A 525,333-nucleotide genomic window follows, 5' to 3' on the forward strand; every position below is an offset into this window, starting at 1 on the left:
GATTTTGTTGATTTGGGTTCTCTCTCTTTGCTTCTTGGTGAGTCTGGCTAGATGTTTGTCAATCTTGTTTATCCTTTCAAAGAACCAGTTCTTGGTGTCATTGATTTTCTGTATTGTTTTTTTGGTCTCTATGTAATTTATTTCTGCTCTAATCTTTATTATCTCCTTCCTTCTGCTCACTCTGGGGTTTTCTTGTTGCTCTCTTTCTAATTCTTTGAGTTGTAGAGTTAGATGATTTACTACCATTTTTTCTTGTTTTTTGAGATAGGCCTGTAGAGCTATAAATTTCCCTCTCAGGACTGCTTTCATTGTGTCCCATAGGTTTTGGATTGTTGTGTTTTCATTGTCATTAGTTTCCAGGATGTTTTGAATTTCTTCTTTGATTTCATTGGTAACCCAATCAATATTTAATAGCATGCTATTCAGCTTCCAGGTGTTTGAGTATTTTGGGTTGTTTTTATTGTAGTCTATTTCTAATATTATGCCATCGTGGTCTGTGAAGATGCTTTTTATGATTTCAATCTTCCAGAATTTGGGGATACTTTGCTTGTGACCCAATATATGGTCTATTTTTGAATATGTGTTATGAGCACTTGAGTAGAATGTATATTCCGTCGCATTGGGGTGAAGTGTTCTGAAGATGTCTATTAAGTCCATCTGATCTAGTGAGTCATTTAGGATTGCTGTATCTTTGCTGATTGTCTAGAGGACTTATCCAGTGCTGTCAGTGGTGTATTAAAGTCCCCTACTATGATTGTATTGTTGTCGATCTCTCCTTTGATATCCTCCAGGAGTTTTTTTTATGAATTTGGGTGCTCCTGCATTGGGTGCATATATGTTTACCAGGGTTATATCTTCTTGTTGTATTGATCCCTTTAGTATTATGAAGTGGCCTTCCTTATCTCTTGTTATGGCCTTCACTTTGAGGCCTATTTTGTCTGATATAAGTATTGCTACCTCAGCTTTCTTTACCTTTCCATTTGCCTGAAAGATATTTTTCCATCCTTTCACTTTCAGTCTGTGTGAGTCCCTTCTAATGAGGTGGGTTTCTTGTAGACAGCAGATGTATGGGTCATGTTTTTTTTATCCATTCAGCCACTCGATGTCTTTTGTTTGGAGCATTTAGTCCGTTTACGTTTAAAGTTATTATTGAAAGGTACTTGTTTGTAGCCATTTCTTTTTTTGTGTGGCTGTTTTCTTTCTGAGCTTTTTATTTCTTCTTTTTACACCAGTCCCTTTAGCATTCCTTGCATTGCTGGCTTGGCGGTGATAAACTCCCTTAGCCTTTTTTTGTCTGTGAAGCTTCTTATTTCCCCTTCAAGTTTGAATGATAGCCTTGCTGGATAGAGTATTCTTGGATTCAGTCCTTTGCTTGCATCACTTTGTAAATTTCTGTCCATTCTTTTCTGGCCTGATGTGTTTCTGTTGAGAAATCATTTGATAATCTAATGGGAGATCCCTTGTATGTAACTTTCCGTCTCTCTCTTGCAGCCTGTAAGATTCTCTCTTTGTCCTGAACATTTGCCATGGTAATTATGATGTGTCTTGGTGTGGGTGTTTTCGGGTTCACCTTGTTTGGGACTCTCTGGGCTTGTGTGACTTTTTTCTTCCCAACCTCAGGGAAGTTTTCTGATATTATTTCTTCGAATAGGTTTTCTAATCCTTGTTCATCTTTCTGTTGTTCTGGTACCCCTATTATTCGTATGTTGTTTTGTTCCATGTTGTCCCAAAGCTCCCTTAGGCTCTCTTCCTGTCTTTTAATTTTTTTCTCCAATTGCAGTACATTTTGGGTGTGTTTTGCTTCCTTGTCTTCTAATTCACTAATTCGGTCCTCCGCTTCTCCTAGTCTACTGTTGATACTTTCAATGGAGTTTTTCATTGCAGCTATATCACTCTTCATTTCTTCTTGGGTCTTACTTAAGTTGTTGATTTTTTCATCTGTTTCTTCTAGCTTCTTCCATATGTTATCGATTTTTTCATCTGTTTCTTCTTGCTTCTTGCAGAGGTTGTCGATTTTTTCCTCCATCCGGTTTATGCACTCTAGGACCCTTATTCTGAATTCTTTTTCTGTCATGTTGCATGCCTCTGTATTACTTAGCTGCTTTTCTGGAGAGTCCTCCTTCTCTTTCCTTTGGGGGTTTCTTTGTCTACCCATGTTTGGTCTCACTGACATATCTAGACGTTGAGTCATTCAGTGGTTGCTCCCTTGGTGGCAGTGACTCCTTGGTCTGTGGTTGCTCTTCGGGCGGTTGTGGTAGCAGCTGCTCTTCAGTTGGCAGCAGCTCCTCTGGTGGGTGCTGTTCACAGCTGTGGTGGCTCTTCTGACTGGTGGGGCGAGGTTTCACAGACAGATGCTGTTCCTCAGCAGAGGGTGTGGTGCTCAGGAGGCTGCTGTTTCTTGGATCTGCTGCGTTGATTTAAAGGCACAAAATACAACACAACAAGGCACCGCGTACCAGGCACTATACACAAATATATTCACGATATTAATAACCCCAAATAAAGGTGACCACCCTAATTAAGAGAATTAGGGGATAAGGAAGAAGGAAGAGAAAAAGATAAAAGAGAAAAAAGAAAAGAAAAGTAGGGACCAAAAAAAGGAGTGCAAAAATGAAATTGGGAAAAAGGAGGGGGGAAAATAAAAGCGAGAAAAGAAAAGAAAAGAAAAGAAAAAAAAGAGCGAAAAGAGAGAATGAAGTGGAAGAGGGGAAGAGGCTTTTTATATGAGGAGAATACTCCTATAGAACCGCCACTAATCCCAACAAATTCCAGCAACAGCTCCCTGGAGATGAATGCAAACTAGAAACAACCAATAATATAATGATGAAAATAGAATGGAGAACACTAATCCCAAAATAAAATAAAGAGAAAAAAAAATGGCACTTTAGAAAATGGTAAAATGGTAGCAGTAATAATACTGGTTAAAAATAAGAAGGTAGTAATTAAAAGGGTAAAATCAGGTGATGGAAAAAGAAGAAAAAAAAGAAGAAGAAAAAGAAAGAAAAAAATTGGTTTCTTAGTTGAAAGGTGAAAAAAGAAAAAGAAAAAATTGCAGTAGTGAAGGTCCTTCGGTTCTTCTATTCTTCAGTATGGCTTGCCTTAGACCTGCCAGGTACTCAGGAGAGTGTTGAGTTTCCCTGTGATACACTGTTCCTCTGTGTAGTAAACCACAGTCCTTATTTTAAAGCAGGCCGCATTTGTTTCCCATACTGCCTTATTTTGTGTTTAGCAAAGAGTCAGTTTGTGGGTCAGCCTCTGGGTGGCAGTGTTCTGGGGTTGGCCTCTGAGGCTATAGGGCCTCTCTGTCCAGTGGAAGTTCACTGCCCAGAGCTGGCTGCGTAATAGTTAGGTACCGGTGCTGTGTTGTTGCTGGGATTGAAAATCCCTCTATAGGCCCGACCCTGTTAACTCCCAGGGACTGATCAGGTTATTTTAATCCTTGATCTCGTTCAGGGTGGAATCTGGGTGTGGCTGTGCTCCTTTCCTGGGGGCTGGGGGGAGGAGTCTCACTCTCCAGAGAGAATGGCTGCCCCAGTCCTGGGCTCAGGGGTGTCTCAGCACTCAAGTCACTGCCACCTCTCCCGGCCCCCCTTCTCTCCTCAGTCTCTCCCCAGATTCCACTCCTCCGCACACTCTCCCTCTCTTCAGCACAGGTGAGTGTCTGTATCCGAAATGTCCCATGAACAGGATTCAGTGAAAACAAACAAACAAACGCCGGCCGCGGAGACGGGGAAGGCTTGGTTTCTGTAAGCTTCTTCTCTTACGGGGAATGTATGGTCTGGTCAGCTCTTCAGACTTTCCCCTTTAGGCTCAGTCCTCTGTGATCACAGAACCAAGCTCTCAATTCCCCCAGCGGCGCCAGGAATCCCGCAGTTCTCCTTTCCCCCGTCAGGGGCTGTGCCTGTCCCAAGGGACCCAGCTGTCTGCCACGCGGTCTCCCTCCGACTCTCTGGGCTCAGAGGTCTGGCAAACTTTCCTGCCCAAATCCCTGGTTTTTTTTACCTTTCCAGGGGAGTTCTGCTCTTCCCGCCTGCAAACCATCTCACCAGATGAGCAATTTCGCCAATTCGGTGTGGGTGTTATTAGTTTCAGCTGATCATTCCATTTGCTCCGGGACAGGACCTGGGACGCGTCTGCCTATATCGCCGCCATCTTCTTCTCTCCAGAGTGTGTTTTATAAATATACATAGTATTTGATTTCATGCCATTTATCTTTTATAACTTTGGAAGGGTTATTTATTAAATAGCGAATGTTATCCTTTGAAAGGAAGTGAACGGCTATCCGGAACCATTACGAGGACATCAGTTACCTCAGGAGGACCAGGGATGGGGACATGATTGTCCTGGAGCAAAAGGAGGGTCCAAGCCTGTTGGCATGTTCTCCATCTTCATCTGAGTGGTTGTTAGCAGGATGTCAACATTGCACAAGCACAGGGGCATGCAGCACCCTGCAGTCGCGCTAATGGTGCCCCCTGGAATCAGGCAGGTACAGTCAACATGGCCTCCCTGGCAGCACAGGCGGGTCGGCAGGACCCGGCAAACGCACGGGGAGAGTCTGTGCACCTCAGTCGGATGAATAGCAGCCTGTAACCTTAACCACCTGTAACCTTAACCACCTGTAACCTTAACCACCCCTCCGCATTACCAGGCAAGGTGGCATATCAGCCAGTTCCAGGAATTAGGACGTGGACATCTTTGGGCACCACTGCTCTGCCCACCACTCTCAGCTCCCTATCCAGCGCTCACCTCCCACTACATCCCCTGTGTGTGCCAATCCTCCCAGAGAGTCCGGAAAGAGCAGTTGGCTGGTTCTGGTGGTGCTGCTGCTGATGGTGGTGAGGGGTGAGGGTGGGGAAGCGGGGGTCTGCCCAGGAACTAGGCCAGTAGCAGAAGGAGGCAGGTTGGAAACTAGGGCTCTCCAGGCCAGCCACCACTGCCTCCCAGCCTGGAGAGCAGGTCGGTTTTCTTGGGGCCCCGATGCGTTTCCATAATCTATGCCCCAGTATCTGCCGCTTCCCCCCCGCTCCCCCAACCCCACCCCCTCCAGAACTGGAAGGGGCCTGCGATGTGCAAGTTTACAGCAGCATTATTGTGCTGCGGTTGGTCTGAAAATGAAAGAGGGAGGTTGTGTGCTCAGAGGAGGGAAGGGAAGCTGGCAAAGCTAGCCACCGCGGGTCGTGTTCCTGCCTCCCACGACCCCTTCAGTGCACTTCTCCCCTTCCTCTCCCTGGCGACGAGGGCCCCAGGGCTCCCAGGCGGTGCTGGTGCTGGACTAGCCGCCATCACAACCCGCCCCCATGTATGTCTATGTGGGCAGAAAGCCCAGCTGGAAAATCTCTTCCAAACTTTGTCACTCAGACAGCATGTCACCCCGCCGAGAAATAACCACTGGGTCAGGATCACAGCCATAGCCTAAGCAACCAAGCCCACCTTCTCCAGAGAGGGATTTGAAGTGGAAGGATGAAGTCCCACGAATGTTCTTTTCTGGCTCTGCAGGCTGTGGGTGTCCCATCCCATGTGTGATGGTCTGTCCACCTGAGCTCATGCCACAGGGCCCGGAAGGTAGACAGGGTGAGAATATGGAGGAAGGAGGGTGGAACCGAGTCTGCCCTATTTCCCAGGCGCCATCACACTTTACTGCCCATCTTCACTGCGCCCATCCTGCCCATGCCCCGGTTGGCTACTGTAGGGGCAGTCTCTACGTGAGCTCCCTGACCCTAGGATGCACCCTGTCCGGGCCTGACCTCTGCATTCTCACTCCATCCACGCACCTTTGTCAGATGCCATAGGATCGCAGAGTAAGATCCAGAGCCACCTCCAGCAACTCCCACAGTTTGGGTGTCTGGACGCCCTGCCTTGGGGTTGGTGACTTCCGCATCATTCCCAGCCCCGCAAACCCCCTCCCCTCACCCCCCACCCAATGTGTCAGGAATTTAACAATGCCCCTTGAGAAAAGTAGATCCCACCCTTGCTTTGGCTCACTCAGTCCCACAGTCTCTACTACTACCTTTACTGCCTGAACCACATCAAGGGACATTATCCCCGGTTAATTTTATTCCGAACCAGATCCCCTTCTCCAACCTCGAATGTTCTATCCACCATTGCCCCGCCGTGTGTGTGTGTGTGTGTGTGTGTGTGTGTGTGTGTGGTGTGTATTAACACCGGTCTCTGGGGGAATGGAGTCTGGCAGAACCAACCCTCAACTCACTCAAACAAACACAAGTCTGTGTCCCTCTGAGTCCCAGGCCCGCACAGCCCTGCCAGGTCCTGGCTCAGGGAAGCAACTGGACCCCAGCCCTCAGTGAAGGGGAAAGGGGGCACAGAGTGAGACTCAACCTTGTGTGACCTGCCGAGGCAGTGGGGGAGACTGCGCGGGGGCGCAGAACTGCCACTTCCAGGAGGACCTGTGTCTCGGGCTGGTTAAATATAGTATTTGAAGGGGACCACGTACCACACGGAGACTTATCAACCACCCTCGCCATAGAAACCGGCGGGAGGAGGGGCATTAGTGGGCTAGGGCAGGCAGGGTGTGAACCCTCTGCTAGGCAGTTTCCTCAGGTTGGCCCGCAGCCCCCACAACAGACTCATTCCCTGTCCTTCAGGCTGGAGTCTAACCCTTGCTCTTCCTCTGTATTCCCGTACCTTCCCCTGTGATCCGCAACTCCCTGGGCTGTGGCTTCTGCCTCCACCTCTCTACTGAAACCCAGGAGGGAGAACTGAGCGGAGCGTCAAAGGTGAGAGCTAAAGAGGGGAGGAGGCCGACCCCCGGGTGGCTGGCTGAGTTGTCCATGTGCGTGAGGTGGCGCCAGCGGGAGGGAAGGACTCCACAGGGAGGACTGGTCCTGGGAAGGGGGAAGATGAGCTCGAGTGTGCTCTTTACACCCGCTGGAGTAGAGGTGCAGGGAAGGCCACCGAAGGAAAGCCATGGGGAGACCAAGCATGTTCGGACAGCAAAGCACGGGAGATGGGAGGAGGCCCACTGACTGTGGGAAAGAGGGACTGAGCTCTGGAGGGGGGTCCTGAGTTCCTGCTGAAGGGGAGGGGAAATGGGCAATGAATGGCATGAGACCCCAAACGCAGAGGAGTTTCGAACACCAAGAGGGCTTGCAAGGGAAAGGGGAGAGAAGCTAATGTGGCCAGGCAGATCCAGGCAGAGCCCAGACCCGGGGGCGACCTGGTCTTCTGGCTGCAAGGCTCCTATCAGAGGCTGGCTCAGACTCCCCGCAGGCAGAAGGCCCACCACAGAATGCCGGAGGTATTGTTCTGGAAAAAGCACTGAGATGGAGCAGCTCCAATCCCTCCCTGCCCTGATCCCCTCTTCCACCTGTCCCCCCGCCCCCCGCCCCCAAGAGAGACCACAGAGGTTTGTTTATTTAAACAAACAGGCTTTTATTGAGGGGAGGGAGAGAGAGAGAGAGAGAGAGAGAGAGAGAGAGAGAGAGAGAGAAACATGGACATGAGAGAGATACATCAATCGGCTGCGAGCCCACAACCTGGACACGGGCCCTGACCCGGAATCGAACTTGTGACCTGTTGGTGCAAGGGACAATGCCCAACCAGCCAACTGAGCCAGATCGGCCAGGGTGAGAGCACAGAATTTGAGAGGGACCTTAATTTGAAACTGCTGAGAAATGGGGTGGGGAGGAGGCATAAGGAGGGGGAGAGGAAGCCTTGGCTGATGTGGAACAGGAGGGAACCAGCTTGGCCGCAGCTCCCGGGCTGCTCCTCTTGCACCAAGATGCTGGGCTCCACCTGTCCAACAGAGCAGAGTCGGGGAGGAGCCTCAAGCCAGGGCCAGCCCACAGCCCTCCTCAACAGCCACGGCTGTGGGAAGGGGTATGGTGTGCGTAACACTCACATCAAAGGTCCCGGAACTTGTCAGCCAGGGACTGCATGGCCGCTGCAACAGAGAGAGGCATAAGCAGGCACTCCAGATGGAGGGATAGAGAAGCCCGACCCCCTGTCCCTGTGGGGAACCTCCTAGCCCTGCAACCTGAAACCCCCTCCAGTCCCTACCCAAGGAGCCCTGGGCCTGACTCAGTCACTCACCACTTGAATTAAGCGTGGAAATGTTTTCCAAACAGGACAAAGTGTGCCAGCACGCAAGCTTTGGGGCATATCAGAACCATTCAGAATTTGTCAAACAAACAAGACCCACAGAAGCCATAGCAAGGAGCAGTTGAAGGGAGAATCAACGAGGCATCGCTAGACGTCCGTCCTGAGAGAAGATCTCTAGGACTGGTTCTCCTTGGCAAAGTGCGCTTGTAGCTCCGACCACACTTTCTTTCCTCTCTGTCCACACACCTAGCTGTACATGCACAGTAGGCTCCAGGGCCAGGCGTGCTGAGTTCTCCTCCCCACAGGAATGTTGGGCCCTGTGAGGCCGCCTGTACCTGCAGCCTGCCCCAGCCCCATGCTAAGGCACTGAAGTCTGGCCCTGGCCCTGGCCCTGGCCCTGCCCCTGCCCCTGCCCCTGCCCCAGCCAGAGGTTCCTCCTACCTAGTTGCTGTCTAAGGTGGAATATTTGTCTCTGCAGCTCCGGGCACTAGGCCAGCAGACACCAGAGAAAGAGAAATGATTAGTGTACTCAGGCCTCCTCTCCCCTCGACGACACCCCCGCCCCCACCACCTGGGCTAGCCCCGCCCCTCCTCAGTGGGAAAAGGAGGTGCATGCCCTCCTTGAGGTGTGGGATGGCGGCAGCGGCGGCGGGGTGTGGGGAGAGGGGACAGACACGGGTCGGTTTAATCTGGACACACATCCCACAGTCTAGCTCAGAAATGCACTTCTAGGAGCCAGAGGGAGCATTACCCGAGGACAACCCTCTGCTCCAGGTGGTTGCTGCTGCCTTTCCGGTGCTGGGGGATGTCCAAGTGGTGCCTGGTCACCTGAGAGGGAAAGGACACAAAATCCAGCCCCCAAAGCTCCCAGGGAGGTGGAAAGGGCTTAGCAGGGTCTCACGTGAGGCAGCACCCCCCTCTGCTGGCAGCAAGTTGCCCCTGCTCTGCCCAGCAGCTCCACCCTTCTCTCTGGGCCTGCCTCGCCTGTTCCCCAGGGGCAGCCCACCCAGGGCTGTGGTCCCCAACACTGTGTGTGGCCCTGGGTTAGATGCTTGCAGAGCTGCAGGCAAAACCAGCCCCTGGGACGAGCCCAGTGGCCCAACCCGACCTATCGGAAAAGGCCCTGTTCCACTGAAACTCTGTGTCTGGAGTGGCAGTTTGGGGCACAGCCACGAGAATCACCCCTGTGCACAAACCCCATGCAGAGGATGAAGTGCCTTGCGCCCTGCCCTGTCCAGACACCCTATTTCCTGTGGGAGAAGCTGTCTGGGCAGGCAGGGAGGCAGGGAGGCAGGGAGCAGGGCTGAGCCCCTGGTGGAGCCAGAGCAGGAGGGCTCCCCTCCTCAGCCTCTCTCCCCACTGCTCCCAGCAGACCCATGGGACTCACTGGAGGCTCTGGGCCCTCTGGGCAGGACTTCTCCCTGGCTCAGGGCCCAGGGCTGTGCTTGTCCTGGAACCCCGGCGGCTCTGCTGTAGCCGTCACCGCTGTTGCCTTCTCGGCAGGATGGCCCTGGACTGTGTGTCTGAGGACGAAATAAAAATTTCTCACTTATTTGGACTCGGGATGTGTGGTGTGTGTGTGTGTGTGTGTGTGTGTGTGTGTGTGTGTGTGTAGGGGCTGGGGTGAGGCAGGGAATAGGGAAGGCAGTTCTGAGGCGGACCCCATCAGCACTTTCGCCCTCAGTCAGCCCCGGTCAGGAGGCCAGGCTGAGCTAGACACAACAGTGGGGTGCTGAGACAGCCCACGGCCCCCTGCAAGGACGGCTCGGGGAACAGCTAGCAAGTAGGAGGCAGGGAGCCGATGGTTCTTAACATTGAAGCTTTGGGGCCCAAAGTCTTAAGGGGTCCCCTGATCCAAACCAGCTGCCCCAGCCCTCCCTACCACCCTAGCGGGGAAACCTGCCAGGTGTGGAGAATGGTGCCTGGCACACATGGAGGGCTAGCTTAGGGTTTGCCCTGGCTAAAACCACCCAGATCTGGCATCCTAATGACCCAGGGTGCCCAATGACAAGCCCTGAGGAGGGACAGAGGGAACGTGCCTAGAGAAGTGCAGGGCGGGTTGGGGAGCGGGGAGGACCATGGCCTCATACTCACTTGGACTTTTGGGCCTGGGTCACTCTCAGGTTCCTTTTCTTCTACCACCACCGGCAGGGACCCCTTCTTCCTCCTGGCCCCAGACTTCTGCCCAGCGCCGGTGTGCTTGGGCTGTGTGGGTCCCAAGGGGTCCAAGGAATACCCCTTGCCCCTCCCAAGCACCGGACCACCAGCGACTGGGGGGAAGGTGGCTGGCTCCAGGGCAGCTGCTGAGACTCCCTGCCCCCAGGAAGGGAAGGTACCCTGGGGGTCAACTTTGGAGGCCCCTCCTAGGAACTTCTTCTCCTGGGCCACTTTCCTTCCAGGAGCGGCCTTGGGCGGGCTGCCTGGAGCAGCGGCTCCCGGCAGGTAGCTGGGCCTGCTCCCCACCTTCCCGCAGACCACACTTTGGGGTCTCCTACGGGACGCGTCCAGCTCTCCAACAGCCCGCCTCGCCCCAACTGAAGCCAGTCGTGGGGGAGCGGAGGGCAGGAAAGAGCCTGGCACGCAAAGGAACTCGTCCCTGGCATGGGCACCCGAGTGTCTGGGTGCGTCTTGCAGGCTCCTGGGTTTGGCCTGGGCCCCTCCTTTGCCACAGAGGCTCAAACCCAGCAGGTACAGCTCGCTGAAGTCATCTGATGACTCGGAGTGGGAAGGCCAGCCCACCAGGCCTTCTTCGGAGGACCACTGGGGACCCACGGTGACCCTTGACCTATTCTTAGCTCCTCTTTTGCAGTTTCCCCAGGCCGGGCCTCCCTCAGGCCCCATGACGGGCAGCCGGGCTGTGGAAGGCCGCCGAGATCCCACCAGACCATAGGCCTGCGAGCTTCTACCCTCGGGACCTGCCCGCACGTCCACCCAAAGGGCGGACGCCTCAGAGTCGCAGCAGCTCTCTGGGGAGGGGTTCCTGCGGACAGCCAGGTGATCCCGGTCGGTCAGCCGCGGCAGGGTGGCCATGGAGGCCTCCTCGGCAAGGTAGTCCAGAGTGCCCCCGTCGAAGTCGGCCGGGGAGCCAGGTCGGCCTTCGCAACCCCAAAGCACCCCTTCCATCACTTCCCGCTCGTCCTGGAAGCCTTCGAGGTCTGAGAACGCGCCCTCGTCCTGGCTGCTCGACAGGGGCGTCCCCACAGTATGGCCTAGTCCACCGGCCTGCTCCCCGCCCTCTGGGTGGGACCCCACTCCCCAAACAGACCTCTCGTCCTTGTTGGGGGAGCTCATGTCCCCAAGTCCCGACAGCCCAGGTACAGGGTAAACGGTCGCCCTGAGCACAGGCAGCGGCAGAGCGCGAGGCCTTGACCTTCTGAGAGAGCGTTTGTCACCACAGGCAGCTCACGCGGTGGCCTCCAAGCGTGCGCGACTTCCAAGAGCCATCACCGCCCGGGCCTTCTCATTGGTGCGTGTCCCACCGCCCGCCAATCAGTGCGCCCCTTCTAGGCCCGCCCCCCAGGCCCTGGCCAATAGGGTGGAGGGCCTCTGGTTGGTCCAGTCGTGCGTGTGACGTCACAGCGGCAGTTGGAAGCCAATCTGGTGGAGGAGTGAGGTCATAGGGGGGCTCCTCCCATCACTTCCTGCCCCGCCTCCCCCGGCCAGGCACCTACTGTCCAACTGGAGTCAAAGCACCTAGCCTCCGTTTCCCATGTACGAAGCGCGGAGATGATGCACCTGTCTGAGGGGTGGGTCGAGGGGGGGTGAGGGTGCAAGCTCAGGACGGAGGTGAAGCACCAGCCACTCTTCTGCAACAACACTTACGACCCAACAGGGAAACGCACACCCGAGCGCGTGGGCAGCGGTGGGTCCACATACATTTTCCATAAAGGCCCAGGGAGCAAAACTTGTGGCATTTACGGGCGGCAGGGTCTCTGTCGAGGCTCCGTTTCCCTTAGGATGGGTGGTCAAATCGGCCCCGGGCTGTGTGTTGCTGGGCCGGTTTGGTGGAAGGGCTGGGGTTTGCCCCCTCCCTCAGCCCCGCCCCGACTCTGAGTCAGTTCAAAGAAGAGGGAATCCCCATGGCCAGTGCACACCCCAAAAGATGCTCACCATCACTGATCCTGGGGACACGGACGCAAACCATAAACCCATTTTCACAGCAGGTCTGCAATAATCACAGAGCTTAACGCTCCCACGGGTGGGAGAGGTTATGAGCAAGCCCGTGCTTGGCCCACTGCGAAGTGCCCGAGGTGGGGGGCCTGGGGGGGCGGCGGGGGGGAAGCGGCGGCCTGTGCGCAGCTACAGAAGAACCGTTTGGGGAGGCAATTGCGCAGAATCCGGGAAAGGCAACTTACACAACGCTTGCTACGTGCCTGGCGCTCTTCTAAGCGCTGTAGATAAATAGTAACACATCCTCCCGACCATGCTAGGATTGAAGTACTCGCCCGTCACCACCCTCTTACAGGCGAGGAAGCAGGCACTGAGAGGTTCGGCCACTGGCTCAAGGTCATTGGGCTTGTAGCGATCAGCGGCAGGATCGCAACCAAGACAGTCCCGCTCCAGAGCCCTTGCTTTGGAGCAGAAAACCTTAAAAATGAAAAAGCGCCCATTCCCTCCATGACCAGGCATGGACCTCTGCCGAGTGCACCTTCTGGACACACGCCGGTACGTGTAGTGCATCAGGACACATGCTCAAGGGTGGTGGGAAACACTGGCAACACTCTAAATTCCCACCAGGAAGGAGGTGGATGAATGCAGTGTAGTGTATGCACCCTACATCTTTTGGACTGGGTAGATGAAAACGCCCCAGTCAAAAGAATGCACAGATTCCAAAGGCACACAGCAAGCTGCAGAGCAATGGCGTTGGATACACATTTGTAACTTTTTTTTAAACTAGTCAATCCGAGATAAGGTCTGAGAGTACATATAGGTGTGCCTACAGACATGTTATAAAGGCCTGGGAGGACGCACAGCCAATGCTTACCAGTGGGCAGCCCGCCAGGGCGCCAGTTGTCTCTCAAATTTTCCTGAACCGCCTGCTTCCCAGCTTCCCAGCTTCCCTGAGCTGAGCAGCCCTGGCCCTCCCTTGGTTTCTATAAGGCCCTCCAGTGTTAGAATTTCCACTTGCTTGCCACCCAACCCCTACTCCAACAGCCCTCCTCCCTTCCTTCCACACCTTCTTCCTCTCTTTCCCATTCATACTCCCCTGTCTTTTAAAAAACATTATGTATATTACATACATATACATAATTATATATATAGTATTTACATATATATATAATTATATATATGTATATATACATATTTCAGAGAGAGGAAGGGACAGGGAGAATGTAGGGCGCGGCTATAGGGTTAAGCCTCGGACTGACCTGTTGGCAAAGCCACAAACCAGTCCCAGCTTAGAGGGCACAGTCCCCTTAGCATAATTAGGCCTGACCTTATGTCTACCTAGATCTTATCTGGGAAGCTAATGGGCTGAGGGAGATGTAGCAAGTGCTGCCAAACCAAGTGAAACAAGTGAAACTCACAAGAACATTGTCACTATGGTGACCACTACCTTGTTTACCTCTGGCTATAAAACAAAGGCTCAGCTCGCCTCTGGATCTCTCTCTGTGGCCTCAGCCAGGCACAGGAAGATCCACCCCTAGACCCAGCTTATTCTCTTTGTCTGTCATTTCTTCATCCTTCACCACCCTCACTCAGGCTTTCGAACCCTTGGCTGAACTGGCTCGGCACAGCAGAGATGGAAACATCAATGATGAGAGAGAATCATTGATTGGCTGCCTCCTGCACGCCTCCTACTGGGGATCGAGCCTGAAACCTGGGCATGTGCCCTAACCAGGAATCCAACCGTGAATTCCTGGTTCATAAGTTGATGCTCAACCACTGAGCCATGCCTGGTCGGGCCATACTCCTCTGTCTTTCCAGTCGCCTCTCCCTCCTGCAGCCTACTCTGGCTGATCTCCTAGAGAGGCCTGAGCTGTCTGAACACCTCTTGCCAGAGGGCACTCAAAGAAAGACCCAATTTTTCTGGCTCTGATAGAGAAGGTTATGCAGCAGGGAGATTGGGTACACTCTAAATCTCTGATCCTCCTCCTCAAGTGTGCCCTGCCTCCCCTCCCCCCAACCTCTGCCTGTGTGTAGCTGATGCCCTCTCCCACTCCTCCCAGTCACTTTTAAAGACATGGTGGGCTATTTCCGACCTGCTAAGATGGATGAGGAAGGATATAGCAAAATCTCCTGTACCCACCACGGTCCTAGGAAACATTACCCATCCATCCAGTGGAAGCCTCAGCATCCCTCTGGCCATTTCCATTTCTTCCCTCCCATCCTCCTTCCCTCTCTACCCCACAGGGAGAATCCTAGAACTTCTCCACACCTCCCCCACTCTCCTCATCCCTGGGGCTCTGCTGGCTCCAGTTTCCCTGCTTTTTGTAGGTCCTCACCAATCTCTGCTAACGCCCTTCCCGCAATGTCCCCATTTTTGGTTTTGACCTACTATCTTGGCCTGGGGTGGGGCCAGTATCAGGGGATTCACTTAGCCTTCCCCACCACGATAGCTCTTACCCCACAGACCAATGACCCTGTGGGATTCATTGCTCCAACTGCCAAGTGTACCACTGGCACATAACTTGGGGGCTGGAGAAATGACCACTGTGTTCATCTGTTGATCGAAACACCAGGTCGGCTCACTGTGAACCAGACTCTATTCCCAACTTCTTTTATTACCATGCCTCACAAGCCCCTCTCAAACAGCTACCTCCCCCCCCCCGTCCCCCCGCCGCCCATCGTGACACTATGGGCTTCCAGGATCAATGTCAGCTTAGACTCTGTGTCCAGTAGTCCTAGATATGTCTGGGTATTCGTCCAGTCCCAGTGTACAGTCACCCAAGCAGCTGGGAAAGCTTCTATGAACATATGCAAACAGGTTTGCTGTCCATATTACTTTTCATTTCTTTTGGGCAATTATCTAGGACTCGGCTTGTTGGATGGAGCAATTGGTAAGTATATTTTTAACTTTATAAGTGACGTACAAAATGTTTTTCAGTTTGTCTATATCATTTTGCATTCTCCCCAAGAATGCACGATAGTTCTGGTGCTTCCTCATTCTTTCTAGCAGTAGCATTCTCTGTATTTTATTTTAAATTTTAGCTATGCTTATAGGCATGTGGTGGCATTTCACGGTGTTTTTAATTGCTGTTTCCTTAATGATGAATGAGGTTGAATATCTTCTCAATAGCTTCCTGACATAGTGTCTGTTCATTTTTTTTGTTCCTTTTTTTTTGGCCAGTGTTTATTGGGTTGTTTTATTTTGTATTGTTGACTATTGAATGTTCTTTTTAAAAAATAAATGTTTTTTATTGATTTTTAGAGATATTGGATGGGGGAGGTATAGAAATATCTATGAGAGAGGAACATCATCAGAGAGTAAAATCCGTGATCAGCTGCTTATTGCATGCCCCCTACTGGGGATGGAGCCTGCATCCCATGCATGTGCCCTGAATGGAAATGGAGCTGTTGTCCTCTTTATTCTTGGGTGGACCCTAAACTTCTAAGCCACACTGCCAGGACTGAAGGTTCTTTATCTCTTTCAGATACAAGTCTCTATAATAAGTGTTTTACAAATATTGTCTTTCAACCTGTGTCTTATATTTTCATTTTATTTTTTAAAATAAAAAACATATTTTTTTTATAATTTTATTTTGGGTCTCTAGAATCAATACCAGCTTAGACCCTGCGTCCAATAGTTTTAGAAATCCCTGCATCTTCATCTTTTTCCTGTATACAGTAATTTGACAATTTGCAGTCATTATCTTTAGGCAAGTACAGTGCATCATAACAGTATATATGCTCTGTAATTTCTTTCTGAAATTCTTTTTCCTCAGGACTTATACACCTCTTTAGTTAATTGGCCTGCTTTCAAAATTGCCTCACGGCCAGGAACTAAGCAAAGGATTGTGTCTTTTTATTGGAACAACTGCCCTGTTTATCTTGAATTGTTTTCAGAACCATCTTCTCAGTTCTCTTCTGTTCAAACACTCTTGATTGACCCACTGACCTTGTCATTTGTTACTGAAGCGTGGCATCTTGGTATCTCTTGGTTAATATCTGCCTTCTGTCTTCTATAATGTTGGGATTCCATTGTTTCCATGGATGTTAATGAGCCCAAGTTGGGACCACTTTCTTTCCATCATGGCCTTCAGAGGAGACCAACCACAGAAGTCTTAGTGATGCTTGTTCCCCTCACACTGGAACACTCCTGATGGCTTTCTTGAATGGCATGTTCTCTTGACCCTCTTATGTGGAACATAACCATCAGGCTATATGCCTGGCCTCACATTTTCTCTGTTTTCCAGCATTCCTGCATCACTCAACCTTTTTTTCCTTCCTCTACCACCTGCCAGTTCAAGGCAGTCATTTCCTCTTCTCTCCATGTGGGTCATCACTTTCTTTTTTTATTTATTTTTATTTTTAATTTTTATTGCTTAATGTATTATAATGGGTATTACATATGTGTCCTTTCTTTTTTCCCCAGACCCGTGACAATCCCCTGGCCTCCCCTTCCCCCCAGTGTCTCTTGTCCATTGGTTATGCTTATATGCATGCATACAAGTCCTTTGGTTGATCTCTTACCCCCCTCCCTCCTGCCCCTCAACCCTCCCCGGCCTTCCCGCTGCAGTTTGACAATCTGTTTGAGGCAGCTCTGTCTCTGTATCTATTATTGTTCAAAAGTTTATAATGGTCTCTATTATCCATGAATGAGTGAGATCATGTGGTATTTTTCCTTCATTGACTGGCTTATTTCACTTAGCATAATGCTCTCCAGTTCCATCCACGCTGTTGCAAATGGTAGGAGTTCCATCCTTTTTACAGCAGCATAGTATTCCATCGTGTAGATGTACCACAGCTTTCTAATCCATTCATCTACTGATGGGCACTTAGGCTGTTTCCAGATCTTAGCTATTGTAAATTGTGCTGCTATGAACATAGGGGTGCATATATCTTTTCTGATTGGTGTTTCTGGTTTCTTGGGATGTATTCCTAGCAGTGGGATCACTGGGTCAAATGGAAGTTCCATTTTTAGTATTCTGAGGAAACTCCATACTGTCTTCCATAGTGGCTGCACCAGTCTGCATTCCCACCAGCAGTGCACGAGTGTTCCTTTTTCTCCACATCCTCTCCAGCACTTGTCGTTTGTTGATTTGTTGATGATAGCCAGTCTGACAGGTGTGAGATGGTACCTCATTGTTGTTTTGATTTGCATCTCTCGGATGATTAGTGAGAAAGCCCTCCTATAGGGACAGAAAACAGATCAGTGGTTGTCAGGGCCGGGGGGTTGAGAGACGTGAGGCATTTGGGGGTGATGAAAACGTCCTATGTTTTGGTTTTGGTGGTGGCTCTGTAAGGACTCAGGAGACCCTGTGTGTAAATTATATCTCAACGATCCCAACTTTTTAAAGACATTGTAAAAAGTACTTTTCAAAAGGATACTTATACCTACTGATTTTCTTTAACCAATCTCATTATCAATTCACCAATGTTATTTTTTCCCAAAGAAATAACTTCTGATTCTGTGATTCTTTCTATTGTATACATTTTTCTCATTTACTGATTTATTTTACCTTGATTGCTTCCTTTTACCTTCCTTGAGTCTATGCTACTGTTCTTTTTCTACCTTCTCATTAATTTTCTGCTAGTCTATTTTACACATATGCATTTATTTATTTTTAAATCTTTATTGTTGAAAGTATTACATAGGTCTTCCTTTCCCTCCCATTAACCTCTTCCAGCCTGCTCCCATCCTCCACCACCACCACCCCAGGCCTTCACCACCCCACTGTCTGTGTCTACAGGTTATGCATATATGCATACAAGTTCATTGGTTTATCTCTTCCCCCCCCCCCCACCCTCGCATGCCTTCCCTCTGAGGTTCACCAGTCTGTTCATGCTTCTATGATACACATATGCATTTAAATGCACATTGTTAGTTGCGTCACATAAGAGTTTGTGAGCAGTATTTTTGTTATCATTTTCTTCCAAATATGGAAACAAAATTAATTTCCACTTTCATGAACTGAATCAATAAATTTTGGCATATTTATAGGAAAGAATACCATTTTATCAGCAAAAATGTACAAAGTACCACTACACAAAATAATAATCTTACAAATATAACATTGAATGAAGAAGCAAGAAACAATACAGAGATATTACTAATTCCATTCATACCTATAAATAACAGGTAACATTAATTTATATCATTTAAGGATGCATATATTTGACATAAAACAATGAAGAAAAGTGAGGAAAGGTTGGTGACAAAGTGAGGATGTGGGTTTCCTGTTTGGAGGAGGAATGGGACTGAGACCAGGCAGGGAAACTTCAGGAGCCTCTGGGGATGCTGACAGTGTTGTCTTCTGTGTCCTGGGGGTGCTAACGTCTCGGCTCACCTGATAATCATTTATTAAATCACGTGTGTATATTGTGACACTTTGTCTACGTTACCTTTCACCATAAACAGAGCAAAATAACATCCCAGTATAAGCATATTGTAATTATGTTATAACCAGAAGTAGAATTAAAATTATTTCCTTCATTTATAACAGATGTCATTGAGATTAGTAATCTCTCTTTCTTAAATTTATTGATTAAGGTATTACATATGTGTCCTTATTCCCCCATTGCCCCCCTCCACTCATGCTCTCACCCCCCTGTTGTCTGTGTCCATTGATTAGGCTTATATGCATGTGTACAAGTCCTTTGGTTGATCTCTCCCCCTTATTCCCACCCTCCCCTACCTTCCCTCTGAGGTTTGATGGTCTGATTGATGCTTCTCTGTCTCTGGATCTGTTTTTGGTCATCAGTTTATGTTGTTCATCATATTTCATAAATGAGTGAGATCATGTGATATTTATCTTTCTCTGACTGGCTTATTTCACTTAGCATAATGCCCTCCAGTTCCATCCATACTGTTGCAATTGGTAAGAACTCCTTTTTTACCACAGCATAGTATTCCATTGTGTAGATGTACCACGGTTTTTTAATGCACTCATCTGCTGATGGACACTTAGGCTGATTCCAAATCTTAGCTATTGTAAATTGTGCTGCTATGAACATAGCAGTGCGTATATCCTTTCTGATTGGTGTTTCTGGTTTCTTGGGATATATTTCTAGAAGTGGAATCACTGGGTCAAATGGGAGTTCCATTTTTAGTTTTTTGAGGAAACTCCATACTGTTCTCCACAGTGGCTGCACCAGTGTGCATTCCCACCAGCAGTGAATGAGGGTTCCTTTTTCTCCACATCCTCACCAGCACTTGTCGTTTGTTGATTTATTGATGATAGCCATTCTGACAGGTGTGAGATGGTACCGCACTGTCCTTTTGATTTGCATCTCTCGGATGATTAGTGACTTTGAGCATGTTTTCATATGTCTCTTGGCCTTCCTTCTGTCTTCTTTCGAAAAGTATCTATGTTATTTATGTTAATAGTTTTATTTTCAAAAACCAATAAATTTTACTTAAAATAATGAGAATGAGGCTTATGTAATTACCAGAGGCCTGGTGCACTGATTCGTCCACTGGTGGGGTCCCTTGGTGTGGCCTACGGGGATCAACTGGCAGTCCAACGCCACCTGCCACTCCTTCCTGCCATTCCCACTCATCCCGGCCCTGCGGTGCCTACTGCAGGCTCACGCCCAGTCAGTCCCAAATGGGAGAGGTTTGTGCAGTTGTGTCTGGCACCCATCCCAAGGAGGCGGGGAGGGGGGGGGGTGCGGGGGGGCGGGGGCGGGATGTGATCGGCCTTCCAGGCAGGCAGTGGGATGCTCTTGCTGACCCGGATCTGAATCCGTCCCGCTGACTTTCACGCTGGTTGTTGGGAGCCACCTGGTGTCCACTTTTATATCATTTCTCCCTTGCTGACCATCTAGGGAAGGGAAACAGCCACTGGCCCGAGGCCGACTTCCAGGAGGCCAGCGGCACTGTCGGAATTGTGCAGGCAGTGCCAGTCTGTCAGTGCCTGGCTTGTTCTCCAGAGATTGGACCTGCAGGACTACTGAGGGAGTGAGTGGCTGCAGCCAGGCTGGGCTGCTGGGATCGGTTGATTAGCTGAGTGGTGCTCCCGCTGTGGGAGCACACTGACAACCAGTGGGCAGCTCCTGCATTGAGTTTCTGCTCCCTAATAGTCAGTGTGTGTCACAGCAACCAGTCATTTGGTCGGTCGTTTGCATATCTATCTATCGGTAGATCGATAGATAGATAGATCGATAGATATGCACACACACATACGCACTAGAGGACTGGTGCACAAAATTTGTGCACGGGAGGGGTGTCCCCTCAGCCCAGCCTGCACCCTCTTCAATCCAGGACCCCTTGGGGGATGTCGGGGGATCAGGCCTAAACTGGCAGTCAGACATCCCTCTCACAATCCTGGACTGCTGGCTCCTAATTGCTCACCTGCCTGCCAGCCAGGTTGCCCCCAACTTCCCCCTCCCTGCTGGCCTGATTGCTCCTAACTGCCCCCCTGGCTGGCCAACCTCCCACGTCCCTCCCCACCCTGATTGTGCACTGGTGGGGTCCCGATCCCAGGTGCAGGTCCCGATCTCCATGTGCACACAGAGGAAAGGCCAGGTGAGGACACAGTGAGAAGGTGGTCATCTACAAGCCAAGAAAAGCATCCTCACCAGGAATGGAATTTGCTGGTACCGTGAGCTTAGACATCTAGTATCCAAACTATGAGAAAATACTGTCTCATCAAAGAATCACATAGGTTGCAAAACCAGCCTGTGGTATTTTGTTTTGGAAGCTGGAACAGATTAATACAGGTGCCATAACCCAAAAAAAGATTCAGAGACACTAGACCTACTGGTTGCCAGAAATCCATCCTGGACATTCATGTTTTACTGCAAATTATTTCTAGATATTTTGCAGACTTCTTGAGTTTTTAACCTTTTATACACATATTTAACATAGTTATGATTATAGTATATATACAAGTTTGTTTTCTTTCTTTTCCGCTCAGAACTGTGCAGCATGTTTATTATTGCAACATACTTCATTTTCTAATATTTGCATAGCACAGGCTTGGATCTATATAAACCCATAGAAGAAAGTTTAAATCCTGATTCCACTGCCTAGTAGCTGTTTCATCTTGAACAAGTTGTCACATGTTTGGGCCTCGTATTTAAAATGGGGATAAGATTAATATCTGCCTCACTTGGCTGTTATGAGAATCAAATAAAATAATGTATGTTGAAGGCCTGGTACATAGTAAAGTTTCAACAGAAAAATAGTAGCTCTTATTGTTGTCATTGTTGAACAGTTAAGTTATTATCAGGTTTGTTTTCCCCCCTCAGGCTAAATTTCTTTCTTTTTTTTACATTCTATTTTTATTAAATTTATTGGGGTGACGTTGGTTAATAAAAGTATATAGGTGTCAGGTATACAATTCTATAACACTTGATCTGTATATTGTACTGTGTGTTCACCACCCAAAGTCAAGTCTCATTCTGTCACCACTATCCCCCATTTACCCTTTAAATATGGTACATGGTATCAAAATGAATTTTCAGTAACTAATTCTGAATCCTTCACCAGCACATTCTGTTCTGGTTCTTTTGATTAAATTTTCATTAATCTATGATATGCAACAAGCTGTTACTTTTCAAAAAAGAGGGAGACCATTATTTACCCTCCATTTTTGCTACCATTTATGCCATCCCTAGTAACCCACCATTCTAACATGAAAAACATTTTTTCAGTGTCCTGGCATATTCTGTTTCATGATCATCAACAGAGGCCCTCAGTCATACCAACAAATCTAGAGAAGAGGCTGTGACCACAAAATGCACAATAATTTAGATAATAGGTTTACATCTATGCTCTGCCACTCCCTACTCAGACTAAATTTCTGGGAGTCGTATACCTGGGTCAATAGTTAGGCTATTTTTATCAGTTAGAGTTATCAATTTAGAGTTTTTATTTTGTGCTTATTAAAATAATCTCACTTAATTTTATTTAGGTGCAGATCTCTTGTGAATACATAAAAATACAAAATAAATCAGTTAACTTAATTCTAGGAGTTTTTTAATATTTAGTGTAGAACGCTTATGAGTCCCTTTTCAACTCAGCATTGTCTGCGTTGCTGGTTTTGCAACCTATGTGATTCTTTGATGAGACAGTATTTAAAAACACGTGCTTCACTGTTGCCTCCAGGATTTCCTTCCAAACTACTGAGACCCCACCTGCACTTTTAAAAAATATTTTTAATTGATTTTTAGAGAGAGAGAGGAGGGGAGAGGGAGAACATTGATGGGAGAGCAAGACATCGATGGGCTGCCTCCTTCATTCCCTCTACCAGGGATCAAGTCTGAAACCCCAGCATGTGCCCTGGCCCTGACCTGCAATCCAATGGGCAACCACAACTGCAACCTTTCGGTGCACAGGATGCTGCCTAACCAACTGAGCCACACCAGCCATGGCTATCTGCACTCTTTTGATGGTGATACTTTCTCCAACTTATTTGGGGGTTTCATGTACATACAAGCAACAGCAACCATATCACAAAACTGCCAGATGGCCAACAGCCATCATTGACTGTCAAAAGTATGCTGACTTAAGAGACATGAAAATGTGTGTGTGTGTGTGTGGGGGGGGGGGTGTCTTAGGATCAATGAAATATGCTTACTCACCCCTTGTGAATTCTACCTTCTTCAGATGGCATTGTCTTAAACTACATTTCCCATCATCCCTTGGAGGTCAGTGACCTCGTTTTCATCAATAAGATGCAGCCATGGAAGGTTTTGATTTGGAAGTGACATGGGAAAAGGGAAACAGCTGGGCAGAAGTCATCACTTTCACTGGCATGGATAGCAGCACAGGCAGTGTTTCTGAGGTTAATCAGACCAATTAAGTAGCATTATTTCTGACAGTTTTGCCGAGGCCTGCTTCTATAATCTTTGTACCAATTCTGCAGGGGACAAATTCCTTTCTATTCCAACTAGATAGAGTTGCCCACCTGAGATCTTTTCTTTCTTTCTTCCTTGTTAAGAAATCTTGATTTGGTTGAGGCAGCAATGTGTGTGCCCACTAAAAAGCTACTTTTCCCAGGCTCCCTCAAAGAAGGATAACCACATGACTAAATGTTGACCAATGAAGTAGAAGTTGGTACATAGAGCTTTTAAGAAAATTCCACAGGAAGCAAGGTGACTTCACTATGTCCCACAAGGTAATGTCCCACAGCTAGGGTGGTGTGTGTCAGCTTGTCAAAGCTGGAGTTTTATTTTATTACTAGGGGCCCAGTGTACAAATTCGTGCACCTTGAAAGGACCTGTGAGCTGCGAGGCTGCAGTGGGCACAGGGGCAGGTCCCAGACCATCCTCCGCGCCCCCGCCTGGCCACTCCATGCCCCCTCCCCCCTGTCCCCTGTCTGCCAGCAGCACTGCTCCTGCTGCCACCGATCCCATGCGCGGAGCAATTGGGGCCAGTGCCAGCAGCAGTTGCAAGTGGGGCCGGCGCCATCAGAGGGTGCAAGTGGCGGCTGCTGCCCCGATCGCCCCTCAGGAACAGAGGGAGGTGGAAAAGCCCACAGGGGCGATTGGGGCTGGCAGCCACCACTTGCACCCGCTGACAGCACTGAGCGATCAGGACTGGCGCTAGGCGCCAGCAGCGGGTGTGAGCGGCGGGGGTTTTGGAGGCTCCGGCACCAGCAGCAGGTGTGAGCACCGGGCAGGACCATGGCAAACGGGAGCAAAGAATTTTCAGTAACCACCAGAGTCCCGCCCCAATGACAGAGACCAGCCCCCAACCTTGGTCTGGCGCCCCCACTCATCTGCTCCACCATCCAACCATGGCCAACACCCACCATGGTCTGCGCTCTGCAGCCTGCTGCCAACACCGGCCATATTCCACACGTGCCCTCTGGTGGTCAGCGCATGTCATAGCGACCAGTTGTTCAGTTGTCAGTCTATTTGCATATTAGGCTTTTATAGAGAGAGAGAGATTGTTAAGTGTAACCATAGGGCACATATTTAAGATACATATTCATGTTGGAAAAATCAAAATCACACTCTGAAATGCATTTGAATTATGATAAGTCAACTAAGATATGAATCCTTAGTTCTCATTCTGTATACTGATAAATCTCCCAGGAGATGAAAAAGGCTATTTCAGCTTTGTACACGGGTTTGTACATAGTATCATTTTATCTGATCCCATTCAACATGCATAAATAGTCACTAGGTAAAAATTGGCCAGATGCTTCTGTAGATAATGTTAGTGAAGGAAATATTTGAAAACCCAGAACCCGAGTCTATTGCCTCGCCTTTATTGCAGATAATTTTTTATTGTTCACCTTATTAGAGATGTCTCCCACTTTCTTTTTTTTATTTTTTTTAATTTATTGCTTAAAGTATTACAAAGGGTATTACATATGTGTCCATTTTATCCCCCCGCCCTAGACAGTCCCCTAGCCTCCCCTATCCCCCAGTGTCTAATGTCCATTGGTTATGCTTATATGCATGCATACAAGTCCTTTAGTTGATCTCTTACCCCCCTACCTCCTGCCCCCCACCCCTCCCCGGCCTTCCCGCTGCAGTTTGACAATCTGTTTGAGGCAGCTCTGCCTCTGTATCTTATTGTTCAAAAGTTTATAATGGTCTCTACTATCCATGAATGAGTGAGATCATGTGGTATTTTTCCTTCATTGACTGGCTTATTTCACTTAGCATAATGCTCTCCAGTTCCATGCATGACGTTGCAAATGGTAGGAGTTCCTTCCTTTTTAGAGCAGCATAGTATTCCATCATGTAGATGTACCACAGCTTTCTAATCCATTCATCTACTGATGGGCACTTAGGCTGTTTCCAGATCTTAGCTATGGTGAACTGTGCTGCTATGAACATAGGGGTGCATATATCCTTTCTGATTGGTGTTTCTGGTTTCTTGGGATATATTCCTAGAAGTGGGATCACAGGGTCAAATGGGAGTTCCATTTTCAGTTTTTTAAGGAAACTCCATACTGTCTTCCATAGTGGCTGCACCAGTCTGCATTCCCACCAGCAGTGCACAAGTGTTCCTTTTTCTCCACATCCTCTCCAGCACTTGTCGTTTGTTGATTTGTTGATGATAGCTAGTCTGACAGGTGTGAGATGGTACCTCATTGTTGTTTTGATTTGCATCTTTCAGATGATTAGTGACTTTGAGCATGTTTTCATATGTCTCTTGGCTTTCTGAATGTCCTCTTTTGAAAGGTGTCTATTTAGGTACTTTGCCCATTTTTTGATTGGATTGTTTATCTTCCTTTTGTTAAGTTGTATGAGTTCCCTATAAATTTTGGAGATTAGGCCCTTATCAGATATGACATTGGCAAATATGTTTTCCCACACAGTGGGTTTTCTCGTTGTTTTGTTGATGGTTTCTTTTGCTGTGCAGAAGCTTTTTATTTTGATGTAGTCCCATTTGTTCATTTTCTCTTTAGTTTCAAGTGTCCTAGGAGCTGTATCAGTGAAGAAATTGCTTCGGCATATGTCTGAGATTTTGTTGCCTTTGGATTCTTCTAGAATTTTTATGGTTTCCTGTCGTACATTTAAGTCCTTTATCCATTTTGAGTTTATTTTTGTGTATGGTGTAAGTTGGTGGTCTATTTTCATTTTCTTCAATATATCTGTCCAATTTTCCCAACACCATTTATTGAAGAGATTATCTTGGCTCCACTGTATGTTCTTGCCTCCTTTGTCAAATATTAATTGAGCATATTGGTTCGGGCCAATTTCTGGGCTCTCTAATCTATTCCATTGATCTATATGCCTATTCTTGTGCCAGTACCAGGCAGTTTTGAGAACAGTGGCTTTGTAATACAACTTGATATCTGGTATTGACATCCCACCTACTTTGTTCTTTTTCAGGATTGCTGCAGCTATTCGGGGTCTTTTTTTATTCCAGATGTCTTCCTCTATATCTTTTTTCAACGTCCTGTAGTTGTCTGAGTAGAAGTCTTTTACCTCTTTAGTTAAGTTTATTCCTAGGTAGCTTAATTTTTTTGGTGCGATGGTAAACGGGGTTGTTTTTATAATCTCTCTTTCTGAAAGTTCACTATTGGTGTATAGAAATGCCTCAGATTTCTTGGGGTTAATTTTGTATCCTGCTACATTGCCAAATTCATGTATTAAGTCTAGTAGCTGTTTGATGGAGTCTCTAGGGTTTTGTATGTATAATATCATGTCGTCTGCAAATAACGACAGTTTTACCTCCTCTTTTCCAATTTGGATACCTTTTATTTCTTCTTCTTGCCGAATTGCAGCGGCTAACACTTCCAGTACTATGTTGAATAGGAGTGGTGAGAGGGGGCATCCCTGTCTTGTTCCTGTTCTTAGGGGAAATGGTGTTAGTTTTTGTCCATTGAGTATGGTGTTGGCTGTGGGCCTGTCATATATGGCTTTTAATATGTTGAGGTATGATCCTTCTACTCCCACCTTGCTGAGAGCTTTTATCAAAAATGGGTGTTGAATTTTGTCAAATGCTTTTTCTGCATCAATTGATATGACCATGTGGTTTTTTTCTTTCAATTTGTTTATGTGATGTGTCACGTTTATTGATTTGAGGATATTGTACCATCCTTGCATCCCTGGGATAAATCCCACTTGGTCATGGTGTATGATCTTTCTGATGTACTGCTGGATCCGATTTGCTAAGATTTTGTTTAGGATTTTGGCATCTATGTTCATGAGGGATATTGGCCTGTAATTCTCTTTCATTGTGTTGTCTTTACGTGGTTTTGGTATTAGGGTGATGCTGGCTTCATAGAATGAGCTTGGAAGTGTTCCTTCCTCTTGGATTTTTTGTAGTAGTCTGAGGAGGATAGGTTTTAGTTCTTCCTTGAATGTTTGGTAAAACTCCCCTGTGAAGCCGTCTGGTCCTGGGCTTTTGTTTGATGGAAGCTTTGTGATGACTGCTTCAATTTCTTCCATAGTTATTGGCCTGTTGAGATTTTTAGATTCTTCCTGATTGAGTTTTGGAATGTTGTATTTTTCTAGGAATTTGTCCATTTCCTCCATGTTGTCTAGTTTGTTGGAGTAGAGCTGTCCATAGTATTTTTTAACAATCATTTGTATTTCTGTGGGGTCTGTTGTTATTTCGCCTCTATCGTTTCTGATTTTGTTGATTTGGGTTCTCTCTCTTTGCTTCTTGGTGAGTCTGGCTAGATGTTTGTCAATCTTGTTTATCCTTTCAAAGAACCAGTTCTTGGTGTCATTGATTTTCTGTATTGTTTTTTTGGTCTCTATGTAATTTATTTCTGCTCTAATCTTTATTATCTCCTTCCTTCTGCTCACTCTGGGGTTTTCTTGTTGCTCTCTTTCTAATTCTTTGAGTTGTAGAGTTAGATGATTTACTACCATTTTTTCTTGTTTTTTGAGATAGGCCTGTAGAGCTATAAATTTCCCTCTCAGGACTGCTTTCATTGTGTCCCATAGGTTTTGGATTGTTGTGTTTTCATTGTCATTAGTTTCCAGGATGTTTTGAATTTCTTCTTTGATTTCATTGGTAACCCAATCAATATTTAATAGCATGCTATTCAGCTTCCAGGTGTTTGAGTATTTTGGGTTGTTTTTATTGTAGTCTATTTCTAATATTATGCCATCGTGGTCTGTGAAGATGCTTTTTATGATTTCAATCTTCCAGAATTTGGGGATACTTTGCTTGTGACCCAATATATGGTCTATTTTTGAATATGTGTTATGAGCACTTGAGTAGAATGTATATTCCGTCGCATTGGGGTGAAGTGTTCTGAAGATGTCTATTAAGTCCATCTGATCTAGTGAGTCATTTAGGATTGCTGTATCTTTGCTGATTGTCTAGAGGACTTATCCAGTGCTGTCAGTGGTGTATTAAAGTCCCCTACTATGATTGTATTGTTGTCGATCTCTCCTTTGATATCCTCCAGGAGTTTTTTTTATGAATTTGGGTGCTCCTGCATTGGGTGCATATATGTTTACCAGGGTTATATCTTCTTGTTGTATTGATCCCTTTAGTATTATGAAGTGGCCTTCCTTATCTCTTGTTATGGCCTTCACTTTGAGGCCTATTTTGTCTGATATAAGTATTGCTACCTCAGCTTTCTTTACCTTTCCATTTGCCTGAAAGATATTTTTCCATCCTTTCACTTTCAGTCTGTGTGAGTCCCTTCTAATGAGGTGGGTTTCTTGTAGACAGCAGATGTATGGGTCATGTTTTTTTTATCCATTCAGCCACTCGATGTCTTTTGTTTGGAGCATTTAGTCCGTTTACGTTTAAAGTTATTATTGAAAGGTACTTGTTTGTAGCCATTTCTTTTTTTGTGTGGCTGTTTTCTTTCTGAGCTTTTTATTTCTTCTTTTTACACCAGTCCCTTTAGCATTCCTTGCATTGCTGGCTTGGCGGTGATAAACTCCCTTAGCCTTTTTTTGTCTGTGAAGCTTCTTATTTCCCCTTCAAGTTTGAATGATAGCCTTGCTGGATAGAGTATTCTTGGATTCAGTCCTTTGCTTGCATCACTTTGTAAATTTCTGTCCATTCTTTTCTGGCCTGATGTGTTTCTGTTGAGAAATCATTTGATAATCTAATGGGAGATCCCTTGTATGTAACTTTCCGTCTCTCTCTTGCAGCCTGTAAGATTCTCTCTTTGTCCTGAACATTTGCCATGGTAATTATGATGTGTCTTGGTGTGGGTGTTTTCGGGTTCACCTTGTTTGGGACTCTCTGGGCTTGTGTGACTTTTTTCTTCCCAACCTCAGGGAAGTTTTCTGATATTATTTCTTCGAATAGGTTTTCTAATCCTTGTTCATCTTTCTGTTGTTCTGGTACCCCTATTATTCGTATGTTGTTTTGTTCCATGTTGTCCCAAAGCTCCCTTAGGCTCTCTTCCTGTCTTTTAATTTTTTTCTCCAATTGCAGTACATTTTGGGTGTGTTTTGCTTCCTTGTCTTCTAATTCACTAATTCGGTCCTCCGCTTCTCCTAGTCTACTGTTGATACTTTCAATGGAGTTTTTCATTGCAGCTATATCACTCTTCATTTCTTCTTGGGTCTTACTTAAGTTGTTGATTTTTTCATCTGTTTCTTCTAGCTTCTTCCATATGTTATCGATTTTTTCATCTGTTTCTTCTTGCTTCTTGCAGAGGTTGTCGATTTTTTCCTCCATCCGGTTTATGCACTCTAGGACCCTTATTCTGAATTCTTTTTCTGTCATGTTGCATGCCTCTGTATTACTTAGCTGCTTTTCTGGAGAGTCCTCCTTCTCTTTCCTTTGGGGGTTTCTTTGTCTACCCATGTTTGGTCTCACTGACATATCTAGACGTTGAGTCATTCAGTGGTTGCTCCCTTGGTGGCAGTGACTCCTTGGTCTGTGGTTGCTCTTCGGGCGGTTGTGGTAGCAGCTGCTCTTCAGTTGGCAGCAGCTCCTCTGGTGGGTGCTGTTCACAGCTGTGGTGGCTCTTCTGACTGGTGGGGCGAGGTTTCACAGACAGATGCTGTTCCTCAGCAGAGGGTGTGGTGCTCAGGAGGCTGCTGTTTCTTGGATCTGCTGCGTTGATTTAAAGGCACAAAATACAACACAACAAGGCACCGCGTACCAGGCACTATACACAAATATATTCACGATATTAATAACCCCAAATAAAGGTGACCACCCTAATTAAGAGAATTAGGGGATAAGGAAGAAGGAAGAGAAAAAGATAAAAGAGAAAAAAGAAAAGAAAAGTAGGGACCAAAAAAAGGAGTGCAAAAATGAAATTGGGAAAAAGGAGGGGGGAAAATAAAAGCGAGAAAAGAAAAGAAAAGAAAAGAAAAAAAAGAGCGAAAAGAGAGAATGAAGTGGAAGAGGGGAAGAGGCTTTTTATATGAGGAGAATACTCCTATAGAACCGCCACTAATCCCAACAAATTCCAGCAACAGCTCCCTGGAGATGAATGCAAACTAGAAACAACCAATAATATAATGATGAAAATAGAATGGAGAACACTAATCCCAAAATAAAATAAAGAGAAAAAAAAATGGCACTTTAGAAAATGGTAAAATGGTAGCAGTAATAATACTGGTTAAAAATAAGAAGGTAGTAATTAAAAGGGTAAAATCAGGTGATGGAAAAAGAAGAAAAAAAAGAAGAAGAAAAAGAAAGAAAAAAATTGGTTTCTTAGTTGAAAGGTGAAAAAAGAAAAAGAAAAAATTGCAGTAGTGAAGGTCCTTCGGTTCTTCTATTCTTCAGTATGGCTTGCCTTAGACCTGCCAGGTACTCAGGAGAGTGTTGAGTTTCCCTGTGATACACTGTTCCTCTGTGTAGTAAACCACAGTCCTTATTTTAAAGCAGGCCGCATTTGTTTCCCATACTGCCTTATTTTGTGTTTAGCAAAGAGTCAGTTTGTGGGTCAGCCTCTGGGTGGCAGTGTTCTGGGGTTGGCCTCTGAGGCTATAGGGCCTCTCTGTCCAGTGGAAGTTCACTGCCCAGAGCTGGCTGCGTAATAGTTAGGTACCGGTGCTGTGTTGTTGCTGGGATTGAAAATCCCTCTATAGGCCCGACCCTGTTAACTCCCAGGGACTGATCAGGTTATTTTAATCCTTGATCTCGTTCAGGGTGGAATCTGGGTGTGGCTGTGCTCCTTTCCTGGGGGCTGGGGGGAGGAGTCTCACTCTCCAGAGAGAATGGCTGCCCCAGTCCTGGGCTCAGGGGTGTCTCAGCACTCAAGTCACTGCCACCTCTCCCGGCCCCCCTTCTCTCCTCAGTCTCTCCCCAGATTCCACTCCTCCGCACACTCTCCCTCTCTTCAGCACAGGTGAGTGTCTGTATCCGAAATGTCCCATGAACAGGATTCAGTGAAAACAAACAAACAAACGCCGGCCGCGGAGACGGGGAAGGCTTGGTTTCTGTAAGCTTCTTCTCTTACGGGGAATGTATGGTCTGGTCAGCTCTTCAGACTTTCCCCTTTAGGCTCAGTCCTCTGTGATCACAGAACCAAGCTCTCAATTCCCCCAGCGGCGCCAGGAATCCCGCAGTTCTCCTTTCCCCCGTCAGGGGCTGTGCCTGTCCCAAGGGACCCAGCTGTCTGCCACGCGGTCTCCCTCCGACTCTCTGGGCTCAGAGGTCTGGCAAACTTTCCTGCCCAAATCCCTGGTTTTTTTTACCTTTCCAGGGGAGTTCTGCTCTTCCCGCCTGCAAACCATCTCACCAGATGAGCAATTTCGCCAATTCGGTGTGGGTGTTATTAGTTTCAGCTGATCATTCCATTTGCTCCGGGACAGGACCTGGGACGCGTCTGCCTATATCGCCGCCATCTTCTTCTCTCCAGAGTGTGTTTTATAAATATACATAGTATTTGATTTCATGCCATTTATCTTTTATAACTTTGGAAGGGTTATTTATTAAATAGCGAATGTTATCCTTTGAAAGGAAGTGAACGGCTATCCGGAACCATTACGAGGACATCAGTTACCTCAGGAGGACCAGGGATGGGGACATGATTGTCCTGGAGCAAAAGGAGGGTCCAAGCCTGTTGGCATGTTCTCCATCTTCATCTGAGTGGTTGTTAGCAGGATGTCAACATTGCACAAGCACAGGGGCATGCAGCACCCTGCAGTCGCGCTAATGGTGCCCCCTGGAATCAGGCAGGTACAGTCAACATGGCCTCCCTGGCAGCACAGGCGGGTCGGCAGGACCCGGCAAACGCACGGGGAGAGTCTGTGCACCTCAGTCGGATGAATAGCAGCCTGTAACCTTAACCACCTGTAACCTTAACCACCTGTAACCTTAACCACCCCTCCGCATTACCAGGCAAGGTGGCATATCAGCCAGTTCCAGGAATTAGGACGTGGACATCTTTGGGCACCACTGCTCTGCCCACCACTCTCAGCTCCCTATCCAGCGCTCACCTCCCACTACATCCCCTGTGTGTGCCAATCCTCCCAGAGAGTCCGGAAAGAGCAGTTGGCTGGTTCTGGTGGTGCTGCTGCTGATGGTGGTGAGGGGTGAGGGTGGGGAAGCGGGGGTCTGCCCAGGAACTAGGCCAGTAGCAGAAGGAGGCAGGTTGGAAACTAGGGCTCTCCAGGCCAGCCACCACTGCCTCCCAGCCTGGAGAGCAGGTCGGTTTTCTTGGGGCCCCGATGCGTTTCCATAATCTATGCCCCAGTATCTGCCGCTTCCCCCCCGCTCCCCCAACCCCACCCCCTCCAGAACTGGAAGGGGCCTGCGATGTGCAAGTTTACAGCAGCATTATTGTGCTGCGGTTGGTCTGAAAATGAAAGAGGGAGGTTGTGTGCTCAGAGGAGGGAAGGGAAGCTGGCAAAGCTAGCCACCGCGGGTCGTGTTCCTGCCTCCCACGACCCCTTCAGTGCACTTCTCCCCTTCCTCTCCCTGGCGACGAGGGCCCCAGGGCTCCCAGGCGGTGCTGGTGCTGGACTAGCCGCCATCACAACCCGCCCCCATGTATGTCTATGTGGGCAGAAAGCCCAGCTGGAAAATCTCTTCCAAACTTTGTCACTCAGACAGCATGTCACCCCGCCGAGAAATAACCACTGGGTCAGGATCACAGCCATAGCCTAAGCAACCAAGCCCACCTTCTCCAGAGAGGGATTTGAAGTGGAAGGATGAAGTCCCACGAATGTTCTTTTCTGGCTCTGCAGGCTGTGGGTGTCCCATCCCATGTGTGATGGTCTGTCCACCTGAGCTCATGCCACAGGGCCCGGAAGGTAGACAGGGTGAGAATATGGAGGAAGGAGGGTGGAACCGAGTCTGCCCTATTTCCCAGGCGCCATCACACTTTACTGCCCATCTTCACTGCGCCCATCCTGCCCATGCCCCGGTTGGCTACTGTAGGGGCAGTCTCTACGTGAGCTCCCTGACCCTAGGATGCACCCTGTCCGGGCCTGACCTCTGCATTCTCACTCCATCCACGCACCTTTGTCAGATGCCATAGGATCGCAGAGTAAGATCCAGAGCCACCTCCAGCAACTCCCACAGTTTGGGTGTCTGGACGCCCTGCCTTGGGGTTGGTGACTTCCGCATCATTCCCAGCCCCGCAAACCCCCTCCCCTCACCCCCCACCCAATGTGTCAGGAATTTAACAATGCCCCTTGAGAAAAGTAGATCCCACCCTTGCTTTGGCTCACTCAGTCCCACAGTCTCTACTACTACCTTTACTGCCTGAACCACATCAAGGGACATTATCCCCGGTTAATTTTATTCCGAACCAGATCCCCTTCTCCAACCTCGAATGTTCTATCCACCATTGCCCCGCCGTGTGTGTGTGTGTGTGTGTGTGTGTGTGTGTGTGGTGTGTATTAACACCGGTCTCTGGGGGAATGGAGTCTGGCAGAACCAACCCTCAACTCACTCAAACAAACACAAGTCTGTGTCCCTCTGAGTCCCAGGCCCGCACAGCCCTGCCAGGTCCTGGCTCAGGGAAGCAACTGGACCCCAGCCCTCAGTGAAGGGGAAAGGGGGCACAGAGTGAGACTCAACCTTGTGTGACCTGCCGAGGCAGTGGGGGAGACTGCGCGGGGGCGCAGAACTGCCACTTCCAGGAGGACCTGTGTCTCGGGCTGGTTAAATATAGTATTTGAAGGGGACCACGTACCACACGGAGACTTATCAACCACCCTCGCCATAGAAACCGGCGGGAGGAGGGGCATTAGTGGGCTAGGGCAGGCAGGGTGTGAACCCTCTGCTAGGCAGTTTCCTCAGGTTGGCCCGCAGCCCCCACAACAGACTCATTCCCTGTCCTTCAGGCTGGAGTCTAACCCTTGCTCTTCCTCTGTATTCCCGTACCTTCCCCTGTGATCCGCAACTCCCTGGGCTGTGGCTTCTGCCTCCACCTCTCTACTGAAACCCAGGAGGGAGAACTGAGCGGAGCGTCAAAGGTGAGAGCTAAAGAGGGGAGGAGGCCGACCCCCGGGTGGCTGGCTGAGTTGTCCATGTGCGTGAGGTGGCGCCAGCGGGAGGGAAGGACTCCACAGGGAGGACTGGTCCTGGGAAGGGGGAAGATGAGCTCGAGTGTGCTCTTTACACCCGCTGGAGTAGAGGTGCAGGGAAGGCCACCGAAGGAAAGCCATGGGGAGACCAAGCATGTTCGGACAGCAAAGCACGGGAGATGGGAGGAGGCCCACTGACTATGGGAAAGAGGGACTGAGCTCTGGAGGGGGGTCCTGAGTTCCTGCTGAAGGGGAGGGGAAATGGGCAATGAATGGCATGAGACCCCAAACGCAGAGGAGTTTCGAACACCAAGAGGGCTTGCAAGGGAAAGGGGAGAGAAGCTAATGTGGCCAGGCAGATCCAGGCAGAGCCCAGACCCGGGGGCGACCTGGTCTTCTGGCTGCAAGGCTCCTATCAGAGGCTGGCTCAGACTCCCCGCAGGCAGAAGGCCCACCACAGAATGCCGGAGGTATTGTTCTGGAAAAAGCACTGAGATGGAGCAGCTCCAATCCCTCCCTGCCCTGATCCCCTCTTCCACCTGTCCCCCCGCCCCCCGCCCCCAAGAGAGACCACAGAGGTTTGTTTATTTAAACAAACAGGCTTTTATTGAGGGGAGGGAGAGAGAGAGAGAGAGAGAGAGAGAGAGAGAGAGAGAGAGAGAGAGAGAAACATGGACATGAGAGAGATACATCAATCGGCTGCGAGCCCACAACCTGGACACGGGCCCTGACCCGGAATCGAACTTGTGACCTGTTGGTGCAAGGGACAATGCCCAACCAGCCAACTGAGCCAGATCGGCCAGGGTGAGAGCACAGAATTTGAGAGGGACCTTAATTTGAAACTGCTGAGAAATGGGGTGGGGAGGAGGCATAAGGAGGGGGAGAGGAAGCCTTGGCTGATGTGGAACAGGAGGGAACCAGCTTGGCCGCAGCTCCCGGGCTGCTCCTCTTGCACCAAGATGCTGGGCTCCACCTGTCCAACAGAGCAGAGTCGGGGAGGAGCCTCAAGCCAGGGCCAGCCCACAGCCCTCCTCAACAGCCACGGCTGTGGGAAGGGGTATGGTGTGCGTAACACTCACATCAAAGGTCCCGGAACTTGTCAGCCAGGGACTGCATGGCCGCTGCAACAGAGAGAGGCATAAGCAGGCACTCCAGATGGAGGGATAGAGAAGCCCGACCCCCTGTCCCTGTGGGGAACCTCCTAGCCCTGCAACCTGAAACCCCCTCCAGTCCCTACCCAAGGAGCCCTGGGCCTGACTCAGTCACTCACCACTTGAATTAAGCGTGGAAATGTTTTCCAAACAGGACAAAGTGTGCCAGCACGCAAGCTTTGGGGCATATCAGAACCATTCAGAATTTGTCAAACAAACAAGACCCACAGAAGCCATAGCAAGGAGCAGTTGAAGGGAGAATCAACGAGGCATCGCTAGACGTCCGTCCTGAGAGAAGATCTCTAGGACTGGTTCTCCTTGGCAAAGTGCGCTTGTAGCTCCGACCACACTTTCTTTCCTCTCTGTCCACACACCTAGCTGTACATGCACAGTAGGCTCCAGGGCCAGGCGTGCTGAGTTCTCCTCCCCACAGGAATGTTGGGCCCTGTGAGGCCGCCTGTACCTGCAGCCTGCCCCAGCCCCATGCTAAGGCACTGAAGTCTGGCCCTGGCCCTGGCCCTGGCCCTGCCCCTGCCCCTGCCCCTGCCCCAGCCAGAGGTTCCTCCTACCTAGTTGCTGTCTAAGGTGGAATATTTGTCTCTGCAGCTCCGGGCACTAGGCCAGCAGACACCAGAGAAAGAGAAATGATTAGTGTACTCAGGCCTCCTCTCCCCTCGACGACACCCCCGCCCCCACCACCTGGGCTAGCCCCGCCCCTCCTCAGTGGGAAAAGGAGGTGCATGCCCTCCTTGAGGTGTGGGATGGCGGCAGCGGCGGCGGGGTGTGGGGAGAGGGGACAGACACGGGTCGGTTTAATCTGGACACACATCCCACAGTCTAGCTCAGAAATGCACTTCTAGGAGCCAGAGGGAGCATTACCCGAGGACAACCCTCTGCTCCAGGTGGTTGCTGCTGCCTTTCCGGTGCTGGGGGATGTCCAAGTGGTGCCTGGTCACCTGAGAGGGAAAGGACACAAAATCCAGCCCCCAAAGCTCCCAGGGAGGTGGAAAGGGCTTAGCAGGGTCTCACGTGAGGCAGCACCCCCCTCTGCTGGCAGCAAGTTGCCCCTGCTCTGCCCAGCAGCTCCACCCTTCTCTCTGGGCCTGCCTCGCCTGTTCCCCAGGGGCAGCCCACCCAGGGCTGTGGTCCCCAACACTGTGTGTGGCCCTGGGTTAGATGCTTGCAGAGCTGCAGGCAAAACCAGCCCCTGGGACGAGCCCAGTGGCCCAACCCGACCTATCGGAAAAGGCCCTGTTCCACTGAAACTCTGTGTCTGGAGTGGCAGTTTGGGGCACAGCCACGAGAATCACCCCTGTGCACAAACCCCATGCAGAGGATGAAGTGCCTTGCGCCCTGCCCTGTCCAGACACCCTATTTCCTGTGGGAGAAGCTGTCTGGGCAGGCAGGGAGGCAGGGAGGCAGGGAGCAGGGCTGAGCCCCTGGTGGAGCCAGAGCAGGAGGGCTCCCCTCCTCAGCCTCTCTCCCCACTGCTCCCAGCAGACCCATGGGACTCACTGGAGGCTCTGGGCCCTCTGGGCAGGACTTCTCCCTGGCTCAGGGCCCAGGGCTGTGCTTGTCCTGGAACCCCGGCGGCTCTGCTGTAGCCGTCACCGCTGTTGCCTTCTCGGCAGGATGGCCCTGGACTGTGTGTCTGAGGACGAAATAAAAATTTCTCACTTATTTGGACTCGGGATGTGTGGTGTGTGTGTGTGTGTGTGTGTGTGTGTGTGTGTGTGTGTGTGTGTAGGGGCTGGGGTGAGGCAGGGAATAGGGAAGGCAGTTCTGAGGCGGACCCCATCAGCACTTTCGCCCTCAGTCAGCCCCGGTCAGGAGGCCAGGCTGAGCTAGACACAACAGTGGGGTGCTGAGACAGCCCACGGCCCCCTGCAAGGACGGCTCGGGGAACAGCTAGCAAGTAGGAGGCAGGGAGCCGATGGTTCTTAACATTGAAGCTTTGGGGCCCAAAGTCTTAAGGGGTCCCCTGATCCAAACCAGCTGCCCCAGCCCTCCCTACCACCCTAGCGGGGAAACCTGCCAGGTGTGGAGAATGGTGCCTGGCACACATGGAGGGCTAGCTTAGGGTTTGCCCTGGCTAAAACCACCCAGATCTGGCATCCTAATGACCCAGGGTGCCCAATGACAAGCCCTGAGGAGGGACAGAGGGAACGTGCCTAGAGAAGTGCAGGGCGGGTTGGGGAGCGGGGAGGACCATGGCCTCATACTCACTTGGACTTTTGGGCCTGGGTCACTCTCAGGTTCCTTTTCTTCTACCACCACCGGCAGGGACCCCTTCTTCCTCCTGGCCCCAGACTTCTGCCCAGCGCCGGTGTGCTTGGGCTGTGTGGGTCCCAAGGGGTCCAAGGAATACCCCTTGCCCCTCCCAAGCACCGGACCACCAGCGACTGGGGGGAAGGTGGCTGGCTCCAGGGCAGCTGCTGAGACTCCCTGCCCCCAGGAAGGGAAGGTACCCTGGGGGTCAACTTTGGAGGCCCCTCCTAGGAACTTCTTCTCCTGGGCCACTTTCCTTCCAGGAGCGGCCTTGGGCGGGCTGCCTGGAGCAGCGGCTCCCGGCAGGTAGCTGGGCCTGCTCCCCACCTTCCCGCAGACCACACTTTGGGGTCTCCTACGGGACGCGTCCAGCTCTCCAACAGCCCGCCTCGCCCCAACTGAAGCCAGTCGTGGGGGAGCGGAGGGCAGGAAAGAGCCTGGCACGCAAAGGAACTCGTCCCTGGCATGGGCACCCGAGTGTCTGGGTGCGTCTTGCAGGCTCCTGGGTTTGGCCTGGGCCCCTCCTTTGCCACAGAGGCTCAAACCCAGCAGGTACAGCTCGCTGAAGTCATCTGATGACTCGGAGTGGGAAGGCCAGCCCACCAGGCCTTCTTCGGAGGACCACTGGGGACCCACGGTGACCCTTGACCTATTCTTAGCTCCTCTTTTGCAGTTTCCCCAGGCCGGGCCTCCCTCAGGCCCCATGACGGGCAGCCGGGCTGTGGAAGGCCGCCGAGATCCCACCAGACCATAGGCCTGCGAGCTTCTACCCTCGGGACCTGCCCGCACGTCCACCCAAAGGGCGGACGCCTCAGAGTCGCAGCAGCTCTCTGGGGAGGGGTTCCTGCGGACAGCCAGGTGATCCCGGTCGGTCAGCCGCGGCAGGGTGGCCATGGAGGCCTCCTCGGCAAGGTAGTCCAGAGTGCCCCCGTCGAAGTCGGCCGGGGAGCCAGGTCGGCCTTCGCAACCCCAAAGCACCCCTTCCATCACTTCCCGCTCGTCCTGGAAGCCTTCGAGGTCTGAGAACGCGCCCTCGTCCTGGCTGCTCGACAGGGGCGTCCCCACAGTATGGCCTAGTCCACCGGCCTGCTCCCCGCCCTCTGGGTGGGACCCCACTCCCCAAACAGACCTCTCGTCCTTGTTGGGGGAGCTCATGTCCCCAAGTCCCGACAGCCCAGGTACAGGGTAAACGGTCGCCCTGAGCACAGGCAGCGGCAGAGCGCGAGGCCTTGACCTTCTGAGAGAGCGTTTGTCACCACAGGCAGCTCACGCGGTGGCCTCCAAGCGTGCGCGACTTCCAAGAGCCATCACCGCCCGGGCCTTCTCATTGGTGCGTGTCCCACCGCCCGCCAATCAGTGCGCCCCTTCTAGGCCCGCCCCCCAGGCCCTGGCCAATAGGGTGGAGGGCCTCTGGTTGGTCCAGTCGTGCGTGTGACGTCACAGCGGCAGTTGGAAGCCAATCTGGTGGAGGAGTGAGGTCATAGGGGGGCTCCTCCCATCACTTCCTGCCCCGCCTCCCCCGGCCAGGCACCTACTGTCCAACTGGAGTCAAAGCACCTAGCCTCCGTTTCCCATGTACGAAGCGCGGAGATGATGCACCTGTCTGAGGGGTGGGTCGAGGGGGGGTGAGGGTGCAAGCTCAGGACGGAGGTGAAGCACCAGCCACTCTTCTGCAACAACACTTACGACCCAACAGGGAAACGCACACCCGAGCGCGTGGGCAGCGGTGGGTCCACATACATTTTCCATAAAGGCCCAGGGAGCAAAACTTGTGGCATTTACGGGCGGCAGGGTCTCTGTCGAGGCTCCGTTTCCCTTAGGATGGGTGGTCAAATCGGCCCCGGGCTGTGTGTTGCTGGGCCGGTTTGGTGGAAGGGCTGGGGTTTGCCCCCTCCCTCAGCCCCGCCCCGACTCTGAGTCAGTTCAAAGAAGAGGGAATCCCCATGGCCAGTGCACACCCCAAAAGATGCTCACCATCACTGATCCTGGGGACACGGACGCAAACCATAAACCCATTTTCACAGCAGGTCTGCAATAATCACAGAGCTTAACGCTCCCACGGGTGGGAGAGGTTATGAGCAAGCCCGTGCTTGGCCCACTGCGAAGTGCCCGAGGTGGGGGGCCTGGGGGGGCGGCGGGGGGGAAGCGGCGGCCTGTGCGCAGCTACAGAAGAACCGTTTGGGGAGGCAATTGCGCAGAATCCGGGAAAGGCAACTTACACAACGCTTGCTACGTGCCTGGCGCTCTTCTAAGCGCTGTAGATAAATAGTAACACATCCTCCCGACCATGCTAGGATTGAAGTACTCGCCCGTCACCACCCTCTTACAGGCGAGGAAGCAGGCACTGAGAGGTTCGGCCACTGGCTCAAGGTCATTGGGCTTGTAGCGATCAGCGGCAGGATCGCAACCAAGACAGTCCCGCTCCAGAGCCCTTGCTTTGGAGCAGAAAACCTTAAAAATGAAAAAGCGCCCATTCCCTCCATGACCAGGCATGGACCTCTGCCGAGTGCACCTTCTGGACACACGCCGGTACGTGTAGTGCATCAGGACACATGCTCAAGGGTGGTGGGAAACACTGGCAACACTCTAAATTCCCACCAGGAAGGAGGTGGATGAATGCAGTGTAGTGTATGCACCCTACATCTTTTGGACTGGGTAGATGAAAACGCCCCAGTCAAAAGAATGCACAGATTCCAAAGGCACACAGCAAGCTGCAGAGCAATGGCGTTGGATACACATTTGTAACTTTTTTTTAAACTAGTCAATCCGAGATAAGGTCTGAGAGTACATATAGGTGTGCCTACAGACATGTTATAAAGGCCTGGGAGGACGCACAGCCAATGCTTACCAGTGGGCAGCCCGCCAGGGCGCCAGTTGTCTCTCAAATTTTCCTGAACCGCCTGCTTCCCAGCTTCCCAGCTTCCCTGAGCTGAGCAGCCCTGGCCCTCCCTTGGTTTCTATAAGGCCCTCCAGTGTTAGAATTTCCACTTGCTTGCCACCCAACCCCTACTCCAACAGCCCTCCTCCCTTCCTTCCACACCTTCTTCCTCTCTTTCCCATTCATACTCCCCTGTCTTTTAAAAAACATTATGTATATTACATACATATACATAATTATATATATAGTATTTACATATATATATAATTATATATATGTATATATACATATTTCAGAGAGAGGAAGGGACAGGGAGAATGTAGGGCGCGGCTATAGGGTTAAGCCTCGGACTGACCTGTTGGCAAAGCCACAAACCAGTCCCAGCTTAGAGGGCACAGTCCCCTTAGCATAATTAGGCCTGACCTTATGTCTACCTAGATCTTATCTGGGAAGCTAATGGGCTGAGGGAGATGTAGCAAGTGCTGCCAAACCAAGTGAAACAAGTGAAACTCACAAGAACATTGTCACTATGGTGACCACTACCTTGTTTACCTCTGGCTATAAAACAAAGGCTCAGCTCGCCTCTGGATCTCTCTCTGTGGCCTCAGCCAGGCACAGGAAGATCCACCCCTAGACCCAGCTTATTCTCTTTGTCTGTCATTTCTTCATCCTTCACCACCCTCACTCAGGCTTTCGAACCCTTGGCTGAACTGGCTCGGCACAGCAGAGATGGAAACATCAATGATGAGAGAGAATCATTGATTGGCTGCCTCCTGCACGCCTCCTACTGGGGATCGAGCCTGAAACCTGGGCATGTGCCCTAACCAGGAATCCAACCGTGAATTCCTGGTTCATAAGTTGATGCTCAACCACTGAGCCATGCCTGGTCGGGCCATACTCCTCTGTCTTTCCAGTCGCCTCTCCCTCCTGCAGCCTACTCTGGCTGATCTCCTAGAGAGGCCTGAGCTGTCTGAACACCTCTTGCCAGAGGGCACTCAAAGAAAGACCCAATTTTTCTGGCTCTGATAGAGAAGGTTATGCAGCAGGGAGATTGGGTACACTCTAAATCTCTGATCCTCCTCCTCAAGTGTGCCCTGCCTCCCCTCCCCCCAACCTCTGCCTGTGTGTAGCTGATGCCCTCTCCCACTCCTCCCAGTCACTTTTAAAGACATGGTGGGCTATTTCCGACCTGCTAAGATGGATGAGGAAGGATATAGCAAAATCTCCTGTACCCACCACGGTCCTAGGAAACATTACCCATCCATCCAGTGGAAGCCTCAGCATCCCTCTGGCCATTTCCATTTCTTCCCTCCCATCCTCCTTCCCTCTCTACCCCACAGGGAGAATCCTAGAACTTCTCCACACCTCCCCCACTCTCCTCATCCCTGGGGCTCTGCTGGCTCCAGTTTCCCTGCTTTTTGTAGGTCCTCACCAATCTCTGCTAACGCCCTTCCCGCAATGTCCCCATTTTTGGTTTTGACCTACTATCTTGGCCTGGGGTGGGGCCAGTATCAGGGGATTCACTTAGCCTTCCCCACCACGATAGCTCTTACCCCACAGACCAATGACCCTGTGGGATTCATTGCTCCAACTGCCAAGTGTACCACTGGCACATAACTTGGGGGCTGGAGAAATGACCACTGTGTTCATCTGTTGATCGAAACACCAGGTCGGCTCACTGTGAACCAGACTCTATTCCCAACTTCTTTTATTACCATGCCTCACAAGCCCCTCTCAAACAGCTACCTCCCCCCCCCCGTCCCCCCGCCGCCCATCGTGACACTATGGGCTTCCAGGATCAATGTCAGCTTAGACTCTGTGTCCAGTAGTCCTAGATATGTCTGGGTATTCGTCCAGTCCCAGTGTACAGTCACCCAAGCAGCTGGGAAAGCTTCTATGAACATATGCAAACAGGTTTGCTGTCCATATTACTTTTCATTTCTTTTGGGCAATTATCTAGGACTCGGCTTGTTGGATGGAGCAATTGGTAAGTATATTTTTAACTTTATAAGTGACGTACAAAATGTTTTTCAGTTTGTCTATATCATTTTGCATTCTCCCCAAGAATGCACGATAGTTCTGGTGCTTCCTCATTCTTTCTAGCAGTAGCATTCTCTGTATTTTATTTTAAATTTTAGCTATGCTTATAGGCATGTGGTGGCATTTCACGGTGTTTTTAATTGCTGTTTCCTTAATGATGAATGAGGTTGAATATCTTCTCAATAGCTTCCTGACATAGTGTCTGTTCATTTTTTTTGTTCCTTTTTTTTTGGCCAGTGTTTATTGGGTTGTTTTATTTTGTATTGTTGACTATTGAATGTTCTTTTTAAAAAATAAATGTTTTTTATTGATTTTTAGAGATATTGGATGGGGGAGGTATAGAAATATCTATGAGAGAGGAACATCATCAGAGAGTAAAATCCGTGATCAGCTGCTTATTGCATGCCCCCTACTGGGGATGGAGCCTGCATCCCATGCATGTGCCCTGAATGGAAATGGAGCTGTTGTCCTCTTTATTCTTGGGTGGACCCTAAACTTCTAAGCCACACTGCCAGGACTGAAGGTTCTTTATCTCTTTCAGATACAAGTCTCTATAATAAGTGTTTTACAAATATTGTCTTTCAACCTGTGTCTTATATTTTCATTTTATTTTTTAAAATAAAAAACATATTTTTTTTATAATTTTATTTTGGGTCTCTAGAATCAATACCAGCTTAGACCCTGCGTCCAATAGTTTTAGAAATCCCTGCATCTTCATCTTTTTCCTGTATACAGTAATTTGACAATTTGCAGTCATTATCTTTAGGCAAGTACAGTGCATCATAACAGTATATATGCTCTGTAATTTCTTTCTGAAATTCTTTTTCCTCAGGACTTATACACCTCTTTAGTTAATTGGCCTGCTTTCAAAATTGCCTCACGGCCAGGAACTAAGCAAAGGATTGTGTCTTTTTATTGGAACAACTGCCCTGTTTATCTTGAATTGTTTTCAGAACCATCTTCTCAGTTCTCTTCTGTTCAAACACTCTTGATTGACCCACTGACCTTGTCATTTGTTACTGAAGCGTGGCATCTTGGTATCTCTTGGTTAATATCTGCCTTCTGTCTTCTATAATGTTGGGATTCCATTGTTTCCATGGATGTTAATGAGCCCAAGTTGGGACCACTTTCTTTCCATCATGGCCTTCAGAGGAGACCAACCACAGAAGTCTTAGTGATGCTTGTTCCCCTCACACTGGAACACTCCTGATGGCTTTCTTGAATGGCATGTTCTCTTGACCCTCTTATGTGGAACATAACCATCAGGCTATATGTCTGGCCTCACATTTTCTCTGTTTTCCAGCATTCCTGCATCACTCAACCTTTTTTTCCTTCCTCTACCACCTGCCAGTTCAAGGCAGTCATTTCCTCTTCTCTCCATGTGGGTCATCACTTTCTTTTTTTATTTATTTTTATTTTTAATTTTTATTGCTTAATGTATTATAACGGGTATTACATATGTGTCCTTTCTTTTTTCCCACACCCGTGACAATCCCCTGGCCTCCCCTTCCCCCCAGTGTCTTATGTCCATTGGTTATGCTTATATGCATGCATACAAGTCCTTTAGTTGATCTCTTACCCCCCTCCCTCCTGCCCCTCAACCCTCCCCGGCCTTCCCGCTGCAGTTTGACAATCTGTTTGAGGCAGCTCTGTCTCTGTATCTATTATTGTTCAAAAGTTTATAATGGTCTCTATTATCCATGAATGAGTGAGATCATGTGGTATTTTTCCTTCATTGACTGGCTTATTTCACTTAGCATAATGCTCTCCAGTTCCATCCACGCTGTTGCAAATGGTAGGAGTTCCTTCCTTTTTACAGCAGCATAGTATTCCATCGTGTAGATGTACCACAGCTTTCTAATCCATTCATCTACTGATGGGCACTTAGGCTGTTTCCAGATCTTAGCTATTGTAAATTGTGCTGCTATGAACATAGGGGTGCATATATCTTTTCTGATTGGTGTTTCTGGTTTCTTGGGATGTATTCCTAGAAGTGGGATCACTGGGTCAAATGGAAGTTCCATTTTTAGTATTCTGAGGAAACTCCATACTGTCTTCCATAGTGGCTGCACCAGTCTGCATTCCCACCAGCAGTGCACGAGTGTTCCTTTTTCTCCACATCCTCTCCAGCACTTGCCGTTTGTTGATTTGTTGATGATAGCCAGTCTGACAGGTGTGAGATGGTACCTCATTGTTGTTTGGATTTGCATCTCTCGGATGATTAGTGAGAAAGCCCTCCTATAGGGACAGAAAACAGATCAGTGGTTGTCAGGGCCGGGGGGGTTGAGAGACGTGAGGCATTTGGGGGTGATGAAAACGTCCTATGTTTTGGTTTTGGTGGTGGCTCTGTAAGGACTCAGGAGACCCTGTGTGTAAATTATATCTCAACGATCCCAACTTTTTAAAGACATTGTAAAAAGTACTTTTCAAAAGGATACTTATACCTACTGATTTTCTTTAACCAATCTCATTATCAATTCACCAATGTTATTTTTTCCCAAAGAAATAACTTCTGATTCTGTGATTCTTTCTATTGTATACATTTTTCTCATTTACTGATTTATTTTACCTTGATTGCTTCCTTTTACCTTCCTTGAGTCTATGCTACTGTTCTTTTTCTACCTTCTCATTAATTTTCTGCTAGTCTATTTTACACATATGCATTTATTTATTTTTAAATCTTTATTGTTGAAAGTATTACATAGGTCTTCCTTTCCCTCCCATTAACCTCTTCCAGCCTGCTCCCATCCTCCACCACCACCCCCCCAGGCCTTCACCACCCCACTGTCTGTGTCTACAGGTTATGCATATATGCATACAAGTTCATTGGTTTATCTCTTCCCCCCCCCCACCCTCGCATGCCTTCCCTCTGAGGTTCACCAGTCTGTTCATGCTTCTATGATACACATATGCATTTAAATGCACATTGTTAGTTGCGTCACATAAGAGTTTGTGAGCAGTATTTTTGTTATCATTTTCTTCCAAATATGGAAACAAAATTAATTTCCACTTTCATGAACTGAATCAATAAATTTTGGCATATTTATAGGAAAGAATACCATTTTATCAGCAAAAATGTACAAAGTACCACTACACAAAATAATAATCTTACAAATATAACATTGAATGAAGAAGCAAGAAACAATACAGAGATATTACTAATTCCATTCATACCTATAAATAACAGGTAACATTAATTTATATCATTTAAGGATGCATATATTTGACATAAAACAATGAAGAAAAGTGAGGAAAGGTTGGTGACAAAGTGAGGATGTGGGTTTCCTGTTTGGAGGAGCAATGGGACTGAGACCAGGCAGGGAAACTTCAGGAGCCTCTGGGGATGCTGACAGTGTTGTCTTCTGTGTCCTGGGGGTGCTAACGTCTCGGCTCACCTGATAATCATTTATTAAATCACGTGTGTATATTGTGACACTTTATCTACGTTACCTTTCACCATAAACAGAGCAAAATAACATCCCAGTATAAGCATATTGTAATTATGTTATAACCAGAAGTAGAATTAAAATTATTTCCTTCATTTATAACAGATGTCATTGAGATTAGTAATCTCTCTTTCTTAAATTTATTGATTAAGGTATTACATATGTGTCCTTATTCCCCCATTGCCCCCCTCCACTCATGCTCTCACCCCCCTGTTGTCTGTGTCCATTGATTAGGCTTATATGCATGTGTACAAGTCCTTTGGTTGATCTCTCCCCCTTATTCCCACCCTCCCCTACCTTCCCTCTGAGGTTTGATGGTCTGATTGATGCTTCTCTGTCTCTGGATCTGTTTTTGGTCATCAGTTTATGTTGTTCATCATATTTCATAAATGAGTGAGATCATGTGATATTTATCTTTCTCTGACTGGCTTATTTCACTTAGCATAATGCCCTCCAGTTCCATCCATACTGTTGCAATTGGTAAGAACTCCTTTTTTACCACAGCATAGTATTCCATTGTGTAGATGTACCACGGTTTTTTAATGCACTCATCTGCTGATGGACACTTAGGCTGATTCCAAATCTTAGCTATTGTAAATTGTGCTGCTATGAACATAGCAGTGCGTATATCCTTTCTGATTGGTGTTTCTGGTTTCTTGGGATATATTTCTAGAAGTGGAATCACTGGGTCAAATGGGAGTTCCATTTTTAGTTTTTTGAGGAAACTCCATACTGTTCTCCACAGTGGCTGCACCAGTGTGCATTCCCACCAGCAGTGAATGAGGGTTCCTTTTTCTCCACATCCTCACCAGCACTTGTCGTTTGTTGATTTATTGATGATAGCCATTCTGACAGGTGTGAGATGGTACCGCACTGTCCTTTTGATTTGCATCTCTCGGATGATTAGTGACTTTGAGCATGTTTTCATATGTCTCTTGGCCTTCCTTCTGTCTTCTTTCGAAAAGTATCTATGTTATTTATGTTAATAGTTTTATTTTCAAAAACCAATAAATTTTACTTAAAATAATGAGAATGAGGCTTATGTAATTACCAGAGGCCTGGTGCACTGATTCGTCCACTGGTGGGGTCCCTTGGTGTGGCCTACGGGGATCAACTGGCAGTCCAACGCCACCTGCCACTCCTTCCTGCCATTCCCACTCATCCCGGCCCTGCGGTGCCTACTGCAGGCTCACGCCCAGTCAGTCCCAAATGGGAGAGGTTTGTGCAGTTGTGTCTGGCACCCATCCCAAGGAGGCGGGGAGGGGGGGGGGTGCGGGGGGGCGGGGGCGGGATGTGATCGGCCTTCCAGGCAGGCAGTGGGATGCTCTTGCTGACCCGGATCTGAATCCGTCCCGCTGACTTTCACGCTGGTTGTTGGGAGCCACCTGGTGTCCACTTTTATATCATTTCTCCCTTGCTGACCATCTAGGGAAGGGAAACAGCCACTGGCCCGAGGCCGACTTCCAGGAGGCCAGCGGCACTGTCGGAATTGTGCAGGCAGTGCCAGTCTGTCAGTGCCTGGCTTGTTCTCCAGAGATTGGACCTGCAGGACTACTGAGGGAGTGAGTGGCTGCAGCCAGGCTGGGCTGCTGGGATCGGTTGATTAGCTGAGTGGTGCTCCCGCTGTGGGAGCACACTGACAACCAGTGGGCAGCTCCTGCATTGAGTTTCTGCTCCCTAATAGTCAGTGTGTGTCACAGCAACCAGTCATTTGGTCGGTCGTTTGCATATCTATCTATCGATAGATCGATAGATAGATAGATCGATAGATATGCACACACACATACGCACTAGAGGACTGGTGCACAAAATTTGTGCACGGGAGGGGTGTCCCCTCAGCCCAGCCTGCACCCTCTTCAATCCAGGACCCCTTGGGGGATGTCGGGGGATCAGGCCTAAACTGGCAGTCAGACATCCCTCTCACAATCCTGGACTGCTGGCTCCTAATTGCTCACCTGCCTGCCAGCCAGGTTGCCCCCAACTTCCCCCTCCCTGCTGGCTTGATTGCTCCTAACTGCCCCCCTGGCTGGCCAACCTCCCGCATCCCTCCCCACCCTGATTGTGCACTGGTGGGGTCCCGATCCCAGGTGCAGGTCCCGATCTCCATGTGCACACAGAGGAAAGGCCAGGTGAGGACACAGTGAGAAGGTGGTCATCTACAAGCCAAGAAAAGCATCCTCACCAGGAATGGAATTTGCTGGTACCGTGAGCTTAGACATCTAGTATCCAAACTATGAGAAAATACTGTCTCATCAAAGAATCACATAGGTTGCAAAACCAGCCTGTGGTATTTTGTTTTGGAAGCTGGAACAGATTAATACAGGTGCCATAACCCAAAAAAAGATTCAGAGACACTAGACCTACTGGTTGCCAGAAATCCATCCTGGACATTCATGTTTTACTGCAAATTATTTCTAGATATTTTGCAGACTTCTTGAGTTTTTAACCTTTTATACACATATTTAACATAGTTATGATTATAGTATATATACAAGTTTGTTTTTTTTCTTTTCCGCTCAGAACTGTGCAGCATGTTTATTATTGCAACATACTTCATTTTCTAATATTTGCATAGCACAGGCTTGGATCTATATAAACCCATAGAAGAAAGTTTAAATCCTGATTCCACTGCCTAGTAGCTGTTTCATCTTGAACAAGTTGTCACATGTTTGGGCCTCGTATTTAAAATGGGGATAAGATTAATATCTACCTCACTTGGCTGTTATGAGAATCAAATAAAATAATGTATGTTGAAGGCCTGGTACATAGTAAAGTTTCAACAGAAAAATAGTAGCTCTTATTGTTGTCATTGTTGAACAGTTAAGTTATTATCAGGTTTGTTTTCCCCCCTCAGGCTAAATTTCTTTCTTTTTTTTACATTCTATTTTTATTAAATTTATTGGGGGTGACGTTGGTCAATAAAAGTATATAGGTGTCAGGTATACAATTCTATAACACTTGATCTGTATATTGTACTGTGTGTTCACCACCCAAAGTCAAGTCTCATTCTGTCACCACTATCCCCCATTTACCCTTTAAATATGGTACATGGTATCAAAATGAATTTTCAGTAACTAATTCTGAATCCTTCACCAGCACATTCTGTTCTGGTTCTTTTGATTAAATTTTCATTAATCTATGATATGCAACAAGCTGTTACTTTTCAAAAAAGAGGGAGACCATTATTTACCCTCCATTTTTGCTACCATTTATGCCATCCCTAGTAACCCACCATTCTAACATGAAAAACATTTTTTCAGTGTCCTGGCATATTCTGTTTCATGATCATCAACAGAGGCCCTCAGTCATACCAACAAATCTAGAGAAGAGGCTGTGACCACAAAATGCACAATAATTTAGATAATAGGTTTACATCTATGCTCTGCCACTCCCTACTCAGACTAAATTTCTGGGAGTCGTATACCTGGGTCAATAGTTAGGCTATTTTTATCAGTTAGAGTTATCAATTTAGAGTTTTTATTTTGTGCTTATTAAAATAATCTCACTTAATTTTATTTAGGTGCAGATCTCTTGTGAATACATAAAAATACAAAATAAATCAGTTAACTTAATTCTAGGAGTTTTTTAATATTTAGTGTAGAACGCTTATGAGTCCCTTTTCAACTCAGCATTGTCTGCGTTGCTGGTTTTGCAACCTATGTGATTCTTTGATGAGACAGTATTTAAAAACACGTGCTTCACTGTTGCCTCCAGGATTTCCTTCCAAACTACTGAGACCCCACCTGCACTTTTAAAAAATATTTTTAATTGATTTTTAGAGAGAGAGAGGAGGGGAGAGGGAGAACATTGATGGGAGAGCAAGACATCGATGGGCTGCCTCCTTCATTCCCTCTACCAGGGATCAAGTCTGAAACCCCAGCATGTGCCCTGGCCCTGACCTGCAATCCAATGGGCAACCACAACTGCAACCTTTCGGTGCACAGGATGCTGCCTAACCAACTGAGCCACACCAGCCATGGCTATCTGCACTCTTTTGATGGTGATACTTTCTCCAACTTATTTGGGGGTTTCATGTACATACAAGCAACAGCAACCATATCACAAAACTGCCAGATGGCCAACAGCCATCATTGACTGTCAAAAGTATGCTGACTTAAGAGACATGAAAATGTGTGTGTGTGTGTGTGGGGGGGGGTGTCTTAGGATCAATGAAATATGCTTACTCACCCCTTGTGAATTCTACCTTCTTCAGATGGCATTGTCTTAAACTACATTTCCCATCATCCCTTGGAGGTCAGTGACCTCGTTTTCATCAATAAGATGCAGCCATGGAAGGTTTTGATTTGGAAGTGACATGGGAAAAGGGAAACAGCTGGGCAGAAGTCATCACTTTCACTGGCATGGATAGCAGCACAGGCAGTGTTTCTGAGGTTAATCAGACCAATTAAGTAGCATTATTTCTGACAGTTTTGCCAAGGCCTGCTTCTATAATCTTTGTACCAATTCTGCAGGGGACAAATTCCTTTCTATTCCAACTAGATAGAGTTGCCCACCTGAGATCTTTTCTTTCTTTCTTCCTTGTTAAGAAACCTTGATTTGGTTGAGGCAGCAATGTGTGTGCCCACTAAAAAGCTACTTTTCCCAGGCTCCCTCAAAGAAGGATAACCACATGACTAAATGTTGACCAATGAAGTAGAAGTTGGTACATAGAGCTTTTAAGAAAATTCCACAGGAAGCAAGGTGACTTCACTATGTCCCACAAGGTAATGTCCCACAGCTAGGGTGGTGTGTGTCAGCTTGTCAAAGCTGGAGTTTTATTTTATTACTAGGGGCCCAGTGTACAAATTCGTGCACCTTGAAAGGACCTGTGAGCTGCGAGGCTGCAGTGGGCACAGGGGCAGGTCCCAGACCATCCTCCGCGCCCCCGCCTGGCCACTCCATGCCCCCTCCCCCCTGTCCCCTGTCTGCCAGCAGCACTGCTCCTGCTGCCACCGATCCCATGCGCGGAGCAATTGGGGCCAGTGCCAGCAGCAGTTGCAAGTGGGGCCGGCGCCATCAGAGGGTGCAAGTGGCGGCTGCTGCCCCGATCGCCCCTCAGGAACAGAGGGAGGTGGAAAAGCCCACAGGGGCGATTGGGGCTGGCAGCCACCACTTGCACCCGCTGACAGCACTGAGCGATCAGGACTGGCGCTAGGCGCCAGCAGCGGGTGTGAGCGGCGGGGGTGGTGGAGGCTCCGGCACCAGCAGCAGGTGTGAGCACCGGGCAGGACCATGGCAAAGGGGAGCAAAGAATTTTCAGTAACCACCAGAGTCCCGCCCCAATGACAGAGACCAGCCCCCAACCTTGGTCTGGCGCCCCCACTCATCTGCTCCACCATCCAACCATGGCCAACACCCACCATGGTCTGCGCTCTGCAGCCTGCTGCCAACACCGGCCATATTCCACACGTGCCCTCTGGTGGTCAGCGCATGTCATAGCGACCAGTTGTTCAGTTGTCAGTCTATTTGCATATTAGGCTTTTATAGAGAGAGAGAGATTGTTAAGTGTAACCATAGGGCACATATTTAAGATACATATTCATGTTGGAAAAATCAAAATCACACTCTGAAATGCATTTGAATTATGATAAGTCAACTAAGATATGAATCCTTAGTTCTCATTCTGTATACTGATAAATCTCCCAGGAGATGAAAAAGGCTATTTCAGCTTTGTACACGGGTTTGTACATAGTATCATTTTATCTGATCCCATTCAACATGCATAAATAGTCACTAGGTAAAAATTGGCCAGATGCTTCTGTAGATAATGTTAGTGAAGGAAATATTTGACAACCCAGAACCCGAGTCTATTGCCTCGCCTTTATTGCAGATAATTTTTTATTGTTCACCTTATTAGAGATGTCTCCTACTTTCTTTTTTTTATTTTTTTTAATTTATTGCTTAAAGTATTACAAAGGGTATTACATATGTGTCCATTTTATCCCCCCGCCCTAGACAGTCCCCTAGCCTCCCCTATCCCCCAGTGTCTAATGTCCATTGGTTATGCTTATATGCATGCATACAAGTCCTTTAGTTGATCTCTTACCCCCCTACCTCCTGCCCCCCACCCCTCCCCGGCCTTCCCGCTGCAGTTTGACAATCTGTTTGAGGCAGCTCTGCCTCTGTATCTTATTGTTCAAAAGGTTTATAATGGTCTCTATTATCCATGAATGAGTGAGATCATGTGGTATTTTTCCTTCATTGACTGGCTTATTTCACTTAGCATAATGCTCTCCAGTTCCATGCATGACGTTGCAAATGGTAGGAGTTCCTTCCTTTTTAGAGCAGCATAGTATTCCATCATGTAGATGTACCACAGCTTTCTAATCCATTCATCTACTGATGGGCACTTAGGCTGTTTCCAGATCTTAGCTATGGTGAACTGTGCTGCTATGAACATAGGGGTGCATATATCCTTTCTGATTGGTGTTTCTGGTTTCTTGGGATATATTCCTAGAAGTGGGATCACAGGGTCAAATGGGAGTTCCATTTTCAGTTTTTTAAGGAAACTCCATACTGTCTTCCATAGTGGCTGCACCAGTCTGCATTCCCACCAGCAGTGCACGAGTGTTCCTTTTTCTCCACATCCTCTCCAGCACTTGTCGTTTGTTGATTTGTTGATGATAGCCAGTCTGACAGGTGTGAGATGGTACCTCATTGTTGTTTTGATTTGCATCTCTTGGATGATTAGTGACTTTGAGCATGTTTTCATATGTCTCTTGGCTTTCTGAATGTCCTCTTTTGAAAGGTGTCTATTTAGGTACTTTGCCCATTTTTTGATTGGATTGTTTATCTTCCTTTTGTTAAGTTGTATGAGTTCCCTATAAATTTTGGAGATTAGGCCCTTATCAGATATGACATTGGCAAATATGTTTTCCCACACAGTGGGTTTTCTCGTTGTTTTGTTGATGGTTTCTTTTGCTGTGCAGAAGCTTTTTATTTTGATGTAGTCCCATTTGTTCATTTTCTCTTTAGTTTCAAGTGTCCTAGGAGCTGTATCAGTGAAGAAATTGCTTCGGCATATGTCTGAGATTTTGTTGCCTTTGGATTCTTCTAGAATTTTTATGGTTTCCTGTCGTACATTTAAGTCCTTTATCCATTTTGAGTTTATTTTTGTGTATGGTGTAAGTTGGTGGTCTAGTTTCATTTTCTTGCATATATCCGTCCAATTTTCCCAACACCATTTATTGAAGAGATTATCTTGGCGCCATTGTATGTTCTTGCCTCCTTTGTCAAATATTAATTGAGCATATTGGTTCGGGCCAATTTCTGGGCTCTCTAATCTATTCCATTGATCTATATGCCTATTCTTGTGCCAGTACCAGGCAGTTTTGAGAACAGTGGCTTTGTAATACAACTTGATATCTGGTATTGACATCCCACCTACTTTGTTCTTTTTCAGGATTGCTGCAGCTATTCGGGGTCTTTTTTTATTCCAGATGTCTTCCTCTATATCTTTTTTCAACGTCCTGTAGTTGTCTGAGTAGAAGTCTTTTACCTCTTTAGTTAAGTTTATTCCTAGGTAGCTTAATTTTTTTGGTGCGATGGTAAACGGGATTGTTTTTATAATCTCTCTTTCTGAAAGTTCACTATTGGTGTATAGAAATGCCTCAGATTTCTTGGGGTTAATTTTGTATCCTGCTACATTGCCAAATTCATGTATTAAGTCTAGTAGCTGTTTGATGGAGTCTCTAGGGTTTTGTATGTATAATATCATGTCGTCTGCAAATAACGACAGTTTTACCTCCTCTTTTCCAATTTGGATACCTTTTATTTCTTCTTCTTGCCGAATTATAGCGGCTAACACTTCCAGTACTATGTTGAATAGGAGTGGTGAGAGGGGGCATCCCTGTCTTGTTCCTGTTCTTAGGGGAAATGGTGTTAGTTTTTGTCCATTGAGTATGGTGTTGGCTGTGGGCCTGTCATATATGGCTTTTAATATGTTGAGGTATGATCCTTCTACTCCCACCTTGCTGAGAGCTTTTATCAAAAATGGGTGTTGAATTTTGTCAAATGCTTTTTCTGCATCAATTGATATGACCATGTGGTTTTTTTCTTTCAATTTGTTTATGTGATGTGTCACGTTTATTGATTTGAGGATATTGTACCATCCTTGCATCCCTGGGATAAATCCCACTTGGTCATGGTGTATGATCTTTCTGATGTACTGCTGGATCCGATTTGCTAAGATTTTGTTTAGGATTTTGGCATCTATGTTCATGAGGGATATTGGCCTGTAATTCTCTTTCATTGTGTTGTCTTTACGTGGTTTTGGTATTAGGGTGATGCTGGCTTCATAGAATGAGCTTGGAAGTGTTCCTTCCTCTTGGATTTTTTGTAGTAGTCTGAGGAGGATAGGTTTTAGTTCTTCCTTGAATGTTTGGTAAAACTCCCCTGTGAAGCCGTCTGGTCCTGGGCTTTTGTTTGATGGAAGCTTTGTGATGACTGCTTCAATTTCTTCCATAGTTATTGGCCTGTTGAGATTTTTAGATTCTTCCTGATTGAGTTTTGGAATGTTGTATTTTTCTAGGAATTTGTCCATTTCCTCCATGTTGTCTAGTTTGTTGGAGTAGAGCTGTCCATAGTATTTTTTAACAATCATTTGTATTTCTGTGGGGTCTGTTGTTATTTCGCCTCTATCGTTTCTGATTTTGTTGATTTGGGTTCTCTCTCTTTGCTTCTTGGTGAGTCTGGCTAGATGTTTGTCAATCTTGTTTATCCTTTCAAAGAACCAGTTCTTGGTGTCATTGATTTTCTGTATTGTTTTTTTGGTCTCTATGTCATTTATTTCTGCTCTAATCTTTATTATCTCCTTCCTTCTGCTCACTCTGGGGTTTTCTTGTTGCTCTCTTTCTAATTCTTTGAGTTGTAGAGTTAGATGATTTACTACCATTTTTTCTTGTTTTTTGAGATAGGCCTGTAGAGCTATAAATTTCCCTCTCAGGACTGCTTTCATTGTGTCCCATAGGTTTTGGATTGTTGTGTTTTCATTGTCATTAGTTTCCAGGATGTTTTGAATTTCTTCTTTGATTTCATTGGTAACCCAATCAATATTTAATAGCATGCTATTCAGCTTCCAGGTGTTTGAGTATTTTGGGTTGTTTTTATTGTAGTCTATTTCTAATATTATGCCATCGTGGTCTGTGAAGATGCTTTTTATGATTTCAATCTTCCAGAATTTGGGGATACTTTGCTTGTGACCCAATATATGGTCTATTTTTGAATATGTGTTATGAGCACTTGAGTAGAATGTATATTCCGTCGCATTGGGGTGAAGTGTTCTGAAGATGTCTATTAAGTCCATCTGATCTAGTGAGTCATTTAGGATTGCTGTATCTTTGCTGATTGTCTAGAGGACTTATCCAGTGCTGTCAGTGGTGTATTAAAGTCCCCTACTATGATTGTATTGTTGTCGATCTCTCCTTTGATATCCTCCAGGAGTTTTTTTTATGAATTTGGGTGCTCCTGCATTGGGTGCATATATGTTTACCAGGGTTATATCTTCTTGTTTTATTGATCCCTTTAGTATTATGAAGTGGCCTTCCTTATCTCTTGTTATGGCCTTCACTTTGAGGCCTATTTTGTCTGATATAAGTATTGCTACCTCAGCTTTCTTTACCTTTCCATTTGCCTGAAAGATATTTTTCCATCCTTTCACTTTCAGTCTGTGTGAGTCCCTTCTAATGAGGTGGGTTTCTTGTAGACAGCAGATGTATGGGTCATGTTTTTTTTATCCATTCAGCCACTCGATGTCTTTTGTTTGGAGCATTTAGTCCGTTTACGTTTAAAGTTATTATTGAAAGGTACTTGTTTGTAGCCATTTCTTTTTTTGTGTGGCTGTTTTCTTTCTGAGCTTTTTATTTCTTCTTTTTACACCAGTCCCTTTAGCATTCCTTGCATTGCTGGCTTGGCGGTGATAAACTCCCTTAGCCTTTTTTTGTCTGTGAAGCTTCTTATTTCCCCTTCAAGTTTGAATGATAGCCTTGCTGGATAGAGTATTCTTGGATTCAGTCCTTTGCTTGCATCACTTTGTAAATTTCTGTCCATTCTTTTCTGGCCTGATGTGTTTCTGTTGAGAAATCGTTTGATAATCTAATGGGAGATCCCTTGTATGTAACTTTCCGTCTCTCTCTTGCAGCCTGTAAGATTCTCTCTTTGTCCTGAACATTTGCCATGGTAATTATGATGTGTCTTGGTGTGGGTGTTTTCGGGTTCACCTTGTTTGGGACTCTCTGGGCTTGTGTGACTTTTTTCTTCCCAACCTCAGGGAAGTTTTCTGATATTATTTCTTCGAATAGGTTTTCTAATCCTTGTTCATCCTCCTGTTGTTCTGGTACCCCTATTATTCGTATGTTGTTTTGTTCCATGTTGTCCCAAAGCTCCCTTAGGCTCTCTTCCTGTCTTTTAATTTTTTTCTCCAATTGCAGTACATTTTGGGTGTGTTTTGCTTCCTTGTCTTCTAATTCACTAATTCGGTCCTCCGCTTCTCCTAGTCTACTCTTGATACTTTCAATGGAGTTTTTCATTGCAGCTATATCACTCTTCATTTCTTCTTGGGTCTTACTTAAGTTGTTGATTTTTTCATCTGTTTCTTCTAGCTTCTTCCATATGTTATCGATTTTTTCATCTGTTTCTTCTTGCTTCTTGCAGAGGTTGTCGATTTTTTCCTCCATCCGGTTTATGCACTCTAGGACCCTTATTCTGAATTCTTTTTCTGTCATGTTGCATGCCTCTGTATTACTTAGCTGCTTTTCTGGAGAGTCCTCCTTCTCTTTCCTTTGGGGGTTTCTTTGTCTACCCATGTTTGGTCTCACTGACATATCTAGACGTTGAGTCATTCAGTGGTTGCTCCCTTGGTGGCAGTGACTCCTTGGTCTGTGGTTGCTCTTCGGGCGGTTGTGGTAGCAGCTGCTCTTCAGTTGGCAGCAGCTCCTCTGGTGGGTGCTGTTCACAGCTGTGGTGGCTCTTCTGACTGGTGGGGCGAGGTTTCACAGACAGATGCTGTTCCTCAGCAGAGGGTGTGGTGCTCAGGAGGCTGCTGTTGCTTGGATCTGCTGCGTTGATTTAAAGGCTCAAAATACAACACAACAAGGCACCACGTACCAGGCACTATACACAAATATATTCACGATATTAATAACCCCAAATAAAGGTGACCACCCTAATTAAGAGAATTAGGGGATAAGGAAGAAGGAAGAGAAAAAGATAAAAGAGAAAAAAGAAAAGAAAAGTAGGGACCAAAAAAAGGAGTGCAAAAATGAAATTGGGAGAAAGGAGGGGGGAAAATAAAAGCGAGAAAAGAAAAGAAAAGAAAAGAAAAAAAAGAGCGAAAAGAGAGAATGAAGTGGAAGAGGGGAAGAGGCTTTTTATATGAGGAGAATACTCCTATAGAACAGCCACTAATCCCAACAAATTCCAGCAACAGCTCCCTGGAGATGAATGCAAACTAGAAACAACCAATAATATAATGATGAAAATAGAATGGAGAACACTAATCCCAAAATAAAATAAAGAGAAAAAAAAATGGCACTTTAGAAAATGGTAAAATGGTAGCAGTAATAATACTGGTTAAAAATAAGAAGGTAGTAATTAAAAGGGTAAAATCAGGTGATGGAAAAAGAAGAAAAAAAAGAAGAAGAAAAAGAAAGAAAAAAATTGGTTTCTTAGTTGAAAGGTGAAAAAAGAAAAAGAAAAAATTGCAGTAGTGAAGGTCCTTCGGTTCTTCTATTCTTCAGTATGGCTTGCCTTAGACCTGCCAGGTACTCAGGAGAGTGTTGAGTTTCCCTGTGATACACTGTTCCTCTGTGTAGTAAACCACAGTCCTTATTTTAAAGCAGGCCGCATTTGTTTCCCATACTGCCTTATTTTGTGTTTAGCAAAGAGTCAGTTTGTGGGTCAGCCTCTGGGTGGCAGTGTTCTGGGGTTGGCCTCTGAGGCTATAGGGCCTCTCTGTCCAGTGGAAGTTCACTGCCCAGAGCTGGCTGCGTAATAGTTAGTTACCGGTGCTGTGTTGTTGCTGGGATTGAAAATCCCTCTATAGGCCCGACCCTGTTAACTCCCAGGGACTGATCAGGTTACTTTAATCCTTGATCTCGTTCAGGGTGGAATCTGGGTGTGGCTGTGCTCCTTTCCTGGGGGCTGGGGGGAGGAGTCTCACTCTCCAGAGAGAATGGCTGCCCCAGTCCTGGGCTCAGGGGTGTCTCAGCACTCAAGTCACTGCCACCTCTCCCGGCCCCCCTTCTCTCCTCAGTCTCTCCCCAGATTCCACTCCTCCGCACACTCTCCCTCTCTTCAGCACAGGTGAGTGTCTGTATCCGAAATGTCCCATGAACAGGATTCAGTGAAAACAAACAAACAAACGCCGGCTGCGGAAACGGGGAAGGCTTGGTTTCTGTAAGCTTCTTCTCTTACGGGGAATGCATGGTCTGGTCAGCTCTTCAGACTTTCCCCTTTAGGCTCAGTCCTCTGTGATCACAGAACCAAGCTCTCAATTCCCCCGGCGGCGCCAGGAATCCCGCAGTTCTCCTTTCCCCCGTCAGGGGCTGTGCCTGTCCCAAGGGACCCGGCTGTCTGCCATGCGGTCTCCCTCCGACTCTCTGGGCTCAGAGGTCTGGCAAACTTTCCTGCCCAAATCCCTGTTTTTTTTTTACCTTTCCAGGGGAGTTCTGCTCTTCCCGCCTGCAAACCATCTCACCAGATGAGCAATTTCGCCAATTCGGTGTGGGTGTTATTAGTTTCAGCTGATCATTCCATTTGCTCCGGGACAGGACCTGGGACGCGTCTGCCTATATCGCCGCCATCTTCTTCTCTCCAGAGTGTGTTTTATAAATATACATAGTATTTGATTTCATGCCATTTATCTTTTATAACTTTGGAAGGGTTATTTATTAAATAGCGAATGTTATCCTTTGAAAGGAAGTGAATGGCTATCCGGAACCATTACGAGGACATCAGTTACCTCAGGAGGACCAGGGATGGGGACATGATTGTCCTGGAGCAAAAGGAGGGTCCAAGCCTGTTGGCATGTTCTCCATCTTCATCTGAGTGGTTGTTAGCAGGATGTCAACATTGCACAAGCACAGGGGCATGCAGCACCCTGCAGTCGCGCTAATGGTGCCCCCTGGAATCAGGCAGGTACAGTCAACATGGCCACCCTGGCAGCACAGGCGGGTCGGCAGGACCCGGCAAACGCACGGGGAGAGTCTGTGCACCTCAGTCGGATGAATAGCAGCCTGTAACCTTAACCACCTGTAACCTTAACCACCTGTAACCTTAACCACCCCTCCGCATTACCAGGCAAGGTGGCATATCAGCCAGTTCCAGGAATTAGGACGTGGACATCTTTGGGCACCACTGCTCTGCCCACCACTCTCAGCTCCCTATCCAGCGCTCACCTCCCACTACATCCCCTGTGTGTGCCAATCCTCCCAGAGAGTCCGGAAAGAGCAGTTGGCTGGTTCTGGTGGTGCTGCTGCTGATGGTGGTGAGGGGTGAGGGTGGGGAAGCGGGGGTCTGCCCAGGAACTAGGCCAGTAGCAGAAGGAGGCAGGCTGGGAACTAGGGCTCTCCAGGCCAGCCACCACTGCCTCCTAGCCTGGAGAGCAGGTCGGTTTTCTTGGGGCCCCGATGTGTTTCCATAATCTATGCCCCAGTATCTGCTGCTTCCCCCCGCTCCCCCAACCCCACCCCCTCCAGAACTGGAAGGGGCCTGCGATGTGCAAGTTTACAGCAGCATTATTGTGCTGCGGTTGGTCTGAAAATGAAAGAGGGAGGTTGTGTGCTCAGAGGAGGGAAGGGAAGCTGGCAAAGCTAGCCACCGCGGGTCGTGTTCCTGCCTCCCACGACCCCTTCAGTGCACTTCTCCCCTTCCTCTCCCTGGCAACGAGGGCCCCAGGGCTCCCAGGCGGTGCTGGTGCTGGACTAGCCGCCATCACAACCCGCCCCCATGTATGTCTATGTGGGCAGAAAGCCCAGCTGGAAAATCTCTTCCAAACTTTGTCACTCAGACAGCATGTCACCCCGCCGAGAAATAACCACTGGGTCAGGATCACAGCCATAGCCTAAGCAACCAAGCCCACCTTCTCCAGAGAGGGGTTTGAAGTGGAAGGATGAAGTCCCACGAACGTTCTTTTCTGGCTCTGCAGGCTGTGGGTGTCCCATCCCATGTGTGATGGTCTGTCCACCTGAGCTCATGCCACAGGGCCCGGAACGTAGACAGGGTGAGAATATGGAGGAAGGAGGGTGGAACCGAGTCTGCCCTATTTCCCGGGCGCCATCACTCTTTACTGCCCATCTTCACTGCGCCCATCCTGCCCATGCCCCGGTTGGCTACTGTAGGGGCAGTCTCTACGTGAGCTCCCTGACCCTAGGATGCACCCTGTCCGGGCCTGACCTCTGCATTCTCACTCCATCCACGCACCTTTGTCAGATGCCATAGGATCGCAGAGTAAGATCCAGAGCCACCTCCAGCAACTCCCACAGTTTGGGTGTCTGGACGCCCTGCCTTGGGGTTGGTGACTTCCGCATCATTCCCAGCCCCGCAAACCCCCTCCCCTCACCCCCCACCCAATGTGTCAGGAATTTAACAATGCCCCTTGAGAAAAGTAGATCCCACCCTTGCTTTGGCTCACTCAGTCCCACAGTCTCTACTACTACCTTTACTGCCTGAACCACATCAAGGGACATTATCCCCGGTTAATTTTATTCCGAACCAGATCCCCTTCTCCAACCTCGAATGTTCTATCCACCATTGCCCCGCCGTGTGTGTGTGTGTGTGTGTGTGTGTGTGTGTGTGTGTGTGGTGTGTGGTGTGTATTAACACCGGTCTCTGGGGGAATGGAGTCTGGCAGAACCAACCCTCAACTCACTCAAACACAAGTCTGTGTCCCTCTGAGTCCCAGGCCCGCACAGCCCTGCCAGGTCCTGGCTCAGGGAAGCAACTGGACCCCAGCCCTCAGTGAAGGGGAAAGGGGGCACAGAGTGAGACTCAACCTTGTGTGACCTGCCGAGGCAGTGGGGGAGACTGCGTGGGGGCACAGAACTGCCACATCCAGGAGGACCTGTGTCTCGGGCTGGTTAAATATAGTATTTGAAGGGGACCACGTACCACACGGAGACTTATCAACCACCCTCGCCATAGAAACCGGCGGGAGGAGGGGCATTAGTGGGCTAGGGCAGGCAGGGTGTGAACCCTCTGCTAGGCAGTTTCCTCAGGTTGGCCCGCAGCCCCCACAACAGACTCATTCCCTGTCCTTCAGGCTGGAGTCTAACCCTTGCTCTTCCTCTGTATTCCCGTACCTTCCCCTGTGATCCGCAACTCCCTGGGCTGTGGCTTCTGCCTCCACCTCTCTACTGAAACCCAGGAGGGAGAACTGAGCGGAGCGTCAAAGGTGAGAGCTAAAGAGGGGAGGAGGCCGACCCCCGGGTGGCTGGCTGAGTTGTCCATGTGCGTGAGGTGGCGCCAGCGGGAGGGAAGGACTCCACAGGGAGGACTGGTCCTGGGAAGGGGGAAGATGAGCTCGAGTGTGCTCTTTACACCCGCTGGAGTAGAGGTGCAGGGAAGGCCACCGAAGGAAAGCCATGGGGAGACCAAGCGTGTTCGGACAGCAAAGCACGGGAGATGGGAGGAGGCCCAATGACTGTGGGAAAGAGGGACTGAGCTCTGGAGGGGGGTCCTGAGTTCCTGCTGAAGGGGAGGGGAAATGGGCAATGAATGGCATGAACCCCAAACGCAGAGGAGTTTCGAACACCAAGAGGGCCTGCAAGGGAAAGGGGAGAGAAGCTAATGTGGCCAGGCAGATCCAGGCAGAGCCCAGACCCGGGGGCGACCTGGTCTTCTGGCTGCAAGGCTCCTATCAGAGGCTGGCTCAGACTCCCCGCAAGCAGAAGGCCCACCACAGAATGCCGGAGGTATTGTTCTGGAAAAAGCGCTGAGATGGAGCAGCTCCAATCCCTCCCTGCCCTGATCCCCTCTTCCACCTGTCCCCCCGCCCCCCGCCCCCAAGAGAGACCACAGAGGTTTGTTTATTTAAACAAACAGGCTTTTATTGAGGGGAGGGAGGGAGAGAGAGAGAGAGAGAGAGAGAGAGAGAGAGAGAGAGAGAAACATGGACATGAGAGAGATACATCAATCGGCTGCGAGCCCACAACCTGGACACGGGCCCTGACCCGGAATCGAACTTGTGACCTGTTGGTGCACGGGACAATGCCCAACCAGCCAACTGAGCCAGATCGGCCAGGGTGAGAGCACAGAATTTGAGAGGGACCTTAATTTGAAACTGCTGAGAAATGGGGTGGGGAGGAGGCATAAGGAGGGGGAGAGGAAGCCTTGGCTGATGTGGAACAGGAGGGAACCAGCTTGGCCGCAGCTCCCGGGCTGCTCCTCTTGCACCAAGATGCTGGGCTCCACCTGTCCAACAGAGCAGAGTCGGGGAGGAGCCTCAAGCCAGGGCCAGCCCACAGCCCTCCTCAACAGCCACGGCTGTGGGAAGGGGTATGGTGTGCGTAACACTCACATCAAAGGTCCCGGAACTTGTCAGCCAGGGACTGCATGGCCGCTGCAACAGAGAGAGGCATAAGCAGGCACTCCAGATGGAGGGATAGAGAAGCCCGACCCCCTGTCCCTGTGGGGAACCTCCTAGCCCTGCAACCTGAAACCCCCTCCAGTCCCTACCCAAGGAGCCCTGGGCCTGACTCAGTCACTCACCACTTGAATTAAGCGTGGAAATGTTTTCCAAACAGGACAAAGTGTGCCAGCACGCAAGCTTTGGGGCATATCAGAACCATTCAGAATTTGTCAAACAAACAAGACCCACAGAAGCCATAGCAAGGAGCAGTTGAAGGGAGAATCAACGAGGCATCGCTAGACGTCCGTCCTGAGAGAAGATCTCTAGGACTGGTTCTCCTTGGCAAAGTGCGCTTGTAGCTCCGACCACACTTTCTTTCCTCTCTGTCCACACACCTAGCTGTACATGCACAGTAGGCTCCAGGGCCAGGCGTGCTGAGTTCTCCTCCCCACAGGAATGTTGGGCCCTGTGAGGCCACCTGTACCTGCAGCCTGCCCCAGCCCCATGCTAAGGCACTGAAGTCTGGCCCTGGCCCTGGCCCTGCCCCTGGCCCTGCCCCTGCCCCTGCCCCAGCCAGAGGTTCCTCCTACCTAGTTGCTGTCTAAGGTGGAATATTTGTCTCTGCAGCTCCGGGCACTAGGCCAGCAGACACCAGAGAAAGAGAAATGATTAGTGTACTCAGGCCTCCTCTCCCCTCGACGACACCCCCGCCCCCACCACCTGGGCTAGCCCCGCCCCTCCTCAGTGGGAAAAGGAGGTGCATGCCCTCCTTGAGGTGTGGGATGGCGGCAGCGGCGGCGGGGTGTGGGGAGAGGGGACAGACACGGGTCGGTTTAATCTGGACACACATCCCACAGTCTAGCTCAGAAATGCACTTCTAGGAGCCAGAGGGAGCATTACCCGAGGACAACCCTCTGCTCCAGGTGGTTGCTGCTGCCTTTCCGGTGCTGGGGGATGTCCAAGTGGTGCCTGGTCACCTGAGAGGGAAAGGACACAAAATCCAGCCCCCAAAGCTCCCAGGGAGGTGGAAAGGGCTTAGCAGGGTCTCACGTGAGGCAGCACCCCCCTCTGCTGGCAGCAAGTTGCCCCTGCTCTGCCCAGCAGCTCCACCCTTCTCTCTGGGCCTGCCTCGCCTGTTCCCCAGGGGCAGCCCACCCAGGGCTGTGGTCCCCAACACTGTGTGTGGCCCTGGGTTAGATGCTTGCAGAGCTGCAGGCAAAACCAGCCCCTGGGACAAGCCCAGTGGCCCAACCCGACCTATCGGAAAAGGCCCTGTTCTGCTGAAACTCTGTGTCTGGAGTGGCAGTTTGGGGCACAGCCTTGAGAATCACCCCTGTGCACAAACCCCATGCAGAGGATGAAGTGCCTTGCGCCCTGCCCTGTCCAGACACCCTATTTCCTGTGGGAGAAGCTGTCTGGGCAGGCAGGGAGGCAGGGAGGCAGGGAGGCAGGGAGCAGGGCTGAGCCCCTGGTGGAGCCAGAGCAGGAGGGCTCCCCTCCTCAGCCTCTCTCCCCACTGCTCCCAGCAGACCCATGGGACTCACTGGAGGCTCTGGGCCCTCTGGGCAGGACTTCTCCCTGGCTCAGGGCCCAGGGCTGTGCTTGTCCTGGAACCCCGGTGGCTCTGCTGTAGCCGTCACCGCTGTTGCCTTCTCGGCAGGATGGCCCTGGACTGTGTGTCTGAGGACGAAATAAAAATTTCTCACTTATTTGGACTCGGGATATGTGTGTGTGTGTGTGTGTGTGTGTGTGTGTGTGTGTGTGTGTAGGGGCTGAGGTGAGGCAGGGAATAGGGAAGGCAGTTCTGAGGCGGACCCCATCAGCACTTTCGCCCTCAGTCAGCCCCGGTCAGGAGGCCAGGCTGAGCTAGACACAACAGTGGGGTGCTGAGACAGCCCACGGCCCCCTGCAAGGACGGCTCGGGGAGCAGCTAGCAAGTAGGAGGCAGGGAGCCGATGGTTCTTAACATTGAAGCTTTGGGGCCCAAAGTCTTAAGGGGTCCCCTGATCCAAACCAGCTGCCCCAGCCCTCCCTACCACCCTAGCGGGGAAACCTGCCAGGTGTGGAGAATGGTGCCTGGCACACATGGAGGGCTAGCTTAGGGTTTGCCCTGGCTAAAACCACCCAGATCTGGCATCCTAATGACCCAGGGTGCCCAATGACAAGCCCTGAGGAGGGACAGAGGGAACGTGCCTAGAGAAGTGCAGGGCGGGTTGGGGAGCGGGGAGGACCATGGCCTCATACTCACTTGGACTTTTGGGCCTGGGTCGCTCTCCGGTTCCTTTTCTTCTACCACCACCGGCAGGGACCCCTTCTTCCTCCTGGCCCCAGACTTCTGCCCAGCGCCGGTGTGCTTGGGCTGTGTGGGTCCCAAGGGGTCCAAGGAATACCCCTTGCCCCTCCCAAGCACCGGACCACCAGCGACTGGGGGGAAGGTGGCTGGCTCCAGGGCAGCTGCTGAGACTCCCTGCCCCCAGGAAGGGAAGGTACCCTGGGGGTCAACTTTGGAGGCCCCTCCTAGGAACTTCTTCTCCTGGGCCACTTTCCTTCCAGGAGCGGCCTTGGGCGGGCTGCCTGGAGCAGCGGCTCCCGGCAGGTAGCTGGGCCTGCTCCCCACCTTCCCGCAGACCACACTTTGGGGTCTCCTACGGGACGCGTCCAGCTCTCCAACAGCCCGCCTCGCCCCAACTGAAGCCAGTCGTGGGGGAGCGGAGGGCAGGAAAGAGCCTGGCACGCAAAGGAACTCGTCCCTGGCATGGGCACCCGAGTGTCTGGGTGCGTCTTGCAGGCTCCTGGGTTTGGCCTGGGCCCCTCCTTTGCCACAGAGGCTCAAACCCAGCAGGTACAGCTCGCTGAAGTCATCTGATGACTCGGAGTGGGAAGGCCAGCCCACCAGGCCTTCTTCGGAGGACCACTGGGGACCCACGGTGACCCTTGACCTATTCTTAGCTCCTCTTTTGCAGTTTCCCCAGGCCGGGCCTCCCCCAGGCCCCATGACGGGCAGCCGGGCTGTGGAAGGCCGCCGAGATCCCACCAGACCATAGGCCTGCGAGCTTCTACCCTCGGGACCTGCCCGCACGTCCACCCAAAGGGCGGACGCCTCAGAGTCGCAGCAGCTCTCTGGGGAGGGGTTCCTGCGGACAGCCAGGTGATCCCGGTCGGTCAGCCGCGGCAGGGTGGCCATGGAGGCCTCCTCGGCAAGGTAGTCCAGAGTGCCCCCGTCGAAGTCGGCCGGGGAGCCAGGTCGGCCTTCGCAACCCCAAAGCACCCCTTCCATCACTTCCCGCTCGTCCTGGAAGCCTTCGAGGTCTGAGAACGCGCCCTCGTCCTGGCTGCTCGGCAGGGGCGTCCCCACAGTATGGCCTAGTCCACCGGCCTGCTCCCCGCCCTCTGGGTGGGACCCCACTCCCCAAACAGACCTCTCGTCCTTGTTGGGGGAGCTCATGTCGCCAAGTCCCGGCAGCCCAGGTACAGGGTAAACGGTCGCCCTGAGCACAGGCAGCGGCAGAGCGCGAGGCCTTGACCTTCTGAGAGAGCGTTTGTCACCACAGGCAGCTCACGCGGTGGCCTCCAAGCGTGCGCGACTTCCAAGAGCCATCACCGCCCGGGCCTTCTCATTGGTGCGTGTCCCACCGCCCGCCAATCAGTGCGCCCCTTCTAGGCCCGCCCCCCAGGCCCTGGCCAATAGGGTGGAGGGCCTCTGGTTGGTCCAGTCGTGCGTGTGACGTCACAGCGGCAGTTGGAAGCCAATCTGGTGGAGGAGTGTCGTCATAGGGGGGCTCCTCCCATCACTTCCTGCCCCGCCTCCCCCGGCCAGGCACCTACTGTCCAACTGGAGTCAAAGCACCTAGCCTCCGTTTCCCATGTACGAAGCGCGGAGATGATGCACCTGTCTGGGGGGTGGGTCGAGGGGGGGTGAGGGTGCAAGCTCAGGACGGAGGTGAAGCACCAGCCACTCTTCTGCAACAACACTTACGACCCAACAGGGAAACGCACACCCGAGCGCGTGGGCAGCGGTGGGTCCACATACATTTTCCATAAAGGCCCAGGGAGCAAAACTTGTGGCATTTACGGGCGGCAGGGTCTCTGTCGAGGCTCCGTTTCCCTTAGGATGGGTGGTCAAATCGGCCCCGGGCTGTGTGTTGCTGGGCCGGTTTGGTGGAAGGGCTGGGGTTTGCCCCCTCCCTCAGCCCCGCCCCGACTCTGAGTCAGTTCAAAGAAGAGGGAATCCCCATGGCCAGTGCACACCCCAAAAGATGCTCACCATCACTGATCCTGGGGACACGGACGCAAACCATAAACCCATTTTCACAGCAGGTCTGCAATAATCACAGAGCTTAACGCTCCCACGGGTGGGAGAGGTTATGAGCAAGCCCGTGCTTGGCCCACTGCGAAGTGCCCGAGGTGGGGGGCCTGGGGGGGCGGCGGGGGGGAAGCGGCGGCCTGTGCGCAGGCACAGAAGAACCGCTTGGGGAGGCAATTGCGCAGAATCCGGGAAAGGCAACTTACACAACGCTTGCTACGTGCCTGGCGCTCTTCTAAGCGCTGTAGATAAATAGTAACACATCCTCCCGACCATGCTAGGATTGAAGTACTCGCCCGTCACCACCCTCTTACAGGCGAGGAAGCAGGCACTGAGAGGTTCGGCCACTGGCTCAAGGTCATTGGGCTTGTAGCGATCAGCGGCAGGATCGCAACCAAGACAGTCCCGCTCCAGAGCCCTTGCTTTGGAGCAGAAAACCTTAAAAATGAAAAAGCGCCCATTCCCTCCATGACCAGGCATGGACCTCTGCCGAGTGCACCTTCTGGACACACGCCGGTACGTGTAGTGCATCAGGACACATGCTCAAGGGTGGTGGGAAACACTGGCAACACTCTAAATTCCCACCAGGAAGGAGGTGGATGAATGCAGTGTAGTGTATGCACCCTACATCTTTTGACTGGGTAGATGAAAACGCCCCAGTCAAAAGAATGCACAGATTCCAAAGGCACACAGCAAGCTGCAGAGCAATGGCGTTGGATACACATTTGTAACTTTTTTTTAAACTAGTCAATCCGAGATAAGGTCTGAGAGTACATATAGGTGTGCCTACAGACATGTTATAAAGGCCTGGGAGGACGCACAGCCAATGCTTACCAGTGGGCAGCCCGCCAGGGCGCCAGTTGTCTCTCAAATTTTCCTGAACCGCCTGCTTCCCAGCTTCCCAGCTTCCCTGAGCTGAGCAGCCCTGGCCCTCCCTTGGTTTCTATAAGGCCCTCCAGTGTTAGAATTTCCACTTGCTTGCCACCCAACCCCTACTCCAACAGCCCTCCTCCCTTCCTTCCACACCTTCTTCCTCTCTTTCCCATTCATACTCCCCTGTCTTTTAAAAAACATTATGTATATTATATACATATATATTATATGCATATACATAATTATATATATAGTATTTACATATATATATAATTATATATATGTATATATACATATTTCAGAGAGAGGAAGGGACAGGGAGAATGTAGGGCGCGGCTATAGGGTTAAGCCTCGGACTGACCTGTTGGCAAAGCCACAAACCAGTCCCAGCTTAGAGGGCACAGTCCCCTTAGCATAATTAGGCCTGACCTTATGTCTACCTAGATCTTATCTGGGAAGCTAATGGGCTGAGGGAGATGTAGCAAGTGCTGCCAAACCAAGTGAAACAAGTGAAACTCACAAGAACATTGTCACTATGGTGACCACTACCTTGTTTACCTCTGGCTATAAAACAAAGGCTCAGCTCGCCTCTGGATCTCTCTCTGTGGCCTCAGCCAGGCACAGGAAGATCCACCCCTAGACCCAGCTTATTCTCTTTGTCTGTCATTTCTTCATCCTTCACCACCCTCACTCAGGCTTTCGAACCCTTGGCTGAACTGGCTCGGCACAGCAGAGATGGAAACATCAATGATGAGAGAGAATCATTGATTGGCTGCCTCCTGCACGCCTCCTACTGGGGATCGAGCCTGAAACCTGGGCATGTGCCCTAACCAGGAATCCAACCGTGAATTCCTGGTTCATAAGTTGATGCTCAACCACTGAGCCATGCCTGGTCGGGCCATACTCCTCTGTCTTTCCAGTCGCCTCTCCCTCCTGCAGCCTACTCTGGCTGATCTCCTAGAGAGGCCTGAGCTGTCTGAACACCTCTTGCCAGAGGGCACTCAAAGAAAGACCCAATTTTTCTGGCTCTGATAGAGAAGGTTATGCAGCAGGGAGATTGGGTACACTCTAAATCTCTGATCCTCCTCCTCAAGTGTGCCCTGCCTCCCCTCCCCCCAACCTCTGCCTGTGTGTAGCTGATGCCCTCTCCCACTCCTCCCAGTCACTTTTAAAGACATGGTGGGCTATTTCCGACCTGCTAAGATGGATGAGGAAGGATATAGCAAAATCTCCTGTACCCACCACGGTCCTAGGAAACATTACCCATCCATCCAGTGGAAGCCTCAGCATCCCTCTGGCCATTTCCATTTCTTCCCTCCCATCCTCCTTCCCTCTCTACCCCACAGGGAGAATCCTAGAACTTCTCCACACCTCCCCCACTCTCCTCATCCCTGGGGCTCTGCTGGCTCCAGTTTCCCTGCTTTTTGTAGGTCCTCACCAATCTCTGCTAACGCCCTTCCCGCAATGTCCCCATTTTTGGTTTTGACCTACTATCTTGGCCTGGGGTGGGGCCAGTATCAGGGGATTCACTTAGCCTTCCCCACCACGATAGCTCTTACCCCACAGACCAATGACCCTGTGGGATTCATTGCTCCAACTGCCAAGTGTACCACTGGCACATAACTTGGGGGCTGGAGAAATGACCACTGTGTTCATCTGTTGATCAAACACCAGGTCGGCTCACTGTGAACCAGACTCTATTCCCAACTTCTTTTATTACCATGCCTCACAAGCCCCTCTCAAACAGCTACCTCCCCCCCCCCTTCCCCCCGCCGCCCATCGTGACACTATGGGCTTCCAGGATCAATGTCAGCTTAGACTCTGTGTCCAGTAGTCCTAGATATGTCTGGGTATTCGTCCAGTCCCAGTGTACAGTCACCCAAGCAGCTGGGAAAGCTTCTATGAACATATGCAAACAGGTTTGCTGTCCATATTACTTTTCATTTCTCTTGGGCAATTATCTAGGACTCGGCTTGTTGGATGGAGCAATTGGTAAGTATATTTTTAACTTTATAAGTGACGTACAAAATGTTTTTCAGTTTGTCTATATCATTTTGCATTCTCCCCAAGAATGCACGATAGTTCTGGTGCTTCCTCATTCTTTCTAGCAGTAGCATTCTCTGTATTTTATTTTAAATTTTAGCTATGCCTATAGGCATGTGGTGGCATTTCACGGTGTTTTTAATTGCTGTTTCCTTAATGATGAATGAGGTTGAATATCTTCTCAATAGCTTCCTGACATAGTGTCTGTTCATTTTTTTTGTTCCTTTTTTTTGCCCAGTGTTTATTGGGTTGTTTTATTTATTATTGTTGACTATTGATTGTTCTTTTTAAAAAATAAATGTTTTTTATTGATTTTTAGAGATATTGGATGGGGGAGGTATAGAAATATCTATGAGAGAGGAACATCATCAGAGAGTAAAATCCGTGATCAGCTGCTTATTGCATGCCCCCTACTGGGGATGGAGCCTGCATCCCATGCATGTGCCCTGAATGGAAATGGAGCTGTTGTCCTCTTTATTCTTGGGTGGACCCTAAACTTCTAAGCCACACTGCCAGGACTGAAGGTTCTTTATCTCTTTCAGATACAAGTCTCTATAATAAGTGTTTTACAAATATTGTCTTTCAACCTGTGTCTTATATTTTCATTTTATTTTTTTAAATAAAAAACATATTTTTTTATAATTTTATTTTGGGTCTCTAGAATCAATACCAGCTTAGACCCTGCGTCCAATAGTTTTAGAAATCCCTGCATCTTCATCTTTTTCCTGTATACAGTAATTTGACAATTTGCAGTCATTATCTTTAGGCAAGTACAGTGCATCATAACAGTATATATGCTCTGTAATTTCTTTCTGAAATTCTTTTTCCTCAGGACTTATACACCTCTTTAGTTAATTGGCCTGCTTTCAAAATTGCCTCACGGCCAGGAACTAAGCAAAGGATTGTGTCTTTTTATTGGAACAACTGCCCTGTTTATCTTGAATTGTTTTCAGAACCATCTTCTCAGTTCTCTTCTGTTCAAACACTCTTGATTGACCCACTGACCTTGTCATTTGTTACTGAAGTGTGGCATCCTGGTATCTCTTGGTTAATATCTGCCTTCTGTCTTCTATAATGTTGGGATTCCATTGTTTCCATGGATGTTAATGAGCCCAAGTTGGGACCACTTTCTTTCCATCATGGCCTTCAGAGGAGACCAACCACAGAAGTCTTAGTGATGCTTGTTCCCCTCACACTGGAACACTCCTGATGGCTTTCTTGAATGGCATGTTCTCTTGACCCTCTTATGTGGAACATAACCATCAGGCTATATGTCTGGCCTCACATTTTCTCTGTTTTCCAGCATTCCTGCATCACTCAACCTTTTTTTCCTTCCTCTACCACCTGCCAGTTCAAGGCAGTCATTTCCTCTTCTCTCCATGTGGGTCATCACTTTCTTTTTTTATTTATTTTTATTTTTAATTTTTATTGCTTAATGTATTATAACGGGTATTACATATGTGTCCTTTCTTTTTTCCCACACCCGTGACAATCCCCTGGCCTCCCCTTCCCCCCAGTGTCTTATGTCCATTGGTTATGCTTATATGCATGCATACAAGTCCTTTAGTTGATCTCTTACCCCCCTCCCTCCTGCCCCTCAACCCTCCCCGGCCTTCCCGCTGCAGTTTGACAATCTGTTTGAGGCAGCTCTGTCTCTGTATCTATTATTGTTCAAAAGTTTATAATGGTCTCTATTATCCATGAATGAGTGAGATCATGTGGTATTTTTCCTTCATTGACTGGCTTATTTCACTTAGCATAATGCTCTCCAGTTCCATCCACGCTGTTGCAAATGGTAAGAGTTCCTTCTTTTTCACAGCAGCATAGTATTCCATCGTGTAGATGTACCACAGCTTTCTAATTCATTCATCTACTGATGGGCACTTAGGCTGTTTCCAGATCTTAGCTATGGTGCATTGTGCTGCTATGAACATATGAGTGCATATATCCTTTCTGACTGGTGTTTCTGGTTTCTTGGGATATATTCCTAGAAGTGGGATCACAAGATCAAATGGGAGTTCCATTTTTAGTTTTTTGAGGAAACTCCATACTGTCTTCCATAGTGGCTGCACCAGTCTGCATTCCCACCAGCAGTGCACAAGTGTTCCTTTTTCTCCACATCCTCTCCAGCACTTGTCGTTTGTTGATTTGTTGATGATAGCCAGTCTGACAGGTGTGAGATAGTACCTCATTGTTGTATTGATTTGCATCTCTTGGATGATTAGTGACTTTGAGCATGTTTTCATATGTCTCTTGGCTTTCTGAATGTCCTCTTTTGAAAGGTGTCTATTTAGGTCCTTTGCCCATTTTTTGATTGGCTTGTTTATCTTCCTTTTGTTAAGTTGTATGAGTTCCCTATAAATTTGGGAGATTAGGCCCTTATCAGATAGGGCATCACTTTCTTAAAGCTTCTAATGGCTACTCAGGCAATGAATTTCCTCCATCTCCTGGAATCCTTGCCAGTGTGTTAAAACCCATGATATGTGAAAGTGTCTCCATTCAGTAAAACTTGCTTATACACATTGAAATGGAGATGGTGACCAGCAGGAAGGTAGGGAGGGAGTGTGAGAGAGCAAAGGAGCGATAGAGGAGTGTGTGGACGTGTGTGGTATGTGATGTGTGTGTGCATGAGCTAAGGACAGTTAGATTCTGCAGGTCTTCTAAGGGGCTGCTAAACCGGGCAATCTTAGACAGTGGAGTCCCGCTCTCAGCGTGGACACTTCTGGGTGGCCAGAGCGGGCACAGAGACCACACCATCTTGAGAAACAGAGCTGCTTGAGACTAGGATCCTGGCCTCACCACCACCCAGTCAGGTCTCAGATGCAAACTAGGACCCTGCAGCCACTGGGGACAGAGACCTGAGGCCACAGCTACAGGCCCACAGACACCAAGAATCCAGACATCCCCATGGCAGATTTCTGTGAGTAACAGAGCCCGTCCCCCTCCCTCCAGGCTCGTGGGCAACGCCATAGTAAATGATAGACCTGCTGTTCGCATGGCTTGCGCCACTACAGGAATTTGAGCCTGAGAGCTTGCAGTCACTGGGAATCTGTTCCCCGAAGCACCTCTGCAGGAACTTGAGCCTAGGAGTGCTCAGACACTGGGAATTTGTTCCCCGCAAGACAATCGGGCGACCAAACCCGAAGGTCACGCAGGGCGGCAGTGCCACCTGACTTTGATTCTGGGCAAGTGCATACTGAAGCCCCCCAAGCTTACCGGACCCCGATTCTCCAGGCAGGAGGCAGCACTAAGCACCAGTGATTTGACTCTGTTTCTTATCACATTCGCCTGGGATCCCTGATTCCCAGTGCATTTACACTAAGAGCCAGTGACTCCAATTCTTGGGGCATGCCCACACAGGGACCCTGAATCTCAGCGAGAGGCTGAGATACTGGATTCTTAGGGAATTCTGACTCCTGGCACACGCTAGGGGGCTCTGATTTTCAACACACTCCAGGGGGGGTCTCTGTTTCAGCGTGGTGTAGGCTGGGTCCCTGATTATAGGTGCGCACACTAGGCCACACTGAGCACTGGTAAAGCTGCCTCTGGGCGAGGCTGGTTCCCACCAACGCACAACAGTCACACATCTTAGTGTCAGAGCTCTTCAATGACACTGGGGGGGGGGTGTGCAAAGCTCCCACGGCACATGGCCCAGGCCCATGCAACTCGAAGTTGCATGGGGAGACGACACAATCCCCAGAGGAAAGAAAATGAGGAGCGGCCAAGAAAGGAAATTAGTGAAATTGAAGCATGCAACATGACAGAAAAAGAATTCAGAAGAATGGTTGTACAATTCATTCACTGGATGCATGAGAAAATCCACAACATATGCAAGAATCAAAAGGAAATGAAAAGTGATATAGCTACAGTCAAAAACACCATAGAAGGTTTCAACAGTAGACTAGAAGCAGAGGACCGAATTAGTGAGTTAGAAGATAAGGTAGAGAAACAAGCTCAATCTGAACGGCAACTGGAGAGAAAAAATAAAAGACAGGAGGAGAGCCTAAGGGAGCTTTGGGACAACATGAAACAAAGTAACATATGCATAATAGGGCTGCCAGAAGGACAAGAAGAGCAGCAAAGATTAGAAAATATATTTAAAGGAATAATGATGGAAAACTTCCCAGATATGGGGAGGGGGGGAACTTCCCAGATGTGTGTACTCTCTTACACAAGTACACAGAGTCCCAAGCAAGATGAATCCCAAAAGATCCACACCAAGACACGTCATAATTACAATGGAAAATCTTCACGACAAAGAGAGAATCTTAAAGGCTGCAAGACAGAGACAGAGAGTTACCGATAAAGGATCCCCCATCAGATTATGAAATGATTTCTCAACAGAAACACATCAAGCTAGAAGGGAATGGAAGGAGGTATACAAAGTGTTGCAAAGCAAAGGTCTGAATCCAAGAATACTGTATCTAGCAAGACTATCAATCAAAATTGAAGGGGAAATCAGGAGCTTCACAGACAAAAAAAGGCTAAGGGAGTTTATCACCACCAGGCAGCAATGCAAGAAATGCTAAAGGGAATGTTGTAAAAAGAAGAAATAAAAAGGTAAGAAAGAACACAGGCACAAAAATAGAAATGACTAAAAACAAGTACCTTTCAATAATAACTTTAAACGTAAATGAACTAAATGCTCCAATCAAAAGACATCGAGTAGCTGAATGGATAAAAATACATTATATATATGCTGTCTACAAGAGACCCACCTCAGAACAAGGGACTCACACAGACTGAAAGTGAAGGGATTAAAAAATATCTTTCAGGCAAATGGAAATGAAGTAAAAGCTGGGGTAGCAATAGTTATATTGGACAAAATAGACCTCAAAGTGAAGGCCATAACAAGAGATAAGGAAGACCACTTCATAATACTAAAGGGACCTATACAAGGGGATATAACCCTGATAAACATATATGCACCAAATGCAGGCGCACCCAAATACATAAAAAAAAAAACCTCTTGGAATCTATCAAGGGAGAGATTGACAACAATACAATCATAGTAGGGGACTTAAACACACCACTGACATCATTGGATAAATCCTCTAGACAAAAAAAAAAATCAGCAAAGAAACAGCAATCCTAAATGACTCACTCGATCAGATGGACTTAATACACATCTTCAGAACACTTCACCCCAAAGCCGCGGAATATACATTCTACTCAAGTGCTCATGGGACAGATTCAAAAATAGACCACATATTGGGTCACAAGCAAAGTCTCCCCAAATTCAAGAAGATTGAAATCATACCAAGCATCTTCTCAGACCACAATGGCATAATATTAGAAATAAACTACAATAAAAACAATCCAAAAAACTCAAACACGTGGAAGCTGAATAGCATGCTACTAAATAATGATTGGGTTACCAATGAGATCAAAGAAGAAATTCAAAACATCATGGAAACTAATGACAATAAAAACACAACGATCCGAAATCATTGAGACACAATGAAAGCAGTCCTGAGAGGGAAGTTTATAGCTCTACAGGTCTACCTCAAAAAAAAGAAAAAATGATAGTAAATCATCTAACTCTACATCTCAAAGAATTAGAAAGAGAGCCACAAGGAAAACCCAGAGTGAGCAGAAGGAAGGAGATTATAAAGATCAGAGCAGAAATAAATGACATAGAGACCAAAAAAACAATACAAAAGATCAATGAAACCAAGAGCTGGTTCTTTGAAAGGATAAACAAGATGGATGAACCTCTAGCCAGACTCACCAAGAAGCAAAGAGAGAGGACCTAAATAAACAAATTCAGAAATGAAAGAGGTGATATAACAACAGACCCCACAGAAATTCAAAGGATTGTTAAAAAATACTATGAACAACTCTACTCCAACAAACTAGACAACCTGGAGGAAATGGACTTATTCCTAGAAAAATACAACATTCTAAAACTCAATCAGGAAGAATCTAAAAATGTTAGTAGGCCAATAAATATGGAAGAAATTGAAGCAGTTATCAAAAAGCTCCCAGCAAACAAAAGCCCAGGGCCAGACATCTTCACAGGGTACTTTTACCAAATATTCAAGTAAGAAATAAAATCTATCCTCCTCAGACTACTACAAAAAATTCAAGGGGAAGGAACACTTCCAAGCTCATTCTATGAAGCCAGTATCACCCTAATACCAAAACTAGATAAAGACAACACAATGAAAGAGAATTATAGGCCAATATCCCTCATGAACATAGATGCCAAAATACTCAACAAAATACTAGTAAATTGGATCCAGCAGTACATCAGAAAGATCATACACCATGACCAAGTAGGATTTATCCCGGGGATTTAAGGATGGTACAATATCCTCAAATCAATAAACGTGATACATCACATAAACAAGTTGAGAGATAAAAATCACATATTCATATCAATCGACCCAGAAAAACATTTGACACAATCCAACACCCTTTCTTGTTAAAAACTCTCAGCAAGATAGGAATAAAAGGATCATACCTCAACATAATAAAAGCCATATATGACAAACCCACAGCCAACATCATACTCAATGGTCAAAAACTGAAACCATTTCCCCTAAGAACAGGCGCAAGACAGGGATGCCCACTCTCACCACTCCTGTTCGACATAGTACTGGAAATACTAGCCCTAGCGATCAGACAAGAAGAAATAAAAGGCATCCAAATTGGAAAAGAAGAAGTAAAACTGTCCTTATTTGCAGATGACATGATACTGTACATAGAAAACCCTAAAGACTTCATCAAAAATTATTAGACTTAAATGAATTTGAGGATATAAAGTTAATGCCAAGAAATCTATGGCTTTTCTTTACACCAATAGTGAACTTATAGAAAGAGAAACTAAAAAAGCAATCTCATTTACCATCGCATCAAAAAAATTAAGATTCCTTGGAATAAACTTAACTAAGGAGGTAAAAGGCCTATATGCGCAAAACTACAGGACACTGAAAAAAGAGATAGACGAAGACATAAACAGATGGAAGAATATACCGTGTTCATGGATTAGTAGAATCAACATCATCAAAATTTCCATACTACACAAAGCAATCTATAGATTCAATGCAATCCCCAACGGCATATTTCACAGATCTAGAATGAACATTCCGAAAATTCATCTGGAATAAAAAAAAGACCTCGAATACCTGCAGCAATCCTGAGAAAGAAGAACAAAGTAGTTCGTATCTCAATACCAGATATCAAGCTGTATTACAAAGCCACTGTTCCTAAAACTGTTTAGTACTGGCAGAATAACAGACATATAGATCAATGGAATAGAATAGAGAACCCAGAAATCAACCCAAACCACTATGCCCAATTAATATTCGACAAAGGAGGTAAGAGCATACAATGGAGTCAAGACAGTCTCTTCAATAAATGGTGTTGGGAAAATTGGACAGATACATGCAAAAAGATGAAACTAGACCAACTCACACCATACACAAAAATAAACTCAAAATGGATAAAGGACTTGAAACATAAGAGGGGAAACCATAAAAATACTAGAGGAATCCACAGGCAGCGAAATCGCAGACATATGCCGAAGGAATTTCTTCACTGATACTGCTCCTAGGGCAATGTAGACTAAAGAGAAAATAAACAAATGTGACTACATCAAAATAAAAAGCTTTTGCGCAGCAAAGGAAACCATCAACAAAACAACAAAAAAGCCCACTACATGGGAGAACATTTTTGCTAATGTTATCACCGATAAGGGTTTAATCTCCAGCATTTACAGGGAACTCATACAACTTAACAAAAGGAAGATAAACAATCCAATCAAAAAATAGGCAAGGGCCCTAAATAGACACTTTTTGAAAGAGGACCTACAGAAGGCCGAAATACATGAAAACATGCTCAAAGTCACTAATTATATGAGAGATGCAAATCAAAAGGACAATGTGTTATCATCTCACACCTATCAGAATGGCTATCATCAACAAATCAACAAACAACAAGTGTTGGAGAGGATGTGGAGAAAAAGGAACCCTTTTGCACTGCTGATGGGAATGCAGATTGGTATAGCCACTGTGGAGAACAGTATGGAGTTTCCTCAAAAAACTAAAAAAATGGAACTCCCATTTGACCCAGTGATCCCACTTCTAGGAATATATCCCAAGAAACCAGAAACACCAATCAGAAAGGATATATGCATCCCTATGTTCATAGCAGCACAATTTACCATAGCTGATATTTGGAAACAGCCTAAGTGCCCATCATCACATGAGTGGATTAAAAAACTGTGGTACATCTACACAATGGAATACTACTCTGCGGTAAAAAAGAAGGAGTTCTTACCATTTGCAACAGCATGGATGGAACTGGAGAGCATTATGCTAATTGAAATAAGCCAGTCAGAGAAAGATAAATACCACATGATCTCACTCATTTGTGGAATATAGTGAACAACATAGGCCGATGAACAGGGATAGATCCAGAGACAGAGAAGCAACCATCAGACTGTCACACTTCAGAGGGAAAGTAGAGGAGGGTAGCAGTAAGGGGGAGAGATCAACCAAAGGACTTGTATGCATGCATATAAGCCCAACCAATGGACACAGACAGCATCGGGGTGAGGGCATGAGTGGGAGGGGGTGTATGCGGGGAATGAGGTCACATATGTAATACCTTTATCAATAAAGAAACTAAAGGTTGAAAAAAAAACTTGCTTATACAGTCTTTTATTCTAGTCTCCTTTGTCCAGCACCCTCAAAATCAAATTTTAGTGATATTTCCCTGCTTCTGCCAGAACAGGCTGGCTATTCTTTGCAACTTTCTTTGGGGTATACTTTTCTTCTCCCTTATCAGGTTTCGCATACCCTCAGTGAGGCTATGAAGAGGAGGTGGAGGCTTCCAGTGGGAAGGGCACATGTGGCTTTGTAGGGGAGTAGACTTTATAGCATTTACCAGTACCGGGCATGTACTAGCTCTTATTTGGGAAGGAAGGGCTATCCTGCAAGCTCTGAGGCTTCAGGTGGTGGGGCCCTGGGCAAAATAAATAAAATGGCATTAGAGCATACTTATTTAACACAAAAAAAGGTCATGAAGGAATAGAGAAACAAAAATGCATAAGAAATATATAAAATCCACAACAAAATAACATATGTAAATCTATCCATATTACGAATGCATCAAACACTGAAATCAAAAGGTAAAGATTGTCAATCTGACATAAGAAAAGGATTCGACTATTTGTTCTCAACAGGGGATATACTTTAGATTTCATGATATAAATCCTTTGAGGATCAAAAGACAGAAGAAGATACACTAAGAATTGAATGACCAAGAGTTCTGCAGTAGCCATAATATCAGACAAAGTAGACTTTTAAGACAGAAAGTGTTACTAGAGATGAAATTGGACTTTTTATAATTATTAAAGGATCCAGTGATAAGGGAGACACAATAATTTTAAACTTATATGCACGTAACAACAGAGCCTCAAAATATATACAAAAGAACTTGACAAATTCGAGGGAGAAACAGCACATTCAACAGTAATATCTTGGGCTTTAATACTGTAGTCTCAATAATTGATAGAAGAACTAGACAAAGTTAGCAAGGATATACAAGACTTGAATAACAGTCTCTATTAAGTTGAGCTAGCTGACATCTATGAAACACTCCATTCAACAACAGTGGAATAAATATTCTTTTCAAGTCTACATAGATCATTTTCCAGGATAGAACATATTTAAGGCTATGAAACTAGTTTCAATAACTTTAAAAGGATCTAAATTATACAAAGGATTTAGCCCTGTAGTGGTAGAAGTGTGTAAGAGATGACAGTATCACTTAACAAGGCTTCAAATAAAGTAATGATGAGACAGCCAACTTTTAGTTAAGCAAGAAGATGAGGGGAACATCTAAAGATGTGAGTATTTTGGGGTACTTGCTGATTATGGACCATCTTCACTCTCCCCTGATGACCTCACTTCCAATTTCCCTGAGAATATATAGGGCAATCAGAAAAAAAACTTCCCTCCTTCCTCATGAGTGTTTTCCTCTATTTAGGATCATTTGTTTCAGTATACAGTTATTTCATTTCTCTTAAAAACCCGTCTTCTGATCCCACTTCCCCTTCAAGTTACCCACATTTCTCTGCTCAGCTTTACAGAAAAACTCCTTTAAAGGAGTTGTGTACACTGACTGTATCAAATTCCTCTTTTCCCATTCACTCTTCCTCTTTTTAAAAGAATGTATTTTTCTTGATTTCAGAGTGCAAGGGAGAGGGAGAGAGATAGAAACATCAATAATGAGAGAGAATCATTGATCAGCTGCCTCTTGCATGCCCCCTACTGGGAATGGAGCCTGCAACCCCGGCATGTGCCCTTGACCAGAATCAAACCTGGAACCCTTCAGTCCCCAGGCTGACACTCTATATACTGAGCCAAACTGGCTAGAGCTTCTTTTTTCAAAATTAAATATTGAATGCTTACCATGTCCCATTGAACAAGACAGATGCAGTTCCTGCCCTAAAGGAATTTACATTTCTGTCATAACCCTATCAGCAGTATTTTCTACATATTCAAATATGTTAATTCCTTTGTTCTTGGAGATCACTTTACCAGACTATGCTCCAATATTTATTGATTGCTAAGAGTGCTGCATTGATCTAGAGCAAGCATGTCAAGCTCGCGGCCCATGAGTGCATGCGGCCCACAATGAATATTTTTGCAGCCCAGCCAATATAATGGTATGTAAGAAACGTTTTGGGGACTCTTTCTCCCTCCCCATGTGGGAGTCTGTGCTATGAGAATCTTTCCCTTTCCCCATGTGGGAGTCTGTACTTGTTCTTAAATAAATTTCCACCTTTGCTATACCACCTTCTGTCTGTGGATTCATTCTTCAACTCCAGTGGACAAAGAATCCAAGTTCCAGTCTAAAAATTCTGTATCAAATTGGTGCTTTGGCCGAGAATTTCTTCGTAGGTCAGTCAACTCTTTATGTCAAATGCTCTCAAGGTTGCAGGACTGAACACCTGGATCCACCACTCCCGGGTGAAGGCAGCCCACCAATCGAGTGATGTCCAGCCTGAGTGGAAGGTGACCTCTGACCAGAAACACCCACTGCAGATCACCCTTAAGAAGACAGCGGATCTGGCCGATCAACCTGCTCCAAAGAATTCAGATGACACCCTGCTGAATTCTCCCTAACACTAACCTTTCTTTCTTATCTCCTCCTAAAGGTAATATGCTCTGGTAATTCTGGATAATCATTGGTTTTATCTTTCTAATAATTCTTATTTTGTCTTTTTATGAGTGCCGCTGGAACCTGAGGCTAGTACCAGGAGGAGACCTCGTCTGCTCTTGCTGGGACATAGAAGCACCATAAAATTACTGTTTCCCACACAGCAAGGAACAAAGGCCTCATCATGAATTGTTGGACTACACCTTGTCATGCCATCCTTGGCTACATCTGCCTGGCAGGAATAGTCATAATACTACTCTTTGTCCTAGTGGTTCACTGTTGTAGACCCCCACTGAACAGAAATAGAGGGAATAACATGCTCCCACTAATAATATTAGCTAGCACATACTCGCCTCCCATAGGGGCCACTGCCACGCGTCCTTGCTTAGAAACTCACTACCCAAATAAGCTACACCGGGTAGTCTATGGAAAAATCCAATCAAGCCAGATTTTTGTTAGCTATACTTACCAGCCTGCGGCATGTTATGACTCCACTACCAAATGCATGGGGGGTGGGGGATTGTATTGAACGGAAAAAAATGATAGGACCTGTCACGGCCAAAGTACAGCTAACTAATGTTGCTCCTATTTGTTTCAGCAGTACCCAGGGCCAACATCCAACAGGTCACCTCCCAGATGAACTATGAAACTCTACCCTCAAGGCTGAAAACACCACCTACCCTTGGTGCCCCCCTGCAGGAACATTCTACATGTGTGGGACCATGGCTTACCTCTGCCAGCCTGCAAACTGGACTGGAATGCCTTTAAACTTCAGATGGTCCTACAAACCAGAAGAATTCCCTACAAACCCCTCCGAGAGGAAAAAACAGGATGCTAACCCCTTTGTCATTGCCCCTTTCCAGCCAGAAGCAGCTAAGAATGTTCATCGCCCAGGTTCACCATAACATCCCGTAGTTGTTGTACCACAAGGCTAAGAGAAGCTTGTGGGACAAGCGGGGCGGGGCGGGGGGGGGCGGGGGGGAATGAGAAGGTTAAAAAGGGCTAATTCAAATGTAATCCTGATAATTGGGGGGCTAGCAATTGGAATCCATGCTAGAAAGCTAACCTATAATTAAGGTCATTACCTCCTTCCCAGAAACTGGTCTTGAAGACTCTGTTACAGAAGCCATAAACCTGTGAACAGTGCACTGCCCGGAGGGAAGGTTGTTTTGCTGACGCCAGGCCAGGCCATCAGATATGGCCTGGAGACCCCCAACACCTGAGGGCCTCTTGCAAAGCCCACGAAAAGGACCGGAAGCATAATCCATATTTGCGGGACAAAGACCACAGGGAGATATAAAATGAAGGCCCCTACATGTTTCAGTACTCTGATTTGGAAATTATTTCCCAGAGTCTGCCGGTGTAATTAAAAGTGTTTCTCTACTACTTCTTTTTCTTCAAAAAAAAGAGAAACATTTTAATAAAAATATCATAACTTAATTTTTACAATATCCTGTTATACATAATTATTAATAATGGACTACAATGCTCGCTAATATCTGATTATTATAATTGTGTTGCATTCATTTACTTTACACGCCTACACACAGGTGCACCATTTATCTCCACTAATACTAGCAGGGAATATTTTAGCAGCCTATTGCCACGTCATTAGTTTTGGACTGACTTGTTTGGTGCAACGGGAAATATTTCACTTTTGAAAAACAAAAAAATAGGTTTATTTGCGTTACACTTATTAATTTGTGCCGTTATTCAGTGTCTGGTAAGTTAATGTTTAAGAAAAATATTAATTTTTATTAAAATGTTTTATTATTTTGTTAACAATTACTTACTTATTTCAACCCTCTGTATTCAGCATGTCTCTATCGAAATAAACCTACATTTTTATGAAAATTGAAGCTTTTTTTTTTTGCAGCCCACTTAAACTTAAACCTTGTTTATTTGGCCCATGTTAGCCTTTGAGTTTGACATGCTTGATCTAGAGCAGCGGTTCTCAACCTGTGGGTCGCGACTTTTTGGGGGCTGAATGACCCTTTCACAGGGGTCGCCTAAGACCATTGGAAAACACATATATAATTACATATTGTTTACAGTAGCAAAATTACAGTTATGAAGTAGCAACGAAAATAATTTTATGGTTGGGGGTCACCACAACATGGGGAACTGTATTAAAAGGTCGTGGCATTTGGAAGGTTGAGAACCACTGATCTAGAGCATTCCTTTGCCAACCCCCTAAGTGGGTTCTTCCATTTACTGGATCCCAGTTTTTAAAATTTACTACAATGTTTTTGTTGTTTTCTGTTAATCCTCACCCAGGGATATTTTTCCATTGAGTTTTAGAGAGAGTGGATGGGAGGGGGAGAGACAGAGAGAGAGAGAAGCATCAATGTGAGAGAGACACATCAATTGGTTGTCTCCGGCACTTGCCCCAATCAGGGCCCAGAATTGAGCTGTAGGGATCAAGCCTGCAAATGAGGTATGTGCCTTTGATCCAAATTGAATGCAGAACCCTCCAGTCTGTGGGTCGACGCTCTATCCACGGAGGAGTTACTACAATATTTTTGATGGAACACATCCTCCAGGAACTTCCTGAGAAACGATAAATGGAAAATGATTTCTTTTGAGATGTTTCATGAGCAAAATTTGTGCTTATTTTACACTTAATTGACAGCTTGATATATAAATTCAGGCTGAAAAATTTCACTAAGGTTTTAATAAGCACTGATCCACTATTTGTTTGTTTTTAATTTTTATTGTTGATGTCCCTTTTTTCCCTTCCAATGACCCCCTCTACCCAGTTCCTGTCCTGCCCCAGGTCTTCACTACCCTATTGTCTGTGTCCATAGGTAATGCATATATGCATGTAAGATTTTTGACTAATCTCTTCCCACCCCCCCCCTTGCCTCTGAGATTTGTCAGTCTGTTCCATGTTTTCATGCCTCTGATTCTATTTTATTCATTAGATTTCTTGTTCATTTATTTTGATTTATAGATTCAATTGTTGATAGATAAGTATTTATTGCCATTTTAATGTTCATATTTCTTCTTCTTCTTCTTCTTCTTCTTCTTCTTCTTCTTCTTCTTCTTCTTTTTCTTCTTTCTCCTCCTCCTCCTTTTCCTCCTCCTCCTCCTCCTCCTCATCCTCCTCCTCTTCTTCCTCCTCCTTCTTCTTAAAGAATACCCTTCAACATTTCATATAATACTGGTTTGGTGGTGATTAACTCCTTTAGCTTTTTCTTGTCTGGGAAGCTCTTTATCTGACCTTCAATACTAAATGATAGCTTTGCTGGGTAGAGTAATCTTGGTTGTAAGTTCTTGCTAATCATCACTTTGAATATTTCTTGCCATTCCCTTCTGGTCTGCAAAGTTTCTGTTGAGAAATCAGCTGACTGTTGTATGGGTGTTCCCTTGTAGGTAACTAACTGCTTTTCTCTTGCTGCTTTTAAAATTCTCTCTTTGTCTTTAACCTTTGGCATTTTAATTATGATGTGTCTTGATGTGGGTCTCTTTGGGTTCATCTTGTTTGGGACTCTATGTGATTCCTGGGCTTGTCAATCTATTTCTTTCACCAGGTAGGAGACGTTTTCTGTCATTTCTTCAAATAGGTTTTCAGTATCTTACTCTCTCTTTTCTCCTTCTGCCACCCCCATAATGGGAATTTTGGTTCACTTGGACTTGTCCTAGTGGCTCCTTATACTATCTTCATATTTTTGGATTCTTTTTGTTGTTCTAGTTGGGTGTTTTTTGCTTCCCCATATTCCAAATAATTGATTTGATTCTCAGAATCCTCCACTCTATAGTTGAATCCCTGTAAATTATTCAGTATTTCAGTTAGTTTATGCTTCATTTCTGACTGTTCTTTTTTCATGTCTTTGTCATTCTCACTAAGATCCTTGAAAATCTCACTAAGTTCTTGAAGCTCTCTTTGAGTCCCTTGAAGCTCTCATTAAGATCCTTGAGTAACCTTATAACCATGGTTTTGAACTCTGTATTCAGTAGTTTGCTTGCTTCCATTTCTTTCTTTGTGACATGTTTCTTTGTCTCCGCATTTTGGCTGCTTCCCTGTGTTTGTTTGTATATATTAGGTAGAGCTGCTATGTCTCCTGAAATTGGTAGAGTGGCCTTGTGTAGTCGATGTACTGTAGGTCCCAGTGGCTCAGCTTCCCCAGTCACCTGAGCTGGGTACTCTAGGTGTGCCCTTGTGTGGGCTGTGTACACAGTCTTGTTATAGTTGAGCCTTGATTGCTGTTAGAATCACTGGGAGGAATTGACCTCCAGGGCACTTGACTGTGAGGACCAGCTGGGACTATAATGGAAGAACTGCTGTGCAGGTGACAGACCTATAGAGCAGGACTTGCTTCAGTGGGCCTTTGGTGCTCTCTGAGTCTGCCCCTTGAGTGTGACGCTTGTGGATGTGTAGAGTTGTAATCGGTATGGTCTGAAGCTGTCCACCAGGTGCACTAGCTCTGGGGCCTCCTAGGAGGTTCAAAGTCAACCACTGCCTGGGGATACCCTGCAGGAGCTACAAAGAGATCTGCAGATAGCTGCTACTTGTACTAGGCTAGGAAGATTCCATGCAAGGCCCAGCTGTGAAGCAAGGCAAGCTGGTGCTAGTGTTGAGTCTTGGGCCTATTATTGATAGGTTTAGGGCACACTGATGCCACCTGCTACTTGTTTGAGAGAAAAGCTTGTTTCAGCAAAGTCTGAGGCCTAAGCCAGGACAGGCCATTCATATGGAAAAGCTGCTGCAAGCAGATTGGTTGGAGCTGTAAATTGGATTGGGGGGGGGTGTCTCATGGAATCTCCAGGGTGGAATGAACTGTATGGGCATGGTGATGGAAACTCAGATATGACTGCCAGTCATATCAGAGACAGGGGAGGTCCCAGTACAGAAAATTGACTCCTGAGAGCACCCCCATCTGGGATAAAGCCAACTCTGAGTTCTTGCCATGATGTCAGACAATCCACTTCTTCCTCATATGTCCCTGGATCCCCCAGAGCCATACTGAAGCTCAGAGAAAGCAGGACTGTGTAAATTCATGTGCTGTCCCTTTAAGAGGAACTGACTAGATCTCTAGCAGCCTCCATGTCACTCAGCCACAATCCTTGCTGATTTTTACAGCCCTAAGTTGCCGGGACTTCTTTTCTCAGCTCTGGAACCCTGTGCTGGGGGTCTCGTGTGGGGCTGGGATGCCCTACTTCTCACAGGAAGCCTCAGAGATATCCCTCCCAATTAAAAAAATGCCACATGTGGGTGTCAGACCAGCCGGTTCTGTGTTTCTGCCCCTTCTACCCATCGCAATGTGCTTATGTGCTTTCTTCTTTACTTCTCTAGGTGTAGGACTTCTATTCAGCCAGATTTTAGGTAGTTCTGAATGATGGTTGCTCTGTATTTTAGTTGTAATTTTGATGTGGTTGTAGAAGTCGGCAAATACCAGCATTTATCTACACTACCATCCTGGTTCTATGAGAAATGCAAATTAAAATCACAACGAGTTATCATCTCACTCCTGTCAGAATGGCTATCATCAATAAATAAATAAACCAAAAGTGTTGGTGCGGATGTAGAGAAAAGGGAACCCTTGTGCACTGTTGGTGGGGATGTAGATTGGTGTGGCCACTGTGCAAAGCAGTATGGACTTATCTCAAAAAATTAAAAAATGGAACTGCCTTATGAACCAGTGATTCTACTTCTGGGAATTTTTCCAAAGAAACCTGAAACACTAATTCAAAAGAATATATGTACCCCTATGTTCATTGTAGTATTATTTACGATAGCCAAGATTAGTAAGCAGGCCAAATGTCTATCAATAGATGAGTGGATAAAAATGCTGTGATACATTTACACAATAGAATACTACTCTGCTGTAAAATAAAGAAAAATTTACCCTTTATGATAAGATGGATGGTCCTGGACAACATAATGCTAAGTGAAATAAACCAGTCAGAGAAAAATAAGTACCATATGAGTTCACTAATATGTGGGATTTAATGAACAAACTTAATTACCAAGTGAAATAGAGGCAGATTCATAGAGAACAGACAGACATCTCTGGTAGTTATGGAGGTGTTGAGGAGGGTGGAGGGATTGAGCAAAAAAGAAAAAAAAAGGGAGAGAGCTAATGGACATGGACAACAGTATGGTGATTACCAGGGAGGTGGAAGAGGGCATAGAGGGGATAAATGGTGATGGATAAAATAAATACTGTGCCCTATCCAGTGAATTTCTTTTGTACATTTGTAAAAAATGAGTTAGCAGTTCTTGTTTGGGTCTATTTCTGGAGTCTCTATTCTGTTCCATTGAATTATGTGTATATCTCTTCACTAATATCACAGTGTCTTAATTATTGTAGCATTATAGTAAGTTTTAAAAGCAGATAGTGTGATTCCTCCAACTTTGTTTCCTTAATAAAAATTTGTTTTAGTGATTCTAGCTACTTTGCCCTTCTATATACATTTTAAAATCATCTTGTTTATTTCTACAAAATAATTCTGCTGCCATTTTTATAGTTTTGCATTAAATCTATAGATTAGTTCAAGGAGAACTGATATCTTTACTATGTTTTGTATTCCAATCCATTAGCATGGAATGCCTCTCCATTTAATTAGTTTTTTGGATTTCTTTCATCAGCATTTTGTGGGTTTCAGAATAAATATTATATATATATATATATATATATATATATATATATATATATATATTCATATATATATATATTCCATCCTTAAGTATTTCAGGTTTTAGAAATATTATAAATTACATTGGTTTAAATTGTTTTTGTTTCCATTTGTGCACTTACTGGTTTTAGACATACAATTGACTTTTGTGTATTGATATTGTATCTTCCTAAACTCATTTGTTAGTTATAGAAATTTCTTACAGATTTTATGGGATTTTCTATGTAGGTAATCATGTTGCCTGTGGATATAGGCAGTTTTATTTCTTCCTATCCTATTGGAATGACTTTTATTTCTTTTTCTTAAATTATTGTACTAGCTAAGATTTCTAGTATGATGTTAAATAGAAGTGGTAAGTGGGAATATCCATGCCTTGTTCTAGCTAGCTCTCAGGGGAAAAGCATTTAGTTTTTCATTATTAAGTACTTGAGGCCTGGTGCACAAAATTCGTGCACTGGGGGGGGGGGGGGTTGTCCCACAGCCCAGCTTGCACCCTCTCCAATCTGGGACCCCTTGGGGGATGTCCAACTGTTGGTTTAAACCGGCAGTTGGACATCCCTCTCACAATCCAGGACTGCTGGCTCCCAACCACTTGCCTGCCTGACTGCCTGATTTCCCCTAACCTCTTCTGCCTGCCAGCCTGATCACCCTCTAACCACTCCCCTACCAGCCTGATTGTGCCTAACTGCTCCCCTGCCTGCCCGATTGCCCCCAACTGCTCTCTTCTACCAGCCCGGTTGCTCCCAACTGCCTTCCCCTGCCTGCCCGGTCACCCCCAACTGCCCTCCCCTGCCGGCCATCTTGTGGCTGTGGGTGCTGCCATCTTTGAGGGCAGGGCAGTCAAGTAGCATATTCCCTCTTTATTGGCTGTGGGCACCTTCATCTTTGTGATAGTGTGAGGGTCAATTAGCATATTCTGTCTTTATTAGATAGGATGATGTTAGCTGTAGTTTTTCTTTTTATACCTGTCCTTTATTGAGTTGAGGATGTTCCTTTCCACTCATAGTTTGCTGAGAGTTTTTATCTTGAAAGAATATAAACATATTTTTCATCAATTATCATGGTAATGTGACTTTTCTTTTATAAACAATACTAGGGGCCCAGTGCACAAATTCGTGCACCTTGAAAGGAACTGTGGACCTTGAGGTTGCGATGGGCACAGGGGCGGGTTTTGGCTCATCCTCTATCTCCCCGCCCAGCCGCTCCCGCCATGGACCTCGGTCCCGTATCTGCCAGCAGCCCCATTCCTGCCACCACTGCTCCCATGCGCTGATGCCACTCGCAGTGAATGCGAGTGGGTCTGGTGCCAGCAGCAGGTGCAAGCGGGTCCAGTGCCGTCAGCAGGTGCGAGCAGCACCTGCTGCCCTGATTGCCTCTCAGGAGCTGGGGGACTTGGAGAAGCCCTCAGGGGCAACCGGGGCTGGCAGCTGTTGCTCACACCCACTGATGGCGCTGAGCAATTGGGACTGGCGCCGGGTGCCAGCAGCGGGTGCAAGCAGGGCTGTTGCCAGCAGCAGGTGCAAGAGGCAACTGCTGGCCTCAATCACCCCTCAGGAGCAGGGGGAGGTGGAGAAGTCTTGAGGGTTGATCGGGGCTGGCAGCCACCGCGCTCACCCACTGATGGCTCCAAGTGATCAGGGCTGGTGCCAGGCACCAGCAATGAGTGCAAAGGGGCCGGCACTGGCAGCAGGTGCACACACCGGGTGGGACCATGGCACATGGTAGCAAAGAATTTTTAATAACCACCAGAGGCTCACCCCGATGACAGCGACTGGTGCCCTGCCTTAGTCTGGCGCCCCTGCTCACCTGCTCTACCATCCCACCACGGCTATTGCCCCCCATGTTCCACACTCTGCCACCTGCTGCCAACCCACGCCAAGTCCCATGTGCGCCCCCTGGTGGTCAGCACACATCATAGCAACCAGTTGTTTGGTTGTTCAATTGCTCCACTGTTCAGTCTATTTGCATATTAGCCTTTTATTATATAGGACTAGAGGCCCGGTGCACAAAAATTTGTGCACTCAGGGGAAGGGGGGATCCCTCAGCCCGGCCTGTGCCCTCTCGCAGTCTGGGACCCCTCGGGAGATAACGACCTGCTGGCTTAGGCCTGCTCCCTGGTGGCAGAGGGCAGGCCCAATACCTAGGTGCCTGCCCCGCAGCCCCTGGTCAGGCTCAGAGTAGGGCTGATTGGGGAGTTGGGGCGCCGCCCCCTGTCATGCACAGAGCAGGGCAGATTGGTAGGTTGCGATGCCACCCTCAGTCACACTCAAGGTAGGGCCGATTGGGGGGTTGGGGCACCACCCCCTGTCACACTCAAGGCAGGGTCGGTGGGGAGGTTGAGGCGCCACCCCCTGTCATGCACAGAGCAGGGCCCATCAGGGGTTTGGGGAGCTCCACCCTGTCATGCACAGAGCAGGGCCCATCAGGGGGTTGAGGAGCTCCCCCCTGTCACTCACAGAGTAGGGCCGATAGGGGAGTTGGGGCACCGCCCCCTGTCACAAACAGAGCAGGGTGGATCAGGGGGTTGGGGCGCCGCACCCTGTCACACTCAGGGCAGGGCCGATGGGGAGGTTATGGCTCTACCCCATCACACACAGAGCAGGGCCCGTGGTGGGGCAGGGGTTGGGACACCACACCCTGTCACATACAGAACAGGGCCAATCAGGGGGTTGGGGCACCGCACCCTGTCACACATGGAGCCACAGGGCGATCAGGGGGTTGGGGAGCTCCCCCCTATCAGGCACAGAGCAGGGCTGATCAGGAGGTTGGGGCGCCTTCCCCTGTCATGAACAGAGCAGGGTGGATAGGGAGGTTGTGGCCCTGCCCCCTGTCACACACAGAGCTGCAGGGCTATCAGGGGGTTTAGGCGCTGCCCCCTGTCATGCTGGTCCCAGTGCTGAGAGGCATATTACCCTTTTACTATATAGGATAGAGGCCTGGTACATAGGTGGGGGCCGGCTGGTTTGCCCTGAAGGGTGTCCTGGATCAGGATGGGGGTCCCGCTTGGGTGCCTGGCCAGCCTGGGTGAGGGGATGATGGCTGTTTGCAGCTGGTCACACACCCTTCAGGGTGGGGGTCCCCACTGGGGTGCCTGGCCAGTCTGGGTGAGGGGCTGAGGGCTGTTTTCAGGCTGGTGGGTGACTGAAGCTCCCAACTGCTCCTTTTTTTTTTTTTTTAATTCTGGGCCAGCTTTAGCTCTGAGGCTTGGCTCCAGCTCTTAGGCCTCGGCTGCTGAAAGCAGGTATCTGGTTTGTTTGGGTTCTATAATCGAAACACTGTTTCAACTCCAGCTCTGAGATCCCGGCTGGCTGAAAGCAGGGATCTGCATTTGTTCTATAATTGAAACAATGTTGCAGTCCTGCTGGCTGAAGCCCAGCTCGCTGAAAGCAGGTTTCTGGTGTTTTGTTTAGCTTCTATATTGGTAACAATGTTTCAAACTGCAAGCTCAGAGGCCGGCAGCGGCAGGCGGGGAACATTGGCTTCCTCCATCACTGAAGGAAGCAAGCCTCATGTTTGCTTCAAGCTGCTTGGCTGTCGGCCGCCATCTTGGCTGGCAGTTAATTTGCATATCTCCCTGATTAGCCAATGGGAAGGGTAGCGGAGGTACGGCTAATTACCATGTTTCTCTTTTATTAGATAGGATAATGGATTTAACTGATTGTATTACAAACATTGAACAAGCCTTGCATTCCTGGGATAAACTCCTCTTGTTTGAGATATATATTTTTATATGTCATTACTGGATGAAATTTGGTAATATTTTGTTGAATATTTTTGTGTTTATGTTTATGAGAGTCATTGCTCTATAGTTTCATGTTTGCTTTTATATTGTCTTTGCTTGGTTTTTGGTATTCCCTTAATGTTGGCCTCATAAAAGGAATTGGGAACTGTTTTCTCCTGCTCTATTTTTGGGAAGAGGATTTATAAAATTGATATTAGTTCTTTAAATGTATGGTAAAATTCACTAGTAAAACCACCTCGGTCTTTGGTTTTCTTTTTAGAAGGCATTTAACTATGAATTCATGGAAGTATTCAGATTATCTATTTGATGTCAGAAGAGTTTTGATAAGTTGAGGTTTTCAAGATATCAGTCTATTTCTTTTAAATTGTTGAATTTATGTGCATTGAGTTATCTATAGTACCATATCTGACGAATATCAATATATTTTCTGTATTCCTGGGATTCGGAAATATCTCATTAAAGTAACTTTTTATGATGTATATTTTGCTGTGTATTTTAGTATACCCTTTCAGTCTGAAGATTTGTGGCTTTCAATTCCAGGAACTTTTCTTGTATAAATAGTCAATCCAGCTGCTATAACCGAATACTATAGTCTGGATGGTGTATAAATGACACAAATTTATTTCTCACAGTCCTGGACCCTAAGTCTAAGATCCAGGCACTGGCATATTTGGTATCTTCTGATGGCCCACTTCCTGGTGCATATACAGGGTCTTCAGGCTGTCCTTACATGGTGGAAGGAACAAAAGAACTCACTGGGGTCTCTTCTATTAGGGCACTAATCCCATCCATGGGGGCTCCACCCTCAAGACTGAATTACCTCCCAAAAGCCCCACCTACAAATACTATCATGTTGAGGGTTAGCTTTTAATCTATGCTTTCGGAGAAACAAATATTCAGTCTATAGCACTACCTCAAGTTTTTCTCCCTAGCATTTCCCCCCCTCTCTTTTTAGAACTGCTCACATTTCCATGCTGGCAACACTGTCACATTTCAAAGAGCCAAGAATACCATTCCTAGACCAGAAGATAGGATTTTCTGGATTGGTCATAAATTTTTTTATATTATCTGACTGTCCTCTTTGTTTCAACTTTAGTTTTCAACCTTTCCATGAAGTATGTTGCTTGTTTGTTTTTAATCTTCATCCTTCTATTTTATTTTCCACAAGCTCTTTTAATTCTCTGTTCCTATTTTAGAGCGTAGGTGGGGTATCTTTTCTCATTTCTCTAGGATATTTATTAGAGGTTTTGGAGTTTATGGTATTTATTTATGTATGTATGTATGTATGTATGTATTTACTTACTTACTTACTCATTTATTTGTTAATCCTAACCAGAGGATTTTTTCCATTAATTTTTAGGGAGAGTGGAAGGGGGGAGAGACAGAGTGAAACATCGATGTGAGAGAGAGACACATCGATAAGTTGCCTCCCACATATGCCCTAAGATTGAGCCTACAACCAAGGTATGTGCCCTTGACTGGAATCGAACTCTGGACCCTTCAGGCCGACGTTCTATCCACTGATCCAACCCAGATAGAGCTGGTTTGTTTTTAAAAAATATTTTCTGTTCCCCGTATTATTTCTGTTTCCTCTGGATTGTACCTGTCTGTTTTTGGTCCCTTTCATATTGGAGATCTTACTCAAATACCATAGGATCCCTGGAAGCCCATTAATATCACATTTTGAAGCACTAAAATGTTGCATAGGAGTTGCATTTGTGTAAACAGTGTTTGATCACACATTTTTCCTTCACACACTGCTTATTGATTTCAAATTTGGAGTACTCATCTTTCTTCATTTGTTTAAATTTTTGTGTGTGAAAAGTAATGCACATAAAATGATCAACAAACTCAATAAATGATCATAAAGCAAACACCTTTGTAACCACCACACAAGTCAAGAAATAGAACATTACCAGTACTAGATAGCTCCCCTGTGTCCCCTCTCGATTGTTTTGCCTTCCCCTTCACCAAAGTAACAACTATTCTAATGTTCATGGTAGTCACTTCTTTATTTTCCAGAGTGTTATCATCAGCATTAGTGAACACTCTTAAACATTATAGTACATTTTTTTTTATCTTTTAAAAAACTTTATATACATAGAATCTTACAGTATATGTGATTGTGGGTCTGGTTGTGTGGTAAACAGAATTATGAACCTTTAAATATATCGATGTACTCACCCAGGGGTGAGGAACCTTTCATCTACCAAAGGCCATTTGGATATTTATAACATCATTCTCAGGCCATACAAAATTATTATCAACTTAAAAATTAGCCTGCTTTATTTGGTCTAATATTTAATTAACTCACCCCCAATGCCTTGGCAAGGCCAGACCAAATGATTTCTTGGGCCTTATATGGCCCGACAACTGGACGTTTCCCACCCTGTTGACATGCAATGTGACAATGTTTGGTCACATGGCAAAGGCAAATTGAGGCGGCAGATGGAATTAAGGTTGTTGATCAGCTTACTTTAAGATAAGGAGATTACTTTGGACATCTGGGTGAGCTTAATATAATCACAAGTGTCCTTAAAAGTGGACCATGGGGGCAGAAAAGGGAGAACCAGAAAGTTGGTAGCATGAGAAGGACTCATAGATTGTTGACTTTGAAGATGGAGGAAGAGAGCTACAGGTCAAGGGATGCAGGCAGCCTCTAGAACAGTGCTTCTCAACCTGTGGGTCGCGACCACTTTGGCGGTTGAATGACCCTTTCACAGGGATCGCCTAAGACCATCCTGCATATCAAGTATTTACATTACGATTCATAACAGTAGCAACATTACAGTTATGAAGTAGCAATGAAAATAATTTTATGGTTGGGTCACAACATGAGGAACTGTATTTAAAGGGCCAGAAGGTTGAGAACCACTGCTCTAGAAGCTGGAAAAGTAAGGGAAATATGTTCTTTCCTAGAAATTCCAGAAGAAAGAGCCATGCCACCACCTTGATTTTAGCACAGTGGGACTTGTGTTGGACTTCTGATATCCAGAGCTAAAAGACAATAAATTTGTATTTAGGTACTTAGTTTGTGGTTACTTGTTGAGGCAGCAATAGGAAACTAATTCGAGTTTCTTTTTCTCAGCATTATAATTTTGAGACTTGTCTATGTTGTGATTGGTAGCTATAGTTTACTCATTTTCATTGCTCTAGAGCAGGGGAAAGCAAACTATGGCTCACAGACCAAATCTGGCCTGGTGTCAGTTTTTGTATGGTCTTTAAATTAAGGATGATTTTTACATTTTTAAAGGTTGGAAGAATTACAAGGAGAAGAATATATTGTGAAATACACATTTTAGTGTCCATAAATGGTCCTGGAACACAGCCATCCTTATACGTTAATATATGGCCTATGGATACATTCATGCAACAATGGCAGAACTGAGTAGTTGCAACACAGATTATATGGCCTGCAAAGTCTAAATTATTTACTATCAGATGATTTACATAAAAATGTAGCTGAGCCCTGGTCAGTATGGCTCAGTTGGTTGAGCAATGTCTCCTGCACCAAAAGGTCATCTGGTTCTATTCCTCCTCAGACCATAGGCCCAGGATGTGGATTTGGTTCCAGTCAGGGTGAGAACGGGGCGGGGGGGGGGGGGCAAATGATTGATGTTTCTAACAACGGCATTTTTCTCTCTCTCTCCCTCTCCATTCCTCTCTCTCTAAAAATCAATAAAAACATAAAAATAAATTTAAAAATGATAGCTGACCCTTGTTCTGCAGCCATGCTGTCCATTTCTGTGACAATTGAAATGTTTTGCATTTGTACTGTACAGTTTAGTAACCACTAACCGCATAAGGCTCTTATTTTCTATACTGATTAAGGTATTACATATGTGTCCTTATCCCTCCATTGCCCCGCCACCCCCGCTCTCATGCCCTCACCCCCCGGTGTCTGTGTCCATTAGTTAGGCTTATATGCATGCATACAAGTCCTTTGGTTGATCTCTCCTCCTTACCCTCACCCTCCTCTACCTTCCCTCTGAGGTTTGAGCATCTGATCGATGCTTCTCTGTCTCTGGATTTGCTTTTGTTCATCAGTTTATGTTGTTCATTGTATTTCACAAGTGAGTGATATCATGTGATATTTATCTTTCTCTGACTGACTTATTTCAATTAACATAATGCTCTCCAGTTTCATCCATGCTGTTGCAAATGGTAGGAGTTCCTTCCTTTTAAGAGAAGCATAGTATTCCATTGTATAGATGTACCACAGTTTTTTAGTCCACTCATCTGCTGATGGCACTTAGGCTGTTTCCAAATCTTAGCTAGGGTAAATTGTGCTGCTATGAACATAAGGGTGCATATATCCTTTCTGATTGGTGTTTCTAGTTTCTTGGGATATATTCCTAGAAGTGGGATCACTGGGTCACATGGGAGTTCCATTTTTAGTTTTTTGAGGAAACACCATACATACTGTTCAACACAGTGGCTGCACCAGTCTGCATTCCCACCAGCAGTGCATGAGATTTCCTTTTTTTCTGCATCCTCACCAGCACTTGTAATTTGTTGATTTGTTGATGATATCCATTCTGACAGGTGTGAGATTGTACCTCACTGTTGTTTTTATTTGCTTCTTTCGGATGATTAGTGACTTTGAGCATGTTTTCATGTCTCTTGGCCTTCCATATGTCTTCTTCCAAAAAGTATCTATTTAGGTCCTTTGCCTATTTTTTAATTGGGTTGTTTATCTTCCTTTTGTTGTTGTATGAGTTCCCTGTAAACGTTGGAGATTTAAACCCTTATTGGAGATAACACTGGCAAATATGTTCTCCCATGCAGTGGGCTTTCTTGTTGTTTTGTTGATGGTTTATTTTGCTGTGCAGAATACTTTAATTTTGATGTAGACCCATTTGTATATTTTCTCTTTAGTTTCCATTGCCCTAGGACCGTGGTTGGAAAACTGCAGCTCGCGAGCCACATGAGGCTCTTTGGCCCCTTGAGTGTGTCTCTTCCTAAGCGTTAGGAGTACCCTAATTAAGTTAATAACAATGTGCCCACCTATATAGTTTAAGTTTAAAAATCGTTGTACTGTTGATATTTGGCTCTGTTGCCTAATGAGTTTGCTGACCACTGCTAGGAGCTGTATCAGTGAAGATATTGCTTGGGCATATGTCTGATATTTTGCTGCCTGTGGGTTCCTCTAAGATTTTTATGGTTTCCCATCTTATGTTTAAGTCCTTTATCCATTTTGAGTTTATTTTTGTGTATGGTGTAAGTTGGTAGTCTAGATTCATTTTTTTTGCATGTATCTGTCCAATTTTTGAAGAGACTGTCTTGACTCCATTTTATGCTCTTGCCTCATTTGTCAAATATTAATTGGGCATAGTGGTTTGGATTGATTTCTGGGCTCTCTAGTCTATTCCATTGATCTATATGTCTGTTCTTGTGCCAGTACCAGGCAGTTTTGAGAACAGTGGCTTTGTAATACAGCTTGATATCTGGTATTGAGATCCCACCTACTTTGTTCTTCTTTCTCAGGATCGCTGCAGCTATTCAGAGTCTTTTTTTATTCCAGATGAATATTTGGAGAGTTCATCCTAGCTCTGTGAAATATGCTGTTGGTATTTCAATGGGGAGTTTATTGAATCTATAGATTGCGTTGGGTAGTATGGACATTTTACTTATGTTGATTCTACTAATCCATGAAAATGGTATGTTCTTCCATTTGTTTATGTCTTCCTCTACTCTTTTTTCAGTGTCCTATAGTTTTCGGAGTAGAGATCTTTTACTTCCTTGGTTAAGTTTATTCCTAGGTATCTTAATTTTTCTTGCAATGTGATTTTTTAAAATCTCTCTTTCTGTGGGTTCATTATTGGTGTATAAAAAGGCCATAGATTTATGGATGTTAATTCTGTATCCTGCTACATTGCTGAATTCATTTATTAGGTATAGCAGTTATTTTATGGAGTCTTTGAGGTTTCTATGTACAGTATCATGTCACCTGTGAATAAGGACAGTTTCATTTCTTTCTTTTCTTGTTTTGCTTAAAGCATTACAAAGAGTATTACATATGTCTCCTTTTTTTCCCCCCGCCCTTGACAATCCCCTAGCCTACCCTACCCCCAGTGTCTTATGTTCATTGGTTATGCTTATATGCATGCATACAAGTCCTTCTGTTGATCTCTTACCCACCCCCTCCTGCCCTCCCACCCTCCCCGGCTTTCCTGCTGTAGTTTGACAGTCTGTTCGAGGCAACTCTGCCTCTGTATCTATTTTTGTTCATGAGTTTATAATGGTCTTTATTATCCAGAAATGAGTGAGATCATGTGGTATTTTTCCTTCATTGACTGGCTTATTTCACTTAGCATAAAGCTCTCCAGTTCCATCCACGCTGTTGCAAATGGTAAGAGTTCCTTCTTTTTTACAGCAGCATAGTATTCCATCGTGTAGATGTACCACAGTTTTCTAATCCATTCATCTACAGATGGGCACTTAGGCTGTTTCCAGATCTTAGCTATGGTGAATTGTGCTGCTATGAACATATAGGTGCATATATCCTTTCTGACTGGTGTTTCTGGTTTCTTGGGATATATTCCTAGAAGTGGGATCACAGGGTCAAATGGGAGTTCCATTTTCAGTTTTTTAAGGAAACTCCATACTGTCTTCCATAGTGGCTGCACCAGTCTGCATTCCCACCAGCAGTGCACAAGTGTTCCTTTTTCTCCACATCCTCTCCAGTACTTGTCGTTTGTTGATTTGTTGATGATAGCCAGTCTGACAGGTGTGAGATGGTACCTCATTGTTGTTTTGATTTGCAACTCTCCGATGATTAGCGACTTTGAGCATGTTTTCATATGTCTCTTGGCTTTCTGAATGTCCTCTTTTGAAAGGTGTCTATTTAGGTCCTTTGCCCACTTTTTGATTGGATTGTTTATCTTCCTTTTGTTGAGTTGTATGAGTTCCCTATAAATGTTGGAGGTTAAACCCTTATCAGTGATAGCATTGGTAAATATGTTCTCCCATGTAGTGGGCTTTCTTGTTGTTTTGTTGATGGTTTCTTTTGCTGTGCAGAAGCTTTTTATTTTGATGTAGTCCCATTTGTTCATTTTCTCTTTGGTTTCCAATTCCCTAGTATCTGTATCGGTGAAGAAATTGCTTCGGCCTATGTCTGAGATTTTGTTGCCTTTGGATTCTTCTAGTATTTTTATGGTTTCCTGTCGTACATTTAAGTCCTTTATCCATTTTGAGTTTATTTTTGTGTATGGTGTAAGTTGATGGTCTAGTTTCATTTTCTGGCATGTATCTGTCCAATTTTCCCAACACCATTTATTGAAGAGACTATCTTGACTCCATTGTATGTTCTTGCCTCCTTTGTCAAATATTAATTGAGCGTATTGGTTGGGGCTGATTTCTGGGCTCTCTATTCTATTCCATTGATCTATATGCCTGTTCTTGTGCCAGTACCAGGCAGTTTTGAGAACAGTGGCTTTGTAATACAGCTTGATATCTGGTATTGAGATCCCACCTACTTTGTTCTTTCTCAGGATCGTTGCAGCTATTAGGGGTCGTTTTTTATTCCAGATGAATTTTTGGAGAGTTCATTCTAGGTCTGTGAAATATGCCATTGGTATTTTAATGGGAAGTGCGTTGAATTTATAGATTGCTTTGGGCAGTATGGACATTTTAATGATGTTGATTCTACCAATCCAAGAACATGGTATGTTTTTCCATCTCTTTATGTTTTCCTCTATCTCTTTTTTCAACGCCCTGTAGTTTTCTGAGTAGAGGTCTTTTACCTCTTTAGTTTAGTTTATTCCTAGGTAGCTTAATTTTTTTGATGTGATGGTAAATGGGATTGCTTTTTTAGTCTCTCTTTCTGCAAATTCACTATTGGTGTATAGAAATGCCATAGATTTCTTGGCGTTAATCTTGTATCCTGCTACATTGCCGAATTCTTTTATTAAGTCTAATAGTTTTTTGATGGAATCTTTAGGGTTTTTTAAGTATAATATCATGTCATCTGCAAATAAGGACAGTTTTACTTCTTCTTTTCCAATTTGGATGCCTTTTATTTCTTCTTCTTGTCTAAGTGCAATGGCTAATACTTCCAGTACTATGTCGAACAGGAGTGGTGAGAGTGGGCATCCCTGTCTTGTTCCTGTTCTTAGGGCAAATCATGTTACTTTTTGTCCATTGAGTATGATGTTGGCTGTGGGCCTGTCTTATCTGGCTTTTATTATGTTGAGGTATGATCCTTCAATTCCCACCTTGCTGAGAGTTTTTATCAAAAATGGGTGTTGAAGTTTGTCAAACGCTTTTTCTGCATCAATTGATATGACTATGTGTTTTTTTTCTTTCAATTTGTTCATGTGATGTATCACGTTTATTGATTTGCGGATATTGTACCATTCTTGCATCCCTGGATAAATCCTACTTGGTCGTGGTGTATGATCTTTCTGATGTACTGCTGGATCCGATTTGCTAAGATTTTGTTGAGGATTTTGGCATCTATGTTCATGAGGGATATTGGCCTGTAATTTCTTTCATTGTGTTGTTTTTACCTGGTTTTGGACAGTTTCATTTCTTGTTTTCCAATTTGGATGTCTGCCGGGGTCCAACCCCAGCAGGTCCAGGGGTCCCCAAAGGTGTGGACGGAGTCGGCGAAGAAGGAATGACACGGAAACAGCGTTCAGTTGATCAGCAGCCTAGCCAGGATCTCCAGCCAAGTTCTGGTCTGGATCTCCAGCAAAGTTCTGGTTCAGGATCTCCAGCCAGGTTCTGTGTCCATGTTCTCTTGCTAGGTTCTCCAGCCAGGTTCTGTAGCCATGTTCCCTCGCTAGGTTCTCCAGCCAGGTACTGTCCATGTCTCCAGACAGGTTCAGTCACCAGGTTCTAGTCAGGTTTTCTTGCCAATTTCTGTAGTCAGGTTCAGTCCAGGATCTTTTGCCATGTTCTCTCTCTAGGTTCTGTCTCTAGGTTCTGAGGCCAGTTTCTGTCCAGGATCTTTTGCCATGTTCTCTCCAGCGAAGTTCTTCTGTCTCTAAAGAACGTTCTGTGTAGGTTCTGTGCCAATTTCTGTCTCTCTCCCTGTTCTGTCTTCTTACATCTGTATTTATACCAGTTGATTCCAATCCTATCAATCTCTATTTCAAAGGTTAGGGTGTTTCTTATCTCCATTCCAGGGAGTAAAGATTATGTAGCTTAAGCATGATTATTCGTAGTTAAAGTGATTAATTACCCGCCTGGCACTTAGTTGAGGGGTTTTATTCCCTCCCTAACTTCAGGGGAAAATCCCTACCTGGGGAAACAACCTTTCTCAGAGAGGAGACCTTGGTTAAAACACATAGTGCCAAGAAGGTGAACAAACATATTAAGAACAGTATGCCATATATGCCAGGTCCTTTGAAACAGCAAGGATGGACCGGCTCCCGGCAGATGTCCTTTATTTCTTCTTGTCTGATCACTATGGCTAGAACTTCCAGTACTATATTGAACAAGAGTCGTGAAAGTAAGTATTCTTATCTTGCTCCCGTTCTTATTGGAAATGCATTTATTTTTTGCCCATTGAGTATGATGTTGGCTGTAGGGTTGTCATATAAGGCTTTTATTATGTTGAAGTATGATCCCTCTATTTCCACTTTGCTGAGGGTTTTTATTAAGAAAAGGTGTTGGATTTTGTCAAATGATTTTTTTCTGCATCAATTGATATGACTATGTGATTTTTATCTCTCAGTTTGCTTATATGATGTATCACATTTATTGATTTGCAGATATTGTACCATCCTTGCATCCCCAGGATAAATCCTACTTGGTCATGGTGTGTGATCTTCCTGATGCAATGCTGTATCTGATTTACTAGAATTTTCTTGAGGATTTTGGTAGCTATGTTCATGAGGAATATTGGCCTGTAATTCTTTCTTTGCGTTGTCTTTATCAGGTTTTGGGAATTGGGTAATGCTGGCTTCATAGAATGAGTTTGGAAGTGCTCCTTCCTCTTGGATTTTTTGGAATAGTCTGAGGAGGAAAGGTTTTAGTTCTTCCTTGAATGTTTGGTAAAATTTCCCTGTGAAGCCTTCTGGCCCCAGGCTTTTATTTGCTGGAAGCTTTTTGATGACTCCTTCAATTTCCTCCATAGTTATCGGCCTACTGAGATTTTTAGATTCTTCCTCACTGAGTTTTGAAAGGTTGTATTTTTATAGGAATATATCCATTCCCTGTAGGTTGTGTAGTTTGTTGTAATAGACTTGTTCATAGTATTTTTTAATTTTTTTATTTTTGTATTTCAGGGTGGTCTGTTGTTATTTCACCTCATTTCTGATTTTGTGTATTTGGGTCATCTCTCTTTACTTCTTGGTAAACCTGGCTAGAGGTTCACCAGTCTTGTTTATCCTTTCAAAGAACCTGCTCTTGGTTTCATTGATCTTTTGTATCGTGTTTTCATCTTTTATTTTTGCTCAATCTTTATTATCTCCACCCTTCTGCTCACTCTGGTCTTTTCTTGTTGCTCTTTCTCTAATTCTTTAAGCTGTAGAGTTAGATGATTTATTACCATTGTTTCTTGTTTTTTTGAGATAGGCCTGTAGAGCTATGAACTTCCCTCTCAGGGCTGCTTTCCTTGTGTCCCATAGATTTTGGATTGTTTTGTTTTCATTGTCATTTATTTCCAGGATGTTTATAATTTCTTCTTTGATCTCTTTGGTAATCCAATCATTGTTTAATAGCATGTAATTCAGCTTCCAAGTGTTTGAATTTCTTTATTGTTTTTAATTGTAGTTTATTGTTAACAAACCATTATTTTCCCCACCTGAGGCAAAGCAGGAGGGGAAGAAAAAAACTTTGTTGGATATATTTGACAGCTTTTCCAAATGTAATATTCAAGAATTTAACTGAGAGACAGCTTTGTGACATCTCAAGGGCCCTGAGGTGACACAAAGATCTACTCTCTCCCTAAAAGAAATATTTTTTGGAGAATGTTTTAGACCATATCCAGTAATGATGTGGGGCAGAGGTTATGTTTGTATCTTTCTAGAGGGAGCAGCACAGCCGATTTGGGTGCTAGAGCATTACCTGCATCACCACAATGGACCCAGAGAAGCTCCTTGTTCCTCAGTTCAAAAGACTGAGAGTTGCCCTGATGATAGCGATGCAGAAGAAGATAACAAAGGCTACACAAGGATCTGAGGTGCCAACATGGGGTTAGCTGAAGAAGTTAATGACCGAGGCCCAGCAGATGGTAGAAAAGCAAGGAGTGGAAGCTACTCCCTCAGCCATGTTTCTGGCTATGCAAGCATTGGTGAGCTGCCAGTCTTCTGTAAAGTCTTGTGCAGCCAAATCTGAGGACCTTGAGGAGATTTACACCACCAGCAAAAGAAACTTTCATTTTGTGGAAATAGTCCTGAAGGTGTTAACATGTCTGTGGATTGGTTTCTCTCTTGTTGCTGTGTTACATTAACATGATTTGTTGTTGTTTTGTTAATAACCAGTGTTTTGTTCTTTATGTTTTGGTTATGCTGCATAATTTGCCTAGAGCTTTTGATGCCAAGTAAACAGGAGCAAGATTTTACTTTTGTGGTTATTGTAGTAGCTTAAAGTTTTAGATAATTCCTAACTTTGGAATAATGTTTATAAGTCCAAGTGATTGTGATGAATAATGTAAATATAAGTAATTAAAAACAAAAAAGGGGGAGAGGTGGAGAGCAGCTACAGTGTTTGGATAGGTTCAAGCCTCGGCTGACTTGTGGCAAAGCCACATACAAGTCCCACCTTGGAGGGCAAAGCCCTCCCAGCACATTATAGCCAAAAGGTTGGAAGCTTGACATTATAGTCTGACCCTGCAGTTCTAGGTAGCTAAGGGATGTGGGCTGTGGGGGGTGCAGCAAGTGCTGCCAAAACAAGGCTTGATAGAGTTCAGAGAATGGCAACAACAGAAAAGAAGCAGATTTGAAATTGGCAAGAACATTGTAAACATCTTGCCCTTGTTTTGCTTTGTGTGATCTGAGTATAAAATAAAAGCTTTGGCTTACATGTTGTGTCACTGTTTCCTCATCCAGGCACAGTGATCTACCTGGCCCCAACTATATTCTCTTGTCTGTTTTCTTTAATCCTTCACTGCCCTTCCTCAGGTTCACCCCTGGCTGTGCTGGCTGTGGTTCATCTAGAAGTAGAATTACTGAATCATGTGGTAATACTATTTTTAAATATTTTGATGAACCACCATACTGTTTCTCTGGATGTTTTTAGGATTTTCTCTTTTCCTTTTGTTTTTAGCAGTTTCACTCTAAAGTGCTTATATTTGTTTTTCTTTTGATTTATATTGCTTGGGGGCTCCTATGGATTCTTGAATCTATGTCTGAATATGGTTCCTCAATTTTAGAAATTTACTTATACAAGCACTGCTGTTTTCCCACCCTTCTTCCTTCTAGGAATCTTATTACACATATGTTAGACTTTCATATTACATGACTTTGTCTTTTACCCTTTCTTTTGTGGTTTCCATATTTATGTCCACCTGAGATTCATTCTGGATATTTTTCTAAGCCATTTTTGAGTTTACTAATTATCCCTTCTGCTGTACCTGATCTGTAATTACATTTATCCACTAGTTCTTACATATTGTTATTTTTAGTTATAGATTTTCTATTTGTCTTTTATTACAGTTTCCAGTTCTCTGCCAATATTCTGAAATGTGCCTTTTATTTATCAAATATATTAAGCATACAAAAATATTTTTGCTTTTAATGAAATGGAAACACGTTTATGATACAGTGTTGAATGAAAAAGTGGGTTATAAAACCTTATATATAACACACAGCTAGCATCATATTCATGACAAAACAGTGGAAAGAATGCCCACTTTCACCACTGCTATTTAACACTGTACTGTAAATTCTAGCCAGAACAATTAGGTAGAGGAATAAATAAAAAGCATAAAAATTGGAAAAGAAGTAAAACAATCACTTTTACTAGATGACAAAGTACTATTTAAAGAAAATCCTGGCTCTGGCCAAGTAGCTCATTTGGCTAGAGTGTCATCCCAATATACTAAGGTTGTCGGTTTGATAATCAATCGGTCAGGGCACATACAAGAATCAACCAATGAATGCATAAATAAGTGGAACAATAAAAATAGATCCCTCCCTCCATTCCTCCCTCCCTCCTTCCTTCCCTCCCTCCCTCTTCCTCTACTGGAGCCAATAGACAAAGTTAGCAAAAATTCAGGGAACAAGAACAAAACTTATTCAAGACTCAGTTGTGTTTCTATATACCAACAATGAAAAATCCAAAATGAAAACAATTTCATTTACAATAGCATCCAACAGAATAAAATACCTAGGGATAAATTTTGCCAAGGAGGTTAAAGATTTGTACACTGAAAACTAAAAAAAAAAAAATTCCTGAAATAAATTAACTATGACCCAAAGAAATGGAAACTCACCCCATGTTCATGGATTGGAAGACTCAATTTTGTTAAACTGTCAATACTATCCAAAGCAATCTACAGACTGAATGCAATCTTTATAAAAATTCCAATGACCTTTTTTTTTTTTTTGGTAGAAATAGGAAAGCCAAACCTTAAATTTATATGGAATTACAAGGCCCTCCAAATAGCCAAAACAATCTTTAAAAAGAGGATTAAAGTTGAAGGATTCACACTTATGAATTGTTTTCTTAATTTCTCTTTTTGATAGCTCATTATCTATCATATAAAACCCTAATATGCAAATAGACCGAATGGCAGAACAACCAAACAACCAGTCACTATGATGTGTGCTGACCACCAGAGGCTGTGCACAGAACATGTTGGGCGTTGGCAGCAGGTGGCAGAGCACGGAACATGGTGGGCGTTGGCCACGGCGGATGGTGAAATAAGTGAGCAGGAGCGCCAGACTAAGGCAGGGTGCCAGTCGCTGTCATCGGGGTGAGCATCTGGTGGTTACTGAAAATTCAGTACCTGGCGCTGGTCCTGATCACTCTGTGCCATCAGAGGGTGCGAGTGGCAGTTGCCAGCCCCAATAGCCCTTGAGGGCTTCTCCACCTCCCCTGCTCCTGAGGGGCGATCAGGGCAACAGCCTCCAATTGCACCCACTGACAGCGCTGGCCTCGCTTGCACTGGCTGTGGGCGCCAGTCCCAATCTCTCTGCACCATCAGTGGGTGCGAGCAAGTGGGGCCAGTGCCGTCAGTGCATGGGAGTGGCAACGGTGAGAGCAGTGGCAGGATCGGGGCTGCAGGCAGACAGGGGACCAGGGGCCATGGCAGGAGGGGCCGGGCAGGGCTTGGAGGATGGGCCAAGACCCACCCCTGTGCCCAACACAGCCTCACAGTTCCTTTCAAGGTGCATGAATTCATGCACTGGGCCCCTAATTGGTATACGAAAATGCAACCATGCTCAGTCAGCATGGCTCAGTGGTTAAGCGCTGACCTATGAACTAGAAGGTCATGGATCGATTTCTAGTCAGGGCACATGCCAAGTTTGTGGGCTCAATCCCCAGTGTGGGGTGTGTAGGAGGCAGCTGACCAATGACCCTCTCTCATCATTCATGTTTCTATCTCTCTTTCCCTCTCCCTCTTCTGAAATCAATATATATATATATATATATATATATATATATATATATATCCTATATATATATCCTATATAATAAAAGCCTAATATGTCTCTGTTCAACCAATTAAAGTATAATATGCTAATGATATGCTAAGGCTGCTCAACTGATTGCTATGATGTATACTGACCACCAGAAAGCAGACAGTTGACTGGTTGACCAGTCTCTATGACATGCACTGACCACCAGGAGGCAGATGCTCCAACCGCTAGGTAAGCTTGCTGCTGGAGTCTGGCCGATCATGATCCGGACATGCCCTGGAGCCCTCTCATTATCCCTCCCCGCTGGCCAACCTCCCGTGTCCCTCCCCAACCCTGATCATGCACTGGTGGGATCCCTTGGCCTGGCCTGTGCCCTCTTGCAATCCAGGACCCCTTGGGGGATGTCAGAGAGCCAGTTTTGGCCCGATCCCACAGGTCAGGCTGAGGGACCCCACTGGTTCATTAATTTGTGCACTGGGTGTCTAGTCCTATCTAATAATAGACAAACATGGTAATTGACTGTACCTTCGCTATGCCTCCCATTGGCTAATCAGCACAATATGCAAATTAACTGCCAACAAAGATGGCGGCTAATTTGCATACTGCGAGCAGGGCAGGACAATGGGGGCTGCCAGCACGAGCCACTATCCAGGCCCCCGTGTGCGACCCCAGAAGCCGCCTGCCTGCCGCCCATGATCAGATCCTATCCCTGGCACAGAATGTCCCCAGAAGCCCCAGAAGCTGCCTAATATGGTAGTAACTCTATCAGTAAGCACTCTGAAAGTCAGTGGCATAAATGCACCAATTAAAAGACAGATTATGAGGGTGAATCAAAAACAAAACCCACTTTAAATATAAAGACACATATAGATTAAAAGTAAATGAATTAAACTGCAGCCTGTTTTGCTCAGTGGATAGAGCATTAGCCCGTGGACTGAAGGGTCCCAGGTTCGATTCCAGTCAAGGGCATGTACCTCAGTTGCTGGCTTGATCCCCAGTCCCTATCAGAGCATGTGCAGGAGGCAACCAATCAATGTGTCTCTCCCTTTCCCTTCACTCTCTCTAAAATTCAATGGAAAAATATTCTTGGGTGAAGATTAACAAAAAAAATGTAAATGGATTAAGTAACATTAAAGAGATTATAAGAAAAATATATTCCAAATTTTGTTAGTTGTATAATGGTTATGTTTAAATTATTAACACCTAAGAAATTGGGTGAAGGGTACATATAATATGCTGTAGTATTTTATAGTTTTTTTACATGTATGAGATTATTTCAAATTAAAATATTAAAAAATTAAAAATTAATATAATTGAAATGCATCTGCATTACATGAAAAATCTCCTAATTGCTTCTAACATAATTTATTAATTTGTGCTGAAATTTACAAGGGTTCAATTAAAAATATCTTAATTCTAAATGATATAATAGAAAATATATAATAGTGCAGTTATAAGCACTTATCTGAAAATAAAAATTTAAAGAAGTGAATTTAAAGAAGGGATTAGCCAAAGAAAATATATGCACAACCCATGGACACAGACAACAGTATGGTGATGGCCAGAGAGAAGTGGGGAGCAAGAGCTGGGTAGAGGGGGCAAAAGGGGGGAAATAAGGACATCCTATATAATAATAATAAAAGGCTAATATGCACATTGACTGAAAAGCAGAATGACCAGTTGCTATGATGCGCACTGACCACCAGGGGGCAGACGCTCAATGCAGGAGCTGCCTCCTGGTGGTCAGTGCACTTCCATATGAGGAGTGCCACTCAGCCAGAAGCTGGCTCATGGCTGGCCAGTGCAGTGGTGGTGGCAGGAGCCTATCCCACCTCTGTGGCAGCACTAAGAATGTTCAACTAACGGTTTAGACCTGATCCCCCGAGGGCTCCCTGGCTGCCAGAAGGATGTCTGACTGCAAGCTTAGGCCTGATCCCCCAGGGAGTGGGCCTAAGTCGACAGGTGGACATCTCCCAAGGGGTAATGGACTGTGAATAGGCTCAGGCCAGGCTGAGGGACCCCCCCCCCCCCAGTGCATAAATTTTTGTGCACCAGGCCTTTAGTATATATATATAAAATGCAACTAATTTCTGAATATTAACTTATCTGATATTTCACTGATTTCATTTATCAGTTCTAATAGGTTTTTGATGGACTCTTTTTGGTTCTCTCTATATAATATTTTCAACTTCAAATAATAGCAGGTTTCCTTCTTCCTCCCCAATTTTGATGCCTTTTATTTATTTATTTTCTCTGATTGTTATGGCTAAGACTTATAATACTATTTTGAATAGAAGTCATGAAGGTGGACATTCTTGTTTTGTTCCTGATATTAAGGAAAACACTTTTAGTTTTTCCCCATTGCATTTGATGTTAGCTGTGGGTTTGTCATATATGGCCTGTATTATGTTGAGGTATGTCCCTTCTATTCCTACTTTGAGAAATTTTGGTAAATGCTTTTTCTGCAGCTATGGATATGAACATATGCTTTTTTCCCATTTTATTAGTGTAATGTATTGCATTAATTGAGTTGCAGATACTGAACCAAACTGGCATTCCAGGATAAATCCCAGTTGATCTTGGCGTATGATCTCTTTCGTAGATTGCTGAACTTAGTTCGCTAATATTTTGTTAAGGATTTTTGCATGTATGTTCATCATGGATATTGGCCTACAATTTTCATTTGTATAATGTCTTTTGTTTTGGAATCATATAATGAACTGGGAGCCCTTCCCTCCTATTCAATTTTTTGGGGAACATTTCTAGCAGAATAGATGTTAATTCTTTGATTTTGCAGTAAAATTTGCCTATGAAGCCACCTGGTCCAGAACTTTTGTTCATTTGGAGTTTTATTTTTTTGTGTTTTTTTTTTTGTTTGTTTGTTTTTTGTTTTTTTTTTAATATATTTTTTATTGATTAAGATATTACATATGTGTCCTTATCCCCACATTACCCTCTAGCCCCCGCCCCCACTCATGCCCTCACTCCCCCCCCCCATTGTCCGTGTCCATTGGTTAGGCCTATATGCTCGCATATAAGTCCTTTGGTTGATCTTTTCCCCTTACCCCCACCCTCCCCTACCTTCCCTCCAAGGCCCGACAGTCCAATCAATGCCTCTCCCTCTCTGGATCAGTCCTTGTTCATCAGTTCATGTTGTTCATTATATTCCACAAATGAGTGAGATCATGTGGTATTTATCCGCTCTCCAGTTCCATCCATGCTGTGACAAATGGTAAGAGTTCCTTTTTCTTCTTCCTCTTCTTAAAGAATACCTTTCAGCATTTCATATAATGCTGGTTTGGTGGTGATGAACTCCTTTAGCGTTTTCTTATCTGTGAAGCTCTTTATCTGACCTTCTATTTTGAATAATAGCTTTGCTGGATAAAGTAATCTAGGTTGTAGGTTCTTGGCATTCATCACTTTGAATATTTCTTGCCACTCTCTTCTGGCTTGCATGGTTTCTGTTGAGAAATCAGCTGGGTACTCCCTTGTAGGTAACTGACTGTCTTTCTCTTGCTGCTTTTAAGATTCTCTCTTTGTCTTTGCCTTTTGCTCTTGGCATTTTAATTATGATGTGTCTTGGTGTGGTCCTCTTTGGGTTCCTTTTGTTTGGGGTTCTCCGCACTTCCTGGACTTGTAAGTCTATTTCTTTGACCAGGTAGGGGAAGTTTTCTGTCATTATTTATTCAAATAGGTTTTCAATATCTTGCCCTCTCTCTTCTTCTGGTACCCCTATAATTCTGATGTTGGTACGCTTGAAGTTGTCCCAGAGGCTCCTTACACTATCTTCATATTTTTGGAATCTTTTTTCTTTTTTCTTTTTCGGTTGGGTCTTTTTTGTTTCTTCGTATTTCAAATCTTTGACTTGATTCTTGGGATCCTCTTGTTTGCTGTTGGATCTCTGTATATTATTCTTTATTTCAGTCAGTGTATGCTTAATTTCTAGTTGGTCCTTTTTCATATCCTCGAGAGTCTCACTAGATTTCTTGAGGGTCTCACTAAATTTATTGGCAGTTTCCATAAAATTCTTGAAAAACCTTATAAACGTGGCCTTGAACTCTATATCCAGTCGTTTGCTTTCCTCCATTTCTGTCATTTGTGACCTGTTTCTTTGTCTCCGCATTTTTTATGCTTCCCTGTGTTGGTAGAGTGGTTTTATGTGCTAGGTGTCCTGTAGGGCCCAGTGGCTCAGCCTCCCCAGTTACCTGAGGTGGACACTCTTGGGGTACCCCCTTGTGGGCTTTGTGCACAGTCTTATTGTAGTTATGCCTTGATTGTTGTAGGATCACTGGGAGGAAATGACCTCCAGGCCAATTGGCAGTGAGAATCAGCTGTGTCTGCAGTGGGAGAACTTCTGTGCTGAAGACACCCTTCTGGGGCAAGACTTGCTTCAGTGGGGTTTTGGTGCTCACTGAGTCTGCCCCCTGAGTGTGTCCCTTATGGATCTGAGGAGTTGTAATTGGATGGTCCCACTCTGACCACTGGGTGTACACTGGCTCTTGGATCTAAGGAGGTGCTAATGTAGCCTCTGCCTGAGGTTACACAGCAGGAGCTACGAAGAGAACTGCAGATTCCCCTTCCTTTTTTGGAGTTTGGAGGTGCCCTGATGAGGCCCAGCTGTGAAGGAATGCAAGCCACTGTGGGGCCTTGGGCCTTCTCTTGGAAGTTCTGGGTCTGTCTGGCCCAGCTTCAATTAGGTAATTTTCAGGTTGCAAAGGGCCAGGGCATTCATATGCAAAAGCCTCTGCCGCAGCCTGGGTGGGGCGGGGTCTCAGGGAATCAAAGGGCAGAGCAAGCAGTTATGGCGGATCCTCAGCCCTGCCCTAAGGGGCCCGCGTCTCAGTGTCCCGGTAATGGCTGCAAGCACCTCTGAGGGAAAGCCGACCTCAAGTTCCGAGTTCTGCCTGCTTCCAGACAGTCCAGTTTCTCCCCGTATGAGTCCTGGGTCCCCAGAGACTTCCCGGAACTGGAGTTCAGAGCAGTCGGGGGCTTGTGACTCCCTCCCGATTCAAAAAGACAGCCGCGTCCTCAGGTACCAGCCCCTTTCTGGGCGCGCGAGCCTCTGTACCTCTGCACTTTACTTCCGCAGCTCCTCTGGCTCTCAGTGTGCTTTTCTTTCCTTCTAGTTGTAGAATTTCCACTCAGCCAGCTTTCCTGTACTTCTGGATGATGTCCGTTTTGTCTTTATGTTGTTTTTTTTGAAGTTGTTGTGGGAGGCAGCAATTTCCCGGTGTTTATCTATGCTGCCATCTTAGTTTTTTTTCGAGTTTTGTTTTATTTTAATTACCAAGTTGATTTTCTGTTCAGATTTTCTTTTTTTTTTTCTTGATTCTTTGAAGATTGTATGTTTATTGGAATGCATCCATTTATTCCAGGCTGTCCAATTTGTTGGCATATAATTGTTAGTGGTGTTTTTAAAAATAATCCTTTATATTTCTGTGGTGTCATTTGTTACTTCTTTTTCATTTCTGATTTTACTTATTTGGGTCTTTTCTTTTCTTGTTGAATCTGGTTAATGGTTTATCAATCTTGTTTATCCTTTTAAAGAATAAGCTCTTGCTCTGGCTGGGTGGCTCAGTTGGTTGGAGAACTGTCCATACACCAAAAGGTTGCAGTTTTGATTCCCAGTCAGGGCACATACCTAGGTTGAGAGTTCAATCCCTAGTTGGGGCACATATGGGAAACAATTGATCAATGTTACTCTCTCTCTTTAAAATAAATAAAAAACATATCCTTGGGCAAAAATAAAAATTCTGAGAACAACAACAACAACAACAAAAAAGAACCAGCTCTTGGTTTCATTGATCTTTTGTATTGATTTTTAGACTTTATTTCATTTATTTTTGCTCCAATCTTTATTTTCTTCATTCTACTAACTTTGGGCTTTGTTTGTTCTTCTTTTTCTATTTCCTTTAGGTGTAAGGTTAGATTGTTTATTTGAGATATTTTTGTTTGTTTGTTTCTTGAGGGTGGCTTGTAGTGCTATGAATTTCTCTTTTAGAACTGCTTTGTCTGTGTCCCATAGATTTGGGGTTGTGATGTTTTTATGATCATTTTTCTCCACCCATATTTTGATTTTTTCCCTTGATCTCATTGTTAACCCATTTATTGCTTAGTTGCATGTTATTTAATTTCCATGTATTTGTGTGTTTTTCAGTTTTCTTCTTGTAATTGATTTTTAGTTTTATACCACTGTGGTTGGAGAAGACACTTGACATGATTGCAATCTCCTTAAATTTATTGAGGCTTGTTTTGTGGCCTAACATATGGCCTATTCTGGAAAATTTTTATGTGCACTTGGAAAGAATGTGTATTCTGTAGCTTTGTGGTGAAATGCTATAAAATATCAATTAAATCCATCTGGTCTAGTGTGCTATTTAGAGCTGCTGTTTCCTTTTTGATTATATGTCTGTATGATCTATTTATTATTGTCAATAGCATGTTAATGTCCCTTATTATGGCTATATTATTGTTTATCTTTCTTTTTATGTCATTCAATATTTGCTTTATATATTCAGGTGCTCCTACGTTTATCCCTTTATCGTTATGAAATGTCCTCCTTTCTCTCTATCATAGCCTTTGTTTTAAAGTCTATTTTGTCTGATATAAGTATAGCTATCCCACCTTTATTTTTGGTTTACATTTGCATGAAATAACTTTTTTCATCTCTTCACTTACAATCTTCACAAGTCTTTCAATCTGAAGTGGGTCTCTTGTAGGCTCTATATGTATGGGTCTTATTGTCTTACCCATTGATCCACCCTATGTCTTTTGATTAGAACATTATATTCATTTCTATTTAAAGTAATTATTGATAGGTATGTAAATTGCCACTTATTATTCATATTTTCTATTTCTTCTTCTCCTCCCCTTCTTTCTCCACATCCTCCTCCTCCTTTTTCTTCTTTTGCTTCTTCAAGTCCCTTTAACATTTCTTGTAATACTGGTTTGGTGGTGATGAACTCCTTTAGCTTTTTCTAGTCTGGGAAGCTCTTTATGTCTTTTTTATATTCTAAATGATAGCCTTGCTGGGTAGAGTAATTTTGGTTGTAGATCCTTTCTTTTCACCACTTTTAATATTTCATACCAATCTCATCTATCCTGTAAATTTTCTGTTGAGAAATCAGAAAATTTCTCATGGGAGATCCCTTGTAGGTAGCTAACTGCTTTTCTCTTGCTACTTTAGAGATTTTCTCTTTAAACTTTAGCATTTTAATTATGTGTCTTGGTGTGGGCCACTTTGTGTTCAACTTGTTTGGGACTTTCTGTACTTCTTGTACTTTATTGTGTATTTTCTGCACCAGGTTAGGAAAGTTTTCAGTCATCAATTCTTCAATTATGTTTTCAATCCCTTTCTCTCTCTCTTCTCCTTATGGTACTACTATGATGTAATGTTATGCTTGATGTTCTCCTAGAGGTCCCTTAAGCGATCCTCATTTTCTTAATTCTTTCTTTTCTCTGTTCCAATTGGTTGTCTTTTACTAACTTGTCTTCCAAATCATTGATTCAGTCTTTTGCTCCTCTAATCTCCTGGCGATTCCATCTAATGTATTCTTCATTTCAGTTATGGTGTTCTTCATTTCTGATGTTCTTTTTTTATGGCTTCTATCTCTTTGTTGAAGTTCTCACTAAGTTTATCTATTTTCCCCTAAGTTCACTGAGCATCCTTATAACAGTGTTTTGAACTCTGTATCTGGTAGAATGCTTGTCTGAATATCATGTAGGTGTTTTTTTTTTCTGGAGTTTTGTTCTGTTCTTTCACTTGGGAAATGCTTCTTTGTCTCTTCATTTTGGCTGCCTCCCTGTATTTGTGTCTATGGATTAGGTAGATCTACTACATCTCCCAGTTTTAGGAGGTTGGATGGTCTTATATAGTTGGTGTCCTGTGAGGCCCAGTGGGGCAGTCTCCCACTGTACCTGAGTCAAGTATTGCAGGAGTCTTCTTTGTGTGGGTTTTATGTGCTCTTCTGTTATAGTTAAGCCTTGATTGTTATTGGCATGTTAATGGGTGGCATTGGCCCTCAGGCTGACAGGTTGTGAGGACTGGCTGTTGAATACAGTGGAAGAGCTGTTGTGTGGAGGCTGAACCCATGGAGTGGGATTTTCTTTAGAAGGGCTCTGGTGCCTGCTGAGTCCACCCTTTGGCTGTGTCATGTGTGGAACAACTTGGGTGGTACTCTGGTGTGGGCTGAAGTCAGATACTGGATGTGCTGATCTGGAGCCTCTTGTGAGGGGCTCGGAAGAAAGTCTTGTCAGCCATTGCTTGTGACCAGCCCAGGGCCACCTGATAGGAGCTACAAAGTGACCTTGGGTTGGTAGCTGCCAGTGTCTTGGAGGCACCTGGGAGAAGCTATGCTGCAAACTGAGACTGGCTGCCACAAGTGGCAGACTGGGGGCTGCTTAACAAGTAGTACAGGGCATGCCAAGGTCAACTGCTACCTGTTTGGAGTTTGTGGACCTTTCAGAGATTTTAGGGAAGTCCACAGAGGGTGTAGGTCCACTTGTGAGAAACAGCCACTAGAAGATGCTATGGGCCTATGAATATTTGATTATCAGAGAATCACCAGGGTGTGGTGAACAGTGTTAGCCCATTTGATGGAGACTCAGACTTGGCAACTGTGTTCACCTATGGGCTGCCTGAGGTGGGATGGCTCAACAAAGGGATAATGGCACTGCTTGCACTTCTGTCCTGGCCAGAGTTTCTCTTTCAGCTTTTGCCCTGAAGCCAGACAATTGCTCCTCTTATTATGGTTATGGCACTTGTCAAGCTGCTTCCCCAGTGCTGGAGCTCAGAGGGAGTGAGTCCATTAGCAAGTCAGTCTGCACACCCTATATGAGGAATACCTGGGACTACACTAGCTCTCTGTCTCACCTGGACAGAATCCCCACTGATTTTCACAAATAAATGTTGTGGGAACTCCTCTTTTCAAAATTGTTCATGCTGGGAGTCTGATGTGGGGCTGGGACCCATTACTCCCCATGGGGGGACTCTGCAGCTGATTCTTAACTGTCACACATGGGTGTGGGATCACCCTGTTTTATATCTTTGCTTTCTCTACTATTATCGACATGGCTTCTTTATATCCTTAATTAAAGGACTTCTGTTCATCTAGTCTTCAGGTGGTTCTCTAGGGTGGCAGTTCTATAGTTTAGTTGTTATTTTTGATGTGGTCATGGGAGGAGGTAAGCACAGCATTTACTTACTCTGCCATCTTGACTGGGTGAGACTGTTTTTTTAATTCTACCTATTTCTTATTTAATTTTCTTTCTTTAAATATTATGTTATTAAATTTTAGAGAGAGAGAAAGGGAGAAGAGGAGAGAGAGCTAAACATTGATCAGCTGACTCCTGTACGCCACTTACCAGGGATCAAGCCTGCAACCCATGCATGTACCCTTAATGGGAATTGAACCATCAACATTTTGGTGCATGGGACAATACTCAACCAACTGAGCTACACAAGCCAGGGCATTTTAATTGAGAAAGAGAGAGAGGGAGAGAGAGAGAGAGAGAGAGAGAGAGAGAGAGAGAGAGAGAGAGAGATTTGTTGTTCCTCTTATTTATGCATTCATTGGTTGATTCTTGTATGTGCCCTAATTGGGAATTAAACCCACAACCTTGGCATATTGGGACAATGCTCTAACCAACTGAGCTACCTGGCCAGGGGTTTTCTACCAATTTTATATTCCCTTTGCCCTCAGCAAGCACCTCCTCTTGTTGTGGCTCTTTTCCTGGTGGCGTGACTCAAACTTTTATTCCTGAAAGGTCTGGGCCATTACCAGTGCTGCCAGAATTGGGTTTTGTACTTTTCCATTGACTTTAATCACAGGGCATGGAAGTACTAAGTACTTCAAATTGAGAAAAGAAAAGGAGTAGCAGCTTTTAGCAATGGTAAGGTCAATGGTATGGCCTTGTGGGTTAGTGGTAAAGTAGGGTAGAAAGCCTAATAGAACTCATGTGTTCCAGACAAAATCTTTCTTATCCATATTGTATAGCAGCAGCCTGTTATCCATTTGGTAATTATGATCAATCACCCAAGCCAGTAAAGTAACCCCCTTCTTTGCCTGTTGACTCAGAGGTATAAGGAGCCCAAAGTGGTCAGGAGGCAGTCTTAACTTCTAGTTAAAGGGAATCATTGTTGTGTCTCCTGGTGGAAGCATTCCTCCTTTTGGAACAAAGACTTCTAGATTAGCAGAGTCTAAAGTCATCGAAATAGGAAGTAAAAATCTTGCAAGTAGTTCATTAGGGTAATAGTGAGTAAAACCATGGGAGAAATAGCACCATATATTGGAAGCTGATTCAGAGCATATACAGCATCTTGAAGAACCTTTCTCCAGCCCTGCAGAGTATTGCTGCTTAACTGGCAGTGTAACTGAGTCTTTAAATAGCAATTCCATCTTTCTATCAAGACACCTGTTTTGGAATTATGGAGAAATGATAAGACCAGTGAGTTCTATGAACATGGGTCCATTGCCATACTTAAGTTCTGTGAAGTTAGTTCTTTGGTTAGAAGCAATGCTGTGTGAAATACTGTGATTGTGGATGGATAAGACATTCTGTAAGTCTATGTATGGCAATTTTGGCAGAAGCACTACATGCAGGGAAGGCAAATCCATATCCAGAGTATGTGTCTATATCAGAAAGAACAAAATGCTGCCCCTTCCATGACAGAAGCAATCCATTGTAATCAACCTGCCACCAGGTAGCTGCCTCATCACCTTAGGGAATGGTGCTATATGAAGGACTTGGTGTTGGTTTCTGTTGCTGGCAGTTGGACACTCAGAAGTCTTATGTTGCTGAGCCCATGCATAATCTTCATCCCTGACACCATGGCCACTATGTTCATGAGTCCATTGATTAATGACAAGAGTAGATGGAAAAAGAGTCTATAACTGTTATCCATAGAACAGGTAATCATAGCCACTTGACTATTAAATCTTCCTCTACTGAGGTCATCCTTTAATGAGCATTCACATAGGACATACATATTTTCACATTCTTTACTCGTTCAGTGAGTTCTATTCACATACCTCTTTCCCAGACCTCCTTGTCAACAGTTTTTTAATCATGTTCCCCTATGCACACAAACCAGTGGCCAAAACCTGTGAATCTCTATAGACTCTTACCTCTGGCTTTTTATCCTTTCCAGACAAAATGAATATCTAGGTGCATTCAAGTTCTGTATACTGGGAGGATTTCTTCTCATAACTGTCCTTCATGGATCTCCCAGAAAGAGGCTGATGTTCCACACCCCTTTTTGGTGGTGCCTACAGAAACATCTGAAAACTAAGCCCAGGTTTTTCTTCCTCAGTCAGCTGATTGTATGTAATGCTCAATGAGACCATAGGTATGAGCTGTGAGAAGGTAATGTAGAAGCAGGGATCATGGGCATTTGAACCTCTTCCTCATACAATATACTTGAACTTCCAGGTACTCATATATATATATCACTTTTTATTGCAAGCCCAATCCCATAAATATCACTTCTGTTTGCTAATGGAATGCTAACTGTGCAAACTTTATGGCTTTGTGGGTCAGACAACACCAAGTTCATGATGCGGTGTTCAAGCTGCATAATAACGTGGTGGCCTATATTAAACATTAAGTCTCTACTGAGGGCCAATAGCAAGCCAAAAACTATTTCTCAATATGAAGGGAGTTATCTTCAGAGGAAGGCAAGGCTTTAATCCCAAGGAACTACACTGTGATTCACCTACAGAGGCCTGCCAAAAGTTTGAAGCAGCATCTCTTTCTGCCACTGACAGAACATATGGTTCTGCTAGAACATATGGCCCAAGTGGCAGAACAGCTTGCATGGCAGCCTGGACCTATTGCAGAGCCTTCCCTTATTCTGGATGTCATTCAAAACTGGGAGTTTTTTTGGGCCACTTTATAAATGAACTGTAGTAGCACACCCAAATGAGGTGTATGTTGCCTCCAAAATCCACTAGAATTTTATTCCTCTTTTGGGTGGTAGTATGAGCCAGATGCAATAGCTTATCCTTATTTTAGAACAGATGTCTTGACATCCCCCAACCACTGGACCACTAGAAATTTCACTGAGGTGGAAAGCCTCTGAATGTTGTGGGATTTATTTCATATCCTCCTCTACACAATTATCTTACCAATTTGTTTAGAGTAGTTGCTATTTCTTCCCCATCAGGTCAAGTCAGAATAGTTTCATCAATTTTAGAAACGAGCATGATATCTTCTGGAGGGAAAAGGCAAAAAAGTTTCTTGTGTATATAGGGCTAGAGAGTTGATTTACCCTAGAGGTAGTGTTACAGAAGACCGGAGAAAAACCAAGCCACACTTAGAGAAAGGGAGTTAAATTTTATTATTAAACTAGAGGCCCGGTGAACAAAAATGTGCACTCGGGGGGGTCTCCCAGCCAGGCCTGTGCACTATCACAGTCTGGGACCCCTTAGGGGATGACCACCTGCTGGCTTAGACCTGCTCCCCGGGGGATTGGGCCTAAGCTGGCAGTCAGACATCCCTCTGGCAGCCTGGGAGCCCTCGTGGGATGTCCACTTGCCAGTGGAGAGCAGGACTAAGCTGCAGTCGGACATCCTTAGCACTGCTGAGGAGGTGGGAGAGGCTCCCACAACCACGGCTGTACTGACAGCCATCAGCCTGGCTTGTGGCTGAACAAAGCTCCCCCTGTGGAAGTGCACTACCACCAGGGGGCAGCTCCTGCATTGAGCGTCTGCCCCCTGGTGGTAAGTGTGTGTCATAGTGACCAGTCATTCCCAGTCGTTCTGCTGTTAGGGTCAACTTGCATATTACCCTTTTATTATATAGGATAGAGGCCTGGTGCATGGGTCGGGGCTGGCTGGTTTGCCCTGAATGGTGTCCCAGATCAGGGTAGAGGTCCCTCTGGGGTGCCTGGCCAGCCTAGGTGAGTGGCTGAGGCTGTTTGCAGGCTGGCCACAGCCCCTTTAGGGTGGGGGTCACCCCAGGGTGCCTGGCCAGCCTGGGTGAGGGGTTGATGGCTGTTTGCAGGCTGGCCAAACCCCCCAGTGGGGACCCTTACCCCATGAGGGTGTGGCCAGCCTGGGTGAGGGGCTGATGACTGTTTGCAGGCTGGCTACAGCCCCTTCAGGGTGGGGGGTCCTTGCTGGGATGCTCGGCCAGCCTGGGTGAGGGGCTGGTGGCTGTTTGCAGGCTGGTCACACCCCCTTCAGGGTGGAGGGTCCTGCTGGAGTGCCTGGCTAGTCTGGGTGAGGGGCTGATGGCTGTTTGCAGGCTGGCCAAGCCCCCAGCGGAGAGCCTCACCCCTTGAGGGTGTGGCCATCCTAGGTGAGTGACTGATGGCTGTTTGCAGTCTGGCCACAGCCCCCAGCCACCCAAGCTCCCAGTGGAGGCTGGCTGGAAGCAGGTATCTGGGATTTATTTATCTTCTATAATTGAAACTTTGTTGCCTTGAGCAGAGGCCACAGCCAGCCAAGGGCAGGTGGGAAGCTTGGCTTCCTCCATCACCGCAGCAACCAAGACTCCTGCTTGTTCCAGCTCTGTGGCTGCCGGCTGCCACCTTGGTTGGGTTAATTTGTATATAGTCACTCTGATTGGCTGGTGGGAGTGGCTTGGAGGCGTAACAGAGGTGCGGTCAATTTGCATCTTTCTCTTTTATTAGATTAGATTCTGCGCAGGCCCAGAGAAAAATGTGTCTTTCAAATTCTGGGCCCCCCAACATGAAGAAAACTTTTCTATTTATACTTTTTCCAGTCCTTGGTCTCCCAAATTTGGAATGAGACTTCGGGCCTTCTGAGAAAGAAGGCCTATGTGCTGGGAAGGGGCCATGAGACCATATCTCAAGGCCTGGCCTGGTACCAGCACTGACAACTCTAGCTGGGGCATAGTTTACGGCCTCTCTGGAATGGGAGTAGTCTTATTTTCCCTATTATTTAAGCAAGCAAGCATTTGCAAAAGCCATACTATCAGGGTTAAAATTTCAAACAGCAGTTTTTATATAAGATGGATGCTTCAGTAGGACAGTGAAGGCATATTGCTGTCCTTGACAGCTGAAAGCAAATGACTTCTGTGGTCTTTACCAATAGGCATAGAGGGAAAAAACATTTACCAGATCAATAGCTACATAGCAGGTATCAAGGGAGGTCTTAAATTGCTCAAGCAACGAAATCACACTTGGAAAAGCAACTGTGATTAGAGTCACACCTCATTAATTTCACTGTTATTCACTAAGATTTAATTTTCTTTTCCACAGGCCAAATAGTCCAGTTGAATGTGGATGAGGTGGAAATCATGACCCCTGCATCTTTCACATTCTTGATGGTGGCACTAATCTCTGCAATCCTTCCAGGAATGCAGTATTGCTTTTGTTTTCTTGTTTTTGCCTTTTCTACCATAATAGCCAACTGGCACTGTGACTGAGTGCCAAAGGTTAGGGAACTAATGTAGAGATTCTGCCAGCTGTGAAATATGGCTGTTCTAAATATACATTCTGAAAATGTGAGAGAATTGATCTAAAACAACTTTAATCACCTGACCTCCACCAGCCCCTTGTCTGATCCCTAGTCCATGATCACTGGTCTAGCATCTTGATATTTTGACTTACCAGGAATTAGTGTCAGTTCAGAACTAGTGTCCAATAATTCCCCAGAAGTCTTATTATTTCCCTTTCTCTAATGCACAATCATAAGTTTCTTACTAGGAACTTGAAGAATTCTGAAATCCACTCCCATAGTAATATGGAAACTGAAGGAGGAACCATTTTACTCTTGATCTCTGCCAATGATTAGTTAAGTAGAGCGTAGTGTGAGATGAAAAGAGAATATTTATCAAGAACTGTGAAGTGTCTGAGATTTTTATCTTACCTGCATTATAATGAGTTAACCTTCCATAGTTTCATAGACAATGACAGAATATGCAAGATTCCTTTGTCAGAGACAAAGAACTTTATTATAGTAATAGCAGTAGACAGAATATTATTATTTTCTTATGCTTGTTCCCTGAGCTCCAATTCCCATATATCAATGCAACGAAGTCCAGGTATTACCCACACGTGCAATGCATAGCATTACAGGAGCAGAGCCTTCAACTTAGGGAATCTGAATCTTTTATAATAGACATTAAGCATGATTGCCCTTTATTCCAGAGAGAGACATTTTCTTTATTATACCAGACTATCAGTACACTTGATCTGGATACTTTCTATATTCTCCAAGGCTGTTCAGTATAAAAATATCATTAAAAAGATAGTTTGGAACAAAAGTAGTCAGAGCCTCTGCTTGTAAGAGATGCAGAAACACAAAGAACCATGGAGAATTTTGTCTCAGTAAGAAGGCTAGAAAAGAAACTTGGATTTGGAGGTGAAGCTATTAGAAAGCCAGGGAAGAATCAGTATATTGTAAAAATAAAGGTAGAGAACAGGAGTCTGAACCAAGATGGCGGCATAGGTTAACGCCGGAGTTTGCTGCTTTGAACAACTACTTCAAAAGTGAAACCAAAAAACGGAAGGGACATCACCCAGAACCACAGGAACGCTGGCTGAGTGGAAGTCCTACAACTAGGAGGAAAGAGAAACGCATACGGACACTCAGAGGAGGCGCAATGCTGAAGTCAAATTCTGAGGTGCGGAGTTCGCGGAGCGGGCTGGCAGCAGAGGGCGCGGTTGGCGTTTTCAATTGGGAGGGAGTCGCAGACTCTGAGCTCCAGATCCAGGCGAGTCTTTAGGGACCCAGACTCAAATGGGAGAAGCGGGACTGTCTGGCTTCGGTCAGAGCGAGTGCAGCTTTCTCTCTGAGGTTTGCAGCCGTTGCTGGGACTCAGAGAGGCAGAGCCCCTGGGGACAGGACTGAGAGCCGCCATAACTGCTCTCTCCGGCCCACCCTATTGATCCTGTGCGACCGCCCAGCCCAAGCCCTGCACAGAGGCATTTGCCGGATAGCCTCAGGCAAAGGTGAGATTAGCACCTCCCTAGAGGACAGAAGTTCTCTCACTGCTGACACAGCTGATTCTCATAGCCACTTGGCCTGGAGGTCAAACCCTCCCTGGAATTAGCTACAACAATCAAGGTTTATAAGACTGCGCACAAAGACCACTAGGGGGTGCACCAAGGAAGCATAACAAAATGCGGAGACAAAGAAACAGGACAAAATTGTCAATGGAAGATATAGAGTTCAGAACCACACTTTTAAGGTCTCTCAAGAACTGTTTAGAAGCCGCCGATAAACTTAATGAGATCTACAAGAAAACTAATGAGACCCTCGATCTTATATTGGGGAACCACCTAGAAATTAAGCATACACGGACTGAAATAACGAATATTATACAGACTCCCGACAGCAGACCAGAGGATCGCAAGAATCAAGTCAATGATTTGAAATGCGAGGAAGCAAAAAACACCCAACCGGAAAAGCAAAATGAATAAAGAATCCAAAAATGCGAGGATAGTGTAAGGAGCCTCTGGGACAGCTTCAAGCGTACCAACATCAGAATTATAGGGGTGCCAGAAGATGAGAGAGAGCAAGATATTGAAAACCTATTTGAAGAAATAATGACAGAAAACTTCCCCCACCTGGTGAAAGAAATGGACTTACAGGTCCAAGAAGCGCGGAGAACCCCAAACAAAAGGAATCCAAAGAGGACCACACCAAGACACATCATAATTAAAATGCCAAGAGCAAAAGACAAAGAGAAAATCCTAAAAGCAGCAAGAGAAAGAAACTCAGTTACCTACAAGGGAATACCCATACGACTGTCAGCTGATTTCTCAACAGAAACTTTGCAGGCCAGAAGGGAGTGGCAAGAAATATTCAAAGTGATGAATACCAAGAACCTACAACCAAGATTACTTTATCCAGCAAAGCTATCATTCAGAATTGAAGGTCAGATAAAATGCTTCACAGATAAGGAAAAGCTAAAGGAGTTCATCACCACCAAACCAGGATTATATGAAATGCTGAAAGGTATCCTTTAAGAAGAGGAAGAGGAAGAAAAAGGTAAAGATACAAATTATGAACAACAAATATGCATCTATCAACAAGTGAATCTAAGAATCAAGTGAATAAATAATCTGATGAACAGAATGAACTGGTGATTATAATAGAATCAGGGACATAGAAAGGGAATGGACTGACTATTCTTGGGGGGAAAAGGGGTGGGGGAGATGCGGGAAGAGACTGGACAAAAATTGTGCACCTATGGATGAGGACAGTGGGTGGGGAGTGAGGGCGGAGGGTGGGGTGAGAACTGGGAGGAGGGGAGTTATGGGGGGGAAAAAAGAGGAACAAATGTAATAATCTGAACAATAAAGATTTAATTAAAAGAAAAAAAACACACAACAGCTTTGATAAAAAAAAATAAAATAAAGGTAGAATAGAATTTCAAGAATTTGGGTGTGCTTGTGATATTAAAGGAATGGCAGTGTGAGAAATCCTTTTGGTGTCTCCCCTTGACGTTTCAACAGTTTGAAAAGCCATATCACAACAAAAGATTCCCTGCTCAACACACAAATACACCTGAGAGATCTGCACACTGAAACATCTAAAGGTGGGCAAGTGGAGCAAAAGGGGGAGGTGAAAAGGGAGTGGGACTGATAGAGCCAGTATGCAGCACAACAGCTGGGAGATCATGGCAGGGCTCAGCCAGGAGAGGAGAGGAATCTGGTTGTCACTGATGCTCTCATCAACCAGGAAGTACAGAGAGACTCGGTGGGCACTCCTGCAGGAGTGAGCAGCACTAGCTGTGGCTGAACAAAGAGACCTGGGTAAGAACACAGCATGGGATAGTGTCTGTGGTTGTCTGGTGGTCAGCAATTCAGACAGAGAAACACAGCCACAAAACCTGGCCAACTCCTCTTAACCTCTCAGAGATTGCCTCCCTTTGCCTTGGTGTTAGATTATGGACCACATAAACTGTGAGCTCAAGAGCTAGTACAGCAGAATCACATTTCTCCCCAAGCAGAGGGTGCACTCTATGGCTCTCCAGTGGTCAGGATACGGGGTGGGGGACCCCAGCAGAAGACCGTGGTTGCCATTACCAGGAGGGCAAAACAACACAGAAACTGGAGGGATCCCCCAGCCCACATCCACCCTGACATGCATTGCAGCTTCACTGATAGAGGCTGTAGGAGACAGTACTGGGATCTCACAGAGCTAAAAAAATAAAAAATAAAAAAAATCTTGTGATTCAGCACCACCTACTGGAAAAGAATAAAAAGACCTGTTCATGTTAATCTGCTAGATAAAATGCCATTCACACATTGATGCCTAGACAGAGAAGGAATCCATCAAATACCACAAATAACCAAGATAGCAAGACAGCTGGGAAAGAAAATGAAAAATATCCAGAAAACAAATGTAAAGACATGAAAATACATGATATAAATTATAGAGAATTCCAGATTGCAGTTTTGAAAATACTCAACGAGATGCAAGAAAATACAGACAATTTATTAAGCTCAGAAAACAGCTTAATGAACAAAACTAGTACTTCACCAAAGAGACTGAAACTTTCTAAAACAGTGGCCTCCAATCTTTCGGACCTCATGGACCACCAGTGGTCCGCGGACCACCGGTTGGAGACCACTATTCTAAAAGAACCAAACAGAAATCCTGGAGATGAAGAATTCAATAAAAAAGATGAAGAATTAACTAGCGAGATTAGAAATTAGAGCAAACCAAATGGAGGAAAGGATCAGTGATATTGGAGATAGAAATCTAGAAATGATGCAGAGGGGAGAAACTTGGCCATAAAAAAATGAAAGATCTCAATGAGAACTATCAGACTCCATCAGAAAGAGTAATATATAAATAATAGGCATACAAGAACAAGAGAAGGAGAAAGGAGTGGAGAGACTGTTCAAACAAATAGTTGATGAGAACTTCCCAAACCTATGGAAAGAAATAGATCCTTGAATCCAAGAAGCAAATAGAACACCTAGTTAACTCAATCCAAAAAGGCCTTTTCCAAGGCATGTTTGTTGTATCAAAACTATTAAAAATTGTCCTAGCTGGTTTGGTTCAGTGGATAGAGTGTCAGCCCATGGACTGAAGGGTCCCTGGTTCGATTCCAGTCAAGGGTATGTGCCTCCATTTCAGACTTGATTCAAAACTGAGACAGTTAGCATAGAAAAAGAGGAAACAGAGAAAAGAAGTATGGAATACCACCAAACAAAAACAACAGACTGAAACACAAAGGAAAAGTACCAATGGAGGCAGACAGCTACCAGAAAACAAAAGATAAAATGGCTATAGGAAATCCTCATGCATGAATAATTGCCCTAAATGTAAATGGACTAAATTTACCAATAAAGAGGCACAGAGTAGCAGATTGGATTAAAAAACAAAACCAAAGCATATGCTACCTTCAAGTCATACATCTAAGCAGCAAAGACAAAGGTAGATTCAAAGTGAAAGGGTGGAAAATGATTCTCCAAGCAAATAGCATCCACAGAAGAGCTGGTATAATCATACTTATGTCTGACAAAATAGATTTCAGGATAACAAAGGTAAAAAGAGAAAAAAGATTGACATTTTATAATAATAAATGGAAGACTACATTGAGAAGACATGCACATGTTAATATATATGCACCCAATTGGGGAACACTAAAATATATAAAGCAACTACTCACAGAACTAAAGGGAAAAAGAGATAAAGACACACTCATAGTTGGAGACCTTAATACTCTATACTCTATTGCCAGCTCTAGATGGATCAACCAAACAGAAAATCAATAAAGAAATATCAGCCTTGAATGAAGCACTAGACCAAATGGACATAATTGACCTTTATAACCTTTCATCCCAGAACATCAGATTATACATTCTCCAAAGTACATGGAACATTCTCAAGGATAAATCATATGTTGGATCACAAAACTAGCCTCAACAAATTAAAGAAGATTGAAATTTTACCAAGCATATTCTCAAATCACAATGCTTTGAAATTATAAATCAACTGCAGAAAGGAAGTAAAGAAACCCACAAACATATGGAGATTAAATAACATACTCCTAAAAAATGACTGGGTCAAAGAAGAAATAAAAGGTGAGATCAAAAGATATATAGAGACAAATGAGAATGACAGGATGACCTATCAAAACTTCTGAGATGCAGCAAGAGCAGCAATAAGAGGGAAGTTTATATCATTACAGGCCTATCTCAAGAAACATGAGAAATCCCAAGTTAATAACTTAACATTACATCTTAATGTACTAGAAAAAAAACACAACAACCCAAAGTCAGCAAAAGAAAGGAAATAATAAAAATTAAATCAGAACTGAATGAAGTAGAGAACAAAAATAATATAGAAAAATTAATATAACAAAGAGCTGGTTCTCTGAAAAGGTTAATAAAATTGAAATCCCCCTGGCTAGACTCACTAAGGAAAAAAGAGAAAAGACCCATATAAACAAAATCAGAAATGAAAGAGGTGAAATCACCACAGATATCATAGATATACAAAGGATCATACTAGAATACAGTGAAAGACTATATGCCACCAAATTCAATAACCTAAAAAAAATGAATAAGTTCCTAGAAATATATAACCTTCCTAGACTAAATCATGAAGAACAGGAAAATCTAAAATAGACCAAACAGCAGTGAGGAAATGGAAACAACCATCAAAAACCTTCCCAAAAATAAAAGTCTAGGATGGCTTAAAAATGGTGACAGAGTAAGTGGAGGCTACACTGATACTCTCCCAGGACTAAACTAGAATTACAACTAAAATACAGAAAAACCACCCCGAAAAATCAACTGAAGAATAGCTAGAGAGAGAATGCTGATAACCAAGGACAGAAAGTGGAAACCACACAGAGACTAGTAGGAAGTGTGGAGGCGTGAAAGGCCTGGCCGGGCTCCCACAGACAGCAGCAGAAAGTCTGGAGCAAGGGTCCTCAAACTACAGCCCGCGGGCTACATGCGGCCCACCGAAAACATTTATCCGGCCCGCCGGGTGTTTTTGCAGCTGCTGCCTGTTGCTTAGCAGCCGACTAGTTTTTTTTTTAACTATAGTCCGGCCCTCCAATGGTCTGAGAGACAGTGAACTGGCCCCCTGTTTAAAAAGCTTGAGGACCCCTGGTCTGGAGAGATATCTCAGCTGTGGGCAGTTCCCACTGAGAACTCTGGGTCTAAGCTCCACGCTGGGCTCACGAGTGCAGAGTACCAGAATTGAGAAAGGTGCCCACATAACATCTGGCTGTGAAAAGCAGCAGGGTTTCTATTTGCCAGGAAGAGATGGCTGGAAATGCAGGCACCCTCTTAAAAGGCCCATATACAAAATGTCATGTGTAGCCACTCACCTTGGGCTCTGGCAGAGGGAGGGCAAAGTGGGTTGGAGCTGTGTGAGGAGTATCCAGGGTTGGGGGGTCTCTGGTGACATCCACCCTGCTTTCCTGTGCTGAGTCATACTATCATGCTGCAGAGTACATCTTTCTCCAGTGAACCTTTGCTATCCAGGCGTTTTTTATTTTTCTGGGGGGGAGGGGGGAGGAGGCAGTTGCCCCACCCTGTTGGAAGACCTCTTGTCCAACCCTGTGGTCAATAGCCTGAGGCTAATCAAGCCTGAATACAATCAGACTGCAGGCAGAGGTGGGTTTCTGGAGGCTTTGAGAGTTTGTCTGATCTCCTTCTTGGCCCAGGACTAGGAAAAGCAGACCCTGGTGCACATCTTGGTCCTTTCCAAAGACACCCAGCCTCAGAAGAGGGAGCCACAAACTGTGGATTGCTGATAGCTCCAAACAGAATACTCAGGGCCAGTCATAAATAGCATTGGACATTGTCCTGCAGTAGAGATTGAAAGTCATAGCAGATCTACCTAATACAATAAACAAGTGCAGTAAAGTTGCAGGATACAAAATCAATGTACAAAAATCTGCCCAGCTGGTGTGGCTCAGTGTTTGTGTGTCGATCTATGAACCAGGAGGTTAAAGTTTGATTCCCGTCAGGGCACATACCTGGGTTGCAGGCTCAATCCCCAGTAGAAGGCATGTAGGAAGCAGCTGATCAATGATTCTCTCTCATCATTGATGTTTCTATCTTTCTCTCTCTCTTCCTTTCTGAAGTCAATAAAAATGAATTTTAAAAAATGTACAAAAATCCACTGGTTTTCTGCTAACAATGAAACTTTAGAAAAAAAGTGAGAAAAAATAATTCTTTTTGCAATTGCAACAAAAGAATAAAATATCCAGGAATAAACTTAACCAAGGATGTGAAAGACTTATATACTTAAAAGACATTGAAAAGGTACAACAAAATGGAAGAATATCCCGTGTTCATGGATTGGAAGAATCAGAATAGTTAAAATGGTCATATTACCCAAAGTAGTATATAGATTTAATGCAATCCCCATCAAAATTCCAATGTCATTTTTAAAAGAAATTTAACAAAAGAATCAACAGATTTGTATGGAACCACAAAAGACCCCACATACCAAAGCAATTCTGAGAAAAACAAGAATGAAGCCAGAGGAATCACACTACCTGACTTTAAATTACACTACAGAACTATGATAAGCAAAACAGCATGGTATTGGCAGAAATATAGACACACAGATCAATGGAACAGAATTGAGAGCCCAGAGATAAAACCACATGTATATGGACAGACAATTTTTGACAAAGGAGTCAGAAACACACAATGGAGAAAAGAAAGCCTCTTCAATAAATGGTACTGGAAAAATGAGAAAGCCACATGCAAAAGAATGAAACTAGATTACAGTCTGTCCCCATCTATAAAAATTAATTCAAAATGGATCAAATACCTAAATGTATGATCTGAAACAATAAATTACATAGACAAAAACATATAAATTATATAGACGAAGTCAATAAATTATATAGACGAAAACTAAACTTATGGACCTTGGTTGTAGAGAACATTTTATGAACTTGACCCTAAAGGCAAAGAAAGTAAAGGCAAAAATAAATTAATGGGACTAGATCAAACTAAAAAGCTTCTGCACAGCAAAAGAAACTGACAACAAAACAAAGAGGCAACCAACTGAATGGGAGATGGTATTTGCAAACAATAGCTCCGACAAAGGTTTAATATCCAAAATATATAAAGGATTCATAAAACAACCAATCAAACAATCCAATTAAAAAACTGGCCGAACCGGTTTGGCTCAGTCGATAGAGCGCCGGCCTGCGGACTCAGGGGTCCCAGGTTCGATTCCGGTCAAGGGCATGTACCTTGGTTGCAGGCACATCTCCACTGGGGGACGTGCAGGAGGCAGCTGATCGATCTCTCTCATCGATGTTTCTGGCTCTCTATCCCTCTCCCTTCTTCTCTGTAAAAAAATCAATAAAATATATTTTTTAAAAAAATGGCAGAGTACCTGAACAGACACCTGTCTCAAGAAGATATACAAATGGCCAACGGATATATTAAAAGATGTTCAATCTCACTAGCAATTAGGGAAGCATAAGTCAAAACTACAATGAGATACCACCTCACACCTGTTAGACTGGCTATTATCAACAAGACAAGTAATAACAAGTGTTGGAGAGGTTGTGGAGAAAAGGGAACCCTCATTCACTGTTGGTGAGAATGTAGACTGGTACAGCCACTATGGAAAACAGTCTGACAATTACTCAAAAAATTAAGACTAGAGTTACCATGTGACCCAGCAATCCCTCTACTGGCTATACCAGTATATCAGAAAAACTTAAATACATGTATTCACAAAGATATATGCCCTCCTCTGTTCATTACAGCATTATTCACGATGGCCAAGACATGGAAACAACCAAAGTGTCCTTCAATAGATGATTGGATAAAGAAAATGTGGTACATATATACTATGGAATACTACTCAGCCATAAGAATAAAGAAATACTGCCATTTGCGACAACATTGATAATATTATGTCAAGCAAAATAAGTCAGTCAGAAAAAGCTAAGAACCATATGATTTCACTCATATGTGGGATCTAAAACTCAGAGACACAGACAACAGTATAGTGGTTATCAGAGGGAAGGGGGAGTGATAGAGGGTAAAGACGGCCATATATATGGCAATGAAAGATAATTTGACTTTGGGTGTGGTTACACAATGCAATACACATATCATGTATCAGAGTAATGTACACTTGAAACCTATATGATCCTATTAACAAATCCCACTTCAATTAATTTAATAAAAAGTAAAAAGAGGAAGGTCAAATGCTACTGAGAGTAGAGTTTGATAAAAATGGAGAACAGGTTATTGAATTGGTTTGTGACTGTTTAAGCCTGAGTCCGCCGAGAATCAGATACAGAGACAGGATTTCATGCCTGAGAAATTTATTAGGGAAAATGCTTGTGACAGAAAATCTGGAGGAAACTGGAGGCAGCTGAGATGGCCATTAATATGTGACTTAGGTCAGTTCTCAGGAATTCTCAAGCTGTTGGGGAATCCTCAAGTCAAAGTTGGCCATCATAGAAGTTCCATGTCTCCCAGGAACTCACCTGCCTTAGTATCCTTGCTGCACTGTCATTAGGCTCTCCTTCATTCTAACATAACCTCGCTTTCATACAGGTATCCACCCCATGCCTAGCTCCAGGTGTGTGCCAATTAGAAATGCTGATTTGTGCATTCCCCTAGTGACAAATAATGATTTGGGGATGGGTAGCTGTCCAATGAAAATGAAGGAAATAAAATTCTACAATTGAAGCGCTAGCCTGGGGATAAAACCAACATTTGGAGGATGGCAGAGGCATAGAGACTCATCCAACATGACTCTTGGATGCTGTCATCAAGCATCTGAATTAACCAAACTTGATGCCTGCCCTTTACCTGAAATTTTAAGATAATAAATGTCCTTACTGTTTTAAGTGATTTTTAGTTAGGTCTTTTATTGTTTGCAGCCAATATAATCTAGGATACTGGTATTCCAAAGGGAAAGAAATTCCACTTTTAGTCACTATCAAAGCACATCAACTGAATATTGGTCTTGTCCATTTCATGGATAAGGAACCTGATGCACAGAGAGCTTAAGTAACATGCCCAAGAAACACTAGCAAAGTTGGTCTTGGCCTTGGGTACTATAAGAAACTCTTTAGCTCTATTTCAATGGTGGACAATACTTTCTTGTCTGAAATAAATGATCTTGCAATTGTACATAGTGATGAGATAGCCATTTGTAATGTAAATATGGAAACTCCTCTGGGATGTTTGGAGACTCTTCTCCAAGGTAAGTCCAGGAACTGGGCTTACTAAGAAGTTGAGCAAAAGTCCATTTTGATTACTCAAGAAGATGATTCTGGGCTAGAGAGTTGCAATAGTAGACTCCTACTTATTTAAGACACAGCTGAGATGATTGGGAAGTAGAGCAACTCATACATAAAAAAGCAGGTGAGGGCTGGCACTGGTTTTTATCACAAGTTTGGAGCCCAGTTTAATCAACTAAATACCTTACTCCTTTATTGTCTGAGAAAAGGCTTGATAAAGAAGTTGAGACACCTAAATATTGGGAAGCCTTTGATAAATCAAAAGGTAATTTGGTAAAATACATTTAAACTATTCCTGATTATCATATTCTTTGTAACAACAGAAACTTTGAAGCAAGGACTAGAAGCTATGTTCCCTCCTTTTTTAAAAATATGACAATGCATTGTCTTAAATTTAGCATCTAGAGAAGCGGTTCTCAACCTGTGGGTCGTGACCCCTTGGGGTCTCCTAAGACCATTGGAAAACACATATATAATTACATATTGTTTTGTGATTAATCACTATGCTTTAATTATGTTCAATTTGCAATAATGAAAATACATCCTGCCCTAACCCGTTTGGTTCAGTGGATAGAGCGTCGGCCTGCAGACTCAAGGGTCCCAGGTTCGATTCCAGTTAAGGGCATGTACCTTAGTTGAGGGCATATCCCCAGTAGGGTGTGCAGGAAGCAGCTGATCGATATTTCTCTTTCATCGATGTTTCTAACTCTCTATCCCTCTCCCCTCCTCTCTGTAAAAAAAAATACAATATATTTTTTTAAAAAGAAAATACATCCTGCATATCAGATATTTACATTACAACTCATAACAGTAGCAAAATTACAGTTATGAAGTAGCAACAAAAATAATTTTATGGTTAGGGGTCACCACAACATGAAGAACTGTATTAAAATGTCGCGGCATTAGGAAGGTTGAGAACCACTGATCTAGAGAGTTCATGGTTAATGGATTATTGATCTCAATTGAGGAGACATATTTAGAAGGTAAGGTTGGGCCAATGGAGGATTTTAAAATCTTGTAAAAATGTGTCTGAGGGAAACAAATCACAGAGCTACAAGCATAATACTGCTTCCACTGGGTTGTGGCTGAGCTCAGGCACACAAGGTAATATCATAGATGAACAGAGGTAACTCTGTGAAACATGTGACCATCCCATAAACTCCATAGTAAACCAGAGAAATGTCTGACTGACTCATGGCTTTTCCATGTTATATTTGGGTTGAAATTTCATGTTTTTGTATCTTGGCACTGTGACTGGAAATTGAATTAACTTAGAACTTAAGGGCATTGTTGGCAGAAAAATAAAACCCTTTATGACACTGCATTTTTAGGTTGTCCCTTCCTTTTTATAATCAGGAAACTATTGTCTATACTGCTAATAACATTTCTTCAGTGTCTTCTATGTACTAAGTACAGGGCTTGGCAATTTATATGATCTCATGTGATCTTCAGAACAATCCACAGGGTAAATACCAATATTATCCCCATTTTTAGGTGTGGCATTCAAAATATTTAATCACCTGTGTGACATAGGCCCTGATCAATCAGAATGGACACCTGTAAACAATTAGTATAGCCATGCGCATGCATGTCAATTGAATATTGGCCTTATCCTTTTTATGGGTGAGGGAATCAAAGCCCAGAGAGTTTAAGTAACCTGCCCAAGACATACAGCCAGCAATGGAGCTGGGGACTTGAACTCAGGTCAGTGGATCTCCAAAGCCTTCATTTGGCTCTTACCACTATGCTGTGCTGCATAACTTTCTACTACAGAGGGAAGGCTGACCTATATTTTGATGCTTAATAAAGCTGAAATATCAGCTATTGAGATTCAGTATTTTTCCTAATTAATCCAAAACCCTGACCTATATATCACCCCCCTTTTAATGTTGTAGAGATGGACATGGCTATCAAATAAATCCAGCATTAATATCAAACACATAGAAGGCATGTCACCATGTGGTGGGCATAGCCTATTCTGAGGAGATTTAGGACTTTTACTTACTGCCTTAGGATTTTGGGGGGAGATAGGAGTTTGCAGGGGTGGTGGTTGTTAGGTCAAGAGTAGGATAGCCCAATGTGATTTCTCCTGAGTAAAGCATACATGTTAAAATAAAATTACCCATTGAATTCAGCAACATTTGAATGTTCCTAATTATAGTTTCATGATAATAAGGTAGGGAGGAAAAACATGAGGGTGAGGTGGTTGGTGGAGGACCAGTGGTGATGGGGGATCCACACACAACATGAGGATGAGGAACTGAAAAAAAATCTGGTCACATTCTGCTGAAATCTCCTATAGTTTTTTTCAAAATACTGCAATTCTTTCCTTGCAGTTTCAGCTGGGGCTCAGAGTCAGGGCCCAAGTTTAAGCAACATCAAAGATTATTTTTGAAAAAAAGTTTCTTTCCTCATGGAATTCTTAAAGGGTTTGCCTTGTCTCATGTGTGAAGCACTGAATCTGAGCTGAAGAGAATTTATTTTAGGACCTTAAGTGGACTTGGGCTCACACACCTATTGCCTTAGGATGTGATTGATGTCTGTGTAAGTTTCCAATCCAGCCTTGCAGGCCCAGCTCTGGGGTGCACCGACCCTCTGCTGGAAGTCTCAGTTGCCTCAATGGCAGAAATGTGCTTTCTCCTCTTAAATCTTGTAGCACTGCTCCACTCCCTGCTCCCACTCTTTTCAGAGTAGTCATTGATTAGTTGTCATTGGGTTTTGTCTCCACTGTTTTTTAAAATATATTTTTATTGATTTTTACAGAGAGGAAAGGAGAGAGATAGAGAGTTAGGAACATTGATCAGCTGCCTCCTGCATGCCCCCTCCTGGGGATCAAGCCTGCAACCAAGGTACATGCCCTTGACCGGGATGGAACCTGGGACCGTTCAGTCTGCAGGCCAATGCTCTATCCACTGAGCCAAACCAGTTAGGGCTGTCTCCATTGTTGAGACTGGCTCTGTTCTGATTGGTTTGCTTTCTTTGGGCCTGTCTGAGAATAGAGAATTTACTAGATTTCTTAACTGCAGAGCCAAGCCTTAATGCCAAAAAGGGCAAATGACATTTAAAAAAGGACCCAATCTAGTATTTGCTAATTCTTGTTCATTTCTCTTGGTACAAACACTTAGAACTAGGGAATAACAGAATGTTAGAGTGGAGGCTGAGCAACAGCCTTTTTATCCCCTCTACTGGCTGTACATACTTTTTCATTTATAAGGAAAGCATCTTTACTGAGTCTCATGGCAAGAAGGTATGGAATAGAATGTATATTCTTACAATTTAAATAAAACAGTTGATTGATTATAGAGCAATGTCAAGGAGAAAACTGGCAACATTGCTTAACTGTCAAGATTCTTATATTTGAGTATATTTGAGAGGTAGCAACATGGGGGTAGCTGGTTTTATTTGTCTGCTTTGTTTTGTTAGCATCTATTTATTCGCTCACAATAATATACAGCCCCTGGATGGAGAAGGGACAGAAAGGGCCATGACAGGGTGAGATGGGAGGGGTGGAGGTGCCTGCTTCCACGGGGGCAACTTTTTCAAATAAGTCTGAGGGCTGTATTAGGAAGCTGGGTAGGTTGCATGAGGTTTGCTCATCAATTTTCATTTTGCAGCTATGGAGACTGCTAGCTTGGAGGAAGAGAAATGGCACATCCTATGTTACTTATTTATTCTTTCAAATTCAGTTTTTATTGAAATTCTTGGTTCTTAGCAGCAGCTAGACAGGCAGGACTAGAGGTGGGAAGGAAAACAGGAGCCTTGCTGGTCATAAGTGGTCAACTCTCCCATTTTCCTCCTACTTCTTTGCTTCGAGGCTAGACTCATATCCCATTCCATAGGTGGTCCCAGCTTAGGCTCAGATCACAACCCCTAGCACAGTGACAGATGAACTGCTACAGGCCTGGAGTCTGGTAGTTGGTGGGTGTATAGGAAACACCCAGCATTTTCAGGTCTGCCTTGGTTGTTAGGGGTCTTTCTCCTGCCACCTCCTTTGCACCTTCCCTCTTTCTACTTCTGAATGTGTAAATGTCAAGGTTTATAGGCAAATCAAAGCAAATGTTTAATGTACAGAGCACTTTTTAGCTACTTGGTACTGGGGATGTGGGCGCATAGCAGCCTTGCCTTCCACATTTGTCTCCTCCCACTGCCTCCACATGAAAAGTAGTAAAGGACAAGGGCTCTCTCTCCCCTGCCTCAAGCAGTGTTCTGCTCCAGAATCCAGTGATTTTCTGTTGCCCCTTAGGCCATGTTAAATCCTTTAGTAAGTTTCTTCATATTAGTCTCTGCCTATAAGCCATCTTCTTTTAGTCATTCATCTACATTTTTCTGAGTACCTACTGTGTGCCAGTTGTTGGACTTGGCATACAGAAGTGAGCAAGACAAGCATGGTTCCTAAACTCATGGAGCTAACAGTGTAGTGGGAGAGATTATTATTACAAACAAAAAATAATTCTTATAAATGAAGATAATTGTGCGAAGGTTGGGCTGGAGGGTGATGTGGGAGCACAGGACAGGACCCTTTACCTTGGTTGCTTGCCTTTCCCGGACAGCTTGGCTGGAGTGTGGCACTTCTACAACCCCAACTCTCCTGCCACAGACCAGAACCAGGCTGCTGTGCTCTACTCTCAGGGGCTCTTTACATCCAGGTTTGCCTCTCACTTGAGGTCCTATCTTTCTTATTGGGAAGAGACTGTAGATAGGAAGGCAAAAACTTATATATTCCCTTGACTTCTACCATGGCACATGCAGTCCTGACCTGATCCTGGAAAGGGAGGAGGGGCTCTATTCTGAGATGGCCCTATTGCAAGTCCTTGATGTTTCCTTGATGAAAACCAGGGCCAGGGCATTGAGGAGGCTGGAGTGAGCAGACTCGGCTGTGGGGGGGGGGGACGAGGGGAAGGGCGTGAGGCCAAGGCTGATTTACTTCAGCTTGTTATTATAGAGCCCTGAAAGATTCATCAGCTTCAGGAATTAGAGTAGTGAGGGCAGTTCAGCCGCCAGGCCTGAGCCTCAGCAGGGAAGCTCTGCTCACACAGTCTCCTTCAATCTGCTCATACCTCATTTCTTTTTTTCCCCCGGAACGGAGATCAGTCTAAACAGCCCATAGGTCAAGGAAAAGTATCCCTGGAGAGTCCAGTTAAATCCCTACTTCCTGCCAGTTACTCTCTTGGCTCAGGTTGAGTTCACCAAATAGAGAATTTCAATTCCTCACTCTGCAACTGAATTTTACAGCTCAGAAAAGGGGTTGCCTTTTGCTCATTTACTTATTCTTATTTTAGTTAGAACCCAACTTTTCTAGTATCCATACAGTATTCCAATTTACTGAACAAGAAACATCTATTTACTGTGAAGGGTAATCAGATGACTCTTAACTAGTTGTGGAGACTTCTTGAGCTGTTTAAAGGACAACTCTCTAAAGGAGTGAATGAAATCAGGTCACACTCAGGCTTATTAGTGCAAACACACATATCCTACTCAAGGTATTATACTGATAGATTATAAGGGACTACAAGGACTGGACCATTTTTAAGGAGAAAAGATGAGGAGAGAATTACTAGAAAAAAGAAATGGAACCAGAGGAGAATCAAATGGGAGCTGGGGGTGTTGGAAATAAGTGTGCTGAGTGGAAACTCCAAAAGTGCACAGGGACATACAACCAGGCATTCTGGCTTTCTGAGGACACTACTGTCCCCCTCTCCTCACCTACAATGAAGAGAAATCAAGATTCGACCACAGGACTTCCAGCACTGAAAGCACACCCTGGCTTTTGTACCGTCTCCGAAGAAGGCATCCCAGGAGCCCAGTGCCACCAGGCTCCCGGCTCTTTTTTGCCTAAAACGCGGGGGTGGCGTCTCTCCATCTGATCTGAGTGTGAACGGGTTTGTTTTCATTCATTCATTCCAGAGCCTTTACAGCAGTCCAGGCATTTTGGGACTCCCCAGAGACACTGCCCTCCTGAGTAGAGTAGTGGAGTAAGATACTTGGTTCTTTCCCCCTCATTTCCAAGCTCCCCGGGGCTGCACTCAGCCTAGTCTAAGCCTGTGTGTGGCACTGAATACACGTTTGGGGAAGGAAAACTGGATGAATGAAGGAAGGCTGTTCAGCCAGCCTTCACTGGTTTCTCGCCGGTGTGAGCGCCCGGTGAGCTTGAATTTTTATTATTTATGAATAAAAGATTTAAGTAAAAAACACACACAACAACAACAACAAAACAAGGAGGAAAAAGCATAAAACAACTTTATCAGTCCCAGGAGGACGCGGGCATACATACTGCACCGAACGTCATACACACACACACACACACACACACACACACACACCGCCCACTCACGCGGGCATTCCTTCTTTCAACGCTCCAGCTCATTCTTTTTACTCCTACTTCTCTCCCGGATCAAGCGTTAATCTGCGAATCTCTGACCAAAGGAAAAAAAAAAAGTGGGTGGGGGGATCCTGAAGTAGCAGAGGGAGGAGGAGGTGGAGAAAGGCGGGGAGGAGGAGGAGGAGCCCAGCGAACCAGAGTCAGAGGGACTGGTGGCTCCGGCGAGTGTGCAGCCCTGGGGGGAGCCGGCGCTCCAGGCTGGGAACCCGTCTGCCAGTACCCCGCACCCCCACCCGGAGTCTCCCGAGCCAGCCCGCTCGCCCACTTGTGCCCCGGGGCCTGCTACACCCTGAGCTGGGGCCGCCGCTCTGGGGCGCTAGGGCCAAGGGCGCCACTTGTGGCGAGCCCGACGCGCCGCCAGGCTAGTTCCCCGCGCTCGGGATGCCGTTCTACAGGCGCACGGTGGTGCCTCAGCGCCTATGCCCGCGCAACCCGCCGCAGCCGCTGACGGAGCTCCGCGACGTGAGTCACCTGGCCGCCCTCAGCCTGCTCCGGCAGCTCGCTGACCTCTGTGGCCACTCGCTGGCTTTGCTCGAGGACCTCGAGGGGCACCTGCTGGCCCTGGGGCGCCGCACCAACAGCCTGGCCTGGCGCATCGTGCGCCTTCGCCGCCGCCTTCCCTGCCGCCTGCTTGGCCCGGAGGATGACCAGGATGAGCTAGGTAATAGCGCGCAGGAGGCTAACGGCCCCGCGACTACCCCGCCTCTGGGGGCGCCAGTGAGTGAGCCCCGGCTCAGGGTCCACCCTTCCCCCCGCTCTCCCCGCTCCTCCTCTTCCCTTCTCTCTCTTCTCCTCAGGGAGTTAGGGGATCCCGTTTCTCTGACTCCCCACCCACCGCTCTCTCGCTGTAAGCTGTAACTTCCTGCTCCTGGACCCGGCTGCGGGGTCCTGAGTGGACCTGTGACCTCGGGACTCCTGACCCTGGGTTGGCGGCCGCCTCCCGGGGAACTGAGGGAGGAAGGCGGGGGTAGGAACCACTGGGTCCGGGACAGCTTCAGCGACGCCCCCAGGCCCGTGGCGTCCTCATCTTCGAGGCGTCGGGAACCAAATGGCCGCGCTGGTGGAAGTCTTTGCTCCAGTCCAGGAGCCCGACCACTTCTGAAAGCGCCCCCCAGCCACTGGCCACCTACGTGACCACAGGAGCTTGGTGGCGGTGCCTACCGACTTTAAACCTGTGCAACTTCGTGCTTGAGTGTGATCACGGCTCCCACTCAGAGGTGTGTCTTGAGCTCCCACCAGCCTGCGTCTTCACCCCCACCCCCACCCCAACCCAGAGTTTAAGCTGCTGCGCCAGGAGTGGTCAGAAAAGGTTGGGAGGGAAAAAGAGACTGGCCCCGGCTTCTCTGATCCTCTACCCTTGTTCACAGATTTGCTTGAAAAAAACCATTTAAAGCAACCGTCATCAGTTTCGTGATGGTTTTAGGAATCAGCCATGCCCGAGAAACCGGGTGGTGCCCCCTTTGAGTATGCAGAACCCATGAGAGGGTAGGAGGGCAATTCGAACCCTTATCCTTTATTACTTTGGACCCTAACACTTTGCATGGGGAATCCTCTCTCCATGGAAATGCACTGATCTTTTAGAGTGTGGCCTTTTGCTGAGAGCAAGGGGGCTGAATATGCTGGAAATGCTGACCACAGCTGGGCATGTCAAGTACCAGGGCCAATTGGCACCATCAGAAAGTTAGGGAAGAGCAGTGTGGTCAGAAAGTTTCAAATGGGGGCAGAAGATGGCTACTGGCTGACTTTTGAGTGCAAGTCTCCAGCTGTCTTGGGAAAGAATTGCCTGGGTCAACCCCTACCCATTGAAGACCTCACCTTGCCCCTGCCCCTTCTAGTAGGACAGGAGTCAGAGGCCCTGGAACTCCTCTTCAAAAAGGTATTTAACCTTTAAGGTGGATGGTGAAGGGCACTGGTGGAGAAAAATGAACCAGATCTTGTGGGAAAAGGAAAGTGGAAGATACAGATGACTGCCAGATGGAATGTGGACATGGGACCAAAAACCTCTGCATGGCAGGGGACCAGGAAAGCTGGGGACCTAGGTCTGGTTAGATCTCAGTTAACAAAGAAGGTAAGAAGATCATTGTTGATTTTTTTTTTCTTGCTGGAGTCCCACTGACTACCAGATTAGCCTAGGAGAAATCTGATAAGTCTGCTTGGGGAGTAGTTTTTAAAATCCCACACAGCTCACAGAGAGCCACTTACTAAGTTTAGCAGGTTAAGGACAGCGAAGAGGCTGTGTGCTTCCAACTTGGAGCTTTCTGCCCGTTTATTGGGGAGCCCTTTCCATATGAGGGAAGGCCTGGCTTCACCAAGTTGCCTTGGGACCTAACCCTTTCCAGTGATGTGCTGGGTTAGAAAGAGATAGCTTTATGCAGTGGATATCTTTTTATTATTATTGTTGTTTAATTCTCACCCAATTATGTGCTTTTATTGATTTTTTAGAGAGAGAGGTGAGGGGGAGAGACATTGATGTGAGAGAGAAACATCCATTGGTTATCCACCACAAGTGCCATATATGCATATAAATTCTTTGGTTAATCTCTTTCTAGTCCTCCTCCCCCTTCTCTCTGAGATTCGTCAGTCTTTTCCATGTTTCCATGCCGCTGGTTCTATTTTATTCATCAGTTTATTTTGTTCATTAGATTCCTTGTTCATTTATTTTGATTTTTAGATTCATTTGATAAATATGCATTTATTGCCATTTTATTGTTCATATTTTTGATCTTTTATTTCTTCTTCTTAAAGAAGACCCTTTAACATTTCATGTAATAATGGTTTGTGGGGATGAACTTCTTTAGCTTTTCCTTGTCTGGGAAGCTCTTTATCTGACCTTCAATTCTAAATGATAGCTTTGCTGGGTAGAGTAATCTTGGTTGTAGGTCCTTACTATTCATTACTTTGAATATTTCTTGCCACTCCCTTCTGGCCTGCAAAGTTTCTGTTGAGAAACGAGCTGACAATCATATGGGCACTCCCTTGTAGGTAACTAACTGCTTTTCTCTTACTGCTTTTAAGATTCTCTTTTTGTCTTTTACCTTTGGCATTTTAATTATGATGTGTCTTGGTGTGGGCCTCTTTGGGTTCATCTTGTTTGAGACTCTCTGTGCTTCCTGAGCTTATATGTCTATTTCTTTTATCAGGTAAGGGAAGTTTTGTTTCATTATTTTTTCAAATGGATTTTACATTTCTTGCTCCCTCCTTCTCCTTCTGGTACCCCCATGAGGCAAATGTTGGTATGCTTGAAGTTGTCCCAGAGACTCCTTACATTGTCTTCATATTTTTGGATTCTTTTTTTCTTTTTGCTGTTCTGATTTGGTGTGTTTTTCTTCCTTATATTCAAAATTCTTGATTTGATTCTTGGCATCCTCTACTTGACTATTGATCCCTTATAAATTATTCATTATTTCAGTTAGTGTATGCTTCATTTCTGACTGATCTTTTTTTATGTTGTTGATGTTCTAAGTTCCTTAACATTCTCACTAAATTCCTTGAACTGATCATTAAGTTCCTTGAGTATCCATATAACCATTGTTTTGAACTCTGTATATGGTAGTTTTCTTGCTTCCATTTCATTTAGCTCTTTTTCTGGAGATTTCTTAAGTTCTTTCATTTGTGACATGTTTGTCTCCACATTTTGGCTGCTTCCCTGTGTTTGTTTCTATGTATTAGGTAGATCTGCTATGTTTCTATGTCTCTCAGGCTTGGTAGAGTTGCCTTGTGTAATAGGTGTCCTGTAGGGTCCAGTGGCTCAGCCTCTCCGGTCACCTGAGCTGGGCGCTCCAGGTGTGCCCCTGTGTGAGCTGTGTGCAGTGTCTTATTGTAGTTGAACTGTGATTTATGTTGGTGTCACTGGGAGGGATTGACCCCCAGGCCAATCAGTTGTGTGGATCAGCTGAGACTACAGCTGAAGAGCTGCTGTGCAAGAGCCACCCCTATGGAGATGGACTTGCTTCAGTGGGGCTTTGGTGCTCACTGAGTCGCACCTTGAGTGTGTCACTCACGGAAGTAGTAAGGTTGTAATCCGGTGTGGTTTAAGTTGACCAACTTGGTACACTGGCTCTGGGGTCTTCCAAGAAGTGCAAAGTCAGCCTCTGCCTGTACCCTGCCTCATCATGAGTTACAAAACAATCTTCAGATGGCTGTTACTTCTGTTGAGTTTGGAGGTGCCCAGGAGAGGCCAAGTTGTGAATCAGGGCAGGCTGCCACTAGGGCTGGGCTTGGGACCACTTATTGAGAGGTATGGGGCATGCTTGTTTGCCCCATACCTCTCAATAAGAGGTATGCTTATTTGAGAGATTGTTTGAGAGATTTTAGGGAAGTCCAAAGCATAAGACAAGAGAAGCCAGTTGTATGGAAAAGGCACTGGAAATCGCTTGGATGAGCCTGTAAGTAGAGAGGGGCAGGATCATAGGGAATCACCAGGGTGGGGAAAAAAGTGTGAGCCAAGTTGATGGAGGTTCATCAGCCTGTCAGCAATATGGCAGGAAGGGCTCAGCAAAGGAACCCTGGCCTCTGTCAGCACTTTTGTCCAGGAGAAAGCTACCCCTCAGTTCTTGCCCTGATGCCAGACAATTTAGTTCCTCCACTTATGTCCCTGGATCCTTTCAAGCTGCCGCTCCAGTGCTGGAGCTCAGGGGGAGTGAGTCCAAGTAAGTCCATGTGGGGGCCCTTTAAGAGGAACTGCCTGGAACTCCAGCAGCCTCTGTCTCACTCAGCCACATTTCCTGCTGGTTTTTACAGCCAGAAGTTGTGGGGACTTTTCTTCCAGGCACTGGAACTCTGTGATAGGGTCCTAGTGTGGGACAGGAACCTCTTGTTTTGTAGGAAAACCTCCATACCCAAGATATCCCTCCCGATTTTAAACCACCACATGTGGATGTGGGACCAGCCAGGTTCCAAAATTCGCCCTGCTTGTCCTCCCCTCCTACCACTCTCAATGTGCTTCTTCTTTAATTCCCTAGTTGTTGTAGGACTTCTGTTCCACTAGATTTCAGGTGGTCCTGAATGATGATTGTTCTGTATTTTAGTTGTAAGTTTTGATGTGGTTGTGGCAAGTACCATGTTTGCCTATGCCACCATCTTGACCCAAAGGTTGAGGGAGCAATTTTTAGGATAAATTGCATTGGTTTGGTTTCTTTGAAGTTTTCAAGAGTTGAGAAAGTAGCCATCTCTCATCTTTGGTATAGGCATTTGCCTTTGATAATGTACTGTCTTTGGGCTCAGAAGCACTGAGCAGTCTGCTGCATAAAAAGACCACAGCTACCGTTTTGGCAAGAAGGTTTGGTTTTCCATTTTCTGGTCTAATGCCCTACCTTAGACTCCCCTTGAGATTCCCACTGCACATTTTTCTCTTCAGGAGCTTTGAATGTGTAGCACTTAAATTAGGCCTTCTCAGCAATGATCTAAGCATAAATGCCAAATACAAAGAGAATTGGGGAGCATAATCAGTGTACCATCTGGCCACCTCTTTGTCGATCTGACATAAGCTTCAAAAAGATGTTCAGCCCAGCTGGTGTGGCTTAGTGGTTGAACATCGACCTATGAACCAGGAGGTCATGGTTTGATTTCTGGTCAGGGCGCATGCCTGGATTATGGGCTCGATCCCCAGTGTGGGGCATGCAAGAGGCAGCCAATCAATGATTCTCTCATCGTTAATGTTTCTATCTCTCCCTTTCCCTTTCTATCTGAAATCAATAAAAAATTATTTTTAAAAAAGGTGTTCAGCAGGATGTATATTATATTTGACCCCAGATAAATATCCTTTTTTTTTTTTTAACCATTGTCAGGTCTTGCCCTTTTTTTCTTCTCTGTGTCTTTCCTCCTAGCACTTTTACTCCTTTAATAACCATTTTGCTGGTGGTCAGCACTCCCAGCCAGCATTTTACCCTATATCCTTTATCTGGCTAGATTCCCCCCAAATTCTTTCTCTACCTAATTCTTCAGCAAGGAGGCGGGAAGGATGTGGGAAGGAGAGAAGAAAGTTTGGAAGCAACATGGCCGGGGTGAATGACACCTGACAGGTCAGCAGCTTGTAGCCTCTTTGCAAGGACAGCTTGATTGCTACTACAGACTGAGTAATGGCAAGTCAGGCTGGCCCATAGCCTTCAGGATTCTGGCAACAGATTGCTGGCTGATTTGAGGCTCAGAAGTCAGAGGGGAGGATAGTGAGAGGAGAAGGAGAGAGAAGAATAAAAAATTGATGCTAAAGGAGCCCAAAGTGCTCCTCTACACAATCAGGGGTCATGCCTTCATCATCTTCATGGTTACAGGGGTAGGACTTGGGCTGGGCTGTTTGCCTGGCAATACCCTGTCCTCCACTGAAAGCTGTTCTTCGGTAACTTGAACCCCTTTGAGACTACCCTAGAAGCTCTTATAACTGGCATGGGTGAGAGGAGAGGGACTGCTACAGGACTGTATTGGGCTCTCTAGTTGTAAGTCTGTGGCTGCTGCCAAACCTTTGGCATGGCCCTTCTTATAAGTTGAGTGTTTCCTTATATCTGGCTTTGCATGTGGCCTATTTTATTGCATTTGTGTCCTGTACTCTGTACTCTTCATCTCAAGAATGGTATGGTCAAAACCAGTGGGAAATAGCTCCCTGCCTGCTGCCATATGCTGAATCAATCCAAGCTCTCCAATTCCTCCCTTGGAGATCTATTTAATGTTTGTAGGTGCTTGGATGATAATTACAAAAGCAATCAGACTATTGGCCCAGGGGTATAATATCTCCTGTGTGAGCAAGGAAGTCACTGAAGTACTAATCAACTCTAGATATGTTTAATAACACTGGGGAGCTATTGTGCTACACTAGCCCATGAACTTGCTGTGGGAAAGATGTTCTGTTCCTCTTGTAATTATTTTGGCTTGAATACTGCCAGTTGGATTGATGGTGGAAACCCCCTCTTCATCTTTATGTCAAATTCCTGTCTCTTGATTTTCCAACTTTGTGGCAACTCTGGCTCCAAATCATTAAGGACAGCTGGTTTATTTATATTTAAATCATAATTCCAGTGAGAGGGGAAACCATTGTAAATCTACATGGAGATGAAAAACTGAAAGCTGCACCTCTAGACTATTTTAGATGAGGGGTCACAGACCCTAAATCTGACCGTCAAATGGGCCATGCTTCTGAGGAGGAGCATGGCCTGCTTGAGTCAGATGGAGCAGGGGGAGATTTTGAGGACTTGGGACAGTGGTATGACAGAGTGAGGGGAGCAGTCCCATTTTCTTTTTAATACCATTAAATTTCTGGTCTGCTTCATGGTATTTCCATGTGTTGAAAACATCTTTCTGGGAAATATGGACACCAAAATGCCCACTAGAATATCCTCCACTTTAGAAACAAGAAATTTAATCTTCTCCTATTTTAGACACATGAAGAGCTAAAGTGATAAAAGTGTCAGGATGACAGAATAGTAGAGTAATAGAAGAAGATACAAGTTATTGCTCTTTGGCTCAACTTTGACCTTTATGAAGTTGATTAGGTGTCAGGAGGAGAGTGATGAATTTAAATCATCTGTCCCTGTACTTCTTTGGCTTGTGTGGAGACTAGATGGCACCAAAAACACTTGAATACTGAGTCCCAGAAAAGGGAAGGGACTTGTCCAAAGGCACCCAGCCTGATCAAGATCTTTAGTAACCCTAAGGTCTAAAAAAGACTATAGTGCCTCTCCATATGTAATTGCAAATGAAAGCAATACAAAACCTTCAAATAAAATGTGGGTTTTTTTTGGAAATTACTCTAAGTTACACATATATGTTGAAATTAAAATGGCTTCTTTTTTTTAAAATATATTTTATTGATTTTTTATAGAGAGGAAGGGAGATAGAGAGCTAGAAACATCGATGAGAGAGAATCATCGATCAGCTGCCTCCTGCACATCTCCCACTGGGGATGTGCCCGCAACCCAGGTACATGCCCTTGACCGGAATCGAACCCGGGACCCTTCAGTCCGCAGGCCGACGCTCTATCCACTGAGCCAAACCGGTTTCGGCTAAAATGGCTTCTTATTAGAGTCTTGCATTCTCTCTCCTTTTTGTACTCCTGTTTTTGGCCTAGGTGTGTCTTAATGTCTATAGGGGAATGTGGCACTGGCTAGGTCACATAGCAGGTCAGTGGCAGGAGGCTTTGATTTAGAAACCAGGCCTTCTGACATCCACAGTGGTGCTCTGCCCTCTGCAGTGATGCTAAGTTCAAAGTCAGTTGTTCATTGAGAATCTGCCCTGGCATTTTTTTTCTACCTGTAACTTATCCAGGATAAGAAATGACTCCTTACTTTTGGGAACTATGGGATGCTCTGAAGTACAGAGCCTCTATGATTTCTGGTGTTGGGACTTGGGGAGTGAGCTGGAGGTGGAGAGGAGGAAGGAAGGTCAACCTGTATCATGTAGAGAATAGATGTGAGGCAACAGGCTCCCTTCTTAAAACAAAACACAGTCTCCTTTAAGTTTTAAGTGGGATATAGCTTTGGAAAAACAGTCTTCAGGTGGGAATGGGTGGCTGGATCTGTGACCCTGATTCGGTTCTCTGAAGGTTACTTATAATCCTTTTGTCATCTTTATATCTGCTAGTCTCCCTTATAGCTTTTAATTCAATTGTGGACACTCCTTGTCACACAACCACATCCTGACTGTTTTCTGTTATTATAGCATAGTCTGGTTGGCATTTCCAAATGCACTTTTAATAAAAACCAAAGAGAATGAGAAAGTAAAATTATTAGCAAAAATGTATTTAGCAAATACATTTTAAAGTATGGATGTATTATTTTTTTCAAAGCTTAAGTAGCTTAATAGGCTTATAAGCTTTGTTGCTTGATGTACCCTTTCTGAGGACCTCAAATCACCTTGTCCTAAGATAATTACTTTTTAGCCTTGAAGAGCGGGTAAAACTTTGTCTGGACCCTGTCTCCCACCCTCTCACCCTTGTGTTGGATGCTAGAGACCAGCGGTAAATCAGATCCAGTCTTTCCCTTCAAAGGCCTCCCAGTCTGCAGGGGTGGGGGACAGCTGACAACCAGAACTAGACCCCCGTCCACACCCCAGAGGATTTTCAATTCAGTCTGGTTTGGGGTCTGAGGGTGGAATTTGGACTTTTAGAATCTCCTATGGTAAAAACAAAAATAAAAACAATGACAGAATCCTACTGTGAATTCAGCGATGCAATTATATGAATTTGTAGATTTGAAATTTATTAACTTCTCTTTACACATAGACAGGGTGGTGCTTACTCAGTATATGGACAGTTTTGGTAAATCTGCGGACTCATGGACTTAGTGTGCTAACTCCATGGCCCTCTGGAGTCTTTTATTTTCCGTTTGGAACCACTGGCCTCACTTTCCTGTTTTGAGCTATCATCTCTTTCCTGCACAGCAGAATTCCATGATTTCACTTAGATAAGGCGTCACTGAAGTTTTCAATTTAGAGTGCACTGGATGGCAATATCTTAATGGACAAGACTATGTTAATAATGTCACAAACAGGAGGTGTATTGACTAAGTGTACGAGCAGGCTCGCAGCAAGGTTTTTTGTGTGTGCTGCAGTGGGTGTGATCGTTTGCAATACCACTAAGTGTCAGTCTTTTACCTTGGGAGGTTTGAGCCATTTGACAACATTTGATCCTTTCCTCCTTCCCTTCTTCCCTTCCCTCTTTTTCTAAAATGTAAGTTCGACAATGGAATGTAAGCTTTTTGAGGGAAGAGATCATTATCTGTTTTTACTGCTGTATTTCCAGATCCTAAAATGGTACTAGGCTCCTAGCAGGCACTTAGTAAATACTTAAGTTCAATTCTTTCCTTCTTTGTAGCCATCACACATTTATTGACCACCTGACTCTGGCCTGGCCATGTGCTAATTTCTGGGGATATAAAGCCAAACTAGAATGCAGCCCCACAGTCCAGTGGGGAGAGCATTGAATCATCATACTGCTGTGGAGACAAGCCTGGGGGTCAAGGGAAGGCAGAGGAAGTGCACTTGATTCAGCCCAGAGGCTTGGAAAAGCTTCCAGGAGGATGTGATGTCTGAATTCTGAAGGATGATCTGGAGTCAGCCAGTTGAAGAAGGAGAGGGAGGGAACTCCTGACTCAGGTCCTCACTCCCCGCCCCAACCTGGTCAAGAAGTGCAGGCCAGGAAGGGCTCCAAATCATAGCGAGAAAGAAGGAAAAAGAGAAAGCAAGATCTACCTGCCTGTATGTCCCTGGCTGTGTGTATCCAATTGTACTCCAAAACTAAATATATTATTCGTGCCCCTGTTTTTTTTGTGAGTGGGGACATTCGACTGTCATTTTATTTTTTCTTTCTATATTGCATAGATTCTTAAAAATGTTCTGTAATTCATCTAGGGGAAAATCAGAAAACTATTTTTTTCTTTAGAAACTGGACTCAAATGAGAGATGACTTTAAAAAGTGATTTAGCTTTTTTAAATTTAACTGAAATTACTTGCCTCTGAGAACAGTGTAATTATCTGTCTGGAAATTTGTAGTCTGATTCTCAGGATCTGCAAAATAGTCAAACTCATATTATCCTTCCCAGCTATCAAGCTCTGAAGGGAGTGATGTCTCCATCAATAGGCCTCAGCGCTCTCTGCTCTTGCAGAAGTCTGTGTGTCACAGTTGTGAACAACTCCAGCAGTGTTGTTATAGACTATTGTCCCCCTCAGTAATTCCACTTTCAGGACCTTATGCTAAAGAAATAATTAGATACTGTGAGGGAAATGTTTGAGGATGCTCACTGCGATTTTTGGATATATATAATTTTTATTGATTTCAGAGAGGAGGAGAGAGATAGAAAAATCAAAATATCAATGATGGGAGAGAATCATTGATCAGTGGCCTCCTGCACACCCCCCACTGGGGAGACCTCCTGGTTCATAGATTGACGCTCAACCACTGAACCACGCTGGCCAGGCTGGTTATCTACACTAATAAAAGAGAAAAATGGTAATTGGCGTACTGCGATACCTTTTTCATTGGCTAATCAGGGCTATATGCAAATTAACTGCCAACTAAGATTGGCAGTTAACTGCCAACAAGATGGCGGCTAATTTGCATATGTAGGCACAATGCAGGGAGGCGAAAGGGAAAGCAGGAAGAAGCCCCCTGCCACTGACAGTGATCTGAAACCCAGGGGGGAGCTAAGAGCTGGGGGGCAGGGCAAAGGCGGCCCTGGGGCCGCCTTTGCCCTGCCCCTCAGCCATGATCGGAGAATCAGGCCCCTTTGCTGCCCTGGCCAGTGATAGCAGGAAGTAGGGGTGGAGCCAGTGATGGGAGCTGGGCACGGTCGAAGCTGGCAGTCCCAGGAGCTAGGGGTCCCTTGCCTGGGCCCAAAGCGAAGCCCACAATTGCGGCGCCCCCCCACTGCCACTGCAGGTCCCCGCTGCTTGGGCTGGATGCCTAGGCCAGAGGCGTTAGGCCTGTGCAGGGGCAGAGCCTGCAACCGCGGGGAGCTGGGGGTCCCCTGCCCAGGCCTGACACCTCTGCCAGAGGCCTCAGGCCTGGTCAAGGGGCCGATCCGGTGATTGGTGATCGGAGGGTGATGAGGGTCAACTCCTCTGGCTGAGGCATCAGGCCTGGGTGGCGGGTGGAGCTGGGGATTGGGGGGATATGATGGTACCCTTGCCCAGGCCTGAAGCCTAGGTCAGAGGCGTCAGGCTTGGGCGGGGGGTGGAGCAAGCGATCAGAGGGAGATGGGGGTCTCCTGCCCAGGCATGATTCCTGGGCCAGAGGCCTCAGGCCTGGGCGGGGGCCAGAGCCAGTGATCGGAGGGAGATGGGGGTCCCCTGTCCAAGCCTGACACCTCTGGCGGAGGCATCAGGCCTGGGCAAGGGGCCGATCAGGCGATCGGAGGGTGATGGGGGTCAACGCCTGAGGGCTCCCAGTATGTGAGAGGGGGCAGGCTGGGCTGAGGGACACTCTCCACACACACACACACACACACACACACACACACACACACCCAGTGCACGAATTTCGTGCACCGGGCCCCTAGTTTATATTAATAAAAAGAATAAAAATAAGTTAAACACTCAAAAGCAGGTTGTGGTTATATAAATTTTGACAGGTCTATATGATAGAATACTATACAGTTAAGAAAATTCATGCTCAAAACAAATATATAAGGATATGTGGAAATGCACAAAATAATGCTAAGTGAAAAGCTAGGGTATAAAATTGCATGTAATAAAATATTATCCAAAATAAAGCGCACACATATGAAAAAGAAACTGGAGGGGTGTATACCAAAATGTCACAATGGTTCTGTCAGGGTGATAACAATGGTAACAATTGATCACAATGATAACTAGGACAAAATGGTTATCTTTATGGGATTATGGGAAAGGGTTTTTTCTTATACCTTTTTTTATTTTTCAAAATTTCCTAAATGAACATGCATTGCTTTTAATAAATAGAAAAAACAATGAATGATATGTTAAGGAAGAGGATCTTGGGAGTTAGAAGCAGCAGCTGTGTTGAAGTCTTACTTTCCCAATGCTTACTAGCTGCCTCATGTCTCCGAGCTACAGTCTTTTATCTGTAAAAGGAAATTAGGTTAATGGTACAGAGGGTTGTTGTGAAGATCCAAAATAATGTATGTAAAATGCCTGGTGCATATGCCACGATCACGCACATGATCACTAAATAGTAAGAAGATGGAATTCCATGAAGCCTTTTGAATTCTCTAAATGGGGGTATTGTCAAGGTGAAGTTATAATAAGAGTGTTTGCTAGACATCTCTGAGTTGCAGCCACTCTTCCCTTTTCTAAAACACGTAAAGAATGCCTGCGAGCCCACAGAGGAGCAGGCAGCATCTAGCTTTTGAGGCTGTCAGCTCATCTCCCCCAACCCTTTGACTCTTCCCGTCATTCTCCCTCACTGACATTTGTTCACTGCCCCACCAACCAAGGGGGAAAACATTCTTTGGAACTGAAGCTGAGGCACCACTGAGAGTCCTGGCAGCTATGAGATGTTTATTGTCACAGGGAATATGTGGTGCTGGATGACCACAGCACCAGCCAGGCTGCTATGCCAAAGAGGGATTCTAATGAAGCAGCAAGAGAGGTATGCAGGCCTCACAGCTAGGCAGCTTCCCTGCCTTTGGGCAAGAGCTTTTGTCCAAGTATTCTGCTGGCTCTCTTCCCTCGAGTTGTCTCCATGGATCCTGGCATGGCTCACCAGTTCTATAGAACCAGCTAGGTTTTTGGGTGAAGAAAGACTGCATCACGCAAAACTTATGGGGACTAATGTTGTTTCAGTGACACTTTTAGCAGTTTGTCTGAGGGTCCAATTGGCCTAACCATCACCAGCAGGAATATGGAGTGAATAAACCCTGATCTCACAACCAGGCAGCCTCAAGATCATGGAACACCTTGGTAGTATCTAAAACGTGCCCAAACCACCAAGCAATTCAGCCATCTCCCAGGATAGAATCCTTTACACTGCTTTTCTAATTATATTAAAAAATTGTTTTTAATCTTCACCTGAGGATATGTTTTTGTGTGTTTTTTTTATGTTAGAGAGAGAGGAAGGCAGAGAGGGAGAAATATTGATATGAGAAATATTGATCGGTTGCCTCCTGTATGCTCCCTGACCAGGGATTGGGAATCAAACCTGAAAGCTAGGTATGTGCCCTGACAACGAATAGACTCCACAACCTTTAGGTGTATGGGACAATGCTCCAATCAACTGAGCCACCCAGCCAGGGCACATTTTTCATCTTTTAATTACAGCCAAAAGTATAGATCTGGCTGCAAATATGAACTACCCAGAAAGCTTGAAAAAAATTACTAATGTTTCCTGGCTAGGTGGCTCAGTTGCTTGTAGCGTCGTCACGTGCAACCAAACGATCAATGATTCTCTCTTACATTAATGTTTCTTGCTCTCTCTCTCCCTCTCTCTCTCTGTCTCTCTCTCATCAATAAACATATTCCTGGGTGACAATTAAAATTTTTTAAAAATTACTAATGTTGTGGCTCCACCCCATAACAAAGAAACAGAATTTCTGGAGGATGAGGCCCAGAAATCAGGATTTTAAAAAGATTCCCAAGTGATTCTAATGTGCAGCCAAGGTTGAGAACCACTGTTAAAATGTAGAGGGTTAAAGCTGGTAGAGAGCAGTCCAGAGTTTTCCAAATTTACTTGACCACATAATCCTTGAAAATTTATAATGTATTTGTGGATAATGAGCATGAATTATAAGGCAGGCTTAAAGTACTAAGTGACAAGAACCATGTTACCAGGCATCCAAAGCATAGGGAGTGCTTCCTGGAACAGCGAGGAAGCCATAAATCATGTGATGGCAGCTTTTAGGGGAACCTGTCTTTGAAGCTGCCCCTGAAGTGTCAGCAGGCAGCCCCGAACCCTGCTGCCCAGAGAACCAGGCAGCCCAGAAAGCTGGACATGCGGGAGAAAGGGGTTCATATCATAGTGGATGACCTAAAAGTGATTCTTGTATAAAAAATTACCAAGTAAAAAAGAAAAGAAATTACCAACTCTTGACGAACTCCATGCTATTGTGTCAGATAGAGATGGAGTGCCTGTTATTAAAGTGGACAATGATAATGCTCCAGAGCATGCTTTGAGACCTGGTTTCTTATCTACTTTTGCCCTTGCAACAGACCGAGGAAGCAAACTTGAACTTTCAAAAAAATATAAAGAAGTTACACAACTCAACACCAGGAAGACAAACAATCCAATTAAAAAATGGGCAAAGGATCTGAATGGACACTTCTCCAAAGAGGACATATAGATAGCCAATAGACATATGAAAAGATGCTCAACATCATTAATCCTGAGAGAGATACAAATTAAAACTGCAATGAGATATCACCTCATGCCTTTCAGAATTGCTATTATCAATACTCAACAAACAACAAATGCTGGTGAGGATATGGAGAAAAGGGAGCCCTAGTGCACTATTGGTGGGAATGCAGCTTGTTACAGCAACTGTGGACAACACTATGGAGTTTTCTCAAAAACTTAAAAATGGAACTGCTGTTTGACCCAGCAATCCCATTTCTGGGTATATATCCTAAGAAGCCCGAAACACCAATCAGAAAGGATATATGCACACACCTCTATGTTCATTGCAGCATTATTTACAATACAGTGGGGCCTTGACGTACGAATGTCCCGACTAACAAGTTTTTCGAGATATGAGCCATCTTTCGGCAGATTTTTTGCTTTGAGTTGCGAGCTAAAATTCGGGTTACGAGCCAGCTTCAGATACCCCACCGCTAGTTGGTGCAGCAAACGTCACAGTGAACGCCACAACATCAGCCCAGCATCACGTGTCTCACTCATTCACTTTTTGATTTGACATACGAGTAATTTGAATTACGAGCTCCATCACGGAATGAATTAAACTCGTAAGTCAAGGCCCCACTGTAGTTAAGATCTGGAAACAACCCAAGCGCCCATCAATAGATGAGTGGATAAAAAGGCTGTAATACGTTTACATAATGGAATAGTTTGTGTGGCCATAAAAAAGAAGGATCTCTTACCCTTTGCGACAGCATGGACGGACCTAGAGATTATTATGCTAGGTGAAACAAGCCAGTCAGAGAAAGACAATACCATATGATCTCAGTTATATGTGGAATCTAATGAACACAATAAACTAATGAACAAAATAGAAACAGAGGCATGGATATATGAAACAGACTAACAGCTGTCACTGGGGAGGTGGGGGGTGGTACCAAATGAAAGAAGGTGAAGAGATTAGCCATATATGCATAACCCATAGACAAAGTCAACAGTGTGATGGTGCCAGAGGGCTGGGTGAAACAGACCCTTTTGTTTTGTTAATCTTCACCCCAGGATATTTTTCCGTTGATTGTTTTAAAGAGACTGGAAGGGAGGGACTGGGAAGGGGCGGAGAGAGAGAGAGAAACATGGATATGAGAGAGACACATGGATTGGTTGGGCGCCCCGCAGTGCTCCCACTAGGGCTGGGGATCCAAGCTGCAACCCAGGCATGTGCCCTTGACTGGAAATCTAACCTGAGACCCTTCAGTGCACAGGCTGATGCTCTAACCACTGAGCTACAGGGAACAGAGCAGACCCTTTTTATTATGAACTAGAAGCCCGGTACATGAAATTCATGCATGGGGGGGAGGGGTCCCTCAACCTGGCCTATGCCCTCTCGCAGCCCGAGATCCCTCTTGCAGTTCGGGACCCCTCACTCGTTACCACCCACCTGCAGCAGTGGCAGGATAGGCTCCCACCACCACCACTGCACTGGCCAGCAGTGAGCCTGGCTTCTGGCTGAGCAGCATTTCCCCTGTGGGAGTGCACTGACCAGCAGGGGGTAATTACTGCATTGAGCATCTGCCCTCTGGTGGTCAGTGCACATCTTAGTGACCGGTCATTCCGCCTGTCATTCTGCCATTCAGTTGATTTGCATATAAGGGTTTTATTATATAGGATAATAATGAGGACATATTGTCTTATTTTTTTTGCAATGAGTGTGGGTAAGATAAAATGGCTTAGTAAAAGTAATAAAATCAGTGCAATTACTTACTTTCTTGTGTCTGTATTATTTTGCAGTATAGATGAATATTACTAATAGATTTCATGCTTCTCAGATGGTGCTGCTCTTTTTTTGTTGATTTTTTTAGAGAGATAGAGGAAGAGAGAGAGAGAGAGAGAGAGAGAGAGAGAGAGAGAGAGAGAGAGAGAAAGGATCAAGCCCTCAACCGCAACCTGGGCATTTGCCCTGATCAGGAATCAAACTGGTGACCTTTTGGTGCATGGGACGATGCCCAACAAATAGCCATACCAACTAGGACCTGCTCTTGAATAAAAATGAAAATGATAGTTAATGTTCCCCCCCCAACTCTGATTTCTATAACCAATCAGTATTTTAATGTGTGTGTGTTCTTTATAAAATTTAGATGTGATTTATTATTGAACTACAATATTGGTATGTATGTAAACATGATAATATAGCCATTTTTAAATACATGAGTATAAATAAAACAGTATTTTTAAAGCATTAAAAAATAAAGTAAGTGACAAGAAATGGTTTCATGGACCAATTTATTGTAAGGCACAATAGTACCAAGTTAGATAATATACTTTATAACTTTATAAGAGAACAAAGGAAATTAGAAAAATGAAACCATTTTATTAACAAATAGAATACATATATGTTAAGGTAAAGTAAAGAATCTTTTACCCTGGCCGGTTTGGCTCAATGGATAGAGTGTCGGCCTGCAGACTCAATGGACCCAGGTTCGATTCCAGTCAAGGGCATGTACCTTGGTTGCGGGCACATACCCAGTAGGGAGTGTGTAGGAGGCAGCTGATCGATGTTTCTCTCTCATTGATGTTTCTAACTCTCTATCCCTCTCCCTTCCTCTCTGTAAAATAACAATAAAATATATTTTAAAAAGAGAATCTTTTATTTTACATTTTCTGGTTATCGCATGTCACCAAAACCCACTAACATTCAATAAGAACAGTATTTTTAATAAATATTCAAAAATTATTTGCATTTTTATACACAGAAAATTAACTATCAGGAAAAAAAAACCTAAGAAAACAATTCCATTTGCTATTGCATCAAAAAATACATAGAAACAGATTTCACCAAGGATGTAAAAGACTGGTACTCAGAAAATTATAAGATACTGAAGAAACTGAAGAACATACAAATAAAGGGAAGTATATACCATGCTCCTGGATAGGAAGAATTAATATTGTTAAAATGTTCATACTACCCAAAGCAATCTATAGATTCAATGCAATTCCTATCAAGACATCAATAACATATTTCACAGAACTACAACAAATATTCCAAAAATTTATATGGAACCACAAAAGACCCAGAAGCAATAGCCACAGCAATCTTGAGAAATAATAGAGTTGGAGGAATCAGGTCACCTGATATCAAAATATACTACAAGGCTATAGTAATCAAAACGACATGGTGCTTGGCATGAAAATGGACACATAGATCAATGGAAGAAACTAGAGAGCCCAGAAATAAACCCATACCTTTATGGTCAATTAATATTTGACAAAGGAGGAAAGAATCTACAATGGGATAAAGACAGCCTCTTCAATAAATGGTGCTGGGAAAATTGGACAGATATAAACAAAAAAATGGAACTAAACCATCTTCTTATACCAAATGCAAGAATAAATTAAATATGGATTAGAGACTTAATTGTAAAACCCACAACCATAAAATGCCTAGAAGAAAACATAGACAGAATAATCTTTGATATTTCTCATAGCAATATATTTTTTTTCTGATACAAGTTCTTGGGCAAGGGAAACAAGAAAAAATAAACAAATGGTACTACATCAAACTAAAAAGGTTTTGTATTAAAATACCAACGGCATACTTCAGAGATCTAGAACGAACTCTCCAAAAATTCATCTGGAATAAAAAAAGACCCCGAATAGCTGCAGCAATCCTGAAAAAGAACAAAGTAGGTGGGATCTCAATACCAGATATCAAGCTGTATTACAAAGCCACTGTTCTCAAAACTGCCTGGTACTGGCACAAGAATAGGCATATAGATCAATGGAATAGAATAGAGAGCCCAGAAATCGGCCCGAACCAATATGCTCAATTAATATTTGACAAAGGAGGCAAGAACATACAATGGAGCCAAGATAGTCTCTTCAATAAATGGTGTTGGGAAAATTGGACAGATATATGCAAGAAAATGAAACTAGACCACCAACTTACACCATACACAAAAATAAACTCAAAATGGATAAAGGACTTAAATGTACGACAGGAAACCATAAAAATTCTAGAAGAATCCAAAGGCAACAAAATCTCAGACATAGGCCGAAGCAATTTCTTCACTGATACAGCTCCTAGGGCACTTGAAACTAAAGAAAAAATGAACAACTGGGACTACATCAAAATAAAAAGCTTCTGCACAGCAAAAGAAACCATCAACAAAACAACGAGAAAACCCACTGTGTGGGAAAACATATTTGCCAATGTCATATCTGATAAGGGCCTAATCTCCAAAATTTATAGGGAACTCATACAACTTAACAAAAGGAAGATAAACAATCCAATCAAAAAATGGGCAAAGTACCTAAATAGACACCTTTCAAAAGAGGACATTCAGAAAGCCAAGAGACATATGAAAACATGCTCAAAGTCACTAATCATCCGAGAGATGCAAATCAAAACAACAATGAGGTACCATCTCACACCTGTCAGACTGGCTATCATCAACAAATCAACAAACGACAAGTGCTGGAGAGGATGTGGAGAAAAAGGAACACTCGTGCACTGCTGGTGGGAATGCAGACTGGTGCAGCCACTATGGAAGACAGTATGGAGTTTCCTTAAAAAACTGAAAATGGAACTCCCATTTGACCCTGTGATCCCACTTCTAGGAATATATCCCTAGAAAGCAGAAACACCAATCAGAAAGGATATATGCACCCCTATGTTCATAGCAGCACAGTTCACCATAGCTAAGATCTGGAAACAGCCGAAGTGCCCATCAGTAGATGAATGGATTAGAAAACCGTGGTACATCTACACAATGGAATACTATGCTGCTGTAAAAAGGAAGGAACTCCTACCATTTGCAACGTCATGGATGGAACTGGAGAGCATTATGCTAAGTGAAATAAGCCAGTCAATGAAGGAAAAATACCACATGATCTCACTCATTCATGGATAATAGAGACCATTATAAACTTTTGAACAATAATAGATACAGAGGCAGAGCTGCCTCTAACAGATTGTCAAACTGCAGCGGGAAGGCTGGGGAGGGTTGGGGGGCAGGAGGTAGGGGGATAAGAGATCAACTAAAGGACTTGTATGCATGCATATAAGCATAACCAATGGACATAAGACACTGGGGGATAGGGGAGGCTAGGGGACTGTCTAGGGCGGGGGGATAAAATGGACACATATGTAATACCCTTTGTAATACTTTAAGCAATAAATAAATAAATAAAAAGGTTTTGTGTGCACAGCAAAAAACAAAAACAAAAACTATCAACAAAATGAAAAGACAGCCTACTGAATGGAAGAAGATATTTGCCAATGATACATCTGATAAGGGATAAATACCCAAAATTCATAAAGAGTTCATACAACCCAACACCAAACAACAACAACAAACAATTCAATTTAAAAATGGGCAATGGTCCTAAAGAGATGTTTCTCCAAAGAAGACATACAGATGGCCAATATGAAAAGATGCTCAAATGTCACTAATTATCAGAGAAATGCACACTAAAACTACACTGAGATATCACCTCATACCTGTCAGAATGGCTATTATCAATAAATTCACAAATAATAAGTGTTGGCGAAGATGTGGAGAAAAGGGAACTCTTGTGCACTGTTGGTGGGAATGCAGACTGGTGCAGCCACTGTGGAAAAATAGTATGGAGGGTCCTCAAACAATTAAAAATAAAACTGCCTTATGATCCAGAGATTCCACTTCTGGGTATATATCCAAAGGAATGCAAAACACTAATTCAGAAAGATATATACACCCTTATGCTCATTACAGTATTATTTACAACTAGAAGCCCGATGCACGAAATTCGTGCAAGGAGTTCAGCCCTTGCAACCCCAGCTTTGTCCAGAAGGTCATCTGGATGGTCATTCCGCTGTTCGGCCTTTTGGTCAATCTGCATATTATGCTTTTATTATTATAGACTAGTAGCCCGGTGCACAAAAATTTGTGCACTGGCGGGGGGAGGGTGGCGGGGGGGCAGTTCCTCAGCCCAACCTGTGCCCTCTCACAGTCTGGGACCTCTCGGGAGATAACCACCTGCTGGCTTAGGCCCGCTCCCCTGGTGGCAGATGGCACACCCAATCCCGCGGTGTCTGGGCCGTTTTCCCCGGTCGCAGATGGCAGGCCTGGATCCCGCGCTGGGGCCGGCAGCAGCTTGGGATCACGCTGAGGTCCCTCTTGATGTTCAGGCTCTGAAAGCATAGTTTTTCTTTCTTGGTTTTGTTTTTACTTCTTGAAATTGAAATGTGTTAAATATATATATGTATATATTTTTTCTGCACCTTTTCAGGTCCCAGTGACCCCACCACACACCAGCTGTCCTTTCCCAGCTCAGTGCTCCTCTGAGCTTTTCACGGAGGGGCAACCTTTTAGGTTGCGGGGTGCGTTGAGAGAAGCCCGGCTTTCTGAAAGCGAGTGTTTGATTTGGGGATTTGTGGTCTGGCTGAGGAGCCCCCAGGGCCCACTCAGAACAGTGGGGGCAGCCACAGTGAGTGACCAAAGAAACCAGAGAAAAGTTAGGAGACAATAAACGGTTCGATTTCTAACTCCGCACGTTGCAGGAGCCGAGGTGCGCCCTGGATTTTCCAGGAAGAGAGTGAGCGAGTTGCATGTGTGTCCACTGCCCCTCACACAGCCGGCCACTTGGAGTGTGACTTTTGCCAGCAAGGGCGTGGACGCGGCCACCTGGGCCTTGTTTCAGCCTTTGCAGATGCATGTGTGTGGGTGGAGGGAGGAGAGGCAATTAGGACCAGGAGGTGGGTGCGTGCTCTTGGGGTCATGAGTTCAGCGAGGTCTAGGTGCACCATACACTCAGGGGTTGCCGCCCAGCTGTTGGGGCCAGCAGGGAGCTGTGGTGGCCACCTACCCCCGGGGTAGCTGGGAGCTGGTACTGCTCCATGGCACTCTGCTCTCCCCACCCCAGGAGGCTCTGTTTGTCAAACTTGGCTGCCTTGGCAGGAGGCGCCTGCCTGCATGTTCTCACTGGGAGAATTGTTCCCTTTGCAGTCCTTGGATCTGGGCTCAGGAACCTTAGCCTCACAGAATGATGAGGGGGGAGGAGGAGCTGTGCAAAGAAAAGGGGTCTGGGACCCATCAGTGTCTGCATTTTGCCTGTGAATCCCGCCAGGCCTTCCACCTTCCAGGGCAGGAGAGAGGAGGCCACTGGTGCTCCCCACAAATTTGGGGTGCAGTGCCCAGTTACCTTGCCTCTCAGTGCAAGGAGGACCCCGGCCTGGCTTGGGTTCAGTCACCACATGTCTCCAGAGGGCCCCTTGGCCACAGTCTGGGCGCAGAGAGTGAAGGCGCCTTCCCTGGGCCTGAAAAACCCACCCGAACCTGGCCTCCCCACCTTTGTGCAAAACTTCACAGGTTGGGGTGGCCCTTTCTTGCCTGGTCACCGATCCCGGGCGGGGAGGGGGGGAGCCAGGGAAGAGGCTCACGCCGGTGTGCGCCTCTTCCCTGGCCCCCCTCGGCTTCTCTGGTTGCCAATCTGGGCAGGGGGTGCCAGCTCGGCTGGCACGCGCCTCTTCCCTGGCCCACCCTCGGCTTCTCCGGTCACTGATCTGAGCAGGGAGGGCCAGGGAAGAGGCTTGGGTGGCGCGCACCTCTTCCCTGGCCCCCCTTGGCTTCTCTGATCACCCGCTGGGGGGCGGGCAAAGGCAGCCCCACTTCTCAGATCCAGGGCCAGGAGACCACCTTTTCCCTGCCTCCCGGCTTTTGCCTGCAGCCTGGCTTTTGATCACCATCACCCACCTTCCCCTTTCGCCTCCCATCATTGTGCCTACATATGCAAATTAACCACCATCTTTGTTGGCAGTTAACCGCCATCTTTCTTGGCAGTTAATTTGCATATCACCCTGATTAGCCAATGGGAAGCATAGAGGAGGTATGGTTAATTACCCTTTTGTCTTTTATTAGATAGGATAACTAAGATATGGAAGCAACCCAAGTGCCCAACAACATACGTGTGGATAAAGAAGATGTGGTACATATATTAGTCATAAAAAAGAATGAAATCTGCCGAAACCGGTTTGGCTCAGTGGATAGAGTGTCGGCCTGAGGACTGAGAGGTCCCAGGTTCAATTCCGGTCAAGGGCATGTACCTGGGTTGCGGGCATATCCCCAGTAGGAGATGTGCAGGAGGCAGCTGATCGATGATTCTCTCTCATCGATGTTTCTAACTCTCTCCCTTCCTCTCTGTAAAAAATCAATAAAATATATTTTTTTTTTAAAAAAAGAATGAAATCTTACCACTTATGATAGTATAGATAGACCTGGAGGGTATTATGCTAAGTGAAATAAGTCAGTCAGAGAAAGACAAATACAATATGATCTCACTTATATGTGGAATCTAAAGAACAAAATAAATGAACAAAATTGAAACAGACTCATAGACACAGAGAGCAGACTGATGGTTGCCGGAGGGGAGAGGGGTTAGGAACTGGGTGAAAAAGGTGACAGGATTGAGAAATATAGATTGGTAGTTCAAAATAGTCATGGGGATGTAAAGTATAACACAGGGAATATAGTCAACTAGAGGCCCAGTGCATGAATTTGTGCATGGGCAATTGGGCCAGCCAGGGGGAGGGGATGTAGGAGGTTGGCCCACCATCCCCACCCCTGATTTGGTGTGGGGGGGGGGCGATCGAGGGCGGGAGGAGGGGCCGCAGGTGGTTGGCTGGCCTGGCCCCGATCAGGATGATGAACCCCTTTAGCTTTTTCTTGTCTGTGAAGCTCTTTATCTGGCCCTCAATTCTAAATGAGCTTTGCTGGGTAGAGAAGGGCATGGCAAGAAACAGTCAAAGTGATGAAGAGCAATGCCGGGAGCCGGTCCATCCTTGCTGTTTCAAGGGACCTGGCATATATGGCATACTGTTCTTAATATGTTTGCTCACCTTCTTGGCACTGTGTTTTAACCAAGGTCACCTCTCTGAGAAAGGTTGTTTCCCCAGGTAGGAATTTTCCCCTGAAATTAGGGAGGGAATAAAACCCCTTAACTAAGTGCCAGGCGGGTGATTAATCACTTTAACTACGAACAATCATGCTTAAGCTACATAATCTTTATTCCCTGGAATGGAGATAAGAAACACCCTAACCTTTGGAATAGAGATTGATAGGATTGGAATCAACTGGTATAAATACAGATGTAACAAGACAACAGAACACAGAACCTAGACACAGAACCTACACAGAACATAGAGACAGAAGAACTTCGCTGGAGAGAACATGGCAAAAGATCCTGGACAGAAACTGGCCACAGAACCTAGAGACAGAACCTAGCAAGAGAACCTGACTGAAGAACCTAGAGACAGAACCTGACTACAGAACCTGGATAGAACATGGCAAGAGAACCTGGACAGAACCTGGCTGGAGAACCTAGTGAGGGAACATGGCTACAGAACCTGGCTGGAGAACCTGGAGAACCTGGCTGGAGAACCTAGCAAGAGAACATGGACACAGAACCTGGCTGGAGATCCTAACTAGAACTTCGCTGGAGATCCTGACCAGAACTTGGCTAGAGATCCTGGCTAGGCTGCTGATCAACTGAACGCTGTCTCTGTGTCATTCCTTCTTCGCTGACTCCATCCACACCTTTGGGGACCTCTGGACCTGCTGGGGTTGGACCCCAACAGGGCAAGGACCTGCAGCCGGGGTGACCTTCCTTTTGAAAGTATGTGGCTGCTCTGCAGGCTGAGGGTTCAGTCTCCCTGGAACCTGGGTCAATCTTTGCATGCTGTGAGTGGAATCGCTGAGGCCTATTTGACAGTAGCCAAGGCTGGGAGCATCATCTCAGAACAGTTAAAAACATATTCTGGAAGGGATGTTATGGGTTCTCTCTCATCAAAAAGCCCATGCGTGTCTGTGCTACACCAACAGGGTTGCTTTAACACTGAAGCCTCCATCCACAAGCCGACCTCCAGGAGCTGGCAGGAGGTTGAAAATGGCCATGTAGATGAGTCCAATGCCAGGCGACCTGGCAGTGTCAACAGCTTGGCCCTCTGAGGTCTGAGTCTGGGGTGTGGGGAGACAGGCCCTGACATTACCACTGCTCAGGATTTGACGGCGTCGGCAGCAGCTTCAGAGCTTGTTGCTATTTTGTTTTATTTTTATCTCCTTTTCCCTTTAAACCTTTCCAGGTTGCATGCTTGGCGGAGAGCAGGCCTTCAATCTGGGTTCACATGCAGCTGGACAGAGTCCTGTTTAGAAACACGTGTGGGTCTTGCATTATTTGTGCTATTACTGATAAAGAGGGTTTTAGATTCTGGCATGTAAATATGTTTCCTGCTTATCCACTAGGGCAGGAGGCCAAGCGCAGCCACAGGCACAGCCACAGTTCTTCACTCACTCACAGGCCTCCATCCAAGGGTGGAGATTCAGGCGCTTTGCACACGGGATCAGGGAGCAGGGTCGAACAGCCAACACAGAATATGGCCATCTGCGGCCCTGCTTTTCCCAGACCTGTCTCAGTCCTGATCTTCCCGCTCCATGTCTATAGCACCTTTCTCTTGAGGCGGATTCAGGCTCTGCGGGACATGATTTTTATCACACACTGTTTCTCCATGTGGGTGGTCAGCATGGGGGTTTCTGAATCAGGCTTCTTTTGGCATTGTGATGGTGGGGGGGACAGCATGAAGGTGTGAACACAACCCATGCAGACTTCTCACTGAGTGCCTTCGGTATACCTGGTGGGTGTCTCCCCTCAGAAGAGGTGCTGGCAGCTCAGTCGCGTGCTCCCTGTGTCCACGACCAGCAGGTGTGGAGGGGGGCCTGATCAGGAGTGGGGCCGGCCAGGGGGGAGGAGCCAAGGGAGGTTGCGGGGGGCAATCAGGGCTCAGATCAGGCTGGTTGGTTGCTGCAGTGTGCTTCATAGCCACTGGCCATTCTGGTTGTTCTGATTGTTCTGCTGTTTGGTCGCTGAGCTTTTATATATATAAATATATATATACATATACATATATATATATATAATTATAAATGCATAATATGCTAATTAGACTGGACAGCCGAACGACCTTCCGGACGAAGCCGGGGCTGTGTGGGTCGAGGCCCTTGCACAAATTTTGTGCATCAGGCCTCTAGTCTGTATATATATAAAAGCCTAATATGCAAATTGTCTCCTCGGGAGTTCAACCAGGAGACCAGGAGTTTGCTCGCTCGCTATAACATGCACTGACCACCAGGGAGGCCCTGGCTGGCAGCCAGCAGCTGGGGAAGGGAGGCCCCAGCCAGCAGCTGGAAGGCCCTGATAGGCCCTGATCACCGGCCAGGCCTAGGGACCCTACCTGTGCATGCATTTCGTGCACCAGGCTCCTAGTATTGTAATAACTATGCATGGTGCCAGGTGGGTACTAGAAATATTGGGGGGAACACTTTGTAAAGTATATGATTGTCTAACCCTATGCCGTACACTTGAAACCAATACAAAATAATATTGAATGTAAACTCTAATTGAAAGTTAAAATTTAAAAAGGACAATATTTTTGTTTGTTTTTTATGTTGTAGCCCAGTTACACATAGTGTTACTGGGTTGGATCCTTACATCTCAACTTCTTTCTCATTGTGAAAGAATAAAAAGATTCCCCTATGCCCAGGGTACCTGGAGTGTAGGGAAGAGGAAAGAAACTTCCAGTTGGGCATATTTATTGTTCCAAATTAATCTATGCCAGAAACCACAAAGAGAAGTTGAAATGGTTGCCTCTGAATCAACGTCTAGATCAGACTACACGATTTTCTGCATTCTCTGATGTGGCACACCATTTTTTGCAGGTAGATTATTGCATTAATAATAGTGAGAAGACCCATATCTTGTTCAGCAATTGCTATTTAGAAGAAAATGTATTGCTTTTTTCCTTTCATGATCTCAATATAAATAGAGTTTGAGAACAGCAGCTGTCCAGAAGCAGGAAAACAATCTGGGGTCAGTGGCCACCCTGACTTCCATTGCTGGACATCTCCTGTGGCTATTTTGGGGTTCTGAGACATTCACTTAGGTGATTCTATCAGCAACCCCTGGGAAATTCTGGGACAAGGGAGAGATGAGAACTATGCGGGGGGGCACTTTTAGTATTTTCCCCTCCCTGCTGTGATCAGAGGGGAGACATGCTAAAGGTAAGCCCTGGAGTTTGCCTCCAGAGCAGTGACTGATGCCAAGGATGACAAGTAGACACCAAGAAGAGGCAGCATCACTTCAGAGGATTTGGTTAGGAAGGCTGAGAAGTGTGTTTTCTGGAATTGTTCCACTCAAAATGGTTAAAATTAAAGAAAAGATTTAGTACTAAAAATTAGGGAATATTCTGGCTCCCAAAATACTTTGCTGAGAGACTCAGGTCTTGAGGATTCTGGAGAGCCAAGTTTCATTGCTTTCCAGTTTCTAGCCTGTTTTACGTCTTGGAATAATGACTTGCATAAGTTTACTTCCCATTGTGAAATAATTTTTAGCATAATTTCGAGTTAATGAAAATGGCAGATTTAGGAAACAAATATTGTTGACTTGCACAGACTTGTGCCTGTATTTAGTTTTAATTTTTTTTAAAAAAAATATTTTATTGTTGACAATATTACAGATGTCTCCTATTTTCTACCTTTTTGCCCCTTCCACCCAACCCCTGTCCCTTCCCAGGCTTTCCCCATGCTATTTTCTGTGTCCATGGGTTATGTATATACTGGTATGCATATAAGTTCTTTGGTTAATTTCTTCCTGTCCCCTCCCTTACCCCACCCTCCACTGAGATCTGTTATTCTATTCCATGCATCTATACCTTTGGACTTATTTTGCTAGTTTATTTTGTTCATTAGATTCTACTTGTAAGTGAGATCATGTGATACTTGTCTTTCTCTGGCTTATTTTACTTAGTATAATAATATCCAGGTCCATCCATGCTACCACAAAGGGTAAGAGATCCTTATTTTTTACAGCTGCATAGTATTCCACTGTGTAAATATCCCACAGCTTTTTATCCACTCATCTACACACAGTTTCAAAACTATCTGATGCATATGAGGAGGAGGGGGGGGAAGGAGGGGGAAGAAACAGTGAATGTGAGGACCCTCTTCATTCTAGTAAACATGTTGAACCCCTGTTAGATGCCAGCAGGTACTGGTTGTGTATATAGCAAATAGGTGTCCTCTTCAAGTAGAGCGATGGCAAAAAGGTGGCCTCCTCTGGATGGACCAATGAGGAAAACCTACCCCTTTTGGTGGAACCTGTAGACAAAGGTGCCATCTCTGAGCATAGGAATTAGAAAAACTCTCTTGTTCTTGGCATAACTATTAAAAATTAAAGCAGCCTCTGAGTGGACTAATTTTAAAAAGTCCCCCTCTCTGGGAATAATAATTAAGTAAAGGTGCCCCTTTCTTCATGTGCAGTCAGACAGGGCATTGGGATTGGCTGAATTTTGTCAATACTTGAGACTCCTTGGCAAGGTGCCCTGTAGGAATACAACTTGCACAATAGTACAGGAGGGCCTGTAGTGACCAGTGCTGGGCCAGGCACCAGGCACACAGGTATATATAAGAGATAGACCTTGTTCTTGAGTAATTTATAGAACTCTTCCTCCTAACCCCCACGCTCTTTAACTCACCCCACCTGCTGCCAGCTCCACCCATGCTGCATTCCTCCCAGCAGAGCTTCTCTTTATGGTGACAGAACATCTACATTCCAGATGCACGGCTGCTGTCTCCTATTTGAGGGGGCTATACTGTTCCTATCTCCAGCTCCAGTATTTCTGCAATGAACAACTAGGGCCAATTGTTCATTGTGAGGGCTCGTTGCTTATGGAGTCTAGGTGGGGAAATATGGACATCATTACACACTTTGGTATCTGTTTAAAAACTTTGTTGTGTCCTGTTTAAATGTGTTTTTAAATGGTGAGTTTGGGTATAGCTGAGATATTTTTCCCTTTTAATGTTAATGTTCTTTAATAAAGGAAAGCAGTTTATCTCTAATCTGGCAGTTTAGAGCTGGCATAAAGGGCTAATTCCTACCTACCTTCTTGTACTAATACTATGCCAGACTCTGTGCCAGATAGTGGTGACACTGAATTGATAAGACTTACCTTTTGCTCTTGAGTAAAATATATATATTTTTAAAAATATATTTTATTGAATTCAGAGAGGAAGGGAGAGGCCTGCTTCCTGCACACCTCCCACCAGGGATCCAGGGCACAACCCAGGCATGTGCCCTGGCCACGAATTGAACCATGACCTCCTGGTTCATAGGTGACGCTCAACCACTGAGACACATGGGCCAGGCAACTGCTTGCTCTTGAGTCTTAACAGTTGGGAAGAAAGCGTGGAAGGAGACAACCTCACTGCAGACTGCTGGGTCTGTGTGAAAAGTACAGAGCACAGAGGCAGAGAAGGCTTCCATGAGCTTTTCCTCTCTTGTCTTCCTGAAAACTCCTGCTCATCTGTCAAGACTTTCACTTGGACAGTCCCTCCTCTTTACAGCCTTCTCTGACTCCCTCTGCTATGTTCCTGCTGTTATTTGTTCACTTTTGCAACCCTTGGTCCCTCCAGGTGGTCCAGCTTGGGAGGAGATAGTTGAGGCAGATTGCCAAATGCGTACTGACAACTTATTGAATTCATTTTTACTTCCTTTCCTTTACCACCTCTTAAAAGTACCGCATTTTCCCATGTATAAGACGCCCCCATGTATATGACACCCCCACTTTTCCAACCCAAAATTAAGAAATCAGTATTTTAAACATAAAACAGAACACATTTTTATTTAGTAATTACAGCAGGTAATGTTTACATACCAGTACAATGACATTATGCAGCATACCACTTTATTCAGCCTCTGTTGCATCACTGCTCTCTTCTTCATTGCTTAGTTCCAGACATACCAATTTCTTCAACTTCTATTGTATCACTGCTGTCTTCTGAGTCACTGTCTATTTATGTGAGATCACCTCATAAACTGGTGGCATTTTCTGAGCTAACTTTGTTCGTGTTCTCATGGCCAACCCTTCTCTCCTCATGAAATTGAAGCCCCACTTTGTTTTTCCTGTAAAATCAACAATGTTCATTTCACTTGCAAACATTCTTGCCTGACATTGAATAAGCTTGGTTGACACACATAAGCTACTTTGGCGCTGCTCCATAATCCAAGTCTTAAGCCTCTGCTCCAAGTTTGCCTATTTTGCTGGTTTTCCTCTCAAAGCTTTCTTCTTTTTTGGCATCTTAAGGAGTTGTTCTTCCTGTTTCTCCATTGTCTGATCATACACTCAGTGGGAGGAGGTCCAAATCGTCTCTCTGCAGATCTATTTCTATGCTCTTTTGCATAGCTGATTACATTCACTTTGATTTTGCAAAGTAAGACAATTGCTTACCAGTATTTATCTTCTTTATGGGCTCAGAATGCTCTGGTCCTTGTTGCATCTGCGCACTCTCCACCCCCACCTCCACCTCCACCTCCAATGACTGGCATCAGCTGACGTCAGTAATAATAAGGCTCGTGATTGGAGGAAGCCTGTTTGACAACGTATGGGCTGCTATGCCCCCCCCCCCCCCCCCCCCGCTGCTCCCTCCTTGGCTGACTTCCATGTATAAGAAGCCCCTCGATTTTCAGTCTAATGATTTTTAAAAAATAGCATCTTATACACGGAAAAATATGGTAACATGAAACATGAGCCTCTTTTAAACTCAGAAGAACAGCCTGGCCATTCCTGGGCCTAAGATGAACTGGAAGTCAGAAATTAGTATTTTCTCCCTAGAAGATAAAGCCTGTATTAAAAGTTGTGGGGATTTGCAAACAGGATAGAACCACTGCAGCTTTCAGATCTTGATATATTTAGATGAGTTTGAAGGATTTCCTCAACCTCAAGGGAAATCAGAGTTACATTAGGTGGCTGTGGGCTAGAGACAGCCTTTAGAGGTAGAAAGAAGCCCTGATAATGAGCCTGGCTCACTTTGCTTTTTGCCCTGGAGATAATCCCAATTCCAGTATTTGCCAATTGGGGTAATTTCAGTTCTCAGCCTCTGTTTTCTATTTGCCAGAAGTATCAAATGAAATCCTGAATGGGCAAATAGCTTTGTAAACAACAAAAAAGTCACCCTAAAATGTCAGGTGTTATCATTCTCGAGAACAAGGATAGTGGCTGAATTATGCCTTTTTCTCTAGTTTGAAAGTAGGCACACTGCAAATGTTTGTTGAATGACTAAGTGTCCTAGTAGGAGATAGATTTTTGTATTTCTTTAAACCTTTTCATATTCTCTAGTAAATATGGCATACTGTTTAATGCTTAACATTAGCTGTTTTGTAATTTCTGCTATTACCAATGCTCTCAAGCTTCCAACACCCAACAAATGGTTTATTGACTCCTAGGTATTTTTGCCTGCAATCAGGATATACTGCTGTCAAATGGACAGTGACCTGGACTGTGACCTTTTTCTAGATAGCTCATTTCTCCCTTCAGATTCCTGAAGGGTGGGGGTTGTATCCTATCCACGTCTGTGTTCCCCAAGTGCCCTGCTATGCAGCAAGTGGCTCAATATATATTTGCTAACTGACTAATATGGAGAGGGAGTAGCATGTTTTTGTACATCTATTTGGTCAGCCACATCAACTCCAGATATCAGAAAGTGACAAATGTCACAGCTACATTACTTCACCTTACTTTTGCACTGAAGTGAACCCCTTTCTTAAAATTAAAGAATCTTTGGCCAAAACCCCATAGCTTTATTATTATTTTTAAGAGCCTACTGTGTGCCTGACAGTATGGGAATCATTGACTCATTTATTCCTCACAACAATTCCTTGATATAATTACCATTATTATCCCTATCTTTTTTTTAATGTTTAAATCTTTATTTTTTTTATTTATTGCTTAAAGTATTACAAAGGGTATTACATATGTGTCCATTTTATCCCCCCGCCCATCCCTATCTTCTTGATGAGGAAACGGGCTCAGAGAAGAATAACTTAATTAAGACTTGTGAAGTTGAGGATCCGGAATTTTTTTGTTTTGTTCATCCTCACCTGAGGATATTTTCCTTTTTTCTTTTTTTATTAAGAGAGAGAGAGTGGAAGGGAGGGGCGAGATAGAGAGAGAGAAACATTGATGTGAGAGAGACATTGATTAGTTGCCTCCTACATGTGTCTGACCAGAGCCGGGGATCGAGCCTGCAACCGAGGTATGTGCCCTTCACCGGAATCGAACCCGCTAGGGCAGGATTCAGAATTTGAATCCCTGATGCATGTTCTAACTCATAATGAACTGGGGGAGGAAGCTGTACTGAAAGCAAGGAGCAGGAAAGGAATGTGTTTCTGTCACCATCAGGGAGGAGCCTAGATTGGGGTAGGATCAGATGGAAGGCATGGGAGATTCAGCAGGACTACACCTGGTGGGACTAAAACAAAAATTAAAATTTCTTGGGGGAACCAAGGAAGGAAAACAGAAAATTGAATTTTTCTCTATGAAATTAATTAGCACGTTTACATTTCTTTCAAATTTAAAAAGCACTTTCCCCTGTGTTACCTCATATAGTTCTGAAGACAGCCTTGTGAGTTATTACTCTGATTTGAGAAATAAAATAAAAAAATACTCAGATTATCAATGACTTGTTCATGGTGGCAAGTGGGAAGGTTATGAAGACCAAGAAACTGTTTATTCATTCAATAAATATTTATTGAGCACCTACTATGTACCATGCACTGTTTTAGGTGAAAGGGGATAGCAGCAAACAAGACAGACAAACTTCTTCCTCATGAGGCTTACAAGGTAGATAAACTATGATTTATATTTCAATTATGTTCTGTCAAGTAACGGATGTTGGTTTTGTTTTGCAGTGTTGGCTGTGTTTTCAAATCATCTGTCATACTTTGAAAAAACACTGATGTCTGGATCCTACTCCCCAGTTAAATGAGACTCTCTGGGGGGGTCAAAGTTCAGGCACTGGTGTGTGTGTGTGTGTGTGTGTGTGTGTGTGTGTGTGTGTAATGTGCTCCAGAGGGTTTTAGTGTGCACTCAGGCTTAAGAAGCATTGGTTTAGAGCAGTGGTTCTCAAATTTGGCTGCTCATTAGAATTGCCTTGATAACTTAAGAATATATATACCAATGTCTTGGCTTCACCTCTAAGATGAGTTAAATTAGAATCTCTACTATTGTATCCAGAAATTTGTGGTTTAAAATGTGCCTCTTCAAAAAGGTGCTACTGAGTTCAGAGAGTGGGGTTTGCATGAAGCACTTGGGACAAAGAACAACTGGCCCCAGTTCCTCTCACTTCTCAAACATATGGATCATTGGTTTTTCATTCTTGCAAGAAATATTTATTTAACACCTACTATACTTTCTTTTCCCAGGTCCTGATTCCTCCTCTGTGTGACAAACTTGATAATCTCTAAGGCTTATCTCCTATTTGAGAAATGAACTTATAGTTCTACAAGGGAGATTTGGGCTAGGAATATTAATGGCTCAGAGGACTGACTCTTGGAGACCTGGGTTAAATTATATATCCTTTGACAGTAGTGTATGTTACATCTGAGAGACAGAAATTCATGAAAATCCAATAATGTGTAGGTGAGTCGTTTTCTTCCATTAAGCAATCTGTCCACAAGGAACATATGGACCCTTCTTCCCTCTTCTCATTCATCATTTTGCTGACCACAGGGTGGGCAACACAGATAGACAAACAAGGGCGGGCTCAGAAGGAAAGACTCAACAGGGTCAGATTGTGAAAGTCAGCTGGAGGAAAGAAGAAACAAAAAGGTGTGCCTTGTACATCCAAAGCACCTAGGAGCAGCATAAAGTGAGTTAGGCAGCTTACCATTTGACCTAGTTCTCTTTGACCTATAATTGGTCTGCAGTGGCAGAAGAAAGATGATAGTCATAGTATTGAAAGGCAGCATAGTTAGCATAATGGTTAAGCTCGTGGACCTTGGGACCACTCACCCTGGTTTTGAATCCTCATTCTGCCATTTGCTTTCTTTATGACCCTGGACAAGTAGTCTGACATCTCTCTGTATTAGTTTCTCTATCTGTAAATTGGGGCTCATTACAATAATACCTGCTTAATAGGTATATCATAATTATAAGCTTGGCACCCAGTAAATATTTTTACACAAAATTATACTGATTTTGAGTAAGTGTCCAGCACTCTACTTGTGTTTCCTCCCTAATTTTTACTTTCCATAAAGTAGGCATTATTTTTCCAATTTTATAGATGAAGAAATCAAGTCACAGAGATGTTATCACCTAGAAAAAGTGACCTAGTTAGTAATTTGCAGAGCCAGGATTTGACTCCATGGGATTGATTCCTTAGCACCCACTGTTGATGTAAGAAATATCCAAACAAACCTGTAGAGAATTTTTTTAAATATGTTTTATTGATTCTTTACAGAGAGGAAAGGAGAGGTATAGAGAGTAAGAAACATTGATGAGAGAGAAACATCGATCAGCTGCCTCTTGCACACTCCCCACTGGGTATGTGCCCGCATCCAAGGTACATGCCCTTGACCAGAATCGAACCTGGGACCCCTGAGTCCGCAGGCTGATGCTCCATCCATTGAGCCAAACCGGTTAGGGCTGTAGAGAATTTTTATAAGAGTTTATTTGAGCCAAATTTGATGACATGCTGGGAAGATCTTACCATTTACCATAGCATGGATGGAACTGGAGAGCATTATGCTAAGTGAAATAAGCCAGTCAATGAAAGAAAAATACCACATGATCTCACTCATATATGGATAATAAAGACCATTATAAACTGATGAACAAAAATAGACACAGAGGCAGAGCAGCATTGAACAGACTGTCAAACTATAGCGGGAAGGCCAGGGAGGGTTGCGGGGGGTGGTAAGAGATCAACCGAAGGACTTGTATGCATGCCTATAAGCATAACCAATGGACACAAGACACTGGGGGGTAGAGAAGGCCAGGGGAAGGTCAAGGGGGAAAAACGAGACATATATACTACTCTTTGTAATACTTTAAGCAATAAAACAAAATTTTAAAAAAAGAGTTTATTTGAGCCAAATTGATGACATGCTGGGGAGATCTCAAATGTTCCAGTTTTGCAGTTTCTTTTATATATTTGGACTTGTGCAAGGGGGGAGGGGGGCGGTGGCGCATAAGGAAGATTACTTAGAAGTGAGAGAAAGCAAGGTACAGGACAGTTAACAAGATTGTGTGCTCCCTTGAGGATGGTTACCTTTCTGAGGGGTCTGAAAAAGAGGATTACTCTGGCATTTCAAAGGTGTGCTTACCTAGATGCACAAGAACAATGGACAGGGCTTGATGAAGGCAAAGATAAGCCCTTTTATAGACTTGGGGTGTGACTACCCACCATGACCGGCCCAGTTAGGAATTTATGATCAGATCAATCCAGTGAAGTTACTTTTGGTCAGACTTATTACAGAGCCCCTTTTTCTTCCATACAGCTCAACCATAGAACTATACTGCATAATGGTACAAGCCATTATCTTCATCTTGATGCCCACTGATAAAGAAACTGAACTGGGCTCTGGCGATGTTGAAAAGGATGATACCTGGGTCCTGCTTAGGGAAGTTTACACTGTAGCTAGGGACAGCAGACATAAGTATAAGAAGATTGCAATCAAAGGTGGATCATGCTTGGTGTCAAGGGAGTTCAGAGAGTAGCCAGTGACAGTTTTGTCATGATATCTGGCTTTGAATCGGGTCCTTGACAGACACAGGCAGGAAGTTGTGGACAGAGGGAGCTATATGAGCAAAGGTAAGGAGATAAGGCTGTGGATGGTATTTCATATGTTGGGAAAAGCACCTTTCCCCCTCTACCATATTGTAGGGAATCCTTGGGAGGCCCTTCAAACTCAGTGCCAAGGTGAAAAGGTGCCTACTATTGCTGGGCCTCTTTCATGGAAGCAAATAGTACAGAAGCATAATCTTGGGATGTCATAGCTGGACAGGCAATAAGAAGACCATCCAGTCCAAACACTTCATAGCACAGATGGGGAAACTGAAGCCCAGAGAGGTGAAAGGATCAGCTCCAGAAAGCCAGCAGCAAACTGATAGGCTTTGTCAGGCCAATATTTCTGCCATGTAGTGATGCATAAGAGAGCCTGGGCCATTTATTGGAGATATGATACAGTAGCATTCAAATTTGCTTCTCTAGACCCAGAAGACATGCACATGAGGCTTAGAAGATATACCATGGAGGCCACACAGGGTGAATTGAGAAGAAGACAAGGCAGAAACCAAATGTGAGAGTCACCCCCTAGGGCCTAGGATATTGGAGCTCTTAATTTTTTTCAGAATACATATATTTTTAAATGTTTTTATTAATTCTTCAGAGAGATATAGAGGGCGAGGGAGAGGGAGAAAGTGAAACATCCTGTGAGAGAGAAACATCCATCAGTTGCCTCCAGCACATGCCCTGACTGGCTATCAAACCTGCAACACGGGTATGTGTCCTGAGAGGGAACTGAACCTGCCACCTTCTGGTGCATGGGACAATGCTCTAACCAACTTGAACCACTGGCCAGGGCCAGAATATTATTTTTAAATGCATTAGATAAAGTAGATAGACTTACAGAGAGAAACAATTGTGCTGAAATACAGTTATCAAAATATATTTTTAAAAATTGTGATATGGTAATATATGTGTTTTATTGATAACACATTTTAAATGATAAGATCTAACAGTGGGTCTAATGATTACTGTAATTTTGAATGAGTGTAAGTGAAATTTCAAGATATTTGTGACAACTGTCATAGGATATGCAAATATGTCATTTCTATTACTAATAAAGTCTCCAGTACTATTAATATTTCTGTGGTTTGTTGCCTATACTCATCATTTCAATTACAGCTTAGTAGAAATAAACAGGAAATTTTTTTCACAGGCCTCTTGAACTCTCCTCATGCAACTCTTGGGGTCTGTGGACCCCAGGTTAAGAATCCATGCCTTAAAAAGGAAGAACTCCTGCCTTAAGGCAAAGCACATGCTGGAGAACCAACCCACTGTGGCTTTTTAATTTTGCTCTAGGTATTGGCTCTGAGGAGAGACTTAATCACCCTGAAACTACATTTAAGATTGTACATGTATGGACACACATGTGGATGGATGTCATTGGTGCTACTCTCCAAATAGTTCTGGCTTTTCTCCCTCCACATACATGACAGGACTGCACCTCCTCAGCCCTTTGCAGTTACTTAGGTGTGGCCATGTGACTGGCTTGGACCAGTGAAATATGTCACTCTCCTGCTCCAAAGCCTCTTGTGGCTCCTCATCATGCTCAGGATGGATTCCACATTCCTTAACATCGTGTGTGTGTGTGTGTGTGTGTGTGTGCAATGTATTTATTTATCTTTATTGTTGAAAATATTACAGATGCCTCCCTTTTCCCCCCATTGATATCCTCCTTCCCACTCTCATCCTCTTCCCAGGCCTTCAACACCCTATTGTCTATGTCTACCGGTTATGCATATATAGATCTGTTCTTTGTTTAGTCCCTTCACCCCCCCCAAACCCCCCTCCCCCCGCCACACACACACACACACTGAGAATCGGCCATCTGTCAAACGCTTCCATGTCTCTGGATCTATTTTGTTTGTCAATTTATTTTGTTCATTAGATTCCACATATAAGGGAGATCATGTGTTATTTCTCTTTCTCTGACTGGTTTATTTGCTTAGTATAATAATCTCCAGGTCTTTCCATGTTGTCTTCACTCATCTACTGATGGGCACTTGGGCTGTTTCCAGATCTTAGCTATTGCAAATTGTGCTGCTATGAACATAGGAGTACATACATTCTTTCTGATTGGTGTTTTGGGTTTCTTAAGACATATTCCTGGAAGTGAGCTCCCTGGGTCAAATGGAAGTTCCGTATTTAATTTTTTTTTTGAGGAAACTCCATACTGTCTTCCACAGTGGCTGCACCAGTCTGCATTCCCACCAGCAGTGCACAAGGGTTCCCCTTCTCCACATCCTTGCCATTTCTTGATTTGTTGATGATAGCCATACTGACAGGTGTGAGGTGATATCTAATTGTCATTTCGATTTGCATGTCAAATCACATGTCAGATGATTAGTGACTTTGAGCATTTTTTTTCATATGTTTCTTGACTTTTTTTATGTCCACTTTGAATAAGTGTCTATTTAGGTCCTTTGCCCATTTTTTTAATTGGATAGTTTGTCTTCCTTTTGTTAACTTGTATGAGTTCCTTATATATTTTGGATATTAAACCTTTATCAGATGTATCATTGTCAAATATGTTCTCCCATATAGTGGGCTCCCCTTTTGTTTTGATGCTGGTTTCTTTTGCTGTGAAGAAGTTTTTTATTTTGATGTAGCCCCATTTGCTTATTTTTCCCTTTGTTTCTCTTGCCCTAGGAGGTGTATCAGTGAAAATTTTGCTATGTGAGATGTCTGATATTTTGGTGCCTATGTTTTCTTCTAGGACTTTTATGGTTTTACGCCTTACATTTAAGTCTTTTATCCATTTTGAGTGTATTCTTGTGTATGGTGTAAGTTGGTGGTCTAGTTTCTTTTTTCTTTTTTTTGCATGTATCTGTCCAATTTTCCCAACACCATTTATTGAAGCAGTGGTTCTCAACCTTCCTAATGCCGCGACCCTTTAATACAGTTCCTCATGTTGTGGTGACCTCCAACCATAAAATTATTTTCATTGCTACTTCATAACTGTAATTTTGCTACTGTTATGAATCGTAATGTAAATATCTGATATGCAGGATGTATTTTCATTGCTACAAATTGAACATAATTAAAGCATAGTAATTAATCACAAAAACAATATGTAATTATATATGTGTTTTCCGATGGTCTTAGGCAACCCCTGTGAAAAGGTCGTTCAACCCCCTAAAGGGGTCGTGACCCACAGGTTGAGAACCGCTGTATTGAAGAGACTGTCTACTCCACTGTACACTCTTGCCTCCTTTGTCAAATATTAATTGAGCAAAATGGTTTGGGTCATTTTCTGGGTTCTCTGTTCTGTTCCATTGATCTATATGCCTTGTTTGTGCCAGTACCAGGCTGTTTTGAGTACAGTGGCTTTGTAGTCTAACTTGATATCCGATATTGTGATTCCTCCAATTTTGTTCTTCTTTCTCAAGATTGCTGCAGCTATTCAGGGTCTTTATTGGTTCTATATAAATTTTTGGAGTGTTTGTTTTAGGTCTGTGATATATGCTATTGGTATTTTAGTAGGGATTGCATTGAACCAGTAGATTGCTTTGGGTAGTATGGACATTTTAATGATGTTGATTCTACCAATCCATGAATATGGTATATTCTTCACTTGCTTATATCTTCCTCTATATCTTTTTTCAATGTCCTGTAGTTTTGTTAAGTTTATTCCTTGGTTAAGTTTATTCCTAGGTATCTTAATTTTTTTATTGCAATGATAAATGGGATTGTTTATTTAGTTTATCTTTCTGAGAGTTCTTTATTGGTGTATAAAAAAGCCATACATTTCTGGGTGTTAATTTTGTATCCTGCTGCATTGCCAAATTCCTTCATTAAATCCAGTAGTTTTTTGGTGGAGTCTTCAGGGTTTTCTATGTACAATGTCATGTCATCTGCAAATAATGAGCGTTTTACTTTCTCCTTTCCAATTCTGATGCCTTTTATTTCTTCTTCTGGTCTGATCTCTGTGGCTAGGACTTCTAGTACTATGTTGAATAAGAGTGGTGAAAGCAGACGTCCCCAGTCTTGTTCTTGTCTTTAGGGGAAATGGTTTTAGTTTTGCCCATTGAGTATGAAGTTGGCTGTATGTTTGTCATATGTGGCCTTTATTACGTTGACATATGATTCCTCTATTCCCACTTTGATGAGAGTTTCTATCAAAAATGGGTGTTGGATTTTTTTAGAATGCTTTTTCCGTATCAATTGATATAACCATGTGATTTTTGTCTTTCAATTTATTTATGTGATGTATCATGTTTATTGATTTGCAAATATTGTAGCAGCCTTGCATCACTGGAATAAATCCCACTTGGTCATGGTGTATGATCTTCTGTATATATAAAAGCCTAAGTAACCACAACAAAGGAACAATTGGAATGACCAGAACGACTGGTTGCCATGATGCGCACTGACCACCAGGGGCAGACGCTCAATGCAGGAGCTGCCCCAGCCTGCTGGCCCTGACCACTGATGGGGCCTGCTGGTCAGCCTCCTTGGTTCCTCCCCTGTTCCTCCCCCCAGCTGGCAGGCCCTGATTGCCCAATTAGGGCCAGGCCCCGGGCTGGGATGGGTAACCGGGGGTGAGTGGTTGCAGACATGGGTGGAGAGAGAAGGAGGAGTGGGGGAGGCAGAGAACCTGATTGGCCCTGATCCCTGGCCAGGCCTGAGGACCCCACCCATGCACAAATTTTGTGCACTGGGCCTCTAGTTTTAATATACTGTTGAATCTGATTTGCTAATATGTTGTTGAGGATTTTAGCATTGATGTTCATCAGGGATATTGACCTCTAATTCTTTTTCTTTGTAGTGTCTTTATCTGTATTTTTAAAAACATATTTGTATTGATTTCAGAGAGGAAGAGGGGGAGAGAGAGATGAAAACATCAATGATGAGAGAGAATCATTGATTAGCTGCATCCTGCAAGCCCCCTACTGGGGATTGAGTCCAAAACCCAGGTATGTGCCATGACCTGGAATTGAACTGTAACCTCCTGGTTCATAGGTTGATGCTCAACTACTGACCCACACCAGCTCAGCTCTTTTTCTGTTTTTGGAATTTGGATAATGCTGGCTTCATAAAAAGAGCTTGGCAGTGTTCCTTCCTCTTGGATTTTTTGGAATCGTTTGAGGGTAGGTGTTAGTTCTTCTTTGATTATTTGGTAAAACTCCCCTGTGAAGCCATCTGGACTAGGGTGTTTGTGTGCTGGGAGGTTTTTAATTTTTTTATTATTATTACTGCTTTAATTTCATCAGTAGCTATCAGCCTATTCAGGTTTTCTGATTCTTCCTGATTGAGCTTTGGAAGATTGTATTTTTCTAGGAATATGTCCATTTTGTTCAGGTTGTCCAACTTGATGGCATATAGTTTTTCATAGTATTTTCTTACAATACTTTGTACTTCTGTAGTGTCAGTTGTTACTTCACCTCTTTTATTTCTGACTAGAGGCCCGGTGCACAAAAATTTGTGCACTCGGGGGGAAGGGGGGTTCCTCAGCCTGGCCTGTGCCCTCTCGCAGTCTGGGACCCCTCGGGAGATAATGACCTGCTGGCTTAGGCCTGCTCCCGGGTGGCAGAGGGCAGGCCCAATCCCTAGGTGCAACCCCTGGTCGGGCTCAGAGCAGGGCCAATTGGGGAGTTGGGGCGCCGCCCCCTGTCATGCACAGAGCAGGGCGGATTGGGAGGTTGCGATGCCACCCTCAGTCACGCTCAGGGTAGGGCCGACTATGGGGTTGGGGCACCGCCCCCGTCACACTCAGGGCAGGGCCGATGGGGAGGTTATGGCTCTACCCCATCACACACAGAGCAGGGCCCATGGGAGGGGTGGGGGTTGTGGCGCAGCACTCTATCACCCACAGAGCAGGGCTGATCAGGGGGTTGGGGTGCCGCCACTCTCATACTCAGGGCAGGGCCGATGGGGAGGTTATGGCTCTACCCTGTCACACACAGAGCAGGGCCCGTGGGGGGGGGGGATTGGGGCGCCACACCCTGTCACACACAGAGCCACAGGGCGATCAGAGGTTGGGGAGCTCCCCCGTATCAGGCACAGAGCAGGGCCGATCAGGAGGTTTGGGCACCTTCCCCTGTCAGGAACAGAGCAGGGTGGATAGGGAGGTTGTGGCCCCACCCCCTGTCACACAAAGAGCCGCAGGGCAATCAGGGGGTTTGGGCACTGCCCCCTGTCACGCTGAACCCGGTGCTGGGAGGCCTCACGGCTCCACTGATCCCGGTGCTGGGAGGCATATTACCCTTTTACTATATAGGATAGAGGCCTGGTGCATGGGTGGGGCTGGCTGGTTTTCCCTGAAGGGTGTCCTGGATGAGGGTGGGGGTCCCCACTGGGGTGCCTGGCCAGCCTGGGTGAGGGGATGATGGCTGTTTGCAGCTGGTCACACACCCTTCAGGGTTGGGGTCCCCACTGGGTGCCTGGCCAGCCTGGGTGAGGGGCTGAGGGCTGTTTGCAGCTGGTCACACACCCTTCAGAGTGGGGGTCCCCACTGGGGTGCCTGGCCAGTCTGGGTGAGGGACTGAGGGCTGTTTTCAGGCTGGCAGGTGACGGAAGCTCCCAACCGCTCCTTTTTCTTTTTTTTTTTTTCTTTTTTTAATTCTGGGCCAGCTTTAGCTCTGAGGCTCCAGCTCTTAGGCCTCCGCTGCTGAAAGTAGGTAATCAAAACAATGTATAACTCCAGCTCTGAGATCCCAGCTCGCTGAAAGCTGGTTTCTGGGGTTTTTTTTTTAGCTTCTATATTTGTTAAAATGTTTCAAACTGCAGGCTCAGAGGCCTGCAAGGCAGGTGGGGAACGTTGGTTTCCTCCGTCACTGAAGCAAGCAAGCCTCATGTTAGTTTCAAGCTGCCTGGCTGCCGGCTGCCATCTTGGCTGACAGTTAATTTGCATATCTCCCTGATTAGCCAATGGGAAGGGTAGTGGTTGTACGCCAATTACCATATTTCTCTTTTATTAGATTAGGTTTTATTTATTTGGGTCTTCTCTCTTTGTTTCTTGATTAGTCTAGCTAGTGGCTCATCAACTTTGTTTACCTTTTCAAAGAACCACCTTTTGGTTTCATTGATGTTTTGTATTGTATTTTTAGTGTCTATGTTATTTATTTCCACTCTGATCTTTATTATTTCCTCCCTTCTGCATACCCTGTGCTTTTCTTCTTGTTCACTTTGTAATTTTTTAAGTGTAGAGTTAGATAATTATTGCAAAAATACCTTGTTTTTTGAGGTAAGCCCACAGTGCTATGAACTTCCCTCTCAGGACTGGTTTCACTGTGTTTCATACATTTGGGGTTGTTGTTTGTTCATTTTAATTTTTTTCCAAGAAGTTTTAGATTTCTTCCTTGATCTCATTGGTAACCCATTCACTGTTTAATATCATGCTATTTAACCTCTCTGTGTTTGAATTTTTTTGAGTGTTTTTACTGTAGTTGATTTCTAGTTTCATGCCATTGTGATCAGAGAAGATGCTTGATATGATTTTAAACTAATTGAACTTGTAGAGACTTAGTTTGTATCCTAATGTGGTCTATCTTTGAGAATGTCCTATGAGCATTTGAGAAGAATGTGTATTCTGCAGCTTTGGAGTGGAATGGTCTGTAAATGTCATTTAATTATATCTGATTTGATGTGTCATTTAGGATTAGATCTACCCAGTGATGTCAGTGGGATGTTAAAGTCCCCTTAGTATGATTGTACTTAGTATGATAGTATGATTGTTGATCTCTCCCTTAAAGTCCTCCAGAAGTTTTTTTACAAAATATATTTGGGTGCTCCTTATTGGGTGCATATATGTTTACCAGGGTTATATCCTTCTGTTGTATTATGTAGTGATCTTCATCATCTCTTGTATGGCCTTCATTTTGAAGTCTATTTTGTTAGATATGAGTATTGCTACCCCAGTTGTTTTTTTTAATTTCCATTTGCATGAAATTTTTTTCATCTCTTCATTTTCATCCTGTATGAGTCTTTTGTTCTGAGGTGGGTCTCTTGTAGACAGCATGTATACCTTACCATGATCTTCAAGGCTATCTGTCCTACCATGCTCTCTGACATTGGCTCCTACTACTTTCACCCAGACCCACATCAGCTGCACTGGTCTCACTTATGTTCCTCATCAAGCTCATTCATGCTTCAGGATCCTTGTGCAAGCTATTCCTCTAGCTGGAACACTCATGCTCAAAACTTAGTATGACCAGCTCACCTTCCATTTTAAGACCTTTATCTTTATTGAGATACTAGAGGCCTGGTGCATGAAAATTTGTGCACTCGGGGTGAGGGGGTCCCTCAACCTAGCGGCTAGGTTCTAGCCTGCACCCTTTAGCAGTCTGAGACCCCTTGGGGGAGGTCTACCTGCCAGCCTTGGCCTGCTCCCATCCCTCTGGTTGCATGGGAGCCCTTGAGGGATGTCCTTGGGGAGTGGGCCTAAGCCGCAATAGGACATCCTTAGTGCTGCCAAGGAGGAGGGCCACCGCCGTTGTGCACTGACCACCGGGGGCAGCTCCTGCATTGAGTGTCTGCCCTCTGGTGGTCAGTGCACATCATAGCAACCAGTCATTCTGGTCATTCTGCCATTAGGGTCAATTTGCATATTACCCTTTTATTATATAGGATAATTCACATGCTATAAAACCCCCCAATTTAAAATATGCCACTCAGTTGCTTTTAGAATATTCAGAGTTGTACAACCATCACCACAATTTTAGAACATTTTCATGACCCCCAAAAGAAACCCTGCTTCCCCTTAGCCATAACTTCCTAATTCTCCATCGCCAAACCAACCCATGATAACCATTAATGTACTTTCTGTTTCTATAGATTTTTAAATTCTGAATATTTCATATAAATGGAATCATAAAATATGTGGCCTTTTGTGTCTAGCTTATTTTACTTAGCATGATATTTCCAATGTTTATTCATATTGCAGCACGTGTCAGCATTCATTCCATTGTATGGCTGTGCCACAGTTTGCTTATCCATTCATACACTGAAAGACATTTGGGTTGTTTATATCTTCAGCTATTATGAATAATGCTGCTATGAACATTCATTTTCAAAATTTTGTGTAAACGTGCTTTTATTTGTCTTGGGAATAAACCTAGGAGTGGAACAGCTTGTTCATATGGGAAATCTATGTTTCACGTTTGGGGAAACTGCCAGAGTGTTTTTTACAGGTGATGCAACACTTTACATTCTCACCAATAATGTATGAGAGTTCCAATTTCTCTAAATCCTTGATATTTCTTTGCATCCTGTTTTTCTACATCTTTGTTATTTTCCATGTTTTGTTTTTTCAATTGTAGCCATCCTAGTGAGTGTGAAGAGATGTCTGATTGTGGCTTTGATTTGCATTTTCCTAATGGCTAATGATGTTGAGCATCTTTTCATGTGCTTAATGGCCATCATATATCTTTTTAAAGAAACTTCAATTCTTTTGCCCATTTTTGAATTTTGTAATTCTTTATGGATTCTGGATATTAATCTCTTGTTAGACATATAGTTTGTAAATATTTTGTCCCATTCTGTGCATTGCTTTTTCATTTTCTTGGTAAGTGTCCTTTGATGAACAAAAGTTTTTATTTTTGATGATGACCAATTTATTTTTCCTTTGATTGCTTATCCTTTTGGTATCACATATAAGAACTGTTATGTAATCTAAAGATGATCAGATTTACATCTGCGTTTGCTTCAAAGAGTTTTATAGTTGAGTTTTATAGGTCTTTGATCCATTTTGAGTTATTATCTTTTTTAAAAAAATTTGAGAGTACATTTATTAAAGCTGGGGACAGTGAAACAAGGAAGGGCTTAGAATAGAAAAAGCAACAGGAGACAGCCTAGTTGGGGCTGCTTTAGCTCTCTAGAAGTGTTATAGGAAATAAATGAGCCTAGGCAGGCAGTCTGCTTTGGCTCACTGACAAAAAAAGTCACAGTGAAAGAAGTGAGCCAAGGCGGAGCTGCTATCAGCTCATTGGTGAGTCAGAGAAAAGGAGGCCTTGGAGCCAGGTTCAGGGTAGCTCTGGACAAGCTGCCACTGCCCATTGCTCTCCTGGTTGCAAGTCTTGTGGGGTCCCTTAGAGTTTAGGAGATGCACACCTTGGGTCGGGAGTGGGAGGAGGAGAAAATGGGGATGAGAAAGGTGTGGGCAAAATGCCAGGAGTTATCTTGAGTTATCTTTTTTATATGGTATGAGGTAATGGTTCAATTACATTTTTTATGGCATGTGGAAATCCAGTTGTCCCAGCATCTTCTGTTGAAGAGATTACTCATTCCCCATTGAATGTTATTGGCACTCTTGTCAAAATCAATTGACTCTAGATGTGTGGGCTTATTTCTGGACTCATAATTCTATTCCATTGATCTATATGTGTATCCTTATGACAGTAACACACTGTTTGATCAGTATAATTTTGTAGTAAGTTTCAAAATTGTAAATTATTATTTCTCCAACTTTGTTTTTTACTTTCAAGATTGTTTTCGCTATGCTGGGTCCCTTGGATTGCCACATGAATTTCTGCAATGGGGATTTAGTTTTAAGGAGCTCTTTATTCTTTATCCATATTCATTTATTCATTCAACAAATATTGCTTGGGTGCTTACCATGTGTCAGGCATTGTGTCAGGTGCTTGGAGACACCATAGTGAGCAAAACTAGCCATGGCCCTTGCCTTCAGGGAGCTAAGACTCTAGTAGGAGAGGCAGATATTAATCAAATAATCACAAATGAGTAATCACAATTTAAAATGAATAATAGAAAGATCAGCGAGAACACCATGTGAGAAGGCTCTATGGCAGGGGAGATCATGAAACCAAAGGTGCAAGGAGGCAAGTGTGGTGAAAGACAAGGGACCAAGAGAAAGAGCAGTACTAGATGAGGGAGAGCTGTGTGAGGGTGATCAAACCCTCAGGGTCCTGTGGGCTGTGGAAGAAGTTCTAAGATTTTATCTTAAGAGCAACAGGAAGCCATCGAAGCAGAGAAGTCACATGATCTGATTTTGATTTCAAAATGTTCACATTGGCTGCTGTATAGAGAGAATGGACTGGAGGGGGATGGGTCAGAGCAGAGCCAGTTAGGAAAGTATTACTGTAGTCCCAGGGAGAAATGACGGTGGTTTTGAGGAGAGTGGTGATGGTGACTCTGAAGAGGAAGTTTTAGAGATAGTCTTCAGTTAGGGAGGACAAGGTTTCTGGCCTAAGTGACAGTATTAGGAACAGTGGTCTTTATCAAAAGAAGCATTGGAGTGTGGGGAAAGGAGAAATCAGTGTTACTGAGTTTGCGGTGCCTTGAAGATGTCATGAAGTTATTTGATGCTCACTCCATATCATCCCTGTGAGGAAGGTATAGAACTCTTTTTCTCATTTTGCAGATGAGGAAACAGTACCAGAGAGATTATCATGGTTTGCTTAATGCTTGGCAGCCAGTAAGTGGCAAAGCCAGATCAGAATCTCAGTCTAAGAACAACCCAGTGCTCCTTTATTTTCTCTCTCTCTATTTTATGATACCAGAGCTGACTCTCTGGAAAGGTCCATCCCAAAGACTTTCAAATAATCAGAAAAAATCAATGCTAGGACTTTTCTCCCACACGCCAAGTATTTATCAAACCTCAAAGCCTATGCTTCCAGGAAAGCCTCTTATCTACAAACTTTTACCCACACAACATTGTAACCAAGCCCCCTCCAGGAGTGTTTAAAGTTCCCAAGTACCTGATGCCTCTACCCAGACTTGCTGTCTGTGCACAGAGAGCTGCACTGCCTCCTTTCCCAGTGAAGGTCACACTGTCCAAAAGCCTTCCTGCAACGGTCACCTGTCAGTGGTCAGTGTAGGGAAAGCTAAAATGATGAGACATTAAGCTAGAAGATGGACAGCCAAAAAATTCACAATGGATGTGTACTCAATATATTTTTTTTTTTCATTTCAAGAAGAAGAGTGTGAAGAGAAGGAATTGAACAGGTGGCAGGAAATGGGAGGAATGAGAAACCAGGAGAAAGGAAAATAAATACATAAATTCAAGGAGTGGGAGGAAGAAAAAATAAAGTGGTTAAATGTATGGTTTGGGGAGGAGACATCCTCTGTTTTAAGTCAGGCCTTTGACATATACTAGCTGTATGATCTTAGGCAAGTTACGTAATGTCTCTAAGTAGAGATAAGAGTTTATGAAGATTATGGAGAGAGCATGCATGTAATGTACTTGCCACAGTGCCTGGCATATAAAAAGCACTAGATGACTGTGAGCTGTTATTATGATCATACAAGCCCCTCCTCATTTCTCCCACTATTTCCCCCAGCTGTTCCAGGCAGGTTCACTCTGGCCAGCTTGGTTCACCATACTCTCCATGAAGACAATCATGGCTGAGCATGGAAGATCCCACTGGCTTCAGCAGACAAAGGAGCTGGAGAAACTGTGACAATAGTTGGGGTTCTACATTGGTCCCTGGGTCTTCTTGCTGCCAATTTGATCTGAGATCAAGCAGCTTTAAGAGCAACCTTTGGAGATCTGTTGCATCTAAGTTGCTTCCTTTTCCTTTCCCTTCTTTCCCCCTTCCCTGTTATCTTCCATGTTGATTCTTACTCCTATATTCTATGCCAGCGGTCGCCAACCTTTCGGACCTCACAGATCACTAGTGGTCCACGGACCACCAGTTGGCGACCGCTGTTCTATGCAGTCACCCTGCTTTGTACTCCAGTTCCCCCCCACCCCCCCCACCCCAGGACCAAAGTCCTGTCCTCTACCCTGGTCTTGGTACAGATTGCTTGACTTCTCAGCAGTCTGCCTGCTTGCCTTACTTCATTAATATGATGTCCCTGCCTGAGGCATACACAATCAGGCCTGTTCATGGTACCCTCTGAGCACTGTGTCTCATTTAGCCAGCTCCCCTCTTCTGGGATAGTGGTTAAGAGGACCCTTTGGGGCCCCAGACTTTGTTAGGAATCAGCTAAAGCCTGCCCCCAAATGTGTAAGAATTCAATGTATCAGTCAGGATAGGCTAAGTTATGCTGCAATAACAGACAGTATTAAATTCTTACTCATGGGGACTAAGAACTAGTAGAGAGCACTCTGTTTATCATAGTCACTCTGTGATCCAGGTTGGTAGAAGTTCCATTTTCAACATGTGCTTCTATAAGGTCAGCTGTGAGATAAAAAGGGGCATATGATCTGTTTTTGAACAATGGCCCTGACTGCTGTTTAGAGAATGGACTGCAGGGCAGCAATGGTGAAAGCAGATAGCATTCAGGAGGCTTGGTCCATGTCAGAGGTGATAATGACTGGAAAACACTGATGGCAGTAGAAGTAGGGAGAAGTGGAGGGATTTGGGATATATTTTGGAGTAAAGCAGCCAAGATTTCTGATGGATTGGATGTGGAGAGTAAGGAGAAAAGAGATGACTGCTAGATTTTTGGCTTGAACACATGGGTGGATGGTATCTGTTCTTAACTGGTATTGAAACCACAGAATCCTTGGATATGTCAACACACCTCAGTGACAACTGAAAAGAGCTTCCACTTGGAGTTCTTTAAAGGTGCCCCTCCAGCTCTTTTGTAAAGACTTAACTGGCAGGATGTTTTTCTGTTTTTCTGGAGAGCTGTTTGATAATGGACACACATGCCTACATCCACACCCACACGTTCACAAACACATGCACATCACACACACCACTGTCTCAGCTCCTTCTGGACCTCACATAGCAGTAGTCCTGGAGGGCGGGGGCTCCAGGATCGCTGACATGGCCCTGTCTATATTTTTGTTTCTGATAGGAATGAACATTTTCCTAATGATTTTTAGTTTGAAATAATAACAATAGCTGTGCCCTCTTGGGGCCTCGTCCTAGATAGCAGCCCTCTTCTGTTTTGCTCCTGGGAGGAGGTCATCAGCAAGAGTGACCTAGGTGGTCTGAAAGATCCTTTGTCCTGCCAAAGTGGTTTCCAGCCTTTGGAAATATGCAAACCATAGCATTAGTACATCTATTAAACCAAGTGTGTACAGTTCAAAGTAGCAGTTTGTGGCTAAGTATAATTGGTAACTAAATGCACAACCTGTTGCCTGGGCAGCTCATCAGAGGGGAAAGGAGTTGTGGAAAACTGGAAATAAAATGAATGAGTCTGGCTACTGACCAGCTGATTCCAGACAGAGTCAGTTCTGACTGAGGTATACTGCACAGCTCAGTGAACGCAGGGCCTCAGTGCAGGAGTTCGCAGCAGAGGTGCAAACAGGTTGCTGTTTGCCAAACTTTTTCTCAAGAAAGGCCAAGGCAGTCCTTCAGGCTATGTGTTTGAGGGGAAGTGGAACAAAAGGGAGAGCTGAAGTGGGAAGGCCTTAGCCTTCCAACCCCAACTGGGACGCAGCCTCCTTGCTGGGAAAAGCCTAAGGGATTTGTGAGAGGCTAGAGACTTCTCATAAATAGGAACTAGGGTTCTATGAAGGAAGTGAGTCTCCCTTTTTCCCTGGAAAAGGAAAAATGCGTGAGGTGCCTCTCTTCCTTCCTTCCACCATTGCCCGTGTCCCTCCTGGAAATTCTGAAGCCCGGTGTCACTACGAGAATTTTTTGCAGAGCTAAAGGCATAACGATTATATGCAGCTTCTATGAGGTAGGTATCATTATCCCCATTTTACCTAGGGAAAAATGGAGAGGAAGAAAAATAGAGAGAGGAAGTGATTTGCTTGAGGCCACACAGGTACTGTACCAGTTGTCTGAGCTGGCTTTGCTCCTGGGTTCTCTAGCTCTTGATGCTTGATTACATAATGTTCTTCTTGCACATGGTGAGAGTCAGGCGTCCTCCCAAAACCTTCAAATGGAAGTCTGAAGGCTGGCTCTGTCCCTGCTCTGCACTGATCACCTGTCAGCCTGGCCCCTACGTGACCTTTAGGATTCTTTCCAGCCCTGGGAACCAATAGGTTTCTGAATCTCTGGACCTGTTTCCCATCCAGATACTTAGGCAGATGGCCACAAAGGAGCCTGCCAGCCCTGACAGTCAATAGACCTGGGAATGGCAAAGAGCTCAAGAGTTTTCAATGTGTGATGCACTGAGCCTTAGGAAATCCCAGAGATGTTTTGGGACTGCTATGAACAGTTATGATCCTGTCTTGTATAGTGGAGATCTTCAGGTGATTTTGTTTGCAAAAAGGGGCTGCTTTTAAAAACAAACAAACATGAGCAAAATGAAAATTCAGAGCACCTGAACTAGACAGTGAATGAGAGACAAGTTTGAACAAAGGTATTCACTGGTAGTGATACTGGTGAGGGTGGTATGTGTATGGTGGGGGCAGATGGACTGGAAGGCAAAAGAGGAAAATAAAAACAAGAGAAAAAAATAAGAGTTTTGGTATGTGTCAGTTGCCATTTTGAAGAGAGGAGAAACTAGGGAACTGAAAGGGAAGCAACAGCTATTGAGTACCCACTATGTCCTGGTGTTTTTCTGCTAGTGGTGTCACTCATAGAATGCTTATAGCAACCCCTTGCATTTTAAGTATTATTGTTCCTTTTTTTAAATATATTTTTTATTGATTTTTTACAGAGAGGAAGAGAGAGAGAGACAGAGAGCTAGAAACATCGATGAGAGAGAAACATCGATCAGCTGCCTCCTGCACATCTCCCACCGGGGATGTGCCCGCAACCCAGGTACATGCCCTTGACCGGAATCGAACCTGGGACCCTTCAGTCCGCAGGCCGACGCTCTATCCACTGAGCCAAACCGGTTTTGGCTATTGTTCCTATTTTAAAGGTGAAGACACTGAGGCTCAGAGAGACAAAATGACTTATCTAAGATGATATAGCAAGTAAATTGTGTTGCTGGGATTCAAACCCACCTGTTTAACCCCCAAACCCACAGGAGCTCATCCCCTAGAAGAGGATCCAGAAGTTACAGGTGGATGGACATCAGGGGCATACTGCACCTTCCTTTGGCAACAGGCAGAAGACCTGGGAGTGCTTGTGGAGAAGTGCTCTTAGGGATTGAGGGAGAGAGAGAGAGAGAGAGAGAGAGAGAGAGAGAGAGAGAGAGAGAGAGATAGATACAGGCTGTAGGCAGGGATAGAGAACAATGGGAAGGGATATCAGCAGTTCCACAGGACTGGAGTGTCAGAGCTAGGCCAGGAATGGCTTGAACAAATGGATACTTGTGTCCTTCACTGAATCAACTTGGAGTCTTGGACTATGCTGGTTGCATCCCAAGATCATCATACTTGTGGTAAAGTGTTTTACCCTCATTTACCAATTTATTTATTTGGTTGAATAATATAACAAGCACGCATGAACCCAACACTCAACCCTGATCTAGAACATTGCTAAGAACTTGTATTTGTCAATGTGCTAAGTATTTTTGTGATCATTTTGATAATTTTCTTTCTTTTCATTGCTGTGGTTATGATTTTCCTTCCCTGATAGTAACAAACCCCAATGAGAAGATTTACCTTATGTATCAGTCAGGATGAGCTAGGTTGTGCTGTGGTAACAGACAACCCAGAATCTTAGTGGCTCTTAACAACAAAGGTTTATTCTTTTCTCTTTCTATATCTCTGTTGAGTTAGCTGGGGCCTCTGCTCCATGTCTTCTTATCTCAAACCCAGGTGGTCAGAGAAGCCACTATTTCAAATTTTGCTGGTTACCACAGCAAAACTCTGTAGGGCCTCACATTGGCATTGAAATGTTTCAACCTGGAACTGACATATTTTACTTCTCCACCACTGAAGAATTCATCATATGGTCCTACCCAACCATTATGGACTACAGTGGGCTAGTTAACTGTGTATCCAAAAGGCACAGAGCTGTGAATATTTGGAGAACAGTTTAAAGACCATCACAGCCACTTACCTACTGTGATATGACATGTGGACATGACCTATCTCTAGCTGAGAAAGTTCTGGAAGAATGGGATTTCATGAGTAGAGTTGAGAAAGTCACCCATTCCTGTTTCACATTAGATTATACTGTCAAGACAGCCTGCCCCTTTCTGCATCCATTTCCCAACTAGAACCCCTTTCTCCTTGGAAGTTCCCATTCTGCTCTACCCATTTCCATCTGTCTGTGTTTCATGGGCTCAAAGCCCAACAGGGCATTTGACCATTGATTCTGACTGGCATCTCACAATGTGGTCTCACTTTAGATTCTTTTCTTCCCATGCATGATTTCTCAGATAATCAGGGAGCTGCTGCTACCTCCTCTGGAGTGACACAAGTTGACAATGGTGGGACTGGATTTTGTGCAGAGTGGTGAGGGAAGAAGAGATGGGCTGGGTGAGTCATCATTGTTATTTCTGTTGCGTTCCCATCGATCTCATAAGGCTATTAAAAGTGTCAGTAACTAGTAGCAGCGATGGCCGAGTGGTTAAGGCGTTGGACTTGAAAAGTGTCAGTAACTAAGACATTACTAGACTCTAGTTCTAAATGCCAAGTGATAACTGAAACTCATATTGCAAAGCAAGTTCAGGAAAATGAGTAAAGGGGTGGCACTGGCTTTTGACCTACTTCTGAAAAGGAAAGATTGGCCTGATAGCCCAGGAAACATGTGCTTGGCCTCTGAGAACAGGACCTGTGCCAGGCAGGTCTTGGCCTCCTTAGAGTGCTTTTCCAGACCACAGATAGCCCGAAGAACGGGTAAGGAAGAGAGAGCATTTTGGCATGGTTTATACATGCATAGCACTCACCAAACTGTACCAGGCTTGGGTGGGGTACAGGGGTGAGCAAGACAGACAATGTCCCTGGCCTCACAGAACTTATAGTCTAGTAGGGGAAGAAAATGATTAAGCAAATAATATAGGCTATGAGAAGTCCTCTGACAAGGATGAGTACAGAACTAAAAAGGGATGGCACCTGAGCTAGATGTGGGGAGTCAAGGTAAGATTCCTTAAGGAGTCGTTAGTCCCTCATCTAAATAGAGAACTGAAGGATAAGTAAGTGTTAGCTAGGTGAAGGCAGGTGGGAAGGATGAAAGTTGCAGAAAGTTGGGAGGTAGAAGGAAGCCAGAAGACCTGAGCCTAGAGAGTCAGGCAGAGACCAGATCATGAAGGAGCATGAATGCCATGTGGAGGGACTTGGACATTATCCTGAGGGCAGCTGGGAGCCATGGAATGGCTTGCCTTTTGAATGAAACTTGCCTTTCAGAAATATCACTGTAGAAGCAGCATGGAAGATGGGTGGGGAAGGAATGACATTGGAGACTGAGAGTCTATGAGTATTAGTGACCTAGTTAAGGTAGTTGTAATGGGGCTGGAGAGAAGTGGATGGATCTGAGGCATATTTAGACTGATAATTTGAATACACAGATGTGGATAGTAAAGGAAAGTCAAGAATAAACAATGATGCCTAGGTTTCTGGCCTGGATAAGTAGGTAGCAGTGATAGGAGTATAGTGTGATGGCTAACAGCAGTGGCTCTGAAGCCAGACTGCCTGGGTTTGAATCCCAGGTCTGTCATCAATTAACTGTGTGACCTTGGACAAGTTCCTTAACTTCTCTATGCTTCATTCAGTTTCCTTGCCTATAAAATGATTGTTAATATTACCTTTCTTATAATGATTAAGTAAGCAATACATAAAGTTCTTTGAACCATGTCTGGAGTGTGAGATGTGTTCAAGAAACGTTAGCTATTATTATAGGCAAGAAGGAAGAGGAATAGGCTTCATAGGAATAATGATGAGTTCAGTTCCAGGCATACCAGCTTTAGGTTGTCTGTGGAACACTCAAGTGGAAATAGGCTATTTAACTCTGTGGTTCAGGAGATATTTGGGCTAGAAATATATATTTGAGAGTCATCAGCTTATAGACTAACTGAAACCTCAGATTGTGCAAGGAGAATTCCTAGAGAAGAAAGGAAGGTTAGGAGCAAGTCCTGAGAACCTTGAACATTTGTGGTATGGAAAGAGGTTAAAAAAAACCTAACAAGGAGGCTGAGCAGCAGCCAGAGAGATGAGAGAAAAATCAGGGGAGTGCACAGCATCACAGAAGCCAAGATGAGAGAATGTTTCAAGGTGGAGGTAGTGGCTATGCTTCGGAGAGGCCAATGTAAGAGAAGATCTGAGAAACTACAATGGGATTTAGCTAGGAGGAGATTGTTGGTGACAATAGTTTCAGTGGAGTGGTAAGACTGGATGTCAGACTACATTGGGTTGAAAACTGGAAGTGAGGAAATGGAGATAGTAAGTATAGATAGCTCTTTCCGGAAGTTTATCTGTGAAAGGGAAGTGAGAGCAGATGAGTGTTATGAGGGAAGGGAGAGCATCCTTCAATGCTGGTGGGGAGGAAGATGACAGTAGAGAGAGAGAGAGATGGGAGATACAAGTGAGAGAAGGAATAATTGAGGCTTGAGGTCCCTGAGATGGCAAGAGAAGATAGAATGCAGAGGAGATCAGTCTCAGGCAGGAGGAGTCAAAACAGGCAAAGAGGAAAATATGGATAAGTGAGCTTGTAGATTTCCTTATGGAACGTTACTGCCTGGTAGCTTCTCTTTTTCTGTGAAATCGGGTGAGGGGTGTGTGGCATGATTAGAATTGCATGGATGATAGTGGAAGCCAAATTTGCTCAGAAAGCCTCTGGAGAGAATGGAAGAAAGAGACCAATAGGGACTGAAAGAAGGGTTTCCTAGCCATACTGAAGCCCAGTGGGAGTCGAGACCATTAATTTATAATGCTTCCCATGTGCAAGGTTTGGTGGTTTTCCCAAGCAGTGCTTAGCGGTCCTAGGGTAAGAGAAGAAATGGCAGACATTTGGATTGATTTAAGTCTTGGGGTTTTGAAAGATGGATATAATAGATGGACAATGGTGTTAGAAAGGTGTGGATACTGTCAAGTGAGTAGTTAAATGACTGGCTAGTAATTCCCCTGGCCTTCAATCCAGAAACTCTGGTTCCTACTGTCACCAATAACTTCCCTCTATTTTTAACTCTATTTCATAGATTCTGCTTCACTCGAGGCTTTTATACTGCCTCATAGCTTCTGCCTCGTGTACCTGCATGTGTGCATGCCTGTTCCTGTGTGTGTGTGTGTGTGTGTGTGTGTGTGTGTGTGTGTTTCTGCCCCCAGTACTGATTGAGGACCCTCTCCATGTCTCATGTTGAGATTCCACAGGATTGACTGAGTGATTTCATTTGGAAGATAGCTCAGGCCACCCCCTAGGCTGCTGGCCAACTTATTGATTTTCTGCTTTGAGTCCAGGGTCTGCTCCAGCCAGCTAATGTCAACATTCTTCAGACATATAGAATGGTTAAAAATTTGGGCTCTGGAACCAGACACCTAGGCTTGAATCCAGGCTATCCCACTTACTGTGTGACCTTGGGCAATTTATTTCACCTCTTTGATCTCAGTTTTCTCATTTTTGAAATGGGTACAATAAGAGAACTTGCTTCATTGGTCTTTGTGAGAATGGACTAAGATAATACATGATAAGTCTTAGCACAGTACCTGGCACTCAGTTATTTCCCTGCAAACATTACTTACTACTACTATTGTTGTGATTATTTTACTATGAAGGCAGGCACTGAGGGCCTAATAGATTTTTGGACAAGACACTAGGGTAGGCAGAGTGTGAATTCCACTGCAATGGAATGAACACAATTTTCTTTCCTGAACACCAGCTCTTTGCCATTTTCTGGTCTCTGACTTTCCCTTGGGGAGTGTTTGTCACCCTGTGGTCTCTAAAGTCCCAAAGCCTTTGGACTACTGAGTCTTCCACAGGCTGAAGACAAAGCTGTGTCTGCTCACTGTCAGTTGGGAAGGAATCCTGGCAGCCTGACCTCCCCACTCAGCCCTTGGTTTCTATGAGTCATGCTCCTCTTAGGCTAAAGCCCAGCTCAAATTTGGAAGGGGAGTAGGGGAGTAGGGGAATAGGGTATTGGGAGGGGAGAAAAGGGAGAAGGAAGACAGCAACTTAACCTCTTTCTGAGTTTGTTGGTAAGCTCAAGTTTTAGGAATCTTTCCTTAGAGCTCTGGTGAGAGGATTTGAGGCCCCACTGTGACCAGACTGATATGGAAGGAACTGATCACCTGGTTCATGAAACCCAAGAGGTCTGGTATGTGAGCAACACCTCCTTAGGCACCATGACAGTCAGGACATTTCCTCTCCATCTCTCTATCCCCTAGAGCTTGATCCAAATTGGTACATTTTTTCTTTAAATTTCATTTTTCAATTACAGTTTACATTCAGTATTATTTTGTATTAGTTTCTGGTGTACAACATAATGGTTAGACATTATATACTTTACAAAGTGATCCCCTCCAAGAGTTCAAGCACCCACCTGGCACCATACATAGTTATTACAAAATATATTCCCTATGCTGTACTTTACATCCATTTGACTATTCTGTAATTACCAAATTATACTTCTTAATCTCTACCTATTTCACCCAGTCCCCCAACCCTCCCTCTCCTCTGGCAATTATCAGTATGTTCTCTGCAACTATGAGTCTGTTTCTGTTTTCATTTATTTTGTTTGTTAGATTCCACATATAAGTGAAACCATATGGTATTTGTCTTTCTCTGTCTGACTTATTTCACTCAGCATAATACCCTCTAGGTCCATTCATGTTGTCTCAATTGGCAATATTTCATCCTTTCTTATGGCTGAGTAGTATTCCATTGTATATATGTATGTACCACAACTTTTTTAAAAAATATTTTTTATTGATTTTTTACAGAGAGGAAGGGAGAGGGATAGAGAGTTAGAAACATCAATGAGAGAGAAACATCAATCAGCTGCCTCCTGCACACTCTCTACTGGGCATGTGCCCGCAACCAAGGTACTGCTCTTGATTGGAATCGAACCTGGGACCCTTGAGTCCTCAGACTGACTTTCTATCCACTGAGCCAAACCGATCAGGGCTGTACCACAACTTTTTTTATCCACTCACCTATTGATGGGCACATGGGTTGCTTTCATATCTTGAATATCTATAATAATAAAAGCATAATATGCTAATTAGACCGAACGACTTTCTGGACGTCTTTTTGGACAACCTTCCGGATGAAGCTGGAGCTGCGAGGGCCGAGGCAAGCCTCCACGGCTGTGAGGGCCGAGCCCCAAATTTCGTGCATCGGGCCTCTAGTTGTAAATAATGCTGCAATGAACATAGTGGTGCATGTATTCTTTCAAATTAATGTTTTGGGTTTCTTTGGGTAAGTTCCCAGAAGTGGAATTGCTGGGTCATAAGGTAGTTCCATTTTAAATTTTTTGAGGAACCTCCATACTGTTTACCACAGTAGCTGCACCAGTCTGCATTCTCACTAACAGTGGACAAGTGTTCCTTTTTCTCCACATCCTCGCCAACACTTGTTATTTGTTAGTTTATGAATGATAGCCATTCGGACAAGTATGAGGTGATATCTCATTGTGGTTTTAATTGCATTTCTCTAAATCCTGCCCGCCCCCACCGAAAGTAATGCAAATTGCTAACATAGGGGAAGGGAATGGATTCCAGAGAAGAGGTTGGGTTCTTAGAAATGCCCCACCTTCATGAAATAGATTTCTGATGTCTTGCGTCTGAGCTGTTGTTTTCCCAAGGATGGTGGGCAGGCCACTGGTGGTACATTACATAATTTTAGATAGTATATGACTGAACCTTTTTAAAGTTCAATAGTCATGAGTTTATTTTAATGTATTTTATAAAAGTATAATTAATACATAAAAATCAGTGGTTTTAAGGGTTTTATTGCTTAGAATCAAGCTGAAGTTTTTTAAGGTAGTTTTTTAAAAGAAAAAAGTAACACCTACACTTCTCATCTCCTTTTCTTGATTTTTATCTGTGTTGAAAGCTCTCATTCTCTCTCTCTCGCTCTCTCTCTCTCTCTCTTCCTTCTTTCCGCCCTCCCCTTCACTTCTAAAATTTAATTTGCATCCAGAGAAAAAAATCCAGAAGAGGAAATTTCCCAAAGCAAATTGTACAAAGTGTTATTCACTATTTGCTATTTATTATAGCAACAAATAGAAGCAACCTAAACAACCAATTATAAGGATTCGGCTAAGCAGACTGCAAGTTTTAATACATTTGGCTATAATATGGTCACCAAATTTGACAACTTCATAAACTGCACTGGAACAAGAAAATATTTGTATGGGATAATGTTAAGTGACATATATGACATATAACTTTCTAATTTTAAGTCATAGAGGCACTAGGCAACCAATACATTCTTACTGAAATTGAATGCCAACTCTGAGACAATAGGGGTCCATCAACTGGAGATTTCAGTTCAGCTAAAGTTTAGAAGTGGGAGGTGGGGCATTCAACACTTACCTTCTTTCACCATGAAGACAGAAAGGTTAAGATGGAGATTGAACTAGAACTTGGGCCTTTTCTCTGCTGAGAGTTTGGAGAGAAATACTTGGCCTCTGTATGTCCACCTCACTGCAGAAACTATCCCTTTCTTTTCTCTCACTGCCAACAAAGCATTTGGATGGAAGACTCCACTCCCATTCCAGAACAGTGTGTGTTACTGTGTGGAGACCCAGTGTGAGTTCCTTCCTGAGGTTTCTTGGCACAGGCTGTGTGCCCCACCCTATCTTCCAAAGTTTACACTGTAAATATCTGGGGTGAAAAGAAAAGCCAGACCTCCAACCCAGGGTTGGTCCACTGGAGGCTGAGCCAAGGGTGTGTTGTTGATAGAAAAGATAGTCCTCTCCCAGAGTTTACTAAAGTGGATTATTTTTGCTGGGTCAGGTTTTCCAACTTTATTCTAGAGACTGAAGACAGGAGGGAAGCAGGATGGGTGTGTATATGGGATAGCAGGGAGGAGAGACTTGTTTTTCTCTTTTCCTGACCAGTTGCTTCACAAGAGTAGCTGCTGTTTATTGAATGTCTACTCTGTGTGCTTTATGCATGTTATCTCATTTTTCCCTCATGACAGCTTGGAAAACTATCATCCTCCCATTTTACAGTTGGGGAAACAGACTCAGAGAGATCTTATGCAAAGTCATTTACCCAGGGAATGGTAAAGTCAAGATTCACTCAACAAATATTTATTGAACCACCTAATGTATGGCAAACCTGTACTGGGCACTGGACCTACAGCTGTGAACAAGAGCAGCCATTTGGGGAGGGGTGTTACAAACAAGTAAACAGGTAGGGATAGTACAGGGTGGCACATGCTGAGATGGGAAGAAACTGATGACATGAGAGCAAGGAGGAAGGGCACCTATAATACCCATGGCCGGTAAGTGGGGAATCAACAAAGGCTTTCCAGAAGAAGTGATGTCTGGACTGGATCTGGAGGAGGAGCAGGAATCAGCCCAGTGAAAGCCATGGTAGGTAAAAAGTGATCCAAATAGAGGGCAGAGCATCACAAAGGGCCAGAATTGAGAGAGAGCATAGTGCTCTGAGAAAGGCCTGAGCATGCTTGAGTATGACTGGAGTAAGCTGAGAGAGGAGACTGAGATGGTAAGCAGGAGCTCTGAAGTGCTGGGGAGCCATGAGCAGGAGTTTGAATTGCACTCTAGGTGTGATGAGTAGCCACAGGAGAGCTTTGAGCAAAGGAATGACTAGATCTGATTGGCAGTCTTTTTGGCTCAGACTGGCCACTGGGCGGACAGTGGGTTGTAAGGGAACAAGGGTGGAAGTGGAGATATCACAATGATGACTTAGCTCAGGGTGGTCGTACCAAAGGAGACAGATTTGGGGTTTGTATTTCAGGCAGAACTGACAGCACTTCTGATGGATTCGAGGTATGGGGGAAAGAAGGAGGAGTCAAGTCGGTTAAGCTTCAAAGACCTCAACTTTCCTTCTCTGCAAAAGGAGGCTGAAGCTGAAGGCTTCCTGCAGCTAAACTTAAGATCTAGAGCATTGGAACCACTGGAAAGCAAATGTGTTTATTTTCCCCCCTTTACTTTCCCTCTTTTTATTGAATTTATTGGGGTGACACTGGATAATAAAGTTATATAGGTTTCAGGTGCATAATTTTATGGTATGTCATCTGTATATTGCATTCTGTGTTCACCAGCCCAAGTCAGGTCTCCTTCCATCACCAACAGATGTGTTTCTTTCTCATCATTGAACCAAAGGGACAGGAGAATTTATTTATTTATTTGAGCGAACACCTTATACATGTGTCTAGGACTATTTAAGTGCTTTAAAAATATTTACTTATCTAATTCTCATAACAACTGCTTTTATTATCTCAGTTTTTCAGAGGTGGAAACTAAAGCACAAGGAGATAAGTAACCTGACCAAGTCCACATTGCTAGTAAGTGGCAGAGCTGGGATTCAAACTCAAGTAGTCTTATTCCAGAGTTCTATGCTGCTTTGTTCTATGCAAATGAATGGAGTCACTCATTCATTTGCTCATTTACTCATGCATTCAATATGTAATTACTAAGGGTATATAATATGTGCTAAGAACTAGAGCTAGAACGATCCACAAAACCAAGCCCAGTATCTGCTGTCATGGAGTTCACAGTCCAGTGGAGAAGGAAGATACTAGCCAAATAGCCACACAGACAAACGTATAAGTGTTAGGGGAGCTTACAGTGGGTGTTTGACCTAGTCAGCTGGTCAGAGAAAGATTCTCTGAGGAAGTGATAGTTGAGACGATATATGAAGGATGATTAGGAGTTAATTGGATAAAGAAAGAAGGAACAGCATTCCAGAAGAAATAGTATGTGCAGAGACCTTAATGGTGGGAAGGAATGTAGTGTATTTAAGATACCAAAAGAATGCCAGCGTGGCTGGAGGAGCGAAAGGAGCATGTGTGAGGAGTGCCTTATGCCCTCACACAGGCAAGGCCTGTAATCCCCTCTCAGTTTTGCTTTTGAACATTTTCATCTACATAGGGATCTGTCACTCTGGCTTCAATGTGGAAATTGGTTTGGAGGAGGCCAGGATGAAAGCCATGATACCAGTCAGGGGACCATTGCCATAGTCCAGGGGAGACCTCTGGGGTGGTGGCTTAGACTTAAGTGGTATCTTGGGGCTGTGGGAATTCAAGAGCTAGTAAGGAAGGAAAATCGATAGGATTTGGTGACAGATTGAGTGTGAGGAGAGAACAGAGAATGAGCCTTCAAGAAAGGCTCCTAGGGTTTTCTGCCTTGTATATCCAGGTGGATAGATGGTGGTTATATTCTGAAGAACCCAGAAGAGGACTGGGTTTTGTGGGGAAAGATCATGCATTCAGTTTGGGGCATGTGAATTTTGAGGTACCATTGAAACATCCAAGAGTAGGGGTCAAGTATGAAGCAGGCTATTCAGATAAATGGACCCAGGATTTAGAGGAGAAGGCTGGGCAGATTCAGTGGTGTTCTGGAGCAGACTCTCACTGGCTCCTGAAAGCCTATTGTTTAAATATTGAGGAACATTACAAGCTGGTTATCAAACCATTGGTTACTTCAGATTGGTTATGATGAAAGTGTTTATAGCAAGGAAGGAAGTTTACAAATGCTACAAAGTGGTGTCCCCTCCCTGCCCCTGTCCCAGCCAGTTTATCAGAACAGCAGTGGCTGAAGATCACATTTGGGGGTGCGCAGCTTGGATTGTGGCTGAATCTTCTAGGGAGACTATACAGAGTACAGGGCCTGGACCAAGCTTCGGTGAATACCAAGAGTTAGGTAGAAAAAGATGAGCGTGCAAAGGAGACTGAAAAGGAACAGTCATCTGGCTCTACATTCACATGTGTCTCATCCTTTCCAACTCTTTTACTGCTGCCTTGGTTGGAGGCCATATTGTTTTACATCTGGACTACTCAAATAAGCTTCACAACTTGTCTCTGTTTCTCAAGTCTTTCTCGAAAGTCACAACTTTTTTTGCTAAGTGGGTCACTGGGTAAGTAAAATAATCTGATTGGAACAGAGGGTTTATGTAGAAGAGTAGATTTGAAAGCAGTTACTCCCATTCTATCACTTGCTAGCTGTGTGACCTTGGGAGAGCTTCTTGGTCTCTCTGAGCCTCAGTTTCTTCATCTGTAAAATGAGACTGATATGACTTGCTGCTCCAGAGTTGTGAGACCCATGGAAACTGTATGTGTGGCAAAGGGCCCAGCGCAGAGCCTGACTCACCTTTAAGCTTTCTTTTCTATTTGCATTGTCAGTGGAGAAGTTGCCAAGGATTATCCCATATGGTAGCTGGTCTAGACAGGAGATTTGAGGACTCAGCAAATCTCCATCCTCTGCCTCAGATCCTTCACCCACCTGGGGACCCAACCTCCTTTACTTTCTTTTTTTCTTGCCCCTATCCATACTTCCCTTCCATTCTGGCAAAATCAAACAATGAGTCCTTTATTTTCTCTCTTCTGCCCCATGCTGAGCCTTCTCACACACCCACCAGACCCTTCCCTCTTCTCACTCAAGCTGGTTCTTGACTCCTGGCTCCTCCCTTCCTAACCTGGTCTCTCAGGTGAACTTACCCTTAGATCCCAGTAATGGACCAAAAGAACTGGGATGAACCACATCAAATGTTAGGGACATAATTCAAGAAGAGCTCAGCACTTTCATGTGCTTTGAAGCAGACTGCATTGAAGCTGGGCGGTATGGGAGCTTGTGGGCAGCAGGGCTGTTTTCCACATCATTTGTGGATGCTTTGAAGAAGGAAAGGAACGAAGTTAGGAAACTAATGTTTATTGAATGCCTACTGGATGCCTGGCCCATATTATGAAGCTTCATAAGTTGTGTCATTCCTTGTCATGACAGCTTGGGAGAGTGATGTTATTTAAGTTATCTGTAGTGTTCCTGTTGCTCTGTGAGGACGTGGGGCAAGCCCTCTTCAACTTTGCATTTAACAGAACATGGGGTCTGTAGTCAAGAAATACTTCTTAAATTGAATTGCAGACACCATCATGTTGAGGCAACATGGCCCAGGAGACCAAAGATTTGGAGTCTTCACTACTTGTATGGCTTTAGGCAAGCAATTTCACTTTTTCTGAGCCTTGGTTTCCTGTATTTAAAATGGAAATAATGATCCCTCCATGGCAGGGTGTTGTGAGCATGTACAGGTGGCCTGGTAAACTTCAGTGTGCAGTCTAAGTTCTGGGGAAGTGCTCCCATATGCTCCAAGACAGGCTTTTATTTGTCTAATTGCTGTTTGGGCCTGTAGTTCCCAAATGCAAATAAATACTCATCCTTCACAAAGTTTTCACTCTTCTGAGTTAAAAAAATGAGAAAAATGATGATATAGTTTTATTTATTGATTGATTGATTTTAGAGAGAGAGCGGGAGGCTGGGAGGGAGAGAGAGAACCATCCATTTGTTCCACTTATTTATGCATTCATTGGTTGACTCTTGTGTGTGCTCTGACTGGGGATGGAACCTTCAACCTTGGCGTATTGGGACAATGCTCTAACCAACTGAGCTACATGGCCAGGGCGATGATATACTTTTTCATAAAGCCAAATGTATTCAGTTTATACAATTCTGAAATTGTCATTCCAACTTTTTGTTGTTAAAATATCCTCTTGTTTATGAAATCTTGGTTATAGTAAATGACATTTTTTAAAAATGCCTTTACTTGATCAAATAAAATGTCTGCACTATTCTGTCGGAACCCCCTGTGATAGAGGTAGTGCAGGGTGCTGAGAGAGGACCCAAGACTGCAATTGAAGAGAGGTCTGATAAGAGTTAGGAAGGGTGAATATGTGTATGTTAGGTGATGAAAGGTAAGAAAAATTAGACAGGTTGGAGATCTGGGCCAGGATGGGAACCTGCATGACCTGAGCACCACCCAGAAGGTTGACTAACACCTCTGAGCTGCTCTGGCCAGAGGTATTGAGGTAAGTCACTTTGTCTCAGACTCTCCTGGCTCACAGCTGGGGCTAAAAAGTCCAGACCACTACATTGGGCAGTAACTGAGCTCCCCCATCCCAACCCAAAGGTGACTGCTCCTTGCAGTCTGCTCAGTCGCTGCTACACTCCACATCAAATCTCCAACTCACCTGACATGGCTTACTCTCTACTCCCTCTGCTGCTCCCACAGATTTAATAAAGCAAGAATCACTCAGTTCTGTGGCAGGAAGGCCAGGATCCCACAGCCTGAACACACAGGCTCAGGAAAAACTTGAATTCCACCTCCCTCTTCCACACATAGGGAGTGGGGGTGAGGTGGGGCTGGATCTTTCCCCAGGATGCCACTCGGCAGGCCTGGGGGTGGGGATGGGGCTGCACACTTCTCTAGGACCAACTGTGTGACCTCTGGCCTCTCCAGATCACACCACTGGCTGCAGGCCAGCAGCAGGAGGCCCCTGGCAATGGGGAGGGCCAGTCCACAGGGACAGAGTGTGGCCACCTGAGCATGCGCTTTTGCATTCCAAGTGGTGAGTCTGGATTATCAATTTCTTGGATTCTCCAGATCTCTGCTCGACCCATCAGCACATTTTTTCCCCATCTGAAATCCTTTCTTTGGTCAGGAGGTGCAGCCACTAGTTTGTTCAGCCCGGGGCATATGCCAGGTATCTGTTGGCTGCCCAGCTGACCCAGGCAAGAGGCAAAGGACAGCTTCCAGAGGAAGAGGAAGCCTGTGGGGGCAGGCACGAAGGCAAGGCTAAGGAGTTGCAGCAGTGGCCAGTCCCAGTACCCAGCCTGACCCAACCCAGTCAAGAGTACTCAGCATTCCCAGCTCCCTGTCAAGGCAGACCGTCATGGTATTTTGCCTGCTGGTGCAGTGGGACTGGAAAAAAAAAAGATAGCAGAGGAATTAGTAAGCCTGAGGATGGAGGGATTTAAAAACTGAAGGAGATTAAATCCTTATCAGATGTAACATTGGCAAATATGTTTTCCCATGCAGTGGGCTTTCTTATTATTTTGTTGATGGTTTCTTTTGGTTTGCCACCTCAGTTACTGCCAAACTCTATTTCACCTTTTAATTTTCATGTAATCCCATTTGTTTATTTTCTCCTTAGTTTACAGTCCTAGGAGATGTGTCAGTAAACATATTGTTGCGCGCTATAGTTGATATTTTGCTGCCTATAGGGAATGCATACAACTTAACAAAAGGAAGATAAACAATCCAATAAAAAAATGGGCAAAGGATGCTTTTCGAAAGAGGACATACAGAAGACCAAGAAGAATATGAAAAAATGCTCAAAATCACTAATCATCTGAGAGATGAAAATCAAAACAGCAATGAGGTACCACCTCACACTTGTCAGAATGACTATCATTAACAAATCAACAAATGACAAGTGCTGGCGAGGATATAGAGAAAAAGGATCCCTAGTACACTGCTGGTGGGAATGCAGACTGGTGCAGCCACTGTGGAGTACAGTATGAAGTTTCCTCAAAAAACTAAAAATGGAACTCCCATTTGACCCAGTGATCCCACTTCTAGGAATATATCCCAAGAAACTAGAAACACCAATTAGGATATATGCACCCCTATGTTCACAGCAGCACGATTCACCATAGCTAAGATTTGGAAACAGCCTAAGGGCTCATCAGTAGATGAGTAGATCAAAAAACTGTGGTACATCTACATAATGGAATATTATGCTGTGGTAAAAAAAAAAAAAAAAAAAGGGAGTTCTTACCATTTGCAACAGCATGATGGAACTGGAGAGCATTATGCAAAGTGAAATAAGCCAGTCAGAGAAAGATAAATATCACATGATCTCACTCATTTATGGAATATAATGAACAACATAAACTGATGAACAAAAACAGATCCAGAGACAGAGAAACATCGATCAGACTGTCAAACCTCAGAGGGAAGGTAGGGGAGGGTGGGGGTAAGGGAGAGAGATCAACCAAAGGACTTATATGCATGCATATAGGCCTAACCAATGGACACAGAGAACAGGGGGGTGAGGGCATGAGTGGGGGGAATGGGGGGCAATTTGGGGATAAGGACACATATGTAATAACTTAATCAATAAAGAAATTTTAAAAAATGAGTTATAGTAAGAGGGATTTCCAGGTGGAGTAAGAACACATTTCTTCAGTTTCATATTCCTCTTGGAGTCCTCACTGACTCCACTGTCCATACAACCCTAGGTGGCCTGGAGCCTGCTGTTTATTAACCCACCTGGGGACCAAGCCCACATCCTTCTCTTTGGGCTCTTGAGACATCTGGCATTCTCAACAGAACATTTGTAAAATAATACAGGAGAGGAAGGAAGAAATCATTGCAAAAAATACAATTAGCAATATATTAAATAGACAAGTTTCCTAAGTGCAGGTTTTGTATCTAACAGTGAGGGCAGTTTGAGCCACCAAGAGCCAGGATGTTGTGGCTGCTCCTTCACCTGTCTGTCTTCTGGCCCAACTCCCTGCCTGTCCATATGGGTGGGTGCCATCTAAATTTCCATAATCTGGGAGGATATTCGAGGGCAAGACTTAGAGAGACCATGTTCTAAACCAGTTGTTCATCAGAGCCCTCCCACTCCAACCTGATTTCCTGTTTAGGCACACGCTTTGCCATTGGGGCTGTCTCAGCACAGGCTTCACCCTCAAGGCAGTTATCTTGTTTTGAGCTGGCTTCCCAAAGAGGGCCCATGTTCTCCTGGGAGTGGGAGTTCATCTTATGCTTTTAGGTAGAACATATATGAATATTTTTATTTTAATAGCAATGCATTTGTTTTATGGTTTATTTAATTTAGGTCATGTGGTAGTGATTTTCCATTTACATGAGGGATACAGTTTCTTTAAGTAAAAGAGTGAGAAATTTAAAGGAAAATATTAATTAAATAATACTTCAGGTGGTATGTGGTGTGAACTTAAGGTCATTATGGGCAATTCAACTCTAACAGAAGTCCCCAATTTGGGGTGTGCTGAAGTGGGAGAGAGACTTTATTCAATGCAAACAGTTGTGATACAGCATGGCTATGAAACAACATGGGTGAGGTGGCCCTGTACTCCCATCCTGATGTTGGGGCTCTAGCTTAGGAAATGTGGTCTTCAATGGAAACTGAAAGTGTGTTCCACAGAGATAGAGGGGAGGTTGGCTTTTATAGAGAAGAGTGCCTGTTCTTGGTCCTTGAGTAGTCTGTCCTCATGCAAATGAGGACTCCAAATTCTCACAGTTTTATTGATCCAAAATCCACTGTCTTAATTGGTTTGAATGGAGCTGCTCTGATTGTTCAATGCAGATGCAAATGAGGCTAAAGCCACAGCTCTAATTGGATAAGGAAAATCTCAGTCTTATTAATTGAAATATGATTCCAGGATTTCTCTTATAAGGGTTGACAGCTAAGCCTGTGGCTTTTCTCTGGTATACAATGTGCATAAAAGGCTTCTGCAAACAATGGCTGCTAGACTCAGTTATGAATTTGAACCCAATTAACCATGAGGAGTCTTTTCAACAGGTATATTCTTCTCACGGTCAATAGTGGATATTGTAAAAAGAGAGAAGGTGGCCCACAGGTGACTGGATATTGGGACACACTGCCTTACAGTGACCTGCTTTTCTAGGAAAAGTCCTATAAGCAGACAGTTGTCAGGAGAGCTGTGTGACAGGAATTATCATCATTTGGTTTCAGGGACCTTCCTGATTCTGGATCTCTGGTGGGAGCAAGGAGAGACTAGAATAGATGTACTAATCTATTACATCTACTAATAGTCTCCTCCATGAATACAGAAAACTGGGCCATAGACTATGTTTTATTTCCTCATTAGCTTCCTCTATTACCTTTTTTAATTGAAATTCAAGGCAGAAATAGTAGTGACTAAACCTCAAATTATTCTGCTTTAGCAGAATCTCTTGCACTCAATAGTTTACCTCCCCACCCTCAGCTGGGCCCTCCAGAAAGAGGGTTTTTCAAAAATTTTCTTCTTTTTTTTCACACTATCCCAGTCCTTATCCTTCCAAAACATTACATGGGATGCATTCATAAATTGTTTGGCTTAAAGAAATATACACTAGGCTCATCTACTTCTGCTTGTGAGACAACTCATTGCTCCATTGTGTTGTGGGCATTCCCTGACAGCTGTTTTAGACACAGTGGGAAGGAACTGAGGAAGATGGAATGAATTTATTTATTTTAAAAATATATTTTTATTGATTTCAGAGAGGAAGGAAGAGGGAAAGAAAGAGATAGAAACATTAATGATGGGATAGAATAATTGATTGGCTGCCTCCTGCACAACCCACACTGGGGATTGAGCTCACAACCTGGGCATGTGTCCTGACCGGGAATCGAACCTTGACCTCCTGGTTCCTAGGTTGAAGCTCAACCATTGAGTCATGCTGGCTGCGCAAAGATGGCAGTTATTGAGTCCCTACTGGGAGCCAAGCACTTCAACAGGCCTCCATCTGATTGAGCTCTTCAAATTCTCTTACTAGCTCAGCAGGTATAATTTGACACTTGGGGAAACTGAGGTTCTGAGAGGGATCCCAACATGGAGGCCAGCAGAGTGGGAGTGAGTAAAAGAGTGAGAGGGGAGTGTATGGATGTGTGATGCATATGTGTGGGTTAGTGACTGACAGATCTCGCAGGAGTCTCTGGGACTGGCAGATCAGGCTCTCTTGGACAAGGATTTCCTGCAACTTCCAAACCACAGGCAGCTCTGGAATGGAGCCCACGCCATCTTGAAGGGGGGAGCAGTGGAAGCAGAGAGCACAGCCACACCAACATCCATACTGGTCTTGGACACCATCCCAAACCCGAGCAGTGAGCCGCTCACCAGCCATAACTTGCAAGGGAGCACCACTGTGTCCCTGCAGTGAGTGGTGCACTACCTCACCACGGGCTCCCAGATGTTCACAATGAGTGCAAGGCAGAGAGAACTCCTGTGCCACTTTCCTGCCCAGGCTCCAGGAACCTGCATTTCTCCAGGACCATGCTGATGGTGCAAGCTGAAGACATCAGATGCTGTGCCCTGCCCAGGCCCCAGGACCATACTTCACATACATACCAGAGGATCATGGGGTGCCATCCTGGTGCAAGCACAAGGGCATTGCAGTGAAATGCATGCCAGAAGATTCTGGGACCTCACAGGGACTCGCATACCAGAGGAAATGTGTACATGCCCCTGCTGACCTTGAGCATCTACAACAGACAACTGAGGGTCCAGGTCCATGGGGGAAGGGAGTACAACTCAGAGCAGAGACAATAAAGGTGTGAGAATCGATACAGACCCAGCCTCTGGGCTACAGAGTCCCAGACATTCAACTTCTCAATCTCAAGCAGGTTTCACAGGGCCAGATATAGACAGCAACTCACATTACATAGAAACAAATACAAAGGGAAAGCAAAAATGGGGAGACAAAGAAACAATCCCCAAAAGACAGAAAAGGAAGGATCACCAGAAAAGGAACTAAATGAAATGGAGGCAAGCAACTTGTCAGATAAAGAATTCAGAGTAATGGTTATAAGGATGCTCAAATGTCTGGATGAGAAATTCACCAACATCTGTAAGAAGCAAGAGGAAATGAAGAATGACATAGTTGCAATCAAGTGCACAATGGAAGGTTTCAACAGTAGACTAGAAAAAGCTGAGGACCAAATCAGCAAGTTAGAAGACAGGGTAAGAAAAAAACACACCCAAGCTGAAGAGCAACTGGAAAAAAATTAAATATCATGGGGAGAATTTAAGGGAGCTTTGGGACAATATGAAACAAAGCAATATCTGCATAATAGGGCTTCCAGAAGGAGTAGAAGCTGAGCAAGGGATAGAAAACCCATTTGAAGAAATAATGACAAAAAGTTCCCTGACTTGGGAAAGAAAAAAGTCACACAAGCACAGAGAGTCCCAAACAAGATGAATCCAAAAAGAACTATATCAAGAAATGTTGTAATTATAATGGCGAACATTAATGACAGAGGAAGAATCTTAAGGGATGCAAGACAGAGACAGAAGGTTAACTGCAAAGAATATCCCATTAGACTATCAAATGATTTCTCAATAGAAACACATCAGGCCAGAAGGGGATGAAATGAAGTATGCAAAGTAATGAAAAGCAAGGGAATGAATCCAAGAATAACCAGCAAGGCTATCATTCAAAATTGACGGTGAAATCAGGAGTTTCACAGAAAAAAACAGGCTAAGGAAGTTTATTACCAACAAAACCAGAAATGCAAGAAATCCTAAAGGGACTGGTGTAAGAAGGAGGGATAGAAAGAGAAGGAGAAACACAGACATAAAGAATAAAAATGGCATCAGAGAAGAAATAAATGACATAGAGACCAAAAAAAAAAAAAATTCAAAAGATCAATGAAACCAAGAGGTGGTTCTTTGAAAGGATAAACAAGATTGATGAACGTCTAGCCAGACTCACCAAGAAGCAAAGAGAGAGGACCCAAATAAACAAAATCAGAAATAAAAGAGGCGAAATAACAGACCCCACAGAAATTCAAAGGATTGTTTAAAAATACTATGAATAACTCTACTCCAACAAACTAGACAACCTGGAGGAAATGTACATATTCCTAGAAAAATACAACCTTCCAAAACTCAATCAGGAAGATTCTAAAAATCTCAATAGCCCAATAACTATGGAAGAAATTGAAGCAGACATCAAAAAGCTTCCAGCAAACAAAAGCCTGGGGCCAGATGGCTTAAACAGGGGAGTTTTACCAATCATTCAAGGAAGAAAGAACTAAAACCTATCCTCCACAGACTATTTCAAAAAATTCAAGAGGAAGGAACACTTCCAAGCTCATTCTATGAAGCCAGCATCACCCTAATCCCAAAACCAGATAAAGACAACGCAATGAAAGAGAATTATAGGTCAATATCCCTCATGAACATAGATGCCAAATACTCAACAAAATTCTAGCAAATCGGATCCAACAATACATCAGAAAGATCATACACCATGACCAAGTGGGATTTATCCCAGGGATGCAAGGATGATACAATATCTGCAAATCAATAAACATGATACATAACATAAACAATTTGAGAGATAAAAATCACATAGTCATATCAATTGACCCAGAAAAAGCATTTGACAAAATCCAACACCCTTTCTTGTTAAAAACTCTCAGCAAGGTAGGAATAGAAGGATCATACCTCAACATAATAAAAGCCATATATGACAGACCCACAACCAACATCATACTCAATGGTCTAAAACTAAAACCATTCCCCCTAAGAACAGGAACAAGACAGGGATCCCCACTCTCACCACTCCTGTTCGACATAGTACTGGAAGTACTAGCCCTAGCGATCAGACAAGAAGAAGAAATAAAAGACACCCAAATTGGAAAAGAAGTAAAACTGCCCTTATTTGCAGATGACATGGTACTATACATAGAAAACCCTAAAGACTCCATCAAAATTATTAGACTTAATAAATGAATTCAGCAATGTAACAGGATACAAAATTAATGCCAAAAAATCTATGGCAGTTCTTTACACCAATAGTGAACTTACAGAAAGAGAAACTAAAAAAGCAATCCCATTTACCATCACACCAAAAAAATTAAGATACCTAGGAATAAACTTAACTAAAGAGGTAAAAGACCTATATGCGAAAAACTACGGGACATGGAAAAAAGAGATAGAGGTAAACATGAACAGATGGAAGAACATACCGTGTTCATGAATTGGTAGAATCAACATCATCGAAATATCCATACTACCCAAAGCAATCTATAGATTCAATGCAATCCCCATTAAAATACCAATGGCATATTTTACAGATCTAGAACAAATGTTCCAAAAATTTATCTGGAATAAAAATAGTCTTTGAAAAGCCACAGTAATTCTGAGAAAGAAGAACAAAGTTGGAGGGATCACAATACCAGATATCAAGTTATATTTCAAAGCCTCTGTTTTCAAATCAGACTCGTCTTGGCAAAAGAATAGAAATATAGACCAATGGAACAGAACAGGGAACCCAGAAATCAACCCAAGCCATTATGCTCACTTAATATTTGGCAAAGGATGCAAGAGCATATAATGGAGTCAAGACAGTCTCATAAAAAATGGTGTTGGGAAAATTGGACATACATGCAAAAAAATGAAACTAGACCACCAACTTACACCATACACAAAAACAAACTCAAAATGGCTAAAGGACTTGAATGTAAGACGGGAAACAATAAAAATCTTACAAGACTGCATAGGCAGCAAAATAGCAGACATATATCATAGCAATATCTTTACAGACACAGCTCTAGGGCAATGGAGACTAAGGAGAAAATAAACAAATGGGACTACATCAAAATAAAAGCTTCTGCACAGAAAAAAAAAATCAACAAAACAACAAGAAAGCCCATTGAATGGGTAAAAAATACTTGCCAATGATATTTCAGATATGGGCTTAATCTCCAAAATTTACAGAGAACTCATACAACTTAACAAAAGGAAGATAAACAATCCAATCAAAAAATGGTCAAAGGATATAAATAGACACTTTTTGAAAGAGGACATGCAGAAAGCCCAGAGACATATGAAAACATGCTCAAAGTCACTAATCATCTGAGAGATGCAAATCAAAACGACAATGAGGTACCATCTCACACCTGTCTGTATGGCAGTCATCAACAAATTAACAAATGACAAGTGCTGGTGAGGCTGCGGAGAAAAAAGAACCCTCGTGCACTGCTGGTGGGCATGCAGACTGTTGCAGCCACTGTGGAAGACAATATGGAGTTTCCTCAAAAATCTAAAAATGGAACTCACATTTGACCCAGTGATTTCCAGTGACACTTCTAGGAATATATCCCAAGCAATGAGAAACACTAATCAGAAAGGACTTATGTACCCCTATGTTCATAGCAGCACAATGTACAATAGGGAAACAGCCTAAGTGCCCATTATCAGATGGATGAATGGATTGAAAAATAAAGATACATCTACACAATGGAATATTATGCTGTTTTTTTAAAAAAGAAGGAACTTTTTTTAAAATTTTGTTTTATTGCTTAAAGTATTCCAAAGAGTATTACATATGTCTCCTTCTTTTTTCTCCCCTTGACCTTCCCCCGGCCTCCCCTATCCCACAGTGTCTTTCGTCCATTGGTTATGCTTATATACATGCATACAAGTCCTTCGGTTGATCTCTTACTCCCCACCCCAACCCTCCCCGGACTTCCCGCTGTAGTTTGACAGTCTGTTCGATGTTGCTCTGCCTCTGTATCTATTTTTGTTCATCAAAAATAAAAAAAAAGAAGAAGAAGTAACTCTCAACATTTGCAACAGCATGGATGGACCTGGAGAGCATTATGTTAAGCCAAATAATCCAGTCAGAGAAAGATAAGTATCACATGATCTCACTCATTTGTGGGATATAGAGAACAACATAAACTGATGAACAAAAACAGATCCAGCGACATAGAAGCCTCGAATAGACCATCAAACCTCAGAAGGAAGGAAGAGCAGGATGGGGGTGGGGGTGGGGGGTAAAGATCCATCAAAGGACTTGTATGTGTGCATATGAGCATAACCAATGGACACAGACCATAGGGTGTGAAGGCCTGTGCTGGGGACAGGGGTGGGGTGGGAGAGGTCAATGGGAGGAAAAGGGAACATATGTAATACTTCCAACAATAAAGAATTTAAAAAAAGAAACCGAGGCTCAGGGAAGCTCAGCAACTTGCCACCAGGTTCCCTGACTCACATGCACTTTCTACAGCCTGTATGGGAGTTTGCTCTTTCTTGCCAGGGCTGTGCTTGCTGCAGCTGATGCTGCCTGGGTGATTAGCTAAAGGTCTGAATGCGAGGACTTTCAGGACTTTCCCTTTTGCCTGAAGCAACCATGAGCTGGAGGGGAAACCAGATTAATTGAATTTGAATTTGTCCTAGTGGGAAACTATCCAGAGCATCTCTGGAGAGCTTTGGGTTGGGCCTGGCTTGCTGTCAGGATGTGTGGCCTGGAGCCTGACTTCTCTTTCTGGCCCTCCCTTTACCTTCCTACCCTCTTTCATTGCTTTCTGCTCCCTGACCCCACTGTCCCCACTACCCCCTCCATGGGAGATGAAAAGCAAGCTTCTCAGAAGGAAATGGCTTTTGTTATCTAACCTGGATATGTGTCTCCATGTGGCTTCTCATGGCTGAAGGAGAACTGAAGTCACCCTAATGTTGCTTGTTTGTTTTGTTGGAGGCCAAAAAGCAAAGCAAAGGCAGCTCTTTATATACATCACTACTCTTGTTCCCATCTCCCTTCCAAGCACTAATTATAACCAAATTCTTTTTTTATTGAGGTATAATTGGCATATAACATTATATTAGTATCGAGTGTACAGGATAATGATCTGGTATTTGTATAAATTGCAAAATGATCACTACTATAAGTCTAGTTAACATCCGTCCCTAGTCTTATAAAAATAGGGGACAAATATATAGACCCTTAGTCTGGCATTTAAAGCTACCAACTGTCAACCAATGGTAGTTGGCACCAATTCAATGCCAACAAGAATCCCCAATTTGGGGTGTGGTAAAGAAGGAAACTATTCAGTGCAAAACAACTTAATGGTGATAGAGCATGGCTGTGAAAAACAGCACAGCTGTGAGGCAGCCCTGGGGCCAGGCCCCTCAACAGCTAAAAAGCTCTGCTCTGCTCCTTGCCAGTCTGCTTTATGCTGCACTGGTCTGCTCTGCTGTGCTTTGGTCTGTTCCCCTCTGTGCCAGTCTGCTCTGGCCTTTGCTAATCAGCTGAACTCTGCTCCTGCTCCATGAGACTCTGTGTTTCAGCTCAGCCAGGGAAAGGCAGGCTTCAGTCTTTGGTGTAAAGGGAAAGTATGCTCCTGAAACTAGAGAGGAGCTGGCTTATATGGACAGAATTCCCCACCCCTGGTTCCTGATTGGTCTGTCCTAATGCAGATGAGGACTCCAAATCCTTCCAGTTTTATTGGTCCAAAAGGCATTGTCCTGATGGGTCAGAATAGAGCCACACAGGTTGGAGCTGCAGAGTTACAATTGGATGGTGAAAGTATAGTCCTATTGGTTGAAATAGGTTCCAGGAAATCCTTATAAGGGTTGGCTCAGAAGGCAGAAACAGTGCAGGTAGACAGTTCAGTGCAGAGGCAGGCAGTTTCAGTATAGGCTTCTCTGTGAAGTGCAGTTTGCCTGAGAGGCCTCTGTGTAGAAATTCTGCTTGGCTCTGTTTTTGTAATTTGTTTTTAAATTTGAGCCCAGTTAGCCACCAGGAGTTCTCACCAGGTGTCTTCTTTCTCAGGGTTCACATAATAAATGGGTCCCAAGCAGCCTTTCCAGTCTTGTGATTCACCACTTCCTTACCCAGTCCTCATTTTTATGTTGACTGAAATACCCACCATAGCCTTCCTGGATTTCTGGCCTCCTGCCCCTCCCACCTTTTCCTATTAAGCAGCTTCATGGAGTATTAAGAGAGATAGACTCTAAAGCAGCTGTGGGCAAACTACGGCCCGCAGGCCGGATCCGGCCCGTTTGAAATGAATAAAACTATTGAAAAAAAAAGACCGTACCCTTTTATGTAATGATGTTTACTTTGAACTTATATTAGTTCACACAAACACTCCATCCATGCTTTTGTTCCGGCCCTCCGGTCCAGTTTAGGAACCCATTGTGGCCCTTGAGTCAAAAAGTTTGCCCACCCCTGCTCTAAAGCCTATAAGCTTATCCTCTGTGAGCTTCAGTTTACTTCTCTCTAAAATGGGGCTAAGAACACAGCCCAGTTACCTTTTATAATAGTTGTGATGATGAAACAAAGTGATATGTTAAACCCTTTTATATAATATACTAGTAAAATACCATTCAAATGCCATTTCTTATTGTTAAGGGAAAATAACCCATCCATTGGGGCTTAGCTCTGTGGTCTATTCCCCCCAAAGGGCTCCCCCAATGCCCTGGAGAAAGAAGTCAGAAAAGCCAGTCCTGTGTCTCTCCCTGGCTTGCCCTAGGGTACCACAGGATGGGCCAAAGAGCAGGACAGGGCCTTAAGACTTTTCCCAGTGGGCCCCATGTTGTGTACCAGCTGAGCAGCCAAGAGGAGCCTCAGCACTCTGGGAAGGGTGGTGGTGGTGGGGTGGGGGTGGAAGATATAACAACTTTGAAGAAAGCTGCTTTTGGTGCCTCCATGAAACCCAGTGGAAGGAATGTAGATCCTGAACAACAAAGCTACTTTTAGGCCATTTAAGCAATTTTTCAGACCCTGCTAAGCTCTTTCTCAGCTCAAAATTTGGGTATCTCTACTCTTTTCTTTTTTTATTGTTTTATTCCATTTGCTTATTTATTTATTTATTGTAATATATATTTTTTATTGTCAGTATTATAGATGTCCCAATACTCCCTCTTTGCTCCCTCCACCTAGCCCCTGACCCCAAGGCCTTCATCAAATTATTGTCTGTGCCCATGGGTTATGCATATGTACATATATGTTCTTTGGTTAATCTCTTCCCATCCCTCCCACTCCCCTTCCCTCAGATCTGTCAGTCTGTTTCATGCATCCATGCCTCTGGACCTATTTTGTTCCTCAGTTTATTTTGTTCATTTGATTCCATATATAAGTGAGATCATGTGATATTTGTCTTTCTCTGACTTAGCATAATAATCTCCAGGTCCATCCATGCTGTCACAAAGGTTAAGAGATCCTTCTTTTTTACAGCTGCATAGTATTCCACTGTGTAAATGTGCTACAGCTGTTTTATCCACTCATCTACTGATGAGCAACTGGGCTTTTTACAGATCTTGGCTATTGTAAATAATGCTTCTATGAACATAGGGGTACATATATTCTTTCTGATTGTATTTCTGGATTTTTAGGATATATGCCCAGAAATGGGGATCACTGGGTCAAATAACAACTCCATTTTTAATTTTCTGAGTAAATTCCATACTGTTTTCTATAGGGGCTGCACCAATCTGCATTCCCACCAGCAGTGTATTAGGGTTTCTTTTTCTCCACATCCTTATCATGCATCTTTCTGATGATTAGTGACTTTGAGCATTTTTTCATGTGCCTATTGGCCATCTCCATCTGTATGCCCTCTTTGGAGAAGTGTCTATGCAGGTCCTTTGCCCATTTTATTTTTTTATGTTTAATATATTTTATTGATTTTTTACAGAGAGGAAGGGAGAGGGATAGAGAGTTAGAAACATCTATGAGAGAGAAACATTGATCAGCTGCCTCCTGCACACCCCCTACTGGGGATGTGCCTGCAACCAAGGTACATGCCCTTGACCGAAATCGAACCTGGGACCCTTCAGTTCGCAGGGCAATGCTCTATCTACTGAGCCAAACCAGTTAGGGCCCTTTGCCCATTTTACAAAATTGGATTACTTGTCTTCCTCTTGTTGAGTTGTATGAGTTCTTTATATATTTTGGAAATTAACCCCTTATCAAATGTATCATTGGCAAATATGTTCTCCTATATAGTGGATTTTCTTTTCATATAGATGCTGGTTTCTTTTGCTGTGAAGAAACTTTTTATTTTGATGTAGTTTCATTTGTTTATTTTTTCCTTTGTTTCTCTTGCTTTGGGAAATGTGTCGGTGAAAATTCTGCTATGTGAGATGTCTCAGACTTTACTGCCTATGATTTCTTCTAGGATTTTTATGGTTTTGCGACTTATGTTTAAGGCTTTTATTCATTTTGAGTTTATTCTTGTGTGTGGTATAAGTTGGTGGTCTAATTTCTTTCTTCCTCTTTTTTTGCATGTATCTGTCCAATTATTGTTGAGACTGTCTTTACTCCATTGTATGGTTTTGCCATCTTTGTCAAATATTAATTGACCATAATGGTGTGGGTTAATTTCTGGGATTTCTGTTCTGTTCCATTGATCTATATGCCTGTTCTCATGCCAGTACCAGGCTGTTTTGATTATAATGGCTTTGTAATATAGTTTGATATCTGGTATTGTGATCCCTCCAACTTTGCTCTTCTTTCTCAAGATGGCTGCAGCTATTCGAGGTCTTTTTTTGTTTCATATAAATTTTTGGAATATTTGTTCTAGGTCTGTGAAATATGCCACTGGTATTTTTATGAGAATTGTGTTGAATCTATAGATTGCTTTGGGTAGTAAGGACATTTTAATGATGTTAATTCTTCCATTCCATAAGCATGGTATATGCTTCCACTTGTTTGTATCTTCCTTTATTTCTTTTTTCAATGCCCTATAGTTTTCCAAGGATAGGTCTTTTACCTCCTTGGTTAATTTTATTCCAAGCTATCTTATTTGTTGTTGCAATGGTAAATGGGGTTGTTGTTTTAGTTCCTCTTTATGAGAGTTCATTATTGGTGCATAAAAATGCCATAGATTTCTGGGTATTAATTTTTTTATCCTGCTACTTCGCCAAATTCATTTATTAAATTGAATCGTTGTTGTTGTTTTTTTGATGGATTCTTTAGGGTTTTCTATGTACAATATCATTTCATCTGTGAATAATGACAGTTTTACTTCCTCCTTTTCAATGAGGATACCTTTTATTTTTTCTTGTCTGATCGCTGTGTCTGGGACTTCCAGTACTATTTATAATAATAAAAGCATAATATGCTAATTAGACCGGATGTCCTTCTGGACATCCTTCTGGGCGACCTTCCGGATGAAGCCGGGGCTGCGAGGGAAGCCCGGGTCCTGGGTGCCTGCTGGTGGCCAGAGGTAAGCCTGGGTTCCGGGTGCCAGAGGGAAGCCGGTGCCAGAAGCCAGGGGAAGGAAGGCCTACTCTTGCATGAATTTTGTGCATCAGGCCTCTAGTGTTGAATAAGAGTGGTGGAGGTGGACATTCCTGTCTTGTTCCTGTTCTTAAGGGAAATGCTTTTAGTTTTTGCCCATTGGTGTGATGTTGGCTGTGGGTTTGTCATTTATGGCCTTTATTATGTTTAGGCATGATCCCTCTATTCCTACTTTGCTGAGAGTGTTTATCAAAAATGGTGTTGGATTTTGTCAAATGATTTTTCTGTGTCTATTGATATGATTGTGTGATTTTTTTATCCTTCATGCTGCTCTTTTTTTCTTTACAATTTTTTTGTGGTATGTTTGACTTCCAACAAATTACATGTATTTAAAAAGTACAGGTTGATAGTTCTGATATATGCATGCACCTGTAAAGTCACTGCCATAATTAAGATAGTGAACATTTCCATTGTCCCCCAAATTTCCTCTTGTTAGTCACTTTTAATATTTCTTCACAGTCTAAACTGAAGGAAAGAATATGGGTTTATTGATGATGAACTCTCTGAAATTAGAAAACTCTCAGGATCAGTAGCCTTGGACTTTGGGTAGTGGGGCCAGCAGAGCCTTAACGGTCAGTTCTTTGTGAAAGCCAGCTTTAGTGGTGCTATTCCTCTAGCTCTGTATTGTTTGGGTGACCTGAGGCAGACCTTACTCTCTCTGGGCCTTAATTTTTCCACCAATAAAATGAGACAGTTGGACAAGAAGATTTCCATGGTTTCTGTCAGCCTGCATGACAGGAGCTTTCTATGACAATCTTTTCTAAGTAAATAGCAATTTTTTAAAAGTATAAAAAAGTGTATAATCTATCTCCTTTGTTTTCTCATTACCTACATTACATTCTGGCAGGGTCGTGGCTGATGACTGGAGTGCTGCATGACTTTGAGGGTTCGGAGCTTGTTATTAACTGCATTTATAGATGAGGAAACTGAGATTCAGAAAGGAGAGATGATCTGCCCACAGTTAATAAGTAGCTGAGCTGGGATGCAAATCCAGCCCTGACTCCTAATCCTGTGCTCTGGGCATTGGCCTACATTCAATTCAAAGACATAATTGCCAAGAATGCAAGCTTTGTTCTTCCACATTGTTGGCATGAGTAAGGGTCCATGCATCCAACAGATGGTCCAGGTTTCCTCCTGGCTTGATCTGAGAGCCATAGCTCACCTCTGTAAGCCTCAGGTGGGGCTGAGATGGCAGAAGTGTGCTCTCCTGTCCCCCTAAACCACCAAGTCATGCCATAGAATGGGAGCCTTATAGTTTCTTAGACTGGAAGTTTCCAGAAAGCAGAAACTCTCAGGGCACTTAATTCATTATATACTATCTCCTGGGATCATGTGCAAGTAAATGTTCATTAACCCTCAGTGGTGGGAGCACAGGGTCAGTGGGGATGGGTAGAAAGTTTGAGATTAAGAAGGAACTCTATCTGGTACTCTGCCTCATGGGTTACCCTAGCAATACAACCCTCAAAGGGGACCTGGTATAGGCTGGGGTTGAGGCAGCACTGGCTGAGCCTCACACAGGCATTTTGGAGCAAGCATGTGTTCCTAACAGCTGCATCTTTTGTAGCTCCCAAAGAGAGGATAGCCAGTTAGTTCCCCTCTTTTTAGAGACCCGCCACCTGCCTGCTGTGTCCCAGGGTAAGGTGGGAAAGCAGTGCCTTAGAGACAAGTCTTAGGTAAGAGGACTTTGAAGTGATAGCAGGGTTCTGCGCAGGCTCAGGGTGTCTATTTCCTGAATATTGAACAAGTACCCAAGAGTAGGTGGTCAGTAAATATTTGTTGACTGAATGAATGAACTCTTACCTGTGTCAGGCACCGTGGGGGAAAAAGGGACAGAAATGAAATGGCCCCAGTCCTTGGCTATAGTAGAGAAGGAGGGATAAGACAAATATATAAATAACCGTTACACATGACAGAATGCCTTAGGAGAGGAGCTGTGAAGAGATTCAGAGGAGAGAGACTCACATCTGGCAGTGGAGGGGGATGGGGCTCCAGAGAAAACTCCTGCTTGAGGTGACATCAGAGCTGATCTTGAATAGGAACTAGGGTTTCAATAGTGGATCATGAATGTTTATGTGGTGGGGGTAGGGAGTGAGAGTAGGCTGTATTCCAGGCCCCAACAGCAGGCTTGGGGCCAGAAAACTCCCTAAGGATGTCCCTAGGGTACACAGAGAACTGCAAGTCACTGATAATCCCAGCGTCTCAGAGTTTTCAGCTTTCTTCCATTATGCCTTGATCTGAGCCATCAAGCAGCCAAATGGATTCATCTGGGGTCCTTCGTGCCTCATGGGCTGGCTAGCCCAAACCAGAAGTGGTGGCCAATCCTGGTGACCTGGTAGTAGTTTCTTCACTGAAGTCTTCCTTTCCAGCTCACCACAGTTACTAGAAACAATAACTGGTCCTTAACTCTGGGAGAGGGCCATGCAAGGAATAACAGTTGCTGACTTCCTTCATCTGTCATTCAAGTGGCTGAGACGGGCCATTGCTGGGCAGCAATGGGGCTGAGTGAGAACAGGAAGAGGGCCCATTATTTTGTATGATATTGTTCATAGGGCTGTCCCCAAACTACACAGTGAGTAGTTGGATAGCAACAATCCTGGTTGTGCTATCCACAGGCATGAACCTGGGAATATAATCCAGCCCTTTTTTTGCTCTCTGCTTTGTTCTCTGTTTCAGAATTTCTGTCTAAAGGAAGTTAGGTGCTATTAACTGATAAACTGAATAGCTTCACTTGACATTGAACAGGATGTTGAATTCAATTCAGCAGACACTTTCAAATATATCTTATGGAATCTTCAAAACAACCTTACAAGTAGGCATTGTTATTTTTACTTTGAAGATGAGGAAACTGAGTTAAGTGACCTGCCAAGGGGACTTAGCTAGGGTGCTGAAATGTTAGCCCACATCTCCTAACTTCAGACTCTCTCAACTGTAGATAATCTGAAGGCTGGAAGATACAAATTAATTACAAAATATTAAAAATCCAGGAACTGGACAAAGGATAAGAAAGGGGGAAAAGAGTTGGGCAACCACCAGACCGAAGGAAAAGAAAACTAAGGGCTTCAGTTCCAGAATAGAGGAGTCTAGAAGGTGCCAATGGATTGGGAAGAGGGTGGAAATGGAGACCCTGCACATCTGGGCTCTCACCTGCCTACAAAGCCACAGCCATGCAGCCACAGCTCTGTTTACTTCCTCTACTTATCCTAAACAAATTTAATCCACAAATATTTGTTGCCTGTACAAGAATAAGAGCCAGGGCTAGTATATTTTTAAAATAAATTTATGCCAAAACTATAGCTTGGTTTTTAAAAAATTGAATTTATTGGGTGACATTGGTTTACAAAACCATATAGGTTTCAAGTGTACAACTCAACAAAACATCATCTGCACGCTGCATCATGCACCTGTCACCCAAAACAAAATCTCTTTTCACCCCCATTTATCCCCCCTTTGCCCACCTTACCTACCCAACCCCTTTACCTCTGGCTATCACTACATTGTTGTCTGTGTCCATATCTATCTATCTATCTATCTATCTATCTATCTATCTATCTATCTCTCTATCTATCTAATCTATCTATAGATATAGATATGGATACATATATAGATATATAGAGATGTGTGTGTGTATGTGTGTGTGTGTGTGTTGTCTGTGGAATGCTACATAGCTATAAAAGGAACTCTTTCATATATATCTGTATATATATATATATATATATATATATATATACACATATATATATCTGTTTACACACACACACACACACACACACACACACACATATATACAGATATATATGTATATAAATATATTCTTTTTTTGCTTAATCCCTTCACCTTCTTTTATGCAGCCCTGCAATCCCTCTCCCATCTGACAGCTGTCAGTTTATTCCATGCCTCCATGCCTCTTGTCTTATTGGTTTGTCATTTTACTTTGTTGATTAGTTTCCACATATAAGTGAGATCATACGGTATTTGTCTTTCTCTGACTGGCTTATTTCACTTAGCATAATGCCCTCTAGGTTTATCCATGCTCTTTCAAATGGTAAGAGTTTCTTCTTTTACAGCTATGTAATATTCCATTGTGTAAATATACCATACTAGTGGCCCAGTGCACGAAATTCATGCACATTTAAAGGGGATTAATTAGAGGAAATATATTAATATTGCTATTTGCCCTTTCTGTATAATAGAAGTGTCGGAGATGAAAGAAAATTAGTAAAATGTATATGAAAATCTTCCTCCTGTCAGAGTTTGAGGTGCGCCGCGGGACCCAGAGTCAAGTCCCCGCCCACCCACGGTGCCTCAATGTTGTGCAAGACCCAGACCCAGCCAGCTCCACCTGCATTGGGTGAGATCCAGACCCAGCCAGCCCCACCCTTGTCAAGCCCGGCTGGGTGGGTGGCGCAGCCTCAGGTCCCCCAGCCAAGCACCAGGGCAGGGGGCGCACCTTGAGGTACTCTGTCAAGTCCCACCAGGCTGGGGATGCAGCCTGAGGTCCCCTGTCAAACCCCGCTGGGCAGGGGCCACAATCTCAGGTCCCCTGGCCCAGCACCGGGGTGGGGGGTTCAGCCTGAGGTCCCCTGTAAAGCCCTGCCAGGAGGGGGGCATAGCCTGAGGTCCCCTGTCAAGCCCCACTGGGCAGGGGATGCAGCCTCAGGTCCCTGCTGATTGCTTGTTAAGGCTCATTATGGAACTTGGCCTCCGCTGTGGGTGCAGCCATCTTGTGTTATGGAAACCCTGCCACCGCTGTGAGCGCCTCTATCTTTGTGACGGTGTGATGGTCAATTTGCATATTTCATCTTTATTAGATATGATAGTTTTCCACTTATCTACTGATGGGTGCTTATTCAGTTCTTTAGACATATTTGTAACAGCTCCTCTGAAGTCTTTGCCTCTGAAATCTAACATCTGGTCATTGTCAAAGGTAGTTTCTGTGGCTTAATTTTTTTCTGGTGTATGGATTATTGCTTCCTGGTTCTTCGCATGTATCATACTTTTTTATTGTAAACTGGACATTTTAGATAATATATTGCAGCTACTCTGGATACTGGTCTCCCAACCCCCACCCCAAGATTTGTTTATGTTATTTGCTTGTTTACTTGTTTAATCACTGACTGGATTATTTTAGTGAAGTCTATTCCCCCCACACTCCCAGTGTGAAGCCTGTGATATTTTTTAAGGAGCACATCTCTAGTGTGCCCACAGACAGTCTGGTTTTTGCATGGCTTTTTTTGTCTCTGCCCATGACCAAACCCAGCTGTCAAGATTTACAAACATTTGCTTTACAAATATTTGAAGGGATAGTTTCCTAGATCAGAGTTTGAGATTTGTTCGGATCCAGGAAGGCTCTTCTCAACTGTCTCTTTCCTTGTTTCTCTCCAGAAACTAGCTTTTCTATAGTTCAACCTATATCTCCAATGAATCTATCATTCTCTTACCAATTTCCCTTTACCACACCCTCCACTTTTTGAGAGTGCACTTAGGATTGAATGTCTCCACGTGCTATTTCAAATGAAGTCCATTCCTTTGGGGAAGTATTCAGAGTTCTTCATGCTGTGGCCTGCTTCTCCCCCAGGGCAAAGTCTCTTAGCTACTGCTCCTGTGATGCAGTCAGAGACAGTGGCACACTTCTGAGTAACAACTCCACTTTAGAACCTGAGTGCTCAGTGGAAGGAAATATCTTGGCTTGCCTCTCTTGGCATGCTAATCCTGCTTCACAAGCCAGGTCACAGGACATAGAGTTGCCTCTATAATGTCTCTCTATCTATGCCTAAATTTTATTTGTTATCTTTTTGATACCCATGCAATCTATAGTGATGTCACATTTTCTTTCTGATATTAGTAATTTCTGTCTTCATTTTTTTTTTCTCTTAGTTGGCTTGTCTAGCAGCTTATCACTTTTATTGATCTTTTCAGAAAGTCAACTTTTGGTTTTGTTAATTTTCTCTACTGATTTCTTATTTTCAGTTTCATTGATTTCTGCTCTAATTTTTATTATTTTTTCTTCTGTTTACTTTTGAATTATTTCTCTCTTATTTTTCTAGTTTCCTAAGGTGGTAATTTAGATTGTTGATTTTACATTGTTCTTTTTCCCCAATACAGGCAATCAATGCTATAAATTTCCCTCTTAGCACTGCTTTTTCTGCATCCAACAAATTTTGACAAGTTGTATTTTCATTTTCATTTAGTTTAAAATATTTTAAAATTTCTCTTAATTCTAAATAAAGTCCAGATGGTTCAAGGTTTGAAATATTAAAAAGTAAAAACATGAAAGCATTAAAAATATCCAGGGGAGAATTTACTTTTATAATGTTAGTGTGGAAGCAGCCTTTCTAGGAAATACATAAAGACAACAAAACATAAAGAAAAAAGTGACCATTTGACAACATACGATTTAAAGTTTTTTCCAAGGCAAAATATGCCATAAATAATGTCAAAAGACAAATCCTATCTAATAAAAGAGAAACATGGTAATTGGCGTATAACCGCTACCCTTCCCATTGGCTAATCAGGGTGATATGCAAATTAACTGCCAGCCAAGATGGCGGCCAGCAGCCAGGCAGCTTGAAACTAACATGAGGCTTGCTTGCTTCAGTGACGGAGGACTCCAACGTTCCCCGCCTGCCGCTGCCGGACTCTGAGCTTGCAGTTTAAGAAACATAGTTACAAATATAGAAGCTAAAAAAAAACAAACCAGAAACCAGCTTTCAGCCGGCTGGGATCTCAGAGCTGGAGTTGATACAGAGTTTCAATTATAGAACTGAAACAAACCAGATACCTGCTTTCAGGAGCGGAGGCCTCAGAGCTGGAGCCTCAGAGCTAAAGCTGGCCCAGAATAAAAAAAGAAAAAAGAAAAAAAAGAGCAGTTGGGAGCTTCAGTCCCAGCCTGAAAACAGCCCTCAGCCCCTCACCCAGACTGGCCAGGCACCCCAGTGGGGACTCCCACCCTGAAGGGTGTGTGACCAGCTGCAAACAGCCATCATCCCCTAACCCAGGCTGGCCAGGCACCCCAGTGGGGACCCCCACCCTGAAGGGTGTGTGACCAGCTGCAAACAGCCATCATCCCCTCACCCAGGCTGGCCAGGCACCCCAGTGGGGACCCCCACCCTGATCCAGGACACCCTTCAGGGAAAACCAGCCAGCCCCACCCATGCACCAGGCCTCTATCCTATATAGTAAAAGGGTAATATGCCTCCCAGCACCGGGATCAGTGGAGCCGTGAGGCCTCCCAGCACCGGGTTCAGCGTGACAGGGGGCAGTGCCCAAACCCCCTGATTGCCCTGCGGCTCTTTGTGTGACAGGGGGTGGGGCCACAACCTCCCTATCCACCCTGCTCTGTTCCTGACAGGGGAAGGTGCCCAAACCTCCTGATCGGCCCTGCTCTGTGCCTGATACGGGGGAGCTCCCCAACCTCTGATCGCCCTGTGGCTCTGTGTGTGACAGGGTGTGGCGCCCCAATCCCCCCCCCCACGGGCCCTGCTCTGTGTGTGACAGGGTAGAGCCATAACCTCCCCATCGGCCCTGCCCTGAGTATGAGAGTGGTGGCGCCCCAACCCCCTGATCGGCCCTGCTCTGTGGGTGATAGAGGGTGGCGCCCCAACCCCCCCCCCCCCCGCCATGGGCCCTGCTCTGTGTGTGATGGGGTAGAGCCATTACCTCCCCATCGGCCCTGCCCTGAGTGTGACAGTGGCAGTGCCCCAACCCCCTGACCGTCCCTGCTCTGTGGGTGATAGAGGGTGGCGCCCCAACCCCCTGGTCTGCCCTGCTCTCTGTGTGACAGGGGGCGGTGCCCCAAGTCCCCTATCGGCCCTACTCTGTGAGTGACGGGGGGAGCTCCTCAAACCCCTGATGGGCCCTGCTCTGTGTGTGACAGGGGGGAGCTCCTCATCCCCCTGATTGACCCTGCTCTGTGCGTGACAGCGGGGAGCTCCCCAACCCCCTGATTGGCCCTGCTCTGTGCATGACAGGGGGTAGTGCCACTACCTCCCCATCAACCCTGTCTTGAGTGTGACAGGGGGCAGTGCCCCAACCCCCCAATCGGCCCTACCCTGAGCGTGACTGAGTGTGGCATTGCAACCTCCCAATCCGCCCTGCTCTGTGCATGACAGGGAGCAGCGCCCCAACTCCCCAATTGGCCCTGCTCTGAGCCCGACCAGGGACTGCACCTAGGGATTAGGCCTGCCCTCTGCCACCCGGGAGCAGGCCTAAGCCAGCAGGTCGTTATCTCTTGAGGGGTCCCAGACTGCGAGAGGGCACATGCTGGGCTGAGGGCCCCCCCCCCCGAGTGCACAAATTTTTGTGCACCAGGCCTCTAGTGTTAAAATAAAGGTGGAATGAGAGTGAGGCTTTTGCAACCCAACAAGTATGGACTAGCATATGTGTAACTACAGAAGTCTAATTTATTATTGAATTAAGAATTCTCATAAATCAAAGGTTAAAAAAGCCAAGAAATGAAAAGAGGGACAACGTTCAAAGAATAATAATAAATAAACATCTGAAAATATGCTTAATATTTCTTAGATAAAAGCAAATTTGAATAGTAAAAAATCAAATTTTATCAGATGAGCCAACACCATGAGTTTTGAAGTTGTGTTGATGGGATAGAGGAAGCAGTGCTCCAATGTGCTGTTGGTAGACATACAGTAAATTGTTACAGTTCATTTTGTGGAGGACTACTTGGCAATAGCTATCACAATTACAAATGCACACCTTTTTTAAAACATATTTTTATTGATTTCAGAGAGGAAGACAGAGGGAGAATGAGATAGAAACATCAGTGATGAGAGGGAATAATTGATTGGCTGACTGGTACACACCCTCCATTGGGGATCAAACTTACAACCCAGGCACGTGCCCTGACCAGGAATCGAACAGTGACTTCCTGGTTCATAGATCAATGCTCAACCACTGAGCCATGCAGGCCAGGCTGCACATAACCTTTGAGCTAACAATTTCATTTCTAGGAATACACAGTATTCCTAAAATTTATTGCAATATTGCTTGTAATAGTAAAAGACTAGGAAACTCTTTAAATGTCTCTCACTCCATGTCATAAAATATAGTACATGCTTATGGTAGAATAATCTGCAGAGAGGAAAAAAAGAATAGGGTATTTTCATATGTGCTGATATGGAAATATCAAGATGATTATGTCTCTCCATCTAGCCTAGAAATTTTTGGAGATACCCAAGAAAAGATTGTTGCCCTGATGTGAGAATGGGCACCTGAAAAAGAAGACACACACACACACACACACAATTTATATATTTTTAATTCTCCCACTTTTTATTTATTTTGACATTTTAAAATTCTCACCAGAGGATATATTTCCATTGATTCTTTTTTTAGAGAGAGTGGAAGGGATGGGGAGAGACACAGAGAGAGAAATATCGATTGGTTGCCTCCCACCTGCGCCCCAACCAGGGCCGGGGATTGAGCCTGCAACCAAGGTGCATGCCCTTGACTTAATCAAACCTTCAGTCCGCAGGCCGATGCTCTATCCACTAAGCCAAACCGGCTAGGGCCATGGTCGGCAAACTGCGGCTCGCGAGCCACATGCGGCTCTTTGGCCCCTTGAGTATGGCTCTTCCTAAGCCTTAGGAGTACCCTAAGTAAGTTAATAGCAATGTACCTACCTATATAGTTTAAGTTTAAAAAATTTGGCTCTCAAAAGAAATTTCAATCGTTGTACTGTTGATATTTGGCTCTGTTGACTAATGAGTTTTCTGACCACTGGTAGGGCATGTTGATATTTCCACAAACTCTTAAGTGGAACGTAAGACAAATATTTTTTTTATCTTGTATCCCACAACCTTGTTGAATTTCTCTATTAGTTCTAATAGATTTTTAGTGGTTTTCTTAGGATTTTCTACCTACAAACTCATGTCATCTGCAAATAGAGATTGTTTTAGTTCTTCCTTTCTAATCTGTTTGCCTTTTATTTCTTTCCTTTTAAAAATGTTTTCCTTCCCTCCTTCCCTCCCTCCCTCCCATCCTTTCTTTTGCCTATTTGCCCTAACTTGAAGCCCCCTTGTAGTGTTGAATAGAATTGGTGAGAGCAGACATTCTTCCTTATCTTAGTGGAAAAGCTTTCAGTTTTTTACCATTAAGTATGATGTTACTCATACCTGCTAGAATGGCTAGCATCGATAAATCAACAAACAATAAGTGCCGGTGAGGATGTGGAGAAAAAGAAACCCTAGTACACTGTTGGTGGGAATACAGACTGGTACAGCCACTATGTAAAACAATGTGGAGTTTCCTCAAAAATTAAATATGGAACAGCCTTTTGACCAAGTGATTCAACTTCTAGGATTATATGCTAAGAATCCCAAAAACACTAATCAGAAAGAATATATGCACCCCTATCAGTAGATGAGTGGATGAAAAAGCTGTGGTATTTACACCATGGAATACTATGCAGCTGTAAAAAGAAGGATCTCTTACCCTTTGAGACAACATGAAGGGACCTGGAGAGTATTATATCAAGCAAAATAAGCCAGTCAGAGAAAGAAAAAATATCATATGATCTCACTTATATGTGGAATCTAATGAACAAAATAAAATGACAAACAAAATAGATCCAGAGACATAGGAGAATGCAACAGACTGATGAATCACAGAGGGAAGAGGCAGGAGAGAAAGGTAGAGATTTACCAAAGAATTTATATACATGTATGCATAACTCATAGGCAGTGAAGGCCTGGGGATGGGGTAGGAATGGGGAGGAGGGGGTTAATGGGGAAAAAGGGGGACATCTCTAATATTTTCAGCAACAAAGATTAGGTTTTTTTAAGTCTAATCGTAAGAAGAATATCAGATAAATTCCAATAGAAGGACATCCTACAGTACATCTTACCAGGACTCCTCAAAATAATCAGGGTCATCAAAGACAAGGAAGGTGTGAGAAACTGCCATAGCCCAGAGGATCTAAGGACACATGACAACTAAATGTAATCTTGGATGGGATTCTGAAATAGAAGAAGGACATTAGGTAAAAACTATTTAAATCTGAGTAAAGCATGGACTTTGGTTAATAATGTATAAATATTGGTTTATTATAATTATGACAAATGTATCACACTATTGTAAAATGTTGATAATAGGGGAAAATGGAAATGAAGTGTATGAGATCTCTCTGTACTATGTTCTCAATATTTCTGTAAATGCAAAATTCTTGAGATAAAATAAAACACAAAAACAGCAACAATAAAAGAATGATGTTAGCTGTGTGTTGTGGTGTGTGTGTGTGTGTGTGTGTGTGTGTGTGTGTGTGCGCGCGCAAACCCTTAATTTGGTTGAGCAAGGTTCTTTCTATTCCCTGTATATTGAATGTTTTTTTAAAAAATAATAGGTTGTTAGATTTTGTCAAATGCTTCTACTGAATCTATTGAAATTTTCATGTATATATATATTTTCTGTCCTTTAGTGATTAGTAATTGGTTTTCATATGTTAAATCAATCTTAAATTCCTGGGAGAAATCCCACATGTTCATGGTGTATCATTTTTTTCTGTTACTGGATTAAGTCTGCTTAAATTTTGTTGACTCTTACATCTATATTCCTAAGGGATATTGGTCTGTAGCTTTCTTTTCTTGTCATGTCCTTTTCGGGCTTTGATATTGGGAGAATGGTGGTTTTATAGAATGGGCCTGGAAATTCTTTTTCCTTCTATATTTTCTGGAAGAGTTTGTGAAGGATTGGTGTTTATTTTTCTTTAAATGTTTTGTAGAATTTATCAGTGAAGCCATCTTGGCTTGTACTTTTCATGAGAAGTTTTAAAATTATTAATTCAATCTTCTGTATTATCTGTTTAGATTTGCTATTTCTTGTTACAATTTTAGAAATTGTTTTTTTCTAGGAATTTGTCCATTTCATATGTTTCCTAATTTGTTGCCATTCACTTCATAGTAGTTTCTTCTCTTATTTTCCTTTTTATTTATGTAAGAGCAGTAATGATAAGTCTTCTCTATTTTTCTCTTGATTAGTTTAGCTAAAAATTTTTCAGTTTTATTGTTTTTCTCAAGTAATCAACTTTTGAATTTGTTGCTTTTTCTCTCTTTTTTTTATTCTCTACTTTATTTCCTCTCTAGTCTTTATTATTTCCTTTATTCTGCTAGCTGTCAGTTTAGTTTCTTTTTTTTTCTAACAGGTTTCTTTTACTGCCTTTTTTGGCGTTAAATAAGTATTTTTCTAATGTGACATTTTAATTCCTTTAATGATTTTTAACTATACTTTTGCATTGTTTTCTTAGTGGTTGTCCTATGGCTTACAATATACATCTTAACTTGGCAGAATCTACTTGAATTTTATGCTGTTAATTTCATTGAGTTATAGAGACTTCCTTTTTATATAGCTCCCTTTCTTTCTCTATTTTTGTGCTATTATCGTTGTAATATTTTGTCCACATATGTTACGAATCCAGCAATACCTGGTTACAATTATTGCTTTATGTAATCTTATGTCTTTTAAAGAAGCTCATAGAAGAAAGGAGAGCACAAATATATTTATAGTTTTTAAAATATTAACATTCTTAATTACCATCATTGGTTCTTTTTATTGTTTCCTATTGATTTAAGTTAACATCTGGTGTTATTTTCTTACTCCAATACAGCTTTGTTCCCAACTACCTCCTTTGTGTTGTTATTGTTAAATATATAACATTTCTATATGTCATAAGACAAACAAAACCATTTTATAGGTGTTTTTGAAATTATTTTTCAAATCAGTAAAGATAAGAAAGAAAAAGAAAAATATAATTATATTGTCTTTTATCATTACCTACTTAATTACCTTTACTGAAGTGCTTTGATTATTTGTGTGAATTCAAATTACTGTCTGGTGTCATGTCCTTTCAGCTGAAAAACTTCCATTGATAAGTTTTGTAAGGCAGGTTTTGTAGCCATGGGTTCTTTTAGTCTTGTTCTCTTTCATTTTCAAAGATAGTTATGTTGGGTTTAGGGGATGATATTTTTCTTTCAGTTCACTGAATGTGGCATCCCACTCCTTCCTGGCCTCCATTGTTTCTAATGAGAAGTTAGCTGTTAATCTTATTGAGATTTCCTTATATGTGATGAGCTGTTTTCCTCTTCCTACTTTAAAAATTTTCTCTTTGCTTTTCAACATTTCTATACTTCAACAGCTATGATGTGTCTGGGTGTGGATCTCTTTGTTTTTATCCCCCTTTGAGTTCATCAAGCTTCTTGGATATGTATATAAAAGTTTTTCACCAAATTTAGATTGTTTTCTGCCAATATGTCCTTAAATATTTTGTCTATTCTTTTCTCTGTCACTTCTCCTCTGGTAATCCCATTATTTATATGTTGGTGCACTAAATGGTGTTCCACATTTGTCCGTCCCACAGTTTTCTTGGTTTTCTTCTTCTCTTCAATTCTCTTCCTTCTCTCCTCCTCCTCCTCCTCCTCCTCCTCCTCCTCCTCCTCCTCCTCCTCCTCTGTTTTAGATAATAAAATCTCTATTGATCTCTCTTTACTGTTGGATATGTGTGTGTGGCTTTCACGTTCAGAGAGTTTATCATTTTGTTCCACATTCAACCAGGAAGTAGTGGCTTAAAAGTTTTCTCTGAGAGGGCACAGTCTTCCAGACTACTAGGGGTAGGTATAATTTAATTTTAAGCCTGGCTTTCCAGGAGTAGCCCCTAGGTCAGAGTAGCTTTCTATTCAATCAGTATTTGATCAGAGGTTGTGCCTAAATCCCTTGAACCAGTAAGACTTCTGCCCTTTCTTGCTTCATCTGTGTGTGGCTTGGGGAATGTTTTCAAGTCTTTCTTGTGTCCTTCTCTGATTGCTCCTGAAGTGGGTGAACCCTGATGCATGTGCACAGCCTTCCAGATCCATAGGGATGAATGTGATCCCACGAGAGGGTCATCTTGGCTGTTTCTTTCTCTGGTGATCTTCTGGCTTATCTGCCATTTTTCTTATTGCTACTAGTTTATTGAAGCTATCAGCCCCCTCTTAACTTCTTGCCAAGAAAGTCTCCATTATTTTTGACAGTGTCCTTAGGCATGAAATCCTCCATGTTCTGTTCTAAATAGTCCTTTTATGGCACAGCTGTGGAGTTTTCTATATTTATGGTCTGCCTTCACCCTGAAGTGAAACCTCTGGGCCACTGCACTGGAAGCTGAGAGTGGGGCAGTGATTGCCTTCCCTGCTGTATAAACAGGAATAAGGAGAGGAGATGGTAGACCTTGGTCTTCTCAGCTTGCCTTTTCTAGCATGGAACCTTCATCCTTTGAGCTTGCAGGAGTAGGATAATTAAGGGCCCAGTATTCTTGGCCTACTGAGCCTGAGGTTGGCTTCTTCCACCTTGTGAGTTGGGGTTGGGTTGCAGAAGGCAGCCCAGTCCTCTTGGCAACTCTCACCCAAGATAGAGCTTCTGCAATACTGAGCTAGGGGAGAAAAGAGATGCTTTGGGGTGAAAATGTGGCCCCTAGACTGGGATATGGGGGGAAAGGGAACCCTGTTTTCTTAGCCACACTTGTCTTGAGCAGTACTTCTGTAACATGAAGCTAGGTGGCGGGGAGGGGGAGGGGAGGCGGCATGGATTGGAGCAGGTTGTGGCTCAAATGCCACAGACCCTCACTGTTATTACCGAGATTTTGTAGATTTTCTTGAATAAATGTTTCTGTGCTAGCTGTATGCCCCGAGGACAATCTCCAGAGACTTTAAAAGGCTGTTTTTCAAATAATTTTCACCAGTAAAATGGTTTTTTCCCATATGGCCATTCTGGAAACCCCACTTTCTAAAAAATTTTCCAGTGGAAAAAGTACTTTGGTTAGAGCTCCTTCTCCACATATTATCTCTACTAGAATCTCATCAAGCCAAATCTAAGATTGTATTCAGCATACAAAAAGCATGCAAAAAAGTGAAATGGGGTTACAATGTAAAATATAGCATAGGTAATATAGTCAATAATATTGTAATAAGTATGTATGGTGTCACATGGGTACTAGATTTATCAGGGTGTTCACTTTGTAAGTTATATATGAATGTTTAATCACTGGGTTGTACACCTGAAACTAATATAATATTGTACAACAATTGTAATTGAAAAATTAAAAATTATTTAAAAAGAAAAAGCAAACCCAATAAATAGTTTGAGGTTTATCACCTAAGTGCCAATGTTTTGAAAAGCAGCTGTTCAGGCATTAATCAGAAGAGGAAACAACAGTAATTATGTGTAAAATATCCTGATTCCTGGAGCAGCAGAAATCATCCCATTCCTTGGAACTGTTTGTGGTTATGTAAGGTCTACTCTGCTGCCGATACAGCTATGGTTTTGAAATTTCATTTTAATATTTTATAAGAAAAAAAGGAAAGATTATCTTCACTAAATATTGGCAAGAGCACAAAGTAGGCTCCATTTGGTCTCTAGAAACATAGATGCTGGGTATAAAATTGTGGAAAAGCTGATTGTGACATTGCTGTAACTGTTAACTATGTTAGTGACACATTCCATGCTAACTGTTGGAGAATGATTGTTTCTTTTCTCTTCCACTTCACTTTCTCCCTCTGTAGCGTAGAACTCTGAACACTAGCTAGACTGGGAAACTCTTACCTCAATGGAAAGTGTGACAGGGTTTTGCCACTAGGAGAGATGTCTTCTTCTAAATTGACAACCTCTCCCCAATTATGCCTCTTCTTGACCTATTCATTCTGAGCACTTTATCAAAGAAATGGTGAGTTATAAATACATGTAGGACCCCAAAGAAAAGAGGCATCTATAGCAGCTCTCAGTTCTCTCCCTGCTTGTTTAGCCTGTGTGTGTCTCTATTCTGAGTAGCCATTGCTCCATTGTGCCCACAGCTGCCTCAGACCCTAGCTGTAGGGCCGCAAGGCTGAAGGGGCAGATACAAAACTATCTATTCCCTGGGAACACTCCCTCAGGAGTGTAAAAGAAATTTAAGCACACTAAGGAATGGCTACTATGAGACCATGACCACTGCAGTGCCCTAGCCTCTTGGTTCCCTATTATCCTCTAATTTATTTTCTCCATCATTCATGGACATATCTCACTCTTTAATTCCCTTCAATGTGTGAGTGGATAAACAATTATTCAGATCCACGCAATGGAATATTATTCATTCATTAAAAAGGAATGAAGTGCTAATACATGCTACAACATGGATGAACCCTGAAAGCATTATGATAAGTGAAAAAAGCCAGACACAAAAACCTACTTATTGTATAGTTCCATAAGCAAATCCACAGAGACAGAAAATAGTTTAGTATTTGCCAGGGCTGTCGGTGAGGGAGAATAGAGAGCTAATGGATATGGGGTTTCTTTATGGGAGTGATGAAAATATTCTAAAATTGACTGTAGTGATGGATACCCAGCTCTGTGAATATACTAAAAACTATTGTATTATCTGTTTTAATTTTTTGAATTGTATGGTATGTAAGTGATGTCTGAAATAAACTATGAGGAAAAAATGGAAAAGAGAAAAGAACTATGCAAAGCCACCATGACAGATTTGACAAAAGGAAAAGGGGTTATTGGTGATCACCAGTTGGTGTGTCTGTGTGTGTGCATGTGCTCACATCAGTGTTTCAGAGTATTCTGCTTCTGGTCTGGCCCCAGAAAAACTGTCACATCGACAAAATTTTTTCTCAGCACTTTTCTAATTCTCCATATGCCTAAAGGTGAAAAAATTTTACCTTACTCTCCCTTGAAGTGGTCTTTATATTTCTGTTGGGGACTACAGCTGTGTACAGATTAGGCACCATTGATTCTTTATGAGTGAATGAATTTTGAAGAGAAGAGCTTCCAGGCAGAAGTTTCAAGCAGTGGGCTGGAGAGTGGTGGGCTCCTGGGTCGGAAGTTGACGCAGGTCTTACCACCTGTACTCCTGGAGGGCAAGGCTGCAGAAGGGTAGAGTTGGGTAGCCATATGTGCCATATTCTGACACATCAGGATGCTATCTTTGGTCAGCTGGTGTGAACTATCCATCATAATGGGACCCAGAGGTGGGATAAATAGATCCCTCCCAGTGGAACATGTGTTTTGTAAAGGGTTTCAGAGGTAGGCCTGTGTCCCATGCTCGTCAGTGTGCCATCTCTGCTACCTTGCAAGGAAGGGGGCTACAGTGGAGCACATGGCAGCTGTGATGTTGTCGGCCCTTCCTTAAGATGGTGGATGTGGGTGCTGCCCTCAACTTTTTACATTCCTGGCCAGATTTTGGTAATCAAAGTGGAACATGCCCATAATGTCCAAAGTGGAAAGAAATGACAGTATGATGCAGGAACCCCCAACCGCAGCCCCTTTCTAGGAAGCAACCAATTTTTGTTCCTTTCTTCTTATATTTACCCTCATTTCTCTAAATAAAGCACTTCTTTTATTCCTTTATTTACTGATTGAAAATTACCTGTTGACTTTCTGCTAAACTAGTTGAGGATTCATCACCATTGTATAGCTCTATCACTATTTCTTTTATTGGTTAATTTAGTAATTTATGCAATACACTGATTCTTATGTTTTTGTTCCATCAGTTCTTGGCTGCATCTTTAGAATCCCCTCTTGGTAAGATGAGATATTGGAACCCTTTCCCTTCCTCTCACCATGTGGTGTCTTGGTAAGACATCTGGTGTTATAAAAGACTGGAGAAAAACCAAACAACACTTAGAGAAATGGAGTTATACAGTTTTATTATGCCAGTGGACTCAGAAGAGGTTTCTCTCACATTCTGAGCAAAACAATCTGGTGGAAGCTTTTCCTTTATACCTTTTTTTCTTCTTTGTCCCCTAAATATGAAATGGGGCTTCTGGGCCTTTTGGGGGCTTTTCAAAAAGCCCCATGTGTGGGGATGGGGTCATGAGACCATACCTAAGGGTCTGGTCTGGCGCCAGCACTGAAAGCCCTCTCCAGGAGTTGTGTCTTATGATGTATGGCCTCTGTAACATGTGAGCAAACAGGCAACAAATCTTGCTAGCACAGACTGCAGGAAAAGGGGCAATAGGTTATATTTTCCCATCTGGGTTACACTGTTTTTGCTTGAGGAAAGTTCCCTTAGAGGGAACCAGATACTATAAAAAGGATTAGCCTTTTGCCTTCTCAAAGATACTTATTGAAAGAGACCTTGTCTTCTAAAGATAAGAGATAAAACTAGCTTTTATTGAGCATTTGTTATACTCCAGGAACTGTGAATGCATCATCACATTTAATCCTCATAGTAACCCTGAACAGGAGATGTATCATAATTTCAATTTTATAAATGAGAAAGCTATGACCAGACCATGCATCTGGTAGGAGGTCAAGCTGAGATTGGAATCAAAGTTGGACTCCAGGGCATCCAAATGGCTGCCTATGGGATGGCAAGCTGCAAGATAGTGTGTGAGTGAGAAAACGAAAGGGGAGTGTGTGTATGTGTGGGGAGTGTCTATATTTGTCAGTGAGGGACAGCTATAGTCCAAGGAATTGTTGGAGACTGCCAGACAGGCCTCCCCTGGCCAGGCAGCCTCTACTGCTGCTGAAATCTCTCCTGGTGTGGCTGGCTGTGCCACAGAGACAGCACCATTTTGAAGAGGAGAGTGGCGGTGATCTGAATTTCAGCCTTACATTCAACCGGGGAGACCTCGGATACCTCCCAGGACTCTACAACCACAACTCCCAGGGACAATCTGCCTCAGCTGTGAACCGAGGAACACCAAGACTCCAGCCTCTTCAATCATGGATCCCTATAAAGTCTGTCCAGAAGGAGACAAAGCAGTGAGAATATGCAGACAAGCCCTGAACCTTCTCACAGAGCAGATAGAAGGAACAGCTGAATCGATTACATCCACCTGGAATTGGCAAATTAAATAAGTCTGGTGAGGAAATCTGTGGACAGAAAGGACAGATATCACCTAGGGAAAGGACAGAGAGAGCTACCTAACCAGACATCCAGTGAGGAGTGATCACAGGGAGACAAAGAGACAGCCCGCATATGAAAGAAAAGGAGGAATCACCAGAAAAGGAAATAACCAAAATGGAGGCAAGCAATATGTTAGAGAAAGAATTCAGAGCAATGGTCATAAGGTGGCTAAAAAGAATGGAAGAAAAATTCAACAACATGTGTAAGAACCAAGAGGAAATGAAGAAGAACCAAAAAGAAATGAAAAAAATTACATAACTGCAATAAAGACCTCAATAGAAAGCATCAACAGTAGACTAGAAGAACCGGAGGACCGCATCAGTGAGCTAGAAGACAAGATAGGCAAAAATACCCAAGAAGAGCAACAGCTAGGAAAAAAACTTAAAAAAACAGGAGGAGAGCCTAAGGGAACTTTGGGACAACATGAAATGAAACAACATCCGCATAATAGAGGTGCCAAAATGAGAGGAAACTGAGCAAGGAATAGAAAACCTGTTTGAAGAAATACGACAGAAAACTTCCCTGATATAGGGAAGAAAAAACTCACACAAGTCCAAGAAGCTCACAGAGTCCCAAACAAGATGAACCTCAAAAGACCAATACCAAGACACATTATAATTAAATTGGCAAACAACAATGACAAAGTAAGAATCTTAAACGCTGCTAGAGAGAGACAGAAAGTTACCTACAAAGAATCCCCCATCAGACTAGCGACTGATTTCTCAACAGAAACACATCAGGCCAGAAGGGAATGGAATGAAATATACAGTCATGCAAAGCAAGGATCAGAATCAAAGAATATTGTACCCAACAAGGCTATCAATCAAAATTGAGGGTGGAATCAGGAGATTCACAGACAAAAATGGACTAAGGAAGCTTATTACCACCAAATCAGCAATGCAAGAAATGCTAAAGGGTCTGCTGTAAAAAGAAGAAATAGGAAGGGAAGAAGGAACATAGGCATAAGAATAAAAATGGCAACAATTACCTATCAATAATCACTTTAAATGTAAATGGATTAAATGCCCTAATCAAAAGACATAGGGTACGTGAGTGGATAAGAAAACATTACCCATATATCTGCTGTCTACAGGAAACCCACCTTAGAAAAAAGGACTCACACAGACTGATGGTGAAGGGATGGAAAAAGGTTTTTCAGGCGAATAGAAATGAAAAAAAAAAGCTGGGGTAGCAATACTTATAGCTGACAAATTAGACCTCAAAGTGAAGGCCATAACAAGAGATAAGGAAGGCCACTTCATAATACTAAAGGGAGCAATTCAACAAGAAGATATAACTCTGGTAAACATATATGCACCCAATACAGGAGCACCCAAATGCATAAAAGAAAAACTTCTGGAGGATATCAAGGGAGAGATTGACAATACAGTCATAGTAGGGAGCTTTAATACCCCACTAACACCACTGGACAAATCCTCTAAACAAAAAATCAGCAAAGAAACATCAATCCTAAATGAATTACTAGATCAGATGGACTTAATTGACATCTTCAGAACATTTCACCCCAATTCCACAGAATATACATTCTTCTCAAGTGCACATGGGTCATTTTAAAAGATAGACCACATATTGGGACACAGACAAAGTCTCTTCAAATTCAAGAAGATAGAAATTATATCAAGAATCTTCTCAGATCACAAAAGTATAAAACTAGTAATCAACTACAATAAAATAATTTAAAAAATCAAACACCTGGAGGTTAAATAGCATGCTATTAAACAATGATAAGGTTACCAAAGAGATCAAAGAAGAAATAAAAGGAATCATGGCAACAAATGACAATGAAAACACAACAATCCAAAATCTATGGGACACAGTGAAAGCAATTTTGAGAGGGAAGTTCATAGCTCTATAGGTCTATCAAAAACACAACAACAAAACAACAACAACAACAAAAAAACCGATGGTAATAAATTATCTAACCATACAACTCGAAGAGTTAGAAATAGAGCAATAAGAAAAGCACAGTGTAAGCAGAAGGCAGGAAATAATAAAGATCAGAGTGGAAATAAATGACATAGAGACCAAAAAAATACCACACACACAAAAAACACAAACAAACAAAAAAACAATACAAAAGATCAACAAAGCCAAGAGCTGGTTCTTTGAAAGGTTAAACAAGATTGATGAACCTCTAGTCAGGCTCAGCAAGAAGCAAAGAGAGAGGACCCAAATAAACAAAATCAGAAATGAAAGAGGTGAAGTAACAACTGATCCCACAGAAATACAAAGGATTATGAAAGAAAATCCTATGAACAACTCTATTCCAACAAAATGGGCAACCTAGATGAAATGGACATATTCTTAGAAAAATACAAGCTACCAAAACTCAATCAGGAAGAATAAAAAAACCTGAATAGGTGATAACTACCGAAGAAATTGAAGCAGTGATCAAAAATCTCCCAGCAAACAAAAGCCCTGGTCTGGACAGCTTTACAGGAAAGCTCTACCAAGCATTCAAAGAACTAAAACCTATACTACTCAGACTATTTCTAAAAATTCAGGGGGAATGCACCCTTCCAAGCTCTTTCTATGAAGCCAGCATTACACTAATCCCAAAACCAGATAAAGACACCACAAAAAAAGAGAACTACAGGCCAATTTCCTTGATGAACATAGATGCTAAAATCCTCAAAAAAAAAAAAAATTCTAGCAAATCGGATTCAGCATTACATTAGAAAGATCATACACCATGACCAAGTGCAATTTATTCCAGGGCTGCAAGGATGGTACAATAGCTGCAAATCTATAAATTTGATACATCACATAAACAAACTGAGACCAAAATCACATAATCATATCAACCAATGCAGAAAAAGCATTTGACAAAATCCAACATCCTTTCTTGATAAAAACTCTCAGCAAAGTGTGAATAGAGCTATCATACCTCAACATAATAAAAGCCTTATATGAAAAACCTACAGCCAACATCATCCTCAATGGGAAAAAAACTAAAACATTTCCTCTAAACACAGGAACAAGACAGGGATGCCCACTTTCACCACTCCTGTTCAATATAGTACTGGAAGTGCTAGCCATAGAGATTAGACAAGAAGAAGAAATAAAAGGCATCCAAATTGGAAAAGAAGAATTAAAACTGTCCTTATTCGCAAATGACATGATACTGTACATAGAAAACCCCAAAGACTTCATCAAAAAACTACTAGACCTAATAAATGAATTTGGCAATGTAGCAAGATACAAAATTAACACCCAGAAATCTATGGCCTTTTTATACACCAATAATGAACTCACAGAAAGAGAGACTAAAAAAACAATCCCATTTAATATTGCACCAAAAAGATTAAGATACCTAGGAATAAACTTAACTAAGGATGTAAAAGACCTGTACTCAGAAAACTTCAGGACATTGAAAAAAGAGATAGAGGAAGACATAAACATATGGAAAAACATACCATGTTCATGGATTGGTGGAATCAACATCATTAAAATGTCCATACTACCCAAGGCAATCTACAGAATCAATGCAATCCCCATTAAAATACCAATGGCATATTTCAACGATCTAAAACAAACTCCAAAAATTCATCAGTAAAAAAGACCCAGAATAGCCACAGCAATCCTGAGAAAGAAGAACAAAGTTGGAAGGATCACATTACCAGATATCAAACTATATAACCAAGCCACGATTCTCAAAACTGCCTGGTACTGGCACAAGAATAGACATAAAGACCAATGGAACAGAACAGAGAACCCAGAAATTGACCCAAGCAATTATGCTCAAATAATACTTGACAAAGAAGGCAAGAGCATACAATGGAGTCAAAACAGTCTCTTTAATAAATGGTGCTGAGAAATTTGGACAGATGCATGCAAAAAAATTAAACTAGATCACCAACTTACACCATACACAAAAACAAACTCAAAATGGCTAAAGGACTTGAATGTAAGATAGGAAACAATAAAAGTCCTACAAGACTGCATAGGCAGCAAAATAGCAGACATATATCATAGCAATATCTTTATAGACACAGCTCCTAGAGCAGTGATGGCGAACCTATACGTGTGTCAGTGGTGACACGCGAACTCAGTTTTTTGGTTGATTTTTCTTTGTTAAATGGCATTTAAATATATAAAATAAATATCAAAAATATAAGTCTTTGTTTTACTATGGTTGCAAATATAAAAAAATTTCTATATGTGACATGGCACCAGAGTTAAGTTAGGGTTTTTCAAAATGCTGACACGCCGAGTTCAAAAGGTTCGCCATCACTGTCTAGGGCAATGGAGACTAAGGAGAAAATAAACAAATGGGACAACATCAAAATAAAAAGCTTCTGCACAGAAAAAAAACACACACAAAAAAAAACAAACCATCAACAAAACAACAAGAAAGCCCACTGAATGGGAGAACATACTTGCCAATGCTATTTCAGATAAGGGCTCAATCTCCAAAATTTACAGAGAACTCATACAACTTAACAAAAGGAAGATAAACGATCCAATCAAAAATGGTCAAAGGATCTAAATAGACACTTTTCGAAAGAGGACATACAGAAGGCCCAGAGACATATGAAAACATGCTCAAAGTCACTAATCATCCGAGAGATGCAAATCAAAACAGCAATGAGGTACCACCTCACACCTGTCAGAATGGCTATCATCAACAAATCAACAAATGACAAGTGCTGGTGAGGATGTAAAGAAAAAGGAACCCTCGTGCACTGCTGGTGGGCATACAGACTGGTGCAGCCACTGTGGAAGACAGTATGGAGTTTCCTCAAAAAACTAAAAATGGAACTCCCATTTGACCCAGTAATCCCACTTCTAGGAATATCCCAAGAAATCAGAAACACCAATCAGAAAGGATATATGCACCTCTATGTTCATAGCAGCATAATTTACAATAGCTAAGATTTGGAAACAACCTAAAGTGCCCATCAGCAGATGAGTGGATTAAAAAACTGTGGTACATCTACACAATGGAATACTATGCCTCTATACAAAAGAAGGAACTTTTACCATTTGCAACAACGTGGATGGAACTGGAGAGCATTATGCTAAGCGAAATAAGCCAGTCAGAGAAAGATAAATATCACATGATCTCACTCATATGTGGGATATAATGATCAACATAATTTAATGAACAAGAATAGATCGATCTAGAGACAAATGGTAGGGGAGGGGTGTTAGAGAGCAACTATAGCACTTGTATGCATACATATTAGCATATCAGCATAACCAATGGACACAGACACTAGGGTGGTGGGCGCTTGCCTGGGGTGGGAATGGTTGCGGGGGGGAGTTCAATTGGGGAAAAAGGAGACATATGTAAAACTTTAGATAATAAAAAAAAAAGTTGGACTCCAGCCCTAGCTGGGCAGCTCAGCTGGTTAGATTGTCATCCCAATTCACTAAGGTTGCTGGTGTGATCCCCAGTCAGGGCACATACAGGATTCAGTCAATGAATGCATAAATAAGTGGAATAATAACTATCTCTCTCTATTCCCCCCTCTCTCTCCCTCTCTCTCTCTCTCTCCACTCCAAAGCCACTATTCTTTTTCCAGAGCTCCATGCATGCATTCTTCAGCTTCAATTTTATCTGCAGCTGTTCAAGTCCCCTTTCTGTGATCAAGGCTCGGACTGGAAGTCTTCGTCTATTTTTAGAACACCACACTGGCTCTGTCTTGTTCACTGATGCTGTATTCTCTTCCCAGAGGGAGAAGGAAAGGGTGATGAGAGGGAACAGGAGGCAAATGAACCATCCCTGAGTGGATCATCCAGATGAGCTTGACAGTCTGGTGGCAGGTCTGGCAGGCCTCTCTTCCTGGCAGCCCAGGCCTTTGGAAGCCAGCACAGAAGTCCCAGGTAACCCCTGAAGTGACACTGGGAATTATTGTACAGCATCACTAAGGCTCTCCCAGCCATCATGCTGCCTTTGATATGAAAAGCAAATACAATATTTTGAAGGTTGTAGCTGACTCAGATCATTGCTCTGGTATTGCGGTCATAGACAAATGTGGGAAATTCCCAAATTTACTTTCCCACAGAGCTGTTTTGGAGTAGGGGAGAGAAAGAGGCCAGGGGTGGAGAATGTATTTTAGTTATTTATTTGATTAGTACTTGCTAAATTGTTGGACTAATTCAAGCACTGAGTGGGATTTCCCCAGGGGTCACTTCTGGGCATATGGAAGAGTCGAGAGGTCAAGAGGCCTGACTCAATTTTCCATTCTGAGGAAGGAGAGACTACAATAACATAAAACAAACAATCCCAGATTCTTCCTATTGGTCTTGAGGTTGCTGTCATAGAGAAATATTTGGACAACCCCATCAACCCACTTCTCCCTAATCCAAGTCCCCTGGTTTCTTCCTTTCAGTTGACCTTGAAGCCATCCACCCATATTGGAGTCATTTTTATTTTTCCCTCTTTTTGCTTCTTGCCAACCTATATACTTCTCCCCAGGCCCGTACACTGACAGACACACACGTGCATGCACCCACACATCCACATACACATGCACTCTACAAGCCGCACCCTATTTATTTGCAGTGTTTTACACATTCTTCCTTTCCCCTCTCTTGTTAGTGACCCCCAACTTCATTACCTCAGTTCTACGCTATTGATTTCTTCAGCCACTCTCTGTGCCTCCAATTATACCTTCCACCCCACTGGACTGGCCCCAATCCATCTTGTCACCACTGCTGGATGGATCTTCCTATAGAACAGCTTTCTGAGACTGGCTCAGACTTGCCCAAAATTTCTCTGCTGCTTAGAGTGTAAAATCCAAATGCCTTGGTTTGGCATTGAAGGCCCCATGCGCTCTACCCTTAACTTTGATTTCCGGGTCCAGTTCTTGCCACTTCCCCACTGGAATGAGGCGTTCTAGAAGATAGAGAACATGTTTGGTTCACTGATAGCACAGGAGGATGTCTAGGACATCATGGGGGTCATGACTTCTTTGCTGAAGGAATGAAGGAACAAACAGGATGAAGATATCACAGGATTCATTTTGTCAAACAGTTGTGTCGAGGCCTCTGTCACTCACTGGTTGGGTGACCTTGGATAAGTCCTTTTCTTTCTCTGAACTTTGCATCTCGAACAGCAATCCTAAACTTAACAGCAACTAGGCCCTAAGGGCCTGCAGACATGCTTTGTTGGTTGGCATATTAAAATGATTTTAAATGCCTTGTTGTAAGGCATGTGATCTCTAGTTCCCTGCCCCTCTCCCAATTTTTATACCTCCCCTCCTCTCTCATTTTCATTAGCTACTTGGTGCGTAAAGGCATTTACATTTGTGACCCTTGGATTAGGTGGTGTTTATGCACCTTTCAACTCTGGCAAGGCAGAGATTCTCTGTTTGAACTGCTTTGAAAAGAAAATTGCAAATGCTTTGCTTATGTGGTTCCCAATGTCATCTAATATACAGTAGCCAGGCCTGACTGGCTCTACCCTCCCAAAACAGGCCACCGAGGCACAGTGGTATGTGCCCTTAGTATTTTTGACTTTGGCAGTCAGCTGCAGAGGGAGATGTTACTCCATTGAAAGTGATTGTCTTCACATAGCACAGTGCAAGTGGGATTCATTTATAGTCTCCAAAGAACCAAGCACAACCTGCCCATTGGCAGGCAGCTGGGCATACACAGGGGGCATTAGTTGCAGGTCCAAGTATGATTTAACCCAAGTTGCCTGGCAGGGTCCTTTCCAGAACAAAGTGCTGAATGTGGAGTGTGTATTGCTCTCACTGTCTGCCTGGCTCTCAGTGACCCTGTCCACAGAGAGACTCTCAGAGATGTGCGGGGTGTGAAGGGAACTTCAGGGATGGCATTGTCACCTCTGGGCTCCTTTGCATTAGTCAGTCCCAAGGGCCACATAAGCTGCAAATCTGCTCCGCCTAAGGCTGGCAAGGCCCTGCTCACTGGACATGCTAGAGGAACACAGCGCCTAGAAGGCACTGGCCCAGCTGGGACAGCATTTGAGCCCCACACATTAGGGCAGCATCTAGGCAAAAGGTATCGAGAAGGTGCAGAGTGCTGGTGTGAGTGAATGTACTAGGCACAACCACTGGGTAAAGTGGCACCGCTGATGGCCCATGGTGCCAAATGGCTGCAGTGACTTGGGGGTACCTATAATCTGGCTGCCTCCAATCTCAATGTGAAGAGCGTAGAGGAACTATTCAGTTAGAGGACACATCTGGTGAATCCACCAGTATGGGGATGGGGAGGATGAGGGAGGCAGAGGGGGAAAGACAGATAGTGTTTCTCATTAAGTCATTTCATGTGTCTGGAACAACCCTAGAGAGCTTCCTGGGGTGAAAGGGCTTGACTCTGTGTGACTTTACCTCCCTGTTTCTGTCTTTTCCTGCTTGGTGGCTTATGAACTCAGGGAGACAAATCCTTAGTGCTGTTTCTCAAAGCCAAATAGAATGCAGAAGGTAAACTTTCTAAAGAAACTTTATGGGACACTTCAAAGCCCTAGAGAAACAGTTTTAGATTTTTCGTGTTGTTGGTTTTCTTTGTATGACTGCAATCTGCTCTTATCAGCAAGGCATAAGGTGAGACACAACTGTTGCATCTGCAAGGGGAAGTGGGTACACCTGCTGTGGAAGTGCCAGCTGTGAGGGGCGGGAGAGGCTGGCTGCGCAGGGCTGGGCTGTGGCCAGGACCAAAGACTGTGCACACGTGACAGCATGATGGGGTGGGTGGTGTGACTGTGGGTGTGCTGTGTGTTATGCACATGTTTGTGACATGACTGGGGACCGAGCTGTAGCTGTCGTGTGTGGATCTGTTGCATGTAGGTTGAAACCAGGATGTTCTGACAGTGCCAGGAGCCAGTAGGGGAGATAAGGCCAGAGAGCCTCAGTGTCAGCTAGATGGGCACAGAATGAATTGCTGTCACCTGAATTTCCACAGAGCCAGTGGGCCTGTGTCTGGCAACACTTGATGGTGTTGGAAGGCTTCCATGCCTTCTCTAACTGGTCTGCAGCATTTTAGCTGGAAGCCATGGAAATGTATGCATGGAGTTGTGCCATTTTTGGCACACTTAGCCACACCCAGTACCCTAGAAGCATAGCAGGATGAGGAGACAAGGCTGGGCCCTTGGTTGCAGACCCATACTGTGCCTCATGCTTAGCTAAAAGCCTGGTTATTATCACACAGTAAGGAATCATGATGGAATGCAATCTCCTGCTGAGACAGGGGTTAATGTTCTCTATCTTTTGAGTAATTGGGGTTCAGGGCAAGCCAAGCCCTGGCCTGGGTTCTGCAGTTGCTTCCTGCAGACTTTGCAGCCCTGCATCCCCTGCTACCATTGTGAGGAGAACTCTTGCACACCTTGGAGGGTTTGAGGTGGAGATTATGGTCCTGTTGTTGACAGACATTTGGGTCTTTATCCCAATGGCTACTAACCCACTGCCTAGACATGGCATGGCCATTTAGTTTACATGGCATGGGGGTTCTGCCTGAATGAGCTGAGGTCGTTCTTCTATTAGTGAGCAAAATATTGTGGCCTGTAAGTAGGCAATGGAGGCCCCTGACCAGGGGAAACAAACTTATGCATGCAGGGCTACGCTCCCCACCCCGTCCCTGGCAGTTAACAGAAAGGTGAGAGTTGGTCAAAGGAAGGACAACTCCTGATGTGAACAAACATAATGACTCTCTCCTCATATTACTTTTAAAACACTGATCAGTCCTCTCTGAAATGGCCAGAACAAAAATATGTGCAAAATATATTCAGCCTCCTGGTTGCCAGTTTGTGACCCATGTGAGGAGCAAAATTTAATTATACATGATTGAGAATTCTTTTTGCCTGCTGAAATCTTTCCTGGTCTTCCAAACCCAGCTTAAATGGCATCTCTGTGACACGTTCTGACTTGCTTCTTAGACCAAATGAATACTTGTCTCTCTGATCCTTTAGTGTCTCTATCATAGCATCCTATCTAATAAAAGAGTGATATGCAAATTAACCATCACTCCGTCACTCCATCACAAAGATGGCAGCGGCCACAGAGCTGGAGCGAGCAGGAGGCATGGGTTGTGCCCGGCGATGGAGGAAGCCAAGCTTCCCACCTGCCCTGGCAGCACTGGGCTCCGCTCAAGGCTACAAAGTTTCAATTATAGAAGATAAACAAATCCCAGGGGGAAGAAAAAGAGAAAAAGGAGAGTCTGGGAGCTTGGGTCGCTGGGGGGCATGGCCAGCCTGAAATCGGCCATCAGCTCCTCACCCAGGCTGGCCAGGCACCCCAGTGGGAACCCCACCCTTATCCGGGACACCCTTCAGGGCAAACCAGCTGGCCCCTACCCATGCACCAGGCCTCTATCCTATATAATAAAAGGGTAATATGCAAATTGATCCTAACAGCAGAATGACTGGGAATGACTGGTCACTATGACACACACTGACCACCAGGGGGCAGATGCTCAAAGCAGGAGCTGCCCCCTGGTGGTCAATGCGCTCCCACAGGGGGAGCTCTATTCAGCCACAAGCCCAGCTGACTACTGCCAGCACAGCGGTGGTGGTGGGAGCCTCTCCCGCCTCCTCAGCAGTGCTAAGGATGTTCGGCTGCAGCTTAGGCCTGCTCCCCACTGGCAAATGGACATCCCAGGCTGCCAGAGGGATGTCTGACTGCCAGCTTAGGCCCAATCCCCTGGGGAGCAGACCTTAGCCAGCAGGTGGACATCTCCCGAGGGGTCCCAGACTGTGAGAGGGCACAGGCCAGGCTGAGGGACCCCCCCTGAGTGCACAAATTTTTGTGCACCGGGCCTCTAGTATTAGATAATTCACTCATTCATTCATTCAATAATTTTTCATTGAATAGTTTAGCAATTCAATGAAGGCTTATTTAATGACTGGGGTTCTAGAAATGAATAAATAAGAAACAATACCTGCCCTTAAGGAGCAACTAGTGTGAGGAGAGATGGGAGAACAGACTGTGACTATCAAATGTGTAAAGGTTGAGGGTCTCCAAGGGAGACTGGGCCAGGTACTGGAAGAAGAAAACAAGTAAAGCAAGCTGAGGAGGGAGCAGACCTCTCCTGGCCTAGTAAAATTCCTGAGCTTACCCCTGGAGTTGTGACTCTGGATGGCCTACTCAGTCCCTGGTGAGTAACTCTGTACCTGGGGTATAAGAAATGGAGGGCTTTACTGGCACAAGAACAGACATATAGACAAATGGAATAGAATAGAGAACCCAGAAATCAACCGAAACCCCAATGCTCAATTAATATTTGACAAAGGAGGCAAAAGCATACAATGGAGTCAAGACAGTCTCTTCAATAAATGGTGTTGAGAAAATTGGACAGATATAAGTTAAAAAAATGAAACCAGACCACCAACTTACACCATACACAAAAATAAACTCAAAATGGATAAAGGACTTAAACATAAGACGGGAAACCATAAAAATCTTAGAGGAATCCACAGGCGGCAAAATCTCAGACATTTGCCAAAGCAGTATCTTCACCAAGACAATTCCTAGGGCAATGGAAAGGGAAGAGAAAATAAACAAATGGGACAACATCAAAATAAAAAGCTTCTGCACAGCAAATGAAACCATCAACAAAACAAGAGAACCCACTGCCTGGGAGAAAATATTTGCCAAGGTTATCTCCGATAAGGGTTTAATCTCCAACATATACACTGAACTCATACAACTTAACAAAAGGAAGATAAATGATCCAATCAAAAATGGTCAAAGGATCTAAATAGATACTTTTCAAAAGAGGACATTCAGAAAGCCAAGAGGCATAGGAAAACATGTTCAAAGTCACTAATCATCCGAGAGATGCAAATCAAAACAACAATGAGGTACCACCTCACACCTGTCAGAATGACTATCATCAACAAATTAACAAATGACAAGTGCTGGCAAGAAACACTAATCAGAAAGGATGTATTCACCCCTATGTTCATAGCAGCACAATTTACAATAGCTAAGATTTGGAAACAGCCTAAGTGCCCATCAGCAGATGAGTGGATTAAAATCTACACAATAGAACATTACGCTGCAGTAAAAAGGAAGAAACTACTACCATTTGCAACAGCATGAATAGACCTGGAGAGCATTATGCTAAGCAAAATAAGCCAGTTGGAAAAAGATAAATATCACGTGATCTCACTCATTTGTGGACTATAATGAACAACATAAACTGATGAACAAAAACAGATCCAGAACAGAGAAGCATCAATCCTCAGAGGGAAGGCAGGGGAGGGTGGGAGGAAGGGGGAGAAATCAACCAAGGACTTGCATGCATGCATATAAGCCTAACCAATGGATACAGACACTATGGGGGTGAGGGCATGAGCGGGGAGGTGAGGTGGACAATGTGGGTGTAAGGACACATATGTAATACCTTAATCAATAAAGAAAAAAATAATTAATTGAAAAAATGCAGGGCTTGGAGTGGCTGGAAATAGGGAGGATCATTCAGGGCCTCCAGGACTACAGATCTTTGCTTTTACTCTGAGGCACTGGGGAGCCAGCTGAGTGGTTGGAGCAGAGGAGTGATGGGCCTGACCTTGGATTTAGAGGCCCACACTGCAGCCTGCATATGTTGGGAGGACAGAAGGAACAAGACTGATGACAGGGAGCTGTATCCCCAGTGCCTGGGCTTGCTCCCTTCGTACTTGCTAAATGAATGAGTGAGTAGTGATCCTGGTGGGATGTGCAGAGCTGCTGCTGCTCCTGGAGAACTCCCTCCTGCCACTGGGGTTGCTTTCACAGGTACCTACTTGGGTATCTCATGGGCATATCAGACTTACAAAACTCCTCACCATTTTCTTCAAACCTGCTATTCCAGCAGTTTTCCCATCTCAGCTAATGGCATTCCCACCTTTTCAATTGCTCAGGACCCAAACTTCAAAATCATTAACTCCTCTTTTTCTTTCATATTCCATGTGCATCCCAATATCATATTATGTTGTCTCTGCCTTCATAATATTCAGAGCCAAACTCTTGTTACCACCTTTATTGTCTGTGCCACCATCATCTCTCACCTGGATATTTGCAACAACCTCCTACCATATTTCCTTCTTATATAAAATTAGAGGTCTGGTGCATGAATTCATGGGGTCCCTCGGCCTGGTCTACGGGATCAGGCCAAAACTGGCTCTCTGACATTCCCCAAGGGGTCCCGGATTGCAAGAGGGCACAGGCCAGGCCAAGGGACCCCACCGGTGCACAATCGGGGCTGGGGAGGGACATGGGAGGGCTCAAGGGCGTGTCTGGCTCTTCTCTCTCAGTCCCAATTGGCAGGACCCCAGCAGCAAGCTAACCTACCAGTTGGAGCGTCTGCCCCCTGGTGGTCAGTGAATGTCATAGTGAGTGGTTGAGTGGCCACAGAACAGCTACTTATAACAGCTACTTATAACAGCTACTTATAATCCTTATAACCATTTTTTTTAATTCTATCTGGTGAATTGCTTGCCTCCATTTCTTTCTCTCTTTTTTTTGTGTGTGGAGATTCTCTTGTTATTTCATTTGGGGCATGTTTCTTTGTCTTCTCATTTTGGCTGCCTCTTTGTATTTGTTTCTATGTGTTAGGTCGATCTGTTATGACTCCCAGACTTGGTAGGGTAACCTTATGTAGTAGCTGTTCTGTGGGACCCTGTAGCACAGTCTCCTTAATCACATGCACTGGGTGCTTCAGGAATGTCCCTTGCATGGGTTATGTAGCACCTCCTGTTTTAATTGAGTCTTGGTTGCTTTTGGCTCATATGTGTGTGGGGTCGACCCTCAGGCTGCTGACTGTGAGGATCAACCCTGACCACAGTGTATGAGTTACCATGCAGGTGCTGACTACATGAAGCAGAATTTGCCTCAGCAGTGTGTGGTCCTTCCAAGATCTCCCTTTGGATATGCTGTTTGTGAAGCTAATTAGATCCTGCTCTGATATTGTCTGAAGCTGGCCACTAGGTGTGTTGATTCTAGGGCCTCTTGGGAGGGACTCTTGAGCAGGCCAATGTCAGATGCTGCCTGTGACTCACCCTGGGCAACCTGTTTGGAGCTACAAAGTGATCCACAGTTTATGGCTGCCTCTGCTGGACCTGGGTGTGCACATGAAGGATAAAGCTACATACCAAAGCTGGCTTTTACCAGCCCTGGGTTTGGGGGCAGGTCAGTAAAAGTTCTGAGGAACCCCGGGGTCTGCCTCCACCTCCTCCACCTGTTGGCTTGGCAGCTGGTTAAGTTTGGTCACTGAAAGACCCTCTGGTGGTAATTAAGTTGCATGCGCTAGATTTTTAGTGAGCGACCAGACAGAGGCGAGAGGTGTTCACCAGATCTATACAGATTTAAACTTGGTGCCAGTGCTAGGTATGAGACACTCAGCAAATGTCCCAGGATATACCAAGTCTAGATGCTACCCACTGGGTACTCGCACATCTTTATGGTGTGATGTGGTCTCAGGGAGTCGTCAGGCGGAGGCCCACAAAGTTTATTTAGCCCAAACAGACCAAGATTTGGCCGTGGGAAGGGAAGGCTCTGTACTGGTTGGATGTGCAAGTGAAAAATTTCCCCTGTCCCAGATTCTGCCAGGAGCCTGATCTCTGCAGGATGGGGCCACTGAGAATCAGGAGAGGGGGAGGTGCAGGTCAGGCTTGGAGGAAGTTGGAGGGTGTGGCACCCTCCCCAGAGCCACACAACTCATTCTGTCCCAGATTCTGCCCAGACCATGGCAGGGCAGAGCTACTAGGAATCAAAAGGGTGGGGCCACCAAGAGCCCAGAGAGAGAGGCTAGTGGACCTCTTATGAGGAGGAAGTGCCAGTCAGGTTAGGGTTAGGGTTACGGTTAGGGTTAGGCGACCAGGAGTGCCTGCCCTGGGGAATCTAGCCTTGCCACAGTGGAAAGTTGGGAGAATGGCCCCGACCCCAAAGCCACACAACTCAGTCACTGACACCCTTGAGTCTACCTAGACCTCTACACCCTGGCCTAGGCAATTGACTCCTCAACAGGGCAGAAGCTCCATAGGTTGGATTGGCAGGGAGTCCAGAGTAGGTTTATTGCATTCCCCAGGCTGATACTGCAGGTAGGGGAATATTCCAACCAAGAAAGATGGTGTCTGTGGTGCAGTACTGTGACACAGCACAGGGTGTCTTGTGGTTGTTTCTTCAGCTTTCTGCCCAGGGCCACAAACCACCATCTCTCCTCACACAACTTCAGTCCATTCTATCCTCCCTGCACTGTAGCCCAGGGTGAGTAGTTAAGAATAAAATTTTGTACATTGGCCTTCTAAGAGGGTGCCTGTGGCCCTGGCTGAGTAGCTCAGTTGGTTAGAGTATCATTCCAATGCACCAAGACTGTGGGTTCTATCCATGGTCAAGGCACATATAAGAATCAACCAATAAATGCATAAATAAGTTGAATAACAACTCGGTGTTTCTCCTGCTCTCTCTCTCCCCACCCCCCTCTTTCTTAAATCAATTAAAAAAAATGTTTAAAGAGGGTGTGTGTGTCTCTACCAGACTTCACCTCTCCCTGGTGTATAGAATCCCTGCTTATATTCACAGCCAGGTGTTAAATAGGTGCCTTTTCATGGTTCTGGTGCTCTGGGCTGGGGAGCCTGGCATGGAGTTTAGACCCCACATTCCTCAGGGGGAACATTTGCAGCTGAGATATCCCTCCATATTCTCAGCCTCTGCATGTGGGAGTGGGGCCAGCCCTTTTTGCATCTCTGTATGTTCTACCTGCCTCACTGTCTCTTCTTTTGTAAATCCTTGATTATAAGACTTTTCTTCAGCTAGTCTTCAGTTGGTTATTCAGGACAATAGTTCTATAATTAGTTGTAATTTCAATTTGGTCTTGGTAGGAGATGAGTTTAGCTTTCACCTACTCCACTGCCATCTTGGATCTCCAAGAATTCTATCGTTGAGGAGCTGAGATTTTAGTGGAGGGAGACAGGCAAAGGAAGTGCATTTGACTTGAACAATGTAGAGATTAAGGAATTAAGGGCACCAACCCTTCCACAGTTGAAAATTTGCATATAACTTTTGACTCCTCCTAAACTTCACTATTAATAATATAATGTTGACCAGAAGCCTTACTGATAACATAGTCAATTAACACATATTTTGTATATGTATTATATACTGTATTCTTAAAATAAAATAAGCTAGAGAAAAGAAAATGTTATTAAGAATTCATAAGGAGGGAATTTTTGGAGAAACTAAGATGGCGGCATAGATAAACACCGGGAAATTGTCGCCTCACACAACAATTGAAAAATACCGCAAAGGACGGAGCAAACATCGTCCAGAACAACAGGAAGGCTGGCTGAGTGTAAATTCTACAACTAGAAGAAAAGAGGGGCACGCTGAGAGCCAGAGGAGCTGCAGAGGTGAAGTGCAGAGGTACGGCGGCGGCTCGCACGCGCGGAAAGGGGGTGGCACCTGAGGACGTGGCTGTCTTTTTGAATCACAAGCTCCCGACTGCTCTGAACTCCGGTTCTGGCGAGTCTCTGGGGACCCAGGACTCATACGGGGAGAAGCTGGTCTGTCAGGCGGCAGCGGGCGAACTTGAGGGCGGCTTTCCCTCAGAGGTGCTTGCAGCCATTACCGGGACACTGAGACTCGCGACTCCAGGCGGAGAATCAGCCATAGCTTCTTTCTCCGCCCTTTTGACTCCCTGAGACCCCGCCCCACCCAGGCTGCGGCAGAGGCTTTTGCATGTGAATGTACCTAATTGCAGCCGAGCCAGGCAGACCCGGAACTTCCAAGAGAATGCCCAGGGCCCAGCAGCGGCTTGCATTGCTTCACAGCTGAACCTCTTCGTGGCTCCTGCTGTGTGGCCTCAGGCAGAGGCTGAATTAGCACCTCCTTAGATCCAGGAGCCACTGTGCCCAGTGGTCAGAGGGGGACCATCCAGATTGCAACTCCTCAGATCCATAAGGGACACACTCAGGGAGCAGACTCAGTGAGCACCAAAGCCCCACTGAATCAAGTCTTGCCCCAGAAGGGTGTCTTCAGCACAGAAGTTCTCCCACTTCAGACACAGCTGATTCTCACAGCCAATTGGCCTGGAGGTCAATTCCTCCCAGTGATCCTACAACAACCAAGGCACCAAGAGTGTCCACCCCAGGTAACTAGGGAGGCTGAGCCACTGGGCCCTACAGGACACCTGGCATGCAGGGCCACTCTATCCACACAGGGAAGCAGCCAAAATGCGGAGACAAAGAAACAGGTCACGAATGGCAGAAATGGAGGAAAGCAAATGACTGGATATAGAGTTCAAGGCCACGTTTATAAGGTTTTTCAAGAATTTTATGGAAACCGCTGATAAATTTAATGAATCCCTTAATGAGTATAGTGAGACCATGGAGGACATGAAAAAGGACCAACTAGAAATTAAGCATACACTGACTGAAATAAAGAATAATTTACAGAGATCCAACAGCAGACAAGAGGATCCCAAGAATCAAGTCAAAGATTTGAAATACAAAGAAACAAAAAATACCCAACCGAAAAAGAAAAAAGAAAAGAGATTCCAAAAATATGAAGATAGTGTAAGGAACCTCTGGGACAACTTCAAGCGTACCAACATCAGAATTATAGGGGTACCAGAAGGAGAGAGAGGGCAAGATATTGAAAACCTTTTTGAAGAAATAATGACAGAAAACTTCCCCCACCTGGTGAAAGAAATGGACTTACAAGTCCAGGAAGCGCAGAGAACCCCAAACAAAAGGAATCCAAAGAAGACCACACCAAGACACATCATAATTAAAATGCCAAGAGCAAAAGATAAAGAGAGAATCTTAAAAGCAGCAAGAGAAAGACAGTCAGTTACCTACAAGGGGGTACCCATTCGACTGTCACCTGATTTCTCAACAGAAACCATGCAGGCCAGAAGAGAGTGGCAAGAAATATTCAAAGAGATGAATAGCAAGAACCTGCAACCAAGATTACTTTATCCAGCAAAGCTATCGTTCAGAATGGAAGGTCAGATAAAGAGCTTCACGGATAAGAAAAAGCTAAAGGAGTTCATCACCACCAAACCAGCATTATATGAAATGCTGAAAGGTATTCTTTAAAAAGAGGAAGAAGAAAAAGGAACTCTTACCATTTGCCACAGCATGGATGGAACTGGAGAGCGGATAAATACCACAGGATCTCACTCATTTGTGGACTATAATGAACAACATAAACTGATGAACAAGGACTGATCCAGAGACAGAGAGGCATTTATTGGACTGTCGGGCCTTGGAGGGAAGGTAGGGGAGGGTGGGGGCAAGGGGGAAAGATCAACCAAAGGACTTATATGCAAGCATATAGGCCTAACCAATGGACACGGACAACGGGGGGGGTGAGGGCATGAGCGGAGGGGGGGGTAGAGGGTACACATATGTAACATCTTAATCAATAAAAAATATAAAAAAATAAAAAAAATTAAAAAAAAGAATTCATAAGGAGGGGAAAATGCATTTACAGTATTTATTGAAAAAAATTCCTGTATGATTTTTTCAAACCTGTTGAAACCTGTGTTACTCAAGGGTCAAGTGTAAAGACAAACACCTTCAGATAGTAATAAATGTATGAAGAAAATAAAGCAGTATAATGGGGCTGGGTTGTGATGTAGAAGCGGCTGAGGAAGTGATATAGAATCTCTTCTGAGGGGGTCTTGGTCTCAGATCAAGTTGGTTCTCAATACGTTGTCAACATTACCTCATCCTGTGAGCATTTATATGTTATCTGCCCAAAGCAGTGGTCTGGGTGTACCTCCCAGGGGTCTGTACATGGGGGTCTGGGTATGAGGGGCTGAAGAGAAGGGAGCTGTAAACATGAGGTACCTTTGTAGGAAAGTTCTGACATCAGTTGTCCTTTGACAGAGCTGTTAGTTGTGCTAGATGAAATAATGGTAGTGGCCTGAGAGCTTCCCCCTGGTACTCTTATGAGCCCAGCTCGTGCATATTGCCTTCTTCACACGTGTGAACACTGCCTCATCTTAAATACAGCCTAGACATTATCTCATGCCATCACAACCCTTGTCACACTTGAGTACCCTTATTCATTACATGTTTGGGTATTTCCAGAGCCCAGTACAGAATTGACACCTAATAAGTGCTTATCAAATGAAAGAATAAATGGTGACTTTTTCCTTCTGCTTCCTCAACTGACTGGCTTATTCCCGTTCATGCATGAAGACTCAGCTCACACATTTTATCACCTTGTGTCCCACCTGGGAAGCTTTTGCTCATCCTTTACTTCCTCTGTAAAGCCTTCCTTGACCTCCCCAGGCAGAATTGATCCCTCCCATCTCTGAGAACTCCAGCACATTCTATTCCCCCTATGACATCACTAACCACTCTAGGGGTATTTTCTTCTAGGACTCTTGTCCAGTCCCCTAACCTGTAGTTTTCTCAATTGCAAGGACTGTATTTTGGTCATCTTCAAATCCCCAGCACTAGCCCCTAGAGGGCGCTCAATAAGTATTTGTGGATTTTTATTTTATTTTTTAAATAAATTGTCAATTTTGCTTTAGTGTCCTATATAGAGTTATGCTGAAGCTGGCTTGTTGTAACTCATGAGAACCACTTGTTAAATATTTAGGAACTTTGTGAGCCAATTGTTAAACACAACCATTGTTAAAAATTAAATTCCAGTATATGAGAAAGCAGAAGACAAGCTGAAATTGAAGGACATTCTATCAAAATGACCACCTAAATGCTATATGGGATCTTGGATTGGATCCTAGAACAGAAAAAAGACTTTAATGGGAAAACTGGTGAAATCAAAATAAGGTTTGTAATTTAGTTGCTATGATGTACCAAGGTTAATTTCTCAGTTTTGATAAGTTTTTTATAATTATGTAAGATATCAACATAAAAGGAAGCTGGGTGGAGGGTATAGAGAAACTCTACTGCTTCTGCAACTCTTCTGTAAGTCTAAAATTACCTCAAAATAAAAAAATTAACTGTTAAACAAAAATATTAAATCTCAGAGGGAAGGTAGGGGAGGGTGGAGGTAAGGGGGAGAGATCAACCAAAGGCAAGCATATAGGCCTAACCAATGGACACAGACAACAGAGGGTGAGGACATGAGTGGGGGGATGGAGGATAACATGGGGATAAGTACACATATGTAATAACTTAATCAATAAAAAAATTAAAAAAAAGAATGACCCCAAAGTCATTCACATAACTTTTACTACAAAAATCAATCAATCAATCAATCAATTTTATAAACCTACAATTAAATAAATTATATTAAAAACAAAAATAATAAATACTTAAAATCCAACTCTTTCAACATATTTTGCTATGAACTATGCTTGTGAGCTGATTCACATCTATTGCAACTGAACAGTTTGCTCCTGTGCATGTTGTCACAACATGTGCTTGGTGATGACACTGTCATAGGTAGCTTGAAATAGGCCACAGTGGGAATATTTATGTCATGAAAATCTGGGAATTACACAAATCAGGGCTTGGATTCTTGTTTTGTTCATTTCACTCTAGACACAAGAAAGTGATGGAGAAAGTGTAAATAATGTACATTTAGCTTAAAACCGTGTCATCTCACGAGGCTGGCATGGCTCAGTGGTTGAGCATTGACCTATAAACCAGGAGGTCATGGTTCAATTCCTAGTCAGGACATATGCCCAGGTTGCAGGTGCCGGAGGCAGCCGATCAATGATTCTCTCTCATCGTTGATGTTTCTATCTCTCTTTCTCTCTCCCTTACTCTCTGACATCAATAAAAATATATATATTTTTAAAGTGTGTCATCTCTATAGCTGTTACTTAGTGAGTAGCACAAAAAAATTGAGGAAATATGCTTCCAGTACATGAAAACTATTCTCTGATTCAGCAAATAAGTTCTTTGAATCTTTAATGAAATTGTCAAGTTCCAACACTTCTTTATTGTTTCACTTTCTTCTTACTCATGAACATAAATGACAATGTCACCCATCACTCTATTATAATTGTAAGTTGATTATGATATTCAGCAAAATCTATGAAAACATTATATAAAAATCAATTGGCTATATGTAATTTGTAAAAAAAAGAGTAATATATTTCATTATTATTCATAAATTGTGTGCTTTGCATTCTTATATAATAAGTAAGTGTATATCTATATGTATATAAATGCATTCATTTTCTTTTGAGGGATGGTCGCTAAACATTTACCAGAACGCCACTAGTCCTAAGTATTAATTACTATTTCATCAAATGCATTGACAGAAAAAGAACACAAAATTGACAATTCATTGCCAGACATCTTCTTTGTGCCAGGCTGTCCTGTCTCTTTATGTTCATCATCTCAGTTGTTCTTCACCTCAACTCTGGGAAGTGTGCCCATTATGGACACCATTTATGAGGATAATAAGATGAGGATACAGTGACTGGACTAAGGTTAACTAATTGGAGCCAGGATTAAACCCTACATCTGTCTGAGTCCAAAGCTAGCTATACTAGTTTCCTAGGGCTGCTGTAACAAATTACCACAAATTTAGTAGCTTAAAGCAACACATTTATTCTCTTACAGTTGGAGATCAAAAGTCTGAAATGGGTCTCACTGGATTAACATCAAGGTGTTGGCATGACTGTGTTCCTTCTGGAAGTTCTAGGGGAGAATCTGTTTCCTCACCTTTTCCAGCTTCTAGACACCACTTATGTTCCTTAGCTTTTGTCCTTGTCTTCCATCTTCAGAACCAGCAATGACTAGTCAACTCTTTCTCAGATCCCATCTGTCCGACCCTTGCCTCTGTCATCACATCTCTAACTCCGCATCTCCTGCCTCCATCTTTCACTTTATAAGGACCCTTTTGATGACATTGAGCCCAGCAACAAAGTGCAGGACACTCTCCCCATTTCAAGATCAGATGATTCGCAACCTTAGTTCCATCTGCAAACCCTATTTCTGAACTTTGCCGTATAACCTAACATATTCACAGGTTCCGAGGATTTAGGATGTGGACATCTGGGGGGGGGGGGGCATATTCTACCTACCACACTTGTGCTTTTTCCATGACCCTTAATCACCTTGCCTCTTGTTTTAGTGTTTATATAATCCAATGCAAGACCCCAATTATTCTCCTGATACTGGTATGCCACACGTCCTATGCTCTCTGTGTTGGGGTATGATATCTTCTTTCCTTTGGTTATTCTCCCAGCATGCCAGAGTGCTGAGGGTGAATGTTTTGTACTCCCTGGGACTTTTAATCTTGGCATATATTTTACTTTTGTTCTTACTAAGGTGTTTTTAAAATAGTTTCCAGGATTTTTGTGGATTACTGGCTTTATCAAAGCTCCTGTTCATTTTTTCCTTTCCCCAGTGCTTGCATGGGGCCAGTATTCCCCTTTCCTATATGGTAGGTCTCATTGTACTATGGTTTGTGCATTCCTACTTTCTGAGTCTATTTCTAGTCACCAGTCAGGATCGTGCATTATTTATTTGCTCTTCTCACAGATTTTTACACTGCTGTATTCTAGAAAAGTCCTTTTCCCATGCCTGCAGATGAGGCATCTGTCTGTCTGGGTTTAATATTGTTCTCTGACTGGTTTTCAGAGTCAGACTCTATAAATAATAGTTCCCCATCTTCACTCGTTTCCTCCACACTGAGATCCCTGATTCTGGTCAAGGTCATAAGAAACTTCCCAACCAATGACCAGATGTTGCCACTCCCCCAGGAAGCCTTCATAACAGCCAGGCCCACCTCTTTCTTCACTGCCTCCAGCTCCAACTACAACCTCCTTGTTTCCTGCTTCCATCCTTGCCAAAAGTTCTTTGCCCCTCCCTTCTGCCTAGCAGATTCTCACCCACACATTGAGGCCCAGTCAGAATACTAACAACCTTGAGGAAAACTTTCCAGATCATATCAGCCCAAGGGACTTACTCTCCTCTGAGCACCTCCAGAACTTATTGCAAGTAACACTAATTTTGATACTTTAACATCTACCACTATGGAGAAGTTGCAAACTAGTGGCTGATGTGTCAAATAATGGCCACTGATATGTTTTGTTTGGTCTGCATGTGGCTTGTTTCTTTTTAAATTATTTGCTAACATGTAGCAATTCATAATCTTTTTATATCATCTGGATTTCTGGCTTCTTTGAAAGCCAGAAAAGTCTAGTAATACTGAGTCTGTATTCTCATAGGATGACAACTGTTAGCTGGATTAGGGTGGCCGTATCTCCTTTGGATGAAGCCTGTGGCTTCCAGCTCTGTACATTCCCCTCTAACTCCTTATTGTCATATTACTTCAGTCTCCATTCATTTTTAGTATTTGCCTGACTCCTAAAGGCATTCTGAAATTCTGGTATTTCTATGCTTGCCTAAATGTCCAGCTATATTACAGTCTCGTGGAGGAAAGAAACTTTATTTTGAATTTTTTTTGTTTCTCCCATGCTGCTCTGTATATAGTAGATGCTCAATAAATATTGAAATTAAAGAATTTCCTGCTAGATGATTCTAGAATGTGTAAAAATTTACTTTTACTACAAGGTAAAGCTTTATAAATGAAACATTTGTTGAGAAAGTACCATATACCTGACTCAGTGTTAGATGCCTCAGAACAACAGAGAAGGAAACTGAGACTCCAAGAGCCTACAGAGCAGGGCTGGGCTATAGATCTGGTAGTTTCTTGGGTAAGGAAGGGTTAATGCCTTTCTTTAATGAAGAAGCTTTGCTAAGTGTCAGTGCTGCAAGCAGTAAGGAACTGCCCCTGGTGCTCTCCGTAATGTTTGTTCACAAACTCTGACAGTTACTTTGTTTGGATAGAAATTGAGCATTTATTAAATGCCTTTTCTGTGCTGGGCATTTATTAAATAACTCCGCAGTTAATCATGGACTGTCAGGAATTCTGAGCATCCTGGGAAGCCCACTGAAAAGATGAGGACAATATAGATGGATTGAGCCTAATTGTTGATGAGATTTGGAGCCCATTTGATGAGTCATGTGCAATTGAGAGAAGCCTCTATTCCTTGCCCATATGTGCATGGAGATTGTGCTACTCCCTCATGTTGTCACTAGTGGTACTGACATGTGGTGCAGGATGGGAAAATGTGTAGAAATTATGTGTTTGATTGCACAGTTTCAAGCAGAAAGGAATGTGAGAATACCAAAGACGGCCACTGGGACAAAAATCTAGTGCCATGTGTTGCTGAACAGCTGCAGGAAAATTTTCTGGACACTTGGGTGGAGAGAGGTACGTTTGCCAGACATTGGTTCTGAGTAAATTTGAGGGCAAAAAAGCTGTAGAATAAACAGACATGGTGCATCTAGTAGCTTGACTGTGGAGCTTTTGTCTGCCTTCTTTGCCATTCTATCCCAAGCGGCCACCACCAGTTCCAGCCATGGCTAGGAGAGGAGGAAGGTGGGAAGGCTTCAGCCCCAGGGCTGTTAGGTTTCTCTGGGGCTGATGTGCTCACAGGCCCTGCTTAGAGCCACCAAAATGCTCAGGTTCAGCTGGGTGGGCTGAACCTCTGGAAAGGAGGAAGGTCCTGGATTAATCCTAAAGAGGCAGGATAGGGCAGAGTGGGGTTGGGGAAGGGAGTAGGGCAGAAACTCAGCTAAGGGCATTTATGGGAGCTTTAGTCCTTCAGACTCTATAGAAAGCAAGGAATCTGTAGCCTTGGAATCACTTAGAACTGGGTTCAAGCCCCTTCCCCATTTCTGCAAGTGTGGCCTTGGGCAAGTCACTTAATCTCCCCAACCCCAAATTTACTTCCCTTTGTGTGTAAGTGGTCATGAGGCGATGTTTGGGGCCTGGCCCATATTTCAAGAGATGGGAGCTGTGAGCTCTATAATGATGCAACCGAGCAATAAACTATCATATTGGTTACTAGTTATTATTGGCTTACTATGGAGACAGACATTATGCTAAGCCATTTAAATCCATTATAACCAGTACTTGCTCCATGCAGAGCAGTTCCAGAGCTGACACTTCTTTTTTTTTTTTTTAAATATATTTTATTGATTTTTTACAGAGAGGAAGGGAGAGAGATAGAGAGTTAGAAACATCGATGAGAGAGAAACATCGATCAGCTGCCTCCTGCACATCTCCTACTGGGGATATGCCCGCAACCCAGGTACATGCCCTTGACCGGAATCGAACCTGGGACCTTTCCGTCCGCAGGCCGACGCTCTATCCACTGAGCCAAACCGGTTTCGGCAGAGCTGATACTTCTAACTAGACTACCCGCCAAGCATTAGCCTCACTTCACACTTGAGGGACCTTGAAATTTTGGAGGCACTGGCTTCAGAGACAGAGCTTGGGACTTTAGACTTCTGACTCTGCTATTTAACATGCTGTGTGACCTTGGGAAATTTACTCAACCTCCCTGAGCTTCAGTTTCCTGATTTGGAAAATGGCCAAGTCCAAAGCCTCTGGCAGCCTATATAGTGAGCAGCAGTATCCTGCGGGAGAAGGTGGAGGTGAGGAAGCTCAGAATCTCCCAGAGAACGTGAATGACAGCACATGGATGGGTCTGTGGCTTTATGAAGTGGAAGCAGGTCTGGAATAGAAACTTGCTAGAGTGGATGTGCCCAGCTCACACTACCCATTTAGAAAGAGCGCAGATGAACCATAGTCAGGCACAGCCACACCGTGAGCTGCTGTTGCCACCTAGGGGAAAGTCGGTGACCAGGAGCCCAGGTTGCTGTTGCTGTTGCTGTTGCTGTTGCTGTTGCTGCAGCTCGACTGAGGCTGAACACTACAGCACATTCCTGTCTCCTGCTGGTTTCTGGAGTGGAAAGAGGCTGCCAAGCATTGCTCCAGGAATGGGGAGGGGAGTGAGGAAAAGCAGCTGAGTGCTGCCTCTGGTTTGGAAGTTATAAATAAATCCATCTGGAAGTGTTTGGGGCTGTGGGAGCCTGAGGCCAGCCCTTGCAATTCAGGCCATGTGGCACATATTTCCATTCACACCAGACCCCTCCCCCACCCCCCACCCCCGCCTGCCAAGTCCCAGGAGACTGTCTGATTGGCTTGTCTGCTCTAGCCCTGACTGAGCTGGGCAGGAACTTCTCAGGCCCCAACTCTACTTCCAGCCCCTGTTCCAACCCTCCTCTCCTCACAGTACAACACTAGTAATATCATGTCTGAGAAAGTGCTTCTAAAAGTTTCATGTGTCACTCAAGTATTGGTTGAATGAATAATAAATTTTCTATTAAGCATTTAACTGGCAGTACATTCCCCTTGCTAGAAAGAGGCCTTGTGGTAGTTATGTAAGTTGTTGCATTATTAACTTTTAGCTCCATCTCAGAATCATCTTTGCCCATTCCAGCTAAGGCTGGCTGAGGTGCAAAGGCAGTGCCCAAGCCTTGCTCCTGTTTCTATCCCCAGCACCAAGTGTACTGCTCAGTAGATGTTGGTTATATAAAGGGTTGAGTTAATTTATTAATGTAACAAATACTTATTGCACACACTTATGTACTGTACACCCTGCTACATGCTGGGAACACTGTAGAGAACAAAATAGAGTCTCAGCTCACTGAACTTTTGGTCATGGTGTTTCTCAATGAGAGTATTATTGGTACTTGAAGTGAGACAATTCTTTGCAGTGTGGGACACTCTTGTGCACTCCTGACTCCTGACCCTAAGTGCCAATAGTACCCTGGAATCATTGTGAAAACTAGAAATGCCTCTACACATTTCCAAATACTTACTGGGGACAGGAAGATCCAGCCCTGGCCGAAGGCTACCATTGATGAATTTGACAGTGAGTGAGAGAAAGAAGGCCAATCCCAAGGTGTGAATGTGTTGAGTCCTCTGAATCCACATATAAATTGGTGGTTTAGAAATGGGAGTTGAGGCCCAGGATCCGTTAAGATCCATAAGGAAAAAGGAATTGAGGAAAGGTGTAGAATGAATCCTGGATAAAGGCCAGAGCTAGAGAAGTAGCTTCCTGATGGTGTCTCTTCTTTGCCCCTGCACTTCCAGCCCACCGTCAGCACCCTACTTCAAGGCCTCAGCTTGTGCCAAAACCATTGCTGCAGCCTCCTAACTGGTTTCCTTTCTTCTGGTCTCTCTGCCTTCCATAATTATCTTCTTAAAACACCGCTTTCATCATGTCCCTTCTGAACATTCACCAGGTCCAACCTCCTCAGCCCTGAATTTTTAACCCCCCGTAGTACAGCTTCCTGTCAACCTGGCACTCCCTTCACACCAAGTTCTTCTTTCCAGGCTCATTGTTGCTTGCTGGGGCTGACCAGCAGACCCTGAGTGATGGATGAATGATTACTCTGACACACATTTCTGTGAAAGAGAGGGCTAAGGGACTGCTTAGCTAAAGGAACCAGACAGCCCCGTTCACCTGCCTCCTTAGACTTTTATTGTAACAAAAGCTTGAACTAGAATTAACTATTAGATGCTATCAGCAGGGTAAGCATCCTTGAGAAGACACATGCATCTGCAGTGTCCTTTAAGCAAGGATGTCTAAAGAATAAACATAAAGATTCCAGCAAAACACCCACGGGCTCAGACTTATTTGGAAAAGTCAAGGCAGGGTCGGCCGCCTTTGGCAAGGTACCCCTAGAGGCCTCCAACTTTTCAGAGATTCCTCCATACCGACTTTCCAACCAAGTCCCGTGCTTCCCCACAATTGCTGATCTCCCTAGACCAGGGGTGGGCAAACTTTTTGACTCGAGGGCCACAATGGGCTCTTAAACTGGAGCGGAGGGCCGGAACAAAAGCATGGATGGAGTGTTTGTGTGAACTAATATAAATTCAAAGTAAACATCATTACATAAAAGGGTACGGTCTTTTTTCTTTTTAGTTTTATTCATTTCAAATGGGCCGGATCCGGCCCGCGGGCCGTAGTTTGCCCACGGCTGCCCTAGACCCTATCATCTGGCCATACAGAGCCCAATACACATATTGTCCTTCTCTTCTCCATGCCACCTCCTCCCCTGAGATACCCTTTGAACCTCTCTCCATTTGAAAAAATACACTCAGGCTTCAAGGCCCAGCTCAAGTCTCTTCTCTTTTGTAAAGCTTTACCTGAAGAGGCAAGCAAATGTTTTCCCACGTCTGTATTCTCCTCTGCAGCTCTTCATATACACCATGGTGCTGTCTGTCTCTCCAACTAAACTAGGAGTTCTCTGAGGGCAATAGTCATGTCTCATTTTGCTTTGTAATCCAGTTTCCGAGCCTGGTGTGAACAAGTGGAGAAGTGGTCTTGGGGTTTGGCTGGTGTGACAGGGCAAAGAGGAAGTGGAATGGTTTCCCCCAAGCCCGACTATGGGTCCACTTGAGACACTTTTAACTGCTCTCTCCATAAGCACTGTATTCAGATGACAGCCTGTGAAAGAGCTGGGGAGGATAAGGGAAAGAAATGGAGAGGCAAGTCAAGGGGCAGGCAAAGGAGAAATATGGAGATGAGAGGAGAGGTAGGAAGGATGAAAGAGGAGAGGGAAGCCAAGGTCTGCATCAAACAGCTTACATACATAAGGGTTTCAAATAACCTGGAATGGAATAAGAAGAGATTTGGGATTCAGAAACTGAAAGCAGCTGCTTAGATAGGTCAGCTGAATATACAGATAATTAATAGGCATTAGTGCCTTTCAGTACCAAACCGTGCTTGGAACCATATCCTGCTAGGATCAAATGCCAAGACACCCGTTTAGTAAAGAGCAGAAAACAACACTGGCATGAGAAAGCTGGAGAATTCCTCAGAGAGCTTTTATTAAGGGCAATAGGGATCATTGGAGTCCCATTGTTGCCCCACACCACTGGCCTGCTTCTTGCCAAAAAAAAAAAAGTGGGCATGAGAAGAAAACCACATCTCATGAGTGGCTAGTTTCCCAGAGGCCATGCAGACACCTTTCATATACACGAGATCATTTGATCCTTAATGAAACTCTGAGAGGTGGTTAGTGTCCCTATTTTACAGATTACAAAATTGAGGTCCTGGGAGGGTTAAGAATCTGACCCAAGATAACGTAGCTCAAGCATAACCAATGGACATAAGACACTGGGGGATAGGGGAGGCTAGGGGACTGTCTAGGGCGGGGGGGGGGGGGAAATGGACACATATGTAATACCCTTTGTAATACTTTAAGCAATAAAAAAAAGAAAGAAAAACAGCAGTAATAATTGAAAAAAGAAATTAAAACTCACATCGCTTCTCGGCCTTTTGGCTAAGATCAAGTGAAATTAAAACTCACATCATGAAAATGGAAAAAAAAAAGTCTTGGATCCAGGATTACAATGCAGGCCATCCCTCCCTGGTTGACAGCAATTTGCTCCCCATTCTTGCTGACTTTGGCTGTGGGGATGATCTCCTTGGATTGATTTCTTTGACCATAAATACCATCAGTTTTTCCTGGCTCTCGAATGAGCTCTCAGAATCATGTGCCATTCTCCAGTTTCCAGCTGGGTGCGTTTGCTGGTGGTTCACGAATATGAAGCAACGGGCCTTATCCTGAGAATCAATGCCAGGGTGCTTTGGTTCCCAAAAGATACTTCAGGCTTCAGGTTTTTAGCCTATGTGACCAAGCTTTCTATTTTCTCTTTCCTCCCAAAGACCTTCCAATGGTTGATGGTTTCCTGCTTTCCCAGCCAAGTTTAAAAATCCTTATCAAAATCATGGTACCTTTGAGATGTTGCCCACACTGTGTTCTGACTGCCGTTGCAACCCTTCTCTATCTGCTCAGTGGTTGATGGATGCAATCTGTCTGCTGCCAGCCGATGAGTGGTTGTGAGCAGAGGACAGGAGAAATAGACAGGGCAGGTGCAGACAGTGTTTCCCAGAATTTGATGTGACATGGTTAGGCCAGCTAATGGAGGAGCCAGTGGAGGTAAAGTTGGCTGGAACCAATTAAGGGGCAGAATGACCCTCTGCATGACCCACATAGGGTTGTGGCTTTGGGCTGGGGTAGATTAGCTAGAAAAATAAATGACAATAGTTTTCTGGAGTCAGGTATAGTCTGGGAACCTTTTGGACTTGGCTTAGAGTTATGTGTCCCACACAAGTTGTAGGATATCAGGATTATCAAGTTGCATGCATGGCCTACTGGCATCTTGTTGAATAACAAAATTTTCAGTGATATACACCAACAAGCAGGGTAACAAGTCTCTGGTTTGGGTTTTTGCTCAGATTATTTTAGTGAACGGGATTCTTCTGCACCACCTTCAAAATCTATTTGGAATCCATCACTTCTCACCACCTCCATTACTACCATCCTAGTCTAAGCCATTATGCTCTCTTGCCTGTCACCAGTCTTCCAAAGTGATGCTGTTAAAACATAGTCTTGGTATGTCAGTCTTCTGCTCAACATCCTCCAATTGCTCCCATCTCGCTCATATTAAAAGTCAAAGTCTTGCCCTGACCGGTTTGGCTCAGTGGATAGAATGTAGGCCTGTGGACTCAAGGGTCCCCAGTTTGATTCCGGTCAAGGATATGTACCTTGGTTGCAGGCACATCCCCAGTTGGGGGGTGTGGAGGAGGCAGCTGATCGATGTTTCTCTCTCATCAATGTTTCTAACTCTCTATTCTTCTCTCTTCCCCTCTGTGAAAAATCAATAAAATATATTTTAAAAAAGAATGTTAATTATTGTAATCTTCCATGAATATTTTTAAAAAAAGTCAAAGTCTTGAGCCATGGTCTCTGGCACCAGCTACATCACTACCAGTAACTGTGGCCCATTACACCGACTCAAAGCACAAGTGGTTCTGGAGGTACTTGGAGAAGCCAGGAGTGCTGGACACACTGACCAAGTTTTTGAAAGCATCACTTAGGAGCTGCTACCCTCAGAAAATCTAGAAATAGAGCTGCTTTACATAGAATTGGCAGAAATGAAAGAGAAATATGAAGCTTTGTAGAAGAAAATAAAGAACTGAAAACAAAGCTTGCTCAATATGAACCACCTCAGGAGGAGAAGCATGCTGAATAAGATTCTTCTCAGTTGAAAAGACACTGAAAAGTGGTTTTGTATGACTTGAATACTTTGTACAGTATATAATCTTTTCTGAACAGATGCTAAGAACTTTTAATATGTTCGATTCACATATAAACACATATTCTTAGAATCACCAATAAAAACTCAATATAACTTTCTTTGGGTCTTAAAAGTGAATCCTGAAAAAAGCCTAAACACAGCCATCTAACTCATTACCTTAAAAGACATTCTGTTTACTAGTCTGACTAGGAATGATGGTACTGGTTGTATTTTAGCCAAGGAAGGTTAGCATGAAGCTGTTCCTTAGTTTAGTTCAGGATATGAACATAGGTACAGTCATTCTTCTTAAAAAAAGAAGACACTGTTTATATTCTCTGTAGGCAGCTGGAGAGATCTGTGTGACATGAGATGCTCTTGCATGGGTTCCCATGAATCTTTTGCTCATTTATATTAATGTGGAACAAATAGCTCTTCTTTGCCACCACTTTGCCTTAGATAACTGTATATGCCAGTTTAAACTCTGACATCATGTTTTCCTTCTATGCCTTCATGCCCTATTTGATAATGGAGCCTTGCTTGCTCTGTGCTTCCCTGGGTCCTAATTGCAAATTTTCAATTTGCTACAATAGCAGCTACCATGATTGTAATTTATATTATTTTAAACAGGATCACACTGTTCCCCTGCCTTACTTAGTTGCTCAGTTGAGCACAGAACAGAGATGATATAAAATTCAGGGTTCATGCACAAACTGGGATGAAGGGAAATGAGCCATACCAGCTATATCGTGGAAAATTATAGTGTGCCGGTATAATTATACAGTGCTTTCTTTTCTCAAAATATTTTTCTAGACTTTAATTCACTTTATCTTCATTATCCCTGTGAAGTAGGTCAGGAAAATATGAGGGGAGGCTGGGTATTGAATTTTTAGGCCAAAGACATTATTTACTAACTGTAGAACCTTGGGCACATAAGTTAACTGCTCTGAGATTCAGCTTCCTCATCTGTTAAATGAGAAGAATATCTGTGTTGCCTACCTCACAGGGTTGTTGTGAGAGTCAAATGGAATATATGTGACATATTTTTAAATAATAAAGCACTAAAAAACCCCAAAGTCTTTATGGTAGCCTACAGGTCTTCATAATCTGGCCCCTCTTATCTCCTTGAATTTATCCCCTACAAATCCCTCTGTCACCTCCTCCATTCCAGCCACATTAGTCTCCTGATTATTCCTTAAGCTCTCCAGGCACATTTATACTTTGTACTTGCTTTTCCTTCTACGTGGAATGCCTTTCCCTATTGTGTCAGTCAGGATCCTGGGAGAGTGTGGTTATGGGGACTGGGTTATGGTGGTTATGGTCCTTGCCATATGGAAAGGACCACCTGGCAGGAGCTGTGGTCTTTGGTAGAGGGATGCCATCAACCCATGGTGAACCTGCATAGAGAGAGCTGATGAAAAATCACACTTTCTTTTTCCTTCTGATCTCCTTGTAGTTGCCTTTTATTGTTCAAAGCTAACCCAAAGCCAGAGGGCAAGGGAACCTGTTGATGCAGTCTGTACAGGTCAGCCTCCCCGGGCACAAAGCTGGGTGGAGAAGGGTGAAGTAGGTCAGAAGGGGTATATGGAAAATGTCCAAAATCACTGGATAGCTTTGTAGCTACCTGGCTCCCTCACTTCCTTCAGATTTCTACCAAAAGATCTGCTTCTTCTCAGTGAGGCTTTCTCTGGCCACCATTTCTAAAATTTCAACCCCCAGCAACCAACACCTTGTATCCTCCTTACATGCCATGTGTTTTTTCATACCACTTAATACCACCTACCGTAACATATAATTTATTTATTTTTCTGGCCTATAATCTGCTTTCCCACTACAAAGGGAGCTCCATGAGGGCAGGGACTTTGTTTTATTTACTGGTATTGTCAGTGCCTAGAATAGTACCTGGCATATAGTAGGTGCTTAGTAAATATACAGTGATGAATGAATGCACTCTTAGGCCCATCCTAAAGTACTCTGCTCTCAGCCAGGTACAGCTGGACGCAGGTGTCTGATTGTTATTCATGCCTGCTGCTCAAGAAGCTCCACTGCTGCCATGCATTGACACTTCCTGACAGTTTGTCACCTTATAGAAACTGTTGTTGCATTGATTCAGCATGGGCTGAGCTTTGTGGGTTTTAAGTTGTCAGAAGCAGTGAGTAGATTCATAGTCATGGGGACATTGGTCCTTCCAGGTGGTACTTCCATACATCAAAGGTAATGCTAGTGGGCCTGTTTCCAAAATAGGTAGGCTTAGGCTTGGAGCCACTTCTTTGAGGCTCAAGTGCAGGCGGGCATGAGCTGGGTCCCCTGGCTACAGTGGTGGTGAAACAGGTATAGGTCAGATCAGAACAAGTAAAACCAGGTTAGAATTCCTACAGCAGTGTAACTGTATCCAGGATAATATTTTTACTATACAAATAGCATAAGAATATATTCCCATTGTGAAAAAAATCAAACAATCCAGTTGCAGTTAAAATCCTCTTCTCTCCCCAACTCTACTCCCCAGAGATAACCACTGTTATCAGCATAAAGTGCCCTCTTCCAAATCTTTTTCTATGTGTACATTGTTTGTGTGTGGGTATTTAAAAATAAATGGTATTAAACTTTATAATACTGACCTGTAACTTGCTATTTTTACTTAACAATATATCTTGGAAAATTTGCCATCTTTTTAATTAAACTTTTTATTTTGAGATAATTGTAAATTCACATGAAATTTAAGAAGTAATACAGAGAGATCCTATATACCCTTCACCTAGTTTTCCTCAATGGAAACCTCTTGCAAAGCTCTAGCACAGCATCACAAGCAGGAAAAATGACATTGATACAGTAAAGATGCTGATTTCTGCCAGCACAAGGATCCATCATAGTTGCCCTTTCATAGCTACATCCACTTTCTACCCACCTCCACCTTCTCCTTGACCTCTGGCACTCCCTAATCTATCTCCATTTCTAAAATTATGTCATTTCAATACTTTTATATAAATAGAATCATACAGTATTGTTTGTTTTCTCCAGTCAGCATAATTATCTGGAGATCCATTCAGGTTGTTTGTGTATCAAGTCTTTTCCTTTTTATTGCTGAGTAGTTTTCCATAGCTTGGATGTACCACAGGTAGTGGATCCATTCACCCATTGAAAGACATATGGATTGTTTCCAGTTTAGGGCTATTACACATAAAGGTGCCATGAACAATCATGTAACAGGTTTTTATGTGGACAAACATTTTTATTTCTCTGCAATAAATGTCCACGTGTGCAATTGCTGGGTCACATGGAAGTTACAAGTTTAGATTTTAAAGTAACTTGCCAGGCTGTTTTCCAGAATGGCCATAACATTTCACATTCCCAACAGCAATGTATGAGGGGTCAGTTTCTTGGCATCTTCACCAGCATTTGATGTGGTCACTATTTTTTAATTTGCATCTCCCTAATGGTAAGTGATTGAACATCCTTTTATGTGCTTATGTTCCATCCTTATATCCTCTTCAGTGAATCGTCTGTTCGTGTCATGTTTTGATTGTCAGGTATGAGATCTAGCTTATGTGCCTCGCTCTAAATTCCAAACATTTTTCTTTTTCTAAAAATTTTATAGTTTTACATTTTACATGTAAGATTGTTATGCATTTTCCAGCGTTATTGAGATGTAATTGACATATAGTTTGTAAGTTTAAGGTGTACAAGGCGATGATTTGATACACATTATATTGTAAAGTTATTAATACCACAGTAAGATTAGTTTGTGATGCATTTTAAGTAGATTTTTTGTATAAGGTATGACGTAGGTTATATTAATTTCCTGAGACTGCCATAAAAATTGCCATAAACTTGGTAGCTTAAAAAAATAGAAATTTATTCTGTCACTAGCATGAAATTCATGCATGGGGGGAGTGTCCCTCAGCCCAGCCTGCACCCTCTCCAATCTGGGACTCCTTGGGGGATGTCGATTGCCGGTTTAGGCCCGATCCCACAGGACATCCCTCTCACAATCTGGGACCGCTGGCTCCTGACCGCTCGCCTGCCTGCCAGCCTGATAACCCCCTAACCACTCCCCTGCCGGCCTGATTGCCCCCCAACTGCCCTACCTTGCCAGCCTGGTCGCCCCCAACTGCCCTCCCTGCAGGCCTGGTTGCCCCCAACTGCCCTCCCCTGCTGGCCCTATTGCCCCCAAATGCCCTCCCTTGCTGGCCTGGTCACCCCATGCAGCCTGCTGTTCAGTCGTTTGGTCGTCCCTCACTAACCCTCCTGCCGGCCTGGTTGCCCCATGCAGCCTGCTAAACAGTCATTTAGTCGTTCCTCACTAACCCCCCTGCCAGCCTTGTAGCCGGCTGTTTGGTTACTGTTACTGTGACTGTGTCCCAGGCAATTTGCACATTCCTCTATTATTAGTATAGATCAGTGGTCGGCAAACTCATTAGTCAACAGAGCCAAATATCAACAGTACAATGATTGAAATTTCTTTTGAGAGCCAAATTTTTTAAACTTAAACTATATAGGTAGGTACACTGTTATTAATTTAATTAGGGTACTCCTAAGGCTTAGGAAGAGCCACACTCAAGGGGCCAAAGAGCCGCATGTGGCTCATGAGCCACAGTTTGCCGACCACTGGTATAGATGGTTCCGGAGGTCAGAAGTCTGAAACCAAGGTGTCAGCAGGCCCATGCTCTGAGGCTCTGGGAGAGGTTCCTTCCTTGCCTCTTATAGCTTTTGGTGGCTGTCAACATTCCTGTCTTCCTTATCTGTGGCCACATCACTTCAATATCTACCTCCATCTTCACATCACCTTTTCCTCTCTGTGTCTCTCTCACAAAGATATTTTCCATGGGATTTAGGAATAATCAGAATAATCTCTTCATCTCAAAATCCTTGACTTAATTACATCTGCAAAGATCAATTTCCCAATTATGGTAATATTCACAGGTTCTGGGGATAAGAGCATGGACATACCTCTTAGGGGGCTACTATTCAAGCTACTATTCAAGGTACATTTTTGTTTTTGCCTATGTGTAACTGCTCCAGCACCATTTGAAAAGGCCATCTTTCTTCCATTTAATTGTTTTGGCACATTTATTAAAAATCAGTTGGGCATATTTGTGTGAGTATATTTCTGGGTTCTCTACTCTGCTCCATTAATCAATGTGTCTATCCCTCCGGCAGGACCATACAGTGTCAATTATTGTAGCTATGTAATAAGTTTTGAAATTAGGTAGAGTGATCCCACTTTATTCTTCTTTTTCAAAATTATTTTGGCTATTCTAGTTCCTTTGTTTTTGTATATAAATTTTAGAATAAGTTTGTCCATGTCTAAAATATCCTTTTGGAATTTTGACAGGAATTACACTAAACCTATATATAAATTTAGGGAGAATTGACATTTCAATTATGTTGAGTCTTCTAATCTATTAACACAGTATGTTTCTCAGTTTATTTAGGTCTTTGAATCCTTTCATCAGCATCTTGTTGTTTTGAGCATACAAGTCTTATTCATGTCCTTTTATATTTACCCTTAAGTATTTCATTTTGAGCAATTGTAAGTGGCATTGCATTTTTAATTTTGGCAACCATTTGTTCATTGCTAATATATACAAATACAATTTATTTGTGTGTGCTTATCTTGTATCCAGAAACTGTGCTGAACTTACTTATTAGTTCTAGTAATTGTTTTGTAGTTCTTTGGGATTTTCTATATACACGATCATGTCCTTTCCAAATAAGAACAGTTTTATTCCTTCCTTTTCAATTTTGTGCTTTTCATGTCCTTTCTTGCCTGCTAGACCTTTCAGCATTAGAGAGGTAAGAACAGATATCCTTGCCTTGTTCCCAATCTGAGAAGGAAAACATTGTCATTCACCATTATATTTAGTGTTAGCTATTAAGTTTTTCATAGATGCTTTTTTTTCAAGTTGAAGAAATTCCTTTCTCTTCCTATTTCTGAGAGTTTTTTGTTTTGTTTTTTACGATAATGGGTGTTGGATTTTGTTAAGTGCTTTTTATGCATTGATTGATATGATCATGTGATTGATCTTTAGTCTGTTAATATGGTGGATTACATTGATTTATTTTTCAGATATTAAAACTGTCTTGCATCCCTGGAATAGACTCCACTTGATAATGGTGTATAAATCTTACATATTATTGAATACTATTTGCTAATGTTGTTTTGAGGTGGTTTGCTTCTATATTCATGAAGGGTATTGGTCTGTAGTTTTCATTTTGTGTGTGACTATCATCTGGCTCTGACATCAAGATAATACTAGCTTCATAAAATAACTTGGAAAGTAGTTTATCCTCTTCTATTTTCTGGGAGAGATTGTGTAGAATTGGTGTTAGTTATTTAAACATTTGGTAGAATTCTCCAGTGAAACCAGGGACCTGGAGATTTCTTTTTGGGAGTTTTGAATTTAATTCAGTTCAGTTTTCCTAATACTGTAGTTAAAGGGCTATTCAAATCACCTATTTTCTATAGAATGTTTTTCTTTGTCCAGCAATTGGTTAATCCCATCTAAATTCTCAAAGTGTGTAGAGTTGTTCTTAATATTCCATTATTATCCTTTTGATATCTGAAGGGTCTGTAATGATATTTATTTTGTTCCTGATATTAATAACTTGTGGGGTTTTTGTCTTACTAGAGTTTGTCAATTTTACTGATCTTTTCAAATTGATTTTCTCCAATTGTGTTGCTGTTTTCAATGTTATTGATCTCTGCTCTTATTTTAATTTCCTTTCTTCTGTTTGCTTTGGCTTTATTTTATTTATTGTTTATTTTATTTTATCTTTATTCTTATTTTTCTAGTTTCTTAGGGAGGAACTTAAATTATTGATATAAGATATTTTTTCTAGTATAAGCATTTTATGTTATAAATTTCCCTTTAAAGTTGCATCCCACAAATTTTTCTCTGTTGTATTTTCATTTTCATTCAGTTCAGTGTATTTTTAAAATTTCTCTTAAGATTTCATCTTTGACCCATAGATTATTTAGAGGGGTGCTGTTTAATCTTCAAGTGTTTAGGTATTTTCCTCTTATTTTTCTGTTATTGATTTCTACTTTGATTTCATTATGGTAACAGAATATAGTCAATTTATTTCAATTGTTTTTAATTTGTTGAGGCTTTTTTTATGGCACAGGATATGGTCTAACATAGCCTGTGTTCCATGGGCACTTGAAAATAATGTGTATTTTTCTCTTGTTGGATGGAGTGTTCTATAAATGTCAAATCTGATCCTGTTGCTTAAGGGTCTTGTTGAGTTCTTCTATATACTTGCTGATTTTCTGTCTAATAGGTCTATCCCAATTCCCCACTCAGCCTCCTCTGACATCACTCCAATACAATGGTCTGCAGCACCTGGTTACAGTTTAGTAAGGGTGGAAATCTATGTTTTTAACCTTTCTTTTGCAGGTGGAGTTGGGGATGGAGCCACATTTTTTTTTCTTGTGTTATTTGACTAGAGTAGAGCAGTTATTGTCTAAAATTTTCTGTCTTTCAAGTCTGCCTCCTTTTCTGGTCCTTTGGTTAGAGAAACAGACTTGGTTTTGTTTTTATTTCTCGTCTTGCACTTATTGGTGCTTCCAGTTTGCAAGCATTTTAAGCTTTGGCTCTGAAATATATGAGGCAAGAGAGAAATTCAGGGGACTTACCATCATGTCATTCCTTGAGTTCTGAGGTCTCTTTCTGGTGTATCTTCTTTTATTCACCTTTCACAATCTTTTTGTGGTTGTTTTATTTATGACGTTCAGGGGTTTTAGTTGTAGTTGGTGTTTAGTTTTACTTAGTTGGAGGAATAGGGAAAAGTTTATCTATTCCAGCTTCTTAGGAGCAGAAGTTCTAATTTATTCCTTTAAAAATGCATAATTTGGTAGAGTATAACATTTATGAGAGTTTAACTATTTTCCTATTTCATGAACACAGGTTGTTTCTAAATTTTGATGGTTGACATGCCAATAAACCTCCATTTAATAAACATTACAGTACATGTGCAACAGTTATGTTAAGATAGATGATAAGAAGTGGAGTTGCTGGCTAATGGGGATGAGTATTTTACATACTAATAGGTGTTGCATAATCCCTACTGAAATGGCTGTACTCCACCCAGCAGTGTAAGCGCGTAGCAGTTTTGCTTACCTCCATATCAATACTTGATATAATCAAACCTTTAATTACCGATGTGATATGTGAAAGATGGTATCTGACGGTTGTTTTCATTTGCCTTTCCTTGGTTACTAGCTGCTGAACAATTTTTCAAATATCTACTGGCCATTTGAACAAACTGACTATATTTTTGCCATATTTCCTTTTCTTTTTCTGCCATATTTCTTTTGAGTTTTTCCTTTTTATTGATTTACAGAAATTATATATTAATTATTTTTTTATTTAATATATCGCAAATAATATATTTCTTCCATATTATTTTTTATTTAACTTGATTGATGATATCTTTTATTTAAGAATTTTGTTTATGATGCTGCGGTAAAAAAGAAGGGATTCTTTTTTTTTTCTAAAATATTTTATTGATTTTTTGCAGAGAGGAAGGGAGAGGGATAGAGAGTTAGAAACATTGATCAGCTGCCTCTTGCACACTCCCCACTGGGGATATATCACAACCAACCAAGGTACATATACCACAACCAAAGTACATGCCCTTGACTGGAATCGAACCCGGGACCCTTGAGTCTGCAGGCCGAAGCTCTATCCACTGAGCCAAACCGGTTAGGGCAGGAATTCTTACCATTTGCAGCAGCATGGATGGAACTGGAGAGCATTATGCTAAGTGAAATAAGCCAGTCAAAGAAAGATAAATACCACATGATCTCACTCACTTATGGAATATAATGAACAACATAAACTGATGAACAAAAACAGATCCAGAGACAGAGAAGCATCAATCAGACTGTCAAACCTCAGAGTGAAGGTAGGGGATGGTGAGGGTAAGGGGGAGAAATCAACCAAAGGACTTGTGTGCATGCATGTAAGTGTAACCAATGGACACAGACACCAGGGGGGTGGGGGCATGGGTGAGGAGAGGTGGGGGGGGGGGAGAATGGGCGATAAGGACACATATGCAATACCTTAATCAATCAAGAAAAAAAAAATTTTTATTTATGTAGATTCAAATTTATTAACCATTCCTTTATGGCTTTTGTGTTGTGACCAAAATCACAAATATATACATCTACATATTATTTTATTTTATTTTATTCTTTATTGATTAGGTATTACATATGTGTCCTTACCCCTCCCATTGCCCCCATCCCCCTATTCCAGGGGTTCTTAACCTGTGGGTCGCGACCTCTTTGGCTGTCGAACGATCCTTTTACAGGGGTCGCCTAAGACCATCCTGCATATCAGATATTTACATTACGATTCATAACAGTAGCAACATTACAGTTATGAAGTAGCAACAAAAATAATTTTATGGTTGGGTCACAACATGAGGAACTGTATTTAAAGGGCCAGAAGGTTAGGAACCACTGCATTCGTACGCTCTTCCCACTAGTGTCTGTGTCCATTGGTTATGCTTATATGCATGCATAAAAGTCTCTTGGTTGCTCTCTCCCTGTTCCCCCACCCTCTCCTGCCTTCCTTCGGAGGTTTAAAGGTCTGATGGTCTGATCAATGCTTCCCTGTCTCTGGATCTGTTTTTGTTCATCAGTTAATGTTGTTCATTATATTCCATAAATGAGTGAGATCATGTGGTATTTATCTTTCTCTGACTGGCTTATTTCACTTAGCATAATGCTCTCCAGTTCCATCCATGCTGTTGCAAATGGTAAGAATTCCTTCTTTTTTACCGCAGCATAGTAGTCCATTGTGTAGATTTACCACCGTTTTTTAATCCACTCATCTGCTGATGGGCACTTAGGCTGTTTCCAAATCTTAGCTATGGTGAATTGTGCTGCTATGAACATAGGGGTGCATATAACCTTTCTGATTGGTGTTTCTCATTGCTTGGTGCTTCTCATTCCTAGAAGTGGGATCACTGGGTCAAATGGGAGTTCTATTTTTAGTTTTTTGAGGAAACTCCATACTGTTCTCCATAGTGGCTGCACCAGTCTGCATTCCTACCAGCAGTGCACGAGGGTTCCTTTTTCTCTACATCCTCAGCAGCACTTGTCATTTGTTGATTTGTTGATGATAGCCATTCTGACAGGTGTGAGATGATACCTCATTGTCGTTTTGATTTGCATCTCTAGGATGATTAGTAACTTTGAGCATGTTTTCATATGTCTCTTGGCTTTCTGCATGTCCTCTTTTGAAAAGTATCTATTTAGGTCCGTTGTCCATTTTTTGATTGCGTTATTTATCTTCCTTTTGTTAAGTTGTATGAGCTCCCTATAAATGTTGGAGATTAAACCCTTATCAGAGATAACCTTTGCAAATATGTTCTGCCAGGCAGTGGGTTCTCTTGTTGTTTTGTTGATGGTTTCTTTTGCTGTGCAGAAGCTTTTTATTTTGATGTAGTCCCATTTGTTTATTTTCTCTTTAGTTTCCATTGCCCTAGGGCCTAGGAGCTGCATCGGTAAAGATATTGCTTCGGCATATATCTGAAATTTTGCTGCCTGTGTATTCCTCTAAGATTTTTATGGTTTCCTGTCTTATGTTTAAGTCCTTTATCCATTTTGAGAGTATTTTTGTGCATGGTGTAAGTTGATGGTCTAGTTTTATTTTTTTGTATGTATTTGTCCAATTTTCCCAACACCATTTATTGAAGAAACTGTCTTGACTCCATTGTCAAATATTAATTGAGCATAGTGGTTTGCATAGATTTCTGGGTTCTCTGTTCTGTTCCATTGGTCTATATGTCTGTCCTTGTGCCAGTATCAGGCAGTTTTGAGAACTGTGACTTTGTAATATAGCTTGATTTCTGGTATTGTGATCCCTCTAACTTTGGACTTCTTTCTCAGGATTGCTGTGGCTATTCGGGGTCTTTTTTTTTTTTATTCCAGATGAATTTTTGGAGAGTTTGTTCTAGGTCTTTGAAATATGCCATTGGACTTTTAATGGGGAGTGCACTGAATCTATAGATTGCTTTGGGTAGTATGGACATTTTAATGAAGTTGATTCTACCAATCCATGAACATGGTATGTTCTTCCATTTGTTTATGTCTTCCTCTATCTCTTTTTTCAGTGTCCTGTAGTTTTCCGAGTACAGGTATTTTATCTCCTTAGTTAAGTTTATACCTAGGTATCTTAATTTTTTGGTGCAATGGTAAATGGGATTTTTTAAAACCTCTCTTTCTGTCAGTTCACTATTGGTGTATAGAAATGCCATAGATTTCTGGGCGTTAATTTTGTATCCTGCTACATTACTGAATTCATTTATTAAGTCTATTAATTTTTTGATGGAGTCTTCAGGGTTTTCTATGTACAATATTATTTCATCTGCAAATATTGATAGTTTTACTTCTTTTCCAATTTGGATACCTTTTATTTATTCTACTTGTCTAATCACTATGGCTAGCACTTCCAGTACTATATCGAACAGGAGTGGTGAAAGTGGGCATCCCTGTCTTGTTCTTGTTCTTAGGGGAAATAGTTTTAGTTTTTGCCCATTGAGTATGATGTTGGCTGTGGGTTTGTCAAATAAGGCTTTTACTATGTTGATATATGATCCCTCTATTCCCACTTTGCTGAGGGTTTTTATCAAGAAAGGGTGTTGGATTTTGTCAAATGCTTTTTCTGCATCAATTGATATGACTATGTGATATTTATCTCTCAATTTGTTTATGTGATGTATCACGTTTATTGATTTGCAGATATTACACCATCCTTACATCCCCAAGATAAATCCTACTTGGTCATGGTGTATGATATTTCTGATGTAATACTGTATCCAATTTGCTAGAATTTTGTTGAGGATTTTGGCCTCTATGTTCATGAGGGATATTGACCTGTAATTCTCTTTCATTGTGTTGTCTTTATCTGGTTTTGGGATTAGGGTAATGGTAACTTCATAGAATGAGCTTAGAAGTTTTCCTTCCTCTTCAATTTTTTGGAATAGTCTGAGGAGGATAGGTTTTAGTTCTTCTTTGAATATTTGGTAAAACTCCCCTGTGAAGCCATCTGGCCTCAGGCTTTTATTTGCTGGGAGCTTTTTGATGACTGCTTCAATTTCTTCCATAGTTATTGGCCTATTGAGATTTTTAGAATCTTCCTGATTGAGTTTTGGAAGGTTGTATTTTTCTAGGAATATGTCCATTTCCTCTAGGTTGTCTAGTTTGTTGGAATAGAGTTATTCATCGTTTTTTCGTTTTGGGGGTTGTTTTTTTTTTTTTTACATTCCGTTGTATTTCTGTGGGGTCTGTTGTTATTTTGCCTCTTTCATTTCTGACTTTAATTCTTTAAGTTGTAGAGTTAGATAATTTATTACCATTTTTCTTGTTTTGTTTTGTTTTGTTTTTAGGTAGGCCTGTAGAGTTATGAACTTCCCTCTCAGGACAGCTTTCACTGTGTCCCAAAGATTTTGGATTGTTGTGATTTCATTGTCATTCGTTTCCAGGATGTTTTTAATTTCTCCTTTGGTCTCTTTGGTAACCCAATCATTGTTTAATAGCATGCTATTCAGCTCCCAAGTGTTTGAATTTTTTTGATTGTTTTTATTGTAGTTTATTTCTAATATTATGCCACTGTGTTCTGAGAAAATGCTTGATATGATTTCAATCTTCTTGAATTTGGAGAGATTTTGCCTGTGACACAAGATGCGGTCTATCTTTGTAAATGTCCCATGTGCACTTGATAAGAATGTATATTCTGTGGCTTTGGGGTGAAAACATATTTCTTATTGTGGTTATAAGTATATTCTATTTTTTTATGTTTAGCTCTTTTAGCTATCTGGAGTGTGTGTGGTGTGTGGTGTGTGTGTGTGTGTGTGTGTGTGTGTGTGTGTGTGTGTAGTATAAGGTATGGATCTAATTTAGTTTTTTCCAAATGTAAATCCAATTGAACCAACACTATTTATTGAATAGACCATCTTTTCACCACTGGCTTCTAAATGCCACTTATTTGTTTAATATATTTTTTAATCAATGTTTTACTTCTTTTTAAAATTTTATCTTTATTGTTGAAAGTATTACAAATGTCCCCCTTTTGGCTCATTGACTTTCCCACATGCCCCCCTTTTTAAATATCTTTGCATGATCTATTTTGGGGGTTCTTTGTTCTCTTTCATTCTTTCATTCATTTATTTGTCTTTTTCTGTGCCAATACCACATCCTATTAATTATTACAGATTTGATACCTTGTAAAATAAATAATCCTTCATTGTCCTTCCCCCAAAATTGTTTTTGCTCTTCTTATATATATTCTTTCATATGGATGTTCAAATCAGCTTATCAGGTTCTATGAAAAATTCCTATAGAGATTTGATTGGTATGGCAATGAGTTTATAGATTAATTTAGAGAGAATTGACATCTTTTCTCCACATAATTTTTCCTCCTTCACAAGGAACACTTTGGCTTACATGAAAGGTGTTTAGGGACTAAAGAACACACATAAACCCCGCCCCTTACACACATTTATTTCTATGTATTTATGAAAGACTGTGCTTCCAGCTCCAAGGGTGAATACAGGGATGGGTAAAATAATTTAAATTACCAGGCATCATTACCTACAAGATAAATCATAAGGATATAAAATAATAATGACGATAGTAATAATAAGACAAGTAATACCATAAATAATACAAAAATTAATAGATAATAATACAAGAATAATCTTTCACATACTGACAACTGTAAACTTATTTTCGTCCAACCCTATATTTATTTATTTATTTTCATTTTTAATAAATTTTTTGAGACATTGGTTAATAAAATTATATAGGTTACAGGTGTACAATTCTTTTTTATTAAAATTTTTAATGTTGACATTATTGTAAGTGTCCTCTATTTTCCCCCATTTTGTCCCCCTCCACCCACCCCACCTCCCTCTCTTTTGGCCTTCACCACACTATTGTCCCTGTTCAAGGGGTATGCATATATGTTCTTTAGCTAATCCCTTTGCCTTCTTTATCTAGTCACTCCCACCTCCCTCCCTTCAGACACTGGCCAATCTGTCCCATGTATCCATGCTTTCGGTTCCATTTTGTTCATCAGTTGATTTTGTTCATTAGATTCCATATATTAGTGAGATCATATGGTATTTGTATTTCTCTGACTGGCTTATTTCACTTAGCATAATACTCTCTAGGTCCATCCATGCTGTCACAAAGGGTAAGAGATCCTTATTTTTTACAGCCACATAGTATTCCATTGTGTAAATATACCACAGTTTTTTTATCCACTTATCAACTGGTGGACACTTGGGTTGTTTTCAGATCTTGGTTATGTAAATAATAATGCTATGAACATAGGGGTGCATATATTCTTTCTGATTTGTGTTTCAGGATCTTAGAATATATTCCCAAAAAGGGGATCCCTGGGTCAAAAGGAAGTTCCATTTTTAATTTTTTTTTGAGGAAACTTCATACTGTTTTCCATAGTGGCTGCACCAGTCTGCATTCTTACCAACAGTGCACTAGGTTTCTATTTTCTCCACATTTTCACCAGCACTTGTTGTTTGTTGATTTACTGATAGTAGCCATTCTGACAGGTGTAAGGAAATACCTCATTGTAGTTTTGCATCTCTCTGATGGTTACTGACGTTGAGCATCTTTTCATTTGTCTGTTGGCCATCTGTATGTCTGCTTTGGAGAAGTGTATATGGTATGTACGGGAAGATGGGTTGGGTTCATAACTGTGCTTATTGGGCCTAATAGTCTGGATAGACCATGATGTGGGTTTGGAGATGGATCTGCCTACCTTTGGGTTTACTGCCGACATAATACTCCCCAGTTCCGTGGTGTTTCCGTCTTGGTTGGGGTGCCGATGCCTGGATAACTTACCCTTATTTAAAAGTGAGTCCTTCTATCACAATACAGCCATGATACCTACCAGTGGTGTATTCATTCAGTGTTACTAACTAGCAGCAGATACTCACAGCCAGTTGCACAGGTCTTGATGCCTGACCTCAAGGGGGGGCTGCCTCAGGGCTGCCAGAGCAGTTCAACCTACCCATGCAGGTGCTGCTGCAAACTGTGGGCCCAGAAAAATATTTGGTAACATTAGTCAGCCTTGGAGTTTAGCTGAAGCCCTCCAAACTTTTCTAAAATGGAAGTGGGGGCTGGTTTAGGTGTTCTTTGGCACGTGCAGATGCTGTCTGGGTAAGGAGCTCTGCCCTTACTTATGTTCCATCTAGCTGACAGGGCAGATATTACTCCTCCCACAAGGTCATGGTCTCCAAGGCAGGAGTTAAGGCCTGAATACCAGCACTATTTATGGATCTTAGCATCTAAGAAGGCGAACAAACTATCACTCTAATAAAGAAGGCAAAATTGATTGCAGTAGGAGAAGTTCAAAGTGGTACGTGGATTTTATTTACCCTGCTTTTAAAAATCCAATCTGTTATTAAGTCTTTTTCTGCCCCAATGTCTCTGGGATCTGTACCTTTTATTTTTCCCCATTTTCATGACTGATGCAGACTCTACTGAGCGCCACTGGACTCAAGCACCACGTCTCTGATTTATTTTCCTTTGTTGCATTTTCCTAACTCAAAGCTCTGATCATGTCCCCTGACCCATCTGACTTTCTTCTTCAAAAAAAAAAAACACAATGTTTTATTGATTTTTTAGAGAGTAATGAAGGGAGAGGGAGAGATAGAAACATCGGCTGTCTCCTGCACACCTCCTATTGGGTTCGCTGACAGGTGCGTTGACAGGAATTGATCCTGCGACCTCTTGGTGCACAGGACAAAGCTCAGCCAACTGAGCCACACCGCTGGGCTGACTTTCTTCTTAAATGCCATTTATAGTTTTTGTTTTCTTACTAAAATGTCAAATGTTATTATAGTGCTTGACTTTCAAGGTCCTCTATGATGTGGTCCAACCTTCCCTTCCTCTGTGTGTACGCGCGCCCTGCTGCGGTTAGGAGCACAATGCAGCTTGATGCTGTGAGAGGTCCACCTTTAACTTTAGAGTGATATATAACTGGTTGATCTAGTCCCTCTCTGCTTCTTCGCTGCTTGATTCTGGCCTTCACTTCACATTTCTCTGATCCCGAGTTTCCCACTCTGTTAAGGCCGTGTCACAAAACTACCGCTATTCTAGGTTAGTGGTAAAGACTCGGTGAGAATAGAAGTGAACAGTGCTTCCAGCGCCAGAAGCTTCCACCACCAGGGATTTGGGCTGGGCGAGGCCCGGGTTAGGGGAGCAAGTGCTGCCATGGGGGGCGGGGGGGGGGTGGATACAGGGGAAGCGCGGGGGGGGGGGGGGCTGGGAACGCCCACCCGGGGGCTGCTTTTTGTGCACAGAGCAGCGCGGCTGCCTTGATGCGTCAGCCTGCGCAGGCGGAGGCAGGGAGTCTACGAAGGTGGCTGGTGTTGGCCCAGCGCGGGTGGATGAGTCACTGTCCCCCAGCACCTCTGGAACAGGCCCCGCCCTCGCACCTCTCCAGCCCTGCAGCGCAGCGCAGCCAGCCCAGCGCCCGACAGAGGGCGCTGCAGTGCAGCCGCTCTAGATGCCAAAGGTGGGCGCTGCCTCTTCTGGTTCAGAGACCCAGGGGCCCAGGGTGGGGAGTGGGTAGGAAATGTCTCTGCGGTTCCAGTGGTAGCTTTAACTTTTAACAAAACGTTTGTTTGACACAGAAATAATATGTGCCTCAAAATGATCACTTCCTATTGAGAGTGATGGGCCAACAGGACTCTACTGGAAAGTGCCTCTTCTTGCTTGCCCCAAGCTTTTGAGCATGGAGATGGGAAGCTGGCAACTTCACTCTTCTCAGAGTTCCTAATAGGGTAGGTCTCCCCTTTCCAAACTAGATCTTCCAAAGGGGACTTCATCTTATCTCCTCTGACCTTTCCCACTTGAGGTGATGGCGGTAACAAAGATTTGGGCTGACTGCAATGAAGGGCAGGAGTAAACGCTCTAGTTATTAGGGGACCAGGGTTTCAGTGCAGGCTTCATCTGGAGGTTGCTATCTGCCTGTGGCCATTTCATCATTCATTCATTAAGAAAACATTTCACTGTGGCCACAAGGCATTGACTGTGTGTGTGGGCGGGGCGGGGGGGGGGGGGAGGAAAAGGCCAAAAGTGTGAACAGACAATTATCCCGACCTTAAAACACTTTATGCTTCACACAGGTCCCCATGCATAGGTGATCCATAAATATGTGCTGAATACATACATGCTGTAATTTAATCACTACATCCTAGAGAAGGTCACTGATGCATCCTAGGTTCCTAAAACAGTGCCTGACACACAGTAGTTGCTCAGTCATTTGTCAAATGAATGGTGGAGGAATGCATTGAGTGTTTCATGGGCACAGAGAGCACCTAACCCACAAGATCAGTGATGTTTGAACCAAGTCTTGAGGAAAAGTGGGTGTTAGCTCAGCATATAGGGCCAGAGAGAAAGGCAATACCAGAAGAAAGAAGAGCCCATTCCAAGGTACAGAGCCCAGTGTCCTCATCTCTCTGTGCCTCACTTCCCTCCTATAAGAAGAAAAGGACAGAGTTGGTCCTGTAATCTCTTAGATTCTTTTACTTGTAAGATTCTCTGGTTCTAGAAATTATTTCAGTTATGCAGTTTAGGGCCTGACCAGTGTTGGATAGTTTTGCAGTCCAAGAGATTCAGGTTTTGACTTTTGACTCAGTCTGTCTTCATAATAATAAAGGCTGGATGACCTTAAGCATCTCTTTTCCATCACCTTGCTCTGTCTTTCACCTTGGAAATCTCCCTCAAATCCCTATACAATCAGACACCACAAAAGTCTGCACTTATTTGTATATTGCCATGATTTTTCTTTGTGTTAATTTGGCTTTTGACATAAATCCTTTGTTACAACATTTTTAAACTAACACGGGTTAATTGTGAGCAAAACACAAAAGTACAAAGAAGAAAATAAAAACCACCCATCTTTTCACTGCCTGATGTACTTCATTGAAGACTTACTATGCCTTCATTAAAATACACACACACCACATACACACACCCCCAACACACACACACAAGCTCATACAACCACATTGTTACAGGTGTCTGTCGTGTGAGTCCTATGTTTCCAAAGAAAGCATGAGCTGGTGGCAGTTCTCTCTTATTGTTGTGGAGTGTGAGCGACAGAATGACCAGAACTCCAGACTGATTAAAATTTAGAGAGCCTTTATTGACTGGCCAGTGTCCGCTCCTCCACTCGGGAAGCTCAAGAGAGAAGCGGCCAAGACCATCTGCAGAGTCCAATATTTAAAGGGGACACTACATCCGTGTTCAGGTTCCCATAGCAAGCAAAGCCAAGTTACAAGAGCTAATTGCGTAGTTTTAGCCAAGCTATTCATCATCCTCCTGTTATTTATTTCTGGGTAACTTAAAGGTCAGGACTGTTCTTAATTGTGATCTGTCTGTGCTTTGTAAGCCGTTGCTCAGGTGTGTGAGAAACTTAGCACAGGCTGTCAAGCGGCTGAGGTGGCTAGGTAATTAAAAAGGCCTAAAAATTTTTTCTACCCTGTAACATTGTCCTCCTTTAACTGTGTCTCTGGTAAGAAGAGATTTTGGCTGGGACCCCAAAACTCAGATTATTTAGCCACTTGCATACCATAATGCTAAGTCCTCAAAGACCGTACTGCTCAGAGGACTTTGGGGTTTTTTTTAACTGTTTTTATTGATTTCAGAGAGGAAGGGAGAGGGAGAGAGAGAGAGAAACATCAGCGATGAGAGAGAATCATTGATTGGCTGCCTCCTGCAGTCAGGGATCGAGCCCAAAACCCAGGCATGCACCCTGACCAGGAATTGAACTATGAACTCCTGCATGGGTCAATACTCAACCACTGAGCCACACCATCTGGGCTGCTCAGAGAACTTTTCATTTTGAGGCCAGGTCCTTCCTTCCTTCCTCTCTTCCTCTCTTCCTCTCTTCCTTCCTTCCTTTCTTTCTTTAATTGAATTTATTGGGGTGACTTTGGTTAACAAAATTATACAGGTTTCAGGTGCACAATTGTACAGCACTATCATCTGTACACTGTATTGTGTGTTCACTACCCTGAGGCAGGGTTTTGGACCCAAACCAGTGTGGCTTCCTTGCCCTGCATCTTGGGCTGGAGTTGGGCTAGATTATGTGGGGGTCATCAGGCCTCCTTTGGTCCAGACCAGAGACGGTGCTGAGCAGCTTTCTGTGTGGCATGGGAAGGGCTACTTGGGAACTTGCTTCCCTACCTGCCTGAAGAGGGCCACATAAATAAACCCATAACCTTAGCTTAGTCACTTTCCGTGGCCCCTCCCATTAAGAACTGCATCCCCAGCACACTGGCCCCTTTTTGTGTCCTAATTCCTTGCTATTCAATACATGATCCATAGGCCAGTGTCATGGAACTGGAAGTGATGGTTTGTGGTATATTAAAGCTTAAGAAGCAAAGTGCAAAATTCTATTTCAGAAGGTCTGGGATGGAACCTGAAATTCTTCCTGTTCTACCAAGCTCCCAAGCACTAATGACGTAGTTGGTCATGGCCCACACTTTGAGGATCAAAGATCTAGAAGCCTCTTTTGCCCTCCTGCCTGAAAGTGAAAGGGTAGGAGAGGTTTTGAGTGTTCCCTGAAGGTTAGAATGTCTAGACACAGACACACAATTAAGGGTTATGTCTTGCATGTTGAGTAAATGTTTGGTGAGTGAATACATGAAGTTGAGGAATAAGAAAATAAGGCTACACTCCCACCCCTCCAATGGCTTTACCATTTTAGTCATAATATCATCGGCTTCTCAGTAACCACATGGAATTGGTTCCTTAGCCAGTTTTGCCCTGGCTCTGTCTTTCCTTTCTCACTGCTTCTATTCTCATTTATATGCTTTTTATCTATCCCTTGCCTTCATATCTCTGGCCCCTTCCCACTCTAGTCTCCTAATAAGCCTCTGCAGCTATGTACCAGGCCTTAAATCAATATTCCCAGAATCTTTCTTCTCCACTCTGAACCTATTTTACTACCTTGGTGTCTTTAGATTCTGGAAGCCATAACTGTTTTTCCTGACTGCCCCCATTCCTGTTAGAGCCTGACACTTAACTCCCTTAGCTCGATGCCCCCTTTCATTAAAGATGCTGCCTCCATGACCTGACCTGCCACACCCTTGCACCCAACAGCTTTTGTGTGCCAGCCTGGTTATGGTTCCCCAGGTCCCTGTGTGGCCTGCAGGGAAAGTCAAACAAGGCAACCTGGTTCTTTTTTCACATAATTCTATTAGTTCATATATCTTGTCTTCATAAATAAACTCTAAACTCGTGTAAAACAGGACTGTCTGTGTCTCTTTACTCTCTTTATCCTTGCAACACCAGTATCTTCATTCATTCACTTATTTGTTTCTCAAAGACTGAATGTCCATTCTTTGCCAGGCCTGATACCAGGTACTGGGACAGCAGAAGGGAGGCAGAGATGGTCTAATATATTTTAAGAGATTCAAGGCAACAGGGAAGTTCAATAAAATAAGATTGACAAACTACTTTAGGGCCCAGGCCAGTGGAAATATTTGTGAAAATGGTTGGCGACCAGACAGGGCCTGCCCATTCCTAGAACAGATAAGGAGGAAATTCTGGCTGTTGGATACTGGGGGCCTACTTTAGGGGCCTTGGAGAGAAGTGGGAGAAGGAGATGGAGTATTGTCTACTTTTTTCAAAATGACTGCATAGAATGGGAAATAACAATTATGATCTTGACAAAAAGTATTTCCAGTTGTTACCCAAAACAATAGGATTTGGCGGTGTAATTCTGAGAGGCGGGTGATGTAATGGGAATAGCACTGAACTAAACTTCTTTCTAGAACTCAGATTCCATGGCCCTTTAACCTGGGTTTCAGGGCCAGCTCTCCTTCTTGATCTCTATCAGACCTCAGGTAGCTCTATTCCCTTAGTATAGCCTCCATTTCTTCTTCTCTAACATGGCAGGATGTGAAGCAGGGTAGTGTTTGAGGAGCTTAGACCCATAAAGTCTAAGCTTCCTCTGAGTTCTTGACATTCTTGGCATATGACAGGAAGAGAAGCACAGAGCAGACTGGAGTCAGGTGGATGAGGAGTGGAAAGGGAGAGGGCCTGACCCCAGGCAGCTGTGAGGCCTGGAGATGGACTTATGGATTGGTGACATTTAGGAGGAATTGTCAACTGACCAGGTGGACGGGAGGAAGAAAGAGAGATGAAAGAAGACAGAGATTTAGCTCTACCCCAGGAAGACTGAGTGAGAGAAATCTTGAGTCCCAGGCTCTTGCCAGCAAACTTCCAGTGGCCTTAGGTCCTTGCCTTTTTCTGGGTCTCAGTTGCCACATCTGCACAGTGAAGGGATGGCTGTGATCCTCCCAAGCCCTCTCCCTGACCCATGACAAGTGCAGTAAGTTCAGGAGTGCTTCAGGTTCCCAAGTTGCCCTTTAGGTTGTTAGAAGTTTGTAGGCAAATTCCAAGTTCTTAGATGGATAGTCAGAGGCCTTGGTAAAGCCTTTAAGGCATGCAGTGCCTAGGGCAGCGGAGGGGAGGGACCAGTAGGTAAGTTCATGAGTGGGACTTTAGGGAGAGGACTTGGGGACTCTTCTGAGGTTAAGTCCAAAGGCAGGCAGTCCCTGTAAAGAAGCTTGTTTCTTGGCCTCAGAAAACCTGGCCTGCCAGTGTTTCAAAGGAGGCATTTAGCATGCAAATAACATGGCATTATGCATGTTGTTGAGTCATCTTTACATAAGAGGGGAACTTGGTGGTAGGGCTTTATCCTGGGGTTTGAATACATGAACTCTGCACCCTGATCTATAGAATCTCATTTGCAAATAAGCGCTAACACTTAAAGAGCATCTGCTACCTCCTAGGCCTGGATCTAAGTGCTTTACGTGTGTTCATTAACTCATTGCATCCTCAAAGCAACCCCTATTTTACACCTGAGGAGACAGGCACAGAGAGAATAAGTAGGATGACCCAGATCACACAGCAAATGAGCAGAGGAGCAAGCAGACCTGGATCATGAGCAATAAACCACAGTACTGTTAGCAGCATCTGTGATCACCAGTAGAATTACAGCTCTTTTCATATCACATTACAGTTGTTGCCAGTATCTTTAAAAAGGCATTTATGCTCATCACTACTTCAAAATTATGGTAATCATTAGACCCACTGAATGTGTTCATCAAGAATCACATATGACTAGATTGTAAATTGTGTTTTAGTATACAGTAATCAGTTTCCTTTGTAATCTTGGGTAATTTATTTAATGTATTTAAAGGCATTTTTATTTCCTGAGAAACGATCCATAGGCAGCACCAGACTGCCAAAGGGGTGCACAGCATGCCCTCGGAGGTTCTCCTGATAGAGGGCGGGCTGGAAACCTAGAAAGCGTGCACACTGAGCAATGTTCTGTGCCAGGCGCTTTGCCCTTGTGCTCTCGCTGCAGCCCCACCATCAGCAATGTGGTGTGGTTATCCCACTTGACTCATGAGGAGACCATGGCTAGTGAGGAGGAGAGTCTTGCCTACAGTCACCTTCAAGTAAGTAGCCAAGCATCCAGGTCTGTCACTACAGCTGTCTGTCTTACCTGGATGATGAGTGCCAGCCCTCAAAGCAGTTTTCCTCAAATACAAATGACCTACAAAGTACATCTGAATGCACATGAGGTGACACCACTTTTTCAGCCTCAGTGTGTGCCCAGACCTGGGGTATGGAACAAGGGCCCTTCCTGGGAGGAGGGGAGTTTGATGGTTAGCAGCTGCAGGCCTGAGTTCAAATCTCAGCTCTGTCCTTGTACACTCTTGGACCAATTGCTTAACCATTTGATGCCTCAGTTTCCTTGACTGTAAAATAAGGATAATGATGATAGCTCCTAAGGTGGTCATGAGGTTTCATTGAGTTAACACACATAGGATCTTGGCACTATGTCTAGCACTATGGTGTGAGCCATTGCCTTTACTTTCTACTAAGAGAATGATTCGTGGAGGGAGCAGAAGGCTTCTGGAAGAACATTAGGAGATGCTGACCCTTTGTCCCTCCATATATCTATTATCTTGTCACCCATGCTATAATTCGGTGATGTGGGAAGGAGTGGTAACCCTTGAACCTGTCCTTCACCCCTCTGAGTGCTCATTAGAATCCGTGCAGAACTTTTACAGTGGGATGTCCAGGCCCACCACATTCTAATGTGCAGACAGCTGAGAACCATGGCCTCAAAAGACAATGGACTGTGTGCTGCTATTTGAGGACAACAGGAAGGAGGAAAAAACTTGGAGACTGTACCCTGCTGTGCAGACAGGATGAAAAGAAATGGAAGCCCACATGTGGAGAAGAAGCAGGCAGCTTTTGGGAGAAGAGGAGCTGGAGCCTGCAGTGAGAAAGAGCTACGGAGGAGCCACCAGGCCCAGAGCCTGGCCCCTGGCACTGCCAGGCTCCTAGTCTACCTGGTTTTCCCGCAGAAGAAAATGGAAGATACGGGGGCAAGGGGAAGGTGAGGATGTGCTCGCAGCCTTTTTCTGCGCCTGTGCCCTTCCTTGAAGGGCAGATTCTGACTGGTTTGTTAACACCTTTATAAGGAACATGGGAGAGAGTCTATTCCTCCTCCTTCCCTGGCACATACACAGAAGGGCTCTTCATCCACCTACTCACAAGCTCACACCTGGTTTCTTCCCCCATCCAGCCCAGCAGAATGACCCAGCTTCATTCCATGTAAATATTTGGTGGCCAGAGCAGAACAGCGCACTGGAGGTCAGATACCAGGTCCCCAAGGCTGCTGCCTTCTGCTGTAACAGGAGAATGCAGAAGGCTCAGAACTTGGCAGGGCTGCTATTATTATCTTTTCATGTATCAAGAAAGAAAACTGTGGCCAAGAGGAGGAAAGAGATTTGCTCATGGTGACACAGGGAATAATGTTAGAGGCAGGACTCCAAGTCCAGTGCCCCTTTTCCCACACCCACTTGCGCACTTCAGCTTTGGCCCCTAACCTGCCAGTCCTGGGAAAGGGACCTGTTTCTCATCATGATCCTGTGGCTCTAGCACAGTGGTTCTCAACCTTCTGGCCCTTTAAATACAGTTCCTCATGTTGTGGTGACCCCCAACCATAAAATTATTTTCGTTGCTACTTCATAACTGTAATGTTGCTACTATTATGAATTGTAATGTAAATATCTGATATGCAGGATGGTCTTAGGCGACCCCTGTGAAAGGGTCGTTCGACCGCCAAAGGGGTCGAGACCCACAGGTTGAGAACCACTGCTCTAGCAGGATCTGTCAAATCACCCAGTGGAAGTCTGGAGTTGACTGCTCTGATCTCAAATAAACCTGCAGCTCCGGGTCTGAATCAAGAGTGAAGGGGTGGTGCACTTGGGGGTTTTGCATGTGTGTTGCCTTCCCCCCATCTTTTGTTCTGAGACATATTTTAGCCAGGTGAGATTTTCCTTGCACTCCCCCAAAGTGGAGACTATGTCTTTAAGAAAGGACGAGTCAGAGCCACGAGGATCAGTTTCAAGCAGCCCTCAAAAGGCAAATCTGGATTGAGTTTAGGAAGAAAAAAGAAGGGGTTAGCTTTGGTCCTGCCTCCTTTCCTTTCTCTACGTTGCTTGTCCCTCCTTCGGCCTTAGTTTGGAAATTCAGTTAACTTAGGCAGAAGGTTACAGGAGCCCAGGGCTTTCCCCAGCAGCCTTGTCCTCCCACCTTGTTCCTCCTTCAGCTCCCGTGCACTCGATCTGGAGGACTGCTGGCCAAACTGCGGGAATAATTAGGTACGTGGTCTGGACATTTTTAACTTTCGCTCTGTCAGTTGAGGTCTGGGGAGTGTCCAACGTGGACCTGATGGGAGGTGGGAGGGGGATCTCTAGGACCTCTAAGAACATTAGTAACTGAGGCAGGAAGAAGACGGGTGGGATTTAGCCATATTCCTCTCAGTGACTCCACCAGGGGCTCTGTGTTCAGGGGTCCATAGGCTCAGAGAGAGGCCTAGTCCATGTAGCCAGCTGCCCTCGCTTGTCAGTTGTCGACTGAACCCTTGATGGGTGGGATTTGGGGAGTGTTGAGTTTGCTGCTGCTACTGGAGCTTGATGCCAGCGGAGTGCTAGCAACCCCATGAGAAAATCAGATGGGAACATGTCGAGCTTCAGCCATCAGTTTGTCTGTCCATGACACTCTGCTGGCATATAGCCTCTAAGATGAGGTGAGTGGGTTTCAGGTCTCTCAAGTTGCCTGTGCGGTAGGCCAGGAGCCACACAAGTCTTTTTGTGTGCTTGTTTTCAACTTTGTGAGTGGCTAAAAACAAGGCTGTCCATTTTTAAGGACTTCAGTTTACACTTCAGGGAAAAGTACTTAATGCGACTTAGCTGAAAGGGGAAAGCACGGAGAAAGATTTTTAAAAAGGCACACTGAGTTGGTGATAAAGATTGCTGTGAGCTCAAGAATGTTTTCACCGTATACTTTAGGATTTATCCATGCATTTATTTATATATTTATTAAATAAACATTTGTTAAATGCCTGTTGGCACCCACTGCTGGTATGGGGGAACCTGCACCCCAATAGGGCAGTTGATCTCCCACCTGACCTCCTTATTCAGGACTCTACTCTTCTTTTTCCTCGTCTACCCTGGCCCTTTTAAGAGGCCAAGAATACCAACTTCTAATGCACACAGGTGACCTGATGAGGGCAAGATAAGTGCTGACGTTGTTGGCACTAGAGTGGGTATGTCTCACCTGACAACCGTTCCTCTTGAAAGAGACTTGGGCCTGGGTGGTCCCAAACATGACTTCAACCACTGGGAAGGACTTTGAAAGTCAGGAACCAAAAGGGATGCAGAAGTTTAGCCTAACCACTGCCAGGCAGAAGGTGTGCTCCAGGCCTTCTTTATACATTAGGAGTAAAGCCAGGCCCATGATTGATCCTTCAGTTTCATATGTAGGGCAAACATTGGTTGGATTTGCCAAGAGCATCTGAGGACAATGTTCTTTGTGATTTAAGCAAGTTGTCATAATCTGGGCAGGAGGCATGCTGGGATCTCAGCCACCTAGGCTGTTAAGGAAGGAGTGGTGTAGGAATATTGGTTCTTGGGTGGTCTTCTGAGTGTTGAAGACTTAGATATGGCACAGGCTGGTTCAAGTGTGTGTGTGTGTGTGACATAGGAAGCCTGATAAAAGCCAGGTAGGAAGTATAACCCTATCCAAGTAGGCTTGGGATTCAGGACTGGACTCATAACTGGCAGGTTGCACAAAGGCCCAATGAATACAGTGAAAAAACAGTGTGGCCAATGCCAGGGCCTGCTCACCCTGCTAGGGGCAGAAACGAGAAGGGGCTGAATGGATAGGTAAGCTTTATGACTTCAGCCGAGGGGGGCTGGAAGCTACCACCACCTTACTGGAAAACAAAGCCTCATAGCAACATCTGTTTACATTGCACTCTGGGCATTTGGGCTTGTGCTGGGCTTATCTGAGGGGTTATTTCTGAGTTTAATAGACTGTGTGATTTCTTGAAGCTGTGGTGGTGATAATCTGCAAACTTAACCTTGTCCATCCTTCAAATCCCACTGTGGCTATTCTTGCCTCCCCAAGAAGGGCTGTCACTGAGCTAGACCTTCTGTTCCAGCAGGGTGGCCCTCTACCCTCTCACATGCTATGCCTGGGATCATGGGCTCTGCCTGCAAACTCCTATCATTCCTTTGAAGAATAAAGCAGTTGCCCTAAGCAAGTTGTTCAGCTGCTTGGCTGGGGAAGAGGCAGAGAAGAGGGATTGTGTCAGGGAGGTTAAATGCCAGCCAACATCCAAAATGAAGTAGGGAGCTGGGCCTTTCCATCTTTATGGAAGAAGATCAGTACAGGTTGTTTCCTCTCTTTCTGTGGTATATTTTCAAGAAGTACCTAGTTTCCTCTCCATTTTTTCTACAAGTCTAATTGACTAGGGTGTGTGTGGGGGGGTTGTGTACTATTTTTTATTTTTTTTAATATTTTTTTTGATTTTTTTTTACAGGAAGGGAAGGGATAGAGAGCTAGAAACATTGATGAGAGAGAAACATCGATCAGCTGCCTCCTGCACACTCCCCACTGGGTTTTTCCCCGCAACCAAGGTACATGCCCTTGACCGGAATCAAACCTGGGACCCTTGAGCCTGCAGGCTGACATTCTATTCACTGAGCAAAACCAGTTAGGGCGTGTGTACTATTTTTTAAAGTGTAGAAAATTGCCCCTTAAATGTAAGCTGAGTAATTCCAGTAAAAAGATCCAAGCAAATGAGGCTTCTGCCCAAGTATGGGAAAATATCCATTCATCTCTCCACTTAATCAGAAAAATAATCCACTGAGTAGTGAGTCATGCTGCCCTTCAGCAAACAGAACCATTCTTAGCCACAGAACCAGGAATAATGTACTTGAGAGATGACAACATCTATAATGAAGAAAAGACGTGAAGGGTTTGGGTTCCTGATGCCAGCAGCTGTATGGACCACCTTTGCCCTCTCCTGTGCAATAGGTAATGCATTGAACTGGGCTGTATCATCTGTGACCAGATCAATATGGCTCATCTTGATAAGTGGAGCCCCTGCAGGATCACTCTACAGCTCTTTGCATAGTCTGGGAGTTCTTTTTGAAAAAACTTTTTAAAAAATCCTCACCCAAGAACATGCTTAGAGAGAGAGGGAGAGAGGGAGGGAAGGAGAAAGAGAGAGGGGGAGAGAGCTAGAGAGAATCCATTGGCTGCCTTTCCTACAAGCCCTGACCAGGAACTGAACCTGAAACCCATGTGCCCTGACCGAGAATCGAATGAGTAATCCTTTGGTGCACAGGATGACGCTAAACCAGAGCCACTCTGGCTGGGCTGGGAGTTCTTTTTTTATTGAGGAAAACATGTTTACATTATATTACATAAAGTGTACTAGTTGTAAATGTGCAGCTCAATGAAATTTTACATATGTATACATCTGTGTGTAACCACCATCCAGAACAACATACAACATTTCAGACTCCAGAAGGCTCAATTTTGCCCCTTCCACTTGGGGTTCTTTATTTACATGCACCAAAGTGCTGCAGCCGAATGTTTGTGGTTAGTGATGTGCTGGTAAATGTTTAACAGCCAGTTCTTGTGTGTGTAGGGGTGCCATGCTTTATAGCATTTGTCAGTTTTTGTGGTGTAAATATACCCGCCTTGGCTGATTTCAAGCTATGAACAGTTTAACAACTAGCTTACAAAATTCTGAAAATTTAACAATTGGCTCTGGTGAGTCAGGGCAAATTGGCTCCAGCACACCAGTGATTGTGATGTGGGATCAAAGAGAGCCAGCCCAGCCTGGTGGGCACAGGTAAGAGAGGGCTCTCAAATATTCCCAGGTCCAGCCCCCTTAGTGAGGAGACAATTGTTCACAAGATTTAATGCAATTTCTAACTTCCATCATCCATACACCAGACATCAGTTGTGTTCCCACCTCATGGCAAAGTCTAGAGTCACAAATATAAGTAAACCATGGTTCTATCTGTCAAGGAGCTTACATAATTTAACATTCGGAAGAAGAGGCAGGCATGTGGAGGTATATATGCAGAGGTAGACATGTGGAGGTATATATGCAATAAAGGATTCTAGGGGCTGGTGTAGGAGACTATGTGGGAATTATTGAGGGCCATGAAGAGGGTCCATTTCTGCCTCGGAATCTGAAATGTATTTCTTACCCCACTTTACTTTGGGAAGTGCCTTGGAGTTGAAGAAAAGAGTAGCAGACTCACACATGCCTGCATTGGATTTTAATTCACCTCTTCCATGCTATGTGATCTTGGGCAAGTCACTTAACTTCTCTGAGCCTCAGGTTCTTTATCTTTAAAATGGGGGTAATAGTAGTACCTGCCTTGCATTATTATTTTGAATAATTAATTAGATTGATATTAATGTATAACATTTAGCACACATAAGCATTTACTAATTATTAGCTTCAATTAGAGATGATTAACTACTAACTTGAACAAGCTCTGAGCCTAAGACTAATTTTCTTCATCTGTGAAATGAGAATAAAATGCCATCCTTGCCAGGGGTGTCTTGAGAACGAAATAAGATCACATATGTGAATTATCAGGCCCAGAACAGGCACCCAGCAAATGCTGGTTTTCCTCCTTTCCCTGCTTTCCAATATACTGATTTATACCATCTCCAAAAAAAGCTCAGCTCTGACATATCAGGAAATAAATACATTAAGTAAATATACCAAACCCACTTTTTAAACTTTTATTTTACAATAATTATAGATGCTCAGGAAATTGCAAAAAAAAAAAAAGTGTTCAGGGTGTCCTGTGACCCTTCAGCTACTTTTTCCTGATGTTGACATCTTAGGTAACTTAACTACTGGTATAGTACAATATCAAAACCAGGAAGTTAATATTGTTACAATTCACAGAGCTTATTCAGATTTCACTCATTTTACATGTACACTGTGTGTGTATATGTATCTTGTGTGTATGTAGTTTTATCACATGTAGATTTGTCTAACTATCCCACAATCAAGATGCAGAACTGTTCAACCACCACAAGATCACACCCACCCATTACCCATTCCCCCATTGCTAATTCCTGGCAACTAAGACTCTATTTTCCATCTAGATGGTTTTGTTATTTCAAGAATCCTATATAATAAAAGCCTAATATACACATTATCCCCTCAGCGGTCGTTCGACCACTCGCTATGATGTGTGATGACCACCAGGGGGCAGCGCAGAACATGGCAGATGTCTGCAATGCAGTGCCTGCTCCAGGGGCTGTGACCTCTCACAGGCTACCTGGGGGCCTGGGTGACTGGGATGGAGGTGCGATGAGAATGTGGGGTGTTCACCGAGCTCGCTCTCACTCTCCCTGCTACCTACCCTCAGGATGCCAAGGCTAGGGCACACTGGGGACTCCCCCCCCCCCCCCGCCCCCACGCTCAGGTACCAGGAGCCCGTGAGGAGCCTGCCCTGCCCCCACACGGCTTCTTCCAGTTGAGCCAGGCCACAGCCACTGGAACCCCGTGGGTTCGCACAGGAGCTGGTCTGTGAGGTCAGCCAGGAGGAGAGCGCAGCCCACTGACTTCTGTGCAGCTCTTCTGGGTGGCCCAGAGGCCCACGCTGCGCCCCAGGCCTGCAGCATCCGGCCCTGCTCACTGCATCTCTGCGTGGGGACTTAGGTGCTGTGACTCAGGTGGACAGGAGTGCGCGAGGGCCCAGCTGCTGCCCAGAGCCCAAAGGTCAGCTGGGCCCTGCCCTTCCACGCCAGGTGCTGGCGCTTCGATTGACAGCCAGGCCTAGGGACTGCACCCATGCACGAATTTCATGCACCAGGCCTTTAGTGTTATATAAAGGAATTCATATTGTATGTAACTTTTCGAGACTGGCTTTTTTTTTTTTCATTCAGCATAAATTTCTTGAGATCTTTGCAAGTTGTTGGGTCTATGAATAGTTTTGCTCCTTTTTATTGCCGAGCAGCATTTCATGGTATGAATGTACCAGTTTGTTTAACCATTCACCTGTTAAAGGACATCTGGATTGTTTCCAGTTGGAAGCTATTATGAATAAGGCTGCTATGAAAATTCCTGTAACAGGTTTGCTGTGAACATAAATTTTCATTTCTATGGGATAAATGCCTAAGAATGCAGTTGCTGCATTGTATGGTAACCACATGCTTAATTTTAAAAAAATTTGTCAAACTATTTTCCAGACTGGCTGTACCATCTCACATTCCACCAGCAATGTATGAGTTGACCCAGTTTCTTGGCATCCTCACCCGCCTTTGGTATGGTCACTATTTTTTTTTAATTTTAACTATTCTGATGGGGATGGTATCACACTATGATCTTAACTTACATTTCCCTAATGGCTAATGATGTTGAACATCTTTTCATGAGTTTATTTTGCCATCTGTATATTCTATTCAGTGCAGGTCTGTTCATGGCTTTGCCGATTTCCTAATTGGATTGTTTATTTTTACTGTTGAGTCTTGATAGTGCTTTATGCATTCTAGATACTAGCCCTCTGTTGGATATGTGGTTTACAAATACTTTCTCTCACTCTGCAGCTTGACTTTTACATCCTCTTCACATGGGCTTTTGCAGAGCAAGAAAATTTAATTTTGATGAGATTCAATTTATCAATATTTCTTTTTATGGCGTATCCTTTCAGCATCAAGTCCCAAGAATTCTTTGCCTAGCCCTAGATACCAAAGAAATTCTCTATTTAAAAAAAAAAAGTTTTGTAGCTTTATGTGTACATTTAACTCATCCATTTTGAGTTAATTCTTTTGTAAGTTGTGAGGTTTATGTCAAGTTTTTTCTCCTCCTCCTTCTCCTCTTCCTCCTCCTCTTCCTTCTTTCTTCTTCCTGCAAATGTCAGTGCATTCAGTACCATTTGTTGAAAAGACTCATTCCTCTATTGAATTGCTTTTTTGCCTTATCAGAATCAGTTGATTGTATTTTGTGTGTCTGTTTCTGGGTTCCCTATCCTGTTCCATTGATCTCTATATCTATCTCTCCACACAATCGTTTTTATTATATTTTTATTTATTATTGACAGTATTACAGGTATCTCCCATTTCTCCCCCTGCCCCCATCCACCCAGGTTCCTCCCCACCCTGGGCCATGGGTTATGCATATGTGCATATTTTCTTTGGTTAATCTCTTCCCATACCTCCCACCCATCCCCTCTGAGATCTGTCTGTTCCATGCATCCATGCCTCTGGACCTATTTTGTTGGTCAGTTTATTTTGTTCATTAGATTCCTCACATCAGTGAGATCATGTGATATTTGTCTTTTTTGAACTGGCTTACTTTGCTTAGCATAATAATCTCCAGGTCCATCCATGCTGTCGCAAAGGGTAAGAGATCTTTCTCTTTTTTTTAAAATATATTTTATTAATTTTTTACAGAGAGGAAGGGAGAGAGATAGAAAGTTAGAAACATGGATGAGAGAGAAACATCAATCAGCTGCCTCCTGCACACTCCCTACTGGAGATGTGCTTGCAACCAAGGTACATGCCCTTGACCGGAATCGAACCTGGGACCTTTCAGTCTGCAGGCCGACTCTCTATTCACTGAGCCAAACTGGTTATGGCAAGAGATCTTTCTTTTTAAAAAATTAAATCTTGCCCTAGCTGATTTGGTGCAATGGATAGAACATCAGCCTGCAGACTGAAGGGTCCCAGGTTTGATTCTGGCCAAGGGCACATGCCTGGGTTGCTGGCTCGATCCCCAGTAGGGGGTGTGCAAGAGGCAGCCAATCAATGATTCTCTCTCATCATTGATGTTTCTATCTCTCTCTCCCTCTCCCTTCCTCTCTGAAATCAATAAAATATATTTTTTTAAAAAATTAAATCTTGAGAGGAGAACCAAGATGGCGGCATAGGTTAACGCCGGAGTTTGCTGCTTTGAACAACTACTTCAAAAGTGAAACCAAAAAACGGAAGGGACATCACCCAGAACCACAGGAATGCTGGCTGAGTGGAAGTCCTACAACTAGGAGGAAAGAGAAACGCATACGGACACTCAGAGGAGGCGCAGTGCTGAAGTCAAATTCTGAGGTGCGGAGTGCACGGAGCGGGCTGGCAGCGGAGGGTGCGGTTGGCGTTTTCAATCGGGAGGGAGTCGCAGACTCTGAGCTCCAGATACGGGCGAGTCTTTAGGGACCCAGACTCAAACGGGAGAAGCGGGACTGTCTGGCTTCGGTCAGAGCGAGTGCAGCTTTCTCTCCAAGGTTTGCAGCCATTGCTGGGACTCAGAGAGGCAGAGCCCCGGGGGACAGGACTGAGAGCTGCCATAACTGCTCTCTCCGGCCCACCCTATTGATCCTGTGCTACCCGCCCCGCCCAAGCCCTGCACAGAGGCATTTGCCGGATAGCCTCAGGCAAAGGCGAGATTAGCACCTCCCTAGAGGACAGAAGTTCTCTCACTGCAGACACAGCTGATTCTCATAGCCACTCGGCCTGGAGGTCAAACCCTCCCTGGAATTAACTACAACAATCAAGATTTAACTATAAGACTGCGAACAAAGACCACTAGGGGGTGCACCAAGGAAGCATAACAAAATGCGGAGACAAAGAAACAGGACAAAATTGTCAATGGAAGATATAGAGTTCAGAACCACACTTTTAAGGTCTCTCAAGAACTGTTTAGAAGCCGCCGATAAACTTAATGAGATCTACAAGAAAACTAATGAGACCCTCGATCTTATATTGGGGAACCACCTAGAAATTAAGCATACACGGACTGAAATAACGAATATTATACAGACTCCCGACAGCAGACCAGAGGAGCGCAAGAATCAAGTCAATGATTTGAAATGCGAGGAAGCAAAAAACACCCAACCGGAAAAGCAAAATGAAAAAAGAATCCGAAAATGCGAGGATAGTGTAAGGAGCCTCTGGGACAGCTTCAAGTGTATCAACATCAGAATTATAGGGGTGCCAGAAGATGAGAGAGAGCAAGATATTGAAAACCTATTTGAAGAAATAATGACAGAAAACTTCCCCCACCTGGTGAAAGAAATGGACTTACAGGTCCAAGAAGCTCAGAGAACCCCAAACAAAAGGAATCCAAAGAGGACCACACCAAGACACATCATAATTAAAATGACAAGAGCAAAAGATAAAGAGAGAATCTTAAAAACAGCAAGAGAAAGAAACTCAGTTACCTACAAGGGAATACCCATACGACTGTCAGCTGATTTCTCAACAGAAACTTTGCAGGCCAGAAGGGAGTGGCAAGAAATATTCAAAGTGATGAATACCAAGAACCTACATCCAAGATTACTTTATCCAGCAAAGCTATCATTCAGAATTGAAGGTCAGATAAAGAGCTTCACAAATAAGGAAAAGCTAAAGGAGTTCATCACCACCAAACCAGGATTATATGAAATGATGAAAGGTATCCTTTAAGAAGAGGAAGAGGAAGAAAAAGGTAAAGATACAAATTATGAACAACAAATATGCATCTATCAACAAGTGAATCTAAGAATCAAGTGAATAAATAATCTGATGAACAGAATGAACTGGTGATTATAATAGAATCAGGGACATAGAAAGGGAATGGACTGACTATTCTTGGCGGGGGAAAGGGGTGTGGGAGATGCGGGAAGAGACTGGACAAAAATCGTGCACCTATGGATGAGGACAGTGGGTGGGGAGTGAGGGCGGAGGGTGGGGTGGGAACTGGGAGGAGGGGAGTTATGGGGGGGGGGAAAGAGGAACAAATGTAATAATCTGAACAATAAAGATTTAATTAAAAAAAATTAAATCTTTATGTAGAAAGTATTACATATGTCCCCCATTTCCCCCCCCCCCCCCGCATTGATCCATTCTAGCCTGCTCCCACCCCCCAACCACGGGCCTTCACCACCCTATTATCTGTGTCCATGGGTAAGAGATCCTTCTTTTTTACAGCCATATAGTATTCCATTGTGTAAATGTATCACAGCTTCTTTATCTAGTCATCTACTGATGGGCTCTTGGGCTGCTTCCAGATCTTAGCATTGTAAATATGCTGCTATGAATATAGGGGTCCACATATTCTTTCTGATTGATGTTTTAGGATTCTTAGGATATATTCCCAGAAGTGGGATCACTGGGTCGAATGGCAGTTCCTTTTTTAAATTTTAAGGAAACCTCATACTGTTTTCCACAGAGGCTGCACCAGTCTGCATTCCCACCAGTGCTGAACTTGTTTTCCCTTTTCTCCACATCCTCGCCAGCACTTGTTTGCTGATTTATTGATGGTAGCCATTCTGGCAAGTATGAGGTGAAACCTTGTTGTAGTTTTAATTTGCATCTCTCTGATGATTAGTGATGTTGAGCACTTTTTCATATGTCTATTGGCCATCTGTATGTCCTCTTTGGAAAAGTGTCTATTCAGATCTTTGCCCATTTTTTAATTGGATTTTTTGTCTTCCTAGTGTTGAGTTGTATGAGTTCTTTGTATATTTTGGAAATTAACCCCATACCAGATGTACCGTGTCATTGGCAAATATGTTCTCCCATACAGTGGGTTCCCTTTTTTTGTTGGTGGTGGTTCCTTTTGCTGTGCAGAAGCTTTTTAGTTTAGTTACAATCCCATTTGTTCATTTTTTCTTTTGTTTCTCTTGCCCTAGGACAGTGATGGTGAACCTCTGACACGCGAACTCATTTTTTGGTTGATTTTTCTTTGTTAAATGGCATTTAAATATATAAAATAAATATCAAAAATATAAGTCTTTGTTTTACTATGGTTGTAAATATCAAAAAATTTCTACATGTGACATGGCACCAGAGTTAAGTTAGGGTTTTTCAAAATGCTGACACGCCGAGCTCAAAAGGTTCACCATCACTGCCCTAGGAGATGTATTGCTGAAAACACTGCTATGTGTTATCTGAGATTTCACTGCCTATGTTTTCTTCTAGGATTTTTATGGTTTTGTAACTTACATTTAAGTCTTTTATTCATTTTGTGTTTATTCTTGTGTGTGGTGTCAGTTGTTGGTCTGGTTTCATTTTTTTTTGCATATACCTGTCCAGTTTTCCCAACACCATTTATTGAAGATACTATCTTTACTCCATTGTATGCTCTTGTCTCCTTTATCAAATATTAATTGGCCATATTGGTGTGGGTTGATTTCTGGGTTCTCTGTTCTATTCTGTTGGTCTGTATGCCTGGTCTTGTGCCAGTACTGAGCTGTTTTGATTACAATGGCTTTGTAGTATCGTTTTTTTTTTTATCTAGTTTTGTGATCCCTCCAACTTTGTTTTTCTTTCTCAAGATTGCTGAGGCTGTTTGGGGTCTTTCATATAAATTTTTGGAATATTTTTTCCAGATCTTTGAAATGTGTCATTTGTATTTTAATGGGGATTGCATTAAATCTGTAGATTGCTGGGTAGTATGGACTTCTTTTTTTTTGGTTTTGTTTTGTTTTTAAATATATTTTATTGATTTTTTACAGAGAGGAAGGGAGAGGGATAGAGAGTTAGAAACATTGATGAGAGAGAAACATCAATCAGCTGCCTCCTGCACACCCCCTACTGGGGATGTGCCCGCAACCAAGGTACATGCCCTTGACCGGAATCGAACCTGGGACCCTTCAGTCCGCAGGCCGACGCTCTATCCACTGAGCCAAACCGGTTAGGGCTAGTATGGACGTTTTAATGGTGTTAATTCTTCCAATCCATGAAATTTGTATATGCTTCTACTTGTTTGTATATTCCTCTACTTATTTTTCCAATGCTCAATAGTTTTCTGAGTACAGGTCTTTTACCTCCTTGGTTGTTTATTCTCAGGTATCTTTTCTGTTGTTGCTGCAATGGTATATGGCATTTTAAAATATTTTTTATTTTTGTTTATTTTTTGTTAATCCTCATCTGAGGATATTTTTCCATTGATTTTTAGAGAGTGAAAGGGAGGAAGAGAGTGGGGGAGAGGGAGGGAGGGAGGGAGAGAGAGAGAGAGATATGACATTGATTGGTTGCCTCTCACACGTGCCCCAAATGGAAATGGAACCAGCAACCCTTCAGTGTGAGGGCCAACACTCTAGCCACTTAGCCACACCAACCAGAGGAAAGATTGTTTTTTAGTTTCACTTCTTGAGAGTTCATTTTTGGTGTATAAAAATGCCATCGATTTTTGGATGTTAATTTAGTATACTGCTATTTTGCCAAATTCACTTATTAAATCTAGCAGTTTTTGCTGGAGTCCTCAGGGTATTCTTATGTACAATATCATGTCATTTGCTAATAATGACATTTTTACTTCCTCCTTTCCAATTTGGATGCCTTTTTTTTTTCTTGACTGGTCTTTGTGGCTAGGACTTTTGAAAGCAGACATCCTTGTCTTATTCCTGATCTTAATTAATGTACCTATATAATAGGTTTTACACTAAATAGAGTGATTCCTTCCACTTCACTCTTCTTTTTCAGGATATTTTTTGACAATCTGTTCGATGCTGCTCTGCCTCTGTATCTATTTTTGTTCATCAGTTTATAATGGTCTTTATTATCCATAAATGAGTGAGATCATGTGGTATTTTTCTTTCATTGACTGGCTTATTTCACTTAGCGTAATGCTCTCCAGTTCCATCCATGCTGTTGCAAATGGTAAGAGTTCCTTCTTTTTTACAGCAGTGTAGATGTACCAGTTTTCTAATCCATTCGTCTACTGATGGGCACTTAGGCTGTTTCCAAATCTTAGCTATGGTAAATTGTGGTGCTATGAACATGGGGATGCATATATCCTTTCTGATTGGTGTTTCTGGTTTCTTGGGATATATTCCTAGAAGTGAGATCACAGGGTCAAATGGGAGTTCCATTTTTAGTTTTTTGAGGAAACTCCATACTGCCTTCCATAGTGGCTGCACCAGTCTGCATTCCCACCAGCAGTGCACAAGTGTTCCTTTTTCTCCACATCCTCTCCAGCACTTGTCGTTTGTTGATTTGTTGATGATAGCCAATCTGACAGGTGTGAGATGGTACCTCATTGTTGTTTTGATTTGCATCTCTCAGATGATTAGTGACTTTAAGCATGTTTTCATATGTCTCTTGGCTTTCTGAATGTCCTCTTTCAAAAAGTGTCTATTTAGTTCCTTTGCCCATTTTTTGATTAGATTGTTTATCTTCCTTTTGTTAAGTTGTGTGAGTTCCCTGTAAATGTTGGAGATTAAACCCTTATCGGTGATAACATTGGCAAATATGTTCTCCCATGCAGTGGGCTTTCTTGTTGTTTTGTTGATGGTTTCTTTTGCTGTGCAGAAGCTTTTTATTTTGATGTAGTCCCATTTGTTTATTTTCTCTTTAGTTTCCAATGCCCTAGTATCTGTATCGGTGAAGAAATTGCTTCGGCATGTCTGAGATTTTGTTGCCTTTGGATTCCTCTAGTATTTTTATGGTTTCCCATCTTACATTTAAGTCCTTTATCCATTTTGAGTTTATATTTGTGTATGGTGTAAGTTGGTGGTATAGTTTCATTTTTTTTTTTGCATCTATCTGTCCAATTTTCCCAACACCATTTACTAGTATTGAAGAGACTGCCCTGACTCCATTGTATGCTCTTGCCTCCTTTGTCAAATATTAATTGAGCATATTGGTTCGGGTCTATTTCTGGGTTCTCTATTCTATTCCATTGATCTATATGTCTGTTCTTGTGCCAGTACCAGGCAGTCTTGAGAACAGTGGCTTTGTAATACAGCTTAATATCTGGTATTGAGATCCCACCTACTTTGTTCTTCTTTCTCAGGATTGCTGCAGCTATTCGGGGTCTTTTTTTATTCCAGATGAATTTTTGGAGAGTTCGTTCTAGGTCTGTGAAATATGTCATTGGTATTTTAATGGGAAGTGCGTTGAATTTATAGATTGCTTTGGGTAGTATGGACATTTTAATGATGTTGATTCTACCAATCCATGAACATGGTATGTTCTTCCATTTGTTTATGTCTTCCTCTATCTCTTTTTTCAACATCCTGTAGTTGTCTGAGTAGAGGTCTTTTACCTCCTTGGTTAAGTTTATTCCTAGGTATCTTAATTTTTTGGTGTGATGGTAAATGGGATTGCTTTTTTAGTCTCTCTTTCTGTAAGTTCACCATTGGTGTTTAGAAATGCCATAGATTTCTTGGAGTTAATTTTGTATCCTGCTACATTGCTGAATTCAGTTATCAAGTCTAATAGTTTTTGATGGCGTCTTTAGGGTTTTTTATGTACAATATCATGTCATCTGAAAATAAGGACAGTTTTACTTCTCCTTTTGCAATTTGGATGCCTTTTATTTCTTCTTCTTGTCTAATCACAATGGCTAATACTTCCAGTACTATGTCAAACAGGAGTGGTGAGAGTGGGCATCCCTGCCTTGTTCCTGTTCTTAAGAGAAATGGTTTTAGGTTTTGCCCATTCAGTATGATGTTGGCTGTGGGTTTGTCATATATGGCTTCTATTATGTTGAAATATGATCTTTCTATGCCCACCTTGCTGAGAGTTTTTATCAAAAATGGGTGTTGGATTTTGTCAAATGCTTTTTCTGCATCAAAGAAACTTTAAATTTTGAATTCAGTTTTTAAAGTCATTATAGGACTGTTCAGTTAATCTATTTTGTGATTCAGGTTTGGTAGTTTGTAGTTTAGAGGTACATTTCTTCCGAGTTGTTCAATCTATCAGTGCTAAGTTGCTTATAGTATTTGCTTATTAATCTTTTAAGAGTTTCAGGATCTGTACTCATATCCCTGTTTCACTCCTGATATTGGTGATTTGTGTCTTCTCTCTCTTTCTTTTACTTTTGTTTGTTTTGGTAGATTTTTATAGACTTTTCTTAAAGAACCAGCTTTTGGTTTCATTAACTTTTTTTTAATAATTTCTCATTTTCAATTTTATTAATTTCTGCTCTTATTTTTCTTATTTTCTTCAATCTTCTTACTTTGAGTCTATTTTTCTCTTTTACTTTCTTGAGGTAGGAACTTATATTATGTATCTGAGGCCTTTCCCTTTTTCTAATATAAGCAGTTAGTGCCAAAAATTTCCCCTAAGCATTGCTTTAGCTCTATCCCACAAATTTTGATATATTGTATTTTAATTTTAATTCAGTTCAACGTAATTTTTAAATTTTATTTTTCAATTACAGATGACATTCAATATTATTTTATACTAGAGGCCCAGTTCATGCACTGGTGGGGTCCCTCGGCCTGGTCTGCGGGGATCGGGCTGAAACCGATCTCTAGGTCCAGCGTGCGGGTGAAGCACATTTGGAACCGACAGTGCCCCAGCAGCAACCTAACTCATGGCCGATTCCATGAGGAATCAGGATCCCTCCTCTACTGGTTGGAGCATCTCCCCCCTGGTGGTCATTGTGCATCATAACTACCAGGTGAACATTCGAACAGTCGGATGGTCGCTTAGGCTTTTATATATATTGATTAGTTTTAGGTATAGAGCATAGTGGTTAGACAATTATGTCATTTACAAATTGATTCTCCTGATAATTCTATTACCCCCTGGCACCATTCATAGCTATTACAATACTAGAGGCACAGTGCATGGATTCATGCACCGGTGTGGTCCCTCAGCCTGGCCTGCACCCTCTCGCAATCACCCAGGGGATATTGGAGAGCCAGTTTTGGTCCAACTGCTGCAGGCCAGGCCAAGGGACCCCATTGGTGTACAAATCCCTGCACTGGGCCCCTAGTATGCATATGAGATCTTTGGTTAATCTCTCCCTGCCCCTCCTCCCCCCTTCCCTCTGAGATTCATCAATCTGTTCCATGTTTCCATGCCTGTGCATTGAGCGTCTCCCCACTGGTGGTCAGTATGCATCATAGCTACCAGTTGAATGGTCAAATGGTCACTTAGGCATATAGATATAGATAGATATAGATATAGATATAGAGATAGAGATAGAGATAGAGATATAGATATAGATATAGATATAGATATAGATATAGATATAGATGATATAGATAGATATATTCTTATACTAAAGAGGTAATATGCAAATTGACCATCACTCCAACACACAAGATGGCTGCCACCATATGGTCAAAGATGGCCGCCCCATGTGGACACAAGATGGCAGCCACAAGATGGCCAGCAGGGGAGGGCAGTTGTGGGTGATCAAGCCAGCAGGGGAGGGCAGTTGGGGGGACCCAGGCCTGCAGGGGAGGGCAGCTGGGGGCAACCAGGCTTGCAGGGGAGGGCAGTTGGGGGGACCAGGCCAGCAGGGGAGGGCAGTTAGGGGTGACCAGGCTGGCAGGGGAGCAGTTAGGCGTCAATCAGGCTGGCAGGGGAGTGGTTAGGAGGTGATCAGGCAAGCAGGCAGGCAAACGGTTGGGAGCCAGCAGTCTCGGATTGTGAGAGGGATCCCAGATTGGAGAGGGTGCAGACTGGGCTGAGGGGGACACACACACACACACACCCATGCACGAATTTCGTGCACTGGGCCTATAGTATATATATATATATATATATATATATATATATATATATATATATATATATATGTCATTTGACTGTTCCCTATGCTGCACTTTACAGCCCATGATTATTTTGCAACTACCAATTTGTGCTTCTTAATGTCTTCACCTTTTTCACTCATCCCCCCAAAACCCCTCCTCTCTGCCCCTATGAATCTGTTTCTGTTTTATTTGTTCATTTATTTTGTTCTTTAGATTCCACATATAAGTGAAATCATATGGTATTTGTCTTTCTCTGTCCAACTTATTTCACTTAGCATAATACCCTCTAGGTCCATGCATATTGTTGCAAATTGTAAGATTTCATTCTTTTTTATGGCAGAGTAATATTTCATTGTATATATGTACCACATATTCTTTATCCACTTGTCTATTGATAGGCACTTGGTTGCTTCCATATCTTAGCTATTGTAAATAATACTGCAATGAATGTAGGGGTGCATATGTCTTTTTGAATTAGTGTTTTGAGCTTCTTCAGATATATACCCAGAAAAGGAATTGTTGGGTCATAAGGCAGTTCCATTTTTAATTTTTGGCGGAACCTCCATACTATTTTTCCATAATGACTGTACAAATTTGCATTCCCACCAACAGTGCATGGGGGTTTCTTTTTTCCACATTCTTGTCAACACTTGATGTTTGTTGATTTATTGATGATGGCCATTCTGGCAAGTATGAGGTAATAACTCATTGTGGTTTTAGTTTGCATTTCTCTTATGATTAGTGAGATTTTATATGTCTATTGGCTATCTGTATGTCCTCTTTTGAGAAGTGTCTATTCAGGTTTTCTGCCCACTTTTTTAAAAATATATTTTATTGATTTTTTACAGAGAGGAAGGGAGAGGGATAGAGAGTTAGAAACATCGATGAGAGAGAAACATCGATCAGCTGCCTCCTGCACACCCCCCCACTGGGGATGTGCCCGCATCCAAGGTACATGCCCTTGACTGGAATCGAACCTGGGACCCTTCAGTCCGCAGGCTGATGCTCTATCCACTGAGCCAAACCGGTCAGGGCTACCCACTCTTTAATTAGATTGTTTGGGTGGGGTTGGTGTTTAATTGTATGAGTTCTTTATAAATTTTGGGTATTAACTTCTTATCAGATGTAGCTTTGACAAATATCTTCTCCTGTTCAGTAGGTTGTCTCTTTGTCTTGTTGATTTTTTTTTCTGTGAAAAAACATTAGTTGGATGTATTTCCATTTGTTTATTTTTTCTTTTGTTTCCCTTGTCTGGAGAGATATATCAGAAAAAATATTGCTAGGAGAAATACCAGAGATTTTGTTGCCTATGTTTTCTACTAGGAGTTTTATGGTTTCAAGTCTTACATGTAAGTTTTTAATTCATTTTGAGTTTATTCTTGTATATGGTGTAAGTAGTTGGTTTCGTTTCATTTTTTGCTTGTATCTGTTCAGTTTTCCCAACATCATTTAACCATTTATTAAATAGATGGTCTTTGCCCTATAGTGTATTCTTGCCTCCTTTGTCTTAGATTAATTGACAGTAACAGCATGGGTTTATTTCTGGGATCTCTATTCTGTTCCATTGACATATGTATCTGTTTTTATTTCAGTACCATGTCATTTTGATTACTATAGCCTTGTAGTACAGTCTGATATCAGGTAGCATGATACTTCCAACTTTGTTCTTCTTTCCCAAGATTGCTATGGTTATTCAGGGTCTTTTGTAGTTCCATATGAATTTTTGTATTATTTGTACTAGTTCTGTGAAAAATGCCACTGGTATTTTGATAGAGATTGTGTTGAATCTATAGATTGTGTATTTTTAAATTTTCTTTGAGACTTCCTCTTTGGCTGTGGATTGTTTATAAGTGCTTTGTTTAATTTACAAGTGTTTAGAGATTTTCTGTTGTCTTTTTCTATGGATTTGTAGTTTGATTGCATTATGGTCAGAGAATACACTCAATATGATTCTTTTTTAAAAATATTTTTTATTGTTGATAGTATTACAGGTATCTCCCATTTCCCCCTCTTCCTCCCCTCCTCCAAGCCCCTATCCACACAGCCTTAGGTCTTCACTACACTATTGTTCGTGTCCATGAGCTATGCATATAAGTATATAAGTTCTTTGGTTTGTCTCTTCTCGTCTCCCCAACCCCACATTGACGTATGTCAGTCTGTTCCATGCCTCTATGTTTCAGGTCTTATTTTGTTGGTCAATTCATTTTGTTCATTAGATCCCACAAATAAGTGAGATCATGTGATTTTTTTTTCTCAGTTTGGCTTATTAGCATAATATTTTCCAGGTCCATCCATGCTGTCCCAGAGGGTAAGAGATCCCTCTTTTTTACAGCTTCATAGTATTCCATAGTGTAAATGTCCCACAGCCTTTTTATCCATTCATTTACTGATGAGTACTTGGTCTGTTTCCAAATCTTAGCTATAGTAAATAATGCTGCTATAAACATAGGGGTGTGTATACTTTTTCTGATTGGTGTTTTGGAGTTTTTTAGGATCTATTCCCAGAAGTGGGATTGCTGAGCCAAATGGGAGATCCATTTTTAATTTCCTGAGGAAACTCCATACAGTTTTTCATAGTGGCTGCACCAATCTGCATTCCAACCAGCAGGAACTTGTGTTCCCTTTTCTCCGCATCCTCGCCAGCACTTGTTGTTTGTTGATTTTTTATGGTATCCATTCTGACAGGTGTGAGGTGATATATCACTGTGGTTTTAATTTGCATTTCTCTAATGATTAGTGACTTTGAGCATTTTTTCAAATATTTTTAACTTATTGAGGTTTGTTTATAATCTAAGATTTACCTTAGTAAATGTTCTTTGAATGCTTGAAAAATGTGTATTCTGCTCTTGTTGGTAGGAGTGTTCCATATATGTTAACTAGATCGTATGGATTGAATGTATTGCTGAGTTATTCTGATTTTCTGTCTAGTAAGTCTATCAATTATTGGACATGGAGTATTTAAGTACCCAACTATCATTGTGGGCTCATCTATTTCACCTTTCAGCTCTATTAGTTTTTGCGTCTTGTATTTTGCAGCTCTGGTACTTGATGCAACCTCATTTAGGATTGCTATGTCTTCCTGGTGGTTTGATCCTTTCATCATTATATAATGTCTCTCTTTTTCCCTTGTAATTTCTTTGTTCTGAAGTTTACTTTATCTGATGTCAATATAGTCTTGCTTGCTTTTTTAAATTAATGTTTGCATGCCATGTATTTTTCCATCTTCTTATTTTCAACTTACTTATATTGTGATGTTCAAAGAGAGTTTCTTATGGACAATATATAGTTGGGTCATAATTTTTAGTCCACTCTGCTAATGTCTATCTTTCACTTTTGATATATAGACCATTTAAATTTAATGTGATTATTGCTATGTTAGGGCTTAAGTCTATTACTTTATCTCTTGTTTTCTGTTTTTCTTTTCCTATTTTAATGTGGATTACTTGAAGACATTATAAAAAAATATATATATATATATCTGAAATTAATATGTATATTAATTTCTGAAAAGAAGGGGGAAGGAGAGAGAGATAGAAACATCAATGATGAGAGACAATCACCAATTGGCTGCCTCCTGAATACCCCACACTGTGGATCAAGCCCACAACCTGAGCATGTGCCCTGACCAGTAATTGAACTGTGACCTCCTGGTTCATAGGTTGACGCTCAACCACTGAGCCACACTGGCTGAGAGAACGCATTTTTAAATTACATTCTATATGTATCTAGTGTCTTTGAGTGTATCTCTTTGTATAGCTTTGCTTTATGTGTGTGTGTGTTGTGTGTGTGTGTAAAATCTTATCACAGTGACTGGTGTTGTTATTTTACCAGTTCAAGTGAAATGTAGAAATCTTACCTCCCTTTATGTCCTTATGACCTCCCTTTATGTTCTTCTGGCCTTCCTTCACTTATAATTGCCTCAACTATTTCCTCTACCTACATTTAGAACCACTGTAGACAGTATTATAATTTTTGTTTCAACCATAAAACATAATTTATAAACTTTAAGAGAAGAAAACTCTACTGTATTTATCCATATTTTTTTCTGATCAGGTATTTTCGTCCTTCCTGATGTTCCAAAGTTTCTTTTTTTCCCCAAAGTTTATTTTTAAATAATTTCTTTTATGTTTAAAGCACTTCCTTTAGCTGTTCTTTCGGGATAGGTCTCCTGATAGCAAATTCTGTTAATTTTCCTTCCTCTGGGAATATCTTGATTTCCCCTTCATTTCTGAAGGATATTTTCATTGGATAAAGGATTCTAGGTTGACAGCTCTTTTCTTTCACCACTTCAAAAATGTGCTCCTTTTTTCTGAGTTCCATGGGTTCTGATGAAAAATCTACTGTCAGTTGAATTGTTTTCCCACTGTGGGTAATGGATTGTTTTTCTCTGGCTGCTCTCAATATGTTTTTCTTTGTCTTTAGTTATCAGACAATTATTTATGACTTTTATTGGTGTTAATTGGGGGGTGGGTTTTCCTATTTGGGTTTGCTGGCATTCTTGAATCTGTGTGTTTATGCTTTTCACCAAATTTAGGACTTTTTGTTCTTTATTTCTTGTCTTGCTTTGTTTCTCTTCTCCTTCTGGGGGTCCTGATGAAAAAATAAATCTTAGATTTTTTGTTATTATCCCACAGGTCTCTAATGCTCTGTTAATGTATTTTTAGTCTGTTTTCTCTCTGCTGTTCAGATTGTATAATTTCTGTTGTCTATCTTCAAGTTCACTGATCATTTCCTCTGTCATATTATTTCTTCTATTAAGCCTATCCAGTGAGTTTTTGTTATTGTATTTTTCAGTTCTATACTTTCCATTGAGTTCTTTTTTGTTGTTGTTAATACTCACCCGAGGATATTTTTTCCGTTGATTTTTAGAGAGAGTGGAAGGGAGGGGAGAGACAGAGAGAGAGAGAGAAATATTAATGTGAGAGAAACACATTGATTGATTGCCTACATGACCCCCGACCAGGGTTGGGAATCGAGCCTGCAACTGAGGTATGTGCCCTTTGACCAGAATCGAACCCGGGACCCTTCAGTCCATGGGCTGATACTCTATCCACTGAGCCAAACCAGTTAGGGCCCATTAGGTTCTTTTTTATATCTTTTATTTCTTTGGTTGAGATTTTCATTTTTTTATTTTTTTCAAGAGTATTTGTTGAAGCATTTTATGATGACTGCTTTAAAATTATTGCTCAATAATGCCAACATCTGACTTATCTTGGTGTTGGCATGTGTTATCTTTTCTCATTCATGTCATGATTTTCCTGGTTCTTGGTATGATGAGTGACTTTTTAGTGTATCCTGGACATTTTGGATATTATGTTAAGAGATTTCAGTCTTCTACTTTAGCAGACAGTCATTCTGTTTAGGTTAAGCTTGTAGGTTGTGGCCTACTTATGTGAGCTGTGGTTACAATTACAATTTAGTTTCCAAAGCCCTGGCAGTGCTGTTCTGATTTGCTTTTCTCACCCTATTGGTGTTTCCCACAGGAACAGGATGCACTTCCCCAGGACTGATACTGTTAAGTAGGGGTAGGAGACACCATGCTGTGCAGAAGGAAAGCTCCTCTTCAGAACAGATACCTGTGCAGTCCCCACTTGATCCCTATTGGTGCCCCCAGTAGTTGTAGAAAGTTCTTCTCCAGGCCTCTCACTGACTTCCTCTTGGTAAATGATGAGAGATACCAGACCGCAAAGCAGTGAGTGCCTCACCCAGCCAACTCTCTGGGGAGTTTGGTGCAAGATGGCTCCCACTCAACCTCTGCAAGTGCTACCAGGGGAGAAGATTCTTACCTAGGCCACCTTCTGTCACTGTGTGTAGAGCTGGGCGATACTAGGACTAGGTTGCCTTCTGCCACTAGGTGGAGGATCAAGAAATGCTGATCAATCCCTTTTAACACAATCCAAAGCACCAGAAAGGTCAAAGAATCCCAATTTGCTTTGGCAGCATAGGATTCCTATTTCCAGATACACATTATGAGAAGACTGTCTGGGAGCCTGGAACTTCATCACACGTCTTGTTCTTGGACAAATCATCTGTCAAGTTCAGTGGCATGTATATTTCTAATCAATAACCCTCACGTGGTGTCTGTGGGAAATCTCAGAAAGATCTGTTAACCACAATCTGGCCTTTTTGAGTTAGTTGGGAGCTGGTAGCATCAGCCTGGCTGGGCCCTGTATGGAGATGTTGTGGGTATTCAGGAATGAGTCAGAGACTCTGCATACATTTAGGACCCTCCACATGTGCCTTCCTTTTCCCCATTCCCAAATCCTCAGTCTCATCTCATTTGGCCCTATGAAACTTTCTCTTGTCCCTGCCACTTTCATATCCACCCCTTCAGAACACAACACTGTTTCAGCATCCCACCCTCTGCCATTCATTGTTAAGAATGTAATCCTGCAATCTGTGGCCCCAGGAAAAGAAAAGACCAAGTTAAGTCCTTTTAGATGCCCAGTTTTATTAGTGGTCCCACCCACCCTTCCACACAGTTATTACGTTTTCGTTATAGAGATGAGGGGACTGCAGCCAAGTGGGTTAAGCAAGTGCAGCGCTTATACTTATGAGTGTCGTGGGCACTGTGGGATGGAGATTGGGGTGGGGCAGAGCTCCAACTGCTGTGCCTATGAGCAGCTTTTATGGAAGAGTTGGACTTAGCTCTTTCTTTGGAGTTTTTGTTGATCATCCTGAAACAGGATCTTCCTTTTAGGAGATGTGCCTTAATCTTCCCTTGAGAAGGTATCCTGAGGAATCAGACTTGGATAGGAACACAGATCATATCAGTGCAGTTCCCATGTCATTTAACATACCCATTCACTTTCTCACACACAAATACTCTCTTACTAACCCAGACCAACAAAGGGCCTAAACACTTAACTGTCTGGAATATGTCACTTGACCTTGTTTACTCCCCATACCTACTCTGTAATGAAGTATTATTTCTATTTTATTTTCTGGTTTGGACATTGAACCTCGGAGAGGTTAAGTCACTTGTCCAGGGCCCTGGAACTGGGATGTGCTGGTGGCAGAATTCTAAACCAGAGTGATGTGGGGTGGCCTGTGGAGCACTCCAACTCCAAACTGTAATACTATCAACAATAGTATAATGCATATTAAAAAAACAAAAACAATAGAGTGTGTTCAAAAAGTTAAGTGTCAGTCTCCTTAGAAAAGGGCCCATTCTTTTAGTCTATGATCCCTTATAGTGTGACGGGCTTTGTTCCAAGCACTTGGTACTGAATAATTTCATGGAAACTAGAACTGCTCTGGTACCACCTAACTTGCCTGTGGTCCCCATCAAAGGACAGTCACTATCTATTAGGTGAATACTTTATAACTCCCTTTCCATCCCTTCAGGCAGTTGTTTCATCATTTATTCAACAAGTATTGAGCATCACCTCTGTACCAGGCCCTGCCCTCAGAGCTAGCAATTCAAGGATAAGGAAAACCCACTCCCTGCCTTCAAGGAACACAAAATTTAGCAGCAGAAACAGAGATATTAAACACATATTATAATTAAAAACAGACATATAAACACATAAATGATAATGATGGAGCATTAGACTAGATGCCTTGAGAATCCAGGGGAGAAATTCCCTAACTCTGCATGAGTTAGGGAAGGCTTCACAGGGGAGATGAGGTTGCATTGGCTCTTTAAGAATGGGTAGACATGATGAACAAGGACTGATCCAGAGACGGAGAGGCTTTGATTGGACTGTCGGGCCTTGGAGGGAAGGTAGGGGAGGGTGGGGGCAAGGGGGAAAGATCAACCAAAGGACTTATATGCAAGCATATAGGCCTAACCAATGGACACGGACAACGGGGAGGTGAGGGGATGAGCGGGGGGAGGGGGGGTAGAGGGTACACATATGTAATATCTTAATCAATAAAAAATATTTAAAAAAAAAGAATGGGTAGACATATTCTAGGGTAGCATTCCACATAGAGGGTAGAATAAAGGCAAACATGGAGATGTGTTTTAGAAATAGCAAGTAGCTGGATGTAAGTCAGGGATCTCAGCTGAAATTCTGAGAGAGACCAGGAAGTTCATATAAGTGCATGAATCAGGTCCTGTGTGTACAAACACTAACACAAGCATGATAAGCGGCCCTCCCTAACTGGAGCACCACAGGGAGTGCCGGGAGCCGGTCCATCCTTGCTGTTTCAAGGGACCTGGCATATATGGCATACTGTTCTTAATATGTTTGCTCACCTTCTTGGCACTATGTGTTTTAACCAAGGTCTCTGAGAAAGGTTGTTTCCCCAGGTAGGGATTTTCCCCTGAAGTTAGGGAGGGAATAAAACCTCTTAACTAAGTGCCAGGAAGGTAATTAATCACTTTAACTATGAACAATCATGCTTAAGCTACATAATCTTTACTCCCTGGAATGGAGATAAGAAATGCCCTAACCTTTGGAATAGAGATTGATAGGATTGAATCAACTGGTATAAATACAGATGTAACAAGACAGCAAGACACAGAACTTAGAAGACAGAACTTAGAATACAGAACCTACACAGAACCTAGTCACAGAACCTAGACACAGAACCTACACAGAACCTAGAGACAGAAGAACTTCGCTGGAGAGAACATAGCAAAAGATCCTGGACTGAACCTGACTACAGAAATTGGCAAGAGAACCTGACTAGAACCTGGTGACTGAACCTGGCTGGAGAACCTGGACAGAACCTGGCTGGAGGACCTAGCGAGGGAACATGGCTACTGAACCTGGCTGGAGAACCTAGCGAGGGAACATGGCTACAGAACCTGGCTGGAGAACCTGGAGAACCTAGCAAGAGAACATGGACACAGAACCTGGCTGGAGATCCGAACCAGAACTTCGCTGGAGATCCAGACCAGAACTTGGCTGGAGATCCTGGCTAGGCTGCTGATCAACTGAACACTGTCTCCGTGTTATTCCTTCTTCGCCAACTCTGTCCACACCTTTGGGAACCCCTGGACCTGCTGGGGTCGGACCCTGGCAAGGGAGGTATGGGGACTGTGAGAAACTGGACAGTCTGTGCCCTGTCTAAGGGGACAGCTGCTCAACATATGAAATTACTGGTCTAGTGCTGCCACATCTTTTAGTTTTTTTGAAATGCCAAAAATTTAGATTTTTAAAATGTAAAATATTGTCACTTTTCAACATTGACACTATTTCAAATTTGCAAGCTACACCATCAAAACATGTCTACTATGAAAAGAGATAAACCAAAGCACTTATATACTTATATGGACATGGACAATAGGGTGGTGAAGCCTTGGGGGGTAAAAAGGAGGAAAATGGGAGACATCTGTAATACTATCAATAATAATATATATGCATATTAAAAAATAAAAATAATAAATGTGTTCAAAAAGTAAAACAAAACATGTCTACTGGCCATTCCTTGGTGGCCTCTAGTAACATGGAGATCAGAAGGAGCAGGAAAGAAACATCAGGGCCAGATGTCCTGCCCTTCCCCTGAGCAAGTAACCTGACTCCAGCATTATGCAGAAGTACATCCACCTGACTTTCCAAATCGGCTTTAAAACAGAAGACAACACAGAAAAGATCCAAGAAGTTGGAGAAGCAAAACATGGCGGGAGGATTTATGGGTGGAACACTTAGTGTCTGGCTTACTTACTCATCTGATTCTGGCCCTCAGCTATTGATGATTCTCAACAGGCTCGGGGGGCAGGGGGGGGGGAGTTGAAAAATAAAAGGAGTCTGAGAAGGGGGTTGAAAGGACCTCTCTCAGAAGCTGCCCATGCAAGACCGAAGGACACTGCTTGACTTCTCTTTCCCCCTCACCCCTCAGTCTGGTTTTGCTACATGGCCTGCCAGCCCTAAGAGAAACAGCTGACACAGATCCCAAGTACTTTCTTACGGGTAAGGGAGGAGACTGGAGGAGTCTGGAAGCCTTGTCTGAGAGAAAGGCCTTGTAGGTGTCATGGATGAGGCCACCTTCTCAGGCTTTGCCCCTGGGTGTTCTATCCTTTCCTCCAAATCTGTCTAATCCCTAGTCCCTGTGATTTCAGCAGGAAAACATCTACAATATGTTCAAACCACAGGGTCAGGCAGAGTGAACTAGTCTTTGAAACAAGAGTCTGAAGCTCTGCTCTTTGGGCTCCAAGCTTGTGTGGTGATGCAGTGGCGGGCCTTCTGGGCTGCCTCTGTAGGAGATTGGCAGTTTCAGTTCACTCCACATAGGGGTCTACGAGAGGAATGTCACTAGCTGACTTCCTAGCCTTGCAGTTTCTCCATGCCCTACTCTGCCCCCATCTACTTCCTCCCGGAGAGCAAGGCTCCATGGCTGTGTTTTCTTTGTGAGTTGATCCTCACCCCAACCCACTTTTCAGACCATAGAAGCCTGGGTGTTAGAGACAGGTTGGGGTGGGGTGTTCTGGAATTGGAAAGGGTTTAGGAACCGGACCACACCTATTTGTTTGCAGTAATGGCAGGAGCTGAGGGGGGAGGAATTAAGAGGCAGAATCTTGGAAAGAGGCTGAAAATCAAAGCCGAGCAGAATGTCTGACCAAGAAGACAGTCCTTTTTTTTTGAGACAAAAAAAAAAGGGCGCTGCAAGGACTTTGTAGAATGAGTAGGGAGCCTTAGGCCTGAGTTCAAGGGGTGGACTTATTATGTGTCAGGTGCATTCTAGGTGCTTTATTTAATAAATGAATGAACCAGGTGTAGGCATGACATTCAGGGCATTCACAGACCAAAGTCAGGTAGCTCCTGTTCAGAATTCTTTGGTCAACCTCTCCCTTCCTGCATCTGTTCTGTGCCAGGCCTAGACTAGGTGTGCAGGTGTGGGGAAGAGGAGAGAGGGGAGTTGGGCTCAGTGCTGTCTCTGGGGTGCCCACAGTGGGCTTAGGGGTGATGGGCATGCACACATGCAACTATAACATGCCATTTCCCTACTCCAATAGTTCTCAACCCCATCAGATTAATGTCACCTTTATATACCAATTCACTGTCACTTCATTTACTACTCTAAAATGAAATCCCTTGCCGAAACCGGTTTGGCTCAGTGGCCTGCAGACTGAAAGGTCCCAGGTTCGATTCCGGTCAAGGGCATGTACCTGGGTTGCGGGCACATCCCCAGTGGGAGATGTGCAGGAGGCAGCTGATCGATGTTTCTTTCTCATCGATGTTTCTGACTCTCTATCTCTCTCCCTTCCTCTCTGTAAAAAATCAATAAAATATATTTAAAAAATAAATAAATAAAATGAAATCCCTGAAAAACATAACCTGCCTACACACATAATTTTACCCTGAAGAAGCTGCTTGAGGACTCTGCGAAATTAACCAGGTTAAACCTTGTTTTTCAGTAGTAATCATGCACCAAATGTTACTAATGATATTATTAATCTATGCCATTTATTGATTATTTTGGTAAATATTTACTCTTCATCTCACCTTAAACTTGTGTTCCTAAGCCCTTGTCCTTCCCTCATTCTAGGCAAATGGAAATCCAAATTTTAGATAAGATCATTCTTAAAAAGAAGTGCGAGTTCTTCAAGTACAAAATAAACTGATGAAGCTGTAAGAAACCAGTTTGCTCCAACACTCGAAGCTGAATGCATGTATTTGTTCTGCCAACACTTATCAAGTCCTCCTTTAAGTCACATACCCATGTGTGGTGAAGGAGATCCAACGATAAATGAGGCCAGCTCCTGTCCTTAAGGAGCTACCAGGCTTACTGGGAGGGTGACAGGAAGCCAGTTCCAGAGGGACACATGACCGTGCTGTGATCATGGAAGAGAAGAGGTGGAGCTGAGAGGGCACAGGTCAATCTCAGACCCCGCAGACTGGAGCTCAAGGATGGCCACTAGCACAGGGGGGAAGCAAGTGCAAATCAGTTCAAAGAAGAGTGGAGGTGGATGTCCATGGCCGATATGGTGGGAGTGGAGGACGTTGCAGCTTTTTGGATTCTCACATGCTTGAGGCTCACCTGACACAACTAAAGACCAGGATTTAGGAGAGTGAACCGAATTCAGATTCCTCTGAGTTTTAGAACTCTTCCCCTAGTTGAATGGAAAGAAAGGTACTGCTTCCTAAAGAAGAGCTCAAGCCTTTGCCAGCATGTGCACCAACCAGTGTCCTTGTAAGGGTTCCCTTCCCACCCACTCCTTTGCATGGTTTGGGCCCCTCAGGACTTTAGAGATTGCATAAAGAAAGTGGCCCATGAAAATTCCTAACTGATGTAGCTCTGGCTGTAGAGCATTCTGGAAGCTTCCATGTGGTGGGTTGGGGCCATCAGGGTCCAAGCTGGAAATGGGCCAAGGACAACTAAGACTCAGGAACCTTCCTATCTTCTAACACAGAGTAGGTGCTAAAATTAAAGAAGAGCTCAGGCAGGGCACAAAAAGCAATCTATAACGTCTAAGGGGTGTGGGAAAAACTTAAAGCAGATTTGGTACAGATGGCACCATCTGGGGATTGCAGGGTGCAGGGTGCAATAGCAGTACATAGGATTTGGTGGGAATCTAGTTGCCTATCCTGCAGGCCCACAGGCCCACAGAAGCCATGGGGTCTAAGCAGAGTTTCAACATTGAGGGAAGGGAGGTGCTGACATGAGCAAGACCTGCCAATTGACTCCCAGCAGCCAGCAGAAGCTCAGGACTGGGTGTCAGGTCTCTTGTGGGGCGGGGCTGGTGGAGAGCCCAAGGACAGGGGCCCCATGCACAATGGCTGGTTAGGAAAACCAGCCCCTCATGGCAAAGGTGCAGGGGCAGTGGGAGGTGGGAGGCCCCTCCACCCGACACCAGCCCTGCCTTCAGGGCCTCAGCTCACTGCCAGCCTCAGATGTAGCACCCAGGGCAGCACACACTATTTGCAGTGCCCCCCCCTCACACCACTTGCTGAGGAAGAGCCCCTAGTACCCTGTCAGGCTTGAGTCATATTAACTCCAGCGCTACACCAGGTTGAGTGGGCAGTTCTTTGACCATCTTTGCTGACCAACACAAGCCTTGGACAGCAGGGATGACAAATAAATAGCTTTTCCTTCACTGGGGTTTAAGATGACCATGCATGCCTTTTTATATTGTGTGCAGACCACATGCCTATGAACCACACAATTTGCATTTGTGCAGACCCGGCAAAAGCAAAAGTCTGCTAAAAACTGTTTTAGTTTTGTCTTTTTCTGATACAACTGAAAACTTACTAATGCCAAATACCTGAGTGGGAGCTTCCCCAGTTTTCTTGGGTTGGTGTAAGCACCCAAACAGAGCTGCAGACCCCTCCGCCCCTGCCCCCCAGTTCAGGGAGCAGGTTTCATGTTCATGGCCAATGAAAATCGAGGCTGCCTCATGGAAACAAGAGGGGCTCACCCCCAATTGGTCCTTGGATGTTGCTAAGTGTTTTCATTGGCTAGTTTCCCCTCACTCCCTGGGCCCTGCATTCCTAACCTTTTAAGGTTTGGAGTTTCTTTGCTGCTAGGCGGGTCCACAGCCCCAACTGATAGGTAAAAGACAGAGTCTCTTAGACAACACCAGCAGCCTATCTTCTTTGGAAAAGTATCGAATGGCCCTAAAAATTCATTCCTAAAATTCTAACAGCTATAAGGCAGCTACCTAGAAGAGGGGTCTGACCAGACCAGAAATTGGAAATAGCGAAAGCTTGTGCTTCCCAATTCCCATGTCTTTAAACAAAGAGAAGTCGACTCCTGTGCCTCCTGAGGACTGATGTGAGAATGAGCTAATCAGAGTAATCATGATGCACTTTGCCAGTATAAAAGAGAACTGGCGGTGTTTATTATCGCTAAAGAATCTGGCCCATTTCCTCCTCTTCCTGTGGTTGCGAATACAGAAAGCTTATTAGGAGAGTCTGGTGGTACTGATAAATGGGCCATGCCATCTGGATTCTGGCTCCCAAATCCTGGGCTGAGGATTATTCTCTCTCTTCTCTGGGGACATTTCAAGGACAGACACTGCAGAGAGAATGCTCAGGAGTCACATCTGCCCTGTTTCTGCTTCTCAGTGTCTTTACATTGCTAGCAAAGCCCCTATTTCTGACACAGAGCAAACTTCAGATGTCACAAATAAATGAGTTCCTTGTGCCAGATGCTGGGCATCTTTTATCATTTAAGCCCAAAACAACATCACCAATTTGGTATTGTTATCATCATTATCATCATCGTCATCAACAGGATTATACAGATGGGAAGATCGAGGCTCAGAGAGGGTAAGTGACTTCTCCAAAGTCACAGAGCTAGTAAGGGGCAGAGCTGGGATTAAAACCCCAGGTTTAATTCAAAATGCAGTGTGATATGCATACACTACAGCTGTTGTTCATCCTGAAGGTGGTGAAGCTGAAACATGGCTGCACCCTTAGTTCCCTCCTCATTACACATACCTCACTTGATCCTTTTTGCCTACCATCCTGAAACCATATCCAGGTCTCTAGTTCCCCTCATGCTTTCCCTAAGGCATCTCCACCAGTGTGCTTCCCTTACCTGCTTTTAAGTTTCTATTTCATAGTAGGTGTTGGCAGGCTGAGCAGGGAGAGAAGAGAGCTGGCACCTGTTTTGTTTTGTTTTTTTCTCATTTTTGCAGAGATTTTGCTCAGTAAACTATTCCACTGAAGCCATCAACACTGGAGACTGATTCACTGTGTTCCCATTCTCAGGGCCTTTGTATTCTCACTGGGAACAATGACTGGCTGCAGAATGAAGCATTCTAATAGAGGAATTATAGGCAACAGCCACTGAATGATAGAAGAACCACTTTGGGGTATTTCACTTGCTCCCTAAATCCTCTCTGCCTATATTGAGCTTGATACTGACTGCAAGATTTTTTTTTAGCTCAATAGTTGTTTCCCCAAATTGGGTTCCAGGGATTCCCAAGTGTGTCAGAATCAGAACCATTAGAAGAGTTCTGCCCACCATGGTGAAACAGTGTGCTGGGCTGGGCATGAAGAAGGTGTGCCTCATACCTTGTTGTAACATGGCATCTGAGATCAGCTTCTAGTACTAGCTGCCCTTGGGGTTGCCCAGTCAGTTCAGATCAGGAGACAGTCTAAATGCAGCAAAGAGGAGGCAGGATGGGAAGTTTAGAGTGTCTGGAGGAAAGGGTTACTGACTTTGCTATGCAGATGAATGCACCCTGAGAGCTTCTGGCAGCTACCAAAGCCTCCATCCTGAAACAAACCTTGGTTTCTGAGCTATCCAACCCAGATCAGGTTGTGCAGACTATTTTAGTGCCATTAACCCTCAATTGTCCTTACCTATGCTTTTCACGCTCATGATAATAACAACAATAGTAATAGGTAACACTTATTGAGTTCCTATGATATAGCAAGAACTATGCTAAACACTTTATGTGGATTAACTCACTCAATCCGAACAACTCTATAAGGTGGATACTATTTTCTCCTAATAATACAGATGAGGAAATGGAGGTGCAAAGAGATTGATTTTGCCACACTTCGGTTCAAGGAGAGGTAGTTAATATGATGTGATACAATTCAGAGTGGGGTTTGGGCAGAGGTAGCCCCAAGAAAAGACCAAGGACCTATCATCCTCTGGAGAAAGGAACTCATGGAAAGTAAGTGCAGACAACTGTTGGTGGGAGGGGCAGAGTGACAGTTCCCATCTGTTAGCCACCACTTTCTTAGAATTAGGAGACTGTTTTCTCTTGCCTGAGAAGGTGCAACATGATCCCACTGGGGTCTTGGGGATAGTGCCAATGCTCTATTCTCACTGTTTGCTAGCCCAGGGATGGCGGTGGGGGCCTTTTATTTCTCTTCCAGAGTGAAAGAAATGTCATCAGCATTTCCTTTAGGCAACACCAGGGTGTGCAGCAGCTTATTTCTGGTCTTTGGCTTCTTGGACTTTCCTTGACCTCTGTTGGGAGGGTAGAGAAGCATGGGTACCTCCCTAATGAGGCAGTTGAGAAGTTCCTGATAATAAAACAAAGAGTCCTGGCACATAAAAATAATATTGAAAATTCATCTGAGAACTGATTTTTGTCTGTTGACTCAACAGTCCTTCCTGCCAGAGAAGGTCCTGCTGTGGTCCAGGGCAAGGTGTGCTGGCAGGGGCTGAGAAGCAGGGATGGCAACAGGGTGGTGGCGTGTCCTCAGCAGCTGGAAGTGGATGGTACACTGATTGGAAGAACCTGGTTGTCTGGAATGCTAATGTGGGAGTCAGGGCCACTGCCTACAGTTCTACAAATTGTACCCTGATAAGGGCACCCAAGTGAGTGAGGACTGAAATCCAGTCTGAGCTCTGATAGCCAAGCCCTATGTCCCAGGACCACTTTTTCCTAATTCTCCCAAAGACATTGCAGTCTCCAGTCTGTGCATTCAGCAGGAGGAGGCACCTTTCTCAAATTGTGCAAAGGTGCCTTACGAGCTAGCAGCACCCAACTGGAATAAGAGCCCTCCTCTTATTCTCTCTGGTGTCCACTTTGCTTCCAAAAACGCCTTCCTCATACCTGTGTGTACTTCTGCAGATTTTTTTCTTTTTCTTTCTTTCTGTTTTTTTGTTTCTTTGTTTCTTTGTTTTTGGATGTTTCATGCCTGAGCTTCTTGGCTCTTTCCTCTTCCTAAAATCTCACTTCTTTGTGGCCATGTTGCCCTTTCTCCTGCTGACACCTCCATCCCAGTCCTCAACTCCTACCTCTGACAGCAGTGTAAATTCACTAGAAACATTGAGTGCCTGCTTTGATGCATCAAAATCTGGTCACTTGAGTGATCAAGATGATGAAGAGCTGAGGGCATTCAAAGCTCCTGCCTTCCACCTAGCCACTCACAGCTCCCTTTCACTCACTCAATATATAGCAAGCATCTACTATGTTTCGCACACTGTTCTAGGCACTGGGGACACAGCAGTGAACAAAGCAGGTACAAATAAATCCTCCTGTAGCTTAACATTCTAGTCCTAGCGAGATTACTTTCCCTTTGATTTCACTGTCCTTCTCTCCTAATCTGATGCCCTGAAAGCCCTCCTCCTCTCTCTCTCTTTTAGAAGGCCTCCTCCTGGTTCCTGGCAAAGGCTGGACCTGACACTTTGGCTGTGGTGCTAACACCCAGCAGAGATGAGCTGTTTCTCACGTGGGGAACAGTATGTGTAAATTTCGCTCTACAAGTGCCTTCGCATCTTGACTTGGCAAAAGCTCCAAATCATTGTTCTCCACCTTGGGTCACTTTTGTGCACGACTTATTTATTGTTTTCTTGACTGAAAGCCAGTGAAGCTGGGTCTGGGCAAGAGTGGCACTGCGCCCAGGCTCTGTGATGTGGCGTTTATTAGGGGCTGGCGGGTCATTTTTCCTGTTATTTTTCCTGATTGTGGCTGTGGCGCCCTTCAGTAGGGGTCTGTGGGCTTCTAGTTGCTAGACATGATAATGGCCAGATCTCTTTCATTTCTCTCCTCCTTTCTTATTTTTTCTTTTTTACTTTAAAAAAAAAAACACTAAAAAAGTTAGAGGATAATGTAGCAAATGCTCATGTACCCTCCACCGAAAATGAACAAATGTTAACGCTTTTGTTGTTTGCCTGAGATTTATTTTCTAGAAAAGTAACACATTACAGATACCACTAAGTTCCCTGTGCTGTCCTCCCTGGTCCCATTGTTCATTGTCATGACCATGGTATGTGCCCAGGCCATGTTTATGTGTCCATAAATGGTATGTAATACTTTTTGTATATAGACCATTTGCCATAAGTAATATTATATGTGAAATAACTGTCTAAAATTTTGGAGGTTTTGCTCAGCATTATTTTTGGCCTCTATTTCATTTACACATATAGATGTAAGTTGTTCATGTTAACTGCTACATAGTATATCATCATATGAATAATAAAATTTATTTCTATAATTCCCTGCTGATATAAACTTAGGTTATTTCTAGTTTTTTACCAACTATACTGCAATGGATATTCTTTTTTTTTTTTTTTCTTTTTTTGCAATGGATATTCTTGTGCATATTTCCCCACACACAGGTAGGAATTTCCAACTGTGTGTACCTAGAAGTCAGATTGCTGGGTTGAGGGGTAAGTGTAGACATTGCAAAACTGCTCTTTAAGATGGTTCGGCCAATTTACAGTTCCACCAGTAATTAATGAAAGAATCTATTTCATCATCAATGTTTTACCCTCTGTCCTCCCACTGTTCTCATAGAGGCCACATGTCTCACACACTGTCATATCACATGAACGTCCCCTACCCCACCCTCCTCTCTCTTGTTTCTCCCACATGACTGCCAGGCCAGTCTTAATTACGATTTCTTTCTCCACAACGTGCTCCCGACTATTCCTCCAGCTGGTATGCAAGGTCCTCCACAGGATGGGTCTAGGCAACCTTCCCACATTACCTCTTACCACCTCTTTCTGGCAAAGTCTTCTACGTGCAGCCTTCAACCATGCACACCTTTGCTCATACTACCATTCTCTACAACTAGCTAGTGTTTATTTCCATCCATGTAAAACCTCATTTATGCCTTAAAACTTGCTTTGATGACACCTCTGGAAGCCTTCACAGATACCTCCAGGCAAAGCCCCCTCTTGGTTGGTGCAGTATTTTTCCCAGCAGCTTGAACAAAATCAGGCATAAAACCTCTGACTATTTTGCTTGGAAAGTGAGTTTGGCCAACATGGATCTCGTTTCCCCTTGTTGCTTAGAATTCCTTCAATAAATTAAACAAATACTATGCACGGCATGCCCACACTGGGCCAGGCACTGAGTGGTGGCTGAGCCTGACCAGACCCCTGCCTTCTGGGCACTCCCAGTGTGATGGGATGAGGAGCAACACGCATACCTGTCATCGTCTGAGAAAGTTGGCCCCTCGGGCCTCTGAGGCAGAGTAGGGATGAGGGCAATCTTGCTGGTGTGAAAGGTCAGGTACTGAAAGGCTTGGGGAATTGAAGGAAGAAAAACATGTCTCAGGTCACAAAGGTGCCAGGAGACCCACAAGCCAACTGTTCTGGAGTGGCCTGGGAGGCCACACAATTTCTGGAACGAGGCTAAGGGCCTCAACTGAACGAGGTGAACTTGAGGGTACAGGAGTCTTCTGGTTCTTCCCATCCTGCCCCTCCTGGCCCACCTTCCCCTATGTCCTTCTCCCATTCTTCCAGGAGCACAAGGCACTCTCACCTGCCTCTCTAACTTGGGTTGATGGCCCTGGTGATTTCCAAACTTTTTCCTGTGTGTAAGAGGAGGGAAGGCTCCCTTCCAGGTTGCAAATGGAAAAGACACGTGTTAGCCTCTGGGGCTTTCACTCTAAGCTGTTCAGGCAACAGAGTTGGGAATGAGTGTCTCGTTTGTTCCCCACAGGCCCTCTGCAGACACTCCATCCCCAGGCTGCTACCGAAAAGGAGAATTTTTTCGCTTATTAACACATGTTGAAAGTGTGGCTGTGGTCTGGCCTTGTGTCCTCTGTGGGAGGAGACTCAGTTCCCACTTGCAAAAGGCAGCAAGGATCTGGTGCGAGTCTTTCCTGTGGGAAAATATTTCCTGCCACTGCCCGGTCAGATTGGCACCTTGTTTAAGCCATAACAATGTGTCTCAAATTGGGGAAGGGAAATGGAAAACAATACCCTTCCATGTTGAGAAGGATATAATGGCAAGAATTGAATGCGAGCTCTGCCTCATTAGGATTTGAGTGTAGCAAACCAGGAATTAAGAACCTGTTCTTTACTCAGTCACTTCACCCATATACTCCAGGCTTCTGGGCCATTTCTTCTAGCTTGAGGGCCCCAAACCCTTTAACTGGATTCTTGTAATAATTTCCTGACCAATTTGCTTGCTTTTATTCTCTCCCCTTCCAATCTTCTTAGTTCTGGAGATAGAGCCCTCCCAAAACATGGAGCCGCCCCCACTGACATTAATTGAAATGACTTCAAGAAGTAGAGATGAAATTTTCTTTTAATTTAATGCTTATATATTTATTTTTTATATTTAGAGAAAAGTAAAATCAACTTATCAAACCCATGATTTCGCAGAGGTATTATTGCTTAGGATAAAGCTGAAGTTCAGAAACAAACTGGCAGAGCAGAAAAGTGTCTGAGAGATCATCACACCCATTCACATGCCTGCCTTCATTCCCAATTCTTATCTCCTCTCTGACTACATGTCTGCCAACTTAACTCCTACCCAACCTTCAAAACCCATCTCACAAGCTGCTTCCTTCACAAGTTGCATATTATCTCCCCCAATAGACTGGGAACTTTTTACAATAAGTTCCTCATTTAGGGGTGTATTCCTTCACTTCTATCTCATGCCTGGCACCTAATAGGTCTTAGGCAACTTTTGTGGGAGAAATGAATAGCTCTGCCAAATACAGAAACACAGAATAGGTCTTTCCCACTGGGTGAGTCCATTGCAGGCTGCTTCAGACTTGGTCATTGTCAAGAGAAACTTACAGACTCATCAGCAAGGCCTCACTGAGCACCTTCATACTCTGGGGAAGTCTGCTTCAGGTACCTGGGAGACACCACCGCCCTCTTGGCAAGGAGATGCTGCAACACATTCTCTGCCATACTCCTCCCTCTGCTCTGTATGGGAGGCAGAGCCCTCCTGCTTGCACAGGTCAGTGACAAGTTCCAGTACATTTTGATAGGTCGTTCTAAATTGGTTGCTTTTACATGGGTACAATAAGCTTCAGGAGACTGCCACTCCCATCTCTCCAGTGCAATAAACAGGACATTTTCAAACTCTGTCCTCCCTGGGCCACTTTTGCAGTTGTCTAAGCTGATCCACATTCTGGTATTCTTAATAGCTTACATATTCTCTGGTCTCCTCTCAAACAGAGTTGGTTTTTTTTTATTATAAAAGTAAAACGTGTGTCTTATTGGTAAAGAGCTTATTACTTAAAGCTCTTTATTCAATAAAGAGATAAACCTTTTTCTACCCTGTGCTGGAAATATACTTTTATTTCTCTGTTTTCTTTTTTGTCTTTGATATTTGGTTTATTGTGCTTTGGGATGTGCTAACATTTTATTTTTTTAAATAATGCTGCCAAATATGTTGCTGTTTTTCTTTGTGGTTTTTATGCTTAGGAAGTCCTCAGTCCTCTCAGAATATGCTTCTAAATTCAATGACCTGGCGCAGTCCTAGTTCTGGGCTTCCCTCCTCCACCACCTTTCTTCCCTGCAGGCCAAAACAGTCAATTAGGCTGAGGCTTTAAATATGCTAATGGATCAACCTTCTCCAGCCTCTGCCCTACTCACTCTTACAGCCCCTTTGAGAAAGGACAGCTCCGTGTGGTCCCTCCCCCGACATTCTAAATCCAGCTTGACCTTCTATATCCAGCTTCCTACCCTCCTTCTTAGCCACAGGGAGAGAAGGAGGAAAAGAAAAGTGAGAACTAACTTCAAGTATTGGAGGGCTAACTTGCTGTCATCCCACCTCCAGTGTACGCTTTTCACTTGTCCTCAGCAACTACATTTTCAATTAGGTCAAAATCCAGTCCCCCCCCCTCCCCGCCCCCCAGTTAATGAGAAGTCCCCCAGCATCTCAACCTCAAGCCTGAAAGAAGTCAGGCGGCCGGCAGCCAGAGCTCCCCCAGCAACCACCAGGCCGGCTCCTGTCTCTTTTCAGGCAAGCAGACTGTGTTGCCATGGGAACCCCAGCGCTAAATTGCTTGCGTGTTTGGAAGCTGAAGACCTCAGCTTTGACGCATGTAGCCTAGAAATCGATTGACCCCCAATTAGGTTTTTGGTGTGTGTGTGTTTTTGTGTTTTTTTTTTTCTCGAGGCAACTTCTGCCTCTTGCCTATCCCTCTTGAGGATTGCGTCCGAGAGAGACTTAAGCATTTAACTCAATTTTTGTAGACAATTATTTATGCCTTGATTTATTTCAGAAAAAAAAAAGATTTCAGATGGCTTATGAACATACACTCCAATATTTGGAGAGAGCCTAAATTAGTTGTATGAGAGAAAGATGAAGCAACGGGAGAGCAAGGGGAACTGGTGAAGGAGTCCTAATGGAAAGTGAATGTCAGGAAGCCCTTCCTTGATAAATGTGAGTCTCAAATTCTTTCAGGGCAGACAACAGAGCAGGAGACATGATCAGTTATAAGATTCACAGAAAAAAGCAAATCAGTTGCTTAATAAAAGCATGAATGTTCAAAACCTCGAGACTAAAAATATCTTTTTTCCTGCAGATCAACAAAGTTCTCTTATCCTTTTATTCTTATCACCCAGCATATTACTTGAACAAATTGAGGCATATTCTAACCTCCGTAAATGGTCTTTTTCAACTTCCTTTTCCACCTTTGTTATTGTTAAATAAGTGATACACTTCTTTTTGTAATGGGAAAAGAGCGGAAATGGCTAAATAACCATAGAATACTATGAAGCCTTTAAAATGATATGACTCTTTGTGTTAAATGAAGTTGTAAAGTGTAAAAAATGTGCATAATCTGACCCTACAATCTAATTTCTTCTATATGCACAGAACATCTCTGGCAGGATGCCCAAGAAACTGGGCTAGGGGTCAAGGAGACTCACTTTTCTCTGAATTCCCTTTCATACTCTCTGAATATTTATGTCATATGTATGCATTAACTATTCAAAAAATTTAAATGAGTAATATGCATACACACATGAGTGGTTAGAAGGTGGAGAAATGTAGAAAATTTAACTGTAGAAAATCTAGAAAAGAAAAATCTTTACAGAATTTTTGCCTCCTAGATCTGCCTACTATTCACCCTTTTGTTTAAAGCAGACTTTTTTTCTGGTGTAAACCAGCATAACCTTTCTGTAGGACAGTATGTTTCAAAAGCCTTAAAAATGTGCATACCCTTTGACCTGGTAATTCTACTTTTAAAAGTACATGCTGAGAAAATAATCAAACAAGTGCCTAAAGATGCATGTACAAAGATGTACATCAAAATGTTGGCTATGATGTGGAGAGAAAGGGAAAAATTCTAAATGCCCTACAATAAGGGACTGGTCAACTAAATTATGGAGCATATCAACATTGGGGCACTATGCAACTGTTGAGCAGGCCTCCCAGAGTGTATCCAGCCTCACTAGTATACTCGCTCAGCACCCTGTATCTTCTTTCCTTGCAGTTATCATCATTTAATTATATTTGTTTTTGCGTGCTTACTTAACACCCCCCTTACACACACACACACAACTGACAAGTCTATGAGAATAGCCCTTACGGTATCCTAGTACCTTGCAAGGTTCTTGGCACATAATAAACACTCAATAAATATTTGTTGATTAACTGACTGAATAAATGAATGATGAATCAAGGCAGTTTTCCTCCGATCCATCTCAGATGTCCCTCATCTGCAGCTGGGCCTGTACATACTTTTTCTTGTCTCTAGTCTCTATGGCAGCTGCTTCACATCTTCCCCAGCTTTTCAAGCCCTGACTACCTACCATCTCCTATTTCTAAATGATGATCTTATCTCCTACTTCCCAGAGAAAATAGAATCCAGCAAGTGGGAGCTCCTGTCATGCTCCCCCATACCTTTTGGGGCCTTATTCTCTAACCTTCAAAACCAGGCCAGTGGTAACCCAACCTAGCACAGGTAGAGTGGAAAGAAAGGAGGCAAAAAGTAGATATCCCACCTGCTTCTTTCTCCGAACCTCTCTCTAGCAATCCTCCCTTCCTTTCACCATCAGAGCTCTTGAAAGAGTAAAATGTTTTGTGCCTCCTATTCACTCTGTCCTTATTTGCACTCAAGGATGCAGTAAAATATACTGCTCTGCACACTATTATCTATTAGTGCAAGGTCCTTTAAAATTTTTTTAGTCTTATTTTTTCCTTTGATTTCCAATCCCTACTTCCATCCTCTCTCAGTGGGTTGGTATGCATTCTTAGAAATATACTAGTAGATGTCTCTGAAAAATATATAGTGTATTATGTATATATGTACTTTTAATTTACTTAAGTGGAGTATAGATCATATTCTATTTCTTTTTTTGAGGTCTCTCCATATTGCTATGTGCACATCTAGTTTATCACTTCTGACATTCATCCTCCACATCTTATTTCTCATCTCCTCTAAGATTGGAAATCTTGGTCCTGCCAATTCCCTGCAACCACAAATAATACTGAAATAAACTTTCTTTAACTTGCCCTTGTGGACCTGGGCAAGAATTTCTCTAAACCAGCAGTTCTCAAAGTCTGATCCACAGACACCTCCTGTGAGTTCCTGAGACCCTTTAAGGGATTTGCAAGGTCAGGACTATTTTCAAGATAATACTAAGGCATTTTTTGCCTTTTTCACATTGTTGATGTTTACACCAACGGCAAAACTGGTGACAGCTTGGCTTGCACAAAAGCAGTGGTACCAATTGTAACAGTGGTCACTGAATACATCGCCACCACACACTCACAGATTTAAAAAGCGAGTCTCACTTAAGAGTGGCTTTGAGAAAGCAGTAAAAAGTGTTCGTTTCATGAAGTCTTCACCCTAGAGTTCAGCCCTTTTTGGTATGTGTGACGGAGTGGGAAGAGCACAGCGCGTGTGCAGCGTGCAGGGGTGTGGTGTTGTCTCCAGGAAAGGCGGTTGGCGCTGGGAGGGTGGACAGCAGACCTCTGTGCATGGAACTTCATTTCTACTTGAAAGAATGACTGACAGACCGACTATGGTTGTTATTCAGGCTTGGGTACGTGGCAGTCATTTCTCAGAAATGAACGGAGTGAAGTGTTTTCGCTTCAAGGAAAACAGCTGACAGTGTTTGTCGCCAAAGATAAAATTTGAACTTTGAAGTGAAAATTAGAATTTTGGAAAGCTTGTTTCTGCCACCATGGGCCTAACAGCTTCCCCAATAGTTAAAGGCTTCCTCTGCCGGCCGCTTAATTCTTTGTGACCTGAAGAGATTATCCGGTTCCTCTTCCAAAAAATCCTCATGGCAAGGGTGCCAGCTGTCTGGATTGCTAAGGCTGCATGCATGAGAGCCTGCACTGTCTCTGTCCGCCCAGTTGCAGAAGTGCCTTGGTCTGCACATCAGGTGGCTTCATAAAAGTGTTGGATTAGTGCATCAAGAAAGCTGCCACTGCAGAGCCAGGAAGAGACCCAAAATGCCAGGATGCAAAGCTTAACCATCAGTGCTCCCTTGTCTTCCCATTCTCCCACTCATACTGAACCTCTCATCCACTCTGGCTTCAGATGCTTTCGAGAGCTGGTGACTGCTCCGTTTCTATCTCCACTGAGTCCAAGACTGCATATTTCCACCGCCTCCTGGACAGCCCTGCCCAGCGGCACTGCACACACACAGTGCGTGCTTCTCCTCCCCATCCTTGCACCTGCTTCTCTTCCAGCGCTCCCTAACTTGGAGAATGGCAGCACCCATTCTATTACCATGTCCCCACCACTATCTGTTCTTCCTCTCTATACTGTCACTCCTTTCAAGGCAGCTCCTCATCGCTTCTCACTCACACCATTCCACAGCTCCTGGCTAGTCTTCCCAGCTCTCTCCAATCAGCCTTCAGCACTTCAAGCCCCACTTTGATCTGCAGGTCACTTCCTCTCCTAAAAGCTTCTGTGGTTCCCTGTTACCTTCAATATAAAATCCACACCTCTTATCAAGACACTTAAGGCCTCCATGGTCTTGTCTCAACTACCTCACCTTCTACCTGACTATACTACATCACTCCTTTTCTCCCCAAACACCAGGTATCTTCATATCTTAGGCTCTTGATCAAAACGTCCCCTTTGCCTAGAATGTCTTTTCTCCACCCCTCATTGTACTGTAAGTGCTGCTTCATTCTTTAAGGACTAGCTTGGTATCGTATTTCCTTTTTTTAATTTATTGATTTGAGAGAGACAGAGGAAGAGGGAGAGAGAGAGAGAGATTTCTGCTTATTTATGTATTCATTAGTTGCTCCTTGTATATGCCCTGACCAGGGATCGAACCTGCAATCCTGGCATATCGGAACAACGCTCTAACTGACTGGTACCCAGCCAGGGCAGTATCACCTTTAATTGATCCCCCCCTACCCCGCCGCTTTCCTCTGCATGATTGGGGAATGAAATTGAATTGTATCAAATGAGGGCTGGAGCTGTTGAGATGGAAGGATTTGGGCTGGTCCCTAAAAGGAATAATTTAATAGTAACTAACATTTACTGAGCACTTACTATGCATCAGAACTTGCTCCATGCACTTTATATGCATTCTCATTTTATTCCTCTAGAAAACCCCAAACTAGCATTATCCTCATTTTGAGATGAAGGAACTGAGACCCACAGAGGCATATTAGTGGGTGCTGGTCTTTACTGAGTGGGAGTTTATTGGTCTACTGCAGAATACTTTCTTGCCATACATAAGTGGCAGAGTAGGGACGACATCTAGAATCACTTACAGTCGTGTGTCTCATTCACACAGGGGGTAAAGAAGTGCATTTGACCTCAGAAGTCTGAGGCCACGTGGTGAAGTGCACAGACCAATCTGAAGTCTAATGCCAACTCTCTCTAGCTGTGTGACCTTGAGTTAAGGGAGCTATGATCTGGCTGTGGTACCACCAAGGTGCAAGTCACTTTTCCTCTCTGGACTTTGGTTTCTTCCTATGCTTGTAACACAAGGGAGTTTTGTTTCACAGCCATTAGGTGTTTCCATTTAATGCTCATTATCCAGCCACTCAAAAAACAGAAAGATAAAACCCACCAGGAGAGAAGCATGGAAAACTGTCAGGTCATGCTAACCTGGAGTGCTGTGGAGTTAGGCATATCTGGCAACAGGAAATACTTCCTGAAGATGCAGGCTGTGGATTCCAGTAACCTGGAAGAGAGCTCAGGGCTCCTCATCAACATACACAAAACAGCTCCCCACCCACTGGAAGATACCCCCATAGTCTTGGGCCTATCTGCTGAGGCAGGCCTTGAGCTGATTCAGGCACCCAGCTGCCTGTTGCCATGGCAATGGTCCAACGTGCTTTGCATAGTGACAGGGATGCTAGGCTTTGCTAACAAAGTGCTCTGTAAAGGACTCCATGTCTTTGGCAGGAATAATTCTGCCTTCTTTTTCACACTGATAATTTTGGGGGCTGTGAGTGACTTGGCAAATCACTTCCTCTGTCTTGGCCTGCACCCCTGGGCTTTCCTTGAAGGCACAAGTGGCAGCTTTTTGTTTTTCTGTTTCTAAATATACCCTCACCACCCCACTCCTGTCCACTCCCCCTCCAAAGGGAAGAATGGTTTTTCCCTTACTTAGAGCTCTGGTGAACTCAGTGTGTTTAGGAAAACAGAACAAATGGACTGTTTTAATTATTTCTATACCCTTGGCTGGTTGCTAGGTCAAATAGTCTTCAATGCCCTTTTCTATGTTCAGAATGCCCAGTGATTTTCAGGAAGACCCTGTATTGTCCTAGTGAATGATTCCCTGAAGCAGGAAACATAATTAGAATTCTGAGTAGGATGGGAAGGAAGTCAGGCAGACCTGGATGAATCCTGCTTTCATCATTTATAAGCTGTGTGGTCTTAGACAAGTTATTAACTTTCTTTGGCCTCAGTTTTCTTATATGTGTCATGGGGATAATAATAGTGGCCTTTGAAGGACATTATTGTAGGCTGTTACAAAGTTTAAATACATCTTATGCTTTCCTGTTTCTCACTGTTTCCATCACCCTGATCCTGGTTCATCATCTCTTGCCCTGACCAATACAATAGCCTCCCAACTTCCCCATGTCTACTCAAACCCCCGCCAACCCATTGTCCACATAACAGATATGGTGGTCTTTTAAAAATTTAAAGCAAAACCTGTCACTTCTTTGCTTAAAATCTCAAATAATGTCCCATTGTACTTAAAATTAAATCCACCCTCACTTCTTCTACCCTAGATATGATGGCCTTCTATTTCTCAAAAACATCAAGATCCTTCTAACTTCATGGACTTGGCACTTTCTGTTCTTTCTGCTGGCTCCTTGTCATACTCAGTTCTTAGCTCAGAGAGACCATCCCCAATCACTTATCCAAACTAGCTCCCCACCTCTACCCTGTCATATGGCCATGTCGGTTTCCTTCAATGCACTTATACATAGCACAAGCTAGCCCTGCCTTGCTTTTAGTGGATGTGGTTATTGTCTGTCTCCTCTGATTGGATTGTAAGTTCCTTGTGTCTGCCCTGCCCATTTTTATCTGCCAGTGCCCAGCACAGGACCTAGATATAATAAACTCAATGAAATCTATTGAATAAACAAATGACTAAGGCATGCAAAGCAATGGGAAGAAGGTCTAAAAGATACTAGAGCCCAAGACATGCTTATCCCCTTCTTCTGGCCTTCTTCCGTCATCTGGCCTCCAAAGTGGGTACATAATCTATTGGGGTGCAGAAAGAAAAAATTAAAATTCCTGTTAACTTTTATTTATCATATCTTAATTTCCATACTTATAATGTATAAAATCAATTAGCACAGTATTTCATGTATATAATTTATACATAAATATCCATGTCAGGGGATAGGATCTAAAATACTTGGAGACCACAGTTAGTGGGATGCAAACTGGCAAGCTGCACACACTTCAGTTCTCTATACCCCCTAATGTTTCCCCCCACTTACCTCATAAATTTCCCTGCCCTTCCTGACCTTTGGAATCATGTGCATTTCCAACCAAGGTTAGGGTTTCCTTTGTAAGTCTCTAAAGACCCTTCTACTCTAGAACTTGGTGCTAGCCTATCTCCAGGGGCAAGGATGTGAGAAAAACCGAGGCATAGGAGCCATCCCACCAGAAGGCAGCAGCTGCGGCCTCTCATTCTTATGTCCCTTGTGACCAGAATGGTGCCTAATACAGAATTGCTGATCAAATCATTCGAGAACATACTTGTTGACTAAAATCCGTACATAGGACAACCCTTTTCTGAATGTCTGAGCTGAGAGGACCCTCAGGGAACAAAAAGTCCATATATTTTACTGCCCACGTGGAAACCAAATGGGGGTCAGAGAGGCCCAGAACCCACACAAGGTTATGAAGCAGACAGCCAGCACTCTGTTCCCTGTGCCAGCCTCTCTGCTTAGCCCCTGGGTTTTATGCTCATTTATGATCCAGTTCTTGGCTGGTTCCACTCCCTTGGCCTTAGCCTTGGCCTGCTACTCATCAGCACCAGCTCTCAGAAGGAACTATAGCTTTTTTATTTTAACAGGGGCCCAAATCACAATTCCACAGCTTCCTACCTTCCCTAACCCACTTTCTATATACCCGCTCCCTTGTTCCTTGGATGTTAATGGCATCATCACCCTTCTAGTCATTTGGGTCCCAAACAAATTCAACTACTATGTGTTGACTGCTTTTAAAAATTAGACTTTTATGGATGATTACATACACACCAAAACATGCACAAAACATGCACACATCAAAAGTACACACCAAATAAGTGCACACTTTGATGAATGATTGCAAACTGAACCCACCTGTAGACACACTACTCAGTCAAGAAACTGAGTAGAACTGCAGAAGCCCATCTCAGGGAAGTTTTTAGGCATCATTGCAGATCTCACAACAGACCTGTAGGAAGGTGTAAATAGTTCAATCCATTTTACAGACACCAACTCATTTAATTCTGCCTTGAATACTCAAGAAATTACTCATTTTATGCACTACCTTCTCCTTTATTATTATTATTGGAGTCTAATATGCATTAGAAAAATACATGGCCATTAAACTTAAAAAGCTCATCCATGTATATCTAAAATTCCCTCTCACACTATGACCTCATGCACCACTAGCAAATGTGTACTGCACTTCGGGAAACATTGTATTGTGCTGTAGGAATAAACAGAGGAGAAGGTTGTTTACATTTGGAGAGATGGGAAAAGGCTTGAATCAGGAGGAGGAGGCATATATACCAGTAATGGACCTGACATTCATGAACAGGATATAGCCAAACAGAGCTGAGTTTGCTTCTGGGTGCAGGGCTGAGAGAAAGCTTCATGGAGGAGGAGGCTGGGTCTTGAGAGATTATGTGACTTTTCAGGAGCAGAGGTGGAGGTGGAAGAAAAAGCATTTCAGACAGAAGGAATAGAAAACAGACAACACTTATTTGGGACTGGAAGAGAAGTTGATGCTTTAGGCTTGAGGAGCTGTGATGACACATAGTTGGAAAATGTCTCCAATATGGGGCCCTGCATGAACTGCCAAGGACCAGCTTCTGCTCGCGTCAGAGTAGGAGCTGTGTATTAGAATTCACTTCTCCTTATGGAATTTGTACCTGTTGATTCCCCACCCAGGGGTAGAGTGTATGCAGGTCATGGCAGGCGGGGCCAGCAGAGTGATAAAAACCTGGGTTTGGAGTGAGCCTAACTTGGGTTTTAGTCCTATCCATGCCACTTACCAGGTCCACCTCTTTTCCTAAGTCCATTTCCTCAGCTGGAGAATGGGGCCTAAAAATCCGCAGTCACTGGGTGGTTGTGAGGAGTAAAAGAGCATGACTAAAGTGACAAGCTGGCTCTTGTCCCATTTGTGGGGCTCTGGAATACAGTCTAGAGATAATACTGCCCTGTACTCCCCCCAGCCCTGAGTATAGCTGGACATGGCTTGATGAGGTGACAACAATGAGCCTTAAACAGTATCAGTTTGGGGAAATGGACCCCAGAGTGACTTATTTCAGGCTTCAGACTTCTCTGTCCCCTCTCTTGGTGCATCTAAGGCATCAAGTTGGGTGAGGGGCTGGTTGAATGGCCCTCTTTCCTCAATAGACACAGATGCTCCCTCCCTGGCTCAGCTTGCTTATGTGCCATAAAGAAACCCTTTCTTCCTGAACTCCATAGGGAGGTACTGCAGTGTGCCAGGCCTGCTCAGCCAAGGGTTCTGTGAGCCTGAGTGAGGGCGGTGAAGGATGTAGAAATGACAAAGAGAATAAGCTGGGTCTAGGTGGATCTCCTGTGCCTGGCTGAGGCCACAGAGAGAGACCTAGAAGGCAAGCTGAGCCTTTATTTTATAGCCAGGGGTAAACAAGGTAGTGGTCACCATAGTTACAATGTTCTTGTGAGTTTCACTTGTTTTGGCAGCACTTGCTACATCTCCCTCAGCCCATTAGCTACCCAGATAAGATCTAGGGAGACATAAGGTCAAGCCTAATTATGCTAAGAGGGCTGTGCCCTCTAAGCTGGGACTTGTTTGTGGCTTTGCCAACAAGTCAGTCCAGAGGCTTAACCCTATTGCTTCCTACACTGCAGGGGACCTAAGCCCCCTCCTAAAGCCACTGCACCTTGACTGGCTCCCACCCCCAAGCACAATGCTCAGTGCAAAGGGTAGTTGGTTTAACACCTTCCCATGGTCAAAAGAGCTGCCTCCAGCACCACACACAGCCTGATGTCCACCTGATAAGTAGGAATGGATATGAACATTTTGAGAGGACTCTTGGGTTGGTATGGGCACAAGGACTAAGCATGTGAAACTTTTGGAAGGATTGTCAGGGAGCAAAAGAAGGGTAGGAGGAAGAAAAGTATGAAAGGAATCTGCATAGGCAGGATGTCTTGGCCCATGCTGATTCACCAGCAAACTCTGAGACTCCATCTGTGCCAGGCCCTGTGCAGGCCATACTCAGAGACTCAAGTTCTGACCCATCTCTCAAGAAACTCAAGAGCTTCTGAGCCAGAGAAGTTTCATGAACACACGGAGGATTTCTAACAAGTTCATGACAACTATGTTTAGGGACAAATGAGTGGCTCAGACAGCCAGGGCTGAAGGTAACTAGAAGAGGAATTGAGCCCTACAGACTGAGGGGAGGGGGGGCGGGGGGCGGGGGGTGGTGGGGAGAGGGCTTTCATAGGATGGCAGAGTTTGAAACTTGAGGAGTTATAGGATATGGGAACCGTAGGGAGAGATAATGAGAAGGGGATGAGAAGCACGTTTTGGAAAGCACCCACTATGTGCCTGGTGCCTGCAAGTTAGATATTTCCATAATCCATTATAGGGATGGGGAAATGGAGGCTAGGGAAGTTAAATAACTTTGCAGGGTCACACAGGTAGAAATGGCGGAGTAAGGATTTGAATCCAGATTTCTCTGACTCCAAAGCCTTCCCGGCTTGCTTTACCCTGGAATGGTAAATCACAGGGATGAGGTAAAGAACAAAACGAGTAACCCATAGAGCAGTGATGGCTAACCTATGACACGCGTGTCAGAGGTGACACGCGAACTCATTTTTTTGGTTGATTTTTCTTTGTTAAATGGCATTTAAATATATAAAATAAATATCAAAAATATAAGTCTTTGTTTTACTATGGTTGCAAATATCAAAAAATTTCTATACGTGACATGGCACCAGAGTTAAGTTAGGGTTTTTCAAAATGCTAACACACCGAGCTCAAAAGGTTCGCCATCACTGCCATAGAGTGAATGGGCAGAGGGCCTTATTTCAGGGAATAAAGAAAGAAGGTGAAGGAGGAGGTTAGATTGGGTGGGGTTTTTTTAATTTCTTTATTGATTAAGGTATTACATATGTGTCCTTATACCCCCATTACCGCCCAACCCCCCCCCACACACACACACACACATGCCCTCACCCCTCTGTTGTCTATGTTCATTGGTTAGACTTATATGCATGTGAACTAAACCAGTCAGAGAAAGATAAATACCACATGATCTCACTCATTTATGGAATATAATGAACAAATAAACTGATGAACAAAAACAGATCCAGAGACAGAGAAGCATCAATCAGACCATCAAACCTCAGTGGGTGGGTTCTTGACACTTTCAACAACAGATCATTGGAAGGTTCTGAGCAATAGACTGATGCTATTTGGTTTATATTTGCAAAAGCTCACTCTGGCTCCTGTGTGAAGAATAGATTACAGGATGCAGGGATGGAAGCAGGTAGCCCAGTATAGTGGTCCAGGGGAGGGGATAATGGTGGCATGGACCATGGTGAGGGAAGTCGAGGTGACACTGAGAAGCTTGTCTCTGAGACAGTTCTAAGGAACAACTTACAGGACTCAGTAAATAGGGAGGGGAGGCAGAGGAAAGTGTTAAAGATGTCTAAAGGCATTTCCCATTCACTTCAGATGATAAAGGGTGATATAGTGGAGAGAAGGTACTGAATTTGGAGAGAGACAGAGAGGGATTCAAATCCTGGCTGCCCCAAGTACTGGTTGGGTTCATTGTGCGAAGGAGTACATAAAACCCAGTGGCAAACAGAGAAGGGAGGCCCAATGACAAAATATGCTAATGCAGCTACTGGCTGTGGCCACTGGGACACTAGTGACTAGGTGAGGAGAGCTCCATTTGGAGATGAGGAGGGGCTGGGGATGCAGCGGTGCCAACAGAGAGGAGGAGCGGAGGATGTGGGACACAAGATATAGACTCCCATTATGAGATGCTCAGACAAGAGTAGGCCAGAAAAGAATGACAAGGTGGGGAAGAAATACACAGGGAGAAAGGAGGGGTTCTATGTCTACTGTTCTCTTTCAGTGGTTTTTCTACCCTGGGAACCACTTGAACACATGTGTAGACCCAGTGGGAGAAGCCAATAGGCACCTTGGGCAAGCTGCCTCCCCTTTCTCAGCCTCAGTTTAGGTCTATGTAAAGCAGATTGAACTATTTATACCTTCCTACTGGACTGTTGTGAGAAGATCTACAATGATGGCTAAAAACTGTCTCTGCAGTCCTGGTCAGGCTCAGTTTCTTGGATATACATGGGCATGTTCAGTTTGTGATCATTCATTTATTCCTCAGCCTCTCCCCATACACTTCCCAAACACCCCTGTTCTTAGTCAAGCTTCCTCACCTGGTCTATGGGAATATAATCTTGGGTTCCAGTTGAGTTCAGTTCTGTTTTGCCTTTCAGGGTGGACAATTTAGAACCATCTCAAGTTGTCATGCCTCTGTGTCTCCCAGCCTCTCTAAACTTTTATCAATCCATGTTGACAACTTTGAACCAATCAAGACTCATATCTAGGACCCATCACACGTGTCTAAGAGGGCAGGGACCAAACATTTCTCTAACCTCACCTTCAAGGGTTTTGCCATGTTCATAGATCTTTAAGATGTTTACCATATTCATAAAGCAATTTTCCCAAGTTGCTTTGCTCTTGGCCCTTCACACACCTCTTTCACAGGTCCTCTTTCCTCTTTCCTGGCCTCTGGCAGGTCCCCTTGGAGGCTTCCTGCCACATTCTACAATGAGCTGCAAAGCTAAGTATGAATAACATTTTCCTGTGACTTTTCTGTATGACTATCTGCCTCTGCCACTAAGCTGGGGAGCCTTGGAGGCAGTGTCTGCCTCCCTCTGTAGCCTCGGCCTGGCATGGAGGTGGACTTGAAGGGATATGTGAAATTGTTGAAGAAAACTGAAGAGACCCTAACAGTTGGGGGCCTGGCAGGAATGATTCCTAGCAGGAGTAATATCTAAAATATTTAGCAGTATGCCCTTCCCCTTTCTGTGTCTGGCCAACTCTGCTTCATCCTTCATGACCCAGCCCAAGTGTCACCACCTCTGGGATGGTACCTCCTGCCCTTCCAGACTGAAGAAATTTCTCTTCAGTACTCCCACAATATGTGGATTCTTTCCCTGGTATAGCATGATCACACTGTACTGTCATGGTGTGTGGATGTGTCGGTCACCCCTCTTAGGTGGTGTTTCATACATTTGTGTCCCCAACACCTAGCGGAAAGCCTACCTGGCCAGAGCAGATCCCTATGAACTGTTGAAAGAATGACTAAGTGATGGTTGTGTGAGTGGGTGTGTGGGTGGGGGGATGGATGAATGGATGGATGGAATGTGTTGCCCCAAAGTCAGAAAGCTCTGCTTTCTGGGTGGCACAGTGCCCCAAGTCTGCGGGGCAAGTGTTCTAGCTGGACCTGGACCAACAGTGCTCTGTGGCTGTGACTATGACAGACAGGTCTCCTGTCAACAAGAGCAGGCTTCTGATGACAGCATCAGGCAATACCACAACTCTGCTAAGTAATGTGAAGCCACACAAAGTTGCCTAACTTTGGCAGAGTTTATTCCAGGAGCCATGGCCCTTCCTCACTGCCAGGCTATTGGAGCTACAATGAGCTGCTGAGCCAGTACAACCTGCCCTGTGTCACTTATCCACAGGGCTGCAGCACTTATAGTGATCAGCTGCATGTACATGTGTGTGTGTGTGTGTGTGTGTGTGTGTGTGTGTGTGTAAGAGAGAGAGAGAGAGAGAGAGAGAGAGAGAGAGAGAGAGAGAGAGAAATTGAGAGCATGCCCATGGATTTACAGTGGGACTCATGGAAGGAGCTCTCTCATTGGCTGCCAAGGGTCCCAGTTCTAGTCTGTGAATCTCTAGGCTGCCGGCTCTGCTCTCCCCCAAAGAAGGCAAAGCAGGCACGGGGGATTATGAGTAGAGTGGGGCTTCAGGTGTATCTTTCAAGGAGGCAGGTACGCCTTGTGGCCACATTGGGCACACAAGAGACATTCAGCTGTGTTAGCTCCAAGCCTGCAGCCTGGCAGCCACATGTTCTGCCCAGATTTCTCCAGGTCTCTGTCAAGACTGGAACCCAGAGTCCATTGGCAGCTGACACTTACAAAACTGGATCCATCCCGCAATGGAGCAGAGAGCTGTGTCAGTTAGAATTCCTAGGTAGCACATTCCTTTGCTTGTCCCTGTCACACCCCTGGATTAGGCTCTGTTATTGGCCCCTCGCTTCTGCGCTCCTGTGAGCTTCTGCAGACGAGTGAGCTCGCGGCAGCAGAAATGACAGCGCTGAGAGCAGAGGCAGCCAGGGACAGTGAGGACAGGCAAGTCGGTCCCCCGAGGGCTCCCATGCTAGCCCGATCTGCAGAGGCAAATGAGGCAGGAGCCATGCTCAGGGCTTGCTAGGGTTCTTTTGGAGCCTGGGCTGCTCAACCTGAGTGTAGCACTAAGCAAGGGGGAGGGGGAGGGACAGGGAGAGACAGAGGAAGGGAGGGAGGGAAGGAGGGAGGGAGGAAGGAAGGAAGGGAAAGGGAGGGAGAGAAGGAGAGAGAGGGGCTGAGAGAAGCGCCTAGCAGGCTGTAGTCCAAGTGAGAGGGTCAGGTCTGGACAATTGTGTGCCAGGGCACAAATGGGATTTGGATGAGCTATATGTGTGAGAAGCAAAGCTGAGGTGATGTAAGCACCTAGGGAGGAGCACAGGCAGAAGAGGAGGAGGGGGAGGGGAGGGGGGAGGAGGAGGAGGAGGGGTAGAGGAGGGGGAGGAGGAGGAGGAAGAAGAGGAAGAGGAGGAGGGGGAGGAGGGGGAGGAGGAGGAGGAGGAGGAGGAGGAGGAGGAGGAGGAGGAGGAGGAGGGGGAAAAGGAGGAGAAGGAGGCGGTGGAGACAGCGGCGGCAGCTACTGGGCAGCTGCCAGTCCAGAACAGAATGATGGGCAACTCTCACCACAAGCAACGGAGGAGTAAGAGCCAAAGCAGGATGCATTCAGCAACAGGTACTCTCTTCCCTTCCCTCTTTTTTTCACGGCTCTTGCAACCAGGGCCTCCCCAGCTGCAGCCGTGGGGCCCCTGACCCTTGGTGTGATTCGAAGGAGCTGGCAGGGGGCGGGGAGAGAGCCCAAGGGAGATGCGGGTGAACTCCCAGCTCCCCTGCTCTCCCGCCAGGCTGAATTGCATAAGTCAAATGTTTCTGAGCTGGCAGGGGCCAACCTTTTCGCCAGCAACCCCTTGAAGCCTCTGGAGGGTGGCTGGAGCGTCAGGGAAGTGAGCAACGTGCTGTGGACTGAAGTTTATTGCTAGGACTGTGCTTTCTGTCTGGATCCAGTAGGCAGAGACCTGGAAGCATGCATGGCTTATCCTTTACGAGCCTCCTTTGTTATCCAAGCCTTCATCTCCCTCAGCCCACCTCCCACCCACACTGTACACCTACACCTCTCCTGGCTCTACCTCCTATGCTGCATGCACGGAATGGACCAGACGAATCTGTTTCTTGCTGTGTAATGCCCTGCCCCCATCTCCTGCCCCAGCCCTGGCAGGGAGCTCTTCCTACTGCATGGGTGACAGCAGCATGTGGCAGCCCTGAGCTTGTTGCCCTCCTAACCTGGGTGTGCCCTGCTTTGTTTCTTGGCCCTCTCCAGACATGAACTCAAGATGCTGGGGTAATTCCCCCCAACAGTACTTTTCTAGATGCTGACAGAATGGAAATCAGGGAGACAAAATCTGGAGACAACTTTTCCTAACTCACCTTCATAGGCAGTGCAAGAGCATTTGGACTCAGCTTCTCTTGTCCCATTCACCCACCACCAACTCTTTTCCTCCTGCCTGTTCCTTGGCCACAGGGAAGCATCTTCCACTGCTGCCTCAGATCAGGCCACATGTATGGGGTGCTCTGCCAGGGGTATTCTTCCTGCCCTGGTCCCTTCATATCGATGGTGTCCCCTCTTTGCCCTTCCCAGCACTCCCCCTCATAGAGAAGCCCGTGGTTTTTTCTGTACCCATTTTGGGAGGACCTCATTCACCATCAGGCCAGTGGGAATGAAGGGAAAGTTTTTGTCAAGTTGAACTCAAGTTTACCATAAGAAAACAATGAACAGTTTGATGTCTTGCTGAAAGTGTGCCATGCTCAGGCCTAGAGAGTAGCCTTTGCCTTTTTCTGGGAACTCGGCTGACCTTGTAGTTGAGGGGAGTTGTCCAGGGCCAGCCAGTCCTAAGGGCAACTCCCAATGGGATCTCATAGGGTGTGTGAGGGAGAGAGGCTACAGAAAAGCAACTTGGGATGTGCTGGCAGGCAAGCTAACTGTCCCTGGGGCCCACATGCCAGAGCAGAGCCTGGTTTGGCCTCCTGAATGGGTGGAATTTGGGTTACTGAGCCAATGGTGAAGGTTCTGGGTGTTGAATTTTCTTTGGAATCTTCTTCAGACATACTCTTCTAAGGCCATCATTAGGTGGATGGCCCAACCACCACCTCATAGCATTCTGCTTCTCTGCCATAGAGCTGGAGGCTCAGGACCCGTGGGTGTTCAGTGGTGACGTTCTGTACAGCCCAGTATAGGAGCCTGAGGATAACTTTCTACATAACTGCTGGTGCTGCAGCCCAGGACAGTTACTAGCTGCTATTTCATTGTTTAAAAATTGCTCTGAATCTTCAATGCCAGCTCCAATCCAGGGTCATCTTGGAAGTAGTAGGAACTGGATCAGTTTCTGGCAGCATGAGGAGGTGGCCTCATGACTGCTGCTCCCTCTTTCCCCTCTGCCTCCTGGCACTCGACTTCCCCCAGCACTGCACTGCTCACTCGCCATCCCTAGGCAGTCCCAGAAGCCTTAGTTGAACACTCACCCCCACTACGCTATCTAGAGAGAGACTGGTTAGCCTCCCCACCCCAGGATGCCCACAGACTGGTAAAGAAGAAGAGATAAGCATAGGAAACAGTCAGCTAATGGTCTCAGAGAGAAGGTGAGGTCAGCAGCAGAGTTCATGGAGAAAGAAAGCATATCTTCTATTGTGCGCCCTTACTCGCAAATGTCATTTCCTCAGAGCTCTGTCTTGGCCTGTATCTCCTCTCATTCTATACCCTCTCTCCTGGTGGTCAAGGCCACACCCAGAGACCACTCCCATAGACTTGGTCTCTAAATGTCTATCTCCAGCTCAGACTAGCATAGTTAACGGCTCCACCCCTACCTGAATGTCCCATAAGGACCTCATTCTCAGCTAAACACACCTTTTTGCACTACCTTCCATCACTGCAGAAAAACCCCCCTTTCTCTCTTCCATTTTGTCTTGGTGACACTACCATCTCTACAGTAATCTGAACTAGTAACCTGAGCCATCCTTCGCTCCTCTCTCTCCCTCGCCTCATGCTTACAATTTTCACTCATCCACCCATCCATCCATCCAATAAGTATTTATTGTTGAGTCTTCCTCTGAGACTTGGCAGACCCTCCTTTTGTCCCCTGACAATGCCTGAGTCCAGACTTTTGTTACTTCAGACCCATTCCAGAACTGGACTCCCTGCCTCCACCTTTGCCCTCCTCCTGGCCATGCTTAGCACAAGTATCAGAGTGATCTGGCCTGCACTCCCTTGCTATGAACCCAAGCCTTGCTTGTCCCAGGTAGCCCAGGTGGCCCAGGGGATTGTTTGTAGGTGGTGAAGAGAAGACTTTTGTTACCTTTCAGAGTTCTATATACTTTAGTGTCTATTAAAAAATATAGCTAATAAATCTATCCCAGGGTTTCTCATGTATTTTTAATTAGGGCAAGATTAAGTGTTTTCAAAGTGAGTATTTTTTTAAATAAAAATGGTTAAGTAAATAGTAGTACAGGTGGTGCATGGAAATAGAAAAAGTTGAGGATGTGATACATGATTGCCTGAGGATTGGGAAGCACCACTAGAAACTGGGTAAAGTATATGCTCCTTAGCATAACTTAAACACCTTCCATGATTAGGCCTCACCTACTTCTCCAACCTTGCCTCTTGTCACTTTCTGTTTAACTTGATGATCCAGCCATCTTGAGTAACTTGTGGTTTTTCCAAATATACCATGCTCTTTCAACACTCCCAGGTTTTCACAAATGCACTTTCCTCTGCCTGGAATCCTCCTCCCCTGTAATCCACATTTTTTTTTTGGCAAATTTATGTTAATCCTTCAAAACCCTGACTAGGTGTCACCTTTTCTCTGAAGCCTTCTCTGACTGACCTGTTCCACCATACAAAAATAACAGTTCATTCTTTTCTCCTATGTACTAATTTAGTGATTTGTACTTAATTTTATCAGTTTTATTTATTTATTAACACTCTAATTTTAAGAGCAGTTTTAAGTTTATAGCAAAATTGATGAAAAGGTCTAGAGATTTCCTATATAACCCCTGCCCCCACACATGGTTAGCCTCCCCATGATCAACATCCCCCACTAGAGTGACACATTTGTTACAATTAAAGAACACATCATAAGTACTCAGAGTCCTTAGTTTGCATTAGGGTTCACTCATGGTATTATATATTCTATAGGTTTGAACAAATGTATAATGACATGTATCCACCATTATAGTATCATATAGAGTATTTTTGCTGCCTTAAAAATCCTCTGAGCTCGACCATCCTGCCTCCGTCACCCCCCAGCCTCTGACAACCACTGATCCTTTTACTGTCTCCATAGTTTTGCTTTTTACAAACTATAATATAGTTGGAATCATACAGTATGTAGCCTTTTTAGGTTGGCTTCTTTCAGGCATTATCATTTTAATGGTTGTTATTACATGTTTCTCTCCCCTAGTAAAATGAGAGCTTTTTTCAAGTACAAGGGTTAAAATTTGCTTAACCATGGGTGGTAAAGAGCCATTGATCAGGCCTTGGAAGCCTTGGGTTCTGATCTAACTTGCCCATGAATGAGCAAGGTGATCTTAGACAAGTCACTCGTCTCTGCTACTTCTACCCTTCACCTATAAAAAGCTACAGATCCTTGAAGGGGATCTTTAACACACATTCCCAGGGTGATTGGAAAGATGTTGTGTGAGATAACTAGGAAACCTTTTAGAAAGTTGAAATTGATTTTCAAGTGAAAGAATAATGATTATGATTGCAGATGGGGGAGCACTATGGGTCTTGCCCTGAGAATAGAACCAAAAAAGAGCGGCCCAGCTAAGCCACTCCCAGCAGCCAGTGCAACTGCAAAGTGGATGGGTGTGGGGCAGGGGCGGGGTAGCAGTAGGATAGCCTAACACAGCCCTGGGCAAACTACGGCCCCGCGGGCTGGATCTGGCCCGTTTGAAATGAATAAAACTATTGAAATAAAAGACCGTACCCTTTTATGTAATGATGTTTACTTTGAATTTATATTAGTTCACACAAACACTCCATCCATGCTTTTGTTCCGGCCCTCCGGTCCAGTTTAAGAACCCACTGTGGCCCTCGAGTCAAAAAGTTTGCCCACCCCTGGAACATATCCTTAGAATATAGGTTGCTTTGATACTGGAAAGCCTTGTCTGCCAGAATCATGAGTTAGATTTTCCCCCAACTTTTCCACTCCCTTTCACCTCTTGAATAAGTGTAGTCCTGTTACCCTGTGAATCTGTATGGGGTGGAGGAAGATATGTGCTCGCACCACCTTGACTACACAGCATGTGCATGGCTATGCATTCCAAAACCATCTATTTGAACTAGTATCCCACAGGGGAAGGAAAGGGATCCAATGACACACCTATTGTCTGCCAGCACTTCCCATCCACTTTAACCCTCAAAACAACCTCCAGAGAGAGACTGTTGATGCCATTTTACAGATGAGAAAAACTGAGACTCAAGGGGAGAGTTGCACTATGGTCTGATAACCAGGAAGTTGCAGAGCCTGGATTTGAGGCCAAGTCTGTCCAACTGTCAAGCTTGTTCCTATTGTACCTTGCGATGTGCTTCTCAGTATCTTTGCATCTGTGGCAGGAGTTAGTAGCCCCGGAGACTGGGTGTGGTGGAAGGAGGATTCTGTGGCTCTCTTCTGGAAGGGCTAGCAAATCTCTTTAGCAACCAAGACTGCAATTCCCTGTCTTGTAGAAAGCCCACTGTATGTCCCCTTGATGGCATGTTTGTGTTGGAATAATTGAACTCATTGGAGGCTCTGTATTGTGTCCAGAAGCTAGAGCTGAGGATTCCTCAGCTAGGCAGGAAAGTGGCAGGATTCTTAAATGTAGGCCTAAACCAGATATTGAGAGGGGCTTCAGATACAGGGAGAACTGGTATCATGCTGCTTTCCAACCCTCCACTTCCCAAGCAACCATACCCACACTGTGAGCAAGGTAACCTGTGTTTAAAGATGAAAATAACTCCACTATTCTCTTCTCTGTGCCTCAGCAAAATGAAGAAATCATCTCATTGCATTTGAAAGGCATTTAATAGTGGACCTGGCCCTGTCATATTCACAAACCTATTGAATTCTCACAATCCTTGATTTCCCTATGCTAGTTGCTAAAGTGGCAGAAACTTACAGGGGAGTCAAGTGGCCCATATCCCTTGAGGACCTTTCCCCCAAGGACATATTTTCTAACCCAACTTAATGAACCTTTTGGAAGGTATGAAAGAAGTTGAAACTCTAGACCAGCAAACAAAATATTTCCTGGTACTACTCACCTCCCACACTGAGCAATGTGTTGGTGGTAAAGGAACGGGTCCTGAGTTTTGAGGCCAATCATGATACTCTCACATTCTCTGGGCCAGAGCTAGAAGGAAGCAAAAAGTGGGTATAAAAGAGTACAGTGGCTATCCTAATGTCAAATAACAGGGGAATGTCTGAGTAAGTCTGATATATCTAATCTCACTGAAGTATGGTGGAACCTCTAAAGAGCTAATTATGAAGACAGTTGAGCAACATGGACAATGTTTATAATAAAGAATAACATACAAAAGGCATGATACAAAAGTGTATCTATGCTGAGCTCTAGAAACCCTATTGTAAGTATGTCTGCACATGAGCAAGAACTGAAAGGGAATTGTGGAAAAGGGAAAAGTTGATTCATTGCGGGTGGCAGGCTTGTTGGTGAATTTTTCTTTCCCTTAGACTTCCATTAATGTTGTTCTAACATTGTTTGTGCAGTAAAAAATAAAACCATTAACACATAGAACATTACACTGGCAAATCATTCTGTCAAGCTGAGAGACCAAATCATATCGTTTCCCTGAGCCAGCAAACACACTTGAAAGACATAAATGCAAAAGTAGAAGCAGCCACAGGGAATGGGGTGTGTGGCTTTCTTGTGTACAGCCTCAGGTTTGAATCCAAGTTCTGAACCTTACTTTGGTCCTTTGGGGAAAGTATTTCACCATTGTATCCTCAGTTTCTTCATCTGCAATGTGAGAATTACAGTAATCACGATCATCAATGTACAGGGCTGTGTGACAAGAAACAAATGATGTAGGAGGTTTTCAAGGGCTTTGTGAGCTATAAAATGCTGCACACCTTATCATGGGATATATACAAATACTTTGAAACCAAATTATTAGGTACTGTTTGCCACTGTCCCACAGCAGTTGACAACAAAGCCAGGCTGGGCCTGTGCTGCTGGGTGGCTTCAGGTGGCAGCCACCTTGCCTCCTCTGAATGCTGGGTGCCATTGAAATTTGATTAAGCAAGTGAGGTTTCCTGGTTTAGCCATGGTTGGGGAATAATTGGGGAAATGTTGTGGGTTTTTCTCCTCCTCTAAAATGCTTGAGCTTCGTGGCAGGAAGATTAGAATAATTGATAAAGAACATGGGGAAGACTTCCCCAGCTGCTTGGATTTTCAGTCAACCTTGGCTACTTGCAAGCTGTGTGCTTTTAGGGAAGTGACCTAAGCTCTTGGAGCCGCTGCTGCCTCCTTGGTCTGCTGGGATTAACAGGACCTCACCCACCCATCCTCATAGTATGGTTGTGAGGATGACATGAGGTGCGTGTGAGGCATCTGGCATGTAGTGAGCAAGGAGTACAGTTTGCTGCCTTTATTGCTGCTTCAAAGTGTCAGAGTAGGAGGGTCTCTAGGGATCACTGATCCAGGGCTTCTCAGCAGGTGCTGAGAAGAGTGTTCATGGAGTCTTCAGGGAGCATAGTGTGTATATATTACTAATTTTTCATGTCAACATTAAACAGCAGACTTCTTGTCTATCATGATGGAACCCAGATATGTTGATAAAGGTAAAATGTGCACTTGGAAACCACTGATCCCCTACAAACCTTTCACTTTATAGACCCATAGAAGTGAGATGATGTGCCTAAGGTCACCCAGCCTCAGAGATTAATGTGGGCCACAATCCAGCTGTTCTAACACACACACACACACACACACACACACACACACACACACACACTGCCATCACTACTGGTCAGAGTTGTACTCATGCCCTCTGGGATTTCCTCATCACCTTGGTGGAGACATTCTGTGCCACATATCCATGTCCATATAACCATTATCAAGCTGAAAGAAACCAGACAAGGCTCTGACATTGAGAAGAGACAAAATTATGCTTTAGATGACAAGAAAAGATGTTCCTGGTTGTGGGGTGGGGTGGGGGCTGTCCCTGCACACTGACAGGTCAGTTCTGCATTCCTCAGGCAGTACTTCCAAACAAGCTAGGCTAATGTGGCCTCCTAACTGCCATCTGCATCCCTGTGGAGTACAGGGTCTTTCATGCACCCTTCATCTCTCTCAACAGCAAATTTTCTATTTTGGAAGTCAATAACCTGTCAAATTCTCTAAGAGCACATATGAAGGGACGTGGGATCCCAGGAGCAGGATGAGGCTTCCAATTGTTCCCTGTCATCTGTGTGGAGTGTCTCTGAGTTGTTTCTGGCATTGGAGAGGGTGGCACAGAGCCACCTCCATGAATTCCTTTTGTGGAATTTGTTGACCTGGAGATTGAGGGACAGGGGCTGCTGTTTAGGCTTTAGGCTTGGCTCAGAGAAGGTGTGCATCCTGTGGTGCCACACAGGATGTTAAAAGCACATGCCATCTCTAGCACACAGCTCTTTTGAATTATTCTGACCCAGCCTGGGACCCTGCTCCTGCTTTGGGGATCTGGCTCCTGTGGTTTACCTCCTTACGTTTCTGCCCTGGCTTTAACTGTGGAACACTGATATTCAACCCTCTTTCTTCTCAGACTCTTAACTACCCCACCCCTGTACCATGACTGTCTATCTGGACATCTGCCCCAACCTTTGCTTCTGTTACCAGCTCCCTTCTATTCTCTGGGTGCTGCAGGGCCTGACCTGGAGGATGGGAGCTGTCTGTTCAAGGTAAAGAGAAACATTGGAAAGGTCAAGGTCTCTTTGGGTGGCCACCCAAACCAGAGTCCTAATCCACAGAGCCCAAGGCCACACTGCTGGTTCTGACCATGGAGCCAATCCCCAACCTCACCATAATCAGGCCTGCAATCTCCCAAATATGAAGTCTGTGTTGTGGAAACTGACACACACCAACCATTTCCACACCCTAGGGCAATAGTTTGCCCTGACTCCAACCAAAGGAACTCAAAAACTTGAAATAGGGGAACAAAAGACAAGTATCAGCTCAGACTCTAATTTGACTCTTTCCATCTAAAGCAATGTAGCTCTGATCACACACAATGGCAGCTCCTATCATAGCAACAGCAGCCAGTTTCAGCCCAAAGGGACCCAGGTTAGAAGTGGCTTTTGAGGGGATGACAGACCCAGGCCTGTGGGAGGCAGACCAAGATTGATGGCTGATAGGGGACCAAGTCAAAGGCAGAACCAACAAAGTTTTTTGTTTTTTAAATTTAGCTCATCTTACCAAGCTCTGGTTATTTTCTTAAGATAAATTCTTAGACCCTGATTAAATGTGTTAACACATGGCCTTCCAGTAATGTCTCTTTGAATACTTAAATTATTGAGATCAAATTGTACTTACAGTATTTTATCCTGCTTTGGAATTTACTGTCATATGATAATCATTTTTTTAATTAAATTTTTATTGTTCAGATTATTACATTTGTTCCTCCTTTTTCCCCCATAACCCCCCTCCTCCCTGTTCCCGCCCCACCTTCCACCTTCACTCCCCACCCACTGTCCTCATCCATAGGTGCACGATTTTTGTCCAGTCTCTTCCCTCACCCCACACCCCTTCCCCCCCCCCAAGAATAGTCAGTCCATTCCCTTTCTATGTCCCTGATTCTATTACAATCGCCAGTTCATACTGTTCATCAGATTATTTATTCCCTTGATTTTTAGATTCACTTGTTAATAGATGTGTATTTGTTGTTCATAATTTGTATCTTTACCTTTTTCTTCTTCTTCCTCTTCTTAAAGGATACCTTTCAGCATTTCATATAATACTGGTTTGGTGGTGATGAACTCCTTTAGCTTTTCCTTATCTGTGAAGCTCTTTATCTGACCTTCAGTTCTGAATGATAGCTTTGCTGGATAAAGTAATATTGGTTGTAGGTTCTTGGTATTCATCACTTTGAATATTTCTTGCCACTCCCTTCTGGCCTGCAAAGTTTCTGTTGAGAAATCAGCTGACAGTCGTATGGGTATTCCCTTGTAGGTAACTGAGTTTCTTTCTCTTGCTGCTTTTAAGATTCTCTCTTTGTCTTTTGCTCTTGGCATTTTAATTATGATGTGTCTTGGTGTGGTCCTCTTTGGATTCCTTTTGTTTGGGGTTCTCTGTGCTACCTGGACCTGTAAGTCTATTTCTTTCACCAGGTGGGGGAAGTTTTCTGTCATTATTTCTTCAAATAGGTTTTCAATATCTTGCTCTCTCTCATCTTCTGGCACCCCTATAATTCTGATGTTGGTACGCTTGAAGCTGTCCCAGAGGCTCCTTACACTATCTTCGTATTTTCGGATTCTTTTTTCATTTTGCTTTTCCGGTTGGGTGTTTTTTGCTTCTTCGCATTTCAAATCTTTGACTTGATTCTTGCCCTCCTCTGGTCTGCTGTTGGGAGTCTGTATAATATTCTTTATTTCAGTCAGTGTATGCTTAATTTCTAGTTGGTTCTTTATCACAACATCAAGGGTCTCATTAGATTTCTTGTAGATCTCATTAAGTTTATCAGCAGTTTCTAGAAACTTATTGAAAGACCTTAAAAATGTGGTTTTGAGCTCTATATCCTCCATTTCTGTCATGTTTCTTTGTCTCCACATTTTTTATGCTTTCTTGGTGCACCCTCTTGTGGTCTTTGTGCGCAGTCTTGTTGTAGTTAAGCCTTGATTGTTGTAGGTAATACTGGCGGGGATTTGACCTCCAGGCCAACTGGCTATGAGAATCAGCTGTGTCTGCAGTGGGAGAACTTCTGTGCTGGATCTCTAGGGCGGTGCTAATCTGGCCTTTGCCTGAGGCTATCCGGCAATGCTCTGTGCAGGGCTTGGGCAGGGCGGGTCCCAGGGAATCTACAGGGTGGGTGGAGTGAGCAGTTATGGCTGCTCTCAGTCCCATTCCCAGAGGCTCTGCCTCTCAGAGTCCCAGCACCCGCTGCAAACCTCGGAGAGAAAGCTGCCTTCGAGTTCCGACCGAAGCCAGACAGTCCCACTTCTCACATTTGAGTCTGGGTCCCTAGAGACTTGCCTGGATCTGGAGCTCAGAGTCTGAGACTCCCTCCCAATTGAAACAGACAACCGCGCCCTCAGCTGCCAGCCCGCTCTGCACGCACCTCCGCCCCTTAGTATTTGACTTCAGCACTGCACCTCCTCTGAGTCTTGGTATGCTATTCTCTTTCCTCATAGTTGTAGAACTTCCACTCAGCCAGCCTTCCTGTGGTTCTGGGTGATGTCCGTTCCATCTTTTAGTTGTATTTTTGAAGTGGTTGTTCGAGGCAGCAAACTCCGGCATTAACCTATGCCGCCATGTTGGTTTTCGGTCTTCTGATAATCATTTTTAACTTTTTAAATTACAGTTGACATTCAATATTATTTTATATCAGTTTCAGGTGTACAGCATAGTGGTTAGACATTTACATAATTTATGAAGTGATCCCCTCAATAAGTCTATTAAATATTATCAACTATAGTCCCTATGCTGTACTTTACATCCCTGTAACTATCTTGCAACTACCAAATTGTACTTTTCAATCCCTTCACCTTTTCACTCAGTCCCCTAATCCTCCTCCCATCTGGCAACCAGCAGTGTGTTCTATGTAGCTATGAGTCCGTTTCCATTTTGTTTGTTTGTTAACTTTGTTCTTTAGGTTCCACAAATAAGTGAAATCATATGGTACTTGTTTTCTCTGACTTATTTCATTTAGTATAATACCTTCTATACCCATCCATGCTCTTGCAGATGGTAAGATTTCCTTCTTTTTTACTGTTGTATAGTATTCCATTGTGTAAATGCACCACAGCTTTTATCCATTCACCTACTGATGTACACTTGGGCTGTTTCCATATCTTGGCTATTGTAAATAACAGTGCTGTGTACATAGGGGTGCATATATTCTTTCAAATTAGTGTTTTGGGTTTCCTTGGATATATACCTAGAAGTGAAATCGCTGTGTCAAATGGCAGTTCCATTTTTAATTTTTTGAGGAAACTCCATACTGCTTTTCATAGTGGTTGCACCAGCCTGCACTCCCACCAACAGTGCACGAGGGTTCCCTTTTCTCCACATCCTTACTAACATTTGTTAGGACCACCCTGTTCTTTAAGGGAGGCCTTCCTTAGCCTTAGGCAGAGGGCCAGGAGAGCCACTAGAAGACACAGGACAGTCCCAGGATAGCTTCTATCAAATCAGGCAGCAGTCTACTAGTAAGCACTTTGCAGATATTATTTACTCATTTGACCCACCCAACAACCTTATGGTATAGGTACTTTTATTACTTCCTAAAGGGCATATATAGATGAGAACCTGTAAATTATGCAATTGATCTATAGATTAAAACTGGAGGCTCAGAGAGTTTAAACAACTTGCCCAAGGGCACACAGGTGAGACTGTGATTTGAGCCTTGAGCCAGGGGTGGGCAAACTTTTTGACTCGAGGGCCACAATGGGTTCTTAAACTGAACCGGAGGGCCGGAACAAAAGCATGGATGGAGTGTTTGTGTGAACTAATATAAATTCAAAGTAAACATCATTACATAAAAGGGTACGGTCTTTTTTTTTTTTTTTTAGTTTCATTCATTTCAAACGGGCCGGATCCAGCCCGCGGGCCGTAGTTTGCCCACGGCTGGCCTAGACAGTAGGGCTCCCCAGTCTGTCTTCTTTGTCTCTGTGCTAATTTGCCAACGTGAAGGAGCTAAGACTGTCAGGCCATCTTTGCCCTCCATCCACCAGCTGGGCTACTAGACTTTACTAGTAATTAGAGCCATGGCTTTCAACCTGGGGAGATTTAAAACACTGTCAGTGCCTGGACCCCACCACTGAGAAATTCTCGTTTAATTGGTCTGAGATGAAGTCAAGCCAGCAGGGAGTTTGGAGGGTAGAGTGAGCAGCAGTTTTTGTGGAAGCTCCTTGACTAAAAACACACAGCATCTGTCCCATCCTGACAATATCTAACTCCCGGCTGTAGCTCTGCCTCTCCCTCCATGATGACATCTCTTTTCTCTCTAAACACAGCCAGATTTCCTGAGAGGTGTCTCCACTCCCCTCCCATTTCCCACCTTAACCTGCTGTGGTCTGCCCCCTGGGAAGCAGGCCTGGTCTCTGGGTTACTCTCTAAGGTTATCCTCTCAGTATTGCCACAGAGAACATTCACTGCTTGGGTCTCAGCCTACTTAAATTCTTGAGTGCAGTTGACGATGTCAAATAGTCCTTGCTCCTAGAAACCAGCCCTTTCCCAACACAATGCATTCTCCTTGTTTGCAATTTCACCTCAGTAATTTATTTATTTATTTATTCATTCATTCATTTATTTATTTTGCCTCCTGCACGCACCTCTACCAGGGCCTGGGCCGGGGAGGAGCTTGCAACTGAGGTACATGCCCTTGACCAGAATCGAACCCGGGAACCTTCGATCTGCAGGCCAATGCTCTATCTACTGAGCCAAACTGGCTAGGGTTCACCTCAATCTTTTTTGATGGCTTTTTGTTCTGAGCCATACAAATATGTTCTGAAGGTGAGGCCTCCAGAGGCTCACAGTCCTACCCCTGCCCTTTAGGAGTTTAGTGTGGTCAGTACAGGAGGTATACAGAACCTTTGAGGCAATAAGGTGGCTCTTACAGGGGAGGCTCCCAACTCCTTCCCTCAAGCTGCTTCCCTGTCTCTCTACATCTCTGGGGGGTGGGGAGGGGGGAAGAACAGAGCTCCAGCTAGGGCTTTTTTCACTTTGTGAACAAGAACACATTATGGCTCTTTTTCAATCAAAAGATGGTCACTGAGACAAGGCACAACCCTTCCTCCTGTGCTCATTTTGCCATTATGCTCATGGAGTCTCTTTGTAAGGATCTTCTGGGACACACGACTTGTTTCCCAGGCCCTTGTCCTTCTAAACACACAGAAACAAATTTGAACAAGGTATGTCATAAATGCTTTAAAGCCAGCAACCTCTCATGCTTTGAGCCCTAGGAAATAGGCTTTGCTAGAATCTGCAATATGCCAGTGGGGTGGAGGTTGGAGAAGCAGTGAGGAAGGTCTGCAGGGTTCTCCACCTGATTCCCTAGAGAGCAGGGCTGGACTCTGAATCTCACTATTCTCTCAGTATTGGACTTTGGGAAGCCCTTTTCCTCTCTGAGACTCAGTTTCCTCCCTTGTTAGTAGGACTCATCATCGTTATCACTTCTGTCTATGGTGAGGATGCTGGGAGATGACCTCCGTGTGCTATAGGCATGATCTCTGCTACAGTAGGCACTCACTAGGAGCTCTTGAACTGAATTGCATCCAGCCATAGTGCACTGACTCTTTCCAGGCCGAGAGAGAAAATGTGTGTGCAAGAGAGACTTGCAAAAAACAAGGCCTATCTCTGTGCACGTCTCTCCTCTGGGAAGGAAGGGGCCCATGCAGTGACAATAGACCAGGGGCGCTGACTCAGACAGCCAGTTCCTGCTCATTTCCCCTCACACTGCAGGACAGCAGCTGAGCGGGAGGTCAGCCTTTGTGGGGCTCTGACTTGGGCCTTTGGCTGAGAAACTTACCCAGAGAAAGATTAGACCAACTCAGACAGCTCCCCGCACTGGTCTGCTGTGACAGGACCCACTGGACCAGTGTGGCTGTGGGCAGGTGATGGGGGTGGAGAGGAGGGGGGAAAGAGAGAGCGGAAACTCACTTTTGGAGTCCTGCATCACTTTCCCTGGGCTGAGCCAGCCAGGGCGTTGGGGAACCCGCTGGGGTCCCGGGATCAGGAAGAGTGCCTGGGTGCCCACTGAACAGCCCAGTGAAAGGGTTCAGAACAGCGTGGAGCCCATCAGCTCCCTGCCTTCAGTTAGGGCCCACCACACACTTCTCCTTTGCATGAAGATTTGCTGGATGTGGAGTCTTGGCCGTTCCCACTGCTAGGATGGAGAAAGCCGAGTCTGCCCCCCTCTTCTGGAGCCGGGGAGGTGAGTCTTCTTTGGGGTAGGAGGGTCGCTTGCTCAGCTGAAAGGAGAAGGGAAGGAATTGGGGCCTATTGAGGAGGAGCTATTTTCTGCACCCAGAGCTCTCCTGAAGCAGCCTGGGCTACCTTGGGGGAAGCGGGTACCCCAGTTCTTGAGATCTGCAAGGAGGGGCAGGCTGGCCGCTTGGCAGAAGTGCTGTGAAATGAATTCAAAATTGGGTGGCTCTGGGGGAGGAAAGGGTGTATGTGATTACATCCCAACCTTGATAAGCTGAGATTCTGAAGGGATAATAAAAATGACCGAGGAATTGTAAATGTGCGTGTCTGTGTAAGAAATACTGTATCTCTTATTTTCGATAGATTTATCATGCCTTCTGAGGTCTTACCCTGTGGATGGTGGGAAAGACTGTGCCAATCTTGGTGTTTACCCACCTCCTGGACTGCTACTAAAATGCTGGGGTGGTTCTTGTTTTGCTGTTTTGTTTTGTAATACTAAACCATAGAGGCAGGGAGGAGCAGGAAAGAGGTGCCTATCACTGGTCATCTGTCCACACAGGTTGCTATCAAGGTACCAAATGCCTTCTAATCAAAGTGCAAGCCAGATCTGCTGGCAGTAGAGTGGAATCAAGTTCAGGGTACCTAGCCACACCAGGACCCCTCCCTGCCTTATGTGAAGAGAATAGTCGGGTAGGAGGAGGTGACATTGCAGTTACATGCCCTGGAAAATTAACTGGAACTACAGTTAAGGCTGCAGAGGTAGCTAGTAGGACAGACAGTGAGTCCATGCTGTGTCTCAGGGGTTCTGGTTGGTCCATTGTGGCAGGAGTAGGCTCAGAAGGAGTTCATGAGCTAACGTAGTTTGAAAAGCAGAGCGATGGGACTGAGAATTAAATACTGTGGGGACCATGTGCTGTTTGGCATAGAGAAGAATCAAAGGAATGTGGTATTTGGTCTTTAGGTACTTGAGGGGCTGTCACAGGATGAAGGGAGTAGATTGGGGCCTGAGGGGGGCTCAGGCAGCAGAGCTGGGGCTTACGAACAAGGAAAATTTTCTAACAGACTCACCAAGGGCTGCCCTGAAAGGGAATGAGAGGTCTGGGTGTGTGAGCAGGTTGCCTTTCTCACAGTCACAGGGCAAGCCCTTGAGAAGATCAGGGCAAGTGGGAGCTGACCTTCCTCTTCTGAGGAGGGAGAGAGGGATGAGGTGCCACCCTCACCTGGGATGCAGGCCTGGCCCACCCTGCAGTGAACTCCCTTCTTCCACCTCCACAGTTAGCACCCTGGCCTGGCACCCCTGTCACTCTCCCTCTGACTGGGCTCCCTGCTCCTGCTCTTGCCCCCCTCCAGCCTATTCTTCACTTTTTACCCAGAGCAAGTCTTTAAAAAACAGACCTGGCAGCTCAAAATCCTTCAATGGCTGTCCACAACTCACTGGTGAAAGCCCAGGCTTCTTTCTCTTCTTTACCACCTCCTTTCTACTCTTTAAAAACAAAGCAGAGGTGATATCTTCTCTCACTATAGCACAGCCCTGACTTTTCATAAATCTATGTCTTTGACAACTGGAAAGGGATATATTTAACCTTCCACCTGGTAGCTTTTAATGAAGGGACTTGCTTTCAGGCACTGCCTTCTAATGCCACAGGAGACCAGGGCCTTTTCTTTGTTCTTTCCCAGGCCCAAGCTGGCCTCTCCCTCCAGTGGGATGGTGCAGGCTGCTTGGCCTACCCTCTGTCTCTAGGTGAAGGAGGTATCTGTCCCACCCTGTGAAGTATGCCCCCTCAGCTTTCTTATCTGCAAATACTTGGAAGACTCCTTATGAGCTCCATAGACGGATAAGTGGGACAGTCGGGTGAGCACAAGACTAGGACAGAGCGCAGGTCCAGGAGGTGTTGGCCTCGAACCTGGGCTGCGGGAGGGGAGCCAGGAGAGAAGAAAATCTATTTTCAGAGGTTCAGGGGGTGGGGGAGGGGAGAAGTAACGCTAAGTATGATGAGAAGCTCTGTATGTGAAACTTCGCATATACTGCCTCTTGTGATCCTGACAACAATCCCAGGAGGTGGGTACTATTATTATCCATATCATACTCCAGTGAAGAGGCTGGGGCTCAGAGCAATTCAGTGTCATATACAGCTAGAACATGACAGAACTGGGTTTGAACCCAGATGCCACCCTCTTTGGGATTTGTGGCAAATCCTAAAGCTAGATTATTTTGCACAATCCCAGGATGTCCTGGCTGAGTTGGCACTGAGTTTGGAGCAGGTCTGTTGAGCTGGCATCCCTCACTTCTTTGGATATCTTTTGCAAACACTTGAGTCTCTTACAGGATCTTTCCTCACTGCCCACCACCCAGGCCCTGGGCTACTTTGACCTCTGCTCCTAGCTGAGGAGCCCAGCCAAGAAGGTTGATTTTGTTGTTGTTGTTAATCCTCATCCAATGATATTTTTCCATTGCTCTATAGACAGAGTGGAAGAGAGAGAGAGAGAGAGAGAGAGACATCAATGTGAGAGAGACACATTGATTAGCTGCCTCTCGCATGGGCAGGGGCCAGGGATTGAACCTGCAACCTAAGCACGTGCCCTTGACTGAGAATCGAACCCAAAACTCTTTGGTGTGTGGGCCAATGCTCTAACCACTGAACAACACAGACCAGGGTGAGAAGGTTGATTTTTAAAAAAATATATTTTTATTGATTTCAGAGAGGAAGAGAGAGGGAGAGAGATAGAAACATCAATGATGAAAGAGTATCATTGACTGACTGCTTCCTGCACATCCCCTACTGGAGATCAAACCCGCAACCCAGGCATGTGCTTTTGACTGGAATCGAACCCGGGACCTTCCAGTCCACAGTCCAATGCTCTGTCCACTGAGCCAAACCAGTTAGGGCAGAAGGTTGATTTTTTGACAGTGTCCCTGTGCTTTCAGGCCTGATGGACTGACTTCTCCCTATCTCTGCTCCCACATTCTATTCTCTTCTGCCTCCCACATAGAAACTACTGGGACCAGTAGCCTCAAACAATAAGCTATACAGTGGGGCCTTGACTTACGAGTTGTTTTTTTTTTTTAATATATTTTATTGATTTTTTACAGAGAGGAAGGGAGAGAGATAGAGAGTTAGAAACATCGATGAGAGAGAAACATCGATCAGCTGCCTCCTGCACATCCCCCGCCGGGGATATGCCCACAACCCAGGTACATGCCCTTGACCGGAATCGAACCCGGGACCCTTCAGTCCCCAGGCCGACGCTCTATCCACTGAGCCAAACCGGTTTCGGCAATGACTTACGAGTTTAATTCATTCCGAGACCAAGCTCATTAAGGAGCTCGTTAAGGAGCTTGTTAACTCAAGTAACTCTATCAACTCAATGCAAAAAATCAGCGGAGAGACAGCTGGTATCTCAAAAAACTCGTTAGTCAGGACACTTGTAAGTCAAGGCCCCACTGTACTATTCTTTCTCCTCTGGCTGTCTCCTGGACTTCTAATGCTACCACCCTCTGTGGCCTTAGACAAATCATTTCCCTCCTGTGGTCCCAGTTTTCCCAGCTGTAAAGTGGGAAGATAGGATACTCTGCTAGGGCTTCCAAGGTCTAAAAGCCTGGGATTCCCAAGGTTCTTCCCTCTTCCCCAGCCCACCCTTGTTGCTTTCTCCACCACAATGTGGAACATGAGTGTTGCCACAGTCACTGGTTTAGAACCCTTCACTGAGCCAAAGAAGGGAAAGCTACATGGAAGTGACTGCCCCTGAGCCAATGAACCAAGCAGTATCCTATATAATAAAGAGGTAATATGCAAATTAACCCTCATGCCCTCAAAAGATGGCTGCCTATAAGCAGGCCGGCAGGGGGGTTAGTGAGGGACGACCAAATGACTGAACAAGCAGGCTGCGTGGGGCGACCAGGCTGGCAGGGGGGGTTAGTGAAGGACAACCAAATGACTGAACAGCAGGCTGCATGGGGTGACCAGGCTGGCGGGGGGCCGTGAGGGGCTACCAGGCAGGCAGGGGGTGCATTTGGAGGTGACCAGGCCTTTGGGGAGGTGCAGTTGGGGGTGACCAGGCCAGCAGGGAGACAGTTATGGGTGATTAGGCTGGCGGGGGGGCAGTTAGGGCCAACCAGGTTGGCAGAGGGGGGCGGTAAGGGGTGACCAGGCTGGCGGGGGGGGGGCAGTTAGGAGCGACCAGGCTGGCAGGGAGGGGGCAGTTGGGGGCAACCTGGCCAGCAGTGGGGGGAGTTAGGGGTGATCAGGCCGGCAGGGGCAGGGGGTTATTTAGGGGTGACCAGGCAGGCAGGCAGGTGAGCAATTAGGAGCCAGTAGTCCAGGCTTGTGAGAGGGATGTCCGACTGCCAGTCTAGGCCCTATCCCCGGGATGGAGCCTAAACTGGCAGTTGGACATCTCCCCAAGGGGTCCCGAATTGGAGAGGGTGCAGGCTGGGCTGAGGGGACTCTCCCCCCCACCCCACCCCCGTGCACGAATTTCATGTACCAGGCCTCTAGTAGGTAATAACAACCACATTTGTAGGGCACTTTATTGTTTACCAACTGCCTTCATAGTGAGCAGGGTGGTAGGGAGGGGAACTTCAAGGTGATCTTAATGGTACATGGTACAACTTTAAAGAACATTGAATTACATGGTGAGAAAATGATCGTCGCTTCCTTCTCCTTCCAGCTTTCTGATTACATCAAGGAGAAAGTCTCAGCATGGTGCTATTCTTCAGCTTCTATAATGCTTGCTAATCTTTTGGAACAGCTAGAGCAGGCCTCGGGCTCAAAGACATTGACAAACAGTGATATCTACTTAGAATTTAATTATTCTGTTCTGTTTCCATTGTATTTACTTTTATACTTACTATTTCTGGTAAATGATACTCCTTTTGTTTTGGTTTTTGTTGGTATATAAAATTTATTTTAACATAAATTAATTTCATTTCAAAAAAAGATTAAATGAATAGTAAATAGAGCCAGTGGGGCCCAGATATGGCAAAATTCATCAAAGTGGTACCAAAATGGCTGAAGCTTGGGCAACACTGGAACATGGCTTTCGTTCAGCATCAAGTTCTTCGGTGTGGCCTATAATGCTTACTAGTGTCCTGGGCTTTACTGTCCCTTCCTCTCCTTCCTCCAACACCCTACACCCTTTCAGGCCTGCCAGCTTTTAAGCATGTGTACCCTCTGTCTGGAATGTCTTCCCCACATTCCTAGTCCACTGATCAAACCCCAATTTATACTTTAAGAGCCAGTTTAAAGGGCCTCTCCTCTAGGAAGCTTTCCTTCGGCTAAGCATGAGGTTTATACAGTCTTTCCCATTGCTATAATTATTTGCTTATAAGCCTGTATCTTCCACACTATTGGTTTCAAATGGATTTGATAGGAAAAAATGAGAGAGAGAGAGAGAGAGAGAGAGAGAGAGAGAGAGAGAGAATATGTAACTGTGAGTGAGGCCTGTGCACCGTGACTAGGGTTCTGGGGACTATAGCAGTTCCTGGGATCATTTGGGATGGAGGCTACCCAGATGCTGACTCAGAGCCTACATAGGCCGGCCACAAAACCAGCCTGGGGATTGTCTCTGGGAGGTTGTTGCAGGTCACACGTAGGAAGTTTACTGGGATGCCTTTGGGATCAACACCTGAGGTCTAAGGGAAAGAGGCAGGATTGGTTTGAGGAGGAAGTTGGGCTGTGGCACCATCCTAATGACAGCCTCAGCTCACCCATGAGGAGCTCAGAGCGGGGTTGGCTCTTCACAGTTGTTCTGAGTTACGATGCGAGGACCAGACATTGGTGCCTCACATGGACCAGTCATTAAATGGAGCCTGCCCCCAGGGAGCACGCCTGGCCTTGGGTTATGCAGTGTCTTCTGAGGAGGTGGCAGGACAATCCCCAAAGAGGACTGTCAGCCAGCAACACTCAGTCCTGGGGAGACCTGAGGGTGCATCACTGTGTCTGCCACAGGGTCCTCCTCAGACCCCCATACTGGAGAGGCAGGGACATTTGGAGGGCAGAGTGTGGCTGTCAAGAGTTGTTAACTGACAGTGGACATAAGACATTGGGGGATAGGGGAGGCTAGGGGACTGTCTAGGGCGGGGAGATAAAATGGACACATATGTAATACCCTTTGTAATACTTTAAGCAATAAATTAAAAAAAAGAGTTGTTAACTGAAAGGGTGTAATAAATGTTTGCTAAAAGAATTAATGGCTGAGCATGATGTTCTAAGCACTGTGCTTAGAGGCAAGGACACTACAGAGGCAAAAAGTCCCAGGGAACTTCTGGTATAATTGAGGTGACTATTTACTAACCGTAAAGAAACTATTTCAGAACAATGTGGTAAGTTCTACAATGTGTACCATGCTTCCAAAGCACTTTGTTCTTGCTCCTCTTGGAGGCCTTATCATAAGGTCCCTCCAATAACCCTGCAAGGCATGAGTTACTGTGCTCACTCTACACATGTGAAAACTGAGGTGCGATGATTTGCTTTACACCTCACTGCCTGGCCAGATCCCCAAGCCTGGCCAGCCCTGAGCGTGGCCAGGCTTCATAGCCCATGCACTCTCCCTGCACCACTCAGCCCCTTTCAAAGGAGTCCTTTGCAGTTTGCAAAGGGCTTTTTACATATATTTCATCTTGTCACAGCCCTGTAAGAGAGAAAAATAAGAGTTTCAGAAGAAAGTAGGTTTTGCCCTGGCAAAGTTGTTGTTCAGTGGTTAGACCATTGGCTCATGCACCGAAGGGTCATGGGTTCGATTCTTGGTCAAGGGCAAGTACCTGGGTTGCAGGTTTGATCCATGGTGTCTGCAGGAGGCAACCATTTGATGTGTCTCTCACATCGATGTTTCTCTCTCTCTCTCCCTCCTTCCTCCCTCCCTCCCTTCCATTCTCTCTAAAAATCAATCAAAAAAATATATCCTCAGGTGATGATTAACAAAAATAAAAGTAGGTTTTTACCTTTATTTTATTTTCTTTTATAAAAAAAATTGTTTTATTGCTTAAAGTATTACATACCTTTATTTTCTTAACCTGCCTGGTACGCTTTCAGAAATATATTCTGATCATTTTTATAGCAGTGGTGTTCTTTTTTATTCTTTTTTTTCCTACACATTCTTAACCACCTGCGAAATTCTTCCATTACACTCATCTGTTCTTACATGCTTTATTTCAAATGTGAGAAAATTGTAATCAAAATTCTGTTCGTTCCTTCTGAATTGTGAGGGGGAAAATATGCTTTTTGTTTTTTAAATTTCAACATTACTCAAAGAAGACAAAACTTTATTGGTTTGAAACATTAAAAATGTATGAAACTAAGAATACCTCTGATATTGTGTGATTAATACCCTAGGAGAAATTGGAGGGATTGTATACTCTGAATAACAGGCCACTTAGAGGCAACTAAAAATCCTCCTCGAGGAGCTGGGTCCTGGGCAGGGCAGTTGCTCCTTGTTCCCTCCCCACTCCCCCTAGGCTGTGCCTTCTGCCCACCTTAGTGCACACACTTCTCAAACTCTAGGCCAAATCTCTTTCTTCTCTTCATTCCCTACCTAAAATATTTCCTGTCAAATGCCAATGAAGCCAAAATTTGAGGGTGTACAAAAAGAATTCTAGTATCTCTCTTGATGGGTTCCACTATAGTTTGGTTCCAGAGTAAAACAATCTAGAGAAAGCTACAGTTTTTTTTTAGCAGAAGCTTTCACACTGTACAGAACCAAGTTGCTTTATATTCCAGAGAAGAAAAGTCTTCATATGTTCCCAGTGAAAATAAAGGTGTACATGCTCTGTGTCTATGCCTAGTCCCGCATGACTTCATTTGCTGTCACTATCACAGGACCATGATTAAAATTTCCTCTTTTTTTAAGTACCAAAATACCATGCTGCCTCATGGGTTAAGCAAGGTAACCCTAATTTCTACTCATTTCCTTGACGTCCTTGTAGGGAGCTTGCAATAGGTAATATGGAGCCAAAGTACAGTGCAGGGTTCAACTTTATGCTTTAAAAATAAGCAAGGTAGCCCGACCAGAGTAGCTCAGTTGGTTAAGTGTTGTCCTGTGCACCGAAAGGTTGTGGGTTCTGTTCCCTGTCAGGGGACATACCTGGGTGGTGGGTTTGGTCCCAGTTGGGAGCTTATGGAAGGCAACTGATCAATGTTTCTCTCTCACATCGATGTTTCTCTCTCTCTTCCTCTCTCCCTCCCTCTCTCCCTCCTCTCTCCCCTCTTCTCCCTCCTCCTCCTCCTTCCTCCCACCCACCCTTCCTCCCTACCTTACTCCCTTCCTCTCTCTAAGCATGTCCTCAGAAGAGGATTTTTTAAAAAACAGCAAGGTAAATAAATGACCCTTATCAAAGTGTCATTTTCAAACAGTTAAAAACATGACTCATTGAAATATATAGTGATCACATATAAAAAAATTATTTAACTCATTGATGAGGAAACGAGCATTGTGGTAAAGCTGGTTTTTTAAAAAAAATATGAGAGTCTGGCAGTTCCTTAAAAAGTTAAACATAGAATTACCATATGATTTTGCAATTCCACTTTTGTGTATAGACCCAAAAGAAGTGAAAACAGGTACTTGAACAGATTCTGGTACACAAATGTTCATAGCAGCACTCTTCACAATAGCCAAAAGATTGGAACAGCTGAAATGTCCATCAGCAGATGAATGAATAAACAAAATGTGGTGTATCCATGCAATGGAATATATCTAATAGAGACATCAGGGCATGAGGGCATGAGGGCATGAGTGGGGGGATAGGGGACAATGGGGGGATAAGGACACATTTGTAATATCTTAATCAATAAAGAAAAAAGAAAAAAAGAAAAGAAAGAAATTTTGCATGTTAGAGGAAACATCTGAACCAGATGTAAAATCTTGGAAGTCATGATATTAAATAACTAAAAAACGTTTTTCAATGTGATAAAATAAATGAGTAGATTTTCTGAGTTTGAACAATGATATTATTCCTGGAATGAAAAATACTCAATCATGACCTATTAGTTTTTAATACAATGTAAGATTTAATTAGCTAACATTCTTTATGCATAGATTTTTATATCTATGTCCATGAGTGATATTGGCCTATAAGTCTCTTTTCTTACAACAACTTTCCAACACTTGTACAGACATACCTCAGAGATATTGTGGGTTCAGTTTCAGATCATCACAATAAAGCATGTCTTAATTTTTTAAAAAAAAGTCTAGGTGGTCCTCGTGCCCTTGCATGATGCCCTCACGTCATCACAAGATGGCCACTACAAGATGGCCACCCTCACGTTGTCACAAGATGGCCGCCACAAGATGGCCACCACAAGATGGCCAGCAGGGTAGGGCAATTAGGGGTGACCAGGCTGGCAGGGCGGGCAGTTGGGGGTGACCAGGCCTGCAGGGGAGGGCAGTTAGGGGTGATCGGACTGGCAGGGGAGGGCAATTGGGGGCGACCAGGCCTGCAGGAGAGGGCAGCTGGGGGCAACCAGGCCAGCATGGGAGGCAGTTGGGGGCAACCAGGCTGGCAGGGGAGAGCAGTTGGGGGCAACCAGGCCAGCAGGGGAGAGATGTCCTATTTCTGGTTTAGGCCCGATCGGGTTCCAGATTGGAGAGGGTGCAGGCCGGGCTGAGGGACCCCCCTCCCCATGCACGGATTTTGTGCACCAGGCCTCTACTTCAGTTATGAAAGGGAATGAAGTTCTGATACATGTTACAACATGGATGAACTGAACCTTGAAAACATGTTAAATGAAAGAAGCCAGTCACAAAAAAATAAATAATGTATGATTCCACTTACATGAATTATTTAGAGTAGGCAAATTCATAGGGACAGAAATTAGCCTGGAAGTTATCAAGGGCTAGAAGGAAGGGGGAATGGGAAATTACTGCTTAATGTTTCTGTTTGAAGTGGTGAAAAATTTTTGTAAATGGATAGTGGAGATGGTGTACAACAATGTGAACATAATGACGTTAAATTGTACACTTAAAATTATTAAAATGGCAAATTTTATGTTATATATATTTTACCACAATAAGAAATAGTAAAAAAAAAGGGGGGGGGACAGGGGGATAGAAACAAAAAGATATGAGAGATTTTGAAAAATGCTGGAATAAGATTTTTTAAAAGTTAGAAACATAGCTGGTTAGCTCTATTCCAGCGGTCCTCAACCTGTGGGTCACGACCCCTTTGGGGGTCGAACGACCCTTTCACAGGGGTCGCCTAAGACCATCGGAAAACACATATATAATTACATATTGTTTTTGTGATTAATCACTATGCTTTAATTATGTTCAATTTGTAACAATGAAAATACATCCTGCATATCGGATATTTACATTACGATTCATAACAGTAGCAAAATTACAATTATGAAGTAGCAACGAAAATAATTTTATGGTTGGGGGTCACCACAACATGAGGAACTGTATTAAAGGGTCATGGCATTAGGAAGGTTGAGAACCACTGCTCTAGAGGATAATAAAACTGTAACTTTTGATGCTATTTTCCTACTGTACAGAAATAATTTTTATTTCTACCAGAAAAAAAAATCATTTGCTGTTTATCAATCTTCTACAAGGTTATTTTTAACTTTATAGTGGACCTTAATAAATTGTGAATAATAGTCAAGCCACCACATGGGTGGTGCTCTCATATGTTCTTGAAAAGGCACTCTATAATCTTTTTTGCCTTGTCAAGTTTTAGATAATGTTTCATAACACATGATAAACCACAATTCTAATATGGATCTCCATGAAAGAACCTTAACTTTAGTTTCAAGATTGACTCTCATGTGGCATTAACATCTTGGTGGCATTTTCTGTGTGGCACCCAGCAAGTGGTAGTCCTGGGCCACTTGTCAGGCCCACTTCAGTCTATACTGCACATAACCACCACACTGATCTTCCAAAGCACCACTTTCATTGTGTTCCTCCCACACATCAAATTGAAATGACTCCTGGTCTAGCCCACACTTCCCCAGCTGGCTCACAGAACCCCTGGAATCTAGCCTGGTTAGAGATTTGGAAAGTTTTCATGCCTCATTGCCCTCAGTCCCAGACAGGTTGGTCTCTCCTAACTCCTTGTTGTGTTTCAGACCTTTGCTCAGACAGAGACTCTGTGGCCCTGGCCCATCTCTTATACTAAAGGGCCTATGGTGATGTTTCCCAAAGTTCAATCATCTGTGTACCACTGTAACAAACTTTTTATCTGTACTATTTTCTAATTTTTAAAAATTCTATTCCCTTTTAAAAGTTTTTCTTGCCCGAAGCTGCAGGTTTGATATGCCATTTTTTAAAAAGAAAGTTCATCTGTATACCACTTTAAATAATGTTTATTTCATACTTGATAATGTTCTAATTGTTTGGTGTGTTTGGACTGACTTCAGGATGGTAAGTTCCTATTATGGTTTTGATGTCTCACCAGCACTCAGGTCCCCATCACACACCCTTTGGTTGACTGAGTGTCCTGTCTTTGACAGAACACTGATGGCTTTCTCTTGTCCTTTAAGCGTGCACAGAAATGTTAAAAGTGCATTCCCTGGTCTCCAGGGACTTATATTCTGGCTGGGGGAACAAAGGCAGGTGTTCTAGACAAGTCCAGCAGACCTAGCTACCTCTTGGCCACTTCCTACTATAAACTGAAGGTCACTGGTGCCAATTCAACACCAAAAGGAATCCCCAATTTGGTGTGCAGTGAAGAATGAAACTGTTCAGTGCAAACAGTTCAACTGTGATAAAGCTCAGCTGTGAGGTTTGCTGTTTCAGCTGAGCCATCGGAGGGCAGTCTTCAGTCTTTGGTGCAAAGGGAAAGTGTACTCAGAGCCAGAGGGGAACTGGCTTATATGGACAGAAGTCCTTCCTGCCCCTGATCCCTGATTGGTCCATCCTCGGGCATATGAGGACTCCAAATCCTCACAGTTTGATTGGTCCAAAAGGCACTGTTCTGATTGGTCAGAATAGAGTTACTCTGATTGGTCGGAACTGTGCACCAATTGTCTGGGGAAAGTCTCAGTCCTATTGGTTGGACTAGTTCTCCAGGAACTCTTTAATAAGGGCTGGCTCAGATGGTAGCAACACAGTGCAGGCAGGAAGTTCAATTCAGGCTTCTCCCTTTAGTGCAGTTTGCGTGAAAGGTCCCTGTGTAGTAATGGCTGCTAGGCTCTATGTGTGCATTTTTTTATTGTTTGTTTTTTAATTTGAGCCAAGTTAGGCACCATGAGCCCTTCTTAGCAGCCATCTTCTTTCTCAGGGTCCATACTTATTGTGCTACCTTGAATAAAAAGCCTCCCTACCCCTCAGGTTCCTTATCAATGAAATGAAAATAATAATGATAATACCTATGTTGCCTACATCATAGAATGGATGAGAGGGTACAATGAAGAGAGCTGTGTAAATGCTTTGTAAACGAGAAAATTATTTCCATAGTTTAGTTAAATGATTCCATGAAGATTAAATAACAGTACAAGGTTGCCTAATAAAGAATGTCACAAGGTACTTTCCCAAGTCCAGATGAGTCATTGTGAAAATCACTTGCTAATGGATGGAAGGATTCCAGAAGTATTACTTAGATGGGTCATGAAGCATGAGCAGAAGTTCAATAAGGGGTGAGGGAAGGGGTGGCATATCTAGATGTGGAGCATAGGGGGAGCAAATCCAATAAGGGAAGAAAGATGGGCACCTGCTTAGGGCTGTTGAGGAGCTCAATTGGACTGCACAGAGGAAAGTGTAAAGAGGCAGTGGGAGAAATGGTCAGGCGAGGCCTCCGGTGACAGACAGAAGTGCTGGGCCTTCCAGGTATGGGAAGTTACCCACAGCTCTTAAACAGAGGTGTGTGTGAGGAAAGCAAAGTTTAGAATGCAGATTGAACTTCTTGTTCTCCTCATAATTTATTTACCACTTATGTGTTTTAAATTAAATACAGACTTGTTGAACAAAAATATTCAAAAAAGATTTAGAGTAAATAATGAAAGTCCACCTTTAACCCCCCCTTCCGCTTGTACAGCCCTCCCCAATTTCAGTATATTTCAAAGACTACACACTGTTATCAGCACACTGTAACTCATTCCAGATCTTTTCCTATGAATATGCCTATGTGTGTGTGCATATATTTTTATGTAAATGATTCTATTATACATTTTGTATAAAGCCTTGATTGTTTTTTTAACTTCATATGGCTATGGAAATCTTTCTATAGCAAAATATCTTCTTTTTAATGGCTGTATAGCATTCCTCAGTAAGAATATACCACAATTTATTTAAAGAATCCCCTATTGATGAAGATTTTTGCAATTAAGTTTGCTTTTTACTTTATGTGTTTAAATATATGCACATGCCAAAAGAAATTTAACAGTATAAAAGAATATTTACTGAAAAAAGCAATCCTCCTGCCTACCCTTTACCCCCAACCCCCACTTTAACAGCTCCTTTCTCAAGAGGCAACCACAGGTACCAATTTCTTGTGTGTCCTTCCAGGTGTATGCATATATGTGTGTATGTAGAGAGGGAGGGGAGGGGCAGAGCAAGAACATTCCATATCAGCACATATTTTAGCTACATGATTCTTCTCAATGGCTGCAGTGTATTCTATTCTGTGGCTGAGCCACAATGTATCTCACCTATCTTCTACTGAAGGGGGTGATTGCCAGTATTTTGCCATTACCCATAGTACTACAATGTATATCTTTGTTCATTTATTTTATATGAATCTTACCTCTAGCATAAATACCTAGAACTGTAGAAGTGGCATTGTTGGGTAAAAAGGGATGTGCACTTAAGTTTTTGATAGATAATACCAAATTACCCTCTAAAGAAGTTGCCCCACTAGCCACGTATGAGAGTACTTGTTCCTCTCTACCCCCTCTCCCCATTATGGCATGTAATAAAACTTTTTCACCTGTGCTGGGGAAACAGGGTGAAAACCTGAGGAGATGGGATGGGAGTGCAGTCAGGGAAGTCCCAGTTGTTACCCATGGGTAACATTGAGGCTCTCATAACAGCCCAGTGGTGGATGTAACCCACAAAAGAAATTCTGTATAATAACGGGATTACAAGGGAAAGAACTGCATGTCTCAGACCTTATTTAAAAAGAACTCTCTAGGACAGTGGTTGGCAAACTGCAGCTCGAGAGCCACATGCGGCTCTTTGGCCCCTTGAGTGTGGCTCTTCCTAAGCCTTAGGAATACCCTAATTAAGTTAATAACAATGTACCTACCTATATAGTTTAAGTTTAAAAAATTTGGCTCTCAAAAGAAATTTCAATCATTGTACTGTTGATATTTGGCTCTGTTGACTAATGAGTTTGCCGACCACTGCCCTAGTCCATTCAGTTTTGACCAAAGAGCAGTGTCTGACACAGAGTGGCCATTCAGCAAAATATTTATTGAATGAATTAGTAGTAACACATACTCAAGAAATCACTTCTGTCCACTTCATTCAGAAGGGGTTTATGGTGCGGCAGGCACACAGAGCATTGTAGGAGTCCTCTCTAATATGTTAAGCTTAAGCCCAAACTTAGTGAATTAATTACTTGGCTTCCTGATATACTTCTGTCTCTAAATGTAGAGGTGCAGCATGTAATATGGAGAAGAATACAGGCCCTGTCACCGTGCAGACGTAAGTTCTAATCCTGACTACCACTAATTCTGCAGCTTTGGGCAGGTTCCTTGACTCCATGTCCTCACCAATAAAATGGGCCTTATATGTGGGCTTGATCCACACTGGGGATCAAGTCCACAACCCAGGCATGTGCCCTGACCAGGAACTGAACCAGCAAACCGTGCCGGCTCGTCTCTGTATATATTCTGTGCGTACATATATGAATAGTGTAGCTTTATGGAAGTACAGTTACTGGATCAAATAATGTATGAATTGTGACTTTGGATAAATACCAGAATATTGCCCTCAAAAAGGCTTAAAATTTACACCTACATCTTTTACCTCAACTATTGCACTACCTTGCAGTGTTGTTGGGAAAATTAGTTTAGACAAAGAATGCAAAGTGTCCACTGCAGTGCCTAGTACATGCAGGTGTTCAAGAGGTGGTATTTATTGTGATTATTAAAGTAAATTTTTAAAGATATTTTAAAATATTTTTTAAAATTTAAACCTAGCTTTATCAATTAAGCTCCCAGTAAGTGAATTTCTGAAGTCAAACACTGCCAGGCACCACAATTGTATCTTATTGATGCTCATTACCAAAGGAAAAAGCTTTTCTTTCTTTTCTTTCTGCTGGTCATTTAACTTTGAGACAAGCAAACCATATCATCAATTTGCTAACATTCCTTTCAAATACATGATTTGTCTCCTTCTGATAGTTCCACAACCTGAGTTCTAATTTATCCCCTGGACTATTTCCCCATTTTATTGGAATTGATTGCCAGTAAAGGCACCTTCCCTGCAGATGTGGGATTCTTGCCAGGTTCCCATGGACAATAGTGAGGGCATATCAATCTAATGTACAGGCAGCTACTGGTAATTGGCCAGTAGTCACCTCCTGGTAATTGGCCCTTTCCTGTGAGTAATGTTATTTCTTTAGTCCAGGCGTCAAGGCACTAGGTAAAAATGGCTTGTTTAATACTGCTTTCTTCCAAAGTCCAAAGTATCCACCAGGGTGGGTGTCTAACTCGGTCTCCATTGATGGATGTGGAGAATGCTTTCAGTTTCACCATATTACTAACAGTGGGGCAACAAGTATTCCTGTACATATTTTTTTAAATATATTTTTATTGATTATAAGAGAGAGAGAGAAGGGAGGGGGAGAGAGATAGAAACATCAGTGATGATAGAGAATCATTGATCGGCTGCTTCCTGCACGCTCCACACTGGGGATCAAGCCCACAACCCAGGCATGTGTCCTGACCAGGAACTGAACCAGCAAACCATGCCGGCTCGGCCCTGTACATATTCTGTGTGTGCATATATGAATAGTGTAGCTTTATGGAAATACTGTTACTGGATCAAATAATGTATGAATTGTGACTTTGGATAAATACCAGAATATTGCCCTCAAAAAGACTTGAAATTTACACTTCCATCTTTTACCTCAACTATTTCACTCTGAGGTACATATCCTAGAGAAACTCTCATACAGGTGAACCATGTATGTTCATGACAATACTGTTTATAAGAGCAAAAAGTTGAGAAGCAAAAGGAGAATAGATAAATCACATCATTGTAGATTCAAATAATAGAATACGACACGGCATGAAAATGTCTGAACCACAGCTACCTGCATCAACATGAATATTTCTCACAAACCTAATGTTGAGCAAAGAAAGCAAATGCAGAAGGATAGGTACAGTTCAATATGATTTATACAAAGTTTAAGAATATGAAAAATAATACTATATATTGCATGTGATTTATGAGCATAGGCATAATACATTTAAAAACATGCATTTGAATCACGGACACCCAATTCAGGAGAATGGCTATCCCTATGGGGAGGGGATTGGGACTGGGGAGGTACACAAGGGGCTTTGAGTGAACCTATAAAATCTTAATTCTTTCAGAAAAAAAGGTTCTGGGGCAAATATGGGGAAATTTGTTTCTAGTTCTTTTCTTTATGCTTGAAATAGTTCATATAAAAAGAAAAGAAAAGCAGGACAGAGATTCCTGCTGCTCCTTTTTTTACAGATGAGGAAACTGAGGGTCCAGAGCCCACCCTGTGGTTTAGGGACACTCAGTACATCAGAGAGACTGATAGCCTCTATAGGAAGAGAACTCGCACTCCAATTCACTGAGAACCCCCTTGTCTCTCAGGCTCCAGTAAAATCCTGGGAGTGGATTGTTTGGGTAACGTTATGATTCTTGGCTTCTAGGCTGGAGAAGATGACCACCAAATGTTTGCTTTTGTCACTCTAATTCTGGACCCTTCCTGCCCTGTAGGAGCTCTGGGCATACTCTACTGGAGTGTGATCAGTGCTTGGAGCAAATAGTAGATCTGATCCTGGATTTGGCAACAGCCTTTATCATGAGCCTATCATTGTGACACAGGTGCAGTGAAGCAACAGCACTGTAATGCTCTTTCTGGAACGGAAATTTTGCAGCAATGTCTCCTGCAAGCAGCACTGCCCTGATTAGGTGACACAATGGGGCTATCAGGCCTTATCAGTAGCACTTGGTCTAAAACTGAAACTAGGAGTGGTAGGAAGGGCTGTCCTCAGTGCTTGATCCTGTTGCCATGGCCTCTGTTGCCATGGTTCTCAAGCATGTATGCTTATTATTTCTTTCAACCATTCACGGCATCCATCAGCAAGCAGGACCTAGAATCTCTTTGAGGCAGACCAGGGAGAAATTGGTTAACAGAAAAGATAAGAGCAAGTAGGGAAATAATTAAACAAACACTAATAGTGGATGAGAAGAATCTGGTATATGAGGCCCAGAAAAACAGCTTTGTGTGTTTGTGTTTTTTAAGAAGCTTCCTGAGATAGGATGGACTGAGTAGCTGGATCAGAATCAGCTGAGAAGTGCCTATTATCTAGCTGTCATGTATTATGAGTACAGAAATTCTGTGCCCTGGATTTTCCAGAAAAGTCCCAGTTAGAAGTATTTGGTTCCATTTGTCACACCAAGAATCTTGATTTGATATTTAGAAAATAAGGTCACGGTAGTTATAATAGCTCTCTAAGTTATCCAGGAAAGGCTGCTTTAGAATTTACTCTGCTCTAACTGGTTAGCAGAGAATTCCCACATTGCCTGCCCTTAGGCCCCAAAGGTCTGAGCAAAGTGGCCCCTTAGACAGCTAAGAAACATGAAAGTGTCTCTGGATAGGGTGCCCCTCCACAGAGGGGTAGAGCTCTCCAAAGGTGTGTAGCCAGAAAGACAGATTTTGACCCTACAGACTTGAGTTTCTTTTTTGTTTTTTTAATTTTTTTTGAATTTTTAAATCCTTTTATTTCTTTTTTTTAAATTAAATCTTTATTGTTCAGATTATTACATTAGTTCCTCTTTTTTCCCCCATAACTCCCCTCCTCCCAGTTCCCGCCCCACCCTCCGCCCTCACTCTCCACCCACTGTCCTCATCCATAGGTGCACGATTTTTGTCCAGTCTCTTCCCTCATCTCCCACACCACTTTCCCCCCCAAGAATAGTCAGTCCATTCCCTTTCTAAGTCCCTGATTCTATTATAATCACCAGATTATTTGTTCACTTGATTCTTAGATTCACTTGTTGATAGATGCATATTTGTTGTTCATAATTTGTATCTTTACCTTTTTCTTCTTCTTCCTCTTCTTAAAGGATACCTTTCAGCATTTCATATAAAACTGGTTTGGTGGTGATGAACTCCTTTAGCTTTTCCTTATCTGTGAAGCTCTTTATCTGACCTTCAGTTCTGAATGATAGCTTTGCTGGATAAAGTAATCTTGGTTGTAGGTTCTTGGTATTCATCACTTTGAATATTTCTTGCCATTCCCTTCTGGCCTGCAAAGTTTCTGTTGAGAAATCAGCTGACAGTTGTAAGGGTATTCCCTTGTAGGTAACTGAGTTTCTTTCTCTTGCTGCTTTTAAGATTCTCTCTTTGTCTTTTGCTCTTGGCATTTTAATTATGATGTGTCTTGGTGTGGTCCTCTTTGGATTCCTTTTGTTTGGGGTTCTCTGTGCTTCCTGGACCTGTAAGTCTATTTCTTTCACCAGGTGGGGGAAGTTTTCTGTCATTATTTCTTCAAATAGGTTTTCAATATCTTGCTCTCTCTCATCTTCTGGCACCCCTATAATTCTGATGTTGGTACGCTTGAAGCTGTCCCAGAGGCTCCTTACACTATCTTCGTATTTTTGGATTCTTTTTCATTTTGCTTTTCCAGTTGGGTGTTTTTTGCTTCTTCGCATTTCAAATCTTTGACTTGATTCTTGCGCTCTTCTGGTCTGCTGTTGGGAGTCTGTATAATATTCTTTATTTCAGTCAGTGTATGCTTAATTTCTAGTTGGTTCTTTATCATAACATCGAGGGTCTCATTAGATTTCTTGTAGATCTCATTAAGTTTATCGGCAGCTTCTAGACAGTTCTTGAGAGACCTTAAAAGTGTGGTTCTGAACTCTATATCTTCCATTGACAATTTTGTCCTGTTTCTTTGTCTCCGCATTTTTTTTTATGCTTTCTTGGTGCACCCCCTAGTGGTCTTTGTGCACAGTCTTGTTGTAGTTAAGCCTTGATTGTTGTAGTTAATACTGGGGGGATTTGACCTCCAGGCCAACTGGCTATGAGAGTCAGCTGTGTCTGCAGTGGGAAAACTTCTGTCCTCTGGGGAGGTGCTAATCTAGCCTTTGCCTGAGGCTATCTGGCAAATGCCTCTGTGCAGGGCTTGGGCGGGGCGGGTCGCACTGGATCAAACAGGGCGGGCCGAGCGAGCAGTTATGGCTGCTCTCAGTTCCGTCCCTAGGTGCTCTGCCTCACAGAGTCCCAGCACCCGCTGCAAACCTCGGAGAGAAAGCTGCCTTCGAGTTCCGACCGAAGCCAGACAGTTCCACTTCTCCCGTTTGAGTCTGGGTCCCTAGAGACTCGCCCGGATCTGGAGCTCAGAGTCTGAAACTCCCTCCCGATTGAAAACAACAACCGTGCCCTCAGCCGCCAGCCTGCTCCGCGCGTGCACTCCGCACCTGAGTATTTCACTTCAGCACTGCGCCTCCTCTGAGTCTGGGTATGATATTCTCTTTCCTCCTAGTTGTAGAATTTCCACTCAGCCAGCCTTCCTATGGTTCTGGATGATGTTCGTTCCGTCTTTTAGGTGTACCCTTGAATTGGTTGTTAGAGGCAGCAATCTCCGGCGTTAACCTATGCCGCCATCTTGGTTTCTCTCGACTCTGTTTTTGTTCCTACAGACTTGAGTTTCAATATGGTCTGCACTAACTCTGTCAACTTGGGCAATGCTTCCCTCACACATTTTCTCACCTGTAAATGAGAACAATAATACCTATGACACAGGGTTATTTGGAGTATTAAAAATATGTTTATGTTTAAAGCTTGCACAAATGTTAGTTGTTAAAATTCATTCCTTCATTCAAAAAATGCCAGGCATGAGGTCAGTCCTAAAGCTAGAGAGGTAAGCAAAACAGACAAGGTCCAGCTAGCTTGGGGCTTTCAGCCCAGGGGGGTCAGCAGCCATTAGCCAAAGTCTCACCCATCCGAGGTCCAAGCAGGGGAGAGACAGGGAAGAGTTGCTCCTTTTAAAAGCTAATTCTGGCTGCTGTGTAGAGTGAGAGGGCAAGAGAGGGAAGGGGGAGCAACTTGGGAGGCTTCTTCCAGCAATGATAACTTGGGCTACGGTGGTGGAAGTGCCAGGGAGAAATGGTCAGATTCCGGATCATTTTGGAGATAGAAGCAATGGAATTTGATGATGGAGTGACATTTGAGAGTGAGGAAGAGGCCAGGATGTATTTTATCTAACTGTATTCCCAGAACATGGGCCACTGGGACTACAAAAAAAATAGTCCTGAGGCTACTAAGGGATACCCTGTAGAGGCTACATTTCTTCCCCTCTCCCTTCTGTGAACAGGGCAGTTCTGGTCCTTGAGTCTGGAAATCAGTTCACTAAACTTTCTTTTAAATAATAGTCTTTAATTTTTTTGCTTTTGTGTAAATAATAAAGCCAAATATATTGCATTCTGGCTTAGATTTCATTAACTTAGGATGTTGAAAAAATTCTTCAATCTAGTTTATCTCCTTGGGGATCAATGTAGATATTCTTTAAATTGGATTCCTTTCCAGGCTCAGTATTTTTTTGTTTTGTTTTGTTCTGAGACACTGGGAGACAAGAAGGTCTTCAAAGGCGAGGGGAAAATGGGAAGGGTCAAAAGACTAGGTTGAGTTCCATAACAATATTTAACCATAATTTGTAGTTTACAAAGGAATCTCACACCAATCATTTGTTGTCATATTTTGTAAATTCAGGACCTGACTCCCAGTCCTGTGTTGTTGCTACTTTTTTTGATTCCAGGTCCTAAATTTGTGTGTATGGAGGGGAGATGTGGAGCAAGTCTCCCCATGAAAAACGAAAAAGTTCCAATAGACAGTCAAGGTCTTTCTTTTTTTTATTTTTTAAATATATTTTATTGATTTTTTACAGAGAGGAAGGGAGAGAGATAGAGAGTTAGAAACATCGATGAGAGAGAATCATCGATCAGCTGCCTCCTGCACATCTCCTACTGGGGATATGCCCACAACCCAGGTACATGCCCTTGACCGGAATCGAACCTGGGACCTCTCAGTCCCCAGGCCGACGCTCTATCCACTGAGCCAAACCGGTTTTGGCCAAGGTCTTTCTTTATTGAAGCAATTTATTCCTTTTGCATTGAGAATGATTGTTAAAAGAAAATTGGGTATTTTCCCACATTACTTGTTCCCCATACATTCAACGGGTCTTTCATTTCTCAATCCTTGCAGGCCCACCCTTCAGAAGCTATTATATGCTTGACAATTGGCTGAGACTCTTGTCTTTTTTTCCCTCTCAATTAAACTCTAAGGATGGGGGTTCCTATCTGCTGTGAAGCAAACAAATCTTTTGTTATACCTGTTTCCCAGAAACTGGAGAGCTTTTTTCCCTTTCTCCAATTTCTATAGTTGTCTTTTCAAAACACTTGACCCTCTTCGTGATTTTTAACTGCAGATGGCAAATCAAAATGGTTTCCCAAACTGGGGCCAAGTCTTCTCTCCAAAGCCCATTGCTTTTACCCTGCCTCCACCCATTCCTGAACAAGGAAAGGAAAAAAAATCACACACATTTTCCTAAGTGGCTATTTTTCTCTTTCTAAGCTGTCTTCTCTTAACATGAATGTGGCAAAATTGCTAGGGAGAAATGGTAGGGTGTATTTCCACTGGGTAGACTTTTCTCTCCACAGTAGATAGGGCTGGCATGGCCATCTCAGATCATGGTATCTGTACTTGAGCATTAATATGGCATAGTGCCTTTCTCTCCAAGGGAAGACACAGATAGCAGCAGATGCCAAAGTCTCAGGTTCAAGCTGAGCAAGGAGCCAACACAAGTGGAATGGCTCTCCATTCACAGAGCCTCATGGATTTTGAAGGTGAGAGGAAAGAGAAGGTGAGGAAATAAGAGGGCAGAAAGGGAAGAATAAGAAAGAAGAGGGTGAGAGGTGTGTTTGCAAATAGAAATAAAGCTATGAAAAAAATAATAGAAACTGAATTGTTATTAAAAATATTAACATTTTACACTACTATATAAACTATTATAACAAACTAGAGGCCCGGTGGACGATATCTGTGCATGGGGGAGAGGGATCCCCTCAGCCCAGCCTGCACCCTCTCCAATCTGGGACCCTGGGATCAGCCTAAATAGGAGTTGGACATCCCTCTCACAATCCTGGATCACTGGCTACTAATTGCTCACCTGCCTGCCTTCCTGGTCACCCCTAACTGCTCGTCCCCTTCGGGCCTGATCGCCCCTCACTGCCCCCCCCCCGCCCCGCCGGCCTGGTCACCCCACACAGCCTGCTTGTTCAGTCACTTGGTCATCCCTCACTAACCCCCCACCCCTGCCGGCTTGGTCGCCCCACGCAGCCTGCTGTTTAATCCTTTGGTCTTCCCTTACTAACCCCCCTGCTGGCCTGGTCGTAGGAAGCCATCTTGTGAGGGTGTGAGGGTTAATTTGCATATTACCTCTTTATTATATAGGATTATATCCCTATATGCAAAATATAAATGTAGGTAATAGTTTTACCATTGTAAAAATATAACATATGTTGTTAAAACTTCAAATAGTATTACCCTGGCTGGTGTGGCTCCATTGGCTGCAGCATCTTCGGGTGCACCAGGAGGTGATGGGTTCCATCCCTGGTCAGGGTGCCTGCAGGAGACAGCCAATTGATGTTTCCCTCACCCATCAATGTTTCTCTCTCTCTCTCTCTCTCTCTCTCTCTCTCTCTCTCTCTCTCTTCATTCATTCATCTTTCTAGGATCAATTAAAAAAAGACAAATAATACTGAAGGGTTTAAAGTGAAGAGTATGAGTCAGAGTTCTTCCCTCTCCCTCTCAATGCCCTCTTCACACACCGCAGAAGCCGTCTATGGCAGCAGTTACTTGTGTGTTCTTGTCGAGTTTTTCCCTGCACATATAAACCTAAGTGTGCTTTCTGTACACACAAATGAGATAACACTGTACATACTGGTCCTTCCCTTGTCATTTTTTCCCTCAAACTCAACAATAACTCTCTGATGTTTTCCCATTTCTATGCATAGAAATCTACTTCATTCTTCTTAGTGGCTGTGTGGCATTGCATTATATGGATGTCCCGTGGTATGTGGAACCACCCCTGCTGATGGACATTTAAGTAAAATTGAAAGTCCAGCACAGCACTATCCAATAGAAATAGAAATGGAATGTGAATCACAAATGTCACCTATGAAATTTTGAACATTCTAGTAGCAACCATATTTCCCCCCTCCTGCTTTAAAATGCTATCTTTATTATACTCTAAATGACATTATATACATGAGTTTGTTTTGGACTATTTCATTTACTGATTTGCCAATTTCTACATCAATATCCTCCATTTCCAGCAGCCACATTTAAAAAGTAAAAAATAGAGATGAAATTAATTTTAATAATAAATTCTATTTAATCTAATATATAAAAATATTTCAACATAAAATCAATATTTAAAATTATTAATGAGACACTCAACTTTTTTTCATATTAAGTCTTTAAAATTTGGTGTGCATTTTATACTTATAGCACATTTCAATTCAGACTAGCCAATTTCAAGTTGTTCACGAGCCACATGTGGTGGTAAGCAACTGTATTGGACAGCAGATATCTAGCAGGTAGGGGTCCGAAATGTCACCTGAGCTACATGTCTCTGTGGTGGGTAGGGATGGATTGAAAGGGCAGAAGCTGAGCTGAGGGAAAAAAACCTCAACTTCAACAATCTGGGCAGCTCCTGGGGCCTCTCTGAGCCTTGCTGTGTGGACGCCCATAAACACTCTGCATGCTGGCCCAATGCAGGGCAGGACGGCTGACCCAGGTACGAAAGGTCCTACTCCTCTATACCTCATGGGCTCTAGCTCTGTTGGCTCAAGAAATAAGGAGATCCCCAAGTGTTCAGGAGGCGATTATCTGGGGCCTGCCACAGCTTCCCCTTTCTTTGCCTCCAGAGGTGCCTCTATTTACAGCCTCATTGCACTTCTCATTGTATTCAAGACCAGTTGCTGTTTCCTTTTTTCAAAAGCAGAGCGTGTGGCAATGGGACTTGGGGTGGGGGCAAGGCCTGGGGAGGGTGTGGTGGGTGGGACCCACATCGTGGCTTACTCAACTGTGAGATCTTAACCCAGTGTCCCCAGAGCTGCTGTGGTCCCTGGTGGCAGTGGTGAAGGTCATGGCGGCACTGCCTAGAGACTGGAATGGTGAGCTGGGGCACAATTACATACTGTGAGGGAATTCACATTGGGGCTTGAGGTTGGGGGTTGGTACCTGAATGGGTGCTGGCAATGCAGGGGGAGGCAGGTGGCTGGCTGGTGAGCACTGGGGCCTTGGAAGCAAGCTTTGGTCTCATCTGAGCCAGGTCAGGAAACATTTGGACTCCACAGCAGGCTTGAGGGTTCGCCCAGGTAGACAGGAAATTGAGAATTGTGATTATCCCCTGCAGGAGAGCATGCTGTCCCTGAGCAAAGGCAGTAGCCCCTGCCTACTGCTAGCCTTCTTTCCAACCAGCCCTACCCCAGCCTACTCTTCACCCCACTGGCCAGCCACAAGTACCAAGGTTCATGGGCCGTGGGGTGGGCCAAGGTCTCAGAGTGGACTGAGGTGCAAAAGAAAGAAATTTCTTCCTGTGGCAGCCTTGGAGGGAGCACCACATCCCAGTTTCCCACTGCTTTGATGGGGGGTGGGGCACCAGCATTCCTCTTGTAGCCTCCTCCAACCCCTGTGGTTTAGAAACTCTCAGGGGTATCAGACTCCTAAACACCATGCAAAGCCCAGCTCCTTGACCGAGTTGGGCCTAGGCCACAGGAACAGGACCAGGACTACAGAGCAGCTTCACAGCAAATCAAAATCCCATAGGCACGCAGTGGTCTCATCCCAGCTTCCACCACTCCAGCTCCCTCCCCCAGTACCCACCCAAAGGGTGGGAGCCCTGCTAATTGAGACTCTTCCTTGAATGTTTGTAGCTCAGCTCCTAGTGCAGAGCTTGGCACATGTGTGGGACCTACCCAGTGCAATCCTCTAGGATGGATGGATGGATGGATGGATGGATGGATGGATGGATTGATAACATGCACTGATATTGTCTTTACTGTACCATATGTTCCCAAAGCCATAAAACTAAATTTGTCACATCATCACGCCCAGTGCCTGGTACTCCAGGCACCTTGGCTCCCACTAGTCTCCATTAAGAAAAGGTGATGAGTATGACCAGCACAGGGATTCCCAAGAGTAGCCTGGGAGAACAGTGTCACAGCCTTGCCTCCTTTCACAGTATTGCTTTTAGGGTCTACTGGGCTGAACATCCTGCCTCGAGAATCAAGAGCATGTGTTCAAGTCTCAACCCTGCTGTTTCTTATTGATTGTAACCTTTGTCACAAGTCATTTCACCTCCCTGAGATTTAGTACTCTATGTTGTGGAGCTAAAAATACCTATCTGGGATTGTGGTAAGGAATAAATGAGAAATTGTATTTGGTTGAACCTTATAAAATTGCCCCAAAACAGTTGAATGCCACCTATTGTATATGGCTCAACCTAACATGTAAAGTGCTTTCTAAAGCATGAAGCACTATAATAAGTAGCCCTATATAAGTATTTGTTATTCTTAAGAAATATAATTTGAAAGTCAGAATATTATTTTTTACAATAAGCGATTAGCTAATCCCTTTCATCAAAATACACAATATTAACGGAAGCAGCACCGCTCCACCAATCATGGCCAGAGGCATTTCCTGGAACAGGGTGGCCTGGGAAATGAGGATTAACTTTTTTTTATTAATCCTCACCTGAGGACATGTTTATTGATTTTAGGGAAGGAGGGAGGGAGAGAGAGAGAGCTAGAGAGAGAAACATTGATTGGTTGCCTCCTACACACACCTTGACCAGGGATCAAACCTGCAACCTGGGTATGTGCCCTGACCTGGAGTTGAACCCGAAACTTTTGGTTGTATGGGGCAACGCTTCAACCAACTGAGTCACCAGGCCAGGGCAGGGGACCAGGTGTTTTTAGGAGACTAGACTGGTACATGGAAAGCAAAGCAACTGAGAAGCAGGATGACTCATGGCATCTCCTACCTGGAAATGATATACCCACACAAGCACAGTAGGAGTTGGCACCTTCTCCTGACCTGGATGGGTGTGCCCACTCCCTAGCTCAAGTTACAAGACAGAGTTGGTCAAGGACGGGCCTTTCATCCCAGAAGCAGAGCAACAAGGGTCCTAGGCCACCAGGCACTTGGAGAGAACTGAAAGCAGCTGCCTGCCAGCTTTTCTCTCCCTGGTGGCAGCTGTCAAGCCCAGCTCCTCTTGACCCAGCAAAGAACACGGCCTCACAAAGCTCCCGTTTGGAGCCAATAGCCATGGTGACTACAGTGGTGGTGGGCTGGAGGGGGTGGGGGGGCGGGCTCTCACCTTCCTATATATCTGCTACTCAATCCCAGCCGTAGCTGTAAAGGTCACTAGGAATTCAGGCCCAAGGGGATGGAAGAAGTCAAGAGAATTGTCCATTGACTGCCCATGCCTCAGATCCTGACACCTCAGGCCAACAAGGACCACTGGGGTACTAGGCAGAAATTTATAAAGTGCCCACTCAGTGTTTCCCACTGAGGGTCTAATTGATTGTTATTTTGGGTAAGAATGTATTGGACTTTATTGTATAGGACTATACTTTATTGTATAGGACTGTCCCCTGCATTGCAGGACATGTAGCATCTGGTGGCAAAATAAGGGTAAGGTGTAACCTCTAAGCCTGAGCAGAGTGGTGGCCTCTTCCCAGTTCCATGTGGCATTTTGGAAGTGACTTCTTCAACCAAATGCTTCATAACTGTTTTTGGCCTGATGGCCATGAGCCTATTCTATTGCCTTCACAATTTGAAGGTAATCTTGGCTGGGCCAGTGGAAACATGTAGTCACACAGAGAAGGCCTGGGACCTGAGGAGAGAGAAGTCATGGAAGACATCCCCTAGGAGCTGCCCAAATGGGGTTTGTGCCCCTGGAAGGCAGTGAGCCACACTGCTCAGGGCCCCAAGCCTTGGAAAGCCTGTGCCACAGAGCCCACATGGAGAATGGGGCCAGCTTGGCCCAGCACCCAAGTGCAAGTTTCCCAGCATTGGCCAGGGTGGGAGGAGGAGCAAGGAATCTGTAGGGGACTGTGAGTCTCCAACCTGAGCTGCAGCAGAGACTCCCCATACCACAGATGCACTTGAACAGGAGTCCATGTACTTGGATGAGGAAAAAATTACAAAGTTATCTTCACTTACCTCTAGTTGAAATTTCATCTTTCATTCCATTGTGAATGTAGGCAGCACAGTATGGTAGTGTTAGTGGTCCCTGTGACCTTGTCTCCGACAGGAACCACAGGGATTTTGACAACTTACTATTGTTGCAGGTATCTTCAAACATTTTTAAACTCATGATTACTTCAAAAGTACGTGAGTTACTGGACCTGCCACTAGATCATGGTACTTAATGTGTTAATACTGAAACATATGTTACTCTATCATAAATTTTAAAACATATACTAACAACTATTTGAATATAATTGACTTCCTTTGCAATCCTATGTCTCTTATTTTATACTTACAGAAACATTCCAATAAGAGGCCCATAGTTATTATTAAATTCCCAAAGGAGTTCAAACCATAAATATGTTAAGAACTCCTAGATCAGAGAGTTGGCAGGAAGTCGAGTAGATTGGAATCAATAGGGAAGGCCTGAAGCGCAGGGATAAGCAGCATAGACTTACGCTTTGTAATTACTGACAGGATGCTAAAGGTTTCCAAGCAGGAGGCTGCTCAAGATGATGCTGAGGTTTCCAGACTACAATTCCAGAGATGGTGGCGGCATTAATAGAAATAGAGAAGTCAGGAGGAAAGGCTGATTAGGGTAGTGGGAGAAGGTTCTGTTTTAAATATATTAAATTTAGGACTGAAAAAAAAAAAAAAGGACATCCAGCCCGACCGATATGGGCTCAGTGATTGAGCATCAATCCACAAGGTCACAGTTCCATTCCCGGTCAGGGCACATGCTCGGGTTGCGGGCTTGATCCCCAGTGTGGAGGCATGCAGAAAGCAGCTGATTAATGATTCTCTCTCATCATTGATGTTTCTCTCTCTCCCTCTCCCTTCTTCTCTCTGGAATCAATAAAAACATTTTTTTAAAAGGACACTGAGGTGAAATTGTCCACCCAGTTCTGGGAAATGCAAGTGGGCAGACTGGGAGAGTGGCAATGGCAAAAGGAAAGATTTGGGGTCATTCTTTCAGATGATCGTGGAAGCATTTAGGGCAGTGATGGCGAACCTATGACACGCGTGTCAGAGGTGACACGTGAACTCATTTTTTTGGTTGATTTTTCTTTGTTAAATGCATTTAAATATATAAAATAAATATCAAAAATATAAATCTTTGTTTTTCTATGGTTGCAAATATCAAAAAATTTCTATATGTGACACAGCACCAGAGTTAAGTTAGGGTTTTTCAAAATGCTGACACGCCGAGCTCAAAAGATTCGCCATCACTGATTTAGGGTAATTGCAGTCATCCAGGGAGAAAGGGCAGTGAGAGTAAGGAGGCTGAGGCAAGAGGCTGTCATAGTCTGGCTTCTTCAGGAAACAGATCTAAGACAGAGATATGAATGCAGGCTTGTTGGGGGCTGCCTTCTAAAAAAGCACCTGTGATGGAGTAAGGGAAGCAAGATTGGTCAAAGGCAAGAGTTGAACTGCAATACAGTAGCACTGGAGACCTCAGCTGATCCCATGGGGACCTCTGAGCTGGAATGGCTCTTCAGATGGTCCCAACTGAGGCTTGGTGGCTGGATCTTTCTCCCTTAGTCACCCTGCCCCCCCCCCCCATCTATTGACTAGTTCTTGGATGCAGGCTGCCCCCCCCCCCCCGTCCACAGGGAAGGGGCATTAACTCAGAGAGGGACTCCACTGTGAGCCATCAGCAATGTACCTGGCAGCTGGGGGATAAGAGTGTCTTGTTCCTGAATAGGATATTGGGCAGCTCAAGGTCTGCTGCCCAGCTCTGCAAAAGATGCAACTGGCTATTTCCCTGCAGGCCTCTGAGCAAGTCCCACCAGCATCCCACAGCTAGTTACAGGAGTCCTGGGGACAGGGACCCAGGGCCTAAAAGGCATTTGAGTCTAAGCTGGGTATGATGGGGTGGGGGAGTTGGAGAGAGCTGAGCCATTGCCATCCTCTGCAGTTTGTTTTCAAGAGGTTACCAAACTAAGCAAACCAACCACTGCAGAAACAGGCTCTGTGGCCTCTGCATCGCTCCCTTCCTCCTGGGGTGACCCACATCTCAAAGAGGGGATATTACCACAATTGAGATTAGAGCCCTGCTCACAAGGCCTGCAGGCTGCCCAGGAAATGATACTGTTAGTGCTGCAAGTAAAGGAGATTGGGCTTCATTTTGCAAGAGCAAAATGTATAAAGTTGACTTTTGATTTTGACTCTCATGTCCTTACAAACACACACACACACACACACACACACACACACACATTAAATAGCAATTGAACCGATTAGTCATAAATTCTCCCCAAACTTTGAAATTTAGAGTAGCTGTAGGAAACTTAAATCCAGAAAATCTATCCATTTATTCCACAAATAGCAGGCGCTGAGTTTGCAAAATGATAGGCTGAAAGACCAAGTGTGGCCTGAAAGTCAGTTTTTTGTTGTTGTCCCAGATTGTTTAAAACCCCCACACAATTTAAGTTAGTTGCTAGTTCACTTGTTTTTTTTTAAAAAAAAAAAAAATCAAGATCTGACCACAAAGGACCCATCAGCTAAAACTGAGGAGTGCTGCCCCCTTGTGGGTGGGCATGGAACTTCCCAGTTCACCTCAGGCCCCACTCAGCCTGTTTCTCTCCTTAGCCGCCCTCGGCCCTTTCATGTCAGAATTTGTGTTCATGAAGGCCCTACTCAGAGAAGCTAGATGGTGTTATGGCTCTGTTCACAGGGCTGTCTCCTCTGCCCTCCTCTGTTCACCAGCTAATATGGGACTTGGACTCGACAACCAAGACCTGCCTGCCCATGTGCACTAACAGAAAAGATAGAGTCCTGGGGGAAGGAGCCACAGATGTTGTCAAGAGAACTTGGGAAAGCTTTACAGAGATTCCAGGAGGGCAGGTAGGCTTCTATTGGGTAGGAAAGAGGGCAGGGTGGGGGAAAGTGGCTTGTCCACACAAAGAAATAGTAGGTCCTAGAGCAGGGGTGGGCAAACTTTTTGACTGGAGGGCCACAATGGGTTCTTAAACTGGACCGGAAGGCCGGAACAAAAGCAAGGATGGAGGGTTTGTGTGAACTAATATAAATTCAAAGTAAACATCATTACATAAAAGGGTACGGTCTTTTTTTTCAATAGTTTTATTCATTTCAAAGGGACCGGATCCGGCCCTCGGGCCGTAGTTTGCCCACGGCTGTCCTAGAGAATGGTGCTTCTAAAGGAAGTGACACGTGCAAAGTGGAGAGGGGTGGAGACCAGATGGAGGAGGACTTGTCAGCCTGGTTTGAGGAACTGGTCTTTTATCCTGGAGTTTTTGATGCAGAGGTGTTAACTGATCTGACTTGTGTAACTAGAAACTGACTCTGGTGGCCTCCTGGAGGGCAAGATCTGAGGCAGGGAGTTCTTGCAATTGTTCAGGTGAGAAGTGATGAGGCTTTGATTTGGGGAGGTGCCAGTAAGTGGAGGAAGGAAGGAAGAGTGCAAGGGGGCTTTAGGAGAGCAGATTGACAGGTCCTGGTGATTCCTCAAAGTGGGAGGGAACAACTACACACTGGTGAGCTCTGTGATCTGGGCCACAGTTGTAGCTGCACTTTGTTCAGGGTTCTGTGATGTTTGCACTTGCTCATCCATTAACATACTCCAATCTCAAAGCCAAGGACAGCCAACCTACTCTCTACTAGTATCCACAAGGCAACTGGCTCCTTGAAGAGTTTCCAAACTTCCCTCCTGACACCCTGGCACAGTACACCCACCCTGACATTAACCATAAGGACAACAAGGCTCCAACTGTACTCGCTATGTGCCAGGCAAAGGGCTTTTCCCACAGTCACTCACTGGGTCATCAAAGTACCCGCTGAAATCAATACTGCTCTTACACCTTTTTACAGATGAGAACACTGAAGGGCATGGAGGCAACATGACTCTCCCCGTCACAAAGCTAATCAGTGACAAAGCAAAGCTTTGACCTTATGCCATCTGCTCCAGAACCCATGTTCTGCTGGCTATGCAGGCCAGAAGAGTGGTCACAGATCAGCACAGCCAAGTGTGCCAGCCTAGGAGCATGTGCAGCCTCACGATGCTCCAGTGAGCATCCAGACTGGGATGCCCCCAGGTGTCAGCTAGGATTTCAGGTTCCGAGAATTGGGGGAGATGCAGGCCAGGTGGGGAAAAGGCCAACACTGAGCCCAGGTGGCCAGCATTGCAGTCAGGTCACAGCAGACCCTGTCTCCTCCCCAAACCGTTAACCCATGAATAGTTTTGTATTGCACTAGCAAACAAATCCAAACTCCTGGCCACCACTTGCAAGAGCCTGAATTAATCTGGCTCCCAGCCCAGCTTTTCCGTATCTTTTCTTACAGGACTCCCCCTCACTATCCTCCAGAGCTGCTGGCTCCTTTCAGTCATTCTTTCCCACCCCAGAGCCTTTGCATTTGCCATTCCCCCTGCCAGGCATGCTCCCTATCCCCACCCCTTGCCTGGATGATTCATTCTCATTATTCAGGTCTCCTCTGTTTCAATGCAGAGTCTATAAGGGCAGGGACTGTGCCTGCTATGGTCACCACAGTATCTTCCAATGCCTGTGTGTCCAGTACACAGAAAGGACCAGCATTCAATAAGTATTTGTTGAATGAATGAACTAATTTTTGCCACCTACTGTATGTCAGGTACTTGGCAAATATTCATTTAATTTTCAAAACATCACTATGAGTTAGGTATGATTTTTAGTGCCATTTTGTAGATGAGGAAAACAAGGCACAGAGAGGTGAAGTGACTTGCCCAAGGTCACAGGGCTTAGGAAGAGAAAGAGCTGAAATTTGGCTTATGCTCCAAAGCGTGCATTCAGACAGGCTCTTAATTGGGAAGGTCCAGGGCTCTGCTCTCCCATGGACTGTTTCAGATGGCTGCCTTGTGCTTCCTCGGGAAGGAATTGAAGCAACCCTGGTGGTCTCTCAGCTGGGGTTGTTAACTTTTTTATTCTCTTTTATAAGCTAGTTGTCCCATTTTTTCACTCTTGTTTATTAAAAACCCTACAGATTTAGAGAAGTAGCTTAGAAAGCAGAGTTCCCACTCAGTGAGAAAGTTATCCCATCCCAGTGACAGATGCAGCTGAAACCTGTAACACTGACCATCCCTGGAGGATGTCGGGAACAGAGAGGCCAAATGCCTCCTTCTGGGGCCCTGGTGTATTTTCTCCGCCAACTTCTTGCTACTTGGAGTGTGATATGAGGACCAGCAATAACAGCAGCACCTGGAAGCTAGTTAGAAATGTAGACTGTTAACTTACATTCCCCCCTCCCCACCTACTGATACAAACCTGCACTTTCAAAAGATCCCCAGGAGATTCATATACATAAAAAGTTTGAGAAGGGTGGCTTCTGAGAGAGACCTAGCTTATCACCAGGAGCTCCCTGAGGGTAGAGCTGTGTCTTGTGGGTGTATCCCCAGGGCCCCACACAATGCTGGGCACCTAGTGGGTAGTCAGTCATGTTTGTTAAATGAGGAAATTTGTGAAGGAATCTAATCACATACAGCCAGCTTAGGTACAGGTAGAATCACTTACTAAGCACATGTGCAGCCCTGCCTGGTCCCGTCACTCACTCCTGCAAGCTGCCCCACGCAGACGCCCAAACCTCGGCCTCTCTCCAGCCTGTGTCCCGTGAGGGAGGTCCAACAACAGGGAGTTTGTCTATATAGGCCTTAGACTTTGGACAAAACACTGAACAGACTTGTCCTCTCCCTTTCCCCTTCATCCTCCCACCCTGAAAACCCTAAGGAGGAACTTCTGCTCCCCATGCTCTGTTTGTGGTTCCCTTCACTGAGGGCATGGCCTCCTCAGCACACATGGCCACCACAGTTCTTAAATGCCCCCCTAGAAATCCAAGTCCCTTCCAAGGTGCAGAAGCTGCTGCCAAGTGCTGGCTACCAAGCCCTTGCTGAGTGTGAAACCAAAATAAGCCCCTGTTAATATGGAAACGGGTCGAATTATTTTAAGAAAAAAATTGCTCCTTCATTAAGTCATGTTGTTACAGCAACCAGGATCAGGAAAGTAAGTTGGCCAAGGAGATTATGTGCAATGTTTTGGGACTGAGAGCTTTCAGAACTAATGAAAAACAAGTTGTGAGCTCATCTCCCCATCCTCTGGCTCTTCCCAGAGAAATAGGATGAGGGCCAACTGAGGATGGGCCTGTGCCGCCTGGGTGGGATTCTGCAGGGTCCCCAGAGGCCGCTCTCTATGGTGATGTAGGCTGAGGTCATAAAGGATATGTGGGAAAGGAAACTCACTGGGAAGAGGGTGTCCTGGCCAGAGGTCCAGCACTGTCTGTGTATGCAAGGGGTCCTACCACTCAGTTGGGGAAGGTGGAAAAATTGAGGGAAAATAACAATATCTACTCTTGATTGGGTCTTTACTGTGTGCCGGGCACTGAGCTAATCCTTGACATATTCACTTTCAATCCTCACAACAACCCTGCCAGGCATGATGATCATCTCAATTTTGCAAATAGTGACTTGTCCAAGGTCACACAGTAAGTGCAGAGTTAGGATTGGACTCTTAGGCTCTACTTGTGGCCTCTGTTGCAAAGTCAAGGGACTATTAAGTTGAAACATGAAACCAGGCTGGTAATTTATGCCCTCATTCATTCATTCATTCCTTCACTCAGTTTAAAATGCTTTATTAAGCACATACTCCATGCCAGGTGCTGAGAAAAGCACAGACATATTACAGTTGCTTTATGCCATCAAAGAGTCCAAGGAGGAGTTGGGGGAGAAACCTTGCAATAGGTGGATACCGATACAGCTGACCCAGCAATGCAGGGCAGCCCGGGAGCCTGAGTGCTACAGACAGACCAGCAGCACATTAGCCATTCCTCAGAGGGGCCCTGCCCTCCTTTCCTTATTCTTTCTTCCCTTCAGATATTCTGAAGGGTTCCTCAGATTCAGGAAATGCTGGACTTTGAAGTGGGAAGCAGAGAAGTTGAGGGGCTTAAGACAATAGAGGAAAGGGGTAGAGTCCTGATGCTCGCGGTCAGTCAGAGGGTCTGGCTTCAGTCAGGGATTCTGCTCCATACTACCCTGAACCTTGGCAGTTCCAGAGTTTAGGAGACTGCTGTCATGTGTCCCAGACACAATGGAAAAAGCAGGCTCTGTCTCGCTAAGTTGAACCATTGTATGCCAAGTTCTAGACTTTTCTTAATACATAGCAAAATCTATTGTTTCTTTTGAAATTACCAATTAATACTAAATAAATAGCGTTGACGCCCTTTAACCTCTTTTAACTTTCTAGCCTTGAATAAGCTACTGTTGTGAGATTGTCACCAACCTGTCATATGCAGCTTTGCTTAATGTTGTGCCACCATCAGCATGGGTTGGGGCCCCTTACTCACCTCAAGACAAAACCTCAGAATCTGCTTGGAGGAACATCCTCACCCCAGTCAGTGTTCACTGTGGAGCTCAAAGGTGGTCCAGTGCATCTGTACTCAGGAGATCCCATGAGGACACACACACACACACACACACACACACACACACACACACCAGGTCTTGTGCAATTTTGAGTAAGCGAGTAAAATTTGTCATTGATTGAATGTCTCCATTCTCACTTAAATCCTCACTGTCAGGTGCTATTTTCCCCTTTTTATAGAAGATAAAACAAAGGCCCTAAGAGGGCAGTGACTTGACCATGGTCACAGAGCTTGGATTAAGGACCACAGAGGTTCTCATCCCTCACTGCTTACTGAGCCAAAAGAACTGCTCACAAAACTGCCATATGACTTTGTTGACTGCCTCAGCAACCCCAAGCACTCTTTATATTCAGCCCAGTGTTAGCAAGCCCCCTGGAATCACTGGGGTTACATGATTAAGAAATCATATCTGTTTCTGCAGACTGGGTTTGGAAACCAAGTGTCAGAGAGACCTGACCTGGATTTAAGTGTGGGACTATTGTCTACTAGGTGTGAGGCCTGAGCAATTTAGAGCCTCTTACTGTCATTTTCAAAATGAAAGTTTGTTGTAGGAATTACAGACAGTGCATGCACAGTGCTTACCTAATGCCTGGCACACACTGGGGACGCAATAAAGGTTCAGAGAAAAAGAATCACCTGGAGAACTCAATAAAACAGCCCATGTTGGAGGCCCATTCCCGACCAAGTAAATCAGAATCCTTGTGAATGGAGTCCAGGCATTCGTATTTCAAGCCCCCTGGATGATTCTGTAGCACAAGTGCAGTTCAGAGGCCCTGTTCACCCTCAGGTGCATGCTCACCCTGGGACCCCATGTGAGAAGAGAGGCAGACATGCTTGCAGAGGAAATGGTATTGGTACTCAAGCATACAGCAATTATTCCCGGGACACTTCCCCAGATTAGGCTGTGGGATTCCAGGAATGATGCCCACAGCCCCTCCCTTCAAGGAGCTCCCAACCAGTTGGAAAGACAAGCCACCAGGCAATCAGAGCACACTGGGGCCAAGGCACTGCCCGGTATCAGGTAGCAGCTGACAGCAGGTGGTGAACTCCATGGAAAGCTAGGTGAAAGAATTGCAGCAGCCGCAGCAGTTCTAAGGTCTGTGTTAGTCCTGGGGTGGGACTGCACTGACTCTCCCCACAATCACACTCAGTTCCCCTCCCAGTCAGGAGTGGATATTTGCAGACTGTTGACTGAAGTGAGATTCACTTGTTTATTCTTTCAACATGCATTTACCGAGCACCTACTATGTTGCAGGCTCTGTGGGTATGCTGGTGAGCAAGACAATGTCCCTGGACTCAGGGAGTTTACCATCCAGTGTAGGGTAAACAGACAGTAAATAGTGCAATCAATAAACCAGAAAAGTTTCAAATGGTGGTAAGTGCTCTAAAGAAAAGCAAGTACAGGGGTGTGGCCAGGGCGACTAGGATCTGTGCAGCATAGGATTGAAAGAAAAGAGAAGGTATCCCTGAGGAGGTGATATTTAAGCAAAGACCCAAATGAGAAAAGGAAACAAGCCATGTGATTGGTGGAAGAGTGCTCCAAGCAGAGGAAACAGCCAGTGCAAAGGTCTTAAAGTGGAAATGTGTCTGGCATGTTTGAAAAACAGCAAGAAGGCTGCAGTGACCAGAGCAGAGCAAGCAAGGAGAGTGGTAGGTGATGAGACCAGAGTGGGAGCGGAGACCATGTCATGGGGAGGACTTCGCATTTTAGTTGAGTATAATGAGAAGCAAGGGGAAGATATGCTGAGGAGCAATAGGATATGATTTACTGTATTATTTAACAACAGGTTTATTGAGATAGAATTCACATGCCATACAGTTTACCCACTTAAAGCATACAGTTCAATGGCTCTTAGCATATTCCCAGATATGAGTAGCTATCACCACTATCTAATTCCAGAACGTTTGCTTTACCCCCAAAACGTTTATCCATTAGCAGCCACTTCCCTCTTCCACCACTAGTCTATTTTCTGTCTTTATGAATTTGCCTACTCTGGACATATATAAATGGATTCATACAATGTGTGACTTTGTGAGTCTGGCTTCCTTTACTTCATTTAGCGTCGAGTTTTCAAGGTTCATCCATGTTACAGTATATATTAGAGCTTCACTCCACTTTCTTGCTGAAGAATATAGCACATTTTGTTTACCCATTCATCTGTTAATGGGCATATGGGATGTTTCCACCTTTTGGCTGTTATGCATAATATTGTTATAAGCATTCGTGTACAAATTTTTGTGTGGACGTGTGTTTTCAATTTGGGGGTAAATAAGTACGAGTAGAATTTCTGGGTCATGTTGTAACTCTATGTTTAAACTCCATGGTTCAAGGAAGTGCAGTCTGTTTCCTATAGTGGCTGCACCATTTGACATTTCCCCCAGCCATGTATGAGAGTTCTAATTCCTCCACATTCTCATCAATACTTGTTATTATCTGATTCTAGTCTTCCTAGTAGATGTGAAGTGGGATTTCATTGTGGTTTTGGTTTGCATTTCTCTGGTCACACACAAAAGCACAAGCATTTTTTTCATGTGTTTATTGACCATTTGTACATCATCTATTTTTGTTAAATATATTTTTATTGATTTCAGAGAGGAAGGGAGAGGGAGAGAGAGATAAAAACATCACTGATGGGAGAGAATCATTGATCGGTTGCCTCCTGTACGCCCCCTACCAAGGATAGACCTCGCAACCCAGGCATATGCCCTTGACCCCAATTGAACCCACAACCCTTCAGTCCGCAGGCTGACACTCTATCCACTGAGCCAAGCTGGCTAGGGCTGTACATCTTCTTTAGAGAAATGTCTATCCAGATCCCTTGCCTGTTTCTTTTTTAATTGGGTTGTCTTTTTATTATTTAGTTGTAAGAGTTCTTTATATATTCTAGATACAAGTTCCTTATGAGGTATATGATTGACAATATTTCCTCCAGTTTTGTGGATTGTCTTTTCATTTTCTTGATGGTGTCTTTTGAAGTAAGCATTTTTTATTTTAATGAAACCCAGTTTATTTCTTTTGTTGCTGTGCTTTTGGTGTCATATCAAAGAATCCATTGTCTCATCCCTGATTTTTGAGAATGACTCCTCTGGCCATTGTGCTGGGAATAGTTGAAAGGAATGGCTGCAGATTACCAAACCAGAGAAGGTATGAAAGTGGCAGTGAGGGGTGCGTTGTGCAAAGCTTGCTGACTCAACTGAGCACCCAACGCAAAATCTCCAAAATCTCGACCTCCTGATTGAGAGCTAGGCTGTGAACCCTGCAAAGTGGCCTGGACACCAACACTGACATGCTGTCTTCATTTTCTTACATTTATTTTATGCAAATCCCATTTCCTGCTCCTCTTCTGGCTTGAACCTGGTTGGGCAGCTCAGACATCTGGAAAGACAGGCTCAGGGCCAGGTCAGGAGGTGATCTGGTGGCCTCGGGTGACTGGGGAGGTCATCCTAACTCAATATGCCCCTGAGAAGAAGCTTTTCCTGTTTCTGGGCCTCAATTATCACATCTCTATTATATGAAGGGGCTGAACTAGGGTCTCCGGATACCCATGTGTTTCTGGGTCTTCACTTCCCCATTCTCACAGGGTGGCTGAACATGGTTGGTAGAAAATATTCACTGTGGGAGTGAGAGTTTCAGCAAACCACAAAGCCTTTACAGAATGATCCCATCTTTGTTTGGCATAGGAAAATTTCCAAAAAGATACACCCAAGGTATCAGCAGGGCTTATCTGTGATGTGTAGGACTGTGTGTGTTACTTTCCTCTTTCTGTTTGTAAATTCTGATTTTCTACTGTGATAAACATGTTTTGCTTTGTAATAAGAAAAAAAAGAAAGACAAAAAAGAAAGAAATCAAAGTTGACAATTTCTTTATAAAGAAAGAGATTGCCTAGAAGCCATTAGCAAGGAAAAAAAATTGAGAAAGGTAGCAACCTGCTCCATCACCACTGGAGCTGGTGGCAACTGTGTCAATGTACCTTTCACACTGCAAAGTGCCCTCTCTGCCAAGGAGCCTGGCTGTCCAGAAAGTGGACTCTGAGGTGGAGGTTAGTGTGCAGAAAGTTTATTAGGGATGCTTTTGGGATCAACCACTGTGGAAAGTGGGTAAGGAAGCAGGACTGTGCAGAGAGGATCAAGTAAACAGCACCACAGTCTCAAGGAAGGCTTCAGGTGACCTAACCTCGGTTCAGAGAGGAGACGCAAGGTAAGTCATGATGAGGAAGATTCTCAGAGCCAGCTCTGTCCAATCCGGGTCCCACCCTCTGTCCCTGATGACACAGTTGCCCAAACTTTCAAGTGATTCATTTTGTGGTCAAATGGACAAATCTGTTCCTCCTCATTAATGTTGAACCAGTTTGTTCCCCCACACCCACTAATCAATTTTCAGATGAGCCAGTCTCAGTCCTGGAAATCACAAAGTGAAATATGACTTAGATGATGCAACACATAATGGCCTTATTCTCCTGGAAAGCTGCTCTCTCTGGAGGAAAGCAGAGCTTTCTTGCACAAAGGACAAGCCTGACCCTCCCCAGATTGGGGGGACATGGGAGGCTGCAGGCATTCCACTGAGTTAATCTTAAATTAATCTTATTTACCTGTGAGATCAATTGGCTGCAGGCACCAGGCAAGTGACAGCAGTGGCAGGGCAGCCTGACAGCTGGGGACTGATTTATCAGTCCTTTTAATAGATGGGATTGCATGTAGTTAATTGAGCACGAGACTGGCATGAGTAAGTCCTCTCTTTGGGCAACCCCCTTGTGATGTGGCATTCTTCGCTGGATGTCCTGCAGTGCAGAGGGATAAGGGGAGGAGAAGAGGGGGCAGATGACACATTGTATGCGGGAAATGTATTTATACGTTTTACGTTGACTGTAGTAGTAGAGCGCGGGACACGTATTAATACGTTTTTTATAGACTAGCGGTAGATGCGGGTAACAAATATACGTAAACTAAAGTTATCGTAATTTTACTGAACGTTGCCATTTGCACAAAAAATTAGCAAAAATGGCCCGCACCACCTGTTAGCGCGCGATAAAAACTACCCGCAAACAATGTGATGACAAGTGGTGGCTCATTCCTGACCACTGTAAGGAATGCTGTGGGGGGCAGGCACCTCTGACCTGTGTGTTGCTGTGAGGAGGCTGTGCAGGGCAAGGCAGTGCTTTTCAAATGTGACCCTTGCACTAGCAGCCTCAGCACCCCTTGGGAACTTGTGAGAAAATCAAAATTTTGGACTTCACTCCAGATTCACTCTGTTGTAAATGTTTCCCCCCAAGTCCCGCATGGTTCAGGGTTGAGGATCTGGAGGAGGAGCTGCACACAAATGAAAGAGAAGAGACAAGAGATAAAATTTGGAAATATTGGGGGGCCAGGTGGGTAAGTCCAACTCAAGGGGAAGGACTTCCCCTGGTGCTCAGGCCTTGCCAATCTTTTATTGGTTTGGGATACACCCATAGCCCTTAGGCAGGCAATTTCCAGTAACAGGCTGACTAGCCCATCAGCAAGGATTTACATAATAATAAATGGGGAAGTTGCTTCAGCTACCATTGTCTGGACTAACAGTGGGTGCACAGCTCTGACCTTTGCTAGGGCTTCAAGGGTCACCAGCCTTCCCGGTTCTCTGTCCATATCTCTCTGCTAGTGAAGACAATAGGCGGTTTCCCACATCACTGGATTAGAAACTCTGGGAGCAGGATCCAGCAATGTGTGTTTTAATAGACTCTCCAGGGAATTCTAATGCTCCCTAAAGTTTGAGACCCATTGGAGGAGTTATGTGAATAAAGCCTGGTGCGAGGAAGCCTGAGTTACTAGATATATGACTTTGGACAAGCCATCTAACCTCTAAGTGTCTCACTTCACCTGTAAAATGGGGGACATGAGGAAGAGTACCTGCCTTATAGGGTTGTTGTGAAGATTAAATTTGTGAAGTGCTTATGAGTTATATATATAAATGATAACTGCTATTGTTGGAAATAATGGAGCCTATGACTTCTGTCTGCTCCCTCAGAATGACAGTGGTTATGAGTAAAAACTGTGAGTAAAAAGCTCCTATGATTTGACAAGTAAAAAAATATGCTATAAAATTGTGCTTTCTTGTGATTGTGCTTATCTAAAAATATGTATGCATATGGATAAGATAAAATTATGGGTGATTTCTTTTTCTAATCACAAACTTTTAAATTTGGTTAAGTAGAATATATCTTTGGAATCAAAATATTAAGTAATTTCAGACAAAAAATGTATTGGATCATGGATAACCAATGGGCAGAGTTGAAGTAAAGACTACTCGAGCCTCGGCTGGTGTGCTTGGTGGTTAGAGGGTCAACCCACGCACAGAAGGGTCACTGGTTCAATTCCCTGTCAAGGTCATGTACCTGGGTTGCAGGTTCAATCTTGAGCCCTGGTCGTGGCGTGTGCAGGAGGCAGCAAATCAATGTGTTTCTCTCACGTTGGTGTTTCTCTCTCTCTCTCTTTTCTTTTCTCTCTCTCTCTCTCTCTCTCTCTCTCTCTCTCTCTCTCTCTGTCTCTCTCTCTCTCTCTCTCCCTTCTGTCCCTCCCTTCCATTCTCTAAAAATCAATGGGAAAAATATCCTGGGGTGAGGATTAAGAAAACAAAACAAAACAAAAAAAGACTACTCAAGAGGACACAAGTTATAGAACTGCCATATGTGGGTCCCCATCTTCACTCAGGGACAGAAAGGAAGTTCTGGGCTCATCATATCACATCAAAGTAAAACACAAGGTCATTCGGGGTTAGAAGAGAAGAGATGTGAGCTAGAGTTTGGTCCATCTGGGCAGCCTCAATAACAGAAAAGAGGATGGCTGGCCCAGTGAGGACCACTGGGAGGTGAGATGAGTGCTGGGCAATGGACTCATCCTCAGGAAGGGCAAAAGTTTCTAGCTGAGAATCAGCATGGTCTTGGAAGCTGTGAGACCTGGCTGATCGCTGTGGAGAAGTCTGAGTATTTTGTGAGGGCTTCAACTAGATCTCCATCTGTAAAGGAGTAAATACACTAGTCAGCAGGATCTATGTCACCATCTTGCCACCTGTATATCTCTAGGTACCACTGGGCTATAAAATCCTGGCATAGGGCCAGAAGCTGACTTCAAAATCAAGATCCAGGTCAGATTATTGGGGTGGTTGTGTGGTCTGAAATTCCAACCACATTTGTCACTCTCAGCCACACTTTCCTCTTTTAAAGTATAATACATAGAACAAAGACACTGCAGAAAAATTTCACTAAGATCTCAGTATGGTGTTTATCTCTACAGAGTATTTCTTTGCACCCCAGTAACCACTTGACTTTTACAAGGTAGCATACCTATTGATATATGGTCACTATGGAATCTACTAAGATGCACTAGAATTTCTGCAGTTTATCACTTGGCTACCCTGATTCCTTTTGTGGCCTTTGTTTTGACATTAGAGTATGATATTATGGTATGTTTCTCACTTAATCAGGTTCTTTTTTTTTCTGATAACTGCTTTATTGAGACAGCTTTATTGTGCATATGCCATATAATTCACCCATTTAAAGTGTACAATCCCATGGGTTTTTGTATATCTAAAGCATTGTGCAGTCATAACCACAACTTTAGAACATTTTCAACACTACAGAAAGAAACCCTGTACCCTAGTTCCCCTTACCTCCATCCCCTGGCAACCACTAATCAATTCTGTATCTATGGATTTGCCTACTCTGGACATACCATATAAATAGAATCATTTACTATGTGTCATTAGTAACTTGTTTCTTTCACATGGCATAATGTTTTCAGGGTCCATCCATGTTGTAGCAACTGTCATTATTTCACTCTTTTTCATGGCTGGATAACATTCCATTGTATGGCTATACCACATTTGGTTTATTTATCCATTCACCAGTTGATGCACATTTGGGTTACTTACATTTTTTTGCTATTATAAATAATACAGATATGAACATTATTATAGTTTTTGCATGAATGGGTAGTTTCATTTATGTTGGGTATATGCCTATGAGTAGAAGAGCTGGGTCTTACGATAGCTCCATATTTAACATTTTGAGGAACTGATCATTTTCCTAAGCAGCCATGCTTTGTTACATTCCCACCAGCAGTGTGAGAGGGTACTGGTTTCTCCATATCTTCATCAGCATTTGTCTAACTTTTTTTATTATAGCCATCCTAGTGGGTGTGAAATGGAGTCTCTGTGTGATTTTTATTTGCATTTCCCTAATGACTAACAATGTCTAGTATGTTTTCAAGTGCTCCCTAGCCACTTGCATATCTTCTTTGGAGAAATATCTATTCAATTCTTTGCCCATTTTTGAATTGGGTCATGTCTTTTATTATTGACTAGAGGCCTGGTGCATGAAATTCATGCGGGGGGGGGGGGGCGGGGTCCCTCAGTCCAGCCTGTGCCCTCAGACATCCCTCACACTGCATGCACCAGTGACCATACTTTTCATACAGGTGAAAGGCATCTTCTGTTGTATGGGCAGCTAAATTTTTTTGCTCTGATTATAAAAAGTAATACATAACATGATCCTTCTGAGGCAGTAGTACCATTTTCCCCATCTTATAGGTGGAAAAACTGAAGCAGAGAGAAATTAAGTAATTGGCTTTGTCACACAGTTATAAGTGTCAGAATCAGGGCTGACCACAAAATGTGCAAGCCAGAGTCCATGCATGTCATCACTACATCATCTTTTTTTTTTTCAGTGTTAGAGTAGCCTAAGAGACTGTTCCCAATATATAGGGTAGGGTCCCAACGCCTGGCCGGTGATCAGGGCCAATCTGCAGGGCAACTGGCAGGTGAGGTGATCAGCCTCCCCACCACTGATCAGCTCCCCCGCCCGCCACTGGCACCCTCCTTGGCTGGCGACCTGGCACCGCCTGCCAGCTGGCCCCACCCCAGATCACCGCTGCAGGTTGCCTCCCTCTCCTGTGTGGAGCATCTGCCCCCTGGTGGCCAGTGCACATAATGGCGACCGGTCATTCTGCCGGTCATTCAATTTGCATATTAGGGTTTTATTATATAGGATTTGTGGGAAATGTTTATATATTATGGATACAAGTCTCTTATCAGAGATATGATTTGCAAATATTTTCTGGCATTCTATAGGCTGCCTTTTCACTTTCGTGATAGCATTATTTGTAACATAAAAGTTTTTTATTTTGATGAACTCCAATTTATCTATTTTTTTCTTTGGTTGCTTATGATAATAGCATCATATCTAAAAAACTGTTTCCTAATCCAAAGTCTCAAAGATTTACACCTGTAATTCCTTCTAAGTTTTAGCTGTTGTATATAAACCTTTTATCATTTTTGGTTTTAATTTTGTATGACTGTGAGAATGAATTCCAACTTCATTCTTTTGCATATGGAAATTCAGTTGTCCCAGCACCACTTGTTGAAATGACTATTCTTTCTCCAGTGAAAGGACTTCACATCCTTGTCAAAAATCAATTTGCCACAGATGCATGCATTTATTTCTGGTCTGTCAGTTATGTTTCTTTGATCTATATGTCCATCCTTATGCTAACAACACACTATTTTGATTACTGGAGCTTTGTATAAAATTTTAAAGTCAGGAAGTGTGAGTCTTCCAACTTTGTTCTTTATCAAGATTGTTTTGACCACTCTGGGTCCCTTGAATTTCCATATGAATTTTAGGCTCAGCTTATCCATTTCTACAAAGTACTTTGCTAGGCTTCTGATAGGGATTTCATTGAATTTGTAGATCATTTGGGGGAGTATTATCATCTTGACAATATTAGGTATTTTGATCCATGAACATGAGATTTCTCCATTTGTTTCGATCTTCTTTAATTTCTTTCAACATGTTTTGTAAGTTTTCAGTGTACAAGTCTTCATGACCTTATTTAGCTTATTCTGTTTTATTCTTTTATGGTATTGTAGATAGAATTGTTTTTTTAATTTTATTTCATATTATTAATTGCAAGTGTATAGCAATAGAGTTTTTGTACTGTTTTTATATTCCACAACCTTGTAGAACTCATTTATTAATTCTAATAGGTTTTTAGCAGATTCCTTATAATTTCTATATACAAGATCATGCCATCTGCAATTATAGTTTACTTCTTCCTTTGCAATCTTTTCAATGCTTTTTCTTTATTGTTTTTTTTTTTTTAATCAAATTGCTCTGGCTAGAATCTTCAGTACAATGTTGAGAGAAGTAGCGAGAATGGACTTAGAAGGAAAACTTCTAATGTTTTGCCATTATGATGTTATTGTGGATTTTTCATAGAAACTCTTTGTCAGGTTGAGAAAATTCCTTTGTCCTCCTAGTTTTTGAGTGTTTTTATCATGAAAGCGTGTTGGGTTTTTGTCAAATTCTTTTTCTATTTCTACTGAGATGATCATGTTTTAGTTTTTTTATTCTACTTATATTCTGTATTTCATTAATTGGTTTTAAGATGTTAAAATAAGCTTGCATTTCTGGGATAAATCCTCCTACTTAGTTATGGTGTATGATCCTTTTTAACTATTACAAGATTTGGTTTGAGAGTATTTTTTATCACTTTTTTTAAAATTGTTTTATTGCTTAAAGTATTACAAAGAGTATTACATATGTCTCCTTTTTTCCCTCCCTTAACAATCCCCCGGCCTCCCTTACCCCCCAGTGTCTTCTGTCCATAGGTTATGCTTATATGCATGCATACAAGTCCTTTGGTTGATCTCTTATCCGCCCCGTCCCGCCCCTCAACCCACCCCAGCTTTCCCGCTGTAGTTTGGCAGTCTGTTCGAGGCAGCTCTGCCTCTGTATCTATTTTTGTTCATAAGTTTATAATGGTCTTTATTATCCATGAGTGAGTGAGATCATGTGGTATTTTTCCTTCACTGACTGGCTTATTTCACTTAGCATAATGCTCTCCAGTTCCATCCATGCTGTTGCAAATGGTAAGAGTTCCTTCTTTTTTACAGCAGCATAGTATTCCATTGTGTAGATGTACCACAGCTTTCTAATCCATTCATCTACAAATGGGCACTTAGGCTGTTTCCAGATCTTAGCTATGGTGAACTGTGCTGCTATGAACATATGGGTGCATATATCCTTTCTGAGTGGTGTTTCTGGTTTCTTGGGATATATTCCTAGAAGTGAGATCACAGGGTCAAATGGGAGTTCCATTTTTAGTTTTTTGAGGAAACTCCATACTATCTGCCATAGTGGCTACACCAGTCTGCATTCCCACCAGCAGTGCACAAGTGTTCCTTTTTCTCCAAATCCTCTCCAGCACTTGTCGTTTGTGGATTTGTTGACGATAGCCATTCTGACAGGTGTGAGATGATACCTCATTGTTGTCTTGATTTGCATCTCTCAGATGATTAGTGACGTTGAGCATGTTTTCATATGTCTCTTGGCTTTCTGAATGTCCTCTTTTGAAAGGTGTCTATTTAGGTCCTTTGCCCATTTTTTGATTGGATTGTTTATCTTCCTTTGTTAAGTTGTATGAGTTCCCTATAAATTTTGGAGACTAGGCCCTTATCAGATATAACATTGGCAAATATGTTTTCCCAAGCAGTGGGCTTTCTTGTTGTTTTGTTGATGGTTTCTTTTGCTGTGCAGAAGCTTTTTATTTTGATGTAGTCCCATTTGTTTATTTTCTCTTTAGTTTCCAATGCCCTAGGAGATGTATTAGTGAAGAAATTGCTTCTGCATATGTCTGAGATTTTGTTGCCTTTGGATTCTTCTAGAATTTTTTCCAGTCGTACATTTAAGGCCTTTATCCATCTTGAGTTTATTCTTGCGTATGGTGTAAGTTGGCGGTCTAGTTTCATTTTCTTGCATATATCTGTCCAATTTTCCCAACACCATTTATTGAAGAGACTATCTTGGCTCCATTGTATGTTCTTGCCTCCTCTGTCAAATATTAATGGAGCATATTGGTTCGGGCTGATTTCTGGGCTCTCTATTCTATTCCATTGATCTATATGTCTGTTCTTGTGCCAGTACCAGGCAGTTTTGAGAACAGTGGCTTTGTAATACATCTTGATATCTGGTATTGAGATCCCACCTACTTTGTTCTTTCTCAGGATCGCTGCATCTATTCAGGGTCATTTTTTATTCCAGGTGAATTTTTGGAGAGTACGTTCTAGGTCTGTAAAATATGCCATTGGTATTTTTAATGGGAAGTGCGTTGAATTTATAGATTGCTTTGGGTAGTATGGACATTTTAATGATGTTGATTCTACCAATCAAAGAACATGGTATGTTTTCCATCTGTTTATGTCTTCCTCTATCTCTTTTTTCAACGTCCTGTAGTTTTCTGAACAGAGGTCTTTTACCTCCTTAGTTAAGTTTATTCCTAGGTAGCTTAATTTTTTTGGTGCGATGGTAAATGGGAATGTTTTTTTAGTATCTCTTTCTGTAAGTTCACTATTGGTGTATAGAAATGCCATTGATTTCTTGGCGTTTATTTTGTATCCTGATATATTGCCAAATTCATTTATTAAGTCTAATAGTTTTTTGATGGAGTCTTTAGGATTTTTTCTGGAAAATATCATGTCATCTGCAAATAAGGACAATTTTGCTTCTTCTTTTCCAGTTTGGATGCCTTTTATTTCTTCTTCTTGTCTAATTGCAATGGCTAATACTTCTAGTACTATATCGAACAGGAGTGGAGAAAGTGGGCATCCCTGTCTGGTTCCTATTCTTAGGGGAAATGGTGTTAGTTTTTGTCCATTCAGTATGATGTTGGCTGTGGGCTTGTCATATATGGCTTTTATTATGTTAAGGTATGATCCTTCTATTCCCACCTTGCTGAGAGTTTTTATCAAGAATGGGTGTTGGATTTTGTCAAATGCTTTTTCTGCATCAATTGATATGACTATGTGCTTTTTTTCTTTCAATTTGTTTATGTGATGTATCACGTTTATTTATTTGCGGATATTGTACCATCCTTGCATCCCTGGGATAAATCCTACTTGGTCATGGTGTATGATCTTTCTGATGTACTGCTGGATCCGATTTGCTAAGATTTTGTTGAGGATTTTGGCATCTATGTTCATGAGGGATATTGGCCTGTAATTCTCTTTCATTGTGTTGTCTTTACCTGGTTTTGGTATGAGGGTGATGCTGGCTTCATAGAATGAGCTGGGAAGTGTTCCTTCCTCTTGGATTTTTTTGTAGTAGTCTGAGGAGGATAGGTTTTAGTTCTTCCTTGAATGTTTGGTAAAACTCCCCTGTGAAGCCGTCTGGTCCTGGGCTTTTGTTTGATGGATGCTTTTTGGTGACTGCTTCAATTTCTTCCAGAGTTATTGGCCTGTTGAGATTTTTAGATTCTTCCTGATTGAGTTTTAGAATGTTGTATTTTTCTAGAAATATGTCCATTTCCTCCAGGTTGTCTAATTTGTTGGAGTAGGGTTGTCCATAGTATTGTTTAACAATCATTTGTATTTCTGTGGGGTCTGTTGTTTTTTCGCCTCTATCATTTCTGATTTTTTTTATTTGGGTTCTCTCTCTTTGCTTCTTGGTGAGCCTGGCTAGAGATTCATCAATCTTGTTTATCCTTTCAAAGAACCAGCTCTTCGTTTCATTGATTTTATGTATTGTTTTTTTGGTCTCTATGTCATTTATTTCTGCTCTAATCTTTATTATCTCCTTCCTTCTGCTCATTCTGGGCTTTTCTTGTTGCTCTCTTTCTAATTCTTTGAGTTGTAGAGTTAGATCATTTACTATCATTTTTTCTTGTTTTTTGAGATAGGCCTGTAGAGCTATAAACTTCCCTCTCAGGATTGCTTTCATTGTATCCCATAGGTTTGGGATTGTTGTGTTTTCATTGTCATTAGTTTCCAGGATGTTTTGAATTTCTTCTTTGATCTCATTGGTAACCCAATCAATATTTAATAACATGCTATTCAGCTGGGTTGTTTTTATTGTAGTTTATTTCTAATATTATGCCATCGTGGTCTGAGAAAATGCTTGGTATGATTTCAATCTTCTTGAATTTGGGGAGACTTTTCTTGTGACCCAATATGTGGTCTATTTTTGAATATGTCCCATGAGCCCTTGAGAAGAATGTATATTCCGTATATTTGGGGTGAAGTGTTCTGAAGATATCAATTAAGTCCATCTGATGTAGTGAGTCATTTAGGATTGCTATTTCTTTGCTGATTGTTTGTCTAGAGGATTTATCCAGTGATGTCAGTGGTGTATTAAAGTCCCCTGCTATGATTGTATTGTTGTTGATCTCTCCTTTGATATCTTCCAGGAGTTTTTTTATGTATTTGGGTGCTCCTGCATTGGGTGCATATATGTCTATCAGGGTTATATCTTCTTGTTGTATTGATCCCTGTAGTATTATGAAGTGGCCTTCCTTATCTCTTATTATGGCCTTCACTTTGAGGTCTATTTTGTCCGATATAAGTATTGCTACCCTAGCTTTTTTTTCATTTCCATTTGCCTGAAAGATATTTTTCCATCCCTTCACTTTCAGTCTGGGTGAGTTCTTTCTTCTGAGGTGGGTCTCTTGTAGACAGCATATGTATGGGTCATGTTTTTTATCCATTCAGCCACTAGATGTCTTTTAGTTGGAGCATTTAGTCTGTTTATGTTTGAAGTTATTATTGAAAGGTACTTGTTTGTAGCCATTTCTTTTTTTGTGTGGCTGTTTTCTTTCTGAGCTTTTTATTTCTTCTTTTTACACCAGTCCCTTTAGCATTTCTTGCATTGCTGTCTTGGTGGCGATAAACTCCCTTAGCCTTTTTTGTCTGTGAATCTTCTTATTTCCCCGTCAATTTTGAATGATAGCCTTGCTGGATAGAGTATTCTTGAATTCAGTCCTTTTCTTTGCATCACTTTCTAAATTCCTGTCCATTCTTTTCTGACCTGATGTGTTTCTGTTCAGAAATCACTTGATAATCTAATGGGAGATCCCTTGAATGTAACTTTCTGTCTCTCTCTTGCAGCCTTTAAGATTCTCTCTTTGTCTTGAACATTTGCCATGGTAATTATGATGTGTCTTGGTGTGGGTCTTTTCGGGTTCACTTTGTTTGGGACTCTCTGTGCTTTTGTGATTATTTTCTTCCCCACCTCTGGGAAGTTTTCTGATATTATTTCTTCAAATAGGTTTTCTAACCCTTGTTCCTCTTTCTGTTGTTCTGGCACCCCTATTATTCGTATGTTGTTTCGTTTCATATTGTCCCATAGCTCCCTTAGGCTCTCCTCCTGTCTCTTAATTTTTTTCTCCAATTGCTGTTCAGTTTGGGTGTGTTTTGTTTCCCTGTCTTCTAATTCGCTAATTCGGTCCTCTGCTCCTCTTAGTCTACTGTTGAAACTTTCAATGGTGTTTTTTATTGCAGCTATATCACTCTTCATTTCTTCTTGGTTCTTACATAATTTATTGATTTTTTCATCTGTTTCTTCTTGCTTTTTGCATAAGTTGTTGATTTTTTCCTCCATTCAGTTTATGCACTCTAGGACCCTTAATCTGAATTCTTTTCCTGTCATGTTGCATGCCTCTGTATCACTTAGTTGCTTTTCTGGCGAGTCCTCCTTTTCTTTCCTTTGGGGGTTTCTTTGTCTACCCATGTTTGATTGTACCACCATATCTAGATGTTGAGTCATTCAGTGGCTATTCCTTGGGTGGCAGTGGCTCCTCGGGCTGCAGTTGCTCCTCGGGCAGTTGTGGTAGCAGCTCCTCCTCAGTTGGTAGCAGCTCTTCTGGTGGGTGCTGTTTACAGTTGTGGTGGCTCCTCTGGCTGGTCGGGGGAGGCTTCACACACAGCTGCTGTTCCTCAGACAGAGGGTGTGGTGATCAGGAGGCTGTGTTCCTTGGATGGGGGCGGGCTACACAAGCAGCTGCTACTCCTTTGAATCGCTACTTTTAATCTCTTAAGTGGCTCAGGGCAAGGTGTTTTCCAATAGGGTGTGTCAACTGTCTTCCCCCCAGGCAAGGCAGGTGTCTATCCCCCCAGGCAAGGCAGATGCCTATGTGGCTGTGTGAGGGAATGACTGATCCGAGGAGACTTGGGATGCCTCCTTCTGAGCTCTGTCCCCTGAGTCCCCAGTGCTGGGTTCTGCTCTCACAGCTCCAGTCCACTTCACCGTCCCTCTTCCAGAGCACAAGGTGGGTGGCTCCACAGGGAATGTTTGTGCCTTGGCCCTTTAAGAGGGTGCCTGAACTTCTAGCTGCCACTCCCTGGCAAACAGCACCCCATTGCTTTTCACAGCTTGATGTTATGTGGATACCTTCCTCAGTTTGGTGCTCTCTGCTGGGGAGCCCCAGCTCTGGGATTAGATCCCAGAATTCTCAGTGGCACCTCCCCCCCTCCACCACCGGCTGAGATATCTCTCTGGGACTTCAGTTCCCCTCTGTGGGTCACGTCTCTGCCCCTCCTACCAGTCTCAATGCCAGCTCCACCTTCAGTCCTTGGGTATCAGGGTTCTCTCCTGTGAGTTTTCCATTGATTATTCAGGAAGCCTTCTCGTATTTCAGTTGTAATTCCAGCTTGTTCCTGGGAGCATGACCATGCAGCATCCTCCTACTCTGCCGCCATTTTTAATCTCTCTGGTTTGAGAGTATTATGTTGAGGATTTTTGTGTCCATATTTATAAGAGACTGGAGACCTGGTGCACAAAATTTGTGCACGTGGGATTGTTGCTCAACGCGGCCTGCACCCTCTCCAATAGGGGACCCCTCAGGTGATGTCTGACTGCCAGAATCGGGCCTAAACCAGCAGTAGGACATCCCTCTCACAATCCAGGATTGCTGGCTCCTAACTGCTTGCCTGCCTGCCTGATTGCCCCTAACTGCTTCTGCCTGCCAGCCTGATCACCCCCTAACCACTCTTCTGCAGGCCTGATTGATGCCTAACTTCTCCCCTGCCGGCCTGATCACCCCCAATCGCCCTCCCCTGCCAGCCTGATCGCCCCCAACTGCCCTCCCCTGCTGGCCTGATCACCCCCAACTTCCCTCCACTGCCGGCCTGATTGCCCACAACTGCCCTCCCCTGCCAGCCTGATTGTCCACAAATTCCCTCCCCTGGCATGACCCGCCTCCTCCACTGGGACCAGCCTCCTCTGCACTATGCAGAGCCGCAGGACTCCCAGGCCTTACCATGCAGAGTGGCTGCCATGCCCCACCTCTGCTGTGTGCACGGCTGTCTTGTGAGGCCATCTTGTGGCGGCCATCTTGTGACGACATCGCACGAGGGTGTGATTCCACCTAGGCTTTTATTATATAGGATATTGATCTGTAGTTTTCTTGTGATATTTCTGTCTAGTTTTGATATCAGTGTAATACTGACCTCAGAGAATGAGTTAAAAAGTGTTATTTTCTCTTCTATATTTTGAAAGAGTTTGTAAAGAATTGAGATTAATTCATCTTTAAATGTTTGGTAGAATTCACCAAAGAAGCCATCTGTGTTTTTGCTTTTCTTCACAGGTAGTTTTGATTACTAATTCAGTCTCTTCACTTATTACAGGTTCACTTGGAGTTTCTATTTTTTTCTTCAGTTATTTGCAGCAGTTTCTATCTTTCTAGGAATTTATGCAATTCATCTATGTCATATAATTTATTGTCATATAATTATTCATAGTATTCCTTTTATACTCCTTTTTATTTCTGTAAGGGCAATTGTAATTTCTAATTTTAGTAATTGAGGTCTCTCTTTTATTCTTGGTCAATCTAGCTAACCAAAGTTTATTTGAATTCTCATTTGGTACTCAGTCTCCTTCAGCCTATATTTGGGAGCTTTGGTCAACCTAAGAAATACATGTGTTTATTTTATAGTCAAGAAAATAAGTTTTATTCACATTCTAGCATGTGGAGTTCTCAGTCTGAACCCCCAAAGCATACTGTTCTGTCCCCTAGACTAGCTGAAGCAAATTCATTCAGCCTCTTTATTAGCCAATGGCAGTAGTTCATAAGGCTATTGCTGCCCCACCCTCTCACTCTGGAAATTGTAAGCTGCAGGCTTTTTAGCAAAAGGCCATCAGGCAAATATTGATTATTTCTGAGTAAAAATTGGAACTTAGGGAAGAGCAGAAGGCAACGGATCCTGGCCAGCTAGGATCCCCAAGCAAGGCATTGTGAGTAGACCTGGGGCCTGGGGTAGTGCTCTTTTTGAGTATTGAATTGGAATGGAGACAACTTAGAAAAACAGAGGCCTACTGCTGTTCCAACCATTTGTCTCCTTAGTTGCGGCGTCCAGGATATGCTGCTCTAGCTGGCAGGGACTCAGCTGACAGGTGGCAAAGCCAGGAGGTCAGGAAAAAACATTTGGTATTTTGGAAAAGTACCAATTTTGACTGGTGTTCTGGGGTGCATGGCAGAGTTGATAATCTTGCTCCTTCTCTCTGGGAGCCTTAAGGCTGACTTGTGTGCTAGGGCAGATGCATCCATTATCTCAGAAAATATATTAGAGGCAATAAAATGTCCACTTAAAGATTATTTTAAGATTAATTGGAAATCTGTGTGTGAACGATTTTTAAAATAAAGCCAAACCCACCAAGATTTTTCTGGTAAGGAAGTGGCAACAAATCAACTCTTAGGGATGGGTGTGTGGTGAGCTTGAAATTCAGATCAAGTGTGACAGTCAGTCCCGGCCCCACCCTGAGCTGCTGACTCAGGACCAAGAGGAAGAGGGATCTGCCAGACTTCAAGACTTTTGTAAACAGTTCTTGAAAGAGAAACCACACACTTGTCTTTCTGCCAGCCCCCCTTCCTCCTCCCACACCCTCCAGCTACTCCTTAAAACTGACAGTGCAGCCATTGTCTTTTCTCTGACATCCAAGGGCAAAGCTTGTTAACTTGAACTCCATGAACCTCCAAGGGCTATGTGGAGAGAATTTAGGGGGGGGTCTATGAACTTGGATGAGAAAAGTATTTGATCTTATTTCCACTAACCTCTAAGAGAAATTTAGCATTTCCTCAACTTAGGAATATAGGCAACAAGCCACAATAGTATTAGTGGTATCTGTGACTTTATTCCCCAATAGAATCACAAATATTTTCACATCATATTACAGTTATTGTATCTCAGAAAAGTTACTGATGCTCATCATTACTTCAATCTATAGACTGGCCACTAGATTTTGTCCTTCGTTGCACTATTAAAGAAGCAATATAACAAGATCACAATTTCTTAAACATATTTTATAACTATTTCAATAGGATTGGTTTCCTTTGTAATTCTATATATTTTATTTTATGCATCTGAAAACATTATTCTGGGAAGGGGTTTAGAGGCTTCACCAAACTGCTAGAGGAATCTATGACCTAAAAGAGATTAAGACCCCTGCTCTGGATCTTGGCACTCTCCTGCTCCACTGGCCTCATTTCTGACCCACAGAACTTTCCCTACCTGTCTGGCAAGCTCAAAAGCACTTGCATACTAGTGTTGTGACACTGGGAAACTTAGACTTTCTGTGCCATTTCTTAATCTACAGAATGGAGAATAACACTACTTTATAAGGTTGTTGTGATGATTCAATTAGTTAATAAATGTAAAGCACTTAGTGCCCAACAAATAGTAAGTACTAATAAGTATTTGCTATTTTTTTATTGTTGGTTCATATCAATTATCTTACTAATCTATCTTATTATTATCTCCATTTTTAGAAAAGGCGAACTGGGACTTAGAGAGGGAAAATGACAAACCCAAGGGTACACAAAGAAGTGGCAGAGCCAGACTTCAAAAACAGGTCTGTGTGACTCTGACGCCAAGTGGAGGTCACTCTCCACCACACCATTAAGAGTGAGGGATGGCCCCTCAAAGAGGCAGAAGCCATCAACAGGGTGCCCAGTTGGGAATGAACAACCAGCTTTGCAAGCTCCTGCTTTCTCTTCCCCAATTTGTCCCTACTGTCCACATGTCCAACTTGATGGGGGTGGGGGTTCTCCCAGAGGCCTCAGCCAAATCTGAAGAGGCCAGGGCTTCTCCAAAAGGCTACTGCCAATGCAGACCCACCTGAGAAAGGAATGAGTGCATGTTCTCACACTGAACAGGAGCCTCGCAGCAACAAACTCATTTGGAGTCATGAACCTGCTTCTGGTCTCCAGAGCTACTCAAGCCTCACAGAGCAATGGAATTGGAGGAGTAAGTAGGGATTCAGAAGGGCAGGAGTTTGTCTGGGGAGTGAAGGCTGCCTCCTGGAGAAAGTGGTCTATGAGCTGAGGAGATTGCCAGTTCGAGTGGGACCAAGAGTGTTTATGAATTTTTAAGGCAGAGGGAATAGGATGTTCAAAGGCCCTGGTATGCAAGGAAGAAGGGAATAATTCAGAATGTCTGAGGTTTGGATTGAATGGAAGAGGGAAGTGGGATGACATGGGGAGATGAGATGGCATACATAGTTTATGAGCAGAGAGTGAAGAATGCCAGAATCAGGTCCACAAGTCTTTTACTAGAGGAAGGAGCACCACGAAAGGGTTTTTGTATAGGAGCAACAGAACCTACACCCTTCCCCCTGCAAGCATGCAGAAGGTGGGCTGATTAGAAGGGGTAGAGACGCAGGGGTGGACAAACTTTTTGACTCGAGGGCCACAGTGGGTTCTTAAACTGGACCGGAGGGCCGGAACAAAAGCATGGATGGAGTGTTTGTGTGAACTAATATAAATTCAAAGTAAACATTATTACATAAAAGGGTACGGTCTTTTTTTTTTTTTAGTTTTATTCATTTCAAACTGGCCAGATCTGGCCCGCGGGCTGTAGTTTGCCCACAGCTGGACTAGAGGCTGGTTAGACCAGCAAGGAGGCTACTTCAGTAGTCCAGATGAGACGTAAGGAGGGGCTGAACTTGGGGGTAGAAGCCTGGAACTTCTGGAAACTCTCTCTGGCTTATGTGTCCTCCATGGTGAGGAACTGGTAAGACTGTAATTGCTGGGGGACTTGCCCTCCTCAGGTTTGGTTGTGCATGAATCCTGTGAGGCAAGGTTTCCTCAGTTCAGAGGATAATCACCATGAGTCCACACCTTCCGTTTTAGCCTCTTCCTCATATAAACAGTATACAGCAAGAGCAGAATAAAAAGCCAGGACCCTACTTTCTGTCACCCTCACCCACCCCCAGTAGAATTGCTAAGGTAAGGGGCCCAGCTTTATCCCAATGTGTGGCAGGCAGGAAGGGGTGTAGGGACTCGAAGAGCAGGTCAGAACCTGCCCTCTGTCAAAGGAAATATCCACCCTCCTAAGCCTTTCAGAGACTGTTTTCTTACAATTAGGTCCCGCTGTTACCAGGGCAACTAAGAACTCTGGGCTTTGTGTTTCTGTGTTTGTTGAATCCCTGAGGAGAAGTGGCCCACAGAGCTTTCCCTAGTCTGGGCAGGATGCAGGAACTGCTAGTGGGAGGTGGAGACACCCCACCCCCAGTTTGCGGGTAATCTCTTGCCTTGGTAATGCCTATTCTTATTTTATGGGAGGGGCAAGGGCTCCATGTGAGTCAGTTCTGATATTCAAGGGTAAGGTTTAGGCTTCTCTGAACCTGGTATCCAAGGGCCAGACTTCTGCATCCATCCTATGTCACCTCACTCTCAGGGAGGTGCAATCGAGCAGGTGTCTAGCAGGGGCAAGCTCACACAAGACCATGAGATATTCTGGGGTATTACACAAATGTTTTTTGATCACTTACTATGTGCTTAGTGTGGGATCTCCAGGCTGGTTTCTGCTCTGGAGAGCTCTAAGGGAAGACTCAGAACCAAATTAGCCATTAAATGTCCATGAGCTAGTTAGTCCCCGAGACTCTTTTCTGCACTGGGCTGGGCTGGGTATTAGACTTGCTTAGGGTGTTTTTTAGACATAGAAATTCCTAAAGATTCTGATTCCATCAGTGTGGGTGTGAGTGGAGGGTGCTGGTTAAGAGTTCTAAATACCAAACTGCTGGAGTTCACAGTAGAATTGTGCAAATGAAGCAAGTGACCTTGAGCTGTCAGTTTCCTCACAGAATGAATGAGGGGAACAGTGGATTCACCAATATTTTCTCTTTCTTCCCCCATCCCTTGGGAACAGGATTTTTATGGCCCTCAGCATCCTTGTCATTCTTCTACTGCCCCTATTCTTTTCTTCTTACTCCTTTTCCTTTATTCTAATATTTCCTTACTCCTGGCATGCAAAAAGGTTTCTGTGAGGTGCAACCTGATCACCTTCCATTGGCTGCCTTGGACCACAAGCAAGGCCTGCCCATCTCTTGGACACCCTCCCCCACCCATTCTGCTGCAGCAGCTCAGGAAGGCATTGGCATTTCTGGCACCCTGTCTGCTGATTCATCTTGAGTCCCATCAACTGAAGTTCTCAGATTTCTTTTTCCACAAGTTTCTTCCAAGACTCATCTTCCCCACTCAGTCTCCTGCAGTTGGTTTCTGAATCTGACTGCAAGATCTCACATGTGCACCTGGCAAAGGTCATATCAGCACATCCTTCCAGGTTATGGAGATTAGAATTGTGATTCCATTTTGGAGCGGAGCCTCCAGTCCTCCAGGCTTCATATGATCTGCAGATGCCCTTAGCATGCAACCTCTAGGTCTTCATTCAGCAGCCAACTTATTCACTCACTTATTCATTTATGTACCAAACTAGGGTTGAGAGCTTACTGTGTACACAGCCATGTGCTATGCCCCAGGGATCCAGCAGTGACTGTGGTCTGAGTAGGAATGGGAGTCAGTGGCAGGGCCAGACTAGAATCCAAGACCCTGTTCCCTATACTCATAGGGCTTCCAGCAGGGTTGGACAAGGCTCACCCTACTCTTCTTACTTTCCCCCACCTGATCTGATGGGCCATGAGACAATCTGGGGTCACTGATCCCTGCCAGCAATGAACATGAGAAACTCCAGGGGTGCTGGAGACCTTATCTGATACCAGAAGCAGAACAGGAAGCCCCAGTGCTCACAATGCAGCTCAGGCCCCACAACCTTGTACCTCCCCAGAGGAAAGTCAGCCACACACTCATGCAAACTCATCACCACAAACTTGGCACTACCACTGCCTACCCTTCTCTGCAGCATAGAACTGCCACCTGGCTGGTTCTCCCAGAGCCTCCAGAGATCATGCACCTGATGCAGCTCTTGTTGCTTGGGCAAAGGCCCAGAATCTAGTCAGGTTAAGGCTTGAGCTCATCAGGGGCTTCCTGGGAAACAGCATGGTGGATTAGAGTTGAAAGACTGTGAGTTTGGAAGTCACACAGACCTGAGTCCACTGTGGAACCTAATATCTCTAAGATCCAAGTCCCTCAGCTCTAAAAGGAGATACCTGCCTAATTGAGTTGTTGTGGGAATGAAATGAGATGATGTTGGTGAAAGTGGCACATGGTCAGAAATGCACTGGTTGCCTCCCTCCCTTCCTTCTGTCCTTTCTTCCTTCCTTCCCCTGAAAGGTGCAAAGTCAATGTGCCTCTGAAACTGGGCTTTGTATCTTTCTGCAGTTCTTTCACCTGGAGGGAAGGTGGGCAGAATGGGGCAGACCCGGAAGACAGTAGAACCTGTGAGTGGAGGCAGAGAGGAGCTGACTACTGGGCAGCTGCGGGGCTGAGAAAGAGCCACTCACCAGCTATAAACCTTGGGCCAGTGACTTCTCTTAAGCCTGTTTCCTCATCTCTAAAATGAGGGTAAATGAACTGGGATAATGGATAATTAAGTGTGTGGCTCAGCACTTGTACTTAGTAGGGGGCCCAATAAACCTTCCCACCCATTGTACCAGAAAATAAATTTCCAATTCATGGCTGGAAAACTTGAGCAAATTCCAGAATGGGGTTCAGTTTCTTCTGACCCACATGCTATGAGGGCAGTGAAATCTTGCTGGGAGGGTCTCTGTGTGTACTGTGGGGCTGTTTAAAAACTGCACCTGCTAGTTTACTGGTGTCACATAGCACCACCTAGTGCCCAAAAGTGGAAAGGCCCTCCTGCCTGCCTCACCGTTTGGCCTCCCTCCCCAGGGCCCGTGTGTGTGTGTGTGTGTGTGTGTGTGTGTGTGTGTGTGTGTGTGTGAGAGAGAGAGAGAGAGAGAGAGAGAGAGAGAGAGAGAGAGAGAGAGAGATGGGGGACACTGTTATAGGATGGTACAGCTGGGCCACTCATAGCTTTATATCCCAGTTAGTGGAGAACTAATGCTATTTTTCAAGATGCCTAGTCCCTCCACTTCCTTTCGACACAGATGTAGAGGACTGTAGGAAGGTCCATTGAGCTTCACTGGGCCATAGTTTCCTCATCTAAGGATTTCAAGGCTTTAGGATAGGGTTGTTTCAGGCAAGGTGTCTGGTAAGTGCCTGATGCCTCTGGGTACCCACCTATGCTTGCTCAATAACCCAGACAGTCACTGTCTTTACACACCCTTTATATTTTTATTGAGGAGAAAGATTTAGCATATAGAATGATTTCTTATCTTCACAACACAGTAATGCAACAATAACACATTTATTTCCAACCCATTTTCTCCCGAGTCTCTGGGAATCCTTGGGCTGCTTTCATACCCCTGCATGCGTTTTCCCCCACCCCGCTTTCAACCCAAGAAAGTGCCCATAACCCATAGTTTCTCTTACAGTTCTTGTGGCTATCACATCACAACAAATATTAAAGATCTGGGAAAGGGGGGAAGAGGGTCAAAGGGTAACCCGGGTCCCCTTGCCTTCAGAGGCCCAGGAACCAGCTCACTGCTCACCCACTCTTTCCCCGGCTAAGGCTACAAGGTCTCAGGGTGAGAAGCACCATAGGAACAGTCACAGCCTGTGCTGAGGAGTCCCTGGAGGTGAGGATGCAAGGCACCTGTCCTTTGCACTTCTCTGGCAGGGACATGAGCAGTAGGGCCATTGTGTTGACCATCAGCAAACAGGGTCCACAGCCTCGAAGAACAGTAGTTCCCCTTCTGGAACTCTCTCCTGAGGAAATAGCTGAAAAACAGACAACATTTTCTTTACAGTGTTGTTCACTCCTGGTGGGGATGGGGAAAACCAGGTTACTGAAATATCCAATGAATTAGGAGAATACCTCAATTATTCAGTGTGTATGACTGACTGCATAGGTGGCAGCCATTTTAAATCCTGATCATGAGCTTGCAGGATGATCTCCTCTTTGAAAAGACATACTGAAAACACACTAGAAAGAAAGGCAGCAAATAGTACTTGCGTCTGTGTGGTGGGGTTCTGAATGTTTGGGATTTTTTTTGTCCTTATAGTTTTCTCTATTTTCTACATTTTCTATAATGATTATGCATTACTTTTCTCTTTGGAGGAGGAGGAAGCCTTTTTAAAAGGTAGCAACAGGTTATAAGAACCTGGCTCCCCTGGTCCCCAGGCTGAGAAATTTATGATAAACAAAACGGCTTCTTACCTTCTGCTGATGAGTAGAGACCTCACCAGCAACCAGCCAGCGAACTGGTCATCCTCCAGCTCCTTCCTCTTGCTTCCAGGCTCAAAATCCTAAGGCTGGGATGAGGCTATCTACCAGACTCCAGTGAGGAACAGGGGCTTGATTTACTCTGCTCTATTCCTTTTTTTATTATTATTATTATTAGTAGTAGTTAAGGTATTACAAATGTGTCCTCATCCCCCCCATTAACCCCCAACCTCCCCCAGCTCTATTCCTTCTGACTACAGACACTTTGATTGCGCTTGCCCAGCTCAGTGTCAAGGGCAGTTCAGGCCAACAGTGGATTTGCCTAGAATTCTGTGGCCAGTGACATAGTTTCTGGACCCATGGCAAGCAGCAGGACTCTTTATAAGGGTCCCTAGGTTTGTACCCAGAAGTCCCAGGAGTTACTAGGAGGCAGTCGGCAGTCACCCTCTCCAGCCTTACCATCTAATTGAAGCCCAGCATCAGGCTATGGCTTGCCCCCCATGTGAGAGACATGAGGATGGCCTGGCTGACAGGCTACAGTCTCTGTAGAGAGAAACTTCCTCTCTCTTCTGAGAACTACGGAATCCTTTAAGTTGAAGTTAAAGAGCAGGCCTTGGGCCCTCTCTGTCATTGGTAGTCCGGGAAGGAAAGGCCAGTTAGGCCTTCTATGAACCCCCAAAGATGGCAAGTCTCCTGCAAAGACCTTTGGCTGGGGGTTGCAGTCCAAGACCTGGCCTGGGGAGGAGACCACCATCCCTAAGGAAAGAGTCACTCCTCACAATGTCAAACTGAGTTGTTGCTGCTTTTTTCTCCTCTTCTTCCTCCTCCCCCATTTTCCAGGCAACACCAAGGAAAGGGGTAACACTGAGTTCTGTCCACCAGGGATGCCTGGGAGGGCAGTGTGGTAAGAAGAAAGGGCCCCAGATTTGGTGAGCTTGTCCAAAGACCCTGATACAGTAGTCTGTGGGAAGGTTGAACTAGCTTGCTCAGCCACCAAGGACAAACCTCAGTGAAATGTCCATTTGACAAGTAGCTTTGCCCACCCTCACTAGACTACATGTAGGGTCCTCTTTGGGCCCTTCTGCTGGAGGATGAACCAAGTGTAAGCTTCTAGGCACATTTATGGATCCCATCCTGCTCTCTGTCGATTATATCTAGTAAATGTCCTCAGGAGTTCAGTGTAGCCCATCCTTTCACTTATTGGGGCAGATTATTGAGGTATTGGGTAAAGCTCTGATGAGCCAGTCAGAGTTGATAAAATCATAGAACACAGGGTTAGGAACAATTAGAGGGGAAATGCAAGGGGATGACCAGTTCATTTACGGGAATAGGCCCAGAAACCTGTTCACTAGCTGTGGTAGGACTGAGCAGAGTGCACAGTCAAGAGGACAGCTATTGCTGACCCCTCCTTTCCCAAGTGGTCATGGCTGCAAGATGGTCTGGAGTTCTACAGGCCTTCTTCAGGTTCTTCAGGTCTGGAACTCCCTTAAGTACTAGTCAGAAAAGGGGGCAAGGTGTGGCAGCAATAGCAAGTAGAGGGGACACAGTGGAAAGGTGTGTTCTGGGTGGCCATCTCCCCCAGCACTCACACGCGAATTCGGCCACGTGCAGCCCGATGGCCTCCCTGTCTTGGAGTGAGGCGGAATAGTACTGGGGGCCGGCTTCGAGTTTGGTATTGCACCAACCGACCTGCCCTGCGAATCAGTGGTGGTGAACTGTAGAAGGGTGAATTAGTACCTGGAAGGCCCTCCAGCAGTGGGACTCGATTCTGGTTCCTCCGTCTGCTGGCCTGTATTATGGGAGGTGATGTATCTAGGAAATTTTCATAATAGAAGCCAGAAGTCTGGGATGAAGCATTGGCATAGGTCGGCATCACGTCCATGAACTCATCTAGGTCATCATCCTGGGCCTCATCCTCTGTCTCTTCCTCGGGTTCTGGCTCCTGCTCTGGCTCCTGCCCTGGTTCCTGGCCCTTATCCTCATCCTTTTTCTCACCCTCATTATTCTTCCTCATTTCTTCCTCTTTCTCATCTGTATCATCCACCACGATCTCGTCTTCATTGTCGTTGTCCTCCTCCTGGTTCTGTTATATCTCCTCCTCCTTCCTCATCTCTTCCTCCTTTTTCCTCTTTTCCTCCTGCTCCCTCATCTCTTGCTAAATAGCTCTCAAACACCTCCGCTGGTCCTTGTGAAGCCTGCGCCTGTGCACCTCTGCATCTTCATCCTCACTGTATAGCGCTCTTCTCCACTGCCCTCGACATTAGGGTCTGCAGCAAAAGGGAAGAAGATATTTCGAACCCCAGGGAATGGGATTGGCTTAGGGACACGCACTTTTCTTTCTATCTCCACACATTCAAGAATCAGCTCATCCAGGTTGGCTATTTGAGTTGACCATAAGAGCTCCTTGCGGAAGAATTCTGAAAGGCCTTTGAGGAACTGGTTTTGAAGGCGGCAGTCATCCCAAGATAAGAATTGGGCCAGGAACTGAAAAGCATCTGCATAGCTGCCTAGGGTACAGTTTCCCTGCGTAAGCTTGCGGATTGCGTTTTTCGCCACACTTGGGGGGATGAGGCCATAGAATTTCTTACGGATTTCATCCAGGAAGCGCGGGATGTTGGCATACAGGGGGCTTCCTTCCTGGGTGACTGAGATGGCCCAGTCCTTGGTGTCACCAGTGAAAAAGGAAATCAGAAAGGCCACCTGCTCAGCACCCCCAGGGAAATGATTCTCGTGGTCGGCTATGAAGGTCTCTAGCCGCATCAGGAATTCAGGCAGGTAGACCGGGTCTCCTGAAAAGGGCTCTAGCTCAGGCCACTCCAGAGGCGGCATAGGAGGCTGCGGGGGCAGTTCCTTGGAGGCGGGCAGGGGCAGCGCCGGCGCCGGCGGGGGCGGGCTGGGCTGCGGGGGAGGGTCGACCTGGCCTTCTGAGGTGCCGCAGTCCTGGATGGCGTTGACCAACAGCTCCTCTGAGGCGCGCTTGGGCTCCGTGCGTGGGGGAGGCCAGCACATGAAGGGCAGTTCGCCCTCGGGCACGGAGTCTATCTCGCTGAGCGGGAACTCAAAGTTCTCCTCCGCTAGGACCGGCACTGGCCAGCGCACAAAGCTGGAGACATTGCCCCGCAAGGAATTCACCTCAGTCAGGGCTCTTCCGAGCTGAAGGCCCAAACTGGCATTCTCCCTGAGAAGGGCATTTAATTCTTCTCGCAGGGCCACGTTCTCCATGCGTAGGCTATTGAGGTTTCCTGACGCCTCGGACATCTGGACTCGCCCAGGGTCCTGGGTCCGCGGGCAGGGTAGGGATGCGGGGTAGAGAGCTAGGCACTCGGAAAGGAGGCTGAAATGCGGAGGGGCACGGGAAGGGAGCCGTGGGTTCAGGGTAGGCCGAGCCACACCCACCGGGGCGAGCACGGCTGGCGGGCGGGCGGGCGCTGCGGGGCGCAAGGCCTGGCGGCGGGGCCTGGGGCGCGTTACCTGGTCCAGGGGACCGGAATGGGCGGACAGCGGCAGGAGCCCAGAGGCGCCGAGCGGAGGTCGCAGGAGGCGAGTCAGCAGCACTCGGCGGCACCCCAGCGGCGCTGGAAGGAGTAGACTGCGGCTCGATCTGTCGAGGAAAAAATGTTGCGGCTGCCTGATCCCTGCTTTTAAGTGCAGCCTCGCCCTGCCCCTCCTCTCCCTCCCTCCCCTCCTCCCCGCCCCCCCCCCCCCCGCCCGCTCTGCCGCTCCCACCGACAGGGGCGGGACTTCGGGCACCGTGGGCGCCCAGTGGCCGCCTCACCCACCCTGGGCTGCGCCTCTCACTGACTCTCTCCTTCCCTAGCTGCAGCTAACTCGAGTCGGGAAAATGCGACAGCGACTGCCCACTCGAGGTCGTCATGGCGACAGCCAGTGAACGTGTTCCTCTCCTCAGGCAGGCCCCCGAGTGTAGAGGAGCTGCTTCGAGAGGCGCAGCTTAATCTCCAGAGCCTGTTGCAAGGTACCGAGAGGGTGTGGGGCTTCGTCTGGACCCACAGGCCAGATACGCAGCCGCTGGAGGGAGGCATTGAAGAAAAAGTACAGGGACCAGCGAGAGAGAAAAAAAGTTTAAAGCCCATTGTAAAACAAAACACACATTTTCCATCTGTCACCTTCCAGACTCTAAATCACCACCACCACCTTTTTTTTTTTTTTTTTTTTTTTTTTTTTTTTTTTTAGCTCAGTAGCCCATGGGGGAAAAGAGGACAGAAACTGAGACAGGGCAAATGGTCAAACCATTTATTTCCAAAGACAGCTGGGTGAGAGACTCCCACAATGTGGCCCACATACCTCCCAGACATTCCCTTGCTACATCACCCATGCCTTTGGAATCCTGGCACCTGCAGAGTCTCCCTCTGGGCTTCACTCATTCTACTCTTACATAAACCTCGTCCACATATCTTCTGGGTAGCTACTGCTTCACCAAAGCAAGCCCAGTACACAGCACCCAGCGCTCACTTCACCCCGAATTCCCACTGTCTTTGAGCATATAGTGTGCAAAACTGGGTCCACAGACCCAGAGAAGCAGCCCAGTCAGGGTGCCTGAGCAGTCAGACTGCACCCACTAGGCAGATGGAGAAAACACAGACTTGGAAAACAGAGCTAGAATATAATTCCATTCACACACCTACTTAGCTGTGTGACCGTATGCAGATATCCACCCTTTCTGATCACATAAGTCATCTTTAAAATGGGAATTTCAATTCCCTACATGGCACAGTTTTGTGAGAACTGAAAATAGGGCTTAGCAAGAGCGTCTTGCTGCTGGAGAGACCCTGATGAGATGCAACATCAACTCCTGGTACATGTCGTTTAGAACATGGGCTGAGCTAAGCACAATATTAAAGTTGATATGAAAAAAATAAGGTGGTCCCTGATAAGAACTTACAATATGAAAAAATACACATTTACCAGACGGATTTATCCAATGTAAGTGGCAAAAGTATTAAAGCTCAGGTCTATGAGAGAGACTATTGGCGAGCTGCAAATACCTGGGTGGAGATTGCAAAGGGCATGCATATATCCAAGTTCACTGAACCATATACAAATCTGTACACTTTACTGTTGGTAAGTTATAACTCAATAAAATAATACAAATAAAAATTTAGTGCTAAGTCACAGGCTCCATACCCCCTTTCAGCCCTCACATCCCATTCAGACCTCTTTTCTAAACCTAGAAGACCTCCTCCCTCTTCCCCACTCCAATCATTATACTTTCTTTAAAGTTCTATTCTTGCCTCCTCTAAGAAAACCTTTCACATGAGTTCTACACTTTGCACCATTCCCTCCATAAGCACGCATATGAGGCACTTTGTACCATCCTGTTCAAGAGGATTTTTATAGTTCTGAACTGCTTTTCCTTGCATTTGTTCATTCATTTACTCTTTCATCTACTAGTCCTGGGTATATATTTTGTCCACCTGGCCAGACTAAGCTTGTCAGCTTAAAGAATCATGTCTTTTGGGTTTCCAGAAGCACCTGGCACAGGGCTGGATCCCCAAGAGGTGCTCAATAGACATTTCTTGAGTGACCGTTAAATATTAAACAATCATCTTATCAGCTCTCGTTTATTCATGCCAACGAAGATTAATACTGGTGGAGAATAGAAAGTGGCACAGGGCCACCCAACTGGACTACAGCCATAATCCCCACCTCCTTGCCAGGGCAGTGCTTATCTTAGAGAAGCAAGATACCAAGGGACACCATGAGCCTTGTGTTCAGATAAGAGAGGAGCTACCATGCAGGAAAAGAGTCAGTGTGTTCTGTGGTGCCTCCGTGGACAGTTAGGACTGGGGGAGGAACCCAGAGGGAAGCAGATTTCACCATAAGATAAGGAAAAACTTTCCTGATACCTGACAGCCCCAACTGTCCTTGGATGGAATCGGAGACCTTGGGAAGAGGGCTTCTCCCTCCTCTGCAAGTGTGTGCAGAGGCTGAAGAGACACATTAAAGGGCTGCTGAGGAGGAAGTCTGAGCCCAGAATGGGATGTTGGACCAGAGAACCTTTGAGGACCCTCCTGACTCCAAGTTGTAATTCTTAAAGTCTTTGCTCAAATATGCATAGAGTCCTGCCTGTTGATTCCTTACTCTCACTTCCTTCATTTCGTTGGATTCTTTCCCTTCATTCGAATTCATCAGTTAAATGAAACCAATTCAAATCTTATGCATCCTTCTTATTCCCTGATGATGCCCCTGAAATTCTCCTTCTTTCTATGCCACTTCTTCCCTTTCCTCTCCTTCACCTACACTCCCCTGGACCTGTCACCACCTGCAGTGGGACTAAGATGCAGGAAGCCAGGCCCTTGGAGGCTTGAGTAAGAGTTCTTGACATTCAAGGGAGCACCCCATGTTGGACTTCCCAATACAAATCTCCTTGTGCTTCACCCAGGTCTTTTCCCAGCTAGGGTTGCAGAAAACCTGAAGAACTGGACGGCTTTAAAGAGAGGGCCTTGCAGCATAAAGTAGCAAAAGGTGTCTGCACCCTGAGCCTCCACTCCAAGTTGAGCACTTAAGGTGTGGACCACAGACTCACGGGCTTAGTCCCAGAACCACCACAACTCAAATTTCTTGATTCTCTTTTCTCTTCGGCTCTCATAGTCCCAGGAAGTAGGCATTTTTCCATTTCTGAATCCAGAGGCTCAGAGGTCAGGACATATCCTAAAGAAACAGAGCAAGTCAGGCCTGGCAGCTAGAGTAGGAGCCCTGGCTCATGATCCCTCCCCTGCCCGGCACCTGACCATGGCCCCCTAGAGTTTGTATCCACTGTGCTGTTTTTCAGAAGAATATGAGGAGCAGTACTCAGAGGCCAGACTGCTGGGGCAGACCTTCCGCTCTGCTGATGAGGCCCCTGAGCCCACTCCCAGCCCAAGGCCCCAGTCTGCCAGGCGTCTGGAGTTTGTATTGATGGTGAGTTGCATCTTCCCCTGCCTGGGAGAGCCAGTACAGAGCTCGCCCTGCACCCATCGACAGGGTATCTTGAGCTGCTTACATTATCCACTGGATACTGCTGCTCACCTCTGCTCACCAGCAGAGCTACCCTGAGGTCCAGCCCAGATGGGTCTTGCACAGTAGGTGTCTGGCCTGGCAGCCTGTCCATGTTCTCCTGCCTCCCAGATGAAGCCTCCAACCGGCCTGCCTAGACAGCCATCTTGTGGGCATGGCTCATCTCTAGTCAGGAGTACACCCTTCCCATCACCTTCTTTCCCAACAGCCTACAAAACAGCAGCTGAGCGAGGATGAGACTACCACCCAGGGTGTGAGGGCCCCTGAGGCCTCCCTGAGCCTGTCTACCACAGCCGACAAGCAAGTTGCCTGGAATACCCCCTTCCCTCTGCCCATCCTAGAGGAGAAGCGGTGGCTTCAGCCTTGCTCCACGCACTCTGACATTGTGCCCATCAACATCTCTGGTAGAGTTGCTTAGCACCACCTCTGTTTGCTTCCCTCCATGCCAACTACAGACCATCCTCTCCAAATGCACTAGATGCTGGGGGAGGGAGCAAGACTTTCTCTGCTACTGGCTCACCCTGTACTGTCAAAGTCATGGCTCTTGCCAGGGAATGGAGGCATGCAGAAGATGGGGCTATGGCTGCTCTTTCTTCACTCTACTAGCACTTCCACACTAACTGAGACCATCTTATAGCAAACAAAATGTTCTTAAAGAAAACTCTGAAACTTTATGAACTTGTATGCTCTTTGGAGCATCCATGGATATTTAAAGTTTGTGAGTTATGTTTGGGTTGGGGAAAGGAAACTTCTTTGCCAGAAGCCATGTTTGGATAGGAGTCTGAGGGAAAGTGTGGGGTTCAGAGTGCTGATGATAAAAGGGAGGCTCATACCCAGGACGAAGCCCATGGGCCTGATGGCACTTTAAGTGGACACTCGTCTTCTAGTTAGATGGGTCTCCTCAACTCGCGCGTGGTAAGCGTTTAGGAAGGGAAGTAACAGAAAGGGACCAAGGCCCAAAAAGCCAAAAGGGGGCCAGTACTATCTCAAAAGTGGAGAAAATAATGTATGTAGCTTAATTGGACGTGGCTTTGGGAACATGTGACACTTGTACCACACACCTTATTAATTCGTGCTCCACATTCCATTGGCTGTAAGCGGAAGAGGAGGAGGCTTGGTCATTTCAGAAGGAGATAGGGCCAGCAACCCAATGAAATCAAGACTTCATGACCCAAAGGGACCAGAGGCATCCTGTGAGCCAGCATTGGCTTGTGGTATGCTGGGAAAAGTTGATGAAGATGATGAGGACACCTCTGACCACATGTGGTGATGCTTTCTGTATATGGGGCCATCCAGCACCATTGGTGTCATCTCGGGAAATTAGAGGCAGAAAATAGAGCCCATAACCTAGGGAGACGTACTAAGAGGAGTGGGGGTGGAGAGAAGAGATTCACAAAGTGATGGTGGGCACTTTATTTCTAAACATATCTTACTCTCATTAAGGCTGGCCCTGAGCTTTGCCCATAGAGTCACTTGTGGGAGGGGGGTGTCATATGCAGCTGTGAGGCTGAGAGGGGAGGGTTTGGTTAGCCAGCTGTTGAATGAGAGACAGTGAGTGGAGCAACATACTCACCCTCTGTCTCACCCTGCCCCTGTCCTAGCAGTTCCACAGGAACAAAGACTGACCTGGTGCTTTAAGAGAAATAGATCTCAGTCACTGCCCAGGGGTGAACTTTGACAAAATGTAATCAAAGGTGGCTGGAGGATAGACTATCAGGCTGCTTCCTAGATGAAGGGGGGAGGCAAGGCAGTTTCTGGGAGACACTGTCCTCTGGCCCACGTTAAGGCTTCTTTTTTAAATATATTTTTATTGATTTTAGAGAGAGGAAGGGAGAGGGAGAGAGAGATAGAAACATCCATGAGAGAGAAACATCAATCTGCTGCCTCCTGCATGCCCCGCACTGGGGATTGAGCCTGCAACCCGGGCATATGCCCTGACTAGGAATCAAACCATGACCTCCTTGTTCATGAGCTAACACTCAACCACTGAACCACACCAGCCAGGCTAAAGGCTTTCTTTAAGGAAAGATTACAATCAAGCAATATCTAATCTCAACCTGTCTCTCTAAATCAGTGGTTCCCACCCCAGGCTGTACATCTGAATAATCAACTACCTGGGGAGTTTGAGAAATAGCCTCTACCTGGGCCCTCCTCCCAAAGACTTCAATATTCTGGGGTGGGGTTCAGGTATTGGAATTTCAAAAACTGCTCAGTTTATTTTGATATGTGGTCAGGATTGAAAATCATGGCCCTCAGCTACCTAAGACTCACAGGTGACCCTGGGTGTGGCCTATGTGTGCCTTGGGCTCTGGGTGTCTGGGGCCATGTTGGGAGGGATATGGAAGAAGGGCCACCTGCCTGGATGCTATTCATGCTGATTGCTACTGCCATCATCCCTTCTCTCTACCTCAGGCCCATTTCCACTGTACTGTAAACAGAAACCAAGATGCACCCAAGTGTCTTTATTTTGGCTACAGGGGAGCAGTTCGATAAACATGCAAGTTTGCGACACTCCTTGTTTAACACAGAGACAGCCGTGAACCCCAAGTCCACCCTGAGGCGGAGGCGGACCATTATTGGATTCTCTAACTTTTCACAGCAAGACCAAGGTGACCTCACCACAGCTGATTCCCTGGGCCCTTCCCCTTGCTCTCTCCCACCAGTCCTGCCACCCGGTGGTATTGCAGTTATGGGGAACAAGAATAATTTGGGGGATGGGGCTTTGGATATCCTGAAAAAAGCCAATGTAGTGATTAAAGATAGCCAAGGGTCTTTGGTCAAGGAGAGCAACCAAATATGAAGAACAGGTCTCCCAGGCTATAAATTCATTGTTTCTCATTATAATTGGAATATAACCATATATGTTGCTTAGGCAAGTAGGTAAAGGGGGGAAGCATCACTAAAGAACCATCTTAGCAGAACCATTATGCTGTTAAATTAATGCTGTCCAAAGAGCACAGGCCTTGGCCAGGTTATATAACCTCTCTGAGCCTCAGCTTCTTCATCTATAAATTGGGGATAATGATGCCACCTAGTGGAGTTGGAGTTGCCATGAGGATTAGAGTCATTGTATGTAATTTGCCTACCATGTGCCTGGTACATAGTATGTGTCAACAAAGGGTGACTGTTATTATAAATTATCATAGCAGTAGAAGGCGCAATAATAATAATGATAGAGCAATAATAATTGTGTGTATGAGAAATCTTGGGGGATTCTGAACATCTGAATGGTTGCCTCACATCTGTAGGTTATCTTAAGTATCTCATGTTGCAAAGCTAAAAAGAGTCAGGTGCCAAAAATGCAACCAGACTCTGGGCTTTCCAACGGTGGCTTACTCCAAATCTGGGCTGAAAGTCACACAGTGCTGTCCTTTATGTAGTTCAAAAACTTCTGCTTTCATCTCAGGAGAGGTGAACTCTGAGGTCTGTGATGCCTTCATGAGCCTGGGGTGAAAGCCCCGAAAACCCAAGGTAGTCCCACCTGCCACTTCATCTCCAAAAGGAATAATCAAAGATAGAAAGTCTTTGACAGCCATCTGGATAATTCAAGGCCACCCTGTGACTCACCATGTCATGATGGGCAAGGACCCAACTTCCCCCGCATTCTTATTGATGGAAAGGAAGAACCAAGAATTCTGTCCAAGTTGTTGGCAAATGCTTCTTGGCAAAAATTTGGTACTGCCGGGGGATCCCTGGCAGCACCACTAATGTTCTGTGTTTCCCTCCTCCAGGTCTCAGCAACAGCCCCACAGGCAGGTTGGTTTGCTCTACCAGCTCAGACATCAAGCCCAGTCATTCTGTTCCAGAAGGTGTTCATGGAAGAGTTGCCATTGGTGAGGAAGCTCATTTCCCAAATCTCACCTCACCAGTACTGAGAAAGCCTTCTAGTGATCCCGACGAACCTCTCCAGGTGCGTGGTGGCACCAAGCCTCCTGGCATGGAAAGCATGGGAATGGTGTATAGCATCTCCAGTTCTTGCAATGGACCAACAGAATCTACATTCTCTGCTTTGTGGAAAGGAGATGCTTTCACCTATATGACTCCAAATGCCACCAGTCAGAGCAATCAAGTCAATGAAAATGGAAAAAATCCTTCCTCTGGGAATTCATGGGTCTCTCTGCACACACTGCCACCTCTGGTTCCTAAGGAGGCTGCTGCACTCTTTGTCACTCGTGATAACCCAGCAGGATGCAGTGGATCAGCTGGCTACTCTGAACACCCTACACAACAAAGGCAAGTATCAGAGCGACCCTTCAAGATTGGCCTTCTGACTGGTGGCACCTCAAGGCTGGATACAGGCCCAGGTGGGGCCAGCAGGTTCCGGGAGCGGTCACTGTCTGTACCTACAGATTCAGGCACCACAGATGTGGACTACGATGAGGAGCAGAAGTCCAATGAAGCCTGTGCCTTGCCTTATGCCAGTACAAGTTCTGAGGGCAGTAACAGTGCTGACAACATTGCCTCCATTAGCTCCCAGCAGGAGGCCCACCACAGAAGGCAGAGATCCAGGAGTATCTCACTCAAGAAGGCCAAAAAGAAGCCTTCCCCACCAATGCGCAGTGTCTCACTGGTCAAAGATGAACCAGTCCTCTTGCCAGAAGGTGGGTCAGCACTATCCAAGGACCAGAGGCCCAGGAGCCTTTGCCTCTCCTTGGAACACCAAGGACATCATTCATCCCAGAGTCACCCAGCTGTGCCCACCTTCAAAGACCCAGAAGATACACAATTCTCCCACCACTGGTATCTTACTGACTGGAAGTCTGGTGACACCTACCAGTCCTTGTCCAGCTCCAGCACTGCCACTGGCACCACAGTTATTGAGTGTACCCAAGTTCAGGGAAGCTCAGAGTCTCTTGCCTCCCCTTCCATCTCCAGAGCTACTACACCTTCCCAACTCTCCATTGAGGTAGAGGCTAGGGAGGTACCCTCTCCAGGAAGGCCCACTGGGCTGATGTCACCCTCCAGTGGATACTCCAGCCAGTCGGAGACACCAACACCCACTGTCTCCATGTCCTTGACCCTGGGCCACTTGCCTCCTCCAAGTGGCAGTGTCCGGGTACGTCCAGTGGTACCCGAGAGGAAGTCATCACTGCCCCCAACATCACCAATGGAGAAAATTTCAAAGTCACGATTATCGTTTGACCTACCACTGACCTCTTCTACCTACCTGGATCTGTCTGGGATGAGTATCTCCATACGAAGCAAAACCAAGGTGAGCCGGCATCACTCAGATACAAATTTTGGGGCCAAGTTGGTCCAGAAAACTGGCCCCAACCAGCCAATCATGCCCATGGTTACTCAGTCTGATCTACGTTCTGTCCGCCTCAGGTCAGTAAGCAAGTCTGAGCCAGAAGATGACATTGAGAGCCCTGACTATGCTGAGGAGTCGGGAGAAGTCTTCACCTTGCTAGAGAGAAAGATGAAACCTCCCATAGCTGAGAAACCCCCACTGGCTCGAAGGCCTCCAAGCTTGGTCCACAAACCACAATCTGTCCCCGAGGAGTACCCACTAACTTCGCCTACATTGGCTATAACCCCTAAGAGCTCAATTCAATACATGAGGCCATTCCCTCCGGACATCTACACGGTGGTGAGGAAACCAAAGTCCTCTAGCTTCCCTGAGGCCAGAAGCCGAGGGGAGTCAACAGCACCCTCAGCTCTTGTTTTTACACCTTTTGCCAGTTCCTCTGGTGCTTTCTGCTCAGAAAACCAGCAACCTCCCCAGGGAAGTACAGAGGATGAGGGCTCTAAGGTGAGAGCCCTGCCTGAAAGAATTAGCCTCCAGAGCCAGGAACAAGCTGAGAAGAAGAAAAGCAAGATTCCACCTCCTGTACCAAAAAAGCCCAGTGTGTTATACCTGCCTCTCACCTCACCCACAACTCAAATGGAGGCCTATGTGGCTGAACCAAGACTGCCTGTCAGCCCTATCATCACCCTGGAAGAAGATGCCAAGTGTCCCCAAACTGGTGACCACCTGCAATCACCTGGTACAACAAGGACGACTACCACCCCACAGGCTGATGATGGAAGGGAGGCAAGCCCTTCAGGTTAGTAAACTATCTGATGGCTTTTCATTTCAATCCCAGGAGAGATGATGGTGAGAATGTAGTGCCAGAGACAGAAGCCAGTGCCCCATGGTCCTGACCCTGGGATGACCAAGTTAGTAGGGGCACCTCTTGAGAGTTTGGGTTACTCTAAATAGGTCTCACTGCTCTTGGGATCAGGACTGACCCAAGGGTAGATCTCCAAAGCTCAGTTTGAGGCAACCTACTCTGGAACCCCCAGTGCAGAGATAATGAAATTAAACTAGGCCTTAGCACCCTAGGACCTTAGAAGCCCATTTACCTAATCAGGCATGTATCCCCTGCTCTAGGAACTCTCTACCTCACTGTACAATACTTTTCACTAGCCACACTGAATTTAGTTTCTGGCATGGGACTCATATTCTCCCAGGTTGAGGTCAAGTGCCAAGGTGGGCTTGCAGGCTTCTGAAGCAATGCAATATATTACCACCAGCAGACTTTCTTAGTGCTTTTGCGAGGAAATAGAGCTCACTTTCTTGGATGGTTAGCTCTTTCTGGAACAAGAAGACTAGGCTAGATAATATTTCTCATCTTTTGGGGGGGTTTTTCCTGTCTCTTTTTGTTTTCATTGTGGCAAAATACACATAACAAAATTTACCACCTTAACTATTTTTAAGTGTACAGTTCAGTGGTGTTAATTATATTGACAATGTTGAGCAACCATCACCACCATCCAGCTCCAGAACTCTTTTCATTTTGCAAAACTGAAGTTTACAACCATTAAACAGTAACTCTCCATCACTCTATCCCTCCAGCCCCTGGCAACCACCATTCTTCTTTCAGTCTCTGAATTTGACTACTCTAGGGACCTCATATAAGTGGAATCATGAAGCATTTGCCCTTCTGTGACTGGTTTATTTCACCTAGCATAAAGTCCTCCAAATTCATCCATGTTTCTCACTCTTTTTTGAACTCTTAACACCAAAATATTTTGGCCTTCTTTAAGCTGATTTGAACTTTTAACATAAAGTAAGTCATTGTGACTAAAACATGCAAACAAATCAAAGCCAAAGGTAATTTTAGAATATTCATCCTTAAACTCCAAAGGCTCCCTCTGAGATTCAGACAGGTCCCACTCCCACCATTGATTGAGTCATTGCTTAATTGCTCTCAGTTCCTTGATCTTTAAAAATGACACATTTAAAATAAGAAAATGCTCAATCAACCTATTGTAACGGAAGAGGCATGAGAGAATAAAGTCCTAGGCTTGACCTTTAGCACTGAGTCCACCTTGGCCAAATCACTAACCTTCTGAACATCATGTTCTTTGCAAAATGGAGACCTTAAGAGTCTCTGTCCTGCGCCCATTAGTAAATGGGTGGACAGAGTTGCTTTGAACATCAAATGAAATACAGATGATAATGTGCTTGATCCTCACTATTGTGGTCAAAATAATTCCTTCTGGTTCTTATACCTAGGGAGTATTATGGAACCAAGTACTGAAGAAAAAAGTGTTATCAGTGATAAAACAGCTGAATGGATTGCAGAAGATGATGATGATGTGTTTGTGGCTTCACGTACAACTGAAGATTTATTTACTGTGATACACAGGTCTGGACCAATTTCCTTAATTCTTATTGTAATCACCTTCACTTTGTATACCAAAAGACAAACTGCTGTCTCTAAGCAGCCATTAGAATTGAAACTAGAGACTTAACTCCAGATACCCACATATGTGAAAGCAGTCCAGGGCCCCACATCGCCAATTCACTGACATCTTTGGATGAAGTGGAGGAGGGGTGGGGAGGGGAGGACCAGGTGCCAAGAGAGAGGACCCTCATCTCCTAGCAACCAAAGGACCTATTGTGGCTCTCTCTGCTCTCTTACAGCTTTGTCTGCAATAAGACATTTAACCATTCATAGAATTCCTTGTACCAAAAAATCTGATCAAGAAGTGAAGTGGGGCATCAGGCCAAGTATCAGAGCAAGAACTTAGGCAAAGGGAGACCAGATGGGGACCCAGTTATTGGACCGGGACACAAAGCAGGGGTTTGGTGGGGAGGAAACTGGAAAGGACCCAGTTGTTGGAGCTAGAGCACCAGCTCAGAGCAGGATCAGCTTCCAGGCTGCCTTGATTCAGAGTCCCTGAGCTTCTAGCCTTGACTCCTTAAATTCTTCTTGGGTCCCAGAACCTGGGCAGGACTGAGCCTGCAGGCACAGGCCAATGACTCCAGCTGCAGGCATTGGGAAGAGTGAAGGGTCGCCCAGCTGGCATGACTCAGTGGTTGAGTGTCAGCCTATGAACAGGGAGGTCACGGTTCGATTCCCAGTCAGGCACATGCCCCAGTTGAAGGCTCAATCCCCAGTAGTAAAGAGAGTGTGGGAGACAGCCGATCAATGATTCTCTCTCATCATTGATGTTTCTCTCTCTCTCTCTCTCTCTCTCTCTCTCTCTCTCTCTCTCTCTCTCTCTCTCTCTCCATCTCCCTTCCTCTCTGAAATCAATAAAAAATATATTTTAAAAAAATAAAAAGAAAGTGAAGGGAGATGGGGCCAGACAAGGGAGCCCAAGGACTCAATGGTGAGAGAGAAAGCTGGTGAGTATAATTGCTTGCAAGGCTGCTGCGTAGAAGTTCCCAGATCATGTCACTGGCATTCATGAAGTTATATGAAGCATTAGGAAATGTCCACCACACGAATTCACTCAAAGAAAACCTTCTCTTATTTAGGTCCAAAAGAAAGCTGCTTGGCTGGAAGGAGCCCGGTGAGGCCTTTGCCGGAGGCAGCAGACCAAGCTCCCACTCACCAATAAGGAACACAGCTGATTCTCCAATTAGTGAGTCAACTGCCTCTGCAGGGTCAAGCAGCAGTATCAGCCTAGATGCTGGCAGAAACGATGATTTCAAGGCCTTGCTACAAAAGAAGGGCAGTAAGGCAACTCCAAGGTCCCGCCCCTCAGCAGCGGAACTGCTGAAGACCACTAATCCACTTGCTCGGAGAATTATTGCACAGTTTTCAAAAGACTATGACACCACCGATAGTCCCAGTACCTAAGCCCTGGGTTGAGCAAGTAGGGATCAGTTACTAAACTTGAGTATAAAAAGGGGAAGAGGAAGGGTTCTAAAAAGAAACCATGGAAATAACAAAAAAGCCTACATTTCTTTTACTTAAACTCACACTCCGGACAGCAGGAGAGAGACCACTTTATCTAGAAATCATGAGGCACTTTAATCATACGCAGACATTTTATGTTTTCATACTTAAAATCTTGCCATTATTGACTACAGATTTTCTTCTTATTTTCTGCCCATGGTGTGCACCAAGAAGAAATTCTCAGATGCAAGGGCACACATGCATGTTTTCAATGAATGACCAGCTACTCCATCCCTGGCTCCTATTACTAAGGAGAACAGTGTAAGAGCAGATTGGAGGCTGTCAAACCTGGGGAAATAGGGAGCCGTTGCTGATTATTCACTTCCTTGGTGAGGCCTTAATGACTTGTGTGGAGAAACGGAAAGACTCTGATGCCTCTTCAACCACAGTTTAACTCTCTTCCACTGGGTTTGCAGGTGTGCACTTATTTCGGCATGAGTTGATTGGATGGCTTTTGTGCAAAATATGAATGTTAGTTGGCCCTGAACTTCATGCCTTTTTTAGTTTGATTGTCTACACGGTGATCAGGGTGATGTTTCGATAACATACAGACCCTTCCCCCACACACACCCCTTAGCTAGAAGAGGTCAGAACCTGGTTACTTTGAATGAAACAAGCTCAGCCAACAAACAAGGCAGCCATTTGTCCACCCTGATCTATCTGAGGTAACTTGCACGCATGCTTTCAGACCCTTCTATGGGTCTGAAGCTAAACAATGATAGCTAAAATTTGTGCCCAGCTTATGCTGCATTCAAAGAACTCTCATTTCATTGGCATATAAAATTCATTACAGTAAGTAATTAGCTGAACTAATGGCATCACCAAAGGCTCAAGGAGTAGAGAAAGTAAGTGTAACTTGCCCACCACCGTTCAATTCAGATTGTGGTTTGTGGTTGGTTGGTTTTGTTTAAAGCAAGTCTTACTATGGTCCAGAACTGAGAATGCATAAACTAAAAGGATATATCCAGAATCTAAAAGGCAGCCTTGCAAGTTGCTTTGGCCCATAATACAAAAAAGGCCTAATTAGTTAACCATGTGGGGAGAGAGGGTAAGAGCTGGGTAAATTGGATGCTGATGGAGCCCCAGAACAATCATTGTGACTCCTCCTGACCGCCCCCCCCCCCAAAGCTAATATGCACTAACTCTTCTTGTCAGCTCAATTTTCTAATCAAAACCGGAGCAGTGATTCATTTGATTTTCATATGTCTGGTTTCTGGGAGGTTGGGGGAAAAACAGACCAAAATTGAACAAAGAAAACTGGTTGAGCAATAATGGAGAGGTAACCGTCCACTGTCCAAGGAGGGGAAAAGAAGTCAAATGAAATAGTAGTCTGTCTCACAAAGAGGGTTCCCTTAACCTTTACTTCTTCACACCCCGCCCCAACAGATTCATTGGTCAACTTCCTAGAGGATGCAGAAACTGCCCCAGAGACAAGCAGATCTTGATTTTGATAGATCATGTTGCTCACCAATAAGAAGCAAACTCTTAGCACAACTGCCCACACTCCAGAGAATAGAGCAGCTGAAAAACCACACTGTGTGCTGAAAAGACTTAAGCCTCTCACACAGAAGCCCTGGGCCTAGGCACTTGGTTGGTACAGGTCTGAATTCTAGACTTCTGAGTACAGGCCAGACCCACCCACTCCCTTGAAATCAGCACTTTCCCCTGATTTATACCAAAGTCACTTAATATAATAAACAACAAAATCCCAGTTGCTTTGTAAAGAATTCAAACTATTTGGTTTGTAGTATGGATGTTGATGATAGAGAGCAAGTCATTCTCAACATAACAGAAGGACCTGACTAAATTTCAGGGGTTTTACCTGAAATAAAATAGATTCATTACTAGCCTTAATATATATGATTGCCACACTTGTCTGTCCCAGTCTCAGAATTCCAAAAGATGCAAACATTTTGCTCTGTAAGGAAATGAAGGAGAGTTTGTGCTTTTGCCTAACAAAGGTAAAGAACAGCCAGGGCCTTCTTAAGAACCATTATGAATAGCTGAACTCTAAAGCCAAGTATGAGACTCACATTGTTTAGGACTTGTTGCTTCTGCTAATTTTTCTGGAAGCATCTTGTTTGCTACTTCTAGTGGGTTTTGCCTCTCCCCTCACCTTGCTATCTCTAGTGGATTCCCCAAAAGATTTTAAGCTAAATGCCGTGATACCTTTACATTTTCCAATTACATTGTGTCTTACTTTCCTCTACAATAATCTGTATGCCTGGATTTTTTAGAACATCTTCTATATCATCACTCTGGCACTCAGATGCTCAGTGGTGTTCCCATTAACACAAAAGCATTTGGGGCAAAGATTTTATGGTCAGAGGTAACACTGAGGACTGGAAATATTTACTTAATGTTTTACAACAGGTGGACCTAGTTCCAAAAAACAACAACAAACTACTATTTCTACCAGTCATCGATGAACAGAACACTGAAAACATCTTTCTACTCCTAACACTCAACCTCTCTCCTCTCCCTTATCATAACAGCAACTCTCTCTCCCACCTAGGCACATACCACAGTATTTGCTGCCTTCTGCACCTACTCTGCTGAAACGGGAGAAGAGAGGCTGAAAGCCCCTCCAGAAAGGCTTTCAGAGAACCTACTACTGCCACTATTACTAGTGTGAAAAATAACAATTTTTGAAGGTGGAATACAGAAGAGGTGCAAGTGAAATGAAGTTGGCCCCAGGAGGTCAACTAACAATTCAAGTTGTTTCTGCCCCTTTGTTTCCTCTGATTCCAACTTATAGCAGCAAGTGGCTCTGCTAGACTGACTTCAGTCCCATCAGGAGAGCAGGAAGTCATCTCCAGGAGAGGTTAGTTGGTAGCTAAGAGTGCTTTGCACTTATTTGTGGTATGGATGTTGAGGATAGAGAGCAAGTCATTCTCAACATAACAGGCAACTTCACTGGTATCTCTTCAACTTTGTCTGCTTCAGTTTCTCTCCTGGGCCTTCCACCTGGCCTCAATTTGTCCCTTAGCTGTAACCCCTGTAAATCGCTTCCCTAGCTGACAGTTTGCCCTTTAAAAAAAAAGAGCAAGACGGCAAATTAATTCATGTTAGCTTAATGACCACAAATTGAGCAGTTGATCTGGAGACATTACATTGAATCTGCAAAGACAGATGAGATTCTACAAGCATTTTACCAGACATCCATTCTAACTCTCTAGAGCAGGGGTGGGCAAACTTTTTGACTCGAGGGCCACAATGGGTTCTTAAACTGGACCGGAGGGCTGGAACAAAAGCATGGATGGAGTGTTTGTGTGAACTAATATAAATTCAAAGTAAACATCATTACATAAAAGGGTATGGTCTTTTTTTTTTCAGTAGTTTTATTCATTTCAAACAGGCCAGATCTGGCCCGCGGGCCATAGTTTGCCCACGGCTGCTCTAGAGTCTAGACAACATGGATTGGGTTGCTATCTCACTGTATCATCAGTCTGAGCAGATCTGGCCAAGCACCTGCCCTCGTCCTCATAAATGAACTATTCCCTAAAAAGATGAGTTCATGATCAGTGCTCTTTTCCTCGCCATTGCAGCCTTTCATTATCACCAGGTCTGTAACACAGTGGTGAGCTTTCACTTTAATATGATTTGCCAGGGCCAGGACTAGAGTGAGGTGACTGAGGCGCCTGGGGCGCAAAATTTAAGGAGGTGCCCACTCTCAGGGCTGTGCAAGTGCCTTACCCTCGTCCTGGCCCTGCGATTTGCACTCCATAAATTATTATCACTTTATCTTCTTCCAATGAACAAGCATGGTCCTTCTGATTTGGGGAGTAACTCGCTATAAGTTGTTGTATCAGATGTTTTTATTGCTATCTGTTTTTCACTGCTGTAAATCTTCGTATGCTTATACATAAAAGAATCTTTATTATTATCAGGAAACATGATTGCTTTCTAAGTAATTTTCTCCAAGTGGCAAGTCAGTGCCCACTTTAGTAAGGAATGCTGACAGGATAGCCCATCAACAAAAGAATGAATGAGTTGGAGGTCTGTCCTTGGAATCCTCGCTTTTTCTGTTCCATTCTCCCCAGACCTTGCTTCCCAGCACCAACTCTTCTGAGTGCCTCCTAGTTTGCTCTCTTCCTAGTTAAGAAAAGCATGCTCTCAGGAAAGGAATACATTACTTTGGGGTTATAAGGCTTAATGCTACCTCTTTTGAAGGTCGTTTGCAGTTTAACAGGGGAAAAGCCTTATGCCAAAGGAATGAAATTCTACTGTAGAATTTTAGGCATCAATTAGTTGCAGAAGTGGTGTGGGTTCTTTTCACCATCAAAAGGCCAAATTACTTGACAGCTAACTCCAGAATATAGAAAACACCTTAATCTTCTGGAATTATTTTAGTAAATTACTGGTAATCGATTCAATCTTCCCGATACCTAGTGCTGTTCAATATGGCTCCTACCAAGAGACTCTCAGAAATGCTACCAAACGCCACTGAAAAGGCCTAGATAATTCATATTGTACATTAACATGTTCTCACAAGTGGAATTAATACTATTTATCATTTGAGTAAAAACAACAAAGGAATTTAAATAGTTTGTGAAGGTGTGTCCTGTTTGTGAAAGGTGAAACTGTCCAATATTGTCTGATCAATATCAGTTGTCCAGTATTGGTGGTGATTATTAAACTTATTAGAGGTACAACTTTATTGATCACAAGCCTCTGCTTCCTGCCATCTGTTTTGTGCTATCACTTCAGCTTGGTGTGAGAATGAGACCAGATCTATACCACAGCACCCAGTCCCTCCAAAACCTTTGTGTGTATTTCAGCTATAAGTGATTAAGGATTTAAAAGGACAAGAGAGGGGAAAAGTGGTACAAAGAGCTGCTTTTGTCAAAGGGCAGCAAAAAATATAATTACTTAAACAATGACATTAAAGAAATAGTTTTAGAATACTTGGAAACAGATTCATAGAGGAATACAGTAGTAAATTGTTATAGACACCCATTTGAGATGCTTTTCATATGTTTAGGAAAAAAGAACTTGCATAAGTAATGGTTTGTGTGAAATAGGTATATACTTTGTTCAGTAAAGCCCCAAATTTAAACCAATGGCTATGAAAGCGTAATCCCAGGACCAGCAGCAGCCCTGGGATGTGTGTGTGTGTGTGTTTTTGTGTGTGTGTGCGCGCGCGCGCATTCGAGCATCTATTCCAGTGGTGTTACTTCTTCAAGCCCCTGAATCACTATAGCCACGGCTCTTCAAATGATTCCAACCTCCCCATCATTTCTGCTATCATCAGAGTGATCAGTCTCTGGCTAAGTGATATACTTTGTCATGTTGGTCAGGTATATGTTGCTTAGTGTTAAGAAATTATCAGATCAAATCAACTACTTGCTCAACCTGCAAAAATGCTTTATTTAACTTAGCCAGCATATCTGGCCTGTTTTTTACTTAAATTTTTTAAATTCACAAATAGGAAAAAGGAAAAGATGTTATATTTGTTTGGTATTGACAATGCTTAAATACCTGTCTTCACCATGCTGGTTGTTCTCTAGAAGGGCTCTGGCAGAAGTATAGTTGATTTTAAGATTTTGCCTAAATAGTGGAATTTTATATCAACAAATCCTCAAACAAAATATGAACTGAAACAACCAGTTAACCCCTCAACCTCTCTTTAGTGCCAAGCTTTATAGAAATTTATTCCTTATGTGATGTTGAGCTTTTTTAATGTCCAATTTTATAAAATGTTATGCATGCAAACAAAGCATCGTGCTCATTATACAAGTCACCCCAAACTCATTTTCTCCTCCGTATGTATGATGGTGAAGAAATATCAATATGTATGTTCTTATCTCTCCTGATCAATTGTAAATTGCAAATCTTTTCATTAATTTTTAAATAAGATATATTTACTCTGGCTAGTAGTTAAAATTTTATTCTTTTTATTATATATTTCCTTGCTACTTTTTTCTACTGACTCCAAAACTTACTTTGGGGAATATTTCTTATTTCTAGATTGTTGTATTTATCTTATGTCTATATTTATCTGTAATCATGGAATAATAGAGCTGAAAGGAACCAACTTCTCATTTTACAGATGAGGAACTGAGGCCCAGAAAGGTTAAATAACTTAGATAAGGTCACACAGTGGCAGGGCCCAGCCTCAGTCTCAGGTCTCCTGCCTATGGGTCCAGTGCTTTTCCATTTAAAGTACGACATTTATAGAAGACCCACAGCTGGCTTCTACTTTTATGCCACATGAATTTCCCAGATATTTCAGTGAAATAATATATATGCTTTAATGAAAATGATCAAGAGTTCTTTAGTTCATGAATCCAAAGACAAATTTGATTTTCAGTTTAGAAATAGTAATTCCTTCCAAATTCAGTATATGTGCTCTACTTTGTACAATGGATGTTTTCCTTCAAAGTTGTTTGAAAAATTACTGTTTTGGATAAAATTCCATATTTTAGAAGAGAAGCTTCCTATGTAAGGGAATCCTTTGGTGATTTCTTTTGAAAAACAAAGAATCCTCTTGTCAATGTCTCCTAAAAGCCTATACTTTTTTAAAAATGTGAACTTTTGTAATTGGTGTTTATTTAAAGTAGGGCAAGCCAATATAGGCTTTCCTAGAATCTACTTTATCCTTCCCTTCTTAAACTTTGTGAAATTTTTCAGACTGTTAGATGCTCATGAGATACTTAGCTGTGCTCTAAAAACTTTACCTAACTTGATATTTTGTCAATCCCTGGGCTCAAACTGTCTCCATCTTATCAAACAATAACAGAATTCCCTAATCAACACTAAGTTCTGCATGCAGTCTCTTTTCCAGAACATTCTTTGCCTAGTGCTCATTAGTGTGACTGTCTCCTCAGCTATTCTTGGGTTTCCCTCCATAGTTCATGCATAAGTCATTGTTCTGTGGAGTTTCAGGCAGTGGTCCGTTAGGCCTATTTTAGTCAGATGGAGTAGTATTTACAGATATTTCCATTTACAGATGGTTCCCTTTTTTCTCTTGGATCTTTTCTGGTTTTTCTTTTCAAGAATGCTCAGAGGATGGTGGTATTTTCCCCATCATCCAGACCAGGGGTTGACAAACTTTTCTGTAAAGGGCCAGATACTAACTATTTTAAGCTCTGTGGGCCACATATGGCCTCAGTAACAAATTCTTCTTTGTTGTTGTTTGATCTTTCAAATGGTGTTTTACACCTTAAAAATATAAATACCAGTATTAGCCCTTGGGCCATACAAAGCCAGTGGCTGGATTTGGCCCACTTGTCATACTTTGCTGAGCCCTGACTCAGATCATCTTCTATGACTCACCCCATGTGATCACTGGCTTGTGTACCAGATAATATGGCTCACAAGTCTACACAGAGGTGGGTGGAGAGGAGCTGCATATGACAACCATTACTATTCAATAGGGTGCCCTTTATGACTTCTCTGTCTCTCCCTCTACCTATCTATCTATCCATCCTCTATCTATCTCTCATTTTCACTAACTACCTCAGCGTAGGAACCCTCATTACTTTCTCCAGCCCTCCTATCCTGATTATCCAATGTGCCTCTGCTTCCTCAATTTTGGGGTAAGCTGGCAGGGAAGAAAGGATTTCTGAGATTTCTTATTTCTTTTGTCCCATCATTAACCCCAAACTGTGGTTCATCAGTCCCACCCTGCCTCATACTGCCCTCATGAGTTTAAGGCTGTCTCTGGAGAGTCTGGTGGCCCAGGCCTTGAGATTTCAGTCCAGTCTACAACTTTCTATGGAAATCACCAGCTCTTGATTTGGTTCCAGTAGCTGGTTTCAAAATCCAGAATATCCACGTGTCCATTTTCTGATGTGATTTGGACCTGTTCCAGACTCAGCCTCAGCAAGAAAATCAATGAATGATGGAGGTATTCTGTGCCCTCTAGTTTTTTCTGCCCAAACCTCCTGTCTCCTGGGCCCTGGCTTCAGGGGATAGACTCATTGGGATGCCCTGGGCAACACCACAACCAGCAGGCATTCAACAGACTACCACCTCCTGTTTCCTGCACCTCTAAAAGGATTCCTTAAAGCTAATTCACATCTCTCTCCATCTTTCTCCATCTCTATCTCTAATTCTGTTACTTGGGGGTCTAAAATTCAGAGTCACATTTTAATATTTGCTTGTATAAACTTGGGGAGATGCAAGTGAATCGGAATGTGTGTGCCTCTGTGTACAAGCATGGTTTCTCCACCTGAACTGTGAACTCACATTCCCTAATGTGTACCTCTTACACACATGCACATACACCCTATCCAGTACTCACAGCAGTCCTCTGGTCTAGATCCAGGTCTGAGGGGCTGGTGAAGGAGAAGGGGATTGTGGGAGCTCCTGAGGCATCTCCCTTTTCTCATTGTCTTTTTTCTACTGACTTGTGCTGGCCTCTCCCAAGAAATCATTTAAAGAAACTCCTCTGTGACAATTCTGGAAAGGCCAACATTCAGAGAGTTATGACTATCATTCATTAAAGACTCAGACATACCTCTTAGGCTGCAGGTTTTCCTATCTAAGCACATTGTTTTATAGGACCTTTAGCTTGCTTTCTGTCATTTGAGCCCAGGGATCTACCCACTTACTGAAGTCTAAATTTTAAAAAGTCAGACACAAGTTACTTTCAGGATTTCCTGATTTGAAAGCACCCATGAAACAGTTTCTTTCTGCCTTGTGTTTAGGATTTCCAGACTTAGGAAAGGAACCAGGCTTGCGCCTTGGAGTCTAAGGCAGCAAAAGTACCACACTTGCCAAAAACAAATTGAGGAAGGAGGATTGGCTAATCCTAATATGCATAGTCAAGAGATGGACTTTTGTGACGTTAGCTCTCATGGTTCAATGCTTATTGAGTGCCAACAATGCACTTAAGGAAAACAAGGGAGAGTGGAATTTACAGACCAATATTCTAAACTGGAAGGCAGTGATGAGAATGTGTCCATCGATAAAAATTTCAAGAAGCTAATAAAGATCGGAATCCCAGTCTTTCTAGAATTCCAACACAAAATGGAAGGGAGCCCTCTGTGGGTGTTATTACAAAGGGTTCTTATAGTCTTTCTTTTATTTTATTTTATTTTATTTTATTTTATTTTATTTTATTTTATTTTTAAACAAAAGCATTCCTCACTGGTTTGCTGCCAGGAATTGAATTGCATTCTTTATATAGCTAGAACTGTTTGTGTCTTCTTAAAATAAACAACTTCTGTTAAAAATCATTTTCTGTTTCACCCTCTGTTTTCATAGTAGCATAGTGTTATTCAGACACTACACCCAGCTCATGAGCATGTTTTGCTGGCCACACAAGTATGGGGCCCACACATGGAATCTGATTCTCATAAATCGCTGAGAGCCCAAAACAGATATGCGGGACATGGTGTCTTGCAGAAACGTGGCACACTGAGCCAGGAACCTCAGCCAAATCTGTGTTCAAAGGCTTCATCTTGAGGATTTGAGTTCAACTGCTCATGGAGGCAACAAGGGGTTCTGGTGATGTGGGCAGCAGTTACCAGGCTCCTGAGGGGAGGAGGTTGCCTTAGGAACTGGGCTCAGGACTGCACTCCCCCTTTGTTCTCTGGCTCAGTGAAGCCACCCAGCATGGCAATCCAGTGTGAGTTGGGGCTGGGAGCAAAAAACAGACCAGATGCAGCCCAGATCACTTCCATCCCTTGAGTTGATCCTTGAATGTAGCTACAAGGGTCAACTTCCATCAAAAAGGAGATTTGTTTTTTGTTCCCAACTGGTCCAGACCTCTAAGGTCTTGCAGTCAGCATCCTTGTCTCCCTGAGCTCTGTGCTAGCTCATGTCTCCAGACACCATCAGGCTGCTCTTCCCAAAGGACACAACAGAGCTGTAAACAACCTAGAAAGCTTACAGGGGAAGGGAGAGAGGCCAGAGCTACTCTCAGACAAGAACAGGTGTTAAGATTTAAGATAAGGGTCAGAGAAGGAGGCTGGCTCAAGGTTGGCCTTATGCAAGTAATACCTCTGTGAGAACCTGCAGGTCAAGGTCCAGTGTTCACCATGGCAGGGTCAGAGCCTCCTTCTGTCACCACACCATGAGTTGGAGAAGCTTTTAAGGTCTAACTCACAGTGACCAAACTCAAAAACTTGTCAAGGGCTGGGGCTGGCATATTAATTAACCGAAGAGAGAGTACACCTTTAAAGCACAGGTCATAAATATGAAGCTTATGGGCTGAACTGAGCTTACACACGTTGTCTGTTGTACACAGTGTTGTTTTTTAATTCTTAAAAATCTAGATGTGGCACAACCGCTGCAATTTGTCTAGTTCTCCACCACACCCTGCTATGTTAAACCCAACCAGCTTCATTCGTTTATATACCTGCCAGGCCCATGAAAGCATTTTTGAGCCTGTGAGCTATGTATCAAGGTATTGTTGCAGGTTGGGTTTCCAGGAGGCAGGCTCTGAGATGAAATTCGGTGTGCAAAGTGTTTCTTAGGGAATGCCCTAAGGATCGAAGTCTGTGGGAGAGAAGGGAAGGAAACAGGCTTAGGTGGGAGAAAAGGACAGCAATGCAGACACAACAAAGCCTTGGCTGACTCAATGGCAAGCTCTGGCTTTAAAATGACCCGTCAGAATTGTCCTGCACTGGGCCAAAGGCAGGCCTTTGTACCCCTGTTTCAGTCAGTCACTGGCTGTGTGCCACTCCATTAGAGGGCCTAACCTTGGGTGAGGTGACTCTTTCCAGCTGAGGCACTCCCAGAAAGAGCTGATAGCTAAAGAAGGTTCTTTGCTGACAGCACTCCTGGGTGCTTGTCAACAAGTCCACCCTTGAAGTGGGATCTGGGCAACAGAGTGCAGGGTCCATCACAGGTGTCTTATCTCCAGGAGCAGTTCAGGTTAAATACTTACGAATTCTTACTTTCTGATTCCCACTCCTTTTATAGTTGATTTGATTAAGTTCATAGCTTTCTTAAATTGTAGTCACCATCTCGGGGTATATGCCAGTAGCCTTAGTTGGATTTGGTGTTTCACAACCCTCATTAATGCCCATTAACAAACCCTTTCCAATGGCATGTCGCATATGCAAATAGATAAATCAATCCATCATAAAATATCAGGGGAGAAACCAAGATGGCGGCATAGGTAAACACCGGAGTTTGCTGCCTTGAACAACCACTTTAAAAATACAACTAAAAGACAAAACGGACATCATTCAGAACCACAGGAAGGCTGGCTGAGTGGAAGTTCTACAACTAGGAGGAAAGAGAAAAACATACTGAAACTCAGAGGAGGCGCAGTGCTGAAGTAAAATACTAAGGTGTGGAGTGCATGTGGAGCGGGCTGGTGGCTGAGGGTGTGGTTGTTGTTTTCAATCGGGAGGGAGTCTCAGACTCTGAGCTCCAGCTCCGGGCGAGTCTCTAGGGACCCAGACTCATACAGGAGAACCGGGACTGTCTGGTATCGCTCAGAACCCTAGGGCAGCTTTCTCTCCATGGGGCTTGCAGCAATTACTGGGACACTGAGAAGAAGAACCTCTGAGGGCAAGACTGAGAGCAGCCATAATTGTTAACTCCGCCCTGTTGATCCTGTGGGACCCGCCCCGCCCAAGCCCTGCAGGGAGACTTTTACTGGATAGCCTCAGGCAAAGGCTAGATTAGCACCTCCCTAGAGATCCAGGAGCCAGGAAGCCCAGAGGTCAGAGTGGAACCATCCAGTTTGCAGCTCTGTGGAACCATAATAGACACACTCAGGGGGCAGACTCAGTGAGCACCAAAGCCCCATCAAAGCAAGTCTACCCCCAGAGGGGTGTCTCCAGCACAGAAGTTCTCCCACTGCAGACACAGCTGATTCTCACAGCCAATTGGCCTGGAGGTCAATTCCTCATAGTGATAACTACAACAATCAAGGCTTAATTACAACAAGACTGTGCACAAAGCCCACAAGGGGGTGCACCAAGAGTGTCTACCTCAGGTAATTGGGACACTTAGCACAGAAAGGCACTCTATTGACACAGCGAAGCATAAAAAAAAATGCCGAGACAAAGAAACAGGACACAAACGACAGAATTGGAGGAAAGCAAACTGCTGGATATAGAGTTCAAAACCACATTTTTAAGGTCTTTAAAGAACTGTCTAGAAGTCGCTGATAAACTTAATAAGGCCCTCGAAAAGACTGGTGAGACCGCTGATAAATGTAGTGAGATCTTCAAGAAGACTGGTGAGACCGCCGATAAATGTAGTGAGATCCTCAAGAAAGCTAATGAGACCCTCGATGTTGTGATAAAGGACCAACTAGAAATTAAGCATACCCTGACTGAAATAAAGAACATTATACAGACTCCCAACAACAGACCAGAGGATTGCAAGAATCAAGTCAAAGATTTGAAATACGATGAAACAAAAAACACCCAACTGGAAAAGCAAAATGAAAAAAGAATCCAAAAATACGAAGATAGTGTAAGGAGCCTCTGGGACAGCTTCAAGCGTACCAACATCCAAATTATGGGGGTGCCAGAAGATGAGAGAGAGCAAGATATTGAAAACCTATTTGAAGAAATAATGACAGAACACTTCCCCTACCTGGTTAAAGAAATAGACTTCCAAGTCCAGGAAGCGCAGAGAACCCCAAACAAAAGGAATCCAAAGAGAACCACACCAAGACACATCATAATTAAAATGCCAAGAGCAAAAGACAAAGAGAGAATCCTAAAAGCAGCAAGAGAAAGAAACTCAGTTACCTACAAGGGAGTACCCATACGACTGTCAGCTGATTTCTCAACAGAAACTTTGCAGGCCAGAAGGGAGTGGCAAGAAATATTCAAAGTGATGAATACCAAGAACCTACAACCAAGACTACTTTATCCAGCAAAGCTATCATTCAGACGTGAAGGCCAGATAAAGAGCTTCACAGATAAGGAAAAGCTAAAGGAGTTCATCACCACCAAACCAGTATTATATGAAAAGCTGAAAGGCATCCTTTAAGAAGAGGAAGAAGAAGAAAAAGGTAAAGATACAAATTATGAACAACAAATACACATCTATTAACAAGTGAATCTAAAAATCAAGGGAATAAATAATCTGATGAACAGTATGAACTGGCGATTGTAATAGAATCAGGGACATAGAAAGGGAATGGACTGACTATTCTTGGGGGGGGGAAGGGGTGTGGGGGTGAGGGAAGAGATTGGACAATAATCGTGCACCTATGGATGAGGACAGTGGGTGGCGAGTGAGGGCGGAGGGTGGGGTGGGAGCTGGGTGGAGGGGAGTTATGGTGGGAAAAAAGAGTAACTAATGTAATAATCTGAACAATAAAGATTTAATTTAAAAAATATCAGGAATAATGCTAGCATCTATCAAACACTAGCAATCTATCAACCACCTATAATGGGCCAGATACTGAGAGCTCTTATAACCACTTCTTTTATTCATCCATTCAGTAAAAAAGTAATGAGCTCCTTCTACATGCCTCACAGAGTCTAGGTGCTGAGAGTACAGTAGTGACAGATACAGACACCAGACTTGTCCTCACGGAGTTTACAGTCCATTGGGACTGCTGCTGAGGCTAGTTCACTTGGCAGCATTGGGGACCAGGACCAATAGGAGTCTGTTATCTGGGAGTCACCATCCTGGATATGAACTCCCCTGGTCATTTCTTTTCTCTCAGTACTTAATTCATACTACTACAAACTTCTGCTCTGCTACTCACCCTCCCACCACTCCCTTCCCTCCCATCTTTTTTAAATTGTGCCCATTAGAACCCCAATTTGGGGGATTAGTAAATACCCCTACAACCCAAGCAGAAAGTTCCCCCTTCCAACACCTTCTTTGATTGGAACCATACTTTGTTCTGAGAATCCCACTTCACCTGTAAGCCTCTCCTCAGAGATATTTGTTCCCTGTATAACTACTTCTGCATCCGCAGGTGGAGGAGGACCTTTTTATAATCCCCACTGCACTTTCCAGACAGTGATTGCTGAACCTCTCAGTCACCCCCTTTCATACAGTTTTTCTTTCCACCCCTAGACTGGTCAAATCCAAGGTCACTTCAAATTCATGGGAAAAACCCATTGTAAATCCCTGGCTTGTTGTTTCTTTGGCCTACTCACCTCTGATGACCTCCTTTTCTGCTCTAGTCACCCACTATCAGGGTCACAAATAGATATTATCCTCCAGAATTGCTATATTACTGAAATCTTAACTTCAATCCCCCACAACCTCAACTTCATTGAGACTTCCAACAACTTAACCCATTCATTCATTCAATATTTAGTAGGCATCTACCAGGCACCAGGTATGGTGTTAAATACTGAATATACAGCTTTGAATATGAAGAGCACAATCTTTGCTCTCATGGAGTTCAGTCTACTTTTTCCTTATCTGTTCCAGCGGTTCTCAACCTGTGGGCCGTGACCCCTTTGGTGGTTGAACGACCCTTTCACAGGGGTCGCCTAAGACCATCCTGCATATCAGATATTTACGTTACGATTCATAACAGTAGCAACATTACAGTTATGAAGTAGCAACGAAAATAATTTTATGGTTGGGTCACAACATGAGGAACTGTATTTAAAGGGCCAGAAGGTTGAGGGCCACTAGACCTTCTCTCTATTTCAACTTCTTCCCAATTAGTTCAGGTCTAGCATTTGACCACTATCTTGTAACATCCTCACATGGATCCATCATTTTAGATGATTAAGAAAACACAATTTTGTCCACATTCTCTGTTTCCACTACACAGGCTGCTGGAGAAGACCACACACACATAGTCATGCAAACTGGTGTTCTCTTACCAAAAGGGGGTCTTCAACTCTGCTTAAAAAAATTCTTCTCGAGTCTTATAAGCACAGGGCAGGAAATAAGATGGCAGCCAGCAGGACAGCAGTAAGGAAGAGAGTGTGAGTGAGGGAGGGAGCGAAAGGGGAGTGTGTGGACATGTGGGGTGTGTGTGCATGTGCATGTGAGTGAGGGACAGTTAGATTCCACAGGACTTTGGGGGGCTGGCAGACCAGGCTTCCCTAGCCGGGCAGCCTCTGCTACCACTGCAATCTCTCTTGGGGCAACCAACTCTGCTGCAGAGGCCACACCATCTTAAAGGGGAGAGCTTCGATGACTGGGAGCCCAGCCTCACCTCAACCCAGGGTGCCCCAGGATACCACCCGGGACCCTACAGCCACTCCAGCTAGGGAACTGCTACCTTGGCTGCGGGCCCACAAACACTGAGACTCCAGCCTCCACAGTCATGGGCTCCTGTGAGTTCTGGAGCACACTCCCCACCTGCAGGCCAGATGCTTTAGCCCCGGTGCCTCGACCACATACAAACAGCCAAGCCTTACACAGCAACCCCAGACCCCATGACCATACTAACCACCACCAAGTCTGACACAGCAACCCTGGGTGCCACAACCGAGTGTGAGCAGCCAAGCCCTACACAGCTACCCTGGGTGCCTCATGTAGAAACCCCAGATGCTAGCCACCACCAAGTCTGACACAGCAACCCTGTGCAATGCAAATGAGTGTGAACAGCCAAGCCCTATGCAGCAATGCCAGATGCCTCACACAGCAGCCCCAGCACTGTGACTCTGCAAATTGCCACCAAGCCCAATGCATCGACCCTGGGCCTGGTGACCATGAGACCTGCCGCCAAACCTGCCACTGCAGGCACAGGTCTAGTAGACTCGATACCTAGATCCTTTGGTGAAAGCAAAATGAGGAGACAAAGAAACATCCCCCAACGGAAAGAAAAGGAGAAATCGCCAGAAAAAGAACTAAATGAAACAGAGGAATGCAATTTGTCAGAAAAAGGATTCAGAATAAGGGTCATACAGTTGATAAACCAGATGGATGAGAAAATCAACAACTTATGTAAGAATCAAGAGGAAATAGTGATATAGCCACAATAAAAAACACTATAAAAGGTTTCAACAGTATACTAGGAGAAGTGGACGACCAAATTAGTGAATTAGAAGACAGGGCAGCAAAACACATCCAATCTGAACTGCAACTGGAGAAAAAAAATAAAAGGCAGGAAGAGAACTTAAGGGTGCTTTGGAACAACATGAAATAAAGGAACATACGTAAAATAGGGATGCTAGAACAACAAGAAGAAGAGCAAGGGTTAGAAAACCTATTTGAAAAAATGATGTCAGAAAACGTCCCTGATTTGGGGAAGAGGAAAGTCACATAAGCACAGAGAGTCCCAAACAAGATGAACCCACAAAGACCCACACCAAGACACATCGTAATTACGATGGTAAACATTAATGACAAAGAAAGAATCTTAAAGGCTGCAAGAGAGAGACAGAAAGTTACCTACAAGGGATTTCCCATTAGATTATCAAATTATTTCTCAACAGAAATACATCAGGCTAGAAAGGAATGGAAGGAAGTATACAAAGTGATGCAGGGCAGGAGACTGAGTCCAACAATACTCTACCAATCAAGCTTATCATTCAAAATTGAAGGGGAAATCAGGAGCTTCAGAGATGAAAAAAAAAAAAGCCTAAGGGAGTTTATCACTACCAAGCCAGCAAAGCAAGAAATGCTAAAAGGACTGTTGTAAAAAGAAGAAATAAAAAGGGAAGAAGGAACACAGGCACAAAAAAAAATGGCTGCAAACAAGTACCTATTAATAATAACATCAAACATAAATGGACTGAATGCTCCAATCAAAAGACATCGAGTGGCTGAATGGATAAGAAAACATAACCCATATATATGCTGTCTGCTGGAGACCCACCTCAGAACAAGAGACACACAGAGACTGAGAGTGAAAGGATAGAAAAATATCTTTCAGGCAAATGGAAATGAAAAAAAAAAAGCTGGGGTAGCAATACTTATATGGGACAAAATAGAGCTCAAAGGGAAAGCCATAACAAAAGATGAGGAAGGCTACTTCATAATACTAAAGAGATCAATACAACAAGAGGATATAACTTTGGTAAACATATATGTACCCAATACAGGGGCACCCAAATACATAAAAAAAAAACTTCTGTAAGAAATCAAGGGAGAGATCAACAACAGTACAATCATAGTAGGAAAATTTAATACCCCACTGACATCACTGGATAAATCCTCTGGGGGGGAAAGTCAGCAAAGAAACAGCAATCCTAAATGACTCATTAGATCAGATGGACTTAATAGACATCTTCAAGACATTTCAACCCAAAGCTATGAAATATACATTCTTCGCAAGTGCACACGGGACATTTTCAAACATAGACTACATATTGGGTCACAAGAAAAGTATCCCCAAATTCAAAAAGATTGAAATCATATCAAGCATCTTCTCAGACCACAGTGGCATAATATCAGAAATAAACTACAATGAAAATAATGAAAAAATTCAAACACTTGGAGACTGAAAAGCATACTATTAAACAATAATTGGGTTACCAAAGAGATCAAATAAGAAATTAAAAACATCCTGAAAACAAATGACAATGAAAACAAAACATCCAAAATCTATGGGACACAGTGAGAGCAGTCCTGAGAGGCAAGTTCATAGCTCTACAGGCCTACCTCAAAAAACAAGAAACAATGGCAATAAATTATCTAACCCTGCAACTTAAAGGATTACAAAGAGAGCAACAAGAAAAGCCCAGAATAAGCAGAAGGAAGGAAGTAATAAAGATCAGAGTAGAAATAAATGACATAGAGAACAACAGCAACAACAAAATACAAAAGATCAATAAAACCAAGATCTGGTTATTTGAAAGGATAAACAAAATTGATGAACCTCTATCCAGGCTCACCAAGAAACAAAGAGAGAGGACCCAAATAAACAAAATCAGGAATGAAAGAGGTGAAGTAACAACCAGCCCTACAGACACACACAGGATTGTAAAAAAAAAAAAAAAAAAAAAATACTATGAGCAACTTTACTCCAACAAACTGGGCAACCTTGACGAAATGGACATATTCCTAGAAAAATACAAGCTTCCAAAACTCAATCAGGAAGAATCAAAAAACCTGAATAGGCCAGTAACTACTGGTGAACCAGCAATCAAAAAACCTCCAGCAAACAAAAGCCCTGGAGCGGATGGCTTCATATTGAAGTTTTAGCAAACATTCAAGGAAAAATAAAAACCTAACCTTCTCAGACTATTCCAAAAAATTCAAGAGGAAGGCACACTTCCAAGCTCTTTCTATGAAGCCAGCATTACCCTAATTCTAAAACCAGATAAAGACACTACAAAGAAACAGAATTACAGGCCAACATCCCTCATGAATATAGATGCTAAAATCCTCAACAAAATTCTAGCAAATCAGATTCAGCATTACATCAGAAAGACCATACACCATGACCAAGTGGGATTTATTCCAGGGATGCAAGGATGGTAAAATACCTGCAAATCAATAAACATGATACATCACATAAGCAAATTAAGAGACAAAAATCACATAATAATATCAATTGATGCAGAAAAAGCATTTGACAAAATCCAACACTCTTTCTTGATAAAAAAGTTTCAGCAAAGTGGGAATAGAGGGCTCATACCTCAACATAATAAAAGCCTTATATGACAATCCTACAGCCAACATCATACTCAATGGGCAAAAACTAAACTCATTTCCCCTAAGAACAGAAACAACACAGGGATGCCCACTTTCACCACTCCTGTTCAATATGGTACTACAAGTGCTAGCCATAGTGATCAGATAATAGGAAGAAACAAAAGGCATCCAAATTGATAAAGAAGTAAAACTGTCCTTATTTGCAGATGACATGATACTATACATAGAAAACTCCAAAGACTCCATCAAAAAATTACTAGACCTAATAAATGAGTTTGGCAATGTAGCAGGATACAAAATTAATACTCAGACATCTATGGCCATTTTATGCAGCAATAATGAACTCACAGAAAGAGAAACTTAAAAAAAAATCCACTGCACCAAAGAAATTAAGATACCTACCAATAAACTTAACTAAGGACATAAAAGACCTGTACATGGAAAACTTCCCACTCACAATCCAGGAGTACTGGCTCCCAACCGCTCGCCTGCCTGTCTGACTGATTGCCCCTAACCACTTATGCCTACCAGCCTGATCACCCAACCACTCCCCTGCCAGACTAAGCGATGCCTAATTGCTCCCCTGCCAGCTTGATTGCCCCCAACTGCCCTCCCCTACCAATCTGGTCACCCCTAACTGTCCTCCCCTGCAGGCCTGGTCGCCCCCAACTCCCTTCCCCTCCTGGCCTGGTCACCCCTAACTTCCCTCCCTTGCCAGCCTGGTTGCCCCTAACTGCCCTCCACTACCAATCTGGTCATCCCCAACTTCCCTCCCCTGCAGGCCTTGTCCCTCCCAACTACCCTCCCCTGCAGGCCTAGTCACCCCCCCAACTGCCTTCCCCTGCAGGCCTGGTCCCCCCAACTGCCCTCCCCTGCAGGCCTGATCACATACAAATGCCCTCCCATGCTGGCCATCTTGTGGTGGCCACCTTTGACCACATGGGGGTGGCCATCTTGTGTATTGGAGTGATGGTCAATTTGCATATTACCTCTTTATTAGATACGATGAATGAGTTACCAACAAGGTCAAGAAAGAAATCAAAAACTTCCTGGAAACAAATGAAAATGAACACACGACCACCCAAAATCTCAGGGACACAGCACTACAGGCATACCTCAAAAAAAAAAAAAAAAGAAAAGAAAAAAAAAGAAAAATCAACATTAACTATTTAACCCTACAACTTAAAGAACTAGAAAGAGTACAACAAGAAAATCCCAGAGTAAGTCGAAGGAAGAAAATAATAAAGATTAGAACAGAAATAAATAACATCAAGATTTTTTTAAAAATACAAAAGATCAATGAAATCAAGAGATGTTTCTTTGACAGGATAAATAAAATTGATGAACCGTTAGACAGACTCATCAAGAAACAAAGAGAAAGGACCCAAAAAATCAGAAATGGAAGTAGAGAAGTAACCACTGACACCACAGAAATACAAAGGATTATAAGGAAATATTATGAACAGCCAAATGTCAATAAGCTTAACAATGTGAATGAACTGGAAAAGTTCTTAGAAAAATGTAATCTACCAAAACTGAATCAGGAAGAATCAAAAAACCTGAATAGGCCAATAATAACTGATGAAATAGAAGCAGGAATCAAAAATCTCCAACTAACCAAAAGCCCAGGTCCAGATGACTTCACAGGGGAGATTTTCCAAACATTCAATGAAGAACTAACACCTATACTCCTCAAACTATTTCAGAAAATTCAAGAGGAAAAAACACTTCCAAACTCTTTTTATGAGGCCAGCATTATCCTAATTCCAAAACCAGATAAAGACACTACAAAGAAAGAAAATTACAAGCCAATATCCCTGATGAACAGAGAGGCTAAAATCTTCAACAAAATATGAGCAAGTCACATCCAGCAATGTATTAAAAATATTATACACCATAATCAAGTGGGATTTATTCCAGGGATGCAAGGCTGGTACAATATTTGCAAATCAATAAATGTGGTACATCACATAAAAAAATTGAAAAACAAAAATCACATGATCACATCAATAGACACAGAAAAAACATTCGACAAAATTCAACACCCATTTTTAATGTAAACTCTCTGCAAAGTTAGAATAGAGGGAGCATATCTCAACATGATAAAGGCCATATATGACAAACCTACAGCCAACATCATACTCAATGAGCAAAAACTAAAACCATTTCCCCTAAGAATAGGCAGCAAGACAGGGATGCCCACTCCTGTTCGACAGAGTACTGGAAGTGCTAGCCATAGCGATCAGACAGGAAAAAGAAATAAAAGGAATCCAAATTGGAAAAGAAGAAGTAAAACTGTCCTTATTTGCAGATGTCATGATATTATATATAGAAAACTCCAAGGACTCCATCAAAACTATCTACACTAATAAAAGACAAACATGCAAATTGACTGTACCTTCGCTATGCCTTAAGCCATGCCCAGTAGCCAATCAGAGCAACTATATGCAAATTAACCCAACCAAGATGGTGGCCGGCAGCCATGGAGCTGGAGCAAGCAGGAGGCTTGGTTGCTCCAGTGATGGAGGAAGCCAAGCTTCCCGCCTGCGGCGGCCAGCTCTGGGCTCCACTCAAGGCAACAAAGTTTCAATTATAGAAGGTACATAAATCCCAGAATAAAAAACGAAAAAAGAAAAAAAGGAGAGGCTGGGAGCTTCCATAGCTGGGGGGCTTGACCAGCCTGAAAATGGCCCTCAGCTTCTCACCCAGACTGGCCAGGCACCCCAGTGGGGACCCCCCACCCTAAAGGGGGTGTGGTCAGCCTGAAAACAGCCATCAGCCCCTCACCCAGGCTGGCTAGGCACCCAAGCGGGACCCCCACCCTGATCCGGGACACTCTTCAGGGAAAACCACCTGGCCCCCACGTGTGCACCAGGCCTCTATCCTATATAATAAAAGGGTAATATGCAAATTGACCCTAACAGCAGAATGACTGGGAATGACTGGTCACTATGACACACACTAACCACCAGGGGGCAGATGCTCAATGCAGAAACTGTCCCCTGGTGGTCAGTGCGCTCCCACAGGGGGAGCTCTGCTCAGCCACAAGCCAGGCTGATGGCTGCCAGCACAGCTTTGGTGGCGGAAGCCTCTCCCGCCTCCTCAGCAGCGCTAAGGATGTCCAACTGCAGCTTAGGTCTGCTCCCTGTTGGTAAGTGGACATCCCCCGAGGGCTCCCTGGCTGCCAAAGGGTTGTCTGACTGCCAGCTTGGGCCCAATCCCCCAGGGAGTGGGCCTAAGCCAGCAGGTGGACATCCTCTGAGGGATCCCACACTGCAAGAAGGCATAGGCTGGGCTGAGGGACCCCCTCCCCAAGTGCACAAATTTTTGTGCACCAGGCCTCTAGTTAGACTTAATAAATGAATTCCTCAAGGTAGCAGGATACAAAATTAACACCCAGAAACCTATGGCCTTTTTATACACCAATAATGAAATCACAGAAAGAGAAATGAAAATCAATCCCATTTACCATTGCAACAAAAAAATTAAGATACCTAGGAATAAACTTAACTAAGGATGTAAAACACCTGTACTCAGAAAACTACAGGACATTGAAAAAAGAGATAGAGGAAGACATAAACAAATGGAAGAAGATATCATGTTCATGAATTGGTAGAATCAACATCATTAAAATATCTATACTACCCAAGGCAATCTATAGATTCAAAGCAATCCCCATTAAAATACCAACAGCATATATCAAAGACCTAGAACAAACTCTCCAAAAATTCATCTGGAATAAAACAAAAGACCCAGAATAGCCATAGCAATCTTGATAAAGAAGAACAAAGTTGGAGGGATCACAATGCCAGATATCAAGCTATAGTACAAAGCCACTGTCCTCAAAACTGCCTGGTATTGGCACAAGAACAAACATATAGACCAAAGGAACAGAACAGAGAACCCAGAAATCGAACCAAGCTATTATGCTCAATTAATATTTGACAAAGGAAGCAAGAACATATAATGGAGTCAAGACAGTCTCTTTAATAAATGGTGTTGGGAAAATTGGACAGATACATGCAAAAAAAAAAAATGAAACTAGACCACTAACTTACACCTTACACAGAAATAAACTCGAAATGTATAAAGGCCTTAACAAAAGATGGGAAACCATATAAATCTTAGAAGAATGTGTCACAACAGCACAGCCAAGGGTGAACATGAGGAGAGGCAGTGAAGAAAAGACAGACAAAAGAATACAGCTGGGGCTCGGTGGATCTCCCATGCCTGGGTGAGGACACAAAAGACCCAGCCTGAAAGCCGATGCTTTATTTTATAGTCTGATTAAAACAAGGATAGATTAACATGTATACAAATGTTCTTGTTTTGGCAACACTTGCTACACCTCCCACCGCCCATTAGCTACTTAGGAAGGAATTAGGGAGAACTACAAGGTCAAGCTTAATTATGCTAGGAGAGCTCTGCCCTCCAGGCTGGGACTTGTTTGTGGCCCTGCCCCAGGTCAGCCAAAGGCTTGACCCTAGAGCCACTCCCAGCAGAAGAATTCACAGGCAGCAAATTATCAGACATATATCTTAGCAATATCTTTACCGATACAGCTCCTAGGGCAATGGAAACTAAATAGAAAATAAACAAACGGGACTACATCAAAATAAAAAGCTTCTGCACAGAAAAAGAAACCATCAACAATACAACAAGAAAGCCCACTGAATGGGAGAACATATTTGCCAATGTTATCTCTGATAAAGGTTTAATCTCCAAAATTTACAGGGAACGCATACAACTTAAAAAAGGGAAGATAAACAATCCAATCAAAAAAATGGGCAAAAGACCTAAATAGACACTTTTCGATAGAGGACATAAAGAAGTCCAGGAGATATATAAAAACGTGCTCAAAGTCACTAATCATCCCAGAGATGCAAATCAAAATGACAATGAGGTACCATCTCACATCTGTCAGAATGGCTATCATCAACAAATCAACAAACGACAAATGCTGGCGAGATTGTGGAGAAAAAGTAACCCTCTTGCATTGCTGGTGGGAATGCAGACTGGTGCAACCACTGTGGAAACAGTATGGAGTTTCCTCAAAAAATTAAAAATGGAACTCCCATTTGACCCAATAATCTCACTTCTAGGAATACATCCCAAAAAATCAGAAACACCAGTCAGAAAGGATATATGCACCCCTATGTTCATAGCAACACAATTCACCATAGCTAAGATTTGGAAACAGCCTAAGTGCCCATCAGCAGATGAGTGGATTTAAAACCTGTGGTACATCTACACAATGGAATACTATGCTGCTATAAAAAGAAGGAATTCTTACCATTTGCAACAACATGGATGGACCTGGAGAGCATCACGCTAAGTGAAATAAGCCAGTCAGAGAAAGATAAATATCACATGATCTCACTCGTTTTTGGAATATAATGAACAACATAAACTGTTGAACAAAAATAGAGCCAGAGGGGGAAAAATTTAGAATATAATAGAACTAATCCTTTTATTTGCAGGTTTTTAATATTTCCTACAACTTTTGTGATATCATACTATGTTAGTACAGTTTTAGTAATATTATTATACTTAAGATCCTTTTTTCTTGGAATATTAATGTTTGTTACATACAATATTATATTTAAGATTGTTTTTCTTGAATAATTCGTGTTTATTGCATGTAACATTATTATATTTAAGATCATTTTTCTTGAATAAAATAAAACAAAACAAAATGAAAAAAACAAGCAAGCAAAAAAAGAGAACAAAGAAAATATAAATTCTAAAAAAGAGAAAGTAATAATAAAATATCAAAAAAAATGGCTCCCCAAAACCACCTGTCCTAGTCCCAAGAACTATGACCATGGTCTAATAATATGCCCATGATTATGTTAAGTTTCATAGCAAAAGTGATTTGAGGGATATGATTAAGATGACTAATCAACTGGTTTAAAGTTAATTAAAAGAGATTATCTATCATGGGAATGGGGAGACTGTTCAGAAGATTAAATAATAACAATGTATGTAAAGCACTGAGCATGGCCGCTGCTACAGAGCAAGCATTCCCCAAATGTTAATAGTTCTTGCGTCTCCTCAAGTCAGTAAAGATTCTTTTACACATGATAAAAAAAGAGAGAGAGATTATCCTGGTGGGCCCAATCTAATCACATTGAGATCTTAAAAGCAGAGATTTTTCTCTGCCTGGTAGTAGAGGAGGAACTGAGAGAGATTCCAAATATGAGAAGGCTACAACACACCAATACTTACTGGAACAGAGGTTCTCAACCTGTGGGTCACGACTCCTTTGGGGGTCAAACGACCCTTTCACAGGGGTCACCTAAGACCGTCGGAAAACACATATATAATTAGATATTGTTTTTGTGATTAATCACTATGCTTTAATTATGTTCAATTTGTAACAATGAAAATACATCCTGCATATCAGATATTTACATTATGATTCATAACAGTAGCAAAATTACAGTTATGAAATAGCAACAAAAATAATTTTATGGTTGGGGGTCACCACAACATGAGGAACTGTATTAAAGGGTCATGGCATTAGGAAGGTTGAGAACCACTGCTCTAGAAGATGAAAAAGGCCAAATGTCAAAGATTGCAAGTGGCCTCAAAAAAACTGAGAATGGAGGGGAGAAAATGGCGGCGGTATAGACGAATGTGTCCCGTGCCTTATTCCAGCTGAACCGAGTAACATCTAGCCTGAATAGGCAGAGGAAATTCAGCGGGGAGACAGTTTGCAGCCGGGAAAGGCAGGGGACTCCCGGAGAAAGGGGACTGTTGGAGACTGCAGCTGAAAACTCTCCCGGAACGGCTGGCTCAGCTGCGGAGTCCGGGCCATCTTGAGTGGCTGTTTTCGGAAGTGTATATATCCAGAGACCCTGCAACCACAGCATCCAGGAATCGGCTACTGACCCAGAAACACTGGACCTAAAGCAGCGCGAATACGTGGACTCAGAGGAGCCCTGCTCCTCCTCACGGAAAGGTCAGATTTCGCCTTGATAAGGGTGGTGGGGGGGGGGGGTTAATTGGGGGATGAGGACACATTTGTAATACCTTAACCAATAAAGAAATTTTTTTTTAAAAAAGTAAAAAAAAAAACCAAAATCTGAGAATGGCCCAAGACAGGAAACAACAACAAAAACAAAAACAGGGATCTGTATCTTACAGGTACAAGGAAATGACTTTCAATCACATGAATGAGTTTGGAAACAGATTCTTCCCCAGAGGCTCCAGATAAGAGCTCAGACCAGCTGACATCTTGAGTTTTAGTCTTGTGAGAATCCATAGACTCCAGCCAATGCCAACCAGAATTTTGACCTACAGAACTGTGAAAAAATAAACAGGTGTTATTGTTTTAAAGTGCTGTGTTTGTGGTAATTTGTGATAAGAAAAAAACTAAAACAGTCATGTAAAAATGCAAAAAAATACAACCTATAAAAGAAGAAATATCAATAGAAACAAAATCAGATTATATATTTTGTAGATAAGGATGTTAAAATTGCTATTATATTGCCAAAACCGGTTTGGCTCAGTGGATAGAGCATCGGCCTGCAGACTGAAGGGTCCGAGGTTTGATTCCGGTCAAGGGCATGTGCCTGGGTTGCGGGCACATCCCCAGTAGATGTGCAGGAGGCAGCTGATCAATGTTTCTCTTTCATCGATGTTTCTAACTCTCTATCTCTCTCCCTTCCTCTCTGTAAAAAATCAATAAAATATATTTTTTTAAAAATTGCTATTATAAATATCCTCTATGTCAAGCATGTCAAACTCATGACCCATGGGCCGCATGTGACCCACAATGAACATTTTTGAGGCCCAGCCAATATAATAATATGTAAGAAACGTTTTAATAAAACTTTCATAACTTAATTTTCACAATATCCTGTTATACACAATTATTAATAATGAACTACAACATTCGCTAATGACTGATTACTATAATCGTGTTGCATTCATTTCCCTTATGCACCTTGCACGCAGGCCCACCATTTCTCTCCACTAATACTAGCAGCAAATATTTTAGCACCTGATGGCCATGTCATTAGTCTTGGACTTATTTGTTTGGTGTGTGTAACAGGAAGTATTTCGCTTTCAGAGGAAAAGAAAAATAGGTTTATTTGTGTTACGCTTATTAATTTGTGCAGTTATTCAGTGTCTGCTAAGTTAATGTTCTATTATTTTATGTTAACGATTACTCATTTATTTCAGCCCTTTGTATTCAGCATGTCTCTATCAAAATAAACCTGTGTTTCTATGAAAATTGAAGCTTTTGTTTTTTGCAGCCCACATAAACTTAAACCTTGTTTATTTGGCCCATGTTAGCCTTTGAGTTTGACATGCTTTCTCTATGTATTCAAGAAGTTAGAGGAAAAAATAAGCACAATAAGAAGAAAAATGAATGAGAGTATTTTTAAAGACCTAGATTAAATTTCCTATAAATAACTGAGATGAAAAATATCTGAGATAATTCGCAGAAAATTAGATATTGCAGAAGGAAAGATTAGTGAACTTGAAAGCAGATAAAGTAAACTCAAGAGCAAGTTACCAAGGACAAAGAGGAAAATTACACAATGATAAGAGGTTTAGAGAAGTAATGTCAGCAAAGTGGCAGAATAGGCAATTTCAACTGCCTATCCCTCCACAGAAATCTCGCAAAGCAAGCAGAAACTGTCAGAACCAACATTATCAGAACTCTGGAAAATAGTCAAAGGTTTACATCAACCAAGCAAATACAGGTAAATACTGAGTCAAGAGAGAGGCAACTTAAAAATGCTAGGAAAGCTTGGTGGCTTTGCTCTTGCCTCACTCATTCCCTGGCTTTGTGGTGGTCTTGAGGATGATAATTTATGTTCCTACTGTGGGGCTGTGGTCCCTGGTTCTGGAGGAAGTAGAGAAGATTCTGTTTGTAAATTATTTTCTTTGTCTATTATAAACTGTCTGGGAACTACCTGAAAGACTAATTAAAGATACTTGTCCTTATTTTACCTAACTCAGAACTTGCTCAGGGCAGAAAGGCAGCATGTGCTGCTTGTAAACTTTATAAAGTGAATGAAAAACCTGTAGCCTTCTGGTGGGAAAGATTATGGTTGAGACATATGATAGACCACCTAAAGCCTGCGGGAGAGTTTCTTGGGGAAATTAGGGCATTCAAAATCACCTGTGTATACTGGCAAACTTAGCCACATGCATTCCCAGGACAGAATTCATGCTAAGAAAAGTGGGAGAAGAGTTGTTTGTATGCTTTAGTCCTTGATGTTCAAGGAAACCTATGACAAGATACTAACTAAACACAAGTTAAAGAAACAAAGACTTTGGGGACCCCATGACAAGGAATATAGTCTTTGCAAAAGTAGTTTGGAAAAGTAGGTAAATGAATGGATGACTATAGCCTTCAACAATCAAGAATAGAAAACCCTGGGGATGGAGGAGAATCTAATTTTCAGAATTACCACATCATAATATTCAAACATCCAGTTTCAACCAAAAAGCACACGGTATATAAAGGAACATGAAAATACGGCTCACTCAAATGAAAAAAAAATATTTGAAGGAGATTGTGCCTGAGGGTTTCCAGGCATTGGACTTAATAGACAAAGACTTTAAAACATTAAATGCTCAAAGAGCTCAAGGAAATCTGGGTCAAAGGACTAAAAGAAAACCAGGAAAATGATGTATGAATAAAATAAGAATATCAATAAAGACATGAAAATTATAAAAAGAAACCAAATTGAATTCTGGAGCTGAAAAGTTCAGTAACTGAAAAAATCACTACGGGGGTTAGAAGCAGATTTGAGCAGGCAGAAAAAAGGAATCAGAAAACTTTAAGGCAAGGCAATTAAAATTATTCAGTCTGTGGAGCAGAAAGTAAAAAAGAGGAAATGTTAACAGAACATAAGGGACCTGTGGGACACCAGCAAGTAGGCCAAAATACATATTGTGGGGGAGAGGGGGCCCTAGAAGGAGAAATGAGAGAAAGGGGCAGAAAGAGTATATAAAGACATAATGACCAAAAATTCCCCAAATTTGATGAAATATATGAATCTACACAATACTTAACAAACTCCAAGAGGATCAATTTTAAAAGGTTCATACCAAGACACATTATGATCAAATTAACAAAAAACAAAGACAAAGAAAGAATTTTGAAAGCAACAAAAGGAATCAGCTCACCATGTATAAGAATACTCAATAAGGCCAACACTGATTTTTCACTGGAAACCATGAAGGCCAAAAGGCCATTGGATGACATATTTAAAGTGCTGAAGGAAAAATAAATGCCAATTAAGAATTCTATATCTAGGGGAGGCCAGGGGATTGTTAAGGGTGGGAGAAAAAAGGAGACATATGTAATACCCTTTGTAATACTTTTAGCTATAAAATAAAAATAAAAATAAAAAAATTCCTGCAAAAAAAAAAAAAAAGAATTCTATATCTAGCAAACTGCCCTTCAAAAATGAGGAACAAATTAAGGTATTCCCAAATAAACAAAAGCTGAGAGAGTTCAGAACTTGTCCTACAAGAAATTCTAAAGGGAATCCTTCAGTTGGAAATGAAAGATTACCAGACAGTAACTTAAAGCTGTATGAAGAAATAAAGATCTTCAATAAAGGTAATTATATAGGTGAATATAAAAACCATTATTATTGTATTTCTGGTTTATAACTCCTACATGAGTTTATTTTTCATTTATTTTATTTTCTACACTAGAGGTCCGCTGCATGAAATTCGTGCACAGGTAGGGTCCCTAGGCCCGGCCTGTGATCAGGGCTGATCTGTGGGGCAACCAGTGAGGCAATTGCGGGGGAGGCCGCTCACACATGCCTTGGCTGGACTGGCACTGCCCACTCGCCAGCCCCGCCCCCTACCACCACCAGTCACCTCCCTCTGCAGGGCGACCAGTGGGGTGATTGGGGGGTACTCGCTTGCACCCATCTTGGCTTGCCTGCCACTGCCTGCTCACTGCCCCTGCCCTCTGCCGCCACCAGTCATCTCCCTCTGTGGGGCAACCAGCAGGGTGATTGGGGGGGTGCCCTGCTTGCACCCACCTTGGCTGGCCTGGCACTGCCCACTCACTGGCACCACCCCCCGCTACCACCACTGGTCAGGGCCTGCAGGCTAGGGGCAGCTCCTGCATTGAGCGCCTGCCGTCTGGTGGTCAGTGCACGTCATACCGATGGTCATTCTATAGTTAGGTTGATTTGCATATTGGGCTTTTATATAGATAGATGATTTAAACTACAAATGCACAAAAACAAGTATAAGTCTATGTTACTGGGCACACAACAGATAAAGATGTAATTTGTTAAAACGAAAATATAACAGGGGACTGATCAGTATAGGAGGAGAGTTCTTGCATGCTAAGTTGGTATCAATTCAAACTAGATCATTATGAATTTATCATGTTGATTGTAACTACTATGTTTACCACTAAAAAATAATCTAAAAATGTAGATATAAAAGGGAATCAAAACAGTATACTACAGCCTGGCTGGTGTGGCTCAGTGGTTGAGTGTTGACCTATGAACCAGGAGGTCACAGTTCAATTCCCAGTCAGGCACATGCCCTAGTTGCAGGCTCGATCCCCAGTAGTAGGGGGTGTGCAGGAGACAGCCGATCATTGATTCTCTCTCATTGATGTTTCTATCTCTCCCTCTCCCTTCCTTTCTCTGAAAATCAATAAAAACATATTTTAAAACAAACAAAAACAGTATACTACAAAAATGATAAAGTATCAATTCATCACAAAGTCATAGCACTTCTAAATGTGTATGCACTAAACAATAGAGCTGTAAAATATGTGAAGCAAGAATCAATAGAATTGAAAGGAGTAACAAACAAATCCACATTTATAAGGGACTTCAACAGCCATCTCTCAACCATTGGGAGAAGAGTTAGACACAAAATCAGGAAGGATATAAAAGTAATTTACAACACCACAAACCAACAGAACCTAATCAACATTTCTAGAACACTCCACCCAACAATAGCAGAATACATATTCTTTTCAAGAGAAACCATATCCTGGGCCATAAAAAAAATAAAAAATTTAAAAGAACTGAAATCATATGGCAGGTCTTCTCTGACCACAATGGAATCAAACTATAAATCAATAACAGACAGATAATAAAATTGCCAAACATTTGGATATTAAGCAACACCCCCTAAAAAAATCCAAGGAAATTAGAAAATAAACATTAAACTGAATGAAAATGAAAATACAAAATCAAAATTCGTATGTGGCAGCTAAAGCAGTTCTGAAAGGAAATTTTGTATCTCTAAATGCTTTCATTATAAAAGAGGAAATATCTCAAATCATCATCTAAACTCTCACCTCAAGAATCTAGAAAAAAAGAGCAAAATACACCCGAAGCAAACAGAATAAAGCAAATGATAAAGATAAGAGCAGAAATTAATGAAACTGAAAACAGAAAAACAATAAAGAAGACCAATGAAACAAGAAGCTTGTTCTTTGAAAAGAATAAAAATTGACAAACTTCTAGCAACACTAGAAAAAAATAGAAAATACAAATTACCAATGTCAGCGGGTTGGGGGACAAGCACAGGGACAGACCCTGCAGACATCTCTACACTTATAAATTTGACACTTAGATGAAATGGACTGATTCCTCTGAAGAAAATTGAATTTGTAATTAGAAAGTCCTCCAAAAGAAATATCCAAATCTGATGGAAAGTTCTACCAAATATCAAAAAAAAAAAAATTAATACCAATTCCACACAATCTCTTCCAGAAAATGCAAGAAGGGGGAATACTTTCCAACTCATTTTATAAAGTCCTGATACCAAAATCAGACAAAGAAAGTATAAAAATAAAGCTACAGATCAATACCCCCATAATAGAAATGTAAAATTTACCATAAAATATCAGCAAATAGAATCCAACAATTTATAAGAAGAATTATGCACCATGACCAAGTAGAGTTTATTCCAAGGATGCAAGGCTGGTTCAATATTTGGAAATCAATCAATGTAGTCCACCACGTTAACAGACTGCAGAAGAAAAAAATCACATGATTATACCAATTTATGCAAAAAGAGCATTTGACAAAATTCAACACTAATTTATTTATTTATTTATTTTTTCCATTACCATTTATCCCCTGTATGCCCTCTTCCAACTGCACCCAACACTCTCCCCCTGACCCACAATCACCACACTGTTGTCCATGTACATGAGTTCTCTTTTTTAAAAATATTTTTTTATATATTTCAGAGAGGAAGAGTGAGAGGGAGAGAAAAAGAGAGAGAGAGAGAGAGAGAGAGAGAGAGAGAGAGAGAGAGAGAGAGAGAAACATCAATAATAAGAGAGTATCATTAATCAGCTGCCTCCTTCATGCCCCCCACCAGGGAACGAGCCCGCAACCCAGGCACATGCCCTGACCGGGAATTGAACCCTGACTTCTTGGTTCATAGGTGGACACTCAACCACTGAGCCATGCTGACTGGGCTCTTTTCTTTAAATATATTTTTACTAGTGGCCCGGTGCATGAATTTGTGCACCAGTGGGGTCCCTCGGCCTGGTCTGCGGGATGGGACCGAAACCAGCTCTCCAACATCCTGCAAGGGGTCCCAGATTGCAAGAGAGTGCAGGCCAGGCTGAGGGACCCTGCCGGTGCATGATTGGGCTAGGGAGGGATGTGGGAGGTTGGCCAGCCGGGGAGAGACCATGGGAGGACTTCAGGGCATGTCCATCTCATCTCGCTCAGTCCTGATCGGCTGGACTCTAATAGCAAGCTAACCTACTGGTCAGAGCATCTGACCCCTGGTGGTCAATGCTTGTCATAGGAACTGGTTGACCAGTTGACTGTCTGCCCCTGGCGGACAGTGCACCTCATAGTGAGAGGTTGAGTGACCTTAGCATATCATTGGCATATTACACTTTGATTGGTGGAACAGACGAACAGACGACCAGACACTTAACGTATTAGGCTTTTATTATATAGGCTTGATTTCAGAGAGGAAAGGAGAGGGAAAAAGACATAGAAACATCTATGTGAGAGAACCATCGATCGGCTGCCTCCTGCACTCCCCCCACCAGAGATCGAGCCTCACAACCCAGGCATGTGCCCCTCACCGGGAATCGAAATGAGACCTCTCAGCTCATAGGCCCACATTCAACCACTAAACCAAGCTGGCCAGGTAAGTTTTCTCTCTTTTTTTTCTTTTTTTGTTCAATCCCTCTACCCCGGCAATACCACACCACCACTAGAGCTGTCTGCCTGTACTCTATGAGTGTATCTCTATTTTTCTTGATAGTTTAGTTGGTTCATTAAATTCCATATATGAGTGAGATCATATGGTACCTGTCTTTCTCTAACTGGCTTATTTCACTTAGCATAGTGTTCTCCAGGTCCATCCATGCTGCTACAAAGGGTAAAATTTTCTTCCCTTTCACGGCCAAGTAGTATTTCTGTAAATGTACCACAGCTTATTATTTTTACTTTCTTTATTGATTAAGTTATAACATATGTGTCCTTATATCCACATTACCCCCATCGCCCCCACTCATGCCCTCACCCCCCTGTTGTCTGTGTCCATTGATTAGGCCTATATGCATGCATATAAGTCCTTTGGTTGATCTCGTCCCCTTACCCCCAACCTCCCCTACCTTCCCTCTGAGGTTTGACGGTCTGATTGATGCTTCTCTGTCTCTGGATCTGTTTTTGTTTATCAGTTTATGTTCATTATATTCCATAAATGAGTGGGATCATGTGATATTTATCTTTCTCTGACTGGCTTATTTCACTTAGCATAATGCTTTCCAGTTCCATCCATGCTGTTGCAAATGGTAAGAACCCCTTCTTTTTACCGCAGTGTAGTACTCCATTGCGTAGATGTACCACAGTTTTTTAATCCACTCATCTGCTGATGGCACTTAGGCTGTTTCCAAATCTTAGCTATTGTAAATTGTGCAGCTATGAACATAGGGGTGCATATATCCTTTCTAATTGATGTTTCTAGGTTCTTGGGATATATTCCTAGAAGTGGGGTCACTGGGTGAAATGGGAGTTCCATTTTTAGTTTTTTTGGGAAAACCCACACTGTTCTCCACAGTGGCTGCACCCATCTGCATTCCCACCAGCAGTGCATGAGGGCTCATTTTCTTCCACATCCTCACCAGCATTTGTCGTTTGTTGATTTGTTAATGATAGCCATTCTGACAGGTGTGAGATGATACCTCATTGTTGTTTTGATTTGCATCTCTGTGATGATTAGTGACTTTGAGCATGTTTTCATATGTCTCTTGGCTCTCTGAATGTCCTCTTTTGAAAAGTGTCTATTTAGGTCCTTTGCTCATTTTTTGATTGGATTGTTTATCTTCCTTTTGTCAAGCTGTATGAGTTCCCTGTAAATGTTGGAGATTAAACCCTTATCGGTGATAACATTGGCAAATATGTTTTCCCATGCAGTGGGCTTTCTTGTTGTTTTGTTGATGGTTTCTTTTGCTGTGCAGAAGCTTTTTATTTTGATGTAGTCCCATTTGTTGATTTTCTCTTTAGTTTCCATTGCCCTTAGAGATGTATCAGTGAAGAAATTGCTTCAGCATATGTCTGAGATTTTGCTGCCTGTGGCTTCCTCTAGTATTTTTATGGTTTCCCATCTTATGTTTAAGCCTTTATCCATTTTGAGTTTATTTTTGTGTATGGTGTAAGTTGGTGGTCTAGTCTCATTTTTTTGCATGTATCTGTCCAATTTTCCCAACGATATTTATTGAAGAGGCTGTCTTGACTCCATTGTATTTTTTAAAAAATATATTGTATTGATTTTTCACAGAGAGGAAGGGAGAGAGACAGAGAGTCAGAAACACCGATGAGAGAGAAACATCGACCAGCCGCCTCCTGCACATCCCCCACCGGGGATGTACCCACAACCCAGGCACATGCCCCTGACCGGAATTGAACCCGGGACCCCTCAGTCCACAGGCCGACTCTCTATCCACTGAGCCAAACTGGTTTCGGCATCCATTGTATGTTAATGCCTCCTTTGTCAAATATTAATTGAGCATAGTGGTTTGGGTCAATTTCTGGGTTCTCTATTCTACTCCATTGACCTATATGTCTGTTCTTGTGCCAGTACCAGGCTGTTTTGAGAACAGTGGCTTTGTAATACAGCTTGATATCTAGTATTGAGATCTCACCTACTTTGTTCTTCTTTCTCAGGATTACTGCATCTATTCAGGGTCTTTTTTATTCCAGATGAATTTTTGGAAAGTTCATTCTAGGTCTTTGAAATATGCTGTTTGGTATTTTAATGGGGGAGTGAATTGAATATGTAGATTGTTTTGGATGGTATGGTCATATTGATGATGTTTATTCTACCCATCAATGAACACAGTATGTTCTTCCACCTGTTTATGTCTTCCTCCCTCTTTTTTTTTTTTGACAAAGAAAAAGTCTTTTATTTTGAACTCAAATTGAAGACAGCTTCAAAATTGTTAACACCCGAGATTTTTTTCTTCATGTTTTTTATTGATTAAGTTATTACATATGTGTCCTTATCCCCCCATTACCACCCCCCCTCCACCGCACTCATGCCTTCACCCCCCGACCCTCCATTGTCTGTGTCCATTGGTTAGGCCTATATGCTAGCATATAAGTCCTTTGGTTGATCTCTCCCTTTTACCCCCACCCTCCCCTACCTTTCCCTCTGAGGTTTGATGCTCTGATCGATGCTTCTCTGTCTCTGGATCTATTTTTGTTCATCAGTTTATGTTGTTCATTATATTCCATAAATGAGTGAAATCATGTGATATTTATCTTTCTCTGACTGGCTTATTTCACTTAGCATAATGCTCTCCAGTTCCATCCATGCTGTTGCAAATGGTAAGAACTCCTTCTTTTTTATTGCAGCCTAGTATTCCATTGTGTAGATGTACCACAGTTTTTTAATCCACTCATCTGCTGATGGGCACTTAGGCTGTTTCCAAATCTTAACTATGGTGAATTGTGCTGCTATGAACATAGGGGAGCATATATACTTTCTAATTGATGTTTCTAGTTTCTTGGGATATATTCCTAGAAGTGGGATCACTGGGTCAAATGGGAGTTCCTTTTTTAGTTTTTTGGGGAAAACCCACACTGTTCTCCACAGTGGCTGCACCAGTCTGCATTCCCACCAACAGTGCACAAGGGTTCCTTTTCCTCCACATCCTATCCAACACTTGTTTGTTGATTTGTTGATGATAGCCATTCTGACAGGTGAGAGATGGTACCTCGTTGTTTTGATTTTCAACTCTCGGATGATTAGTGACTTTGAGCATGTTTTCATATGTCTCTTGGCCTTTCTTCTGTCTTCTTTTGAAAAGTATCGATTTAGGTCCGTTGCCCATTTTTTGATTGGGTTGTTTATTTTCCTTTTGTTAAGTTGTATAAGTTCCCACTAAATGTTGGAGATTAAACCCTTTTCAGTGATGACATTTGCAAATATGTTCTCCCATGCAGTGGGCTTTCTTGTTGTTTTGTTGATGGTTTCCTTTGCTCTGCAAAAGCTTTTTATTTTGATGTAGTCCCATTTAGTTTCCATTGCCTTAGGAGCAGCATCAGTGAAGAAATGGCTTCAGTATATGTCTGTGATTTCGCTACCTGTGGATTCCTCTAGTATTTTTATGGTTTCTCATCTTATGTTTAAGTCCTTTATCCATTTTGAGTTTATTTTTGTGTATAGTGTAAGTTGGTGGTCTAGTTTTGGGGGTTTTGGGGGGTTTTTTGCATGTATCTGTCCAATTTTCCCCACACCATTTATTGAAGAGGCTGTCTTGATTCCATTGTATGTTAATGCCTCCTTTGTCAAATATTAATTGAGCATAGTGGTTTGGGTCAATTTCTGGGTTCTCCATTCTATTCCATTGATCTATATGTCTGTTCTTGTGCCAGTATGAGGCTGTTTTGAGAACACTGACTTTGTAATACAGCTTGATATCTGGTATTGAGATCTCACCTACTTTGTTCTTCTTTCTTAGGATTGCTGCAGATGAATTTTTGGAAAGTTTGTTCTAGATCTGTGAAATATGCCGTTTGGTATTTTAATGGGGCTTGCATTGAATCTATAGATTGCTTTGGGTAGTATGGACATCTTAATGATGTTGATTCTACCAATCCATGAACATGGTATGGTCTTCCATCTGTTTATGTCTTCTTCTATCTCCTTTTTCCATGTCCTGTAGTTTTCCACATATAGGTCTTTTATCTCCTTAGTCAAGTTTATTCCTAGGTATCTTAATTTCTTTGGTACAATGGTAAATGGGATTGCTTTTTTGTCTCTCTTTCTGTAAGTTCATTATTGGTGTATAGAAATGCCATAGATTTATTGGTGTTAATTTTGTATCCTGCTACATTGCCGAATTCATTTATTAAGTCTAATAGTTTTTTGATGGAGTCTTTAGGGTTTTCTATGTACAGTATCATGTCATCTGCAAATAAGGACAGTTTTCCTTCTTCTTTTCCAATTTGGATGCCTTTTATTTCTTCTTCTTGTCTAATCGCAATGGCTAGTACTTCCAGTACTAAGTCGAACAAGAGTGATGAAAGTGGGCATCCCTGTCTTGTTCCTGTTTTTAGGGAAAATGGTTTTAGTTTTTGCCCATTGAGTATGATGCTGGCTGTGGGTTTGTCATACATGTCTTTTATTATGTGAGGTATGATCCTTCTATTCTCCCCTTGCTGAGAGTTTTTATCAAAAATGGTGTTGGATTTTGTCAAATGCTTTTTCTGCATCAATTGATATGACTATGTGGTTTTTATCTCTCAATTTGTTTATGTGATGTATCACATTTATTGATCTGTGGATATTGTACCATCCTTGCATCCCCAGGATAAATCCTACTTCGTCATGGTGTATGATCTTTCTGATGTACTGCTGGATCCGATTTGCTAGGATTTTGTTGAGGATTTTGGCATCTATGTTCATGAGGGATATTGGCCTGTAATTCTCTTTCATTGTGTTTTCTTTACCTGGTTTTGGTATTAGGGTGATGCTGGCTTCATAGAATGAGCTTGGAAGTGTTCCTTCTTCTTGAATTTTTTGGAATAGTCTGAAGAGGATAAGTTTTAGTTCTTCCTTGAATGTTTGATATATCTTCCCTGTGAAGCCGTCTGGCCCCGGGCTTTTGTTTGCAGGAAGCTTCTTGATGACTGCTTCAATTTCATTAGTAGGTTTTTTTATTCTTCCTGATTGAGTTTTGGAAGGTTGTATTTTTCTAAGAATATGTCCATTTCCTCCATGTTTTCTAGTTTGTTGGAATAGAGTTGTTCATAGTATTTTTTTAACAATTCTTTGTGTTTCTGGGGCCTGCTGTTATTTCACCTCCGTCATTTCTGATTTTGTTTATTTGGGTCCTCACTCTCTGCTTCTTGGTGAGCCTGGCTTTTTTTTTTTTTTCATTTCTGTTTGCCCTGATATTTTTCCATCCCTTCACTTTCAGTCTGTGTGAGACCCTTGTTCTGAGGTGGGTCTCTTGTAGACAGCATATATATGGGTCATGTTTATTTATTCATTCAGCCACTCGATGTCTTTTGATTGGAGCATTTAGTTCGTTTACGTTTAAAGTTATTATTTATAGGTACTTGTTTGTAGCCATTTTTATTTTTTGGCCTGTGTTCTTCTTCCCTTTTTATTTCTTCTTTTTACAACAGTCCCTTTAGCATTTCTTGCTTTGCTGGCTTGGTAGTGATAAACACCCTTAGGCTTTTTTTTTTTTTTTGTCTGTGAAGCTCCTTATTTCCCCTTCAATTTTGAATGATATCCTTGCTGGATAGAGTATTCTTTGTTTCTGTCCCTTTCTTTGCATCACTTTGTAAATTTCCTTCCATTCTTTTCTGGCCTGATTTGTTTCTGTTGAGAAATCATTTGATAATCTAATGCAGCGGTTCTCAACCTGTGGGTCGCGAGCCCTTTGGGGGTCGAACGACCCTTTCACAGGGGTCGCCTAAGACCATCCTGCATATCAGATATTTACATTACGATTCATAACAGTGGCAACATTACAGTTATGAAGTAGCAACGAAAATAATTTTATGGTTGCCTCACAACATGAGGAACTGTATTTAAAGGGCCAGAAGGTTGAGAACCACTGAAATGGGAGATCCCTTGTATGTAACTTTCTGTCTCTCTCTTGCTGCCTTTAAGATTCTCTCTTTGTCTTGAACATTTCCATCATAATTATGATGTGTCTTGGTGTGGGTCTTTTCAGGCTCACCTTGTTTGGGACTCTCTGTGCTTGTGTGACTTTTTTCTTCCCCACCTGAGGGAAGTTTTCTGACATTATTTCTTCAAATATGCTTTCTAACCCTTGTTTCTCTTCCTGTTGTTCTGGCACCCCTATTATTCGTATGTTGTTTGTTTCATGTTGTCCCATAGCTCCCTTAGATTCTCCTCCTGTTTTTAATTTTTTTCTCCAGTTGCAGTTCAGTTTGGGTGTGTTTTGCTTCCCTGTCTTCTAATTCGCTAATTTGGCCCTCCACTTCTCCTAGTCTACTTTTGAAACTTTCCATTATGTTTTTTATTGCAGCTATATCACTCTTCATTTCTTCTTGATTCTTACATAAGTTGTTGATTGATTTTTTTTCATCCATCCAGTTTATGAACTATACGACCCTTATTCTGGATTCTTTTTCTAACATACTGAATGCCTGTTTCACGTAGCTGCCTTTCTCACAATTCCTCCTTTTCTTTGGGGGTGTCTTTGTCTACCCATTTTTGATCTCACTGAGGGATCTAGATGTTGAGTCATGCTGGGGTGCTCCTTGGGTGACAGTGGCTCCTTGGGCTATGTTTGCTCCTTGGGTGGTCATGGCAATGGTTGCTCATCAGTTAGCAGTGGCTCCTCTGATGGGTGCTGTTCGCAGCAGTGGTGGCTCCTCTGGCTGGTGGGGGGAGGCTTCTTGCACAACTGCTGCTCCTCAGATGGGAGTGGGCTGATCACAAGGCTGCTGCTCCTCAGATGGGGCAGCCTGTTCACGTGGCTGCTGCTCCTCGGACAGGGTGGACTGCTCACGTGGCCGCTGCTCCTTGGATCAGGGCTTGCTATGTGCAGCTGCTGCTCCTCAGATGGGGCGGGCTGCTCGTGAGGATGTTGCTCCTTGGACAGGGGCAGTTTGCTCACAGGACTGCTGCTCCTCGGACCAGGTCGGGCTGCTCAGGTGGCTGCTGCTCCTCAAATGGGGACAGGCTTCTTGCAGAGATGCTGCTCCTTGGCCAGGGGCAAGCTGCTCACACAGCTGCTGGTCCTCAGATAGGGGCAGGCTACTCGTGCGGCTGCTGCTCTTCGGCCTGGGGTGAGATGCTGCTCATGTGGTTGTAGTGCCCTGGGCTAAAGTGTTGGGCCGGTTAGAAAGGAGCATGCTTTGGAATTCACAGGAGCCTGTGCCCAGGGTGGCTGGAGACTTGGTGACTGTAGGACCACAGCCGAGGTAGCAGGTCCCTGGCAGGGGTGTCTGTAGAGTCCCAGGTGTTACCTTAGGGCACCCTGGGTGGAGGTGAGGCTGGGCTCTCAGTTACAGCAGCTCTCCCCTTCGAAAAGGCGAGACTTCTGAAGAAGAGCTGGCCTCCTGGTCCTGTTTGCAATGGTAGCAGAGGCTGCCGAGTTAGGCTAGCCCAGTTAGCCTCCCCCCAAAGGTCCTGCGTGATCTAGCTGTCTCACTCACACACCCACACACACATCCCACGCAACCACACACTCCTCTTTTGCTCCCTTACTCACTCATGCTCTCTCCTTCACTGCTGCCTTCTTCCTGCCTCTGTAGTTGGGTCTGGGATGTTATTGACCTGTTCGTAGATGGAGTTCCTCTCCAGGTGTCTAGTTATGTGACTTGCTCTCTAGCACATTGGCCAGACAGGATAAAATTCTCCTCAACAAGACACAACACAAAGGGTACAAAACACAAATGTACTCACGACACCAGTAACCCCAATATAAGTGACCACCAGAGAAAAGAGAATTAGGGGAGAGAGCTCAAATGATATCAAAGAGAGAAAAAAAAGATAGGAGAGAAAAGAAAAAGAAAAAAAAAGGAAGAAAAATGAAATATATATATATATATATATATATATATATATATATATATATATATATTAGAGGTCCGGTGCCCTCAACCCAGCCTGTGCCCTCTCACAGTCTGGGACCCCTAGGGGGATGACCATCTGCTGGCTGAGGCCTGCTCCCCAGGGGATTGGGCCTAAACTGGCAGTCAGACATCCCTCTGGCAGCCCGGCAGCCATCGGGGGATGTCCACTTGCCAGCGGGGAGCAGGCCTAAGCTGCAGTCTGACATCCTTAGTGCTGCTGAGGAGGCAGGAGAGGCTTCCGCCACCACCGCTGTGCTGGCAGCAATCAGCCTGACTTGTGGCTGAGCAGAGCTCCCCCATGTGGGAGCTCACTGACCACCAGAGGGCAGCTCCTGCATTGAGCGTCTACCCCCTGGTGGTCAGTGTGTGTCATAGTGACCAGTCATTCCCAGTCTTTCTGCTGCTAGGGTCAGTTTGCATATTACCCTTTTACTATATAGGATAGAGGCCTGGTGCACGGGTGGAAACCAGCTGGTTTGCCCTGAAGGGTGTCCCGGATTAGGGTGGGGGTCCCGCTTGGGTGCCTGGCCAGCCTGGGTGAGGGGCTGATGGCTGTTTTCAGGCTGCCTGCACCCCCTTCAGGATGGGGGTCCCCACTGGGGTGCCTGGTCAGCCTGGATGAGGGGCTGAGGGCTGTACTCAGGCGGACCAAGCCTGCAACTGAAGCTATCAGTCTCTCCTTTTTTTTCTTTATTTTTTATTCTGGGATTTATTTACCTTCTGTAATTGAAACTTTGTTGGGGCTCCAGCTCCGAGGCCGGCTGGCTGAAAGCAGGTACCTGGGGTTTGTTTAGCTTCTATAATTGCAACATTGTTGCATCTGGAGCTCAGAGCTGGGCCACGGCAGGCGGGGAACCTCGGCTTCCTCCATCACTGGAGCAAGCAAGCCTCATCTTCCCTTCAGCTGCCTGGCTGCCAGCCGCCATCTTGGTTGGCAGTTAATTTGCATATCACCCTGATCAGCCAATGGGAAGTGTAGCGCAGGTATGGTTAATTACCATGTCTGTCTATTATTAGATAGGATACACACACACACACACACACATATGAAGAAAACATCAGAGAACAAACAGATAAACCAAAACATACAAACACAAAATACCCAGTAAAGAGGGTGGGGGCAGAATCTGATATACAGAAAGTAAGGTTAAGAATTGGATGAATATGGGGAGGACCTCAGTTCAGTATAGAGGAAGTAGAAAGAGGATGAGTGGAGAAGAAGAAGAAAAAGTAATAATAAAAAATTAAAGAAAAAATAATTAAAAAATAGGATAACATTTAAAGTAGAATGATGAAAAAAATGTGAAAAGAAATAGAAAATAAAGAAACAAAGGAAAAAAAGGAAAATAAAGCAAAAAGAGATAACAAAATAATAATAACATAAAATAAAAATGAAAAAGTGGAGTGCTGTTCCTTGGCTGGCTTAAGATCCCAGTCTTCTGTACTGTTTGCAATTTCTCAGTTTCCTGTTGCTGGGACTGAAGGCCTCTCTTTAAGCCAGTCCCTGTGGACTCTCAGGGACTAGTCAGATTTTTTTTTTAATCCTTGGTACCATTAAGGGTGTATTCTGCGTGTGGCTGTATTGGTTGCCTGGAGACTGGAGGGAGGGGCTACCTCTTCAGGAGAAAATGGCTGCCCAGATCCTGGGCTCAGGTATGACTCAGCGCCAGACTCACTGCCACTTCTCCTGGACCCTCTCCTCTCCCCGGACTCCACAAATTCGCACCTCTCCTCCACCTCAGCCATGGGTAAGTGTCCATATCTGAAAGATCCTATGAACTAGGTTCAGTGAAGAAAAACAAAGGCCACAGAGAGGGGAAAGACTGCACCTCTGCGAGCTCCTCTCCTGCTGGCAACTGCACTTTCTGGTCACCCCTTCCGGCTACTCCCTCTGGGCTCAGTCTTTCTTGACTGTGGACTTATCTAGAATCCCCTGACACCAGCAGTCCCACAAACCACCTTTCCACAGTCAGACACTGTGCCTGTCCCAAGGGATGCATCTCTGTGCCATGCGGTTTCCCTCTGACCTTCTGGGCTCAGAGGTCTGGCAGATCTCTCCTGCCCAGATCCTTGCTTTTACCTATCTCCAGAGTCCTCTGCCATTCCCAGCTACAAATTGTCTCACCAGCTGAGTCTTCTTCACCAATTCAGGGTGGGTGTTATTCGTTTCAGCTGCTCATTCTATCTGCTCCAGAACAAGGCTCGGACACTTCTGCCTATTTTGCATCCATTTTGTCCTCCCCTGTTCTTAGCTTTTTCTAACTGACTTATTTCACTTAGCATAATGTTCTCAAAGTCCATCCATGTTGTTGCAAATAGCAGTATTTCATCCTTTCTTATGGCTGAGTAGTATTCTATTATGTATATGTACCACATCTTTAGTCAGCCCTCTATTGCAGGGCACTTTGATTTTTTCCATGTCTTGGCCACCATGTTTAATGCGGCAATGAACATATGGTGCATATATCTTTGTGAATACGTGTTTTTGAGTTTTTCAGGTATATCCAGGAGAGGATTTACTGGGTAGTACGATAGCTCTATTCTTAATTTTTTGAGGAATTGCCAGACTGCTTTCCACAGTGGTTGTACCAGTCTACATTCCCACCAGCAGTGAATGAGGGTTCCCTTTTTTCCACAATCTCTCCAACACTTGTTATTGTTTGTCTTGTTGATCATAGTCACTCTAACAGGTGTGAGGTGGTATCTCATTGTAGTTTTGATTTGCATTTTCCTAATTGCTGGTGAGGGTGAACATCTTTTCATATATCTATTGGCTATTCGCATGACTTCTTGGGAGAGGTGTATTTTGGGGGACTCTGTCCACTTTTTGATTGAGTTGTTTGTTTGGTGTTGCATTTTATGAGTTTTTTATATATTTTGGAAATTAAACCTTTGTCAGAGCTACTGTTTGTAAATATCATCTCCCTTCTGGTTGGCTGCTTTTTCTATTTGTGGTCAGTTTCTTTTGCTGTGCAGAAGTTTTTTAGTTTGATATAGTCCTGTTCACTGATTTTTGCCTTTACTTCCCTTGCCTTTGGGGTCAAGTTTATAAAATGTTTTCTAAGACCAAGGTCCATAAGTTTGGTACCTATATTTTCTTCTGTGTAACTTATTGTTTTAGGTCTTATATTTAGGTCTTTGATCATTTTGAGTTAATTTTTGTACATGGGGACAAACTAATCCAGTTTCATTCTTTTGGATGTGGCTTTCCAGTTTTCCCATCACTATTTATTTATTTACGTATTTATTTATTTATTTATTTAAAAAGATAATATTTTCAATATTTTTAAACCAATAAAGATGCTTGTTTAGAATTCAGATCAGTAGTTGCTAATTGGGTAAATATTAAAGACTTATATTCAAGTGCTTGAAGGATTACTGCACAGAAATTTGATACTAAAAATCTTTGCTCAGATGCATCTTGGGCTCATTAAAGATGAGATGATGTAGGAACTAATAGTGGCATTTAAATCCCAATCACTCTCAAGACAGTCTAAAATATACAGCTGTGAAGACATTCCACAAGTGAGGTTATTGACACCAAAAAATGGTATTGAGAAAATAAAAGACCTCATACAATCTGCTGGCATTTCATACCAATCACTGAAGGAGGTAGTAATATAAAGAGTTGGAATCTCTACTACAAAAAATACAAGAGGAAGGAACACTTCCAACCTCATTCTATGAAGCCAGCATCACCCTAATACCAAAACCAGGTAAAGACAACACAATGAAAGAGAATTACAGGCCAATATCCCTCATGAACATAGATGCCAAAATCCTCAACAAAATCCTAGCAAATCGGATCCAGCAGTACATCAGAAAGATCATACACCATGACCAAGTAGGATTTATCCCGGGGATGCAAGGATGGTACAATATCCGCAAATCAATAAACGTGATACATCACATAAACAAATTGAAAGAAAAAAACCACATGGTCATATCAATTGATGCAGAAAAAGCATTTGACAAAATTCAACACCCATTTTTGATAAAAACTCTCAGCAAGGTGGGAATAGAAGGATCATACCGCAACATAACAAAAGCCATATATGACAGGCCCACAGCCAACATCATACTCAATGGACAAAAACTAACACCATTTCTCCGAAGAACAGGAACAAGACAAGGATGCCCACTCTCACCACTCCTGTTCAACATAGTACTGGAAGTATTGGCCATTGCAATTAGACAAGAAGAAGAAATAAAAGGCATCCAAATTGGAAAAGAGGAAGTAAAACTGTCCTTATTTGCAGACAACATGATATTATACATACAAAACCCTAGAGATCCATCAAAAAACTACTAGACTTAATACATGAATTTGGCAATGTAGCAGGATACAAAATTAACCCCAAGAAATCTGAGGCATTTCTATACACCAATAGTGAACTTTCAGAAAGAGAGATTATAAAAACAATCCCATTTACCATAGCACCAAAAACATTAAGCTACCTAGGAATAAACTTAACTAAAGAGGTAAAAGACCTCTACTCAGAAAACTATAGGACGTTGAAAAAAAAGAGATAGAGGAAGACATAAACAGATGGAAGAACATACCGTGTTCATGGATTGGTAGAATCAACATCATTAAAATGTCCATACTACCCAAAGCAATCTATAAATTCAACGCACTTCCCATTAAAATACCAATGGCATATTTCACAGACCTAGAACGAACTCTCCAAAAATTCATCTGGAATAAAAAACGACCCCGAATAGCTGCAGCGATCCTGAGAAAGAACGAAGTAGGTGGGATCTCAATACCAGATATCAAGATGTATTACAAAGCCACTGTTCTCAAAACTGCCTGGTACTGGCACAAGAACAGGCATATAGATCAATGGAATAGAATAGAGAGCCCAGAAATCAGCCCGAACCAATATGCTCCATTAATATTTGACAGAGGAGGCAAGAACATACAATGGAGCCAAGATAGTCTCTTCAATAAATGGTGTTGGGAAAATTGGACAGATATATGCAAGAAAATGAAACTAGACCGCCAACTTACACCATATGCAAGAATAAACTCAAGATGGATAAAGGACTTAAATGTACGACGGGAAAAAATTCTAGAAGAATCCAAAGGCAACAAAATCTCAGACATATGCGGAAGCAATTTCTTCACTAATACAGCTCCTAGGGCACTTGAAACTAAAGAGAAAATGAACAAATGGGACTACATCAAAATAAAAAGCTTCTGCACAGCAAAAGAAACCATCAACAAAACAACAAGAAAGCCCACTGCGTGGGAAAACATATTTGCCAATGTCATATCTGATAAGGGCCTAAGCTCCAAAATTTATAGGGAACTCATACAACTTAACAAAAGGAAGATAAACAATCCAATCAAAAAATGGGCAAAGGATCTAAATAGACACCTCTCAAAAGAGGACATTCAGAAAGCCAAGAGACATATGAAAACATGCTCAAAGTCACTAATCATCCGAGAGATGCAAATCAAAACAACAATGAGGTACCATCTCACACCTGTCAGACTGGCTATCATCAACAAATCAACAAACGACAAGTGCTGGAGAGGATGTGGAGAAAAAGGAACACTTGTGCACTGCTGGTGGGAATGCAGACTGGTGCAGCCACTATGGAAGACAGTATGGAGTTTCCTCAAAAAACTGAAAATGGAACTCCCATTTGACCCTGTGATCCCACTTACAGGAATATATCCCAAGAAACCAGAAACACCGATCAGAACAGATATGTGCACCCATATGTTCATAGCAGCACAATTCACTATAGCTAAGACCTGGAAACAGCCTAAGTGCCCATCAGTAGATGAATGGATAAGAAAACTGTCTACACGATGGAATACTACGCTGCTGTAAAAAAGAAGGAACTCTTACCATTTGCAACGGCATGGATGGAACTGGAGAGCATTATGCTAAGTGAAATAAGCCAGTCAATGAAGGAAAAATTCCACATGATCTCACTCATTCAGGGATAATAAGGACCATTATAAACTTATGAACAATAATAGATACAGAGACAGAACTGCCTCAAACTGATTGTCAAACTGCAGCATGAAGGCCAGGGAGGGTTGGGGGGCAGGAGGGAGGGGGGTAAGAGATCAACCGAAGGATTTGTATGCATGCATATAAGCATAACCAATGGACATAAGACACTGGCGTGTAGGGGAGGCCAGGGGATTGTCAAGGGCGGGGAAGAAAAAGGACACATACGTAATACTCTTTGTAATACTTTAAGCAATAAAACAATAAAAAAAGAGTTGGAATCAAAATATAAGGTCAGCACTAACTGTAAACATTTCTAAAGCAATTTATGTAATTCTATAAATCATAATGTAGTGAAAAACAATTATAACTCATACAAAAGCAGATTTTCTTAAAAATGGGAATATTTAGTAAATTTACTCAAATGAAGCTTAAATGATACAGAACTGAAAATATTAGAACTCTATATACAAGAGAAAGTGAATGTAAATTAGCCAACTCTATGACCATTTTCAGCTAAACATTACCACAAATACATATTCACCTCTTTCTTTTATATAAGAATAACACATACATGACATGAAGATTCTGGCAAAAAAATTTCAGAGATATTAAAAATATTCTCAAGTTTTAAAGATGGTGTAAAATAAGTTTTAACAACATTTCACATGAATGGAAACCCCTGATTTAATTCCACAATTTTCATGCCAGAAGCATGGTTGGTTTTACTTTTGTAAAAAGCATATCTTGGTATCATATACATTGGCTTATTAATAATTAAGGCATTTTGTTTACACAGTAGCTCAGTGTGGAAAAAAAACTTTTAATATTAATTATTTGCCGATGTTTTAAACTTTCAAAGTATTTCAAGAAAATAGCTGCACACATTTGAGTGTTTTCTTATAAAACACAATCTCAAAAAAAGTAATGATGATTGGTCTTTGCTTTTCCTAGTAATAAGTTTTGTCTTATTTTTTCACATAGTATAAAATATATTCTTATGAAAGATTGCATTAAGATCCAGTAGTTCTTCAAAGTTGAAGTAACCACATAAATCCCAAATGCATCAAAGGTGAACAATCTTCATAGTGCACTTTCACCTTATTAAAGTTGAACCCAGCACCATTTATTGAAGAGACTATCTTTACTCCATTGTGTGTTTCTGGCTCCTTTGTCAAAAATTATCCATCTATATAAATGTGATTTTATAGCTGGGTTGTCTATTCTGTTCCATTGATCTGTGTGTCTGTTTCTCTGCCAATACCATGCTGTTTTGATTATCGTAGCTCTGTAGTATAATTTGAAGTCAGGGAGTGTGATACTTCCAGCTTGTTTCTTTTTTCTCAGGATTGTTTTGGCTATTCAGGATCTTTTGTGGTTCCATACAAATTTAATGATTTCTCATTCTATTTCTTTTTAAAAAATGACATTGGGATTTCAATGGGGATTGCATTAAAACTGTCTATTGCTTTGGATAATATGGTCATTTTAACTGTGTTGATTTTTCCAATTCATGAACACATGATATTTTTCCATTTTGTTGTGTCTTTTTAAATCTCTTTTAATAATATTTTGTAATTTTCAGTATATAGAACTTTCATGTTCTTTGTTAAGTTTATTCCTAGCTATTTTATTCTTTTGGTTGCAATTGCAAAAGGAATTGTTTCGTGTGTTTTTGTTTTTTTTCATTTCTTTTTCTGAAGTTTTGTTGTTAATTAGTATACAGGAAGGCAATGGATTTTAGTACATTGATTTTGTATCCTGCAACTTTGCTGTATTTGTTTATTGTTTCTAATAGTTTTTTGGTGAGTCTTTAGGATTTTCTATATACAAAATCACGTCGTCTGCAAAAAATGACAGTTTTATTGCTTCCTTCCCTATTTGGATGCCTTTTATTTCTTTCTCTTGGTTTATTGCTCTGGCTAGAATTTCCAGAACTATGTTGAGTAAGAGTGGTGAGAGTGGACATCCTTGTCTTGTTCCTGATATTAGAGCAGTGATGGCGAACCTATGACACGCATGTCAGAGGTGACACGTGAACTCAATTTTTTTATTGATTTTTCTTTGTTAAATGGCATTTAAATATATAAAATAAATATCAAAAATATAAATCTTTGTTTTACTATGGTTGCAAATATCAAAAAATTTCTATATGTGACATGGCACCAGAGTTAAGTTAGGGTTTTTCAAAATGCTGACATGCCGAGCTGAAAAAACTGTATTAGAGGAAAAGCTTTCAGTTTTTCACCATTGAGTGTGATATTATCTGAGGGTTTTTATATATGGTCTTTATTATGTTGAGGTGCTTTTCTTCTAGTCCTATATTATGAGCATTTTAATCATAAATTGATTATGTATCTTATCAAATGCTTTTTTCTGCATCTATTAATAAGGTCATATAATTTTTATCCTTTCTTTTGTTAATGTGGTGTATTACATTGATTGATTTGCATATGTTGAGTCATTTTTGTGCCCCTGAAAAGAACCTCACTTGATCGTGATGTATTATTTTTTTGATGCACAGTTGTATTTGATTTACTAGCATTTTGTTTAGGATTTTTGCATCTGTATTCATCAGAGATATTCGTCTATAGTTTTCTTTTCTTGTCTTATCCTTGCCAGTTTTTGATATATCAGGGTTATATTGGCCTCCTAAAATGTGTTAGGAAGTATTGCCCCTTCTTCAATTTCTTGGAAGAGTTTGAGAAGTATAGGTTTTGAATCTTTTTTGAACATTTGGTAGAATTCACTAATGAAGCCATCTGGTCCTGGACTTTTGTTTTTGGGGGAGGTTTTTGATGGTTGTTTCAATTTCCTCACTGCTGATCAGTCTATTTAGATTTTCCATTTCTTCAAGATTTAGCCTGGGAACGTTATATATTTCTAGGAACTTCTCTTGATGTAGTGTCCTCTTTATCATTATAAAGTGTCCATTTTTGCCTCTTGTTATCTTTAAATCTATTTTGTCAGACATAAGTATGGCTACATCTGCTTTTTGTGGGTGTTTTTTGTTTGTACAATCATTTTCCACCCTTTTACCTTGAATCTATCTTTGTCTCTGCAGCTTAGATATGTCTCTTGTAAACAATATATGGTTGGGTTTTGTTTTTTGATCCACTCTGTTACTCTTTACCTCCTTATTGGTGAATTTAGACCATTTACATTTAGGGTAATTAATGATGTATGAGGATTTCCTACAGCCATTTTATCTTTTGTTTTCTGGTAGCTCTTGCATCCATTGGTTCTTTTCTTTTGTATTTTTATCTGTTGTTTTTGTTTGGTGGAATTCCATAGTTCTTTTCTCTGTTTCCTCTTTTTTAAAGCTACGTGTCCTGGTTTGGGAATTTTTGTGTCTGGTTACCATTAGGTTTATAAAAAATAAAGTTGCATATATGCAGTTTTTTTTCTTTTGAGTTCATCTGATCGTCATCCTCCTTTGCCAGTTCAGGTCTTTATCCCCTCCCTTTTTATGTGTTTGTTGTTACAAATTATCCCTGTTTATGCTGTAAGTTTTTTGGTGAATTTACTCTTAGTGTTGTGACCTTATGTTCTTTGTTTCAGGTAGAATAACTACTTTGAGTATTTTCTGCAATGGAGGTTTTATGGTGATAAAATCCATCAGCTTCTGTATGTCTTGGAACGTTTTTATTTCTCCTTCATATTTAAAGAATAATTTTGCTTGATATATTATTCGTGCTAGTACTTTCTCTCAGATGTTTGAATATTTGGTTTCACTCTCTCCTGGCTTTTAAATTTTCTGTTGAGAAGTCAGTGTAAATACTGATGGGTTTTCCTTTGTACATCACTTCCTTCTTTTGCCTTGCTGTGTTGAGAATTTTTTCTTTGTCATTAATTTTTGACAGTTCTAATACACAGTGTCTTGGAGAGGGCCTCTTTGGATTGAAGTAACTAGGTGTTTGTTTGCTTCTTGGATTCAAGGATCTAGTTTTTTCCGTAGGCTTAGGAAGTTTTCATCCACTATTTGTTTGAATAGGATCTCCATTCCCTGCTCCCTATTTTCCTCTTCCAGAATGCCTACTATTCTAATAATGCTTTTTTTTATGGAGTCAGATAGTTCTTGTAAAGTTATTTCATTTTTCTTTATGCTCAGATCTCTCTCTTCTTCCCCCCTACATCATTTCTAGATTCCTATTTTTTATATCACTAATTTTTTTCCTCCATATGGTTGGCTCTGTTTTCTGTGCTCAGTAGTTTACTCTTAATCTCCTTAATTGCATGCTTCATTTCCAGGATTTATGAATAGTTCTTTTTTAAAGTCTCGATCTCTTTGGCAAAGTACTCATCTTGTTCATTGATTTGTTTTCTGAGTGCCTTGAATTGCCTGTCTGTATTTTCTCACATCTCATTGAGTATTTTCAGAATTGCAACCTTGAAATCGCAGTTATTTATATCATATATTTCTATGTGTTCCCTCTTGCTTTCTGGGGATTTTTCATTTTCTTTCTGATCATCCTCATTACCATGGTTATTCATGGTATTTGCTGTTCTTCTTTGTCTAGGCATGTATACCTGTCTATATTTTTTTTTTAGACAGAAGTTTTTTCTTTTTTTAAATTTTATTGCTTAAAATATTACAAAGGGTATTACATATGTGTCCTTTTTTTTCCCCGCCCTTGACAATCCCCTGGCCTCCCCTACCCCCCAGTGTCTTATGTCCATTGTATACCTGTCTATATTAATGGCCTATTTAGCATGTTCCTCTGCAGAGGTCTTTCTACTATTTTCCAGTAGATGGTGCTGAATTGCAGGGTTTCTTTTACCTCTGTGATCTCCAGGACTTGACCGTCATGGCTTCCATAAGACAGTACAGCGCCCCTGCTTGAAGTGGGTTTGTTTTGCCCTCACTGTTGTGGTGACCCCTGAACTCCCTGGGGTTCTGCTCCAAAGTACCCCACCTGGGGATTAGTCACAGAAGGAAACAGCAATTCTACTGCAATAGCTCTTAGTTTACAGATAATATGCTCCTCAACCTAACTCCAAGGGTAATGGGAGGTGAGTTTTGGGAGTCCAAGTGGCGGCAGGATTTTGTGGCTCTGTTTCTTTGTCTGAAACACCACCGCCTCGTCTGATAGTGGAAAACTTCACAGCAGAAGCCCATGCTCTGTCAGGCATCTGTTGGCTCAGAAACTGTTTGCTCCACTTGCCCTACTGGTCTGACCCATACAGCTCTCTGTTCCTCCCAGCTGAAGGAAGCACCTGCTGCTGACTTCCTTCCTCTCCAGGCTGAGCTGCAAGCTCCCAGCTGCAGGGCTGTGTCTGCGGGCAGTCTGCGTTTTCCTCCCTTCTCATCTCCCTGTTTATTCCCAGTTGCCCACTTTTAGATGTTTCAATGTGCAGGTCTCTCAGCCATGCCTCCACATTGAGCAGGGAGTTGTTTTTTAAAAATATATATTTGTATTGATTTTAGAGAGAAGAGGGGAAAGAGATAGAGAGATAGAAACAATGACGTGAGAGAAACATGGATCAGCTGTCTCCTGCATGCCCCCTACTGGGGGATCGAGCCTGCAACCTGGGCATGTGCCCTGACTGGGAATCAAACAGTGACCTCCTAAATGGAATATCACAAGAAATCCACACACAAAATAAAAAGCCTCCTAGAATTAATAAATGAGTTCAGTGAGATCACAGGATATAAGATCAACATACAAAACTCAATTTTATTTCTAAATATTAGCAATGAACATGTGAAATCCAAAATTGAAACTACAATATCACTCACAATCACTCAAATAAAATACACAGGTATAAATCTGGAAAAAAAATATGTACAGGACTTGTAAGCTGAAACTACAAAACACTGATGAAAGAAATCAAGATCTGACTACATGGGGAGACGTACTGTGTTCATAAATTGGAGTAGTCAACAAAGTAAGGATATCAATTTTCCCCAAAATGTTTTATAGGTTTAACACCATTCTTATCAAAGTTTAGCAACATTTTTATAGATACAGACAAGATTATTCTAAAATGTGTATGGAAAGATAAAAAGAACTAAAATAGCTAAAAAAATATATTTTTGAGAAAAATAATAAATAGAAAAAGAATCACTCTACCCAATTTTAAAACTTAGTATGTAGCTACAATAATTGTGTGATATTGTCAGAGGGAAAGACACACAGATCAGTGAAACAGAACACTGAATCCAGAACAGACTCAGACAAGTACAGCCAACTGATTTAAAAAAAAAACACCCCACAAAACTCACCCCTTTTTTGAGTGTATAACTCAGTGAGGTTTTTAAAAATTGTTTTATTGATTTTTTAGAAAGAGAGGAAGATTGCTAGAGATATTGAAACATCGATGAGAGAGAAATATCAGCAATTGGCTACCCCCTGACCCACACCCCCCCACCCCAGGGGATTGAGCCTGAAAACCAGGCATGTGCCCTGACCAGGAATCGAGCTAGTGATTTCTTGGTTCCTAGATCAAAGCTCAACTGCTGAGCTACACTGGCTGGGCCATCCCACTGATTTTTTTAAGTGCAAAGGCAATTTAATGAAGGATATATTTTTCAACAAATGATGTTGGAGCAATTGGACTTTTATAGGCAAAAAGAATGAACTTTGATCTAAACCTCACACGTTATACAAAACTAATTCAAATGGATCACCAATTTAAGTTTAAAACAAAGCTTTTAGAAGAAAACATAGGAGAAAAATCTCTGGAATGTAGGATTTAGTTCTTACTATGCCACCATAAGCATGAACCATAAAAAAATTAAGGACTTTTGCTTTGAAAAAAAAAATGCAAACCTTTTAAGAGGATGAACACAAAGTACTCATATCTAGAATATATAAAGAGCTAAAAGTCAACAGTTTAAAAATCTAATCAGTAACTGAGCAAAAGACATGACATTTTACTGAAGAGGATATACAGAGAGCAAATTAACCCATGAAAAGATGTTCAACATCATTAACCATTAGAGAAATGCAAATTAAAAATCACAATGAGATATCAGTACACATCTACTAAATGGCAAAAATAAAAAATTGTGATAATACAAAATGCTATTGATTAGAGTGAGAAACTGGATCACCCTTGCATTGCTGGAAGGAATATGAAATGGTACAGCCACTCTGGAAAAGAGTATGGCAGTTTCTTACAAAATTAAACATACAATTTACTGTACAACTCAGAAATTACACTCTTGGAAATAATCCTAGATAAATAAAAACTTGTATACTCACAAAAACCTTTACACAATGCTTATAGCCACTTTATTTGTCATAGTGCAAAACTGGAAACAACCTAAATGTTTTTAAATGAGTGAATGGTTAAACAAACTGCGGTGTATCTAAGGCATGGGATAGTACTCAAAATCATACAGATGTTAGATCTAAGCCTAGAGTGCAATGGGAGTGCCAAGGAGTGCCTAGCCCAGCCTGAGAAAAGGCGGAGAAGATGGTTAGGGAAGGCTTCCTGAAGGAAGTAGCACCTGAGCGTGGTTTTGAAAAGTAAACAAGAGATAGCTAGATCAAAAATAGGGGGGAGGGAGCATTTCAAGTAGAGAGAACAGTGTGTGCAAAGGCATGAAGTTTGAAGAGAGCACGCTACATTTGAGGACCTGTAAAATGATAATTCAACATGGTTGGAACCCGTTGGGGAGTAGCAAGAGATGAGCCTGTAGATATAAGCAGAATAGCCCTAGAGCCTCCAGGCTAAGGAGACTCTCAACATCAGATAGCCACTGAAGGGTCTTAATTGGGGAAGTGAGCGTCAAATCTGTATTTCTGAGAGCTCTCTGTCAAATGCTGGTTGAGGTAGTTTGGAGGGTGGTGAGAAAGACGACTGAGAGATCAATGTGGAGGCTGTTGCAATGTTCCAGAGAATGTGCAAAAGGTTGTGGCAGCAGGGAAGAGAGTGGAGGATGAGCACAAGAAATATTTGGTGAATCCTAGTAAAATGTTCATTGTTCGTTGTAAAATGATGAGAAGCAGGGGAGAAGATGTGTTTAGAAGGCAGAATCCATTGGACATGGAGACCAGTTCCTGAAGGTGAGAACACAGAAGACCTCTTCCCGCTGGCTCCTCTCTGCCTTGGTAACAATGCTGTGCCCACTGTCCCCTGCCTACTCCATGTTCCTTCTCCTTGCCTTAGTGTTCTGGGCTTGGGAGATTTGGCAGAGTAGGCAGAGGTGATCACCTTCCAGATTACTCAGAACCAACACACTGGCCCATAAACCAGAGGCGCATTTATTTCTGTCCAAGGCATAGCTTGGCCTTGGCATCTTGGACAGTGTCCCCTCGTGAGACCTCTGGTCCCTGGGAAGCTGAGTTGGAGAACATGCACCCAGAACAAAGGGAACTGGGTGTTCTTGGATTTTATTTAGAGAGTGGAAAAGCATGCCATCATGCAGAGAGTACCAGCTTGGAAGTCAGAAAGACCTGAGTTCAGAGCCCAACCCTGCCACCATCCTAGGATGGGAAACCTTGAAGACATTTCTTAACTTCTCTGAGCTTGTTTCTTCAGCTCTAACATGGCAATGGAGATTCTCTGCAATAAGACTTGTGAAAACTAAAAGAGATCATGAAGGGAAAGCTCCAGGCTCATGCTACATATGCCATTTGTGTTGGTTGTTTTCCATTGTCTCAAATGAACACTGCCTTCGACAAAATCCACCTCACTAGATACTGAAATATTAGTCACTAATAATTAGTGTCCTCCAGAAACTGTAGCTTTTTTGCTTAGACACTATTAGATTAACATAGACTCTTCTCTGGAGTCCTTTTTTAAAACCAGTTGCTCAAAACTTCATTATCTCATGCCAGGCACGTTACAACAGCATGAAGAGGGACAAAAAGTTCTTCAGCCACTGACTGGGCTCAGGAGACACATCTATCCCATCAGCAATATACCCACATCCATTTGCCGTAATGGGTGCTTACTTTTGCATGTGACTGATCTCATCCACAGTGTACTGATTTTTCCTGGTTTCAGTTTCCAAAGGTGACCTTTTTCTACCCTTGTCCCCAGAGTCTGGGGCCTAGAGCTTCTCATGCATTGATCACCTCTGAATGGGATCAATTAGATCTCGGTCTTGCCGCTTCAAGCTCCCCGTTCAGAATAAGCTCTGCTGGGATCTCCAATGGAAAAGAAACTGCAGCCTTTGGTTGTGGAACAGAGTAGACAGGACAGTGAGTCTGGGTCAAGGTTTATGAACCTCTGTCCTGAGAAGAGAGCTGCCAGCTTCCCTTCTTGCTTTTCCTTGTTTAAGAAATGCATGGAAGAATCAGTCTGAGGAGATAATTAATAGAAAATACAACTGTCAGCCATTCTTGTCTCTGACTCATTGTGCAAACTCCTGCAGTCGTTACCATGGTTTCAAGGCCGAAGTTTTCTCCTCTCTGCCCCCTGTCTGTTCTGTTCATACATCACTGCTCCACAGACTCCTCCACAGACTGGTTTAGACTTAACCCTATATAGAAACTAGTTTTTTTGTTGTTTGTTTTACAACTAATGTTTATTGCCCTTTTTCTTGGGGGAAAAAAACATGCCAGTTGACATAAACATAATGTAAACAGAAAAAAATGAAAAATAATCATTAACTCATATTCCAGAACTAACACTTAAGATTTTATTATATCTCCCTCCCCATCTTTTATGATAGTTGAGATAGAACATGATTTTGTATCTGTCTTTGAAGTGCTTTTAACCCTGAAACCCCCAGCAGAAGTGTACCTATCCTTGTACTCCTTTGAGCGACAGGCCTTTAGGCACTGCTTTGGGAAAATTCAGCCACTTGCACAGGCTTGCTTATTGCTGTTGTTGCTGTTATCTGCTGGAATGCACAGAGCTCTCACAATTGTTCCCTGAACTAAGCATTTGCCGGGCACATCAACCATTGAACACTGGGTTCTTCGCTGGAATCTGAGCTCTGCTTCATTCCCACTCCAAGACTGCCATAACCAGTGGTTGGTTGCAGGAAAGGCTGTTCCCTATGAAAACCCGGAAGTAAAGGTGCCTCGGGGCTGTGAATGAGCCGATGAACATGTCATTATCAAAGCCCACGCCACATCTCCCAGCTGGACTTGGCAAGTCAGTACATGGGGCCTGTGGTATCCTCCTCAGAAGTGGGGGAGCAATGACCCTTTCTATGCTGAGTGTGCTCCCCATAGTTGATCACTCCCAATCTGAAACAAGGTGTGCCCAAGATGTGCTGTGTCCAGAAATCACAGCAGCACAGCATGAGAAGGTTGCTTTTTATGTATGCGTTGGAGGTGGGCATGATCTCAGAAATACATGACCCACAGGTCTAAGCATAAAGCATCCCAAGTCCAACAAGGCTGTCTCCAAAAACTGAACTCTGAGCTGAACCACCTATAGGTTCTGGCCAGCAGTGGGAGCTGGCACAGCTTGCAGAATGGAGGAAAAGCTCTAACCTTATATATGCGGGTTATGGGTAAAGGGAGAAAGTGTGGGGGCACAAATTCAAAACTCATTTATCTTAGGCTCTATGAACTAGTGGTTGTTTTATGTGTTTTATAAATATGAACTTATTTAATTCTCTTAACACCCAGTAAATAGGTACTATTAACATTACCTCCATTTTACAGATGATGAAACTGAGCCAGAGAGGTGCAGTAACTTCAAGGTCACAGAGCTAGTAGCCAGATGGTGCAACAGGGATTTAAAGCAAGAATCCAGGCTTTTAACTACTATATTATGCTGCACCATTATAGTAATTTTGGGAAATACACAACTACCTGTGCTAGCACCACTGGTCACATTTCACTGGGTAGCCTTCCTGTCCTTTAATGAATATATTATATAGTACACTATATACTTTTTCCCCTTGGATTGACTTTTATATATTGTAAACAGTATTTTCAAGAAACACACCTTCAACAAAGCACAATACATTACATCAACAGTTCCAAATTCATTTTACAGACTTTATGCAATAAAAAGCCAAAAGCAGCCCTGACCGGTTTGGCTCAGTGGATAGAGCATTGACCTGCGGACTGAAGGGTCCTGGGTTCGATTCTGGTCAAGGGCATGTACCTTGGTTGTGGGCACATCCCCACTGGGAGGTGTGGAGGCAGCTGGTCGATGTTGCTCTCTCATCGATGTTTCTGACTCTCTATCCCTCTCCCTTCCTCTCTGTAAAAAATCAATAAAATATATTTTAAAAATAAAAAATAAAAAGCCAAAAGCAAGTGAACATAAGACTTGTCTAGCAATCAATGATTTAATAGTTGAAATTAGTTACTTTGACTTGCTCACATGACTAAGGTTTTTTTTTCTTTCAATAAGGATACACCATATACTTTAAAAAGAGAAATATTCTACAGTTTGGTCTGTATTCTTCCTTAAGGCCATTTCCCATGTCTGTATTGTAAATGGCAAATACCCTTTACTGTGATGGAAACATTTATTAAAGCAATGCCCTACTGAGGTACATTGAGACTGCTTCCAATTTTTCCCCATGACAGAGTTCTGCAGGAGGCAGAGAGGGCGATAGCCTTTTTTGAAAACTATCTTTTGAACCCAATCAGCTACAGCTGCAAAATAAAATTTAAAACCTCAAGGGAGGGAGGACTTCTGTGTACAAGAGGGCAGGAGGAGGGCGTAGCCTCGGAGGCTCTTCCTGCTTCCCTTTTTGTCTGGAGGCCACACAGGATTGGCTAGAACCGGCGCTGAGAGACTGCAGAGGCCCAAGGCTTCCACTACGCACGCGTAGAGGGGCAGAGGTAGGGGGAGCGGGGGAAGCAGGGGAGCTGGCACAAATAAGGGCGTGAGAAGGAAGGAACATAAAGCGCAGAGGCGGGGCTTCCTGCCTCGCTCTACCTGTGGCCCGGCCCCCAGCCAGCCCAAGCTTCTTATTGGTCAGGTATCTTCAGCCCCATTGGTCCGAGAACCAAAGGACTGTGTCTGCCCCAAGATATGCCTGCTTCCGGAGCCGCAGTAAAAACGATCAGTTGTGATGCCGCTTTCAGGCATTTGTTTGGAACAGGCCCGTAGGACCTGAAGGGGCTTAGTGGGGCAACCGGTACAGTTGCGAGTTCAACGTCAAGTTTCCTAGATGCCTCCCAAAGGAAAAAGCGGTTCTGGAAAAGGTGGAAAAGGTAGAGCGGACAAAGCAACCAGGAAGAATAGGGTTAGGTGGGAAGCGAGGGGAGGGAGCTGACCGGAGACCCCCGGGGTCCGAGATGGACGCAGCAGGTGGTCAGTGACTGACCTGGAAGTGATTAGAGACAATCAGTGTGAACTTCACTGGAAAGCTTTAATTTAAAAAGCAGGGAAATTAGACGGTAGATAGAATAGGACAAAGGACTAAGAGAAAGTGTTGTTTGGGGAAAACTGGGAATGAGGCTGATGTGAAGAATCCAGTTGAATTAGAGACGCAAAGGAACTGAGGAGTGAGATTTAAGAAAAAAATGGGGTCCAGGAAAGAGGAGCAGTTGAGCTTTGAAGAGGAGAAGGGACACCTGATGCTTGAGGTCACAAGAAAAGCGATGGGGGTGGAGATGGTTGTAAAAATTGGGACCAGAGAGGGGGAAGGGGTAGAGCTTGTAAGAGATCATACTTAATGCCTCAATTTCTTAGTAAAATGGGAGGTAAGAGTAAGTTTTAAGACTCAAGGGCAGGGACTGAGTAGGGATCTTGAGAGGTAAAAGTTTGGAATGGTCACAGAAGGTGATGGGAGAGGGAATGAAATACTAATAAAAAGAATTGCCCTGAGGGCCAAGAGCCTAAGATTAAAGGCTATGCATTTGTAGAGGACACATTCTGCACAGTCATGATTTACCTAGTACCGAAGCTGCTGCCAACGTCCTCAATCAAACTGGAACAATAGAGGATTGAAAAGAGGTGTAGCCTTGAGCCAAGGTTGAGGTTTTGTTGGACAATGATAATAGAAGGCTAGCAACATAAGGGAATTAAGGGTGCTAGTGGGAAGGGATCAAGTTCAGATGATCTATCATGGTATCCAGACTGGGAAGGGAAGGAGCAGTCTGATAGTGCAGGGGAACATAGCTGGATAAAGGAACTGGAGGTGGGGATGGTTTCTGTGAAGATGAAGAGTCGGTGTTGTGGGAATGAGTCATGAGAAAGCTAGAAGAATTGGAAGTTAGCCAGAGACTGAACTGCTAGTTCTGAGTGGCAAAGTTTCATCCTGTGCCTCTGGGAGCAGGTGGCCTGGAGTAGAAGACATGAGCATTCGGGAGGGAGGTCCAGAAGTGTGAGGTTAGGTTGTTGGGTGATTCCTCAGTGTAGATGCTGAGATCATCTAAGATGATGGCAGGAGTGAGAGTGGAAAGGAAGCCTGAAGCTGCTGCCAAAGTCCTCAGTCAATCAAAGGGAGGGAGATGGCAGTCAGAAGATGACAGCACCCAATGGGGGAGAGGATGGGATAACTGGAAAGTATCATTGCTCAACAGTTAATATACAGCAAACTCACTTAAGAGTTTGATGTAATAAAACTCCTTTGGCAGTAATATGTTCTTGGGCATTTAGTGGTCAGAACAGTATTTTGGGTTCTCAGTTTAGTTGAAATTTTTTGAACACCTGTTGTGTGCCAGGCACTGTGCTAGACATTGCAGATACAAGTAAGATGGAGTCTCCTGATTAAAACATGTCAATGGCTCCCTGTTACTTGTAGGATAAATTCCAAGTTTCTTAATGGGGCCTAAAGGCCCTCATTCCCTAACCCTCAGTCACCTCCCCTGGGCTCATCTCACAGCATTCCCATCTCAGATTTGGCTTTATCCATAGTTTCCAACATACCATGCAGTTTTTCCACTCTGGAGTATCCCCTCACCCTTGTTCTTTCTTTACCTCGTCAGTGCCTATACATCCAGGAAACCTTCCCTGACTGGCTAAAATGTCCCGCTGTGCTTCCACAGCCCCCTGTCCGTAGATCATAGATCATCTTCTGAAATGATCTGTTTACATATTTGAGAGCAAATGAGCTCCCTGAAGGAAGGTACCATGGTTTTTCATCTTTGTATTCCCAGTGCCTGGAACTTAGTAGTTACTTAGGAAATGTTTATTTAACTGAACATTTAATCCAGCAACAGTTCTCAGGAACGTGAGGCTCTAACGTAAGTATGCTGCCATCAACATAGAAGTTAACATTGTAGTAAAATGATATACTAGTAAAATTTGAGTTTCTGCCAATGGTTGTTAATCTGAATACTGATAACTTTTCTTAGGAAGCTATCAAGTAGGCAATGTAGTAGATTCTGGGAATTTGGACATAAATATATTACTTAGCCAAATATGGATAGTGGGAAATTTCATCTTTATTTAAAATATATCCTTGGAGATTTTACATATTGGAATTGTGAGTACTCAAATACATAGTTGTAGTGCTTATTAAAAATCTTACAAGAGCTCAGGGGTTTGCACTTAGAAGGCAGGATTTCAAATTGGGTCCAGAGAATCTGGACCAGGATTCTGGCACTCTCATTCAACCAATAGCACCCTCACCTGTGTATCTATTTTTCAGTGAATGGTTTACATAGGGCATATATTTCCTGTTTTTAGAGAGGTAAGTCACAAATGAATTTAGCTTGATGTAGTAAAGTGTCTGGCAGAGTTCCCCTTTGAAGCCTGGTACTATGACAGAAGCATCAACTCCTGTTGTGTTGGACCTTTCTGTAAATATCAAGGTGCAGTTTAAATGAGTATCTGTTATCTCTTCTCTAAAGGAGGAGCAGCATCTGGGAGTGATAGCTCTGACAAGAAGTCTCAGGGTCCCAAAGGTGGTGGCAATGCAGTAAAGGTGAGTTACTGGTTCCTTTTTTTTCATGTAAATATGAATAACATATGTACATGTGTTATTTTGGTGTGCATAAAAGGAAAAGACAGTTTGTTTAACTCATTCTAAGAGACTAGCCTTAGATAAGCCACTGATATAAAATCAAAATAACACAAAATTGGAAACTATAGACCAATCTCACTTATGAAAAGTAATTCCTTTTAAATATTTTTCAAATGCTTTCTTAGACATCAGAATTTCTTCATACTTTAGTATTGTTTCTTAAATGTATTAAGTTAGATCTTACCAGTAAGTGAATGAATTAGTTCTTAGGACAAAATATTTTATAAAACCAAAAGCTTAGGTAAACAGGCAAAGGCACAGGTCTCACTAGATAGCTGCCCTGCTGGTAAGCTAAAAGCCAGGACCCTGACCATGAAAATGGGGGTGGGACACAATCGCAAATAATTATTGAAGAGCTTGACCAAGTCTCAGAGGAGTGTCTGCCCTGGGAAAATATAATCTGCAAACAAAACTATACTACTTAGTACTGTTTAACAGGCCATTTTCCATGTTTCAGTCAGGATATGGGATCCCATACTTTGAATCATTCATTCAATAAGGATTTAGTGACATCTGGCCTATGCCAAGCAGTGTACTAAGTTCTGGGTATTAAAAAACAAACAGCTCAGCTAGTTGAATGTCATCCCATGCACCAGGAGGTCACAGGTTTGATTCCTGGTCAAGGCATATGCCCAGGTTGTGGGCTCAATCCACAGTAGGAGGCATGCAGGAGGCAGCCGATCAATGTTTCTCATTGATATTTCTATCTATCTATCTCCCTCTCCCTTTCTCTGAAATCAATAAAAACACATTTTTTAAAAAACAGATAAGAGATTGTTTCTGTTATCCCAGTCTAGTTGGGAGCAGTTAGGCAAAGAAATAAATTTTATCACTCTATGATAAGTGCACTAGTGAAATTATATCATATAAATCCAACCATACACATGCAACCAGAGAGAGAGAGCAGGGGGCAGGGAGAAATAATATAAATAGTGAGGGCTATTCTGCCCACTTTTCTAGCGGGGATGAGATGGGAAACATGAATCTTCTTTTGTGTAGTTGACCTCCATTTTCACATGAACTTCCAACTCATGAAGTGGCTTTTAGTATCCAAAACATGGCCTCCTACATACAAACCAGCTAGTTCAATCAGGTGGTCAGCTGAAGAAGTGGCCATTGTTATAAAACAGGTGGGGAAACAAGTTATACTGGGCTTAAGGAGGGCTGGCATATTGGTCTCCAGTATGGCATTTTCATAAGGGATGTAGGGTGATTTGGGCTATGTATAGTTTTTATCTTACATGCTGACTTTTACAAGCACGTAACCTAAGGAACTGCCCCACTGCATATGATGTCAACAAGGCATCTTGCCCTTTCTGGACAAAAGTAAGTTCAGTGGGTCTATACATGAACTATATGGAAAAGATTGGCATGGAAAATCTATTAGGGTTAAACTTTTTCTTTTGAGATAATTTTAGCCTCACTTTCAATTGTAAGAAATTATACATGTACCGCTTACCCAGTTTCCTTCAATGGGTATCTTATTTTTATAATTTTTTTATTCTTTATTGTTGAAAGTATTACATATGTCCCCTTTTTTGCCCATTGTTCTCTCCCAGCTCCCACCCCCAGCAATGGACTTCACCCCCCTGTTGTCTGAGTCCATTTGTTATCCGTACATACATATAAGTTCTTTGTTTGATTTCTAAACCACTCCCCTACCTATCCTCCCCTGCCTTCCCTCTGAGGTTTGAAGGTCTGTTCGATGCTTCTATGTCTCTGGATCTATATTTGTTCATCAGTTTATGTTCATTATATTCCACAAATGAGTGAGATCATATGATACTTACCTTTCTCTGACTGGCTTATTTCACTTAGCATAATGCTCTCCAGGTCCATCTATGCTGTTGCAAATGGTAAGAGTTATTTCTTTTTTACAGCAGTGTAGTATTCCATTGTATAGATATACCACATTTTTTTCCCCTTTATTGATTAAGATATTACAAATGTGTCCTTATCCCCTAATGTCCTCTCATCCCCCCAGTCCCACCCTCACCCTCACCCCCTGTTGTCCACATCCACCATTTATACTTATATGCATGCATACAAGTCCTTTGGTTGATCTCTCACCCTCACCCTCACCCTCCCCTACCTTCCCTCTGAGTTTTGAGCATCTGATCAATGCTTCTCTGTCTCTACATTTGTTTTGTTCATTGGTTTATGTTGTTCATTATAATCCACAAATGAGTGAGAGCATGTGATATTTATCTTTCTCTGACTGACTTATTTCACTTAACGTAATACTATCCAGCTCCATCCACGCTGTTGCAAATGGTAGGAGTTCCTTCCTTTTTACAGCAGCATAGTATTCCATTGTGTAGATGTACCACAGTTTTCTAATCCACTCATCTGCTGATGGGCACTTAGGCTGTTTCCAAATCTTAGCTATGGTGAATTGTGCTGCTGTGAACATAGGGGTGCATATGTTCTTCTGATTGGTGTTTCTAGTTTCTTGGGATATATTGCTAGAAGTGGTATGACTGGGTCAAATGGCAGATCCATTTTTAATTTTTTTAAAATATATTTTATTGATTTTTTACAGAGAGGAAGGGAGAGGGATAGAGAGTTAGAAACATCGATGAGAGAGAAACATCGATGAGAGAGAAACATCGATCAGTTGCCTCCTGCACGCCCCCTACTGGGGATGTGCCCACAATCAAGGTAAATGCCCTTGACCGGAATCAAACCTGGGACCCTTCAGTCCGCAGGCCGATGCTCTATCCACTAAGCCAAATCAGTTAGGTCCATTTTTAATTTTTTGAGGAAGCTCCATACTGTTTTCCACAGTGGCTGCACCAGTCTGCATTGCCATAAGCAGTGTTCCCTTTTCTCCACATCCATGCTAGCACTTGTCATTTGTTGCTTTGTTGATGGTAGCCATTCAGACGGGTGAGAGGTGATACCTCATTGTCATATTGATTTGCATCTCTAGAATGATTAGTGACTTAGCATTTTTTCATATGCCTCTTGGCCTTCTGTGTGTCCACTTTTGAGAAGTGTCTATTTAGGTCCTTTGCCCATTTTTTGATTGGATTGTTTATCTTCCTTTTGTTAAGTTGCATGGGCACCCTTATCGGTGATAACAATGGCAAATATGTTTTCCCACGTAGTGGGCTTTCTTGTTGTTTTGTTGATGGTTCATTTTGCTATGCAGAAGCTTTTTATTTTGATGTAGTCCCATTTGTTTATTTTCTTTGACATATCAGTAAACATATTTCTATGACAAATGTCTGCTATTTTGTTGCCTATGGCTTCAACACCATTTATTGAAGACACTCTCTTGACTTCATTGTATCCTCTTGCCTCCTTTCTCAAATATTAATTGACCGTATTGGTGTGGGTCAATTTTTGATGTCTCTATTCTGATCCATTGGTCTATATGTCTGTTCCTGTGCAAGTACCAGCTGTTTTGAAAACAGTGGCTTTGTAATACAGCTTGATATCTGGTATTGTGATCCCTCCAACTTTGTTCTTTCTCAGGATTGCTGTGGCTATTTGGGGTCTTTTCTATATTCCATTTAAATTGTTGCAGGGTTTATGCTACGTCTGTGAAATATGCCATTAGTATTTTAATGGGGATTACATTGCTTTGTGTAGTATGGACATTTTAATGATGTTGATTCTCCTGATCCATGAACACGGTATATTCTTCCACTTGTTTATATATTCCTCTCTTTTTTCAACATCTATAGTTTTCTGAGTACAGGTCTTTTGCCTCCTTAGTTAAGTTTATTACTAAGTATCTTAATTTTTTATTGCAGTGTTAAATGGGATTGATTTTTTATTTTCTCTGTGAGTTCATTATTGGTATATAAAAAAGGCCATAAATTTCTGTGTGTTAATTTTGTATCCTACAACATTGCTGAATTCATTTATTAAATGTAGTAGGTTTTTGATGGAATCTTTAAGGTTTTCTGTGCACAATATCATGTTATCTGCGAATAATGACAGTTTTACTTCTTTTCCATTTGGATATCTTTTATTTTCTCTTCTTGTCTGATCACTATGGCTAGCACTTCCAGTACTATGTTGAACAGGAGTGGTAAGAGTGGGCATCCATCCCTGTCTTGTTCCTGTTCTTAGGGGAAATGATTTTAGTATTTGCCCACGGAGTATGATGTTGGCTGTAGGATTGTCATATAAGGCTTTTATTATGTTGAGGTATGATCCCTCTATTCCCATTTTGCTGAGAGTTTTTAATCAAAAAAGGGTGTTGGATTTTGTCGAGTGGTTTTTCTGCATCAATTGATATGATCATGTGATTTTTGTCTTTCAATTTGGTTATGTGATATATCACATTTATTGATTTGAGGATATTGTACCAGGCTTGCATTCCTGGAATAAATCCCACTTGGTCATGGTGTATGATTTTTTTATTGTATTGCTGGATGCAATTTGTTAATACTTTGTTGAGGATTTTAGCATCTATATTCATCAGGGATATTGTCCTGTAATTATCTTTCTTTGTGGTGTCTATATCTGGTTTTGGGATTTTAAAGAGCTTGGACGTGTGTCTTCCTCATGAAATTTTTGGAATAGTCTTATGAGGATAGGTTTTAGTTCTTCTTTGAATGTTTGGTCATACTCCCCTGTGAAGCCATCCAGACCAGGACTTTTGTTTGCTGGAAGTTGATTACTGCTTCCATTTCATCAGTAGTTATCGGCCTGTTCAAGTTTTCTGATTCTTCTTGAGTTTTGGAAGATCGTATTTTTCTAGGAATATGTCCATTTCGTCTAGGTTGTCCAGTTTGTTGGAATAGAGTTCCTAGTTTTGTTTTGTTTTTTACAATCCTTTGTATTTCTGTGGGGTCAGTTGTTACTTCATCTCTTTCATTTCTGATTTTGTTTATTTGGGTCCTGTCTCTTTTTTATCCTTTCAAAGAACCAGTTCTTGGTTCTATTGACCTTTTAATTGTTTTTTGTTGTTGTTGTTATTGTCTCTTTGTCATTTATGTCCTCTTTGATTGTTATTATTTCCTCCCTTCTATTTGCTATGGGCTTTTCTTGTTGCTCTCTTGTAGGGTTAGATAACTTATTACCAGTTTTTCTTGTGTGTGTTTTTCTGAGGTAGGCCTGTAGTGCTATGAACTTCCCTCTCAGGTTTGCTTTCACTGTGTCCCGTAGATTTTGGATTATTGTGTTTTCAGGATGTTTTTTATTTTTTCTTTGATCTCTTGTAACCCAATCATTGTTTAATAGCATTCTATTTTGCCTCCAGATGTTTGATTGTTTTTTATTGTTTTTATTGTAATTTCTAATTTTATGCCATTTGATTTGATAAGATGCTTGATATTATTTCAGTCCTCTTGAATTTGTAGAGATTTAGCCCGTGTCTTAATATATGGTCTGTCTTTGAAAATGTCCCATGTGCACTTGAGAAGAATGTATATTCAGTAGCTTTGGGGTGAAATGTTCTGAAGATGTCAATTAGTTCCATCTGATATAGGGAGTCATTTTTGATTGCTGTTTCTTTGCTGATTTTTTTATACAAGATTTATTCAGTGATGTCAGTGGAGTATTAAAGTCCCTTACTATGATTGTATTGCTGTCGATCTCTCCCTTGATATCTTCCAGAGATTTTTTATGTATTTGGGTGCTCCTGTATTGGGTACATATGTTTACCAGAATTATATCCTGTTTTATCGACCCCTTTAGTATTATGAAGTGGCCTTCCTTATATCTTGTTATGGCCATTACTTTGAGGTCTATTTTGTCAGATATAAGTATTGCTACCCCAGCTTTTTTTCATTTCCATTTGCCTGAAAAAATTTTTTCCCATTCCTTCACTTTCAGTCTGTGTGAGTCCTTTGTTTGGAAGTGGGTCTCTTGTAGACAGCATATATATTGGTCATGTTTTCTTATCCATTCAGCCACCCTATGTATTTTGATTGGAGCATATAATCCATTTATGTTTAAGGTTATTATTAATAGGTACTTGTTTATTGCCACTTTTATTCTTTATGCTTGTGTTTCCTCTTCTCTTTCTATTCCTTCTTCTTACACCAGTCCCCTTAGGATTTCTTACATTGCTGGTTTGGTGGTAATAAACTCCCTTGGCCTGTTTTTGTCTGCGAAGCTCCTGATTTCACCTTCAATTTTGAATGATAGCCTTGCTGGATAGAGTATTCTTGGATTCAGCCCCTTGTTTTTCATTACTTTGTATATTTTATTCCATTCACTTCTGGCTTGATGTGTTCCTGTTGAGAAATCATTTGATAGTGTAATGGGAGATCCCTTGTGTGTAACTTTCTCTCTCTCTCTTGCAGCTCTTAAGATTCTTTCTTTGTCACTAACATTTGTCATTAATGACATGTCTTGGTGTGGTCTTTTGGGGTTCATCTTGTTTCAGACTCTTTGTGCTTGTGTGACTTCCCGCCTCCAAGTCAGAGAAGTTTTCTCTCATTATTTCTTCAAATAGGTTTTCTATTCCTTGCTCAGCTTCTACTCATTCTACACCCCTATTATGCATATGTTGCTTGGTGTCATGTTGTCCCAAAGTTCCCTTAAATTCTCCTCCAGCTTTTAAAATTTTTTCCCAATTAGTGTTTTATCTACCCTGTCTTCTAACTGGCTTATTCATTCCTAAGCTTTTTCTAATCTACTGTTGAAACTTTCCAGGGTGTTTTTCCCTTCTCAGGTAAAACATGTGAGAATAATGGCGCAATGACTATGAGAGGGGAAAAATGAGGGATTCTAGGGCAATAGGAATATTCTATATCTTGATACAGTGGTTACATGGTGTACAGATACACAAAACACTGAATCAGAGACATGCTCTCTTCAGCTGTACCAAATTATTTTTCTCAGTTAAAGCACATGAGGTTCTTCCAGGGTATTCTTTATTGCAGCTATGTTATTCTTCATTTCCTCTTAATTCTTACACATATTGGTGAATTTTTTAAAAATATATTTTATTGATTTTTTACAGAGAGGAAGGAGAGTTAGAAACATCGATGAAAGAGAAACATCGATCAGCTGCCTCCTGCACACCCCCTACTGGGGATGTGCCCGCAACCAAGATACATGCTCTTGACTGGAATTGAACGTGGGACTCTTCAGTCCACAGGCCGACGCTCTAGCCACTGAACCAAACTGGTCAGGCAATTGGTGAATTTTTTATCCAGATGTTTGAGCATCCTTGTAACCATTACTTTTACAATGAATTCTTTCTCTGACAAATTGGTTGTCTCCAGTTCATTTAGTTCCCTTTCTGGCAATTCCTCCTTTTCTTTACTTTGGGGATTGTTTCTTTGTCTCTTCATTTTTGCTGTCCCTTTGTATTTATTTCTATGTAATGTGAATTGCTGTCACTTTCTGGCCGTGGGCATCGTGCTTGTGGTCCGAGAGGTTGAAGCCCCTAGCAGTCCAATGATCCGGGACTCCTTAGCATAGGAGGCTTGGTCTGCCTTGAGTCTCACACCTTTATTGTCTCTGGCATGAATATCACTCCAGCATCCATGAGCAGATGGTGCCTTAGAACCCTCTGGTTTGCCCCATCAGCTGGGTGCTGGGCGTGGCACCAGGCTGGGTGTCCCCAGCTTGCACTGTCATTGTGGTCCTTGTGGGGCACCGGGCCAGATGTCCCAACTCACACCTTTGGTACTATCCTTGGGGCTGGGTGGGATGCCAGGCCGGGGGTCCTCAGTTCGCACTGTCAGCAGGGTCACTGTGGATGTCTGGGAGCCGGCAAAGTAGGATGCCACTCACTGGAGAAGTGTGGCAGTGGTCCCTTGTGAGTTATGGCTGGTGAGCAGCTCACTGCTCAGTTTCTGGATGGTGTCCAAGTGCAGTCTAGTTGTTGGTGTGGCTGCGCTCCTGGCCTACACTGCTCCCACCTTCAAGAGGCCTACACTGCTCCCACCTTCAAGATGGTGTGGGCTCCATGCCCGAGCCGCACTCAGCCTGGGAGTGCCTGTGGCGGTAGCCAGGAGAGCCTGATCTGCCAGTCCCCAATTCTCCTGTGAGATCTAACTGTCCCGCGCTCACCCCCACACACACCACACACATCCACACACTACACTCTCTTCCTTACTGCCGTCCTGCTGGCCGCCATTTTGGGATCTACAGAGCCTTTCTGTGACCTCAGGGATCCCTCCTACTGCCCTTTTATAACTACACCTCCCTCCTTCCTACCCCTACCTCTGCCTCCTCCTTTAACCCCTGTGAGCATGTAATGTGATTTCTTTTACTGAATTTCATCATTTCAAAAATGTTATATGAATGGAATGATACAGTATGTAGCATTTGGGGATTGGCTTTTTTTACTCAGAATAATTTTCTGGCCCTGGCTGGTTTGGCTCGGTGGATAGAGCGTCAGCCTGCGGACTGGGGGGTCCCAGGTTCGATTCCGGCCAAGGGCACATCCCTGGGTTGTGGGCTCATCCCCAGTAGGGGACGTGCAGGAGGCAGCCGGTCAGTGATTCTCTCATCATTGATGTTTCTGTCTCTCTCTTCCTCTCCCTTTCTCTCTAAAATCAATAAAATATGTTAATAAAAAGAATAATTTTCTGAAGATTGTATTCCAGTTGTGTGTCTCAATAGTCTGCACCTTTGTATTGCAGAATAGTGTTTCATGGAATGAAAGTGCCTTAGTATGTTTAACTGTTCACCTGCTGGAGGACAGCTGGGTTGTGACCAGTGTTCTTGAAGGCCCTAGCAGGGGAGGCACTTGGAATCCTCCAGCCTTTTAGGGTCTAGCTGTTTAGACCCCACTCCTAAGCCCCTGTCACTAGACTGTCCAGATTCTGAAACCCACCTGCTGACCAGAGCTTCCCTCTTTTCCCTTCACTTCCTGTTTCCCCCAATCCTGACCTCTTCTCCTCACACAGACCTCCAGGCCTTCCGGCCCCCTGGTTCTCCCCACTTTCTCCCAGGCTTTGTGTCTGTTCTTCAAGCCCCCTATGTCCTGTAACCTGGAGATTAGATCAAAGGACTTGACCATTGGATCAAGGAGCCCCAACTTTTTTTTCCTTTGGTTATCCTTTGCATCCACCTGCAAAACTAAATCTCAGGATAAATCCAGTGGTCTACTTTCTTTACACTTAGGGCAAGAACTGCTGGACCCTACTGGAGAATCTCATGGCCTTGGGTGTTGGATCCACTACTTCCTGGTCTCTATCCTCACCTAAGTCCCTCAGTACTGCTCAGCAGCCCTTTGCCACTCACCTCAAGAAATCAATACCTTGCTCTAGTTCTTCTCACCCCTAGTGTACATCAAACTGAACTGGAGAGCTTCTAAAACTACCAGTGCCTAGAGTAGGATCCCACCCCAGACCAGGTGCCTTAGAATCTCTGGGGGTGAGGCCTAGACTGTGATATTGCTTTTTTAGAAGCTCTGGGGGTGATTCTGCTGTGCTGGCAGGGCTGGGAAACACTGATACAATCTCACAGGGTTAGTGTGAGGATTTCATTTGATAATGAACAGAATGGCTCAGTGGTTGAGTGTCAACCTATGAACCAGGAGGTCATGGTTCTATTCCAGGTCATGGCACATGCTGAGTTGCAGGCTTGATCCCCAGTGTGGGGTATGCAGGAGACAGCTGATCAGTGATTCTCTCTCATCATTGATGTTTTTATCTCTCTCCCTCTCCCTTCCTCTCTGAAATCAATAAAAATATATATTTAAAAAAATAATAATACAGCACTTAGCATAGTGCCTAGCAAATATTAGGGACTCAGTAATTTTTATTTATTTTTCTTTCTGTAAATAGTTATTTATTCAGTTTTTTTTATAAATCTTTATTGTTGAAAATATTACATATGTCCCCCCCCCATTGACCTCCAGCCTATTCCTGCCTCCCCACCCCTGCCCCAGGCCTTCACAACCCTATTGTCTGTGTCCATGCATTATGCATATATGCATACAAGGTCTTTGGTTGATTACTTCCCACCCATCCATCCTCTCCTGCCTTCCCTTCGAGATTCCTCACTCTGTTCCATGCTTCCATGTCTCTGGATCCACTCCATTCACCAGTTTATTTTGTTAATTAGATTCTACATATGAGTGAGATCATGTGATACTTGTCTTTCTCTGACTGACTTATTTCACTTAGCATGATACTCTCTAGGTCCCTCCATGCTTTCTCAAAGGGTAAGAGATTCTTCTTTTTTATTGCTATATAGTATTCCATGCTAGAAATGTACCACAGCTTTTTTATCCACTCATCTACTGACGGGCACTTGGGTTGTTTCCAGTTCTTAGCTATTGTAAATTGTGCTGCTATGAACATAGCATTGCATACGTTCTTTCTGATTGGTGTTTCAGGTTTCTTAGGATATATTCCTAGAAGTGGGATCCCTGTGTCAAATGGCAATTCCATATTTAATTTTTTGAGGAAACTCCATACTGTTTTCAATAATGGCTGCACCAGTCTGCATTCCCACCAGCAGTGTACTAGGGTTCCCTTTTCTCCACATCCTTGCCAGCACTTGTCATTTGTTGATGGTAGCCATTCTGACAGGTGTGAGGTAATAACTCATTGTCGTTTTAATTTGCATCTCTCTAATGATCAGTGACTTTGAGTATATTTTCATATGTCTCTTGGCCATCTGCATGTCCACTTTGGAGAAGTGTCTATTTAGGTCCTTTGCCCATTTTAATTGTATTGTTTGTCTTCCTTTTGTTAAGTTATATGAGGTCCTTATATATTTTGGATATTAACCTTTTATCAGATGTATCATTGCCAAATATATTCTCCCATACAGTGGGCTCCCTTTTTGTTTTATTGATGGTTTCTTTTGCTGTGTATTTTGATGTACCATAGTCCCATTTATTTATTTTCTCCTTAGTTTCCTTTGCCCTAGGACAGTGGTCAGCAAACTGCGGTTCGCGAGCCACATGCGGCGCTTTGGCCCCTTGAGTATGGCTCTTCCACAAAATACCGACTTCTGCGCATGGGCCACGAAGTTTCATTTGCACTGTACGTGTGCACCTGCACATGAAATTTTGTGGAAGAGCCACACTCAAGGGGTCAAAGAGCCGCATGTGGCTCGGGAGCCGCAGTTTGCCGACCACTGCCCTATGAGATGTATCCATAAGCATATTGCTACGAGAGATGTCTGAAATTTTGCTTCCTATGGTTTCTTCTAGGATTTTTATGGTTTTCTGACTTACATTCAAGTCTTTTATCCATTTTGAGTTTATTTTTATATATGATGTAAGTTAGTTGTCTAGTTTCATTTTTCTGCAGGGACAGTAATTTTTAAATATTGTTATAATTTTCACAAGAAACAGATGTTGAGTCCAGAACTCATGGGCTTTCCAGCCCCCTGTCAACAAAATTATCTTCACCTGCATCGCTCTGCACTCCCTCCTTCCCTTTCTTCCTTTTGGCCACTTGTTTTTCAAATAATACTCTGAATGCCAGACCTTGTTGTTTCATTTATTCCACCCACTTTCTTTGCTCTCTCTTTAACCTTTCCCTCTTCACAGCATCTTTCCCTCCATTCTGAAAAGTACACTCACTGATCTTTAAAATATATACATGTCTGTGACCCTTTTCCTCTAACCAGAACCCTTTCTCCTTTTCTAACTCAGTTGAGGGAGAACTCCACATGCATTCCCTTCCCATTTCCCATTACCTTCCTCAGTCAGCCTGCTGTAGTCTGGCTTCTGCACATTACCACTCTTCCAAAACTGCTTTTGCGAAGGTCATCAATCACTCACTGCTAAATTGATTGTGCTTCTTAACTGACCACTCCGCATCATTTAACACTGTTGACCATTTCCTCTTTGAAACTTTGTCATACCTTGGTTCCTGTTAACACATCTTCCTCTCCCACCCACCTGGACCTTCCTTTTTATTGTGCTTGTTGAGCTTCTTTTTTTGCTTATTGCTTAAATATTGATATTCTCCAAGGATGTATTTAGCCTACTCTTGTCTTCATCTCATTCTACGTATCCTCCCTGGGTAACGGCATCACCTTCTGTAGCATCAGCTACTCCCTCCATGCTGATTGCTCCCAAATTCTCTCTGTAGCTTGGCACTCTTCTGATATGCTAGTCTTATACAGTTGCAAGTTGGTCAGACATAGTTGTAAACCCCACAGGTACTCATTATGTCTAACCTGTCAAACTGTCCAAATCAGAATATGTTTATTGAAATACTAGAGGCCCGGTGCACAAAAATTTGTGCACTCGGGGGGGAAGGAGGGTCCCTCAGCCAGGCCTGTGCCCTCTCGCAGTCTGGGAGCCCTCGGGAGATAACGACCTGCTGGCTTAGGCCTGCTCCTGGGTGGCAGAGGGCAGGCTCAATCCCTAGGTGCAGCCCCTGGTCGGGCTCAGAGCAGGGCCGATTGGGGAATTGGGGAGCCGCCCCCTGTCATGCACAGAGCAGGATGGATCGGGAGGTTGTGATGCCATCCTCAGTCACGCTCAGGGTAGGGCCGATTGGGGGGTTGGGGCACCGCCCCCTGTCACACTCAAGGCAGGGACGATGGGGGAAGTTGGGGCGCCACCCCCTGTCACGCACAGAGCAGGGCCCATCAGGGGGTTGGGGCGCTACCCCCTGTCACGCACAGAGCAGGGCCCATCAGGGGCTTGGGGAACTCCCCCCTGTCACGCACAGAGCAGGGTGGATCAGGGGGTTGTGGCACCGCCCTCTATCACCCACAGAGCAGGGCCAATCAGGGGGTTGGGGCGCCACCACTGTCACACTCAGGGCAGGGCCAATGGGGAGGTTATGGCTCTACCCCATCACACACAGAGCAGGGCCCGTGGGGTGGAGGGGTTGGGGCGCCACCCTCTATCACCCACAGAGCAGGGCCGATCAGGGGGTTGGGGCGCCACCACTGTCACACTCAGGGCAGGGCCGATGGGGAGGTTATGGCTCTACCCCGTCACACACAGAGCAGGGCCCGTGGGGTGGGGGGTTGGGGCGCCACACCCTGTCACACACAGAGCCACAGGGCGATCAGGAGGTTGGGGAGTTCCCCGCTATCAGGCACAGAGCAGGGCCGATCAGGGGGTTGGGGCACCTTCCCCTGTCATGAACAGAGCAGGGCAGATAGGGAGGTTGTGGCCCCGCCCCCTGTCACACACAGAGCCACAGGGCGATCAGGGGGTTTGGGTGCTGCCCCCTGTCATGCTGATCCCGGTGCCGGGAGACCTCGCGGCTCCGCTGATCCCGGTGCTGGGAGGCATATTACCCTTTTACTATATAGAATAGAGGCCTGGTGCATGGGTGGGGGCTGGCTGGTTTGCCCTGAAGGGTGTCCTGGATCAGGGTGGCGGTCCCCACTGGGGTGCCTGGCCAGCCTGGGTGAGGGGATGATGGCTGTTTGCAGCTGGTCACACACCCTTCAGGGTGGGGGTTCCCACTGGGATGCCTGGCCAGTCTGGGTGAGGGGCTGAGGGCTGTTTTCAGGCTGGGACTTAAGCTCCCAACTGCTCCTTTTTTTCTTTTTTTTTTTTTTATTCTGAGCCAGCTTTAGCTCTCAGGCTCCAGCTCTTAGGCCTCCGCTCCTGAAAGCAGGTATCTGGTTTGTTTCCGTTCTACAATCGAAACTCTGTATCAACTCCAGGTCTGAGATCCCGGCTAGCTGAAAGCCGGTTTCTGGGGTTTTGTTTAGCTTCTATTTTTGTAACTGTTTCAGACTGCCAGCTCAGAGGCCTGCAGCAGCAGGCGGGGAATGTTGGAGTCCTCCGTCACTGAAGCAAGCAAGCCTCATGTTAGTTTCAAGCTGCCTGGGTGCTGGCCGCCATATTGGCTGACAGTTAATTTGCATATTGCCCTGATTAGCCAATGGGAAGGGTAGCAGTCGTATGCCAATTACCATGTTTCTCTTTTATTATATAGGATAAAATGGCAGGTGGTATCCCCTTTCTGTGATCATGGATGTTGTGTGCACCTTCCCAGTAATTGAACCAGAAGATTGCTTTGGGAATGTGGAAGCAGAAAGGAGATATGCAGTCTAGAAGCTATTTTAGCCAGACCAAGTGAGGTCTAATGAACAGTCCTAGTGTCCAGATCATTTGTCCCTTTCTCTCCTAGAGAGTGCTAGACACATTCTATAGAAGTTTGCCACTCTGAGTCCTGCTTTTTGACACATTCTTTCCTTTGTTGTGTTCCTATCTCCTGTGGGTCTAGGATCCCCTCACCAATTTTAGTAGTCAAACCATGAGGAAAACTTGGTTTGCTTATCTCTAAATTTATAAGGCAGACACCTTAAACCCCACCCCAGTGTATCACCTACAATATGAAACAAATAACAGATTCTATTTGAATAGGAAATGAGAAATCCTCTAAAAGATATCTTGACAAAATCATTTATGTAAACACTAGAGGCTCAGTGCACGAATTCGTGCATTGGTGGGGTCCTGGGTTGGGGCGGGGGAGGGGGGAGCAGGATGCAATCGGCCCTCCGAGCGGGCTGGCGGTGGGACGCCCTTGCTGGCCCAGATCCGGATCTGTTACACTGACATTCGCGCTATTGTTGGGAGCCACCTGGAGGCAACTTTTATATCCTTTCTTCCTTGTGGAGCATCTAGGGAGGGGAAGTGGCCACAGTGCTCGAGGGCAACTTCCAGGAGGCCAGCAGTGCTGTGAGGATTGTGCCATTGGCACTGATCCATTGGTACCTGGCCCATTCACCAGAGTTTAGACCTGCAGGACTAATGAGGGAGTGAGTGGCTGCAGCCAAGCTGGTGGGCGCCAGGATGGGTCGGTCAGCTGAGCAGTGCTCCCACTGTGGTACCACCAGCGGGCAGCACCTGCATTGAGCGTCTGCCCCCTGGTGGTCAGTGCGTGTCATATGGTCATTCGGTTGTTCCAGTCATTCGGTCATAACGGTCACTTAGGCTTTTATATATATACTAGAGGCCCAGTGCACAAAAATTTGTGCACTCGCGGGGCGAGGGGGGGGTCCCTCAGCCAGGCCTGTGCCCTCTCGCAGTCTGGGACCCCTCGGGAGATAACGACCTGCTGGCTTAGGCCTGCTCCCGGGTGGCAGAGGGCAGGCCCAATTCCTAGGTGCAGCCCCTGGTCGGGCTCAGAGCAGGGCCGATTGGGGAGTTGGGGCACTGGCCCCTGTCATGCACAGAGCAGGGCGGATCGGCAGGTTGCGATGCCACTCTCAGTCATGGTCAGGGTAGGGCCGATTGGGGGGTTGGGGCACCGCCCCCTGTCACACTCAAGGCATGGTCGATGGGGAGGTTGCGGGGCCACCCCTGTCATGCACAGAGCAGGGCCAATCAGGGGGTTGGGGCGCTGCCCCCTGTCACGCACAGAGCACGGCCGATCAGGGGGTTGAGGAGCTCTCCCCTGTCACTCACAGAGTAGGGCCAATAGGGGAGTTGAGGCATTGCCTCCTGTCACACTCAGGGCAGGGCGGATCAGGGGGTTGGGGCGCTGCCCTCTATCACCCAGAGAGTAGGGCCGATCAGGGGTTGGGGCGCCACCACTGTCACACTCAGGGCAGGGCCGATGGGGAGGTTATGGCTCTACCCCATCACACACAGAGCAGGGCCCGTGGGGTCGGGGGGTTGGAGCGCCGCAGCCTGTCACACACAGAGCCGCAGGGCGATCAGGGTGTTGGGGAGCTCCCCCCTATCAGGCACAGAGCAGGCCTGATCAGGGGGTTGGGGCACCTTCCCCTGTCACGAACAGAGCAGGACGGATAGGGAGGTTGTGGCCCTGCCCCCTTTCACACACAGAGCCGCAGAGCAATCAGGGAGTTTAGGCGCTGCCCCCTGTCACGCTGATCCCGGTGCCGGGAGGCCTTTCGGCTCCGCTGATCCGGTGTTGGGGTGTTGGGAGGCCTCATGGCTCCGCTCGCTGATCCTGGTTCCAGGAGGCCTCGCGGCTCCGCTGATCCCGGTGCTGGGAGGCATATTACCCTTTTACTATATAGAATAGAGGCCTGGTGCATGGGTGGGGGCTGGCTGGTTTGCCCTGAAGGGTGTCCTGGATCAGGGTGGCGGTCCCCACTGGGGTGCCTGGCCAGCCTGGATGAGGGGATGATGGCCGTTTGCAGCTGGTCACACCCCCTTCAGGGTGGGGGTCCCCACTGGGGTGCCTGGCCAGTCTGGGTGAGGGGCTGAGGGCTGTTTTCAGGCTGGCGGGTGACTGAAGCTCCCAACCGCTCCTTTTTTTCTTTTATTTTTTATTCTGGGCCAGCTTTAGCTCTGGCTCCAGCTCTGAGGCCTCTGCTGCTGAAAGAAGGTATCTGGTTTGTTTGGGTTCTATAATCTCGAAACACTGTATCAACTCCAGCTCTCAGATCCCGGCTGCTGAAAGCAGGTTTCTGGGGTTTTGTTTAGCTTCTATATTTGTTACAATGTTCAAACTGCAAGCTCAGAGGCTGGCAGCGGCAGGCGGGAAACGTTGCAGTCCTCTGTCACTGAAGCAAGCAAGCCTCATGTTCAGTTTAAGCTGCCTGGCTGCCGGCTGCCATCTTGGCTGGCAGTTAATTTGCATATTGCCCTGATTAGCCAACGGGAAGGGTAGCAGTTGTATGCTAATTACCATGTTTCTATTTATTAGATTGGATAGACTAGTGGCCCGGTGCACGAAATTCGTGCACTGGGGAGGGTGTGTTCCTCTGCCTGGCCTGCACCATCTCCAATTTGGGACCCCTCAAAAAATGTCCTTCCAGTTTACAGGGATTGGGCCTAAACCAGCAGTCCGACATCCCTCTTGTAATCCGGGACTGCTGGCTCCTAACCGCTCACCTGCCTGCCTGCCTGCCTGATTGCTTCTAACCACTCTGCCTGCTGGCCTGTTCACCCCCAACTGCCCTCCCCCCTGCTGCCGGCCTGCTTGCCCCCAAATGCCCCCCCACCAGCCTGATCACCCCAAACTGCCCCCACTGCTGGCCTTCTCGCCCCTACCTTCCATCCCCACTGGTCTGCTCATCCCCAACTGTCCCCCTGCTGGCCTGCTCACTCCAAACTGCCCCCCCCAGCTGCCTTGATCACCTCCAACTGACCCCCACTGATGGCCTGCTTGCCCCCAATGGCCCCACCCCCCACCAGCCTGATCTCCCACAACTGCCCTCCCCTCTTGGCCTCTAACCGCCTCTACCTCGGCCCCACCATGGCTTTGTCCAGAAGAACATCTTGGATGTTTCCTGGAAAGTCTCCCAGTCTAATTAGCATATTACTCTTTTATTAGTATAGATACATTTGTCTGTAAATATGGTTATGATTGCAGATATGAGTACGACCAGATAAAATTTTATAGAATGGGCCTTTTATTACAGATGGTTTGCCATGTATGCATTTTTTCTAAAGAAGTAAAAATTACTTTAAAAAGTGTTTCAGGAAGACTTTGAGAAATTTACAGTATCTGCTTTTCTTCCAAGAAAGTTGTCACTTTTATACCAGAGTGAGAATTATTTGTATGCTTTGTATGTCAGCATTGGGCCACTGTGACTGGGGGGCACTTAGCTTGACTTGAGGGTAATTATCTTGCTCACTGGCTGGGAGGGAGGGTGTGTGGCAGAGGAGATAAATACTGGGTTCTGGATTATTCATAGATTGCTGACTTTCTGGATTGATTGTGCAAGCCCCTCCTTTTATTGCTGTCCACCTTCTGTTGACAGACTTCTACCCTGGGAGAGAAATGAGATGAAACTCTCTTTCTTGTCATTGTAAAAAGCATTTGCATTCCTAAGGTGTGATAAGGCTACCCAGCCATCCACAGTCAAGGTACACATTTTCATGGAGGATGTTCCCACTCTTGAATAAATTAAAACAACTTTTTTCTTTTAATTTAAACTTTCTTCTATAACTGTTTTCTTGTTACTTAAAAGCTAGGTTTTTTTTAAACTGCTTCCATAGCTTTTCAAGCTGTATATGTCCTTGGAATGAATTTATAAATAAGAATTGAGCTCGGCGGGTGTGACTCAGTGGTTTAGCATCGACCTATGAACCAGGAAGTCACAGTTTGATTCCAGGTGAGGCCACATGCCAGGTTTTGGCCTGATCCCCAGTACGGGGTGTGTAGGAGGCAGCCGATCAATGATTCTCTCTCATCATTGATGTTTCTATCTCTCTCCCTCTCCCTTCCTCTCTGATCAGTAAGAGTATATTTTAGAGAGAGAGAGAGAGAGAGGAGTATATATGTTTGTAAATAAGAAAACATGTATTTGATGCTCTTAGAAAGTCTTATTTTCTTTCATTAAAACTTGTGCAGTATAGGGAACTCCATAGATTCTCTCAATTTGAAGAAAGTTAGAGGGAAAGGTACCAATTCAGAGTTCCTTGGGAAAATGTATCATATATATATATGTATATATATATATGTATATATATATATATACACATATATATATACATATATATACACACACACACACACACACACACATATATAAATATATATATATATATATTAAATCAAAAACTGAAATATTTTCTATTCAGAAAATTTATTTGGAGCTAAATATCTTCTATAATTTTAACCCTGAAATATCAATTTAAGTATTTTAAAAATGGTTGGGATGTTTGTTTTTTTAAATAAGTTAGGTTACTGGAGTTCTACATGTTACTGGATCACCTGGGGTAATTTTCTGATTGGAAAATTAAGAATTATAGTTAGAGGGGAGGACATGAGAATTTTTAAAGAACATTCAATTTACTTTAGAAGCCGAACCTCTCTTATCATGTGGCTTGTTTTGTATGTCTGTTAAACTATATTATCACATAAGCATTGCTGCTATTGGGACAAACAGTGACAGTTGATTTGGGTCATTTGAATGTCCACTGTCTGTTTTAATTTGTATGTTCGTTTTGACTCTGTCATATGCTCAATCTTCAGTGGAAGTCATGAGAACCTATTATTTTTGCCTGCACCCTCCTTTATGTTGGGAATATTCTTTTTTACTTTTTTACCCAGAGGGACCGTAACTTTGATATAAGGAATTGTTTCCATTGCCAACTTTTTTCTTCCTTGCCAAGTAAGAGAGTTGTTGTGAACTCTTCAGTGATGCCTTCCCCAGGATATTTGCAGATGTGGTTGGGAAAAGTCATTTCACCCCCTACCTTTGCATGTCAGGTGCTGGGGTGCCTGGGTGCCGCCTGGCCTGCGCCCAGGCTCTCCCGCCTTCCAATCGCCATGGCAATCACGGGGCCGCAGAGGTTTTTTTTTTTTTTAATATATATTTTATTGATTTTTTACAGAGAGGAAGGGTGTGGGATAGAGAGTTAGAAACATTGATGAGAGAGAAACATCGATCAGCTGCCTCCTGCACACTCCCTACTGGGGATGTGCCCTCAGCCAAGGTACATGCCCTTGACTGGAATCAAACCTGGGACTCTTGAGTCCACAGGCTGACGCTCTATCCACTGAGCCAAACCGTTTAGGGCCGCAGAGTTTTATTTGTTTCAGAGGAGTATAAGTTATTTAAGAATTAAAGCTATGTGCATATGGCCAAAAAAAAAAAAAAAAAATCGGCTCCACCAGTCCCACCTGTCCCACCCGTCCTGGCAGGGACTGACAGCAAACCCCTCTCCATCTCGAGCCCTCCAGCCCCGTGCAGACAGAGCCCCCGGGCGAGAGCTGAGCAGTGTGGGCCTGAGGGCTGTGCACCTGGAGTGACTGCAGAGGGAGAGCGTCAGGCAGGAGCAGCGAGCCAAGGAGGGCCCACGGGCCGCAGGCCCGGGGCTGCAGAAGTTACCAGGAAAGAAAAAGAAGAAAGATGCAAACGCATCCGCGGCCCTGGATCTGCCCTCCATGGAGGACTTTGAGGCCCTGGTCTTGGCCACCATGAAGGCTGATAACACCTGTGGCCTCCCCAAGTGCCGGGCCAGTGTCATGACTCTGGGCCAGCTCTGCCCACACTGCAGCCACTGCTTCTACCTCAGCCACTGCCTGCCCGAGATCCATGGCTGTGGGGAGAGGGCCCGCGCCCACGCCCAGCAGATAATCAGCTGGGAGGGAGTGCTGTACTCCGGCAGTGGGACCAAGGACCGGTCCCTGGACCCCGCCAAGTGGGCCCAGCTGCAGAGGAGCCTGGATAAGAAGCTGGGCGAGCTGAGCAGCCAGAGGAGGAGCAAAAGGAGGGAGAAGGAGATGTGAGCCGGCCCTCACACCCTCCAGCCTTATCTTTGCAAATGCGGGTGGGAGCAAGCGGCCTTCCCTGGTGCTTTCTGTGCCTTGTAGCTGCTCCGGTGATGTGACCAGGGCTGCATGAGCAAGCCAGGGGCCTCTGGGAGGGGGTGGGTCCTCGGGCCCAGCGTGCCCTGCCTTGTGCTGGGGTGGAGGTGGGGTACAGTGGCTGTTCCCTGGACCTTCCTGGGGAGAGCTGCCCCAGGTCTCAGTTTTGCTGGCATCAGGGCCCCCTGGGGCTCTCCAAGGTCCCTCGCCAACTGCTTTAATAGAACCTTTAAGAGAGGTTCCGGGGGTCTGGGGTTGCCGCCTGGCCTGCGCCCAGCCCTCCCACCCTCCGTTCGCCATGGCAATCACCGGGCCGCAGGCCAGCCGGCCACTCTGGCCCCTGGGGGTCCGGGGTTGCCGCCTGGCCTGCGCCCAGCCCTCCCGCCCTCCGATCGCCATGAGGGCCGGGGTGATCGCGGGGCCGCAGGCCAGGGGTCCAGGGTTGCCGCCCAGCTTTCCGATGGCGATCACCGGCTGGGGGTTGGGGAAGGGCGGCCTTTGCCCACCCCCTAGCTCTTGCCTGCCACCTGGGTTGCCGATCACCATTCTTCAGTCCTTCCCCTTTCGCCTCCCATCATTGCGTGTATGCAAATTAACCACTATCTTTGTTGGTGGTTACTGTCATCTTTCTTGGCAGTTAATTTGCATATCACCCTGATTAGCCAATGGGAACTGTGTCGGAGGTACAGTTAATTACCATGTTTGTCTATTATTAGGTAGGATATGTCAAATTTGATTACTTCTATGAGGTTGAGTATTCTTTTTTTTTCCATGTTGAACAGCATAAATGAAATAATGTTTATCATTGTAATAATTTGTGTGTATTTTAAGGTAGAAGAAGTCCTTAAGAAACTCTGACATATTAAATCTTTTTATTTTTCTAAGATTTAGGACATTTGTGTGAGTTTGAAATTAACATCAAAATGTTCTTCAATTCTGTGAGCCAAACTTTTGATTCAGAGTCCTGTAGGATCTTTGAGAATCAGACCCAGAGCAAAGCCTGTTTGCCAGCTGTTCAGGGATGGAGTGCAGGGTGAAGCCCTGAGTGGCAGAGGCCACATGGGAAGGCAGGACCCACTGCCCCATGCCCCGCACTCTGGCTGTCCAGACCAACATGCTCCTCTCCCGACACTCATCTGAGCTCTTTAGGGCCGCAACAAACTCAGAAGAGCTCTTGGCAGCCTCATCCCAACCCAGAGCAGTGCTGAGCACAGCCCAGTCACAGACCTCTCATGGGCTGAGGAAGCCAGCCTAATGGACCTTGCCCACATCCATGCCACTCTCCATCATGGAAATGCCTCCACAGGCCCAGGTGACACCCCCCCCGCCCCCCACATCTAGGGATGATACTATGCTACTAAGGTAATTTCCTTCTGCATATTTGCATTTTAAAATCTTTATGCAATGAATCTGCCTTGTTCTGAAGAAAAAAGCAAAAAGCATAGGCTATTTTAATAATAAAAGATTAGAAGGGAAAAAAATGTTTAAAAGAAATTTATAACATAACATTTTGAAATTTATTAGTTGTATAAGTAGTGTTTAAATTTTTTAATTTAACAGATTTATAAATCAATAAATTGAAAATTGAAATAATTAAAATTAGAAGCAAATGTTCTTTCCCTCAAAGAAGCCCAGACATAGATTTCAGCTATGTCTCTCCCTCTTGTCTGTCTAGCCTCCTTCCTCTAGTGCACACACATAATACTATGACCCTAGCCCAGCATTTAGAGTACATTTATATCACTAAATTTACACTATTACCCCCTTCATGTTCTCACATGTCTCCTTCCTGGCTTACAGTCCATAGTCCATAGAGGTTGAGTATTCTTAAACAGTTATCTGCCATGCATCCAAAGACACTTTATCTCACTTCTGTAGATACTTATGGCATACAAAGGTTTAATAGTCAACATAAGATACTTGTTCAAAGTGTTGAATTGTGGGGAGGCTTTATACTTTGGGCCTCTTTTGGTAAAAAGTATTTCTTAGTGGTGCCCTGGCTGGTGTGGCTCACTTGGTTGGAGCCTTGTCCCATACACTGAAGGTTTCAGGTTTGATTCCCAGTCAGGGCACATACCCAGATGTGGGTTTGATCCTCGGTCAAGGCACCTGCAGGAGGCAGCTGGTCGATCTCTCTCTCTCTCTCTCTCTCTCTCTCTCTCTCTCTCTCTCCCCCCCCCCCCGTGTCTCTCCCCCCACCCTCCCTCCTTTCCTCTCTCTAAAATTAATTAAAAAATAAGTTTTTCCTGGTAGTTTTTTTCAAATTATTCCCACTCTGATGAAATAATAGCCTTTATTGAATGCTAGCTGCAGTATCTCAATCTTCACAAACCTATGAGGACACGTAAATACTAGTACTGTTATTATCTCAGTGCACAAATGGGGAAAACAGGTTTAAAGACATGCCTAAGGCCATACAGCAGAATTGGGATTTGACTCCAGGACCCCAAATCTCAACCATTATTGTGTTTCTTCTTCCTGTTACCACTGAGGTATCTGGTAAAAGATGGGAGCTTTCCACAGCCAGGTGCCCAATTTCCATGTAAATTGGGATCCCAAGATATTGTCTTGATATGCAAAATTGGTTTCTTGTCATTGCCCCAAGTGGGCAGACTTCTAGGATTTTCCATTGCCATGAGCTAATGTGATTTTTCACTAGTGAGGGTAATCCCGACATGACTGCTGTACTGTGAAGAAATGAATCATTTGCATCTCCAGGTATTATGTGAACATACTTTTTTCCTTGTAGGTCAGACACATTTTGTGTGAAAAACACGGAAAAATCATGGAAGCCTTGGAAAAGTTAAAGTCTGGAATGAAATTCAATGAAGTGGCCACACAATATAGTGAAGATAAAGCCAGGCAAGGGGTATGGTGCTAATATCATTTACAATGATCTTTCCCCCAGCAGTAGGGATTATTGCTATGTTATGCCATTAATTTTAGCCATATCTTGGTTTAAAGATCTTAAAAACAGGAGTGTCCAACTTGTGGACAGATGAATACAGGTCACCTATATCTAAATCTAGGCATGACCAAATTTGCACAGCTGACAAATACCCAGCAGCATTGTGAGTGCTTATATGTTCAGTGCAGGCTGGACCTCTTCCACCCAATTGTCTTTGTCTAGCCTACTTCTTTACAGCCCATATGAATAACCTAGAAACCTTAGCATTCAAGGTACAGTAGAACTGTTCTCTCTTCAGAGCCGCTTGAAATCACATATCTTTTGGGTTTTTCAGGGCGACTTGGGTTGGATGACCAGAGGGTCCATGGTGGGACCATTTCAAGAAGCAGCATTTGCTTTGCCTGTAAGTGGTCTGGACAAGCCTGTGTTTACAGACCCTCCAGTTAAGACAAAATTTGGATATCATATTATTATGGTTGAAGGCAGAAAATAAAATTGTATGGAACACTGAATATGTTTTATACATTCTGTTTATTTCTTTAAAAGGTACTGAATAATCCTTGAATGTTATTAACTCTGTCATTGTGGGTTTGTAAGTGCAAAATTGCTGTCAGAGAGGAGGAGGGGACTGGATGAAAGAAGGTGAAGGGATGGGCCAAAGAACATATATGCATAACCCAGTGTGGTTCCAGAGGGAACGGGGGTGGGGACTGGTTGGAGGAAGGCAAAGAGGGGGGAAATGAGGACATCTGTAATACTGTCAATGATAAAAAAAAAAAATCAGGCGTGTAAAGGTTTCTATACACTACAATGGGTATTCCATCAGTGGTTCTCAATGTTGAGTCAAGCAGACCCTTTTTAACCTGTCGTTCCTTTCCTCCCAGTACTAATTTATCTGATTCTCAGTATATGCCATAAGTTAATTTAGAAACCATCTCTAGGGGAGCTAAGTGTCAGCTCACACTATTCACACATTGAATTGGGCCTCAAAAAGACAGATTAGGCCCATCCAGCATGGGTCAGTGGTTGAGCGTTGACCTATGAACCAGGAGGTCACGATTTGATCCCAGGTTGCGGGCTCAGTGCCCAGTGGGGGGCATGCAGGAGGCAGCCGATCAATGATTCGCTCTCATCACTGATGTTTCTATCTCTCCCTTCCCTTCTGAAATCAATAAAAATATATTTTAAATAATAATCCTATTTAATAAAGGGTGAATATGCAAATTGACCATCACACCATAACAAGATGGTGGCCCCCACAGCAGAGGCGTTGATCCCATAACACAAGATGGCTGCGCCCACAATGGAGGCAGGGTTTCTGTAACACAAGATGGCTGCACCCACAACTGAGGCCAAGTTCCTTTAACGAGCAATCAGTAGGAACCTGAGGCTGCATGGCGCTGGGCTGGGGCAGGGGACCTGAGGCTGCGCCCACCACCACCTGGTGGGGCTTGACAGGGGACCTCAGGCCGTGTCCCCCACCCGGCAGGGCTTGACGGGGGACCTCAGGCTGCACCCCCGTCCTGGCGTCGGGCCAGGGGACCTGACGCCACACACCCTGCCCCGGCACTGGGCCGGGGGCCCTAAGGCTGCACCCTGCACCCAGCAGGGCTTTATGGGGGACCTGAGGCTGCACCCCCCACCTGGTGGGGCTTGACAGGGGACCTGAGGCTGCACCCCCACCCAGCGGGACTTGACAAGGGTGGGGCCAGCTGGGTCTGGATCTCGCCCAATGGGGGTGGGGCCGGCTGGGTCTGGGTGTCACACAATTTTGAGGTGCCGTGGGTGGGTTGGGACTTGACTATGGGTCCTGCGGTGCACCCCAGACTCTGACAGGAGGAAGATTTTCATATACATTTTACTAATTTTCTTTCATCTCTGACACTTCTATTATAGAGAAAGGGCAAATAGCAATATTAAAATATTTCCTCTAATTAATCCCCTTTTAATGTGCACTAATTTCGTGCACCAGGCCACTAGTAACAAAATAAAAACCACCATGATTTTGTAGTTATGACTATCAATAGTATTTTGAGATAGCTGCAATAACAAATCTGTGATTTCTATTGGTGACAAAGTCAGAGGTACTGCTAATACTTCTGTATTTTGTTGCCTTCATTCGGACATCTGAATTCTATCCATGAACTTCAGTTTTAAAATCCCTGCCTTAGATACCATTTGAATAATTTACTGTGGCCATGTTCTTTTCTCCCCAAATTTTCATAATACACATTCAAACAAGAACCATTTTGTGTTTTCAGTGAGAAAGTGATGCATCACTGAATGACAGGTATACGTTCTGAGAAATACATTGTTAGGCAGTTTCAATGTTGTAACAACATCACAGTGCACTTAAACCAGCCGTGGGCAAACTACTGCCCGTGGGCCGGATCCGGCCCGTTTGAAATGAATAAAACTAAAAAAAAAAAAAGACCGTACCCTTTTATGTAATGATGTTTACTTTGAATTTATATTAGTTCACACAAACACTCCATCCATGCTTTTGTTCCAGCCCTCTGGTCCAGTTTAAGAACCCATTGTGGCCCTCGAGTCAAAAAGTTTGCCCACCCCTGACTTAAACAAACCTAGATGGTATAGCCTACTACACACTTAGGCTGTATGGTATAGCCTATTGCTCCTAGGCTACAAACCTATAGAGCATGTTATTGAATACTGTAGGCAACTGTAACAAAATGGTATTTGTGTATCTAAACATAGAGAATGTACAGTAAAATTATGGTATAAAAGAAAAAATGGTATGCCTGTTTGGGGAGCTTACCATGAATGGAGCTTGCAGGACTGGAAGTTGCTCTGGGTGAGTCAGTGAGTTAGTGGTGACTGAATGTGAAGGCCTAGGATATTGTACTACTGTAGATTTATAAACACTATACACTTAGATTATACTAAATTTATAAAACATGAGATTAAATCAAGCACAAAAGAAAACAATACAATCTAGAGACATGGTAAACATTAGATATACAAGGCTGCTGCCAGCCTAACATACTCTTTTATAGCAAACATTTTTTACAAGAAGAAAGAGTACACTCTAAAATAATGGTAAATAGTAAATACATAAACCAGTAACATAGTCTCTTATATCAAGAATTATGTACCATATAATTGTATGTGCTATGTATTTTTATAGGACTGGCAGCATAAGTTTGTTTACACCAGCACCACCACAAACATATGAGTAATGTTTTAGGCTACACATGACTAGGCAATAGGAATTTTTCAGTTCCATTTATAATACTAGAGGCCCGGTGCATGAAAATTCATGCACTGGAGGAGGGTCCCTCAACTCGGCCTGCCCCCTCTCAGTCCGGGAGCCCTCAGGGGCAGGAGGCGACCCGGCAATCGGGAAGGCGATGCCCCATCACACCTCTGCTGCTGCTACTGCTGGCAAAGCAAGCCTCTGCCAACCCTGGTTACCTGAGCCTTGGGCGGCCCTGGACAGCCGTCATCTGAGGCTTGCCTGTGCCTCGGGATGGCCCTGGGCGGCTGGGCAGCTGCCATCCAAGGCTTGCCTGCACCTCAGGACTGCCCTGGGTGGCTTAGGGGACTGGGGGACTCTGGAGGCAGGCGCATGACAAGACCGGGCCTGCTCCCAGGCAGGCGTGGCCTTGCCATGTGCCTGCCACCTGGTGGGGCTGAGGGGACTAGACGCTGCCATCTTGTGGCTGTGGATGCCACCATCTTTGAGGGTGTGGCAGTCAATTAGCATATTCCCTCCTTATTGGCTGTGGGTGCCGCCATCTTTGAGGGCAGGGCACTTAGCATATTCCCTCATTATTGGCTGTGGGCGCTGCCATCTTTGAGGGTGGGGCAGCAATTAGCATATTCCCTCCTTATTGGCTGTGGACGCTGCCATCTTTGCGACGGCATGAGGCTCAATTAGCATATTCCCTCTCTATTAGATAGGATGGTACCATGTCATATATGTAGTCTGTCATTGACCGAATCATGCAGTGCATAACTGTACACCTAGGACTTAGGCCTCACTGTTCAATCAAATGGATACAAGTCCCTAATGCAGTGGTTCTCAACCTTGGCTGCACATTAGAATCACCTGGGAATCTTTTTAAAATCCTGATTTCTGGGCCTCATCCTCCGGAAATTCTGTTTCTTTGTTACGGGGTGAGGCCACAGTATTAGTAACAAAGAAACAGAATTTCTGGAGGATGAGGCCCAGAAATCAGGATTTTAAAAAGATTCCTAGGTGATTCTAATGTGCAGCCAAGGTTGAGAACCACTGGGCTAGGGCCTTTTTTAAAAAAAAAAAAAAAAAACATCAGGGGAAAGAGGAATTCAGTAGCTGAATTTCCACAAACATTTGTATGCTCCATGGAAGGTACTAAAAAACAAAGACATAGTCCACGTAGGGAAAGTGTGAGCTGGACTCAGATGCAGAATATGAATTGCTGAATCACAGTGTTACCACCAAGATTTTTTTTAATGATATGTATTCAATCACATCACTCTCCTTAAAATATTGGTAACTTATTTTGGTAAGAGCAAAATTTTGTACTCAATAAATAACCTATTATTTAAATTTTCCATCTTTTTTTCAAAAATGTTTTTATTGATTTCTAGAGAGAGAGAAAGGGAGAGAGAAACATCAATGTGAAAGAGAAACATCAATTGACTGCCTCCTGCATGCACCCCCACCAGGGATTTAGCCTGCAACCTGGGCATGTGCCTTGACTGAGAATCGAACTGGCAACCTTTCAGTGCACAGGACAATGCTCAACCAATTGAGCTACACTGGCCAGGGCTCAGCCCAGCTCTTTGAAACTTCTACCTGTATATTAACATACATCATATACGAGAACAGTGTGTAAATTGTGAGAGAGAAAACCACAGGCCCCAAATGGCATCACTTGTGCCAAAGCCCATGATACCAAACCTATACTTAATACCTGACCTAATTGAAGTTATTTTTTAAAATATATATGGATTCGTGCACATTGGAAGAAAATTAATTAGAAGGTGGCTGGAAGGGCGGGACTGGGCGAGACAGGCTGGACACGCCCTGGAGCCAACCTCCCGCAGTCCTTCATGGCTGGCCACACCTGGGGCAGTGCCAGGGCTCAAAGGGCATCGACAGAGTGAGCAGGGGTCCTTCTGGCAGGTGAGGTCCCTCAGCCTGGCCTGTGGGGATCGGGCCAAAACAGGCTCTCCGACATCCCCCAAGGGGTCCCCAATTGCGAGAAGGCAGTTCTCAGGTAAACACCCTCCTCTCTGGTTCCGGGATGCGTCATATGAGAACCACAGCTGCCCAGTGACCACAGCTTGGCAGCTCCTGCATTGAGCGTCTACCCCCTGGTGGTCATTGACTGTCATAGCTACTGGTCAGATGGCCACTTAGCCTTTTATATATATACCAGAAGCCCCGTGCACAAAAATTTGTGCACTGGGGCGGGGGGGGGGGGCTCAGCCCGACCTGTGCCCTCTCACAGTCTGGGACCCCTCGGGAAATAACCACCTGCTGGCTTAGGCTCGCTCCCCTGGTGGCAGATGGCACTCCCAATTCCGCAGTGTCTGCCCCGTTTTCCCCAGTCGCAGATGGCAGGCCCGGATCCCGAGCTGGGGCAGGCCGCGGCTCGGGATTGCGCTGAGGTCCCTGTGGATGTTCAGGCTCCGAAAGCGTACTTTTTCTTTCTTGGTTTTGTTTTTACTTCTTGAAATTGAAATGTGTTAAAAATATATATATATATATTTTTCTGCACCTTTTCAGGTCCCAGGGACCCCGCCACGCACCAGCTGCCCTTTCCCAGCTCGGTGCACCTCCGAGCTTTTCACGGAGGGGCAACCTTTTAGGTTGCGGGGTGCGTTGAGAGAAGCCCGGCTTTCTGAAAGCGAGTGTTTGATTTGGGGATTTGTGGTCTAGCTGAGGAGCCCCCAGGGCCCACTCAGAACAGTGGGGGCAGCCACAGTGAGTGACCAAAGAAACCAGAGAAAAGTTAGGAGACAATAAACGGTTCGATTTCTAACTCCGCACGTTGCAGGAGCCGAGGTGCGCCCTGGATTTTCCAGATAGAGAGTGAGCGAGTTGCATGTGTGTCCACTGCCCCTCACACAGCCGGCCACTTGGAGTGTGACTTTTGCCAGCAAGGGCGTGGACGCGGCCACCTGGGCCTTGTTTCGGCCTTTGCAGATGCATGTGTGTGTGTGGAGGGAGGAGAGGCAATTAGGACCAGGAGGTGGGTGCGTGCTCTTGGGGTCATGAGTTCAGCGAGGTCTAGGTGCACCAGACACTCAGGGGCTGCCGCCCAGCTGTTGGGGCCAGCAGGGAGCTGTGGTGGCCACCTACCCCCGGGGTAGCTGGGAGCCGGTGCTGCTCCATGGCACTCTGCTCTCCCCACCCCAGGAGGCTCTGTTTGTCAAACTTGGCCGCCTTGGCAGGAGGCACCTGCCTGCATGTTCTCACCGGGAGAATTGTTCCCTTTGCAGTCCTTGGATCTGGGCTCAGGAACCTTAGCCTCGCAGAATGATGGGGGGTAGGGGGGGTGTGCAAAGAAAAGGGGTCTGGGACCCATCAGTGTCTGCGTTTTACCTGTCAATCCCGCCAGGCCTCCCACCTTCCAGGGCAGGAGAGAGGGGGCCGCTGGTGCTCCCCATGCATTGGGGGCGTGGTGCCCAGTTACTTGCCTCTCAGTGCAAGCAGGATTCTGGCCTGGCCTGGGTTCAGTCACTACATGTCTCCTGAGGGCCCCTTGGCCACTGTCTCGGCGCAGAGAGCAAAGGCACCTTCCCTGGGCCTGACAAACCCAACCTGTGCGAAACTTCACAGGTTGGGGTGGCCCTTGCTTGCCTGACCCACGGGCAGCGTGACTCCGCGATGCAAGGCAAAGCCCAGGAGCACTTGGGGCCCGCGTCACTGACCCGGGACAGGCAGGGTTTGCCAGTGTGTGGCTGTTCCACCCTCTCCTGCAATTCACTGCGCTTTCCAGGTGCCTCCTCCTGGGATTTCCCTCTTCTCAGGCTCTTCTGGCCCTTTGGCCTCCTTCCATCCAGGGCTCAAGGTCAGTCCCCTAAGGGTTTGGGGTTCTTCCTCTGGCCTCTCCTGTGCTTGGCGCCAGCCCCCGACCCCGACCCCAGGCGGGAGCCAGACTGGAGGCCCGTTTGAAGAGAATGTGACATTAAAGTTCTAAATACTTCATCACAAGGGAAATTAGTCAAGCACTCTAAAAATGTTTTCACTCTTAATGTGGTGTACAGGGAGATATTAGAATAAGTTGAATCACTTTATCAGTCATTGTTTGCATCACTGTTTTTATATCATGTTTTTGTTTTTATATCATGTTTTTGTTTTCATATCATGTTTTTGTCGTATTTATATCATGCCTCTGTTGTTACATCCTTTTGTTAGTTTATTTATTAATAAATTTATATATTATTTTCATATACATTTTACTAATTTCCTTTCATCTCTCACACTTCAGCAGTCCCGTACTGTGAGAGGGATGTTAGACTGCCGGTT

The 525,333-nt window shown here is 43.9% G+C and overlaps 6 protein-coding genes and 1 long non-coding RNA gene across 7 annotated transcripts; 2 read left to right on the top strand and 5 right to left on the bottom strand.

Moving 5' to 3' along the window:
• Window positions 1–8,805: 8,805 nt before the first annotated feature.
• On the bottom strand, window positions 8,806–11,349 carry LOC308511707 (uncharacterized protein CXorf49 homolog; the record flags this gene model as incomplete). The annotated part of the gene is made up of 2 exons (XM_081081647.1): window positions 8,806–8,886; window positions 10,153–11,349. The coding sequence occupies 2 exons, from the start codon at window positions 11,347–11,349 to the stop codon at window positions 8,806–8,808; spliced, it is 1,278 nt and encodes a 425-aa protein (XP_080937773.1).
• Window positions 11,350–36,016: 24,667 nt separating this feature from the next.
• LOC308511708 (uncharacterized protein CXorf49 homolog) lies at window positions 36,017–38,564 on the bottom strand (the record flags this gene model as incomplete). Its single annotated transcript, XM_081081648.1, has 2 exons — window positions 36,017–36,097; window positions 37,368–38,564. 2 exons carry the CDS (start codon window positions 38,562–38,564, stop codon window positions 36,017–36,019), a joined length of 1,278 nt encoding a protein of 425 aa, XP_080937774.1.
• A 24,669-nt stretch (window positions 38,565–63,233) lies between these two features.
• Window positions 63,234–65,782, bottom strand: LOC308511709 (uncharacterized protein CXorf49 homolog; the record flags this gene model as incomplete). The annotated part of the gene is made up of 2 exons (XM_081081649.1): window positions 63,234–63,314; window positions 64,586–65,782. 2 exons carry the CDS (start codon window positions 65,780–65,782, stop codon window positions 63,234–63,236), a joined length of 1,278 nt encoding a protein of 425 aa, XP_080937775.1.
• A 71,800-nt stretch (window positions 65,783–137,582) lies between these two features.
• NHSL2 (NHS like 2) lies at window positions 137,583–438,941 on the top strand (the record flags this gene model as incomplete). Its single annotated transcript, XM_081080867.1, is given in 10 exon segments — window positions 137,583–137,895; window positions 137,898–137,918; window positions 267,149–267,217; window positions 421,143–421,298; window positions 424,116–424,243; window positions 424,548–424,743; window positions 426,817–427,014; window positions 428,071–430,390; window positions 431,845–431,973; window positions 433,092–438,941. Coding segments are annotated over 10 exon segments (3,855 nt in total). The 3' UTR covers window positions 433,417–438,941.
• Window positions 416,324–421,139, bottom strand: LOC308510823. The gene is made up of 3 exons (XR_013995437.1): window positions 421,105–421,139; window positions 420,797–420,926; window positions 416,324–416,880 (listed from the first exon to the last, which is right to left on the bottom strand). It is a non-coding gene; the product is annotated as an uncharacterized lncRNA (long non-coding RNA).
• Window positions 418,911–420,583, bottom strand: RTL5 (retrotransposon Gag like 5; the record flags this gene model as incomplete). Its single annotated transcript, XM_081080868.1, is given in 4 exon segments — window positions 418,911–419,411; window positions 419,415–419,480; window positions 419,484–419,560; window positions 419,563–420,583. Coding segments are annotated over 4 exon segments (1,665 nt in total).
• Window positions 438,942–491,871: 52,930 nt separating the features above from the next.
• On the top strand, window positions 491,872–518,357 carry PIN4 (peptidylprolyl cis/trans isomerase, NIMA-interacting 4). Its single transcript, XM_081080873.1, has 4 exons — window positions 491,872–492,084; window positions 494,671–494,744; window positions 517,689–517,808; window positions 518,182–518,357. Exons 1-4 carry the CDS (start codon window positions 492,042–492,044, stop codon window positions 518,338–518,340), a joined length of 396 nt encoding a protein of 131 aa, XP_080936999.1. The 5' UTR covers window positions 491,872–492,041; the 3' UTR covers window positions 518,341–518,357.
• Window positions 518,358–525,333: the final 6,976 nt, after the last annotated feature.

This window comes from Myotis nattereri (genome assembly GCF_964212035.1).
Source record: "Myotis nattereri genome assembly, chromosome: X".
Lineage (NCBI taxonomy): Eukaryota > Metazoa > Chordata > Mammalia > Chiroptera > Vespertilionidae > Myotis > Myotis nattereri.

Excerpts from the sequence above, each read along its gene's own strand:
- PIN4 (XM_081080873.1), top strand. The coding sequence starts at position 492,042 with ATGCCTCCCAAAGGAAAAAGCGGTTCTGGAAAAGGTGGAAAAG. Across the intron at positions 492,085-494,670 it reads TTCTGGAAAAGGTGGAAAAG|GAGGAGCAGCATCTGGGAGT; the intron begins GTAGAGCGGACA and ends TCTTCTCTAAAG. Across the intron at positions 494,745-517,688 it reads GTGGTGGCAATGCAGTAAAG|GTCAGACACATTTTGTGTGA; the intron begins GTGAGTTACTGG and ends TTTTCCTTGTAG.